The 576716-nt window shown below is 41.7% G+C and overlaps 18 protein-coding genes and 1 long non-coding RNA gene across 33 annotated transcripts; 8 read left to right on the top strand and 11 right to left on the bottom strand.

Annotated features, from left to right (window-relative positions):
• Nucleotides 1-35210: 35210 nt before the first annotated feature.
• On the bottom strand, nt 35211-38369 carry LOC113136317 (protein S100-Z-like). The gene is made up of 5 exons (XM_026317010.1): nt 38215-38369; nt 37639-37798; nt 36748-36883; nt 36448-36596; nt 35211-36214 (listed from the first exon to the last, which is right to left on the bottom strand). The coding sequence occupies exons 2-5, from the start codon at nt 37777-37779 to the stop codon at nt 36059-36061; spliced, it is 582 nt and encodes a 193-aa protein (XP_026172795.1). The 5' UTR covers nt 37780-37798; nt 38215-38369; the 3' UTR covers nt 35211-36058.
• Nucleotides 38370-46275: 7906 nt separating this feature from the next.
• Nucleotides 46276-50683, bottom strand: LOC113136316 (protein S100-Z-like). Its single transcript, XM_026317009.1, has 5 exons — nt 50555-50683; nt 49583-49718; nt 48554-48689; nt 47604-47758; nt 46276-46501 (listed from the first exon to the last, which is right to left on the bottom strand). Exons 1-5 carry the CDS (start codon nt 50557-50559, stop codon nt 46352-46354), a joined length of 582 nt encoding a protein of 193 aa, XP_026172794.1. The 5' UTR covers nt 50560-50683; the 3' UTR covers nt 46276-46351.
• A 6506-nt stretch (nt 50684-57189) lies between these two features.
• LOC113136314 (protein S100-A4-like) lies at nt 57190-59728 on the bottom strand. The gene is made up of 5 exons (XM_026317008.1): nt 59573-59728; nt 58705-58860; nt 58329-58476; nt 57943-58097; nt 57190-57514 (listed from the first exon to the last, which is right to left on the bottom strand). The coding sequence occupies exons 2-5, from the start codon at nt 58843-58845 to the stop codon at nt 57368-57370; spliced, it is 591 nt and encodes a 196-aa protein (XP_026172793.1). The 5' UTR covers nt 58846-58860; nt 59573-59728; the 3' UTR covers nt 57190-57367.
• Nucleotides 59729-62584: 2856 nt separating this feature from the next.
• tlr18 (toll-like receptor 18) lies at nt 62585-79031 on the bottom strand. Its single transcript, XM_033325585.1, has 6 exons — nt 78905-79031; nt 70991-71986; nt 69334-70516; nt 68632-69087; nt 63271-63468; nt 62585-62916 (listed from the first exon to the last, which is right to left on the bottom strand). Exons 2-6 carry the CDS (start codon nt 71974-71976, stop codon nt 62755-62757), a joined length of 2985 nt encoding a protein of 994 aa, XP_033181476.1. The 5' UTR covers nt 71977-71986; nt 78905-79031; the 3' UTR covers nt 62585-62754.
• A 2047-nt stretch (nt 79032-81078) lies between these two features.
• Nucleotides 81079-84478, top strand: LOC113136318 (uncharacterized). Of its 2 annotated transcripts, none has more exons than XR_003296249.1 (4): nt 81079-81189; nt 81317-81372; nt 82281-82434; nt 84341-84478. It is a non-coding gene; the product is annotated as an uncharacterized LOC113136318 (long non-coding RNA). The 2 variants fall into 2 exon arrangements; XR_003296248.1 differs by having other exon boundaries at nt 81082-81205.
• A 349-nt stretch (nt 84479-84827) lies between these two features.
• On the bottom strand, nt 84828-112728 carry LOC113136312 (semaphorin-7A). Of its 3 annotated transcripts, XM_026317003.2 has the most exons (14): nt 112478-112728; nt 106776-106915; nt 104811-104873; nt 102501-102596; nt 102045-102150; nt 99945-100052; nt 99451-99590; nt 98237-98415; nt 97606-97714; nt 97195-97402; nt 90033-90148; nt 89354-89526; nt 88835-88890; nt 84828-88131 (listed from the first exon to the last, which is right to left on the bottom strand). In XM_026317003.2, exons 1-14 carry the CDS (start codon nt 112554-112556, stop codon nt 87785-87787), a joined length of 1920 nt encoding a protein of 639 aa, XP_026172788.1. In that variant the 5' UTR covers nt 112557-112728; the 3' UTR covers nt 84828-87784. The 3 variants fall into 3 exon arrangements, with proteins under 3 accessions (XP_026172788.1, XP_026172789.1, XP_026172790.1); XM_026317004.2 differs by lacking the exon at nt 99945-100052; XM_026317005.2 differs by lacking the exon at nt 112478-112728 and having other exon boundaries at nt 104683-104873; nt 106776-106854.
• Nucleotides 112729-117758: 5030 nt separating this feature from the next.
• lingo4b (leucine rich repeat and Ig domain containing 4b) lies at nt 117759-131883 on the bottom strand. 2 transcript variants are annotated; one of them, XM_026317006.1, is made up of 3 exons: nt 131760-131883; nt 121019-121137; nt 117759-120919 (listed from the first exon to the last, which is right to left on the bottom strand). In XM_026317006.1, the coding sequence occupies exon 3, from the start codon at nt 120905-120907 to the stop codon at nt 119093-119095; it is 1815 nt and encodes a 604-aa protein (XP_026172791.1). In that variant the 5' UTR covers nt 120908-120919; nt 121019-121137; nt 131760-131883; the 3' UTR covers nt 117759-119092. The 2 variants fall into 2 exon arrangements, with proteins under 2 accessions (XP_026172791.1, XP_026172792.1); XM_026317007.1 differs by lacking the exon at nt 131760-131883 and adding an exon at nt 131145-131169.
• A 15013-nt stretch (nt 131884-146896) lies between these two features.
• On the top strand, nt 146897-158083 carry ctsk (cathepsin K). The gene is made up of 8 exons (XM_026317084.1): nt 146897-147030; nt 148256-148382; nt 151461-151583; nt 152605-152757; nt 155686-155904; nt 156936-157101; nt 157520-157628; nt 157831-158083. The coding sequence occupies exons 2-8, from the start codon at nt 148257-148259 to the stop codon at nt 157928-157930; spliced, it is 996 nt and encodes a 331-aa protein (XP_026172869.1). The 5' UTR covers nt 146897-147030; nt 148256; the 3' UTR covers nt 157931-158083.
• A 1151-nt stretch (nt 158084-159234) lies between these two features.
• On the top strand, nt 159235-166387 carry ctss2.1 (cathepsin S, ortholog2, tandem duplicate 1). The gene is made up of 8 exons (XM_026317113.1): nt 159235-159391; nt 160712-160839; nt 160973-161095; nt 161624-161776; nt 162825-163049; nt 164229-164394; nt 164892-164994; nt 166201-166387. The coding sequence occupies exons 2-8, from the start codon at nt 160714-160716 to the stop codon at nt 166298-166300; spliced, it is 996 nt and encodes a 331-aa protein (XP_026172898.1). The 5' UTR covers nt 159235-159391; nt 160712-160713; the 3' UTR covers nt 166301-166387.
• Nucleotides 166388-171625: 5238 nt separating this feature from the next.
• On the bottom strand, nt 171626-179956 carry onecutl (one cut domain, family member, like). The gene is made up of 2 exons (XM_026316842.2): nt 178912-179956; nt 171626-172416 (listed from the first exon to the last, which is right to left on the bottom strand). The coding sequence occupies exons 1-2, from the start codon at nt 179954-179956 to the stop codon at nt 172106-172108; spliced, it is 1356 nt and encodes a 451-aa protein (XP_026172627.1). The 3' UTR covers nt 171626-172105.
• A 24114-nt stretch (nt 179957-204070) lies between these two features.
• On the bottom strand, nt 204071-211589 carry hormad1 (HORMA domain containing 1). 2 transcript variants are annotated; one of them, XM_026316844.2, is made up of 16 exons: nt 211394-211589; nt 210783-210850; nt 209973-210117; nt 209787-209850; nt 209339-209375; nt 209132-209152; nt 208907-208933; nt 208726-208793; nt 208196-208344; nt 207420-207577; nt 207127-207195; nt 206373-206433; nt 205889-205941; nt 205353-205436; nt 204818-204871; nt 204071-204379 (listed from the first exon to the last, which is right to left on the bottom strand). In XM_026316844.2, the coding sequence occupies exons 1-16, from the start codon at nt 211464-211466 to the stop codon at nt 204284-204286; spliced, it is 1227 nt and encodes a 408-aa protein (XP_026172629.1). In that variant the 5' UTR covers nt 211467-211589; the 3' UTR covers nt 204071-204283. The 2 variants fall into 2 exon arrangements, with proteins under 2 accessions (XP_026172629.1, XP_026172630.1); XM_026316845.2 differs by lacking the exon at nt 204818-204871.
• Nucleotides 211590-211612: 23 nt separating this feature from the next.
• Nucleotides 211613-219759, top strand: ensab (endosulfine alpha b). The gene is made up of 3 exons (XM_026316846.2): nt 211613-211793; nt 214566-214688; nt 216247-219759. Exons 1-3 carry the CDS (start codon nt 211734-211736, stop codon nt 216415-216417), a joined length of 354 nt encoding a protein of 117 aa, XP_026172631.1. The 5' UTR covers nt 211613-211733; the 3' UTR covers nt 216418-219759.
• A 1098-nt stretch (nt 219760-220857) lies between these two features.
• mcl1b (MCL1 apoptosis regulator, BCL2 family member b) lies at nt 220858-264475 on the top strand. Of its 5 annotated transcripts, none has more exons than XM_026316579.2 (4): nt 220858-221475; nt 221748-221998; nt 222171-222283; nt 264365-264475. In XM_026316579.2, the coding sequence occupies exons 1-4, from the start codon at nt 221007-221009 to the stop codon at nt 264420-264422; spliced, it is 891 nt and encodes a 296-aa protein (XP_026172364.1). In that variant the 5' UTR covers nt 220858-221006; the 3' UTR covers nt 264423-264475. The 5 variants fall into 5 exon arrangements, with proteins under 5 accessions (XP_026172364.1, XP_026172365.1, XP_026172363.1 ...); XM_026316580.2 differs by having other exon boundaries at nt 264368-264468; XM_026316578.2 differs by lacking the exon at nt 264365-264475 and adding an exon at nt 250928-251015.
• On the top strand, nt 264417-276037 carry tmod4 (tropomodulin 4 (muscle)). 2 transcript variants are annotated; one of them, XM_026316576.1, is made up of 10 exons: nt 264417-264555; nt 269561-269739; nt 270535-270691; nt 271699-271818; nt 273870-273962; nt 274104-274234; nt 274447-274554; nt 275085-275228; nt 275475-275619; nt 275784-276037. In XM_026316576.1, the coding sequence occupies exons 2-10, from the start codon at nt 269638-269640 to the stop codon at nt 275804-275806; spliced, it is 1023 nt and encodes a 340-aa protein (XP_026172361.1). In that variant the 5' UTR covers nt 264417-264555; nt 269561-269637; the 3' UTR covers nt 275807-276037. The 2 variants fall into 2 exon arrangements, with proteins under 2 accessions (XP_026172361.1, XP_026172362.1); XM_026316577.2 differs by lacking the exon at nt 264417-264555 and adding an exon at nt 268040-268475.
• Nucleotides 276038-277801: 1764 nt separating this feature from the next.
• Nucleotides 277802-280525, bottom strand: scnm1 (sodium channel modifier 1). Its single transcript, XM_026316584.2, has 8 exons — nt 280376-280525; nt 280113-280183; nt 279895-279983; nt 279530-279624; nt 279020-279120; nt 278735-278883; nt 278516-278627; nt 277802-278384 (listed from the first exon to the last, which is right to left on the bottom strand). The coding sequence occupies exons 1-8, from the start codon at nt 280424-280426 to the stop codon at nt 278273-278275; spliced, it is 780 nt and encodes a 259-aa protein (XP_026172369.1). The 5' UTR covers nt 280427-280525; the 3' UTR covers nt 277802-278272.
• Nucleotides 280526-280532: 7 nt separating this feature from the next.
• lysmd1 (LysM, putative peptidoglycan-binding, domain containing 1) lies at nt 280533-283752 on the top strand. Its single transcript, XM_026316585.2, has 3 exons — nt 280533-281552; nt 281982-282301; nt 282950-283752. Exons 1-3 carry the CDS (start codon nt 281373-281375, stop codon nt 283128-283130), a joined length of 681 nt encoding a protein of 226 aa, XP_026172370.1. The 5' UTR covers nt 280533-281372; the 3' UTR covers nt 283131-283752.
• Nucleotides 283753-284157: 405 nt separating this feature from the next.
• On the bottom strand, nt 284158-290337 carry tnfaip8l2b (tumor necrosis factor, alpha-induced protein 8-like 2b). 2 transcript variants are annotated; one of them, XM_026316586.1, is made up of 3 exons: nt 290115-290337; nt 285676-285999; nt 284158-284982 (listed from the first exon to the last, which is right to left on the bottom strand). In XM_026316586.1, exons 2-3 carry the CDS (start codon nt 285991-285993, stop codon nt 284740-284742), a joined length of 561 nt encoding a protein of 186 aa, XP_026172371.1. In that variant the 5' UTR covers nt 285994-285999; nt 290115-290337; the 3' UTR covers nt 284158-284739. The 2 variants fall into 2 exon arrangements, with proteins under 2 accessions (XP_026172371.1, XP_026172372.1); XM_026316587.1 differs by having other exon boundaries at nt 285676-286002; nt 290128-290337.
• A 3532-nt stretch (nt 290338-293869) lies between these two features.
• Nucleotides 293870-434314, bottom strand: LOC113136769 (soluble guanylate cyclase 88E-like). Its single transcript, XM_026317803.1, has 18 exons — nt 434181-434314; nt 433964-434137; nt 306372-306560; nt 305967-306099; nt 305278-305452; nt 304180-304271; nt 303067-303324; nt 302801-302945; nt 301456-301581; nt 301198-301318; nt 300316-300445; nt 299771-299917; nt 299217-299363; nt 296564-296720; nt 295931-296040; nt 295410-295499; nt 294968-295086; nt 293870-294409 (listed from the first exon to the last, which is right to left on the bottom strand). The coding sequence occupies exons 1-18, from the start codon at nt 434312-434314 to the stop codon at nt 294040-294042; spliced, it is 2817 nt and encodes a 938-aa protein (XP_026173588.1). The 3' UTR covers nt 293870-294039.
• On the top strand, nt 434101-564394 carry sema6cb (semaphorin 6Cb). 4 transcript variants are annotated; one of them, XM_026317014.2, is made up of 21 exons: nt 434101-434256; nt 450249-450324; nt 486536-486720; nt 506741-506941; nt 510418-510532; nt 511884-511941; nt 515905-515961; nt 516393-516494; nt 521273-521363; nt 522554-522676; nt 523436-523524; nt 523751-523968; nt 524489-524620; nt 524860-525015; nt 529881-530057; nt 530476-530613; nt 536542-536619; nt 545093-545148; nt 545627-545677; nt 548867-548944; nt 560317-564394. In XM_026317014.2, exons 4-21 carry the CDS (start codon nt 506800-506802, stop codon nt 561639-561641), a joined length of 3186 nt encoding a protein of 1061 aa, XP_026172799.1. In that variant the 5' UTR covers nt 434101-434256; nt 450249-450324; nt 486536-486720; nt 506741-506799; the 3' UTR covers nt 561642-564394. The 4 variants fall into 4 exon arrangements, with proteins under 4 accessions (XP_026172799.1, XP_026172797.1, XP_026172798.1 ...); XM_026317012.2 differs by having other exon boundaries at nt 548867-549022; XM_026317013.2 differs by lacking the exon at nt 450249-450324 and having other exon boundaries at nt 548867-549022.
• The last annotated feature ends 12322 nt before the right edge of the window (nt 564395-576716 follow it).

Here is a 576716-nt window from a genome sequence, read left to right as displayed (position 1 = left end):
TATGTGGGTAGAATACAGAGCTGTGTGTTCACCACTTCAGTGTTAGTAGTGTGTGTGTGTGTGGTTTCCTGCACTTTACCGCTGCCTCCTCCACTCAGCCTCACCGCTCTTTGTGCGTCTAACATTGTTATAGCTCGTTGTAACATTTTGCACAATAGACCTTTATAGAGCTCAGTGAGGACATTTTGGAAAGTGGGGACATAGTGTGTAGTCCTTCTACTTCAAGTGTCTGTGTGGGGGTTAAAAGGCAACGCACACTATGACCCAGGAAGCATGACAACACACTCACTGCCACTGTGAACCTGGACACTGGCTACGTCTTGATATTCATGGATATGACTGCAGATGTGTGTGATCTCCATTAGGCACAAACATGGAAGAAATAACAACACAGAAAATCACCAGCAAATTCTCCTCTACAAACCAAACGTCTGTTGGTTGACATCTGTGGTAACGCTCAAAAATGCAAATACACCCAAACTCAGTCCAGAGACAAAAAATCTAAATCATTTTAGTTCAAAATGCAAAAACTACAGTAACAGTTAACATGCAAATTAAGAGAGTTTTATTACTTCAGTGTATAAAAAGCATCAGGCATACACCCAGTCAGAGGTAGTCACCTATTGAGTCATCTATGTGTAGACTGTGCCTTTTGTGTCTTTTCTGGGGATTAAAATTGCCTGAGCATTAAATGAACATGAGCCAAGTTTGTGGAAATGCTGAACAAAAGCAGACTTGTCTGGCAGCTGAGGGCATCGTGCCAGCACACATCACACAAGGTGAGCTGATATGTGTTTAGATGCATCAGTGATGGACAGCGCAAGCGAAGCTAAAGATAAATGGAGACGGAGAATAAAAATCTGATTCGAGTCCAAAAAGGTCTGACGATCGATCAGGGAGTTTCAAGGAAACCAAGGGAACTTTACAAATGAGTCATACAAGAGAAACACAGTGTAATGTAATTTTTTCATGCATTGATTTTGTTAGATTATTTCCAGATGGAAAAATCGACACCAACTAGAAAGAAATTCTATTTTTGGTCAATAGAAACAAGTCATGGAAAGCTCTCAACCTTCATCTCTATCTGTTTACACCTTCCTTTCCCAACTTTCGTCTCACTCTTCCCTGTCTGCCAGAAAAAGCAGAAATACATTTTGGGACGAAGGAGGAAGGAGTGAGGGGGGGAAGGGGGGAAGGGGAGAGGTGGAAAGTCCCTTTGTGGATCCAGGTCAGTTACTTCCACATGTCCATCTGTCTGCCTGTCTGACTCACACCGCTACTGTTTCGTACAGCCAAGACACAAATCAGGTGACACACACCACCAGCAAAATGTACGCAAGCAGACAAGAGACACGCCGTGAGAAACTTAAAATTAGTGGGACTGGTCAAACAGCAGCAGGAGACACCAGACTTTGAAGTTTAATTTTTCAACATGCACAGGGTTTATCTGGCTGTTAGTGAGCCTGCTGCAGCTATGCTGATGACACCCACCTATTCATGGCTTTCCTGCCACCTGGCACCTTTGGGGAGGCTGCATCACTGCATCTGTGGATGTGGAACAACAAGGTACCTGAAGCTTATTACACCGAGCTGGTGCAATGGATGCCCTCACTCAGACTGAGCAGTGTTGAACCTCAGTAACAAGCTGTCGTTTCAATCAGCTCATCAGCTGTAAAATATCAGGGTTTGGTCTTTCCTCACTAGAGAGCCGCCAGACCTCAGCAGCTGGTGCAACATGTTGCTGCCCATGTCAAAGTTTTCCTGCAGCGTTCACCTTCTTCATTCACCAAAGTGCACATGCACACATTTCGGTTTTAATGAAACACTTTAGCAACGTATTAAAAACCAGTTGAGCTATTTGAAAATCCTAAAGGTGTTTGAAACAAAATACGTGTTCAACATGATCCAAAGTGGTCATGCGGTTGTTTCCTCCATCAGGACGGTCAGACAGCCTTGAACTTTTCCACGTCTCTTTAGATTAATGCTCAACATATACGAGCACATGTTCCAGGTCAGAAAATATGACGTGTCCAGCTGAAAACATGTCGATAGAAGTGATCAACTGTGTGTTTGAATTGTTTACTCTTGTGGATTAGCTTTATTCTACGAGCTCCACCACACACACACACACACACACACACACACACACACACAATGTTGTCTGTTTCTATATGTATGCGAATGTGCACAAACTTGGGTTATGTGCATGTGAGCAGACTCGTTTTGTGTTCATAGATGTTTGTGTGAGTTGCTGTGTGTAGATCGGGTTATGGGTGTGTTCGTGTGTGTGTTTGTGTGTGTGTGCGTGTGTGTGTGCACAGACGTGTTTGTCTGTGGTTTTTCTCGCTGTGTGGGCTTCACTCTGCTGTAAGTGATTGTTGCACATGATCTATGACGGCCTCGCCTCGCTCCCTCTCTCGCTCTCTTTCTCTCTCATTAAGGGTGCGTTTGTTTCGAGTTGTCTTTAATTTTGGTTGTGCTTTTACTTACAAACTTAACAATTTGAAGAAGAGTTCAGTTCGATCTTCATCACACAGATGATAATAAATGCACAACATGCTTTGTATAACATAAGGAGTGTAGTTATTTATATGAATGTACTCCCTTTCATATAGATTTCATACAAAATTACACTTCCTCATTTGTTCCAGAAGGTGGGGAGCCAACATGACGGCAGAGGGTTCGGGGTGGTTTTCATGTGTTGCGTGCCACCACAGAGTGGGCCTACGCGAAGCTTGAAGCTCCTGTACTTTCTGCTGAAACTTTAGTTTTCCAAGTAGAGAGCCTTCATATATTAGAAGGATTTAAGCAAAATTCAGGCTTGGAAATGCAAAATCTTCTCCAGGTTTCTGCTGCAGGTTTCATGAAGAAATTTCAAACTCACTGTTGCCGAGATTTGAACTGTCCGCACCATGTCCTCATGGTGGACATACATAGGAACATAGGAAGATAACTTGGTTGAGGTCCCTGATTAGTCCTGGACTTACAATAGACGTTATGTTTTTTAGCAGATGGGGTGACTGGTTTGTAACAACCTGCTAATACATTGATCATTCACTGTTTGGATTTTTATGCATGAGCCCTGATTCCTAGAGAACTAATATCTGCTCAGTGTGTGGCATGTTTGTGTAAGTGTTCGTCAGCCTGTCTTTGCCTGTCTTTCAATCTGTCTGCGTCTGCTTTTCTTTCTTGTGTTTGTAATGGCAACGCACGCCTATCTGAAATCCCTCTTGCTTTCGATTGTGTCTGTCTGAGCGTGACTCATCATGCAGCTCTCAACCTAATCGCTGCAGCATTAACTACGATCAGTCCTCATTGTTGCTCAGTTGGGTAATAGGTGGTGGTTCTGATAGGGAAAGGAGAGGCAGCGAGCCAGACAGTCGCCTGAAGCTCTAAGGTCACAGAAAAATGTGATTTAAAAAAAACAAACTTCTGTCTGACTCGCATCATAATGTTTCTCAATAAGACTGAGATGATTCGCTTCATTACCAAAATGACACTCAGGTGATGGGTGTGATCACAGGAGCCACAGCAGGTGAAAACAGAAACTTAAAGAAGAAATTAATCAAACAGCTAAAGTTACTCTTGTTTCTGGGTCTCTTAGATATATCAGCCTTCCTGCTGGACAGGCTTTGATGGTACATTATACATTTCATCTCCAACACATCAGACCTGAGAAGCTTCACCCCAAAAATCAGAAGCATCATGTTATTTAGTGTCAGTCTGGGCTTCTTGCATCACCACATTGCACCAGATGACATGAAAACACTGTCAATGACGGTGTCGTGTTCCTTCATCACCATAATCACACACACTGCAGTTTTGGGCATGCGGTTCTTTGCCCCTGAGGGCTGACTACTCTATAGGGTTTGACTGACAATAAATTGTTCCTGGACCTTGACCTCATGATGATTTGTGATTCCCTCTGACAGCCACTTATCCACAGCAAACGCTGACAGGTAGTAAACTGGTGTACAGACCATCAGAGGAAGCGACAGAATCTGTCGAAGGTTTGAACAGCTCGGAACGCTTTCTGAATTTTATTTTGAAATTTCAAATATCCTTTTCTGAACCCAAGTTAAACCACATAACTGAGCTTCTAGAAGCAAGTCAGGTCTTTATGGTGAATTACTTAGGGGTGAAAAGACAGAAATGGGGGAATTTCCCCCCATTATTCTGATTTTTGTGAAAACTGAACTTTAGCTTGAGATGATGAACAGGATTTGGACTCCTGATCCTTCTGAGGAACTGACAGGATTACAGGCAGTGGGATAAAACTCTTGGATGAAGATGAGCAGTGATGCATAAGTTTCTTCAGGGTTTGTGTATATTCTCTCCGGTAGATGCTGTTTAGTGTCTCACAGAAACAACAGGGATTTATTTCACTGGGTGGACCCTGAAAACAACTTGAGCTGAACTTCTGAAGAAAAACCACAGTTTGAAGCACCAGAGCATTAATGCTATTTTCATGCATCAGTCAGCATGACAGGGGGTGTTTCTGTATCTCGTTCCATTCAAGTCTGTGTTTACGTTTGAACCTGTGTTTTACAGACTCTGCGGTAGCTTTTGAGAAAAACTTGCTGTAACACTTGTGACGTCAACAGTTAAAACGAAGCCCCATGTGAGAATTAAGGCGAATTAGGGATGTACAAACAGACAATTACTCGCAATCCCTGTTGCGTCAAAAAAACACTGCAGAGTTATGTAAAGTGGCAGGAAGGAAGAAACATATCAACACTAACTGACAAACAGTTCACTGGAAAAATTGTATTAAACAACAGGACTATGTCCCCAAACAAAGGCCAAACATTATGAGTTGATTGTGTATGTCATGTTTATACGTGGTTATTAGCTTGTTTTTTAGCTTGTGCCTCAATAATTTAGACTCAAACTTTACTCACAAGCTTTTAATGAGTTTGCATGAACAGATGCCACTTAGCATAAACATCTTTGGATGATCTATTTCAAAATGTACGGCACAAAACGTAATGGTGCAATTATAATAATAATGATGTTGTAATTTTACATATTAGTTAATGACGTGTAGACATTTTTCAAATCTAGTTAACATGTTAAACCATATGTCACTGCACTACCTCAACTACTTCTCTTCTTCTTCTATGTGACGCAAAGATTCTGCTTCTTCTTTGCTGTTTTTCCGATTCACAGATGTAAAGAATGATTCTCCAAACTAAGGATCCACGCAGGCCACAGACAGATCAGCTTTGTCCACAGACAGTTTTCTTATGTTTATGCTTTGTTTTTGGTTTTTCTTGCTCTTTTATTTGTGCTTCTTCATTTTTTCCATCCTTCGTCTCTTCACTTGTTTTCTTTTTTAATGCCCGACTTCCTTTTCTCTTTCCTTCCATTATGGCTTCATTCATTCCTGCCACCCACCTCTCCATCCACTTCCCTCTCTCCCTCTGTCTGTGTTGTGTCTTCCTCATTTGTCCTTTCATCTGTCCGAGAGACGAAGAGGAGGAAGAGGATGAAGGTCTGTTTGAAGTTGGCGTCTGTCCCAAAATCAGTGGGCACACCTGGAGTCCAAATTGGTGGTGTCGTCCTGCGGTGACACAAATGTACACAAACACACATACACACACATAGAAAGTATTCATTTTCTCACACACACTCTTGCTCACACACACACACACACATCAAAGTCGTCCTAGTAGAGGGCTCTGAAAGACTAAATACAGTTTACCTTCAACTCTAGTGACTGATCGGCTTCCTCTGCACTCACACCACACACATACACACAAACATGCACACGCACACGCACGCACACACACACACACACACACACACACACATGCCCACCAGACAATATGTTCTCCAAATGAACATGCCCCTGCAGAAAATAATGTATGTTCGTGTGTGTGTATCTGTGTGTGTGTGTGTGTGTGTTTACATGTGTCTCTGTGTCACCTCACACACACACACACACATTAATTTTCACAGAAAGGTCTCCAGTTCCTGGTCGGGGTCAGACGTGCCTGTGTAGGTGTCATGTACTCACAAGGCTTGACTTACCTGTGTTTACAATTTAAGTGCATGTTTGTGTGTGTATGCATGCCTGTATCTGTGTGTGTGTGTGTGTGTGTGTATGTGTGTGTGAGCCTCTATTCCACAAACAGTACAGGATTACGTTTCAAATGAGGGCATGTTTCAGACTGAAGAGCATTTCCATAACTTTTCATCTTCAATAACGTCATTAACTGTCGTCAGATTTACCTTCAGCACTGTGGTGAAATATGTTCTGTACACTCAATACAGACTTAATCCATGGTGGACGCCACAACAACGACTGTAATGATGATGTGAAACCCAAATAGTCAAAATTAAACGATACAGACACAGTGCTTCACAATTAAACATCACAAAGAGAAAAACAGCTACATGCAGTGAAGTGATGAGACGTGAGGCAGGTTTAGAAAGATAATAAATAACTAAACTGAAAAACTCAAATATGTCTCACCAAATTGAATGAATTTATTTTACTGCTTTGAAATAACTTTTCAAGCCAAAAAAATCAGTGTTTTTATTGTGATGCTGTGAATTTACAATATCTGAGCTGAATGTTTTCCTGACTGGCTGTTTGTTGGACTGGTTCAGTCTCTGTCCCTTCAAAAGCTTCGTCCTAGTGAAAAACATGGCTCCACCCCCAATGTTTTGATCATTTTTCATATATAACATACAGGTATATCAATATTATAAGATATCCTGTAGGTTTTTAAATGTACTGTGACACAATAGTGACACATGATGTGCTCCGATTTGACCACAGAGACAAAAGACAGCGTGAAGATGTAAAGTCCTGTCTGCTCCACTGTGGACCAGAGATTCTGCTACACTTCATTCATCCTGCATCTACGGTGTCACTTCTCTTTTGTGTCACAGTCCAGATGTGTGTCGTCCTATCGGCCAATCAGGTCACATCCACAGACCTAGTGAACATGCAGAAAGTGAGGGGGTGTTTGATTCAGGAATGATAAAAATAGGCTGTTACAGGGTGGTGCTTGGTGACGTATCCCAGTACAAGATGACATTATCCCAGTGAGGAAATGAACCAGTTTAGTTACTCAACTACACAACAGTCACCAGTGGGTCCTCACAGGGTTTTACCACAACATCACAAGTTCAAGTTCCTCTGTCACATGTCAATCCTCAATCTGTTTTATACAGTCCATATCTGTGTCTGCAATAAAGACATGTAGTACAGAAAATCTACTTGACACCATCTGCATCCAGCAACACTGATCATGCTAATAATAACGATCTTAACAGCTTGTGCAATATTCAGACACTGATAATAATGAATCAGTGACACTGATGCTGTCGAACCTGTTCTGAGCTGCCGCTCTGCTAAATGTGATGCAGTGTAAATTAAGCACAGCGATGCAGTAACATCAATTTTAGCCATTCGACGGCTTTGGAGAGTCACATCTACTCCAAATGATGCAGCAGGTCACATCTTACATATCCAGACCAAGACCAAGAAACTGATCATAAAAAGCTTTGGATGCAAATGCAGAGCCTGATTATTTTGTTCCTCGATGCTATTGACACAGTCACCAAGGCCACTTGGTATAAGCAGCTTTGTTTGGGCTTGTTTCCAACGTCTACTTGCTTGTCTTCGATCGCTCTTCACTAATAAAACAAAGCTGCCTGTTGCAGGATCCGTCGACACAATAGACGTTACATCGATGAAAACGTTCAGTGGGAGAGTGGATTAAAAGACTGGGTTCAGCCTCAGGTGGGGGAGAATTCAAAGGCCATGTGCAGAGTCTGTAAATGTGTAATATGTGCACATTAACATGCAGCTTGTTGCAGCTGGGTGACGTGTTCCTTCATTACTATGGACATTCCTGCTCATCACAGCAGTGGTTTTATGTGTGACGTACCCCCACAGGCCAAGGAGATGAGCTCATGTTCATTAACACAGTTAATTACACTATAAAGATGTGGTAACTTGTTAGGATTTGTCTCTGTTTTCCTGTTCTGGTGGTTGGGTCAGATGTGTGATGCACGTTTAAATCCCCTGTTTGTTTCTTTTAGCCATTTATTTTCACTTTTCTGCTTATTAACTAGTTTTCGTTCTCAATCTTATATATAATCTCATGTTCTCCTAATGTGTTCATTTTGTGATTTGTCACATAACATCACAGTTTTTCGTTTGCTATTTGGTTTGTTGTTGCAGATCAACTGGATATAACACACACGTCTCGTACCCTCGACCAGCTCTAGCTCTTATTGAATTGGTAGTTTTTTTTTCCATTTTGCAAAAGCAGCTGAGCTAATTCATTTCTCCGTGCACACCCTGACAACTGCAGATGTGCTCCCTGAAAAAAGCATGTGGTTTTGTTGTTGGGAATCACTCGCTGCTGAAAATAGACCCCCCCCACCCAAAAAAAAAAAATCCTCTGTGTACTCCTGCTACTGCGCTCAGGCTGTTTTAGTAAATGACTGAGCCTTTCTTTTAAAAACGAAACTAGAAAGTTGTGAGCTGATTTCTAAACCTGAGTGCCACCGACCGTGTGAGGAAGTCAGAAATCACCCTGGTATCCGGATGGTTCAGCACATGCCACATAACCACAAGATCCAGGCTTTGATTTCAGCTGGGAACCATTGTTGCATGTCGTATCTGTCCCCATGGTTCCTGTCTGCAGCTTTGCAATCTACTAAATAATTTAGAGATGGATTATTATTGTTATTGTTGGTTCGGGTCCAGGGGTCAGAAAGACCATTGAGGCTTATTTCCCCACATGCAATATTCCAACAAACTTATCGTTTAACCGATTCAGTAAAATTAGTAACAACTAGACGTGATGTAAACACAAACGTAACATGATGAAGCAGACAGAGAATTCGAACATGGCTGCCTGAAGGGACGTTACATCACATGAAAGACAACCGGCGAAGCTGTAAGTATATCCAACATTTAGGGAGTCACATTTTGAGGTTTTGGGTCAAATGTCAGAGTGTGAATTCCCAAAAGTGTCATGAGACAAATGTGCTCTGATATTACACGGGATGTTTGTGTCTGTCGGGTGTTTTCTCACACACACGCACACACACACACACGCACACACACACATATATATACAGAAATGCAGACTGAGAGCAGACAGTGCTGTAGGAAATGGCTGACTGCTTTTGTTTTTGTAAACATGATGCTTCACTGACCAATCAGAGTGCAGGTCTATCGTGTACAAGCTTTTGATCTAGACACATACATGCACACCTGCACACACACACACAGGTGCACAGTATCTATAGACACAAAAGGAGTGTACACACACACACAAATGCTGTCTTTGTCCCTCTCTCTCTCTCTCTCACACACACACACACACACACACACACACACACACACACACACACACACATCCCGTTATCCACCGGTTGTTTCCAGAAATCAAACCCATTCACACAGAGATGACAGCCCATTCCCTCGGGACACACAACATACTGTAAAACTGCACAACAGTCAAACTACAGGCTTTGGTGCTACAGTATAATTCACGTAAATGCATCTGCATTATACTTTGTCCTCTCATGACCTTCTCAAGCTGCTAATTATCACATTTAATTACCCTGTTTTCCCTTTTCCCGTTAAGCAGCACTGTATCTTTGTTTCAATTGAAACCATTTGGTTGAAAACTAAAATCCTAATTCATAAATGATTATTACGTCAGCTCCAGAGAATCATTCGTCACAAAAGAGACACAGCCATCAAAACAGCTGCACCCACACAAACATTCACGTCTCAGTCTTCACACTGAAACAACATCAGCCATATGGGAAAAAATATATACTATTATCCTACAAAATATACAAAAATATGTTGTAGTAATTAGTTTTACCTTGATGCAGCAGGAGGGCTGAAATGTGATATGTAACATTTGGGAGTACATGCCAAAATTAAACAATCAAGAAGAAGAAGTACTTTATTAATCCCCAAGGTTAAATTAAATAATAATAATATAATAATTATAATAATAATAATTAAATCAAATAGGAAATAATCAAATTCATGGAAATTATATTTTTTCAGAATCATTCACTTACTCTTGTAGGACAAAAACAAAACATGTTTGTGTTGCCAGGATAATACTGAAATATCACTGAGGCTTTTTATCACAAAAACATATGATAACATACAATAACATTTATAACATGTATAACATATAATTACACAGCAAATATATACACTTACATTAACTACTTTAAGTACATTTTGCTCAAAGTGTTTCAGTATTTGTACTTCATACTTTTACTTGTAATTAAGTAGTATTATACTCAAAGTTTACAGTGCTGAAGTAAAGATAATGTTTTTCTTCCACATGACAAAAAAAAAATGTAACAAAAAAATCAACATCAGCTTCACAGTTTGATTTTCTGATCTGGATCTATATAAAAATGTCCAATATATTAATATTAATATTATTACTATACTAATCTATATTAACTACATATTCACCACATTTCCAGTCAGTACATCTGTTTTAAGATACTACTTCTGTTTTCTAAACTTGAAGGTAAAAAGGTAAAAATAAACCTGTGTGTGTGTGTGTGTGTGCATGTGTGTGTGTGTGTGTGTGTGTGTTTCCACCACCTTTAAAAACAGTGAGCTTTGTCGTAACATCCTTGTGCCACGTTGTCTCATACACAGTAGTTTGTTATGTAAGTGGTTTCACCTTGTTGGCTCAGATCTTAGATCATCTTCTCTCCTCTGCTGTTTCTGCTCTGGTTCTTATTGAATCCTGGTTCTGGTTCTGTGGTTCTGGTCATTAAAGTGGTGTTTAATAAACGGTGCCACACATAGTATTTGTAATTTATTTCTTATTAAACCTGCAGTAACTGAGCATTTTTGCCACTTGTGTCAACTTTTTGTGAACACAACCACATGTCATTACCTTTAAAGCTAATATGGCAAAACTGTTATTGATCAGCTGCTCATTTACACTTCCAGCAAACACAAGTCAACAGCATCATTCATTTAGAGTCGAGCCTTCTGTCTACATGATTAGATTGTCAGTTAGTCTGATAGTCTGTTTCAGTGCCCACCCTCACCTGTAGAGGAGATACATTGATCACCAAGGCTGACGTGCCCTATTAGCCCAGCTTGTTTCCTGTAGTAATAATAATGAAGTGAGTCTGGGACAACAGTATATTTACTGGAACTCTTTTCCTTAATGAGTGAAGGAGACTCAGTGAATGTCAACTTGGTTGCATCATTCGACATTTTATTGCTGTTTTACTAGTTGGTCAAACTATTAACATCAACAACCAAATTAAAAATAATCTAATTGTCAAAACAAATGTACCTCTGAACATCACTACATGCAGTCTGCATCACGTCTTCCTGTGTATGTGCATTACCGAACTGTTCCTGCATGTGTGTGTGTGTGTGTTTGTCATTTTAAGGTGTGTCACAGCAGTGAGTTATGTGTTGTGTGTCAGTGTGTGTCCTTGGTGAGAGATGAGTTGTGTGAAAAGGGGGGATTTCAGTTCAATCCCGCTCATGACCGGCAAACCTTAAATCACTCAACACTTTTGGATCCGGGGTCATGGAAAAATCAGGACTCCGGATTAGATGAAGACTCACTCTGTCTATTTGTGTCTCTGTAACAGAGAGACGGGCAGAGGAGACGTGGTGAAAAATGGAATAAACAGGGAAAATACAGAGTGGAAGAAGTAAAAGCAATGAAAGGGAAGACAGAGCGATGGCAGTGGAGAAAGACTGTGATTAGAATTAAAGGAAAATTAGGAAAAATAAAAAGGAGAAGGTGGTGGTAAAGGATACATATTAATAAAAACAGAAACTATGACAGAAAGCTGAGGGAACAAGGAGAGAGAAAGGTGAGGTAGGAAGGGAAGAGGAAGTGCAGAGAAATGTTAGGGTTATGGTGTTGGCGGTATGGTTAGTATATAGGGTTAGAGTTAGTATATAGGGCTAGAGTTATGGTTAGTATTAGGGTTAGGTTAGTGTTAGTATTACAGTTAGGATTAGTGTCAGTATTAGGGTTAGTGTTAGTATGAGGGTCAAGGTTAGGATTAGGTTTAGGGTTAGTGTTAGGGTTAATATTAGGGTTTGGGTTCAGGGTACCCTGGTGGGCATCTTGAGCTCAGGCCTTTGGAGAGACACTGGATAAAAAACAGGTAAGTGAGGGTCTCCCCTGGGAGAGGCTGCCGATAAGGTTTTTGGTAATATAGGAGCTAAAAGGTAAGTAGCAGGGGCCCATGTTCACATATTACTGGTGGATTGGTTATAAAACCTTTGTTTAATAAAAACAAGAATAAAAATAATAATAAAGGTTGAGGTTAGGCATTCAAATCTAGTGTTTACGGTTAGTGACAAGTGTCAGATTGTCTTTAGTTGGTTTGAGACCAGAGACTGGTTGAGGGTAGGCACTGAGATTGAGCAGTTAGGGTTAGAGTTTGGATCGTGGCAGACGAATCATAAAAAGGTCACTAAAGATACATAAATTCACCCTTCACCCAAATGACTGGTCTATAACAAAGGAACTACTGAAAACTAACGTTAATAATCAGGAACCAGCATCTCAAACATTCATCTCTAGCAAAGGCTGAACCTACATGAGTGCTAGACCAGTTTTTATTGTATCAGTGAGTCCTGCGAGATTGTTTCAGAATAATCCCTGTGCATCTGCAGCGACACAGATACAAAGGGTCTTTTAGCTCATTGTTTTGGTTTTCTGGCACATGTAATGTGTGGTTTCATGTTGTCGCAGCTGTTTCCAGCTGTTTCCAGCTCTGGGAAACACACTGCACGGCTCTAAAAAGCACAGTGCCAGTGACAAGCTGGTGAACGTTCAGCACCTAAGTACCAGATATTTTTCTCAGGGTTGGATCTCAGGGTTTGGAGCGTTAAACAATAATAACCAATCCTTCGATTTCTCTTTCATCTAATCAACAGTGTGTGTTTTAACTTCCAGTCGACCTGCTGGTTCCGTGTTTACATCTTTGCTCTCTGTTTCCAGGTGTGGCTGTCAGGGAAAGCCCTGTTGATGCCAGGAGCCTGTGGCTCTAGATATCAGCTGTCAGACTGACTGACTCACTCAATGCATGTCTGACAAATACTGACTCACACACACACACACACACACACACACACACACACACAGGGATGTACAGTACACACATATCTACACCCACACATGGGGGTATTATTTGCTAATAGCTGTATGCTGCAGGACACGCAAACACAAATTGAGGGCATTCCCGTGTGTAGATGACTCAGTGTCTGAGACCGACAGACACAGACTGAGGAATGTAAACAGCAGCGGTTGCTGGTTCAAATCCCTGCAGAATGTGAAAGAACACAACACGGGGCTGTGGCTTTCTCCCTGTATCCACACGACAGACACCAGCTGCTGGTTAGTGTTTACGCTTGATTTGCCCGTGAAATCTTTTATGTGCTTTCCCGCACTTCAACACGTCTCTGCTGGTTTCTCTCTCAGCTACTGAAAGACTCCGAGACAATAAGCAAACCGTCAAACTTTGGGAGGGATGCACAGCATGTTAATGGGTCTCTGATTTATTGATTTCCACTTATATGTCTATTAAAACATTATCTTTTTTACCCCTGTACATTTACTTGACAAATTAGTATTTTAACTGCCTAAAAGTATGCAAAACTTTAACTTATGAGACTAATGTATTAACTGATTAGTTGATAGCACAATTATCAAAAAACTAAGCAGGAACTTTTGTTGACTATTTAAATATTTTAAGTCATTTTTATCTTGTGGATCCAAGTCATACATAATTTGCTGCTTTTCTTGGTCTTAATTACAGTTAATTAACTGTTGATTGGCCAAAACAAGACATACGTAAATGTCACTTATGGATAATTGCAATGATCATAATCTCATATTTACAAAAACATAATCAACTAGCTTTGCTTTAGCCAACCACAACAGTAAACTGCTTATTAACAGTAACACAAGTAATAATTTACCGTATATTCTGGTATATAGATCACATTTTTATACTCCTCTGGCTTGTCCTGTGACTTATATTGCGAAGCGACTTATATGTGTGTACTTACAATTGTTTTATGAAGTAGTCACTAGCGTTAGATGGTGTTTGTGATTCAGGTGAAGTTAATACTGTAGCACCGAAAAAGTAAAACGCTTATGTTCACCAGTGTTAATTTCGTTGACGAAGTATTTTCGTTATAATTTTCGTCAACGACAAGTTTTCACTGACGTTAACTAAATAAAAATTAAGTGATGACGACGAAAACTAAATAAAAATATATTGACATTTTCGTTGACTAATAAAAACGAGACGAAAATGTGAGTGAGGGACGTTTTTAGAAAAGATCCAGTCAGAATTAATCTTCTTAGACGCACATTTGAAAAGTAACTGATCCACCTAGTGACGACATCATCATCATCATCATCATCATCATCATCTTCATCATCATAGCCTACACTGGGTTTGTGTCTGACTTAAACTATAATGAAATGGAAACAGCTGGAGAAAACAAAGAGAAGATACATGGGTCAGTTTCACGTTTGATGCAATGTCATTACTGCTAAATACAGTTTTTCTCTTAAATATTTTGGAGTTGTCCTTTTGCTTTAAAGAATGAAGACTGTCATATGCAGGTTATAAACGATGCATATCTAATTTTTGGTCTTTTAAGGAAAGGCCATAATTCCTATATATTTAATGAAACTTGTTTTTCATTTAATTTTAATTTAGAATATTTTGTATATTACAATAGTTTTACTAAATTACACTTAAATTAAACCCAATAGATTTTAGTCGACTAAAACTAGACTAAAACTAAAACATGGCAGATGACTAAAATATGACTAAAACTAGAATTGTATTTTAGTCAAATGACTATGACTAAAACTAAATTAAAATCTGCTGTCAAAATTAACACTGATGTTCACTCTAAATTACAACTACAAATATAACAGAACTGAAAATGCCGCCCAAAACAAAGAGCTGTACTGCAGCTAATAAAGTCTGCAGCTGAAACACAGTTTGGAGTGAGTGTTGACATTCAGACAATCTGAGAGGACACGCTGCTTCACCTTCTCCCAGATGTTCATAATGCACCTCTGCTTGTTGTTGTGCCTAACCTAAGTTCTTCACAGGCTATTTTAGACTATTTTAGACTATATTTAGTCTAATTAGAAATGCAACTTATACACCAAAGTGACTTATATATGTTTTTTCTTCTGTTCAACTAAGCTGTTTTTGCTAAAAGCGACTTACACTCCAGTGCAACTTATAGTCTGGAAAATACAGTGATATTTAGAAACTAGTAATGTATATACACAACTGTCAGATATATTCACACAGACATTTTGTCTGCATGGAGAGCTTTTACTTTTAATACTAAAATAAATGTCAGTGTTAATATTTCATTACTTAACTAGTATTTGTGTGTCCCAAGCTCCAACGTTGTAAACAAATGTCACGTGTGAGATAACTGTTCTCTTATTGATCAGCAAACTTATTCAGACGGAGGAAGAGTTTACCTGGGAATCCATTCACCTTCTGAAATGGACCATATGTTGTTTGCCATCCGCCATGTAAATAATAAGAATAAGAAGTTGTTTACCTGGGAAATACAAACATGGAGCACCAGCAGTGTGTGTGGCTAGTTCAGCTGCTAAATGAACAAAAAAACAAAAACCAACAAACTGAACTTTGGGGTTAAACGCTCCCTGTTTTGGAACAACTGCTCAGGTTTGAATACACCCTTAAATGCAGATTTCTCCAGCTGAATTCAGACATTGTTTGGACAGTCCGCACTGTTGCACAACTACCCACCAATGTGTTGCACCTGTAGGTGTCTCTGCTTTCCCTCTTCACCTGGAGAGTCTTTAGACTGAGCTGCCGTTCCATCATTTGAAGCCGAGCGTCTTGTTCTTTTCCTCCACAGCCTCATTATCCCGACTCCCTTTGTTCATTGGCTTTTCCTCAGACCCAGTCCTGCTTCCTGCTGGGCTGGATGGTCCAAATAATGGACTCAGTCTTTTCCAACTCTGCCTCTACACACACACAGTTTGTTGGAAGGACTCAGCCAAAGCTGGGACACCTGGAGGAAACTGTTTGCATCCATTTTCCAGGCTTCATTTCCTTCTGCTGCTGCAGGAAAGATGGAAGGAAGCCACCACTGCATCTCTGACATTTCACTTCACTTTCTGCTTTTCCCTCTGACACTTGACCACTTTACTTTGGCCCAGTTCAGCTTTAGCCCTGGACTTGAGCTCTGCACACATCAGTGACAGCTGGAAACAGGGTGGTGATGGTTCTCATGCAGTGGAAAGTGTGACAGTCAGGTTGAATGCTGTTGCTGTGTGTGTTATTGAGTCCTGTATGGTCAAACACCTGTGTGTGTGTGTGTGTGTGTGTGTGTGTGTGTGTGTGTGTGTGTGTGTGTGTGTGTGTTCATTCCCACTTGCGCTGCTGCAGGTGCTTCATTCAGCTCAGGCCTTCATTCATAAAAACAGGCCGTGGTGGAAAAAACAACAGGAAGGATGTTGCACTTCAGCGGAGCAAAGAATGGACGTATTGTGTCGTCACTGCCACATCCAGCTCACATTTCTCACACTTTTCATTTTAAAGTGGACTTGAGGCTCAAGATCACAATGTTGGGAAACAATGGCTGAGTTCATTTCCACACTGGGCACTATTGGTGTTTTAAAAAGACACAAATCCTGAGCCACATGTTGTCACCAGTCAGCAGCTGGAAACATGTGGCACAGAGAGCTGAGAGTCTGCATGTTTTCACTTCACTGAGCAGTGAGTTGGTGCAGTACTGTTACTGTTACTGTTACTGTTTTTCATCTGGGGGTCCAGGAGGTTAAATTTGACCTTATGAGAATCAACACTGGTTTTATATTACACAGTAATTTGTCATGTATTTGATGTTTGAAGGTGAAAAATGTCTCGTAACATTAAGTAAAGTGGCTATAAGCATCATGCACGAACTCTTTTAATATACTTCACTTTTAGAGATTGTTTAATGATCTTCTTGGTGCCAAACAAATTTACAGCAGAATTTGCAAAATCTATCGATCTATCTATCTTAGTTTTAAGTTTATGTAAATAAGAGTAATTTATTCAAGAAACTGCAAGTTATTAGTCTGCTATTTGCTTTATGTAGATGAACCTGTATGAAATAACCCCAGGAAATCAAATGATGATGGTAATAGAGCTCAGAGACCAGTATGTATCAGGACAGCCAGTCAGTGCCGTGCTCATCCACACCCAAGTCCTGTTGAGAAAGATCCATCAGAAAGTCTGGCGGGCAAACATTAGCATGGATTAAAGTGCTGTAATATCTCAGTAATGACTTCACATTGAGCCACACAGAGCTGATGACTGACTCACAGACAAACACACTAACAGTTACCTAACATCACCTGCAAGTACATTTATTTTGCTCCTTCATTCTTCAGGTATGACTAATAGGTGTCCCAATCTGAGCTAAGGTGAGTCCAGCTAATCCCTCTGGTCTTCCTTTCTCCACACCCTGGGACACTCACGGCCGCACTGTCCACCCTTTTAACCCCAGCTTGAGTCACACTGACCACAGCTCCAGCCCCGGAGCTCAACAACCTGGACCCGCTTCATCCGCAGGACAGGCCACCTTAAGCTACGCTAAGGTAACAATAGTCTTGAGTATTACCCGGTGATGAAACTGTGGTTTGGAGAGGTATTAGAGAATTCCTGGGGTATTTATGCCCCTTTCTTTTTAATCCATGAGGATTGTTTTCGGATGGTTTCAACTTGCTGATGTGCAGGCTAAATTAGCTAACTGGGCTCTCTTGTTGCTTGATTCTTGTTGGTGATTTTACTTCAAATGACTGGTGAGCTGTCTCATATATAAATACACTCAGTGACTAACACTCACACACATGCACACACGAACGGAAAAGTAACTATTCATAGGGTATTTAAAGGGGGTACTTAAAGATATGAATGTTTTTGCACTTTTTACAGGAATATATTTTCAGTGAACATGTTGCTGTTGTTTCTTTAATATTCTTCTTCTCTTTTACAGGAAGACTGGTGTAATAATATACCTGTAATATACCTGGTATAATATAATATACCATATACATGATCATCATCATGATCATCATTTTATTTATTACCCAGCTAAGAAATGTATCTTGCATGCAGGAACACGCACAATATATAAAAAAAACAACACAGATCACAAAATACAAATAAGTCCTTGTACATGCAATAAAGAGAACAACAGAGGCTGGAAACAGTGTTTGAAAGTTATTACACAAGCTTTTCCTCCTGTTTCACTAAATCTCCACCCCGAGGGTCGAGTTTCACCATCGACCGGGCCTAACACACATGTTGTGCACATTTAATCCATCTGATTTAAAACAAAATAAATCAGACGATGCATGGAAGGATGGTGACACAGTAACAGCAGATCTGTGCTAATGATAGAGCAGTCAGTTGATCCACCGTGCTCCTTTATCCGGGCCTTTGACTCAGACCTGTGTGCGTGCGCTCTTGCATTGTCTGTGTGAGCACCAGTTAGAGAGTTAGATCTGTAGAGTGGGGATATTTTTAAAAAGTGAGGACATTTTGGCTGCTGGTCAGCTCTTCAAAGAGCTGTGTGAGGGTGAGGACTTGGTTACAGGGTTAAGGTTTAGGTTAAGGGCCAGGGATGAGTTATTTACCAGCGAGGATCACCACAACTCTGGACGTACAAATGTGTTTCCGTGTGTGTATAACAGGGTGACTGAATATTCCTTTCTGCTTTCTGCTTTGAAGTTTCAGCAAAATTATCCGACTTCTCTGATGCATCAACACACACAAATACAAACACACACAGATGTTGTGTACATACTTATTCATCAGGCTGATCAAAAGACATGCTCACACACACACACACACACACAGAAAAGTCATCCATCGTGCAGCAGAAGGTTTGCACGGCTACACAGCAGAACCTGTGTGTGTGTGTGTGTGTGTCAGTATCTAATAAACAGGTCTATAAATAGCATGAGAGGGGGAGACAGTGTTTCTGTTGTGGTTTGGTGTTTTGTCGCTGGAGGATCCTGCAGAAACACAAACATCCCGAGCAGTAATTACCAACTCCATGGACACTGATGACTGATGAGCCTCCTCTTGGTGAGGCCAAGGAGAGGATGGAAACTTCGAACTGGGAACTAAGAGTATAGAAATGATTGTCGTCATCATCGTTGCTCATGACAAATTGTCAATTTTAGTTTTACTGACTCAAAAACTCCCTCCATAAGGCACAGCTCTCCATTCGTTCCTACGGAGGATGTGGTTCACTGCAGTCGGCACCAGACCCCATCAAAACAACGCAACCCCATGCAGCAGTGGAAGCCAATCCATGTTTCTTAAGGACCACTGTCCTGCTGGTTTACCAACTGTCCCACAGCTGATCACCTGGATAAGGTGTGTTCAGTCCCCCTGCAGCCCCTCACTCTGGAGCCATAAAACACTACAGGGTTTCAATGTGAACACGCATCTTTTTACACACTCATCAGTGTGTCGGTCTTTATGAGCTATGAGTGAACTTAATGGAGGAGAGAGTGACATGGGTTTCAGGGAGGGGGAGTCCTTTGTTTATGAAGGTAAACAGGAAACACACACACACACACACAATGAGAAGAACTCATTCACTGAACATTAAAGCTGTGAGAAAACTGCCCCTCAAGCTTCACTGTGTATGTGTGTGTGTGTGTGTGTGTGTGTGTGTGTGTGTGATATCTTTTTCCAATGAAGCACCTGCAACCGTACTGACATAAACATGTGTCTGTCCACGTACACGTTTACCACACCACGTGTGTCCCGAGGGGCTGTACAGTGCATCTCTACTGTCCAGTCAATCCACAGGAAACTGGCTGCAGACTAACATGATGGATTGCAACCAGCATCTGTGCATTTCAACCTCAGCTGGAATTTCTACAGAAAGTTTTGTTTGTGTTTAATGCTGATTGTAATGGTCAGTGGTAAAATGATAAAAGAAAATTGGGAGAAAAGACATGAAAATAATACAATTGGAAAGACAGCTCTCTTGTACAATGGTAACATTAACATGCTATACAGACTGGATGCTACACAGACTGAATGTTACACAGACTGGATGCTACACAGACTGGATGTTACACAGACTGGATGCTACACAGACTGGATGTTACACAGACTGACTGACACAGACTGGATGTTACACAGACTGAATGTTACACAGACTGAATGCTACACAGACTGGATGTTACACAGACTGGATGCTACACAGACTGGATGCTACACAGACTGGATGTTACACAGACTGGATGCTACACAGACTGAATGTTACACAGACTGGATGTTACACAGACTGAATGCTACACAGACTGAATGCTAGACAGACTGGATGCTACACAGACTGAATGTTACACAGACTGGATGCTACACAGACTGGATGTTACACAGACTGACTGACACAGACTGGATGTTACACAGACTGAATGTTACACAGACTGAATGCTACACAGACTGGATGTTACACAGACTGGATGCTACACAGACTGGATGCTACACAGACTGGATGTTACACAGACTGGATGCTACACAGACTGAATGTTACACAGACTGGATGTTACACAGACTGAATGCTACACAGACTGGATGTTACACAGACTGGATGTTACACAGACTGGATGCTACACAGACTGAATGTTACACAGACTGGATGTTACACAGACTGAATGTTACACAGACTGGATGCTACACAGACTGAATGTTACACAGACTGGATGCTACACAGACTGGATGTTACACAGACTGGATGCTACACAGACTGAATGCTACACAGACTGGATGCTACACAGACTGGATGTTACACAGACTGAATGTTACACAGACTGGATGCTACACAGACTGGATGCTACACAGACTGAATGTTACACAGACTGGATGTTACACAGACTGACTGACACAGACTGGATGTTACACAGACTGAATGTTACACAGACTGGATGTTACACAGACTGAATGTTACACAGACTGGATGCTACACAGACTGGATGCTACACAGACTGGATGCTACACAGACTGAATGTTACACAGACTGGATGCTACACAGACTGGATGTTACACAGACTGACTGACACAGACTGGATGTTACACAGACTGAATGCTACACAGACTGAATGCTACACAGACTGGATGTTACACAGACTGGATGTTACACAGACTGGATGCTACACAGACTGAATGTTACACAGACTGGATGTTACACAGACTGGATGCTACACAGACTGACTGACACAGACTGGATGTTACACAGACTGAATGTTACACAGACTGAATGCTACACAGACTGAATGCTACACAGACTGGATGCTACACAGACTGAATGCTACACAGACTGGATGTTACACAGACTGGATGCTACACAGACTGGATGTTACACAGACTGGATGCTACACAGACTGGATGCTACACAGACTGAATGTTACACAGACTGGATGCTACACAGACTGGATGTTACACAGACTGACTGACACAGACTGGATGTTACACAGACTGAATGTTACACAGACTGAATGCTACACAGACTGGATGTTACACAGACTGGATGCTACACAGACTGGATGCTACACAGACTGGATGTTACACAGACTGGATGCTACACAGACTGAATGCTACACAGACTGAATGCTACACAGACTGGATGCTACACAGACTGAATGCTACACAGACTGGATGTTACACAGACTGGATGCTACACAGACTGGATTCTACACAGACTGACTGACACAGACTGGATGCTACACAGACTGGATGCTACACAGACTGAATGCTACACAGACTGGATGCTACACAGACTGGATGTTACACAGACTGAATGTTACACAGACTGGATGCTACACAGACTGGATGCTACACAGACTGGAGGTTACACAGACTGAATGTTACACAGACTGGATGCTACACAGACTGACTGACACAGACTGGATGTTACACAGACTGGATGCTACACAGACTGGATGCTACACAGACTGGATGTTACACAAACTGAATGCTACACAGACTGGATGCTACACAGAGCAACTCTGGTCTGCTAACAACAACACACCATCCAGCAGTTTCCAAACTGTTCCGGTCAAATTCAGATTTATAAGAAACATATGAAATATACCATTTCTTAGGCAATATATTATTTTCAGGCTGGTAAATGTACATTGATGTGAGGACATGTGAAACATACACAGACGTGTGTGTGTGTGTGTGTGCTCAGAATAGATCTGGACAGGAAGTCTAAATCCAGCATGGACCAGGAAGAAAAGTGTGTGAGGGGAACAAACAAATCAGAAAATACTACCCCCTGAACCTTCCCGAGACAGACAGACACACACACACCCACACACACACACACACACACACACACACACACACACACACACACACACACACGGACATAGGTGGCATCTCAGATGGAGTGAAGGATAAATCACTTTTACTGTCTTTTCCACCTGCTGACATTTGAACTGCATTAAATTTTAGATTCATAATTTATCTAGTTTATAATTTTCTACTGATGGAAACTGACCATGTGTTTTTACAGTATAGTCATGTATCACACACGGTGCTAACTGCTAGCCCACACCTGCTAACACACACACACACACACAGGAGGAAGAAAGATTTGAATTTTCCCTGAGGAAGTGTGTGTATGTATGTGTACGTGTGTGTGTGTAACAGGTTCTCAGGCCTGTTGGTACTTCCTCCTCCTCCTCCTCCTCCTCTTCTTCTTTTGTCGTTTGTTCCTCCTCCAGCTGGACTCCACACAGGAAACAGATGCTCTCTCCCACTCATTTCCCTCTTTCTCCCTTTTCTCTTCCTCCTCTACTTTTTCATCTCCCTCGCCCTACCTCCATTTCTGCTGTTAATTCTGTTTTTCTTTGTCTCTCTTCTCTTTCACTCGTCTTCACCTTTTCAGTCTTATCCTCATCCTCCCTCCCTCTTCTTCAGTCTCTTTCTTTTAGCATTGTCCCTTTAGTTTTATTCCTCCCTTTCTTCCTCTTCAGCCTGCTTTGCTCTTTCTTTACCTTCTGCATCTGCATTATTTAGTATGTTTTCTTCGTGCTTTACTTTCTTTTCTTCTCTTTGCTCTTAACCTGGTTTTTTCTTTTACATTCTTCAACTTGCACTTTTATTAAATAAACATCTTTTACAAGTTGGCCCGTGAAATGTAAGTTATAAAACAAGTTATAAAACAAGTTCTAAAACTCCTAAACAACAACAACAAATTCTGTATATATAATAAATACTTTTTAATTTGTTATTTCAAGTTCATTACTGTAAACTGGAGTAAAACGAATGAATGAACTATGTAACATACATGAAATAATAAACTTTGCACACAACAGAAATAAATGATAAATAAAATGAGCAGAACTAGAAAACATTACATTGAACTTTTATCGTGTGTAAGTTACTTAGATTATTGTTATTGTAATGTTTCAGCCATTAGGCTCAACACAAAGACATGAATCAACAAACTGTATCTCATGCAGACATTACTTCATTACTACAATAACAATAGTCATTATTAATTATTAGAGAATAAGAGATGAAAATTTAAAATAAGCATGTTTGCAGGAAAATGTAGCAGGAAAAAAGTCAATAACACACGATGACTAAGTGCAGTGAGAAACGTTATGGACAAAAGAAAAGCAGAAGACTCTAAAATAGTTGTGAAAGATGTTAAAGCTAAAAAACAGTCTGGGGTCAACAGTGGAAAATCTTCACTAACCTTTATATAGTGAAATGGTGCTTTCACAGTCTATTATGCAACAGCCTGTGACAATGTGGAGGATGGTGTTTAGTTTAAGTGCTGGTATGTTGTGTGTGTGTGTGTGTGTGTGTTTTTGGAAGTGTGGCACCACCTACTGTTCACACTCAGATTACTGACTGTTTTCTCTATCTGAACGTACTTTGTCACAGCAGGACCAGCACATGTGTAATAAAAGAATAACTAACAGGCCACTAAGCCACGTCGGGTCCTGGACACTGACATGTAAACGGGATCTTATTGTCATCAGTTCTAGGACTTACACCAAGAGAATCGTCAGATTTCGGTTGTGCTCTGGTTTGTTTAATTAACAATGTTCTCGTCTCACCAGTGTCACACATGTTGGTGTTTTCTGTCAGGCAACAATGAAATTTGTGTTTCATCGGTGTGCAGAGAAAATGTGATGTCTGCGCTCACAGTCGCAGGTTGTGTTGACCTTTCTTGTATTTGGTTTCTTCTTGTCGTGTCATGACTTTGCAACCTGCCCGAACACACAATGAGACTTCAGCGTGACACACCAGGCTAGCAGTGTGTGGGTGAACGAGAGAGAAACTGAAAGAACAAAGGGTTCTGGTTGTGTTACTGATTGATGACTGCACGCGTGCCCTGATTCTTCAGCCCGGTATGATGACCTGAATATGTTATCAGTGAACCAAAAGCTTATAGCCAAACCAAAAACAGGTTTATTCTCAGTTAGCTGAAACGGCGAATCTCTATCTATAATCTTTAAACACTGACTTATTAAAAACCTTTTTATCCTTATGATATTAACGTGGTGGTGAGTGAGATACCACAGTGTAATTATCACTATTTTTCAGCACCTAAAGTCACCGTCGACCTTCATGAACAGCTGGATTCTGTGGAGTGTTTCCACTTTGTGTCTGGTCTGAACTCAAAATGTGCTTTTCAGAGAACTTCCTTCAGATCCAAATCTGTAAAGACTGTAGCATCCTCGTCCGTCTCTCTGTCTCTAACAAGGTAAACTGAGGTCAGATAACCTCTGTTTGTTTACAGCAGTGCATTGCCTAAAGTAAACAGGGAACAGAGTTCAGTGCTGTGAGATGTGGGGGTGTTTTCTGGTTTTATGATGTCGTGTAATCCTTCCAGTAAAACCAGTTCACTGTAACTACTGCAGCTCAACTCAATCTGAATGAATCAGAGTTTCCAAGCATCCTGCTCAAATGACCCCCTCCTCTGCTGACACACGCCCCTGAAGCCACCACAGCAGTCAGAGGAAGCAGCCTGGGCTGCAGTGAATTATCATCCAGCGGTGGCTGCTCTCTGCTGGGATGCTCATGTTCTTCCTCTATAATTAATATTCCTCCTTTACCTCTCTCTTCTTTTTCTCCTCCTGTAATTCTACCTGTCTACATGTTTTTCATCTTGCTCTCTGCGGGCATCCTGCCAGCGTGAAACATGAGTGTACTGTAAATACAATACTCATAGTAATCACTTCTGTCTGGGAGTTCATTTCAACGATGGCTGGTTCACGAGGTCAGAAACTGTGCTGTTATTTTGGGCCTGAATTCTGATCCAGCACAGCAATAAACACGCACTCTGAGGAATATTTGAGAGTGCAGCTGGTTTTTCTAGTTAAAGACGAGAAGTTCCAGTCGTCATGTTCTCATGTCGTCCAATACAAGCTTTCTGTTGGGTTTCATTCTGTGAGGTTCAGGACTGCATGATAGCATGGGATTTAGTCAGTCCAGGTCCTGTCTGCACATCATCACACGGTTTCTAAGCAGTTGTTCTACAGTGTCTGTCTTTCTTGTACTTATCGTCCACTGAGAAATGAGTCCTGACTGGCTCTGAGAATATAAAGGGTTTGTTCTCTCTCCGCTGATGGCGGGGTTACCTGCTGGTCATCTCAGGGGCTGAGCACAGTGCTCATACATCATGTCTTTATTAGGAGGAAGTCATTAGGTTTCTGCACTGACCCAGCCTTGACCCTGCCCAAGCTGCATTAAAAACTCAGACCCAGGGGTCAGGACATGGGGGTGGGGTTTCAACTAAGTTTCCACCAATCACTTATGACCCGGGCACCCAGCCAACACCTTGGGACAAGTGTGTGTGTGTGTGTGTGATACTACAGCAGTTTTGCAGGTACAGGTGAGCTACACAAAGCTCTGCTGCCAAAAACTGCCCGTTACATCAGTGTGTCAGAGCATCCAAAACACAAAACACATTCATTCAGTGACAGGAAAGCTTCCCCAAGTAGTACTTAGTCCCTCACTTTCTCTGCCCACAGCTTGGCATTCACCACACAGTAAAAATTTGAAAGTGATCTGCATGCAGGGAGTTGAGGCAAGATCATAATTTTCCTTTCAGTAAAGAAATCTTCTGGGAACAGCAATTACAGCACAGTCTGCACCTACAAGGGCACACGAAACACACTGAATACACACTGAATACACACTGAATACACACTGTGTGATCCTCCGGGCCCAAACACGACGTCTTGAGCTGAACAGCACTGATATGAAATTAGCTGCAATTCTGATTCACACAGTGTGGGTCACATTGAAAACAAGCTAAAGTGTTTATCATGTTCAACATCCCATTTTAATCACATGCTGACAGTTTCTCACATCTTCTAACATTTGGTACTTGACACCAGAACTACAAATTCTCTTATATACTTCTAATTTGAAGTACTTTATGTACCGCCGGGTAGCTGACGTTAACTACCTTATATACTTCTAATTTGAAGTACTTTATGTACCGCTGGGTACTTTATGTACCGCCGGGTAGCTGACGTTAACTACTTTATATACTTCTAATTTGAAGTACTTTATATACCGCCGGGTAGCTGACGTTAACTACCTTATATACTTCTAATTTGAAGTACTTTATATACCGCCGGGTAGCTGACGTTAACTACCTTATATACTTCTAATTTGAAGTACTTTATATACCGCCGGGTAGGTGACGTTAACTACCTTATGTACTTCTAATTTGAAGTACTTTATATACCGCCGGGTAGGTGACGTTAACTACCTTATATACTTCTAATTTGAAGTACTTTATATACCGCCGGGTAGCTGACGTTAACTACCTTATATACTTCTAATTTGAAGTACTTTATATACTGCTGGGTAGCTGACGTTAACTACCTTATATACTTCTAATTTGAAGTACTTTATATACCGCCGGGTAGGTGACGTTAACTACCTTATATACTTCTAATTTGAAGTACTTTATATACTGCTGGGTAGCTGACGTTAACTACCTTATATACTTCTAATTTGAAGTACTTTATATACCGCCGGGTAGCTGACGTTAACTACCTTATATACTTCTAATTTGAAGTACTTTATATACCGCCGGGTAGCTGACGTTAACTACCTTATATACTTCTAATTTGAAGTACTTTATATACCGCTGGGTAGCTGACGTTAACTACCTTGTAGCTGACGTTAACTAACTAACTGACGTTCTTGTACAGTACATACCTGTTGTGAAGAGATTTACTGTAATCTACATTTTAAGCAACTCTGGCTGTTCTACAGTGTCTGGGCCCATGTTTCACCCATGGGTGGGGCACCTGTGGGTGTCTGTTTGAGTGACAGGAGGCATAATGTGGCGCCAGGCGCTGCCTTACCCTCCGTCCCCCCTCTTCACCTCTCCTCAACTTCCTCTGCCTGGATCCCCTTTCTGGGGGTCGAAGGTCGTTCATTAGGATGCCCCTCTGTTCTTGATGATACACACACACACACACACATTTACACAGAATGTGTGTTAGGGTTATAACCCACACAGAACTCTGCCAGGGTTGACAAGGTCCATCAGTCTTTAAGTGACCCCCCAACACCAGCTCTATCTCACACACGTCCCCCCCAGGGGTATTGGTGTCCTGACTTTGCCCTTAAAGAGAGTCGCACTGACGGTCACAGCGATGACAGAAAATGTGACGCTCCACTGGTTTGTTGCTGATCAGCTGTTTGTTAGTGGTGACACGTCAAAGCGACGCTCCAACTAAAAATCTGTGTTTTGCATATTAAAAAAGTTGTTTTGGAGTTTCAGTCCGTAGTGTTGGACCGACTGTGGTTGGAACAGCAGTCTGGTTTTTCTGGGCAGCTCCTTGCTGATCTTTACAGAAGGACACTGGATTTTTAATTTTTTTTTTTTTTTGCTCTTCAGTATGTTTGGGAATTTGTCATTTCACGGGTCACCTACTGAAGGCCCACTCGAAATACTGCTGATGATCTTTCATCAGAACTGAACATCTGCGCTTAAAACAGGAAGTTGAGGTTGACCTGGCCGAGAAAAGTGGTTAAATGATTTGTGTTAGTCAGCGTCCGCTAAGAGAAAGAAGATTAGGTCAACAAATTATTATTCATTTTATTGCGTTGTATTACTGGGCTGAAATATGACTGTAAATCTCTGTGGACTGTGGTCTGGCAGGGAATAAGGGAATGTTTCCAGGTAAGTCTGATGTATTGGCATCAGAAGTGGAGATGGAGTTAACGTAAGACGCAGATTCATTTGACTGTTGTCGCAGATTCAGAAGCTGGTGGTCATTGCATCAGCTTTGCCCAGAACAAACTGATCAGACATTCTGAAAAATGTAAGAGCAGCCACATTTTTCGAAATAATTTCTGTTGATCATAAACATATGGTCAGATCCACAGATCATTTCTGGGTAGGTGAGGGTTTCATTTCTTAGACCAAGGTGTTTGACAAACAGACTGATTAATGACCAGGACCTATTTGCCAGGATTGTTTCACTACATGAATTAAACAAGAAGCTGATTCCAGTTTATAAGCGTCTTAAGCTGCAAACGGCCCCAAGATGGATTTCTAATACTACAGTGTCTTACAAGTAGAAGTCCTGGTTTCAAAATGTTACTTAAGTAAAAGTACAAAAGTATTAGCAGTCAAATACAGCCTGCTTAAAGTACCAAAAATAAACATACTTAATGGCACATTTCATAGTAAAGTATATATTATTGGATTATAATTACTGATGAATTACTGCGTTCATCACTTTAATGTTGCAGGTGGTGAAGCTGGAGCTAATATAATTTAATATAAGTCCAGGTCTGAAATAGCACGAAGTAGAAATGGTGAAATAAAGTACAAGTACATGATGAAATGTATTTAGTTACTTTGCTGTACTGCTGTTCTTTAGAAATAAACACACAAATCGCTACCGGTCATGAGTCTCGCTGAGCAATGTTGAGTGACGTCCCACGTCCGACACTTTAAGTATAGCTTTTCTCTGGGTCCCTGTGTCTTCTTCTTCTTCTGTGGTTGCAAAGTGCTGCGTGCATTGTCTGCGCTCAGTGTGACACTTTGATGAGCCATTAGTCGACATAATTTATCTGTGTGTTTGCTCTGCCTGCAGACTCTCTGTCTGCAGTGGGTCGGCATGCCTTTGTCCTGACTGCTGCACGGGGCAGGGCCAGGGTTTGTCATGCACACACACACACACACACATACACACACACAAATGTTAATGTGTTTGGGAAAAATGAAATGGCATGCAGTTAGAAAGTATTAAAAGTTCAAAGATGATGTAAAGTCATTTTTAAGCCTGAAATAGACATGTGCAATCACTTTTGATGCATTTTTCCTTTTAAAGAATTGTGTGTTTTCTTTGAACTGTATGGTTTTTAAAATCCTATCTTTATTCCATCTGTTGGCTTTGTGTTAAGAAAACAACACTGCCTTTCCGTCCAGGAGAGACCATGTTGGTTAAATCAGTGTTGAATAAACAGAACAGAAAATAAATAACATGACAAGCACCGTAAATAAAAACTAACAAGCCAGTTTCGTTTGATTAATATCTGAATTGTGATGCAGACATTCTCACACCCAAAGTGTTGTCTATTCACACAGCCGTCACATACGGAGTATGTTCAGCGGGCTCATCCGGACTCTTGCTTCCCGACAGTGAGTTTTTAGCTCTGCTTTGATTTCCAGCGACTCCTGAGAAAACGCTCTGTTCCACAACATTTAAAAGCTTGTAATTAACTTTCTCTGCCTGTTGTTTGGGGCACGGTTGATTTATCAAAGCTTCTTCACTAAAAAGCAGCTGAAAACAGTGCTGATGAGAGTGCTGAGTGAATCAAAGCAGTAAAGTTGAAGGTCATAAAACCAAAACAAAGAGCTGAAAGACATGAACTGCAAAAGTGAAACTGGTTCTCGATGGATCATCTGTTTGAAATAGCAGACTTAAATCTTCATGCACTGTTTTCTCACAGTGGGCCAAACACACAAAGGTTAGGAAAGGAACTTATTTCCTCTCCATCAGAAAGAGAAACAGGGCGACAGATGGATAGTAGCAGCGGGGAAAGGGTGGGTGGATGTGTGGTCCAGTGACCTCAGACCTTAGGGGCGAGATCAGGCAGGGGTCATGGTGATGACAGAGCTTTACAGACTTGCTGAACTCTCTGCAGACACTGTTAAAAGTGTCCTAAACTAAACTCTGAACGAATTTCGAGATTCGGTGTGTGTAGTTTACCTGAGACCCAAGTTGTAATAAACCACAGTTTCACCTTTTGAAAACCTTATCTGAAACTATCTGCACTTCATGTCAGTATTCATGAAAAGAAATGCTGAACACTAGGCCATGAAATGCAAATGACGTACAATGGCGACAGTGTTTTAAGGTGGATTTCTCCTTCTGAACAACCACACCTGCAACAGGTGGTGCAGGACAAAGTGTGAACTCGGAGGTCAAAAAGAAAGATAAGAAGCATTTAGTCAGCCTTAGTTACATTTAGGATTAGGGTTAACCTCTGTGGAAAGGTTAATGGTCGTCAACATAATGCTCAATCTTTCAAGTTCATAATACACATTATTCCACAGGTAGTGCCCTTTAGACTGCTCCCCACCTGCTCTGGAGTCAAACAAGGTTTTGTGGTTTTTGCTCTCACTGTTCTCACTCTGTGGTTGTTGTAAAGTCTGTTGCTCAACAGCTGAAGAGAAGGGAGGAAACGCTGAGGGGAGAGGTGAGGGGCTTTCTGTCTGGGCGGAGGGCAAACTCCGCTCTCGATAAGAAAGGTGAGAGGTAAACATTGACTCGAGTCCTATCGCTGCTTGTCCAGGTCCATCTTTCACTGGAGAAACTGTGCAAACAGCAGGGATGCACCGATAACTCTCTTTCACTCCAAGCAGTAAACTTTAAGTATTGTCTGATAACGAGGACCCGATCCAGACGTCACAGTTTCTGCTTTCGTTTAAAGTTGCTGGGTCCATATAATCGATTTTTCTACTCTGTGAAAAGGTTCTGAATCATTTACCATCATTTTACCACGTGGTCTTTAGGCTCACTAGCAGAAAAAGTGCAGGTCAGGCGCTCGTTGACAGCCCAGCTGTGGCGTTTGTCTTTTTGTACCTTGGTGGTACTCTGAGATTTCATCTAGCACTTTCGTCAGGTTTTGTATTCTTCACAGATATATATCGATCATATCGATCATTTTAACAGTAATGACAAATGGCTCCAGCCTTTATAAGGACTCGTTGAATAGAAACAGACAAACTGGAAGTGGTCACAGAATTTTGCACCAGGTCCAAATTACATTCAGTGTAATAAGGACTGGTTGGGTCGTGTTCTGTTGTGGTCTCTGGCCTGTGGGTCAATATGTCTACACCCGATTGGACCAACTATCAGATGATTACATGGTGTCACATCCAGGAAGAATGACTGTCCTTGGGTGTAGCTGTTAAAGTCCAAGTGTTGGCAGTACTGGAGTTCTGTGGCCCCTTTCAGATTGAGTCTGCATGTCAAACTTGGATTTTTCTACTGGTTCAGTGAAAAACAAACAAGAACAGAGACTGATCTTTTGTGCTGATGGTTTCTCCTCGGTAAACAACAAACAGCTCCAGAGGACTGGGAGGGGCGATGGTGCAGGGAAGCGAAGAAGAGAGGCCGAAGCAGTTAAACCACAGAAGAAACTTTTACTTCAGTTCAAACAAAAGAAAGGCAGAAATACAAAACGACCTGATTTGTCTGTTAATGGCTAACAGGTTCAGTGCATGTGTAGACACAATCTGCCCAACCACATGAGCCTCAGGTGAACCTGTAAGCAAACATATGGATGTGCACATAAAAGCAAATGGTTCAGCAATACTTTACTTGGAGAGTGAAATGGCCACTTCACATTGTCGTCTTCTGATTAAGTCTGTTTAACAGCCCTTCACTCGTTATGATCACGTCAGGCTTCCCATGAGCTCTCCCACTGACCAGTCACAGCATTACAGAGGATCCATTTCTATTAAGAGATGTTTCTTTTCTAAAACCAGCAGACAACAGCTCTGTTTCATATTTTCTAGCTGGATTTGAGTCTTTGCACAAATAGCATCACCTGCACTGCAACGGATACAACGGGTGTTTACAACATCAGCACACGCCACATGGTTTGCTTCACATACACAGAGTGACTCTTTAAATATGTCCTCTCACACTGAGATGGTGCAGAACACTCATGCATGTGTCTGTAAACACTTTCCTACGACTGTGCTTCTACACATGAAGTCAGGAAATTGAATCTCTCTGCGACTCTGACTGTTAATAAGTCCCATACAGCACATTTCCTGCCCATCTCAGTCGTAAACACAGGGGCAGCCTGCGAACATGCACCACCGTCATGTTTGATTAGGACTGTATATGATGACAGCCATGGCCAAATTAATGACGCGTGAAACAAACAGGCAGGGGGGAGATGCCTTAAAACACATTTTGGCTGAAGACACAGAAACATATAGTTTGTAACTAAGATCTGCTGGAGGGCACACACGGACTAAAGCACAAGATGTGAGAACCTTTGTTTCATAGAAGAACAATTATTGAAAATGAGCTCAAAATGACAGGAGCCAGGACAAAACAACAGGGGGCTCAGCCAGCAGCCGGGCATCCCGAGGTCTGTGTCCCCTCCTGCTGGTGAGCTGCTGTACTGCATGCTGTGGCCAATTAAAGCCACAGTGTGATTGGTCAGCATGTTCCCCTGTGTCCTTATTATTCTATTTTCCTCCATCTGTTTTTTGACGTGCAACTAGTCCTACACGCTTACAGCCAGAAACATGCTTCCAACTCAAAAATGTTAGGCATCCTGAGGAGATGTGTGCTATTAGATGTGCTATGATGGATTTATTATAAATGTTTTGGATTTTTTTTAATGGGGGTCTATGGGAGTGTGGACGAAAATATAGTTTTTTCTAAAAACCTGTAAAAGCTGAAAGGTACTGAAAAATGAAATGACCTCTACAGCGCCACCATGTGACCAGTAATTACAGTATTTGCGTTTCATGTCATAACTTCTTAACCATAAGTGCTAAACAAAAACATTTTCTTTTTTGGATGTTTCTGAAACTTTTTATAATTGGGACCGCCCACTTCCGTCTGACTTCAGTTCCGCCATTTTAATTTTTTTGTGAAACACTTTGTCTTGTCCCTTTTCTGCATAGTTCTTAGTTCGTACTTGGTATATAGCCTATTTGGATAGACCTGAAAACAATGGTTCCACCCAGTCTCCAAAATTCCTTTTATTATTTTGTTATTTTAATATTGGACCTTTAATGTTATGTTCCTGAATGCATCTCAATCCTGGTAGGTAGCTGCAGGATACTGTTCTCAGCAATCCTGTAGACGTTCATCGAGGTTCGAGCAGGCGCTATGTTTTCACCTTTATATCTCAAAAACTATAATGGGCACAGATGTGAAATCTGGTACACAGCTAACTTGTGCTAACGTGCTAAACATACTAAAAAATTACAGCTGTGACACCCGCTTGTGGCTAATTATGTAAATACAACTGTTGAATCTCGAGCTAGGCTTACTGGTACAAGCAAGAATATTCAGTGTAAACATTGTTGCTACTGACACTGTGTGTAAACAACACTGAAACCTGATACTATAACGCCACCTGTTGGAGAGTTGAAAGAAATTATTTGGCGGACAGTGGTGATTTACTGAACGTAAAGACAATCTTGAACATGTTCCCACTTCTGAAGTGATCAATGTGTGAAATCTCCCAGCTGTAACAGCTTCCATTCTAGTTATTGTTTAACATTTTTTTAGAGTGAAAATAAACAAAACTCCTGTTGCAAACAGCGAGCCTTGGCTGAATGTCTGTATAGTACTACAAAACTACTACAACTACTCAACTCACACAGGTAACATAGTTGTAATACACACATTACAACATTAGTTTTCCAAAAACACCAGTCAGGACTGATCTTAACTGTATGTTATAGTACCTCTCTCAGTTTCAAGCACTGAACATCCACCCACTGATACACGTCACTGTAGGATATACACTTAAATTGATTTTCCGTTTGTGTAGTGGTCTGCATGAGCTGGGAGCAACACAAATAAGGCGGAAATAAGTGAATGTAAAACCAAAGCACTTCTATTATCATAAATATGACATTTGACTCATTACAACCTTTACCAATGGGGGAATTTTATGCAGTTTCAAATATCTGACTAATAACCTGCCTAACTAAACTTTTTGAAATGCCACTCAGGGAGTTTCTGGGAAAGAAGTTCAATGATTTTGAAATTAGCAGGCAGCTTTAAAAAACAAAACAGAAAATATTCGAGCTGCTGGTGGAAAATATTTTATTTGTTGACATTTGTTATTTTGGATGGAAGAGTTAGACTTTTGATCAGTAAATTGCACATCACACACTATTATTGTGAGTGTAGTCATCTGCCTGCAGGCTCCACTTGCAGACACCTGGTGGCGCTGTTGATGTGTAATTACTAAACTGCTGCTTGGTTGCTCTGACCCTCTGTGTGGTCTCGTTTCTCTCTCTGACTAACAAACCGTAATGTGTTTTGCATTTTATAGCCTCTGCACAGCAGCAGCAGCGTCATAACTCCAGTACGACTGTGTCTCAGGAGCTTCAGAGAAAAGAAAGAAATAAAACTGCTGTTACATAATTGAAGAAGCTTCAGGTCTTTGTAAAGGGCTCATATTGAATTTCTCCGCTGTGCATTGTGAGCGGTCCTCTTGAGGGCTGCTTCTAATCTTAAATGTTCCTCAGCCTCCCTGTGCTCATGAGGGTAATGGCGACGAGACCTCTTCTGCCTTTGCAACCATGTCACATGTCACTAACAAGCAAACTCTGTAGGAGAACATTACATTTTTCCAACTTTCTTCACACATCTGAGAGTGATGGAGAAACTCACATCTTAGTATCTTGTATTTAAGACTTTGTACTGAAAACTACATATAAGAATTTTCAACATGTCGCCTCTAACGATGTTGCCCACAGCATCGGCCTCTGCAAACAGCTCCTGGCCTCGACTTGAAGCTGGTGGCTTGAGGCTAAAGTAGCTGCTATTAGCACAACACAGTCAAATCTCTGACCCAGTTGGCAGTGGATTTGATTATATTTGGAGAGATTATATTTCCATGAAATTGTGCTGTGCTAATTTCTAACAAAAAACCATAGTTAATACTGCAGTACCAGTGGAATATGTGCAGCTAAATGTTTTTAAAAGGTCGGACTCATTAAGTAGCTGAAGTGCAGCCAAAGTTTGCTAGAATGTACTGTGTATTACTGTTATTCACTCTAGTTACTACAGTTGGATAAAGACAATGTTATCTTTTAATATTATGAGTTCATCAGATCTGTTCAGGCAAAGCACCTAATAATAGGAATAAGTGCAACACGGGTTCATGAGCCAAACACCACCCTCACCTGGAATGCAGAAGACAGCTCAAGAATTTTACAATTAAAACTATCTTTTGTTTTTCATTTAGTCTTTTGTTTGCATTTGAATGTTTTCTGCTGTCTTTTGTATTATGTAAAGCACTTTGAACTGCATTGTGTAAGGAAATGTGCTATACAAATACAACTGACTCGCCCTACTCACCACAAGAGACGTGTTGTAACAAAGCACACAATGACAGGACTGTAGGTGTGCATGACAACATTATGTTTAGCTATGGCTTTGTGCAGTTGTAGTAGTTGCAGGTTTGTTTCACAACAGTCAGAGACAGCAGGGAGTGCTGTGCAACAGACGACATACACTTATAGTCCAGCCTTTTAAAGAACGACCTGAGGTCAGATTTCTGTAATATGTGTCTGTAAAATGTGATATGATACTGTACCATTCTGTGAAGACCTTTGATGAGCAGAAAATCATTTATTGTTTGTGTTGCACATTTTCCAAGATTACATGGTGCCCGATTTAGTCTTTACATCCCAAACATGATCCTTAATAAGGTGGGTCAATGTATTTAATGTGCATCTACTGTGTTATTGATATTTCCGGGAGCATGCTGATGGTTTTTTATTCTTGGCGATAGTCAGGAGAGCAACAGTAATAACAAAGTCCTGGAAGTCCACATTATCGTCCTTGTTGTCGTTCAGGTCAGTCATGATCTCAGTGACCGCTGTGTCATTCTTGCAGTCCTAAAAGAGAAGCATTACAATGAAAATCAAACAAAGATGAATGTGTTTCACAAGATCAACCCTCATGGCTGCAGACACTCCCTGGATTAAGGCAGAGTGCCCAGTAATTACAGCCCTGATCAAAATGCTACTCTCATATCACACTAAACCTGCAGCTACATGCAGGACATGAGGATTCTTAGCATCAGTCTTTACTGTGTGTTTGCTTTGGAAAACAAGCAGCTGAACATTACCACTAGCAAATCATTGAGGTCTTTCTGTAACAGGGTTTTGAGCTCTCCTTTGCTCAGCTTGTCTTCTTTTCCACAGCTGGACTGGAAGACCTCAGTGAGGCTGATCATAGCCTTTGTTAGGCTGGAACGTTTTTTCCTCAGGTCCTCAGCTGGAAGGACAAATCAGGACTCAATCAAAAATATAAATCAGCCATCCTTTGCAACATTAGAAGGTGCTGTGATAAATGAATGATTGTTAGTATCAGGGTAATGATTTAATGTGTATTAATGTGTGTTTAATTCATGGATTCATCTTCTCACAGGCTTTAGAGTAGTCATTGCAGGCGGCAGTCAGTGCAGTGACTGTAATGACAAACTCCTCGAAGTCCACTTGACCATCCCTGTTCTGATCCAGATCAGCCATAATCTTGTCGACTCTTGAAGGGTCCTTAGGGTCCTAAAACAGAAGCAACATAATGAAACTCAGATAAGTTTGTTTCACAGGATCAAATCTCATGGCTGCAGGTAGTTCCTGGAAGTTAAAGTACAGCATCCGGTCATTACAGCCCTGCTCCAAAATACTGATGCACCTTGTTATTCTGGAACTAAGAAAGTGCTTTATGTAACATTCTTTTGAATACTTTAGTCTGGATAACCTGGAGCTTAACGTTTACTAAAATACAGATAAAATAGACATAAAGCTAAGTTAATATCCCCCTGACCACATGATCATGACCAAGACCCTAACTCTAACCCTTACCCAAAAACTAGAACAGAGTCTCTTGGAGGAGGATATCACTTGAAACGCTAACTCCAGTGTTGGAGTTGTCCTGACTGGTCATCAGCTGGCAGGAGGTGGTGTCCTGACACTTACTAACACTGAGGCCATGAAAGGATACCACCTGGACACTAACTGAGTAGTTTTGTGACAGATCATTTTCGAGATGCACCTGATCCATCAACAGGAAGACCCCACGTCTCCATACAAACCAAGTTCAATAAAACATTAAGGTTATTATTAACAGGGAGGGTGCAAAGGTGGTGAAGTATTGTAACTGACAATTTCAGCCAAACATTCACTTACGTATCTCTTATGGTCTTATGGAATATTAAGTATTGTAAAAACACATCAGGTTACATGTGGGATATAATTCTTGACGTCAATCTGTACAAACACTGCTTTGTATAGGAAAACAGTTGAAAGATACTTACTCCCAGCAAATCCCCAAGTTCTGCCTGTAACAGGTCCTTCAACTCAGCTTTATTTAGCTTGTATATGTCATCATCTTTTCCAGAATACTTGTAGAAAACATCGATGAGGCCCTTAACACCGTTCTGCAGCTTTGAACACATTTCTTTTTCACTTCTACACCTGGAAGGACAAATTAAGAGCTGCTATTTTAAATGCATTTTTTAATTCACTAGCTGGAGTCAGGAAAATGATATTTCAGATCACAGGAGACAGTTTAGATCAGAACAATGAGAGGCTGTTATTCAGGTCTGTATGTCGTGACCAGAAGATAGACAAGGAGTCAAGGATTGAACTTTTCTGCAGCATTGGAAAGTCATTTAGCAAGGTAAGATGTGAATTGCCTTATATTATGAAGACAGTTTATTGTATGTTGGAGAAAAACGTCAGCATAACTGGTTTTGTGAAACTTATGTTCTCAGGCTTAGATTAAAGCAGTGACAGTGTCACAGACTGATTTTTACATTTTTAAAATACCGTGTCAGATAAAAAAGATAATTTTAACGCGATAAAACCAAAAACAAAAAGCATGAACTCACCTCACTCTTGTCACACGTGCTGGAAATGTGAAGTTGCTTTAGTTATTTTGGCTCTTTCCTCCTGTAAAAGTGAGTCAAAGAAAATTCTCCTCACTGACAGGTGAAAAAAGAATGACTCCACAGCACAATGAACCAGTTCAAGCAAGTACAACAACAAGAATGCAGCTGTGCAAGATCAGCGAGAATAATACTGCATCTAGTTTTGCCTCTTTGCATTTGTGGTAGTTGCAGCTTTATTGCACAAATATTCATCATGAGGAGCAACTTCATTGTTTCCTGAAACAAAATTCTATTAAAAGTATATGTGATGACTGTGATGACTCTGTAGTTTTTCAAATACACAAAACCCTTGTTCTCTAGACACATGCACTAATTTTAATGCATATCATATTTCATGCATATTTTTTCTCCTGGTAATTGAAATAAATATTTTAGGAGGGCAGCAATAACAAATAGGTATACTATGTGAATAGACTTAAAGAAGCCCCCATAAACTCAACTATAAGCTTCTCAAAGAATGGGCAACTGGTTTGACTGTTGTCTTACTATGGAATACGCGTTATCAGCAAACATCAGTCCTATTTATATAGGTCAGTAGAGGCTACTCACCTAATGGAATCTACTAGAACCTACTGGTAGGTTCAGAAAATCTTCATTGTCATCATTACGTACATTACATATGTTATGTCCTTAAGTTTAAGCACAAATACTACTCAGTTATATTTAGGCACTAAAACGTTTTGGCTAGTGTTACAAAATAAAATGACTTGGTTAGGGTTAGGAAATAAAACCACTTGGTTAGGTTTACAAAATAAAATGACTTGGTTAGATTTATGCCAGGATCCGCATTTTTGTGTCTTCCTGTTTCTTTTATTTTGAAGGATCCTGACAGGAACTGGTTTTTGTTTTATTTTGTTCACTTTACGTTGACCTAATTAGTTATTGTTTTCACCTGTGTCTTGTTTTGTTCCTTGCCTTTATATACCCTTTGTTCATCCACGTTTTAGTTGCCAGGTTGTCTGTTAAGATATTGTACTGAGCCCTGTTAAAACTTCGTTTTGAGCCCCATTGATACCCTTGCGATCTTGTTTGGAATTTTGATCATGGACTACCTTTTGTTCTCCCAGGTTTGAGTTAAGTGTCTGCCACCTTTTGTATTTGCTTTCTGGTCTTTTTCCCATGCCTTGTCTTGTGTCACTGTGTTTTCTCCTCTGTGTTCACGTTCATTGTTCTTGTCTAGCTCCCTTTTGTTCATGCCTTGTTCCCCTCCCATGTTCATGTTTTCTTGTGGTCTGGTGCGTCTCCCCAGGTGTGTGTGACCCAGACCTTCATGCCCCGTTGTCCCTGTATCTCATGTTCATGTGTTTGTGTGGTCTGGTGCGTCTCCCCAAGTGTGTGTGACCCAGACCCTCATGCCTTGTTTCCTTGTGTCCATGTCTTTGTTCCATGTTCTTGTTTCATGCCCATGTGTTTCCATGCCTTTCTCTCTCTCTCTTTTTTATTTGTTCCTTTCATGAAGCAACAGAAAATACAAAGCCATATGCCATATACAACATATTTTTTACAACTTCATGACTGGAATGGAGCAGTTGGAAGAATAACATTCTTATTTTTATCTGCCCCTTTGCTTAATTGAGAAAAATATATATCTTAGCCACCATTAGCCATTCACTACCCACACAATCAGAAAATGAAAAATAAAACAACATACAACAACATAACATTAATTATAACATAACTCTCAAGTTTGATCTGTCGATACATTTTTTTTTTTTAACTGAAAAATATGTGTACATCTTTTCAAATCATTTTGTTGTAAATTCCAAAGCTTAACTTCAGTAAAAGAAAAACACATTTGTTTTAAATTGGTGCGAGCAACTGGATACTTAAAATTATATCTCCTTCTATGATTTAAATGTTCAGAACTAAAGACAAATAGCTTTTGTATACTTTCTGGCACCGCTCTATTTTTAATTTTAAACATGCTTAATAAGGTTTGTTGTTCTATCAAATCTTCAAGCTTCAGTAAGCCAGAGTTGATAAATAATGTATTTGTATTTTCACTATATCCAACTTTATGTATTATTCGAATGACTTGTGGTGGACAAAATAAACTCCGTATTGGACAATCCTGCCCACCCACTTCATGAAGAACTGTGGCGAATGGGAAGTTAATTCAGCCACAAACTAATTCCCCCTAAAGCCAAGACTGAAAGATTCAGGAAGTCTTTTGTGTCCACGGCCATAAGACTCTATAATTCCTCAATATAAACAATAACGCGCGCACACACACACACACACACACACACACCCTCACACACACACACACACACACACACACACACACACAAACCCCCCCAAATAAATAGTTTATTACTTTATTAATTACTTTATGAATTACTATTAATCATTATAATTTAAATAATCTCAAATTTAATAACTGCTGTAACAACTGAATTTCCCCTTGGGGATTAATAAAGTACTTCTTCTTCTTCTTCTTCTTCTGCAATAAACACAACGACATTATATTAGTTTTATATGTATTACCCCACACTTCCACACAGTATGTAAAATAAGGCAATATAATTGAACAATATAACATTCTCATTAGGTTACCAGATAAAAAATACTTAATATTATTCAAAACAAATATGCTTTTGGACACTTTACTTTTAACATATGCTATATGAGGTTTTCAAGCCAATTTTTCATCTAATATAACCCCAAGGAATCTAAACTCAGATACTTTTTCAATTTTTACACCATCAATAGACAGTTACATTCTCCTGTTTCTTCTTAGCGAAAACCATAAACTTGGTTCAATGAAAGCTTATTCATGTGAAACCAGTATTTAAGTTTAACCATTTCATTTTCAACATCTTCTGTTAAATGTGTTAAATTATTTCCGGAACAAAAAAAAGTCGTATCATCTGCAAATAACATAAGTTTCAATAGATTTGAAACTTCACAGATATCATTTATATATAAGATGAAAAGAATTGGACCCAAGATTGATCCTTGTGGGACTCCACATTCAATACCCATGCATTTTGAGGTATGGCCCGCAAACTGTACATATTGTTGTCTTTTATGTAAATAACTGGTCAACCAATTTAGGGCCACGCCTCTTACACCATATGAATATAACTTTGAAATTAAAATAGAATGATCCACGGTATCAAATGCCTTCTTTAAATCAATAAAGACTCCTATTGTATATTTCTTTTCATCAATCGCCGTTCTTCTATTATTTTCATTATTGCCAAGGCTGTAGATCGATTTGACCGAAAACCATATTGACTGTCATTTAATAATTTATTTTTTTCAACAATTAACAACAACAATTACATTTTTTAACAAACAGCTTTTCTAAGATTTTAGAGAACTGCGAAAGCAATGATACTGGCCTGTAGTTATTAAAACAATGTTTATCACCTGTTTTGAAAAATGGAATAACTTTAGCAGTTTTCATACCATCTGGGAAAGTACCTGTTTTAAATGAAAGATTGACAACATAACATAGGGGTCTAATTATACAATCTATAGTCATTTTTATAATTTTTATATCAATACCATCACTATCAGTTGTCTTGTTTTTTAATTTTTGCACCACAGACAGTATCTCTTTTTCATCCACCTCCGATAGAAACATTGATTGCATTACCTTATTCTCCCCTATCCAACCTTCATTCAAATATCCCTGTTTACTTGTAATTTTATTTGCTAAGTGAGGCCCTATATTTATAAAAAAATGAATTAAATTCATTAACCACTAAATCCAAATTTTTTATTACATTATTATCTGTTATAATAATTTGGTAGTTCTAGTGCTCCTGTCTTATTGCCCATTACCTTGTAAAGAATATTCCATGTGGTTTTAATATTATGTTTATTTTCAACTAAAATCCTATTATAATATTCCTTTTTTGCTTTTCTCAAAATGACAGTTAATTTGTTTTTGTACATCTTGTATCGTTTCTCAAAAGCCTCTGTTCTAAGAAATCCTTATAAAGTTTATTTTTCTTTTTGCAGGCATTATATAAACCCCTTGTTATCCAAGGTTTTTTATTAGTGCTGTGTTTATTTTTACATAAAACTTTTGGGCAATGCTTATTATAAATAGCTAAATAACAATTAAGGAGAGACCCATATGCAGAATTTACATCATCTGTGTACACTCCTTCCCACTGTTGTTTTAGCAGGTCATTTCTAAAGGCCTTTACTGCTCCATCAGTCCTGATCCTTATATATCTGTGGCAGTTAACAATTTTCCTTTTTGGCAATTGATAATTAAATGTTGCGAATACAGGTAGGTGGTCGCTTATATCATTTATTACTAAACCGCTAGTTATATTATTCTCCAAAATGTTTGTAAAAATATTGTCAATTAATGTTGCAGTAGTTGTAGTAATTCTACTTGGCTTTGTAATTGATGGGTACAACCCTCTACTGTACAATGCATCCAAAAAATCTGAAATTTGTTTGTCTTCATTTTTAGGAGATCTATATTAAAATCACCACAGATAATTAGTGTTTTATTTTCATTTAATCCATTCAAAAGATCTTCTAAGGTGTCTTTAAAAATTTCCACATTTGAACCTGGTTTCCTGTAAACACACATGACAATAATATTTCTACTTTTTTCTAATTCTATTTCTACCGCAACACTCTCCATTAAGTCATCAATTACAGAAGTCAAGCTTTCCACTAGTCTACATTTAAAGTAACTGTCCACATAAATGGCCACACCCCCTCCAATCCTATTCATTCTATTGCTAACATATAAATCATAACTATTAATATTCAAATCAACTACTTTCTCTTCATTAATCCATGTCTCGGATAAAGCAATTATCTTAAATTTACTTTGAAATGTATCCAAACAATCACTGAGTTTAGCGAAATTTTTAAATAAACTTTTTTGAAATGAAACAATGAAAATGTCTTATCTAGTACCATACTATCATTAATTTGTTCTATTTGTATAGTATCTGCAAGAATCAAAGACTTGGTTAGAGTTAGGAAATAAAACAACTTGGTTAGGTTTACAAAATAAAATGACTTGGTTAAGGTTGGGAAATAAAACGACTTGTTAGATTTAGGCAATAAAACGACTTGGTTAGGGTTAGGAGATAAAACGAACAAAAACACACAGCATTAGCATTAAAGGTAGTAGCTAATGCTAATGACTATTGACTCGCATTGTCTCCAGTAGGTGAGTAGGCTCCTACTGACCTATATAAATAGAACTAATGTATGCTGATAATGCCTATCAATAGTAAGACAACAGTCAAATCAGCTGGAATGGGGTTGTGGGGGCAGCTCTCTTTCCAGGGTTAGGGTTAGAGTTAGGAAATAAAACGACTTGGTTAGGTTTAGGAAGGTTAGGTTAGGAACTTACTGAAAAGAATGAAAGACACATTATTTAGCAAGGCAGAGAGAAGACAACTTGTATATAATAAGCATCTCAGTCTCACAAAGGAAATAGGTAAAACCTTTGTTCATTGTGGTCATCTTTCCAGTGAGCTGATTGGTCCATTTGGGTAAGGACTGTTCAGAGAATCAGACTGTTCCAGCTGATTCCTGGAACTCTTGGGCAGGTGTGGCGGTTTACATTTGTATTGGCCTGGGAAATGAAAATGAATGACTGCAGGCTGGGCACACCTGTTGGGTGTTGTCCCTGGTTTGCCTTTGTTTTGGTAACCAAGCCCTGTTTAGAGTATGTGATTGTTTGTTTTTCGATTTTCTACAGTTTGGTCATGGGTGTAAACAAACCAGGGTTAGGGTTAGGATCAGGGTGAGGATCCATCACTGGAACAGACATGCATTCAAGCTGAAAATAGCTGCTGGTGTCCAAGATAACTCTATTTTTTATTCACTTTCAATCCACCAGAAAAAATCTATAAACACTTTCTGATCTGCCCGTTAGCCTTCTACTCCCACAAACAAATACAAATAAAACCTTTGCATGGTAGGAAAATCTCATTTTCATTCAAATGTTACATATCAACACTGGTAAGTAACATGCAGGTACTCTGTGGAAATTACTAAGAGCTGACACTCAGCTGACGAGCCGCTTCAGGCCAGAGTCGGTTTGGTTTGATCAATTTGACTGGCCTAGTAACTTAAGCTGTCAACAACTAAAAAGTAAAACCGCATCTTTTCTTACAGCACCTCACCCACTTCGAACCTGTGACACCAGTTTAGTGAAAAACACAAGTGCAGTAAGGTTTCATGAAATAGTCAGAGCACTTATAACTTTAGTAGAGCAAATGTGGCTTGCATGGTCCCTAAAGAGTCAGGAATACGAAAATATCATGGTTATTAATGAACCTGCTCTGCTGGACACAGCCAGTACACAACCTGCAGTATTTGCATAGAAGGGTCTGCCCTGGATGATTCTACACTTCACAATCTACATCCAATGCCAGTGTAAAAGTGCATCAGGTGGGGGTGGCAGACACTGCGTCCTGGCCATTTGACTACCCATTCAAAGTCATGACAATTGTTAAGAGCTCTCACTCAACTTTATTAATGTTCTTTGTGTTTTCTGAATGGTAAGGACTAATGGCCCCATCACAGCACTGAAACTGCACTCATCAAAGTGACAAATGACACTCGTCTGAACACTGATGCTGGCAGGGTCTCTGTCTTAGTACTGCTGGATCTAAGTGCTACTTTTGACACAGTGGACCTGTGATCCTGTTAGAAAGGTTAGAGGACTGGATAGGCATCTCTGGTATTGACCTTATGGTTTTAAGTCCTATCTTGAAGACAGGAAGTATTTCATTGAAGTTGGTAACTATGTCTCAGACGAAATGGCGTTGACATGTGGGGTCCCCCAAGGGTCCATCTTGGGACCGCTTTTGTTCAATCTTTATATGTTTCCTTTAAGCCAGTTAATACAAAGCAATAATGTGTCCTACCATAGGGTTAGGGGTTAGGGTGTGCAGATGACACTCAGATTTACATTTCACTCACAGCTGGTGAATATGGACCAGTCGATTCACAGTGTCACTGCATTGAACAGATCACTGTGTGGATGCAAAACAACTCTCTCCAAATAAACAGTGATAAGACTGAAATAATCCTCTTTGGGCCTCAGAAACAAAGAGAAAGTGTCAGCAGTCACCTCGAGTCTCTTTCTGTAAAATTTAAAAATCAAGTTCGAAATCTAGGGGTAATCATGGACTCAGACATGAATTTTAACAGCCAGATTAAATCGATAACATCGTCAGCATTTTATCATCTCAAAAACATTGCCAGAATCAAAGGGATCATGTCTAAACCAGACTTGGAGAGACTCATCCATGCATTTATCTCTAGCAGGTTAGATTACTGTAACGGCCTGTTCACGGGGCTCTCAAAACGAGCTGTAAGGCAGCTGCAGTACATTCAAAACGCTGCTGCTCGGGTCCTAACTAGAACCAGGAAGTACAACCGCATTACTCCTGTTCTCAGATCTCTGCACTGTCTTCCTGTCTCTCAGAGAACAGACTTTAAAACAGCACTGCTTGTGAATAAGTCTCTTCATGGCTCAGCACCACATTACATCTCTGACATGTTGATGCCATATGAACCATCTCGAACTCTGAAAACATCAGGGACAGGCCTTCTGCTCGTGCCCAGAGTCAGGACTAAACAGGGAGAAGCAGCGTTTCAGTTCTATGCAGTTAAAACCTGGAATAGTCTTCCTGATGATGTTAGACAAGCCTCATCTCTGGCAATGTTTAAGTCCAAGCTAAAAACCTTTCTTTTTAGTGTGGCCTATAACATATAATAACAGACAGTGTTTTATCTAATGTGATCTATCTGCACTCGGTTTCCTCATTTTGATTCTTGCTTATGTATTTTTAACTTGTCTTTTATTTCTGTAAAGCACTTTGAATTACTCTGTGTATGAATTGTGCTATATAAATAAACTTGCCTTGCCTAATGCCACACTGCTGTCCAGAGTCTTTTCACTTTAAATTCTACAGAATGGACTGAGGAGACTAATTTGTGTAAAATGTCTGTGAGGTGTTTTGAGACCATTCAGTTTGCTTTCTAAAATTCCAGACGTGAAATCAGAAAACATCTTTATTGAAATGGGTTAATATAAATGGTGTGAATAAGCAGATATTCATATTCATTCATTTCAATTTTTGTCATATTCTTCAAAGAACTCATTGGAGATGACAGTCAGTGCACTGATCAGAGTGACAAACTCCTGGAAGTCTGCTTCACCATCCTGGTTCATGTCCAGGTCAGCCATAATCTTGTTGACTGCTGAAGGATCCTTAGGGTCCTAAAACAGAAACAACATGATAAAACTCAAATAAGTTTGTTTCACAGGATCAGATCTCATGGCTGCAGGCACTTCCTGGAAGTTAAAGAACAGTACCTACTGCATGTTCCAGTCAGACCAGTGTGAGCTGCTGCTAAGGGGGTTATACTGTATATATGCAGGGTGCCTCTGCCAGGGATTTTATTTTCATCACTTCTCAATGAAACCTATATCGATCTGTCTCGACGTTTTCAAATGATGACACTGCCACAATGTTGGAGAAGGTGTGTATTGGCTATACACCTTCTCCAAGTGTGTTTAAGCGTTTTGCAATGAGAGGGGATGAAACAGAATTTAGTTAACAAATGAATGTTTTGTGTATTATTTTGACTTTTAACAGCTTAGACACTGTAAAGAAAATGGTTGTTTTTACAGTATTATTACCTATTATTATAATACACTATTATTACTGTATTCTCAAAAGTTTTGTACTCTTTTATCTCTTTACAGTGTGTTACTGTAGTTTTCCAGTGCATTCTAGGAAAATTTTAGCATTACTGTAAATCTAAATACCGTAATACTAACTAAGCACAAAAATAACCCAAACTTCCATCTTGAAGTAAAAGAGCAGAGTTTTGTTTTATGGTAAGTTTTAACATTGTAATAAGATTTATCTAACAGACCATGGCAGGAATTAGCTTCAGGTTAAATCTGATGTTTAGCTGTTAATGTTAGCTAAGCTAGGTAACGTTAACGTAGCACATCTGTCCTGATAGCTTGTCAGGAAGTTAAGATAAAGGCTGATTAAATTAACTTTAATATCTTAAAAATACTTGCAAATTTGATTGTATAATGTTAGTAGGCTCAGGGCCAATGCTAACTAAACTTGTAATATTATTTAATGGACCTTTGAATGTGGCTTTGGATGTTTGCTTGTAACACTATGGTAGCATTCAGTCTGATGTCATTGTAACTAATTTGCTGGAGTTAATCTTTACCTGTTCATGAATTTTCTGCATATTTTTAAAATTGCACAATAAATTTGGTGCGTTTGCCCTTGTCGGCCACCGTATTTCCAGCGTCAATGTTTACTGCATGTTTGCTTTGGAAGAAAGACACTTACTTTGAGCATATCGCTGAGCTCTGTCTGTAACAGGGTCTTTAGCTCTCCTTTGTTCAGCTTGTCCTTGTCACCTTCTTTTCCAGAATACTTATGAAACACGTTGATGAGGCTCATCATCGACTTGTTCAGTTTGGAACTTTTTTTCAGTTCTTCGGCTGGAAGGAGAAACGCAGAGTTGTGGGGATTAGAAAATATTACGAAGCTCATTGCTATATGCTTAATTGCTATTATGTGCTTTTATTAGCCAATTGCTTATAAGCTGAGTTTAAGGACAACTAGTGAACAGTATACTGTGACTAAAAAAAAGGAAGCAACAGGGACTATGCCTAAAGTGCATGGGTGATTAGCATGTGAGGAAACAGACCAAGCTTACCCAGCAGCCGTTATTAGGGAAAGCAGAAGTGATTCCACTCAGATATAGCTGGTTGGAAAAACCAGTATGTAGTAATAGACCCCAGATAGAGGAATTAAGGAAGGTAAGCTGAGGGTGAGGCTAGTAGAATATTCTAGGTTTCATAATTGGGCGCTGTTTCTCCAGATTGGCTGAAGGAAGTGCCAAGAGGCTGGGACCAACCTGCACACCAACGATGAGAGGGCTAAGTCTAAACCACGGTTCCTCCCCAACAGTTTAGACCAATCAGATAGTTGCTCATTCTCATAATAAAACTTTGTGTAATGTTAAGGATAGTATCCATTCTCTTTGGGAAGCTGGGTGCAGCTAATGGTTTGCAGACTGTAATTTTCTGAACAAAGAGAATGGTCCATGCACATGGTAATGATTCTTCAATGCCCATAAATCTTTGAATTGAGTTCATAGTTCTAGTCCTCATTGCAGAAAACGAACGTGCTTACAGAGTCACTATATTAAAAAGCTACAGTGGTTATGAGAAAAGCATATTTTACAACATTGGTTATTGTAATGTGTTACTAATCAATGAGTTATTTCTCACGGCCTTTGGAGGATTTATTCCTAGCGATAGTCAGCATGGCAACCAGACTGACAAACTCCTCAAAGTCCACTTCATTATCCTTGTTCTGATCCAGATTTTTCAGTGTTTTGTCGACTTCTAAGGCGTCTTGGCAGTCCTAAAACAGAAGTGTCATGTAGGAAAGAGAAATGTGTTCCATGAAATCAAATCCAGTCATTACAGTCTTGCTTCAAAATACTACAGACCATAATAATGATGCATGTTGTTCATCTGAGTCAAACCAGGGGTTTGATGTAACACACTGATTTGACTTTGAAGAATCAAACTTAAACAGATAATTTTTTAAAAAATATGACAGCAGTATTTACCAGACACAAATATATAACATACATCATTACCACGGCCAAACTTGTTGCTTTATTAAAGCATGTTGGTCAGATTTTATGGATTATTTTTTAACTAAAACAAAGATTTTACATTAGATTTTAAATCCAGCTACTAGTGTTTTCATGCCAAAGAGATGGAGTTTTTCAGTACAAGCAGCATAATCAGAATCATCAATTAATATGAATTTCATAATATGAGAAGAAAGGGAAATGTCATTAAAGCAACAAAAGAGCCTGATCTTACCCCCAGTGTGTATAAATAACACAAACGCTAATTCACATGCACTGGATACACATTTTGATTTCTGACCCCAACCTTAACCATCATTGGAACGCATCAGGTATATATGTATTACACATTAAGTTGCTAGATATTAGCGCAGCGAGACTGGGTTTCTACAAAGATAAATATTTTTTATCAAGGTGAATATGATCACAGAATAGAATAGAACAGTCTGTGTGTAAGCCTGTCCAGGATATACCCATCTTGGATGAATGGTTTAAACTATCGCAAAGTTAAATAAGTTCATTCCATATAGAACTGAGGTACTTTACTGCTGTTTGATTAATGCTTCATTTAGTTGTGGGCATTGTATTTTAAATATGAAGTCACAGTAAACTGTAGGTAACATGTGGGACATAAACATCAAACATAAATACTCACTGCCTGGGAACCCAGGAGCTCAGTCTCTAACAGGGTCCTTAGCTCTGTTTTGCTCAGCTTGTACTTGTTTCCTTCTTTTCCAGAATATTTGTGGAACACCAAAATGAGCTCATCCATAACTCTTCCCAGATTGTAACTGGAAGGAGAGAGGAAGAGAGAGGCTATTAAAAACCCACAGTGTATTACTCATCATCATTTAGTTGAAGTCGAAGTGGCAAACAACTCTCTGTGTTTCACAGGCGAACAGGGGAGGAAATCATTCAAAAGAGAAAGGCTGACTCTGAAAAATAAAAGATTTTGGATTTGTCTGTAGAGAACCAACAAAATAAGCATCTCTAAGAGCTAGCTGACATGTGAAATGCACATGTTCAGGCAAAGTACATAAAGGGTGTGATACACCAATGAGAGAAAAAATACATTGTCCAATTTTGCTTCTTTAACTTTTCAAATATGGTAGTTTATTTATTGTACAAACATTAATCATGAACAGCAATTGCATTGTTTCCTGAAACATAAAAGTATCAAAAGTATATCTAATGGCTGTGTGATAGACAATTCCTGCCCCCAGGCCACAGTGTTTAATAAAAAACACCAAAGTCTCTCCAGCTGCTACATTTAAAGGGTCACATCATCTGAGAGTGGGATGTGGGGAGTAGTCTTCAGAAAGTGTTTGGAGCGGAAAAGAAGGAATGACAAGGAGGGCAGAAGTCTATGTAAGTACATAAGACGAGTTCTCAATTCCACATTCATGCAAAAACAAGACAAAAAATGACATTTGTTGGGAAATGGTTGCAGAAATGGTTTCTTATATGAGGAGAGAGCTGTGTAAGCTGGTTTTGTGTAACTTACTTTCGCAGGCTAAAACTAAAACAAACACAGTATTTTTTTAAATCTTAAAAGCAGTCTGTGGCAGCACCTTCATTACTGACCACGTAAAGGACGACACCAAAATCAAAGCAAACAAGAACTCACCTCATGGTTGTTGCTAAATGGTGCTGGAAAATGAAGCGTCTTCAGCTCTCGTCTCATCTAGACCCGTCTTGACTCATCTGTTCCATAGAGAGCCAGAATCAGATGGACCCCTCCCTCCTGAGGGATGAGTCATCTGTTATGTATGCCACAGACCGATTAGGGCGGTTCCACAACATAAGGCCTGTTCAGCCCAAGTACACAGTGAATGGAACTAAAGGGATGCAACACAGGCATGTAAGCCAGAAAGTTATACTGCACTTTGTTCTGCCTTTCACACTGCAGCTGTAGAAGACCCAGTTTTACTGTTGCCTTACTATTGAATTGGTGTTTTCAGCGTACATCTATCGTATTTATATAGGCCAGTAGGTCCCTACTCACCTACTGGAACTCAGTAGGTTGTTTTTATCCCATAGATCTTTGTTGTCATCACGTACATTAGGTCTTTAAGTTTAAGCACAACTACTCAGTTATATTTAGGAAATAAAACATCTTGGTTAGGTTTATGAAATAAAATGTTTTGGTTAGGCTGGGGCAATAAAACACCTTGGTTATGGTTAGGCAATAAAAAGATTAGTAAATAAAACAAACCAAAACGTACATATGCGAGTCCATTGCGATTACCATTACCATTAGCATTAGCATTAGCAACTGACATTGATAAGGTCCAGCGCATTGTTTCCAGAAGGTGAGTAGGCTCCTACTGACCTATATAAATAGAAATAATAATGCCTAAGACAACAGTCAAATCGGCTGTTTAGAATTTGCAGCCTTATTGCACAAATACTCTTAATGAATAACAACTTTATTGCATGCGCATTGGGTGCTACTTTTGGCCATTTCATATAATTCACTGAGACCTAGCAAGAGAATCCGGGTGCTGCTCTGCAATATTGGCACTGCCCATCAGGATGCCATCGTGAGAGTCCAAGACCCAATAAGACCTTCACCTGCTCATAAGGGAAGATAAATGAAGCTACCATCTCCATGCAAAGCTTTATGACTGATATCGGAATAATCAAGAGGGCAGGAGCAAATGCTGAGAGCCTACACATACTCCGCGAGAACATACAGTGGGTACGGAAAGTATTCAGACCCCTTTAAATTTTTCACTCCTTGTGTCATTGCAGCCATTTGCCAAAATCAAAAAAGTTCATTTTATTTCTCATTAATGTACACTCAGCACCCCATCTTGACAGAAAAAACCAGAAATGTAGAAATTTTTGCAAATTTATTAAAAACGAAAAACTGAAATATCACATGGTCATAAGTATTCAGACCCTGTGCTCAGTATTGAGTAGAAGCACCCTTTTGAGCTAGTACAGCCATGGGTCTTCTTGAGAATGATGCAACAAGTTTTTCACACCTGGATTTGGGGATCCTCTGCCATTCTTCCTTGCAGATCTTATCCAGTTCTGTCAGGTTGGATGGTGAACGTTGGTGGACAGCCATTTTCAGGTCTCTCCAGAGATGCTCAATTGGGTTTAGGTCAGGGCTCTGGCTGGGCCAGTCAAGAACGGTCACAGAGTTGGTCCGAAGCCACTCCTTTGTGAATTTAGCTGTGTGCTTAGGGTCATTGTCCTGTTGAAAGGTGAACCTTCGGCCCAGTCTGAGGTCCTGAGCACTCTGGAAGAGGTTTTCTTCTAGGATATCTCTGTACTTGGCTGCATTCATCTTTCCTTCAATTGCAACCAGTCGTCCTGTCCCTGCAGCTGAAAAACACCCCCACAACATGATGCTCCCACCACCATGTTTCACTGTAGGGATTGTATTGGGCAGGTGATGAGCAGTGCCTGGATTTCTCCACACATACCGCTTAGAATTAACGCCAAAAAGTTCAGTCTTGGTCTCATCAGACCAGAGAATCTTATTTCTCATGGTCTGGGAGTCCTTCATGTGTCTTTTGGCAAACTCTATGCAGGCTTTCATGTGTCTTGCACTGAGGAGAGGCTTCCGTCGGGCCACTCTGCCATAAAGCCCCGACTGGTGGAGGGCTGCAGTGATAGTTGACTTTGTGGAACTTTCTCCCATCTCCCTACTGCATCTCTGGAGCTCAGCCACAGTGATCTTTGGGTTCTTCTTTACCTCTCTCACCAAGGCTCTTCTCCCACGATTGCTCAGTTTGGCTGGACGGCCAGGTCTAGGAAGAGTTCTGGTCGTCCCAAACTTTTTCCATTTGAGGATTATGGAGGCCACTGTGCTCTTAGGAACCTTGAGTGCTGCAGAAATACTTCTATAACCTTGGCCAGATCTGTGCCTTGCCACAATTCTGTCTCTGAGCTCCTTGGGCAGTTCCTTCGACCTCATGATTCTCATTTGCTCTGACATGCACTGTGAGCTGTAAGGTCTTATATAGACAGGTGTGTGCCTTTCCTAATCAAGTCCAATCAGTTTAATTAAACACAGCTGGACTCCAATGAAGGAGCAGAACCATCTCAAGGAGGATCAGAAGAAATGGACAGCATGTGAGTTAAATATGAATGTCACTGCACAGGGTCTGAATACTTATGACCATGTGATATTTCAGTTTTTCGTTTTTAATAAATTTGCAAAAATTTCTACATTTCTGGTTTTTTCTGTCAAGATGGGGTGCTGAGTGTACATTAATGAGAAATAAAATGAACTTTTTTGATTTTGACAAATGGCTGCAATGACACAAAGAGTGAAAAATTCAAAGGGGTCTGAATACTTTCTGTACCCATTATAGTTCTCTCTCCCAGGGCTGCGATTCTTTTCTCGCAGCTTGTTCTGAACATATCATCTGGGCAGAACTTTTTTCTTGTGTGGTTTCCGACAACTATTGTCTGATTGGTCAGAAATTTAAAAGTGGGCGTGGTTAATGGGTAAAGTGAAAATGTCATTTCCGCTTTTTCTGCTGGAACAGCTGGCAAAGCCGGTGAGGAAGTATGAAAATCTTTATAACGCATCTTGTAAAGCATATAAAGACACACAAATGACTAATAATTCATAGAAAAAGGTAGCCCAAATGTTGTGCATGGAGAAGAGTGTCTCTCATAAAACATGGCAATATCCAATATCCAATCTGCTGTACTGTAGATTCTTGAGGAGTATGAAATGTCCTGCCAAGAACTAACATTGTTCTTGTTCTCACCACCTCGAGAAAACAAATTTCTCTGTTCTTGCGGAGTATCTATCAGGCTTGAAAGAGAGTCTTTCCAGCCATCATGAACATCACACTCTGGAGTGTCTGGACTGCTCATTTTGGGACTGATCACCTGCCCATGAGCATTAGCGACACACTGGCATGCTCAGAGGGTCTTGCTGTAGGAACAGTGAGTCTTGACGAACAGGCCTACCACTATCCACTACCTTTCAACATTAGCAACATTCTAATTGTTCAGAAGTGTCAAAATAGTTTGCAGCAGGAGTAGTGAACCCTATTAAAAGTCTAACCTGAACTTCAGGGAAAGTTATCTACAAGGCTGGTCAGCAGAAGAAGTCAGGGGAAATCAACTCCACCAGAGGTTAGACGGTGTATTCCACAGAATCGTTCTAGTGTTAGTTCAGTTCAGCTACAGGATTGGACAATGGCAGGTAAATCAAAAGACCCTTATAAAAGTTCAACAGACAACACAGTGAAAGTAATGACTGTTCTTACAGATTGAGCTGATGAGCTTCCTGTTTCTTCATATATCGAGTCTTGCCACATTCAGAAGTATTCTGAAGATACGGCTGTTGTGGCAGGTGTCTGCGATGGACGGGAGGGGGAGGACAGGGACCTAGTGGAGGCCTTCACTAACTGGAGCAAAAAGAACTATCTTCACCTGAACACCACCAAGACTAAGGAGCTGGTGGTGGATTTTAGGAGAACAAAAGCACCATGCCAGTCAGTCTGTATTGATGGACAGGAGATAGAGATTGTACAGACCTTCAAGTACCTGGGGGTGGTACTGGAGTGGTCTGCCAATGTGGATGCAGTGTACAGAAAAGGGCAGTGGTTCATACAGTGTCTGCACTGACACGCTATGCATGTTCTACCACACTGTCATGGCAAGTACACTGTTCTATGCTGCTGTTTGTTGGGGGAGTGTCATTATGAACAGAGACTGTAGGCACCTGGACAAACTGGTGAAAAAGGCCAGTACTGTGCTAGGCTGGGGGTTGTGGTGGAGCAGCAGATGTGGAGGAAGCTGCTCTCTATTTTGAACAATAATAAACACCCCCTTCATGATATACAGACTAAACAGAGTAGCAGCTGCAGTGGGAGGCTCATCTCACTGCGTTGCAGAACTGAGAGGTTGAGAAGATCCTTTATCCCCACAGCCATTAGACTGTTTAATAGTAATTGTTGAGTAATTGTTGATATGTTATTTATGCTATTTATGTTATATGTTATGACTGAGTGCCTTTATCCATTAATTATATTTCTTTTTTTAAAAATATATTTTATAGTGTAATCTCTGTTAAAGTTATTTTAAGAGCTACAGGACAATCTGAATTTTTCCCATGAGGGATGAATAAAGTATCTATCTATCTATCTATCTATCTATCTATATCCTTGTTGGTGCTAGTTAGCTGTGCGTTAGCATTTTTTCCCACTGTTTCAAGTCCATGGTAAAGTGGTATCATTCCCACAGTCTGTTCACTTCTAATTGGTGAATCTTGTTGCTAACCAGCTTCAGCTAATTCCATATACTAAAGATCAATATAGAGAGACGAGAAGAATAGGCCTTTGCTGTTTGTAGCCCAGACTTAAACAGTGCTTATAATAAAGGAGTAAAAGTGCTACACAATATGCCTATGGCTGCCTGTGTCAATTATAAAGATCCCAGTAATGTCCAAGTATCCAGTAGTTACTGTCTAACAGAAAAAAGCTGATTATTGCCAAAGAATACAGCACAGCAGAGAACAAGCAAAACAAGGTCTGCACTGTAAGAAACTGGAAGTAAAACAAACTTTGTTAGAGAAACTTTTATTTATTTACAGAAAAATGCTTTTGGCTTTTTGGCTCAGTGATGCATCTTTGCAACATTACATAGTGATTTAAATCTTTACACCCAGAAAACAACATTAATTAACATTCTTAGTATATATGCCATAAACTGGGTTATTGATTTAACCTGCTACGATCTGGTGTCCACATACATGAACATCATATTTCTGGTTGTCTGCGCCATAATACTTGATTCTGTGTAACTGAAACCTGTTGTACCCAAATGTGGATATGTCAACAGATAAAGATATATAGATAAGATAATATCTGGTTATTATATTTATTGGTTGGACCTAAATCCAAATAGGTAGAAGAAATCTAAAATACAAGCCAAACCAAAGCCGAAGTCCTAGGAGGTAAATCTGTTTTGTGTAGTTACTGAGATAACTCAGATAACTCAGATAAATTTGTTTGATCATGATCAAATCTCATGGCTGCAGACACTTCCTGGATGTTAAGATTCAATATCCAGCCATTATAGTCCTGCTCAAAGGTGCTACACATCATAATGATGCACCTTTTTTATCTGAACCAAACCATCACATTACCAAGTTCTGCCTGGAACAGGGTCTTTAGCTCTCCTTTGCTCAGCTTGTTCTTGTCACCTTCTTTTCCAGTCTCTAGTAAAATGATTTTTAGTACAAAAACAGAAAACAGTGGTTATGAGTGAAGCGTCTTTTGCTGCATTACAAGGTGCAGTGATTAATGAATGATTCAGACCTTTGCATCTTGACATTGTCTGAAGTGATGAACATTGTCAGTATATACACTGTGAGAAGGAGTTATTGGTTTATGTTTATTTACTATGTCGAGTTAGTTCATACATTTCTCTTCAGCGCCTGTGCAGCTACCAAAGCAGGCATTGCCTCAGCAGGGACAGCGACACCTTCAGGAAATAATGTTTAGATTTGTTTTCCACTCACACCTTGCAGATCTGACTGCTCTGATAGAGGTCCAGAACGCGACACGATACTCAAACAGCAGGAACTCACCTGAAGTTTTGATGCTAGAAGTTACTGGAAGACGACTTGGCTTCAGCTGTCGTCTCTTCAGTTATATAGACTCCTCTCTCTTACCAAATGAGTCAGAGACAGAAAGACACCTCCCTCCTTATGGGGGAGTCACTGGGCATGTAAAAACAACATCCACAAACAGATCCAGGCAAACAACAAACAGAATAGACCATTTTGGACTGTGGGAGAAAACCCATGCAAGCACAGAGAGAACATGCAAACTCCACACAGAAAGGCCCCTGATGGGTTGCGAACCCGGGACCTTCTTGGCGTGATGCTACAGTGCTAACCACTAAGCCGTCGTGCTGCCCCTTTATTATTTCCTGAAACATAAATTCTTCTCAAAATTGTATTTGTTGACTGATTGGTCGACAATGTGTGGGCCTGATCACAGAGTTTCACAGAGTTGAACTGTTTTTCCCTCCTGTACACCACAGTCTTTGCTCGTCAGAGAGATGTATACAGGCATGTTCTGATCTGGGGCCTATTTCAGAAAACGGGTTTAGTGAACAACCAGAGTTTGCTAACCCTGAGATGAGAGACACTGCACTGTAAGAAACCGGAAGTAAAACAAACTTTGTTAGAGAAACTTTTTTTATATTATTTTATTTATTTATTTTTTTACAGAAGAATGCTTTTGGCTTTCGTTTTTAAAAATAAGAGACATAAAATCAGATTAACATCTTTATTAGGATGAAAGACTTTTTTAGGACAAAACCAGTTTATTATCGTTGATGCATCTTTACAACGTTACATGGTGAATTAAAGCCTCACACCCAGAAAACAACTAAAATGGCAGATGCCATAAACTGGGTTATTGATTTAATCTGTTATTAGAAATGAGTTAGTTCATTTACCCTTGGTTTCGAAAAACTCATTGCAGGACATTGTCAGTGCAGCAAACAGAATGGAAAACTCCTCGAAGTCCACTTCACCATCCTTGTTTACATCCAGTTCTTTCATAAACTTGTCGACTGCTGCAGGATCCTTAGGGTCCTGAAACAGAAACAACATGATGAAACTCAGATAAATTTGTTTGATCATGATCAAATCTCATGGCTGCAGACACTTCCTGGATGTTAAGGTTCAATATCCAGCCATTATAGTCCTGCTCAAATCTGTTCCATTTCAGGTTTCTGCCTAAAATGCTTCTGATAAGACCTGGAGTCATGTTGACATCAACTACAAGTTCATAAGGTGGAGGCGGCTGCAGTTCTTCATACCAGGTGCTGCAGCTGCTTACAATCAACTGAGAAGCTGAATAAATTCATCCCAGATACAACAGCAGCACTTTAGGGGCAATTAGTATTGATGGTATTTTAAATATTATGAAATCACACCATCGATGTGACGTGTGGGACATGAGGATTGTTAGTATCAGTCGTTACTGTGTGTTTGCTTTGGAAAACAAGAACAGAACTTACGTTCAACATATCACCAAGTTCTGCCTTGAACAGGGCCTTCAGCTCTCCTTTGCTCAGCTTGTTCTTGTCACCTTCTTTTCCAGAATACTTGTGGAACACCTCAGTGAGGCTGACCATTGCATTTGTCAGTGTGGAGACTTTTTTCATTTTCTGACCTAGAAGGAAAAATCAAGAGTCTCTAGTAAAAAGATTTTTACTACAGAAACAGAAAACACTTTTGAATAATGAGTGAAGCGTCTTTGGCGGCATTACAAGGTGCAGTGATTAATGAATGATTCAGATCTTTGCATCTTGACCTTGTCTGAAGTGATGAACATTGTCAGTATATACACTGTGAGAAGGAGTTATTGGTTTATGTTTATTTAATATGTCAAGTTAGTTCATACATTTCTCTTCAGTGCCTGTGCAGCTACCAAAGCAGGCCATAGTCAGTCCAGTGGTTGTACATATGTACTCCTGAAAGTTCACCTGGCCGTCACCATCCATATCCAGGGCCTTCATAATTTCATCAATTGCTTTGGGGTCCTTAGCGTCCTAAAACAGTGAGAGATTATTTTTTCACAGGATCCAATCTAATGTCTACGGCACAGACCAACAGGCTAAACCAGGTTCTGCATTCACACACATAATGTAACAGCTAGTGGGGATTTTATTGAATGAACAAAAAGGTGACATGTATCTAATATAATCACATCATTAGAATCTATTAAAGAAATTATGATTATATGTAGGGAAGGAGTCTAGACTTTAGTTTGTACTCACACCCAGGAATCCTCCCAGTTCTGAATTTAACAGAGCCTTTAGCTCTGCTTTGCTCAGCTTGAACTTGTCTCCTTCTTGCCCAGAATATCTGTGGAACACCGCAATGAAGTTCACCATAGCCTTTCCCAGTTCAGAAGCCATTTTTCAGTCCTGTAACTGGAAGGACCAATCAAGAGAGAAAATATAACACACACACACACACACACACACACACACAATACATATATATTAGTTATTACTACATTGTAATGTGGATGAATCCATAAGAAAAATGGCAGTTGAGCGGTTTTGTGTGTTTCTACAAGGCAGGGACAAAACAGACGAGGAGATTATTCAAAAGACGTAGAACCAGGGAGACACCTCCCTGCTGACAGGTGTGTCACCTGGCATGTAAGTCAGTCACAGACAGATTAATGGAACTGCACAAACCAACATACCTGTTCACACAAAGTAAACAAAGGTGTGAAAACACACCAGTGAGCCAGTAGGTGCAGCTTTATTGCAGAAATATTAAAATAAGCTGAAAAGACTTTTGTTGTCACTGTTCTGTTGTGCAAAACATCAAGATTATGTCCTGCTACACAAAGTCCAACTTGCTGCTGTAAGTTTGTGGAATCAGCAGTCGGTTCACGTCAAACTGACATTGTTAATGCAACACGAAGCAGCTGAACAACAATAATTTAGCTGTTTCCTGAAATTCTACTCAAATGTTCAAAAGTATCTGTGACACCACTGTCCTTTCTGAACACCTTCAGGAAATAATGTTTAGGTTCTTTCATACTATTTGTTTTCCACTCACAACTTGCAGATCTGACTGCTCTGATAGAGGTCCAGAACGTGACACGATACTCAAACAGCAGGAACTCACCTGAAGTCTTGATGCTAGAAGTTACTGGAAGACGACGTGGCTTCAGCTTTCGTCTCTTCAGTTATATAGACTCCTCTCTCTTACCAAATGAGTCAGAGACAGAAAGACACCTCCCTCCTGATGGGGGAGTCACCGGGCATGTAAAAACAACATCCACAAACAGATAGAGGCAACCACCAAACAGAACAGACCTGTTCAAAGTAGATGATGATTGAAATAAAGACAGGAATGAGCCCGAGGACAAGACATTCTTCAGTTTTGCCTCTTGCTTTTTACTCTTCACTGTGCAAATTGTAATTATGAACAACCATTTCATTATTTCCTGAAACATGAATTCTTCTCAAAAGTGTATTTGTTGACTGATTGGTCGACAACATGTGGGCCTGATCACAGAGTTTTACAGGTGAACTGTTTTCCCTCCTATACACCACAGTCTTTGCTCGTCAGAGAGATGTATACAGGCATGTTCTGATCTGGTCCCCCCTTCTGCTGAACAGTACTGGTCTGCAGCAGCATTAAGTATCCACAGTTGGTGTTCAGAAATAAAGTTTATAAAGACTTTACCAGAGTTCAAGCACTGAGCTAATGTGTTTCATTGGGACATTGTTGGTGTGGTTTGATCAGTTTGACTGACTCCTCCCTCAGGGAGTCACCGGAAAAAAAAAGCCTCAGACAGATAAAGGCTACAAATAGATGACAGGAATAAGGACAAGAATGAAAATGAATTTTCTGAAACAAAAATTCTACTGAAAAGTGTATTTGTTGACTGAAGAGTGGCCCCAGATCACAGAGTTTCACAGAGATTAACTGTTTCCTCCTCAAATACACATGCACCAATTGTAAAACATAGCATAGCATCAAATGAATATATTTGGAAGCTCGCAACCTTTAGAATCATTAGGGGGGAAAAAAACACCACAGCATTTTCCAACCTATTTACAGTCAATTATTTTAACCCTGTACTGGTCTGTCAGGTTTAACAGGATGTAAAGGTCAGTTGACGACCACACCTTTTCTCACAGCAGCTCACGCACTATGCACCTATGCACCATCCATCCATCCATCCATCTTCTATACCCGCTTTTTCCTGGTTCAGGGTCACGGGGATCTGCTGGAGCCTATCCCAGCTCTCTCTCGGGTGGAAGGCAGGGGTACACCCTGGACAGGTCACCAGTCTGTCGCAGGGTGTACACATATAGACACACAAAGACAGACAACCTCACACACTCACACTCACTCCTACGGGCAATTTTAGAGTCACCAATCAACCTAACATGCATGTTTTTGGACTGTGGGAGGAAACCGGAGTACCCGGAGTAAACCCACGCAAGCACAGGGAGAACATGCAAACTCCACACAGAAAGGCCGGGATGCGAACCCACGACCTTCTTGCTGTGAGGCAACAGTGCTAACCACTCAGCCACCATGCTACCTATGCACCAGTTTAGAGAAAAACAAAAGATCTGCAGATTGCAGAAAATATTTCATGAAACAGTTTTAACATTGGTAAAAAGCTGTTTACAATATTATTCATACTAAAAATCTGGTTCATTTAAAAATAGTTTGCAAAGTTAGAGTACTTGATGAGTTAGGAATAAAATCTTTAAGATATGTGAGAAAATATAGTGGTCATGGTTGTCAGACCACAGATTTTTACATTTATGTGTCTAGAACTGGATTTTCATGAAACTGGACACTAGACGTGTATTAGTACTGGCTAAAGAAAAACATAAGGATGTAGCTGTTTTAAATGATTTAGGTTAGATTGTATAGATGACATTTTATTGTGTATTGTGTGACTGATTTGCATAATGTATATTATGTTATGTGTTTCTCCTTCATGTTGCAGGTCTCTCTTTCATAATAGATATTGCATCTGAATGGACATCCTGAGTAAATAAAGGTTAAATAAATAAAATGAAGGAATCATCTTTTCCTAAATGTCTTTTAGTTGCCTAACACTAAACATACTGTATCGACAGAAACACATCATAGCTGCAATGTGCAGATTTTACAGAAAGTGATCATTTTTAAAATGTTGCCCCTGAAGGTAAAGCAAAATGTGCAGCTTTGAGTTGTCTGCTGATGGGACCTGATATGTTAGGGTTAAGGGTTTAGGCATGTAGTGGTTAGGAGAGGGATAGTCATCCCCATGAGGAATGAAAACAAACTTGTGTTATAACTTGTGTGCCATGCACTCATGTACCATGTACACTCGTACCTGTATTTGCTGTCCAGAGAACAGAGAACAGCAAATACAGGTGTGTTTCTGAACTGAACTGAAATGCACATGAATAATGGAAAAAGTGTCAACAGTATATGTTGTTGCAACTTTTCAGTGTGAAACTGTTTTGCAGACAGTTGAAGTTACATAACACAACAAACCTGTTCAGACAAGGTACTAAAGGTGTGTGAGATAAGCTAGTCTCTATTTTGCCTCATTCACTTTGCAGTTGTAGCAGTGCAACTTTACTGCACAAAAATGAATTAGGAACCAAAACTTTTGTTTCCAGAAACATAAATTCTACTCTGGACACATTGTAATAACAGACAATTTGTGCTCAGGGTCACCAATCAATAGTTACAATGCAGGTAAAGATTAATGATCACATTATTCATATTAGGAATCTGGTTTAGGGAAAATCTGTTTTTTTAATGAATGAATGAATGTTCTCTCATTTTTTGGTATTATTCTCTAAATGAACCTGCTGTGCTGGAAACATCACAGCGAAGAGACCTCAGTAAAGTAAAGGCACACCCAGTATAAACATTTGCACAAACTGGTTTGCTTTGGGATTTCTTGATGTGGTGTAACGTGGAGGTCCGGGGCACAGGCAGCACATGAGCAGCACATTGTTGGAGGGAAGGACGACGCCAGGACCAGCAGCCTGATGTGAATTACCTTAACAACAGCCTGAGAGGACATGTCCCTGTAATGTGCCTGTAATGTGCATTTAGACATTAGACCATGCAGTCTGCTTCCTAAAGTAACACACAAAAAATCATCTTTCCTCAGATGGAAGACGTTTAATGGACAAGATGAAACATGTTATCAGTGAAGGCTCCTTTGCCCCATCAGAAGGTGCTGAGATGCACAAAACACTTCAATTTCTACATCCCTAACATCACTTACACTGTTAGTGTATAAATTATGTGAGGGAGGAGTGATTGATTTCATGTAATCAGTTTTTCTTGCAGCTCTTCTCACAATCTATGAAGAAATCATTGCAGGCAACAGTCAGCGCAGCAACCAGAACGACAAACTCCTGGAAGTCCACTTGACCGTCCTGGTTTTCATCCAGGTCTGTCATAATCTTGTCGACAACCGTGGGGTCGTTACTGGCCTGAAATGGAAACGTCATGATGACCATCGGACAAAGAGACATTTGTTTCACAAGATCAAATTTGGGAGGAAGCAAAAGGACGACTGTTTTCCTTAGAAAGCCAACACAGTGGTTTTATATAAACTTTATGAGCTCCTGCCTAACAGCGGTCATAATGTTATAGATTTAAACATTTATCAGCCCAGAGATGCTGAATACTTTCTGATACAACAGCAGCACTTCATTAATAACTAGCCTGTATTTGATTTACTCCTGTGCATTGGATTGGAAATGCTGTTAAATCACACTAGTCTTGTGGCTGCATGTGGGTCTGTACTGTGTGTTTGCTTTGGAAAACAGCCAGGAGTTACTCACTGCCATTAAATCGCCAAGTTCTCTCTGTAACAGGGTCTTGAGCTCTCCTTTGCTCAGCTTGTACTTGTCGCCTTCTTTCCCAGAGTAGGAGTGGAACACGTCGATGAGGCCCATCATGGCTTTTTTCAGGTTGGAACACATTTCTTCTGTCCTACAACTGGAAGAACAAATCAAGAGAGTGTTACTAACTAGCAGGAATCATAAGGGAAATGGCAGTTCAGCAGTTTTGTGTGTTTCCACTGTGCAGGGATAACACAGAGCGAGAGAGAGATCACTCGAGAGAGAAGCTGGATCAGAGGAGAGATTGAGATTCAGGTCTGTAGGCAGAGAAGCAGCAGCCTCTGGTGCACAGAAATGATTGGGTGCAGGAAGATAAAACTAATTTAAAATACAGCTGTCATCAGTTTGTTGAAGAAGTTTCTGTATAGAAGGGCAGAGGCTGACATGGCTCAGTGATAATGTAGATGCAAACAGATATTAGACAGGAAAACAAGAAGAAGATGGTCTGCACCGTCAAAAGGTCTCAGCTCTGATGCTTCATTACAGGCTGCACCAGAACTTTATCTGAGTAGTGTCCATCGTGGGACAGAGGGTAAGCAAAATACTTCAGGCTTGACTTATTCTGAAGAGTCCCAGGGTTTGTTTTTACCTTTTCATGAAAATGAAATCACAGTAAAGCCAAAATTAAAGTTGGATTATTTGATTTGTGAAGTTTTCTTAATGTCTTCCACACAACACACAGACGTTTTAATCTTTAGACGTACATGACAAGCTCAACACCAGGACACTCACATTGACTCATTTGTGAAACACGTTTGTTTAATGCATTTATTGCATTTCTTTTCTGTTTAACATCCTGTTTTGTCATGTGGCACAATATGAACTGTCAGTCTGATTGTGATGGGTAACTGCACACAAGACTGAACTGATTAAAATCCCCTCAGAGAACCAAGAAAATAACAAAGTCTTGATGTCTGTTTTTCTATCAAGGAAAATGAAAAATCCTAAACAAAAACTTGACAAGCTATTTATCAGACTCAGCTTGAAGCCAAATAAAATGCAGATGGAGGAAGTTGAGGAATGACAACTAGCAGCTTAAAACAGTTTAAATAGCTAATCAGACACCTGAGAAGCTGCAACACGGGGGCTGAGTCATTTCACCTTCTGCCTCCATGAACCAGGTGAGGACAAAGGACAGACCCCCTGCAAAGGCAGCTTGCCCATACAGTAGATTTAGACTGTGTCTTGCATTACGTTATAGAAACAGAACTAATGCCTTCATGCTGAGGTCTAACAGGTTCCTGTTTCATCGTTTAGACTGATGGTTCTTATGAAGAGTGGCTCATCAATAATTCAGACCAGCTCTATACCCTGTGTGTGAATGACTGAGTTTGAGAGCAAGATATGCTGCATCACTTCGCTAAATGATGCACTGCCACGTTTCCTTAATTAGGCTCAATGATTGCTGTTAATCATTTATTCCTGCTGAGATCATGGAGCTAATTAAAAACCTCTGAGTGTCGGTATATAGCTGGTGTTAATTAACTGAGGTAGAGACTCAAGCATGAGCAGTTCATGGATATGTTAAGAACATACTGGAGGCCAAAGGAAAAATTATTTTAAACCTGCATCAGTTTTTACATTTTCTGTCTACTGGGGGAATTTATTTTGGAGACTCAACACACAGCTCTAAACATCCTCTCTACTTCATGTTCCCTAAAGAAACAGCAAACAGACACAAAGAGCAGAAACTCACCTGAACAGTGATGCTAACAGGTGCTGGTGGAAGCGACTTCAGCTCTCATCTCCTCTGTTTTATGAGTCTCCTCAGCACTGTGCAAATAAATCAGAATCAGATAGGCACCTCCCTCCGGACAGCAGCGATATCGTCCATCGGCACATGCAAAGCGACCACAGGTGGTTTATGGCAGCGGCACAGCACAGTCAGCATTAATAATTTATCTTGTCCGGGTAGGAAAAGCACAACTGTAGCTAAATATGGTGATTATGACCTCTAACGCCTTATATGTGACTCTAACACAGGCCTGCATACATTGCAGCTATTTGGATATTGACTGTGCTTCTCAAAAGGGCTGTTGTCAAAGACTAATGAACAATTAGCCTAATTTGGCTCATATTTCAGGTAAACTTAAAGGGTAGTGCCTAAATTCTAAATTATCCCCCAGTCAACAAATATACAACATATAGAAGAGACTGTCAGACTACCATGTTATCAAACCCATCTGACTAACTGGATAATGTACAGAGTGGTGCAAAAGGTTTAGCTACTTAAGATGTTTAGATCCTGATCCTTCACACAATCCCAGCCGGGAGGGTCCCTAAATAACTCAGCATTGCATAGCAACCAGTCCAGACATACAACCTGAGTCATAAAGAACTATGTTCAGACACCAGAAACTCGTGGAGTCAACCTGGGAGTGTTAGGGTTAGGGATAGGGTTAGGGTTAGGGTTAGGGTTAGGGTTAGCTACATTTGCAGGAAGCTTCTCAAATGGCTAAATTCTGCTACTTCTGCTTTAGGAAATATGGACACACAGTTACTTTGTGATTTGTCCATTTTTGATCAAAATGTGATCATCAAAAAATGTGATTGTCAGCATTTCTGACTCCATGACATGCACAATAGGCTTAAACATAAAAAGGGATTCTGCCCTGAGCTCTGACCCTACTGTATCAGCCTATTCGACTGTTGTCTCACTATTGAATAGGCATTATCAGCGTACATCAGTCCTATTTATATAGGTCAGTAGGAGCCTACTCACCTACTGGAGACAATACGAGTCAATGCCGATTAGCATTAGCTGATTAGCAAAGGCATACAGCATTAGCATTAGCAACATTACTTGCTAATCTGTATGGTTTTGTTTAACCGAGTAGTGGTGCTTAAACTCAAGGACATAACTTACACAATGATGACAATGAAGACCTATGGGATAACAATGACTTACTGAACCTACCGGTAGGTTCAGTAGGTGAGTAGGGACCTACTGACCTATATAAACATGACAGGTGTAAGCGATAACGCCTATTCAATAGTAAGACAACAGTCAGGTTTTGTGTTCAGTTCTGCAAAATGATGAAAAGTGATAATTGGCTCTAATGTCTCTAGTGCTGTTAACTTTCCTGCCTTAGCTTTTCTCCATTTGTCCATGAGCATTTTATTAGACGTCAATTATGTTTATTAGGTCTGACTAATGCTTTCCTGCAGCATCATTTGCAATTAAGGAAATGATTATGCTTGAATGACACTACAGCTTTTGAGTAGCAATATAAATAAAATTCAGGCCAGTCAACTGAAAGCCTCTTTTCACTGAATGCAAACCACTGGGGCTGATTTACAGCAGCATTTGCAGCAGACCAATGTTAAGGTATTTGCATGTTTCTATTTAAAATTTGACTTGAGGTACAAGACCAAAGGGCAGTCTAAAATGCTGTAGAGCTGTAAAACGTTCATATGTGTTATTAGAGGATCTGTTGCTCTTCAGCTTTTCATTAGGGACACACAAGCAAATAATATATATATAATATGCATATAACAAATGTATAGTCTGTAATAATATATATACAGTGATGATTCTGATCAGTTTACTCTGTTTCTTTGTAGTAATGACAATGACCAGAACACCCAGAGTCCAAGGGTGTCATCTACTGGCCAACTGCAAACTCTGCAAATGCAGACAGAACTTTTTGCACATGCAAACAAAAGGTAAAAGGTTACACATTTTTGAATGTGATAGTAAACTGGAAAAATTTCATCTGGAAAAATAACAGTAGACAACCAGCAGTGTCTCCTTCAGATTTATTCAAATGGCTGCAAATTCACATTTCTGACATCTGGAAGTCAGTCCAGTGTCTGTTCCTCTTCACTGTTTTATGTCACTGACAATTCTGATTGCTGTTTATTCAGAATACGCTTATTATGCAATATTTAAGGCATTAAACATTGATGATGCACAATAAATGCATATATAGATTATGGGGTGAATTAAACAGTACTAAGCTTTTTGTCTACGGGTGATTGAGCACTGAGCTATCAAAGCAAATGTAGCTTTAATTCTTCCTCATCATCTGTTTGGTGGACAGTCTGAATACATGCCAAGCAAATGTCTTTGAAGCTGTTCTACTTAATTAGCTAATTAGCTACATTAATGAATATTTTTATATTAACAATGCAAAACTTTACAATGTGGAAGTGAAAGGAGTCACTTAGAGTAATAAAGCCAGTGAGAATTATAACCAACTCTTTCAATCCCTTTTAAAAAAAATAGTTTTGGTTTTATTGTGGTTAATCTAAAGAGCCATGTATTTTCTGAGCAGCTGGTGGAAACCAGGCCACGGCTACACTTCCATTCGTTGGGTTAATGCAAACACATTTCTAAAGATATTGTTTGTGAACATTTGTACAATAGCTTTCTTTTGTGATAACATGCCATGACTGTGTCTGTCAGCTTCTTTTTCTTTCTTTTGGTTTTGACTTCTTTTGCCTCCCAGTGGTCAAATACCTGTTAGTGCAAGTTTCAAGTAACATTTACAAGCTACACACGTGATGTCTGTTTATTTCTACATGTCATACGTTTTTTTATAAAAAGAATACTGAAATAACCTGTTATCCCAGTAAAAAGATATTTAACAGAACTAAAAATATGACACGATTAGTTTAGTTTACAGACATTTGGCTGCAGGGATGACCTGACCACACATGAACACTTTTTATACAGGAGCAGTCTTTGCTTGTAGCAGAATTGTCTGTACATAAGTGCCAGCTTGGACTGCTGAGTCCAATGATTTACCAAGATTCACTACAGATGTTGATGGTTAAGTTCCAAGGTATGTTAGGAATTGGGTCAGTCTCCCCCAAACATTATGTATTCTAGTGAAGTCTAGGTATTATAGTCTGCATGGCCTTTGACTTTGGGACCTCAGAGTTGAAACATTCATGATCCCATAGAACTAAGGGCTGAGAATGTAACAAAGCATGGTCTTTTCACAGTATCGCAGCTGTCATCACATTTCCCTGGCACCTCGCTTGTTATCCAGAGTGCGACATAGGAGATCTCATTTGAGCCACTGACTCTGTGGCCTTTCAGCACCTATCACTGGGGCACCAGGCCTGAGACGCTCACAGCGAAACTGCAGCAGGCGGCATCAGCTCAGGTCTTGGGGATAACATGACAGAATGCCATGGGCAGGGAGAGATCGTGTTATTGTCCGTCATCATAATGAGAAGTTAGCTTTGCTCCCAGCTTGGTATACTCCACATACAAAAGGTTACCTGAGTTCAGGCTTATCCTGAGAAAAGGAATATAAACTTCGTACCATCATTATTTTGACCTTTTGGTCAAAATGCCACCATAGGTATTTGTCTCTGATTCAACAGCTCGTCATTATTCCTTCTAATATTATCATGTTTGTGTTCTGCTTCTTCGTCCACATTAGGTGTTAGTACTTCTAGTATCTCATTCTCTTTGGGGGGACCAGTGACAGAAAGACCGCTCACAGATGAGGTTCTACTGTGCATCCTTTCCGCAGTGATTGTTGGCTTTCCCAGAACACTCTTCAGCTGAGCCCAGAAGAACGCTTGCTGGTTGACTTGCTGCGGCCACTCCAGGTATGTCTTAGTACTCAACATCTTCTTAAGCTTGCAGTACTTGCTGGGCAGGGACCTGGGATCAATGGGCTCCTTCACAACTAGGATAACATCACTGAAGGTCTTTCCCATTGCTCTTTGCTGAGCAAAGTACAGCTCATAGTTGCACCACTCGCTGTTAACAAATTGCCGGGAGAGGACAAATATAACCTGAGAATGGAGACAATAAAGAAAGGCAGTGAAAGCATGAATTATAATTGCATAGTAATATTTAAGTCTACACAGGGTATGATAAGATATGGGGTATGCTAGTTAGGGTGATAGTTTATGTAAACATTTGTTAATTGATGACATTGGCTCTGCTTATGTGTTATAGACCTTATTTTGAATAAGGGTTGTTACACCTGACTGTGCCTGGAATATAAAAGTCACCCATCACACAAGTATATCAGGTACCTTACGACTGCTTTCGATGTTCTCAATGATGTTGTCAATGATCCACCTTCCTGGCATAAAGTCCCTCTCGTGAATACACAGACGATAAGGATTCCTGTTGTTTTCCAAACAGGGCAAGAGCTGGTCCCTCACCCAGTCAGCATCAAAGTGGCTGTAGGATATGAATGCATGATAGGCAAACTCCTGTACTTCCCCTGCTGCTTTTTCCTTGTGAGCTCTGTATTTGGCCCTGATGATCTGGTATGTGGCTTTGGTGTACCATGGAAGGTCAAAAATATAGCAAATGAGCATTAATATCAAGATCACTGCTGCAGTGGTTGCAACAGAGATGACGATAACTAATCTGATATCACAGGCCACTTGACCTGGGAAGTACTTAGATATGACTGTGTTGAGAAATGCTTCTGGGTGGTAACATCTGTAGTCCGAAGGCCAGTCTGTGAGGTTCACCTTTCCTTTTGAAATCGTGTCTTGGATGAAAGCATGGAGCTCACAAGTGCAATGGTAAGGGTTGTTTCCTGCCCTCAGCTGAGAGAGCTGAGGCATGTCCTGAAAGGTTGCCATGCTAATGAGACCAAATGAATTCCCATCCAAAGCCAGTGACTGCAGTGATGGACTTCCCCACTTAGTTGGGATGAACTTGATTTTATTCCCACTCAGCAACAATTCTCTCAGGTTGGTGGCTTTTTTGAAATATGCCATGTCCAGCTGGTCCAGGTTGCAGTAAGACAGGTCCAAGTAGTGCACTGTGGTGGGCAGACAGTTGAGGGCTTCACTTTGGAACTGATTGTGGTGAGCAATAAGCCGAGTGATATTTTGCTGCCAAACACAGTCCTGACTGGTTTTAGCAGATCCCAGTTGGTTGGAGCTAAAATCCAAAACCTGCAGCTGCTGGAACTCTTTTGTTAACAATGATAAATCTTTTAAGCTGGTCAGGTCATTTGTGCTTATGTTGAAGGTATGAAGATTTGGAACAGAACCCTTATAATCACAGTGCTGGCTGAAGATGACCTCATTCTTTAATCGATTATTGGAGACATCCAGAAGCTCCACACCTTCCATCTCAACCCAAGCATCACAAGGCACAGAGTTGAAGTATACATACTGAATAGAGAGTTCCTTAATTTTATTGAACCAGGTGAAACGCCAGTCAAATCGCAGGATATCAGGATTGCTGATATACCTACAAGACAAAGAGATTTGAGGTGTTCTGTGTATGTAAATGAAAAACAAATCAGGACTTTACCTTTTTTGAGGTTACTACACAAATCACAGAGTTGTTTTGTGTCTTATCTTTAGCTTGTCTTAGCTTAGCTTAGTTTAGCTTAGCTTATCTTATCTTATTGTATCTCAGCTTATCAAATGTGCGATACCACAAATAAGATGACGGCCCTAAGATTTAAGTGGTTGGTTGCCTTGGCACAAGAGCTGGATGAGAAATTTCAAGGAAAAGTTCAGTAGTTTGTTTTTTATTGTGTGGCCTGATTTCCGTGTGATGGTTGCTATAAAAAGTGGTTAGAATTGGATTTTTAATTTCATTTTTAGTTTTTAATTTTAATTTTAATTCATTTGCATCAGTTCTGGTGAACCCAGGATGGTAAATTCCTGTAGGGTAGTTATATTTGTACATGGTGCCACAAAATGAGCAGATACTCACCAAAGGTCCAGCTTATCCAGTGCTAGATTCTTGATGCTGGACTCTGCTCCGTCATCAACAAATGTGGGGGAACGAGCAAAGTCAATGTACTGAAGTCTCAGACGATTGATTGGGGTGACCTGTAAGTTCATCAAAGCCATCCTCAGTAGATTCTCATTGAATTTGCCTCTGTGGAAGATTAGCTGAAAGACTGTGATGTCTTTTAAACCCTGGAAAATGTCCTCTGTTCCCATGTAGTACATGAACTCAAAGAGGTTGCGGAACTGGATGACGCTGAAGGTCTTGTTGGTGAGATCTCGTAGCATGTGATGGAGAGCATATGGCTGTTGATCTATGGCCATATCAAAGCCCAGGTTCCTCGTCTGAATGACTTCTAAGCTTCCAGGCTCATAATAACTGAGATTGGAGGAGCATTTAATAGCAAAACTTTGTAACTTGATGTTCCTCAGGGGTTCAAAATCACCTTTCTTTAGACCCATCACCAGAGGGCCTCCCATAGACAGAACCTGGAGTTTGACAAAGGTGGAAAAGCTATCAACCAAAGTAGCATGTTTATAAAGGTTATTGGACATGGAGAGCATTTTTAGATTCAAGAGTGGAGTCAGAGCTGCGGCAGGAATTTCCTGTAGAGAGTTATTAAAGATGTCAAGATGCTCAAGGCGGGTGTTGTTTTTAAAGGCATCATTGTCAATGTGTGAAATGTTATTGTACTGCAGCTGAAGGGTGCGAAGTTGAGGGAAGCGGGGGAAGTCATCAGCATGGACAGCTTGAATTTTATTATAGGAGAGATCTATATCTTCCAGTGTGGATGGAAAATGTCTCCATGGCACACTGCTGAGCTGCCTTCCCACACAGTCTGCAGACCGGCCAGAGTTGTAGATGCGACAGGGCCCTTCTTCTGTGTGAGTGGTCGGGGATGAAGATGGAGCTGGGGATGTGACCACTCCAAGAAGTAGAGCACTGAAATGAATCAGTTTCCAAATCATGGTGATAGATCTGTAAAGGAACAAGAACAAAGTTAAGCTTTTTATTTGTACCCAAAGGAAAAGTGGGAGAACATTGACCTAGATAGTTTTTTGCACAGGTGTTATTTATAACAGTATAATATCTAGCATGCAGCATGTTCTTCTATAGTTCTCATATTGCTATAATCATTTGACAAATATTCTGCAAATCATCACACACTATTAAGGCCACTTCCCATTCAACACAATAGCAGCACAATAGATGCATTTTATATGTACGTGCTAAGTCTGTGACACACCTCGCCGTCAGCCAGCATTGGCCTGTGGTTTCTCATCAAATGTGTGTTGCATCCTGTCAGTGATTGAGGTCACTGATTGGTTGCTGATCTTAGCCTGGAGAGTTATTTCCTCTCACACTAGCACAGAAGGGGCAGCACGGTGCATTTGCAACATCCCACACTACTTAAAAAAGCCTTTGAGTGTTGACCTCAGGTGCTGGACTAAGAGGTTAGGCATAGCACTGAGAGACGAAAGAGGAATTAGGATCTCAGAAGCCTGCTGTGACAGAGGAAGGCAACAAATCTTAATTTCAACCTCTACAAGAGCTTTAATCAATTTTCCATCATTACCCATTAAATCAAATATACCTCCAGAATACACTAACATTTAGTTGCTGCAGCAGAATAAGTGAATCTCTCAAGACGCACAACAACCAACCAGCTACATGCACAACATCACTCACCAATCATTATGTGCACTCAGGCGGCAAATCGGCTCTGAAAAAATACTTGGTACTCATCCATATTAAACAGGCATTTTCATTAGTCCCTGACTCTGTAACATGTACAGCATTACACACTGCACACTACACTACTAGTTTCCTGCTTCAGGCTGTGTAAAATCCCCCCTCCTCAACCTTTATTTATACTACTGGTCCGAGGATACACAGTGTTTTGGTGGCCTCACACAGAGGAGTGCCAAACCTTATAACCCCTGTTAAACCAACAGTGTTACAGCTTGAATAAACATTTATGTCAGCGTGGATGTGGCCAGTGTAGAAGTACATTGTTTCCCTGTTTGTTTTAGGTTGCTGTAATTCAGACGTTACTAAATTAGTATATGGTTTGTTAAGAAAGTGTGTCACACTGTGGAGCAACGATATGTTTAATATAATTTATGGTTAGAATACTTCCTGAGCAGTAAAGACTGAAGTGGATGAAATTACACATCTGCTCCTCTCCCAGCTCCCATTACTCCCAGGTCACCTCAATGACTCATTGTCAACGCATTCGTCTACGTTATTACAAGACAGCAACTGAGAGCCTGTATTCTTCCAGAGAATGTCACCCTGTGTCACTGTGAGGCCACCTGCCTCTTCCCCTGTGCTCCTGCTACATCGCGGAAACCAGAAATCCTCCTGGGCTATCTCACCTGGTCAACAGTGGACAGCTGTTCCCGGAGTGTGACTGGATCATATTATATTAGATGAACAACATCAATGTTGACTAAGTGAAAGTTCTCGCATGGGAGGAGCTGTTGTAAAATTATGTTATAATATCACCTGGCAATAACAAAGTCTGAAGTTCACAACAGCAAAGTCTGTCAGTTCTCTGAATGTTTTCCATCCTTAAAACATTTTACACAGTTTCTCAATGTTTTCCTTACAGCTGCTGTGTGCTAACAGAAATACACGTCTGTGAGTTTAACGCACCTGAACCATTCACTTAGTTTAGCTATAAGTCTTTCCCTAAAATCATTTAACCTGATCAAACCATCTGGGAACCTGTGTCAGAGGCATCATCAGATCTGCCTGTGAATATCTCACAAGGCTCCATACAACATTGACGACCTGTTTTGTTAATGGTTGTCAGCTTCTTCCAGGAACCGCCAAGAATCAGCCACACAATCAATACGGACTTTTAGTTAAGTCTCAGTTTCAGCTGTAAAAAAAATGTAAATGTCAAAGAAGGTGACGTGATGTAGTTCGTAAATATGTTTGTTGGTTTCTACAGCTGCAGTTAACTTACACGTTCTTCTACCAAACAGACACCAGCGTGTTCAGATGAACACCTTTGCAGCTGCGCTCATTTCCAACATTAGTGTTGGGAAATAAACTGTAAAACTGTGTGGACACAATATTTTGCAAACCTGACAGTAATTTGCAGCAGGTTTGGTAAATATCCTTCGGTGTGTCTTCATGATTTTCGTGTAGTTCTCACTGCAAAGACTTTATTTACGGGATATCCAAAGGGCATATTTAAATCTGAGTCGAGATCCACTCTCTGCAGCGCTGATTGATCAGCCAGCTCATCTGATTAATCTGGAGCAAACCTTCAACCACAAACGGGGTAAAAGCACAAAAACCATATCAAAACACACACACACACACACAAAAAGCCACTGTCTTAGCTGAATTCCTCATTTTCACAAGGCTTGTGAAGTCAAGACAACCTGTGTGCTTCTAACCTACACATGTCTCGTGTTGACCTCCATCTGGTTTGACATTAACCGGCCTGACGGGATTTTCTGTTACAGACAATGTAGTGGTTGAGTCATTTCTCTTCAGTCCACCCTTGCTGTTCCTCCCATGCAGCCTTTTCTGGATCAGGAATGTGCACAAACATGCTGGCTCAGTTTTATCCTATGACTATTATTTTCATCAGCTCCAGATATAAGGTGCTGCAATCACCTCAGTGTGAACACACACACAGGACAACAGTTTTTATACAATCTAAAGCAAACACTGTGCATAGATACAAGACAGAACCTTTTCCCCCAGTCAATAGTTTTCATGGGCAGGTTGGCCCATTTCCAGGTTCATAAAGTAGTACCTGGAACCAGGACTGGGAACTACTCCAGCTCCACGAGGAGAAAAATATTTGCTTAGATTTCACAAACCGTGCTCGGTTTAAAGCCTCTAGACTGATGCCGCCTGGTAACAAACTGATAATTAATCAGGTATGTGGAAACTGAGAAAAAATAACTGGAAATGTTTCGGTGATGCATCCTTTATGATTCATAATATATTTTTTTAAAGTGGCAGCAAAAAACCCCTGATGTCCTTCTGTTTACACACCACAGATAATCTGACTGACAGCAATATTTTATCCCTCAACCCAAATGTTTAGTAGGCCAGAACAGAAACATTTGGCCTAGTAACCATTTTGTGGGTCAGGGTTGGAGCAAATTTAATTCACCAGTGCTGTGAAGTGAATACTGTTACAAGTGGGACCGCTACCTTTTACGGTCTTAGGACATAAGAAAACTAAGCTGCAACAAGTGCTGACAAACCGAGACCATACGCTGAACAGCAAACGTGAGAATGAAGATCTTCCAGCAGGTAGAGTCGTGCTGGGATGCTGGTGCTGTGAGGTCGATAGAAACTCAACGAAGCATACATACCCGACGTTTTACGGTGTGAGGTGGTAGTCCTGCACTAAATTAGCAACCTGGCTATGACAGAACAAATAAATGTCTCTATCACTGATTAAACTGTGGTATCTCTCATATGCATTCATGGCATCATCCTCTAAGCTCAAAGCTTTATGACTGCACCTGCTATTTACCCGGCAGTCAATAGTTAGAAGCAAATAGCTCTTTCATTGACAATGTGTTGGCAGCATTGTTCCCACTGATCATATACAGTACATTAATCTGGCAGCAGACACGTCTCACTGATGAGCGCTCTTTACTCAGGTTTAATGATGCTCAGTGTTCATGTGCTGTGCACAAACACAGCTGCAACCGCTCTGCTCCCAGGTCACAGCATTCATCTTCCAAAGAGACAGACACTACACGTGTTTATGTGCTCGGGTTGTTCATGTCATGCATTAAGTGTTTTTTCTTTAGTCCTCCCTCTTCACACTACCAAAGCCTTATAGAGGCAAAGAGCACAGGTATAACATTAATTAAGTTAGCTGTTCAGCTAAATCATGCCCAGAACATTGGCCCACTTACCTCTGGAGGTATAAAACCCTGCAGCTACTTTTACTTATCCAAGTTTTGCTATAGCGGACTGAGATTGCTGCTGCTGCCCCCATAGAGGAAAGAATTTAATTTCTGCCACTCAGAGCATCAGTCTGTCTTAATTAAAACCAAATAAGCAGCAGCATTCTCTATCACAGACAGTGTCCCCGATTGCTCTGGATCAACTGCAGGACATGCTGTCAACACATATTAGAGGATTTATCAGAAAGCAGAAAACTGTTCAGAGTACGAACAGTAGGCAGATAAATCATGGAATAAATCCAAAACTGGCTGGATAATACTAGCAAAAAAAGCACAAAAGGTTTTTTTCTTCAGAACATTTTCGAGCCCACTGCCTCACAGGCATGACTTACCTGCTTTAATAAGTCATTAGACGATATGGACATTTCTCATTTCAGATATTTAGGATAAGTGTAACTAATAACATTGGACATATGAGAAGTCTTGTATTTTGTTTTCAGAAAAAAAGAGACGCTCTTGGTGTTCTGCATCATCGCAACAACATGTTGCTGTCATAAATAAATACTCTGGACAAAATAGTGCGTTGCATAGAACAATGAGTGTTATGTTAGCATGACTCCAACTATGTGACACATTGTCCTGTGCTTTGTGTTGCACAGTGTGACCTGGCCAATAAGTAAAAGTGAATAATCAATGAATGAGTAACACCAGGACAAGTTGAGCCAAGGTCCACAGTATTTCTGGGTAAATAGACTCTTGTGCTTGAACATATTATTATTATTACGTCACAGGAAAGAAGGTTGTTTTTCCATTTGGTTACATTTGATGACATGATACAGCTGCTTTCAAACTCAGCAAACATTTATGTGCATGAATATAAACGTACAGTAGTTGGCAGCTTAACATGTACAGCTGCCTCCAGCTAAGGTAGCACCTCTCTTTAAAAGGTTCATTGACATCGCAACTTAATCTTCATGATGGAAGAAGGTGTTGCAGGACTTTTCGTAGTGAACTGCATTAAGTCACACATGAACCAGCAAGTGAGAAATGTGGTTTGTGCTTAATATGTCAAGCTGGTGATGTGAGACTGAATGGCAGTACTAGAATCAACATGTAAAGTAGTCAGTCTGCAATAGATCAGCTTGGGAACTGAGCCCAAATGAATCTACAGGGGTGTGCACTGAAGGTGTGCTTGTATTAGAGGATACAAACAAACTTTATGTTGAAAATATAACTGTCACAGAAATGACAATCACTTAGCCTTATTCAGTAACAATTAACTAGACGTCCAGACTGGTAAAGACATGATCAGGTGGTGGGCGAGACTACTCTACCTCTGCTTGTGTCAGTGATAATGCAAAGACATAATACAAATCAATCCAATGGTTGTATATAATATGTTCACACTTCTCCAGGAACTGCACAATAAAAAGGGAAGGTTGAAAAGATGCTGTGCCTTTAGAAAGTTCGACACCGAGCTTTAAACTAAATGTAGTTGGGATATAAACAGAAACAGGTAAAGACTGAGGGGGATTCAGCTGGTAAACCTTCTTCAACAACTTTAACCTTTTGAAAACCGTGCAGAGTATCTGAGGGAGCAGACAGGATCAGCCAGGCAGCGCCTGGTGCCAAGACTGAAGCAGGCTGATCGCCTGAGGAGATGGCTCTCTTAAAGGATAAGCCTGTACTTTATCTTTTATATTGTTATCAACAAATCCCATTAAAAGACCAAACCCTACACACTGAACTGATCCCACCAACAACTGTTTTCTGTTTAGCAAAAGCCTTAAAGTGATTAGAAAGGAGCTTCATTCCTTCTCTGGTTTGCTGCTTGTTATTGACTTTGTTTTGTTCCCCCTGCTCGCTTTTATTTGCATTAAACATCTGAAACACTGAGGTTTTCTTTATAGAATTGCATTTGATTTCATTTGAATTTATTATGGATCATTTCTTTCCTTACATTGATCCTTTTCCTCTGGGTGTGTCATTAGCTTCAGTGGCATTTGGTTAAACATTAGAATGTTGGAATGAGAGATATTCTGACCAGACTAAGTCTGTCAAACACCGTTCTTTGTAACTCAGTCTGCAGAGGACATGAGCATGTGTCCCAAACTTCCTGGCATTTCAAATATTATTTAGCTATTAGATATTTTACACAAAGTGACCGGCCTGGAACAAAGCTTAGCTGAAAAGTGAAGTGAAAGAGGCACTAAGCTGCACCTGCAAAATAAGACCCTCAGAAACTGCTGCGTGGCCCACATAAAAGGCTGTGGCTGAACAGGGCCACTTCCAGGGATCACTAATCTGTGTAGAATAATAGAGTATTCAAGCCAAACCTAAAAACCGACCAATTGTTCTTTTCTTTCATCCTTAACTTCCATTTTCTCTACTTCCTTTTGGACAGGTGAACCGTTAAAGGTCGTAGGAAGCAATCACCTGGACTCAGGTTATCTTTAGCTGGATTCTTGTTTCATATATTATAAGCAGAGTCATCTGTACGTAAACAGAATTTGTGAAGATGATACACTGGATTAAGTTTGTCAGACACTTAGTCACTTACTTTATTTTTTGCCTCCACCCAGTAAATAAACCAGTGAAGAATTATCTTCCATTGGAGATTCTCTTCTCTTGAGAAATGTAAACATAAACCCCATCTCTGATCCTAAGTCACTGCTGCACGATAGCCTGGTGCTGCCACCATGTTGTCCCAGTGATAGAAAGATTGTTGAACAGCTGAGACTGAAACAGGACTGACAGCTACGGCAATGATGCATCACGTTTTAATCACGTCTGGTATCTGTTTATAAAGTGTTAGAGCATAGTCACATCCAACACTCTGATTACCTACCAGAGTTTAGTCCTGTCTTTGGAGACAAAAGTAAGATATCATCATAATATGCTTCTAAAAATTATGAATACAGCAACTAGACTAGGTTTACTGTACATGAAAAGAAAAACAAGTAGATAAAAAGATATGAGAGAATAAATTTTTGCAACAAACCTGGAGATGGGTGTTCAGACTCTGCTTCTGTTCCTCGGTTTAACAGTTCACGGCATATTTCACCCTGTGTTGTGTTGACGCTTGGTGAGAAGTGACTCAACTCTGGGTGAGTTTGCCTGTAGCAACCCTGTCAGTTTGGTTACTCTCTCTCTCTCAGTCCGCCTCTCTCCTGTGCGTGTGTGTGTGTGTGTGTGTGTGTGTGTGTGTGTGTGTGTGTGTGTGTCTGCATGTGCACGTGTGTGTGTTGCTCAGTAATGTGGAAAATGTTTGGGAACATTTTCTTCTCCCTCAGAAACTCCTTATTTTTTTAAAATCAGACTTTGTTGCTTTAGATGTAAGACTAGACAATATGTTCAGTAACGTCATGATAATAATATAATAATAGAAACTATGGACAATCAGCATGTCAAAAGACAGCAGGAACATGTCTGATGAGTCTGATGATGGGTGAAATAGATGGATGGATTGTGTCAAACAATTTGTGGGTGAAATTACACTCTGTTTTCCCCCCATCTGATCTTATTGCAGGAGTCTGGAAAAAACCAGGCACCAGTGCACAGGTGGTCTGGTATTTTGCAAGACATAAACAATTGGAGAAGGTATTCGTGTTGTAACAGGTGTGAATGAACTACACAGGAATTTGGAGGAGTCAGAGTGTGGATCAGTGTTAATACGTTGGTCTGAGCAGGCAGTGATAAGAGATAACCAACTGAAGAGAACCTGCACCCAGCATTTGTCTTTACAGCAGCCCAAAGCTGGAGCTACAGGTCAGGACATTGACCTTAAACTAATGGGTTTGGAGATGAGCACAGGAAGAAGCAGAGGAAATCAAACCCACAAGAGAACACCACATGCCTAAATTTGGACGGTCTAAATGTGAGAATCATTGCAAACGAAGCAGTAGTCTGAATAATCTGCAGATTTTGCAGTGACCATTTCATTGGTAGTTCAAATAAAAACTTGAGATAGATATCTCCAAACATGGGCAAGATGATGCCAAACTGTCTCTGTGGGTAGAGAACACACCTTTTAACACACCTTTTAACAGTGCAGGCAGTGTGTTTGTTTGTGTGTTTGTGTGTGTGTGTGTGTGTTACTGACAGCTGCAAAACAATTAATATGTCAAACTAATTGCTATGGATTTGTGCTGATGCCTAATTTCCACTGGAAATAAAAACAGAGTTGTGGGCAGAGAAGTGCTGGAAACCGAGAGCTTGCAGAGTCATACCCAGGGCCCTTGATAAAAGCACTTCTTTGTTTTAGTTCAGGAACTGACTGACTTTTTCTCTGAAGGAAGAAAATCAGACTGTTAGTAAGTGAGGAAGGTGAATCTCAGTTGTAACAGGGTTGGACGTGACAGGACGGCTACTAAACCAGGGTGGTACTGACACAGAAAGGGGGAGCGTGAATGTGCTGATTTAACTGTAATGTGGCTACATATTTCATGGTGGGACGTTTTGGCACAGGACACATTAGAATTCATCCTCTTCAAACCGTGAATATCCACAACCACAATGGACATCCAGCCCAGGAACATGTGAAGTGTGGTGCTACTTCCAGATGTTTGATTTATTATTATTTACGGTTCGGAGCAATCAAGGTGGAGATGCTGTCTGGTCTTTTTTCCTTGTTGTTTGTTTTGGTGCCGGTTTTGTTGAAGCTTCTAATAAAAGAAATAAATTGTACAAGCATCTTTCGCAGCAGAAGTCGCACGGCCAAAACTGGTCCCAATGTTTGGCCATTGATGAAGTCTGACTCATTCACTTCATTCATTGTCTGTTCCACTGTGACTCACAGCAAATGCTTTTTTCCTAAAATATGCTGCATTTGTTTTGAAATGACGTTGGTTTGGGGAGTTACCTCTGATTCAGTGCTGCTTTCACTGTACTGATGCCTCACACTCATGGAGCCTGTGTTTAGTCACAGGTTTCCCTCAGTGTTTTATTAGATTTTCAGGAAATCTGTTTTGCTGTCTGTTTAGAGCTGGGACAGGTTGTTCCTTCTAGAAAGCTTCTCTCCCCTGGCCAAAGTTTCCTTGTGCCAGATGGACTGAGCCTTGGGCTTTGGGAAGGGCTGCACTGACTCATTTCCAGAACTTTCTCTTCTCTCCTTCCTTGTCCTGGTATTTCCGGGCTTTGTAACAGAGGTTAGTGTTCCCGTTCCTGTTCTCTTAAATGACTACAGAGCTTCAGGGGACTTTGTTTTTAGCCTTTTCTCCCATGCAGTGTTCAGGACATTCGTTTACTCATCACAACACACAACACACACACACACACACATCACAGGTAATTCATCCCTCTGGTAAATAGTTGGATTTATTTAATAGCTTTATTTCAAATTAGACTTTTTCCTTCAGTGAATTTATTTGTATTTTGAAGTAATAGTTCAATAATTTGGGAAAAACTTTTTCAGCTTTCTGTCTGACATTAATGAGAAGATCAATCTCACGCCTCCATCTGATGTCGCAGGTAGGTTGAGCTAGAAAACAATTAGCCTAGCTTAGCAACAAATTGTTATTGTGGCATTTAAGTTTACATACAAATGGACAGTGAGCTTTAAAAGTGCTGCTATGCATATTTTTTTAACTTTGCAGGGGGGTAGTCTGTTTCCAGTCTTTATGGTAAACTAAGCTAATCCTCGTGTGGGTCATCATACCGTAGTTATCATCCAATACTTATTTTTTCATCTGACTCTCAGGAAGAAAGAGATTAAGCATATTTCCCAAGATGTTGTCAAACTAGTGCTTTGCAACGGAACCTGGAAGTATGAGGGCACTTTGGTGACTCGACTTTCATGTAAACGTAGCAGCAATATCTCAGATCATTACTTCTTAATTGGGTTAGAGTTGCTGAGAGCTGTGATTGCATTTGGCAGATTTGTCTGAATGGATTAGATAATTCACCTGATTTATCCACATTACTGTGTGTCACTGTGCCTCTACTGCATAAGGATCACTTTGCATACTTTCTTTTTTTTTGTTATATACTTTAGGAAATACCCAAACATAAGAAATTCATATTTGTGTAAAATCACCACACTTACAATATTTACAACCTTTAAAGCCAAATAGGTCCAGAGTTCCCCAACTGTTCTCGCCACAAAGCTCCACTTCTTTCACCAGGCAAACTTCACAGCTGTATTCAACGAATCACTAATGATGGAGCCAGAAGTGTTTTTCTTGATTTATATTATTTTGAAATGTTTTGACGCCAGCGTCGGTGAGAGATGGATCTTGTTGTGTAACAGATTTTTTTTTGTCGTGACTTTTGGCCAACAGTGTAAATTTTTGTGATAGTGATAGTGTTTTAATCGTATCCACCATGTTTGTTTTTTGTCACCTTTTGCAAACAACGTTGGGATATGTTGGGATGCGAAGGACACAACAGAGGAAGCCTTCGTTTCCCAGGGAAAGAAGCTGCATTTGAAGGAGCATTCGAAATGGGACAGCCCCCACTGTGACGCAATCGGCTTGAAATGCAGCCTTCGCAGGATGCAGCCCCTGAACTGGGACACAGCTACTGACACCTGTGGTATGTTAGAGCCGACTGCTGGAGTTATAATGCCATTGATTATTGAAGTTAAATTAGCATGCAGACTGAGTTATGGAATATAGACTGGGTTTATGACAGTGGATTTTAAAAGCTGAACAGAGTGGGTATCCTTTGCAATATTTTTGTCAGTACCTCAGAAATAGGCCAGCAGATGGTGATGAAACCTGTTTGCCTTAAGGTGCCATCAACCATTTTATGATCTGCAGTGTGTAGATTTCCACAATGTTATGATGACGTGAAAGTCCTTCCTGCCATTAAAAACAACTTTAATACTGCCCTGTTTTTCTCAGATGTTCTCTTTGATAATCACACGCCTGATTATTATTCTTCAACTCAAGAAAACACAAAGAACGTTACCTGCATTATGTTTGTGTTATCAACTTGGGGTATTTTTAAGGTTAGGATTTTAGGTTTCGGTTGCAGGAGGAACTAGATGATAAAAACAAGGATTGTAATAAATTATTGGTTTCATGGTTTCATCCATGAGTGTGGAAAAGAAGTGAAGAGACGTTTGCAACCAGGTTGGAACGGGTGGAGGAAAGTGTCAGGTGTGATGTGTGACAAAAGAGTGTCAGCAAGAATGAAAGGTGGACAAGACAGTGGTGAGACCAGCAATGTTGTCTGGTTTAGAGACAGTGGCACTGAGACAAAGACAGGAGGCAGAGCTGGAGGTAGCAGAGCTGAAGATGTTGAGGTTCTCTCTGGGAGTGATGATGATGGATAGGATCAGGAATGAGGACATCAGAGGGACAGCTCATGTTAGATGTTTTGGAGAAAAAGCCAGGGAAGCCAGATTGAGATGGTTTGGACATGTTCAGAGGAGGGACAGTGAATACATTGGTAAAAGGATGCTGAGGTTAGAGCTGCCAGGAAGGAGGCCTAGAGGAAGACCAAAGAGGAGGTTCTTGGATGTAGTGAAGGAGGACATGAGGATAGTTGGTGTGGGTGAGGAGGATACAGAGGATAGGGTTAAATGGAGGCAGATGATTGGCTGTGGAGACCCCTGAAGGGAGCAGCTGAAAGGAGAAGAAGAAGAAGAAAGCACAAATTAATGTATTGAAGTTGGTAAAATACAAATAAAAACAATTTAGGTTCCTTGTAAATCACTAAGGTATTTGCAAAGAATAATTTAGTGGATAGCTTTAATGGCTTACTGCCTTTTTAAAAATCCCTAATGTGTATTAAACACCCAACGAAAATATGTGAATTTTCTGCAATCCGTTATTTGAGACCTTAATTATCCACAGTAAAGGAATTCAGTATGATAGTGGTTTCAAATAAAGACAATAACCTCTTTCTTTATACCTATATTTTATTCATTTTCACCGCACATGTTCAGGGAAACACATGTCAATATGGATTTGTTACATGACTATCTATTGGACTATAGATATCTGTTATTTAAAAATACATGATATGAGATGGCGTTAGAATGGCATGGCACCGATATAAATCTCTTTTTTAATTACAGAGTTAAAATTAGATATATCCAGACACAGAACTGTGGGCACACATCATGTACAGTACTCGACACTTAGAACCCCAGAGCAAACAAAACAGCAACCCGCTTCACTCGACGTTAGCAGATAGTGTGATGTGGTTTCCTGAAGGCAAATCAAGAGCTTGCTTTGAAGGAGATCAGCCTTTTTCGGACTGGCTGACGATGACGAATGTAAGTCAGCGATAACTGAATCTTTATATGCCAGCCATGTGAATATCCATATCAAAGCAAGGACTTGAAAAGAGTGGAGATGCGGTTTGGAGACAGCACGTGTTGCTAAAAGGCTACACATCTTAATTCCACATTAGCCCGAAAAGTGTGGATATTAAAGCAAAGCTGTGTTGAGGATAATGAATGATGAAGGCCTTTTCCCATCTGCCCTAGGACCAGTCCTGCCCAGAAGAGCGGGAAAAACAGTCAGCTCTGCACAGCAACAAATCGCTGACCAGGTTTAATGCTCTGACAACATTATCATCTCCCCTGATGGCAAACCAAACCCAGCGTCACAAATCCAGTCTACATCCCACAGCTGCTCCGTCTCTTCATTTGTCAATGTATAATTAAAAAATGAAGGCATTGTGGATGGTGGTGAGATGGTGCCAGGAAGAACTGCAGGTAATAGAAAATATTTCTGTGGCACAGACTTCGTACATCACTTTACATTTCTACTCCAAATGTGATTTTAGCTGTTAGTTTGGCATTTATTTAATATTTGCTCAAATGCCCAGGCACTTTACTTTCTCAATTATTTTACTGCCACAAATGCTAGACTTATTCAGAGAGAAGTACTGCGAGCACAGTTAGTAACATAATGCAGAGCTGGACTGTAATTTCCTTCCTGGGTGCATTTAGATTGTTCTCTCCTGCACTAAAACAAGGATATTTGAGTAGTAGTTGTGTTAATGCAGTGTCCTCAATCATTTCTTCTAACCTGTTAACTCAGTTTGGAAAAAGAAATATATTTGCATGATATGAATTGACATAATGTCATTAAACTGTTGTAATTAATTGTAACTGTAATTAAACTGTGGTGCTAACTAAGCACACGTGGTATATGACCCATGCACTGAGCAGTACTGTTATTTTCCTGGGTCACAGTGAAGAAGCTTCTAATTCATGTTGAATTACCCATGAATAGCATTTAAACCTTTCTTAGTGGCCTGGACAGCAGCTTTCTGAGTCAAACCACATGCACACATATAATAGTTAGCAGTTAGCAGTTACAGTACGAAGGAGGTTATGCAGCAAAATGCCTCGGAGCCTGGGTATGTCACATTCGTTTCCTACCAAAAGCATCTGGCAGCTCATTATTTGCCTCTACTAAATTTTTCCCAGGACTTGGCTGGAGGCTGGTGCTAATTTCCCACCCTGGCGGTGACACAGACACAAAGATGATTAATATGCCTGTCAGACCTGCAGTACGTTTGTGTTGTTCAGTTTGCTTGTGGGAAAGACCAATGTTATACAGGCGCTCAGGGTTTGCCTGGCAGCAAGCAGTCATGTAAGGTAAGGAGTGAGGGATTTCGGAAATTAACATAAGAAGAAGTAAGAGGTGCCAGCGGATGAGGTGGCTCAACATAGCTTTGTTTTGTTTTGTTTTTTTGGCACAGTCAGTAGCCTGCGTCAGAGCAGATCCCCGAGCAGCAACGCACAACCAGGCTGAGAGAGAAACACAACACTGCCTCTAGGTTTTCACAGCTGAGAACGTGCTCGCTGCTCGTTTCCGTGACAGTGTTAAAGAAATTCTTTAACACCGTGCATGACTGGCCGGTCCTTTGTTTAATTAGCTATTAATGACATTTCTGCCACTGTGGAAGGCTCAGCACAGACAGAGTTATGTACCATTACTGAATGATAATTCTCAAAGCTCTGGAGAACAAGTCAATCTACTGCATAATTCATCATTGCTCAAGCGTAGTTCTTCAGTCAGCTGGTCTGCATAATTTCAGCATTTCCATGCTGCTGAACTGCACCCACATTCACAAGTCTTTCTTTGAACATTCAGCTGGAATCTATCCTAAATCTTGAACTGTTCTCTTATCGATTCCATCTGTATTTGTGTGATCGGAGGAGAGATTAAATGAAGATGCTGTAGTTGTGTTTGTGAAGCTAAAGCTACTGTTCCCACTGCTGGTTGTGGTTGCTGCTGTACATCAGTGAAGCATCTTGTTGGAATCTGTCAAGCCTTTTGTCTCATGAAGCATAAAGATGTGACAATTTGACCATTTTCTGGACAATTTGAGCTGATGTCCCTGGGGAAAGAGGCAAAGCAGTCAATGGTTACGTATCACACTCTAGTATCACAACAAATACATGTTCCAGTTCTGATCTCATGGCATAAAAATCCAAACCATCAAGACTAATTGTCACATATGTAGGCAGCAATGGTAGAAAACAGCATCTGCAGAGCAATAAAATACAGAACATACATCACAGGTTTAAGTACAAGCCTTATTTTTTTCTCCTGGCAAGCTACGAAATGCAAATCTACTATTTAGCTTCATCTGCCCTTATGATAATGTAAGTATGTGTTAATTAAATTTTCCGTAGACAACACCTTGTTCACATCTTTACGCATTATCAGTCTGACAAATATTGGATGTCATTTGCAGCAAATTGGTTCCTCTATGTCACCACTGCGTTTTCCCAAAAAACTGCTAACTGGGTAACACGTGGGATGTTTACACTAAGGACATGCCACCAAACATACCCAGAATCAGCAAAACGATCAGAGCTGTTTGAAACCAGTCCAGCGCAGCATTGACTTCCACTTAGAGGGATGGTGATGATTTTAATTATTTAATGCTTTTATGTTGAAAGAAAGACTCTGAGGGCGGTTTGCTCCTTACTGCTCACATTAAATAACTTTTTCTAAGGAGTTGTGGGCGATGTGTTTTTCACATCCCGTTAGAGTGAGTGTTTTTGCTGTGATGCTCTGGGGCGGAGGAAAGACGAAGGCATGTAAAAGAAAATAACGTAGAAAGCTGTGAACAAGGCGTAATAACGATGTCTGATACCATCTGATAAAAAACTGCCTCGTCTGAGGAGGAGGTGCTGAGACACAGTGATGTTCGAGAATGAGCTCTTGCCCATCCGCCTACTTCCTGTCAAAAAGCTGACACTTCCTCCCAGCGATGTTGTTAGACTCAGCTGCACTAATTATAGCGCCAAGTCCGGCCGAGTCTGCAGTATCCTGCCTCGACTCAAAATTGTGCTTAGGAGTTTATGTCCCAGAAGTGTTAAGGCTTTTTAAATCTCAATACCAGACATTTTCCAAGTACTAATGAGCTATACCAATAAAGTGTAAGAAGATGAATGATATGATGTACTGTAAGGGTTTACATATTCACAAATGAGCACTATCAATTCAATTTCAAAATAAGTAGAGAAATGTAAAAAGAATTGGCCTGGTATTGGTGTTATTTTTTGCCCAACTCATAGGATATGTTTATCTTTTTCAGTCACAGAGGTAAGGTTCGCAAAGCACTGAATTATGGTTGAATTAAATTTTGAGCTGCAAGATGTCAGAAGCTCCTAATCACTTTAGTTTGAATAAAACAATGAATGCATTTTCCAGTTCTGATCTCGCTTAAGACCACTGCAGCAGCAGATATGTTGCTGTACGCTAAAAATACTGAACTGAATCCGTCATCCACTGACATGTTCTGGACTCTCTAAAAATGGATGTGGAAAAAGGTTAATTGGCACTGTACCCTCCAACCACGTACTTCAGTGCTCTGCGAACATAACCTCCTAACAGCGGCTCCTTGTTTTTCCTGTCATTGGGAGCCAGTAAGGATGAAGGGTTAGCATTAGTGTTAGCTGCAGTTAATGAAGCCACAGGGTAGCCATGGCGAGCAGGAGCGATGTCCCCAGGGTGGAGGCCAGGGAGGCGGCCAGGAGCTTGCCGTCATTCACCAGCCTGAAGGAGACGACCTCCCACTTGAATCCGTCCTCGGTGGCAATGCAGCGGAAGACGCCTTCCTTCAGGGGCGTATCAACGACCGGCCCCAGGACACAGAAGTCCCTGGAGAAGAGACAGGGGTAGTTCTTATTGCAATTATCCTTCTCCCAGCGATAGGTGGCGTGGAAGGAGCGCACAGGGCAGGGGAGAAAGATGGAGGTGTTGGACTGCACCACCACTTCTCTGGGGGAAGTCTGGCGCTGCTTCAGAGCTGTAGAGACAAAGGAATAAAGAATGTCCTTTCAAACATGTGCTGACCAAATATTTGCTGGTTCCAGATTGTTTTTATGTTTTATTGTAATTGCTTCCTCACTTTGCTTTGTACAAGCCCAAACTTTACTCGTCCTATCTCTGTACACTGCACAGAGTTCGGGTGGAAAGCTTGGCAGGCGTACAGTAGCAGCAGTAACCAAGAGGGCAAGACTCAAAACTAAACATTCAGTGAGACTCAGTATGTACTGTTTTCATTTAAAACAGAGAGTAATGCAGAACAAAGATGAAAAAGCCAAATATGAGAGACTGCAGGGTTTTTGTGTAATTGCTGGACCAGTGTTTCTTTCCAGGATGTGTTATGTTCTAGAGAAAAAGACCAAAGCTTGTTACTGTATCCACAAGCAGAACATGCGGCTCCACTGACACAACTAGAAATAAATCCAATGTTAAAATCAGACCACTTAAGGAGATAGCCGTCCCTTCAGAGAGGAGTAATTGTCATGATTAGTCGAGGTTATAACTGTTTTTTGAGCTTTGAAACAGGGCAAGCCCAGATTTAAAAAAAGAAAGATTCTCTCCCTGCGGATTGTGAACGCTGCTCAATTATATGATAATAATCTTTTTACTCGAGCTGCACAGAAAGGTTCCTATTTTGGTTTAATTAAGATACAGAGAGTGGGAGAGAGCAGATAAGGGCTCACCAGCAGCTTCCCCACAAACCGAGGAGTTGGAATGGTCCAGATTCTGAATGAGTTCCCTGTTGGAAAATAACAAAGAGGACAAATTAGCAGCATTAAATAGTTTTACAAATGGCTTATGATCCTCTGCATCAACCGACTGTTAGTCTCAAATTAAAACATGCAGAGACAAAGCATTCAACATTGTCAGGCTGAGTCAGAGTCTTATTGCAGCACATGGCTGGTTTTCATATTCTTCCTTAAAACTGGAAAACGTACGAGAACCAGAGCAAGAGCAATTTACTAATGGAGCTGCAGTCAAAATACATCTGGGGTGACTTTGATGATTTTGATTTCTTCTTTTGCACTGAGGTTTCTTCATATTTAAAGGACGTTTCATCAGCTCAGAGCCAGTGATTGGCAGTGAGAACACAGGGCATTATTTCTTAAACAGCTTTAGATCTGATAAATCTTGCTATTGAGTGTGCCCTGCCCTTCTGACAGCCAGTAGCTCTGCACTGGAGACATCATGGGTAATCATACTTAGACGTGTCGTTGTATCCAGGCGGGATGGCGAGGCACTTCCTCCTGGTCTTGTCCCAGGCGCAATACGGGTCTCGGGAAAGAACGCACTCCCTGCATGTGTCCCCATAGCGACCGCAATCAGCCAGTGGCACTCTCTGGACCTCCATCACTGTACCCACATACAAGTGTCCCTGAAGAGGATCAGATGCAGTACAGTGGGCACCTTTGAACTGGTATTAATGGAATAAATCAGCCTGTTGTGTTCTATCACTATTAAAACTGAAGAGTCACTTTCTTCACAGATTTGTTTTCTTTCCAGGATCAGACCCTGAAACAGCTTTGAAACCAGCACTAAAAGCAGCAAGCAAAACCCCAAATGAAGAATTTCTGTAACATATAAAATGGTTGACATGATTGAAAGATATTTAAAATTTTGTAAAGGCATGTGTCAGTGGTCTCAGATGGAACATGAACAGGCTTCATCCACGCAGCACATTTATTCATTCAATTTGCAACATTAACCATTTATCCCCATGACCCTACATAGGAATAAGCGGGTATAGATAATGGATGGATGTTATTATTTACCCTGAATGAGAAGACTGCTGAAAACATTAAGTAACTTGATTGAGATTGTTGCTCAGGTCACATAACTATTACAACAGTATAATTAATCTTCATACACTATTCTTCCTACCTTTTGGGAGTCAATGGCCATGTTTAGGACAGGGCCCTCATTGTGAAACAGAGAGTACTGGGAGATGATGAAGACCTCCTTGTTGGTGTGAAGAACTTTGAGAACTTTGCCTTGTTCTGGAGAAATAAAGGAGAAGACACTGTAAATGGACTGATGAGATGGAAATGCACACACAACACACACACACACACACATCTTTGGGTGTCATATGTCAAAATTTGTGCATTTGTTTTTTGTTGTGTTGTTCAAAGCGTATGAATAAATGGATTAGACTTGAATGGCTTCCACTCATAAGGGAGGCTGGAGGGCCAAAGGCAAAATCACACAGTGGAGCTTTAGAGAGTTTTGAACAGGTATTTGTGGAGGCAGACCTACTCTGGAAGGTTTTAACGGCAGCGCATGGAGCCAAAAGCACAATAGTGGTTGCAATGATACAGATAAGGGCATCTGTTACTCAAGCTGCTGAAACATTTTCAGGAAGCTGCTAACAATTTCTCTGTTTTGTTTTGATTATCTCCATCCTAAGCCAATTTGCATATGTTTCCATTGGGACAGTTGACTGATAGTCCTCCATTATGCAGATGACATACAGATTTATCGGCCAAATCTGAACAATGATTAAAAAAACAAAACTTCTTCAGGCGGCACGAATGAACATAAGGCAGGATAAGGCAGCACCATATGGGACTGTTGTTCCTATGTTCTGGTCTGAATAATTCGTAATTCGGTCTACCTGTGTTTCGAACAAATGCTTTAGAGAGTCACAGCCTGCTGGAATTCAATAACACCTTCACCTCTGCACAGTCACTGCTGTCCTGTCTTGCATTCAGCATGATTTTGAAAATGGAGAGGTCAATATTGTATCTGCGAGCCAGCCCACTCTTTTGTGCAAAGGGCTATTATGCTGCCAGACAGCTAAGTGCAGCATTGCTGTCATAGATTGTTTGCAGTCTCCTGCTCTGTCCAATATTATTTTATTACCCAGTACCTTTTTGGTGCTGAGGGTTGAGCAATTTCATCAGACTGAAAGTCAATGAAAATGTCCTAGCCTCACTATTTGCATTCCCTAATTGTGTTCTGCTCCAGACGACTACCCTTCCAATTAATGACCTGACAGATTTAAAGTTCTAACTTGTTACGTATTTTGTCACATCTAAGATTATTTTAACTCCCTCACTGTGAAAATGTGATTACAGTGATAACGTTATGTCACATCTTCATTTCCTGAATGTTCCCTGCATGAGGCAGGGCTGTATCTGGGCTGGCAGGTTCTTGCTGTCACTCTGGCTTCTTTTGTCCTGAAACTGCCTCGTCTCTTTTTCATAAACTTCAAATATTTTTCTTTGTAGTCAAAGATAACACTCCCAATTTCAAACACTTTACCCATGAATCTTTAAACCTGTCTACAGCTATTTTCAGCTGTTTTATCCAACCTGTGTGTAAAAATAGCAGCAAGATATTTTGAGGGGAAAGAAGTGACAATGCATCATCTCCTGAGTGAACCTGTTTTTTCATTTTATTTGTCCAGAGTCTGTTTAGTGCACATATTCTTACAGCAAACACCTTCTTTTCCACCCTAACATCCATCTGTTTCACACACTTATTGTCTAAAATGTTTGACAGCTGGATTGCTAGTCTACAGATCAGAACTTCCCACTTTGTGCTAACCAGCTCCATTTCCCTTTTCTGTAAGGTACAACCTCCACACATTAACAGTGAATTACAGTCATTCGCTTCCCAATCTCATATTTTTCCCAGCTGGGCGCCACTTTGGTCTGCCCCTCTAACCTTTAAGCTACTACCGCCTCAAATGTCACACTGTGTGAAAAGAAAATAGCTTCTGATCCCAAACATAAAGTCAGCATGAAACAAGTGTATGCCTTTGACATATTTTCCATGCCTAAGGGAAGCTTTCTGCTTTATCACATCCATGACTGAAGTGGTCCAACTGGCTTTACTTCTGGTGGTCAATCTGTGAGACTGGAGGAAAAGTGAGCTGACTTTCATGGTCTTTTCTCAACCTCAGATTAACTGCTCCAGTTTCTGTTCTGCATCTCAAAAATCGACCACCTTTCTTATCTCCTTTGTTTCGGCTTTTACTAAGTGACACTTTAGGGCCTTGAAACAACATGGTCATAGTCAGACATCACAGTGGTCACATGTACATTTTACACTGTCTAGCACTGTGGTCCTAGTGCTAATGCAGGACTAATGGTTCACTTTAGTGAATCAGTAACTTCACCTATTGATATTTGTCCTGATTTTTTTTTTTTTTTTACCTTATCCTTGCACAAGCACAATACCAGAGGCTGAAACATCAGACAGAGAGGTCACTGGATTGGAATATATTGAATATAAGAATAACAGATCGTTGGCATCACAGTAAACCTGAAACTCAAACCTGCCGAGGTTAACGACATCTGGCTAATTCCAGCTGAGGTTGTCAGTCCTCCTATTGTCTGCAGCTGAGTTGTCTTGCACCACTTCACCACTCTGCCTCAATACATCCACACACAGGTTCTATGTCCACATGAATCTTGCTCAATAGACGCTAAAAATGCTATAAAAATCTTTGACAGGAAGAATTTCCTTATCTTCTTTACTGTGATTGTTTTGGCTCGCTCTGAACTGCCCGTTAGACACAGCTCTGTGAAAAAAGCCTTCCACTAGATAACTGATTTTTGCAACTGTGTACATTTTCTGCCAAGTTTCAAGATGACAGATATTGAATTTCATTGAATTATTATTGTTTTCTGGTGATTAAAAAAGATAAAGGAATTCACTTCCTGCAGTATCATGTCTTGGTGGATTTCCCACAGAGACTAGTTAGACCAATTTTAAAACCATATACGGTACGCTCTTGAGCTAATTAGGACTTGGTAAATTGCATGGCGCCACACTGTCAATTTGTTCTAGGTCAACATTTTAAAGTAAGTTCCTTTAGCCACTAAATGCTTTACTTTGCCACCCAACTGTGACTAGAATAAACAAGATGTATGCCTCTGTGAGTGGGGAAATTAGATGATAGGACATTAGATGAGTAATGTTCTCTACTTTTATAACAGCCACCATTAAGGTGTCCTTGAGCATGGCACCTACTGTCTAGTCACTCTGCTTGAGTGTGTAAGTGTTTTCTGGCCAGAGTGCATTTGCTTTCATCAGTTGAATATGGAGCACATACAGAGAAAAACATGCACTGAACACAGAACAAAGACATGATATGTCCCTATAACACTCCCTTTGTTAAAGGCAACACACGGCAGAGTGAACAAATGAATCATCCAAAGTGTGCATATGGGAACAAAGCCATTGGTGATGGTGGTAGATTAACGTTAATATGCAACTTTATTATAATAACTTTATTATCGTTCTATAGTCAAAATCAAAAACACACAAGGACAGTAATGCCTTGCTGGAGTTTTCCTTGTAGTATTTAAGTATTTTTATGTATTGAATTAAAGTTCCCCTTCCTTGCTCATAACACATTAACATGCCCACTGATCGATCATTTTGAAACATGCACTGTTTGCTAGTTTTTCCTGGTCTTTGTTCCATGTCGTGAAACAGTGTAAATCCATTATGTCACCCACATACTCGTGCATGTTCATGTTTGTCCTTGTGCACAAGGATACCTGCTCATAATTAAAGTGTTTTATAGCACTACACAGGTCATTTAATAAATGATTTTCAAAGGTACATATTGGACACACATTAGATTTTAACAAACTGCATACATTTCAAAAAGCTAAAATTAAAGAACATTGCTTCTCTTCCCTTTTTTCTCTGATTTTCTCTTCCTGTTTTGTGTGTAACTAAGGGATTAAAAGGATTTTATGTCTCAGAATTTGTTTACAAACAAATATTGAGGGAAAAACATAAATTATTTTAACAATTTGTTTGTGCGACATGGTGCAGAAACTTCTGGGTGTGAATGTGTGAAGTTTACATGGTCTCCTACACTGCAACCACAAAGAAGTTGTGTTGATTGGTGACTCTAATGGGGCTACTCGATTCAACTCGACGACTCGGTTTTTGGGGTTTTCCATTAAGGGATAGTACCTGGTAGCAAGTACCTTTCACTACTTCCTCAGCCGAGGTTCCAAGCGAGCTGAGCTGATACTATAATGTGATGTCAACAGACTGCGGGCTACCGATTGGACAGGAAGTGATGTCACTGAGCGACTGCATCCAACACAAGAATCAAACCCACCATTTTTAAAAATCGGCAACAGCAACCGTTTGTTTTCCATTTTTATAGTCTTTATCGATGCAAATGGCTACGAGAGATGTGTAGTGTTAAAACTGCGTAATGGAAAAGACGCATAAATTGTCCGAATCCTGAAACAACCCAGACGTCACTGTCCCCCATTCTAGAGATTGTCCCAAGGCTCTCATTCCTGCTTTGAGGAGCAAGGAGGATCATGCCTGGAGGAGCCATGAGTGAGGATACACAAGATCATCCTTCATATGAGTTTTTTATAGAGCGATAAACTCCAGTCAGAAATCAATTGGTGATGTGATGCTTCGACTCAAGGATCATGGGAATATGTCTTGTATGTTTCGTCTCTTTAAACGAGTATCTTAGATTCATCTTTTTTCCTCATCTATCTTTACTTGCAGGACTAAGTCGCAAGGTAAAGATCAATGTAAGTAAAATCGGGATGCAATTAAAGGAACTGGGATCTACCCTATGTTTTAGGCCTGGAACATCCTGTCTAAGGTCAGCTGGGATTGGCACCAGCCCCCCATGAGCCTTGATAGGATAGGTGGTCCAGATGATGGATGGAGAAATGTATAAAACCTCCCGAGGCTCCACAGGGTGCTGTGTGAAGACGTCCTCAAATGATGTCACAGAGTCCACATTTGTTGGGACTGAAGACAACTGGTTTGAGTCCAGGGGTTTCAGGTTTACCGCTCCTCACCTGTGCTTTAAGCTAAAGGTTTTGACCGGAAATAAGAATATATGGAATAACAAAGATGATATCTTTGTGCCCGGTGCAATGAGTTCTGACTGTTTTTTTTAACAGTATATGTTAATGAGTCCAATAATGTTATAAAATAGCAACTCTAATTCAGTGGACTCCTCCATCTCATCACTTGTTCCTCATAACATCTGTAGTCTTCAACCGAGGGAGCGATGGAGAGGGTTCGCTCATCTCCTTCATGGATATTTATTGTTTGGGTACTCAGAGACTCAGATTTAACTCTGCAGGGCTATGACACTAACGTCAGTCACTGCTTTTTCTCACACAAGATTAACAGCCATGGTTTGTGTCTCCAAGTTCATCTTTGTGAAGGATATTTTTCTAGGGAAGACTAATGTCTAGAAGGCATCTGCTTCGATTTTGCTGTCATTGGTCTTGAGGTGGACCTTGGCTCACAAATTTTACACTTTGGACCAACGTAAAGCAACTATTCATCACGATGAGCTGTCTGGCAGCTTTACTCAATAAAGATTGAAACTTCTAGAAGGAGGCTTCTCTCCATAATTTGTAAAGATATGATAACTAGTTTGAAATCAATTATGCAGATTGATGAGCTTGACTTGTTACAGGCCTATGAATATTTACAGCTCGTGCCCTGGAGTGAAGGTGATGCAATACTGAACACAGAAAAAAATGAATGCAATCAAACCAGAATTCAAAAAAGATCAGGGAAGTACAATCAGTGACAGGCACACTCATTTTCAGGAGTGGTGCCCACCACAGCTCTTTCACATCCTAATGCCTGCTCTTTAAATGGGAACAGACAAAAACAGGAAACAGCAGATCTATAGTACAACATGTTCCTTTGGCCTCAGTGTGACTCAAACTGCTCTAGTTTCTTTTTAGGCCGCCACAGAGACCTGTGGCTGCTCATAGCGCTCCATCTTGTCCCTCCTATCACTGAAGCCCACAGCGAGAGGCCACAATACTTCCTTTTAAACACCATTGTTTTTTTGTGCTAAAAATAAAACCAACCCAGAATCGCCCGATGAATGACAAATCACAAATCCGCCGCAGCAACGAGGAATTGCTCACCAAAAGATGACACACACTCATCTTTTGGTGAACTTCAGAGTGATGAGACACGTCATATGACTTGTGATGGTTGCCATAGCAATCTCCCTGAGGCACAAGGCAATATTTAGAGTAACTACCATTGGGCCACAGCAGCACCTCAGCATTGCTGCTTTCATCAAATCTGGAATCTGAATAGATTCTGGGCACAACAGATTCTGACCTTGTGTAAAGTCTTTCAGCTGAATGTTTTATTTTTTCTCTGTGTTAGAGCAGTAATTAAATGCCTCTGATGTTTAATTTTATCCTACTGAAAGAAACAGTTATATGGCTGCACAAATACAAGCCTGGGTTCTGTGACTCACTTGCCCTGACGTGTTGGTGCAAATAGATCAGAACAACTTCATCAGTTGCAGGAATATTATTTCCTCCCCTGTATTCATTCAGCTGCTCAGTGACATAAGCATAAGCTCAGTGACATAAGCAAGGTGATATATAGACATTTTTTAACCACCTTAATCGCATTTTTGCAGCTTTGGTCATGAGTTCTTTTAGCTGCTGCTATAACTTTTCACTCAACATAATTGCTGAGATCAAAGATAACGGTGATGTTGCTATAATGGAGTCTACTGGGACAAGTAACACAAGTACTACTAAGACCATCCGACAGGTCATAAACTAGTGCACTCAAGCTAAAATGTTTACATTAATGATCAGATTTGTTTAGCCAAAGCAGCTGCACATAGTGTGAATCATTACAGTTTCTGCAGCTCTACAGAAGTGGTTAGCCTCTCTTGAGCTCATCGTTCTGGTTTTACGTCACATTTATTATCCGTTTCGTTCTCAAAACTCTTGTCAACCGTATTTTCCAGCAGCAGCAGTTTTCAGCAGAAAAGCTGTGAAAGTTAGCTCTGGCTCAGTTATCTTTGTCATTTGCTGTAACACACATTTAGAAAACCTGTCTCCACCACAACCCTTGCTTTCTATCACAGTGAGTGACAGGAAATAAATGCGCCAACCTCACAGAACAGTTTCATACTCATTGATGAAACACGACGGCCGTGGCATGAAATAATTTCTCAATTAGGGGACGGAATCTGCTCAGTTGATTTATAAAACAGAAGAGACAGATGAAACCTTAAGACAAACACGCACACACACACCTGTTCCAAGGTACAGGACGCTGTAGTGCTCATCGTTCACCGCCCGGACAATGTCGGCCACCGTGTGTGTGATCTGGTCGTCTGTGGGCAGGTCAAGTGGAGCCACACCAACTGGCCGAATCACGTCCTCAATTTCTGGGTGGTATCTCATCACCCCCAGGTTTTTGACGTCGTTCTGACTTCCCACGGTCAAGTCTTTGCGGACACACTGAGGAGAGATGTGATATCACGGACTCAGTCAAGTCCAAAGTCCCGGGCTTTGGACGTGAATAAACAAAATGCCTTTGGACAAAGAGTTCAAAATTGCTTCTCCTTTATTAACTTCAAAAATAGCACTTCAATCTTTTCAGCTGTGAAAGAAAGGCTGACTCATGCAACTGCAAGAACAAAAATCATGCTGGGTTTTCTTACCATCCCAGGGCGGGGGCCAGTGAACGGACTGCTGTAGCCCTTCAGTTTAGACGTGCTGAAGGCACGGTTGATATCTTCAATGGAGTACGCACAGATCACAGTTCTGCCCCTGAACAAAAGCAGAGAGTAATAACACTGTTAATTACAGCAGGGCAGCTGATTATAAGGGACATGCATGGGCACAGCTAGAAATCAGGGAGGTAAAAATCTACTCTTCATTTTTTTGGTTTACTGTGACTTTTTAAAATATTACAGTCACATACAAAGCCAGTGGACACAATTACAAAGGAATTCACCCAGGACATGCTGTAATCAGTATTAGAAAAATGAAATCATTTTGGCAACGTCCTCCAGCAGGAAATTGCACCACGGTCTGTTGAGGAATGAATAACAGCTGATATCTCGCAAAGTTTGTGAAAAACTATTTGACAGATTCTTATTCCAACAGAAACTGCTGCTAAATTTCAATGAAATATAAATTAACACTGACAAGACACTTTAGTCTCATATGAGAAACCTGTGTGTGTTGGTGTGTGTCAGGAGGTGCAGTGCACCGCCGCGTGGGTGGATGTGTGTCAGTTACTCTTTTATTCTTCAGGTTTCGGTGAGGCAGACGGACACTCCAGCTCACCATGCGTTGGAAAACAGGCCGTACATGACCCCGGCCCTGTTGTCCTGCGCCGTCAGCACCACCGCCTGCTTCATGTTGTTGTACTGCTGCTGAGTGTTGCCTGCGCCACACATGACCCGCGCCTTCATGAAGGTGGTCCATGAGTCTGCCAGCAGCGTTTTAATGCCCCCCTCATCCACCTGGAAATAACATGCAAGAACTTTGACGTCAAAGTCATATCGCAGAGACAAGATGCTGATTTTGTGTCCCCTGAAAGGTTCGGACACCAACCCAAGATGTTTGCTTATTACACATCTTCTGTTGAGCAGGTTGACTTAGTTAGTTTAGCTTTTTCCAGTTAGCACAGACGTTAGTGTAGCTACTACAATCACGCAACCGGATGTATTTATGTCACTTTTTGACTTTCAGACTCACAGCTTCTGGACAAACATCCCCTGGACCTACTGTATATTTATCTGAAAGGAAATTTTGGATGATTTGTGTTGAGACTTAGATCAGTAGCACCTTCATGAGTTTTGTAAGTGTGAAAGCTGCTTAGCTAAAAGACTGGAAACAGGAGAAAAACATCAATTTTCAGGTGCAGAAAGCAAAGACAGAGAAACAGTATGTAACTATCACAGTAACTACAAAAGCAGATATTTCCTAACACATATATATTTCCACATTTCATGTGGGTGGCTTTAAGGTAATTTCCAGGTTAGTCAATAGTCGCACAGGGCAGTGGGTGTTTCATCCTGACAGCTGATTAGAAAATATCTGCTTCAGCATCACCGATGAAGAGTTTTAAGATTTGCACCATCCGCGAATGTTTCTACCCAGAGCAGAACAGCAGCTGTTGTGAATCCTACAGTTTTATGATCAGTGCGTTTTATTGCACAGTATATAAACCAGAAATCGTGTGGAAAATGTAAAGTAGACGTTATGTGTTATGTTGGTTTTTCAAACAGCACATTTGGGATTTGTTTAAAAAAATCTTGTGGTTCATTTCATTAGCAATTTATTTAAACTCTGTGGTTTTCATTTGAAGCATCACATTCACATAAAATCTCCAGGCCACTAAAAACTAATCATATGAAACAGTGAAAACACTCTTCAGCTGCACGCCCTGCGAGAGCAGGAAACCGTTGGGAGCCACCACTTTGTACCATAAGCAAACTGGAATTTACCCACATTTCCACACACATGAGCATATGAAATGGGATTTTTTTTTTTACCATGCATATTCGGCCTATCCGGGCCCTGTAAGGTTCCTCGTCCACTCTGGCTGTCTTGTTGATCTCGCTGAAGAAGAAGTAGATCTCCTCCTTAAACTTTTGTGAAGACGGTATTATGGCTGCACCAGCAAACTGTGGATCTAATAATGAGAATTAAACATGTCACTTTGTTTCCCGCCTACCTTTAAGATGTCCCTTGAGTTAAGAAATACCATCTTATGAAATACAGCTGTTATTAAATGGTACATAAAAAGGAATATCATGAGAATCAATAAGGACTAAATGGATGATCTCAGTGGGGACATTTCTGATCTGTATTTTACTGCTGTAAATAACATGACCCAAACTATAAAACAGTGACAATGAATACACCCACATGTTATTTTTCCCATAGGAGTGATAGTAGATGATTTATGGAGAGTACCACCCACCATCTCCACGTTCATTAGTCTAAACATTTACGGTTTCTGCATGACTCCTCTCCTTCTACTCACTCAGCAGCCAAATGTTCTCCGTCTTCAGGAGTTTCTGGGAGCCAAACGTACGACGAATTGAGCCAGCATGACCTTCCACTGATGACATAGCAGAATACAGACTCCCATCTGAGACAGCGAGGCAGGAAAGACAGCGAGGAGAGGGTAAAAAAAGAGAAGACAGATGGTGAGCGTGATGGATGGGTTTAGAGGCTGAAGGAAGGAAGACAAAGGAAGTCAACATTAAACACAGAGGGAGAGTGAAGACAGAAAAAAAAGGAGGCCCAGGAGGCCAAAGACGGAATAAGAGACGTGAGGAAACAAAGAGCGAAGAAGACAGCGAGGCAGTCCAGCTCGATGCATCAATGTTCTTATAACCTCACTTAGAGCTCTTTCCCCAACGCAAAGAGGAAGCACTAGAAATCGTGTCCGTAACATTTTAATCAAGACTGATCGTTATTAGAATGCTGCGCAATTAATGCAAAGGGTTGGCTTGTTGCCTCAACAATCGATCCTGATCTGAAAGCTCATCCTGCTGCCCAAACAGACCGCTCACTAATTTCTGAGTGTCTCCATAAACACTCCACCTTCATTAGATGGTCTAACAAGCACTTCATCCCATCACCATCAGCTGCTGTGACTACTGGAAGGCCGGTTTAATCAGAAACTTCTGTATTTTGTTAATGTGACCCTGCACTGGACTTATTAAATCGGGAGCAAGGCACTAAAGCTCTGTAAAACTGATAGATTATACCCCCGACACTCACCTTCTTCAGACCACTGGTGCTGGATTTGCAAAACAAGTCATTTTATGAGCAAAGCTTCATTTTGACATCTTGAAAAAGGAATTCCAGCACACAGTGTGATTCGAGTGGCACAGCAGACAGTCGGTGGATGCTGAAATGTGGCCAGATATTGACTTTCCTCAGATATATATGTGTGTAACTTGACATCGGAAGAGTAATGGAAGTAAACAGATCCTGCAGGGCATGTACATGCAGCAAATGCAAGATCCTATTTCAAAGAATTTGCCATCCTGATCAAAAGCTCTAGGATTTCAAATGATTATCTGACAGAAAAACATTTTTGTGAAGCAATTTGCCTCTTTCCATTGTACAGCTCTCCCATCCCTGCGTTTCTCTCTAGCTTTTTGCCTGCCTGTGCGGCGGGTTGTTCAACAGCTCCATTTTAACTCCATCTTCCATGTGAATGCATAGCGGCAGATGGCAGACTCTTGCGTGCTTGGCACTCGGGGTGGTGTGATCCCCTGGAGATGTTACAACATGTATGATCTGCTCAGGCATGGGAACAAAATCATCTTTTCAACTATCTGACCATCGCGTCACACCAGCCAAGTGTTGTTGCTCTTTCTGAAGTTTCTTCTTCTCAAGAAGTGTGTTATTTCTACATATGTCGGGTGTTGCACACTAAAGCGCCCAGTGAACTAGATTAGCCTCCACATAAATGAGGCTCCTGTAAACAAATTCAAACTCATGAAGATGATTTCTTCGTGACTCAGAAGTTACTTTCTAGATCTTAACACTGAAGAAACATCATGTGATGTACCAATTTAAAACACAGGAACACAAGAAAAGAAACATTTTCTGTCTGTCTTGTACATACGTTTGAGCCAAGTACTGCATGATTTGTTGAAATCTGCTAACACATCTCTCTTGCAGAGAACTGGCTCTTTAAAATACTGTCAGGTACTTTAGCATTGACTCATTTGCATGTTATTAATACAGTGATAATAAGAGAGAAGTTGCTGCTGGGAGCCTGGGAAATAGTTCTCTGCTGCTCTGCTGAGGTGGATTTCTTCTAAAAAAAGGGAATTTGATTAAGTGACACCTTTGAAACTCTTACAAAATAAGAAAATTTGTAAGACTTAAATCAGACAGTCTACTTCATTCCTGGTTACACAGCAGTTACATCATTTGTCTAATTGCTTCTGTTTGGACTTTACTTTGAACCTGGAGCTTTGTGACGTCTTCGGCTGCTGATCGTGGGATTAATTAGATTTACTGGAGACAGCAAAGGTCTTCGGCACAGACGTTTGTAACGGCATCTTCCTTTACCGATAGTAAATCATCATCTGTGTGATTTTCCTCATTTGTTAGTTACCTGCCAACAAGCTAATGGACTTCTGGGAAGGGTACGGTGGAGAGATGTCAGAGGCTGCTGCAATCTGCCCACTGCCCTGGACATCAGTCAGCACAGTCTCATTAACCTGCAGAGGGAGGGGTGAGACACTTGAGCCTGGAGGAAGTCCAGCATTTTAAATCCAGTTTATTATAAACCTTCACCTTCATGCTGGATATTCCTTACAGTTGTCAGTGTTACCTTCTTGTCACCCAACAGAGTTTAGAAAATGTTATTTATTTATTTATTACTGAGGGAAAACAGCCTCGATGGCAATAAATGACTTTGGGCTTTTGTCTGACATCGACACAGATAAGTGAACAAATACATTAATGGTAATTGCAATTGATTTTGAGATTGTTCACACTTAAGACGAAGCAGACACAACAGCTGGGACACTCGCTTATCGAAACAGAATTTGACTGAAGAAACTCTTACCAGCATCCAGCACCTGGGGCTCCCAGCATTTGTCCCACATACTATGAATGTGTCGTTTACTTTCTGAATGACTGTGATGAAATTATCACACTCCCGCTGTGAGAGAAAGAGAGCGTGAGTGAGGCAAAGCCATAAAATGAGGCACAGGCAAAAAACTACAGATGCAGAGAGAGAGAAAGGCAAACAAGGGAGAAACAGCTGAGGGTATGTAGAGAAAGAGGAAGAGGAAGCACAAAGGGAGAGAAAACAGAGAGAGAATAACCTTGGGATCGAGAAAAACAAACAGAAGAGAGGAAGGTGGAATAGAGGGATGGAGAAACAAAGCAAGAAAGGGTTAAACCCAAAGCAGATTATGAGAGACAAAGCAGATTGCTCAGAGAGAGAGAGAGAGAGAGAGAGAGATTTAAGAAAAACTGGAGACAATCCATGCTCCAAACATCTTTGGCAGACAGCACTCAGGAGGTTTAGCACTGCAGTACAACACTGCTACACACCATGTGGATCACGTGTTTATTACATGCAAAAAATGGAGTAGTATCACCAACACATTACTGGGTGGACGATGAACATGAATACTGAGTACAGTCATGTTGAGTTAAGCTTTAATAAAAACATGTTAAGTGCTTTTTAGTAAACAATCAAATCACAAACCCTGATCGACTCACACTACAACCAAAAAACCAGGTCCAGAGCTTATGTAAGTGTGAGTAGGTGATGGGTAGGCGGTGAGTAGGTGGGTGGGCGGCCTGTTCTTTTACTGTGGATATGTACATTTGTATAATCTTGCTTGGTATAGCAGTGTGGGAATGTACTGGGTCCCAATTTACCATTCAATTCACCCAAACATACACTGACCTTGACCATAACTCAGTTACCACACAAAGATTTTTTAAATGCTGGGATGGAAATAAAATACTCTGACCCTGGACATGAGCTGGAATTGAACAGAATCCTCTAGTATTAGTATCTAGTAAAATACAGAGGTCTGTTGTAAAAGCGGACTCATTTATTACAAGATTTGAATCACTTGTAAGAGACAGAAATGGTCAAAATGAAAGCAGAGTCTCCACCAGGTCCATGTAATGCATCCCCCAAGTCCCAACCAGGGTCAGTCAGGACACTTTCCCCAGACTTGACAAAGCTGCTCTGTCTCTCCAGAGGACAATACTTCTTGGTACTTCTTCAGACCAGTAAATTGTGGACTGGAGTGTCCTTTTTTCATTCAAAGCCTGTGTCAGCCGCACAATACCGTGGACTGAGGTGGGAAAGGTTTATCAGATCATGTGTGCTACCTACTCTTAACTTCCTCTCCCCATCTCCCCACTGACAGTGTTTTCCACAAACCCATGGAAAAGGATTTGGCCTCCTGTCCTTCAGGATCCTTCCAAACACCATCAGCTTTACTCCGGAAGATTTGCTGCATCACTTAGGACATTTTCATTTTCCACCACCTGCCACCACCAGACTGTCTAAAATCTTTGGCTCTGCTGTGCAGGAAAGACACTGGCCTCAATGTTTTTTTAACATAACTACATTAACAATTGATTTTTTTAAATATGTGGACACACCTGACGGGTTTTATCTCAGTGGTGATACTGAAATGGTAATATTATGAACCAATCAGCTGTGCAATAGTCTTTTTGGGCCATAGTAATATAAACAGAACAGATGCATGGATAGTGGACAGTGGTTTCTGTGGTCGGTAGGTGTTTAAGATGTGAACGTGCAACACACCTGTTCAGTCTAGCTGGTCACCATGAACCCTCATGCCTGAATATATGGAAAATCTTATTTTCAGTGACAGGCAGCCTGTTAATCAGCTCTGCGTCCTGCACTGTTAGAGACTATCCCTCCACCCATGAGCATTTAAACCCTCAGCTCAAGCACTCACACCTTCTTTCACTCATTTTAGGTTGAATGTCGCAGTAAAATCCTTCAAAGCCCTGTCTCCCTATGCATTTATTCACTGCGGTTAGCAACAGCTCGCTCGTCTGTGCAGTGTTTGCTTTGTTTATTTTGAGTTGGAGCTGTCTCCATTGTAATTTTACTTCATCTGCATAAATGAGCATTGTTATTCTTTATATTTTTATGGTGTGTGTTTTTATTTTTGATGCTTTGGTCTCCATGTAAAAATGAAACCACTCTAAGTCACTGACTGAAAACTGAACAATGCAGCATTAACCTGACAGTGTTGCAAACTGGAGACGACAATGATGAGAAACAGGATGATGCTGATGATGGTGCACACATGGAGGACAGGCATGGTTTACAGCTCTGACGGAGGTGCTGACAGTGACGATGTGTTTCTACCTCCAGTGGTGCAGCTTTTGCCTTGCAGGTATCGATCGCAGTCTGATCAGATGCAACTGGGATCTGTGGGAGGAAGGTTCAGTTTAGTTTGTGCCAAGTTCTCTCACACCGACCCTGCTGCAGCTGCTAAAACGCAGTTCTCACAGAAAACATCCGGCTTCCACGATGTTCACAGTATTGAAGGAGTAATTCTGTCATTAAATTAGCATTTTGTGTTCTCGCTGTACACTCTGCTTCCCACAGCCTGGCTTCACATCCCCCAGAATTACAACAGCAAAGAGCATTTCAGTGCATCAAGGATAGGAGAGCAAGAGAAAAACCGATGTGGAAGGGCAGATTAAATTTATTTAGATAAATTAGTTTACTGAGCCTTTAATAATAAAAACATCCTCTAAAACTGTACCTTAAAAACAGAAGCCCTCATTCTTTCAGTCTGTGGTTCAATGTTTCCTGTTGTTGAAATTGAAAAGTGATTTTTTTTTTGACTGTATTAGAAATAACTCACCCTGACAAAATGGAAAACACACCACCAAACATCAAAATACTCCATCAATGTCAAACACATCACCCAGAGCAATGTTTCCAAATCCAAAAGCAATTTGACAGCCATTCAGAATCTGGGTGAAAAACTGAGCGTGCACTGTAACCCGCATACTGTGTAAGCTTGAGCCTATGTTGACATTATAAGCTCAGGGAATTCTGTTTTCTCCCCTCACAGCGAGAGCGAGCGATAAGCGCTGCAGCAGTAATGTATGCATGACCCAACTTCCCCGGCTTTCACTGGATCTCGGCTGCTGAACTGGGTCAGCGGCAGGCCGGACGTCGCGTCTCTGCCCTCTCTGGTTCACAGCAGGAAAGCCAGATTTGTTTTCCTCCCTCAGCTTTAGTGAACAGCCAAGTTAGTGGAGGGACATTGATCTCTTTTAAAGTCATTTATGTGGTTTTGCTTTCTGCAACTAAATAAGTCCTGTGATTTAAGAAACTGTGCAGCTGCATCTTTCTACATATTGGCACCAAGTAATTAAAACCAAAAGGATAAGAATTTATATTTTTAACAAGCGTCATATTTTAGTGACAGTATAGGATCACTTACTAATCTGCCTCATTTCTGCATGTTGCGATGGTTAGCGTAACGTAGCATACAGACTAGGAGCACAGGGAGACAGGAAGCTTGGCTCAATTAAAGCTTCATGACATGTTGTCTGTAACAGAGAAAAACAATAAGCCGTGCTTTTAAGGGGAGTTAACTGTTTTTTGGCCGATGCAGTGACTGGTCCAGGCAACCAATGCACCACTCTGTGAATGTTGTCTGTTAAAACACTGTCAGCCATGCTAACTGTTTCCCACTGCTTCCAGTTTTCCAGCTGGGCTAATTGCCTACTGGTTCCAGCTTGATACTAACACAGAGACAAGATTAGTCTTGATCTTATGACTATGCAAGAAAACCAATAATCAATATTTCCCAAAATGTCAACCTACAGTTAGATGTCCACCTAGGCGTCTATACACTGTAGGTTTGCTGCTTTGGTCTCACATAGTTACACATTGGTCCAATATAGCCATCGCTAAAAGCAAGGCTCAGTGGTACTTCAGCAGAAACACTGAGGGGGTAAAGCAGAGGGATATGGTTTATTTACTTTCCCAACCAGCTCAGAGAATCGATCCAATATGTCCTGAAGCAGATATGCACCTTTGGACTTTATAAATAAAACGTGCTTGACTTAAAGGCCACATAAGTGAAATATTTGTAGGTGTATGTCAGGTTTGCAGGGTCTTAATTCCATTTACAGGCCTGCATCTTCCACCTGTAGGTCCCTGCTGCCCGTTTTGTCAAACAGTGGTTAATTGCCAACATGGCTTTTGAAGTGAACTGGATGTATTTAGCTGCTGGTTGGTAAGTAGCACTCTGGTGCTGAAACATTCAATTAGAAAGTCTTCATACAAGCAAAAACAGCTAAGAAATACCTGCACGTCGCGGACCCCTCTGTCAGTGAACGTCAACACGTAGACGATGGCCTGGCCGCCCACGTACAGTGTGTTGGTCCCTTCCTGATGGTACATGCTGATGTAGTTCTCAGGTGTGTTGAAGTGAAATCTGGAGTGCTCTGTGGAGTACATTAGAGGGATGAGCAGGCAGACGAGAGCTCCGCTGAAATGCACCGATGTTGTTTTTATTGGTGCAGCATGTTTTTGTACATTGTGTATTTTGTATTTGTGCAGTGAAAATAGGCCCTGTGGTAATTAATGTTTGATGTAACTGAACTACTACTATCTCATTTATTCTAAAAACAACCTTTTTAGAAAGAAATCAATCATACAATCATACAATCACAATAAGTTTGCAGCTACTAAGTATTGCTATCACTAAGTAATGAAGAATCACAGGCAAGATGGAATCAAAAGCAAAAGTTACTCTAATAAAAAAAGGTAAATCACAACTAAAAATCAGCACATGGAAAAAAAATCTGAGTTCCAGGAAGTGTTCAATAAAGGAGATCCAGGTTTAGCTGGTCTAAGCTCCTCAGGCAGGTTGAATCACTGTAGAAGACCTGATAGCACAGAGCTAAACCTTTTCTTAATCCGCTCACACTATAGGATCCAACTTGAACACTGCTGGTTTCATTTACCCAAACACTTGATCCAATATTAGTGCCCTTTGTGGTTTTAGATGGAAGTGGGAGCTATTAGAGAAACTTGGCTCCAGTGTTAGAGGAAAAGGGCATTTGGTAGGAGCATAAATATCACTGAAATAATCATGTGGGCAAATCCCCTCACAGAAGCTTGGCTGAATTACACTCCAGACACCTCCAGAAGGCTCAGAAGTACATCTCTGAATCACCCGTCCAATAAGACTCACACTTACCTACACTGCAACTGTGCCTGCGTTTAGAAATACATTAAATCACTGCCGCTATTTACAAGATCTGATTATATGCGGAAAACGTACTTAAGGTTCTTGAAAAGTTCAACAAAAATTGCCATGTCTAATGAAAGCGATGCAATTATATCAGTTTAAGCATTTAAATAGACCTTTCATTTAGACTCTGCTCCACAAGTGCCGTCTTTATTTATTCTCATTTCAGAAAATTCACAGTCAGTTTAAAAGCTTTGCACTTTATACTTTATAACAATTGACAATAGATTTACATAAAATAATAATACACTATAAAATCTGATGAGCAGACGATGTTACAAAAAGTAGAAATTGTGTGTTTTTGTTCAATTATCCCTTAAATTTTCAGAAAAGATAATTCAGAAAAAAAGTTTGTCTTGATGTTTCAAAATAAACAGACGCTAACAGGTATTATATGGATGTGACTGCAGTGACTTCTCCTCATCTGCGAAATAAAAAAGACACCCGGTATGACAGCAGAGGAAGGATGAAGTGATGCTGATCACTGAAGCAGGTTGCTAGCCAACCAACAAAGTTTCTATGGAAACAGGGTCCTCTCTCATTGGCGGGAACCTAATTGATGAAGTTGATGTTTCACAAGAAGCGGGGACGGTGGAGAGGGCCAGTGTAGCTGATGACATAGAAGTTAATTTCACTGTCTGGACGGAGGAACCTCCTGCAGCTGGAGAGAGTGCTCTAAATATTAGCTTCCCCAGTAAGACTGTGTTGATTCAGGCACCAGAGAAAATATTAATATTCCTTTAGACATGAGACATCAGGCTCAATGAAAGTCAGCGGCAGAATATGAATAGAAAATAGATGCTGGTGTTCACTCATATTCTGCTATAATTTATGCTAAAGATTCTTCTAAGATTCTAAGATTAAATTAAATTAAGAGATTTTTTTTTTTTTTTTGGATAACCATGTAACAAAACATGAGCTTTCTACCAACTGGTTCCAGTACAACCAGCAGAGAGACCTGGTGTTTGTGCCCTGTGGAGTTTTTCTTTGTTCATGGAGGTGAGAGAACACAGGATTAAGGTTAGGATTAGAATTACGGTTGGGATTAGGATTAGGTTAGGGTTGGGATTAAGATTAGGGTTGGGTTTAGGGTTACGTGAAGTAGGTCTATCTCGATGACTCTCCCTGCTCTGTATAGGTTTAGGGTGAGGATTAGGGTTGAGGGTAGGTTTAGGATTAGGGTTACGATTAAGATTAGGGTTTAGTCTTAGGTTTAGGGTTACGTGAAGTAGGTCTATCTCGACGACTCTGCCCGTTCTGTATTTTTCCGAGCAGTTTGGGACGGAGAGTCAAAGGCAATGAACAGATCAACACGTCATTAAGGTTCCCTGACATGTAGTGCCATTGTAAAACCAGGTAGTTGGGGGGTTCTGACTAGGGTACTGGTTTCAGAGTCAGAAATATTTTATTAATCCCTTGCGATAAATTGTTTATTGACGGTAACAGGGTGAACACGCATTGACACATGCCCTCAGGTCTCACTGGTCCAGGGTTAAATAACCTTTGTGTCCGATTAGAAACAGAGATGATTGGGTTTGATGTGGCATTTGGGGTTAGGCCATACAGGGTCAGAATGTAAAGTGCTCTTGTCTTAACACACTGTCAGGCACAAACAACTTAAATGTCACTTTTTTGGGTGTAATTTGAACTTCTCCTCATCTGGGCTCCCTATATGCTTCCTCTCCCCTTTTTCTTAGACATGTAGTCATTGCTGCTGCGTGAACGTCTTCAATTTTCAAAAGGTCAAGCTTTCAACAATGCAGAAAAACAGCCTTGTTTTCAGCTTGTTAAAAAAAAGGCTTCATTAAACTCAAGGTGTGGACTGTTCCTGACTCTCAGGGGAGCAGGTAATCCTTGAATTTTCAAATTAGCGACTCGCTCTCAAAGAAACTAATTCCTAATTGCACTAAGAGAAGTGCTAATTAAAGAAGAGTAAAGAACAGATGTTCTTTGTGAGAAATGTTTGCTCTTGTGCGGGAATAAAGTCTTCGGTGTACTGAAAACGACAACAGAGGTTTTTGAGGCTTTTCCGTTTGGCAACAGAAAATCATATGACAGCTGTTATTTTATTTACATAGAATCTTTCAGCTGCAAAGTTTTGTAGATGGACCTCAAAGTCCTGCATTGTGAACACAAAGATCAGACCCGTGGTCCAACAAGGTTTTTGTATTGATGTGTTCAGGCATCCAACGGAGAGGAAGGTCAACTCAAATGATGGCTGAACTTTGGCAAAATGCTCTGATATTCAGCGTGAAGCTGCCGATGTCAGTCCAGCTTTGACATGAGCTGCTGTCTCAGTCGTTCCCTCACTCTCTTTGTCTCATTCTTTGCATTTGTCTCCACGTCTCTCCTCTCTCTCTCTATGGTTCTGAGTCTGAGTCTCTCTGCCACAGCATTTTCCCTCTTTCTGACTTTTGATGTCCCTGGACTTTCATTTTCTATCTCTGAATTCACTCCAAAGTCACAGTCACAAAAAATCCCCACTCTGAACTATTTTTCTCCTATTTTCATTCACATCCTTCACACACAGAGCTGCAATGATCAATATTTGTATATAAAAATGATTATGTTCCCTTTCAGCCTCTACTCCCTTTTAGTGTCTTTCAGCCTGTTGTTTCAGTTTCATGGCCTGCAACCTTTTGGTTCCTTTGATCGCTCTGGTTTACCAACACTTTGCTTTCAGCAGCAGCAGCAGGCTGGTGTTTTCAGAGAGGCACCCCAGATAAACCCACTGTATGCTACCAAACTGCATACAGACCACAGTTAGGGACTAGCTAGAGCGTTTTAATTACACAAGAGTCACAAATACTTAAAACGAACTTTCTGGGGACCAAAGCAGAGTTCAAAAGAGAGTGAAAATTCATCATGTGAACCCAAAGACCTCTACAAATTCATGCTAAGGTTGTAAATAGCCAAGTGATAGTTCACATTATAACCATATGGGCCCCCCAAGCTGTTTCACAGAGCTGCTGATTCAATTTAGGCCCCAGCTGATTACGCTTTGGTAAGAACAAGGTGTACAGATATCACACTTTGAAAAAAGGATATGCCTTGTGTTAGTCTCTAATACCCCTGACCTGAGCCTTTACCATGACACAAAAAGTTCTGTGGGTGAACTGCACTGCAAAATGTTTAATGTTCATGGTGCACAGTATCTTCCAGGTGTCTTGGTGGGGAGGGATTTTGTTGAACTGTGGGAGGTGTAATATTTAGTCTAACCCATTTTTTAGCAATTAGCATAGACACAGTTCTGTTTTAACAAAACCTGAGTGTGAAACCTTCACGCAGTTAGAATTTATTATACTTGTTCCATGGGATGGATTGACTTGAAATGTGCGGTGACATGACTGAGGTTACCTGCATCTGTTGTAAAAGCCGCTGCCAAAGGGCCTGAATGAATGAATCAAGGTGGAAAACCAGGCGCTGTCAGTGGTGCTTAAACAGCTGTTGGCCCTGCACTTCAGGCTCAAACTGCGCCTTTGTGGATTTTACTCTGACTGTTTTCCACATGCACTATGTCTGTGCGTTTATAGCTAAGCCCGGAATTACATAATGGCACGTCCAGGCCGTCATTTTGTGCGTTTGTACTCTGCTCATCAGAGGGGAGGGGGAGGGATACCTTGACAAACAGCCCCCTTCTCTATTGATTGCTGAATACATTACAGATGTAAAACGGCGTGCGTGGAATAGATAACTAGGAGTGTGCTTGGAATTTTCCATGCCCTCCCCACCCCCTTTCTCTCTCTTTGTTTTCTTGTATATTAACACATAAATATGGGTTTTATGGCGGCTGCTACCCTGAAGCAACCCTCTGTGCTCCCGGACCTCCCGGACTCCTCTGCTGCAGTGTGAAGCAGCTGCCGTGTCCCGCATTGCAGCTCCGCAAGGACGCTGGAGCTACAGCGACTGTGTCAGCCTCCAAAGACTCATATTTCACAGTAATGATGCTTTTCAGAGGCTGCAGGCGGGTGTTTAAAGGGCACAGCCTCTGTGTGTGTTTGGGGCCAATAGGCGCCATGTTCCTCCAGAAGGCAGAGGCCAGGTTGTTTTTGAGCGCTTCTGGCTTTATGACGCTCAGTGCGCCTGGAGGTGACGATATGGAGGCACGGTCACCAATTACAGCCTGGGCGTCCTAATTGATAAACAGCCCGTGGTGTCGCGTTTAAAGACGAGCATGCCAGTGAACTTGTAGTGCACCGAGATAAAACCAACGCACAAAGACCGACAGTAAAGCCACAAGTTGCACAAAATCAGATCCGGATTTTTCAAATGCGCCTTGGTGCGAGTGTGCACGGACAATGTAGAAACCTGGATATCTGGTTGGAACAGATGAGGAAAGTCCCGTTGTGAGCAGGACTCCTCGTTAACACTGAGCTAATGCAGCAGAATTAGTGTCTGTCCAGATGTCCAGATCCTGTCAGAGCATAAACGTGCGCGGGGCCTGAATCGTGGAGAGCGTAATTTACTGCTCGGGCAGCGCAGGGAGGGCGGTGTTTCCAGAGATTCATCCACATATGACTTTATTGGTGCTGTTTGTGCAAAGGACAAAACAACATCGGTCATTAAGAAGAGCTGGAAAATAACTAACGACTAAAGTCACTGTTCATTCGTTCACTCATCCCTCCATCCATTCACCCACCCGTTCATTTATTGCCGAGCATACACAAAACACGGGCTGATAAAACCTTGAACAAATGGCCGAATGACCCGAGTTAAGAGCAGACAATGTTTAGAGAACACAGCAGCTTCCTACCGTGCACAACAAATTTCAGCCGAGGTGACTTTCCGCCCATAACCGTGACAAGAAGCGACAGCAGGACGAAATAATTCATCTTTCCTGATGCTCTGCGGTGCGTGGCCGCTTTGGGAAATTGTAAAAAAAATCAGGCGGACAAAGCGCTCCCCCAAACCCTTCTTCTGTCTTAGCTCCTCCCGAATCTGCTGCGTCCCAGGTCTGTGCCGCCAAATGCTGGTCCCGGTCCTCTCTTGACTGGGTCTCTTGTCCGTCTGCTTCGCCGGTAGTTCAATTTGGAGAACTCGGGCTCTCAGGCTCCACCTCGGAAAAGGCACAGGGGGAGTGAAGCCTTTCAGCGGGGGCGCAGGGCTGAGAAGTGGGATTGCGAAGACATCGCCTACAAACACATCACTTCTAACAATCACAGGCTTGTAGGGTCACGCGTCAAACCTGTTGCTGATCAATTTCAGATATTTTTGCATATGACTGCACCTTTAAAATCCAGATGCTCATCTCGTTTGCATCTTACTGTCAGACTGACACCGTTTTTAAATCATTAAATCGGTGCAAAATGTGGAATATTTGATACAACACCATGAGACACATTTCCTTCTGCACAGGCGAACTACATATAGTCGGAATATAGATACGAGCACAGAGTCCACTGTCAGTGCCATTTTATGTTTGCACACAAGCCCTCACACCAACATCCAATAATGATATTGCCTCAGCAGCCTCTTCTAATGTTTAATCAATATGTCGCTATAGCGCCTGAGTGCCTCAGTATGAACGAATCATCATTTTGGCTCTGCTGTGCTTGCATTTGTTGCAAGTTAATCGACTCAGATTCGTCAAATTGAGCCACTCTAAATGGCGAATGCCTGTAAGTAGAAGCAACCAAACAGATGCTTCCATTTTCGTGAAATTGCTCACAGTGTTAGACATCATTTAAAGTGGCATCTGGGTTTCTATGGGGCGTTTGAGATTAGTCAGCTCCTTGCAGGGGAAATCAGCATGAGACTGTGCTGGAAAAAGGGGAGATTTTTCCTATATTCTCTCTATTCATAAGACTCTATATTCCACAGCACAGGTGGGTCATTGTTGGGAACAAGCATGTAACAAGCCATCCACCAGGGGGGCAATTTCCATTTTTTAACATCTTTCAGATACTTTAATGGTGTCTCAGGGTTGCCAGTAATTTGAGTTCAGTCAGGGATGTCAGCCCTCACTATACAAGGATTCAGATTCTGTGGTTTTATTCATGAAACTTACTCATTCAACCACACACATTCAACTTCAATCATGTGGAGTATGAGTAAAAGCTTTATAGATGTCATTCTCTGTTAATTGGCTGAGCTTTATTAGATATCTAAGGCTTAATTTAACAGTTAGCAGCCTAATAAATGGTTAAACAAGCGCATTGAATGTGAAAGATCACAGCATTGATCTTATTGCCCCGATCATTGAGTTAACATCAGTTTGACAGTCGCTTGTATGACGGTGATGATGCTTCTTATCTGTGCAGTTTCAAGTCGTGCACACACACGATGACTTCACTCAGCAGTGATGTCATTGTGTGTGGCAAAGTGCAATGACTGGGTGTGAATATTTCAACCACTAGATGGCAGCAAAAGCAGGATTTTTAATCATCGTCCAAGTTATAAACTATTCCTCCTGAATCTTCACACCAGACAGTTCTGTCTCCTTCAGCAGCTCGGTGCACTGATTAGCTGCCTCTGGCAAGAAGCTTCATTAATCAGATCACCCCGTGTGGTTCTGCCCTTTAAGGATCCAAGTTCAGGAGAAAGAGAGAAAGACGCTTTAATTACATAGTTTGGATCCAATCCAGCAATAAATCATTAATCAATGATTTTTTAATTCTCATGTAGAGATGACAAGACTACAGGGACGACACATAACTATTCCAAACCCTGCTATCAGGGTGCCTGGAACAGGATAGACTTGCAGATCTTATTATTCTGATCAGTCCTAAAATATCAGAATCAATACTGAATGCAGAAAATGTACTGTCGTCATTATAATGAATTTCAGGTGTTTTTCTTTCATCCAGGCCCCATCAGACTAAAGGCATCACAAGATGATCATTACTGTGATGTTGTTACAAAACACTTGGAGATTAGTGATGCTAATTGGTATTTCCTTGTTAAATGCAATGAGTCCCTTTAATTTGTGGTTTTAGCACTGCTCACTGGTTAAATCAATGCAAAACAATCGACTGGAGAAAACACTGGGCCTGTTTGACACAGATACAGAATTATGAATACCCTATTACCTGAACTTGCTTTTTGTTTAGTTATCTCAATTTCACAGACGATGCAACGTGATAGAAAATTCAATACAACACAGACGCCATTTACTAACTGATGACTTCATTTAGCAAATGAGCCAGAAATCCTACAGGGATTTAAAAACATCATATATAGCAAGTAGTATAGTAAAGTCAGCCATTTCAGCATGCGGATCCTGAAAGTCACAGGCTGGATTGTTGTAAAATTTGGTCCAGACCTTGTTAACCTTTTTCCTAGTGGCAGTAAAAGATTGACATTTCCAATTGTGTTATGTCCATCGTGGGGGAAACCGTGACATGGCACAAAAAATATCTATGGTACAAACTCAGATGGCTCAGTTGACAAGCAGAGCCAGGTATAGTGGCTGAATAATTTCTTAGCCTGTATATAAATGAAAATACAGTTTAGTGTATTTTAGTGTGTGAACCTCAGTCTATACTGTGGTGTCAAATTCCTACAAATCGAACATGCAACCAAACCATTTTCCTACAATTTATAATTATAGCACTACATTCACTGCTGCCTCTGAACATTATCTACCCAGTGATTATGTTTGTCATTGGGAAAATTAATATGCATTGAGAAAAGTGATATGCAGACATTATTTCTCAACCACTCTCTCTTTGCTGATGATGCAACTGTATTAGTTGAAAGTGATGAGGATTTGAGACATTTGTTCACCAACATCAAAGGACATAGCTCGAAATAGTCCTGCATCTCAGCTCATTGAACACAAAGCTTTTCATGACTAGCTACTGAAAAAACTTCACAATACTCAGTGAATACTTGACGAAGACTAAGTCTGGGCAAAAGCACCACGAAGAGCCTCCTCATACGGATGCGAGTGTGTGTAGTGTAGTGTAGTGACAGTGTATGCCGCCAAGGACAAGTATCCTCAGAACAGCTGTGACTTTAAATCGATCCTATAGTATCTAACAGCAAAAACCAGCAGTACAGCTTCAAAGTCATTTTAATCTTTATCATCAATTAAAAAAAAATTTACCAACAAGAAATTTTCAAACAATTAATTCACTGCTGTATAGATGATCATTTAATACAACAAAATGTTCTGAAGGCCTTGTGACTGGAGAAAATCAGTGAAGGTGAAAAGTCCTACAACACCCAGGATGCATTGCGGCCAGTGCATCCCAGTGTCCAGTCCATTGTAGTTCGTTTGACGCCAACTTCCTCTTGACGGGAGACGAGCTGTAATTGGCATTGGATTTTCTTTTTTCTAGACGCTGCTGATCATTGAGGAAGGGTTTAGTCCTCATGGTGTCCAGCTTGGAGTTCCACTGGGATTTCTGCTTTTTCCATTGTTTTGGGGAAGAGTTTCCAAAGATCTTTATAGGTTATAGAGAGAAAGTTGACTGTTTGACTAGTTTGACTATTTACTGAGACAAACACCACACTGCTGACATCCAGGAGCTCGGTTAGAAACCAGATTAGTCTTTTTTGTCCCCCTAGGAGCCCTATTAGTTTTCTGAACATGAATCACCATCCAGAGTCATTCCTAATTTCAGCTCCTAAAGTATCGTCTCTTCACTCTGAATTGTTTCAAGTACCTCTCGTCACAGCTGATCTCTTCACTGAAGGGCTGTAGACCATCCTTATTCAGTCGAGGTCAATTCGTACTGAGTCAAAAATGTATTGAGAAAGTTCAGGCTGCAGTTTGAGTTAATATAACAATTTTAAAGAGCAAAACCTGTACTGTTCAAACTCCATGATAAATAATTATAAATGTCATGTTTAGAGATCTAGATTCAATATAGGCCTAAATAAATCTCCTAAACTCCGTGACAGTTTGCAGTGCTTAATTGCATTTCTTGATCTATTATAGTGTTTTAATTATCTCATTAGTCACCTTTTTACCTTTTACTGTATTACATTACAAGTACTTATAATAATCTGTGGCCAGAACACCTCCTATCTTTGCCACCTTTGCTGTTAGCTGCTTGTAGTTCAGGCTATCCTATTCCCCAGTCACTGCATGACAGCATCAGGCAAGTGACTACAGAGTAAATGTAAAATGTGCCTCATATTTTAAAGGAATGTTGCCTTTCTCAGAAGAGGAGCCTGAAACTAACCTGAGAGCAGATGCTGAGATCATTAATGTTCTCGGTAGTGTGTGGACACCGATCATGGTCTGGAGGAGTGGCACCACTTTAATCTGCTCTTTGGTTTTCTGTCCAATGGGAGCAAATAGTTGTATTAAAATAGATGATATGACAGGCCAAGCTGGGCTGGAGAATAGCACCCACCACACAGACCTATATAAGAGATTGAGACGTGCAGAGGTAATCCAAAAGGGTTTAAATCTCCGCTCATACACGTGATTATCTTTTTTTTTTTTCTGGGTTATTCCGGGCAGCTGCATGCGATGGACAAAATGATTTAGTGTCCAGTGAATCCATTCTAAGCACTGCAAGTGTCTAAACTGTACTAAGGTGAAGTGAGGTTAATTCATTGGTTAAGGTTTGGCTTATCACTCTCAAGAGTAACATTCTGTTTTTAATAATGGGGAGTCAGCAGTGGAGAATATGCAGCAGGGGACGGATGTAACACAACTAAATGTCCACAGAGATTTATGTGAATTTCAGCAGGAATTCACTTCATGCTCAGAGAAATCAGCCACAAAGGTATTCCTGTGCAAACATAATCTGTTGTCTTCTCTCAAGAAACAGGAGACCTTTGTACATTTGCGTGACTAGCTTGCTGCCAGCTGTAGTTTTGCTGTCTTGCAAAGGGACAATAGGGTTTTCCTTTATACCTCCATATGAAACACAAAGTCCTCACAATGGATTCACGACACAGAGATTAAGTGCTTTGGTTATGCAAGAAAATGTGTCCTTCTCTTGCCAATTTCCCAACAATCGTCATTTCAGATGAAAACCCACTGAGAGATTTGTAATTATTGGATTTGGCTTTTTCCCCCTCATTTGATAACACTCCAAAATATTTGAAATAATTCAAAGAAATGCACACACAAGGAAGATTTAAATATAGCCATTTAATAACACACAGTGATAAAAAATGAACCAACCTATCAGTGCAGTACGTGTGCATCATTTACATCATTTTTTTTTCCTGGTGTAATAAAGCTTTGTTTTGTGCATACTGCACATACAGAATGGACTATTTGAGTGACATTAATCCTCAGAACTGGACAACATGACAGCAAAAAACCCTACATACACAAACACCCTTGACCTAAATATTTACAAGATATTGGTGATAAGGTGAGCATTCTCCTTGTCGATGGTGAGAAGGTTACCGAGGCACATATTCTTCAGTGTTTTGAGTGGGTAAAAAAAACTAAAAATAAAAAATGGTTTCTTTAATATAAAAAAGGAGAAAACAGCATATTCTGATGGAACAAAGAGTTTTCTAATGTAATTACATGATAAAGTACAAAAGAAATACAATGATCCAATTTGGACCTGATACATTCCTATATACATTATGGTGTACTATCAGTCCCTTTACACTATTACAGTACATAATCATTTAAAGTATGCAATACCAAGAACAGAAAGCAAGACTCCCATGCAGCATACCTGAAGCATAATGCAAAACTACAAAATGTCAACAATTTCATTATAAAGTTGAGAATCTGAAATTATTTGGTTAGTCCATTCCATACGTTTATTGCAAGTATCAAAAGCTTTATAGTCACATATTCACATGTTAAAGTTTAAAACCAGTGCTGAATTGACAGACCTTGACATGATCCTCTGTAGGTAAGCAGAAATAGCAACCCTAGGGTCCAAAGGGCAGATGTTTACTTGGCTTGTGTTGGCAAGTGAAGACATAAAGCTGAGCACATTATAAATATGGACCATTAAACAAGCACCTGATAAAGCAGAAATCTTTGACATATGTGTTAAAACACAAACTGCCACAAAGTGTTAAATCCAAAAGCTGTGAAAACTGTTAAACTGTTTTACATTTAATTAAATGCAATTACACACTACAGCTAAAAAGAAGCCTGTGCTAGATACCTGGTAAGATTCTTATTCAGAGAAGAGGTTGTTGACAACAAATACACAACAGTCGCGAGAGCGCTCTCCCCCACAATCTGTTAACATCTTTCTATTCCAGGATCATGAGATATTCATTAGTTAGATAACACAGACAAGTGGGTACTGCAATGTAACTTTTGGCTCTAAAATTAGATGAGGACTAGCACGAGCACAACAAGCTGGCTGTGGTTTGGCTTCTAAAGGGGCCTCTGAACCAAAGTCTCTGTGTGTCGCAGTCGAAGGTCCACAGAGCAGAGTTATTCACACTTCAAATGAAGACACTTTTCACCTCTTCCTTGGTTTTAAATAAGTTTCATGGTGAACCTGCCACCATCACCCCCATCCCCTCCTCCTCCGCCCATGGAAGATCGTGGGACAAAGTCAATAGTTGCTGTGTGCTTGATCTGGCCTTTGCTCTGGCTCCAGAAGAACATGAAGACAAAACAGATGGCCACTGAGCTGAGGAAAGACAGGAAGCCCATGGTAGTGGCGATGATCAAGGTCTTTGCGTCAAACGGGTATGGCTTGGCCACTTGAGCTGAGGAATTGATGGCCTGGGTGTTTGATGGCTCTACCCAGCCTTCCTCTGAGAAGAAAGGGATGGTGCGGTTGCGAGGGAGCCCCTTCACGTACAGTCCGACCGTCAGACTGTCATTGCCAGCCGCATTGCCTGCCAGGCACTGATATGTTCCACTGTCCTGAACTTGGGCAAAACGCACTTCAAGAGTACCATTGGGCAAAACTCTGATACGCCCAGCTGGGGAAACCACATTCTTATGAGATGAGATCCAGGTGATAGATGGCAATGGGTCCCCATCAGCTTTACAAGAGAAGACGACTGTAGTGCCCTCCTCTACTCTTGCTTCCTGTGGCCTGCGGTCCATGATACGAGCAGGACGACAGGTAAATAACCTTGGGAGCTCCTTCTCAGAGAAGTCTCTGAATTCACGATGTCTCACTGCATCTGGAGACGAACATGTCGGTTGATGTCCATCAAAGTTTAAGCGCAATCTGCGACGGACCACCCAGAGAAGCCTGCAGTCACATGCTAGAGGATTCCCATCCAACCTCAACACCTGAAGGTTCCCCACAGAGTGGAAGACACTCTCCTCCAAAGTAGTGAGCTGATTGGATGTCACATTCAGCATGCGAAAGTAAGCCAGCCCCCTAAAGGCCCCTGGCTCTATTCGTAGCAGACTCCCCCCTGCTAAGTGTAACTCTTGGAGTCTCAGGAGGTCACCCAGCAGATTACCCTGGATAACAGTAATGGGGTTGTAGGACAGGTCCAGGAAACGCAGATAGACGAGGTGACGAAGTGCTGAGTAAGGAACTGTGCTTAAATTGCAGCTACTGATGACAAGCGAAGTCAAATTAAGCCCAATCAGGCTGTTGCTTGCCATAGAGTCCAGTGCTGGCCAGTTTGATATCAGGAGGCTACGCAGACGGTGGAGGCGGCGGAAAGCGTTGTTGGGCAGGGTAGTAATGGTGAGGCGTAGTATTCGAAGATGAGTCAGGCTCTGGAGTTGGGACAATGCCTCAGTGGGAATGGAGGTCAGGTTGCTGCGATCCAGGTTGAGCTCCTGCAGATTCTGCAGACCGAAGAAAGCCCGTTGGGAAATGAACACTAAGTCATTCTCTCCAGCCTCCAGTATTTGCAAGTTCACCATTTCTTTGAAGGTATAGTCCAGAAAGACCAGAATCTCATTCTGGCTCAAATCCAGAAAACGCAGATTGGACAGACCTGAAAACACGCCAACCGGGATGATCTTGAGACGGTTATTCTTAATCCGAAGAGTCCTGAGATTCTGTAGGCCCTGAAAAGCCTCCACCTCAATCATAGAGATTATATTATCACTTAGGTCCAACTCTTGAAGTAGCAGGAGGCCAGAGAACTGGCGACGCCCAACAGTCTTAATCTTATTGTGAGATAAATCCAAACGCCTAGCATCGCTAGAAAAGCCCTCTGGCACTGAGCTCAAATGTTTGCCAGAGCAGATCACTTCTTTAGCCTCGGGTCGACACGCACAGCGTGGAGGACAGCCTCCACCAAGTACACCCAGTCCAAACTGGAGCAGGATGCTCCATGCCCCCCATCGGACAACTGACTCGACGTACATCTTACCCTCTGCCTGAGGAGAGACACAAACATGAGGACGTGAAGCTTTTGACAATGCAAAAATCAGAATTGTTTTTTTCTTTAGTCAGCTTAAACTCCTATGAGGACGTACCGTTGTAGTCTCTGAGTGCAGATTTTCATAACCAGGGGCAGTCAAGTTGGAATCAGACTTGACTTCTTAAGTCCTCTGTGGAGATGTGGTTCTCTCAGCAACATGCTCTTCAGAGTGGCCTGGGCAGAACAGAGAGACAGAAAAACAGGTCTTAACCAGGTTTAATGTCCAAACACATGACAGGATCCAAGAACAGTTCTTGCAGAAGGCTCTGCTCCCATCCACTTTGCATTTACTCCGTCTACCACAGTGACTGAGTTCTTGCACCGTTAGTCAATGAAAGTTCAATAAAAGTTTCAGCTTTTTCTAAATTGAAACAGACACAAGAAAACTGCGAACCTTGTCCATTTAATCAGGTGTTCCTGTTAAATGTGAAACCAGGACAAACCTTGTCCAAATGAATAAAAAAAAAACAACAAAACAAAAACAAACAGCACAAATAGAACTTTCTGAACAGGCTGTTCTGACCCGTATTTGAAATGACTCACTCTGTAGTAGCTGTTTGAAATTTGTGTCTAATACTCAAAACAGTGACACTGTTTTTACACCTGACATGTCCCATATTCATTTCTGCTAATCCCTTTACATGTTTTCAGGTTTTTGAACTGAGGAGAAGGTAAAGTGCACATTTTGAGTAGCGTGTCCAGTGTGAAGCAGATGTTGCAACTGAAAACACTGGCCTCTGCACCACAGACAACAAAATCTCTACTTAACTGATTATCAGAGAAAACATCTCACTATCTGCTCAGGCCATTTCATCCTTTCAAAGACTGCAGCTGTCGGCTGCATAGCTGCAAAATGAAAGTACCATTAGCAGCACATAAAACCCCTGGAAGTGTCCACATATGATCTGTACGAAAAGAAAAAAATAAAGCATCATGGTCTGACAGTGCAGATGAGGTCTCAGGGGCATGGGAGCCGTCAGCATCTGGATTTAGACACAACAGCTGGAGACAGAGCTAGCAACAGGATAGATTATATAGACTTTCTGGATGAAATGGTGTTATATGCTAATTTATCATGAGGTAGAATATTTAACAAACAACAAACATCCCGTCAGTGGTTAACAAATCAAGGTAAAGTTGGTAGGTAACTGATTAAGGAATAAAGATAGGAAATCCCTTTATCTGCAGGGAGGACTGGCCTTCCACAATAGTAATTTTCCAGAAATAATACAATAATTCTGCATAATTAAGATTCAGAATTAAGATTTAAGAAATAGAAAACGCTCTAACATAAAAACAAGTCAATACAACACAGCTCAGAGAGAAAAATGCTCTGAAAACTCAAATCAGAAGATCAAAACAGGCATTACACAGCAATGTTACTGAAGTGGAACAGTATCCTATACAGGGCTGAGTTAAGGAGGCCAAAAAGAGGCGCACTGGGCTGAAACACTGCAAAGTGAAATATTACGTAATTACATTAAAATATCAAAATGTAAATTATGAATTTCTTCTCCAACAGCCTCCACTGAGATATAATACATGGTAACTAAACAAAAAAGAAAAAATTCACCAAACTCAAATCACCGTACGTCAAAATGTCCTTTCATAACAAGCAAATTTATTATATGTACTTCAAAAACACAGAAAAGACCATAAAAATACTTAGACTGAGTCTAACCTGCAGCAGCTGGTTCAGACTGTTTCCAGCGTGGACTCGGTCTCTCTGCAGCCTCGCCTCTGAGTGGCAGACTAGTCGACAGTCCCAGAGCTGCACAGTCTCATCCCTGCTCCACATGCAAAGTGCTCTTATACTGGCTGGCTGGCGCGCTGACTCACAACCCAACACTGTGATACTCCAGGACTCGTGTTAGCCCGATATATCACAGCAAAGACAGAGCAGACACGATGCTGGCCAGGTATTCAATGATTGGCTTCAGCCAGTTATAATGAACCTAATCCCGTTAATATGAACTTTTCCTTAGTTGTTTTTGTAAATTAATTCATACGAGAAGATGCCTGCGGAATAAAAACTATATACTGATGGTCTTACTGCTCTCTCAGACCCCTCTTCTCGACGGATGAAAGCGATCAGATTGACAAATTAACTGTATTAAGTATTGCTTTTGAAATTCAAGAGCCTGTATCAGTCTCCTAACTGTGTAACACATGAGGGAGACTCACAATTTAAACTTGTTGATCCACCCCCAGAGCCAACTTGTGAGAGACAGGAACTGGCAGGTGTGTGATATCGCAGGCGGGTGGACTGTCAGTTGCTGAGCACCTTCCAGCCAATCAAGGAGCAGGATCACTCCTCTTATAAAACTACAGCCCAGCCAAAGGTCACGACCCTGGAGTCACAGCCAGGACCGACCCTGTCCATCAAAATAGAAAGTTAGAGGGAAAATGTATTTAGTGATTTTGATGTTTATTTCTCCCCCTGTGTGGATCGTAGTCACTGGAGTGTTGTGTTACAGTGTTAATTACTGTTCTTATTATGCACAGACACTTGTTTCTATTAATGATGCCGTTTCAAACACTTAAAGAGACATTACTGCTGTGGTCTATGACTCTGACGCAGCACATGAGCAGTTTTCATCCATGTGTCATCAAATTACTCTCAAATCTCTGTAACATTTCAGCTTTTAGGAGCAATCAAATGCTACTTGCTGCTTTTTCTGCAAGATACAATCATTTGTGAAACGTCCACTGACCATGTGTTTACTTCACTTTAATAATAATGAGGTTTAGTCTCTGCATTTGGTTGTTCTTTGGATTTGTTGGTCGGCCACACACTGAACGAATCTGCCATTTCATGTTCCTGCAAAAACCTTTTTGCATAACTCAAAAACATCCACTCCCCTAAAGCCAAACAGGGGCCAGCTCTTATCTAATAAACCCTGACGATGCCAAAATGCTAACGATATCAAAACCAATCGGATGTAACCTCTCTTCAGACAATCCTTTGGCAGAGTTGAAGCAGCCTTTTGAGTGAACTCCCAGTGTTGCTTAATTCTTTGAAATAACCTTTGAAATGTCCCTGATTGTTCTCAGTTTTGCCCCCTCAGCTCTCTCATCAGACAAAACTCATCAAGTCTCTCAGCCCGGGCCTTTATCGCCTTACATCAATCTGTGGCCAGTTGCCACCCGTTTCAAAATTAGGACTTTCTTCTCTGAACACAGCGGCAGATGCAATCGTTACTTGGCTCTCCACAGTTGATTTACATTTGCCTGGTGGTTGTGATCATGAAAGGGTTGTGTTCACAAGTGAAAGTATAAAGCGATAACAAAGGATTTCAGTATGGAGCAGGTCACCAAAGTGTTTTTATCAACATGTCTCTTGCTTGTTTGCTGACTACCAAAAACCTTAATTCTGCAACTGCTAAAATATTTCTGGAGCGTTTCTGCTGAGGATCACTTTCAACAAAGTAATACAGCGAACAGCCATGATCATTATCCTGCTGTAACACAGCCAGAAGCAGAGCGGAGGCAAGAATTCCCAATTAACCTGAACTGCATCACAGCTTCATTAGCTGAGAGAGGGAACTCTGTCTAAGCTCCACTTCTACGTTTTACTCATCTGTCATTCCTCAGCGCTCAGTCGCTGCCTGTTACTTGGGGACCTCGTTTGAAATGTTGAGCACTGTGACATTTTGTAGTTACTGAGATGAAAACCTCCCTTGTAACATGCGCATTAAACAGGTACATGGGCTACGGGATGACAGTCTGTTTCCTTCTGAGCGTGGATGCCCTGAGTGTGCATCCTTGTGCCAAGCAGCCCATCCAGCAGAGAAAGCACAGTCTGAACACGGCTGGGTTTTCTGTCACTTGTCAAAGTGCTATTTTTAGCTTGTCACAGTGAGAAAGACAAGAGGCCGGCTCAAATCCCCAATTAAAGCGGCTGGAACAGAACAACAGTGCAGGGATCACAGAGCATGAGCTTGGGTCTTTACACTTTTGTGTGTGTTTTTCTGTCTCTGCTCTCAAATTGTTAAAAGTCAGTTGGAGTATGTGGGGGGGTGGTGGAGTTGGTGTGTGTCTATTTCTATTTTTTATGGGCTTCTGGCACCTGCTGCAGTGTGATGGCCCCTGAGACCTCCTGCATGCAAACAGCAAATATTAAAAGGTTTGCTGGCAGAACATCAGCTGTCGGCTGCATAGCTGCAAAATAAAAGGCTCCTGGACTTTCTTTTCTGAGCTTGTTGGGGAAAGGACTGTGGGGATCTGCATCAGTCTTAATTAAAGCAATGTTTGAAAAGCTGCTTGAAAGAGAAACGATATATGAAAAACTTCCTGTTGCAAAAAGAGTTTGTGACAAACAAAACAAAACAGTAAATAGTTCAACATCCGAACGAATGTTGAGCATCGACAACCCAGGCTCAAGTCCAAACCCATGACGACTCCACATCTGGACCCATCCGAGGCCAGTTAGCGTCGTAAACAACCTCCTTCCTATGATGCAGCAGACCTAATCTGCACCGGCAAATACATTCTGAAGGAAACCTAATTATGACTGAACTGCATTTGCTATTAATGTAATGAGGATATGAAGTTAATTTATGCAGTTTTCCAGTCAAACTGCAAATGTTGATTCTGCAAAATGTTCATTGGAAATTAATTTGTATATCTAAATATCAGATTTTGCCATAGAACCTCCAGGATTATTAAATGTTTTACTGGTTTTTCTAGTTTATTTAAGTAGAACAAAAACCACTATCTGTACCAAACCTTGATCCGGATGTGAACAGTGATTGTTTCCACCACAACATGACTGAGAAAACAGTTTAGTAGTATATGAATGTTAGTTGTAAGAGACGAGGTTTATGACTTTATTATTAGCTGAACTCAAAGACAATAAAAGACAAAGTGGTGAGCAGCCGTTGTTGCTTAATCCAGTTTATGGTGGAGCAACGTAATCTTCATTTGATTACTGTTTACATTGCATAATATTTGCCGTCATTGTCGAACATTTAACAGACGGTGTGGAGGTCAAGGAAGCCATTTCTAATTTGATTAATTTTGTAAAGGCTGTGAGGAAAATGTAGACCCGTGAATGTCACTGTGGAAGGGTGTGTTTGCCTGGGTGCATATTTTAATTTGGTAACTGTGAGGAGAGATAAAGAAAAGTGTGTGAGCGAGTTTCCTCCTGTGTCAAATGGGATTATATTAATTGTTTGTGTCTTTGTCTGCACACTGAGACAGATTTATTTCTTCTGTCTGTTATGGATTCTGCTCATCCTGCTCTACTCAGCCTGTTTTAAATTGGTTCACTTTTTACAAAATGTCTAATAAGATCTGTCACTTCAGTGTCACATTCAGAGCATTTCTGTTTTGCTTGCAGTTAGTTATAATGCATGTCTGTGTTTAAGGTTTGTGTATCAGGTTGTTCGAGTTTGGATGTTTCTTTTGTTCTGGTGCTGTTACCGATTGTGTTCTGCATCTTAATGTCACTCACATTGATTTCACATATAATTAAATGTGGTAGATAAGATTGTCCAGCTTGTTATTAACCAGTGTTTCTTTCCGTTTTCTTTAATTGTCTGCTCTTTGCTTTGTCATGCAAATTGGCAACCTAGAGATTTATGTGGCACGTCTACATGAAACTAAAAATCAAATTTAAAAAATAACTGCGTGTTAGTATGTGAAAAAATAAACCTGTTCGTAGGAGAAGCAGCGAGAGAAGGAGGGCCAGATGCATTAGGGATGGGTGTATTTGAGTATTTATACCAATGTAATATGTGGTGGAAGTGGGTCACAGTGACAGATCCACTCACGTCAGTCTTGTTCCAGACTGCGTGATGGGTAAAGCACTCTGCTGTAATTTCTCATTCTGACGAGGAGAGAGTTAAGACTCAAAGTGCACTGTCTGCAATATTAATAATAGCACAAATAAATGAGGGAAGGGAATTAGGCCCAGTGCAGCGCCTATGTGATGTGACAAATTAGGTCGTCTCAGCTAACAGAAATGATGCACTGGATCCATCAACGTACATCAGAAGGATTATGGGAGGTCACGCATCTAAGGCGAGCTGACTGATGGGAGACAGAGGCTTCTTAACCTGGAACAGGTCATGTGTCAAACACTGATCAAACTAATTCAGGGCGACATACATATCAACTGTAATCAGCTCCTTTAATGCAGGGTGGACACCGCACTCAGCTATGAACGACCGCAGGTGTTGATACAGCATGAACAGGAAGTACAGTCTAGTTTTACTTATGCACAAAACCAGAAAAAGTTCAACCTGACTTGAATTAAAACCACGATCCACAGGCAGGACCGTGGGCATGGTTGTATACCCACCATCAACCTCTACCACCCACTGGTGATGACTGTTATTCACTGAAAAAAGTTTCCTCTGAATGAAATTCAGCAGGTTATTATGTTCGCTGCAAAAACAGATTTGTCCTTGTTTACTGTACATCTAAAAGTAATTTCTAGGAGACAGGTTTGGAAGAAGGAAGGTAGAGTTAATTTTTCACATCACTGAAAGAAATGAAGAATGCAGTGAGGTGAAGAAGGGGGATAAAGAGAAAGTTGTAATGAGAAACAGCAATGTGAAGAAAAGGGTGAAGGTGAAAAAAGTCATGAAAAGAAAAAGCGAGAAATATATGGAGAAAAGGAGTAAAGGACTGAATAAATACTAGGAGAGGAGGAATGATCAGATTAAAATCAGATTAAAGAGGCAAAATAAAAAAGTAATGACAAAAGAAAAATGTAAAACTGGAAATATTGAAATAAATTTAACGTACTTTGTTAAAGCTCTTTTATATCAAAAACAAATTCTTTTAAACATTGCTGTCTCTACAAGTTTTCAAATCTACAGGTAAAAGGAGAAAACGTGGTAAACTGACCTCTTGAGTACAGAAAAGACCTTTGGCATTAAGTAAATATCGTCTACAAACATGTTGACTGTTGTTAGGAGACAGAAGACAAGTCTAATACTTTGAGAAAAAGTCTACCCATATATAGTCAGGTTTAGCCAAATTTCACAATTCCAATCTCTCCTTTAAAGGTGCAGTGTGTAAAATGTGAAAGATTTCATAGTATCTAGTGGTGACCACCCCTCATACCCCAGCCACCCTTTTCTAGTCACGAGTCAGCGTACAGGGGACGTATTTTAAAACAAAATGCCAATTCCCTGTCTAGGCCCATTGTTTGGTTTGTCTGTTCTGAGCTACTGTATAAACATGGCGGCCTTCACCACAAGAGACCCGCTCCCCATGTAGATTTAAAAGGCTCATTCTCAGATTAAGAAAACGCATGTCATTGTTAGTTGTGACAACAGTTGTGGAAATTTCATTGAAATAAACCACATGAGGAAAAGGACACACTTTTGTTTGGGGAAGTCACTTTAAGTTTTGTTGTAATAAGCTGCCTCTTGTTTGGTGGGTGCAATTAAGCCTTGTCCTGTCTCTACTGGTCAGCTACAGTGGCGGTTCTCGCCAACTATAGTTGCAGTGCATGTTTTATGCCACAGGGGACAGCAAGGTGCAGCCAGAATGGACAGAAAGGTGTTTAACCAGAAGATATGTTGCAAATATACCATAGAAAACACTTCATGTGTGAGCACTAGCACACATGCGCTCGCCTTATTAAGCACACAGCTGCTTCACTAAGCTTTTCCATGGGAAGCATCCAGTGGCCTCTGACACCTCTGCCCTAGACCCTGCATCTCTCCAGACCTTGTCAATCCCAAATTGATCCTGACAGTTTCCCATTTGCTGCCAGTCACCTACCAGTCATTCCTCCTTGCCACACCTGTCTCCTATTCCCTCACGTAGACCCAGCGTATATACATTTCCATTATGTGCCAGCTGCACTACGTTGCATTCTTGCAATAGCTTCCCAGTCGTGCCTGTCTGTCACCATTCTCTTCTGTAAACCTACCTCGTGACTGTTTTCTTTCTGCTGCCAGTATGTGTCCCTCCACCTGCCTCGGATTTATTGGACTGCCAAACTGTAATCCTGTTCGCTCACTTTTGATTCTGGTGAAGGTTTCCTTTGTTCTTATGTTGTTTTTCTCTTCTACTCATAAACTGTAGTTTATTAGAATCATAAATGCATAATTGAAGCTTCTCTTAAGAGACTGGTAATGCAGACAGTAAACTAGTATTACAGTGTCACGACTGTATGCCTCCGCTAACCAGGCAAAGTTACAGTTCACATGCATGTCTGTCCAGATACGTGTAATATTTGGGGTGAAGGCTTTGAAGGAGTTACAATAAAACAATTATAAGCATGAGTCTAATCAGATGTCTGTGCCATATTTGAGTAAATATCTTTAAGATGTTCCTGAGATGTGATGTTCACAATAAGACAGACATACAACATGAAAACATGACGCCTCCAGCCTTCATGGTACAGAAACATAAAAACGTAAAAGGAAAAAGGATGTTAGACCGGAAGTCCGCACAGTTAAAAGAGATTTATAAATATAATCAAAATGGAAAGGAGACATGCAGCAAGAAAGAAACCCTCTTATTTAAAGATGCTTTCGTTATGGCCAAACTACACAGGCCCCAGGCAGTGGCATTCAGCCCTTCATTCATGCTCTGACTACACTTTTCCAGTGAACATCTGATCTTTCTATTTATCTGCAGAGGGACTTCAAATTAATGTGTGGCTTAAGTAACGCTTGAGTGCACAGTGCATTCAAAAGTGCCATGCACCACAGATTCTGCCCTGGAAACATGTTTTCATGTTCAGTCCTTCCAACAGCAGGTCTGGTTGAGGCGCTGAGAAAAAGACAAACAGCTGAGTCCTCGTATGAAAACCCCGACATTTATCTTTTGATTAACTACCAGAGAAATACTGATCGTAGCTGTGGTGTTAATCTCAGGGCTCATCAGACCAAAAACGTGGTGGGTGGACGTGCAGGTGCATTGTTCCAGAATTTTCCCAGAATGCTCCAAACATCTTTGGCCAAGTCTGGAAGAAGCCGCAGTTGGCGAGAAATCAAAGCTGCAGTGGAAAACAACACTTTGTCACACAATCTCCTCAGTCCCACTGATGGGACAATGGATTTGGTATTTATTATTTCTTTTTGACATTCCTGAAACATCATTATCTAGAGGTAGGAAACCTATTGGAGCTTCTGGAAGTGAAGCCATGATAAAGTTTATTCCTGTTATAGGCCACATGACCTGACTGAACCCTCAACGTAACACTATACATCTTTTTACAGTTACTAAAAGCACCAAGTAATCCCTAAGTCTCTTTACTGTTCATATTTTAGACCGAGAGGTGAGGACATTTCCAAAATACTGTCTTTTTTTATATAATATCATACAAGTGACGACCAGACCAAGACGAATCACTACATTGGTCCAAGCCAAAAACACTTCACAGACACAAAGTCTTGCGGCGTACCCCAGCATTGAACATGCAAAGCAGGAGCAGCAAAGAAACCAGTTAAAGATTTGTCATTGAGGCTACTTCTCTGCCTGAGGCTGAAATCAGCTGAGCTGTGGAGCAGCTCCCCAATATAATAGTCCAGATAAATCATTCTCTAACAAGGAGGCTGACATACTTCTTGTGAATAAAATGCCCTCTGATTAAATTGCCCATTTGGCAGAATCCCAAGTGACAAAATCCTTGGTTTTCCCTTGATGGTGCTGTGCTCCTCCTGAGCTTAAGGACGTGTGTCCTCATTATGACACGACGAGAGGACGAAGAGTTTGCTGCTTGTCTGAGTGCACCTCTGCAGCCTCGCTGAAATGCTGATCCTGGCTTCTTTCAGGCTGCAGGTGATAATCAAATCTAATCTGAGGAGCCAAGTTTGGAAACGATAGAGCTTTTAGGTGACAAACAGAGGTTTGATCAGAGTTCGAGTCAGAGCGAAGCACAAGGATTTAAAACACAACCTCACACTGTCCCAGGGGGAAAATGAGGCTGCAGTTACTGCTGTCTGTAATCCTACTGAAACACAGTTAAAATACAGTCTGCTCTGCCCCTTTTTAGGTTTATGGAACAAACTATCCTGAGGATTACTGTTCACACAGACGGGCTGCAACTCCACAAACAACAACAAAAAGCCAGATTTACAAATGCGGCAGCAATACCAGGCTGAGTAGTGAAGTAGGTAATGACACATTTTTCTGCATTTCTAGAAAATCTGATTTCAAGAGACTTTATAAAAACACAAGACATAAAAGAATTCACATGTATTTAAACCTACCTCTGTACCAAAGGGTACTGGTCTTTTATCAAAGGATTTATCACTGCAGAGATTTACTTTGGACTTTGACGACGTCTGAAAAAAAAAAGGCTCAATACCTAAACCTCAAAAAAAGTCGTGACTCTTGTAGCCGAATGAACCACTACAACAATAAATACGGTAAAACCTGCCAACACCAAAGACACAGTGAAGCTTAAAACCAGACAAACCAGTAACACCAACAACTGCACAACTGTCATTATCACTCTGGTCCATGTAAACTCTGAGGGACTCTATCATCCATTTAGGATTGTATAAGTACTACTACTAACAGTAATACTACTACTACTAATAATAATTAATATTTTATAAATAATAAAAAAATAAAATAAAAGGAAAACCTGGCAAACAACCACAGGACGCACTGGCACAGTTACCCAGCACCGAAAGGAGAACATGAGTGTTATTGTAATGATTCTATAATAACAAAAGAGGTAGGAGGAATAGCGCAAAGTCACTTTGGAGTTGTGATGGCACACCACGAATCTGACACTTACAGAGAAACATCAGACTGAGACCGAAATCTAAGCTGTGAAAATAGCTAGATCCATTTTCGAGTGTCGAGATGAAACTCACCAGCTGAAGCTTTGTCAGACAGAAACACTGCACCGGAGCCTTTTGATTTCACTGTCATCGTCCGTCTCCAGCAGGAAAACGCGCTCGTCTGTGTTCAGGACACTTTGCCTCCTCCTCTTCTTCCTCTTCTTCCCCTGATGCCCAGAATCAACCAGACTTTTCCAACATCTGTCACACCAGAGTCGCGCAATTTACTTCGCCCTCCTTCTTTATTAATGTCCCTTTTTCCGACTGCCGAACACCTCTGGGACTTTGGGGATAATTGCGCTGCTAAAATAATTGGGTCGGCTGCGTCTGTGCGGGTCTTGCGATCTGCGGTGACGCTCTGACCGCGGTGCTGCTGATGCTGCGCCCTGCGCGTCTCCATCCCTCAGCTGGATCACAAGTCCCAGGGATTTAAGGCTGGATCCGCGCCATGTGTCAGGGCCTTAATGCCTTAAATCCGCATTTAACGAGTAGTGTAACGAAGAATGGGTCTGTTACATTTCTAATAAAACACACCAGAAGTCATAGTGCAGGTGTTTCCGAGTTTTACTCACATTTGTAACGGGGACAACTTTAAAGGGAATTACCTTTCAGATATTTCTGCCATTCTCATGACACCTGGTTAATCAAATTGAATGTTTTTCATACACTGGTTTTATTTTTTGTACTTTCGGCCACTGTCCCTACTGTATTAACATTATAGTCATCAGCTGATACCACATGAGAAACTCACAGTTGTTGTGGATGGCACAGTGTCACCATGACCACAGTTATGGAAATGAGATCCAGATTGTACTAAACCTGAATCCTCCTTTACCTGATCTCTTTACTTTGATAAACTTTACAAAAGGCCTGCTGTAATATGATGGAAAAGTAAAGCAGTAGTGCTTTGCTATGAACCCAAGTGTGATCCCAACAGGTTGATGCAACAGTAAAAACAGCTTTTTGTGAACAGAGTGTCTGTTATAACACATCCAGGGTGCTGGAGATGTGCAAATAATAATAATATGGGCGGCAAAATCCCCAAGCTGTCAGCTCTGAGGGGATTTGTGATTTTTTTTTTTTTTATCCACTACACTGAGTGATAGCTGGCGTTTTACCAGGGCAGTACATTACTATCACAGCTTGGAGGAGGAGATGAGCAGATCTGCATGGGTCAGCCAAATCACTGGATTGAACAACAGCTGGATATGATAAAGACGAGTAGGCTCCGATCCTGTCGGAGAGGCAAGGAAAACCCCTTCCCTCCCTCTCTCCTTCACACACACATAAATATCTATCTACAGAGATATTAACACTAACGTAGAAACGCCGTCATACGCAAACTGCCTGTTAATGAGGCTGCCGAGTGAAATCTGAATAAAAATATTCTTGGATTTAAATCACTAATGTCCATTCCTAGCTCAGATCGGTCGTCCGGTGAGGGAGTCGTCCTTTTAAACCAGGATCATCATGTTCACACAGATTTCGGATTGTACACAGCTGTTGTTTGTCACTGTAGCTGAGTCGGTGTCGTGCTTCCCATCACTGCCTTGTTTAGCTTCCCCCTGTGGGTTGACCTTTCCTCCCCACTCAGAACAACAGAAACGTTTCCTACTCCAGGCTGGAAACTCACCTGTTTAACATGGACGTGACCCTGCACTGGGTGCTCTCTAGTCAAGTCTAATCACAGACGTGTTTCCAGCTGTTCTGAATGGCCACAATGGACAGAGGAGGGTGAGTAACCACAAACTGTAGGTCTACAAATATATAGAACACAAGAAGCAGCAGAACAATTTGTGTGAATTATGACATGCAACACATACGTCTAACTTGTTCCACTTATGCCGCTAAGGAAGATGGTTATGATGAGGACAACGTGTTGGGGTGAGGTCACATTGTTTTTTAAGACATGACTGGTGTTAATCAAAAGTATTGGCCAATCACCTGCTCACATGTTATATGAGTTAACCAAGCCTCTCTGCACCAGGGCCAGTTATGTGCTGTTATTGTAGACCCCTCACCAATTCAGTCCCTGTGCTGAAGGTGATATTTGTTGATGAAAAACAAGAAAATTGAGTGAGAGGGCTACAGGAGCACACATACCCCCAAAGGCTGTTTCCAAAACATGCCAGGTTGTTCATGCATTAACTGGTGCAGAAACATTTTCACAGGGAATGCCTCCCGGCCTGAAGTGGAAAGTCAACAATGGACTTTTAGGACACTTTCACACCTTCGGTTCATTTGGTCTGGCCCAAACAAAGAGCTATGTCATTCTGGTCTTATTCACAGTGGCTTCAAACAAACAAGTCACTCATTCACTGAACAAGTGGCTACTGCATCATTGGTGCTACATGGACCCACATGGGAGGATCAGATTGTGTTGGCTGTCTGCAAATCATGCTGCAGTATTCATCAGGCTTGCAGCTGGACCTTGTATAAGTATCAGGCAGAAGTATTTTGTACTGTAATAGGAAGTGTGGATAGTTACTGCGGAGGTTGCTGTGTTTCATTAGCAGCAGAGAGATTTAAAAGTACAATTATAGCTTTTGAATTTGTTCCGTAGTCAGATATCATTATGATTCACAGTCATGAGGTTGAGCCTGTTGACAACAATATCAGCATTTGATGGACATTTCCCCTCAGTACATTTAGAAAGTGCATGCAATCAGGGATTTTCCTTGAAACACAACTTGGTTTCTCAGACCTTAAGCAGATTTCGAGGACGCACCAAACACCAAGTGCTGCGACTTGGCTCCCAGTAGGTGATGCTGGATTGGGGTGCAAGCTCACGTCCATTTTAATCAATCCTCATCCGCTTACCTGCGGTTCTCTGATTAAAGCCGTGGAAGCCTTGTGCTTCCTCTTCTACCTGAAGCATCTGCCAGGTCAGAGGCTGCTCCTGATGGGCTAGAGGAAGGAGTCCAGAGCTGGAAAGGTTTATTAAGCTCTAGGTTATAAACCATTGGTGGACAGTGATGTCAACAGTGCAGGCTGAAGGCAAACCGATAATCGACACATGAAGCTGCATGTATCAGTGTTTTGGGAGGAGGGTGTTTCTCTGTAAATTCCTGAGGGATTTAATTAGATTCCATCCCTTAGGAAGGGTCAGCACTTCCTGAATTAGGAGGATGGAGTCATTATGCGTGACCTGTGACCCCCAGAGAAAGCTTCTGTCAGAATCTTAAAACTAACAGCGGCACTAAGAGAGAGTCATGGTCAGTAGAAAGCTGCTTATATGCTCACTGCATTTGTGCAATTAGGAAAAACATATACATTTTAGCTGTCAAACTGTTATAATAGCTCAGTGACATTAAAATCTGCTTTTGAACCTAACTTCCTTCCACCCCCGATCCTTTGAATGAGTGTTATTCATGAAGCAGTTTCTGCATGATTAGGTAAAAACGCGACCGGATTCTCAACAGCATGTGCCCACTTTTCTAGACTAAAATAAACAGCTGACGTCCATCGTCTCCATGTGCATGTGAGGAGAATATTTTGCAGGGTCGGTTACCTTCAATCACCCTCTGCTGTTTTCCTGTTTGTAAGTTAGTGTGTGTTTGGAAAACGAAAAACCTTCAGTGTCATTTCTGCTTGATTGACACAGCAAACTAGCAATGACTGCAATTCATTTGGAAGAAGAGGTCCCAAAGGGGAACTGCATTCAAATTCCAATCACTGCAACATTATTTTCTAAATATATTCTATGTTGGATTCTGCAGACAGAAGTTTTTAGCACTAATCAACCTTTATCTTAAAAAAATAAAACAGACTATATATTTCAGACTATTCCCATGAATCATGTTTAATTTCCTGTTTACTACCTGCTCAGCACCAAACAGCAGACAGCCAAAGTTCTTGACTGGTCTAGGGTTAATGTTAGGGGTCAGGGTTTGGTTTAGGGTTAATGTTAGGGGTCAGGGTTTGGTTTAGGGTTAATGTTGGGGGTCAGGGTTTGGTTTAGGGTTAATGTTGGGGGTCAGGGTTTGGTTCAGGGTTAATGTTGGGGGTCAGGGTTTGGTTTAGGGTTAATGTTGGGGGTCAGGGTTTGGTTTAGGGTTAATGTTGGGGGTCAGGGTTTGGTTTAGGGTTAATGTTGGGGGTCAGGGTTTGGTTTAGGGTTAATGTTGGGGGTCAGGGTTTGGTTTAGGGTTAATGTTGGGGGTCAGGGTTTGGTTTAGGGTTAATGTTGGGGGTCAGGGTTTGGTTTAGGGTTAATGTTGGGGGTCATGGTTTGGTTTAGGGTTAATGTTGGGGGTCAGGGTTTGGTTTAGGGTTAATGTTGGGGGTCAGGGTTTGGTTTAGGGTTAATGTTAGGGGTCAGGGTTTGGTTTAGGGTTAATGTTGGGGGTCAGGGTTTGGTTTAGGGTTAATGTTAGGGGTCAGGGTTTGGTTTAGGGTTAATGTTGGGGGTCAGGTTTGGTTTAGGGTTAATGTTAGGGGTGGTTAGGGTTATGTGGGGTAGGGTTAACGTTGGGGGTCAGGGTTTGGTTTAGGGTTAACGTTGGGGGTCAGGGTTTGGTTTAGGGTTAACGTTAGGGGTCAGGGTTTGGTTTAGGGTTAACGTTGGGGGTCAGGGTTTGGTTTAGGGTTAATGTTGGGGGTCAGGGTTTGGTTTAGGGTTAGTTGTGTTGATGGACACCAAAGAGAGTGAATATTGCTCCTCAACTTCTGTGGTGAACAGGATCACAGTTCCAGATGAATGCTAATGTTGATCCATGTCTGCTGGAAGAGTAAATATTTCATAACTTACACTTTATAATAGATGATGTAATAATTAAATATGTCTGTTGTTTTCACTCACAGCTACTGAAGTTAAGGGCTTATGAAGTCATAATACTGTCAGGTTATAGTGTCTATGCTGTAGACCTGCATGAACATGACTGCATGTTTCAACCCACACAGCTTGTTGAAGAGCCAAAGCTCTTGGTAATCACCAAAAACAGCTGAACGTTACTGAGCCAGTTTTGATTTGCTCTGCCTGAACACTATGTTTATCTTGTGCTGTCCCCAGTGACCGTAAGTCTATTCATGTAGCTTTAGTATCTTTAAAAACATGTGCAGGAATGTTGTTGAGTGTGTAAAATCACTGCTCTACTCACATAAATGAAACAATGCAATCAATTTTAGAATAAGGCTCGGTCTCGTGGTGGAGGGATTTCTTTTTGAACGTGCATTTGAATTAAGATTGTGGCTTTCAACTGGATGATTATAAAGAAAACCATAATTACTATGAATATTCTTCTGAAAATTATTTTTCCAGGTTTTTAAAAAAAAAACCTACATCTAGAAGTTGAATTTGAACACTCAAACTCTTTCATTACCTCTGCTGCCTCTGCTACAATGACAAGGAAGAAAGGGGACTTCTGAAGTGCTCATCCTGTTTGTAATGGCTGCCAGTGACATCTGGTCATCCTGCTGCCATGTTCTTATAACCATGAATATCACATGGGGATTATTTCCTTACAGCAGATCCCACCCATCCTATAACATGTTTTGTAATGAGACGGAGAGAAAACAATCATCAGAAGAACCAAGAGACAGAAGAGGAAGAAATAATGAGAAAAATATGACATGAAAACATCACCTTATAATGTCACCTTATAATATTCTGCATTCAAGACTTGCAGCCCAAATTGTGAGAAGGAACACGCTGTTCTCGCAATGGTTCTGCTGTAAAGGTCAGGAATATATCTTTTAATCCTCTTTTTATTATTTTTCTATTAAACATTTTCCAACATGGCTCTTCTCTGATGCCTTGAAAGTTTGGACAGTTAAACCTCCATAAACCTGCTGATGTAAATCTCTGTCTTTATGAATGGAAGCGGCGATGGACGATGAACTGGTTTCAAAGGTCTCCCTAATGCTCTTCCCCAGACTACAGCATACAAACATACAAGCTTTTAAATCTACGGTGATGCCTCAGCTGTTGCCTCTTCTAATGAGAGTCTAGCTAATGCTGAGTGTCAAATGCTCTTTAACTTCCAAATATTGGCACTACTATAAAAAGACTGTCACAACACAAGCTCGGTTGATTTTTGCACGTCAGCAATTTCTGTGCGGTCCTCATCTAAAAATGAAAATTAAGGAACAGAAGCACCGCAGCACTTTAAATTTGCATGTCCACTGCTAATCCCTACAGAGTGAACTTGGAGATGGATCAGCACATGACAGATCAGCCAATGGAAAAATTATGAATGTGTGCTGACAGCTTGTGTTTGTGAAACAGGCTTTCATTGCAGCGTGCGTGATATGGGGGGGGGTTTCTCTCTCTGCCTAGAATAAATACTAATCCCTTAAACATCACAGCACATGTATACATCTGCGATAGGCGCAGACGTGCAGCAGCCAGGCTGCCAGAGGGGGATTAGATGCCAGGAATCATGAATGACTTTGTTTTGCTGCCAGTTTAGGGCAGGATTCGTTGATTTTTCTCCTTTGGCACGTGACAAAGACACAGAAAGCAAAGGTCCTGAACACACGCACGCACACACACACACACAAACACACACAAATAGTCCACAGATGTCAGTGCTCGAGTCAGTGCTTGCAGTCACGCTTCATGTCTGAGCACACATGATTATGTTTTGGTTGATTGTCAATGAATGAAACATATACAGTTATTGATCTGCAGGTTTCCACACAGGTGACAAAGCTCTTCACCACACACATAAAAATAAACACATTTATAGTGAAATCGTCAGTGAAAATGCTCCATCCTAATATAGAGACGTATCCACAATAGTCCAAACACTAAAGTATATTTCTGGAAACTTTTGAATTTGGGGGATTTCAAACACTAATCATGCACTTTTGGGGTCTGCTGCTATTGAGGGATTGATGGGATGTGAATTTATGCTTCATTACTGTGGAACAAAGAGGCATAAATTGCACAGTAGATATAAAACATTGGACACAGAAAAAACGTAGGCACGACCTACTTTATAAAAAGCTGTAAAAATATTTCTTTGAATTTAAATGATCTGAATTATAGCAGTTTGAAGCAAATATAAAGATGTACATTTCTTCTTTAGCTGCCTTTTTCTACTTTGAATATGATGGTTCATGTTATTTGTAGACTTATAACATGATGACAGAGTCAGAAACTGTTTAATCTAATTTCCCTTCAGACAACTTAAAGAAAAGTCTGCAGCAAGAAATTTATAAACTGGCATCAATTCAACTGAAACTTTGTGGAAAAAACCCAACAGTAAGATCTGTTTTAAACTGGATAGAGAGCAGTTAGCTATTAACTATTATTAGTGCGCTACCATAAGACTGAAATAGACCAAGAACATGACCCTTAGTTCAGCTAAAAAAAAAAACACCTACACTTGCTAAAGTCCAGAAGCAACACTCGAAGAAGAATTGGCGTCTTTTGGGCAAAGATCCACCAGCGCCGCCCCCTCAGACAGATTGGAGGTAAATGTTGTTCATAAGTCCAACACGAACAAAATAATTTCATCCATTTATCTACAAACTAAGTAAATGTCAATATTCTGTGTACATGAAAACACCACGCAGCACTAGCAACGCTCTGACTGAATCATTGCTGGTAAATATTTTTCGTTTTGCCTCTGAGGAAACTCAGACAGGAAAGAGACACTGATTAATAGTGTAGATCAAAGGAAGCATATTTGAAGTTTCAATTAGACGGATTCATTTGCATATAATTGAATATTCATGAACCTCGAAAACTCAGTAAACGGCGAAGACGAAACATGATTGATTTCTTTGTGGAAAAACTCAGTTAGAAAACATATTTTCATAGAAAAATATTTTTCTGTGCCTTACCACGTCTCTGGAGAGGAGCCTTACAGTTCTGACTGGATTTTTACAACCAGAAGTTAAGACAATGGTAATTTTTAGTAGGACAGATTATAGAATGGGCCTTATATAAAGTGGATAAATTTCACCCTCACTATTGGGAAACACAGATAAAATGATAGCATATAATCATAGTCCTGTAAAGGTCTTATAATGCTCTTATGGGTGTGGATTTCCTAGTTTAGATGCAACATTAACATTCATTCGAGTTCAATGTTCAGTTTTGTTTATATTCTGATTCGGTCTCCACAGACAATTATTAAAAATATTAGTTTTTTTAAAGAGAAAAGACAGCATGCTTTGGGAACACTGTGTGGTATCTACTCCAACCGCAGACTTCACGTGTGGTGCAGGACATACACCTGAGTTGTTCCTCTTATGATTAAGGTTAGGGATCCGAGTGTTAATTTGAAAAACATGTCCTAACTGTGAAGACTCTGTCTGAGAAAAAGCTGGTATGGAATCTCCAATTTATCCTTCAGGTTAAGTGAACTATGTAATTGGGGTGAGAGTCATTAGACCCACGTTCCGGAGTGGTTTCCCTTCACACCTGCCCTGAATTGGCTCGTTAGGTAAACAATAGACATGAGCTCAGGTGAGGGTCGTTGGGATCTAATGGTCGACTCATGTGACCCCTCTGGTTCACCAGCTGTGTCTATTTGGGCTAGGGGTGGAGTGAAACCAACCTGAAGGATAAATTTGAGGTTCCATACCAGCTTTCTCTTACACGGATGAAGCTACTCGGATGAGTAGTGAAACATTTTGACCTCAAAACTAGACGTCCAGTTGCCATGACCATAACCATACGGCCATAACCTCTAGATAGCACTAACCTTAATCCAAAAGATGGTCAAAACCCAAACCCAGAAGGACGCGTCTCTGATTCATCGTATGTGCTGTTTGCCTGCTGCATGGTCTGTCCTTGCTCTTGTGGTGATTTGTTCCACTTTTTGTTCCGCTATGACTGTGTGCCCCCTCCTGAATCTCTGCCGGGCGTCTAATTAACCCCCCAAACACAGTTCAACCTCATTAGCCTGTCTGATGTTCCCCTCAGCCTTCTAACCCCAACTACACAAATAAACATATTTCATTATAAACAATGGTGGGTTTTCATTTTCAGCGTTGATTTCCTGGCACCTTGACCTCAGTCTGTCTGATTATTATTACAGGGGTACAAAAAGCAGGTCACAGGTTTCCAAATATAGCGTTTTAGAAAAAAGTCTCTAAATGCATCGTATTCACAAACAACAAAGTACTGGAGTATTAAAAAAGTCACATGGTAAAAGATCTTTTCAGTGCACAGTCTGAGCTTGGAATAAAAAGGCCAAAACATGATCTAATCTGTTTGGATGAACACAAGAATATAAAAGGTTTCTTGTTGTCTGGTTTTTTCATATGTACTGGTCCGAGAACAGAACACACAGTTCTGTTCAGAAATAATCCGATTTATGCCTTGGAAACTGAAAATGGTCAGATACTGCTGTTGTGTGTGTCTGAGGTCAGTAAGATGCTCAAAGCAGAGTTACTGATGTTGCTGTTAAATCAGGCCCCTTCCTGAAGAGCAGCTGACTCTCCTGGCTGAGGGACCAGTCTTCATCCTCCATCTGCTCACAACCATTCATCAGTGCAGCGTCAGCATCAGCATCATCCCACCAAGTGCAGTGTTTCTCTGCCATGAGGCTCATTCTAAAAATGTATAAAAATGGTATTAAAGAGGTATGAAAAAATATGGTGCTTATACCATAATGAAACTAAAGGTCACAGTGAACAAAGACATTATATTAGACGTCACCAGTGTCATCACAGGCCGGTTCACTGCACCAAATCTGCTCCTGCTCCTTGTAAAATGAGTCTGACCATGTCTGCTTGATTTCATCCAGCCTTATATTGCAAGAATAGTAAATGTATATTGGGGACGGCACAGCAGGGCAGTGGGTGGCACTGTTGGCTCACACAAAGTAGGTTCGAGGTTTGAACCCCAGCTAAGCCAGAGCCTTTCTGTGTGTTCTTCAACCCTGTGGTAGCCTCTGGTTCCAAGTAGGAACCAAAACTGGACATTTCAAATCCATTCAGATTCTTTTTGCTCTGATGTTAGCACTGAGGGGTTCTTATTTTATTCAGGGATTCACAAGGACTGGTGACCTGTCCAGGGTGGACCCCTGCCTTCCACCCGAAACAGAGCTGGGATAGGCTCCAGCAGATCCCTGTGACCCTGGTTAGGAATAAGGGGGTCTAGATGATGGATGGATGGATTCGCAAAGTTGTACATTTTCACACAAAGGCACTGAAGCGTCTGTCCACTAACAACCACCAGGTGGCGTCTACTCTTACATGAATAAAATAGAAACAGCTGATGTCTCTATATGATGTGAAAAAAAATAGCAGATTGGATTGAGATTGTCATCATAATTTCATAATTCTCATCAGAGTAATAGTTAAAACCTGTCATGGTAAATCTCAGCCTCTTCCTTGCCCTCACTTCTCCCAACACAATCAAGAAATATTTTCTACTGTCCTGTTTTTGATGGTTGGAGACGACTTAACAATAAAAATAACAAATAAGATTCGATCAGGTTTATTTTTATGTAATTTTGCACACGGTGTCTTGGTGGTTAGCACTGTCGTCTCACAGCGAGAAGGTTCCTGGTTTGAAACCCAGCGGGGGCTGTGCTGTGTGGAGTTTGCATGTTCTTCCTCCCACAGTCCAAAAACATGTATGTCAGGTTGACTGGTGGCTCTAAATTGCCCACAGGAGTGATTTGCATCAATTGTGCAACAATTGTGCCAAACAAAACATGAGGCTCGATTGATCCACTGTGGCGACCCCTGATCAGGAGCAGCTGAAAAAAGTTGCATCTGATATTTTCACCGACTCTTCTATTGGTGAAACACGTGACAGCCCATAGTCAGTTAGCTTAGCTTAGCAGTGGGCAAACAGCTAGGAAAATAAATCTGCCTGTCATGACCTCTGTAGCTCATTGATTAACATTATTAAACGTGCTTTATTTCATCTGTACAAAATCCAACATCTAAATATGAAAAGCTGTGGTTTAACAGGAAGTTACTGTGCTCTCCTTCTTATCCAGGAGCCCTTTGTGGAGTCTCCTCATCTCACTGTTGACAAGAAGCCAAGTAAGTGTTTAAGTGTGACTTTATACTGCAGTCAATACATTTTATTACTTCACATTTCAGAATGAATCAGTACATTTCAAGTAGTTTACTTTTCTTTATTAGTAGAATATGTGCTAAGCAACACATGCAGCCCCAGGTTCACTGCCTCACAGGAACTTTTTCTGGCTTTTTTTAACCTAAAATATTTGCCTACATTTAGAAAGAGGGTTCATACAAAAACCAATTTAACCGCCATGAACTCACTTCCTATTTTTACCCTTGACAAACAATCTGAGAGTGAAAAAAAAAAGACAGCCCCGTCTAATCTGCTCGAAGCCTTTAAAACCTCTCTGGTGTCTGCAGCACTAATCTTTGAACTGGTCAGTGAAAAGTGCACACAGTTCACATCAAGATTTAAAGGCTTTCGAGCTTTTCCCTCAGCGCATTGGCAAAGGAGAAGAATCGAAATGAGGACTGATGTTTTCAGACGCTTAAGCACAGTGAGATTCTACAGGGAAGAGTGTTATGGTCACACACACTGTCCAGAGGGAGTCATGTCCACTGGGGGTGCATATAGAAATAAGATGTCAATTGCTTTTTTCTCAGAGCTGCACCACTGTGATGTAAGATTACTGAGTAAAAACATTTCTTCAATAGCAAGAAGCCAAGACCTTGTGACGTCTAAGTCATCGGGTTGGTCATATGACTGGAGCAGCTTCCAGTTTTGTGGTGCGTTGTGTTGAAATGGGAAACAGATGCAGCCTAATAGAGGGAAGAAGAGGGAAGAAAATAGGAATTCTCTGTGAAACCTAACCGTCAGATTTCTCTTAAGCTTGCACAAGAAAGAAAGTAGAACCAGAAAATCAATCACAGCAATAAGATAATATCTGCCAGTGCTCACATCACGGCGTTTGGATTATAGAAATGCATTCTCAATACCAGAATATATGGAGATACGAATAGATTTTCTAACAGGCCAGATAAAAATAAAGCCATCGACCTCTTTTTAACCACCTCAGTATGGAATATTGGATTATAAATCTATCACCGGCCCCAGTTCCCCTTCTCATCAAGTCCATTTACAAAGTGGTCATGACCTGCCGCCTGATGGTCTGTGCGTTGGTGCTGAGGGGGGGTGGGGGGGTAGTCGTGTGACGGCTGATAGATCAATTGAAATGCTGTCATCCATGAGTCTCATTATCTAAAGTGGCCATAGAAGAACCTGGAGAAAGAACCTTAAAAGAAGCTTAAGACGCACTTTGCTGCCTGCTTCAGGAAAAAGATCCACCATGTGATCAGAGCAATAGTCTGTCAGCTGTCAGTGTGGAGAGGCCATTGTGAACCTTGATGAAGCTGATAGCTTAACTTAGGAGCTCCATCACTACATTTCATTCATCACATCACATCTGGAACATTTCTAAGGGCCCTGAACATTGCTGTCGTCAAGCCTCTCCTGAAGTAGAGCAGTCTTGATGCCATGGTACTGAACAACTACCAGCCCATATCAAACCTGCCGTTTTTAGGTAAAATCCTTAGGCAAAAGTTGTTTACCAACAACTTACTGACTTTCTCATACTAAACAACTGCTTTGATGATTTTCAGTCAGGTTTTAGGCCCCATCACAGCACTGAAAGTGCACTCATCAAAGCGACAAATAACATTCGTCTGAACACCGATGCTGGCAGAGACTCTATCTTAGTACTGCTGGATCTAAGTGCTGCTTTTGACACAGTGGACCATGTGATCCTGTTACAAAGGTTAGAGGGCTGGATAGGCATCTCTGAGGTGGTTAAATGGTTTAAGTCCTATCTTGAAGACAGGAAGTATTTCATTGAAGTTGGTAACTGTCTCAGTCCAAATGGCGTTGACATGTGGGGTCCCCCAGGGGTCCATCTTGGGATCCCTTTTGTTCAATCTTTACATGTTTCCTTTAGGCCAGTTAATACGCAGCAATAATGTCCTACCATAACTATGCAGATGACACTTTTACATTTCACTCACAGCTGGTGAATATGGACCAGTCGAGGTTAAGTGAACTATAACGCTGATAACGCCTATTCAATAGTAAGACAACAGAGTCGCAGGTCACCACATACTATAAAACTATAAAAGAGAAAAAGTGTAAGAGCAGCACTAAAAAAAAAATCAATGAGCAACTTCTTAAATCACAAAGGTTTGGAGCATTAAAGCACAAAGAGCATTAAAATGGAGGTTTTCACCATAATTCATCCTCTGAGGATCATGAATATCCACATTAGTGAAATCTGGACTATAGCTCCAACTTTATGGTACTATTGCAGAAACTGATCTTTTGAAATGAGATCTTCAAGAAAATAAAACATTTTCATATGGGAACAAAAATGCCACCAAAATTGGAGTATGCACACAAGCACAGCAAAGATCACTGACATGTAATGTTCAGGAACAATGGTATTTACAAAATAAAGTTTATAAATGATGTTAATTTTTAAGTGTTAAAGTGCCTATTGAATGCAGTGGTAAAAGGTGGATTACTGTGTTTGGAACAGTGTTAAATTATCTGACTGTAGCTGGAAAAGCAGGATTCTCCATCCAAGCTGTGCCACAGCCATGTATCACTGGACATATGATGCTTTTATATTTAGATGGATGACTATATGTGTCCTGTAGGAGTCACACGGCATGTTCATATATACACACAGACCCGACACGTTACACTGTTGACTAACAGCATGAGGAAGTACGCGTACACCAAAACCCAGACGATAAGCCGCAGGTAATAAATCAGGATCAGGATCTCATCTGTCATTGAAGCTAAAATCTCTTCTTCTAGATCTGATAAATGTGCAGGTGTCAGCTGAGGTCTAAAGAAGGTCTGCCTGGGACTTTTTTATCGACTATGTCCATTATGGAAAGACACTGCTGTCCTCCTTTTCCCTATGAGCGTGTGGTGGAGACTCATATAAGTCACAAAACCTGCACTATCCTTTTCCCTGTACTATCCATTTTCCATATGTTGTCCCATGTGGTTTTACAGTTCAGAAAAAGGTCAGTGTTTCTGGAAAAACAACAAAACAAATATTCCCGTCAACATCTCATCCATGACCTCCGAAGGTGCACAGTGTGTTTGTGTGTTTGCTGTAGAAACCTCGTGTGACACTTATTTCCAGTTTAACCTGAAGCACAACATTACGAATACTCTGAAATGACATTATTGAAAACTTGTCATGCTGCTTCACACCTTTCAGGTGCGACAGTGAATCTGTGAGCCTGCATGTGCAAACACATCGAGCCTAAACCGAATGCAGTCATTAATGCTATATGTGAAAGGCCAAAATGTCTGCTCACTAATTTAGGTATACTCACAGCAGACCTGGTGCATGAGGACTGACATGCTCCAGGTGTCAAACACCCTGCTGGCATGTGCCCGTGTTGTTGATCTTCAGGTATTAGTTCTTACTGGGAACACCTGAGCCCAGTTTGAGTCATCGGTCCACCTTCAAACAGCATGGTCTGGCCTGCAAACACCCCAATGAAACTGACAGCTCCTTTAAACAGCTGAAGAAATTACAAATGACAAGTAGGCGTCAGCAGATTAATCCAATTCTTCTTCATTATTTTGGCTGAAATGGGCAATTACCCAAACTAATAAAAATCCTTTTCCTACCAAATAAAAACAATTTAACATTTGAATCCGCTGATGATCAGGGGGATGTTTTTTGTCACTGACACACTCCAGACAAAACAGATCAGTTGAGTCTTTAAAAATGTTATCTTTAGCTGTGAGTGTACTTATTTAGTCATAAATACATGATATAAAGAGGTACCAGATCTGAGGTTTTCAAGGGCTTTAACAATATACATGGCATCACATGAGCAATGATTTTACTCATAAAAGGAAAAATATATGCACTGCTCCATCAGCATGAGGGTTAAGTTTCAACATGTTGTTGGGGTTAAACAAACTGCAGAATATTTTAAGTTGGTTGCTTCTTCCAGCCAAGTGTGAAGTGTGTGCTCACGTTTTACACTGGTCTGATAAATAAAAGAAGCATTTTTTAAGGTTGAAAAAGGAATCAAGTCAAGTTTCAGGTCATTTTTTGCAAAAATCCAAGACTGACTGACACAGACTGCAGCAGAGCACAGTTTACTGTCAGCCTCTATGCAGTTTGCAGATGTGTAATCCAACACTTGACATCATCTGGTTTAGTCAAACCAGATGTAATTCCCCTGCTAAGAAAAAACACAAACTCCTCCCCAGACCTGGAGCTCCCATTGTACTTCCTCAAAAATCCAACCGATATAAACTCACACACTGACCTACTTAGGCAGCAGAGGAAGGAGGCCTCAGATCCAAAGGACACCAAACTCTCCGACTTTTGGACTTAAGGTAAAATTTACTGATTTCCTGGAGCACAGTTTTACTTTTCATTTAGTGCATTCCTACTCACAGAGATGATCAGTCTTAGACTTATGGGATTAGGAAGGACTGCTGCTAATGTTTTGCACTAAAGGTAAATGAACTCATGTGAAACTGGGCTGAACTCAAATGATACAAAACTCTCTTCAGTACTTACACTGATCCAGAGGACACCAAACTTAGTACTTGCATCCAGGCTCAGATTCATAGAGGTTTTTTTTCCCAGCTAATAAAGAAATGAGTCCTAATAGGATTAGGATTAATGACTGATCTTTGACCCAGTTGCACCTTAATAAAGGGTTTTTGCACTGAGGGTCTGGAGTCTGTTTGAGCTCTGCAGAGATGTGACATATACACTGGAATTTAGAAAAAGTCATATTAAAAATCTTTTATGTAAGATATTGTGTACTGGTTCAACAACCTGCAAACTCTGTAACTGTATATGGGTCCTGAGACTCTGCTGTTTAAATCACTTACAGGTGAAGCCAGGCTCAGTATAACCAGAGTAGGAAGTAGAACATGTAAAGCATGTTTTCTGCTTTTGTTTTGGTTAAACTTACCAGGTCAGTGGCTTTTACTGGAACCACTGAGCAATGATGCAGATTAAAAAGGCAGGATGTTAATGAATGACAGATGGCAGAGAGAAGCAGCGCTGGTGAAAAAGTTGTGCGTCTGAAACCCTCCTGAGAGAGCAAGCGAACGCACTTAATAAGAAGTTAACTTCTTTAGTTCAGTGGAGAGACTCTTCCTGTCGGGAGTCTTAGTCACACGTTTGGTATGAAGCTACAGACACGTGACATCCATTACTGTCAACTCTTCATAGTGAAAGAAAACAAAACATCCAGACAAATTCCATGAGCTCAGTATTGTCCTCAGACCTCAGCCTTTTATTGTGAGGTGCCATTGAGCCTTGGACTGCAGAGACCCCCCCTCCAGGATAGAAACTACAGTAACTACATTAACAAGCTTTTGGTCCTCAGTGACAAATAGTCATAATAAGGTTGTCAGGAGATGGAAGTGTTTATTACTGTAGTTATTGATAACAACAGCACAGTAAACACAGCAGCTTTAGTACAAAGTCTCTTTATAGGTGGAATTAAACTGAATAATAGCTTATATCTATAAAAATGTCCTTACAGCTGCTCACAGCTCAGCAGCTCAGGGACTGAACGTGAGATTGTCTTTGTTCTTTCAGGATGTTTTCAACTGTCGTCGTGATGCTGCTGCTGGCGTCCACCGCTGTGGGCAACCAGGATGAAGCGTCTCTGGACTCCCAGTGGGAGGAGTGGAAGCTCAAGTACAGGAAGGCGTACAACGGACTGGTCAGTGGCTGCTTGTCTGTACTGTGTGTTTTAAAACTCCTCAGCACAAAGTTAGAAAATAGTAAAGATTACAAAAAAAAACAACACAAAAATGCCATGAAAATATGCAGCAGTTTAAAATGGTCTTTGTAAAGTGTTCAGGTCTTTTTGCCCTGACCTGAGAATATTAATATCTGAATATCTGAAGTCGCAGCACTTTCAGTTCTCAGCTGACTTGCTCTGGATGTTTTCTTCAACTTGGGAAAACACAATTGCACAAGTGTAGAGACAAAACAACGCACTGATTTCTAAGCTGCATTTTTATGGTAAGACTACATGTTTTATGTTTAGATTATTATTAGATTAGATTATTAGTCGGACAGACCTGCTTTTTGTTTTGAAAGTGTGGAGAAGTTCATAAATTCTGCCTTCATATGCTTATTACTCCAAATGCAAAGTGGCAGATTTCCTGAGAATCGCACAACACTCCACTTTGTGACTAAGGTTTAACCAAGAGCCAGTTCAGAGAAAGGAGGTGCAGACAGATAGAAAGATCAGAGCGACGTTAATAGAAAGTCATGAGAAAGTTTCATTAAGGCTGGAGTCTCGTCTAAGTCAACACAAATATCACTTTAGCCCTTTATTTAGTTGTTTGCAGGTATGAATGTATAGAAATGCTCTGAGCGTTTACTTAGCTCTCTTTTCGTTTTTCTATCTTAAAGTTGTTTGTGTTTCCTCGTCTCTTTCTTCAGTGAGCTGCGTTGAGTGAGCTTGTGGATTTCTTTGGGTTTCAGTCACTGTCAACATCTGGCTCAGTTTAACAGCCAGTCAGTTCAGTGTTGGCCTCCTCTCTCTCTCTCTCTCTCAGCTGGCCTCTTTCTCCTGTCAGCAGTCTTGTGGTTATTTATTTATCCTACTCAGAAAGCATTAAACCAAGCAGATGTACCTCGTAGGAGTTTTAAGTAGCCTGCCGCCAGAATGAAATGTGTTGTGTGTGGACTCTTGTTCTGTCATTAAAATAGCTCATCTCCTTTGAGTTCAAACACGAAACACTTGTAAACAAGTAAAAAAGTAAACCTTAACAAGAAGTTCTTAGACAAACAAAATGAAGAATAAAATCAACACAATTAATTCTAATACATTTTAGATTTAAAGACAGACAGATCCCATGAATAATGATAGAATCAGATTGGAAAACAATGAGTTTATTGACTGTCTGCTACTTTTTATCCGTGATAATAACAGAGCAGTTTTCAATTAAAAAAACCAAACAAACCCTTTGTGGTGATGATGACTACACGTTTCTTTACTGGGAGGAAAGAAAAGATATTTCCAGCCTCAGCTCTAAGACAAACCTGACACATCCCTTATTGTTGACAGAACATGAGGAACACTGTCTCTGTAAAACGAGACTCAGTGCTGAAGTGACTCATTTGTCCACAACACACAAAACAAGTTAGTGTTATCTGATATCGATAGCTGTGAATCCTCAGCACATATGTTTCCTTCAAGCAGCCATGCAGTAAAGCTCTGGACTGTAAATGCTGAAGGGAAACAATGAGAAATGTGAGGCCAACGCTGACTGCTCCACTTCTGTGTTTTGGCCCCGAGTGGAAACAAGACAGATGGAGTTAAAGAACAGAAAAGCAAAAGTAAAGCAGGACAAGCACAATGAGAATTTACAGTGACTGGTTTGTCTCATTCATAGCCAGTAATCCAGACAAGTGCAGCTCCAAAAGGCTGCAGACTCATTTTTACCAGACTGACGTCACTTATTTGTTTGTCTTGGTTTGGAAGGTTCTGGTTTGACGGATCTACCTGACCAATATATAGTAGCTGTCCTCAGAAACCTTCTTATTGTTTATAGTATCAGTACAGCAGGTGTTACATATTTCCAACAGTGGAACTTTGTTTTATATTTAGTTTCACTTTATTTAGTCTCTAAAACTGCCAGTTTCTAGTTTCTGTCCGAGCACAGGGAAGGACATGTAGTTTAGTTGGTGTTAAATTTACTTCCTGAGCCCTTCTTGACCTTTGACTGCAGGTCTTCAGGGCTCCACAGCAGTGGAGTGTGTGTGTTTGTGTGCAGTTCATCGACAGTCCTGCATGTGCAGCGTGGGTTGTGTTGTCTTTACTTGTGTGTACATGCATGTGTGTGAGTTCATACGATCATTTTGTGGTGTGCATTAATTCTCCACACCTCTTTCTCTCTCTCTCTGCCCTCATCATGATATTAATCTGTGTTCCTCCTCACATCATTTGCATTTTCTACTTCGGGAAACACACAGAAAGAATGAACACACCTTGAGTTTGTATGTTCTGTAAATGAAAGTCAGCGTCTAAGACCAACATGTCTTAGCCCATAATAGACACACACACACAGTGGGGATGAGGTACCAATACCCTGAAAACAGAAATGATGATGGCACTGGGCAGTAATGATGCTGTAACTATAAAGCTGCATTAGAGTGTGAATATCGGAGTGTGAATGTGCACTGATTTAATTGGCCTAATTAATGAAATCAGGCTGTAACACAGACAAGCTTTTCTTTCTTTGCTAATTAAAATGTAAATTTGCCCTATTTGACCAGACTCTCTTCAGTCAGGTGTCAAGGAAAATGTGATATTGAAATATAGGAGCCAGAAGAACATTAATCCTGACCTCCTTATGAATCCCATCAGTGCCAGGTGAAATGAAGCAGCTTGTCAGTCTGTTAATGTGGCTGCAGATTTACATTTCTAGACCGAAAACACCAGAAAACCTTTTACAGCCTTTTCTAAGAGTTGACAAGAAATGAAGTGTGAATTTGGAGCACAGTGTGCACCGCTCGTTTCTTTGAAGGTGCCTTTGGTATAATCTTGTCAGCTTCTGTTGATAATTATTGTGGATGTCTCCATGTTTAAAAGCTCATAAATAACATGCATCAGCTCCACTGTCAGCAGCCTGAAACGAGCTTTTGCATCAAACCTGTTATTTTTCTGCATAATGAAACAACAACACTGAAAGGATCATTCATTTAAGAGCAGCTAAACAAATGTTTATTTCCTCTTCAAGGGTGATGCACATACACACCATTTATTTTCTTCTGTTTGTCACAGGCTGAGGAGGAGATCCGCAGAGCCATCTGGGAGAAGAACCTGCGCATGATTGAAGCCCACAACCAGGAAGCAGCTCTGGGCCTGCACTCCTTCTTAATGGGGATGAACCACATGGGAGACATGGTGAGCCTGAGGTGGTCCTGCATGCTCAGGGCCACATTTCTCCCCAGATCTCATCCTGTGTGATGCCAAAGGGTCTCGACCCAATACAACCTAGCAAATAAAATCTAGCAGACAGGCGAGAGTTTAGCATCTCATCGTCCAGGGTTCTTTATGAAGCCCGGACAGACATAACGTCTCTTTGCTTCGACATCATCACATATAGTGGTGGTACTAGAACCACCAAATCTGAAAAGTGACATATTCATTTATTGTTTCCATGTTGTGATTGGCTCAGTCCAGCTGCTGTTTCAGGTTAATGAAGTCTCAGGGTGTGATCCAGGATCTTGTTTTTTGCCTCTGCTGTAACACAACAGTTGTGTGTACAGCAAAATGCATGAAGGACATCATGTAAAATGTCATCTCATCTATCAGCGACAGGAACATGTGAAATCTAGAAAAAATGGTCAGTTTCATGTTATTGCAGGAACAGGTGGCACTTTGGTTTATGTTAAATGAAATGGAAGAAGTTAACAGGTTTGCCTGGGGAAATACATTTTTTAGATAACTGCTAAATGTCATATAACCAGCAGTTTCTTTGTGTCAGCCTGCAAACAGCACAGCAATCAGTCGCTGTAATCTCTCTTTTGCTCCTCACATCCCTCCAGCTCATCACTATTTTGTACATTTTGTAATTTTCTATGTGCTGGTGTATGTCTTTGCTTCAGTGCAGTGCAGAGACGTGACATTTCACTTTGAAGTTAAACCCATCTCTTCATGAAAACGTTTCATCCCTCAGTCACCCTGCTGAAGCAAATCCTCCCTCTCCCATCTCTTCTTAATCTAAAAATAAATCCTCTCACCCTCTATCTCTTGTTCTTGTTCCAAAACATTTTTTATCTCACATAATTATTCCAAGAACTAAGAAAAGTTTTGAACCATGAGAAGGGTGGCACCTACTCTGCACTCTGGGTTACTTATTTAGGATCTAGAAACTCCTGAACCATAAGAAAAGAAAATGTTAACATAAATGCTCTTTGTGCAGACTCTAGAAGAGGTGTCTCGGACCATGACCGGCCTGAGAGTCCCCATGGAGCATGAGCGCAGCTTCACCATGGCTCTGAGCGATAGGGTGTCCAAACTCCCCAAATCTGTCGACTACCGCAAGAAGGGCATGGTGTCTGCAGTGAAGAACCAGGTGAGAAAACACTCACCTTTATAGTGTAGAGTGTTTGGAGTCTTTTCCTGCTGTTTGCATCTGCTGCACATGAATTGATGTAATTTACATTTATCACCAAAAAGTTTCATGACAATGTGAAAACAACACGATGGGGTCAAAGGGGACACTAGGTCTGCAGTTTCTCTCAGGTTTATGCAGCCTTATAGGAACAACCAGCGCTGTTTATTTCCCAGACCACAACTTTTCCCTCCCACTGCTCTCACAGTGTTTTCAGGTGCAGCAGGACGCAGCTGTTTTCAGTGAAGGAGCTCTAAAAAGCCACTGTCCACAACCCGCTCAGCAGCAAACAGCAGACGGGCGCTAAGTTAGAGACCTGTTGGTGAACGTAGAGAAGCTGATATTTGCTGGTAGAGAACAAAAAGGAATTAAAATATTCATCATGTCACGTTAAAATGGAAATCACTTATCTGAAGTTCACGCCACAAACACGCCATGTCGGCTCACAGGGCTGCATATACACTTCCTCTACACACTGATCCATCTACGTTTCTTCGTACCACAGTCATCCTTTGCCCTTTTTCTATTTCTTCTCCTGTCTCTCTTATCTGTCTCTCCTACAGGGGGTCCGCCAGGTCCTCGGGCAGCAGGACCTGGCGGAAGCCTCTGAAGCCTTCCCCACAATGCAGATATTAAATAACCATCTTTCATCTATGAAACATCATTTAATCCCTTCTACTTCCTGTAGAATAAAACTGTCATTCTGTTTTCCGTGAAGGTGTAGTCCTTGCTCGTGAAAGGGGATGTCAGTGCTGTGTTTTAAATAGAGGTTTGAATGTACAAATAGCCGGTGCATGAGACAGAAGCACGTGTGTGAATAGTTCTGGTCTAATTACTCAGAAACTTTGGCAGAAAAAGCAGCAGGTTTGCTGTGATGGAAGCCAAGGTATTTTTTATTTCTGGGGAGTGGAAGAGCAGTTGAGAAATCACAGCATCAGTTCAGGGAAATGGCGACAAAAACAAAGCAGATGTGCTCAGCTGACCATGGCATCCTAACTCTTGAGACCACGTGATAAAATAATATTTATGCCAGGCAGGGCAAACTGCTATGACTCTGTAATACAGAGAGTAAAAACAGGAACAGCCATTGTCTCATGTTACAGGAAGTATTTTTGCAGCAGTCATATTCCTGTTAGTAGTTTTCTGGTTAGTTGACTTACAAAATAGTAGTTTACCGATAGAGGTTCCTGTTGGGGCTTTGCAGTAACACAGAAATTCATTGATTGGGAAATGTGGTTCTTGCAGGCAGAAGCAAAAAGGATGTCACCCCGCAAAGAAAAGCTTTGTATTCCCTGTGGAGTGGTGGCCTTTCCAGAGGGCAGCAGCACGTCACCTTAAAAAAGGCTGAATGGTGTTTGAGGATGTGCTGAATATTTTCTGTAGACAAACAAAAAGCATACCAGAAAACATCCTTCACATTTACCTGTTATAACCTTCCTTCTGCCAGCCAGAGAGCAATCACATAACTTGTAAAGAGTAAAGTAGAGTAAGCAGCCAGTTCTCACTGCTGATGCACTTTAATGTTTGAGGTGATATGATGTTTCTATAATTTTGGTTTAGTTTAGTTTCCTTATAGGTCTGAAAGGACACGAGCAGATTTATTTATTTCATAATTAGTCAGACTTTACCTTGTAATAACAATGATGTCTCCCTCTGGTGGATGAAAACCAAACTACAGGGTTTATTGACTTTCCCCTCGGCTTCCTGTTCTATATGAATAATTCAGCGTGCAGGCTGCACACTGCATGCTAACTACTCTGCTGCTCCCTCCACAGCTCTGTTATGAAATCTGTATTGTGTTTTGATGTTTTGTTTTTGAGAAAGATGGAGCATTAGACCACGTTCGGTAGGTCCCCCAGTGAACAGCTGTGATTACACATTTACAAAGCTTTTAATTGGAGCAGCCGAATGTGCGGAGGGTTTTTATTTTTTGTGGAGCAGCAGAGGTGTTTTAATGACTCTTATGGACTCTTATGGACTGAGAGAGCATGAACACAGCTTCTCTGTTCTTCAGGCCAGACATCTCATTCTTTAAAGAAACTTTATGAATAGTATAAATATGAAAGATAGCTGGACATCTCATTCCAAAGCTCTAGAGATTAATGTGCTGCTTTCAGAGACTCCATTCATCTGGAAACTGGCTCAGCATGAGGCTGGTATTAAGTCAAGTTTTTCCACAGCATCTTAAGTCGCTGGCTTTGTGCTTCTATCCAGTTCAACTAAAGATGTTTTCTTTTATCTTGATTAATGATAAATCTGAAGAGGTGGATAGATCTGTGTCCTGTTAACCAGCGTCCCATCCCTCTGCTCTATCTGGCTCACTTTGCTAGAAGCGATCCTTCAAATCATGAAAAACAAGACCTGAGCAAAACATCAGGAGTGTCCACACACTTCTGGCCACACACCACGTATTTATCGTGGAGCACCATCCAACAGGAAGCTGCTAAGACTGTGTTATGATTATTCTGGAGTTAGGTGGAGAACTGTGATGGACCACAATCCTTTAAAAGCTGCGTTTGCAGGTTCAGAACTTAACGTTCATCGTTAGTGATATTATTAAAAGTTATAAAACAACATGTCTCACACTGGACAGAAAGGCCTTTACATCTAAGGTTGTCAAACACTGACACCTAGTGGAGCAACAGAAGAACGCTCAACTTTTAGATTCCCTTGAGGCAGATTAGATATTTCCTTCTTTTTTTAAACTCACTGTCACTTAGGATCCGTATCCAATCGAGCTCTGTCCTTTGATTTTCTTTCTTATTTTCAATGTACAGGACTTCACTGGACTGGGATATACACATTCTACATATTTGTAACCGAACATGAAGTACTGTTGTGTCTGTCCTTTATCTCTCTAAATGAAACTCCTCATTTCACTCCTGACAGGGTTCCTGTGGGTCCTGTTGGGCCTTCAGCTCAGCTGGGGCCCTTGAGGGCCAGTTGGCCAAGAAGACGGGTAAGCTGGTGGACCTCAGTCCTCAGAACCTGGTGGACTGCGTCACAGAGAACGATGGCTGTGGAGGAGGATACATGACCAATGCTTTCAATTATGTGCAGCAAAACGGAGGCATCGACTCCGAGGTGGCCTACCCGTACGTCGGAGAGGTGAGAAAGCCTTAAGGTTGAATTCGTCTTAAAAGCCTGTTTCCTGTGACTGTGGTAAAAGCTTCGTAGAGGAACTAAGGTTCACCACATTAAAACGCTTTATTTTTTGTCATGTGTCAACACTTTTTCCCTTGTGTTGGTGTGACGTCCTGCTCTGTGGCTACAAACCACAACTGGCAGCAGTCAGTGCCCAGTTTGCCACCTGTGCCCTTACAGACTTGTAATAACATAGAGGGGGAAGAGACAAGTCGTCATTTTTAATGAGTGTGTTTTGTTTTCGAAGCAGTTTAAATGATAGTTTTTATGAGTCATTTGAATGTCACATTTAACGGGGCATCCTGGTGGTTTCATATTGTAAAGTTGTGTCTGTCCAAAGGAAGCAACAGCATACAAACCTCCAAACCTTAATGTCCGAGTGTAAGAAGGACAAACAGTTTTGTTACCTTTACACAGAGTCCTGCTCCCCGTCCCTCTTGTTCAAAGCGTTCATGTTAAGTGAAGTTACTGCTCATTGTGTCGTCACAGTGTTATCGATCTTCAGCAAAAAACCGAATGAGTGTGTTTCCCCAGAGGTTATGGAAAAATCCTTCGTCTTGGTCGAGAGACTGTGAGGACTTAACACTTAGTTAACCACAGTCTTGTTCACCACACGTGATGTACAGACAGAGTGAAACACAAGTGGTTGCAAGTTCCTCTCTCATCTTGCCTGTATGCTCAAAAAAAAAAAAGATGGTGAGTCACCAGAAATTACGAGGTAGAGACTCTCCCATGGTCTGAAAAGGAAGTAGAACTGCTTATTAATGATATGACAGTAAAATCACAAGGTTGGCCATAAGTTAGTCAGTTTCTTTAGTTTTACTTTTCAATGAGGGCAGCACAGTGGATTAGTGGTTAGTGGTGTTGCCTCACAGCAAGAAAGTTCCTGGTTTGAAACCCATCAGGGGTCTTTCTGTGTGGAGTTTGCGTGGGTTGGATGGATGGATATATGGATTTGGATGATGCATTGAACTTCCCATTGTCATCATTTGCAGGACCAGCCGTGCCACTACAACTCCTCAGGCATGGCTGCCCAGTGCAAAGGCTTCAAGGAGATCCCAGTGGGCGACGAGCACGCACTGGCTGTGGCGCTGTTTAAAGTGGGTCCAGTATCTGTTGGCATCGATGCCACGCTCAGCAGCTTCATGTTCTACCAGAAAGGTCAGCAAACTGCTCCGGCATCTGTCTTCTGTTGGCGCACACAGACTCACGGTGTGAAAGAAAAAGAAAATCTGTGTAGCACAACGAGATTCAAGGAGCGAATTTAAACACATTGTGAGGAAAAGAGTAATAGCATCAACGACTGGGTTTAACAAACATTAAATCTTATGGTTTGTAAGTTTTACTGTGGCTGGTTTTAGACCATTCAAGGTTTTTGAGGACAGATTTGAAACGGTGCTTTGAATAAGTAACTTGTCATAAACATACAAGAGAATTACTGTCACAGTGAAACGTCACATCATCTCAGTCAAAGTCCAGGTTAGATCAACCGGATCATTTTGAATTGTATGTTGCTACACTGGGACACTTCCCACGTCATCCTCCTCCTCCTCACTCTTCCTCTCTGTCACATGTCCAGGTATTTATGCCGACCCCGAATGTAACAAAGACGACATCAATCATGCTGTGCTGGCAGTGGGTTACGGAGTCAACAGCAAAGGGAAGAAGTTCTGGATTGTCAAGAACAGGTGGGGCATGTCACCGGTCTGAGCGGCACCAGGTGGCTCATAAAGCCGCCAAGATGAAAGGCTTGTTGTTGTTTGTTGTGGTACCAGTGGTTTGATGCCTTCCGCCGGCCGAGGTCATGACAAACTGATGACATGAAACGCCGTTTGACTCCCGGCGATGCTCTCATAGCTCTTTCCTCAGTCATTTCTCTTTTCCCGACAGCTGGGGCGAGGAGTGGGGCAACAAGGGCTACATCCTGATGGCACGCAACCGTGGCAACCTCTGCGGCATCGCCAGCCTGGCCAGCTACCCCATCATGTGAGGACACGAGGAAGACGAGGGACGACAAAGGGGCTCTACTCTGACTACTACACTCAGAAAAATCCACTCACGAATGTATGAAGAGTCCATCCCAAAGACAAAAAAAAAACTTGTTTATGCAGATTTTTCAAATTGAACATGTTGTTGTCAAATGTTGTAACGTTCTTAAACATGTCTGACGAGGACATTTGGTTATCTTGGCCTTGTTGAAGCACTTTGAAGCCCTGCAGTCTTTTTAGTTTCCTTTTCAAAGCAGCAGACGTCAGTAAAGAAACACTTACAGCTTTAATACCTCCAGGCCATGGTCTCAGGAAACCTGAGCCACAACACAGGGTTTGTACCAAAGTCTGACCTGCAGAACCTCCAGGCCTCAACATTTCCCAGTGTTCGGCCAGTAGTCTGTTATACTTCCCGTCTCTAGTTCTGTGTGAAGACTAATAAGTTTAGGTTCAGTGTGACAGGAAACATTGCTGGCCAATGGGAACTCCTCCTTCATTTTAACCAGTTTTCCTCTTGATTGTGTTGTAGTTGTTCTGATGATTCAACTGTAAATCGATGTTTTATATGAAATTGAATAAACATTTAATTTTGAAGCTGAATGGATCATTTTGAATCTTCAATGCAAAACCAAGAAAACTGAACTGAACTTAACCCGAAACTTTATACCTGAAGAATTTAAGTCCAGATGATTTGACAATGACAAACCAACATCTGGCATAAACATCACCTTTCATGCCTGACAGCTCAAATATTTTAAACTGATTCACACGTCTCGGGATTTCCAGGACATTTGCACTTCACATTTGTGTTTCCTGTACTCTGGTTTCCTCCCCCAGTCCAAAAACATGTATGTCAGGTTGATTGGTGACTCTAAATTGCCCATAGGAGTGAGTGTGAGTGTGTGAGGTTGTTTGTCTCTATGTGGCCCCGTGATGGACTGGGGACCTGTCCAGGGTGGACCCCTGCCTTTCACCCAGAGAGAGCTGGGATAGGCTCCAGCAGGTCCCTGGGACCCTGGTTAGGACTAAGGGGGTCTAGATGATGGATGGATGTAAGGGCTGTTAATCGATTAAAATATTTAATCGATGATTGTCATGAGTTAACTCGTGGTTACTATCTGTTCTAAACGGACCATAAATTAATACCTTTTCATATAGATACTTTATGCAAATGTTGGTTCATTATTAGTGAAACTGAGCCAGTGGCTCAAACAGACAAACCACCTTCATTCACATCGACAACAAATGAAATGGATGAAAACCAAATGAATAACTCGCCTATGGCGCAGTTCACGCAGCTGCTCCAGGTGCTCACCAAACCCACGAGCGGCTGCGTGTTTCTAAAGAGGAAGAACTGCGACCGATCATGTGACAGTTTCTTCATAAATATCAACCAGGAAAAAGGAGCCAGAGCAGATTGAAGCGAGAAAAGCGACGGACCGGACGCTCAACACAAGTCAAGGGTAAATTTTTACATTTCATCCGAATCTTCTGCCTTTTTCCGTGAGTACATCCATAAAAGCTCTAAAGATAAAATAAGCTCTGACGTGACTTCACTTTTACTTTCGTTTTTATGTCTGACAAAAAGTTTTTACCAAAGAAGCAGGAACTCATTGTACTGTAGTACTGTAGTACAAGTACTGTAATAACTTCTTCTCAGGTTTAGTGTGACCCCTGTATGACATGTTCATTAAGGCCATCAAGTCCAGCGTGACCTGGTTCTTACCTGTCGTTTAAAACGCTGGGATGTTTCTTTATTTACCTCAGTCTGAGCCTTTCACACAGAGATCTGTACCTGAGCAGGTGACATAGGCAGCACACAGCACCACTAGTCTGCTCTGGGTTAACAGATGAATTACTGCTTTATTTCCTGCTATTTGACTTGATTCGATTATACGGGTTGTTTATCTTCCTTTGACAGATCAGGTAAAACTGGAACATCTCAACAATGTGAATTGAGATTCCATGATCTGTTTTTTAGACTTCCTCAGTAAACGCTTCCCTAAAGCTGCTTTATATTTGATCAAACAATAACCGATGGCTGCTCACAGCCCTGGTGGCCAAACCTTTTGCTCTCTCATCAGTTTCAGTTCTTATTCTGTGACAGTGGACTCACTGGGGGAGTCGCAGTTTGTACAGTTCAGGAGCTTTACATTTGTAGAAGTGATACTTAAGGCTGCAGCTCGTCATCACACTGATGAACATGATGTTCCTCTTGTTAATGTGGATGGTCAGAAATAGCCTCGTAACGTGTCACTAACGCTAAGCACTTTTTTAGAGATATATATATTAGCAGGGACGACTTCAAGGATTCTAAACCAAAGCAGCGGTAAAAACAGCTTTAGCTTTTATATACTCAAGATAAAACGCAAAACCTACAATTACAAAATGATTTGTTGAACATTCCTGTAGTTAAAGGTGCCTAAGCTGCTCCTTTAAAATGTGATAGGTCATCAAACGATCTAATATGAACATCAAGTCCATTTGTTCTATAAAGTTCAGCTCAGTTTATCAAGGTAAGAGTTTAAGTTAGAACCTCAAGGAGAAATGTTCAGTTTACAAATCCAGAATTCAGGAATTCAGGAGGTAAATAGAGTTTACTTAATGTACTGTAATGGGCAGATTTGGTCGTGACTAGTCCTCCATCTGTGACATGCAAACTTTGTGTGTGTGGTTTTTATTTATGTGTTTTCTCTGCCAGGCGGATTGTTGTCTTGGGGTTTTAGCTCCATCTCATCAAAGGTCAGGTGACATCCTGTCTTTTCTCGTGTGTGTGTTTACAGTCATGATGTTGGTGAACCTGCTGTTCGTGTCCCACTTGTGTGTCGTGGCAGCAGCCATGTTTGAAAGCAGGCTGGACGCCCACTGGGAGCTGTGGAAGAAGACACATGGGAAGACGTACCAGAACGAGGTTTGTGAGAACCAGATTTTCTCTGTCCGTCTTTGAAAAATCAAAGTTTTCACAACATGATTTCCTCCAGTTGAAATAAGTGATGCAAAAACCACATCAGCTCCATGACCTCGTTTTTTTTCTTTGTGCTAAGGTGGAGAACATGCGCCGCAGGGAACTGTGGGAGAAGAACCTGATGTTCATCACCATGCACAACCTGGAGGCCTCGCTGGGGCTCCACACCTACGAACTGGGCATGAACCACATGGGAGACCTGGTGAGACAATCACTGTACTCGTTTTATTACCCCAAATAAAATGGTTTTTACTTCATGATTATCAGATGTAGGATGACTAGTCTGGACTTTGAAGCTGTTTTCATACAGGCTGAAATAATAATAATAATAAAAACTGGACTCGCCAAAGCTCAGTGTCAGTAAGTTTGCAGTCATTAATTCAGAGTTTGGGGATTTGACACAACAATACACAACGAGGTGTAATTCCCATAGTGGAGTGCCCCCTTCTTTTTCAAAGTCCTGTTTTTGTTTCAGCCTAATTTTTGTTGGCTTTTTAAAGCAGCAGCCTCAGTAGACATCCACTTATTTATTCAGGTACATGGAGATTTTAAAAAGCAGCGATCCATCCTGTTTGAGAAGCTGCCAACAAAAGAAGAGATGGGACTGTTTAGCAGACTTCTGTCCCAAACCAAATGTGTCTTTATTCAAGACTCTGACAAATGAATGTGGGTCACCGGGAACTAAACACAGTGCTGCTCATGTCAATATCAGTTGTCTGCTTCCTCCTAGACAGAAGAAGAGGTCTGGCAGTCGTTTGCTTCACTCACTCCCCCTACTGGCATCCAGAGGGCGCCATCTCCCTTTGCAGGAGCGTCGGGTGCTGCTGTACCCGACACCATGGACTGGAGAGACAAGGGCTGTGTCACCAGTGTCAAGATGCAGGTTAGAACCGACCTACGTGAGTTAGTTCCTGTCTCCTGCAGGGTCGGAGCTGAAAGCTGAATAACTGAAATAGACACAGTTGTTCTGTTCTCGTCGTATCGGTTGCTCTTCACATGGGAAGTCGTTACTGCAAACACCCAGTTTTGCAAGTTTTCGGTGGAGAAACATGAGAGCACTGCCTGCCATCCCTTAACACCAGAAAGACCCAGTTAAATAACTTCCAACATTACCTCATCACCTTTTCTTCACCTGAGTGTGTAGAAATGTTCCTGGATTTGTCTGTGTGTGTTTTCCTGACCTCTTGGATCTCAAATACCCACTGAGGTTTATTAGTGTTCAACTCTATAAACTGCACATTCACACAATATACTGGTTTTATTAGTACATGTACACTTTCCTCTATGTTGTTTTACTTTGCTTTTTACTGGGCAAGACGTGTGGTGTTCAGCTGAACTCTTCTGTTGATAAAAATATTTCAGGCTCCGCTATATAAGGACATAAAATTCTACTATGAAAAACTCATCAAACTGCTAAAATGAGTTTTGAGGAAAGAAAAAGATTTTTCGACCCAACTTATTACCAACTTGTGTTGTGCAGATGAGTATCATTCAACCCGAGACACACCAGTATTGATTTTGGCATTCCTTCTCTTCTGTGCAACATGTTAAAAATAATTGACAAATAAGTAAATTTCCCAAGGAGTCGGTGGAGTTCTTTAACCTCTGAAACTCTGCTGGACTCTCCACTGGCCCCGTCGGTACGAGCTTATGTTGTGCTGCCAAACGTGTAAATGCATAAACAGGAAGATACGCATGAGATATTCATCATATCTTCTTTTTGTGTAGTGCTGCAGCAGCAAGAACTTAGTGAAAAGAACTGAATATGTATTGTTATGTTATCATATGTTGTCTACCTGTGTAGAAAGGTGTTAATTCTAACTTTAAAGTCTTTAAGCTGCACACGTAGATGAACAGTGGGAGTTTGTTGCATCTTAGTTCTGTTGCGTTGTGTTCGTGGCATTATAGTCACACTGCTCGTTTAATTCCAGGGTGCTTGTGGCTCCTGCTGGGCCTTCAGTGCTGTAGGAGCCCTGGAGGGCCAGTTAGCCAAGAAGACACAGAAGCTGGTGAACCTCAGCCCCCAGAACCTGGTGGACTGTTCAACCAAGTATGGCAACATGGGCTGCAATGGAGGCTACATGCACAAAGCCTTCCAGTACGTCATTGACAACCACGGCATTGACTCTGATGTGGCTTACCCCTACACAGGACAGGTGAGTAACTGCTTCAATCCTGAGCTGATTGTTTTTGGAAAATCCATTCAGCGTGGACTCCAGGGAGCTTGGGAACCCCGGGAAACAAATGTGATCATTTAAATCCCATTGAAACTGGACAAAACTCGTACAATAGTATTTTCAAAACAGCAGGTTGGTCTTAATATGCATATTTTCTGCAGCTGTAGCCTGAGAATCTGTATTGTGATGCAATGCAAGATACTTCTGTGTTTCTAGAAGTTCTCAAATAACACGAAGAATCTAAGTAACGTGGCCTCAGTTTATCATTTTACTTTACTTTTATCTGTTTAATCTTGCAAACAGGTGTTGTCGCCAAGAGCAGGGCATGAATGTTAAATTACACCGTTTTCATACTAAACAAAAGTGGTGTGGAGTAGTCAGCGAATTAAAAACAGTGTTGTTTCTAAGTGCAAACAGAAATTCAGCACAAACCCAAGTTTACAGTGAACAAATTCCTGTATGAGACAACAATGTGGGTGTACAAGAAGTTAAGTCCGACCCTTCAGGCTGTAGACTGCAGCACTCTTCTCGCTTGTCTGTGGTCTGCTGTTATTGTCTCTTTGGAACAACAACAAATTAATCGGAGCGGACAACGTGTTTGTCCTCCAGGCTTCATCTGGTTCGCCGTTGTTCGTGTTTGTGTGGAGGAGGAGGGCATTTTCTGAGTGGTTCAGATTGTTCCAGCCTCGCGGAGGTGTCGTGGCTCTAATTCCACCAAAAAAATAAATAAAAAGTTGATCTGTGATGAGAAATATTCTTTTGATGAGCACAGTGACCATCTTCTGGGACTGAAATTCACTTTCTGGTACAGCTGCTGAGAGAGGGCACTCTGTTGTTCTTTTCAAAACATCTAGTACACACACTTGTGCACAGGCTCACAGATAAACGAGCATGGCAGGAGACATCTGCTGCTGTGTGCACAACTGCATTTTCTAACTAGATGGACAGCAAACTTCTTTTAGCAGAGCTGGTGGAGTTTCTGACCAAAAAACTTTGAATTATCACATAATTTTCAAGATAAGCAAAGAAAAGTTGATCAACCTGTGGGTCTCTGGCTCCAGAGGGGCCATTATTAGTTGCATAGTTAATGCCTCGTTAACAGACACTGTACAAATAAATAGCAGTATTCTTAATAAATATCCTGTGTGTCTAATTCAGGACCAGCAGTGTCACTACGACCCCTCGCACCGTGCCGCCAACTGCTCCAGCTACAGCTTTCTGCCCGAAGGGGATGAGGGGGCTTTGAAACAGGCGATCGCCACCATCGGACCCATTTCAGTAGGAATCGACGCCAGAAGACCGTCATTTGCTTTCTACAGGAGCGGTACGTAACTCATCAATAATAGTACGTAACTCATCAATAATAGTACGTAACTCATCAATAATAGTGTTCAGTAATAAAATAATAAGCAGAAATTTGTGAAATCTTTGAAAAACTAAACTAATTATTATAAAATGTTATTTCATTGTTTATTTCAGTGACTCTTATTTCCATTTATTTTTAAAATTTAATTATAGACTGATAATGTCAATAACACAATAACAATAGAGGTGACAGGTAATATGTCATTAGGAAAAATCCTCCTAAACAAAATGAACAAAAAGTGTTGAAAAACTATTAATCAAAAAATATATAAAGATAAAAGGATAAAATAAAAAGTTACGATTGTAATAACTTCGTAAACAATTTCACTACAGACTTTTATTTATGTATATTTCCACAAATATTCTGTGTTTATTGATTTATTGACTGTGTTTATTGATTTATTGTTACTAAGATGACAGTCTGTGTTTTAATCATTTGAATCCCTTTTATTCCAGGAGTGTACAATGACCCGACCTGCACCCAGAACGTGAACCACGCTGTGCTGGCTGTGGGCTACGGCACGCTGAACGGACAGGACTACTGGCTGGTGAAGAACAGGTGAGGAGTCTTTACTGGTCTGACTCTCTCTGTTCCACACATGCACTGCACAACATACTTATGTTTAGTTCCTTTATGTTTGTGCTGCAGCTGCTCCTCTGCTCTGCAGGAAGGTCCACAGTGGCAGCAACTTTCAGAACAGAAATAAATATTTTTCTCTAGTGGCATGGTGATATTATATATATCACTGTGTGAATGCAGGTATTTTCTGTTCTAATACAGTGACATCAGAAGGTATTCAGACATTTTTGTGTTGAAGACCTAATATATCTGAGATTTTTACCCATAAATCTGCACTGAGTAACTTATATCCAGTCAAAGTGAAGTTTCTCATTTACAAATAGCCAGAGCCTTTGTGCTCCAGAGTGTGGTCAGGTGTTTCCTGTTTGCTTTAATTATCTCTGAGCTGTGTCTAGAAGCTGAATGGAGTCCAGGTGTAAGAAGTTGATGTGATTGGACAGAGTTTAGAAAGGAAACCCTCAGTTCACGCTGCCTGTTGGGACAAACACCAAGACATGAAGTCTCTGCAGAAAACCTTTGCAGTGAGCCATAGATCAGGGCAGTTAACACATTTTTAAAGCTCAGGGTTCCCATGTTAATTGTGAAGAGAAAGTTTGGAACCACCAGAACAAACTGAGTAACCAAGTGTTAAACTGCTTTGTTTTAATTGTTCAAAAGTATTTGGACACTATCAGTTATGGGTCTGAAAACTTTTGTAAATGAGAGATTCAAGTTTTTGATCCTGAATCATTTTGAGAAAAAAACATTTTTTATCTTTGTGTGTTATTGAGTGTAGTTCAAGGAACAAATGAAACCAACACAACACAAAGTCAAAACATGGACATGTATTTCCTGAATCAACTGGTTATGTTTTAGGCACATGGAGCGTTTAGCTCTCAGCATGGCCCCAGTCCAGACTTTCACACTGATCTCAACAAATAATAGTTTGTCAGTAGGAGAGCAAGTGTCTGAAGGTCTTCAAATAAATATGAGCACAATCATGCCTTTATTGTGTGGTTTTAATGTTTGAACCAGCTTATTTGGCTACGTTTAGTTTCAGAACGTCAGAAAAACAACCACATATTCATCCACTGCACAGTGACTTTTACCTGCACTCAGGCTTCCACCCCCAGCACCTACATATAAAAACAGGGGAAGGTGGTCATTATTAAAACTGCACTGTGTCTTTTCCCACTCTTTGTCCAGCTGGGGAACTTCTTTTGGAGAAAGTGGCTACATCCGGATGGCGCGCAACAAGAATGACATGTGCGGCATCGCTCTGTTCGCCTGCTATCCCATCATGTAGCTGCAGAGAGAACTGAACTGCCTCTGTTGTAAAATGAATCTTTCTTTTTATGGCTTTTACCTTTTGGCTTTAAATGCTAAACTTTAACTCCAGAATTTTGTGGTGTTTTTGTAAAGATGTTTTTAGGAGGAATTAGGTTTTCTCTACACATGTAATCACTGGACTTCTTGGTTGTAAGAGTGTGTGTGCGTGTGTGTGTGTGAGGGTGTGTGTGTGTGTTTGAATCTGTAATAAAGAGACAGATGTACTCCTTGTTGAGGCTCAGTCCCTGTGATACACGGCAGGTTTCATCAATATATCTGTGTACTGATCAGTCCAGCCTTTCACTAAATATCAGGCCTGTGCTTTGTGCCTTAGATGTGATGGAGGTGAAGGTTTGATTTCACACCACAAGCTGCAGGTTTGTCCGTTAAAGCCGCCTGAAATGATCCCATTGAGTCGCTGGGAAATTGGTTTGTTGGTCAATTTAGCTTTTAGATGTTACAAAAAGAAAGAAGGCCAAAATCAATACCTGTGTCTCTGGTAAATATCTCCATCCTGTGTTGTGCACATGCTGATGCGATAGCACATAGTAGCTGCCTGTAGGCAGGTAGCATTATCTTGCATAAGAAGAAAAGCCAGTTGGTGTGTTTTTATTTTCTCCTGACCCTCTCATCGGACCCGGAGCTACTTTACCAAAAATCAATAGAGTCCCTTTAAAGGGATAGTTAAATATTTGGGGAAATATCTTGCTTGGTTATTTGTTTTGATTGAAAGATTCACTGTGTCATGGAAATTAGTGTGAAACGAGTAGAACAGGTTCATTCAAAACTTCACTGCAGTGGACGCCCGTAACCATCTAGATGTACAAATATATGAGGCTGGATTTGTTTAAAATGAAAAACAGGGTTTAAATATTTTCCTGTAGTGCCAGTGCAGATACAGAATATGTATATTCGTCATGCAAAAAGCCGTTAAAGCAAATATAAGGAAAGTATTTGATGAAAAACCTTCTTGTCAGCCCAGAGAGCTTCCCGCTAACTCCTCCACCAATAGAGTGAGCAAAGTACAGTGTTGGGTTACAAATGAGTCATTTTTATTTTTTTTAGTGCAACATCACAACAAACAATTTTCACATGAGGTATTCAAAGGGATTTTCTTTAGTTGTTGATACAAAATGTCCCACCATGATTGACGTTTAAAGTGTTGTGTATCTTTTTTTTAAAGCCTTTGGTTGGTTAGCCACATTCATTAGTAAGTCTAACACATGGACGAGGATGGCACGATAAAGCATGGTGGGTCGAGTCCAAGCTGAGGAAACTCAGACTCAAATATAATATTCCCCTCAGCTCTTCCCCGTTTAAAGCTTTTGTATGGATTTCAATAATTCCTACTTACAACAGTGGGATCAAACAGTATTTCAACTACACTAAACATTTTGGAAAAAATGGGTGGGAGGGGTGGCTTACAAATGTGGAAAAATAGCTTCTGCCTCCTCTGACCTTTTCTATTTTGGGATGAGCGCTTGATTCTTGGGCTTTTTCTGGTACAGCAAGTCACATGATTCTAGTTTTCGGAAAACAAGGAATAGGCAACGTTGATTACAGCAAGATCCTCCTTGCCTGGATTGTCACCTCCTTCTTTTTTTTGGTCTTGAGAATGATTTTATTTACATACAGAACATGGATCAATGGGACACTAGCATACTGGACTTAAGCTTTGGCTGGACGGGGGCCTCATTCGGCTCCTGTTACGGATTGATTCCAGCACGTTTGGTTTGGAGTAAAAGGCATGAAGTAGAGACGGATGGACAGACGAGATAGATAGACAGACACCCTGACAGAATGGATTCTTTGGTTAAGGAATATCTTTGCCACACAACATCTCACACAGTTGAGGTAGATGGGTAAAGTCTTCATGTACACACAGGGGAAAGGGCAGGGGCCAACGGGACATGGGATTTACATAGTCAAAAGACTTCCATCTGAAGACACTGCCTCATGTCAGTTTCTCAGTTCCAGCTCAACGTAATTCTGTTTTATGCAACATAAATAATCAGCACAGGGAACCCCACTGGTGCTTTTTTTGAATCCTCTGAGTGCTACGGTAGCTCTGACAGGGAACTGCTAAAACTACCCACGATACATAATGATTCAGCAGTTACCCATCAATCTTTGGTTGTTTTTTTTTTTTTTTTGGTTTAAACATTATCAAAAAAAAAAGTTTTTTTGTCTTTTTTCTTTTTTTCTGAAAGTATATATTAAGCTTTCAGTTCTGCTATTTCTTTATTTACTCTCCCCTCTGAATTGCTCTGCAACGGCCTCAGCTGCCAGCCTTGTTTCAAGGGTAAAGTTTCTACAAAAACCACTAGGGGGCACTGCAGGCTAAAATGACAATGCAGATCACCTGCAGCAGCCAACTGGATTCATGCCTCCCTCCCTCCTCTCTTCTGTACAGAAAGAGAAGAGCTTCCCTGCTTGACACGGAGCAGAAGGTGGCTCAGAGCCATTTTAGGCTCCCAGTCAGAAAGACAAAGAAAAACCTGAAAGGTGTCACCTCAGCTTTGATACGATGACAGCAGTAAGCAGGGGTCGGCAGAGGAGCCGGCAAGCTCTTTTATTTTTTATTTCCCCCCTGTACAGACTCACCCTCATGCCCCCCACCACTGCCCCCTTTCGCTCTCAGCATGCTTACAATTGTTGCTCATTAAAGTTTAATTCAGCTCTATGCCCCACTACTCCAACATCTCCTGTTCCTCAAACAACCCCCCACCCACCTCTCGTACACACACACCACCACCACCATCCTCATTCTGGATGATTCAGCCTCCTCTCTGATCTCACCCCGCCCCTTTTGAATGCCCCCTAAAGCCCACAGGTCTGGCCAACAGCAGACCCCAGACCAGATACCCAGAGAGGAGACAGGATGAAAAGGCCTCCCCTTTGAAGTCTGTGAAAAAGTCGATGGCCTCTTTCATGACCGCCCGTCTTTCAAGTGCATGTTGTGAAGGGGGCCCCGGCGATCCGCCCCTTACAACGTTAAAGACAGAGAAAGAGAGAAAAAGACGGACACTGATGGTGGAAAATGGCCAAGCTACTGTTGACTTTCTTTGACAGCCTTTACGCAGGGGTCAGAGAATCAGATGTTGAGTGATTTTCTCTTGATTTAAGGGTTCACCACACACTGTGCTGGAGAATTAAATTATCCCTGTGCAAATTGCAGGTGGAACCATGAGAACTTTAGAGGACCTGGAAAAACCTTCAAAAAGCCCAGGTGATCAGGACTAAACATGAAAGCTCTCAGAGAACCAGGGACAAACCAAACCCTACGAGCTCTAACACTCTTGTATTCCTACCTGATGACAGATAAGCTTAGAAGTCCAGGAACAAACCTTATAAATTTTAATCGAAATCAGAGATCCATAACTGATGAAGCATGATCCAGAAACTAGATAACCAGGAGGAAACCCAAAAAGGTCACGAACAATCCGTAAGGCCTTCAGAAGCTGAGGCACATAAACAAATTATCACCATTTAATTGAAGGAGCATACCTTAAGAACCCCCAAAGTCCAGAAACAAATCCTAAAACCTTAAGAACCCTATGAATAGGTGCACCCAAGAGCCCCTGAAGATGAGAACCCCAGCAGTCCAAAAATGAAAGAACAGGAACAAGAACCTCTACAAATCCAGGAGTAAACCCCAAGAACCCTGTTGGAACTGAGACAACTGGCAGAAAGGCTTGGCAGGTGAAGGACAGAGAGATCACACACTTAGTTGGACATAGACAGGAGCGTCTGCACTGGGGAGGGGGGCAGGTGAGGCAGAATAAGGGGAAAAAATGGGGCGGGGGGGTCACAACTATGCATTTCCCCAGGCAGACAAACAGTACGCATGTTTGCATGTGTCCCTGAAGGGCTCACACTCAGTGGCGCCTTCAGACAGCGCTATAAGTGGATCCCCAGACACTTGACACACTCCGCCAGATGGCATTGGTCTGAACACAACTTTACAAGCAACCTGTGAACCTATGGGATGCCACATTATCATTGTTGTTATTATTCATAGTATTATTAATTATAAACATTATCACAACATTCAAACAAGCTTTGGCCTTGGCATTAAGAGCTGACCGCAGAGACATTTGCAAGAGTAAAGAAATCCCCAATATTCTACAAAAAATTAGATAAACAAACAAAATGAAAGGCCAGGCCTTAAAGATAGAGAGAGATACGTAACATCACTGGGTGGGCTGGGCTGGATCGGGTTGGGATCGGGAACAGGGTTTAGGGATTCAGGCCGTACATTCAGGGAGGCAATGTTTATCTTTGGTATTACGATGGGAATCTACAGCTAAAAGTGCCCATCAGAAAAAGTCTTCAGTTTCACACAGACATACAGAGCATTGTTAAATAAATACTTACAGTATATAGATAGCATAAATAAATAACCAAATAAATAGAGAGGAAAGAAAAAGGGAAAACAATAAATACACAAATGCAGTAATAAATAGGTTGATCAGATCAGTATTTGCATTTGAAACGTTCTTGGTTTGATTTACCTATTGGCTATAAGGAGGCGTGTTAAAGCCTTTCCTTTGTGGACCAAAAAAATGACCTTGTACGTCAGCAGGACTGAAACAAACTGCCCCACACTTCCAACGTGTTTCTATAAATAGAGCGATGTGCTTGAAATCTGTACAAAAAGGGCTGAAAGAATCACATTCCTCCATTTTCTAGACATCTGTAAAAAAAGATTTTGTAATGGAGCAGAGGTGTGTACAGTTTGGTAATGAATGGAAAAAATACTACAAGGTCACTATACATTGTGTCAGGTGTACCTCTTCCCCATGGGACACTTGTGTTCAAAGGTTGTTTTTCTTATTTTCTTGTTTTGGTGGCTTGATTTTGAGTCAAAAAATGGCTGTGGAGCTCTTCATTTGGAAGCTCAGTGAAAGTCTTAAAGCTAGACATTTGCACCGACAAGTCTCTTTCTGTTTCCAACTTGTGTTTATTGATTCTGTCCTGGTGTATGGTAATATGCACCGCGGTTCCCCCTTGAAAACTCTGATTCACTCAAGGCAGGACGAACTTCACAAAATACAGGATGTTGATGGTAAAATGATTGAGAGCTGGGAGTCGTGGACGCTACAGAACCCTCCTGGTAATCCCAGACTCCAAACTTGGATCAATGTCATACAGCACAGGGAACCATCACCATGGAAACACATGCTAAGGAAGGGACATTTGGTTCTTGAAGAAAAAAAACGAGAAGTTTAAAAACGCCTTCTCTTCCTCCTTCACTTTGATTCTTGAGGAAAAAACGGGGCCGTAAGAACAATGGGGGAGGATTAACGTCTTTGGATGGTGGACACTTTTGATTTAGGAGTTAACACAATGGAGCTCTCTTGATGTGAGTAAATGGCACCTCTTGATTCTTGACTTTTGGAGAGAAGACTATAGATTTGAAGGTACACCAAAATATGCTTCCTCCTGATTTGTAATACCCTCATTATCTCTAATCTACATAATCAAAATAATGCAATGAGATGGCGTCTATGTAAGGGTGTGACTCTCCTTTGAGTCAAATCATCTTTGCACCCTCGACTATACAAGCAGGATCTCACATCCTGCCATCATATCACTCTGGGTATCGCCCCCTTCCATTCCAAGGGAGCGATCAACTTTGGTTTGGAAAAATGCTTCATTCTCATAAAATCATCTATAACAGCTGGCTCCATCACTTCTTCTGATAACGAGGAGGACATTAATTACGGCTGATCTCTGCCTAGACCAGTCTATGTGCCCCTTGCTCCTCGGCGGCCCGTCATCACGCTGTGCTGCAGGACACTGCGGAGGAGGAAATGCTGGAGCCTGAGGAGCCTGTGGAGGAGGGACGGCCCTCGTCTGCCCACTTGTTGAGGTTGCGACGGCGGGCGTTCATGAAGAAGTTGCTGACAGTAGAGAGCTCCAGGCCCAGCTGCTGGGAGATGGTGACCTGCAGCTCTTTGGTCGGGCGGTGGTTCTCCCTGAAGATGGCCATGAGCGTGCGCCGCTGCAGGTCCGTGAACACCAGCCTGGTGCGCTTTGGACCCTGGTTGCGCTCCAGCTTGTTCTGCTCCTGCTCCTTCCGTTTGCAGGCTGCAGGCAGATGGATAAACGACAAATTAAAAAAAGGAAAGGAGGAAAAGGTTAGCTAATAGACTGGCTGGCTAACTAGGACAAATGGATTAAGCTGAGGGAAAGTGGATTTGTTGAAAGAAAATAGATTAGCTGAGCAACTTGGATTAGTTAGAAGAGATGAATCAGCAACTTGTTTCATTGTGCTGTAAAGGAATCAAGATGTTCAGCCTATCACATCTTATTGCCAATGAGCTGTTGTAAGGCTGCTGGGACAAAACAAATAATTACATCTAGGCCAAAGTGCTCAAGTTTTCCGTCATGGTTTCCATTATGTGCTTCTTCCTCCTTTTGAAAAACAGTCTACATTTCCAGAGATCTGGCTCACAGACAAAATCTGCTGTCGTCATTCACTGGCAATGACTCCCAGAAAAACAATCACATTCAAACACATAAGTAGATGCAGAGTAAAGTTTTCATTTAGCAAACGGCTCAATGAACCAAACGGCTTCAACCAACATTCATTTTCATTTCATTCATTTAGGTGTAAATCAGGTGACTCATGTTATTTGATTGTATTACAGATGGAATTAAAATACTTATGGATACTGTTTGTTTTTTTGTGTATATATATATATATATATATATATATATATATATATATATGTTGTACACTTTAACCTGCAATAAATATATATTCAGGGACATAAATAAAAAAAATATGAATTCACTGACTAATCAATAAACACATGAACTGATCGAGAGCAGATATTTTTTTGTACTTAAAATCAACTGACAGCTACATTTGGTTTTAGTTCTTATTTAATGTAATTCTGTATGTAGTGTAATATTGTGATCCATAGGGGTAAGAACACCGTTACTTCCTGCCAAATGCACTCTGTCAGTTTTTTCCGCAGTGATGAGGCCATGAAGTCTGCTGGTAATTAGTTTTTTAATGTCAGTCTTGCTTACACGATGCACAAACGACAAACTCAGGGTCTGGGTTAAACAGCACTGTAGCACCGGCGGCCCATCCAATTATGTGATCAATATGTCCTCACAGAAGTCTGAATTAAAAAAAAAAATACTGCAATAAATAAATAGTTTTAAAGCCCATTTTTGCTCAGTGAGGAGGAAAAATAGCCTGGTGTGTGTGGGTTGAGCTCAGATCCATTTTGAGAATCAGACGAGCGTTTTTGAATTCACGCTGCGTGTTCCTCTGCATATCCATCACTGAACCTTTCACCTCTAACACGCTGTAATTTTGTATTTACAGGAAACACAACACCGACCTCTGCCTTTGTGTACCGAGCCAACTCCCCACCGCCCAACCACCTTCCACCCCTCTGTCCATCTCCTTCCACGTCTTCTCCTTCCTTTCCCTTAGTGGACACTTCGACATCATTAGTTTCTCATAAAAGTCATTTACATGTGGCGGCAGTGAGTGAGTAATAATCACTTCAGGAGGAACTAATTTATTTTCTATTAAAGGAGGTTTACGTCAGGGGTGAGTGAAACAAGCAGACTCGGCATTGCCCACAGTGTTTAGAAAGCCTTAAGTGGACTAAAACATATTTGGGGGAGTCCTGCAATTACCTAAATGCACACTTCTAAGAGGTTTCAATCAGCACTGGGCTGCTGAGCGACTGTTTTGCTGATGGTATCAAATGCGTTTCTAAGCGTAAGCACCGGTGTATGCACACACCACAACAACACAGTCATACCAACACACAAATAACACACTAGGCGAGGGCACAGCAGACTGGTGCTGAAGGTGGACACAGAGCTATTGTCATGTTAGAATTTAATTTAGAGTGTGTGGTATTTCTTGTAACATCCGTGGTGTTTAATATGCTATGTCAGGCACTCCTTCGCATTGAGAAGGATATAAATTTGGAGAAAAAACCAATTAGTGAACTCTCAGCATTATAAAAAGAGTCATGTTTAACTACAGTCAAGTCCTAAATCTTTTATTTTTTTTATTAAGGCAAGAATTCTTTCACAGCAGTGTGATTAATTCAACATGTATTTAATTCACACCTACTAATATTTTAACTCAAATTGTTTTGAAGAAAAAATAGTTTTTCTGAATTTTTTGTTAAATAAGCTGCTTTCTAGCGGAGCATGGTTGAAATAGTTTAGCTGCTGTGTCAGATCTCTTCACTTTTAAGAAAACAAGGTTTATTGAACTCTATTACTGACAAAAATGACTTGATTAGGTGGAGACATCAGCTGGCAATAACCTTGAAATCCTATATTTCAACCACTAACACACACACACACACACACACACACACACACACACACACACAGGCTACAAACATATATTATAAACCACAGGCGCTGGCTTTTGCTCTCAGAACAGCACTGGCACGTTCGGTTGATTGGCTTACATCGTCCCATTGAGAAGCATCTCACACAGCGAGGGCTGCTCTTGATGTTTACTGTATGATCGGATCTTCGCTCCTTAAACTCACAGCCGCAAATGTCTCTCATTAGCAGTGCACTTGAGAAATAAGTGTGACCTTACTTGCTGTCTTTTCCACACGAGTGCCATCACAACAGTGGGGCCCAGAGCTGTGTGGGTACGTGGCACCGCTGGGCTGTGACCGCTCCGACGTGCAGCTGAGGCTCTGAAACATTCAAGTCCTCGGATGGACGTGAACGAGTCCGCCTGTGAGTTCCCTGCATACGTTCTCCTCTAAAATAATTACATGAAGGAAATATTTTGACTTGGGGATGCACTCTTGTTAGCTTGAGATTACAGGGGCCTGTTAGCTTTTAGGCATCCAGAGCTTGTTTGCATTTCTGAGAGTTATTGAACCACGTCTCATTAAAATCTGAAGAGGCCGAGATGTCAGTGGCACGTCAATATTACAAGTGAAATTATTATTTTTCTCAAAATGCTAAATTTTTCACAGACATTACACCATCCCCACCATCAATATTTCTGGGGTGGGGGTTGGGTGGTGGGCTGCAGCTATAGAAGGTACATACAGTGGTGCCTTCTCAGCTCATGTAGTAATGAAAGGAATGACATGATAGTGCTGGATAGCGTGCTTGTAGTGTGGATTTATGGGTTGTTGGAGGAGTCGGGGTGTCCTGCCGCTCCTCCTCCTCGCCTCCATCCCATCCCCTGCTCTCTCCCTTACTGACAATCATAACGCCAACCATTAAGTAAATGCTTCCTTATGCTGTAATCATGTGTAAAAGGCTCACAATTACCATGCTATAAATCCCCGGTGCTGGGGCTACTCCTGGAGACATAAATATTCCCCTATAGGCTTCTTATGATCGTGGGAACAGCCCCTAATCATGATGTATGCCCCTGTCTCGTGTTGCTGAAACGTGATCGAAAGCCCTTACCCTACCCCCCGGCGTCTCAACCTACACCCCATCCCCTCCCAGCCACAACCCCCCCATGTCCTCCCCCCCTCCAGCGCCAGCCCACCCCCTGCTGATTTCTTGGGCCAGGGGCTGATAGAAATTATTGATTAAATCTGTGCAGCTCAGACTCCTCGACCCACAGAGGCTGGTTAACCCCTTCGGTGCCTGAGAGGGGGGGAGCTGCAAGAGCCAGATAATAATAATAATAAAAAAAAAACAACAAACAACAAAAACTACGAGCCTGTTTTGTCAGTGTTGGGCAGCTAAGGCTGAATCAGCCTGTTTGCAATTTCTGATATGCGAATGGTATCAGCTTTGACCTTTGAGCTTCGCCAAACGTGAACTGTACGCGGCGATGGGTGGACGAGGCTTTGTGGCTTTCATTACCATGGGGGTGGTGCAGCCACTGGAGCCAGCACGTAAACCGCACTGACCTTTCTTATTCATTTAGACCTTTAGTCAAGGGCTTCGGCCATCATCTTTAAAGTTATAGTCTGATCCCCCTCTCCTCGACTTTAAGTGTCAGGGCACGGCTGTGTGGTCTTTATCCCACCTTCTTCTCTGGCTAAATCCTGATTGCCTCCTCCACAGCCTGAGGTTTGGCTGGAGATGCATCTCATATACAGCGCAGTAATCCATAGAGCATACACACACACACACACACACACACAGACACGCAGATACACACACAAGATACTGCGGAAAAATCTGAGAAATAACCTCCATGTTTAAGAAACAGTTTCTGCAAAAATTATTTGAAAAGGCAAAAACTACATCCCATAATTATCGCAGAGAGTGCTGCAACCCTCCATATACAGAGGCAGTTATGGAAATAAAACAATATGCTGGCTGACACCGAAGGGCCTTCTATGTATTTAGGCAAGTGCTGCATTAAGGAGGATCATCTTAAAACTTGAGGCGTGAAGCAGAGAGCACTTGAGCTATCTTCAGACTGGGGAGCACAGGGCACCGCGCATTCTAATTCCAGTCTCGATTCGCCAATGCGGCCGAGGTGTGTGTGGGCAAGGCGCGCTGCTCTTTCCCATGGAAATCAATACGGTCTTGTAATTAAACAAAAGGGGGTTGGCCAGGGGGGGAAAAAAACAACAACCCCCTTCGGAAAGTAGGTTATGTAGAAAAGTGCCGAGCTGTCCAAATTGTGGCTTTGCCAAGAACTAAATATGCAATTTCAGAGTGTGTGGGAGCAGAGAGAGAGAGGAGCATTGTCAAACATTAGCACACTTCCCTGTGCAGGGACTTTAATTTTTTATGAGTCTGATTGATCGGCTGCTTGGACCTGGAGCACTGACTCGTTAAAATAATGTTTGTGTTTGTAAAGATGAAGGAACATGGATATGACAAATAAAGGAAGAGCCATTGGTGATTAGATCTGTTCACAGAAAAAGGGGCGTTTATCCTGAGCCAGATTAGGTTTTTTGCATACAAAGCATTCGCACGTCACAGGATTAGATTCATCACGTATTTCTGTCGAATCACACAACAAACCCGCAGATAACTCATCTTTAGATAAGAGGTCCGGGCGTGATTACTGTAACGTTTTGCTGAATGGAGGATGTACACATGTGCTCTCAAAGCCAAACAATCAAAGATCAATAATTGTGAAGGGATTGCAAGAGTGCACAATCATTACCTATGAACCCTATTGTGTTGTTGGGCTTAATCAGTCGAGCTGCTGACAGAGAGCGAGAAGCAGTGATGAGCCGGGCAGGATCGCACACACGTTCTGCTCACAGACCCCCACAGTTAGCAGACCACTCACACACACACAGACACACACACGCACACGCACGCACACACACACACACACACACACACGTCTATGCTCATCTCATATTACTGTGTTCACTTGGATATCTTTCTGTATCAGATGGGCCCTCTGTCCCTGTGGAGGGACAACACTGTAACACGGCACTGTACAGCGTGCTGTCGTGTCTTCAGTCCACATCCCCATAGAATATTAAATGTCCAGCAGCAGATGACGGTGTGCCTTTCAAATCTTTACCCTCTGAAGTCTGTGTGAACACATCCAGGCCTGCAGCTAAGCATGTTTTTGACTACCAGTAATTTATTTTTCATTATTTTGCCAAATAATCAAATGAGTAAAATACATCAAATGCCAGCAAATTGTAAAAAAAAAGAAAAACTTAGAAGTTCTCTGAGCCTGTATATGGGTTGTTTTATCCCAAACCCCAAATTCTATAAAACAGGGCAGAAAATGTTCACATTTGGAGAAGCTGGAACAAGTTAATGTTCATCATTTTGTTTTATTTTTATTAACTAATTATACAAAAATGAATTTTCAGGTGTTCTAATTGATTCAGCACTAATGACGACATTCACATTCGGTTCAGCAATAAGCAGTTTTCGTGCCCAGATCGGAGGACTCTCACACAGCTCCAAGGTGCTGCCTTTGAGCAGAACAACATGTGTATTTAGCCTCCCACTAACTGCCTCGGTGACGATGTTGATAAAAGATGTCTGGCAAAAGCTCAAGTCTAATTTGCATCAGCTACCTTGCCAGCTCAACTTCAGCCGCACGCTGGGCAAATATAAATCACTGCTCGGATTAATCAATCGCTCCAGAGTGGCATATCTGCGCACATTATTTTGTGGGCTCAAATGCGATTAAATTGCCAACCGCTGCTCACGCTGATCTTCATGGTTCATTTAAGAGGAGGGCAAATGTCTGTGGCTTTTTTATTGTAGCTACTGTACAAATCAATAGGAGCTGTTGGGGAGCAAAGTAAACAAAGGAACAGCACATATGGCCCTTTCTTGCACAAACTGTCCTCAACGTGCTGCTAAGTTCTCATCACCCGGGCTGAGACAATGGTACATTCACTGTGGTACATTCACTGTGGTGTGAAGAAGGAAAACATCAGTATGAGGCTTTGGCTTTTACTCATGTCTCAACCTGAGCTGCATACTGATCGCTGAGGAGAATTTTTTAGGAAGACACGGAGAAGGAGGGTGTTTGGGGAACACAAGGGGAGAGAGTGTGTCTGTTTGTTGTTGTAGTTTTTGTGTGTGTGTGTGTGTGTGTGTGTGTGTGTGTGTGTGTGTGTGTGTGTGTGTGTGTGAAGTAGAGAAAGCAAAGCCAGATCTTACCCTCCAGCCGCAGTGAAGCCATTCTTTGAAACTCGGGCTCCTGGAGCCAGCGGGACATTCTCTTGAAGGTCTCACGGCCGGACTTGAGCTTTCCCCAGGGCTTGGGGTTCCTGAGGAGGTCAGACAGCGTACCCTGTGACCTACACAGGACCCTCTCGGCAAAGATGGCCTGGGGGATGCTGTACCTCTTCAGTTCGGTGATGATCCTCTGGGCCACATCTCTGGTGTTGATCTCCTCCCCGGCGCTACTTCCATTGCCCTGTGAGCCCGGCAGCATCCCGTCACCTGGCGAGGACGAGGCGGACGACGACGAGTGCAGGTGCTCGCCCATCTTGGAGGCCTGCTGGCTGGGGTGATGGTGGGGCTGGTAGTGCTGGCTGTAGAGGTGAGGGTGGTGGCCCGGGGTGTGCTGGTGAGCCTCCATTTTATTCAGCTGATGCCCCACTGACACATCGCCTCCTCCAAGGCATGGTGGCGACATTTCACGGCCAAAATCCGACGTCCGGCAGAAGATGCTACCCCCATGGACGTCGTAGCCGCTGTGAAGCATCTGGCCACCATTGCCATTGGGGCTGTTACCCAGGCTGCCATAGCCGTGCATGGAGGAACCCAGACCTGAACCTGTGGAGGGGGGCGACAGGCCTTGGGACATGGCCAGGTCTTTGCTGTAGGGGTTGTAGAAGTTGGTGCTGAGGCCTCGGTCCTCGCGCATGAGGGTGAAGCTGCCGATGACATTGCTGACAGGCAGGCAGGGGTGATGGTGATGGTGGTGGTGGAACTTGTCATCAAAGGGCTGCAGGGGGGTCAGGGTGGTGTAGGTGCTGCCAGAGCTAGACGGGGAGTCGCCGCTGTAGCCCAGTGCTGACATGGAGTGGTCGAAACCCGGTGGACGGGGCTCGGGCTCCAAAGACACAGTGGGGCCCCCGAGGGAAGGCCTGGGGAAAGCAGCTGAAAGGTCCCGTGAGTGCAGCATGGCCCTGCCGTCCTGACTGTGGGCCAGATCAGCGTGGCTGTGGAGGGACATCTCCCCTAGACTCCCATCCATCTTCTATTTCAGCAAATACAATTGTATTTCTTGCCCCGTGTGTTGTTGCTCTTCTCTTGTTATTGTTGTTCAACAGTGGGGCTAACAGCCTGAAAGGGCTCTTGTTACACCAGACTATGGATTTATTGATTGGTGAATTAATTGATTTCCTGGCGTATGGGGTGTCTAATTAATTATCTGATAATGTTAAGTACTGTCTTCAAACTCCCAGAAAACGAGTTGGCAACAGCAGCAGGAGCTTTAACTGTGGCTTTATTCTCAGCTGTCTCCTCTTTGGTGCTCAGCTGTGCTCCTCGGCAGAAGCTTCGCTTTTGTGCCTGCGTGAGACAGAACAGACGCTGTTACTCCGCTGAATTTAAACTTTCAGCGTTTGCAGACAAGAAAAACAGCCGATTTACGTTTGTTTCCTCCGCCCTAAGCACCATTTCACACTCGTGGATCCAAAATAACAACAGTGATAGACGCATCTGTGTAATTTTGCCTCACACATCCCGAGCAAAAATGCGAGCAAGCGTCGGTAGTAATGTTTTAGCCACTTCAACCAGATCGAGTTTTGTAACAAAATGATTTTTTGTTCTTATGCAAAGTTAATTCAGCGGAGAAGTAGTGCGCATGAACATTACCGGCGCGTTTGCATGTTTTCATCACATGAATGTGAACGACGCGTTAACTATGAAACATGCAGGAGAGTCAGAGACAGAATCGGCCACATGTGCAGGTTTAGAAAGCTCCAAAATCCTCACCTTTATTATCCACTTCTCAGAGCGCGTCCGCGGCTGTTGTCCGTCCTGTGCATCTCTCCGATTGTGTCACCGAGCAGCCCTGCAGATTCACACAATTGGTCCACTGCGCCCCGGGGTGCTACATTCACCACAAGCAAGAGCGCAAAAACCATCTGCGGTTACAGACGATCCTCTCTCGCCCTCTTCGTTCCCCTTTTTCAGTCTTTGTTTTCCACTCCAAAAAATCTCCGGGTCGAGCCTCGTATTTCGCTCTACACTAGCAGCTCTCTCCTTCTTCTTTCATTATCTCGTGAGATTTTCCTCCTCCTCCTCCTCTTCCTTCTGCCTGCCACTTCATCGATCTCACCACCAACTCTTTCTCCTTCTCCTCCTCCTCCCCCCTGCTCACATTGACTCTGCGTTCAGTGCGTCACGGCCTTAAAAATCTGACAGATGTGCGATGAAATTCCTACTCCAATTAACCCTTTCTCTCCGGGGGGATGAGGGAGGGGTGACAGGGCGGGGGAGGTGTGGAGGTGGAGAAGCTCCCTTTCTCGTAAACGTGCAGGTTAAGGCTCCTTCTGCTGATTGCGTATGCACAACTTATGAATTATGTGCGCACATCCTGCTCGTTCTGCTGCGCTCTGGTGTTTATTGTAGGTGATCAATGGATGTTCACAGGCTGCAGCCAATGTCGTGTCGTTCTTTTATTATTTAACAAGAGGTGCGTTTACATATGAAGCACCCCCCCCCCCTTAGTTTTTATTTACTGTTATATTTTTAAATCATTTCAAAAATATCAACACTGGACTAGTTTCAGAGACCCTGAGATTATTTAAAAACTGAATTAAGGGCGAATAATGAACCATGTGACTCGCTTCACTAACTTATTGACGACAGAGGAAAAAAAAAAATCTTTCATTTTACACTTTGCTGTGCGCCATTTTCACACCAGGCCACTTCAGCCTTCTTGAATTTTTAGTGCCAGATTCTTTAGACTGTGTTTTGTTTTATTTTCCTGACCCCTCTTCTCCCCACTGGTTGGTTTAAGACAAATGTAAATCCCACCTTTCAGAATAAAAGCTGTCAAGTGACGCTCGTGTTTAGCTCAGCTCTTAATCAGCACTCAGCGCGCGGCACCATTCACTCGCGCCGCCAACACTTCAGTCTTAAAAGTCCCTGGCGACCCTTTTTCCAGAAGACCCTCGACCTGCAGCTGCAGCACGGAGCACACGCACTGCAGGCCCGGCCTGCTAATTCAGTGTAAACTAAGTGTGCAATATGGCTGGTGATGAGTGTGTGTGTTGATCATGTGATGTGCACGCAGGCCTGCGCTGGCGTGCACGCCTGCATGCTTGTATATGTGCGCGTTCACGTGGGAGTGTCGTGCATTTGTGTGTGCGTGCGTGTTCGCGCACGCTCACAGAGAAACTCGGAGACAGACAGAGGCACGGAGGCAGAGCGCATACTAATCATATCTGTCTGTCAGTTTAATTTTCAGAGATGAGCAGTTCTGGCGTTTGGAAACAGCGGAGCGCTGCGCGGTGTGGGACCGCCGGCTTCCCGCAGCAGATGCTGCCCTATCGATCCGCCCCGCGCGCAGCCTGCACGGATGCGTGTATGGATGGCGAGTAGCTGGAGGTAAAAATGGTCAACGGCTACAGAGCGAAAATAAAAGGTCCTTGTGGAGGTCGGGGTGAAAGTTCACCTTCTGTGGCTGGAAAACCCGAGAAGGCAGACTGACACCCGAGCTTCAGGGGCCCCCAACTTTTTACAGTGCATGTCTGGGGGGAAACTGAGGGCCTGAGTTTGTCAACACTGGGTTTTACATTCAGCCACATAGTCAAATGCTGGAATAACCTTCTATTTGGGGACTTATGATGAGAACTAGCCTGAACTGATGAATTCAAGCTTCAAATCTTAGCTCACCAGGCCATTTCCACCCTAAGCATTTCGCTGATGCTCTCATCCAGAGTCATTTTCCTCACAGCGAGAACAGCAGCAACAGGATCAGCAACATTACGGCCAAAGCGTTTCACTCATTTAGCTGATGCGCTCAATGGGTCCAAAGCATCCGCTGCCAAAACAGGCAATAAATAAAATGAAGAATAGTCGTCATACTTGTCATTTGGCCGCGGATCAAAGTGACTTTACATACGGTGTGTGTAGAATAAGCTTTTAATCTGAAGCCAATACCGAGCGTGTTTAGACTGTGGCCATTTAGCTGATGCTTTCATCCTGAGGGACATGTATGGCTGCACCAAATCCTTCATCACCAGTACAACAAGCCAATAGCAACGAGGTCAAGGGTCAGGGGACATTGTTGTGACCTTAAAATGACCACGCATGTGCTGGAAAATGAACAGAATCAGCCAAGAGAGAAGCAGAAACTGTCATTTTCTGGTGCAGTGGTAAAAAATGGAAGGAGGGAGAGGAATGGATTTCCATTCTGCAAAGGAAGAGCGACTTGTCAAGATTCATAAATTCATATTTTATTAGGAAAAGAAAAAATAAGCAGCAGCAGCGTGTTTTTTTCTATAGCCAGGGACGTGCAGTGCATGCTGGACCGAAGGCCTGCGAACAGCCGTCTGCTGCAGCTGCAACAGGATGGAAGAGAAAAATACAGTGCGACATTATTCATCCTGTATTTTACACTCGGCCCCCAAATCTGCTGTTTAATCACCGAGTAAACGTGATCACTTATTGGTAAAAGGATAATGGATGGGGCCCACGAGCGGGATTGCAGTTTTGAATGAGATATCGACTCCTTGTTTGCAGCAGGGAAAATGAAAAAAAAAATCTAAATGACGGTTTTAATGCACGGAAGAAGAAAATAATCTGAGAAATTAAAAAAAGCAAAAGCAGCTTGATTCTTTTCTGATGCAGTGACTGATGCGTTTTTGCTAAAACAAGGAAATTTAGCAGTTTCTGCATCAGTACATTCATTTTTTAATTTCAGAGACGTAAAATAATCGTCTCTAGATTTCAACCAGCTGCTGCTGCAGGATTTAGATTCTGACTGTAAATGGATCGTTTTGTTTTCATCTGATCTGAATAGACTTTGATAATCTCTCTCACACACACACACACACACACACACACACACACACTGTAGTGACTGCTAAACATGACATCAGCAGCTAAACATACTCACTTTTTGCCTTTTCTGTCTCTGTAGCATGTGTGTGTTGTGAACAGTACAGTGGTAACCCCACACACACACACACACACACACACACACACCGTACAGCATCCATACATACACACATACACAAATTCATTTTCTAATTTATTTATTGTGATATTTAATAATACAACGTTTTGACAGTCCGTATTTACAGCTCTTATTTTGAAAAGAAAACACAAGTTCATAAATATCATGACATTTCATTACAATAACACTTTAATTCACATAATTCAACTTAACACACACACACACACACATTTAAAGCCTCCGTCATGGCTCCAAGTCTGAGGTGAAAGTGCGTCAAACTCACCTGTGTGAATGTTTGTTTTATTTATTTACAACTTTAGTTGAGCAGCTTCTTCATGTTTCTCCTGTCACTCCCGGTACCTCGGACATTACCTGCTGTAGTTTGCAGCCTCTGAATGTACCAGATCTTCTGCATTTACTGATGTCATGTAATACGGATCAACTTCAGGCGAATGTCTGATGTTTGTGACGCAAAACAGGAACAGTCAGAGCTACAGTGGAGCACAACAGATTGTTTATATTACTGTATATTCATTTCCTTCATCCACTAACGTGCAAAACACACGCACATCTTCAGGTGCTGAGTCAAAAATGTGTAAGTTAAAACAAAAAAACTGTCAAAAGATTTTTATTGCAGACTCAACTTTTTTTTAACCGTGTAAAGCAAATAAATGAAATCTGTTCAGGAAAGTCGAAATGTGTTTTTAGAATAAAAATAATAAAATGAAAGATTGAAGATTTAAAGAAAAACTGAAGTTAAGCTCCACAAACATGAACAGAATATTTAAGAAATATAATCATTTTGCTTTAATAAATATCTGTTTATCAATATAAAGCAAAGATGTTTTTCTTTGCTTTGAACACAGTGAAAGTGGCTCAGCATTTAATTGATCTTTCATCGCTATAAAATAATAGATGCATTATTTACTTAGAAAAGCACTGTCAGTACCCAGCAGAGTGTCTGTTATTTCAAAAGTATTTTATAGTTTTTACTGCAGTAAAAACACTGCGATGGAAATGTTGAAAAAAAAGAAACATATAGGCTGTATTTCAATTTCTAAACATGAAGCAAAATTTAATGAATGTATGTTTTTTATTATGAAGTGAAAGCTGCACATTAATATTTAAAGCCTGCCCTAATTTGCAATGAAAGATTTAACAGAATGAAAAGAAGACGCTGTTCTGGTTCTCTCTTCCTTTTCTTGTCAACTGCCTTTTTATTTCTCTTCAATCCCTCACCAATCGATACAATCAATTCCTACCACGAGACCAGGCCTTACACAGATCACAGTGCGAATAATCAATAACTGAATTAATGTGATCAGATGAGATCTGAAGAAAAAAAAATAATGATGGTAGAAATCAGCACTGGTGTAAAACACAATAATGATTTGTAAACTTTTCAATAAGAGTCTCTGATTAACCTGCAGCTCTGAAACATAAATATTGATGATCATGAGGCTCCAAAGGGTCTTTTTCTCAGTCTGATCTGATTTGTTATGCAACATGAAAATTCTAACCACTAATATGATTCACACTGATCGCTGGTTGAACCCTGTTTATAAATGGCCTGATATGAACACACAGGACCTGCAGGCCTGTACGGTTCATCTGCATTAACAAGGTGTGGCCTGTTGCACAAACACACACATTTCCACCTGGATGTGATTTACAGCAACTGCATACACTCCATTTATACTTCACATGTTATATTAAAGTACAGCCAATTAAGATGAGCCTCGTTTCATATTATAAAATCTGAATAATTCCACAGATGGTTGGCAGTAAATTATTTAAGCGTTATATTAATACGTGGCACGTAACTACAATTAAAACAGGTGTTTTCTTGAATGATAAATAAATAACCTGATGAAATAAAATTACATACAGTGGAAATCTACCTCAGGAGAGAACCTCTGCCTCCATCAGGTCGAAAAATAATGTGAAACCTTGATAATCACATTATTCTGCTGGTTTATTTGCAGGTTTAGTTGTAGTAATGATCGTCGACACCCCGATGTGGATCCTGACTTCGCAGCGTGAATAATGTTATTATCGATCATATCTGGATTAATGCAAATTCACTCGTTTAATTCACTGGATTCGCCTCCTGTGCGGATGAGCCAATAATGCGCTCCAGCACCAAGTACTGGGGGGGGGGGAACTACAAAGACCTGGTTTCACCTGCAGAAATGAAACATTACATGAGGGGAAAGATTTAGTTTAAGACTTTTTTCTTTTATTAGTTTGCTTCGATAGTTTTCTTTGGAAGAAATTAAACCAAATATTTTGTTTTGTACATAAAAGCGTTTATTTGGTGAAGTTTTTCCTTTATAAACTAAAGGGATAATGTATGTGTGTGTGTGTGTGTGTGTGTGTGTGTGTGTGTGTAGGCGCGAGACCAACATGAACGCGCGCCAGTCAGTATCGATCCATGCATTTTAAGCAGCCTCCCATTTGCCCTGCAACTATATTTCATATAAAATGTAAATATCTCCCTGTGTAATTGACTCCACATTCCTTATGCTAATGAAATTATCTGGTGGCCTGAGCCGCGCGGGAAAATAGGAAAAGTGTTTAATTTATGCAAAGTGGAGCTCAAGGGGGGCAAAGGTCGATAAGTTACAACTTGTCTGAGTTGGTTTCTTTTCTCTTCCCTTCTTCTCAGTTTTTACGCTGGGACTCGGTGCTCATTTAAAGTTTTATGTAAGTTAAAGTTAAACAATCAGTGGCCTCCATCATTAGCTGCACTCACTGCTTTTGTTGCACTTCAATTAAACGGGCTTTAAATGTGAAAATCCAGCTGTCACTTCCTCAGTGCAGCATTTTCTCTAAGTGTAAAGTCTGTTGAGCCAAACGCTCCATATTTAGGCTGCTTTGTTTTTGTAAACACCAACATGGTTGATGCAACCCAGTGTTTGAAAGTGCAATGACCTATAATCATTAATCTCTTTTGTTTTACTGGGACATGGGTCTGAAGGTGAAGACCAACAAGCCAACAAGCCAGTTTGCTTCAGTATTTCTAAAATAGAAAATTAGCTTGGAAAGCCACTTCTCCAAATTATGCATTTGCAATAAAAAGTGTCAGTAACTAAGTAAGTAAGGAATTGAAAAAAAATAAAATAAAATGATCAATCAAATAAATAAAAAATCAATAAAATAAATAACTGAAAAGTGTTTGGGGGGTTTACTATTAAAATCACAGACGTTTTGTGTTGATTTCCTCTGGTTTTCTATTTAAATCTGTAAACCATGAGACATTTCTTTAGCCAGTTTCAAAGGAGTTCACATTAAAAACACAAAACAGACCTACAAGAAAAACGTGAACAGGTCGAGGCCTGTGCAAAGCGCGTCCAGGGGCCTGTGGTGTTATCACCGCAGGCTGCACGCGGCTTCACAACCACAGCAAAACCAGCAGAAGTTGGTGTAACTGCGACCAAATTACAGAAGCTCCCTGCTAGTGTTTTCTCTGATGAGGCACCGTGGATATGTGAGCCTCTGATCTAAATCTGCTGCCTGGTGAGAAACTCCAACACCCTCCTCCTCTTCCATGCAAACACCCTGACAAAACATGCAAGACACTCCCACTGAAACGCTTGATCACAAACAAATAAACAAGTCTGCATCCTCCGCTCCCCCTCCCTCCCTCCCTCCCTCCATCTTGCATCTTGCTCTCTGCACCTTCCGGTCCCTCTCAGCGTAAAAAAAGCCTTTCTCAGAAAACCTTGGCATGCACCTAAAGAGATCTCTCTGCACGCCGCTGAGCATGGTCACTATTTAGAAAGCATCTACATATTGATCGCAGTATCACAGACACATACATGCTGAGCTATTTTCTGCTGCGATAATGCATGCTTTTGCCTCGGCCTGTCAGCCTCACCGAGTGTGTGTTTAAGTGAGGGTGCAGGTGTGTGTGGGTGTAAATGTGTGTGTCTCACAGCCGAAGAGTGTGTGTCAGCCAGTCAGCCGGTGTAACTCGGTGAGGGATCAAAGGCAGCGGGGTCTTTTTCTTTTTCCTTCCTTGGTTTTCCAGTCATGCCCCCCCCCCCACCCCACCTCCACCCCCTTTCACCCCCCCTGCATCCACCCCCCCACCTCCTCATCCTCCTCATCTTCCTCCTCCTCCTCTTCTCTTGCATCCACTCCTCGCTTCCCTCTCTCCTCCTCTTCTCATTATTCCCTGATTTTCCTTCCCTGCTCGGCTGTTAAATCCACTCTGCATCCTTTCTTGTTCTCGGCCGCGGCTGCTGCTTCCTCTCCGTCTGTCCAAGGCGAGGTGAGAAGAGTGTGTGTGTGTGCAGCCTCATCCGCTTCCCTTTCACTCCCTCTCCCTCCCTCTCTCTCCCTTCTCTCTTTAATCAGCATGTTAATAAGAAAGGTAACTAATCAATACATTCAATGGCCTGGCTTGCCGATTGATACCATCTCTCGTCCACCTCCCCCTCGCTCTCCGCTGCTAAACACACACACACGGCGACACGCACTCGCATAGACGACTGCAGGAGTGTCTTGGGTGCAGGGGCCCTTAGCTGTAATTTAGTCAAATCATTTGTTTGTAGAAAGCACATTCAGAAACAGCAAGTGACAGGAGTGTGGCACTATGTTCAAGGCCAGGATGTAAGAAGATGTAAGAAGAAGCAGCACAGACACTGAGGCAGATCACAGGTCCAAGGAATAAAATGGCCTCTAAGGCAGGACTTTGGGGGGACTCCTAACCTTAAGACAGAGGCCTTTCTCCTGTCTATCTGCCACAGCAGCAAAAGCTTGATTCATATTTGTGTTTTCCTTTGCAGTGAGACTGTCCTTGACAGAAATCCAGCAGCAGCAGCAACTGTTTGTTCAAACACCTGGAAAGACCTCGTTAACCACACGTTGCGATCATGCTAATAACGGCTGTTGTCTCCAAGAAAAAATGTGGAAGTAATGTGATGTTCTTCTATTAGTTCTTCTAGGAATCTGAGGTAGCTGGATGAGCCAACACAGTGTGAGATATTGACACTGAAGACCAGTGTTCAGAAGCAATTTCTTACCAACAATCAATGCTGATTTCTTACAGGATGCCTCTTTCCCAAACCTTAACCAAATAGTTTTTTTGTGCCAGCAGATCAGGTCATTTAAATCACTTAGTTATTTGTCAGAATTTAGGAGACGGTGAGAAATAAGTTTGTCTCACTGGTATGTGGGACAACCTACTGATTTCGTCAAATGGTTCAAAGACTTGTTGCTTTCCTAGAATGTGGGAAAAGGCTATTTGGTCTCTTTACGTTGGCAACCAGCAGTGCCAATATTTAAGTAACTGCATAGACTACACAGATTAGGTGAAAAGACAAGTTTTAGGTGCTGAGTCTTGACAGACAAAGATCGCTTGTAGGTAGCTTCTCATTTCCCAGATGTTCAGGACATGATTCGGTTGAGACTTTTTCTCATTTCCCTTTCCATGTTTCTTCTCTTACACACCTTTTCCAACCATCCGGGCCCTAAATCCTCCCACTGGAAAATTTCAGTTGCCAGTTGCTGTTAAAGGTATGTGGATATTTGGCCAGGGAGGTCCATGCAGACCTTTAGGGCAAGAGATAGTTTGGAGTCACAAGGGAAGGGAATATTTAAGAGCTGAATACTCGCACAGCTTAGGGCTGCAAAAAGAGAAACATCTCGTCTTGTACCAAAGCAAACATCCACTTCTATCTCCCTGTCTCTCGCTCTTTCTCTCTCTCCCCCCAATATTATTAATAGATAGGAGGGAGGAAAATGCACAAGCACACACAGACACATAAGTCCTCTCTCCTCGGGATATGGAACTCCAACAGACATGAAAACGCTCAGGCTCCTTCTGAGGAGGACATGAGAGGCATGGCACAGGATGAAGGGAAATCCTTCATACAGGAAGAACACAGGCAACAACCAGAATGCAAGGTGGCCTTTCAGGGCCGACTAGATGGGTTTCTCCCCATGACCCTCAACCCATCACACACAAGCCTTTTTGCCTTCTGGTAAGTTCTCTCTCAGTGCAGAGCTTACAGTGTGATGTAGATCCTTTTACATTTGTCTCCCAGTTTATATCCACCCCCTCCCTTCTTCTTCTCTTCCTCCTCCTCCTCCTCCTCCCGCTTCTTCTTCTCTTTTGCCCTCCGTATCATTTTTCACTCGCACAGTGTAACAATCGATATGTAGAAAAGCGCTTCAGTATCATGTATCATTGTGGAATATGTGATATAGATTATGGCCAGTTCATGTTTACAGTATTTTTCTTTTGTACTGTTGGGATCATGAAAGGTTTATGAGACCGAACATTTATTCTGCTTTTAGATTGAATGGTTTCACTGGCTGATTATTTAAAACAGAACACTGTATAAATAAAATATATCTTTTTTATGAGGTGAGAGCTTGTCATGAGTCATACTTTAATGAAAAGCTGTAAAATGTTCTACTTACGTGCATATAAACAGTTTGTAGCCCATGGTTACAAAGGTCAGAAGGTATTCTCACACGCCACATTAAAAGAAATAAAGTACTTCATTTCGTACATTGCATTTAATGTTATAAGGTGAATGCATAAATTAACCATCTCACTCCCTGGGGTAAACCCTGAGAACTCAGTGCTGAATATTTATTTTGACATAACTATGACAATAAATTTCTTTACCGCTTCTGCGATTTAGTAAATTGCACATTTCAGTAAATTGCTTTGGTCGTGTAATGAGAACAGCGATGTGATTGTTAAAAGACAATATTCTTCATCTTCACTTTTAGGCAATATGTTCTGGACAATGACTATTTGAATAGCCCTTTGTTTGTCAAATCAATAGTTTCATATATGGTCAACGGCCCCTTTAAAATCACATGGGTGCCATAAATAATTTTCAGAGAATTAATTTTTTGCAGAAAAGTCTACAACGTGGAACTTCAAACCTCATATGATCTGCATAGAACTGATATAACAACTGCTTTGGTATTTTATTTTTCTGTAATGTAGGACATAAACATACATACAGCTACAGCACAACTGCAGTCACATTGATCACAGTCGGGTGGAACAAAGATGGTGGTGATATTGTCTTTCTATAATCTTGCTTTACCCGTCTCTCCCTGTGAACTGAGGTCCAGTTTCATTGCATTATCTGCATGTCCGGAGCGTCCCAGAGGGGCTGCAGAGTGACCAGTGGCCCCACTGACCCTCAGAGCTGCTGTCACCCTTCATCTCCCCGCTCTCCATCTTGGATGGTGTGGTCACCTAGCAACCAGGGCCAGGGTTCGCCGCTCATGGACCAGAGGCTATTGGGAAATCAATCGATACGCCTCGACCCAACCTAGAGAGCTGCCTGGCTGGCTGACTCCCCCCTCCCCTGCCCATCCCTCTTCTCCTTACACTCCTCCTCCCCCTCTCCCTTGTTATGGTTAAATGAAGACGATGCAGTTCTCACGTTTCCACACCTCGCTATATGTGGATATCCTGTTACAGGATAAGAAATGCCTCTGCTTGCCAGGGGCTTGCAGCTCTCGAGGCTGATGTATCTGTCCTGTCAACTGGCCTCCATTTCCACCAATGCTTGGATTGAGAGGTGGGGAGACAGCAATTAATCAAATTTCAGATGAGGATTTTTTTTCCTATCACAATACCTGCCATGAAGAAGTGCTGACCAAAGATTACACTGGTGCACAATCGCAGCTCACCCCACCCTTCCACCACATTTATGAATTTCTTTCAGCACACTGGATCACTCCGGTGATCTGAGAGCAATAACTCCACCACTCCAATCCTCCCTTGGCTTATCCTTTGGCTCATTTCCACATGGGTCTATGAGAATCTAATTAGAAACCTATCAGACATGAACGCAAAGATTACTTTCATTAGCAGAACAATGATAAATGTTAAGGGGATTACAGGATCCCAAAAAATAAAGATAGAGATTTTTTAAGCTCATAGAAACATCTAAAAGGTCATTTCTGTTTAGCAGAGCCTCTATTTATTATGGAAGTTCCCCTCCTCAACCTTTACAATCAGGCTGAGGTCAGCAACCTTTGATCTCCTCCGACCACACTGGGAGGATGGGCAAAATTCGATCACCTTAAACAGTTTAAGAGAGACGACTAGGGAAGGAGAGGATGATGATGAGATGCGGGAGCACCCAGGGGTGGGGGGGGGGGGAGGAAAGATGTGGAGAAGGAGAAGTGTGGTTAGCACTTACAACAAACCAGTGCTAATCTGTTCTCCAATCAGAGCTATCAAACTGAAGGCTCAGCTAAAAGAGAATCTAGTGGCCCATCTGGGCTTTTGAGCAACACCCCCCCCACCACCACCTTAGGGGAGAAATTCATTTTAAAATCACCTTTAACCCTTCAGGGATTCCACTTCAGTACAGTCCAGTACAGTCCAGTATACTTCCACTTCAGTACAGATATTTAAGCTATAGTCATCTTATTCAACAATTTTCATTGTATAGACCAATGGAGAGCAGCTTCTATGCAAAGTGCAGCAACTGGTCAAATTTGTGAGATTGACAGAAAACACTGAATTAGTCAAGTCAAGAAATAGCAAACTCATACTGAAAGTGAGGTTTTGTGTCTTTATTCTGTTGTAAATGTGTGTAATGGTTAATATTAAATTGATAATAGTTAAAAATATAATAAATATTGAATATCTTATTTTATATAATTGCATTCCCTCCAAGGCTGGTTGAATCTGAAATTAATCCAAAAGATCAGAGCACTGCATTGCATTAAACAGCAGATGCGCACCACACTTAATGCCAGTCAACAGGCGGCTGCAGTGCCCCCTCCCTGCTGTCTAGATTAGGCTGACAGATTTTCTGACTTTTGTTGTGGCCCATCCCTGCATCTAAGAAGATGATGGTACCTCTGTTGTGAGGTTTGCCAGATCCCCAGATGGTCACCCAGCACGTGGCCAGAGGTGGGCTGTGAAATGACCCCCCAGCTGGACACTGTGGCCAGGTCACTGATCTCTGAGCCTCCAATGACCCCCCTCCTCCTTCTCCTTTTCTAGAGCCAGCTGCCATCGCAGCAGTACTATCCTAATGGTGTTGGATCACGCCCCCCAACTCCTACGTCCCTCCACCCCCACATCAGCAGCCAGCCAGGCCATGGGGAGTGTCCAGCTGCCCCCTTCTCCTCTCCTGTCTGAATCCACTGGCCTTTCACTGGACACAGGAGACCCTGAGGGAGTGGGGGCAGAGTGTAAAAGGATTGGCTGCCCCCATCACACACACACACACCCTAGTAAAAGACAGGAAGAAGGGCAGATGAGAGCAATAGCCACAAGGATGAGCCATGGCCACAGAGGCATGACATTGACACGGGTGAAAGAAAAGAACCTTTTAACCATAAAAGTGGAATAGTCGCCTCTGGAAATCGGAGGCGACATGAAATGTGTCTGTGAGTGCCAGGGTGCCTCAGTCATTGTCCCCATTACATGTCCCATGTCCCATAGAATGCAGCAGAGAAAAGGGGGGACAAGCTGAAACTAGATGAGCAGAGGGAGGGGGTGATGCCTAAAAGCATTCTCGGTGACATATGCAGACAAGCATCCTCACAAAATACTGTTTGGTTGTGTGCAGCTAATGTGCTGCTGCTTGTAGAGAGCCCAGTACAGTTGGATGACTTGGCATGGGCCCACCCAGCGCAGGGGGAGGTATGCCTCTGTTGGGCTGGAGCCTGGCTGCCTACTGTGAGAGGGGGCTTCTGGGTTCGCTTGCCTGGAGTAATGTCGATAAATCAATAGGACACACGTCACTGCAGGCCCAGAGAAGCCACATGAAACTGCCATTGATCGGCATAGAGTGGAGTAGGTGTGGGGTGAGAGGGGGTGAGGGAAGTGGGCAGGGAGGTGGAGATGGAGGTGTTGGGGAGGGAGTGATGAGGCTGTGGGGGAGGGAGACTCCAAATGCACTGAGACCAAGGGTCATCTATCCACCCCTCCACCCCCTCTTCCTCACACTCTCCTTTTTTCCTCCTCCTCCCTTAACAATGAAGGCCAGTACATGGATGGGGTGTCAAAGGTCAGCTCAGTGGCCAGTGGCTCCTGAACAACACTGCAGAGCCACGTGTCCGTCAATAGCTCGTTGTCACAGTTCACAGAGCACAGAGCGCCTCTGGTGTTGGAGGACAACCGCTGTGTGGTCCACAATGGTGCAGCTCGCCACTCGCCAACATGCTGCGCTCATGCTCGAGTTTCACTCTGCTGTCATACGAGCAAATCCACTGTGGTTTGTAATTTGTCATTCATGACTGCTGCATCAATGAGAATACACCAAGACACAACACTACAGAGGGGGATCCCTTAAAGAAATGCAATTAAACTGGATGCATAGCACTTGTGGTGTACATCACCGTTAGAAACCACCATTTCCTCTTCTGCAGCAATGTCGGCAACCACAGCAGCCTGAAACGGCCACAACTGAGTGCTTTCCCTCTCACTCTGTCTTGCTCTCTCCTGCTCAATTCTGCGTTTTCAGCAGTAGTTTCGATTGGCGATCAATACGGCACATGATCAACACAGGCCCCAGATCATGATATCCATCCCTTTCACTTAGGGCTGACCGAGTTTAGCGCCATGGATCTGGAGCCAATGAGCCTCCAGTTCAAAGGAGGTTGGAAGTTCAATGCCCAGTGATCGTCTGGGTGTCAAGTTCTCCTGACAGTCTGTCTGGCTCAGCCTGCTCGGTCTGATCTGGACAACACTTCGGCTAACCTCGACCGAAAATGCTGCTCCCTCCTTCCTGCCTGCCTTCGTTCCTCACTCCTTTTCTGTATCTACCCTGCAATGTTTCTCTGCTATTGCAGCTACAGTGGCTTATTGTGAACTAAGGGCCAGCACACCGATCATGTTTACTTGACATCCAAATTGGGGTCAATCACAAAAAGCGGCCCCATCTCCAATGTCGGGAAACAACAGCTGATTTCAAACTGTCATCTGTGCATGTTTTTCTGAAAATAACCCAGAATGCAGGTCTCTGGATTTTCACCCAATTTGCTGCAACCTGGTTTGCCTCTGAGCGTCCTTCAACCCTTCAGGGAGTAGAGGAGGTCACTGAAATCCCCCCAGAAGTCTGCCCTTCGCTCCCATTTACTCAACTCTCTCTTCCTGCAAACTATTAACCTTTATGTAATTTCTTTAATTGTTGAAGTTGATGCTGGGCTGGAGCCCCACATCACCTATGCATTTGTTTCCCTGACAGTTTCATTATCACAATAGGTATATGAAATAGACAGGTGCAAAATGCATGGCAACCCTCTGTCCTTGCTCGGCCTGTTGCCATGGAAACGGCTGATAGAGTAGGTTATCGATCGGTGTGTCCAGTCCCCCTCTGCTCCCCCACCCCCTGAACCGACGTTTTTTCTGCAGTGATGGGCGTGGATCAATAGCCTGTATATTGTATGCTTTTCTCGCCATTCGTCCTCCATTACAGCAAAAGAGAGAGAGGGAGAAAAGAATTGTAAAAATGTAAGTGATAGTATTTCATGTGAAGGAAGGAGACTTGAATAAAATGAGATGATGAAATTAAAAGGAAAACGATGATATTTAAATACAGCAATGGTGTTTTTTGTATTTTGAATGCTGGGATTCCCTGTTATTTTGTCGCTAGGGATGGGACAAAAGGAAGAAGGAAGAAAAGGAAAAGGGTCTTGCAGGGTCCCTTAGCATTCCTTCTGGCTCTCTGTCACAGTCACTCTAATATCAGCCATGTTCTTCTCTCTGACACACTATTTGCACATACATGTCACGCATATTTACCCACATATGTAAGTATTTATGTCAATTTATCCAAATCATGCCTTTTCTTATTCAAATAAATATCACAATTAGCTATCAGAGAGGGGCAATTCATGTCTTTAAAAACGTGATGGTGAATAAAGGAGCTGCTGCAGACCTGGGGGAGCTCGTTTAAATCTCGCCTCAGGGATCCCTCCAGCAAGGGGTCATGGTTGAAATCATGGAGCAGCGGATTTAAAGGTGGGCGCTCCTCAAGGTGTCTCTGTCGCCCCGAGGCACGGTCATCACAATTCCAAGAAAGGTGGAAATAAAAGTACACTGAGGACACAAAGGCTTTTGGACACTTCTGGAGAAATTAGCCGGTCAGCTCACTGATGGTCAACAACCTTGGCTCACCTACAAACAGCCCCCACCTCTGTGGTCTGCCCCTCTAAACGACTTGATCTCATACATCACAATTCATCTCACCATTTCCCCGTACAGTATTGATATTACACTGACAAATGAACGTGAAACAGACAGTTTAGCTGTAATGATTCCAGGGGAGCTATCTGAAAAGCATGAGAACCAAAGAGAAAAGGATATTGCATATGTTTTTACTCCAACCTGCCACATTCTCCATACACGCATCACCTCAGTGCTCTGATTGTAAAGCCATATTTACAAAAAAAGGGAGACACAACACATGTAGGCTGGGGTTAAGTCTATATGGAGTGTCACATTGTCCATTTTTCTCCCTCAGCACCAGGCTGATATTATATACAGCCTCTCCCCCTACACACATATGTCAATATGTTTGGGCTTCACTGGGAGGAATGTGCCCTGAGGCTCCCATATAAAATTAGCAGACCATTCCCATGTTGGCTCCCTTTCATGCCCCCACTTGCAAAGCGGCCGACGCCACTGTATCAATAATTCAGCCACAATTTAGTTGTAGTTGGGTCGGGTCAGTTCTAACGGGTGCTGTTTCCACTGGATGCCTGATATGTCTGATAAGCTCGTTGGAGGTTTGTGGTAAAATGGCCTGACGTCTAGCTATTGTGGTTTCACTAATACAGTCCTACATCTACTCCCGATGACCTCTATGGTAGAGCACTTACTAATAATAATTATAATATATAATAATCAATAGATTTGGGTTATGGTCTAGATTTAGGAAAACAACTGAAAGAAAGGGGGCACTGGCATTTTCAAATGAAGCTTTGCAAGTTTTATTTTTAAGATATAACTTTCTAAGAAATGTTTGTGGTCACTGAGAAATTCTGTTTAGAAATTGCAGTATGTCTTTCTAGCTTCCAGTTAAAGGATGTTAAATGTCTACTGTTTCTGTTAAACCTGTTTACCTCATGTGTTGTGATTTATCCAATGAAACAGGAACTGGAAAGACATGTTGCTAATAAATTTTTAATTGTAATTTTTCAGTGCTTTGAGCAGCACATATCACATTAGGGTTGCCTCCACTGTGTCAGAGCAGAAATCTCAGAAATGGATATCTCTGATCCTGGGCGAATGCAGTCGAAACTACATCCCACTAAAGGCAGATCATGAAATCTTTTACAATTGTTTTTAAGCCGGTTTTGATTTCTGACGCAGATGAAGCAAAGTGTTCACTTTAGTTAAGGGGAAAGAAGCTGTCAGAATAGCCTCATTTCTTGAAAGCACAAAGAGAAGAAAAACCTTTATAGAAAGGTACTCTGTGTACAAGACGACGTTAAACTTAAATAACGCAACATCGAAGCAAAAGTCGCCCACATTTTAGTAAGATTTATAAACTAAAAACAAAAATTCAATGCTGTATTAGTTTAAAAAGCCGATGAATGACTTTCTCCAACATAAGTCTGTATGGAAACGTGTTTCTTTCCCATGCAGTGCAGGGCCTGCTGTATGTGAGGCCATCAAGTTGACAACAAATTGACACCTAACAACATAGCTCATCCTAAACAACCACATTTGTGTTGTGAGGATTCATCCATAGAATCCACAGTAGCCTCAAACAAGTCTTGGGGGATGTTCTCCCCCACATGCATCCCACCATCACTGCTAGATGTCTGCCCTCCTGTCTTAAGCCAGCCTTGGGGTGGTGGAGCTGCTAATCCAACACTATATCTGAAATGGAAATCCGCATGTGTATGTGCATGCTGTATGGGAGGAAGGGGCTGAGAGAGGAGAGAAGTGGCTGCCCTTGCACCTTCGCGAGATGAAAAGCCCACAAAGCCTGGAGAGGAGGAAAACACTGGCAGGGCAGAAGTCAAACTCCCAAGGCCATCAGAGAGAGAGGAAATCTACCAAACTTTTTCTTCTCCCCTCCGGCAAATTGTGTATGTGGTCAAACTGCAGACTTGGTGTGATAACTCCGAGTTACTGTATATGAAACATACATTCAGTGCTGCTGCAAACTTCAAGATAAGTTGTGAAAAGCTGCCAGACAGCAGCGAGTACTAATTCATTATATGTTCAATCTGACAGGAGCCCGTACGCTTTTATTTATTTTGAATATATTGCATCACCAAGCTGCTTATGTGTGTTCTGCTGGAGATGCACCTGCTAATTACATTATTTACAATATGACACTGTGACAGGATGCTGGTGATTCTGTGGTATGTAGTGTAGTAAATTAGAATGCATTAAATATTTGTGTAACAGTAGAGTACAAACACATAAATCTGCATATAGAAGTCAACTCTGACCAGAGAACTACAGAACACAGCACTAATAAAGTCGTTTTTTGAGTTTTATCAATTTATTTTTTAACTTCTTGCTTATTTTTATTAAAACTACATAGTTAACATTGCATAGAAGCACATAGAGTCACGGTTTTGGGTATTTTGTAAAGCAGAAAGGTTTGGGTTTGTTTTTTTGGAGTAAAGAAATGAGACACCTTGGGATGTCTAGGTACACTAATACCACAGTATCGATACCATATCACAGGAGAACACATCATGGCATATTGCTTTATTGATTTTTTTGTCACACCTCTTCAGTAATTAGGGTTAAGGACACTAAAGTGAAAACTGAGCAGTGCTCATTCATCCTCTGACATACTGTACAATTTTAATTCCTGCGAACTTATAGCTGAAAATTCAAGAATCAATATAAATGTGACTTACATTTTTTAGCAATGTAAAATACTTATGTCTAATTTGTCGCCCACCCCCTAAACTGCAACTCAGTCTGGTATCAGGCTAATATACCTAATCTGTATGACTCCTCAGATGCAGTGGAAATCCACTTATAAATGCACAAAGAGTGATTTATTCTGTGGGCTTAGTTCTAGCATCTTTAAAAAGGAAAAATAATAGGAAACTGATAACATTATTCTTACGAGTGTATCACAGTAAGGAGGAAGTGAAATGGTGTATTATAATGATTAACAAATTACTTCATAAACACTAATTATACAGTAGTGCCACTAATAACACTAGTCACTTGCTTTAATGTTAAAAACTTAAAACCTTAAAAAACTGTAGTAAATTCAACAATCAATACAGTCAGAAAAAAGCCACTGCAAATGCCTGAAAAACTGATGCTAGAGGTTAAGTGTTCCTGAGCCCATATAGAGGTATGTGAGCTAAAAACGAAGAAGAAGAGAAGCATAAAGCACAGAAATGATCTATGTCCTTAAGCACCTCAGTGTGCTTTGCTGGCACTCATGATGAGTTGTCGCGGTGATTGGGTGGAAAAACAAGTCTAAGTGATGTGGTCCTCCAGTCACCTGACCATCAGTATGGTGTGTCTGCCATCGTGGGCCCCTGGCTGCATGTCCCAAGTCTATATGGCACAGCGACGTATTGTGCAGGTATACGGCAGTCAGTAGTTATTCATCATCCATAATGTTAACGATTACAGCATGTCGATAACAAACCCAGGAGTTAAATGAGTTTGTGCACTCAGCTACGCCTGCGCCTCTGCGGTTCAAGGTCACTCCCTTCTGTCCATGACAGGAGGGATGATTCCCGGGCCAGGCTGCAAGCACACACATCTTGCCTCAAGGTCAAGTGTGCCACTATTTAGAACAAATAGATACATAAAACACTCAATCTTGTGGGTGGGTAAAGTATGGACCAGGACCTTGGGCTGGGATAAAGTTGGCCAGCAGCTCATATATTTTGTTCTGTACTTGTATTTCAGCTTGACACTTTGTCACCCCCACATCTCATCCCCATGTTCTCTCTCCCCCAACCTGCTTTAACATTTTGTGACTGAACGCGAAAAGTTCGCATTGATTTTTATCACGTGAGAGCTCATCAGAGTGCAACGTGGCCGGATCTCGGGCGTCTCAGGATGACAAACTGTGTTTATCGTTCAGCCCAGTGGCCAGCTGAACTTAGACTGCAGCCTCCTTTAAGCTGCTCTGTTAAACATACCATGACCAAAGCTCCTATTCAACCTATGGATGGTTGAAAAAATAAAAACACAGAAGGCCTTTGTGTTTGAGCAAGAGCAGGACAAGGCTAGGGCGCGTGGCGAGAGGATACACTTGATTTGGAGTCAGTTAGTAGCTCATGCCTATCATAATGGACAATGGGGCAAGGGCAAGTGGCTCCCTCCCCTTAGCTTTCCTCTCTCCCTCTCCTTCTCTCTTGGCGTGCTTCCCCCATGAGACACGAGCCAGGGGCTGGGCACTCTGATGGCCAAGCGTGACATTTAAACCCCTGCCCTCCGGTAGCTTTAGGAGGGCTTTGTGGAGGAGATGGGGGGCACAGAGAGATCTATCCAAGGAAAGAGAAAGAAAAAAGGGGGTACCGACAGAGGCTCACCCTATAAACCCCCTATCCGGCGATGCATGCACACCACCGCCCCCCTCTGCTTCTCCCTGCAGAAATCCTCAGTGTGTCAGTGCAGTGGGGGCCCCATTGTGCATGAGCCTCCTGCTGAAGAAAAGGGCCCTTTGGTGGTAAACAATTCAGCTGTCCACTCTGATCACAATGGGGGCACATCCCATTGCTCTGAGCATCTGTTTCGAGTAGGTATTGGTCCCCTCACTGCTCGGCAGCACTGACCATACATGCCCGATGAGCGACTAAATCCCTGAATCTGCTGGCCCACTACCACCTGCTCTCAGACTCCCCTCCTTTTATCATTCCTTATTCGGATCAATACTGTTGACTCCACTGCAGTGTCTCTCAAAAGACAAGTTGAATAGCCTCGTGTTGGCTGTTTAGTGGGATCGCATGCTTTTTAAATTGTGTACAGTCTGGGGAGGACAACTGTATGAGCTGATTAAGGCATGCATGAGAAAGAAGATGCTTTTCTTGTCATGACACAAGGCAGCAGTAGTTATCTATAGTGGCCTCATTCTTGCAGCTCATTCCATGGCTGCTTATCGCCCCCTTGTGGTTGTTTGTAATATTTCATTCATCCTCTTACAGTAAGGTTCTGACGCTGTATGTAAACAAAGAATGGTGGAAGTATAAGTGGCAATAATTCAAGTTAATTATATGTCCCTATGAACAAGGTCCTACATTCAAAACTTTTCTGATTACTTAAGTGTAATGAGGTCTGTTTCAATGCTCTGCAGATTTTATCAACGTTTAAAGCGATTCTTGTTGTCACTCTTATCAAAATTAAAACTGAAACTATTTTTATTTTCTCTTAATCTGCTTAGTTATATTTTTATTTTGCATCTTTTATTTTCTTTCTTTTTAACAATGTTTGTTTCTTTCTCATATTTTATTGCCTTTCTATGGTTATATGTATAGAATTTTTGAAATGGCTTGTTGTTGTAAAGTGATATACAAATAAACTTGCCTTGCATTATGAACAAAATGTTGTTTGGTATCAAAATTGGAAGCAGTCATTATTGCCCTAAAGATTATTTTAGGGCAATGATAATGTGTATTTGTGTAGCTTATATTAATAATAGCTTATATTATTAACTTATGGATTTCATCTTTAACTCTGAGAATGTCCATGTGTTGCTATTTGATGTAAGTTTGGACATTTGTTGAAATATTTTAATTCGCCTGCTTGTTTGAACAGAAATCCAGAAAATATCTGAATGACATATTTTCTGGATTTCTGTCCACTGGCTGATTCCAAGTGGATAGCAGTGAGCGTGGTATTTTTGCTGGGGAAGTGCTAATCAGCTCGGAAACATTTGCTTCCCTTCTGGCGAGGTCAAACGGGTCACGGTCCCTGGGCTGGATGTCCACTCCATCCCTCGCTCCTCCCCCTCATGCTGTAAAGCCCAGGCTCCCCCTTGGGGCCTATAGGCCCTGCAGGCACATCACTGCACAGCGACACTGGGCTCATAGAAGTTGGCTTTAATGTATATGGAGCCCAGGGTTGGAGTACGACTGTCTGTCCATCAGTGGGTCGGTGGGTTTTGCCCTGACCATACACAGCTGGCCCTGGACTCAGCTATTGACTCAGACAGGCTGAACCCAGATTCCTGATTGGTCTGCAGAGGCGGTCGACGGCTCCCTCCTGCTGTTTGACCAGCTGATTGATCTGCTAACACTGGCTGCTGGACGTGTGTCCCTGAATTTAATTTCAAAATTCATTTCTGGGATATGTGTGTGTACAGCAATGAAACAGAGTCCCAGGATATGAGTGAAGGATTGAGGGTTTTGGTGAAATAGAATTGCAGTTTAGATTCCTTTTCCCATGCTATTGTTAGATATTTCAAACCTGCTTGATGCTGGTCTACCCATGAAATATGTTCTTAGGTTGCTGTTTCATTTTCAACTCAGATGCTATTGAAAGTGGTCCATATTCAAGTCTTCGTGCCATCAAGTCTCTGATCTCTAAGGGTGCTAGAAGAGACAATCACCCAGTATGCGTATTCTCAGTGTGTTTCTTTTTATTTTCCATGCCACTGGATACATTTTGCCTTTTGGCCGCTATTTATCGCTTCATTTCTGTGATATATTTGTTGTAATGTCTATAGAAGTGATACTGGTTATCTACAATACATGACTAGACCTGCAACGGTGCCATTACTGTCATTGCATTTCATCACTTATCCATACCCAGAGAACCCCCTGCTGTCAGAATAATAAAAGATGTTGAAAAAATGCCACTGGAGTGGGGCTGTGAGGTTAGGTAACCCTGATTCATTTCACAGCTCATAAAGAGCGTCATTGTGCCACTGTGTGGGTACTGACCACCATGGAATTCCCAGTCTATTCTACTTTCTGCTTGTCGGTTATGAGAAATACCCATAAAAATCCTGAGACAATGAAATAAATGTGCTGGACAAGACAATGCCTGTGTTAGGAAGTGAGGGCTGATTTGATGGAGTCTCTTTCTCTCCCTCCTCTGGCTTGCTGCAGACACAGAGAAGGGGGGCTGCTTGGATATGCATCACAAAGGCTTCCTGCAGTATTGATCTGCAGTGGGTTAAGGCAGTCTATCAGCAAATGTCCCTCTCTCTGGGAAAAACAATAGGAGATTAAAAACACACAGCTTGCCGAGCGGGAGGCTGCCGATTGGCCCTTATCTGGGCTCAAAGGTCACTGTGTACAGATATAATCCACTTTCGTTTAACAGCTTCATTTAAGGCACCTCACATGCAAATGGACGGTTGTTTTTCAAGAGGCCAGCAAGGCTGAATTTTGTATCCCAGAGGACAAGCTGGAGGTTTTTACTGGCAGGAAGCTGAAGCTGTTAAATCTTTAAACTGCTGAAGACACCTGCACCTCTTTGTTTTCCAAGCCAAGAAACAAGCAAAGGTGTCTGAAGCAGCCACTCACCATCATAACTGTATGGCCTACAGAGCTGCGTCTCCGCATTTATCAGCTCATTCACTTTATTATTCTAGACCTGAGGACCATTAAGAAAAATCTATAAGCTCAAAAACTGAAACTACATAGATACTGTGCACAACACATGCAGATTTTTTTTCACATAGCTGTTGATATTAATTAGGAATTAGCCAAAACGTCATTTATAATGTTGTCTACCGACACAGTGCCTGCAGTATGTTACTTATACAAGGTTCCTTATCACAGTCAGCTTACAGCTAGTAAAAATATGACTCATAAAATGCTGGCACAGCACCAGAATCCTCCTGGGCAGTCTGTGGTCTCTGCACACTGCTTTTAACCGATGGCTACTTATGCACAGGAGCAAACAGCAAAAACAGATCAGAAAACATTTACATATGTTGTCCTGAGCACAATGTATTGAGGTCATAATTAATAATGACCAGGATATTTGACCCCACTAACTTATTTCCTGTATAAATTACTCATTTGTCTGTGATGAAATAAGGAAGCTTATTCTTTCTAACTAGATTACTGACATAAAACAGTCGAACTAATCATTTAACCTGCATGCCTTTGTTCCCTTTGTTGCTCCGTGATACTTTGATACACATTATAAAAATGAATAAAAAATAAAACTTAAATCATACACTGTGACACCTCACGCATGAGATTTTGATGCATTTTTCTGTAGTTTATTAAGTAGTCCCTCTTTGAACACAGGTAACTCAGAACAGTAAAACATAACAATTAAAAGGCAACATAAACTGATATTAAATGATATTAAACTGCAGCACAGCTCGTTCAAATAAACTATACAGTGAAAGCTACAGCAACCTCACAGTATTGTTAAAAAACATTTTCATAAATGAACTTAACTTTTTAGGTTTTTTCAAGTTTGAAAATTAAAACATCAACATAGATCATGACAGCATTACTGCTGTGCTAGCAGTGAGGTCAGTAGCGCTCTTTGGGTTCGCTGAATTTGCGTTTCTTCACAGGTGCGGAGGTGGATGGTGTTTCCTGGCTGTTGAGGATGTCATACGGAGATACCTGAAAACAGCAGAAGAAACACAGCTGATAAAAGTCACCCACAGTATTTGATGTGACTACTGAGAGACAACATCCCACTCTGTGAAACCAAAGCGAATAGCACTGACTCATCTCTGAAGCAAACAGGGTTCCCACGCAGTTTCCACTTTAAAATTCATCCTGAATCTAGACACAGCGTATGTAAAAGTACATCTGTTTTATCACCTTCAATCAAAGGCGGTGAAGTCTGTTTTCCAAACTGGGTCGTGTGGACAATTTCCACCCACACTGACTCTTTGAACAGTTTCACATCAGTTGGGACCTTAAACATTATTATTACATTTTCCACACGTAAATTCAAACACTGCGTACTGATGCACAGCTGAGTATTTGAATCTGTATATTCATATCATTTATATTAAATTGAGTTTATGAACAACATAAAAATAAGTTTCTCACCGTTTTTTCCTTCATAGTTGTCGGCTTGTTGTTGCTCAAAGTCAAGTTCGACTCCTGCCCACAGTCAAAAGACTCATCACATCACTCGCCCCAACAGTCAGTAAAGGGCTTTACTCTTTTAATTTTATATAATTTTCTAAATCAGTTTGTCAGAAACTTTTAAAATTATTTAATTCTTTAGATTTCAGTCATTTTCTACAACAAATGTGTAATTTAGTTAAAATGATCTCAGTAAACTTGCTTTCCCCATTAATAAAAAAAATACTGGCGAACAATAACAGCTAACTGTTCTTACTTGCACTGGAACACTTCACACTCAAAAGAGCATTATGGGTATTACTGGAGTACGACGGGAGACGTAGTAAAATAAAGATAAATGATGCTGATTGGTTAATTAACAAGGCAAATAGATCCAATCAAGAATAAAAGTTAACTGAAAAGCAGAAAGTGACTATTGCCTCGTGGCTTTTCTCATCTAGCTGCAACAGTGTTAGGAGAGAATTAGTGGCTATTAAGCTTTAAGTGGCTGACTGACCGTGGCAGACTTTATGATCCGTCCACTTCTGGTCCTCTTCAGGCCCACCTCCATGTCAGAGGTCCTCTTGACAAGCATGTCCATCTGAGAGGCACAGATGGTCCGTAGCGCCAATAGCCATAAGTGCACTTAAACTGGCCCTTTGCTCTCTGTTTACACAGAGCCTACTGTCATTCTGCATTTGCAGACTGCTCAGAGACCCGCAATATTTTTAATGTCTCAATTAAAGTGGTGCCGGTGCTGAGAGAAATCGGTCCATATTTTGATAGTTAGCTACCACAGTGAAAAAATATCAATGCAATCCATTGTATGCTAAACGTTTCTTAAAAATGTTTTCTGCTTTTGAAGAAATAGTTACATTTTTCCATGATTTGTTTGCTCGTTCTTGATTAGGAAACCATTTTCTTTTGTTTTTGTCAGGGAACAAACCTGAAGTAAGTCAATGGCATTCGTGTATTTTAAAGTGGCCTTGCCTTTGGCCTCTTGAAATTCTCTCCAACACAATATGTTGGAGGTGTAGATACTGTTACACCTACCTCTGTCACATTCTTGCTACCGTCAATCTTCTTGTGAGAGCTCATCTGGGTTTCTGTAAATAAATAAATAAATAAATAAATAAACAAACATATACAAACTCCATGATTTTCAAATAGTTTAAATTCTGGTTTGGTTGTTATGACATTGTTTATTAGATGTTTAAGTTAATAACAGTAATAAGAAAATCACAACTTAATGTGAAAGAATATAAACTTAACATAAAAAATGAGTTTGTTTTTAACAGTATTCAATTCCAAGTGTAGACGTAACAAGATATGATAATACCAGGTCTCAGATTATTGACTACAACCTAAGCTCTCAGTAAATCAAGCTTGGAATGAGGTTAAATGTGTTGAAAAATTAACAACATTAAATAATTTTAATCTCCAAAACACCTGCAGTGGTTTCCTACATTACAGACACGTTGCAATACACATATGAGGTCAAACTGAACAGATGAGGTGACTTGAGGGGAAGCTTTACCCGCATTATTGACGTCTTTGTTGTCACTGTCAGGCTTCTCCACGTCTTCAATCACATGGCTCTGAAGAGTGAAACATGGTATTTGAATGCCATGATCAGACACAACAAACATAACAGAACAGGCTGACTCACACATCTCGCCTCACTTGTGTTTGCAACATTTGAGCTTTTGACATAACTGTGCATTCACACTTGTCACACATCTGGTAATTTTGATGTGTCAAATGTGGTGTCTGAAAACAGGAGGTTAAAAAAACATGTAAAATGACATTTTGATTTAAAAATGTGACAAGCAGAAATGAACTGGTGTGAACACAGGACTGCTATGATTCCTCAGCACTTCTTGCTTCTCTGGTGTTGATAAATGGATTTGTTTCTTGCCATTTTCTGGCATTTTTCTCTCTGTTTATCCTGGTTTTGACATGTCTCTCCCTCTGTGCTCTAACCCTACTTTCCCTGCTTACAGTGCTGAATTGCCTGGTGTTTTGGACTGGTTTTCTGAACTTCTACTCAGTAACCTGTCAGTAGTTCTCCTTTCTGCCTTTTCGTAAGGACTCTAGATGACCCTGGTTTCGTTATTTGATGTTGTCCCTTTCTGTACTCTCCAGCTTTGAACTGTTATGTGTGATGTGTACTCTCACCTGTTACTCACCTGTATGTTTGCTTCTTGAACTTACCTTACCTTGCACCTTGTGCTACTTGGAAATCTGTTACATGTTAACAAGCTTTATGTTTCAGCTGTTTGTATTCTGACCTGTGACAAGCCACCATCCTCCTCCATCCTCAGGACCCACTTCTCAGTCACCTTAACACTCTCCTCCACCTGTAAACATTTAGCAATGTGCATAATTGTTGGTTACAAATCAGTTAATGCTGACTTTATTGATCCTTGTGTTCAGGAGACAAATATGAAAATGCTATTAATAGCAGTGAATACAATGAAAACACAGACAAATATGAAGAAATTAAAGAAGTTAAGAAACTTTAAAAAAGTCAGTAGACTACATGTAAAGGCTTTTAGTGTCTTTTTCTCTCCTTATGTTTTACCTGCTCCAGTCTTTGTCTCTCTGTGGTCATGTCCAGCTTCAGAGCGTGGAAGGGAGTGATCACCTCACCCATGGTCAGTTTGACTGGCTCCCTCTCAAACTCCATGCTGTCACCATCAGCCTCCTTGAAGCCTGGCGGCTGGTAGGCCTGAGGGGTGACTGGAAATCAAATAGACAAACCATGATTTTGCATTTTACCGAGAGTGTCAAGCAAATATCTCAGTTCCATGTTACAAACACATGATACATGCAGAATTACTTGTTCTTTCTGTGTAACATTGTAAACAGAAGCAGATTACTATGTAGCTGCTCAGAGATCAGTCTTATGAATCATATCCGTAGAACCATTTATGCATCTTTGTGATAATCAGGAAACGAAAGCAGTCTAAGCAAAGTAAAGTAAGGTCTAAAAATATTCTCACTAGGAAAATGTGCACCTGAATGCAGCACCACACTGATACAGAAAATCAAACTCAAATCAAATCTCTAAATCAAAAACTGTTCAGTTAGGGTTTAATCTAAAAATGTATCTTTTCTGGTTAGCTGTATCTTTTAATTTTTTATTTTTTTTACTGATTTCTCTGACAAATGGCTCCTAGTGCAAGACACTAGTAAATGGGACTCAAGCTTGTATCAATGAAGTTCAATGCAGTTCATGACAAACAAATATAGTCACTGTAATATGAAACGTTTAAAGGAATGGAATGGTTAATTTTATTCACACTAGATTTGTAGAATTGAAACTATGGTGGTCTTGTGCGTATTCGTGTTTGTTACCATCATCATAATAGGCCAGCTTCATGTTAAGGCACACATTGTCAGGCAGAGGACCCAGGTTCTGCATCAGGGTGTAGAGCTTCCTCACCAGCAGGATGCTGGCCTTCTTAGTGTTGCCACAAGACATTGTTGACACCTTGTTGTTGTTACTGGTACAGAAAGGAAGCAGGGTGAGAAATTAACACAAGCCCTGCACCCAGCACTGTGTAAATGTGCCTGCCTTTTCAGCTGCTTTGGGTTCCCAGTAAGTTCTGTAAAAAACATCTGCAGATGTTGGGTTAGAAAGTACGGTCACACTTCACAGTTAGCAGAAGCTTGTTTACAGAGTTTTAGCAGCTGCAACAAGAAGTCACTTAATAAAACCACTTACGTCTGCTCAGTCAAACATGTTTTCATGGTAAAATATAGATTACAACCATCTACCTTTAGTTTAAAATTTAATTAATTTATTGTATTTTAAACCCTTCTGTTCCCTGCATTGATATCAGGTTCATTAACTGTCTAATTACCTAAAGAATAAAAAATACCACCTTTCAAACTCCATCTGTCCTCCTTTTGCACTATACTGGATCCTGAACTGATAAAACTCAGTCACTTTCTGAAAGAGAAGATGACACAGGTTCTGCACATTAGATACACAAATAAATATCCACAGCTGGTTATCTGTACAATAGACACTGAACAATGGTAAGAATACAAACAGGATATTACTTGGGGTTTCTCTGGGTCAGTGTAGATCTGAAAAAAAAAAAAAAAACAGGTCCAAATGGACAAAACATCAGTACACTGGATATTTCTTCTAGGCCTCTAGGCACAGTTCTAAGTATTTGGTTACATATCTCTGTTACTTTGCCAAGCAGACTCATCACACTGATGTGTTTACCTCAGTTAAACATTGAAAAGGCCCAAGCATAAAAAGAACCGCATAATACTCACAGACATAATAACTGTCCGGAGCTGGCAGGGGAAAAAATGACAATAATGCTGAGCATGTTAATGTGAGACTCAAGAAAAAATATGAATCAAGACTTGGTTGGTTATGCTCATTTCTGATGGTTAACTTTGAATCCTTCAAACAGGTGTATATTGCAAAAGTACACGTGGTACTAAACACACTAATGGGAAAACCTGAATAGGACTTACATACTTGTTCTGGATGGCCTCAAAGCATCCCTGCATCCTGGAACATTTGAAAAACATACATTTAATTGACAGTGAACTTATCCTCCCACATTCTTTCATACATAAAAAAATGACTTTGGAAACTCTGAATCATACATATAAAGCCTAGCATTATGTGCATATGTGTGACATGAGACTGTAGACTGTCAGATAGTTGTTAATAATTATTAACTAAAAGTACCTATTTGTTTGACATGGCTTTTCATGTAATGTAATGTAATGTATGTAAACAAATTACAATTGAATAGACTATGTCATCATTAAGGTGTGTCATAAAACCACTGATATTTGATTTTACTCATCCCAAGGTAATGACTTTCCCTTTTAAACAAGAATCGTGTCCAAAAGAAGTTAGGCCACATTTGAATAGTTGTTTTGACCCAGCAATTGTCGACATGCTATTATATACCACTGAACAATCTGACTAGCACCGGGACAGCTGCGCTCCTCTCTAAGGATCATCACTTTTTGATCTGTGGGAAGAAAAAAGTGAGGTAGGGACAGGAATCATTTTAGATAAATATTTCCAAATGGTGTATGAAACTTCATAACCATTGTGACATGCAGGAAAATTAGTTTCCATGTGTAGTCTAACCTTCAACGTATTTGTTTCCATAAGCTTTCTCCGGGAAAAGACCCCGGAGATATGTGATGCCCGAAACCGCGATGGCCAGAAGCTTCTTCATAACAACCAAAGACTGCTGCTCTGAGAGGACCTGATTAGGCAACAGCTGAGTCTCCTGCATGAGTGAAACTAATTAATCACAGCCTAAGTGCTGCTTACTCATCACAATTAACACAAACACCAGAAATCTAAACAGCTGCCTTTGAAAGAGTGAGGCTAAAACACTGCTAAATTAATCATTGTGACAACTTGTGATGCACTATTGTGTTTTTAAGGACAAATAAGCATAATATTTGATAGGCAATCTTAAGAATTTCATTATGATGTCCCTCTAGTATTTATGTGGGAAATGTTTTAAAAGGTTCAATTTTCTTTTTAGAAGAAACTGAAAATGAACCACCTCAGTCCAGGTGTTCAGTACTTTATATTTTACAAGATAATCATATGTTTACTATCTAAAATCTGAATATGCAGTTATTAACTAATGTTAACTTAGTTAAAGCTCCCAAACAAATGTAGCTAGCTAATCAAGAAAGTGAGCTAGCTAGCTACATAAAATAAGAAATGACAGTTCTAAAGAAAACTAATAATTGTACTTAAAGTGCAGGAGTAAATATACATAAGCTAGTCTATAATTTACTTGTTAGCTCTTACAGAGAGGACAATGGACACAAAATAAACAGACTAAAACTGGAACATTTTCTGCCTGCCTTAGCTAACATTAAGCAGCTAACTGTATTCTGGTGCTAGTTTAAACAGTCTCATATTTTTTTTAAGTACCTGAGAAGTTCGAACTCGTTGAACACATGCCATAGCTTTGGTGAAACGTCCCAAAATAAAAAAAAAAACTACAAAAAAGAAAAGAGAAATTATATGAGAACCAGAGTCTTGCTCCAGAGTCCAGAGTCTCCTGGTGTTAGCCACATTAGCATTAGCATTTTACATGAACGTTACTGTAAACTACAACTACCGGCTACTTGTAGTTTACAGTAACGTTCATGTAAAATGCTAACCCGTTAGCTTCGGCTCCACAAAGCTCTTTTCTAACCTAACCTGTCGACAGCGAGCTTGTACTTACGTGGCAATAATAATAATAAAACGTACCAAAAAATAATAAAAATTCTGTATAGTCTGTTTTTTAAAAAAAAGATGAGTTAGCAAGGTGCAAACGTACCAGAGCGGTTCCCGCTCATTGATTGACTGACGGGCAGACAATCACCCGATAACCAATCATAAGGGAGTTTGATGGTCCTAAGCTCCACCCTAAGTCAACTGTAAATGACTTGAGGGTTTAATGTTGTTTCCATTAAATGACATAATGGATGGCGTATGGAACTTTATTAAACTAGTATGGTAAAATTATTATATCTACACATATATTGCGTTGTTACAGTGATATGTGTTGATGCACTGCTCCTCCGCATCGCCCCCAGGCTCCATATTGTCCAAAAACCATTGGCTCATCCGGTGTCAATCATAGAGAATGGCGGCATTAGTGATTTCCCATTGGCTTTAAGTGGACCACTGCTGCTCTTCTATTGGTTACTGTAAATGTCAATCACACGGAGGCCACCGCCCCCCAGAGGTGATGTCACATCTTGTTACGCCATTTTTGTTGGGGCGCAGTCGTGTTCAGAAAAGGAGGGTTAGGATCTGTACAAGTACATTGACCAGTATCTCGTATCTTTATCTCTTTGGGTTGTCTGACGCTTGCTCGCACTTTACACTCCCATGATGTCGTCAGAAAACCTGGAGTCGGACACTCAAATGGACTACGAGGACGAAAAACAGGTGGGCTTCTCGCAACTGTCTTAATGTTGTTGCCTAACCCCCGTAAATGCTAGCTAGAAGTGGCTAACAGCAGCTAGCACAAGTGGAGTGTTTGTATTAGGCTTAACGCCGCAGTGAGACAGGGACGACTCCTGCAAAATACCTAGAACCTTCATAAGCTGTTCAGTACGTTCAGAGGTGGTTTTTATCGAGACTCGTTGCCACCGTGTGTCCCTCAGTTTTGTCCCTTCCTTGTGTCATTGGCTGGGGAGTCCACAGCACCTCTGGCCTCATTGGCCTGTCCTAAGGGGGTCTCAAAACATACCTTAGAAGGCCAGCCGCCTCTAAATAAAGGCACACCTAGGTGATTTAATTTGGTGCACTTTGAAACAGCAAAAACCCCTGAGCTGAAAATAACAAACCGATCACCGTTTCCTTTCTAAATGTCACATGGTTTGCGATTCCAGATGGTGTTGCCCTTACTGTGACAACACTGCAGCACTGATGTGCACATACTTCAACAGCTGGATCAGTGCATCTCCAGACATCTGTTGACTTCAGTGTACATTAAATTGTGCATCCAGTATGATTTGTTTTTGTCTTCAGTTTGTTTATGCACTACCAGCAGTGTGGCCAGAGACGAGAGAAATTTAAGACAAAGCCCATTTGATGTTAATATAAAACACAGTATCTGTGACTTTTCTCCACAGTCATCGAACTGAAATGCACAGTTATTAAAATGCAAACTGGAGTCAGCTGGCAAGTATTTCAGAAAGAATTAGGCTGGAAACCTGGTTTAGTAGCTGCTCTAATAATTCACATATCTTAGCTGGTATTGTTTTAGGAAAAAATAAGAAAAATGACTCGATATGCATCTATTAGTATATATTGATGTATTGCAGATGCCTTGCAAGCACCTGTTTGGCTTTAAAGTAGGTTGTGAGTTCCAAATTCAGACCTCCCTTTAAACTGTTGGCATCCATGCATAATCTTGGATGTGTACACATACCCCGAGTCATAAATTTGCAGTGAATGGTAATTGTGTGAAGTGTTTTGACACACTGTATTTTATGACGGCTGATCAGAGTTACTGCCAAACTAAAATCACTCTACAAAAAAATTCTGTGAAATATGGGACAGATTGGTGTCACCTCTAATCCACTGTCTCCAAATCCTACTTAAACCCACATTTTATTTAAATTTTTCTTCAGTATTTCAACATTTGTAAAGATGCATAATGTATTAGGAAGATTTTTGTATGAAATGATATACATTTCATACATATATTTCAAAACATTATATATGTTTTTGAATTTTACAATTTCATTGAATACTCACTCCCACATTGCAAACATTACAGTTTCAAAGAGGCACTGGAACAAGTAGGCACCTACATCTGTGAGATGAAATAGTGGGGAGGAAATGTTAACTCAAACTTTGGAGCTACCTATGGGAATTTTTAAAATTCAACACATAACTCAGTTTAAGACTCTTCTCGAGGGTTCATCAAGAATGTTGTTGGATTCTGCAGTTTCCCTGAAATGGGGCCGAATATAGTAGCTCATAAATTTCTTTTCTTGGGCCCAAGTGAATCAGCACAGTTAGTCCCACACGTACCCCCTCCTCCTGAGGGAATTGGCTGTTCATCGGCTTCTGTGTCCTGAGTTACATTTTATCCCTGCCCCAGCAAGCTTTGCAGGCTGAATGCCTGTCTTGTCTGCATAGGTCGACTGTGAGCAGGGGAATACGTGCAGGGAGAACAGAGGTGGCCTGTGGACTATGTCTGCTGTAGTTTCTTGTGCACTTTCAATCTATTACTTTCTGAGCAGGTTTTAATTTGCAGTCAAAACACTAATACAGTGTACACAAAACAAGTTATGCCTTCGTGGCCCAAAGTACTGCCCTCATTAACTTCCTGACAGAGACTTGAACAGCTGGTATCTGACCAGTTTGGCTGGTGTTAGTTTATTGCCACATCAGACTTTTGAAACTCCCTCTTGGTGTCATAAGAACCTGAAAATATTGTCTTATTATTGTTTCTTGATCTCAGTTACCACAGAAAACACAGCTGCATATAACCAGTGAATTCACAAAAACAGCGAGATTTACTGTAAAAGTTATTTACAATGCTGGGGTCGACTCAGGAAGCAGAGAAACTCACAATAACAGCAGGTACAAACCTGTGATTTAGCATTTAACAACACTGATTGCTTGATGTGCCTAAAGGGCAGTTTATTGCTTTTTAAAAACTCAATGTAAGGAGATTTCTTGAAAAGGACTTAAAGAGGCTTGTGGTGAACAGTGACTAGTTTAGATACATACATGATGTTCCTGTGGACAAAATATTTTTAACCGTGATTCACATGGAGGGTTTTAGTTGTTAGTGATCCATGTAAGACTCTAAAGATCCTTTAGGCCTCAATTTTAGATTTCTGTACTATATTTCCTTCTTGGGTTATTTCCTCTCTAGCATGGTGGTTATGTGAGAGACTGTAATAGACATTCATGCTGTGACTCACACTGTCATGAAAAATCTTGAGTTCCCACTAGTCTTTGTCACAGTTTTTAACCCACAGTGGAGGCCTGTTGCTCCATAGTCGACTTCACTGGAGGAATTTTTGAGTCTTTGCAGAAGCAGTAGGATTTTTGCAATTGTAGAAAGATCATAAATGACACAGCCATCTGTTCGAGTTGTGCTTAAACTTTCTCAGAGATGTACCATCTGACACGTTGAAAGCTTTCTGTTTCCAGTGACGCTTTAGTGTTTATGTCTATGTGTTTTTGTCTCCACAGGATTCCCAGGAGAAGAATGCAAACCCAGTGAAGGCTGAGGAGGCCAAGCTGAAGGCCAAGTACCCCAGCTTAGGCCAGAAGCCCGGCGGCTCAGACTTCCTCATGAAGAGACTACAGAAAGGGGTAGGTGACCGTGATTTGTCAGTGATTTGGCTGAAGACATGAACAGAGGGGATGCAGGATAGTGCCTCTCAAGTTCACAACAGGCAGGTGTCTGTCAGCACTGTCCTGCTGTTGTACACAACAACATGTTACTACGGCCCATCTGATGTTTGTACACTTGAGCTCCAATGCATTACTGTCACTGAAAAATTCAATCTGAACACTTTGAGCAAGATCATACCTTTGTTTTATTATTTGAATTTTTTTCTTTTCCTGCAGATAAATAACCTCATGTAGACACTATATTGGCTTGTTTCAGGCTTGACTAGAATGGAGTCTTATTGTAGAAAATGTTTCGGTGCTCTAAAACCTAACTGATAAAGGTTTGGTGTCTCTCACAATAAAAGAGCTCTGACTTCTCTCGAGAGTTGCCGTTTTGTGGTACATTGAACACCTCTGTCGGCCAGAACACGGTCCAGCACATTTGTGGCATCAGAAATTACCTAACAGGTAATTTCTATTTATAATATGAACAGAGCCCAACATCTCTCTGTAAATACCGTGGCTCTCTCCACCTACACATACTGTACATGCTACAGAGAATGTTCACCTCTGCACATGGTTGAAAGTCATTCTGGGAAATCACTGATTTGGAGTAGGAGGAGACGAGGCAGCCTGAGAGGAAAGCCAAAAAGTAAATTGCAGAGCTTCATCATACAATAACTCCCAGAATGCACATCATCACAAACTGATGATATCAAGCACAGGTAGAGAATCTGAGAGCGGATGTTTCCTTCTTGGTTTTTTGGTGATTGATTGATGCAGCACAATGTAATACTCATCAACATGAACAGTCCATGAAATAGTTAGAAATAATTGAACTCTTTCATCTTTTGTTGTGAAAGGAGAGGTTTATATTTTATTAAGTCTTAATGTGTTTCCTCCTTGTGCCTATACTGTGTGAAAAAGTTCCTTCCTAATGTGAGTTCTGTGCAAAAATGCACTCCAGATAATTTCATACTATAAACAACTTTGATCGGTACAGACTTGATTTCACAGGCTTGTCCTTGTGGATGTGTGACACATTGTTTGCAACAGTTTTTTCAGGTATAGTTTTATTCTATTCTTATCTCTATTTAACTTTTACCTGAGCAAGTTGTCCACTTGTTCTATTTGAGGGTCCCTGCCATTGCTCGCTGGGTCAGAGCTGTCAGCAAATCAGCGTCAAGTGCGCAGCACAGCTACTGTAGAAGAAAAGAGTAGGAAAAATGACAGTAACTCTGAAGCATCACAATAGCTTTGGTTAGACTTCAAACATATTTTTGCACATTACGAGTACTGCGTATTTGGTTCTTCATCTCTTGCTATGGGATTTAATGGGAAAGGGTCATCTACATGACCAGTATAGGCAGGAGGATCAACTCTAGGGGCTGATATCTTCTTTAATGTACATGTACACATGTTATTATATCATATGTAAAGTCTTAGAGGAGAACCAAAGCTTGTTTTCTGTGCTTTACTGAAAGCAGTCAGCAGTGTGTCGCTAAAGCTGCGACCTTTTCTCTTTTTTCTCTTACAGCAAAAGTACTTTGATTCAGGCGACTACAACATGGCCAAGGCAAAGATGAAGAACAAGCAGCTTCCCGTGGCGGGGCCTGACAAGAACCTGGTGACCGGTGACCACATTCCCACGCCACAGGATTTGCCACAGAGGAAGTCCTCCTTGGTGACCAGCAAGCTAGCCGGCTAGCCTTCATCATCCCAAAAAAACCCTCTTCCCTCCTGGGGCTCCCTCAAACGTCCCTCCTCCTCCTCACCCATGTCCCTTAAATGTCCACCCCCTCCCCTCTCCTCTCTTCCCTTTTCATCCCCAGGCACCACTGGCTTTAACATATCGGGCAGAGTTGTATAAGTTTAACTCCATTTGCTTGTATGTGGGTGGGGCGGGGTGGGAGGACTGGAGGTACAGGCAGCCCATGAGGTCGCAGCCTTCTCTGCTTTCCCACCACGCACAGCTCTGCCCCCTCTGCGCACTCTGCTCTACCGCCTCCCTTATGTCTTGGTTTTCGGTGTTCCAAGAGGCATCACAGTAGGTGTGTGTCATTGGGCAGGGGTTGGATGGGTGAGTTAATGCACTTTGTATTCTGTATAGTATGTTTAGTTCTTTTTTTGCATCCTGAATGACACCAAAATAATGTGTGTAAGGAAGTTAGGAACCATGATCGCAGCGTGTTCTTTCATCTTTATGTTCTCCTCTATGCTGGTGGCTGGCTTTGACAGGAGGGTATGTATGTATGTGAATAGTTGCTTGCATACCAAATCAGTGAGGGGCAGAGTTCTTTAGCATTCACTGACATCCTAGCAGGAATTAGAGGAAATGAGTGAAGGCTTCCTTTCAGCTCATCCTTCGGTCACCTTTTGTCGAACAAAAACTGAGGTCATCTGCTGCATCGTCCAAACGGGGATTTAAAACACCACCCTTTTCTCTCTCTGCTCATGTTGCTTTGATTCTCGACTCCCTTTGGTCTTGTGCTCTTTAAATATGCTGCATGATTGTAACATGTAATGAAAAAGAAAATTAACATGTTTTTTAATGGGAATGGGTCATTGTATTAAGGTATTCGAACACAAGACCCTAAAATGTCCACAGTCACACATTACTTGCTTTCATTTTTGCTGTCCCGACAATCCATGCACACACGTTCCTGTTCGCAGCCCAGAGCAAGAAGCAGCTGGGTGTATTTGTTAATTATTTCTTAAGGCTGGATTCACCGTAAGTCCCGGAGTTCAGGCTTAGTTTGGCAGCAGTAGAGTTGCATTAGGATGTGTGTTTTCTATGAGCCTGAAGGATTTGTGGGGGGACCGAAGCACCCTACCTAGAATAAATGCTTCTGTAAATAATTCTCAAACAAGCATCAAGCATGTAGTTCATGATGAGCACTGCGCTTTAAGGGCCAGACGAGCTAGCTCCCAGTGTCTGATCACTTGTCTTTCTGAAGTGATTATCATCAGGCACACATTGTGATATGATGAGGCAGAACCGGCCCAAACTGGTCTTTCTCACGTGGTGTTCGGCTCTGATGGAGGTTTTGTTGAACAGTAACGTGAGCACCATCCAAACAACTTACCAGCTTGTTGAAACGTTGCTACACGTTTGAGTTTCAGTGCAAACACATAATTGACAGGGGACGGCGAAGTCTCATTAAACTGAAAAAGTGACCACAGTCATAGCCTTCACAGTTGTGGCCTGCAGTGGCACATGCAATAAAAATTGTCAGACATTTTTGGAAAAGAATTATTTATTCTAGCTGCTTGTAAAAGCTAAAACAATGCCAAGGAGTTCTCAGTTTTTTGGAGACTGTTTTAACACTTTTAGAATACAGTCAGATGTTGTGGTTTCCTTGGTATCTTGCCCTCTTTGGCAGTTTGCATTGTGAAACACTAACTTCAGTAAAGAATTACTATTGATTTTCTTCCCTAAAATCTTAGCTGGAGTGTGGATCTACTTCTACTGCTAAGCTAGCTGACACACTACACAGACTGATCTTTGATCTCAGGGGTGTTGGAGGCTAAACAGCAGGCAACCTGATAACAGGTGTCAGTCCAGCTCCCAAGATCATCATTACAGGCTTAAAGTAGGACACTGCCTGCCTGCAGGAAGCACTCGCTCTAACACTTGGCTAAGCAGAGAGAGAATTTATAACATGGTGAGGGGGCAAAGTCTGAATGTGTGTGCTCTGGGCGCAGGTCCCACCTGGTTCTGAGCTGAAACAGGTCACCAAATCTGCGAACGTGGAATGTGTGCCGTCCATACATTCAGAATCTGAACTGGATGCAGGCACTCACTGAGAATCAGCCTCCTTGTATAGTACTGCTTCAGGGAACTTTCGCAAACACACACTCTACCATGTAGGCTAGGATAGGGTGCATGCACCATCACATTCTTAACCTCACTTGTTTTTCTTTGAGACTTTAAAATGTGTCAAATTTGCAGTGGGTGAAAGAAAACCGACCTGTACATATGTGCTTGTTAAGGTGTTGTATGAATGCACTGCTTTTCTCTGTTCCGGCCGCTGTAAATAGATTTCAACAGGAAGGCATCTTTGTGTTTTTCCCACCTGCTTTTCACTCCTTCATAGCCTGAGCTGTTTCTGATTTAATGGTTCCTCTCTCTCCTTTCAGTTTAACACTACTTCTGCTCTATCTTATTGTATTGCAGAGGCCATGTGAATCTGTATCATATGAAAATATGTGTAAATGCTGCTGATTCAAAGACAAATCTAAGAGATGATACCCTGTAAAGAACACTTGTCCTCTTGATTTTACCAGTTTGACTCTTCTCCCAAAGTATCTCTGTGGCTCTTTGGCACAGTCCATGCAGTTTTGGACCGTGGTAAACTTCAGTGCAACTTCTAAACCACAATTTTAAAGGTGTATGGTTGAAATTGATCCAATTTTTGTTCTGACCACAGCTTAAAAAAGAAAAGTCTAGAATGCTTTGGTTGAAAAGAGCACACCACTTAGCGTCACGTTGTGTTTAAAAGCCTACAGTTTCCTCCTTTACAAAGTGAAATGGGAAAATAAGCTACAACATATTCTCTGAACAGTGGACAGGAGTTCTTGAGTGCTACTTGATGTTTGGCTTTGCACGGAGCATTTCGAGAGGAAATAACAGGGTATATTTCAAACCCAAAACACAGGGTGTCTCTCGTTCACGTGCCAGAATGTATAAAGAAATGACAGGCTGTGTGCTCTGAAATACATGTGTGCTGCTTTTACCTTTTACCTGTTTTCTTATCGTTTTGCAAGTAAATGTTCCTTTTAGTCTTTTTTTTTTCCTCTCTCTCGTGTGTTCTCTTTACCGCATAATTAGTATAGTCCATCCTGGCCCAAGATAACTGCAGGGAAATCAGAGGCACCCTTGCTTCCAAGAATAAAATAAGGGTTTACATGATAAAGAGAAAAAACTGGAGAACACAGGAATGATCTTATGACTTCAGAAAGTACAGGAGTACTCAGAATGTGTCAGTTGTATGGGAGTAGGTGAGATGATTTTTGTCAGTATTTGAAATAAACTTTTACATTAATAGGATCTCCTTGCCATCTTTGCATTGATGTCAGGTGTCTGTTCTTTTTCTTAAGTTGAGTACTACATGCTGAGAACCCACGTGCTCATGGATTCTGTTGGGAAAAGCCTCTTAAGTTGAAATGTAAAACACATAATGTCTGACAACACAACACAACCTCTCACTGACCACTAGAGGGAGGCAGAATCATTTCAGTCTAACGTGGCACTGAAACAAGAACATTCTCGGTTTTTCCTCTTGGCCAATAATTGTGGAAATTCTTTGTTGTGTAGTCAAGAACCTCGGGTTAAAATGTTTCACAGACTGGGATAACAAACTTCCTGTTTGAACTGGAGGAAATGTGTCAGTAGTCTCCAATGATAACAGAGGGTGTACAGCATGTTCTAAAAAGCATAGAGTGGGTTATCATCAGTGGTAATGACGTGTTCTGCAGTTCTCTAGAAAGAATCCTCATATTAAATATGCACCCAGCCCCCGGGATAAATTATCTTTATATTCAGATGTGTCTTTATAGTTTCCCCCATTTATAATAACTAACAACACTGAATTTAAGGCTATCCAGTGTAACGTTTAACTATGATATAACAAATAATTTTATTTAATTGTTTCACTAAAACTGAAACCTGAAGAGGAGTGTTATGGTAATTTATAAATTATAACTTATAAAAATTATACAATTTATAAGGCACAACTGCTCAGTTTAACGGGGTAAATTGTTTGATTTTAAAATGTATTAGTTAAAACTGAATTAACCCTGTGATAGATAGATAGATATATTCCTATTCAGATTGTCCAGCAGCTCTTATATTTGCTTTAAAATAGAGATTTTACTATAAAATATAAAATAGTGTAATTGTAATCATGATAAACTATTATTACTGTTTTCATTTTCGATAATATTCTTGTTCTAATTTTTTTTAAGTCATGGAAAAATACAGAAATGACCCTCATCAAATCGCCTCACAGCTTCAAACTGCCCTTCCTTAAAAAAACAAACAAACAAACAAAACAAACAAACAAACATAGATACAAATAATTTGAAAGTTGACGCAAGTTGACGCACGCAGTGACGTGACGTCGGGGGCGTATATAAGGATGGGGAGTACTTCACTTCCGCTCCACTCCATTGCGCCATGAGTGATCGTTAGGGCGAAGCGTCTCTTTAATCTCACTCAGGCTAGCAGCGACTTTTCACTGCGGCACCTTTTTCCGTCTCTAACGTGTAACCGAGCTTTTCGAAGAAACCAGTGAAATGAGCTTCATTCCGTCGACGAGACGAGCCGCCCTCATACCCGGAGTCATGATCGTCCTTCCCCAAGATGGAGTCCTGGAGGGACCCGTGCACTACGACTCCAGAGATCCCTCCACACAGTTTACCTTGGACTCTCGCAACGGGAACGGCGGGACGGCTAATCCGAAAAGACCCAAGAACCTGGAAGTCAGCTCCACAAACGGGTACGCGACAAAATCCATCGTGGCCGACACGGACGACATAGAGGACGGGTCGTTACCCTGCACCCCGGAGCTGCAGTCGGACAGCGAAGCCCCCAGCTGCCCGGCCGGGGACGAGGTCCTGGAGAACGACACCAGGCAGCTCATCTGTCAATACCTGAAAGACGTTTCTGGACTTTCTAAACCCCGGTGGCACGACTCCAAAGCACTGTCGACAATGAAACGAGTTGTGGAAGACCTTTTGGAAAAATACAGATACACATACAATGGTGGGTAACGTTAGCCCGCAGGGTGAGGGGGATTAGCTGCTTCAGGTTTTATTTAACCCTGTTAGTTCCTCAGGACAGGCTCCATGTTTGGACCTGCTGTTTTATTCTCTCAGGGAAACATTAAGCTAAGTTTAAGTCAGCACTCACCCACTTAGATCTCTGTTTTCAGAGGAAGTGAGTTGTAAAGTTGGTTCATACTCTCACAGAAATGGCTTTTTGAAATGTGGAAACAAAATGAGGTTTCTGACCCAGACCGTCATTTTGGTTTTTAGGTATGATCAACAAACTGTCCTTGGACGACAGAGGTGATGATGTGAGATTCGTCAGCACTGTAGCCAAGAGCCTGTTTGCTGATGGGACCACCAACTGGGGTCGGATCGCCAGCCTGGTGGCCTTCGGGGCCGTGGTGTGTCAGTACCTGAAGGAGAAAGGCAGGGGGGACTGTGTGGAGCTGGTGGGGCAGGAGATCTCCACCTACCTGCTGTCAGACCAGCGGGACTGGCTGGTCAAAAACAACTCCTGGGTGAGTTATGACTCACAGCTGAATGACAGGATATAGGAACAAACTGCTGGTTGCATAACAGCCCTCATTGTGCAGTGAAGTCTTCTGTGTCCAGTGGACATAACCCTTTGTCCCCTGTTCTCCTCTGTTCCCATATAACGTTTCTAATCCTTTTTCTTTTTTGGTTTTGCAGGATGGCTTTGTAGAGTTTTTTCGAGTAGCAGACCCAGAGTCCACGGTGAGGCACACACTGATGGCTGTTGCTGGTGTTGCTGGTCTTGGGGCAACTCTGGCCCTGTTGATCAGGTGAATTTGGACACTCAGAGACTTAGTTTTAAATGATGGGACAGTGACCACCTTTTTGTTTTTGACTGAAGAAGACAGAAATGAAAGTTTTATCAGTCATGCGCCCCTTTCTACACACACACATCATATCTAATTTACTCAATGGGATGGTTTATTATAATTCATTACCAACTAGATTGTATTTAATTTACAAAGAAATTTATTTTTTCTAACAAATGTAAAGTAACTTTCTATGCAAATTAAAATGGTTATGGTAAGTCAGTTGAACTGATTTTCTTGCTTGCTTTTCTTATGATTATGTTATGACTCTGTGGCAGTAATGATTTTTGCAAGCAAGCCATAGGCCAAAACAGGAAGGAAAAGCTTTTCCATGAAGCTCATTTTCATAGAGCCCATTCGTTGCCTGTGGATCGTATGTATGGACACCTCAACCATGTCAAGGAAGGAGGGGATGGATTTGCATCACTGCAGTGTGGCTTTTTTTTTTTTTTTTTTTTACATAAAATGTTGGATTTACACTGAGGAGCACCCACATGCAGGGCTTTTGTCTGTACAGCACCCTGGAAAGTTTGAATCTGAAATGGACATGGACTGAGTTGGGCTTTGTACCTGCTCCAAAACTGAAAGTAAACGGAGTGAAGGACACTGTTGCTCACAGAGATAAAGCAGACATTGATTAGCCTTACAGATCCCGCTGTAAGCTGACAGATCCTCATAGGTTAAAAAAATAAAATGAATAGAAATGTAATTCATGTGTTTTGACCTTTTGATGCCAATCTCTGTTAGGGGGCGTTTACAGAACACAGGTTCCACTCATTGGTTCTGTCACTGCAACCTAAACTAAGTTTAACTCCTATGCTCTTTGAGCTTTTGGTGGTTATTCACACCACAACCAAAGACGGAGCGAGAGCTTTTGTTTCCTAGAAATTTGATGGGGCTGTGGCAACACCTCCATCGCACTTAGCACTCAGCTTAGAGCCGCAGGTTTGCAAGTTGCAGTTTGTAGTGTGTTGATCTCTCGAAAAAGCTGGTGCACAACAGCCAAGTGTAACAGCTAGATTGTGAAACTGGGGTAAAAAGCAGTTCACAACATCCTCAAAGTTGCATAACAGTCTAGAACGTGTGTTGCAGAGGATTCATACTACGCAGAAACCAGTGACTTGATTAAATATTTGCATTTGATTGGACATTTAAATGTTTCTGTTTTGGTTTGTCAGCGCTCAGAGGTACAACCTCTTTCTCCAGACATTAACTACAGTGGCTGCTTTGCTCTGCTGTACTGTTGCCTGTTAAAAGTGATCTAAAACCTTCAGCTTTAGTGGGGACTGTGTCGAGCCTAAGGCAGGGGAATCCTTGGTGATGTGTGGCTGCACCCTTGTTTGTTTAGAGCCTCCTGTTGTCTCGGGTTACAGCACAAACACAGCCCACATCAGGTCTTAGGAGGAAATGGGAGATGAGCCTCTCCATGGTGATGTGCCACAGAAGACCTCACCTAGTCCTCTCCTGCAGCTAGTGATGTTAGCTACCACCCTGGTTACCCCTCTGCAGCACATTGTGAAGAACAGGCTCCTACACAATGGGGAATTTGAGGCTGAGGCAATTTCATCAAGCAGATTGCACCATACACAAGTGGACTGAGATGCAAAAAACAGCACCTGCAGTGTCTCGGGCCTGAATATCCAAAGTGCATCAGTCTTTGAACAACCTCGGTGTTGCTAACCAGCTTATCAGTGCAAAAACATCATTTAGGTGGCAAGGGAAATTCAAACCACTTGGTATGGTTTGAAATAAAGGAATTAATGCAGGTTAAAACTGAAAATGAAACATTGAGGTTGGGTATGTTGACACAGTTTCCTCCACGGTGATACCCATTGAGGCTGGATGCCAGGGTTTCTCACAAAAGAGGTCACCCTTTTTCTTTCAACATAATTGCACAGCCTATGAGAAACTCTACAGTTTTACCTAAAAGTGTAAGTCATTAGTTGTGGTTGAACAACTGTGCTAGTGCAGTCTCTGCAGAGCAGTGCAGCTGTAAGCCTGTTTCAGGTGAACACATTCTTCAGGTGGGATAGTTTCAGGAGTGGTTTGAGGTTGTTTTTTGGACACATGCCTAACATTGAGTATCATGTATACAAGGAACTACCCAACCCACTCATTGTCCAGGACTATACTTATGACAGGCTGTTTCTGTGAATTAAACACAGGTTTTGTTCTTAATAAGTGTAATTCTTTATGACTTTAAGGAAAAGAAGTGGTTCTCTGCAGGCATTTCAGTGTCTATTGCAGAAAAGAAACTTTAGGCAAAAACTTTCCAAAGCATTTTAAACTAGATAAACTACATATGATCATGTTTCATTGCTCAAAGTTTTCTTCCTACAGACATTCCCCACATAAACTGGCCGGCTGCAGTTTTATTTGCGCTGTGGTAACCTGAGCTTTGAGGAACAGTCTCAGCATTGGTTGTGAGCCTCTCCACTTCCCCATAGCAACGCCCCGCCCCGTCTATTTATAAAAAGCAACAGTTTCTGGGAAGTCAGCTGACGCAAAACTTATCTAAACAGAAATTCTCCACTGCAGTTCTAGTTAAAAGTTAAAATACTCAGAATTGTGACCCTGAGAGCCATAGATATGTTCGCATTTTGAAGGAGCAGTGTACAGTCTGTTTGTTCTTTCATGCCTTGGCAGAAAAAAAAAAGACAGACCGAGTACTTTAAATGTCACAGGACTTTCTAGAGCTGCTTCACCAGTAAAGAATTACAGAGTTGCAGCATGTCCTTTGAGCTTCAGAGAGTCTTTAATTAAATCTTAGCCTACAGTGTGTGGGTTCTCTTTGAGTCTACAGAACCTGTTTATAAAGACGTGTAGAGTTTCCTGAGGCTGTCTGCTCAGCTCTTCCTCTTTCAGCAGCATATTTGACCCCCTGTGTTTAGTGCTGCATTGTTCCCCTGCTGTACACTTTCCAGAAATCAATTATCTTTTTGTTTCTTCCCTTAATACCTATGCTTATGTTTGAGTGAGCTTTATTTTTATGCACTGCCATGATCTTCAGCATGCTATCGTCAAAGCCTCCATTCTTGTTGTACATTCAAATTCTAGATTGTGATATTTGAAATTCAAACCAACAGGTCTGTGCAGGAAGCATTTTTTCTCTGGAATCAGCCGGGAGATGCCAGGCGCTGTCCATAAAACTGCAAAATGCAAAAGTATGCATGCAGTGTGTCTGGTAAAAACCCTTCTGTTTTGAATTAAACACAATCCTTCCCCTCATTCCTGCAAGTACCTACAAGTGGATGTCAACACATTCTGCAGTTTAAGCTTCAGTTGCATTGTGTCATTGGTCCTGGTAATGCCCTTTACAGGTGCCAACGCACCTTTTGACTTGATAAGCTTAGTATGTGCTGAATGATAACAGCCCACTGACAGGTGGCACGTTGGGAAGTCAAATTAACATCCAGTGTGTACTGTCTGTTCACATTAAAACCTGTTTGCTTGCTCCGAAACCAAAGTCATGCGAGCTGTAAGCTGATGTTTACACATCTGTGATGGTTAGTATATGTTAGTGTGAGAGTCTTAAGGTTTCATGTTGAACTGGAACAGAGAGCTGTTCCAAAGAAAATGAATCCACACCAAGTTAGAAAATTAAAAAGTTACAGGAAATACCCCTTCACAGCTATCGCCACCATTGTTTATTATGCATTGTAGAACATGCTCATGAGCTGTTTGTTGTTGAATATGTGTATTGTTGTGAGAAAAGAGCTTTAAAGAGAAGTCAGATCACAGGGCTCCCATTCATCAGGGCCTTAATCTGGACTCTGAACATTAGGCTATTTGTGGTAAGTGGATACTTATCACAGATGGAGTTGAATGCACAGGGTGAGGTGTCATGTTCCTTTCTGAGTGGAGTCATCTTGCCCTTTGAAACTTTATTCTCTGACCGATGACCATATTGCAGTATTAATAGACAGCTTTACCGCGCTGGGACGGACCATCGTCATTTTTTTACTGCAGCAGCTGAAATCCCTTAAAACGGTCAGTTCAGTGTTTCACACAGTCGGAGAAATATTAACCAGAAACAAAATAAATACTGTACTTTGTTTTAGACGCCCTGTTTTTTGTTATATCCATTTACAGAACATTTCACTCATGCACTGGGTCGTCACAAGAGCTTCTCCAGAACCTTTACACCGTCTGTGACGGTATGAATGGATCAGCTGTATCATGGCCCAGTATCTGGAAAATATGCAAATTACATCAAATGGTGTGTTTGGTGCCAAAATTTCAGGAGTAGCTGTGCAGGTTCCCGGAGCTGTAGCCCCTTTATGCCCCATTACCAAACCATTTGATTCATGGGATAGTGGTCATGCCTTTATTACAGATCTCAGTTTGCCTAATTACAGCGTGTTAGCAAACACTTGAGCTTTCAGAACTTCATTCAAAACACCAAGGCCTGCAGATTTATTTTCTCACTTAATCCCAAAGTGACTTCAAATGATTAGTTTTCTGTCCCAATAGTCCTGAGCCCAAAGAGTTTACCCTCATATCAAACAGGAATGCAACAGATTCTTATAATGGAGGAGCTGGAACCAGAGTAAGGTTGGGGTTTGTTTGTGCTGTCTGTTATGTGAGTTTACACAATTTTAAAAGATGTTCTTCATATTTCCATTTAACCTGACCAGGTATAAATATGTGGATTTGTTTGGGGTTCCTCTGCTAATGCAATGTCAGTGTGTCATGACTAACCTGCAGTGTTGGTCTGACTGCGGTGTCATGGCGGCTACGTGTCGTTATTTTGCTTAGAGGTTGTTGTGTCCGACGGCACTTTCTCAGCACACAGTGTACTTTGAAGCAGGTCGTTGACCCCGTTCCTACGTGATTCCAGGTTTTTCCTGTTCTGGTTTATTACCAGGGAAAACAACAGCCTGCTAACAAGGCCAGGTTCTTGTCAGCAAAAAAGTGTGAGTGTGAAGACATTTGATCTGAGAATAAACAGCTGGCCCCAGCAGTGTAAGAATGCCATTACTAAAGTGTTCAGGTATCTGTCTGGTTGCAAAAAAGAAGAATGTTCCTCAGTTTACATTTAGATGGGACTGACCTAATTTAGGAATGTACCAGGAAGCTTCAGACTTCAGACTGAAGTATCTATGATAGTCACGTGTGTGTTCGTCTTGAATACAGTTAAGAGGAAAGTTTTAGGGTTTTTTCTGGGAAAATCTTTCTAGATGACAGTGAGTTGCCCTTGACTTCTCTAGAAAAACTACTCGGGTTTAGTAGAATCCCGTTTTCTTCAATGTATTGTAAACAGTTCAGGTAATATTGGTAAGTGACACTGCCAGAGTTACCTGGGAGGAGATGAACTGGGCAAAAATGTGTTCATGAGCATAATATAATGGTGCAAACACAATACAACATTTGCAAATAACCAAATCACCAATAGCGTCTGTCCTGCAGTGAATCTGGGGCTTTAGTGGCTTCGCAGTCCTTAAAGCTCCAGGGCTGATGGGAACCTGTTCAGTGCGTGAAAGAGAAGGATCAAGACAAAAATGTATAAGTTTCAAACCCTGGTTTAAAAATGTGGTTTAGGTAAAACCTGCTTCCTGGCCAGCTGTATGTAGTGGGTTTTATGGTATATAGTTCTTGCAGTGCCTGTAAATGTATTCTGATTTCCTGTGCTAAACCTGGTTTCTGTCATTAACCAGATTTCTTCTGTGCAAGTAAAACATGGGAGCCAACTACTTCAAGCTTCTGAAATCAGCAGATAATCAAAGGTGGGAGGCTAATTCCAACTTTTATAGCACATCGCTTTTTTTCGATGACACAATTGCTGGTGAAGTTTGAGAATAACGAAAGTGGGTGACATGCATATGGGAAGTAGGTCAACCATGTCCCTAATCTGTATGACATACAGCACACGTCTCTGCGTGTCGTGCTTTCAGAAGCATCTTGACTTACAAAGGGTCTCGTTCCCCTGGCTGCTGTTTTTGAACTGTGACAGTCCTGCGCTGGTTTTGACCAAGGTGTGATGCTGCTCTGTCTGGGTAAACCATCAAGTGGGCAGCTTGTCTGGTCACACGCTGTCCAGCTTCACCATTTCTTTGGAAACCACATGTTTGCCAAGCATCGATAATGGTTTGTTGACATCTGCAGACCCGTTCCATGCGGCAGTCTTTAGAGGTTTGTGGCTCAAAGGCCATTGAGTCCAGCTGGACTTTGGTGCTGACGGTCATCCGTTTATGTGGTCATCTGGAGAAGATCAGCATGTGGCTGTGCGTAATTCATATGACTGATTCATCTGACCACAGCAAACATGGAATCATGCATCTTAGGATCAGGTTTTTTGCCTCAGCATGTGCTAAATGGTTGATTGTGTTGAAACCTTTTTGAACTGGGAGATAGAGTTCAAGAGATTACCTCATCTCCAGCAGGATAATTATAGTCCTGTTCTTCTTCTTTCATCTGAAACTGCGATCAGCACTAAGTGAGTAAAACATGAACACAGACCCTTTGCGTATGAGTCATGAGCGTGCAAATCCCTGTTTGGACTCAGAAATGCAGGCAAAACCACAATTTTTTATGGGGTCGGGCAACTATCGGTGCTGTATGCTGCAAACATGATGACTCGTATCCTAATAATGTCTACGATTTGGACAATATGACAGGTCAGACTGAGCTGGAATCAGTCTGTTCTGTGTGGGAAGCTACTATTTAACGTTGGGAGATAAAAGTCACGTTCAGTCAGACTTTGCCCCCTCATGGATTTGAATGAGGCCACTCTGCTGGCACAGTGACACTGCCAATGCAAAGGACTCCAGAAAAAAAAACACTGGGTTGTCAGCAAAAAAAAAGTGTTGGACCTGGCTCAACTTCTGCTTCCCCCTATGATCATCCCTCCATGAAGTCATACCGACCCTTCCTCGTTTGCTTCATTCTGTCTTTTATTACCCTGCTCTCAGTCCCTTATTGCGACTGTGTCTGGCCTTCCTCTCCTCACTGTGAGGTTTTCTGAAATGTCACAGTGTCTGCTGATTGTGGATCATAGTTCATGAGTCTGTTGTGGCCGGTCATGGTGGTTAAAGCACAGTCTCCTGGAGGATTACTTTGTTATGTGAACACTGAATTTCTGTTGTTTGCTTGTGACAAAAGATAAAATAGTTACCTTTGTCCTACGCTGTTGTGAAGTCCTGTTGTTGATTATTAAATGGTGCTGTAGTGTTTGGTTGTGTGATAAGCCTTCACATTCAAGGATCTGTTACTAGACGTCATTGTCTCAGCTGTAACTGCTGCGACACGCCACCACTAACACACCCTGGGTTGTTTTAAGTCCTTTAGTCCTTTTCACTGTGGGAACTTTTCTTGTTGCTGTTTTTCTCAGGACTGGATTCTGTTTCTGGCCTAACTCCAGTCCTAGTCTCGGCCACAAAACCCTGGTTTTCTCAGGTTGTTAAACAGGAGGAAACAATCATCACTGAGATGTGAATGATGAATGCGAAGTCTGGATCCAGTTTAGTGTATTTGTTTCATATTCATGGTTCTTTAAACGTGGCAGAAACACAAGCAGGAATGTGCCTTTGGTTCCTTACTGTTTTTCCTTGTGCTACTTAGTTCCTGGAACTTTTTGGTTGAAAAAAAAGATGCTGCTGAGCCTGTGACAGCTATAGATCCTATGTCTCTCTCCTTCTAATTGAGTTTAAAATGAAATTAATTAAATGAAATGCATACAAACCAAAGTGATCTGTGTTGTGTGAGGGAAAGAGAATGTCCGACAAATATTTGGTGTGTTTTCTCCCATTTACCTGTTTCCCATTAACTGCAGCACAGATCAAGAACAGATCAACACGAACTGTTTGCCAGTTGTTTATTATTTGGTCGTCACACAGAAGAACTGTTGTGTCCAAAGGAATCTGGCACCATAGATAGAAAAACCAAAACAACCGAAAAAAAAGTCGTCATCCAGTTTTAAGTGACTTTAATAGGACAAAAATCAAATATTCATTTCAGTCATTTGAATTTATTATTAGTTTCAGAAAAAACATCATATCACCATCCTCATGCAAGGGAGTGCAGCTTATTTGCACATGCAACTTCAAGGTGAATATAACAATGTCTGATTAGATTAAAAAAAAAAAAGAGTCTGAAACATCAGTGCACAGTAGCAACATTTGTGCACTTTAACACAGAGGGAAAACCCAACAAATCTAAAAAACATACACCTCAGCTGCCTACACAGAGATTAGGAGCAGACTCGATCTTAGACCATAATACTTTTTTTATCTAACTCGAAAACATATTTTTGTGTCCTGGCTGATGTGCTGATGATTTAATTGGCTTCTTCTTTCATCACATTAAAGCAGAACAAACTGTGCTAAGAGATTCACTTGATCACGTCACAGTCAAATGCAGATGTTTAAAAGGATTCTCACTTTAAAATACAATGGTTTTTATCAATCAATCAGTCAGTCAGTCAACCAATCAGTCAGTCAGTCAGCCAATCAGTCAGCCAATCAGTCAAACCTTATAGCACATTTATGCAGTTGAAAGTGCTTTACAGACGATTAAGACAAGAAACAAAACAAAAACAGAACAGTGACACTAATGCACTTAGAAAAGAGACAAAGACTATGAGCAATAAGACACTTTGAAGAAGATGCATGAAAGTTGACGGGGACCAGCGTGGAGGCTTTAAAACAGACGTAATGTGTTTTCTCCCTCTGGTCCTGGTTGGCACTCAGACAGCAGAGTTATGCAATTTAGCAATATTTTTAAGAAGAGACACACCAGCTGGACTGTGACTGCTCCTCAGAAAAGATTTAAAAATAAGTTTGCACAGCTGTAATTCCAACAATGCAGCTGTCAACCCACATTAGAGACAGTGAACATGGAAAATTACATTCTGTGAACGTGTTGCGACGACACCTATCATTTGTTTTTATTTCATCTGAACCAGAGTTGAAAAATTGACGTTTCATTTATTTTTTCAATTTGTGTTTTTCACCTTCACACTTATTAACCACAAGAGCATAAACCTTTGCAAAACAAGAGGTTTGAAGGGTTTTTGCTGCTGTTTTTACTTGTGATCACTTTCATTAGATCGCTCAGCTGTGTACAGTTGAACAGAGCCTTTAAAAAGTGTCTTTCCATGCATCGTTTGTGTGTCCTCCCTCTCTTTACATGGTCTGTGGCTTTGAACCACATCAGTTTAATATTTAACTCTGAAAATTAGGGACAAACGGAAAAAAAGCCTGTTTTTCCTCAGACTTGCATTACAGCTTGACTGTGCGACGTTTATTAGCTCTTTAGCATATTAATTATGTCAAATTAAGTATCTAATGAGTAGAGTAGCATCCCTCTCTGCAGCTCTGACCATATTTGTTGTTTGCTGATGCTCCGTAACTCACAGACTCTACAGCTTCACATCTCAAAAACAAAACCCATTTGACAACAGTAACATGGGTGACAGTTTGGAGCTGGAAGGAGAAGCATCTCTAGGTGCAGACAGTGAGAGAAACATAATGTTAGACAACGGCATTAATTCATGAGAACCACAGGTGTGTCAGTCGGTGCTAGAGGAAGCGTTGAGGTCCTGTAATACAGGTATTTACAGTATATTTGCTACACCCTAGAACCTGTAAATGTACTGTGTACACATGGTGCAGGTTCCTTATAATGCAACTTCAAGACACAAGGGGACTGACTGAAGTTTCAGTGAAAGAACAAATGTAACTTAAGAAGCTTGTTCCTTGGTCTGAGGTGAACTTTCACACCCCCCTATGCTTTGGGACAAGAGTCGAACCAAGTCATTGCTCCAGATCCCTGCACATTTTAGTCCAGTATTCAGGACAGCATGTTCCAGCTGAGTAGGTGTAATTTGCAGGAAATGACCTGGGTCTTATGTGTTTTTACTGAGCAGATGAAATTACTGTTTTTAGTCTGTGGTTTCTCAGTTGTACACACCTACACAAATCTACACAAATGACAATTAGGGGCTTTTCTATGAGCTTTGCTATTGTTGTGTCTCTTAAGGTCTTTCTGTGGAATTGGGTCATGGGTGAAATATTTTGTCCTCCCCCAGCAAATGATGATATGAGGGATTACAGACAAAATAAGCCCTCAGCTCATAACCAGAGACACAAAGAGGCCTGCCAGCTCCAGCCTGACGCTATACAGTTCCAGAAAGAAACTGTTTGTTGGTCTTTCACAGAGACAAAGAAATGGCTGCTTTGTGTCTTACAGAAAAAACACAAATTGAAAAGATAATCTACTCAAATTCTGCCAGAAATGCTGCTCAGGTGGATTATATAGTTATAAATATTTGCAATATTTTTGTAGTGTTTGCCAGTGGCTTTAATCTAGTGTTTCAGTTTCTAAATGTCTCTGTACTGGAATTCAGTCAAACTTCCTTTAAAGCAGTAAAGAGGTTTAACAGTTTTAAGGGCTCATAAACAGCCAGCGTGTCCTGTTTGAAGGTCTGTTGAGCAACAACGTTAATGAGGATTGTGATATTTTTCTTCCTGTCAACAAATTCCTATGCAAAGAGAGAACCAGCAGTTAATTGACTGTAGTGTCACCTGTGCAGTCACAGCCTGACGTGTCAGAGCTCCAAAGACCTTAGAGCACCTCCACACACTGTAGTTTATTTTGACTCTGTGCCAATGCCAGAAATATTTACTAGACCACAAATGTGGAGTAATCCACAACTGAAAATAATCCCCAACAAAAGCACCATTTACTCTGGTTTTAGTAACATTTGCAAAAACTACAGCTGTTTTAGGAAATGACTGAGCACAGTTTAATAACAGAACCTTACACCTTCAGTAGGAGCCAGTTGGTTTGGGTGTGGGGAGACATAGACAGGGTGGGGAAGGCAGAAGGTCTAAACATGAAAACATTGTTGGGTTTGGTCTTTACGGGATTTGTTGACAGTGAAAATGTAGAAAAAGCCAACTGTGTTCTTCACAGGTTTGCTTATATCACATCAAAACAATAATATATAATGAATCATAGTGTAATGAGGGAGATATGGGAAGTTATCAGTTTAATTGATCAGGTGAACACATGGACTGTGCTTTTCTGACCGTTTTACAATACAAACATTAACAATGAATGTGTTAATGGTTAATTGAGATTTCACTAAAAAAACAGTTAATGATTGATAATGCAGTTTAGTTTCGTTTCCGTCTATGGGACTCAACCCAAAGTGCATTGTGTGGGGCGTTAATACAGAGTTAGAAGGATTTAATTTATTTATAATGATCGATCATTTATCCGCTGTGAACTGAATTAACTGTCGAAACACACAGATTGGCCTAAAGTCTGTTTACATTGGATTCATGACAAATTAGGTCCGCAATGACTGTTGCTCCCTGCCCTGAGGCAAACATGTTTTATTAACAGGAAATCATTGGCTTAACTTTGGCATGGTGGGAGTTTTTTTTTTTTTTTTTTTTTCTCAGCGAAGCAGAAGTTTATCAGGTTGTAAATTAGATCATAGGAAAGATAAAGTGAAGCACAAATTCTCTGGGAATTGATCCGTGGGTGGATTGTAATGTAGGCAGGTGGACTACAATGGACTGTTTTCAGTTAGGAAATTTGTTTATGATGGTGTTTTTTCTGCTGTGTAACCTCTCTGAGGAACATTAGCATGACGTCCTTCTGCACAGTTTAAGCAAAAAGAGTTTCTGCAGATTTTGCAGTGGATTTTGAGGCGACACAGACACAAAAAAACTGGCTGGCACAGTTTGCCTCTGTTGTTTTCACCTGAACAGGTCATTTGACTTGTGTACTTAATGAACAATATTGAAGTCTCTGAGAGCAACTAGCCAGGTGCTAGCTGGTTTACACTGGCATGAAATGTGCACACATGTATGCGGTTTCCACGGGCCATACAGTATGTCATCTGAGCTGAGTGTCTTTGTGCAGGGGCTGTTTGCATTTCTGTATTTGCTTCATGCATTTGCTTTATGAGCCAAGGTGAGTTTATACATATTTAGTCAGTCTGAACAAAAGAGAAACATTACAAATGTTCCTTAAGCTTCTGACTGGAGGAGTGTCACTTACTGGTTCAGTGATGAGTACATTCTGTTCCCTACACTGTTGATTCAGCATCATGTGCTTATTTAATGCTCCCATAATTCTCGTCACCTCGCCTGAGCCAGTAAAATTAGAGGAAACTAATTTATCGGGGGAGAGCTAGCTGGTTTTTTTGCAAACACATATATGGAAAATTCAGAATAAAAAGTGCTTTTAGCTGACACTGTTTGATGTTCACTCTCAGAATACACAATTACAGGTTTTTAAAGTTTGTTTAGCAGTTTAATTACTGTTTACTCACTAACAACCCAGTTTGTGTCTATAACGTCAAGACAATCACTGAAGTAAGTTCCCCCATAATAGCCTTGTCTCTGGTGCAGGAATAGTCTCTCCAATGTGCCATGAATTATCTTTACATCCCGGTTTAGGGATCACTATGAGATCGGCAGGCAACTAGTGGTCAACTAGCAACTAGTGGAGTTTTAGTGATACAATGCATTTGTGAGCTTTAAGGTCCTGGCACAGTAGGTGGATTTTGTCAACTCTGGACTGAGCCTGGATGACTCTTTCCCCTGTTTCTAGTTTCATGCTAAGCTAAGCTAAAAGTCTGTCTGCTCCACCTCCATGTTTACCATGCAGATATACCAGTGATTACATCAGAGCCACAAACTGGAGTTTTAGCTTCTCTGCCAACATATTGACCATCTCAGATGCGTCTTCAGAGGGGAGTGCAAATGCTACTTGCTGCTGTTGTTGTTCTCTTTATGTTTGATGACACAAACAAGCAGTGAAACACAAGCTGCTGTTGTCACCTCAGGGACTATAAAGTAAATTACTGTCATAACATTTATCAGCTTTTATTTTGAAATGCTGTTGGTGAATAGTTTTGAAAACCTGACAAATGGCTGGATGGTTTTTATTCCTGCATGACACAGACACAGGAAACGGTCTCACTATTTAGTGGTTAAGAACATGTCTATAAACAACGGCGTCTTGTGTGCATACCTGAGTAGAGTAAATAGTAACCACCCCCACCACACGCACCCACACACACCCACACACACCCACACGCCCACACACACACGTTGACATATACCTAAGTTCAAGGACACAGGAAGAGAAAATCACACTTCACTAAGGAGTGGTGTCATTTCTCCATACAGCTCGGCCATTTTCAAAGTTTATGGCGAGGGCCAAATGCTCTACCAGTGGAGCCCTGTAGCAACGTGGCACCCATCTGTGGTATAGGGAGAAATGATTTCAGAGCACACAAACCTTGTTCTGATTTGTTGATTTGACTCATTGTATGTCACTAAGCCTAATTAGAATAAGTCAGGAACATGTATATTTCATGCTGCAGTAATTCAGGCTGTAATGCAGTTTGTCTTTTGACCTTGGTCGCTGCTGATTTATCAGATTCCTCTGATAAATCAGTGATAGGTTAACTGACCTTCGTGAGAACTGCTGCTCTGGCTGCGTTTGATATTGAATGTGCTGTGTGTGACATTTTGTGCTAAGTCGCATGAGAACATCTGAAACAACCCCTGTCCTGTTTCTAATGAAGTGTCATACGTCTGTCATTTCTGGGGGTGATAACATCTTACTGACCAAAGAACTGCTACGTGTGATCGTTGCTAAGCTGTAGGCAGGGACATGCAGTTAGTCACTGTCTTTAGGTTGATTGTGCTGATAGACCAAAAAAAAACCAAACCCGTTTATTTGGCTGAACTGTGTGTTTGATTACTCAACATCTCCATGCCCGTGATGTGTTGTTCTTATTTCAACATTTATGGACACGTTTTTAACTCAACTCAACTGCAAACACTAGACCAGGACCAGGACCAAAGACCTGCATTAATCAATCATGTGCACAAAGTTGACCACAGACTCAGTGATCCTTTGAGGCTTTTCATCAAAGCATGTTTTGCCTCCTATTAAACATCCCAAAAATCCCCATATTTTCTGTCTCCCTCAACAAGTCCCCCGAGCCTCCGACCAAAACATCCAGTGTGAACAGCATGACTAGAGGAAAAATGTGTTGACTGAAACCGTATCAGCATGTGTTCCTGAAACGTGATAGGCGTGAGACCCATGGAAGAAGAAGTATTCCTGTGAGATTGGTCCCATGTGACGTGGTGAGATAGGAGCTGTTCTCAGGCCAATGACAGCACGTGACTAAAGATGCCCATTCATGGTCAAGGAAGCACATTCCTTGGTGTGGAAGGCCTCATGCCTCCAAACTTACTTCGCTCTACTTTTATACACACTGAAATACACTTACCACACCATTACCTGTTGCTGCTGCTACCTGCTGTTTCCTGTTTCATGCCCATGTGTTTACTGACTTCAGAGAGTGGAACTGTTTGTGTGGGCAGGAGTGTATTTGTAGACTGAGAGACTGCAGAGAGCCAATATTTTCTGCCTTACAGGGCTCTTGTTGAGATTTAGAAAATCATTTAAAGCCAGAGAGGTTGTTTTAATGGCAGGAGCACATTAAAGTGTAGACAAGGATCGTCAACTCAAGTGCAAACTGGTGCCTCCACTTACAGCATTTCTCTTTGTCCAACTTAGTTTATGGTTTGTGGTAACATAACTACATAAGTCAGATGTAGTTTAAACTTATTGTTTAGTCTAGTTAACGTAAAACATGCCACATATACTAGAACTGCATAATATCAGCTTTGTGTGACATTGTGAGCATGTTAGCAGTTTTCATGTTAGTGTCTACTGGGGACCTGTCCAGGGTGGACCCCTGCCTCCCACCCAGAGAGAGCTGGGATAGGCTCCAGCAGATCCCTGGGACCCTGGTTAAGGAATAAAGGGGTATAGATGATGGATATATCCCAAGTACATCTTCACAGAGCTGTTAGGGCTGTAGACTCCTATCTTGTTGTTTAATAATTTACTATTACTCACTCAACTGGATACATCTTCTGTTGATCTACTAACTGTTGTTGCTCCATCTGCTTTTTACCTTGACACTCCTTAAATTGAACTGATTCTATTGTAGCTGATGTAGAAATCGAAGCTTGTTGCAGTCCCTGCATAGATTTTCTTCCTCTGGTTAAGCCCTTAAATCTGATCCATATGTGCAACAGCCCTGCAGGACCCACCTCTGGTCTCTGTGCCCTGGACTACTTCACCTTGCATGCTAAGGTGGTCCAGCGAATGTGCACATGACCTGCATTGCATTAGCTCAGCGGTCTGAAGCGTCATGTGTCACTGACATCCAGCCATGGCCTCTTGAATCCAGAAAAAACAAGAGCTTAGCGCAAAGGAATGTGGAGAGCCCTTCACTGGCTCCTGAAGAGGCTCAGCAGTTTACACTGAGAGACCAGGGACCTTTGCATGTTTTTGTCGTTGTGCTGTCTATGCTCTCCTGCCCTGGTGTGTTTATGAGTTGGGATGTCTACAGCGGAAAGACAGGAAGAGAAAATCATTCTTGGAAGAAAATAAAAGGAAACCAATCAAACCTAGAAAACCATAAATATGTGACCTGAATCTGCCAAGATACCATGGTATCTCATACCAACATTATAGAAATGCAACACTCTTCTTGCACATGCCCCGGCATAGGAATCAGAATGAGTCTTTGTGTCTGGAAGAACATTTTGTCCCTCCGGGTGCCTGCTGTTTTTAACATGATCATTCTTGTGGCAATGTGGCTAACACCCATCAAATATCACAGGCCACATCCAAACCATATTTTTAGCATAAAATATGTGCCTCAGGCTGGTTACATGTAAATACAACCCAATTCAGATGATTTGTTTACCTGCCTGAATATATTTTGTCTCATGTTTTATTCAGGTTTCAGTCATTTCCTCATCGTGGCCTCAAGTCATATCCAGAAATGAATGTTTTTCTGACAGTGTTTCTTTAAGACTGCATGTTTTTAAACCCACACAGAAAAAATCCCTGCTTTACCTGCAGAAATGTTCACACCTCCAGTGGATTTTTTTTGTCTCCACTCACATTGTTTCTTAATTACCCTAAAGCCGAAGTTTGCATGGGGAAATGTGAGTCAGTGGCTGTCTCCCCCGCAGTTTTTCACTTCTCGTCCAGTCTTAAAGAAACAGTGCTCACGTTTTAAATGACACAAGTTTCACTCTTGCCTTTGCTTGTAAGAGCAGCACTGTTGTAGTCGTATTCCAGCCAAATTGAATCATTTTATTTAGACACACTCAGCCCATCCAGACTTGATAAATCCCTGTTAGAAGTTGAGTTTCTTCATGTAGAGCAGATGGTGTAATCAGCTCTCTTCCGTGTTCTGTGTCTCCGCCCATGTCTTTGTCCGACTTCCTGCTCTCATAGATGCTCAGTAATTACTCACCTGTTCTTCTGTGCAGTCATGCAGCTGAAAATCAGACACCAGTATTCAGATCTTGTCAGACCTACTGTTGTAGTCAAGAGATATTCATACTAGTAGTGTTTTTTTGTTCTTTCCTCATCATTCATGTTTCAGGATTTGTGCAATTTCTGTTTCTGGTTTTTTCATTTTTGTTGTTAATCATTCGTGTCCAATTAGTTACTGTCGACTCCTGCATTTGTGTTTAGCATTTAACTTAGGAGGCTTCATCAAACTGCATAACAGAAGATCTGAGGGATAACTCTGGTGAATGGACAGTTTAATGGATCTCCATCATGTACGCAAATATTCTGGTCTCTCTGGCTCAGCTTTGCGTCAGCCACACCTGTTTCTTCTACCCTGCTTGTGGACCTGAGCCGGCTCAAGTTCCTAAGTCTCAGCCAGCTTGGCAGTCCAGTCCAGCCCCAGCTCTTGAGGCACCTCCAGAGTTGCAGTTTGAACCTGAAGCCCTGGAGGAGATGTCACTACTGAGGAAAGCAATTTTCAGAGCCAGAGCCATGTGCTCTGCCTGAGCTGCACCCTTCTCCAGTGCCAGAACCTCCAAGGCTGCCCTAGTCTTAGTTCCTCAGTTCCCTGGGACCATTCCTTTGTGTGGTTCAGGTGTTCCTGCCAATATCCCTCTTCCTGTCCCAGTTCCATAGTATGTCACAGTCCAGTGGGGCACACCCACATCAATGCTTCCTGGGTTCCAGAGGTTTCCCCCCATGTTGCCACCATGCCTACCCAGGGTCTTTACTGTAGGTTGTCCCCGTTGCCTTAGTCCAAGTTCCTGTTCCTGAAGTGGGTCAATTGATACTGTCAATGCCTCAGTAGTCCCTGAGCCAGTCCTTGTTCCAGTCAGTTTCTGGGTCTGGTCGTACTGACCAGCCAGCTGCAAACTTCTGCTAAGCTTGTTCCAGAGCCAGCCTTACCAGTATTGGGTCAGTCCTGTATCAAACTTCAGTAGACCCGTGTATAAAAGCTGCTAGTTATTACCACCTGCTCCCATTTTTGCTCACTTCTCTCAAGGGTACGAGGTACAGTTAGTTCATTCATAAAACTGTAAATTTCACTACTTCCATCAATACAATAAAAAAACAATATCAAAAGTTAAACATTAAAATCTAGTGTGTGTCACGATCCATGTCTTGGCTTCCTTTTGGGGACTTTCACTTTTTGGTGATTTCCCGAGTCTGTGTTTTGGTCCCTGGTAGCTTTATGTTCTCTTTTATCTCATTACTCATTATCATTATCCTCCCCCTAGTATCTCTTTCAAAGTGTGTGTATGGCTTTTCCTGGGCAACAAGGTGATGAGCTGTTCCTGGATTTCCCTGTGTAAATACTTGGTTGAGTGTTTTTGTGGTGTTCAGTAAACTCTTGCTTGCGTCTAAGACAAATTATTATTCAAAGAACCATCCGGCCACCATGGACCCAGCAGACATTGATATTAGAACACTAGTCTATTCCAGAGCCTCGTGCGCTGACAGCTGGAACCTGGACTTCAGTGCACTGACAGCTGGAACCTGGACTTCAGTGCGCTGACGGCTGTGTCCCTGCTGAGGTTTCACCCTGCTTCCTGACCCTAAGTGTCCCGACGGCCACGTCCACCCTGAGGTTTCTCCTCTGAATTCTGAACCACAGTATGCCGATGGTTGCATACCTGCTGAGGGTCTTCCCCGGTTACCTGGACCTCAGTGTGCCCATGACAGCATCCTGCTGAGGTCCATACTCCTGTCCTGCTCATGGGTTCCGTCATAGTTCCTGGTCTCCATGGTGGGTCGAGGGTTGAAGACACCACTTCTGTTCCTGGCTTCCCCAGTTGAACTTTCGTGTGTGTGTACCACTGCTGATGCGACTGCATCTCCTGTTCCTGGTCCTTCCAGTGGTTCAGCCGGCAGTGCTGATGCCACCCCTGTTCGTCTGAGGGGCTGTCCTCCGGAACTGTCGTCTGGAACTGTCCCGGATTCCTGGTCGTTTGAAAGGCCACCATCCCAAACAGCCTTGGTTTCCTGCTCAACAGCGGGGCCATTGACAGCGTGATGAGGAGGGATGACCATAGACCCCACATGAACAGTGGCACCAAGATTGTCCTAAGACCTTCTTTTGCTGTTTTTCTTTGCTGCAACAAGCAGCCAATGGGTGAAGTGGAACAGTGTGATGAGTAAGAACATATCTTTAAAATTTCTTTGGACTTTTATTCCACTGAGAAAACTTCTGAAACAAATTGGAATCTGTTGTTAATTGCGATGAATTTCAATCTGACCACAGCCTCAAACAAGCCACAAACATTTTCCCCACGGTCTTTTAAGCCCATATTTTGGGTAAACTGTATAAATGTTGTCTCCCTGTGACCTGCGACCTACTGAAAGTAATTTAAATTTCTCCCTTGTGTCCTGTTGGCAAGTTATTCGGTTGGTTGATCTGAAACTGTGTCGTTGCACTTTGTCTCTCCTGCCCACTCACTGTTATGGTTCCAGCTGTGGAAAATTCAGCTAAATCATGCAGATGGAAATCACAAGAAACAGATGATCTCATGACTCATGATATTTTTTGTCATAATGCAAACTCTGCTTTAACCTTGTGGTCTCTTCAGTTTGTCTCAAAGAAACCCTAACCTGGCTAATCCTCACTCGTCTCACTGAGTTTCACTTCTCTGAGGTTCGTTTCTCTGCCGTTCACCCTGTGTCCTGAGGATTTGAGCCAAAAAAGAAAAACATGAATGACTTTTTAAGTTCCTATTATTTTTTCCTTTATCGTCAGCATTGTCACGATCATCACACAAAAAAACCTCTGCGACGACATTCTGCCTGTGTTTTTAACTATGACTTAATTTACAGTGTCAGGCTGTTGATTCTCCTGCTCTGCATGTTTTCCCAGCTCCCCTATCAGCTGACTGTGTTTGCTGTTCCTAAAGTAAATTTGCACTGGGCACCACTTTAAAGGAACATCACAGGAGCAGGCTTGTCTTTAGTAAAGTCATATACTTGTAAGCACGTCAAGCAGCTTTTCCTCTGTCATCTTTGCACTCAAAAAAAAAAAAAACACGGACATTGACTTTTTTCACTTCAATTTGACATTTTTTCTACAATTTTTCAGTAAAGAAGCTGCGAAACGTTGACACGTTGACAGGCAGGAATCAGTCCAGGGCGTGGGGCGGAAAGAAGTCCTGGGAACATTGAGTACTAATATAACTCGTATACATGAATAAGGGTGTGTACCTCTGCTCTTTTACATCAGCTGTGATTGATTACATCCTGTCAGCGCTGGCTTTTGTTCTCTGGTTTGAAAAGCAATGTAGACTTTGAAGCACCTCACTGAAAAGAAAACTGAAAGTTGGCAATGCACACACACATTACTGTCTGTCAGTCAGATCTGTTCCACTAATCAGAGTCACCTGGAATAAAGTTCCCTGGGACTGTTCCTGGTAGTGGGTCGGCCGTTCTCGATGATGCCACTCTTCCTTTTTTCTGGTTCTCCTTTTGTTTTTCAGTTGTGTGTGTGTGGGTGTGTGTAGTGTGAGGCTCCAGCCATTTTACTGCATCATTTTTCCATGGACTCTGTGTAAAATAAGCCTCCCTGGCGTTAACAGGAATATAAACATCAGCTGCCTGTGAAGGCAAAAAGCAGTTAAAGAGTAAGAGCAACATCCCATCAGCAGTTTAGGCAGGATCAGCTTCACCTTTAAACTTAGACTAAACACATTTCTAAATGCACTGATGCGGCAGTGGAAAACACCCATTACACATACTTCACCACAATTCAAAGAGAAATGCTGTGCTTTTCACTAACTTTTTTGAAAACTGCAGCTTTTTCTAATAAGCTTGAAATACACTGTGTGTAGTGTTTCGCTGGGCATTGTGTCTTTGAGCTGTTAAAACAAAGACCCATCACATGGTTTCACTGACTGAAACAGCTAAAACTACCACAATATTTCACAAACAACGAGAGAAAAATCCAGACATTTATTATGAAACTGTGTGGAAGAACTTTTCCCCCACCATAAATTATCCCACAGCCCCTCCAATTTCTCTTCTGGCCCTTGGGAGGGCCCTGACCCCGGGGTTAGATACACTAGACTAAAATACCAGACTGCACAGTAAATACAACAGTTCCAGCTCCACGTAGACCAGTAAAATGCTGCTTACACATTGGTGAGTCAGTACTATTACATTACCATCACATAGTATTAATAGTGTATATATATATATATATATATATATATATATATATATATATATATATATATATATATATATATATATATATATATATACATATATCTATATCAGTCAGGAGATATGTTATATTTTTCCTGCAGTATCAAAAGTATGGACCTATCTGGCTCTGGATTGCACTCACGCTGACGCAGGACTTTCACGTGTAATGAAATTTTTTGAAACTCTGGTATTGGCACTTTTCAAAGAAAATGATATCATTTTTTTCTACCTTCTACATATTTGTGTGCGGGAATTCACATGTGTTTTTGTGTGTGAGTGAACAGTGGGAACAATCCGGATATTTTACCGTCTGTAGCCATCTTATCTACTCACTTATGGTAAAGGAAGTAATGCATCTTTGAACAATGGTTCTCTGTTGAGCTGCTTTTCATTCAGCATCACAAAACAGCTGCTAGAGAAAATATTACTCATATGCTCATGACTCACGACCCCAAAGGAAATGTAATTCAAAAATTAGAAATAACATCCCTCTTGCTGTGAGGTGACAGTGTTAACCACCACACCCTGCTGCCTCCAAATACCAATATATTTTAATAAAAATCCCTTTTTAGATGCCTTCTTGTGATTTAACGTAGGAAATTCCTTTTAAATCTTAGTTTTACAGCCACTAAGACTTGGTAGTTCCCTAAAACATCAAATATTCTTGATTTTAATCAGCAACTGACACACTAGGGCAGCCTTTCACTTGGGGGAGCAGGTCCCCCACCACTTCACACTTGTTTTGCCAAACCTCCCCAATGCATGTAACAGAACTACATCATCAGCATATACAAGCGCAGGATTTCTGCATGGTCTAACTAATGAAAAAATGGCAGCAAAGAAACAACAAGGCCTCTAATTACATATTCCAAACATACATTTTTATCACTTTTGGTCAGTACTTCCCAGATGTAAACATCTGTTATTCCTAGTTATCTAGTTAATGAGTAAACATGTCCTAAACACATGGCAGTTATGGCTTAGTGACCAGGCTGAGCAACAAGTTAAAATGTTTTAAAAACCATGAAATTATAACTAAAAGATGTAAAGGTTTTTAAAATGTGGAAAATAAACATAAAACGTGAGTCTGTTACAGTGTTGGTCTGTCAAAGATGTGTCGAAGTTTGTGCTGCAGAGAGCACTGAGGTGGAGCGCCTGGCTGTTTACTGGCCCATATCAGCTGGTGTTTTTTCGGTGGAGAGGAAAGTACCTAAATGTTGCAGCTACCAAAACCTATGAACGCAAAACTGCAACCAAGACAAAACTGCTGTCCCGAGCTTGGTTTACTGACAAATTTGACTCAATAAAAGTGAGAAAGCTGCAGCTGTGGCCTGAAAACATAACTGTGTCAGGGTTTGTTATTATCAGAGGCGGTGTCTGTTCCTGTAAGTCAGTGCAAATTTAATAAAGAAGAAAATTATGACAGTTATATAAAGTACCTTTGTATTTGTTTCTGTCTTTGTTACTAAGTGATGATTGATGATGTAACGAGAGTGGATTTCCCAAAAGATCACCTGCCAGTCCAGCCAGTGTGTAACAGGGCATCCACTTCCTTAAATTAAACAACAGATATAATCTGGGTCTTTTAGCTGGAAAAATATTATATTTACCAAAACCTCCCTGTGCAGCAGATGATTTCCCATAATAAGAGCCTCTATTATCAGAAAGAACCACACACATACACAGTCAGCATCTGAATATAATTAGTAGACAATGAGTGTGGACACGTGTAATGCAAAGTATATTAGGAACAGTTTGTCTAAAAACAAAAAAACATTTGCACCAAAGGGAAGAAATGAAGTACCATGCATTTGACCTACAACATTCAGCTATAATGTAATAGTCATTCATATACAATATACAACAACTGAGCTTAAAGATGTCCTCCTTAAGGTTGTGGCTTTTTTTTTTCTAAGTAAAAATGTCATGAAGTTTAATATAATGATTCAGTGACCACTATGTTACAATGAATTTGAACAAATCTGAAAATGTGATATAATACCATGCTATCTATTTGAAGCTGCAGACACAAATAAGCATGATTTCACCACTTCTTACTCACTAATACGCAGGTTCAAAGGAAGCAGTTATTTTAAAGTGTGCTGTTGCGTCACAGCAGCTGTCCCACAGCTGAGAGAGGATCAAGGCTCTGAAAAGCAGGATGACAACATGGCCTCTAAATAAAAGGCTTGCATCATGAATAATTGGAAGTTAAAAACCCACTTGTGTGAATTATTGTTTACATTTCCAATCCCTTTAAGCTATATTTTGATGAAGAAGGGGGTTTGCTCGCTACGTCTGCGTATCTTTGTCTTTCACGTTTAGCCCACACAGCTGCTGCAGTCTGCTGCCCAGTGGAGCGAGGGGGCGGGGCTTCATGTGTGGCACCTCAGAGTCAAAGAGAATCTGATTTGTTTCCTCAAACTCCACTTTACTTTATTCTGAGAACTAGTTCTGAAATTCATGGGAAACCAACTGCGATGGTTGTTTTTTTTTTTTTTTGTTTTGTTTTTTATAGCAGGATCAGACTACATGGTGTTTTTATCTTCGTAGATGATTGATCTGTCAGATTAAGCAATCACAGAGTCATAACAGAGAAACGTTGGATGCTGACCAATCAAAGCTTGCCATAATTCATGATGTCAGAGATAGAGACTAAGCTCAGAGCAGGGGCATGATTTTATTAGGGCTGTGCTAAAAATGATATTCAGATATGTATCGATCATGTGATTTTGATTGAAGACTTTTTTGGGGATGTCATTAAGCATCTGAGATGTCTGCTGTGTAACATTGCTCCCTGTTATTAGGCTGATATAACTGTGGTCTACTCTGGGGATAAAAGCTAAAGGCTGACTCTCTTGTCCACACAATGGAGGTTGCCTTTGAGAAGCAAAGGTGCAAACAGCTGTTATCATGCTGCTGTGAAGCGTAGAGACACTAGAGACATTTGGTCAACTCAACATGTTGACAAGACATGTACCTAATTTTAACCCCATGCATTTTGTTTATGATCTCACCAACAGTGAGTTGACTGGCGTTAATTTTCCTCTGTACTATTTTGGCAGACCGTGTTGGCCGTGACAGGAGAAAGAAAGAGCAGAACTGACAGCAACCAGCAAACCTCTATGATTATGTAACTGTGGCTCACACACGGACCCAGTGCATGCTGCTGAGCCTCGTGCATTTGGTGGCCCCTTGTTGTTGCTGATTGAATGAATGCTCTTGACCCACAAACTCTTCATTTCCTGCCACAACATAACAGAGTATTTTTTAAAAAAATTAAATCAACATGAAAGTGAAAGTAGAAAACAACATACAGCCAGTGCAAAAGCTTTAACAACGAAATTAAAGGTTTTATTTAAATCACCATAATTATTTGGGCCTCAAAATGCAACACCTGCACCAAGATGCAGACTCACCTGTCTGAGGTTGTCAGCATCATCGATTGGTGTGACATCAGCTCTGTTTTATACTGTGTGAACTTTACTGTGTTTGCTTTCATGCTTAGAAAGGTCAACTCTGGGTGTTTTTTAGGAAATGGGCTTGTGTTTGTTTTGATTATAGCTCAGTTTTCCTAAGCATATTGTTAGGATCTCTTTTTTTTAAATTTCATACCAACCAGACAAAGCAAACACACACACCTTTCTGCACACACTCTTGACTACAGTTGGAATAACATTTCAACCCTAACCATGCCAAGTGCCTGTGGTACAGTCTGTCCAGTCAGAGCTGTAAAGAGAGTGAAGCTTGTGTTGATTTACAGTAATATGTGCAGCACGCCCATTCTGCTCACACAGGCTGATAAAAGTGAAGTTCATGTGTTAATGCTCAAGCTTAGTGCTTCAAACCCGGATGTTTACAGGCCTGATTGGCTTGATAACTGATTGGCAGCAAAGGGTGTGGGGTGTTTTGGCTGCACCAAACACATGCCACTAGTTTAAATGAAAACACATCCAACCTCTTATCAGATTCATTGCTGATGATTCAGTCTCTTTTTTTTTTGACTGTTTTAAAAACAAACTATATAAAGGCACAAGGCCTCACATACCATGAATCCATTATTTCATCTGTTAAGTCTGATTTCATGTTCTGTCTGCTGAAGAGGCTTTCTGGGTTTGCAGTAGGACCAATAACAACCTCTGCTTCCCCACTTTTGCAGTTACTGTGGTGTAATGTGAAGACCAGTGATCTACAAAGCTCACAACTGGAACAAAAATGCTCATCAGCCCAACAAATTCTGCAAATACACAAAGACTGCACCAGCCCTGTTTCACAGCACCATCGTTTGCTGCATCTTCAATCTCCATCTGACTGAACACACGGATTCTGTGGATGATCCATTAAACGTCTGACAGTTTCAAACCCTCAATCCCCTGCGGCCGAGATCCTGTGTGATGCTTTTCTAGGCTTTATGAGCAAACAGCTCTTTGTATATTATGTATTTATTTGGACTTTGCATCAATTCATTTACCTACTGCCTTAAAGTGCAGCTTTTATTTTTTGGTTCATCTTAGCACATAAAACAAAAACTCTAAGTACAAGAACTCTTTACAGGTGTTTCTATTATTTTGACCACCTTTTTTATATACCTGAAGATAAGCTAATGGTTTGTCTGACAATGTGAACCTCTGTGTTTTCGTCAGATAACAGAAAAAAAAAACACTTTAATATTATGTATATGTGACATATGTGATTATATTGTGTATGGAAACATGGAAACATGTTTTGCTGTTTGTACAATATAAAGTATGAAAGTTGAAAGATTTCATCCCAGATTGCTTTTTGTCACCCAAACACTTACCTGTTGTTCGCTGTTCAAAATTTACTTATATTTTTAATAAAAAACACTAAATTCTACTTTCAACCGTTTTGGTTTCATTTTTTTAATGCATTTTTGACTTGTTAATGTAAAAACATCTCTGTATTACAGCAAAACACAACAAAACATCCATCCATCCATCTTCTTCGGTTTATCCAGGACTGAGTCGTGGGAGCAGTGACTTCATTCTTCCTAGACACTTCCTCCAGCTCTTGCGGGGGGACACCGAGGCATTCTCAGTCCAGCTGAGAGACATAGTCTCTCCAGTGTGTTCTGGGTCTTCCCCAGAGCCTCCGCCCAGTCGGACATGCCCGGAACGGCGAGCCACCTCTGCTGGTTCATCTTGATATGGAGGAGCAGCGCCTCTGCTCTTAGCACCTCCCAGGTGACAGAGCTCCTCACCCTATGAGGAAACTCATTTCGGCCTCTTGTATCCAAGATCTTGTCCTTATGGTCATGACCCAAAGCTCATGATTGACCGGTAAATCAAGAGCTTCGTCTTTCAGCTCAGCTCCTTCTTCACCAGAACAAACCGATACATCAACCGCATTGTTTCTGCCACTGTACCAATCTATCTGTCAATCTCGGATTGGATTCCCTTCAGCACCTGGCTCCACCTGGAAATTCTGTCCATAAAATTAATGAACAGAACCAGTGACAAAGGGCAGCCCTGCCAGAGTCCAGCCAGACACTGGGAACAGACTTACTGCCGGCAATGCGAACCAAGCTCTTGCATCTGTCCTGTGTGTACAGAGACCAGATAGCCCTTAGCAGAGGGTCCTGGACCCCATACTCCTAGTGCACCTCCCACAGGATGCCAAGAGAGACGTGGTCAAATGCCTTCTCCAAGTCCACAAAGCACATGTAAACTGGTTGGACAAACTCCCATGAACCATCAAGCACCTTGAAGAGGTTATAGCGCTGGTCCAGTGTTCCACGACGGGACAAAAACCATTACTCCTCCTGGATCCAAGGTTCTACTATTGGCCGGATTCTCCTCTCCAGTACCCTGGCATAGATCTTCCCAGGGAGGCTGAATGATCCCCTGTAGGTGGAAAACCCTCCGGTTCCCCGTAGCCTAACAACATCCAGAGACTTTATGAACTCAGGGCGGATCTCATCCACCCCCGGTGCCTTGCCACCAAGGAGCTGCCGAACTACCTCAATGACTTCAGCCTGGGTGATGGAAGGATCAGCCTCCGACTCCTCAGCCTCTGCTTCCTCTATGGAAAACGCATCAGTGGGATTGAGGAGAACCTCAAAATATTACTTCCTTGTCCAACAATATCCCCAGTAGAGGTCAGCAGCTCCCCACCTGCACTGGAAACAATGTTGGCATAGCACTGCTTCTGAAGTGCCAAACGGTTTGCAAGAATTTCCTCAAGCCCAAACGATACTCCTCCTCCATGGACTCACTGAACTCTACCTCCACCGCCTTTCACCGCAGGAAACTCCAGAGTACAAGAGAGTCCAGCCCAGGTTGTGCGTGGAGGTGATCCCGACTATCTCTAGTCGGTACCGCTCAACCTACCGCACAGGCTCAGTCTTAGTCTGGCCTGTCAAAAGGACAAAAGTTATGAAAAGGTTTTAGCCATAAGGATGTGAGGTCAATTCTTTCAGCCACAAACTTTACTTTAGTCATTTATTTTTTTTTTTTTGCCTTTATATTAAAGTAGCTTTTTAGTTTGTGGGAGGCATTGCAGGTTACCATATGTTGGTTTTAACCTTTAGTTTGTGGATTGTACCTTTAGTTTCACATCTGTGTAGGTGGATGTTGGATTTTGGGATGAAGCTCTTCGGCTCTTTGTTCTCAGGGATGTACGTATACACATGCAAATAAGGTTTTAGACTGACTCAAAGACCATCCACTGTGTTTTTCACTTCTTACAGACGTTCACCTCTTTTCAATTTCTCTCCACATCCTTAAGCCACGATGAGCTATGATCACACATTTTGCTCAAAAGCTTTTTCTATTGCCTCAAATGCTTTAGGGAACCATAAGTCTGTGGGCGGGCATGTTGTTGTTTTTTTTTTTTTCTAGTTTCCTCGCTCCAGTTGTTGAATGTCTCTAGGGAGTCTGCAGGATTATGGGGGGGATTTCTGCTGGATTTCTTCTGGATTTCAGTAAAATAAAGACAGCTGTTTTTTCATCCAGCAAAGAGCTCTGCAGTTGCATCAACCAATCACAAAGCCTGCAGACCTGAGGTACCGCTAAGTGCTGTTTACATGCATGTTTAACAGTAGACTGTAGCCGTATATAGAAGACTATTGCATCATTTAAGTGGAATGCAAATGTTCTGGTAGGGTGTAAGCCTTTTAAAACAGCACTGACCTACTTTTTTATTTAACTGAACTGTATTACACAACCTGTGGCCTCTGTTGTCCAGGTTGAGGTGACCTATGAAGCAGACGATGCCACCAGTTCATGAAGCTATGACAGGAGATAAAGGGCACAGTGAAAGAATGACGTCTGATGAATCTGTGGCTCAAGAGTAAAGGCAGCAGAGAGAGAGAAGAAGGAACAAAAGGTCACAACACTATGGACTGTATTTTCTTGAAACAGGCCACAGTCCAATCACAAGTCTAAACCACCTGGGTAATGGTGTCATGAGCGTGTCCAATAGTCTTTCTGCAGTTTTCGTGACCTTGCTGTTGACGTTAACAGGGCTGAACCAGGTGCAAAGTGCAAGAGGTGGAATGCATCATCAGCAGCTGGAGTTTTGATGGGTTCAGTGATTGCAATCAGATCAGTTCCTTTGTTCTTATACATTTATATGTCTCCATTGAATCTCACTAACTTTGTGTCTTATCTCGTTCTTTAGTTTGTGACTCCCTGTCCTCTGTCCCGGTTCAGCTGGAGGTTTCTTCCTTTAAAGGGAGTTTTTTTCTCTCAACAGTCTGTTTAAAGTTCCTTGAGATGATTTTATTGTGATTTGGCACAATCCAAATCAACTGAATTGAAATGTTGGATGGAGCCCATGGCTGAGAAGACCAGAGGTGCTGTCTCTTTCATGCACAGTGGGAGGACTCGGGGTAAATATGTAAACAATAATGCTCAGAACAGATAAAACAATGCTTAGGACCAGTAGGATTAATGTTTGCCTGAATGATTTCTTCTTCTTTTTTTACCAAAACTAGTCTGTGCATAAACAAAGAACAGGAAAACCCTATTGAGGAACATTTTAAATAAGGAAAGCAACTGACCGCTGCTTGTTTTTTTCCACCATGTCCTTCAGTGTAAGTGCTGGGAGAAGACGTGCAGGACTGCAGGCTGTTTTCATTCTGCCTGACATTCCACAAACAACCTGAATTAGCTGCTGGGAACATGTTGTTCTGAATTGCAACAGGGAGGCAGATTTCTGCAACTGCTCTGAAAATACCAGTTAAGTTAGTGCATGTCTGGACTTGCTGAGCCTTACGTAAGTGACTGTATTCCCAACAGACGTGACTGGGCCTTTCAATAACATCACAGGCTGCTGATCTGTGAGGATGAGACGAGAGATCTGACTTGATTACAAATGCAACAGATCACACACCAGTTCAAGAACAGACGGGGTGATCTGAAAACGTGCTGCCGGGCATTACCCCATAAAAACCTGCTGCTTCAGCATCATTCCACCTATATGAGCTGTTCTTTCTGCTTTTAACATGTCTCAGCAGACCCATTTGCGCTGGGTGTGTTGCATTTAGTGTTTTTATTTAACCATAACCTGAGTTTACATGGGTCACTAATTATATAATGCAAATTCTCACAGGGTAGTGCCTTTATTTAACTCAGCTGCAGAGAGAACCAGATCCTTATTTTTGAATTTTCTGGTTTTCTAAGCACGCTCGATCTCATTTTAGATTTTTATTCTTCCAGCTTTCTGATCTGCCTGAACATTTTGAACGCAGGACTTTTACACTGTGGCATTTGTACTTTTACTGAAGTCAAATATCTAAGTACTTCTTCCACCGATGAACATACTGCCTGATCCTTTCACCATCAAAACCTGTTTCATTCTGCTTTGAAGAATTAAATGGGATAATAAATGTATACTTCTTCACACACAGATGTTTTCTTTGTTGACATTTTTGTTCAGGAATGCAATGAGCATCCACTTAACTGGGCGTGGGCGTTGTTTCAGTTTCATGAGCAGATCATGGGAACATGGTCTTAGACAGGATGATGAAGACAGCAGCCCTCAAGATATATTGGTTCTATTTCAGAAGAAAGACATCATACTTTTTATTTTTGTTATTCTGGTTGTTAGGCGTTGTTAGGCACAAGGCCTGCTCTGCCTTTAGTCATACCACAGACTGCACTGCATGTTTTGTTTTGCTGGTTGATCTCTTTCTTCATAACGTGATATCATTACGTCTCCACCCCTCAAGTTCTTTGGCGTAGGCTCAGAAAATTCTTTGATGTCTGTTTTGACTCTTTTGTGCCGTATCTGCATATTTGCTTCATCTTCATTTACTTCTTTGCTTATTCTAGAGAAAGTGATCGTGTGTGTTTGTACGCATAGCTCATAGCAATCACATTTCATACAGTAAAACATGTTTGCTTTGCTCCAGCCTGCAGGGATATCCTGAATGGGTCCTCAAATTTGAAAGATTTGAACTAGGATCAAAGAGCAGTATCCTGGCAAGTCTATTATGCCTCTGTTTGCCCAACAGTCTCCTCCTTTCGCCTTCACCCACACTTTCTGTTTCATTCTGACGCCCGACTCTATTTCATTTGGCATATTGCGGCTGTAAAACTCCCTGTTCCTTGATTGTTGCAGTGAGTCCTGTTTATTCAGAGGTGCCCACAGTTCTGGTAACAAACAAGCCCCATGTTCTCATCAAACGGCTGTTTTTTATAGAAGTTATTGCCCCATTTCATGAGTTTTGCCCCTGAACACTCGTGCACTGTACACACACCTCATCCTGGACTGCACATTTGCCTGTAGCAATAGATATACACTGGATATCAGTAAAAACTAAATGCAGCTGGTGCTACCCATTTACCGTAGCGTTTGACGGCCATAGAAGTCTGTTTGTTAATTTCAATCATCACACTTCAGCAGAAAGAAATGCTGCATTTTTGCATGATGCTGCCGAAAAAAGATAATAATATATCTGAAAACTGTTTTTAATGGTTTTTGAGCCTGCAGGTGTTTTAGCAATATAACTGCTAATAGTTGTAAATCTCACAAATGAACAAGCTGTATCTCCTATGAGATTGGTATCTATGATCTCAATTAAGCATAGACAAGACAGCAATTAAGTATATTTCACTAAATGTCAAACTATTCCTGTGTGTAATTCCTGAGTGGTTTCCTTTTAAAACTAAGAGTTTTTAACTTATTGATTCTCATTTGTTGTATATTTATTGATCTACAATGCCAGAGGGGCGGCCCGGTAAGGATGTGGTTAGCACCATCATCTCACAGGGTCTCAGTTTGAACCTCAGTGAAGTTTGCATGTTCTCTCCATGTTTTATCCATGTCTGCATGGGTTTTATCCTCTCACAGTCCAAACACATGCAGGTTGGGTTGGTTGGTGACTCTAAATTGCCTGTTGGTGTGAATATGTGTGTCAGCCTTATGATAGACAGCTGATCTGTCCGGGGGAGCCGGACCTCTCACCCACTGCATGCTGGGATTGGTTCCAGCTCCGTGGTACATGTGCATTATTATTTTTATAATTTAGTGGTAAAAACTTAACCATCTGTTCAAAAGTTTCAGCTACAATCTTGAATCTACATATATAACGTTTCATCCATGCAATGCATGATGGTCTATTCTGCCCATCTAGTGACCGTCACTGCTCACTATTTTTTACAGTGCATTGTGGGAAATTTTTGAGGGCACTACTTTTCAGTTACTAGCGATTTGGACACTGCTACAAAATGGCGCACTCACTAGATAGGGCCCTGTATAGGGACTAGGGGGGACATTTGGACACAGGTTGTGTCTGAGCCTTTTACCGGCTCCTGTTCTGTTAGATGTGATGCTTTTACAAAGGCTCCATGTCCAGACTCCTGTCTCCTGAGTTTATAAAGCCTCCTGCAAATTTCAGCCCTCCCCACCTCAAAAGAGAAACAAACAAGTACTGCTGTGTTATCGTAAACTACTTGCAGGTTTCCACTGCGTCCATTTCTCTTATTACTCTACTTGTTCCCTGCACTCTTCACGCTCCCAGCACTGTGCTCCATCTTAGGCTGTGTGAGTGAGTGTGTGTGTGTGTGTGTGTGGGTGTGTGTGTGTGGGGGGGGGGGGGGGGGGGCATGTGGTTTGGATTGCTGCCCAAGGTCTTGTCATTGCTAGAGAACAAGGCCCCCCAGTGTGCTTTGTTCTGCGCGTTCCTCGGCCCTGACATCAGCCCGGCTGCAGGAAGTTTGCTGCCTAAATAGTGAAAGAACTGTGTGTGCGGGAAGGGGCCACCCTGATCCCTGCAGTCTGCTGGGCAGACCTCAGCAGGGTGAGGGCCCCCGCCATCTCTGACAGCAGAAGCCTCCAAAACAATGCAATCAAAGGCATGCTTTACATACCACATGTTGTTTTGCTGTATAAATTAGATGGAGATGCCCAGTGACCGTTAAGATGGATTATCCCCCCATAGACAGGCCATATGGAAATTCAGGTCACATGCTGAATGTAAATGTTTTGCTTGTAAAACTGCAGCGCGAAGTCGACTACAGACTGACGGCTTGTTTAGACGTTTGGTTTCAACCATTATTTTAGACTTCATATGTCTATATATATCTTATCGTATTAATACAAGTGACACATTATTCTGGACACATGGGTGGGATCATTTCATCGTTACTGAGCTCAGTGTTTATATTTCCCAACTAACAGCAGTCTGGAAGTGGTTTATTAGTTGATTTGATTATAGTATATGGATCCAAGATACATGACACATAATGACAACTGTTCCACATCGAGCTCTACCCCAAAGGAAAACGAAAGGCGGTAAAAGGTTGAAAAATGAGGATGCCTATTGAATTTACTCAGGGTACTTTCCATGAACTCACACTAACGTTGCCCTGATGTTTTAATCATGCTGAGCGTGGACAGCGGTTATCTGAGAGCAGAGATATCAGGCAGCACCGGCTCTAATGAATGAAACGTCTTAGTTTGTGGAAAGTAACTTGTAAGCAGACACTTTCTATAAATATTGCAAACACATTACAGTCTAACATCACTGTTTCTTCTTCTATGCAGCATGATTCTGTGTTTTTATATTATATATATATCAGTTCTTCTTTTTTTCTGGCTTTGAACGTCTTTTCCCTTATAAGGTGATCTGTGTGCAAGCGTTCACACACTGAGAAGACGACCTTCAGTTCACGTTTGCCAAAACTGGAGAAACACTGGTTGGAATTTGAGATTGTTTATGATCAGTCCTCCTGAGAGGGAAATAGTAATATTGTTTTTACTTTCACACTTTTCAGCAGTTAATGTTCTGCATGAGTGAAACTTGCTGTTTTTGTGGACATAAGGCTAATGACTAATGTCTTCTTCCTTGGTTTGGGGCCTGAATTCTTTCCACATGCAGTCATTTGATGAGGTCCTCTGGCTCATGGCCATGCATTCACCTCCAACTGCAGCCTTGTGTCGGGTTTCCAGTAAGCAGAAGGCAAGACCGTGTGTGTGTGTGTGTGTGTGTGTGTGTGTGTGTGTGTGTGTGTGTGTGTGTGTGTGTGTGTGTGGTGAAGGGGGGATGGAGAATGAGGGCTGCAGAGAGAGAAGGCATCAAAGACGAGGGGAAATCGGATCCCCTTGTTCAGACAAAGCGCGTGGGGTTTGGAGACAAAGGGAACGCGATCTGCCATGTGACTGTGAACGTCACACACGCCACCCCTGTCTGGCCCCATTCAGCTTTTCACCCATTCAGCTTTATCAGTCCCCACTGCCATGAAATACACTTGGAACAAAGAGATTGGTGCTGTGGAGTATTTTGTGGCTCGTGTGCTGGTTTGAGAGCAATTTGTATGTTGTTTTCTGTTTTGTGGTTGTGCTTGTTGAGTTGTGTGGGTGTTTCTGTCCTTGATGTGTGTGTGTTGGGGTATTAATTGTTTTTATTGCTTGAACCAGACCTTGTTTTGTTTGCTTGCATGAAACCATCTTGGTTTCACCTCATCTGTCTTTTCTGACATCAGGTTTCTATAAATCACATTGCTGTGATTTCTTTCCAGTTGTTTTTTTCCTTTGGTTGGAGCATTCAGTCGTCTTTGGGAAGCTCAAATCACTTTCCATTTTTCTGACCCAGCACCAGAAATCTGTGTAGATGTGCTGTGCACAGAGCCCCGTATGCTAAAAGACCGTTTTTGCTTTTAGGTTCCACTCTGCTGGGTTCACCGCCACAATAGTAGTATTATAAATGTGACCTCTCCTATAGTTAGAATGTAATATTAAGGGTGTTAGTGTATCACACATAAGAGTAAGTTGTTAGTTGTTGATAGAGACGACATTGCAGTGGGTTGAGCAGTTCCCAGCAGACACCTCTGTTAGAGCTGAAATGACATTTACACTTTTGTTTGGTGTAAAGGTCAGCTGCGTAGGCAGACGTGGGTTGGTTGTCCATTAAAGCAACATTCACCTCATTTCTCAGTACTGGGTCCCTTAAATTTGAGATTTGAGAGACCAGCAAATGCTGGTGCAATTTTTTTGTCTCGCCCTGCCACTGCAATAAAGCTTGCACACACACTATGAGGGAACAAAGAGTGTGATATATTGTTGACAGTAAATAAGACTTAACACTTAATACTAATAATAAATAAATGAACAATCTATGCTAACTACCTGCTTATTGAGAAGACGTTATGTAAAAACACTGACAACAAAATGCCACCCCAGACAAAACACATTCCCATCCAGGAGTGGATGTAAACTACAGACGGGTGAATTTGATCTAATCAGTCCAGTAACATTTAGAGAAAGTCATTTTTTACCTATTGTAGCCTGAAATAGATCAATTCTTTGTTTTTTTTTTTTAATGCTGTACTGCAACTCATGTTGGCTCTCATTATGGTCTCTCAGAAGTTATGGAGGCTGTAAGTCCAGTGAACCATCTGATTACCTATACACACACTGGTATGTAGGTAACCAGTGTTGTCTCACCATGTGAATCATCGCAGAGACATCGTAGAGAACAGTCTTTGCCTCGACATGTCTGAGAGGACATCCATTCCTTCTCACCCACTGAAGATCAAAATGGCTGCAAGAGGTTTGAGCCTTATCTTGAATGCCTGTCATTCATTAGTATTATGTGTAATAAACCTTTCAGACCAGCTTGGCTGCATAGTTTGCATCAGTCACATCTATATGAAACCAGGGGTTTCATATAGATGTGACTGTGACTGTGTGACTGTGGGACAATATCTTTCGAACATACTGAGCATGTTTCAGTGCTCACATCTTTGGTTTTAAGTGACTGTGATAGTTGAAATGAAAACCTTCTAGCAATGAGCGAAACACGACTGAAAGTTCTCATCAGCCTCGAAACTCTCTAGTTGTGAATCATCTGTTGTGGCGTTCAGTCCCAGATCTCAACCCAAACACACCCCAGAGGGAGGAGCGTGGAGTTTCAGAGGGCACTTCCGACCACCGGCATCAAAGCACTGAAAACAGGGAAAAACTAGAAGAACTGGGTCGAGGTCCAGAGACTCTGCATGACTGCGGTGAGGCAGCATCTCACCAAGACACTAACTTGTCCCCTGTCTGGATTTTGTGGTTTAAAGGTTAATAAAGAAGCTTTGATTGCACAAGTCGACAGCTATTGGTCAGGACCCTCACACCTGAGAGAGACATCACTGGTATGCGTGGGAGGTGCCGCAGATCATATGTGGCTTTTTAGTGTTAGGGAAAAGCTTATTCACTTTAAACATGTGTTGTTCTATTTCTGGGTCCACTTCATTTCTGAAGTGTTACTAACAGCAAGACAATAACTCTGAATATTTGTGGTATGGCAGGAAACTAATTGTACTGAAATGAACTGGGAATTTCTATTTTGCACACCTTTACAGACACTTCTGGAAAAGTCCTGGCTCCAACCCCACTGAGAGGAACCTTAACCAAGTGGGTTGGCTCTCCCGTCATCAATAGAAGATCTTTGGCAAAATAATTAACGCAATTCTGGGCAGAAATAAATGTTGTAATGTTACGTAAGGTTATATAACATGGACCCTTTCAAAATAAAAGAAATGGTGATGAAATTAAAATATATCATGTTCAGCCCCTGAGAGGTAACAGTGTGGTCCCTTGATGTTCTTCCTGCAACTGTACCTTTATACCTCTCAACATAATTGATCTGCTCCCGGAGTCGACTTGTAATTTACCACTTTTACATTGTGGTGCTGCTCGTCCTAATTAAAGCTGCACAAATTGAGATCCTGGCCACTGGGGGGCAGTGCAATCTGCAGTCAATGCAAAGTCAATGTGGTGAATGACTTAGCAAACAGGATTATATTCCTATAGTGTTCCTTTGGAGATGTACCTGGGTGCACAGGATGAGTGTAAGTCAATTATTCCCCTTCCTTTTAACTGGGGGCAGCAGATACAGGCCATGAACACATCATTGGCATACCTGAAGGTAATGGTATGCCAATGATGTGTTCACTGATATGACAAACATGTTAGCAAACAGGTTTTTATGTCCACATCAAGCAGTTGTGGAGCAACTTTATCATTTATGTGCAGTCTGGAGTTTCTGGAGTCTCCTGTAGTTGTGTTTTTGGTCTTTGTCATCTCCTGAGGGAAACATCTGGACCTTTAGCTGCGAGCAGCTTTAGCAGCTAACGTTCCCATGCTAGCTGCTGATTTTGCCTGTCAGTTGTTTGGTGCCGAACAGGTAGTGCACAGTATTTAGAGCTTTTTGTTGAAAACAGCTGCTTCCTGCTGCTGCTGGAAATGATGAAAGACAAGAATGAACCAAAACACTAACAGCTAAAAAGGAACTGAGTTTAGTAAAACCAAGGAGGCCTCTTTCCCATTGTTACTCTAAAAAGACTGATTATACTTTTTAAGCTGTGGTTTGTTCTCCATCAACCCCTATAGAAGGAATATTTTGCCCATTTATCTCCCTGTGTGTTCAGCAGCTAGTTGCTAATCAGTCTGCAGGTTGTGGCATAACATTGGATTTTTTTGGAGATTTTGCTGATGAGAGCAGTGAGACTGAACCAAAACAATAACAATGTGTTTGTAATCTCTATAAGCTGAGAGGAGCTGCCAACTGAGTTTATCATTAGGAACAACTTGCTTCAGTTGTTTGATCCATGGTTAAATCCTTTATGAGCAGCTTTAATGCAAAGGCCTGTAAACACCTTTTATTGCTGCATCTAATCTCACTGTGAAGTACTGAGATCATTTAACTTAGTAAAACTACCACAGTGTAATTGTACTCTCTCTCAAGTAGAAGTGCAGTCAAAAATTAATTAATTATATACTTCAAATTAGAAGTACTTTCCATACTGCTGGGTAGCTGATGTTAACTACCTTATATACTTCAAATTAGAAGTACTTTCCATACTGCTGGGTAGCTGACGTTAACTACCTTATATACTTCTAATTTGAAGTACTTTCCATATTGCTGGGTATCTTGGGAATTTCCCACCAGGGATCAATGAAGTTTGATGATCAGACTGTATTTTGTCAGATTCACCTGATAAATCTAGCAGAGTAAAAGTACAACATTGATGAAGTAGTACAAAATGGAAATACTCAAGTAAAGTACAAATACCTGAGTACTGTATAGTACTTGAGTAAATGTACTTAGTTACGTTCCATCACTGCACTTTGACCTGTCCTGTGCTGTAGACTCACCTGGCCCTGTTCCCTTATCTGGCTGCTCCTTTGCCACGTTAGAGCCTCATTGAGTCATAACCTTATGCGTGTAGTTTGCCAAGCCGGTGCCACTCCTCAGTGTACTAATATAATGTACTATAGCTCCTATGTACATTTATCGTGGCATCACTGCAGCTGAGTAAGCAGAGCACCTACAGAGCAGAGTCATACGCTGATGCAGCCTGACTTCTGGTCTTTATCAGACAGACTAAACACCTTGTGAGACTCACCAAGGGGACGACACTATGAGGTCAGACAGGTTTGGGCGAGCTGTGGTTACATTAGTTGTAGTATGGTCATACTGTGGAATGTTTTTGATGTGGCTTGTTTGATATCTCTGTGTATTTGCTGGCTAAAAACATAGGGAACAAAAACGTGAAGGCAGTGCAGAACAGGGCCTATATTTTCTGTCAACACGGCCAGTGTCCTCTGATCACATTGTGCACGTAACGCACACGTACAAAGCAGAAGCAGGAGGAGGGGGCGGCAGTTTCAGACAAAAAGCCTTTGTGTTGAAAATACCAGCAGCTCTACTTCCCTCTAGTGGTGCAGGACAAACCAGCATAGATGATTTTATCTGCAGGCTGAGTCACGGCAACTGGACTTTTGAGTTTTTAGGTCAAAACATTTCAGCCTTAAAAGTCCAGACTCTAGGTAACTTCACCTGAACACCTGAGAGTGGAGAATGGATTTTACTTGAACTACCGCATTGTTTCCATTTCACAGAATGAGGAAGCAGCTATATCTGACATCTGGTTTCCAGTGTGGATGTGTATATATAAGAGGAAACAGTGCTGACGTGTGTCAAACACTGTGAATATTGGACTTCAGTTTTTACAAGACATAAAAAAAAAGAAAAAACAGTTTTAGTTGTTGATTTGGTTTTACCCATGGGACTAGTTTGAATATGAAGGGAGAGCCCCACAGACTTCCTGTGGATGGGGAGAGCCCCACTCTCTCTATCGCTCTCTCTCTCACTACGTCTCCAAAATTTACATTAAATTTGTTATTAGCTCAAGATTTGCAAAGCTGGTTAAACAGCTAGTAGAAAACTTTGGCTCCTTTCATTGTTTAGTTTTTAACAAATGTTGTATAAGAACAAATGAAATGTAATGAGAAAAAAAAAAAAAACTCCCAGCGACACCTCTTAATATCACTGACACTTTATAAACCACGCACTTATCACTTGACCTTAGGCACTAAAATGCAAACTTTTGTTTTAAACAAACAACGTGCACACGTTTGACATGAGAGAGGCATCAGTCTCAAAATCATGAAATAAATGGAATATATATGTAAAAATATATGTTTATCTTTAGTTGTTTGTTAGTTTAGTTGTGAAAAATAAAAGGTTGATAATGTACAAGCTGCAGCAGAGCAGGAAGTGTTGCTCTGGCTTTGCGTCTTGTTGTTGACAGACCTGGCAACACAAATGGTTTTATTTTGTTGCCATGTTTGTGTTGGTCAGTCATAAAGGCCAGATTGTGGTTTAGTCATGTGTTTATCAGTTTTTGGTTGGTCAGGTGCTTGATAATCAACTGAGAGGTTTTGTCAAAAAGCTGAAGTCTTTGTCTTCTTCTTTTCTTTTGAATGAAGTTGGTCTGAACTGGTTAAAGCCTCGGCCATGGACTCAGTGTCACTGCTTTTAAGCCAGCTCCTCCCCCTTCCCCTGGGTGTCTGAGTCATTAACTGGAAATATACACACACACACACACACACACACACACACACACACACGCACGCACGTAGAACACGTTCACACAAACTTATTTACACAAGCTTTTAGTTAGAAAAACTCCTTCTGGCCTAAGTTAGTGCTCTGGATATTCTGATCAGTTTCATTTGTTCTGAACCAAAAGCAGAGAAAAATATTTTTATTATTGTGTTTTGAGGCAAAGTGGAAATGAGAGCATGAGGAAGTTGGCCAATAAATTCATTTTGACTGGACTGTAACTATAAAACAATTAGGATGAACTGACTTTACTGATGGTCGAGCTCATTCCAGGTTTTATTGTCATCCAGGTTGTCAAACTGGCCCAGTCACTGGTGTTTCAGTGCATTTTTAGCAACTCATGTTAAATGACCGGGCATTTTTCAAACCTGTTTTAAATTAAAGTCTTCCAGCTTCGTGATACTGATTTACAGGTAAAGTATATGGAATAATGGAAAATGACACCACTGTAAAAAAAAAAAAAAAAAAAAAAAAAAAAACTGTCATTTTGGATTCAATCGTTTTGTTTATTGTAAAAATTTCGTTTTAGTCTGTTGCTGCGTTATGTTAAGTTTGGCGATGTCATCGAGCAGTTTCACAAAACCTCACAGCAAATTTATGAGGAAACTTACACAATTTTCCCTCTATGACCAGGTATCCAGAAGAGCAGATGGTTTAGTTTTATTTGTGATTTCAATGTGTCTAATCAAATAACTGAACTTACTTCTCAGCAGTTACCTGGAGCTTTGTGTGTGTGTGTGTGTGTGTGTGTGAACAGTTTTCATAGGGACTATTTCTTTGACAGAAAGTAGATTAATAAAAAAAAGAAAAGTTTCTCCACTAATTTCTAAGTTCCTTTACTGTTTGTTTAGAATGAACTCCATCATTCACATTCAGGACGGATGTAATTAAGACAAGGGCATAAAAAAAAAAAAAAAAAAAACCCTAGGTGGAGATGTGAAAGCGGGGGCGTGGGAGAAGGTGTGTGAACACAGGTGCTTTTCACATTACAAAGGGAAAGGAATGAATTAAAAACACTCCTTCGTTGTCATTGGCATCTCTGGTGCGCAGTAATGTACAGAATGTGGCCGGTTCGCATTTGTTCAGTGTCTCAGCTAAGACTCAAATAAAATTGTGTGTTTCATAATAATGTTTAGGGTTTGGTCAGGAAGGTCAAAACAGCGTCACCTCTAATCACCTTACCAATAGACACCTGTCATTATTTAGGTCAGTGTAGGCTGAAATTATGCTGCTGAACACAATCCAGAATCTTAGCAGTGAAGTTTTTAACAGAAGGACGGCTGTATTCCCTCTGAGCTCACTATTGCTCATTTCAAACCTCTTTTTACTCACGCAGCCCTCTGGCTCATTTATAGCTCCAGTGCCAAAACTAGAGGGCATTAACAGTCGGGTTGCCTGTTTGAAGGCAACAATTTCATAAGAATTTGCAGGATTTCATGGTTAATGTCGGTCTGCTGCCACCCAGTGGTGGGAGAGGAGCACTGCGTGTTGGTCTGCTACTAAGGGCTTTATGAAATACAGAAAAAACAGTCAAGGGTTTTTTTTTGGAAACCTAAAATGTGACGTACACTTTCCTGGAGATGTAAAGTCTTAATATCACAAAACTGTTTCTCTCTCTCTCTCTTTTATTCTGAATTCTTCTGTGCAAAACATGCAGGGGAAATACAGTGGAGTTTTGCTAAAGTGTCATAATCCATCACTTTCCCTCCCAGGGGATTTTATTAGCATGTGCTACATCTCAAATGACAGAACCAGGTTTTACTGTGAGCTGACGGCATTCCCTCTGTTTAATAATAAAACAAAATAAAACTGTGAAGAACTTGAGTTTATGCAAGAGGAAAGTGGGAAACTAGTAACTGTAAATGTATTTTTCTTTGTAAAGTGCCATATCACAGAAGGTAAACTCTGGAAACAAGGATGAGGAAAAGATATATGACAAAGACGCTGCCAAGGAAGAGGAAGTGGTGAAAGATCTAAGGAGAACAAAACTTAGAAAACACCAAAAACAGGATCAGAAAGTAGACCAAACACTGAATGAGGATCTTAGCCGTTTGAGATCTCAGACATCTGAGGAGGAAGGATGAGGTTAAATGAATATGACCAATAATGATTTACAAAATGGGGTTGCACCATTGCAGTGAGAAACAGCCGGTAAACATTGATGGTGACTTATTGCAGGTGATTCCCTACTTTGTTTATTGTAGATGGAAACAGATAACCAAGAAAATAAAGATTATCAGGCTGAATCTCCCTCATAGAGAAACTGAAACATGTTGACATGGAGTTTACAACCATTCTCTCCTTTTTATCTTGAGCACCTGTAACCACTGTTCACCAGGGGGCAGTAGAGCTCCACAAGCAGCTGATCAACCCACAGCAAATGGCTAACGTGTTAACAAACATTTTACAGTCCTGTTTTGTCCACCAGGCCAGTGTAAGTACAGCAGGTCCTCTGCTTTAGCTCTGCTTTGGTCTCCCCCAGGTAGAATCTGTCTCTCTGGCTTGCAGGTGGTCTGCTGTGTTTCCCAGGTAGCTTCTGACTTTGTTTGTTGTTTGCTGGACAGGGAGTATCGGAGTTGCCGGCTGCTGCTGGAAACAGGGTGGGACTGGAAAATGCAGTGATAGTAAAACCATGATAGTAAAGAGCCACAGAGCTTCTAATTAAATGAGTGGGTTTTGTAAAGCAAGCAGTAATGCAGGACTTCACTGCCACTTGTTTTTAATATCCAGTAAAACAGGTTCAGCACTTTATTATGTAGATGAAACACACAGTGGTTTTGTTTGATCCATTACTGGAAATGAAAACAACCTCATTATGTGTTAAAGTATAAGAATAGCACAGAGCTAATGCATCATGAGGTGCTTCACATTAAGGTAAATAATCAAGAGTCCAATCTGATGCCTTGAAATAAAAATGATAAGAATAAATGAGGTAAAATCCCTTTAAGATAAAAAAACACAGGTGCAGGGAGTTTGAGGTAGAACTGAGTCAGACCAGCAGGTGTCAGCACTTCTCTTTCGCTCACTCGTCACTTGATTTTAATTGAAGGACTGATGAGTTTGAGTTCATGCCCCAATGCTCCCTCTCCCTCTGCATGACTCGGTACCACCCCTCCCCTGTCCCACAGCAGAAATAATAAAATGCTGACTTCTCAAAGTGCCATCAGCGCGCCTGTCTCAGCATAGCAGCCCTGAAGCCTGACACGCCAGAGAGGAGGGAGAGAGAGGAGGGGGACAGAAAAAGCAGAAACAACTTTCTCTGGTTTCTAACCGCAGGCTCTGCCTTGCCGAGGGTCTTCAGCACTGCACTCCTGTGAAGGTAAGTGTGACACTGCTTCCTTCTCTCTCTCTCACTTGTTTAGAGGGATCAGTGAACATATTTTGGGGTCCCTTCCTTAAATCTTCCCCCTGGGGCTTGAACCGGAGGCTCCTGTGTGAGTCTGAGATTGTGGGGCTGTACGAGCTGAATGAATGGTGGACTAGGGCTGAGTTTAGTCTAAAAATCATGTGTTTCTGTTTGGTGCTCTGTAGAGGCATCAGCTAGTGAAGAAGTCAGTGTGGTATGTTTAGGGGTTAAGTCTTCCACTAGCTGTCCATTGCTGTGCTGTTAATTCATCACTGGGGATTTGGAGATGTATAATTTAGAATCTGGGAAGGAGGGCTGCACATCCCCGCCCGTTGTAGTCCATTAGTGTCTGTCATTTTTGTGTCTGTCACCGGATCAAATTATATTTTGAGTCTGCTCTTAATGTATATGTGACTTTGTTGCTGATTCGGCCACTTTAGCTCAGGCAGTATCAGGAAGCGTCGCTGAGATCTGTTCTACTTATTGCTTCTTAAACATCTGCATCAGTCCTCTGCAGCCATAGCACAGTGTTTAATGAGGGTTCTGTTTTGGAGCAGAATCTATGCGACAGGTCAGCAGCTGGGCCAGGACGGGGCCGTGACGGTGTCTCAAGGAGCAAGCGACACTGCTGCAAGTAGATGACTTGTGAAGCTAAAATTAAGCTGAGGGCTGATTTGGAATGTAACACTCGGGCAGTAAGTTGGGAGGAGATGACCTGCGGATGGTGACAGATCATCTGAGCGCTCTGTGGCACAACTTCTCCAAACTCTGCTACTGTTCCAGGAAAATTCAACCTGTACCTGAGGGAAAACACTGGAACCACAAGAAACGATTTGATTCCTTGCCCAGTCAAAACAACCCCCCCCCCCCGGCACAGAAGCAGAGTGTAAATCATTTTGGGGCATTTATGAGTGTCTAACCTCGTCGCTGTGAAATCTAGACCTCCTAGTGGTCTTTGACTTATAAAACACACTGTAACTCCTACTGCAATACATTAACTGGAGCTTCTTCCTGTTAAAGACAATGAGGAATTGTACCAGCGCTCATGCAGTGCATCGTGGATCTACAAACCAGCAGCCATCTCTGCTAAACAAGAGGTTACAGTCAGTTTGTTCTTCAAGCGACTCTGCGAACATTACGCCACAGGCTGTGGAGACTGCTGTGACTGAAATGTTCATGCTTGTAGAAACTGGTGATGGAAAGAAGGGTGCAGTAATCAGGGCAGCTGGAGCAGCTGCAGATCCATGACGTTAATTCACCTTTCTGATGATGGAGCCCAGTTACAGTGAATATTCTCAGCACCTTTACATGTAGGACGTGTGACCTTTGAGTCAGGTCCAGTGGAGTCTCAGGGCAGAGTTCACCATCGTTCAGCTCGGTGGGTCACTAGTGACAGGCTGCGTTTAGAAAATACGGTTCTATACTGAAATGAATCTGTGTTTAGAAACATCATCTGTCATCATGAAATAGTTTTAATTATAGTTTTAGTGCTAAAATCATTCAGTCAGTGCTGCAGTATGATGAGAAATTCTGACTTGCTATGTAAGAGTCACAACTTGTTCCAACTTTATGAGGGAATAATTACACATAGGACACTGTTTTCCAGTGTGATCATAGTCAGAGAAACAATATCATCAATTTCAATAACATGCAGACATGTCCTTATAACCAGGCTCAGCTCACAAAAACAGCAGCTGCATTGCACAGTTGATGATTGAGATTTAAAGTGGAAAAAGAAATTGGCAGTGGCAGATGACGGCCATTGTTCTGCTCCACTCCCAGTTTGTTTTGGTTCAGGCAGAAGCCCCACAGGGCCACACATTCACAAACATCCAGCCTGTTTCCAGTGTTGTCAGGGGCTTCCTGGATCGTGCAACGTGCCAAATGAAATGTCACAACAAAACGTTGTAGCTTGTTAGTTCGTTTGCTTATCACGGTCTCAGGGTTTATTTTTCTCATTTTGTGGCACCTCATTTAGCAACAGACCTGGATTTCCCCAGAGTTTCTGATGGTTGATCTGTTCTGGAGTTGTACTTGTCTGAAACCAAAGTCAGCATGATCTAAAACTGTAATTAAAAGTATTGTGTTTTATGTCAGTGGCTGCTGGTACGCAGTTGTCTGAGCCTTCGCTCTTGGCTCAAGCTACAGAAAACAGCCGCATATTTAACTGAACGATAATTGAGGCTCAGAGGCTTCACTGCAGGAAAATCACATGAGCGTCGATGGAAACGGAGCCGTAGGTCCCACGTCCTTCTTAAGTCAGACGCCTCTCTACATGAAATACAGCAGAGGACTTATGAAATGTAAACCAGTGGTTTTCTGACATTGCATTTGTTATCCCAGACTTACTATACTTACTATTTAGGAGAGACTTTTACCTTAACACCTTACAGACACCACAATGGCCTGTTTTTACTAAATATCAACATAATTTATTGATAGTGTTTCAAAAACAAGCAGGTCTTGGTAGATTCATCCTCCAGCTGGTCCTTTGAGCTGCAGCCTCCTTCACCCTCATCCTTTAAATCTCCTCCATATTCCTTGACACTCAGCTGTGTGAGCCGCTGCTTGTGTCATTGGCTTTACACATTAGAGCTACCCGGCATCAACAAGGGGAGGCCAGTGGAGCTCAGGCCCACGTGAACATGTTTTAACAGGTGGTTTTATAGTTTCATTATCCTAAGAAGAGCTTGTGAGTTCTTTTTATACCCCAGCATTTCTGTGGTCGGTCACTGGAGCAGATAAAGGCACTTGTGGTCTCACAGAAACACGATTTGGCTAACGTGACCAAAAATGTTATCTGTTGCTGAAAACTAAAATGTGACTGGGTCTTCTACTGGACTGGATTGTAAATGGTGATGTGAACAGTTTGTATATGTGTCCATGATGTGACTGAAACAGGACACAAGCGCATTTGTGTGTCTGCACAGCCCACAATAGAATTTATTAGGGGTCCAACTAATCCAGTTCAATTTCCCTGGTGACCTGAGCTTCTTGTACCAAAGCAAACCACATCATCAAGCTGTCAGGACTTTAAGCTCCACTGTAAAAGTCTGTGCACTCGATCCACTGACATCTCCAACACACACCTTCACAGAAACACTGTGTCTAGAGCACAAATGCTGAATTTGAATTAAATGTTTGTTTGCTGACTGTTTTGCTGCATATTTCCTGTTTCAGGTCGTTGCCTCCTGTTTGGTCATTAGTTACTCAGGATACTGTGGAAAATTCTTTGCAAATGGCCCAACAGATCATTTTACTATAAACCGTATTTGCAAGAAGCAGCAACTTTATCAACGTCGGGCTGTGAAACTACACAACAACTAGACAACAGCCTGAGACACCAACACACACTGTGCACACCACGTCAGAGCTGCAGCTCACTAGATGACATGGGCCCTTGCATGTTTGAATGAACTGTGGATTTATCGATCAGCGGCTCAGCTGTAGCTGTAGCACTAGAAATGTGCCAGTTCAGATGCTAAATGTTGTGGTTTGGTTCTTTAACATCAGTGCTAATAAAACACTGCACACTTTATTATTCTTTTACGATCTTACTGCTTTTAAGCTGCTGTTGGTCTTTGGGCTTGAGAGACTTTGATGGAGAAAACTTTGAATCCTTACTGGTAAAAGCACAAGTTAATAATGGCCTAAACTCCCTACTACATATCCCTTTAATTAATTCCTGAACATGACACTGATGCAGAAAGATGGCTGCTCTAAAATACTCTTGTTGCCATCACAGACCTCAGATGTTAATGCTTACTGATATACGAGCAGACTGGCTGAATGAAACCACATTCTCTGACCTGAACCCTGATGGCTCTTCTTCTCTGGCCAAGTTGGGGTGAAACCTGGACAGAAAATGAAAAACATTGGAGCTCACAAACCCGGTGAGTTTAGCTCATACATATCACGAGGCACAGGACACATGCAGCATGTTATCGTTGTGGTGTTTCCTAGTTTGAGGGCCGTGCTGTGTAGTTTGAACTCGTTGCACTTGGCTGTGTCAGAGACAGTTTTGTGATTGTCATCGAGTGTTTGTCCGCAGCTTTTCCTCTCTGGGTGCAGATATGTTTCGGGTGGGTCCACTACTGTATGAACGAGTGTCGGTCAATGATAAATAAAGGATTGCTTCCCACCCTCCTGCTCTCTCCGGTCTGCTATTCTTAGTTGCTGTGTAGTGAGCTAAGGGTTTAGAGTTACAAAGACATTGCTCTCTCTCTCTCTCTCTCTGTGTTTCGTTTTCGTCACTTCTCTGCCTCCCTGCCTTTCAGACTGCAGGGCATCAGTGGGTGGCTGTTCACCTCTCATGTTCTAAGCTGAAAATGAAGTTTATGTAAGTGTGTGACCTGGAGGCTGCTGCAGCACATTTAAACCAACTCTGTCCTCCCGGGTACTGCACATTTATTAGTGGAAACGCATCTATTATTATCATCACCGATGTATTGAAGCGCTCTGGGCTGGGCAGCCGATAAGCTCAATGAAGATCATGAAACCATTTGGCAAGGACAGCGGTTCACAAAATGCTATGCAGGGGACCCCCCAGGGCCTCCAAATACCCGCTGGTAGAGTAAAATAAGAACTGAGCCGTTTTGAATACTATTAAATAGTTTGAATAGTTTGGGTTGTGACGCTGACCTCTAACGTCCTTGGCTCAGACCTGACGGTGGACCTTTTCTCATTACTGTCAGCTGTCAAGTTAAAGAATATTCCCCATAACGACTGTGACAATAATCACGTCTAATAATCTGCATTGTTTTTTTTCCTCCTACAGTCTAAGCAGTCCAGTGACATCTAGAGAGAAGTGGTAGATAAGGGCTGAGTCAATGAACTATCTAATCAAATGTTTCACATGATCCATCTCCATCATAATCTCTGAACGGTTTTTTGACTGGACCCCACACCAAAACTGCAAAACACCAACAAAACCTCATTATTATTGTCTGTCCTGTCTCTCTCTTCTCTCCTCTCACAGTGCCCTCTCACCCAGGGGTGTGTAGTGGTGTGTATGAGTGTGTGTGTGTGTCTATGTGAGCCAGAGCCTTAGGAGCCATGTCGGATCCCAGGGACATCGACGAGGATGCCATCCTCAGGGGCCTCAGTGCGGAGGAGCTGGATCAGCTGGACTATGAGCTGCAGGAGATGGACCCCGAGGTACGGAGGAGTGCTTGAGTTCTCTTAACTGCCAAGGTGGTTGGTTTCTCATTATTTTACCCAGTGCAACACGGCCCGTTGTGATCAAATCTGGTTCTTCGGGCCCATATGTCTGCGTGGTTTTGGTCCTCCTGGTTGTTAGTCGGTGTGTTTTTATGTTACCCACAACAGGTGTAGCCTGTTAACTGTCAGAGGTTAAAAAAAAACAACCAAACCTGCAGGGTACGATGGAGCCAAGGCAAGAGGCGCGTTCACGTTTCTCTTTGTTGCAGTGAGCCCACCAGAGATGCATTTGTTAAATACAAGCAGTGAGCAGCAAGAGAACAAGGGCCAACGCTGAAATATGAAATTGTTCAGTCCTCTCATCCAATTACAGCAAGTGTTGTTGTAACAAACTTAATAGACACTTAAAGCAAAAGATCTATGTTAAAATTTCTCCTCAGTTTAGGTTTTAAACTGCACACATTTGGAGTCTGTAGGCTACCTACAGCTGGTAACAGATCATCATCATGCTGCTCTGAATTAATCATAAGAGCAGTTTTTTTGCTGAAAAGGAGAAAAATCATAAAAAAATCATAGAGATCAAGGGGGATGCAATACGCCCAGATTTAAGTATTTTGGACAATTGCACTGAGAGTGTGTAATCTCTTTATTTGTTGCTCCAAGGGAAGAATGTATAACCTGGCTGTAATTAGCAGATGACTGGTTATGTCTATTTTCAGTCCTAAATTTCATCTCCCCGTGTTCTCTAGTCCTAATGTCACATTAATAACATTTGGCTTCCTGTTCTCCCAGAATGCCCTGCTGCCAGCTGGCTTTAGGCAGCGTGACCAGACGAAGAAGAGCCCGACGGGTCCGTTTGACCGTGATGCCCTGATGCAGCACCTGGAGAAGCAGGCCCTGGAACACCAGGACAGGGAGGACCTGGTGCCCTTCACCGGGGAGAAGAAAGGTGGGCGAGCGAGCGTCCTGTTACTCTACCCACAGTCACTGGATGTGGAGCTGCAGGATCATTTCTACACTGTGACTAGTTTGAGTGACTTCAGGAATGTTCTCAAAGTTAAAAATAATGTCATGAATATACAGGTAGGTCAACTACCTACTTTGAAAGTTGAGTCTGCTGCTATCACATGATCCCACGAGGGGAAAACATCTTCCCATCAGTTTTTGTGCACAGACCACAACGTTCTGCACTGATGCATTTGCTTTTGCATTGCACCAGCAGAGGTATAGTAATGACAGGAATACCTTATATACCGTACTATATATATGTATATGGAAACAGTGCAGCGACTCATTACCCACAGTTTGTGCATATCTTGAGTTTGTACAGACTTTTTTTCCTTCTCCCTCACAGCTGTGTTGTACGCTGTGCTGCACCACTGCACAGCAGCTCAGGCTTTTACTTTCAGGTCTGTGTGGGATTTTTGCAGCTCACTGAGTTTCAGGGCCATTTTCAACTCAGTCCCACAGGCTGATAGGTCCAAACCCAGACCGGCTCACTTGGCTGGGAATATTTGTACTATGGTTCCTGTGCAACCCACCTATTAAATATAAATCAGAAATACAACAGCTGACATTGTGAAGATGAAAGAGAAAAGCACAAAGAAAAAGATGAAAATGTATGAAACTGTAAATCCGTGATAAGCTCCGGCTTACGTGTGTTTTAGGAAACATGATCTGAAAAGAGCCGAGACAGATTTATGGTTAGAGAGACATGTAGACTACAGAACCCCATTAAAATCTGAAACAACACTGGAAAATGTGGTTTACAGATTAATGAATGAATAGATATGAGAAGATAAAACTGGACCTCTTAGACTCATTTCTATCTTTCTATCCCTTCTCCTACCTGACTGTTGCATCATTGCCCTCTCCGGTTTCTCAGCTTTAATATTCCACCAGTTTTTTTCTCTGTTTTCATCTCTTGGCCCATCTATTCTTTCTGTCTGTCTCCAGGGAAGGCCTTTGTTCCCAAGAAAGCACCTGAGATCCCCTTGCACGAGCAGGTGATCTTGGAGCCAGAGCTGGAGGAAGCCCTGAAAAATGCCACCGACGCTGAGATGTGTGATATTGCAGGTTAGACAAACGCTGTTACGTCTGCAATGAAAAATATTTTCTTCCTCTGTTGGTCCTCGTGCTGCTTCCCAGCAGTAAGTGCTTATTAGCCCATTAGGACATGCACAGCATAGTGCGACCAGAGGGTTTTCATCACAGGAGCTCTGACCCACATAGTTCTGTTGTACAGACCTAATTGTCTCTCTCATATTGTTCCCCTGAACACGGAGCTGCTCAGTGGGTCCAGGCGAACGGACGTGGCCAGACATTTGATGGAGTCCAATTCCCCACGCTCAGCAACACAAAAATAAATAAGCCTGGCCCCAGGCCACCAAAGGAAGGGTGGAGTGGATGTGGGGATGGTGGAGGCAAAGCTACAGTATCTGATTAAAACAGACAAGTGGGAAGTCACTGCGCTCACAGATACACAACAGAGTTTTTCATGTTTCCTGAAGCTCCAAATTGTTTTACTGAAGCTTAGACTGTGTAGTGTGAGGTTTCTGTCAGCTGCTCTTTGTTTACAGTAATGTACAGTAGAACACAGTCATAGTAAGAGTAGTAGAGTAATACTCCTCATTCATCAACATCAGTTGCATCCAGCACTAGTCTACTCATGGTGGGAAAATGCAGTGCAGAGGTTTTAATTTGGAAAGTCTAAAGACGCCACCCTTCAATTATGTGTTTGTAATGTGTGAATCAAAGGCTTGTCAGACCCGTCTCACCTGCTTCTGCTTGCTAGTTAATGAGTGGACAGTCAGTAATTGGGGCAAATATTCAATTAATGTGCATTTTCCCTGAGAAGCAGAGGAAGAAATATAGAAGGAAACCGAGGTGTTAACACTTCGTCTATATGTTGTGCAGATTGTAACATTCTCAGTGAAGTCAGATTGAATCCTTAAACATGGTTGCTTCATTGAGCGTGATCCACAGTGAACATGTGACCTGACAGGCCAAACAGGCAGGCAGGCAGGCATCCAGAAAGGCAGAGCAGGGGCAGCCTGTTTGTCCAGCTCCATCAGCCTGTCAGAGGCAGAAACTGCCGTTTTAACCCTGGACAGGCTCCAGATGAGGATTAAACCTCAGTTAGCCTCTGTCAGTCTTTTGTTTGGGCTGTTTGGCAAACAGACTAAAATGGGATGAATAGTCTGGCCGAGCTGCTCCATGAGCTCAGAGAGAGAAGGGGCCAACAGGTCACCCTGGAGACTCAATTTCCATCTTTTATTTCACGTTATTAACACACTGCTGTATCGAGCTCTATAGTTTTCTTCTGTCTAGTTTGTGCTGTAAAGCTGCCATGGGTTATTGTCTGGACAGACCGGTTGACATGGTGGCGTTTACGGCTGGTTATGCTGCCCCTTCCCCCACACCGACGTGGCAGCTGTCTCCATGGCCTCCCTCTCCTCACAAGGCCCTTCCCATGGCTCCCCGTACTGGGTCAGGAGGCTGGGTGGTGGGCAGGTGGACTGGGGGGTTGCTATCACACAGTTGGTGTGTGGCACAGTTTGGTGCTGGCAGATTACAACAAAGAGTCTGCCCCCTCCTGGTCATAAACAGGAGAACAAAAAACCTGACACTATTGTCAGATCTTCTCTTTTTTTTACACAGTTGTAAATATAAAAACGTTATTATTCTGAAGAATTCTTTATTTCAAGAGTGTCACTTAATCTCCAAAGCAGTTGTTACGGTATGAGTTAGCGGTGGATAATTTGGCTGAAATGTAAAGTACCATAAGTTTGGAGCTAAGTATGATTTTTAACATTTTATAGTGAAATATTGCAGTTTTTACTTCACATTAGAGTATTTATCTGACAGCTACTATAATCTGATACAATGCTATGAAGAAAACTACCTGCGCAGAATAAAAAGTATGAAAAAGGTATCTCCAGTATAAAAAGTCTGAACTTCATCTAAATGGGAAACGTTTCCTAAACATGGTGTGATGCTCGGTGCTTGGACTCACCTTGGAGATATCAGCGCAGGGTAAAAACAAACATGACTCTGGACGTGTGATCTTGTTACAGATTTTTGCCTGCATTGTTTTGCTCATGGTGATTGTTTTCCTGCACTTGCAGCCATCCTTGGAATGTACACACTGATGAGCAACAAGCAGTACTACGATGCTCTGGGCACCACGGGACAGATCGCCAACACTGAGGGCATCAACAGTACGTGTGGCACCATCAGTGCCGTTCATGGGTTAAAAATCCGACTCATGGCCAGAATTGATCGGATATTTCAAATATATTGTGATTTATGAAATATACACTGCGACTGTGTGGCTGTAACACATTTTACTGTGCTGTCAGGTGTTGTGAAACCAGATCCATTCAAGATCTATCCCGATGAGCCGCCCAACCCCACCAATGTGGAGGAAACCCTGGAGAGAATCCACAACAACGACAGCAGCCTGACAGAAGTCAACCTCAACAATATCAAGGTCTGCACAGTGGGAGGCTACAGCACAGAGAAAAGACAACAAATGTGTATTAGCTTTGCATCAAAGTGAACCAGCTGAAGCAAATCTCTTTTTAAACCGACATATTTATACTTTGCCATTTAAATGCTTGGAGAGTGTGCCTGTACCACTGGGGGCAACGAGGCTGCACCGGGTCATTTTCTTTTAAAAAGCTAAAATCATCTTTCCTGCAGGACATTCCCATCCCAACACTGAAAGACATCTTTGAGGCAATGAAGGGAAACTCTCATGTGGAATCTCTGAGCATCGCAGCGACTCGTAGCAATGATCCCGTGGCCTTTGTGAGTACATTAGTTTATTACTTAATACTTTATTACAGCCAACAAATGCTACGTGTTGTTACTGCACAAAAAACTATTGCATGTTTCATCCCAAGCAGATTGTGCAGGTCTGTGATTTCTGTGTTTGCATTAACAACACAGTCGAGGCAGGAATACTGACACACAGTATTTGTTACTGAGACAACAATGCTGTATTAAAGGTGGATTCAAGTTTTCTTTGTACTCCTGTATGTTAAACTCTAGTACTCTAATTTAACAACCCGTGACTGATATTTCAAATAAATGCACTACTGCATCAGAATGAACCTTTAACCTACACTGAAGGGTTAGAGGTTTGTCTCAAGCTCTAGAAAATTCAGTTGTTTTTTTTTTTGTAGGAGGATGAAAAGAGAATATATTCCACAGATATAAAGTTTATATCTTTATATCCAGATTAATTTTAAATACATTTTAATATGTGATTAGGTTTAAATTTTAATATATATATATATATGTGTGTGTGTGTGTGTGTGTGTGTGTGTGTGTTTCAGGCATGTGCTGAGATGCTGAAGGAGAACACTAGTTTGCAGAGTCTTAATATTGAGTCCAACTTCATCACGTCAGACGGCATGATGGCAGTCATAAAAGCTATGGCCCACAATGCCACGCTGGTGGAGCTGAAGATCGACAACCAGGTCTGAGAAGTATAGATCGTGTCTCACAGCAGATAAACTGCACTTAGTGTGCAAAAAAAAAAGTCAGGACATATTTACAACAGCAGTATCAAAATGTAAAATATACATTAATTGTCTTTGTCGTCAGTTACGTGGTTTTCTTAGAGTATCTATCAGAACAGGTTTATCTGTTAAAATGTAAAAATCTCAAAACAGAACTTGGTGTTTGAGGAGGTGAATGATATTCCACTCTTCTCCCTGGTACAGAGGCAGAAGTTGGGCGACTCGGTTGAGATGGAGATCGCCTCCATGTTGGAGAACAACTCCAGCATCCTCAAGTTCAGTTACCACTTTACCCAGCAGGGTCCCCGTGCCAGAGCCGCCAGGGCCATCACAAGAAACAACGACATGAGTGAGAAATGCCCCGACTGCATGCTCAGACGCTCAGCTTAGATATGCACCGCGTGTAAATTAGGCAGAAATCAAAATGAGGGGAATAAGGCTCGGTTTGTAAATCTTGAGCATCTCATATTTTTTCATGTCTTTCATGTTTTTTCCCACTTTTTCTCTTTTCAGTTCGCCAACAGAGATTAAGATGAAGGCGACAAGGAGCAAATGAGGATCAACCAGCTCAGCCGTTCGGAGCCTGCAATGACTGCTTCATGTCAGCTTTTCCAGTGTGATGCACCAGAGCTGAATGAATCCTCCCAAACAAATCTGGGTCAGCACTAACTCACATCCATGTCCAACCATTTCATCTCACTTAACGCAGCCGGCTTTTTGTAGAGTGCTCAATTCATCATAAAGGCATGTATAGGTCACAAGCAAAATGTGAAGTGTCTTTTTTGTGCTTTTAGTTTGTGCATCACCAACATCATCCCAAACAAAAGATTAATCCCTTCATTCATTCATGAATATATTTTCAAATTGGTGCTATCTGTGGGAAAAAGAAACCAATGTGTAAATACTTTAAATAAAAATATATATTCAACTATTTTTTGGAAACATTTGACAAGTTGAATTTTGTCTCCACAACTTTAGACATTTTACATCAGGTATATGAATATTACTCTAAATAAACAAGATAATATCTAATGGTTCTGTCCCTGCAACACTATCATTCTGAATTACCTAGGGGTTAGCTGACATACAGGGTGTCCCTCAAAAGTGAAACGTTTTCCACTAATTCTGCAGCAGCTTCTTAAGACTCAACAGCTCCATCATGTACAACTCTAACATTATGAAAGCTGGATCCTCTACGTAGTGAATAAAGGACGTAAAGTGATAATATTCTCCCCAGTTTGACTTGTACTGCAGCACATGAAAGAATCGCAGCGGTTTAATCCCTCAAAGTCTCGCCTGATCCTCTGACTTCCCTCATGCACCTGCGTTATTTTTACCCCCCTTCCCCCAACCCTCAGCGGGAACGTAACCTAGTCCACCGGGCTTGAGTTACCTTGTTCCAAATATAAGAACCAACATTAAGGAGGTTGTGCCCACGTGCACCCGCAGAGATTTATGAACAGAAACAGCTGTTAACCTCTAAGGATTTTGACACCATTGCTTAGGTTGCTGCCTTCTCCAACTCATTTTCTTGAACCTACTTTTGCTCTATTGGGACAATTTCTCTTCCTTATGATGATTTATTCATCATGAAACAGCTCTATCATTGGGCTGTGACACTCAGTGCCAGGCTCTCTGTGACAGATGTATTCACCGGATTGTGTTCCTTTTTATTTCCTATTATTTTCTCCTGTCATATTTGCGTCAGAGGACTCTGTAGCTTGTCATCCCAAAAGGGCAGACATGATATGAAAGGTCATCAGAATTTAAACATCGATATATTTGTCTTCTAAACATTTAGCAGGTGTTTATATTTCACTGCCATGTCTCCATGACGAGTGAGAAAGATCTTCAACATATTAAGTGCTTCCCCATGTGGCAGTGACGCACTGAGCTCCAAAATAATGAAGTGTGTGTGCTATCGACACATATTAGCAGTGTCATCAGAAACTAACCCACGTTAAGTCCCTGCTCCCCCCTCCCACTGACCCTGACAGCATTAACCAATTTATATCAAGCATGCTCGGTGAAGAATGCTAACTGGTGGCTTCTCTGCCCAGATTAGCACCAGTACTGCCTATCTGCTCCCGATTTACAGTTTAGATCACTGGGATTAGTCCTACCTGATAGAGGTGACTGAACTCAGTTGAAAGAGGCGAAACAGACAACAAAGGGTGATGAAAATAGTATCACTCATTCTGCAGGCGTCAAGAGACATTGAGACTAAAAGTCATGTGTCCAGCTTTCAGTGTCATTCTTCTGATCCAGAAGAGGCCATGACTGAGCCATAAGGCTCATACTGGTGACACAGTTTAAAGTCACAGCCGAGCAGCAGTTCAAATGTTCCTATATGTTTTATCCTGACACAGTTTGTAGCTGTGACAGGTCCAGGTGGGAAGAGGACCAGCTCAGAAAAGGGGCCAGTATGTGAATAAACACAAATGTCATAATTGAAAATAAGTCAGATGAGGCAAGACGGACATGCAGTCACACAATCAGACAGTTTGGATGCAGACAAGGAAAGCAACAGGTTAAACTAGTGTGTGAAGAGTTTATTGTAAACCTCTATGCCACTTTACAGATCGAGCTCCTGATTTCACCTTGCCCCTCTGTAACTGTCGTAGTTGTGTGCAGACAGATTTGTAGAGAGCTGTCCTGTGCAACGAGGGATCGTCAGGTGTTCAGCTGTGGCTTATTGTCTGATCATCTGACTGCTCTTTGTCCTTCAGACTTCTTTGTGATGATGGCTCCGTATTCACAGATATCAACAGCTCCTTTGGTAAAAGCAGTCTGTCTTGTTATGACTGCTTGATGTTCCATGTGGTAACAAAAATTTTATACATTCAATAGAGGAGGATTTTCATATAAAAATACTAGGAGATTTTTTTTTTTATTTTTATGAGATTTATTATTAAATGTTGGTAAATGTCCTTGCACACGGAGCTGTGACTGTTTCAAACCACTGTGACAGAAGTTCATCTTTCTGACAGTTCTTAGTCCTCTTAGTGACTTGTAGGTAGAGGGGAAAGCGAGGGAGGCTCCTCCTCATCTGAATCAAACTCAACATTCTCGTCTTTAATCCACTGGCCACTCCGGTCTTGTAGCCATCCATCGCTAAAAGAAACAAGACATTAGCCTGTAGACTGTGGGGTTGGTATAGTAAAAGACCATGAATTTACATCTAAACGCGAAGAATGCACAACTTTAGCTGACAATGCTGAGCCTCAAATCTAACAGTTGTCTACCTTTTCAGTTTGAGGTAGTGCACCAGCTCTCGCCTCCTCTGGGCTGTTATGGGTTCTGCCTCCTGCGTCACTGCAGACTGAAATCCTGTAACATCTTTTGATAGATGTGGCTCTTTATTGGGTACAGGAGACAAAACAGGCTCACAGCTATGATCAGGCCTGGGGTTTCTCTAATTCTGAGTCACAAAAAAGTTACAGATTTCCTGTAAGAGACTTTACCTGCTGTGAAGACACCAGAACTGGTTGCAGGTACAATGTTTGATACTTCAGGTTTGTGACATATCTTTTCTGGCTCAGATGGAGTTTTGTTGCACGTATTTCCAGTGGGATCTGAGCCAATGGCTGCTGGTCCTTTCTCAGATTTTGTGCTTAAAAAAACAACAGGTTTAGGTTTAAAGCTCTGTCTTCCACTGCTTCTATTTTGGGACTGAAAAGATATGTATATGTAAACCCAACAAAGCTATGGGCCATGCATACTATATATTAAATATGCATTTCACTCACCTTGTTTTTCTGTGGCAACTGTTATACGGTACAGTCTTTAAAAGAGCATGGTGTGTTAGCTTCCGTGTTTGTGCCAGTAAAGGTGCTGAACCGGAGGATTCCTGAAATCACAGCGACATGCTTTATGTAGACATTTCTCAGATGAGACTGGAGCTCACTCCGTAGCCAGTTTCACCAAATAGTCTGTCAAATGTTGTTTACGTACGTTTTCCACAAAACACAAGAACTTTAAATAGGTTTGCAGGATGTAATTTATGACAGTCACAGGAACCCCACACAATGCCTTTGACAACAGACAACACTATGGATCCACAGTTTCAAGTGGTTTGTGGCCAAGTTTGTGCAGCTCCTGTTATTGTTATTCCCCAGTGATGATTCACATTAGTTGTGTCTGCTGAATGACCAGGCTGACTCATATGTGTTGTTGCCGGGCTCTTAAACTCTATATATATCAAGAGATTCTGAAAAGTCTACTTCACAAAAGTTCAACACAACTGAACAGTTACCAACCTGTCGACTGTCTTCAGCCTGGACAAGGTTTTCATGTTGCCTCTTTGTAATTTCATGCTTCAGTGCTGCTTTCTTGCCATAAAATGCTTTCAAGCCTGATGAAATACACCATTAAGACATCAAGATGTAAACAGATTATATCTGACAATATATGAGAAATGACACCAAGAGCAAAATCTGCAGAATCCTATTTTATACACTGACATGTCAAATAGAAAGGTTTAATTTCTACAGAAGTCATTTAACACAGACACACATTACACAACAGTTAACCAATAATACGAGACAAGCTGCTTATTATCACAGCTAGTGTTAAACTAAAGTAAACCTCATAAATAAAAGTGACTGTCTGCATTATATCTCACCTTCTAGATGCCTTTTGCCGTTTCTGTGGACTGTCAATATATCAACCGTATCAAATATAGGACGGGAGGGGCACACAAGGCAGGTGTATCTATAAGCCAAAGTGTGAACAGGGTGGATTTCAACGTTATCTCAAATGTTGGTATGTTTAAGAGCCTCGAGTTGTAAGATTCTGCTTCTCCACACACAAAATATTATCGCTTTTAAAATAAAAAATCACCTTCCATTTTTCATAAGAGCCGCTTCATCTTCTGGAATAAAATTAGACAGAAGATCTGCCACACGTCGTTTCTGTAATCCAAGACAACGTTAGCCAACAACACTAAGTTACTGTGGTTTATTTTTAATTTAATCCAAATTTAATTTTAATTTCAAACTAACGTTATATGTTTTGTTAGCTAACTTAGCAGGATGCTAACCATAACAAACACGTACAATCTCTGCTAAAGTGTCATACAAGCGATAAAATGAACAAACCACTACCTTCAGGATATTCAGCTGACTCTTGTCATCGCCTTCTCTTTTAAAAGACATAATACTGCTGATAATCTTCAAACAGAGGTCTGTAAACAGTAAACAGTTTTAGGGCTAACAAGCTACTTCACGACAGCATCGAGCGAATGCTTGATAGCAATGTTGTGTTCATAGTAGCTGGGAAATGTGAGTGTCATGTTTAAAATAGCATTCAGCGTTTGTTAGGTTTCTAATTAAGTTGTTTGACCACAAGGACTAGTCGTGCCAACTGATTTTTTATTGAATTTGTTAATGTGCAAACTCCACACAACCCCCAATCTCAGCCTCTTATTGAATTCTACATTTGCTTGATTTGAATATCTGGGATGCATCCTAAAACTTTAACTCCAATATATATTCCAAATACACTACATGTCTGTCAAGTGTGTTTATTAGTCAATGATCGTAATATAGCTTTATGCAGACGTCCTTAAAATACTATACGACAAAGCAAACTATTACTTTTGTTTCAACCCATAGACTATATAAGCCTTCCAATTGCGTCGGAATTCCAATCGTCGTGAACGCAGCGCCGCTGAGGGATCATGGGACTGAGCCCGGCAGCCATGGCAACATTAGGCACCGAACAGCTGACGCTGGGAGACGTAACAAAAAAAAAACAAACTGACGTTAATCGTCAACTTTTCAGAAAGCTCAGGTAGGTCACACTTATTGCCAAGTAAGTAATTATCTTCGCTGGTTGTCAAAGTCCCACAGTTACCAACAGAACACTAACACAGTCACAGTTTTACACTTCGAGGAAACAAGCGAGCGTAAGTCGTAAAGTCGTAATAGCTTAGTTAGCTAGCAGGCTAGCTAAGCTGGTAGTTTGTTGCTTCAACAAAAGTGAAATAATCAGTGTTTGTTTCATGGTGAGAATAAAATGAACATTTGCTGGTAACCGCACTTCACCACCGCTTGGTCGGTTACCGAACTTAACGCTGGCTAAGTGGATTTAATCACGATCATGTCCGGGGAGAGCTCACCTTTGCCACCCGGGAGGAACGGCCTGCTCCGCGGGAGCCGCACGAAATCTTACGGCAGTTTGGTCCGGTCTCCGCTGTCTCCGGTTCGCCAGAGACCCATTGAACATAAAATTGAGCCGGGAGACACACTACAGGGCCTGGCCTTGAAATACGGAGTGTCTGTAAGTATGAACCTCTTAGCTTTTAACAGTTAGCCCTGTGGCTATTGTTGTCATTTTAAACCAGTTAAGTGTGTAAGTGTTTCATATGTTTGATAACCTAAAAACTAAAACTAAACTAACTAGTGATAATCAACGGTTACCCTAATATTTAATTCTTTATTTTTAGTAACGTTTATCTTGTTGTCTTTGTCCTGTGTGCTGTTGGATGTTACATTAATACTGTTTTCATCTTGGTTATGACTCTTTAATCCAGTTCTTTAGTCCATTCTTACCTGTTTGCATGCTGAAGATGTCTAATCTAAACCTCAATGCATGAATAACTGACCTGGACTGCTATCCTCTGTGTGGTATTAGTCAAATACAGTAACAAGTTTCAACTGACCTCTTAGGTGTAAGTAAGAAAAGGCTGACAAGCTATTTCTCTTACAGATGGAGCAAATCAAAAGAGCAAACAGGCTGTACACCAACGATTCAATATTCCTAAAGAACTCCTTGTCAATCCCTGTGCTGTCAGACTTGGATGAGTGCAGTAACTGGGTAGATTTGGCTGAAGAGGACACTGACAAAGCCAATGCTGGCTGTGATCACGCTCAAAATGGGTGCACAGAGAGTTTCCCTGAGAAGAAACGAGACAATGGCAAGGAAAGATTGTCAGACCTTACCCCAGTGGACTTCTTGAAAAGGTTGGATGACTTAATAAGCCAGTCCAAGCAGGCTGCTTTCAGCGGATGCCAGGAAGCAGAGATGAGGTACGTCTGTAAGGCTGTCGCTGCTTATGTGTTTATACTAGTTGCTCAGTCGCAGTCTTTTTGTTTTTGTACAACAATTCTTGTCTTTATTTTAATGTCGGCCCCAAATACATGCTCGTGCTGCTTATCCTTTTTTTTGTTTTCTTTTCACCACACTGATCTGCTAAAGCCTTTCTAGACATCAGTCTGTAATTTCCACTAGAGAACAAACCCCCATAGCTTTTCTACTTTGTTTTGCTTATGTTTATATAGACAGTTTGTCTTACAGCGCTCATTAGATCATTAGACAGTGCCAATCCCTTGTACTGTACAACACTTTCTCTGAATTATTATTATTATTTTTTTTTTAGCAACTGGTCCTAGTTCTACAAATCAAACAATGTACCCATCATTCTCCCTGGTTGGCTGCTCTTGGCAACCACTTCCTGCTTTTCTTCTGAAAGTTGCCATTAGAACCTAATTTAATAGCAAATATTGTTTGTATGTAAATATGATTCTGCTTTGGTCTTTGAACAGAAGTCATGTGACAGAAGTTCATCACAGTGAGAAGTAGTCAGTCAAAGCTTCCGAAGATGAACACAGGCTGTTTGTGTGAATCATATCAGCAGTGAGACCTACTGTATCTTCTCATCTGTTTATTCTTCACAGGGTAGCCGCCCTAGAAGCAGCTTGCGGCAGCAGGATATCAGACTTGCAGCCTCTTACAAGGTCACAGAGTGTCATTTCATCTTCTAGCAGACAGCAGGCAGCACATGGGGCAGTACCCCTCACTATCACCAAACTCACCAAGAAACTGAGAGATAAGGAAGATGAGATCTTTGAACTGTGACAAATTTCTGCTCACTCTGGACATTAAAGACAGCCATGTTGCAGGGTTTGGCCTCACAGATAATAGAGCACTAGAGATAAAAGAGCAAAGCCTCTATGATCAGCCTGCAGTTGTATAGACTTGAAACTTAAATGTGTTTTCATAATGCCATTCATTATAGACCTTGTAATTGGGAAATTACAGTGTCTCTTAACAAGTCTGCTTAAGTGACCATTGCACTTTTGTAGTCTCCTTATTTATTTGTTGAGGCATACAGTGAATTATTCCAAGTTCTATATGGCCCATAGCATTGTTAGATGTGTTGTCACATGCAGGATAGTGACATTTAAAGAATTTACAGCCACTTGTTGATTTGGTCATATGACTTCTCATATAGCCATGTCAACACATGGTTTGTGTGTAATGCTACCTCACAGGCTGAAAATACAAAGTTGGCCAAGTTATAACTAAAACCTTTAGCCACGGTACATATAGTATCTAAACCAGTCTGTAACTGCTGAAGAATTTAAAGTCTAATGAAGATGAAGCTTTATTTCTTGACAGAAATATTTGTATTCTTTGTTACAGAATTATATTTGAGTTCACTGATGTTTTGTATTTTAAAATAAAGCCATTGATCCCATGTGATTTCAGGTCTAAATCTATGTCCACACTACTGTTTCAATGGGGTAACAAAGCTAACTTCACTGTCGTTAGCACTTGATCTTTAAAAACAGCTTTGTCATGAATATTCTCCACGTTGTTGCCTACACAAATCATTGTTTACACTCTCTAAATGGCAAATCTTTGACTATTGCATAAGTCGGAACAGCCAATCATGCTCGACTTCCCTTTGTTGATATTCAGCATGATAATGTAAAACCAACGAGTAACACCTGTCTAAATGTCAGCTTATGAATGTGATCCTTTCTCAGAAAAACACAAATTATGGGATTAACATTCAAGTTTCTGGAAACAACAGCGTTGGAGTCAGTGTTTTTGTTGATGTGTTTAAACCTGTTTTGAACCTGAAAAATCACGTCCACCATATAATATTTGCTTTTATTATTGGCTGCATTGTTTTCTGACCCGTTGGTAAATACCGTACATGAAGTCAATGCATCATTTTGACCACCAGATGGCAGTGATGTATTGCAGTTGCATTGTTCCCTGATTGTTCTCTTTATGCAATCTGTCCAGCCTTTCAACTCCTCCCCTCAAAAATCTATAATATCAGTAGTTCTGAATCAAACATTTCAAGGTCTCATATATTAAACACTGAATGACATTTTAAAATCTATTAAAATGGCAGATAGACTAGTATACACCAGTTAATATTCAAGTTTGGTTTCTGTGAATGTTGTCTGAATAGACAATAAGGCTATATAGTACAATTACACAGTATAGTTCACCTATAAACATAAAAAAAAAAAAGATGAATGACGTAATCAACTTTATTTTTATCCTATGTTCTTTGAGAACAATGGGATAGCAGTTTTGTTCTCAGATCACTTGTCCTCTGCTGCCTGTCCTCAGCAGCAGAAAAAACACTTTTTGTCCAACAGTTCAGTCTTAGGTGAGTCTGCTTGTAGATCTCCCAGTGTCTGCCTGACCTCTGTTGTCGTTTCTGTCATATTGTCCCATCCTCTAGCAGTTTGTTGAGTCCTTTGCAGATCTTGGTGAGGTTGGATCGGAATGGGCCACTGGGGTCGTACAGTTTGGTCAAGAGGTCTGGGTCAGAGTAATGGTTGAAGACATGATTGATGCGACCATGGGATTTAGGGGTGAGGTGGGCATTGACCAGTTTCAGCAGCAGATCCCTGCAGCTGGTGAGGATTTCTTCCATCACTGTCTTGTCAAAGGTAAAGTCCACCTGGATCAGTCAAGACATATTTACGTATAAACATTTGTTAGAAATCTGACCCAGGTGTGATATTTTACATCATTTGGGATTTATGACCGTGCAAAGCATAAGTAAATGTACGACATGGAGAAGGAAAGTCATGATTTATGGCCTGATTCAATATTATATCAGGATATCTGCAAGTCCTTTCAAATTAAACGAGTAAAACATGAAATAAATGCAGTTTTTCAATGTTTTCATGACGACAGCCTTTCTTGAAGTTGTAATTTTAACGTTAATATAAGATCAGAGTGTGAGACCAAGCTTTTTATTTTTGATGGCAGCGGGCAGTTACATAAAGCTTACTGAATGTGTAGTTGAATTAAATGAACCAATTAAACATTTTAATAGCTAGTGTCAGCTACATGCAGTACAAGTTGGTTCTTGAGCAGCATAGAGACACTAAATGCTCATGGTGTACTGATTTGTGTTGATAGCGTCTGTTTTAATGAAATAAAGTGGACATTTTGTCCCTGAACAGTTAGTTTGCTGCTTTACTTATTCCAGTGTGATTTATTTGTTTTGCTTTGTTAAATTGGAAAAAAGAAATCCTGACAGAAAATTACATTTATTTCACATCACTGGATGTTGTGAGGTTCTTAAACCTTGGGTTCTAAACCCAAAACATAGTGTGGACATGAAATCTATTATGTGGAAACATACCTCGTAGAAGCTGATAGCGGTCATGGCCCCCTGGTGCAGCTTCTTCTTAAATTCTTGCGCCACTGCCAGCTCTTCTGTGTTGAAACGGTTGTTTCTGAACAACACGCCGATCTTCACTGCTATCTTGATCAGGTCTTTTATGACTTTCTGAGCCTCGGATTTATTTCCGGAGTACTGTTTGGAGACACTGTACAGTTCATCGAGGATCTCACTAGTGGTGTCGTCGATGAACATTTGCACAGAGCTTTTGGTGGCCATGCTGCTGAGGATCTTCTTCTGTGCCTTCAAGGCCATGTCCTTTGCACTGAAGGCATCCATATTTGCCTGAATTTAGTGTAAAAAAGAAAAGTAGTTTGCATTTTATTGACAATAATGGAAGTAATATTTGGGCCATATGACCAAATAAACCTTTTTCTACTCAGCTTGAGAGTATTTAAATCATGACAGTTACCAGAAGTAAATGTGGCCAATTTGTGGTGGGAGTGAGAACATTTGGGCACACTGCCCCTAACTCATCCAACACAGCAACTGTGAATTCCACATAATAGTCACAAAGGCTTGAACTTTTATAAATAAGCTTTTCAACTCTACTGTGTTGACTGGTGACATGACAAAACTTTGTATTTTACACAGCTATGGAGGATCCCCTGTTACTGTCTATGCCTAACACAAGATCACAACTAATCAAAAGCTTCAGGAGCTGAAGAAAAACTAAGGTACATAGCTTCTACTTGATGTGAGGGAAAGTGCTAAGAGTGCTTGTAGATATTTGACAAACATGCTCACTCTTGGCAGCCGTTCTGCATAACTTCAGTGTTTTACTGCCAGACAATGAGCAGCTTCAGCGGACAGTCAGTGAAGCTTACATGCAACGTTCAAGGGCAAACCATTAGTTGTTATGGAGGTGTGGGATGACAACACATGCTCACCTTTCCTTTCCAAATTTCCCAGATCATCTGGGGGTTTGAACTGGCAACTCTTCAGTCATTACTGTGACTCTGTGACCTTCAAATTGTCATCTGTCCTGACAATTAACGTTTCAAGTCCATTTCAGTGTCACTATTATTAACAATTGTTTACATGTTTATGTAGAAAAATAAAACCAGATATCCCTATGATGCTAAATGAACAATCACTACGAATAGTGTTTCGTCTAATGAGAAACACTGCTTTTATATAGTGATAGTTGCAGTGTTTGTTTATCTCACACATACATTTGATGCCGAAAGGGACAAGTACCATGGAAGAGCCTCCACAGAGGCTTTTAATGTCTCTACTGAGGTTTTAACCACACCTAGTATCCATCACGTCCAACACCTCGGGGAGGTCATCAGCATGTGTACACCACACTATGAAGCAAATTTGTAGATCCAATGTTTGTCTTTGATTGTCAACACAGATAGAATTAATTTCCGTTTTAATTCCATTTATTTTGCCCTAATGTCTATCATGATGTTTTTTAGATTTTCAAGGTATAATTCATAAAAAAAAGCTACAGTTACATTTTATTTAGCTGATTTTATTACAAAGGGGAAGCAAACAAATTAACTAAATTTCCACATTATCGAAATAGCAAAAAGCTCAAAGGGGTCTGGGACAATACCCAGATATATCGCTAATCCCACAAACAAGTCTTTTTTTAAAATACTTAACTCCCACTTCACCTTAATTCAAAGTGTTAGCAACCAGTAAGACAGAACCACAAGATTCACACAGTCTCTTTAGCATGCATCAGTGCTGCTGAGACAGCTGTGTATCCTCTCCTACTTCCTGTGTCGCTCTGCCTCATATTTGCCTGGAGTGTGCAAACTGGCCTGAAATTGAACAGTTCCTGAAGATCAGTCGGTGGAACTCTGTGCACTCAATCCCACTGCTGGCTTGTGTGGACAGGTATTTGAAAGGAATAGCTAGGCTGCATAGCTGAGGCAGGCCCATGCCTGCTGTGTCTAGATTGCATCAGTGGTGGGGCCATTACTAGAGGTGAGCACCTGAACTCAGTGGCTACCTTAAACACTGATCCAGGGTCTGCCTTTGGTTGAAACAAGGGCCTCTCCACTCTTGAGACTGCCTGAGCATTAGCAGCAGCATACTGTCCATAAACAGCTAGTTTAATGACTGCCTGATGGTGGCTGTAATGTGTTTCTTTCATGCCTGCTTGTGCTTATTAGACTTCTTTCAGTGATGCACTGTCGGGATTATGAGCAAACCACTTAATATCTCTAATAAATGAAAAAGTGACCTAGCCACATTAGCAGTCATATGATGCTAATAAGCTTGCTGTGACTCCCACCATCCCCAGCGTTCACCCCAGTCCCAGCTGCAGCATCCATAACAAATAAACTTTTGTACGATAACTCACTAAATTCATTTTTACATGTGCAACTATTCATTTGGAACAAGTGTCACAATTATAATGGCTCACTTCGTTACAAAAGCTTCGGGTTCCCTATGGGGAATTTAAGAACATTCATTAGATTAATTTCCCTTAACGGTGATAATGGAAGTGGCGCAGTGTGATAGCTATTTCAGATCCATGCTTCAATCTCATTTATTTGCTAAAAAGACTACAGGGATTTGAGGGACATGCACAGTGTCTAGTCATCAGCCAGAATTCCACATAGTGAATTGTAACTCCTGCAGCTGGAGACCGTTCGTTGTTTGGCTTGTTGTGCATCTACCTTGTTTATTTTATGCTGATCTGTCAGGGTCTGAGGCTTTTTGGAGTGCACTGAAACATTTCTGTGTGTTACAGCAGCACATTGCCACAAAACCACTTCTCTGTAATATATGTAGTTCAATCAGTCACATCAAGGATGCTTTCAATGTTGAGCATTCCTGGGACAGATAGATTGAAGAGGGCCTTTAAGCCTCGGTTTGTTGTTGACATCCACCAGGGAGTGACTGCATTACATGTTCAAGTGTTTGTTTCCTTCCTGGATACCTACTGAAATTGCCAAGCACCTGTATTCTCTAAGAACTAGTACCGCTGGGAGAATAAAATGAAAACTAGCAGAGTGAGGCAGAGATATCAGAGTAGATTTTCATTTATTTTCAGTAGAATATATGTTACACTAAGAGCTGGGCAGTGAGGAATCTTTAAACATTAGGTTAATGGACAGTCACAGTGAGTGACAATGGGTGGAGCCATCCAGGCAGGCTGGAGAGGTAAATATTTAGCATTCCTCAGACGACTCCATCATTGAGCCTTGGTGTTTGTGTGCATGTATGAACATGTGCACATGTGGTTGGCTGTGCATTTTTGTGTAAATCTAGTTTCTGGTTGTTCTGGAATTTCCAATAATTCATTTTTGTGCTTTTCAGTGTTTTTGTGCATGGAGATAAATCCTCTCCCTGGACATAGAGATGGATTCATAAGGCCCGTTTTGTCTCAGCCAATGAAAATGTGCCCTGCAGTGTTATTAGAGAGCAGTAGCTGGTGAGACAGAGAGGAGAGGGTTAGGTCTCCTCTAGCTGCACTCTTCCTTTGATCAGATTGAACAACGAGAAAGCTCCAGAAAAAAAACACACACAAACAAAAGTGATACCAGTCAATCAAATGAAAACAAGGTCAGCGCACAGATATGAAGACGGTTGTATTATTTTTTCTTTGTGATAAACCACAGATAAGACAATAACTGCAGGATTTCTGTGTCCTTACAGAGCAGTGTTCTGTGCAAAATGAGTATTGTACCAGGATGAAATGTCATTTCCGTTGCGTGTGAGCAGTTTTAGCTGTAGGGTGAGATGTGTAGAGCTTGTTTGTCACTTTAACCTCTTGTGCAGTGTCTATTTGCGTTAATTCATTATATCCTTTACGCAGTGAAGTCAGTTTCCTATTTAGCTTTTCAGTGGCCTTCTTAATGCGACAAATCGGACAAAAAAACATTTTGAAATCCTCAAAACGCACATATTGCAGTTTTTTTTTCAACATTGCACAACTCTTCTGAATTGTCATTGCTCAAGCCTGCCACCCATCTGCGATGCCTCAAAAGGGAAGCGAAACACGCAGCAGTTGGCTAAACGGCAGGGTGTCATCATCTGTCAGTGGCCCACAGCTTGTATCTGTCCCCTTCGACTGCACCGCAGTCCGAGTGACATCGCAACCTTTCACAGTTAGTCAAAATAGGCCAGTGAAGAAGGGAAAGTCCACTGTCTCTAGGTCTGAGTTGAGCAACTCCGAGCCTGTGCAAACAAAACTGAGAGCTCTAGATCTGTGCATGTCACTGTACTTGTTCCAGCATGACTGCGAGTGTACATGCATATCTCCCTACTCGTGCTCTAGATGGGGAAGTGGAGAGTCACAGAGAATGTGTTCCAGTTAAACCTGCACTCAGCCTGCCTCTGCTGGGTGCTAACAATAAATACTCCTCATTCTCTAACATAAAGAAACATAACACTAACTTGGGCCCACAGGATTTTTACATGTAGAAGTATCTTACCTGTGTGTGTGTGTGTGTGCCGAGTCCCCCTCCCTCCTTGTCTCTGTCAGATATCTCTCTCACTCTGCTCTGAGTCTCAGGTTGATAGCACCGGCCGGTTGATTTACACAGTTCCCTTCATCTTCATCATCAGCAGAGCCAAAACTGAAAAAAAAAAAAAACAGCCCTCCTGCAGAGCTCCTGTCAGTGCTGGCCACCCTGTCTTAAGATAGTATGAGTTGTACTTCCTTGAGGAACTAAATTACTATGACACACCCCTCAGTCTCTCTCTCTCTCTCTCTCTCTCTCTCTCTCTCTCTCTCTCTCTCGCTCGCTCTCTAACCTATCTTGTGTTTCCCTCTGAAATTCAAATTCAAAACTTCAAAACACAGTTTTTCTCTTGCCCTCACTCATCACATTTTGGCCTCTCTGAATCCGTCTTCCTCCCCCTGCTCTTCTGTGTATTGCTGACATTGTGCCTCTGTTTGCTCTGACAAGTGAAAACCCCAGAAAGAATTTAGCAATAATCCAGTGATGCAGCCAGTTGAAAGGGGAGCAGCTTAACCCTTTTTTATATTCGCTGTTGCTGGAATGTGGCTCCTGTCGGTGCAGTTGAGCACCACGCACTTCCTCATGTACCTTTTAGTCAATGTGGAGTCACAATGGTGACTGGCCAGGAGTGTGTGCACACAGCCCCAGCTCACTACTTACATCTTCACCAACATTTTGGTGCTTCGTAATCTGGTCTGTGGATTTGTTGTGCTATGAGGATTCAGTCTCATCTGTGATTGTAAAGTTACAGTAGTGTCTTTGTGTTTTTACATTTTTATGACTGCTGTCAGCCTTTTTTTTGTTTTTTAATAATTACAGTGTCTTTTTTTTTTTTTTTTTTTAAGCCCAGTCCTAAAGAAATGATAATTAACTTATTTGTTGTTTGCAATGACAAACATAAGGAACTGGCAAAATATGGCACATTTCCATCATAACGGTGTAATTTACTGCACTTTGTCCCCTGATAAATAATGTATCATGGTAGAAAATACACTTCATAAAATAATTCCCCTTGGAGCGGCGAGTTTCATTGTAGTCACAGCACAGGCTAATAAAATCTGAAGGCCAATATCAATCTTGTGAATGAAGCTTTGTTTGAGCTGGTTGCCATAAAACTTGTCAACCTTTTAAAGTCTTATCTGAGTGAGTGAAATGTAAGCGTAGCTGGGGAGAGTATATGATACAACCCAATATGACCAATATATTGAGCCTGGCATTGCAGACCAATCAATCTTAGCAAGCACAGCAAACATGTCGGTCTGAAGTCACGAACTCAACGATTCATTGAGAATCAGGAAGTGTCCACTCATTCTAAGGCTCCGTGTTTATCTGTAAGTTTATCTGAATAGCAACCAGCTGTGCGGAAGGACTGCTGGCTGAGGCTCAGGCCGTTCAGAAAGACCCGTCCAATGAACACTTGCAAATGTTAATTGTTGTCAGATGTGGGGGGTTGAAGGTCAAGTTGAGACCCAGCTGGACTAGGGTGTGCCTGCGCAGGGAACCAGCCCACCAGAGTGCGGTGGAGAGTGAAGCACACCTGCTCCTTTGTTTAGCTTCCCACTCAGCCCTTCTGCAAGAAATTAACTCGAGTAAAAACATGGTAAACTTCAAAACTGCAGAATGAGGTCTGTCACCGTGGCAACAGACAGGAAGTAGTGCTTAAGCGGTTTCCTGATGGCTTCCTCTTTATCGTGTAATGACATCTCACAAGGAAACATCAGCAGGGAGCATTCAGCTGCATATCTATGTGAGAGCGTGCATGTTTCTATGTGTTTGTGCATATGAGAGGGCATTGTGTGTGTTTGTGTGTGTTTGTGTGCGTGTGTGTGTTTGTGTGTGAAGGAACTCACTCGCCTTGAAATGAGATCTTACCTGTATATATCCTACGCACTTACCTCTTTTGGTTATGAGATAATAAGAGGAACTTCAATTGTGCCACTTATCTTTCATTAAAGGCTCACACGGACCTTCCAGTCTCTAACCTTACACACTTTTACCGTCTGTCACATAATAGCAGTGTGTTATCACCAAATGACTAAGACAGGAATAACTGACCTCATAACCACCAAGGTCAGGGAGCTGCGCCTGAAGATTTGGAGCGTGAATTGGTTGGAGGATTTAGTCAGCTTAGGTGATTTCTGTGCTTTTGCTGTTTTTCCGCTCACATGGTTACAAGATAGATGGTGAACAGAGATTGAGGTGAACACATGCCGCTGTAGGCGAGTTCAGAGATTCAATTTCATCAGCCTGCAGTTAACAGGGGTTCACTTTCTCCATATGACATGATCATATATAAAACCCTTCAATCTCATTTGTTTTTAGTGATAAAGAACCATCCAGGGACCCAGAGACTAACTCTTCTAGCTGTTCTCAGTGTCTGATTTATTACACATTCATTTATACATTAACCTCATGCTAACCAGTGGTTGTTAAAAGGCATGACGGTGTCACAGATGACACTGACCCACATCATCTGCAGTTCTGTGGAATTGTGTGTGCTGCTGTAACTCACAGTGTGATGCTTTCCCTTCATTTATGTATTCAGATGTGGTGCTGCACTGTGGTCAGATAATTAGTCCATCACCAGAAAAATAATTTGGATTGATTTGAAATTCGAGCCTCTCAGGTGTGCTGCTTTTCTTTTTGTTCTCGTGATTGTATAGTAAACAGCTTGGGGTTTTGGATTGCTAATTGGACTAAACAAGACATACTCATCACACAGTCACATACTATAGGTTTGTCTGCCAACATTTTGAAACTTGAATTTAAATTTGAAGAAACAGCGTTGTTTGGCACGTATCTCTGGGGCACATAAACATGTTTTTTCTTTTACCTCAAAATAAGGTCACACCAGCTGCAAACCAAACACAGGTGAACATTCATTGCGGCTGGCAGGCCTATTTATCAGTGTGAAGATTTCCACGGAATAAAAACTTGAACATTTTAGTGACTGTACATACAGTTTTATATAAATAAATACCATAATACAGTGGAACCAATGGGGTCAGTTACATTGAGAGTATAACCTGACCTCTTTAAGACAGTCTTGTGCAGGCCTAGCCATATGCCTACTTTAAACAAATACAATCTGATGTACATCTTCTATTAAATGAAGCATCTGGAGAATTAGTTTTTTTTTCCCCTATGGTTAATTTAGTTCAAACTGTGTAAGCCCAGTCACAAAAAAAGTTTTCAAAACATCCGGTCATTTATCCTTCAGCCATTATAACGCCGATTTCATGAATGGCTGTCAAATAATACAGCAAATAGCATAAAGAAAATGCAAAGTAACTCATTGTCATGGCTGTCATTTCCTATAGTATATTTTTGAGTTCTGTTTCTCCATGTATCTGTTGTGTTTACAATGCCATTTTACTTATTTCCTTGTTTTTATTATTTCCCGAGCAGTCGACACAATGAATCCTGCTGTACAACCCGTATATTTTCAGTGTTCAATATGGCGATTTAAGAACTTTCCCACTTTTTATACGAGCTATGATGCATTAATTACATCGATCAAACAAAGGAACGGCAGGCAGGCATTTTCTTAAAAACGTAAACACATAGACTGAGTACAGCCATTGAGTGTTTATTAAGCAATAAGGACACCCAATTATCAAGCATTTGGAGCACAACCTTTGTGCAAGTAGACAATAGTAGGAATTGTTTACAAGTGTTGGTTTTCACTTCTTTGTTTTAACTCAAATTATCACAAAACCCTATATGTCTCCCTGGACAGGACATGGCATTCAAAATGAGTTAAAATGCAGCTCTTCAGTATGTATGTTGAAAACGAGATGCCTGCTTTGTCTTGCCCCTGGTGAAACTTAAATGATGTTTTCAGTATCGCACCGTTCACACGTTGGCGTTGTCTCCTCACCCTCCAACCTTCCTCTCACAGAATAGAGCAGGCGGCGCTGCGCATGGGCAGGTTGGTGGGCAGCTTGGCGTACTGCTGCCTGAAGCTGTTTCTTTTGTTGTTGAGTAAAGGACCCGGATTCTCCAGCCCATCACTTGGAGGCGAGGACTCTGGGAGTGCGTTTCCCTGGGGCACATCCAGTTTGGCCCCTTTGTTGTTCTTAGTCTTTTTGGCTTTCTCCTTCTCCTGAGGCTCAGTTGCAATAGTGGAGGGCTCGTTAGCGGCCTCTGGTGTGGGCAGAGTGTCCATGGGGAGGTCGCTGGGGCTTGGCTTCCCTTCTGCTTGTTCCTCACTGCTGGCGATGTGGAGGTTGGAGGCCATGTGCTTGGTGCTAGTGCTTGTGGAACTAGTGCAATTACACAAACAAGTTTTAAAGCTGCATATCTGTAATCATCCTCTCTGAAGATCATGCAGTTTTTTTATTTGGTCCCAGGGGGAATAACTGTAAAGATCTTAGTCTCTGGGAAATAAGCTGCCAATGAGCTTCTTTCTTTCTCCCAAACTTAATGTAAAAAGTCTAAAATGATCAGGAAACATGTGGCAATAAATCACCAAATAGTTATTAAATGTAATTCTCAAAGGCTTGATATCAGACTAAATGAATTGTTTGAAGGGAGGTTTTTCTCAGTGCTTTGTTTTCTCACCATATTTGGTGATGCTTCAAGGAAGACCTCCTCCTAGTGTTTATTATTATCATTATCATTATTATTATTATTATTATTATTATTCTGCAGTCAGCATTTCTCCTTCAAATGTGCAAAAATGCCTGCAACAGCTTTTCTGTTTGCCGTCTTATTGCTGCAGGATGCAATGAGCCCAGGTCTGACCAAGAATAAGGAGCATCCTGTGGTCACACCGTGTGCAGGAGAAATGTATGCAGACTTCTTTCCTTTTGTCTACTCACCCATTGGAACTCTTGTCCTCAGAGTCTTTCTGCTCACTGCTGTAGCGCAGCTCTGCTGGGGTCTTAAATGACAAATCTTTCTTCCCTTTCAGCCAGTAGGTCTTCATGTAGCCTTTACCCTGTGTGATGTTAGGAAGATAAAGTCTTTTCATGTACATAGTGTAAAGAACATTCTTCTAAAAACTCACCGGTTTAAACACACAAACTATCTCAGAATTGTCTGAAGATTGTACTTTCAATAGTCCTCAACAGATCTCTGAGCAGCAAATTCAACTGTAATTATACACCTCATCAGCAGTATTATGGCTTCTACACTGATGACAAGTATTAATCATTATTTCCATCATAATCAGTGGGCAGTCGATAAAGATGGAAGCCATCATTTGCAGAAAGAACAAGACTGGCAAAAGGTATGTGTGCATGGCTGGTATTAACCACTCACCTTTACAAAGATTTTGCCTCTCTCCTCAATAATGTAGGGCTCATGTTCCAGGTGGTCTTTGGTGGTCTGACTGATGTGTATCTGCATGCCCTGCTCAGACAGACGCACATATAGAAAACTGCTGCTAAAGCTGAGCATTGAAATACAAGCTGCCTCTGAAATATACTGAAATCTTTTTTTAAATTATCAAAAGGAGCTGGACTCTAAACAAGAGTTAGTCTTCTAACTTGAAGGGAATGCTTAGAAAGGAACTTGAGCTTTTTATTTTCTGTTCAACATAGAACGTATTTCCTGCATTTAATTTTATTACTGTAAGTAATGAAAAGCAAATTAGGTAATTAGATGTTGCATTAACTTAAAAGCAACATGCACAGACGCATCATTAAACAAAAAATGGTTTTCCATACTAATCTACATGAATTTGACAGAGGGAGATCGTTATTGCAGTTATTTATACTGTCGCCGTGGGTTTTCTAACATATTTGGCTGAGTGCTGGGTTGTTATTTGTTAGTGTAGTCACCACTCCATTGCTTTCCATCCTCGAGGCAGTGTTCACAGTGTCACCAAACAGGCAGTAGCGAGGCATCTTCAGGCCCACAACCCCAGCCACCACCATACCTGAGTGAATACCTGAGAGGAAAAACACGAGTGGATTTATTCATCAGCTGACAGAACCCACTCTTTCACTAACAGTTTAAAATCTAAATTTTCCATAATTATCAGCTGGTAGTGATAACTGTGAGAGTCATAATGCCAACCTACAGGAAATGAATGCCTTCAATTGATCGTGGGAAATGCGATTGCAGTAGTTTAGGTTCACTTCATATGTTCACGTGGGTTTGTTTATTGAAACTAGTGAGTCAGCAGCTGCAGAATAGCGACCCCTTGTGACAGCAGGGAGTCACTGTCGTGGTCTGTGTACTTTACCTGGGTCCACTGGTTGTACCTTGAAATATTTTTCAGTTTGTTTGGCTGAAAAGACCAACCTGGAAATCACTGAAGTGTTTCATTGATGACATAGTGATGGATGTCTGACCCTGAGCCGTACAGATATAGAATCTTTGTACGGACAGTCAAAGCTCCAAAGATCAAAATAATGTGAGTGTCCCATCTCTGCTGAGCCACTAAAGCACCAGACAGTCGTTCTGCTCACCGACTCTGATCTGGATGTTATCCCCGGTAGAGGGGTCTTTAAGGTGGTCGATGGAGCTCAGCATGTCCAGGGCCATGTCGCAGATGTGGTGCGCGTGGAAAGTGGTCTTGTTCGGCACACCGGCCACCACCATGTAGGCGTCGCGAATTGTCTCCACCTGGACACAACAGAGAGAGATGAAAAGCTTTTTGACTGGTTTTCATTAGTGTGAGTTTCACCTTTCAGTCAAATGTTTTAGATTAGATTAGATTAGATTAGATTAGATTCAACTTTATTGTCATTTAGCAGAGTACAGGTACAGAGCAAATGAAATGCAGTAGATATCCAACCAGAAGTGCAAAGAAGCATTAAGTACTAAGTGCAGGTAGAGTATGGTTGTGTAGACAGTAGAGATGAATAATGTACAGTGTATAGATAAATAAATACAGGTTTACCATATAACTAATATAACTAATATATATGTACAATATATTGCCCAGGTATATGGGCAGGCTATGGAATATTAAAAAAAAAAAAATATATATATATATATATATATATATATATATATAATGTATAGTATGGGGTGTTAGCAGTGCAAGTCCTGGGTGAAACAGTGTAGGAGTAATGTAAACTGATAAACAGTGCAATACAGTCAATGTAAACATGTAACAGTGCAAATAGTAAAATGTAAACAGGTTACTAGAAATAGCTTAAAGTGCAAATGCTAGACAGGAGGTGAAGTTTTGTTCAGCAGTGCTACAGCCTCTGGAAAGAAGCTGTACCTGAGCCTGCTGGTGCGGGAACGCAGGCTCCTGTATCGCCTGCCAGATGGGAGTAGGCTGAAAAGACCATGATTTGGGTGGGTGGCGTCCTTGACAATGGACTTGGCTTTGTTTGTACAGCGTTTATGATATGTGTCGTGGATGGAGGGGAGTTGGGAGCCAATAATCCTTTGAGCAGATTTCACTACTCTTTGCAGTGCCTTGCGATCAGCAGCGTTGCAGTTGCCGTGCCAAACAGAGATGCAGTTAGTGAGTATGCTCTCAGTGGTACAATGGTAGAAGTCTGTTAGAATCCTAGAGCATAGGTGAGCTTTCTTCAGGGTACGTAGGAAGTGAAGGCGCTGATGCGCCTTCTTCACCAGACTGAAGGAGTTGAGGGACCAGGAAAGATTTTCAGTGATGTGTACTCCAAGGAACTTAAAGCTAGACACACGTTCCACCTCAGCACCGCTGATGTGGAGGGGGATGTGTGCCCTGCTCTTGGCTCTCCTGAAATCCACAATGATCTCCTTGGTCTTCTGGATATTGAGTGCCAGGTTATTGTTTTTGCACCACAAAGCTAGTTGCTGAACCTCATCTCTATATGCTGTTTCATCCTCCTCTCTGATCAGGCCCACCACTGTGGTGTCATCTGCAAACTTGATTATAGCATTGGAGCCATAAACAGGGGCGCAGTCGTGGGTGAAGAGGGAGTAGAGCAGAGGGCTCAACACACAGCCCTGCGGCACGCCAGTGTTCAGGGTAATGGTGGAGGAGGAGAGGCATCCTATTTTAACAGTCTGGGGTCTGTTAGTGAGGAAGTCCATAATCCAGCTGCAAAGTGAGTTGCTGATGCCAAGCTGGCTGAGCTTGGAGATCAGCTTGGAGGGGATCACCGTGTTGAATGCTGAACTAAAGTCAATGAACAGCATTCTGACATATGTATTGGGACTGTCCAGGTGGGTGAGTGCCAGATGGAGCACTGTGGAGATGGCATCCTCTGTTGATCTGTTGCGTCGGTAGGCAAATTGATATGGGTCCAGTGTAGCAGGCAGACATGACTTCAGTTTGAAGAGGACCAGCCTCTCAAAACACTTTGCAATTATGGGTGTCAGTGCAACCGGGCGGAAGTCATTCAGTTCTTTGGCTGTAGACTTTTTAGGCACCGGAACAATAGTGGCAGATTTGAAACTGTGGGGGACTGTTAAATGTAACTTGCATGTAACTTAATTTCTCATTTAATTAATTTATTACTTAAACTTTACCCTGTTAACTAAATTTGATGTGTTACAGCTGCAAATACACTATATGGTCTTTAAACTAGCACTGAAGCTGACCACTATCTCAAATTATCTCTCTAAACAAATCCTTTTGTCTAGATTATCTCAGAAAGATGATTTTCCATAGCTCAGTGTTGTGTCTTCACACCTCAACACAGAGTTTACATTCATATATGACAAACAGAAGCCTCTAACCCTTCAATATAAGAAGCTGGCACTAGCAAATATTTGGTTACTAGACTCAAAAATACCAGAAATGATTATGCAGTTATCGTATGTATTTGTTTATCTTCAGGGCTCTGTCATGATGTGGATATGAGTTCCTTTATGGCCACAGAAACATAAATGTAATCTATAAAGCTGGTAGTGATGTTTTTTTATCCAGTTTGTTTTCCAGTTATATGTTAGTAAATTTTGGTTTTAAGGTTTGTTTAAAAATGTTATTACAGATGTTTTACATTAATACAAACAATCATGCAGATGCAGAAAAACTCATCCGTTATCATTTGTACATTTTAAAAAGAAACTTCTTTTCACTAAAAACTGATCATGAACAAAAAAATATACACCACAGCTGAAAGTAACTGAAACATGCACGGACAGATGCCTGTGTTGTTTTCTTGGTCTGACCTTGTAGACATTGTGCTTCTCGCTGAGTGTGTCGAACACGATGTAGATCTCATTGAGCATGTCCACCACCTGCATGGGTGTGATGTGGATACAGATCTCGTTGAACTTGACCACGTCGCTGAACAGGATGGTGACGTCGGGGAAGACCTGCGACAAAACATAACACACATAAAGTCATGATGGGCACACACAGAGCAAACACACGGTGTGCACCCTGTGGACTCTAGATGTTGATTGGATGAGAGCTTGCACATGCAGCCACTCACTGGTTCCTCGAGTTGTGACTTTGATGTTTGTTACTGTTGTGTTTTGGAGGTTACTGATGTAAATGTCTTAAGTGGATTTAGGTGTTCTCACTGCAGCATGTTGTCTTCATTTGAGGTGTTTCATAGATTCATAGATAAATCGATTCTCTTCTGGTGGTTGCAGAGTTTTGTTTTCGAGCAACAGGTGCTGAGTGAGTGAGTAAGACGCCCTGTTGACGGCATCATAGAGAACTGCTCTGTGCTTTTGGAGTACCACTATCCTTATTAACAGAAAGCACTGTCTTGCACCTGGCACGTCTCCAGTGCAGTGATTCCCTTCCTGAGGCGGTCAGCCACAGCTTTAGGGATCATGGCATACAGCAAAGAATCTCCTCTCTTCTTCTCTTCATCCAGCTTCTTGATGATTTCCTGCAGCTGAGCATATTTTTGCTGCTCCTAGAGGATCAGAAATGGGACACAAGAGTCTCCAGTTACAGTCTCACCTCTTTTAAAGCTTAAAAACCCCACTTTGCCTTGTCTAATCCTCTTAATCCACATCTCTCCTGCATGACTGGAGTGGATTTAATGGGTGAAATCAATAGGGGAACAGAGCTGTCACCTGGCCTCACCTGTTAAGGCTGATTCATGGAGAGAAATGGGGCTCTTACATTTTGTGCACTCAGCGTATCATATAATAAGACCTCTGCTTTCAGAAGTATTAAAACATGACGTTCTATGAGGCAATTCGAACCACTTCAAACTGCCTTCGTTCATGATTTCATACAACAGAGTTTCTTCTGTTGTTAGCATGATGCGCTCTATCTAGAGACCAAGGATTAAGGCTTTTTCTTCACCTGATCGAGGGCTAGCTGCAGCTCAGCCGACTGCTGTGTCCCGGCCAAAATCAGCTCCCTGCTGGAGTCGTGCAGGTTCAGATCATTCACATAAACGCCCATCTTTATCATGTCTTCCACCGTCTCTATACTGCAAAAATAAGGGGAAGAACAATGAAGATCTATAGCTGTACACAAAGAATCTTATTTCAGTAATTAAAAACACAAGATTTAGAGGTTGCCAAGGTAGAATATGTATGAATAAAGTAGATCTTATTCCTTGTTTTTACAGTAGATTATTAAATAAGGGCTAATAATTTAGGATGGCCCAGTCTCAAAATGCTGGGGGGGGGGGGCCTAAATGTAGGCAAAGCCCAAACTGAAAATTACCCGTACAGTAATTTGCTCAAACTAAATTCAGCATCATTAACCATGTTTTCCCTACAGCATTAATTTAATCAATTAATTAAAAAGCCTGAAAAAGTAGTAAAGGGTATTCAGTTCCTGATTACCAATAGACCAGAGAAACAGCAATGTACCACATAAGCAAATCAGAAAACAGGAAGGCTTCCTAACAAATCCATTTATAAAATGGAAATCACAAACATGCACTAGGCTTATCTCTACTGATAGGCTGTAGCAGATAAAGGTCTTGTGCCTGGTTATATTTTGACCATAACAGTCGCACTTACCATTGATTTCAGTGTTGTTTTTTTTTCTCCCTAGATTGGATTGTTGTTTGTGCAAATTCACATTTTAAAATTGGTCAAAAACATCTAGGCAGAATAAACATTATTTGGACCGGACCTCACTCAGGCACAGGTACAGCACTGGGTCTCAGTTACAAGGCACCTGAAGACTTTTAGCCTTAAAACATATTCAGACCGTTTGCCGTGGTCTTACATGGGTGTCCCCAGGAAGATGAGCGAGTCCCACTGGGGGACATACTTCATCTGGCCCTTCAGGTGTAGAGGCTTCTTTGGAGGCTCCCGCATGTCCTCGAAGATCGTCTCACTACACTTTCCTAAAAGAAGAACCACGAAGGGGAGGTTTTTGTGTTTGAGAGGCTGGTAGGGCTGAGGTTAAAGGGCACAGTAAAACACCAGGCATAGCCTACCCAAAACAAATAAAAAATGTAAGAAGGATTTAAAACACTCTGACCTGTGACGGTCTGGAAAGCCAACAGTTCAATGTCCTCCCCTCCAGAGTTGGCAGAGCTGTTGTACTGGGTGAGAGCACTGCTGTACTCTTGGTCCGTGCCCTTCATTTCCTCCACTGCCTTTGGCTCTGATGAAGGGAGAGCACCAGAGAGAGGACAGAAGTCTGAATCAGCCAGGATGAGGGTCAAACATAGGAGTTAACGAGAGCATAAATGTGTGAAGATGGCGCAGTGAATTTTAATCGCAGTTAAGCTACAGCAGAATATCAATTTTCAACAAGAGAAAATCTTTCAGATTCATCCTAATATCATCAAATCTGTGATGGTGTGTTCTAGTTTATCAAAACAGTAAAGCTCAAGTTGTGGGTTCAGATAACCAGTTCCATTTTGGACACGTGTTTTACTCCTCTTGCTTGTTCTGTGATTTTTTTATAGCGAAGCGACTTATGCAGGTGATAAATCCTGCAGCTGAAGCAAAAGTGTTGACATTGAGGTAACCTTAGAGACGAGGGGACACGCTGCTTCATCTCCCCCACCCCGATGTTGGCGCCGTTGTTTAACGTTACTTGACACAGATTGATGAACATCGTGATGCACTTCTGCTTGTTGTTACGCCGAGCCTACGCTCTTCACAGGCTAACCTAGGTTATAATTAGAAATGTGACTTATACACCGAAGCGATTTATATATGGTTTTTTTTTTTCCGTTCAACAAAGCTGTTTTTGCTAAAAGTCACTTATTTATCCGTGTCCGGAAAACACGTAAACCTTGTGGCATGTGTGATAGCTTGAGGCAACAGCTATTCAGCATACTGGTGCTGAGCCATATTCTGTGACCCCTTCAGAGTGTGACCTGTATGCACAACAACAAACTCGCCCTGAGGTAAACCGAGTGACCCTGTTAAATGCATTGAGCATGCAGAGCATCAGCCGTTTGTTTAGTTGACAGTCACTGAAATATAAAGTAGTGTAAATATTATTTTTTCTGGCTTGTTTACTTTTACTTTGGGTCAAGTACTAAGGATGTTTCCAGTTCATCTCCTTGTCTTATTGATTCTCATCTCCAGTTATTGTGGCAGCACATTTTTGAGGGATTCTGTCCTCCTTTGGTTTGCATCAGTTTCCTTGTTGCGTAACATAAAACATACGTCTCTTTCCTCTTCATGCACTTGAGATTCATTCCCACGTACAAATATTATAAATATTTTAGTTTGAACTGTCCAGATACAATAACTTACAGAAAGACTTGATGCCCATTTACACACTGTGTTCATTCTAAAGGAAACTTTTTAAAAATACATTACATCTGCATTTAAAATAAAAAATGCTGAAATGTAAAGCCTACTACCTCTTTCTTCTTCCCTCTTTGCTTTCTCACTTTCCTCCTTCTCCTCTGGCTCCTCCTTGCTCAGTTTGGGGATGTTGACCTTCTGCTTGCTCTCCACCACAGCTTTAGACAACAGCTCGAACACATTGTTCAGATGGGTGTAGATCTGCCCAGACCAAAGACAGTTTTCTGTGCATTAGGCTTTGACAACAAAACAAACACGAGTCAGTGAGCCAGGCAAAGATTTAATTCACATGAGCTGTTTAAAGCTTAAAGTCCTTCCTCACATTATCCCAGCTGAACTCCAGCATGGGCCTGACTAACGTGAACTCTTCGTTGACCTTCTTGCCCTGGAGGTCGGAGAACACTTCCTTGAGGCCGTCCCCGATGCGGTACATGGTCATGTCGCGGCGAAAGATGACGCTGAAGGGGAACATGTCGAAAAAGATCCCTCGCTTCATTGGTAGCTTCTCGTAGCTGGGTGCAGTCTTCTGCTGGGGCATGCGGTGCTTGAAGGCCGCATTGTCAAAGTTCATCTTATAAACCTGGACCAGCAGAGACGAGTTAAAGGAAGCCCTGGTGTGCCGTTAATTAGGGTTAATTGCTGTAAAGTTTCATAACTGAGCTAGTTAATGTATCACTTATTAATGCTTTACAGAAGAGAAACAAACAGGGACAGGTGTTGCTTTCTGATTTTCTGAATAAATCTTAAATCATTTCTTAAAGACACATTAGAAGTCTACCAGACTCAATTACCAGACTTAACACCCTGATTTACAGACATTTAGAGCTGCAGACCAAATGGCTGCAAAGTGAGAAAACTATGAACCTGTAATAATTTACTTCCATTGATCGCATTAAATGCAGATTCTGAATATAAATGTCAGTAAGTCAATCAAAGGTCATGGTTTTCCAGGCTGTAGTTCATCTGTCAATAAATCACTTATCTGGGCTGAAAAAGCTGCAGACAGAAACTGCTTATTAATTTATGTAGCATTAATACATGGCTAATTAGTAAAACCTTTAGTCACGTCATACAAGGTAGCACAACAAAGCCCAAGGATAAGAAAGAAACTGAGGTGAATCAAAAGTCTTTTTTTTTTTTTTTAGACCTTGAATATTGGTGCAACTTGGTTTGTCTCAGGAATAAAAATGGTGATTTATTTTCGGCTCCAGGGGCAAATTGTGAAACAACATGGATGAGCCCGATGTTAGCTGATGCTCGACAGTGTGACAACAGATTTGTTCTGCTGCACGTCCCCATCCCACTAAACACTTAACTCTGTCCAGTAACCACCTGGCATTCCATCGAAGGTAATGGGAGAACATACTGATAGAACTGACACAGGGTCGAGGTCAGACGCTCAGCAGCTCGTCAGATACTTGACCCGAGTACGTACCACATACGTCATTTTCTCAGTTTCCTCTTTGGACAGGATTTCCACTTCAATGTCAGTGTTGTAGAATTGCCGTCCCACTTGAGACAGCTGCCCTGTGGGAGTAAGACACACTGGTCATGGATGTGTAGAGGTCACGTGTTCCTATAAGACATTCTGTCAAAATTACAGTTTTATTTTACGTTGGTGACTTTGTGTGGTGGATTACTGACAACGACCTTATCCCCATGATCCAGGTCATTTGTTTTACACATATTGAACATAAGGCTCATGTCTTTGGCCTTTTCGCATTTTCTTGTGTTCTTTACGTTTTCTCTAAGAATGAAAGATGTGAAGAGGAAAACAGGCAAGAAACAATAATGAGTTATTGATCATTTATTAAACCTGATCAATCATTTGGAATTAGTTGGTCCATTTAACACAAATTAGATATAATTAACATTATTGCAAAATATTTTGTGAAGCGAACGATGTATTTTTCAGCCTTGCAGTTACCCGCTGGTCTCAGTTGATTTCACTACATTATGAAAACTAATTTGCAGAGTTGGTTTGTCCACCACAGTGACCATCATTTTTTACTTCTCTGTTTAAAAATGATTGTGTGAGAGTGTCCAATGAATTAAAATTCAACAGTAACAACATTTTGATTAAAAAAATAAGATGCATGCATCGTCTGTTTCCTACTCTCTGGAAATGTAGATTTTTATATTGTAGTGGACTGTAGCTGCCTGGAAGGTAAGACAAACATTTGTGTACTTTGGCAAGCGTTTTGTAATAATGTTAAGTATTTGTAATTTGTAATAAATGAGCTACACTAGCAAAAACACAGACCCAGGTCTTTTGTGTCCTGATCCACAAATCTTTTCCAGACTGGACTTGTTAAAAACAACGTTTTCCTTTTTCACTCTGATAGGCAGCTGCTCGAAGAAGCCAAAATATCAGAGTAATGCTTAATTATGTTCAGGTTCATGTGAGGCTACAGCCTTTCCCAGCATGCAACAGGCAGAACCCACTTGAACATACGGAAGACATAAATCTGGGAGCAAACTCAGTTTCCTGTTGCTGTGGTAAACTGTTTGACACCCAGTTTTTCTGTGTTACCTTTGACAAACTGGGTGAAGCCCTTGCGGGTGCTGCGGTAGTGCAGCGTGAGGCTCGTCTCGCACTCCTCCTCCACGCAGAAACTTGGTGGCTGCACTTTGGGGAAGGAAAAGCGAAAGTACTCGTGCAGGTTGTCCAGCTCATTGATGAAGTCGCGCACATTTCGGCCCAGCACCTGAAAAACAAGATGGGGACATTCTAACAAGAAGCGAGGTTTATATAATGTGCATAATATTTCATTCAGTGTTTTATATGTGGTCCTAAAGATGCCACTGTAGATAGGTATCAACATTTCATATACAGGGAGGTATTTCCCCTCGGATTTTCTGTTCATGTTTCATTTTGAGTGAATATATGAAACTTTTATTTCCCCTCAGGGAGTTTCATTGCACAAATATTTAGAAGGTGATGCTTTTTACTATTTCTTGTCAGCTATATTTAGCTAAAACCACTCATGCTAACAACACAGTCCTTATTCTATTTATCCAGAGATGAGAAACATGTTGCTTCATTGTGTGCCAGGGGGTGTTTTCCTGGGTAGACCCTGAAAAGCAGCTAAGATTATGCACTGAATCAAATATATAACCGGTCATATTAAAGCAGTCTAAGGGCAGTTCTTTTGTTGTTTTTTTTCGTCTTTTTCCGGCTGCTGTAAGCTAAAGACAATTAAAAGGAGGTCGCTGTATCACCTTCAGGATCCGCTCATATCCGTAGTTTCCAATCCTCTTCACCATATACACCCCAAAGGCATACATCAGCTCATCATGGGTCTTTCCTAGAACCTCGCCTGCTGCCTTTGCCAGTCGCAGGATCAGGTTGTCACTATTAAAAAAAAAAAAAAAAGTTAGTTCATGAAATTGGACTTTTCTTAGAATGAGTGTCTCTAAATAGTCAAAACAATAGTTGACCAGATACAAATGTTCCAAATGTTTGGCTCCAGGCTAAACAAACACTTGTTTAATCATGGCATTTTCTAAATGGCAGCAATATTTTCATCCGTCTTAATTTGTAAGTTAGATGCTATGACGGTTTTCCATATGCGTCATGCCCAAAAATACAATCTGTTGCTGTTCGTTGACAAAACAACCACCTACTTGTACATCTGATGTCTAACAAACTTGAGGTGGGGTATCTCCGCTCGGTTCTCGATCAGCCTCCAGACATCCTCCCCATATGACTCATTAATGTAATCGTTCACTGCTTCCAAATACAGGCCGTACATCTTCAGAGGGTTGGGAAACCTCCAGACTGCTGCCCAAGTTAACTGCTTAACTGAGGTGAGACTGCAGGAGAGTTACACATCTGAAGGTACAGGCTGAACTTATCTCTAATAGCGTCACTGATTTCACATTTCAAATGTAAAAACATGCTCTAGTGTCCACCTGCATGGATGCAATGAAAGAATATCCTGTTACCTGTGTCGCACACAACCTCATGAAACCTCAGGTAACCTCCTCAGACACCAACTACATCTGACAAGAGAGCAGAGACACATCACAGTGAACCCAAGCAGAGTATAAAATCCTCCCTTCAAATAAGTTAACTGCAGTAAAGCATATAAATAAAACCACATGCTAAGGTGTAAGCTACTAATGCAAAGGTGAAAAGAGAAGTTCCTTTACCTGCAGACCCTCAGTGCTGTGTTATCCTGGGCTCATCCAGGGCCACTGCATCGCTCCCTGCTGAGAGTTTCCACCTGCAGCTGACATGTGCACTCTACCCTGACACTCGTCTGTCAGGTCAACAGGCGACCTGGGTTAAAATAGCAGCAGTAAGGCATGTTTGTGGCAGGTAGCAAGAAAAGACTAAAGAGCATGTTTTTTTTTTAGCCTTTCAGCTGTGTGGATTGGCAGACGTGCTGAGCTAATTTGTAAGGTATTTGTATGGAGATGAAGTCTGTGGGTGGCTGTTACTGTATATGGGAATCCCTTAAAAAAGACATTTAGTTCCTGTGTTATGTAAAACAGAGCCCACAGTGTGAGGCTCATTATCCGAAATTAGCCTGCGCTCTTTTGCATCAACTCATTAGGGCTACCAGGTTTCTTAGCTAATTACTTCACATTTGCATAATTATGGTCAGGTGCACATTAAACTGATGGGCTTTGTGTTGAGATTGGCGTTTGAAAGGTTTGTATTGTTTGTTGTTTTGTGAAGTGAAGCTGAATAAACCCTTTCAAAACATTTCAGGGCTACTGTTCCATCTGACTTCTCTGCCACCAGTCAGTGAAGGTTGAAATGTGCCAGACCTTTTGTGTTTTGACTCGTACCATGGACTCCAACCTGCTCAGTTTTTGCTTTCGAAATTACTTTTCATTATTATTATTATTGTCAAACTAAACAGCATAATAGGTTTCATTACATAACCATTTAGTTTGTATAGCCCACATTCTTAAAATATTGGACACAGAACACCTACAAATTCACCATCACCTTTCTCATCATGGCCACTAGGGGGCACTGTTAAAGCATCTAGGATTTTATACTGGTTTATTCCATTCTTCCACTGGGAGACATGAGTAGGAAAATTAAAAGAAATGTGTGACTCTGGCCTTTTGGTGAGGCCAGACAGAGAAGATCAGGCTTTCTGTTATTTGATGACATTTGTGACCTTTTATTACAGTCCTGCTACAAAATATACAGAGCCGATTCAAAATACAGTTTCCTTTCATTAACACCACCAGCTCTGGTCTTCATCAGCAAGGCAAAATTATTCAGCTGTTTTCATATTTCAGTTCTGACCCAGAAGGTTAGGAAGCTCGCAGCTATCATGTAGAGGTCTAATTAAAAAAACACTTTCAGCCAGAATTACTTTATTCTGCCTGCACCTTCCTCCTAACACCTACCCGGCACCAGGGAACCAGAAGTATGTGGACAGGCACCTTCAAACACCGGCTCTGAGCGATAATGATCCGCTCTCTGTTCCATTTCTTCTATGCCTTTTTCCTTCTTTCCCCTCCATTTCCTCTGTCTCCCCAGTGCTGCCCTATTTGCCAGGTGCTGCTGTCTGTCTTTAATGGCCTCTAGTGTGGCTGTGCCACAAGGCGACACGGGAGGTCCACCACTGCCTCTTAGCCAGGGAACAGAGGGAGATAACAATGTGCTGATGGTGCTAACCACAGCTGCACACAGATACCGCGGGCGTTTCATTAAAGACAACATGACTCATCTTCCTTTTGCTGCACCAATATTATATTATTACCTTCCTTCCCACAAAGGGAGAGGCTCTGCTGTTTCAAAGGTGTCCGTTCATGTCATTTCGTAAATGCTAACAGTGACCCAAATAACACCTTCCTCCCATTGTTTGATGTGAACAACACAAACACTTACAGATGTAGGCGACACTTGCACAAATGAACACACAGCCACAGTTTTCCTCTGCCTCCACCACACATACAGGTGGTATCTTTTTCACTCTTACTCAAACATATATATATATATATATATATATATATATATATGTTCTTTCTGTCCCTGCTTGTTATCTATTATCAGGCTCAGCCAGCCTGTCAGAAGGATCATCCGATCTCAGGGGAATATCAGGGTCACTGGAGGGACCCATGCAGAGCTGAACCTATTCAGCTCCAGCAAAAAGTCCCAGTTGATATAATTTCTGTATTGTCAGAGCAGGTAAGGAAGTCACTATTCAAACATGGGACGTTTATTAATGAGTCAGCACAAGGAGCATTTCAACTGCGTCAAACTGTAAAATCGGTTGACAAAGTGACTCCATAAATTGCTTCTTATCGTTTACAACTTAGCAGCCCCTCAAGATAAAATTGTAAGTCGTAGCAGGGCTGTGACTGCGCGAAAGCTACAAGGATGAATCCTGGGATGTAGCAAAATGAAAATCTCTGCCTCTGTGGAGGAGCTGTAACTGCTGTGACCCCATGGTTGAATGCATAATGGGGGCCTATCTGTATCCGAGTCATTCTATCTCTCAATCCTCCCTCTCAGAGCCCAGCATCCCCACCTCTACCGCAAAAGAATATGCCATATTTCTGCAGCACGGTCCCACGATGCCTTCCTGTTATTGGTTTTACTGTAGACACAGCAGGAGCCGGGCTGTAACGCTATGCTAGCTGAATGCTAACGATGTGAGGGTGTCTTATGGTGGCGGTATACAGTAACTGAGGTCCTGTCTCTCACTGTATTCATAGCACCTTCAGAGTTCTTCCCTTTCCCCCCCTCCCTCCCTGCTTCCTGCCTCTATCTGCCTCTTTTCAGTTTCCCTTGTCAGCATCTCTATCTTCCTCCAAAGTCCTTTACTCCACCTGCTACTTTTCTCCTTTCATTTTCACTGCGCAGTAAAGCTGATTCTCTCCAGCTTTCAATCATTTTTAATGCAGCATTTTGACAATATCCCTTCAGATTATTGTTATGGTTTGCTGCATGCCTATACAAGTGTGGCCTCCTCCTCTGTCTTTCTCCCTCTCCCTCTCTGTATTAGTCCAATTGAATCTTTCACTGCTGTTTCAAAAAGTATGTGTTGGGGCGTCTGTTGTTGCTCCTTTTGCATTGATTTCTATGTGGCATAGTGCAGTGAAGCTAATAGCACCTGACCAGAAGCTGCTCACATTCACTCTCTCTCTCTGCAGGCCCTTTCAGCTGTAGCTGATGGAAATACAGTGCTCTTGGAGGTGTAAAAAAGTGTCAAATCCTAACAAAGGCAATTCTAGAACGAGAGATAGGAGGAAGGTAGAGGGGGGTTGCATGCTGTTCAGAAAAGAAAGGAAATTCTGGGTTCCACAGTCGGCATATAAATATTCCATTAACTTCAGCCGGCTCCATAACGGCGTGGTAGTACGGTTATGCATTCAGTGCCTGGAATTTGAAATGAAATTATTGTGGAGGTGGAGGTGGAGGTGGAGAGGGAGGTGGTGGTGGTGAAATAGCCGTTTCCTTTCTTCCAATTTTCTTGCCTTCCCTCTTTCACCCCTTTGCCTTATCACGGGTGACACTAATCCAATTTCGGCTCTGCTTGTGACAGCTCTAACGTGGTTTTGTGTACTGATTCCACCCCCCATGTGCTCCAACACACACAGCAGTGATGCATGCGCACTCCAAAAGGTCACACACAGTATCTAGACATACACACTGATTTACACACACTTTCAAAAATGCACCGTAAATGTGCAGCATATGCAAAAACTCCCCCACCTGTTTCAGGCTGCACGTCACAAACACTAATGACACACACTCTTCTTGGCTGTCGTTTCCAAACGCCACTTCACAAATAACACACCAGCTCTGTAGTCCACAATGTATCACCTGGAACCAGAGATTCAGGAGATTTGCTCAACATTTCAAACACGACGTAAAGGGTCAGCTCACCCAAATAAACAAGAAAAATAAAATTAAAATTAACCTTAACTGCAGATGTGTTTGTTTTCCTTGCTGGGTTATGAGCTCTCTGCCTCACACACTGCAGCCAATACAACTCCGGTGGCAATCAAGGCATAAAAAATGACATAATGAAATCTCTGCAGCTACATATCTTTTCAAAACCAGAGTGCACGGGCTTCATGCTGTTTATTAGAGCTAAAAATATGCAGATTCGAGACCTCAGTAAATAAAACTAACACCATCTGAGTGGCTACGCACTGACAGGGGTAATTGGGAGAATATGTATTTCTGTGTGTAATTTGGGTGAACTAATTGTTTAAATCTGATTATTGTACTGTTATAGCTCTATAATGAGAATTTTTATTCCAGTATATGTCAATCTGCTATTGTGTGGAAGAAAAAAAAAAACTAAAAACCAAACAGCCCGTTAGATGATTTCTATAATAAATCCATAATTCTTGCACGTAGTTGTGTTTCTGTTGTGGATGTGTGTGGTTATAAGACCATGTGTGAATCTTTCCTTCTATTCCCAAACATCACTGTAAGGCATCAGTCTCTTGGGGCTACTGCTGTTGGAGAAATTAGTCTGTGTGCACCTTCTGTGATGGATTTCTCCCTGTTTGATTATTGAATGTTGGTGCAGAATTGTGAGATTAGAAACAAGCCTCTGGTTCTTTCATTCTGAGTGAGAGACACTGAAGCCTGACGTTCGCCATTGTTGTTTCAGAAATTCCCTTCTAGCAGCTGGAAATGAGAAAACTACTTTTATGAGATAAAAAAACACACGTAAAACACTGGGTGGATGGGTTCCACGTTTTCTTAATTTATCTGACATTATTATTCTTACTTAACCCTAACCTTTTAGTTTTCCTGCCTCACCCTAATCCAAACTGAACGGCAGATCAGAAAATGCTCAGAATTGTCTGAAAAGATCGTATGTCCTGGTGAAATGGGAATCAGATGAGGAAATACTGATGTTTTGGAAGGTATTTGGTCACTTAGTTTTAATAGACAGCTTTTGCTCTTAATGGTTTTGAGTGGAATCATCCTTTAAATTGTCAGACGGTGTATTGATTTCTGCCTGACAAATGGAGGACAACCCAGGTGTTAGTTATGTTTATTACCAAAGTAACTTGAGGCTGCTAACCATGCTGCAGCTCGGTGTTGATTTCACACGTCACCTGTGTTATTAGCAGCCAGGAGACAGCGAGGGCATGAAGGGCGCTCATGGCCTGGATATATGAATAGAGACAACAGCTATGAGTGCTGTGTTCATTTGCTCCTTTTAGCAGTTTTCTGTCAGCATTTTTCAGCATTAACTGGCCTTTTATATGTAATCTGCTGAGCCCACCCTGGACTGAAACTAAATAGCAGAGAATTGTGCTCATTGTTAGTGAGCCTGACAGCAATTCTATTTTTGATTTTACTCTGAATTTCTGATGTGACATCAGTAAATAATAATCATTTGGCCTCTTAGAATTGAGATGATTCGGGAAATTAAATTTTCAACTTCGATTTCCATCTGGTAGACTCCAAAAGTGGATTTTTACAGTGTTCCTAGTTGTCGTCATAGGTATTTCTGTCTCAGGCGAAGAGTTAGAACGGTCTGTGAAGTGAAGCAAAGTTTTATATTTTATTTTAGTAACTCAAACAACTGAACTGCTGAAGGAAGCAGTTCATTAGTTTCTTCTCCCAACAGGTGACTTTAGTGTGACCGCACAACATAGGAAGCAGAAAACACAACAACAACAACAGAAAGATGTAAAACAGTCAGTGCTTACACCTCATCTCATGTTGTGTGTTGCTGATGCCACGCACGTGCACAGAGGCACACAAATCGTCTATGCGCTCAACCTACACAAACCTTTCAGCACATCACTGATCATCCCATTTCCCATTCTTATTCCCCAAGTTTCAGGCGGGAATAGTTTTTCACATGTGATTTTTTTTCTTCTTCTTCTTCTTCTTCCCCTCAGAGTAGTGACTTTAGTTTGTCTAAATGGGAAGCAAGGTCATGGAGTCTTTGTTAGGATGGTCCGGAGAGAACGCACAGCGAAAACAAATGGTAGCGAAACAAAAAGCCAACATCAACCTTCACAGCAAGGGAGGTAATTGCATCACAAAGTGGTAATTTAAAACAAGGTTGCAGCCAAGCTGTGGTAGGCCTCTGCCTGTGTGTGTGTGTGTGTGTGTGTGTGTGTGTGTGTGTGTGGCATATTGTTTCAAAAACACAAGCCTCCAGTGGTGAAGCAGTTCAGTCACCGTTGTGTGTCGTAAATCATTCACACAACAATGCAGCAGAGTCTTGGAGATCATGGCTGAAGTATTGTTTACACTGAAATAATGGATGAACTTCACTCTCAGTTTTAACCACATTTGTCACAAACTGCCATCTAGCACAGCCTGAAACCTAAGAATTCTTACTACCAGGTCGATGATGGTGGTGATGAAATGCTTTCTGGGTAATAATGGGCTCCACTCGGGCCTCAGCCGCTCTGGTATTATTTCAAAGATACCATCATCGAGGCATTAGAACAGCTGAATTTAGTGTATTTACGTATGTACTAGGGTGTTTCTGTAGTATAGTAGTACTCTTCACTGTTACCTGTCAATACATGTTATATTTAAACAGCTTCACCTCCTCATAGGTCTGAATTTCAAGTTTGTTAGTGTCTGTAGTGTTTGTTTGTTTTTTTTAAACCAAGCCTTCATGCCTCAGGACCTGTAAATAAAACACTCACATGATATCACATTAGATCTATTAGGAATCTGAAGTATTCTGTCTTTCTGGGCTGATGTTATTGTTTTGTGTATCAGAAAACCAGACTTGGATGATGTGATATCCAGGTATTTCATTTGCAGATACAGGAGAGTTTTGAGGGAGAATCTTACTTTTCCCTGGCAACATCTGCTCAAACTGCAGTTATCATTATGTTTTCCTCTACCCACTCAGTGAATCCAAAGAGGTCCAGGCATTATTTTCAGTGGAGAGTCACAAACAACTTTAGAAAAACAGTAAAAACGTTGAGTAGATGATGAGAGAAAAGTATATTACAGCACTTGATTACAGAACTACCAGACTGCACCCAACAACCACAGAGGCAAGAGCATCTGAAGTATAAATTGTCCTTTAATCCTGGCAGCCTGCAGGACAGGACAGGTCATCTGGCAGCAGATGAGTCCCAGTAGCACTCTTAAGTGTGATGAGCTGGTTAAACACCCCCTGCTGGATAAACCAGCACAGTGCTTCTGTCTGAAGGCTCTCGGTCTGAGTCTCCCTTCGCCCTCTGCAGACGCCCTGCCCAGCACAGGGACTGCTGGTGAAGTCTTGCAGCGAAAGTTGGGACAGGATCCATAATCCTCCGTCTCTCAAAAGGCTCTTCTGGAAAGCACACTGATACAAAAATGTGAACTTGACTCACATTGTCCCTCTGCAGTAGGAGTTCTTTTTATCATTCAGGACAGTGCGTATCAGCATCTGCTGGCAACTGAGAGTTGGCAACACATCTCTGCAGCAATGTCACTCTTACTTAAGACGTTCGATGTTTCAGGGCAAAGCGGCTAAAGAAAGAATGGGGAAGAGAAAGACAAGCACACACTTTGTTGTGTTCCCCACCATATCCTCCAGCCCAGTTTGTATGTGCATTGTGCATCTGTGTAGTATGATTGAAGTTTATTTTCATTTCCATATGGGCCATAAAGCAACGTACAGTATTTTGGGATTGATCTTAAAACCACATCCTTTAACCTGTTTCTGGGTTAAAAGCCAAGTTGAAGTATTGACACTGGATGTTTGTTGACCTTGATAGAGTCCATTGATACTCATTAATCCCTGAGACCTTTCAGTGCAGAGGCTCATTTTAATGCCATTTTAGAGATAATAAGAGTCAGAGCAGAGTAATATGGTGTAAAACTCGTCAGAGTCGTGTGATACACTGTTCACTATGAAACAAATATGTCAGCCAACATGTTTTGCCCTTGTAATGTGTGGATTTGCTTGCATGCCAGTGTAGATAAGGCACTGCTGTGTGTTTTGCCAGTGTGTTCTTTGTATCTCTGTGTGGCTGGTTTTGGATGCTGTGAAGCCAGGTCTCTGCCAAGTGATCAGTCTTAGCAGGAATCTCCACACAGGGGGTAAATGGAGACCAGATTGTTGGTCTCTTACGTTAAAGGCATTAATAAGAGGCCTGCCAAAACGCCAACACGCTCCTGTCTATGTGTAAAATCTGGTAAATATAATGAATACATGAAATTTACGGACAGTTATCCATTGATTTCTCATATTAAACCTGCTGCTCATCACAAGAGGATATAGTGTAGTACATGTAAAGTAAAGCCTCATCCTTGGTCTTATATGAAAACTAAAGCATCTCTCCATTTATTAGAGAAATACTGTAATTGGCCTACTCTGGCATGTAGCTACTACAGACTCAGAGACAAGAGCCAACAGTGCCAAAGGGTAGGAAAAAAAAGTTCCAGTGCACAGTGTCTTCTCAAACTACAACGTCCATTTTCCTCTTTTACACTTGTTAAATACACAAGGGTGCAGGACACTGTGTAATATGACAGCTCACCTTCTGACAGCTGGTCCAGCCCTTTGACCCTGCTTCTAGGATTTATGTAAAGCTGGGCTAAACACGTCACAGGGCTACCATAAACTGAGCTGCCACTAAGCCAGAGAACAAGTGGATTTACCATAATGCTGGAGTATTTCTGTAATAACATACTACTTTGCCCAGTTTGCAGGGATGAAATGTTAGGCTGGTACATATTTCCTTGCAGTGACCTTGCACCATAATAAGTTTTGTGGCAATGGAAAAAGAATGGAGCGGACGCCGAGGGATGAGAGCAGTGTTTTCTCTGTGTTTATGTGTGTAAAACACGAGCGCAGGTGTGACTCATGCTTCTGACCCGCTGCTTTATTGCATCTTCAGTTCAAGTACATGGCTTTAAGTGCTATTATAAATCTGTTTTCTTTATTTCTTTCCTCTAGTCCTGATTACGTGTCTCAGTCAGTTTGTTCCAGCAGTAAAAGCACAAACTGACAATGAAGAAAAATACATGATTGCGAGATTGTGAACTATGTTGTGAGGTTGACTTTGTGCTCATATTTCTGCCTTCTCTAGATGTATTATTTTTCACTCCACAGTGTCAGATTCAAGATGCTTTCTCACGTTGCTTTTCAGATAGTTTTGTGTCTTGATCATCCGTTTAGAAGAAGATGCTTGTAAACTGTAAATTGCTGCTGTACATTTTGTTCGGAACAGAAAATATCTGCTCAAATATTTAACTTTGTGTTTTCTTGGCTCAGTGTTGGAGAGCACAACAGTATATAACCTGGTCATGAGTTCTTTTATATAAACTCTTCTAAATCTGGCTCTACCTGTGCGGTGCGGTTTAATCAAGTAAACCCACTTTGACTCCTGCTCATATTGTCTCTGCCCTTATGGATCAGTCTCTTGTCGGGATCAATGTAGAACCATTTCAGAGATCCTGTGTTCAGAGCTTGTACAGAAGACAAAACCAGCTAATTTGCCTCCGTCTTCTGTGTTTTTGAGAACTGACAATAACAACATTACAGCCGCCTTTCGAAGGTCTACAATTGAGGCCCAGGAAAACAGTAATAACAGTCATCAGCACCCACAAGGCCTGCAAGACCAAGATGAGCCATAAAGTACCACAGGGGAGCTCAGCGTGCACAACTTCGTCAGTTCATTCAAGCCAGAGTTTTGTGCTGCAGGTTTCCATCACCTCAGCAGAACCTCTCATTGGTACTTCTCTCTACTGTGCTTCACGCGCCTGTGTCCTGCGCAGCACAGTCGGAAGAGACCGAGATTATCATAGACCTTGACCCATCCTCATTCACAGGCCTCTGCAGTGAGGGGACTCGCAGCACACTATTGTCTTCATGCATGCTGGGTGGTGAGATAAACGCCGTATATAGAGGGGTGGTGGGGTTGAGGCGTTGCGGGGAGGTAGATTTTTCTCTGCCACCGGTGCCAGATGCTTGTGGTTTGCCAAACGCAGCCACCCTCTCCTCCCCTCTGTCCTTTGCCAGCCTGACACTACCGTCTGCGTCTTCTCTTGGCAAACTCTCCCTCCAGTCAATTTACATTCTCGCACCATTTTCATTGCTTCCTGTTTGAGCCCTCAAGGGAACATGTCAAGGTGTCCAAGAATTCCCTTGAGGATGCCTGGAAATGAGCTCGGCCATTTGTAATCCGTAAACTCTTCACTGAACACCGTATCATATTAACATTTATTAAAGTGTATCAAAGGCCAGAGAGGAGGCGGTGGGGAAAGTGCTTTGTTGATGCCGTGCACCTGATACGACTCTGCCTGCTTTCATCCTGAGGTTGACATCACCTGCAGCCAAAGTTGGCCACTTGCTTTTCTACTTGGAGTGTGATTATGTTTTCTGTGAGGGCCACAGATAGACTCATTCCATTCTGGCTTCTGGCCTGAGAGAATGTATCTGTGTAAAAATAGGCCCTTTGTTCATTTCATTTTTTTCATCTGTGCAGAAATAGAGGTACGGTTAGACAGCCTTGCCTATATGAGAGTGAAGTGCAGCACAGAACAATTCAGTGAGAAAAACAACAGATGGCGTACAGGACAGGGAGGAAGATATGGCGTATTGTTTTTGTGTAAGACGAAATCACAGGTAATAAAGGAAATACAATGGAAACCAATCTGTGATCATGAGCTATCTCCTAACGTTCTCATTTTGTTTCCCTCCTGCCATGCCTCATTGTCTTTCTCATCCCAATTAGCACTGCTCAAATCGTTCAAGTGGTTTTTATTGCCGATCAGATAGCCACTGTGCCCCAAAGGTCTCTGTTTAATATTTTATCTGCAGCTGTGTGGATATTATCAGAAGAGATTCCCTGTTCCTTTCATTTCATTTTAAGCTTTCGGTTAAACCCCACCACTCAGAATACTGTAGAGATATCAGAACCTAAACCCTAAATAGCAGCGATGACATTTACATGACTAATTGATGCCACGGTGCCATCCCAGCTTGTTATTTTGAAAACACACACGTGATGGAGAAGACTAATCCAACGCTGGTGCAGGAGATCAGAATCAAATCCATTTACAATGGTGGTGTTAGTCAAGGAGGATATACAGTAACTAAAAATTCAGAGGGGATGTGTAGTCGGTTGTTTCAGGCAGATGTTAAATATGTGAGAGTGTACACGCTTCATCTTTCAGCTCAGTTTGATAGCCTAACATTTATTTTGGTCTGAAGTGCAAACACCTCTGCACTGAGTGTGGGACATGTTGGACTTGATTTATCCAAAAACAGGAAACTGAGTTTATTCTTTCTTTCTAGATGTGTTTTGGTCTTCATCACCTCCTGAGAAATGTTTTTGACTCTTCATCAGCTAGATGCCCCTGCACACTACTCGTAAACCGAAAGTTTGTCTCAGTTAATCTGACATTCAGTAGGTTAATCAGAACTTTTCTGCTGAAAACAGCTGCGTCTGCTCAGGTCTCGAACCCAGAAATGAGCTAAAAGAGGAGGAAAGAACACGTATGAAAGCTTAGGGGATCTGCAGAGTCGGATGATGAATCTCTGTGGGTGACTCCTTTAACATTACGCACAGGAAATTTTAAACCAGTGTTTATGTAAGAATCTTGATTTAATCACAACCACACACTGTTATTAGCCTAAGCTTTTCTAAACCACTGTAGGAAGATTCATAGAGGAGCTGACACCATGATGTTAAAAATGTTAGTGAGCAAACCTTGATTTTTTTTTCTTTTCTTCTACCAACCTGTTTCAGTGATTAGGTTTAAATGTGTGTTTCGTCCATACACAAATATTTCCCCCACAAAACAATTAAACGGAGAATATTCTGTGTGATCCCCTGGTGCGCTACCTCCAATGTGCAGTATCCGATTGGCTTCTCTCGCGACATATGACGGGGCTGCGGCGTCTGTTTAGAACGTGAGCGAAGGCCAGTTGGAGGCTGGAGGATTCATCACGTTTGTTAGGTCTTAATGAAACACAAAGTGAATTTTGATGAGAAAGGCTGAATGCAAACCAAACATGTTAATGAAAAGCCAACAGGGTACGTTCTAAGCAGGGCACAGCTCAGCTCCTCTGATGCAGCTGCTCATTGGCTACCAGCAGAGATGCCCCTGAGTATGAATAACAGAGTGAATATGAAACAGGCATGAAAAAGGCACGTGTGCTTCAGCAAAGCATTCACTTTTGTACCTGCAGAGGTTGTGGTTGATGTTTTTTCGGCAGATAATTTGAAATTTGTTTATAAAATGTATTAATGGCTTTTATTCAAATAAAACCTTACACAAGCATATATCTATATATCTATATATCACAACATCTTCATCTATCTGCATCTATTCCTGAGTATACAGTGAGCTATTCTAGCATGCATGTACATTCTGCCCTCTTCTCTCATGCTTCCTCCTCCTCCCCACTGTGCACTGGACCTCCTCACAATTTGAACTTGTACCATTATTGATTCTTGTGTAAACAGGATGTGGCCTCCATTTTCCCATGGAGCAGTTTCCTCTTTAATGCATACGTCAATACATCAATGCTCAGTGCTCTTCCCTGACCTCTCCACACACACACACACACACATTAATGTCCACGTGGACTAAAAGGATATCTAATCAAATAAATGCATACACATACACTCATGCACTCGTGCATCTACATGTGCACAAACTGGTCAATGCAGAGTTTCACTTCTCAGTTTTAGATTCATTTAGTTTCATTTTTGAAGCAGTGACAGCCACATGGTCAGTAAAGAGTTAGCTGTTGTGTTAGATAAAACACATAATTCATTTCATTAGTCAGTTAGTTATGTCTAAAGCAAAGCATAAGGCACATGTCCCATATCTGTATGTGTGCTCTCTCCTCTGGCCCCAGTTCTTTCCTAAATTCATTTGAATACATTTTTACTGGAGGGTTGACTGTAACGCAGCAGCTAGCTTAGCCCTGGTGCTCTTCATCTACAGACTCCATGTGTTCCTTTGGTCAACGTTTCACAGTCGAGAATACACAAAACTTCAACAACTTTGTAGTTGAAGTTGCATTTCTCCTTTTTTGTAAAGGTTATTGTCGAACCCGCTCCTCAACCTCAAATCCCAGCCCAGTCCATCTACTGATCATAGGGGGAGAGCTAGAGAGAGAGAGGTTAAACTTAAGAAACCAGTAACTGCAAAAGATGAGACTGCAGATGTGGACATTATTTAATTAGTGGCTTTGATGGAGCTCATAGCTACTTTTGCTGCCCAGTAATTCGAAATGTACTTAGGTTGCAGATCTTAATGTGTAATGTGTAATTTTCACAATGAGTACAGATGGAAATGTGTCTGCAACACGTTGACTTTTCCCCAGTGTTTCAGTAATAACTGCCTCTACCTCGTCATGTCTCCTTTGATGATGATGAAACCTCTCACTGTTCTTGCCTAGTGCAATGTGTTTTTGCATGTAAGACTTGCTGATTGCACAGAGTTTAACAGCACTGTGATGTTTTCCTATACGGCACTTGGACTGCACTTGTCCCACACAGAGTTTTGCCCTTTCAACTGTAAGTCATTCACTAATGTTGTTCAACTGCAGCCGAACAGTCCCATCTAAGTACTCAGGTACCACTCATGTGCTGCTGCTCTGCTGTGGTGGATTGCTCAGCCATTCTGATGCTCATCATCAGTTTTAGTTTGGAGCTTTTTAATGGCCCAGTCTCTCATGCTGAAAAGGTGGATTATATGCATTATTCAGATTCTAATATTGCAGTGTTATTACAAACCCTCCCTGCTCTACTCTATCCACACCACACACACACACATGCACGCAGGCACACATTCTCGCCTCGCGGTGAAGAAATATGCAAATACTGTTACAGGATCATAAACTGAGGATGCGGACTCAGACATAAAAGATTACATAAAGCAATTCCTTGTGGTTATTTTCTCGGTTCATTTTCTTCACATGGAAATGAACTGGAGAATCTCTCCTGTCTGAGTCTCTCACAGCCTCACACTGTGACTGCATGAACCGCCGACTCGCCTGCCGAGCTGCAGCAGAAAGCGTTACAAACAGCAAAGCAGAGTGAGGAGCCCTGGGCAGGGAAGCCGGTTTTTCCTTTCCATAGACCGTGTAAAGAAAAGTGGTGTGGGCTTGCAAGTAGAGGCCTTGGATGCTCCCCAAAGCAAGAGGAAGTCTTGACTAGCAGACCACAATCTATTATTAAGCACCAGATCAAAGCTGAGGAGGGAACCTGCAGGGCTGTTCATGTCGACAGGTTCATCTCAAGGGTTGGAGGTGCATAAAAGCATCTGCATGGAGGGATTTTATTCATTTTACCTTCTCATCAAATGTGATGTTGGGCTTTGTTCAGGAGGTGTGTGGTAGTCTGCAGAAAGAAAACAGCAACTTTTCAGTTTAAACTACTGTTTTAAAACCTTAAAACAGTAGTTCCACTGACTGAGAGCAAGTCGCCACCTTTGTATGTTTCTTTTCTTTGCACTTAAACCCCATTATGTCTGAAAACCAGTCCGTGTATGTAGGTGCATGTTTGCCCTGAGAAATAACTGAATTATAGCAGCAGGTTGCTGTTAAAAAAGAATTAATATTTGTAGAAGGTAGAAATATTTGGACTATTTTTTAGCAACTACCTTCAAATGAGAAAATGTCCTGGTGAAGTTCTGCCACTTCTACAATATTAAGATGTTTCAGAAATTCAATTACCAAACGAGATGCACAGCAGCTTCAAACGTGAGCATTGGCTGAGAGTGCAGCTAGAGAAATAAAGAAATAAAATTAAAAAGCAGAAGCCTCCAGCCTCCTCTGATCATCATGCCAGGTTTGTTTTGTGCTATCCACACTAGTTGCAAGAAACTATGTGACATCACTCCAAAATGAGATTTTTCCAGAGTAAAAAACAATGACCTCAGTGACAAAACATAAATAAAGAAAACACAGATTTCTCTGCATTAACCTCTGGCCAACACCTGTAACTGCCTCTCTGAGTCTCTTTTCTGCAATAATCCACAGAGAAAACTTTACAATAAGTCAAAGGAAAGAGGTAAACAGCAGTTTCTAACGGTATGTTGTGACTCACCAGGAGTAAGATGAATCCATATTCTGATCTTTTATTGCAGTGTTTACCATTCGTGCCCTCTGTGGAGTAAATCTTCTGAACGCGTCAGAGAAATAGTTTCATGGTTTCAGACTATTTGACCAGGAGTACTGCCAATATTTCATTATAAGAAGGACAACATAGGGCTTGTTTATGGGCATATTTTCCCTGTTAAATATTGGTTTTGGCTCGTTTTAGCACCACACATAATGTCTCCATACCAGCTGCATAGTTAATGAGGCAGGTCTGCACAGATCGAACACTCAGCTGTAACCTTTATGTCTCCCTTGTTGATGTAACTGTACGTATAAGCTAATAAAAAACTCTGAAAGTCCACCTACAATAATGTTTTCCTGCAGGAATATTCATGAAAGAGTCTTGAAAATGATGATTGCTAGCAGCAGATAGATCACCTGAAACCTCGGAAGATCATTTTTTTCCAGTGATGAAATCAGTCAATGTCAGAAATCAAACTACAGACCTAAACCCCTAATTTAGGTATTAACTCAAAAATAGCTGCATAATTTAGGAAGATTGTTGAATTTTAACCACCTTTGACCGGTGTCTTTTTTTAATGTATTTGTCGACTACCACAGCAAAGTGAGTTGAACTATATATATATATTTTTGGAGCGTGATAGGTTTTGTAATATTCAGTATTTAACATGGTTGTTTCTTTGAGTGGTGCCGTGTTACCAGTGCTCCCCAAAGTTTTCTTCTTTCATCCTCTTCACCAACAAAGCTCCCTGTGCTTTGCAGAGCTCCTGTTTGATTTCCCGAGAGACAGTCAGCACCTTACGACTGACGCCGACACAATTACTTCAAGATTAATGTCAAGAAAACAAAGCTGTGATCGCAACACTCGGCTGACATGTTACTACACTTACACCCGCCCTGAGGTTCCCATCCATTACAGTGACTGTGTACAGTTCTTCAGCGTGATGGAGGCGCAACATTTAACCACATGCAGCTTAATGTCAGCGAAGACGCCTTTAATTCAAAACTGCATCAGTCAGTATTTTCAGATTGAAAATGAACCTGGGAGAAGCTCGGTGTTGACACGTACTGAGCACCTTGGCTGTGGTTTCATTTCAGCTGCAGTTAAACTCCACGAGAAATCCTTAGAAAATGAAACAGAGAGCTCAGCACCTGTACAAACTTTTTATCACCACGATCGCCTGTTGATTCCTGCTGAAGTGTCCTTGTCAGACGTTTGGGACTGAGGTGGCACAGAAGGATCTTGAGTTTCTTTTCTGTTGATGAAGGAATTGATTATGTGTTTTGTTGTGAAGCAAGGCTGCCAAAGCTGCTCACAGCTGAGCTTACCAGTTCCTGTACCTGGAACAGCATGTGTTGTTAAAGTCATAGCACACACACACACTTAAAACACAAAGAACCACTAGGGATCTTTATGGCTCTATCATCAAAGGGGCCTAAAATGTACGATAATTTCACCAAACACAGAGACTGGATACATTTGCATGTCAATTATTCTTTTCAAAAGTAATAATATTCATCTATTTGCTTGAACCCTAAGAATGTTCTTGTATTATTATTATTATAATATGTTGTTGTAGTACTTTTCATTTACATAGCCTGAATAGATAATTGCCTCATTCTTACATTCAGAGTTTAGGACACCTCAGGTAGCTCAGCTGTGTTCTGGCTGAATGATCAGAGTTGGTCCTCTTATCTGGCTTTCTTCATTCTTTAAACGAGGGTGTTTTCTATATTATGTACTCACCATAACAACAAAAACATGTTTCCTTCCCTGGGGTTATCGTAGCTGTCTGGACTTGCTGCAGTGATTGTAATGACTTGATTCAGGTCCTGCTGATGTGCTGCTCCTACACACTTGCTGTAGAATAACACTTGGCCAAAATTAACAGCCTAGTGTTTTCTGCCAGTATGTTTGCAACTTTGACGTAAATCAAATCACCGGTATGAACTCCTTTCACCAGACCCACAGATTGAGCTTGTCTTCTTGTGGCTGTTTCATATACCTTTGCAATTGTTTTGGGCGTGTTTTTAGCCTTTTTTATAGTTATTTGTCGCCTGTTTCTGATGTTTTGCATCTATTTTTTGTTTTTCTTTGTGGTCTTTTGTGGTGGTCTTCTGTTTGTTTTGTGTGTATTTGATTCACTTTCCAACACAAACGTTAATTCTTCAGTGACAGTTCTCTGGTCTCAGGACCCCTTGACCCTCCGGGCCTGTGCCCAGTATGTCCATTCAGTATTTCTTCCATGCATAAACTGCGCTCCAAAATCTATCACGAATAAAAGATCTCGTCTTCTCGTGCCTACTCGACTTTAATGTCAGCGAGCTGTCGACCATATAAATGACAGGATTACAGTCTCAGACAGTAGACGCACTGCTTGTTAGCCTGTTAGCTTGTTAGCCTGTAGCTAGTATTATACTAGTATAGTTTGGTGAAGTCACACAACGTTTAGTGCCTGTTAGTGTTAATAATTACATTTCTGTTAAATACTTTCATTGTCTCCTGGTTAGTTTTTCTGTCTGCTGCTGTCACATCATATTTACTGGTTGGTAGACCTTTGTTGACTTACTGTAAGTATTATACCATCAAATCAACATTAATTTTCACAGTAAATGAAGTACGAACACTTGCTTTTGTAAGTTATCAGCTTCTTGTAGCCAACAGATTCATGTTTTCGTGAGGATACTGATGTATAATATTTATTTTCCACTCAGTATCAGTATGTTCGAGTGCACTGCACTATAAGATGCACAGTGACTAATCTTCAAAACGTGAAAAACCTCAGATTGTTATATAGTGAGAATACATCTTCCTGGCACAAAATAATTACTGATATTATGATATGGTCACTGAAGCTTGATTAGCTCGAGGAACGTGGGCAGGGAGCTAACTGGCCAAAAGCGACTGAGAGGGATCTTAACTAAGGAAGTGGCCGAGTAGATGGAAATGAAATTCCCAGTGGAAGAAGAAGTTTTATTTTATCGTCTTTATTTAGCTTAACAGCAGGTCTTGAGCTGAAAGCAGAAGGAAGACAGTGCTTTCAACAACAACACAAATCATCTAACTTAAGATTACAAATTACCACTTCATGATTTAAAGGACTAATGAATGTAAATGATCAAAATACCTGCAGAGATCAAACAGCTATTACACAGACGCTCGTCTTTACCTGCAGCCGCCGTGAGCACCTGCACTACCTTTTATTAAAAAAAGACGTGAATTTAAAGTAAAACTGAGTCGGACGTTATTTTAACATGGCAGAAGTCCATACTTGTGATTTATGGAAGAATTCAGTCGGTGATAAAGACTGTGCTTCAGTTTCATATCCAACATTTTAATCACATTTCAGTCTGTATCTGAAAACAGATTCTGTTCTGTTTTTATGTCAGGTGTTACCTCGTTTTGAACTTTTGAAACTGTCTCCCAAAAAGAATATCCGTCTTCCTAAACAGGTCAATGGATGTACACTGTGTAAGAGTCCGAAGACGAATGGGCATAAAATAGCTGCAGGAGCTGCTGGATAATGATTTTATTTCATTCTCGGTTCAGTGTCCTGCAATACTCTGGCAGATTGTTCGGGGAGCAGATGTGTTTGTGCCATTGATCTTGGCCATCTGATAAGGAAGCCCAGCGACAGGCTGTTAACCTCAAACGGTGGGAGCATTAATCCATTTCAAAACATCCCGCTGCTTTTCGCTTTGCTCGGCTCGATTTCTCCTGGGCAGGCACACAGAGGTAAGACTGTACTGAACTACTTCTGTCTGCCTCGCCTTCTTTTCACTTTTCCTCTAATGCAACATAAAAATGAAATCAAATCCCCCGAGGAACTTTGAAATGTGCATTGTTGTCAGTCAAGAGAAAAGGAATTGGACTCTGCCTACAATCCAGAAAATGACATTTGTTAGAGGCTGCAAAAGTTTCATCTGACTGTGGCTTTATACTGGGAGCAGATTTAACAGAGAGAAATATTTAGCCCTACAGCAGTTTACGGGCTTTTTGAGTTAATAGGTCATCCTGTTTCAAATGTTTACTACTGTAATGAGAAACACTGGCCCTGTAAACTGTTTAGTTTGGGGTGTAGCTGAAGAAATACCCTGGATTGGGCACTAATAGATTGGTTATGGGAAGTTGCTTTAAGGGAGTTTTATCAGTAATAGGTGTGTTTTAAAAAGAGCTGAAGGTTAATGGAAAGTGCCTGAAGGCATAACACCGGATCGCTTAACACCGAGGGATGCTTACTAATGAATTCTGTGACTGATAGCTGCTTTGAGATTGTATGTCATTATAGGCGTCTACCACGATCTGAATACACAGAATCTGATGTAACTATGTCTAATTAAAAAAAGTCAGTGGAAAGTCAACAAACCCATTACATTTTATTGGCAACACTCCTGGCATGTCTGTAAGAAAGGTGCTGCTGCTCGGTCACTTCACTGCTTTTGTCCACTTCTGTCCAACTATTGGATTGATTGACCTGGGTTTTTGTTCAAGTCAATCAAATCTCCAGACATTTAATCCTTCTGACTGTTGGAGGGCCCCGTACTTTTCCTCTGAACCTACCATGAGGTTGACATTTTCAGCCTCAGAGTGAAACGTCTCTGAACCTATTGGATGGATGGCCAGGACATTTGATACAGATGTTTCCCTCAGGACTGACTGTAATAACTTCTCATCCAGCACCATCACCAGGTCAACGCTTCGGTTTATGACTAGATAACAGTCCCACCAGCTCTACTTTATATTTACTAATAAGTACAAATATTAACATGCCAAAATAAGACAGTGGGCACAGAAATCATGCCCTGCTTAACTTCAGCATATTGATATTGTTATAAATATATGAATGTGCTGACATTACCATTAAAGCACTGCCAAGTGCAGCCTCACAGGGCTGAATATATTTCACTTCATACAGGCTGTATTAGAAAACTATGCATCATACAGGTAGATTCTCCATCTACAGTCTCTGCCTCCATTGCTAAACTGATCATAACAAAATCCATATGTGCGTACTTCCCCGACATGCACACAAACATTTACACACAAACCTGTGTGAATGTATGTATGCACACATGCAAGAACATTAATTTACACATGTAAATATCTGCACATGTTTTATAATGTCAGCATAAACACCAGAAAGCTAGAAAATAAACCTAAACTCTAAGTGGAGTTTATAAGGCACAGAAAGTCGCGAAGAAGAAAAAGTCATTCACGAGGTCAGTCCACGTCGTTGTTTTCAAATATATTATTTTGTGTGTGAGTTTCTTGGTGTCGTCCTTTTGTCTGTTTAAACAAAGTAACACCAGAGACTGTAGGAATCAGTGCAGCATAGAAATCCTTTTGAAAGCAGCGTCTGTCGTATAAAAGCTGCTTGTGAATTATTTTCTTTGTTGTTTGCTTGTTGCAGCTCGATGCAGCAATTATCTTACACTCCATGTGTGCACCCTACCTTACACTGTCGCTTCAGCCGGCCTCCTTAGGTTTCTGAGAGCCAGCGTAGGCAAACAGGTTTACCTGCAAACATTTGGACACTCAAAACATCTCAAGTCTTTCTTTCTTTAGGGCTTGGACATCAGACCAGACTCTAAGACTGCTTTGCACTTGACGCCGGACATTTAACCTGTCGTCTGAATAAATAAAGCTTACTGTATGCTTCTTCAGCCTGGAAACCTTCCTGAAATCCTCTGCGTGGTTGAGTGAAGTCTTGTTTACCACCCACTGACATGTATTTTCTGAGTGCTCTGAACAATCCAGTCTGTTTGGCCATAACGATCATGGTGTCGGAGCATAATGCAGTTTGACCCGTTGCTAATGATGTCCTGACGCTTGCTTAGTGGACCTCTACGTTCAGATAGCTGGCGTCTAATTGGAAGTGACAGGACGCCACCTGTAGCCCACTGGGTGCAGTATTTCCTGTCTTACTGTGTTGGAAAATATTTGGGGTGACTGTGAGGGGAAGGGGACTGAAATGATCTGTTGGGGATTTTAGTTTCGCATCAGTAGTAATTCTTTTACTTCTGCACACACACACACACACACACACACACACACACACACTGTTAAATCCAGTCATTCACACTGGAGAGCTACCTGGCACAGCCATCACTGTTCACCGCGATGCAGCTCGAGTGTAACAATATGTTAATATTTGTGTGCCGTGTTATTCAGTAGTCATCAGATACTGTGAGTACAGCTCCTGCAAAGAACAGGACAAGTCAGCAGCAAATGGAAATATGCTAATCCTAGTTTATGGAGCCCTGGAAGTGCGAAGGTGTGATAGTGGCTCATGGCCATCACCTAATTTTGGATCAGTTCAGCTTTCTCTTTTATTTAAAACGATTCTAATTTTGATGATTTAGAGCAGGCCAGCTACAGAAAACAAGGAGAGCTGAAACTCAAATCAGTGAGGAAATAAATGAAGCAAGAAGTTCCTCAGTAAAATTAGATGGACAGTTTCTTCCTTGATTTATAACAGCAGAGAAGGCTTGAAGGCTGTTCTGTTACATTTGTCCATCAGTGCACGCAGCACCTTTCAAACTTTTCTATTTCTGGAAGCATCCATCTCTGCTGCAGCCAGATCCCTGAAATGAACTTTTTCCCCTTGCTGTCTTTATCACCCCTGCCCAGGCATCTCAAGGAGTTAAGAAGGGAAAGAAAAGACTCCATATTTTTTCTTATCCTCATTAGGCGCCAGCAAAGAACACTTTTATTCTTGTGGCCATCCCGCCTGCCTTTGTCTCTTAAATCTGTCTCTGGGCCAGGCAGCGGGAGTCGTGATGGAGCTGGTGCCATACACGATGTGATCTTCTCCGGTGATACTGATGCTCTGAAAAAGGTACTTCAGCAAGAGGACGGGAAACAAATGTGCTTTTTGAGCTCACATGTCCTGCGGCTCGGTATTCGCGGTCACAGCCAACTTAATTTCAGTAGGAATGGCTACTAATCAAGTAGTGAAGGCTTCATTTTACATTTTAAAGCTCATTTCAGAGCCTAACATGCCCATAAATTCTGCAGGGGTAGTTACAACCCTTTTCTCATTTCAGAACGTCAGTATTTGTCTCAGCTATTGAGTAGTCGCATCTGTCTGGATGCAGAAGAGTCTGGCAGCAGAGCAGATGTGAAAAATGAAGGTGTTTATCATGTTTAAGCTGCATTAGGTAACATTTTAGAATAGAATTGATTTTATACTACCCACTCAGGTTAATAACTTTGAGGTGCAGCGGATTTTCTCCACTCCAACACATTTTACTTTCTCTTCCCTTATCTTAATCAGAGAGCTATAACAGTTAGTTGTTGCTGTGCAGCCTTTACATGCAAAGCTTGTAAATTCTGCAAAATGAGACCTGTAGTTTGAACTAGACAGCGGTATATGAAATAGTTTGAGCAGCGACAAAGTAAAACTGCCCTTCGCAGACCTGGACACACAATAGACATTTTTGCTCCTTAAATAGAAACAGCAGGTGTGAGAAAGTCAAGAGTTTAAATTTAAAGAGCAAGCAGAGCTCTGAAATGTACTTTGCAATAAAACCGGACTTTAACTGTGAAAAGAACAGTAAGTTCATATTAACTTTCATAGTCACATTTCCTGCAGGTTCTTACACTATTGCAGCACCAATAATGGAATAGCATTGCCCTCCACTTAAACCTGCATTAATTTAAGCAATATCCTCCATCACATGACTGTCGGAGAGCTTGTTTCGCTCAAATCCTGCAGAATAATTACACAACTTTGAACCGAACACGTTTTGATAAACCCGACTGTCCCTGACCAGCAGCACATAGGCAGAACGGGCAGCTCACTGAAGACAGTCGAACGTCTAGCGGGGAGATAGTTTTCTATCTGTGAATTTGCATTAATGAGATGGACAGAGACACAAATACAAATCTAATGTGCTACTGTCAGCTGGCTGTGTCAATAGTTTAATAATTTACTCCCTTTAGACTCTTTATCTTCTTGTCTTATAAGCACTTTTGTCATTTGTTCACTGCATCTTTAAACACGTGCTGATGTTATTTAACCCCTTTAAGTAAACACAGGATTTAAGTAGTTTCTCAGCTTTCTGTCATCATTACCCTCGACTATCAATAACAGTCACTTTTTCTACCACTTAAAGAGGAAATTAGTGCCTTGAAATGCCTTACAGTTCAACCTAAAACATGAAATTATTGTGTTAATATTTTATCACTTTTATATTTAAAAAGGTTCATTCATTTTTCAGATTACTTTCAAATGGAAACTGTGAAAACCTGATGATTATAGCTCTTGCCAGCCCTGTTTATACAGCTTCACCGCTCACATTTACAGTGACACTGATATGACACACACACTACATATAAAATGTGAAAGGTGTCACTGTCATTGAGTGGCAACACATTAGACCCAACTGGATTTTCTTTTATCAGCGTATGCTGTGGTTTTATGTGGCCATCGGTCTTATGAAATAAATCTTTCGGACACTCTGTTGATTGATTGCAATTCAGCCGGTTGAGTTGCTGTTAAGTGTGTGCAGCACATCTGATCCAGGCCGTTTACCCACAGAGTCCTCATGTTATGTTGAGTGTTGTCGTCAGTGCTGTAGATTAATGCACAGAGATAACTGGTGTGTGACTCTGTGTCGGAGCGTTGTGTTTGTGTGACTCGTTTCTATCACAGCCTATGGTCTGGATGGTTCCCATCCATCAGTTCAAAGAGCAGAATAACCAAGAGTGACATTCAATTACGCTATGCTAATTTGTGTTCTTTATTTATTTATTTGGGCTTCACCATTCATTTACTTAATTAACAATTTTGGACGTGAGCTATCATGAGCAGATTGCAATATTCTTTCCAATAACAGGCCATAATGAAATATATTATTAGCAATAAAGTTAATGGAACAAGTGAAGTGAGACCCTCATCACTGCTGGATGGATGGAAAATTAAGGCTAATAAAAGGAACGAGCAAACAAAGAACACAGACTCGGAGAAATAGCTCCTGTAAAAAGTATTGTTTAAAATTTCTGCTCTGTGATCTGTACGTGTATTGTTTCATTCTGATGCATAATGGCATTTACATTGTCCACCTGTCATTGAAAGACCCAAGGAGAACCTTTTTCCCCTTTGTTGTCTTCGCAAATTGGGCCTTGTTCTCAATTAAAATGTAATTAGGAGGCTAAAAACAGAGAGCTGGATGTTTTGACAGGCCCAACTGAATGCAAAGTGCCTGAAGGTAATCAAATATATTTAGCTGGACCGTACAGCATCTGGCAGTCAGTTGGAAACTCTCATTTGTGGCTTGATTGTTTTTGTGATTTGGTCCTTTTACAGTGGTTTAGCTAATCACTCAGTCTGCCAGAAGAAACTTTTTCTGAATCCATTTGAAACTTCAACCAACATTTGAAAGATGGCACAGTTTAAGCAGGTGGTCAGAATATTCAAAAATTACAATTACATTGAACTAATCAATCAATCGACTACTCAATCAAACCTTATTTATATATCAGCTTTGGTAAAGAGTCACGGACAGTGCAGGTGATTAATAGGCAGGTAATAAAACAGAACGACTGTGAGCAGCAGAAATATTTTGAAAACAATTTGAGACTAATGCACATAAAAAATAATAAAGAAATATAAAACAAAAAACACAGATTAAAATAAAATGTATTCACTGTGTCACACAATTAAAAAACATATTAGATAAAATAAAAGATTTAGCTTGGAATATCTGATCAAAAGCAGGTTAAAGAAGAAGGCTTTAACATTCAATTTACCATCAACACATTGAGCTGTTCTCAGTTCCTCAGGCAGAACCATAACACCGTTCAAATGGTTGAAAATGATAGTGATTATACATAGAAGGCAGGCGAAACACACGGGTTTGTTCTCAGAGTGCGATGGCTTTGGAGCAGCTGAAAGAGAAGCAGCAGAGGATCTGAGCATTTTTGATGCGTAGCCTGCTGATAGGTAGCCCAGGTGGTGCCTCATAAACTAATAAAAGAATCCGAACATCCATCATCTAAAGTGTACTGGCCATTCCCAATAAATGGCTCACTTCATATTTACTACATTTCTCACCTCCTGAAATGGCCTGAGAAGGATTAGACTATATTTTTCTCTTTGGCTCAAAGTTCATGCTGTGCCTCACTAATTGGATGGGAAGAATCAGCAGTGGATCTTCTGACCTCTGAGACTAAGTTGGACATAAGGAACCGTCTTTGATGTTAAGATGCGAACATCTGAAACGGACTTCAGTCAAAGCCTTGGGGCGAGTATCTTTTTAACAGTCTTGGTATGTACTCGAGGCAGAGACACTGAGTATATAAAAGAATAATAAGAGCAGATTGGGTCAAAGCAACACGGCACTGAAATCCACATCTCAAGACAAATACAAGGGACAAGAAATAAAACAGTGTTCACTGCTATTATGGGATGTGTGCTACACAAGGTGCAGAGGTTTACACGCATGCAGGCCTGTCTGTGTAGAATCTGCATTAATCTGCCTGGATCAGATGTGTTTTATGGTCAGGTGCATTACTTTGCCGCTTATTTGACTTGAATATATTCTATTTTTATTACATGAGCTGCAGGTCTAAGATGTTTGTTACCCACAGCACTGATTTGTTGATTTGCAGGTCAGAACACGTCAAACTGAGCAGATTAAAGCCTGATTGAATGTTGTAATGGCGTTCAAATGACATATTTCAATGCAAATCAGGTCCTTACTACACATATAAACATAATGAATTGATTTATCTCAGCTTTGGCCTGGATGTCTTTATCCTCTGAGCTGCAATCACCAAATTGATGCTTCCTGAAATCCTACTATGGTGTGAAGGAGCGGCAAACGTGTTTTATAATGTTTGCCGAGGTGTTTATCAAAGCAATAACGAGGCATGACATAAGGGCATTTAAAACAAAATCTACAGCACAAAAAAGTGAAAAGATCTAATTTTTTTCATTCAGAAGTTATTGTGTGTCCTTGTAACATAAAATGTTACTAATGACACAAATTTATGTCCTGAAATGGAGGCGACGCCGACCACATACACCACAGATTTGTTTTATGAAGCGGCTGCGACAAACCAACTGGCCTCATTAATTTAGCCTTCTATATAAATATTTGGACTGACAAAAACTATTTATATATATATATATATTTCGTTCTCATTGCCTTTCCGGCCCCGCCACCTTGTCCTGGAGCCGTACAGTATGAATAATGAAAGCACTGATCTCCAAGTCTTCCTGGCTGTCCAGCAGCAATGAGGAGTGGCTCCATTAAAGAATGAAAAGGTCTGGTCTCTTTTGTTGCTCCCAGATCTCCCCATTATTACAGAATCCCATTAAACGACAGAAGAAGGTGACTTTTCCTTTCAGCGTGATGACACATGGAGAGAGGCCCCGTCAGGTCAGAGATGGGGCCGGTGAATGGGGTGTCTGGCTGAGAGGGAAGGAGTTATTGATTGACTGCGTCGCTTGCTCTCCGTCAATCACCTGCAGACCCTTCCCTTTGTAGTTCTGTTCTCTTCTGACCACTAGTGATCAGCCATTTCCATGAATGCTGTCTACTGTGCATGTGTCCTCATTCAACTTCATTACTGCAGGGCTGACAGCCCAGCAACAGGGGGAACAAGCAGCATCCTTCAACCCTGCACTGTCGCCTTCTCCTGGAGATTCCTTTCTTGCTGCCATCCATCCTCAGCCCATCTCCCATTCTCTCTTCTTTCTTCTTCTCTGTGGTTATTTTATCACTGTCTCAGCCTTCCACCACACCCTCTCTGTCTCGCCCACAGATGCAGCTCAGCAGCACTGATAACCATCTGACAGACCACAGTGGAAGGCTGGCGTCAGCCCCTCGCCCCCGTCCCTTCTCTCTCTAACTCAACGCCTTCAGCTTTTCGTCAAGGTCACCCTGCAGCCTGTTGCTGAGAGAGGAAGGATGTCAGGCTGTGAACTGGAGGCTTTCACCTGTCACCGCTTGTTTTACCTAGCGAGACGATGGCCGCGCTTTGGTTTAGCATTGCGTGGCTGGGCCATCAGCAGAAAAAACAGCTGACGAACGTGTGATGCCACAAAAATGCAAGACAGTGTTTGAGTAATGGATTTTTAATGTTCTGTCATCGGTTTTAATAACCAGTTAAGCATTTTAATACCAAAAACCACAGCAAATGATTCACCTCCTTCTCTGCAGCTCTCATCTCAAGCAGCATATTCAAAGTGTCATAACACACAAAATCTCTGCCTGTGCATCTTTACTGGACACTTTGTTGTTCCTGGTAGCCAGTTTGAGGCCTTTGGGTGCATTTGTTGAGCTGTTCTAGGCAGCCGTGTGTTTGTTGGTGCCGTGTGTTAATGTCATTCAAGAGTATTGTCTAGATGATGTAAAGGTAATCACTCATGTTAGTGATTGGTGCTCACCGTGGCTGCACCTGTTTTTCTTTCTTACTTATTTTCGACATGTTTTATTGGAAATGACTTTATCATTAAATATGTCTTTTTAATAATAAAGTCATTTCCACCACACTGCACACTGTGATTGTCATTTTCTATCAAATAGAATTAAAGAATGAAAACGTGATTAGCTCTATTCAGCACCTCGGTGTTAAAGAACCGCGCTGCCACAGCCTGTTATTTTTCACAGAACGTCTCCGCGGTGTCCTCTGGCTCACAGCAGCTCTCCTGTGCAATATGAACAAAGCAGGCCATTATGTTTCGTATCGGTTTACAGAAATGATTCAGTCAGAGGAGTCTTAAAGTTAGTCCAAGTTCATTCATTCACTGATCTTTGATTGATTGACTGACTCACTGATCAAGTCATTTATATTTCCTCACATTTAGACGTCTTCAGTTCAGTTCAATTCATCCTTGAAGTTCTGGAAGCATCTTTGCAAAGATACTTTTGGAAAGAACATTTTCCTTTGCACTGTCCTTCCCTCAGATGTGTAATGCATCATAACAGCCCACCATCAGATCTAGATTTAGCTGCACTTCATGCAAATCATTGCATTGCTTTTTTTTTTTTTAACCTGCACACACAGCAGATTTCGTCTTTATCTTTGCCACGTTTGCAGCTGGTTTTTGTAATCTGTATTTGGTTTTTAATAAGATTTTCTATTATCATTCCCTTTCTTCATGTATGTTGTGATAACTGCCCTCAGGACTTAGGTTCCTCGAGCTGCTGTAACCCAGCCCTGACCTTGAATTAGGATGTGCAGCAGGATGAGGGGAAGTGAATTGTGTTACTTTGTGTAGAAGCTGTAGATTCTTTGCTCCCTCTGGAGTTTCTGCTGTGCTATCATATATTTAGCACCTGACTTCAAAACAAAGTGTCTTGCACCTTCAGTTGTAACCGGCAAAGGGAAAGTAACACTTGAGGCACTGTGAAAATTCTGTCTTTCTCATATACCGTATGCATGGAAGTACACAGTGTACTTTAGTGTGACTCGGTGATGGTGAATCACAACATACACAGTAAACCTGTACACACACACACGCACACACACACACACAGAGAAGAGCTGTGTTTAAAGACTTATTTCAGAGTGCTATATATCCTTTGGGAAAACAAATGCAACCTACTGGATCTATGAGTGCCTGTTTTGTGCTTGTTGCCTGTTTGGTTGGTATTTTTTTTAACTTATAATAATGAAACACATTCAGATATAAATACTTTTATTGGTCAGTTATCATATGCTGTTATCATATGCAACTGGAGCTGTTGTATATGAGCAATGTGGATTCATGTGTTTGAAAGAAAAGCTTTTGTATTTCTAGTGTATTATACTGAAATGTCTATTTCAGGGTATGTTAAAAATATAAATAGTGAGGTGGTGTAAAATATAATTACTGGTTTGGACCAATTTCAAATACATTATTTTATGACAGTAGAAATTAATGATTTAATCTTGGCCTTTGCTGATCTCTTTTACACTGAATTTTCAAAAGGCCGATCATGGATTCTAAATATACTTGGTTCCTAAACATTACCAAATATAATACTGTATATACTGTATATATTCATGTGACTATATGCAAAACAGACAGACTTTACTAATGAATTTTTCGATGCTGACTGTGCACTTCATGCACTGTTTTCTGTTTCTGTCTTAGCTTCCTCCACTTCTACTAAAGTTCCCATCATATGCCTCTAATTTAAGAAAGCCCAAAATAAGTCGGTGATCAGAAAGTGATCATTTTGCCTGGAGACACTGTGAAATTGGCAGAGACTGCTGAAGAGAGAAAGTGCCTTCCTATTGAAGCATGAAACTACTAGATATACACTTCACATATTTACATGTAAATGTCTTTCTCCTCGTCATTTTCTCCGGCTAATGAAGTGATTCAGCCGTTATTGTCGCGTCTAGTTTGCCCACAGTGCTGCTTGACTTCAGCTTGATACTGCACGAAAATATCTGGAGAGAAAACATGCAAGGAGTCTGCACACTGATTAAGACTTAAAGGAGCGAGTGAAAAACATTTATTTTATCATTGTAGAGTAATTTTGACTTGAAGTGCTAAGATCAAACACCGTTTGCATGTTACTCTGAGCCGCCTGTAAAATATCTTTTTGGCATTTTCTCTTCTTTCTCTGAAATCCATGCAGTCTTTGCATGCTCTGAACCTGCACACAGTAATTAGAATCTCCTCACCTCCTGATAATCACACTAATGACCGGGGACTCAAAACTTCCCTGAGCTCTTCTGAATGCACACTGCCAGTAACCGCTGATGCCGAAGTAGGTAATCGTAATAATGGTGACTTGGCAGTGGGTAAAGTTGATATAGGACTTTTGCTTCTGTTACTGCCACAATATGCAGTTTATTAGGGTGAGTTACAGGTGTGTTGTTACATAATCACCTTTGTGATAAAAAACATCCTGTTTTTATCAAAACATTTTGCAGCTACAGTTTGGTGCAGCTCAAGCCAGTCTCAAAGATCGTTTTACTGTCGCTTCAATAAGTGACAACAAAGTTTCCTTCTTACCAGAGTGTTGGTTTCACATGACTAGTGTTGTTTACCTTGTTAGCAGACCTCACATGGTTCATCACGTCTTTCACCCAGGAGTGACTCAGTCGTATCTGATTCATATGTTAATCTGTTCCAGAGACGACCCCCCGCGGCTGACAGAGACAGCTCAAGATTTTCCTCCTCGCTCTGCTCTGTGTTTGCCTCCTTTCAGAGAAGCCCAGCTCACCATGAAAACTCTGCTTTATCACTCCTCCCACCCACTGCATTGTGTTGACCTATGTTGTTTTGAAAAAGGCATTTCTGGGACATAAACAATCCACTGAAATGTCACCAGATTCCATGGAGTCCCTGGGCGCTGCGTCCCAAAGCCAGAGGGACAGGCGTGTTGACATTAGCCGTTAAGCAGCCTCCCATATCATATCATGGCATGTCTGCAGCATCGAGCGACGTTCAGAAATGCCATGAAGCATATCATACTGATATAACACACAAGATCACAGGCTGACTCCATCAGGAGCTGCAGGGAACCACAGCATTGTGTTATGCTGCCTCATGTCAGCTGCAGAACTTTGAATCAGCAACTTGACAGAATGTGCCGCTGATTTAAAATGAAGCCTCTGCTGATAAATTCACTTACAAATTTAAAGAGACCTTGACAAAAGTGGTGAGAAATCCGACTTTTCTTCTCTTTTATATTCTGTTGAGTGTTTCCTCGGCCAGTATGCAGGATAGTCTAAGATCAGATAGCCTGTAAAAGTGCTGCACTATAAACATGCTGTCTGAAAGTCCACATTTTAGTTCCAGCAGGTTATATACGACCAGTGATGCACATACGTGACCTGCAGTAACTGTACCAATGAAAAAGTACGACATGAGCAAAGGAGGAAATTAGGTGCCATAGTAAATATGGAGTTCACAGATGGATGGGTGGAGACCTGTGTGTGATTCCTGTGTGTGATGTTGTGTTTCTTGACTGTTCCATCAACGTAACTGTGTGCTGATTATTGTAACCATGACAAACTGCAGATTTATGTGTGCTGTAATACCTCAGTTCACATTTTCATCCTTTGAAAGATTTTATATTTAAGCTTTTGTTTTGCAAAATCTTTCTGGAGCTGTCAGTATCTGCAGGTTATTTTTGCAGTCAGCACCGTAGCAGCTTCCTCTGTGGGACAATAGTGTTTATGAAGTGCACAGTCGAAAATGTGTTTTTTAAAACGGCACACTGACCTTTTTAAGTGAATGCTTTACTGCAATTTGCCATCTTTCCAACACGCACGCACACACACACACACACACGCACACACACACACACACACCCGCACACACACCCGCACACTCCGGTCTCAAACACCTGCCTACAATTAGTATGTAGTATGGAACTGAGACCCAGCCAAAAACTAATGGTGCATTCAGATGTGCAATGTTCAGCCATAAAGTCAGTTTCCAAGTTTATCACCAGGAAATTACCATCAAATAGCCGAAAGAATCTAAATGTTAGTGTCAGTAGGAAAATGCACTGTAGCCATTTTGTCTTGTCAGTGAAAACACAGTCAAGATCTATTGGGAAAGGTGTTATGTGTTATGTTTTGCTGCGTGGGACAGTTCATGACTGGGTTTATAGGAGAAGTCTCGAGGCTTAAGTGCAACAAGTAATGGACGGGGCGAACAGTGACAGTCTACAGAACTTAATGAGGCTGTTTCATTGGTCCAGTTTGAATACCAATAGACCTGTGTGGGAGTATTTCCAGTTTATGAGCATTACCTAAGTGCTTCAACTGTGTTAAACAACCGACAGGTCTGTTGTTCAAGCACAAACTACACCTGTTTGGCTGTAGACTCTTTGTCATCTGGCGTTTAAGGAGCATCTGTAATGGGACATGTCCTGACCCTCCATTAGGGGTGGGCTTTCAGAATAGGGACACAGCTATTATCACTTAGCCTAAGTAGGAAGAAAAGGATTAGCAGCTGTTTACAGCCACTTTAAGTATTAAGGTTTTATCAGCCTGAATCTGATTTTAATACCTTTACCTTTCAAAGGTCCAGTCCTGCACACTTACTTACATCAGGATAATCATTTCTGTCCTATGTATAATGTGGAGCCTAATGCTCAGTCCAGCAGGCAGGGGGTAGCTGGTCAGTGTGTCTGTTTCCTGCTGGTTTTACTGGCAGACTCCTCTACCTGTGGATAGGAAACCACTACACAGGGATTTTTTTGTCATCTCCTGTACTCATGGCAACGGAGACAGTAAATCTCATGGTGTGAAAGGCTCATAAAACACCTTCATCAAAGAAAGACCATAAATGGAGCACTGCAAATTACCTCTGGGCATGTAACCGCTGAACTATCTCCCTCTCCCTTTTTGACCAGCTGGCAAAGCTCACGATGCTGTTTCTTGCACAGAGTAATGTAGTTATTGGAAAGAAAGCTGAACATCACTGACATAATTCAATGCATTGATGTGTATAGCTCGGCAGCGAAAGTGAGCATCCACTGAAACAAATGGTGTTTGTTCCGGCAGTGTAACAACCAGAACTCGGCACAGTGGGACTGTTGAGCTTGAACATGTAACCGCGCATCGACAAAACGAGTCCAGCTCACTAGCTTACTATCCGCTAGTAACCAAACATTACCTCCATGACCAAGCCCCACATCCTTAAACCTGCATTACAGATTAGGTTTTGAAAAAGACCCATTTACATTCACAGACTCCTGTTCACCTGCACTTACAGCTGCTCCCGATGCGATCAGAGTTTACAGGGCAAGTTTAGAATTCAGGATAGTTCATTTATGCTCAGTCCTGAGACGGTGTTACGTCTGCCAAACACTCCAAAAACATCCCAAAAGCATTTTCTCTTGTGACATTAACATATTGTTGACTTATATGAACAAACCTATCAGTCTGTATGCGATGCTTTTTAATCTTAAATGTGTCCATACGGTATTTACAATACTTGGACAAAGCAGGGTCACACTGCCACAGTGCTGCTGGTCTGATGCTGACTCACATTGTCTTTTACATGGGCATCGGCACCTGGAGATGAAGAGAACTTTTTCTTGGAACATGTAGTTTGAAAAGCAATATTGTGTATATTGAAGATTCATTTTTCAGGGTTGCTATTGTAACTGAAATACTAAAAAAGTATATCAAAGGCGGCGTTTTCAACCAGGTCACTAACCAGAATAATGATAAAATCAGCATGTTTTGGTTGTGATGTGAACAGTGCTGCTTTGTGTGCTATGTGAGAACGTACCTCAGAAGAGATGGACTTAGCAAGCAGACAGTCTAGAACACAACAGCCTCCCCAGGTGTCCTCACAGAGCATGAGACTTCTGTAGGTGCAGCCAGCTGGCTGCACGTACAACTGCATCTATTAGAGTTAATTAGTGCTTTGTGGAGTAGGCAGACAATTACATTATGCAGTCGAGTCATAACTAACCTGCCTCTCCTGCAGAGGGTAGATCTATTTTAGCATTGCACTGTTTAATGTCACGTAGTTCTCCTAATAATGTTATATTCTAAACTGCTCAAGAGGGATTTGACTTAACCCCATGAAAGTCGTTCTTCTATTTGAAAGTGTTTCTTTGGAATAAATGTCAATATGAGAGTTTTTATGAGTGAACTTGTTCTCGTCACCACCACCTCTTTCAACTTGTTCTATTCCAGAAATATTTCAGCGTTAATGAGAAATATCTAACAGAGCGGTCGGCCTCCCTGCATGCAGCCTAACTCCTGTAGCGCTTCCTCTGACTTTCCTGCACTTTGTCCATATTGTCCTTGAAGTTACTTGCTCTTCCCTTCCTACCATCGCTGCCTCGCTGCAGCTTCATTGCCCTGAGCGAGTCTAAGTGGTTGGGGGTTGAGCTTGTTTTATCTGAGGTCTCCTCCCCCTGTTCCAGGCTTCTGTTCCTCAGAGAAAGTGTTGGACCCTGCTAAGAACTGCCCCGTGGTTTTGATTAGTGCTGGCTCTGCCTCGACAGTGTCTGCTGGAGGGGAGCGGACAAACCGTCAAAATAAAAGCACCATCTCCAACGCTGGCAATAATTAATAACATCAAAGAAACTTGGACAGAGTCAGAAAGTGAAAAAAGTAATAATTGCTTTTTTTTTTTACTATAACCCTGAAGCAGTGACCTTTGATCAAAACACTGACCTTAATGCACTGACACTTTATAATAGTGAGATATCCGGTGGGCAAATTTTAAGCTGCAGAACTCTTTCTAAATGCCACACTACCGCCAGTCATACTTAGACTCTTGAAAGTCAGCTGAGTCTATGTGAGCTATTTGTAGAGCATAATAAACTGTCATCAGCTGCTGTTTTTGGGTTTTCCAGATCAGGAAGCTCAGAACAAATACAATCAGTAATTCAATGTAAAACCTTCTGTTCTACAGGCTTCACAGTATTTAAGTCTGCTGGGAACAGACCCAGCATTAATACAGACACCCAGGCCTATGTGGGTCTGTATATGTAAAGTCCCTACACTGCTGGAACAATTTCCATTATGTTTTTAGATTTTTCCTTTTTAATTAAAACTCTTGTGAAATTTTTATCTCAACCTTTTAATGTTTTGTTTTTTTGCCCTTTTTTAATCAGGCTCATCCTGTTAAATCTTTTTATTTTTACCACTAGTACTGGTCATGGTAGCGTTGTTATTAGTGACAGTATTATTATCTTCAGTGTGCTTACAAATAACAAAGGAAAACAAATTTGACCTGACCATTAAATGTCAGCATCCATCTGACTCTCTTCTGACTCATGACGTCTGCTGTAGATCAATGACTCCGTGTCCCTTGAAATCACAAAAATACAAATAGCTGTAGAGAAAAGCAGCCGTTTCCATTCCTCTAGGTATTACAGGTCTGTGCCACGCTGCGCTCTGCCTCTGTAGCTTATCTATTAAGTAAATTAAATGCCAATGGTAAATAGTTCTAGTTTACAAATGACAAATGACCACAGTGTGCGGCTCCTTTACAAAGCCACTACGCTGGCTAACACAAGATGATAAAGGAAGCTGTTCTTGAATGGAACCCAGCTTCTAAATGGCCAGCCCGGTCGAGTGCATCATGCCCATGTCACGGAACAAACAAATAAGATGAAGTGCTCTCTCAAAGTCAGTGGAGAGGACAACCGCACTGGCTCCCAACAAACAATGATAGATGAGCAATACATGATGGTGTGGGCAGAGAACGGGGGGAGCGTTCAATTAGTACAAGGAGAAATGGCAGTTTAAGGGTACGGCAAAAGAAGCTGGCAGGCATTAAGAAATGCCAAATTGAAAACGCATACATCTCAGATAGCTGACAGCCTCATTCCCTTTTCCAAATTGGTCACAAATTTATGATTTTCCATAATTGTTCATGTTTTGACACCTCATATTTCAATCCTGAAAATGAAGGAGAGAGAAGTATGCTTGGGGGAGTTTTTAAAAGAAGAGTTTAGGGTGCTCCCATGTGAAAAACTTACTCTAAATGCTAAAAGGGTGAATTCAGCTGCACACTCGTCCCCCTCACCTCTCAACTTTGCCACTTGGCTGCAGAATTTGTGGCACACTGGCGGCTCTGCGCCAAGCTATTGTGAAGAGTTACACCTTCAAAAGTACTCAGAGCAGAGCTCATGAATATTTATACACTGATTAGGTGCCTGATTTATCAGGCTGCGACAGAAAGGAATGATGGGTCTTAAGGAACTGAGGCACACGCAGAGACAGAGGTATGGCTCTGTTAATGCAGATCCTACACTTCACATAATGGGCTGTCCATTAGAGAAATTGTTGGCTGTGTAGAAAATCTCAAACTTCACTTACGGGGTGTTTAGGTCCACTGGCTCCATGATAACATATAAGACCTGTGTCATCATAACCACTGAAGGGAAACATAATGTGGTTACTGGGCTTTTAACTTAGCTTACATTATTTGTGTTTTAAGCCGCTTTGCGACACGTTCTCATGGCCTGAAATGGAAAAGGTGCTGTTCTTGTATTGTTTTCCCCGTTTGTATAGTCTGCAGCCTTCATGCTCCGGCTTGGTCTCGTTTTCAGCAGAACCTCAGTGGGACCTAAAGGTGCATTAACTCAGATTTTGCACTTGGTCTGATAAATGGAGTTAAAATGGGACGTGGTGTTTCCCAGCTATCCTACACCCCTGCCTGACACTCTGCTACCTACAGCCCTTCTGTTGTTGTTCCAGCTTCTCTACCCTGTGCCAAGTTTTTTTCCTACTGCGAATAGTCATTTTGAACAGCCAGCCGTGGAAAAGCTCTCTGCAGCTAGAAGTGTGAAACAGTGGCTGCCTGTGGCTTTTCTAAGCAGCCGTTCAAACCACAAACAGCCCTGCATCAAATCAGTGCAAGGGACTGTGTTGGTGGGGGTGTGTTGCTTCACTTGAGGTGTGACATTTTAATAATCCATGTAGTCCATGCTGAGCACCAGATCCATCAGTCTAAAGGCTTATCAGATGCCAAAAAAACTGCACATTGGTGTGTAATACTCTGAATACCTGAATTTCCCCTCAGGGATTAATAAAGTTTATCTTATCTTTTGTAATACCCTGAAACAGGAAGCCACAGCCCTGGACCATTATCAGGGTGGCAGTTACTTTATCTTCAGTTCTGCCAATCTCCAGTTTAAGGGTAAAAATACAGCACTCATGTTACAAGCTAATCTGGAAATGGCTGCTCGCATGTTTTTGGTTGTTCACCAAAGCACCTTGTCAGACGATGAGCCGCTGGGCTGGACAGGCCTGATTCTGATTGGTGGGCTGTGTTTTTGTTTTGGTAGGTGTTGGTCTCAACACGGCCTAAAGATCCACGTGATCACGGCTTAAATGACAGTAACTGATGGCATGATGACAACATTAGCATCCGAGGAACAGGCTGCTCAGGTGACGCGGATCTTCCAGTTTCATTTTGGCACTAGATTTCAAATCAAACATTATACTTAACTTTGAAAAATGCAGCAATTATAGAGCAGTCTAAGAGTGAGAAGGCTTCTTTTTTCTCGTTTGCAACGATCGTCTTTTCTGTTGTGAGGTGATCTGTGATAAAGACAAGATGGCAGCCACTTCAGGGAGCAGGAACAAATGGAAGTGGGACAAGTTGGCAGAGTGTATTGATATTGAAATAGTTGCCATTAGGATGCAGATTCATTGGCTTTTTCATGGTGATTATACCATAACTCAAGGTAATCTTCCATAAGAGCAACTTCAATACTTTCGCTTGAATGGTTTTCAAGACAGCTATTGTCTCTTTGTCTTGAATGATATTTAAATCAAGTAGTGGTTTTTCTTTATACTAATGGTGCTCTCTCCATCCTTGAATCTTTTTTAATGAGAGGGTGCAGAAATACATATTTTACAAATGAAAATATGTTACATTCTGCTTTAAACACGCTGCCAGTTCGTACCACCCGTTGTCTGCTGGTTTATTTATAACAGAGCTACTTTTCTAAGGCTCACACAGTCACTGGATTTTCTGGTGAAATATTTGCCTTTGGAAAAGCTCTGGCTGCTTTGAAATACTGGGTGTGTTGTTTTAAGCACTGAATCTTAAAACTTACTTTTTTGTTAAGTGCCTAAATCAGAGATTATTGACGATATTTCCTGATCTACTGATAATAATAAAGAGGGCAAATTCCCCACACTGGTCAGGAGGGAGGGTTTGACGGCTCACCTTTAAAACAAAACGTGTCGTTTATTTAAGCTAATAGTTTTACTGTTGTTTTGCTGTGCCTGCAATACAATCTGAGGCACACAGTCCAAACATGTTTGTGTTTTGTCTTTTGTACAACAGGAAGTGATGGACGATGACAGAGCTCCTGGCACCACATAATTCAAGCAGCACTCCCTAAAAAGGATAATGGATCTACGGCATACGTCCACCAAGAAAACTAATCAAAGCCCTCCGACTAACCTCGACGTGCTGCTATCCCTCACCTGCCGTTTTGTTCTTCGTTCCTGTCGGCCCTCCTTCCCAGCCGCCTGAGTGACAGGTGAGATTAAGCACCCTTTGAACTCTATCTAGTTATTGGAGGAGCAGTCGAAATTGAAGTAGTGTTATTTCATGCCACCTTGCTGAGTCAGTGGGAAAGTGGGAGCAGGGGGTGGCACTTCTCTGAATAAATAAAGAGCTTTTCAGAGGGAAAAGGTGTAGAGCCAGATCTCTAATGCATTATACAACAATAATGAGAATTGCAAAGGGACGATGAAAAAAATTAGATTAAAATGTTTTGAACAGCAGCTTTGCTTTCGTTTTATCTCTTGGTTGAAAAAAAAAAAAGTGACCCGGAATTTTTTTTTCTTCCAGGGGGATTTGCAGGGAAAACAGACAAACATGGCTGAAATGCTTTTCTCCGTCCGCACTTAAACTAAATAAAACCCTAAAGAATGGATGGTTGTTTTAGAAAGAAAAGCGAGCAGATAAAACCTATTAATTGTTAATCTGAGTGAGCCATAAAACAGCTCATACTGACGTTAATGTTCAGTGACCTAGAGTGACCTTTAATTAACACAGTGGTCTGTAACTTCCATATTAAATACTATAATTTAAAATGAATGAGTCGGTACAATAGGTGGATATTCTAGTTGAAATTCAGTCGTGATAATAAATTCTACTGACAGGACTTAGCCAGTGTTTTCTCGGACTGTTTTATCTCTGTGAATACAGATGCAGCTGTCATATAAATCATGTCAAGCATTTTGGTTGAGATTATTTCCTTTCTGTAATTAAAAAGAGGTAGAGTAGACTCCGGTTTATTAAATATTCAGTGGAAATAAGAAAACACGAGCAGAGATTTTGGATTTCAGTCAGTTTAGTTTTGTAAACCCTAATTTGTTGTGATCGTCTTAGTGGTCTGAGTGCTAGAAAATGAATTCAGGAATCAAATATCTCGGGTCAGTTCTAAAATTGATTATTGCAAATTCAAAGTGACTGCATTCCAGATGTTTTCAGGTAGTGGGTGGGATTTCTGCCTTTACGGTTCCTAATCAATGATCATGTTTTACTGCTGTTAAATCTCATTGTGGATATGTTGAAAATCACAGCACACGTTCTCTGGATTTGATATCATGAAAAGCACAATTTAAACACCAAATGACTCTAGAAGAATAAAAGACATAGAGGGTGTTATTGTTCTTTAGGAGGACTGAGGTAGATTAGCTCCTGGATGACAGCTTGCATCACATGCTGTCTGCTCATTAACAAACCTGATTAGACAGGGCTAACATTGTAACATCTGTATTAGTTTGTTCATTTAGATATCTGCAGTTGTGTGTCAGGATAAATTATAATAATTGTATGAAGCCTTCAGTGCTTCTGCTCACACAGCACAACGAATTAGCCCAGTGTTTGTTTAATGAAGATGAAATTAACCCTAAATGTTTTCAAACTAAGGTAAAAGTGTTTGCTGGTGTGGTGAATAAAAACCCGTGAAGCCAATTCACGGTTTCCAATTCATGTCTGTGCACTTCCCAGCATTAGTGATGCGTTTGTTTTCTACGCTGTAAAAGTAAACTTGTCACTCTTTTCTTTCACTCTATGCACATACACCAAGCTGCACCCTCGCTGCTTTTTGAAGTTGTCACATTCCTCTTGCTGTCAGCAGCATGTTTACCAGTGCGCTTGAGTGAAACACGTATGAGGACACGCATCCTCGATTGTAGAACACATAGTTATCCACAGCTACTCGGGATATTTATGGTGTAGCACTTGGCTGTACCTGTGGAAAATGCCGTGTGAAGAATCAGCCATTTTAGAGAGAAGTCCTGAGTCTTGCTGCAGTTCTTTCCCACCTCCACACACCTGGCCAGTTGCCAGGTAAAGTGGGCGTGCTGATTGGACTGTCTGTTTCAGGAAGTTGCAAAAATAGTTCAATGCAGCTCCACAGATTCTGACATGTGTAGGGGAGGGGGATGTTGTAAGTCATTAGACAAACACTTTAAACTGAGCCTCTACTCAAACCCACCCGTGAATGGATCTTGACTTGTCAACAACCAGCTCCGACTAAAACCAAGCATCAGCCTCTTAGCTCATCGCCTTCCAGCTTCAGTGGGTCTTAACCTCTTGAACAACATCTGATCTTTATTATCCATTAACTCCTTTATCAGCAGGCAAGGTGAGGAGCATGTAGGGTATTATGAAGCATACGTAGTCTAACCTTAGCCCAAACGCCAGCACAATTTAAAATGCAAGTCAAAATGAAGAATTAATACCTTCTGTCCTCAGATGATAGGAAAGTCCACAGAACGTGTAAACAGCTGTTTGTCCCCACAACACGATTAATGTAAAGAAATAAAAAACACACTGCCGTTATAGATTAACACCTGGGATTTGCCTGCAGCAAACTCAGTATTCAGCTGCAGCTGCTGAATAATCCCACTGGACAGAACTGGGCCTCGCGTGTGTCGTTCAAAGACAAAGAGTGAGTCTGATACCTCTTCCAACCACATTCCCATTGATCATTCACACCCAGTGTATGCTCATTCTCTGTCTGACCCTCACAGCAGACACACTTCGATCTCGGTGCTTCTCCTCACTTCCCCTCTGCTGCTTTTCAAATGTCACTTCCTGCCACAGCAGACCCAATTCAGCCATGTGCCAAAACAAATACCACCTTAAATCCCCAATCATTGTAAGCTACATGGAAATTAAATTTGGCTTCCTAATATAATGCTTTAATATGAAAAAAGAAATGTCAAGTCTGCAGCTTCCTGACCAGTGCAGACAATCCTGTCGGTTGTAACTTATTCATGAATGAATTTTCTTTGTTTCCATTCTGTTTAGTGGGACAAATAATGTATAAATATAGAACATGGGGGTCTATAGTCATGTTAATGAGGCTGTCGTCATTTATAGTGTTGACACATCTTAGTTTATGGTGTTAGCATGGTGCTAATTGACAATTAACACAAATGACATCTTACAGGTTATAGCTTTGCATGTAGGGTGATTGTAAACCAACATATAAACTATGATGTTGACCTGATAATGGCAGTAGATGAAAAGTCAGAGCAGCACCAAAGTGACTACAAATATCTGCACCAAATTTCATCACAGTCCATATAGTTGTCATTGGCTTTGCACACAAACAGACATACCAGACCAAACCATGAATGTCTCTAGAAACCTCTATGAGACGTTATTGGGTATTTAAGTAAAAACCACAAGTATCCAAAGGATTAGCAGCATTGGAGGAGAAGTCAGGGATCACTAGAGTCGGTCAGAGGCATCTTCTTGGTCCAGGATAGTTTGTACATATAGAACTTCCTGTAGTGGTTGAGATATATTGGTAAACTGGTTTAAAATGAAGCTGCATTGCAGTCTCGTCCACACTGTAAACTACAGTCTGGTTTGAGTCTGGAAGGGGTTTTTTGCTTTTGCATGTTTTCTGTCTGGTGACAGTACCACCAATTAAAGACAATAATGTCCTAAACAATTTATTTGGACTTTGCAGAATGCTTGAAATGTTTTAATCTGATGATAATTAAATATAACTGAGCCATATCCCATGGCTGTCATCTTCCACCAGATACGTCTGGCCCACTTTGCCCACTATGTCCCACCACAGTGATTTGGAGGGTCCCATTTTGAAAGGGTGACACTAGTGTTTTATTTAATATTCATCACCACAGAATCCCATTTAGTGAATTCTGACATTTTGCACATATTGTTTGGATATAAAATATAAAGGTGTTTCTGGTCTTAAACCCTCTGCCAGTAATAAGGAGTGAGCTGTTGTTTTGCATGAGCTCATGTTTTGCATGAGAGCAGCGGGCGGATCTGAATGTTTGAGCAAGAACCTGTGAAACAAAGCTTCCCTTTTCATCGCTACAGTAGAGTTTAGTGTGGAGAGCTGGAGTCATGCAGGCACAACGGAGACATATGTTTCTGTCAGACAGTGTTAGGTTGGATTCTCATGGAACACAGATGCCATTAGAAATAGATGTCACAACATTCCTGGGTGGATCGGCTGAGGCTGCAACAATCTGCTGACTTCCATCCATCACTGGCCTGTGGAAACGAGGAGCACAGACACACTGTATGCCTCGGTTCATCTCTCCTGGAGTTCAGTTGAGTGTCTTGATCTGAACTTTTCTGTTCTGGCATTGCATGCTCGACTCGTGCCTTTTATTGCTGCTCTTAAGTCATACCTGCCTTTTATAAGCCATCATTTATCTGTCTGTCGTTTACGAGTGCGGGATGAGAAGCCGTAAGGGTTCGTTCAAGTTACATCTGAACAGAGAGTGCCGCTCTGTGTGGGACAAGCTGGCAGGACTGCTGTCGCTAAAGGATAGCCTACTTCTGACGAGCCTAGTTTCTTAGTATAGGTAACAAGATTTGCAATGCATCCAATTACATTTCCGGCAGTTACTTGGCACTTGGCGCCAAAACTCATGCTGTGCATCCAAACCCTGGTCACACCATGGACTTTTATGTAGATCCAAAATTTCCAAAGACAGATCCAAATTAGTTGTTCAGCTGAGCTGACAGGAAAATACAAGGCACCATCAGACAATAATTAAGACAAAATTAAACCCACTTAGGGAAATAAAAAGGAAAATGAAATACAGTGAGTACAATGGGTGTGAAGAGGTTGATTCAGCTTGTTTGGCAGCGTAAGCATGACACCATTCAAGCACCAAAATAAGAGCAAAGAGTTCAAAATGCCACATAGCTGTCAAAATAATAGCCTGTTGGTTATAAAGCCTCTGCCAATTGTTGCCAGCTGTTCATGTGTGAAAAAATGAGCACACTAGACAGATGCTTCCACTTTATTTATTTCTTTATGTAAATTTGCAACTAGTACAGTCACAAGGACTGAAACTGGGTTTTCTAACGTAAAAAGATGATGCATGAGGGGTGAGACATAAGTTATATCCCAAAAACATGGCTGTGTTTGACTCTGGGATGTGTGCAGTCTCTAGGGGGCACTTGGACTCGCAGCATGTATTTAAAAAAAAAAAAAAAAAAAGAAATCATGCTGTCATGAGTTAACGGTGATACGGCACAGATTTGCCACAACACCATCTGCTTGCTTTAATTAGAAACCTCAGTCTTTCTCATGGAAAGTATGTGTGTCCCACTAAGAAACAACAGGAAACCTGAGACAGATGTTTTTATTTGTGACAATCTCAGTTGAAACCCATCCAGTTGCTCCTCGTGGACCACAATGCATTGCAGAGCAGACATTAAAGACTAATGCACGACTATACAGAAGTGCAGAAACTTGTAGACTAAAACTATAAAACTGCAAAGTAGTTAGCAGTTATTGGTATGATCAATTATAAAAAGTTATAACAGACACTGACACCATATGTTTACTTTTTTCTTGCACTGAGAATTTAAAGGCTCACATTCCTTCCAGCCTATACCAAATGGCCTGGCCACATTAGCAGTCAATAAATACCAACATTATAACCAGTAATAAAACCTATTTCGCAAGTGCTGAGTTGAATACATCACTGTCAGATGCAATGGGGGTGTAACTTCTGGGTGATGCTACAGGGGAAACGGCACCACGGCAGGATAATACACTAAGTAATTAGCACTGCCAATAAATAAAACTCGCCTCACGTTACTAACAAGACGACGCTGTAAATTTGTGACTAATTTGAAAGTAGACAGAATACAAAATTGGAGGAGGAAGAGATTAATGATGGAGTGGGGAGTATCAGTAGTTTGCAGTTTGTATGGTTGGTAGCTTGTAGTGGGAGCGGATGTTTTGGAACAAGGAGAGCATTCAGCAGTTGTCATGACTGCTGTTTGGTGCTAATAAAGTGAACTGTTTTCACAGTTTTAACTGTGGACCAATTTGACCACTAGTACTTAAGATGTTTTAGCCTGCAACAAAGAGGTAGACAGGTCAACACTGCCGTCCACTGAAGAGGTTAAACTTGCTGCCTTAAGATAAAGTTTGCATGAGTTAACCAGATTTTTCTGCAAAATATTCTCCCGAGCACTTTTTTGTAAAGTCATCAGTGAGTTTTCCAACCTAGTTTCCACTGAAACATACACATTGGAGGAAACTGCAGATGAAGATTTATGTGCGGACGTTCAGTGGCAATAAGTCTTTTCAGGTGGGGGGATTAGGATTTCTAACATTCATGCACAAAAGAATTAATATCCCCTCTCAGTGCGCCAGTTTTCTTAACCTGAACCATACTGGCCATTTGCAGGTAGTTAATCGAAAACATTCCAGTGTTATTTTTGCAGAGCTGCCAACGTCCTGTTTTAATATCTTTGATGATGCTTTTTTTTAAAAAAATGAAAACACATAATGTTTTCTTATAGCTGTAGCTGTGACAGTGCTTCCTGGCAGCTCATTGTCCTGCTCTGAAAAGGGGTCACTAATGAGAAACTACATTTAATGTCATGTTCTAGTCGGAACATTCAGAGGTCAAGAAGATTTTGAAATTCAATGAATGCGCCACTTTTTCTGTCAAAATTGAATCAGTGCTCCAGCTGCTTACTTTTACCTTAATTTGATGCTGAGTAGAGTGCACAGACAGCTACTTCAACCTCCAACAAATCATCAGGAAAAGAAAGCTGAGTGCACTCCCCTGATTGTATCTGAAACCGTGTGGGTCGGCAGCCTCTTCGTGATCCACAGACGAAGCCGCTTGAAAGGAAGCATCAGAGAAATTACAGGCATAACTGGAGTATCCACACCAGTGGAACCTTTTAATGTGGAAGTGCAAAGATGTTTTTGTAGGTCACTGTCAGATAAATTACCACATCACTTCTATCCTGCAGCAGAAATTGTGTGTTCACATCAAACAACAGTAAAGAAGGAAAACTTCAGTTTACAGTAGAAGTGGTTGTAGGATGGAGCTGAATGATTTCTGTTCATTCAAGCACATTAAAGAACAATGACTTAATGAAAATCTATTCTTAAGACATGACAGTGTTCTTCTTAGATCAGACGGCTTTTTCCGAGAGAACTACTATCACTGGTTTCCCCTTGGGAAGATGTCTGACCTTGAGAGGAAGCAATCTGTGAGAGATGCAAATTAGAAAAGCTTCTTTTTGTGACACAAACATCCTGTCAGGGTTGTATACACTCGTCATCGTGGACTTTGTGGAGGCGTAATGCCTCAGGTGTTTGTTGTCCTCTTTAAGGATTACAGTGGAGAGTTTGCTTAGGTGCATAATCCTTTCAAGTTACCTCAGACAATCGGCAAAAAGCAACGCTGTGTCTCCAGTCCCTGATCCTGACCACTATAACAAATTCCAGCTTGTCTCTGTCCAAACTACTGATTCCAGATCGTGACATTCTTCCCCTCCTTCCTTTTTTCCCTTTTGTGTCCACAGTCGCTCTCGTAATAAGCAGGAAGGCTGCTGGTGGTGTGCCATCTTGACACACAACCCTTGTGAGGGTGTCGAGATCGAGTTCTTTGCTTATTCATCTCCTCTGAAGCAGCACGGCTCGGCTCACATGTAGTAGAGGACAGAGCGAAGACTCCAGGGAATGTGCCTGGGTATTACGTCTGTGTTCGGCTGCTCTGAGGTCAGCGAGTGCCACTCGGCAGCAGGTGGACAAACTCTGGCTATTTTTTGTTTGTCTTTAATAAAATTCTGATTGGGTTTTTATTTATTCTCCCGCTGAATGCATCATATAATACTGCAGTAAGAGGGCACCGGGGTCAGGTTAGGCTCATGAAATATTGATGTTCAGTGCCACCAGTGGTGAAGTATCCAGATCCTTCATCTTAGTCAAAGCAACTAAAAGCTGCTGAAAGTTTCTGATAATATTCTTGAGGCACATTATCAGAAAAGTGCATGTTGTATTACAAACAAAGGGGCGAAATAATGTGACAAACCCACAGTGACTTATATTCTGACTCTGCAGTTCCCCCTCAGCCAAGTTGAGTCTCACTGTTTTGGTTGTGTGGTCCATAACTGGCTCATGATGCATTGGTTCAGTCTCACCAGTCTCATGTAGCAGCTAAGAGCAGATATTTCCGTCAGGAGTTGGTGGACAGCATCACAGGGCCAACAATACTGTAACAGCTTCATTCCAAATGCATGTGTGTTGTTGTTACTGAGGAATTCTGCCTCCAAAATAAACCAGTTACTACAACTTCAGTGTCAACAGCTAACTCTATAGGTGTGTTAAGCAATCAGATTTAAATATGATCCTTCTTGGCAGATTTGGGCTTTTTGGATCATCTTATCCATCTTATCACCTATGGTCATGAGCTCTGGGTCATGACCGAAAGAACCAGATCGCGGATACAAGCGGCTGAAATGAGCTTCCTTCGCAGGGTGGCCGGGCGCTCCCTTAGAGATAGGGTGAGGGGCTCGGTCACCCGGGAGGAGCTCGGAGTAGAGCCGCTGCTCCCCCACATCGAGAGGAGTCAGTTGAGGTGGCTCGGGCATCTGTTTCGGATGCCTCCTGGGCGCCTTCCTGGGGAGCTGTTCCGGGCATGTCCCACCGGGAGGAGGCCCCGGGGAAGACCCAGGACACGCTGGAGGGACAATGTCTCCCGGCTGGCCTGGGAACGCCTCGGTGTGACCCCAGAAGAGCTGGAGGAAGTGTCCAGGGAGAAGGAAGTCTGGGTATCCCTGATTCGGCTACTGCCCCCGCGAACCGGCCCCGGGTAAGTGGTAGAAGATGGATGGATGGATGGATGGATGGATCATCTTATCTGTCCAAGACACATCAAATTGATAAGAGTAGCCGACAGCTGGTTTGGTGTCATGGGATGTCATGTGATTGCAGGTCAGGTAGAATTACAACCTCTTAGTGATTATTTATAAACTGTTGTAAATATGTATAAGTTTCTATTTGCAAAAATAAACATATCCATTATACCCAATAATATATATATCTTTCTATACCCAATAGAATATTATATTGAAACAAAAAGTAAAGCAAATAATATCACGTTGGGTGTCCTGAGACTAGAAAGTCTTGTAGTGAAGCTGCCGTGGAGGTTTCAGGGCTGCAGGAGTATTTAGAAAGTAATCAGAAAACTTTGGATTTAACTGAATAATTGTTCAGTGAAAATGTAAAACATGTATTTTTCCCAGTTTTCCCATTAAGGAGATAATGAGGGTTCAGGAGGGTTTCAGTAGAATACTGGCAACCTGGCACTAATGTTTATATAGATATGGGTATTTGTGTGTGTGTGTGTGTAAGGAATGAGAGAAACGCCATGTTGGCACAGCACAAACATCACCTGTAGGGACATCTGCTAATTTATGATAATTGTGGACGACAATTTTAATCCTGTCTGAATCTGTAAAAAATCCACAGAAAATGATCTGCCATCTTTTAGTGAGTGCAGACCTCCCCTGACAATACTAATCCTGTGCAAATCAAATAATTTCAACTACTTATTTTCCATGGACAATTTCTCTTCCTTGTTCCCCTGAAAATACATCGTCCGTATTATTTCTCTGGTATTATTTCTCCGAATGAATATCGGCATTTGGGCATTTTGAGCTTTTCCAAACCATGAAATGACAATATGTAAAATGTTAAAGGGTGCTGGTGATTGCAGAAACATTAACTGCCTGGTGTTAATGCATTTGTGAAAATGCAGAGGTTGAGGGTCATTGATGAATTACACAGACTCCATAATGTTGACAGCTCACCTCTAATGCAAACGAGGATAAAGACCATGTAAATGCATGTGTCAGTGTGTTTAACAAATATCATTATGCAGCGTCCTGTCCCAGAGCAGCAGGATGACGCAGTCAAAACCTTCTATCGTCTGTCCGTGTCACTTCTACTTCCCAAATTCTCATCCCCTGCTTCATTCTGGTCTTCTAAATGGGTCACATTTCACATTTCAGCCCAGCAGCCCTGGCAATCATCACTTAATTGTGCCATCCGTGCAAGGCAGGGGACACTCGCACAGCTGTGACAGCCACATCCTCCAATTAATCCCTCACCAGCAAATTATTAATTAAACTCAATTCTTCACATTGCTGTGAAAGCAAATAAATGGCAAATCATTATGATGATAATTGCATGTTGCAGTAATGGTGAAACTGGTCATTAGCACTCATATTTTATGTATGCATGAAACTCTGTTCCCGAAACCTTGACGCAGTGTTAACTACAGCGAGAACCAGACTGTGATCTGGTCTCAGCCTCTGGCAGTTTGTGCTGGTTTCTGCACAGTAACCAGTTCACTGTGCGGGTGTGATTTTAGACCTGACTGTGAACGTGTTTACGTGCACATACTACACAGGTGCAGGTATATTAGAGCTGGTTCTAAAAGCACTTTCTATTAAACAGAGCACAATATTTATCCTCCTCCTTATTCTTTTGGTGAACATGTTCTGAAAGGATCAAATACAAGATGCCAGTGATGGTTTTGTTCATGTTTACATATACAAAAGTACAGTCTGTTTCCATTATAACGCTGCAGGACAAACACCAGGAAAAGGAAATCTTCTAAACTTAGGGTTAAACTAATCGTTTTGCATTTTAGGAAATAGGCTTATTTGCCATTTTGTTGAGAGGTAGATCAATACCACTCTGGTGTGTGGATTAACTATGGATCTTCAGCTGCGAGGCAATTAACTTAGCTTAGTTTTTTAGCCACACATAATTTTAGTGGTGGAACTATTGGTCTGTCTGTCGGTTGGTCCACCACTTTGAAGTTTCTCAACAACTTGCCATAAAATTATATTCCGGCATTCATGGTCCTCACAGGATGCACCATGCTGACTTTGGTCATCCTTGATCTTCTTTCCGTTTTACACCACCAGCTGCTCAAAAGCTTTACATATCCAGGGAAATATTTCAGGATCTCCTCAATCTTTTAGCACGACTGTGGTCTTGTCCTAAAAACATTCAGAATCGTCACTGGTCGGCTGGAACTGAGGTACACTGAAGGCCTAAAAATCATTCTTTTCAAAGATGAGGAAAAAGACGGTGTGAGGTTTTATCCCAGCAGCTCATCTCCGTTAAGTGAGACTGGTTGAACTGTGGTTTTTCAGTTCAAAACCACCCCGATTAGAAGCACTTTGGAAATTGAAGGCAGCCAATCAAGACCAAGTCCAGCTCTGATTTTGTTTCCTGGAGTTACACTAAAGCTGCCTGGACAAAAAAGAGGATACTTGAAAGAGGAATGACTTCAAATTGAAGCTCTTGAACAAAACCATACCCTCATAACTGATGGTTAATGTATGTAAATGGTGGAACTAATAAATTCTCCTTATGGAGCCTTTTTCCAAACTCAGATGCAAAGTAAATGTCTCATTAAGAAGAAAGAAGAAAATCGTTGCCCATCACAATCTGGCCTTTAATTGGCACAATGTGCTGACAGGCATATGTTCTGGTCACTTTATGCTGGAACCTCTGTCAGATGATCCATCTGTGTGTGTGTGTGTTTGTGTGTGTGTTGTAGCCATCAATGTTGGCATGCTGTTCACCATATGTGTACGCTCCATCTATGTGTTTGACAAGTGCTCCAAGGCCAATGTTGACGCTTGGATTAGAGACACGGCAGAGGGAGGGAAGGGAGAGGGTTTGGGTGTGAAGACTCTGTGACCTTCCAAGGACACAAGTGGAAATGAACGATAAGGTGGAGGGAGGGGATGGGGATGGTGATGGTGTGCAGCCGCCGGCTGGCGTCGGTCTGCTCTGCATGGCCAAGGATTTGAAGCCTAAGGAGGGCGTAAGAAGACGATGAGGAGAATCAGGCCCCGAGGTGCCCGGCCTGTATCTACTTTGTTTTTGTCTATTTTTAGTAGAGTCCTGCATGAATCTCGTTTCCCTCATGAGAGACCCCAGCGTTTTCTATTGATTTTTTTTCTCCATATTCTTTACTTTTCCATCAGTGGCACAACCTGGGAAAATTTAAAGCATACTTTGTCCTGATGTACACAGATGTGACCATGTTACAAATATCAGATGTTAATATCACAGATGAATTTCTCAGAGGAGCCTCTAAATCAGATTTGTCTTTGTTGTTCACCTCTGCTCGCTTGCTTTCGCGTACTCGCTGCCCTCAGAGCGAACAGGATACAAAAGCCCTGAGTAATCCTCCAAATAACCATTCATTTCCTGCTGACAGATGACACAGAGTGATACAGAGCCTGTAGCTCTGCTTGATTTATCCAAAATAGAGCACAACAGATGCCAAAAGAAGACAAGGAAAGGGCCATTTGAAATCTGCTGAATGGGGTGTTTTTCAGTGTGATTTGCATAAATGGCTGTTTGCATCAAAATGATGAATAAACCAAAATATACGCATGAAATATAATGAAGTTTAAAAGCAAAGCATTGTCCACTGCCAACCGAGCATCCAGCATAATGCCCCTGCTTCCCTGCTAATGAAATTGAGATTGCACTGTGTCAGTTTGAAGCATGACCCAAATGACAGGGAAAAAAACCAAATGTTATTTGGCGCCAACCAAGGAAATGCGATAAATACAATTAAAAAAAGATGAATCCACGTGTTGCAATAAGGATAACCTCCACTGTAAACAAATCCTTGCAAAAACGATTATCGATCAAAACTGAATAATACATAAAGTTAATCAACGCTTTTGCTTTTTAATAGTATAAACCTCAGGAAGTGCTGACAACATTCAATTCAGCGTTTTCTCTACACAGTTTGTCATCTCGCTGCCCCATTAGCTCTGTTTATTTGACACTGGCTCATCCATTCAGGTAAAACATGGAGATGTGTGAGACATTTTCATGTTTCTCATTTTGTGAAGATACCAGTCATTTCTGCTTTATTTGTATGACAGGTTGGACACTAAGGAGGGAGAGGTGGATTTGTACAGGTTGGCGAGGCAAAGAGACGATGGGAAGGATGTGCAGCAGGTTAGGGTGATCAAGGACAGGGATGGAAATGTGTTGACAGGTGCCACAAGTGTGATGGAAAGATGGAGGGAATATTTTGAAGAGCTGATGAATGAGGAAAATGTCAGAGAGCACAGAGTAGAAGAGGTGACTGTTGTGGAGCAGGAAGTAGCAAAGGTCAGTAAGGATGAAGTGAGGAAGGCGCTGAAGAGGATGAAGAGTGGAAAGGCAGTTGGTCCGGATGACATACCTGTGGAGGTATGGAAGTGTTTAGGAGAGGTGGCAGTAGAGTTTTTGACTGGGCTACTTAACAAGATCTTGGAGAGTGAGAGGATGCCTGAGGAATGGAGGAGAAGTGTACTGGTGCCCATCTTTAAGAACAAGGCAGACGTACAGAGTTGTGGAAACTACAGAGGAATAAAGCTGATGAGTCACACAATGAAGTTATGGGAAAGAGTAGTGGAGGCTAGGCTGAGGTCTGAAGTGAGCATTTATGAGCAGCAGTATGGTTTCATGTCAAGAAAGAGAACCACAGATACAATATTTGCTTTGAGAATGCTGATGGAGAAGTACAGAGAAGGTCAGAAAGAGCTGCATTGTGTCTTTGTAGATTTGGAAAAAGCGTATGACAGGGTGCCAAGAGAGGAGCTGTGGTTTTGTATGAGCAAGACTGGAGTGACAGAGAAGTATGTTTGAGTGGTGCAGGACATGTATGAGAGCTGTAAGACAGTGGTGAGGTGTGCTGTAGGGGTGACAGAGGAGTTCAAGGTGGAGGTGGGACCGCACCAAGGATCGGCTTTGAGCCCCTTCTTGTTTGCTGTGGTGATGGACAGGCTGACAGATGAGGTTAGACAGGAATCTCCGTGGACCTTGATGTTTGCAGATGATACTGTCATCTGTAGTGAGAGCAGGGAGCAGGTGGAGGAAAATCTAGAGAGGTGGAGGTTTGCTCTGGAAAGGAGAGGAATGAAGGTTAGCCGCAGTAAACCAGAGTACATGTGTGTAAATGAGAGGGACTCAAGTAGAACGGTGAGGTTACAGGGAGTAGTGGTGAAGAAGGTGGAGGATTTTAAGGACCTAGGGTCAACAGTCCAGAGCAACGGAGAGTGTGGAAAAGAAGTGAAGAGACGTGTGCAAACAGGTTGGAACGGGTGGAGGAAAGTGTCAGGTGTGATGTGTGATAAAAGAGTGTCAGCAAGAATGAAAGGAAAGGTGGACAAGACAGTGGTGAGACCAGCAATGTTGTCTGGTTTAGAGACAGTGGCACTGAGACAAAGACAGGAGGCAGAGCTGGAGGTATCAGAGCTGAAGATGTTGAGGTTCTCTCTGGGAGTGACGAGGATGGATAGGATCAGGAATGAGGACATCAGAGGGACAGCTCATGTTAGATGTTTTGGAGAAAAAGCCAGGGAAGCCAGATTGAGATGGTTTGGACATGTTCAGAGGAGGGACAGTGAATACATTGGTAAAAGGATGCTGAGGTTAGAGCTGCCAGGAAGGAGGCCTAGAGGAAGACCAAAGAGGAGGTTCTTGGATGTAGTGAAGGAGCACATGAGGATAGTTGGTGTGGGTGAGGAGGATACAGAGGATAGGGTTAGCCTACTCACAGTGTGGCCACATAGAGTGTTCAGCAGAATAGTTCTTCCATTTACTGTTTAACATTTTGGACTATAAAATTACAGGCCAGCGTTCTTTGTTTTTCTTCAGTGGCAGCAGGCAGTCTAAACCTTCTTTTACCCAATCACTTGTTATAATCAACTGGAGTGTGACTGGTCCAATCAGAATCATCAGCAGGATTGATTTTACCACTGGACTCCAGGATAATTAGCCAATTGCAACAAGAAACTGAATTAGGTTATTGATTAGTTCAGTATGGCCTTGACCAAACTCTGGCTTCAAGCATCACCACTTGACTTTGCATGAAGAAAAGAAGGTGAAATTTGAAAATGCTCACTCTTGTTTTAGTTTCACGGTTTCTGTGCTGATTTTTAGAGCACAGAGAAAAACTCATCTCAGGAGATGGCGATGCAGAAATAGAAATCTCAACTTGTGAGAAAAACTGTTGGGATTTGTCTGTGAACAATAGGTCCATCAGATAGAGAATCAAACCTCTCCTTTTCACCAATTTCCTACAATACACAAGAAGTACCATGACAAAGAATAATCATCCACAGATGTTAGAGGGCAGAGGTGCAGACATCCATCAAGCTCATTGTCAGAAAGCTTCCCATCCCTCCAAAGGAACAAAACACCCTCGAAACCAAATCAACAATAGTTCTGGTTTTTCAAGGTCTCACTCTGGCCTGGCCATGGCTGAGTTTCCCATCCTTTAACATCAACACAAAGTCTCCTTGTCCCCCGGTGTGTGTTGATTGACACATCCAGCCTGGCCTCTTCCATCGCTCTCTGGTCTCTCGCCCACATGTGCTTTGTCTCGTCTGCCCTGCCTCATTGGAGCAGTCAGCTCCATTCAGGCAGGTTCACGGGGGGGCATTTAGTCATGCACTGTCAGCTCTGCTGTAGTCCGCCCCTCCCTGTGAGGTGTGTCAGGGGAATGACACACACACACACACACACACACACACACACACACACACACTTAGACACAGTCTACCAAAAGCGATCCAGCCCTGACATGCATGAAAAACACACACCCATAAAATCACATGTGAGGCAGACCACCGAAGAGGCACGTCAAAAAGAGCGATGCAGGCGGGTCAGCTTGACATGATTGGACTGTTTCTGAGAGCTGAACAGGACTGAGGGAGAGAAGTGAGCAATGAGATGGAAGGAAGAGTGAAAGAAATACCAGGCAGCTTGTGACTGTGTGTGTGAGCAGAGCTGGGAAGTAACTAAAAACAAGTAATGTACCTGTTTATAGTAGTACTACATCCTGGAGTACTTTTCTTTTAAAAAGCCTTGTACTAAGGCATCTGCTGCAGGTTTGAAGTAACCACGGCCGCTTTTATAATACTTGTTTTTATTTATTTTATTTCATTCAGGGAAACTATTGGACTTGTTGCTCCAGTTCTATGTTAGACATATGTTACATAAAATGAGATAATACGAGCTGATGTTTTTATACAGTAGCAGTGCAGCTAGTAGACGTTTCGGTCCCACTGCTAAAACAATACTTGTTATTTAAAGAAATATGAACAAAGTTTCCTACAAAGCCTCTTTTTTGTTTCATTCACAGTTTACGCCTGATGTTGGTCTAGTATTAAATAATGTTTTCAATGCCAGACAGTTTGTATTTCCTGCTGTGATGTTGATACATCAGTAACGGAGCTGAATGCGTCTTCATGAACGTGTAGTAACTACATTAAGACATTTAACTTGAAAACCTACAAGACCAGAGGTGTTGGGTGAAAACTGTGTGAATCCAAAAGTGTCGGCGTGTGAAAAATGATGTTTGGTGCGACGAACATGCACTTTGGATGTTATCTAAGGAGTTTTGGAAAGGAGAGGATGGAGAATTTCTTACCCTGTTTCCATGCACAATAAATCCCACAGCTGAACCAAGAGAAGGAAAACCCCCATCATCTCAGTTTTTTGCATATGGTCATAAGTTAATTGCTGCTTATATGAGTACTTGTGTACTTTTACTTAGAATGACTAAAGTATAGTCAATACTTTGATATCAACAGTGGTTCAGATGCTAATGTCTAAAGAGGAAAAGGGTCACTTGTAGCAGACAAACCCACGGGGAATTCTGCGTTAGGCTGCAGCTACACTCAGCTTTACACAGCTTTGTAATGCATCGGTTCACCTTCACTGCTCTCAAGTGAATATTGGATACATGTATTCAACACAACTCCAAATTAATGCTAATGACACTAATGGTACATTGTGTTAGATGGATGAGTAATCAAGCGACTGTTAAGTTGGACAAATCAACTCAAATGTGTTTATTGTTCCCGACCGTCCTAAAGGTCAAAATATCAGTTATTGCAGGTTTGCGGATTTAAATACATAGAGTGTGTTTTTCTGTGGTGTGTGTGTGTGTGTGTGTTTTATCTCAATGAAAGGTTTTAAGTAATTCCTCCAGCTCATTGCTCATAACACACATGTGCACATGTGTAAGGAGGGACACAGTGTCTTACTGCTCATTGTCTATTCACACAGCATACTGTATCTGCATATGAAATGTAATCACAGGCTTGAAGTTTTATTAAAGTAAGTGATGTAGAGGATGACTAAGACAGTAATCCCCTCTCAGCTCTGCTCACCCTGTCTCATAATGATAATGGTGAGAAGAATTAGTTTCAGCCTGCGATTCACACACACACACACACACACACACACACACACGCACACACACACACCATCTCTTGCCAAATGAAAACTGTAACTAAAATTAAAGACAAAATTTGTGCATACATTCTCACAGTGGAAGCAAATGCAGCACATTTGGGCGCACTAGCACACACACACACATATACTTGCATATGTAGGCATAAGCACACACATACACATACACTAATTTTTACAGAGTGAACGAGTGTGTGACCGAGTCCTGGTGAGAAGCAATTTCCCCTCCTTGTCATTATTAGATTAGTGCTTGTATTATTTGGAAGAATAAATTGGCTGCGATTGAAATGAATGCCATCAGCCAGGCTCTAATGCATATCTCCTCTGTCTCCTCAACGTGTTCGCTCCTGATTAGGAAATACAGAGGGAGCACGCCACCAGACGGGACGGGACGCTCGCTTTGCTCCCATGTTTTGCCTGTAGCTGAGCTGGGTCGATCAATGCCGGGAGATTTTAGAGGGACTTCTACAACATGACAGAAGATGATGACTAAATCTTAAATGGTAAGTAGCTGAACTCACTAGAGATGATCTAAGTGTCAGGAATTACCTACTCCGACCACAGACTGACCCAACTTTCTGTTTGCTTTGCTGGAAATAAGACCGTTTATTGACTCTGGACTTAGCAATCCTGTTTTTTCCTTAACACCAAATTGTCTAATTTGAGAGAAAGCAGCACAATCGAAAGTAGAGAGCCACCCTGAAATCACCTGTATCCATCATTTCAGGACTACAAGGTCACATGGGACTCACCACTATATGCTGTACCATTAGCAGGTTATACAGCTTTGTGGGATGTGTGCACCTTGTTCCTTCATTTTGCCTCTTTGATTCTTCAGCTGCTGATATAAACCCAGCCTGCACCACCTGATGACTTTGGTTGGGAAGGGTAATTGATTGGTGGGATTATCCCTCTCCAAGTCACCTCCTGATGGAGCAGGGAACGACAGAGGTGAAGCAATCTGCAGCCAGAGTGTTTACTTCTCCTTCAGTGCTGCGCCGATCGTCCCTTGTGACGGTCCCAGTTTCTGAATATAAAATATTAAAAATACATATTTTTCTTCTTTAAATTGACTCCTAATGATAGTTGACATCCTTTTAAAATATTACTGAAGCGACTCAAGACTTTACAAGAAATTAAAGGCAAAATAATTGTGAAATAAAGCCCACTCTACACACTCTACATTGCCAAGTGATATAAGTAATTCAGCCTGTACCCACCTCTCTCTTCTGTACCAGAAAACACATGGTAATACGTGACAATCCTTATTTATCTGACGTGATCGAATTATCTACTGGAGTAGTTAGCGTGAGCACCATGGACGGCTGATAATGGGCCCCTGGAGACAAAGGCCTTCACTTTCCTTCATAGCAACAAGACAGTCAGACTGAAGAGGACACACATTGCCTTTATCATTATTTTGCATTTAAGGATGTTTTTCATCTCTTCACTGTGTCTTTCTAATCATTTGGCTTTTTCTTGTGGTTGTTTAATGTCTCTTTATAGATGTTTTGTGTCAATTTCATTTCACATCTATTTTCTAGAGTTTCTACTTCCCTTTGTGTTTTGTGTCTCATTTTGGTCATTTGGTGTCACTTTCTGGGATTTTTTTGCAGGTGAACTCTAGGGGCCCCTCACGCTGATGGAAGCCTCACAACACCAATTTGAACTTCATGTCATCAAGAGAAAATCCACGAGAAAGTAAGTGCTCTTCCATCCACATTCAGTTTGTGTTAAACATCGATAAATACAAAATAGCTTTTCCCCTGGTTATTTCTAATACCTGAAAACAAGCTGTAGTTGTTATGACACAGCCTGAGCTTCCTCTTTTGGAAAACCGGTGTGTGTGTGTGTGTGTGTGTGTGTGTGTGTGTGTGTGTGTGTGTGCGTGCGTGCGTGTGTGCGTGCGTGCGCGTGTGCGCGCGTGCGTGTGTGTGTGTAATGGTTGGAGCCTGGAAACACAGGAAAATAAACTAGACTTCAGGTGCTAACTCAGATCAGACAGTGCAGTAAGACTAGAGTAGACAGTCGTGATGGTTGATATTGAAGCATATCTGAATCTCAAACAGCTTCTGTGTCGACAGGAGCGTCGACACTGTGTCAGCAGTCAGAAAGGACAGGCGCTGACTCCTGTATTGCAAACGACCCACGTGGCACAAAGCGAGAATATAATGATAAAATGGCACAACCCATCCGGCACTGACTTAGTGGTTCCCAGCTGAAATGACGTATAGTAACTGGTTTTAGACTGGGCCTGTTTCACTTAATGCTGCTGAAACTGCAATTACAAAAGTATGAGAGACAGATCTGTTTGTGTCACAGCTCTGACCCGGAGGCTGTTTGACTCCAGTTGTGTTGTTATTATTCCTGCCCACCAAAGGCTTTAATGGTACAAATCATTCCTGGTTTATGAGGCTGATCACATCCCAGAGGGAGGCATAGTTTCATTTGTTCATTTTAAACATACTTGTGCAGAAAGGTTTTATTGCTTCCTATGGTCATTGCTTGTTGCTGTATGTTTTTAGCATAAGCATGTGTTATACTGAGCTTTCTTTTCAAAGCAAATTTCTAGCAACTGCACTGAAATATTAAATTGTGACTAACATTCACCCAAAGCTCCAGTAGTCAGTCTATCACTGGCATCACAGGCCCACTCACATTGTTTGACTGTTTGCTGATTTCTGGAAATAGCAGTGTTGAACTCCAAAAGACTTTGCTGCTTGGAGACAGAATAACTGCAGAATCAAAGTACAATTGCTTCTTAAATGTCAAATTTACAAATCAGAAGCAAATAGATTTAGCTGGCCTCACCTGTCACCCAAGCAAACAGAAAGAACGTTGCCCAATAGATTAATGGACGATTGCAAAGCTGAAGTTTAAGGTCAGTGTATCCTTCCTTTCCAGAGACTTTGCATGCTCTCTGTCTGTCCATCGGCCTGCCAGGCAACATAATTAGTGAGCTTACAACACCAGTATCCGCCCGACGGGATTCTGCACACATGAATGCTTACTCTACTGCCATTACACAGCCAAGATACTGCACCAATTCATTCTGTTCATCACTTCAGCTGCGGTGAAGTTCCCCCTCGGTGTCTTCTCTATGTGAAGGAGCATTTCTTCTCCCTCTCGCTCTGCAGAGGCCTGAGGGAAGCAGCTGGACTCTGCGGGCTGCCGCTGTGCCGAGGCGGTGAAAAAATAGACAAATCAAAAAGGCCTAATTGTTTTTTAATGCGCTCGACTGCAGGGTGGGAGAGGCTGCTTGAGGTATTGTGAGCATTTGTTTGTTTTTGTGGTTTCCTCACTGTCTGAGGTTGTGTGAGATTTGTGTCCTTGTGTGCAGGCGTGCTCGTAATTGTGTACACACTATGTGTTGTGTGTCGTGTTAGTGGAGAAAAAGCATTTATAATTTTGATTTCATAAAACATCACCCCACACTCCGTTTAGAGCAGAGCACAATTATTGGATAATTATCATCATTTCCTCATCTACAAAGATGAATGAAGGTCAGACAGACATGTTGTCACCCATGGCTCTGTGGCGTTCACTTTTTGACTGTATTTGACAGTTTAGTCTGCATTTGACAGTACTGGCAAACACAAAAACATTCTTGGAATATTCAGTCCTTCTATATGAGCTTCTGATTGGCTGAACACACCTGGTCCAGGTAAAAAGCAGTGAGTAGGGCAGGGAGAGCTGGGAAAAAAAAAGAGGGCAGTGGCCACCCATGTTCTGTATGAATACGGTTTGACCCTTGGTACTATTCACATTTGTCCCCTTGTATGATGCACTGTGGCTTATTCAGCTGTCACTTCAGATGTTTAGAGATGATACTCCTTGTTTGGAAGCATTTTCCCCAATGGCCTCTTTGAAAACCCATTGGTGCTTATGTCACACATGTTGCAGAGGCAGGAGAGACAAATGGCACTGACTGTGTTGTGAAAGGCCAAAAGTGTATCTGAAGCGGTCAAGGCTGAAACTCCAAACTCATGGCTGACTGAGTTTGGAAACTTTAGGCAATAGGTTCAGAGTTTAGATTCAGCAGCAGCTGGTTGTGTCCCCCAGTCTCAGTTATCAGATCAAATCAGGTATAAGGTATAAGAGTATAAGGTATAAGAGCTGCTCTGTGGGCTCAACTTGTCACTTGCCTAAAGTTATTGTTATGTTTGTCATGGTCCATGTAATGCTGCTTTCTGTAAACCTTTCTATATGAATATGTTTGATTTTAACACAGCAAACTATTTTCCTGTTCAGTAGAAAAAGAGTAACCTCTGCATTGGTCCTCATGCCTTTCACATCCCAGAGTTCTCTGCCCCACTGGGAAGCAGCCCCTGTGTTTGCACAGGTCTTCGACCTGGCCTGATCTTTCTCTTCACTGTTTATTCCTTTGACTTTGGCAGTGGCTTCTGGCCGAGCCGTGATGATGTGAATTTTTGAACTCCAGCTTACCTTGCTGCACTCTGCACGATCAGGAGCGCTTCTTGTGCCCACTGGCTGACATTAGCTGACCCGACTCCGGCTCTTTCCTTGTTTATTGTAGAGCGAGGACTGAACACAAACACCTGGGGTCTTGGAGTGCACAAACTGGAAGGCCAGGAGGAGGAGTGTGAGGAAAGTTTGGCTGAATATGACAAAACGTGTATAAAGATAAAGAATTGTTGACTATTCCTTTAAAGTGTTGCCTACTTGTTTTTCTAAATTGCGGCTTTTTGACTGTATCTGGCATTTCATTCACCGCACTGCATCAAAATAAGCCTCTGAAAACAGTACGGCACACTTCAAAGCTCTCGTACAACAGCACTGGGTTCTGGTCCAGCCTTGACTTGTTCATAATGGCAGAGCCACTTTTAGCAAGACGTCTGTCATGTTTGAAGACATTAGGCAAACTGCCAAATGTTGTAATTTCTGCAGAGCTCCTTTAAAGGCACCATTTGAAGCTTTGAAAAGCCAGATGAAATTACATAAAACATCTATTGAACAGATGAAAAGCCTGCATTGATGTGTGAATTATTACTGATTTATTCACGTTAGCAGAGACAATTAAATATCTTGGCATTTCAGTGACATTTATTTTTGTCATCATTAAACATGTTGATTGATCACAGGATGGTTTGTTTTGCCTTCTAGATCTTAATGTCACAACTGGTGCCATTTATTAATTAACACTGAGTAAAGTCACCATCCATTACAATCTAAGTCATTATATTAAATAATCCATAATGTAAACGGAAAGCTCAATGCACAGTTATATATGGATTTAAAGCTGCTGCCTACGTCGTCTGCTCTCACTATTTTCGTTGGTGCACAGCTACAACAACTGCAAGTGAAGCAGCTGAATAAGCTTTTGAATGATAGATATTTGGGGCACCCTGTGGTGGACTGGTGACCTGTCCAGGGTGTACCCCTGCCTGGGATAGAGCTGGGATAGGCTCCAGCAGATCCCCGTGACCCTGGTTAGGACTAAGGGGGTATAGATGATGGATGGATGTATGTTATGGGCTTCGGAGGAAAGTACTTTACTGATCGGGAGCTACGATTTGTGACTCCACAGACGCTGCAGGTCACTGAGTGTGACGATAATGAACTCATGCATCTTTTATTGTATTGTTTAGCTTTTATTTGTGGACAAAAATGTAGAGTGTCATACTTTTTTATTTAGTTGTAAAGCAAGTGTAGGAACAAAGAGGAATGTAATGCAGTGTGTGTGTGTCCCAGAGTTTGTGGAACTTTGTTAGCAGTAAAATGTGGTCGGCACAATAAGATCTGACATATTCAGCTGTGTCTGAGCAGCGGATCTGTTTTTAATGTTGCAGGGAGGAACGGCACAGAAAGAAAGAGCAACACTTAGCTGTTAGTTGAAGAGCTGCAGGCGACAGGCTCTTATTACTCCAGTTTGTGAGAACCAGCACACGTCCAACTCATCATCGGGGTAAACAAAGCCTTTCCCCTCACCCTGCTGTCCTGTGAAAAAACACATGAAAGGTCACAGTTCCTCACTGCTCAGTTTGGTACGATCAACCCCCCCCCCCCCCCCCCCCCCCCCCAAAAAAACATAGCACAATAATGAGAAGAATCCTTAAACCTTCTCCTTCCTATTTCACAGCACTCCAAACAATTAAATGCATGAAATAACAAAATGAACAGAGTCATTTTTCCATAGAATGAGGTCTGTTAATTATTCTGAACACTTAAAGGTTATCCTTGACAGGCCTTACAAGCACTTTTTTTGTGAAACACATTTTGTTTAAAATTCTTATTTTTTAAGCTTTTATTTCTGTTCTCATTGATCTCCTTTAAGGGACAATGTGTGGCACATATTTATATTTTATTTGGAAAGCTGGAAGATAGAAACACATTTAAAAAAATTCTACCTGACACCAAGAATTTAGGAGTAATTCACTTTAAAGCCTTTCAGATTGACTCATCATCATATAATGAGTAGTATTACCATTACAAATACATTTTTGAAGATGTTTTTCCTTATTTCTACATTATTCCATCTTCCAGCTTTAGAATCCATTAGTTTCCCCTCACTGTTTGTATTAGATTGATTTTTCCATCTGTGCAAGTGACACCAGTGACGACCACACAATAAACAGCACAAACACCTATTGAGTAGCTAAGTAAATATCATAAAACAGAGGGACGTGATGCAATATTCCACTAATTCTGATCCACTGTCAGGAAGGATTGGTCTCATACATGTTTTTCTGCTCTGTTGTGGGGCAGCTGTGGATCAGGAGGTAGAGTCAGATACTGAACCCCAAGTTGCTCACGGTGGCTGTTTCATTGTGTGAGAATGATTGTGTGTGTGAATGGGCCATTGGTGTAAAGCACTGAGTGCACCTGAATGTGAAAGTTGCTGTAAAGGCAATTTGTATTTGATTTATTCTTTATTTGGATCCTTACTGGCTTCCAAAGGTTGTTGTTAGTTATCCTGGAATCGATTTTTGTTTTGAAGTTACAAATATCATCATTACACAACCTGACTGGACCATACACACGAAACAAAAAAACCTATCTGTTCCTTTACTAAATTCTACTTGTGTACCAATAACAAAAGCAGAAAAAAATGCTATTTAAAAGATACATAGGCTCATTTAGGACTCGTTTAGTTATTTGTTTATTTATTTGCTAAATAGGACAGAAGAGCTCCACAACAAGCTGAGAAACCCACAGCCTTTTTGTTCTAATTGTCATGGCTGACAGCACCTGGGAGTCATTGTTTGTAGTCACGTTCACAGTCCACATGCACGTGTGCTGTACAAAGAAACTACAAAATAAAATGCTGGCAACACAGAGCGAGTTGGAGCAAAACCCGAATTAGTTAGAAACCCAAACTTAAGATGAAAAACACTGCACAGTCTTAAAACAGAGCTCTTATATAAACAGAGATGTGTGCGATATAAAAAAAGCATAAAACCGTGATGTAGCAGCTCTTTATTTCACACTGAGTAGTCCGTCATACTCATTCCACTGATCTCCAGAAGATCCTGGTGGCATCACATGGGTTTCGCTGCATGGAAAGTGCTATTTGTCACAGCTGAAGTCACACCAGATGACAAATGCACTGGAACATCTGGGCAGAGAGGCTGCTGCTTCTGCATCTAGCTCTCTTCTCTGAGATGCACGAAAAGAAAGCAACAAGGACTATTTTACTGCCTATAATTCAGAATGTCCTGTTGGCCTGTGCCCACTTCCACAACGGTAAACTCCTTACTCATAGTCATTGTAGAAAGAAATCAGCCATCAGCAGAGAAACAGGAGAGAGAAATGGATTTTCTCCACTGATGCTGTTTGTGTAGCAGCATATGTAACGGTTTGTCTGAAGTCAGAGCTATAGTATTATTATTAAGTCAGATTAAGCTGTGTCCTGCATGCTGGAGCTGAGTGCTTGACCCTTTGTTGCCAGCGGGGGCCATGTCATTGTGTTGCATTAGGAGGCCCATCGATCCTGTCTGCAGTTTAAATAAGCCCATCTCTGCACTAATGCAGCTCCACCATTGACCATACAGATTTGGGGCTTTTTTTCTCACCGCAGGGATCACTCAGCCTGCGTCCCTCATTAATACTCCTACAACACCGAGCAGCTTGTTGTTCCCACAGTGACATCGTCTAAAGTTTTTGTCCCCCAGCCTGTCTCCTTAGCACGCTGGGTGTAGTGCCTCTTGCTCTTTGGTCATTATTTTTGTCTTCTGTCCCCTTATCTCCCCACAGTTCGCCCATTGCTGTTTTCGTCTGCCAAACTCTCCCTAATCCTCCATTCTTTATTTTTATCTGTCTTGGACTTAGTGAGGAAGGTTGAGGAAGAGACTGAAAGGGAATTGCAGTCCTCTGTGTCATTGAAGCCACTGTGACTGACAGTGAAAAGCCAGTAATGAGCCCTCCATCCTGATTTTCTTTCTGCTTTCAGTCCTGAGGGTCTGTTCTCTTGTGTTTCAAAGTTCAGTCGTCGTGGTAGCGTAGAGACTTTCAACACATATCACCACGCCACCCACCTATTATTTGAGTTAAATCAATCTAATTAGGTAAACATGTTGGGTGATAGATTTTAGGGCTGTGTTCTAGTGGGAGTTGCTGCGTTTCAGGAGCCTTGATTTATTTTTTTAAAGCAGAAAGATACAGTAGATTGTGTTAAACCTTGCCAGGAGTTTGAAATATACTGTACATCCTCTGTAAATTATTGTCAGGTACACTGAAACTCATTAAGCAAATTCACTCTCTCTACACACCCACTGTTCGTGGTGTTTAACACATCAGCATCTTCTATCAAGTGTCATTTCGACAACAATATATTTGTCAGCCTGTTCGGTTTATACCGTTCACTGTCAGCTGATAATGCTGCGTTAGGGAAGAAACTGGATTGGTCATGCTGCAGGATTTATAAAATCAATAGCATTATTATGACTCAGACATAAGAGCATAAATGTGTGGCAGGAAAGGCAACACAGAGCGGTGTTAGCAGCAGCAGCACTACAGAAGATGAAAGCATAATGACTTAAGCTGGTATTTAGGGTTATCTCATTAAATCTGCAAAGCATTAGCAACAAGCTGACGGGATATAATTCTCTCCCAAACCTTTTGTTCTTATTTCACTGGTTCCTTTCTCTAACAACATCCCCTTTTGAATAAGTTAGTCAGAGGGTTGTCAAACATGGGCAGATTACTGCAGGCTGTAATAAACCTTATCTGCTAGGTGCAAACTGCTAACATGCTAACATTGTGCAAATTGTTGCAACCTGATTGAATAGCATGTTGCTCGAGGAGGCGCTTCCGGACTCAAAGCAGATGGTGATAGCAAAGAGGTGGAAGTAATTAAAATGGCTAATCATCAGTGAGATGATGTATTGACTCCTGTGCTGAGCCCTGATTACAGCAAAGCTCCAACAACAGCCCAGGCAGGAGCAAAAGGAAGACTCAGCTTGTGCACAATGTGTGCGTTAGATAAATTCTTCCAATTTTTTCATGTTCATATTTGCCATTTTAGTCTTGGCACAGTGACAAAGCCTGAGGGCACAATTGTCAGACATACTGTGGTTATGATTTTGGACCCAGATTTGGCTGCAGTCAGGATGGTTTCCATGGTGAGACTAGTTTATTAGTCTGGTGGGTCTGGTAGGTGCCCTGCATGCACTCAGTGTGTGCTAAATCTGCCCAAAGCTCAATACAGTGTATTGTTTAGGGGTCAATTCGTCTAAAAGTCTGAACTCAATTACATTTTTCCCTTTGGAAACTTGTGGGATGTTCATGTTTTGTGATAGATTATGTTTTTGTTCATTGCCCCCAGCTGCTCCTTTTTTTATTCACCAAAGCATTGTTTTCCACTGGCCCCATTATTTAGTGTATTCAGCCACATTCCTTCTTTCTGGTTTGCACAAATTACCTTTGGGTAAGGAGGCAGACCCTACACCTGCCTTCACCCTTTTCACCAGAAACCTGTAAGTAAAGATGTGTCATTTAAAAGGTGGATATAAGACGTCACATGCTCTTTGCTGTGCAACAGGCAACATGTTGACACACCTGTGTGGTCACTCGACTTCCTGCAACAAATGTTGGCAGTAGGTGGACTTTAAAAATGTTGTCAGCAGTAATGTCTCGACTGAGTAACTATTTATATTCACATCGTGCGACCTTCAGGAAAATGTGACTCGGGCTGGCCGTTGGGAGCTTAGTGGTGTGTGTGATAGAACGCTGAGGTCCATTAAACTAACAACGAGGTACATGAAGCGTTGTCATAAATGAGAACTAACCTCTAAAGTGCGACTTTAGTGAGTCTCAAAGCCGTAACCGTAATAATTGCAGCCATGGTTGGAGGGGTGCCATGTTTTCAGGTCCAGAGCTGTCCCAAGTCTTTGAGTGCTTTTGCACTGAGCAGGAGTTTTACTAAAAATGATGGACTTATTTTGACCTCTGCAGTAAAATCACACCCATGAAGGGACACCTGCATCTTAGCCTTTAGGCCCCAAGGTAAATATTTCAGCATTAAGCACAGTAGGGACGCTTTTATCTCGAGTTAAAGCAAATCCCTATTTTATTCAACACCGACCAACGTCTTCAATAAAAACACGCTGCAGTTAGCTCGACAGCTAATTTGTTGTTTAGCTCCAGTGTTGATGAAACAGCCAAATGGGTTGTGATCTAAAAGAAAATGGTCTAAACTACTACTGAACTGTTCAGGTAACAATCTGTGCAGTAGATATATGTTTATATATGCAATTCATTTGATAAGTGTGCATATCAACATGAGTGTAATTAGCCGACAGTAATGTAAAACTTACTGTAAGAGTGAAGGTTAGAGCAGCAGAGTATTTATGATTGTCTGCAGACATTAAAACATCTGCTGTTGTGTCAGAGTTTACTTTCACTAGCTGCATGAGGGACAAAGTTACAACCACGTCTTACACCCATAATGCACTTGGGCTCAGCATGACTCTTGGCTCGGTTCAATAGCAAATTATTGTGCATGCACACACACATACGGAGGGAAAAAATAGAGGAAAGACACTCGTCTTCTAACTTTATTAGTTTTAATCCCGGAGTTTGGCCAAACATGTTTAAATCCTGCTCCTTTTAATGATGTGTAGGCTTATTCTTTATGTGGTGGACGTGGAGTCAGGATGCAAGACACATCTTCTTTGCTCTGCACATTTTTAAACCACAGCTAACTTTGAAGTCCTCTCTTTAATTCCAAAACACTTAATCTTAAAGAGGATGAAAACATAGAGGAACTAAAGAAAAATCCTTTTCAATGACCAGTGTAAGTTTTATTCCCATTTATCCTGATTTATTTGATTTTTTTTTTTCTCCACTTCACTGAAGTTTTTGTTTAGTTGGCAGAACAGAGTCACCTTAATGTCTGCGCAGGTCGGAGGTCAGAGTGGATGGCTGGCTTAGTTTTTGTGAGCAAACTTAACCAAATTGTTACTGTTACATTGCATCCTGAGCATTTATCATTGTGATCATGGTGATGAAGGTCCGGTCCACCTGGCACCATCAGGGCTCTGTTTTAGAAGAGGCTCCACATCCACATCCCAAGTTCACTTTGGTTTCTGTTCAGATAAATGAGGATATAAGATATTAATTATTGATCAGGTTTTTTTTTCACCATTAGACTCAGACTAGCAGTTTTCTCCTGTTTCCGGTCTTTATGCTGAGCGAAGCTGATCAGCTGCCGGCTGCAGTTTTATATTGAGCACACAGATATGAGTGGTATCAACACTGATCCAACTCTTGGCAAGAAAGTGAAAGAGTAGATTTTTTAAAAATGTTGAACTATTGTTTTAAGTAAATGATTAATTAAAAACAAACATTATTTGCTTCCAGATTTTTAAAATGTGATTTTCTTTTATATTATTATAAACTACATGATCTTAAGCTAAAAACTAAACAGAAAAATAAATAATGGATCCATTAATCAATCATGAAAAGTTATATTTTAATATACTAGGGATTATAAGGTGCATCAAATGCACCATGATGAAAGCCCGTGTGTAAACAGCACTGACCTTCACTGTGACTGTGGATGTTGACACTGTTCTTTAATGTATTAGCGCTTTTCATCCTTGCTGTCATTTTTAATTTAACATGGCTGTCAGCTTTACCGTGATAGGTACAAAAACATACTGAGGGTTACTGAGCCTCCAAAAACCAAAATGAAATCAGGGGTCAGTACTTAGTCTGGAACACTGACACCATAATCACAGCTTCATGGACATGTAATGTGAGTCGTGCTAAAACACAGAGTGGTCCACACAGAGTGGGCTCATGTCTGTGGCCGTTCCAGGAGCTCCAGGCTGTTTGTGGCCTTGCTATCAGCCCTGGTTGTGTGTTGCTTTATAATCATCAGAGCTGAAAAATGTCTTTTTTTAAGGCAGACGGAGAAAGTGAAGTGTCAAGCTGAGGAAACATGACATATTGCTGCTCTTTTTGGCCGCTATGGTTCGTTTGTTGAAAGCATTTTGTGCTGTTGCCAGTGTTGGCTTCCCGTTCTGTGCTTTAGTGTGCTGGGTCGACAGCGTTTTAGGCTGAGCTGAATTATCCTTGGGCCTATTTTAGGACCAGGTCTGACTGTCCTCTGGCCTTTCTTGGATTGGGTTTACTTTCTTTGAAGATGAGCGTTTGCACGTCAGGTAAACACAGGTCTGTTTTGGACTGGCTCCAGAATATTTGACACTACCTCTGATGCTAACACCTCGATCCTTGTGTAATGGAGCAGGTTTCCATTAAAAAGAAACAACTGGCAATCTGTGTGGTGCATTTTAAACACCTGAATTTACATAGACTGGCGAAGAAAGGTAGGATTAATTATGGGGTGTTCTTTTGAATTAGATTACATTGTGCAGGTGGCTCTGTCAGTGTTTGCTAATCATGCAATGCTAACAGCCCAATTCCACATCATCAGCACTCAGTCTGGCTCCGGTTTTAAACAGTTCAATAAGACTGTGGACTGTGAATGTATCTTAAATCTGAGACCATCTCTTTTCAACCTTACATTTGAATTTTCATGTGTGTCTTTAAGCAGAAGGGGACTTTCTGAGCCAGTGACTGCATTCATCAAGTCCTTCATATTGACTGCAGCACTATAATGTATTTTTAGGAGTAAAAAATGTTGTGCTGTGTAATGCACCCATGGCTGCATTGAAAACCTATTATTCAGTGACAGCTTGACATCAACAGTTCTAAGCCATTTTTCCACCTGCTTAATAGTTATAAATGATCTTATATATGATATGTATGATCAGAGGGAAAAGGCTTGATTCTGGTTTGTCTGCTTGGTACAGATGGTTAGTACCAACCTCTCATTATCTATTCTGGTGAGAGAAAGACACCCAAAGAAAGGTAACACAATTACGTAGAAGGCAATTAGTGCCACACTCTCAGTGTTGTAGAACTGAGGGGTGTAATTACGCAGATGAAGTTTGCGATGGCTGCGAACGTCTATGAGATGATGCCATTACCCATCCTTGTTTTTAAGCAGTGCTTCGCTCACTTTTGCTGCGACATTATGGGTAATGTTGCAGGGAGGAGAGCAGGCTGAAGACAGGTTTCATAACAGAGCTGTTCCAATGCCAGTGCAGCAGGAAACAGCAAACGGTTGTATCTGATTAAAGGAATAGGTTAATGCACAGATCGAACGCTGGTGCTGTGAAAACACTTCTCAGCTGAGTGTCGTTTTTTGGTGGACTTATTTTTGTGTATCCATGATAAACTGCTCCAACATCTCCAGCAGCAGTTCTTCATGTTTAACACACCTGTACTCACCTGCAGATGTTCAGATCTAGCTGTAAATGATTTACTGTTGGCTCATGTTTTAAGTTTGCTACTAACAGTTTTTTATTCGGCATAAATTATCAATAAAACGTCCTTTTTATCTGTGGTTCTGTGGAGGGCTGTGTCAGCTGGTTCAGGGTCTCATTCTACTTGTGAGCATTAGCAGTGTGAAAGATCTAATATTGAATATGCTAATAAAACAACAGACCATACTGCATGATATCATCTTCTTTGTGGATCTGCCCCCTCTCATGACTCGGTTTGCCGCCCCCTCTGACACTGAGAGTTCAGTCCACAGATCTGAGAGCCAGGGGTCCCAGGCTTTTGCAGAGAAAAGCTCGTGGCAGCTCCCATCTGTCGTCAGCTCAGCGCCAAATGAGCCTGTTCTTTATTGGGAGCCAACATGATGGAATGAGCCACTTCATCACGGCTGTATAGGGGCACAGTGGAGGTGCTGCACTGCATGGCTTTTTGACAGACAGCCCTTCCCCACTGTGCCTCCCTACAGTTACCATCAGTGCAATGTAGAGTACAGCTAACTCGTTAGCAGCACTGCCACTGTGGCTGCATATTTAATTCACTGAATAATTATTCACACCCCTGAACATAAAAGAAATGTGTGATCTTCACGTCGGTTTATGCTCTTAAGATTTGTTTTGTTACGAGAGACTGTACAGTCGGTTTGTAGTTTGCTTATTTTCCTGGACCTGCTTGGCTGTTTCAGTCCCAGGCTTCCTACGAGCTGCAGGACTTCAGATACCTGCACAGAAGATGTGTCAGCATGTCATCAATAGCTTGTATCAGGGAACGAAACTTCAGCGCAGACAGCTTAACATTTCAGGCACTGCTAGCGTCCAATGCCAGTTCACTGCTGAGGCGAGCAGCCGTGTGTTGTTTATGTAACGAGGCAGAAAGAAAAAGATGTGGATGTCAGTTAACACCTTCCTTTCTGTCACAGCACAGGGTGGTAGGTGACATAGTCTTGACTTTGCCATGAAAAAAACTGGCGTATAATTGTAATACGGGGTTTGGCAGAATAATCTAATCGTTCTCTGGCAATGCAGTCGGTGACATACCTTCACCCATTATCATCCTTTTTAGAGAGAGCAGTGGAGCTCTACCAAATTTCGAAGACACAAATACTCCAGGATGGACTGGTGCACTGCCTCTGAACAGCTTTTAGCGGGGGAATAAACCAGGTGGTGGACCTTTTTAAGGGTCATGACTATCAGTATTAAATTTGTGTGTTTTCATTACACCTGTATGTGCACAAGCAATTATGAGAGTGTTTCACTCATTGAGGTAGTTAAAGTTATCCCACCTACCTGCACTGAACACAGCAGGTGGAAGTGTTTTTTTTATAGCAACAGCTATTAGACGAGTCTCTTATAGCTCTGGATAAATTCATTTTTATGGGCTATTATGAAATAATTCATAATTCAACATCACGTACCAAATTTACTCTGCACAGTGTAAAAGCCCTTAGTTTTGACTTTGGCATTGGTCCTGATTTAGACACTTGATGAGCCTCTAACTCTCTTACTGTAGTTTCACTGCTTTGCCAAGTGGCCTGCACTCCAGGGCTCTGTTCTATCTTTACTGAGCCTCCAGACCAGCTGGAAGTCAAGTCCAGTTCTCAGTACCAATGTTGGCAACCACGACTGGGCCTCAGACATGAAGGTGTCACCGTGACCTGATGTCTTTTTTTTTAAATACTCGCCATCATCTTGGCTTCATTGCTGGCCCGTGCTGCATCGGTCTGAAGCACAGCGCCTGTTTATGTTAATGGTGTTTTTTAATGGGAATTGTGGTTGCAGCTGAAATGACTTGCAGATATAGCACGCTAGCTGTTCTGTTAGCTGGTGATGATTTTTCCAGCTCTCGTCACATAAAATTACCTAGAATTTCCCTCAGCCGCCAAAGTTTAAAGCTGAAAGAAACAAATATCCTGCACCTCTTCATGACGGCGATATTTCTAATAAGTAACTGCTGATGACAGAATTTTAGGGAGAACGATTTGCCAAGACACACATTCAAACAGCAGAGGAAATTACATTTTCCACATATTCTGTCAAAGCACTGCAGATCCACATGATTATACTATGGACATAACTAAAAAAAAAACATGTTTCCCCATCTCTCCTCTTTTCACCCTGAATTAGGGTTCAGAGTCGGGCATCAGAAAATGGCTCCTTTTGTTGTGGGGTTCTCTGTTCGCTGCCCAAACACTCGACTACTGTCCTCAGGTGCTCTGTAATTGTTTGGCTTTATACTCTTATCTATGGTTCCGTCTGCTTCACTGTGTGAAGCAACTAATGAAGAAAAAATGGGAAGTTGAAAGAAAATTCACAGGAACATCAGTACTGAAGAAATGCCCTGAAGGCTGTTGCTTGTTGCAACTAATGAGCAACTTATTGAGTCTTTAAAACTCATGTTGTCTTATGGTTTCACTTCACCATGGCTGTGAAAAACTTTAGCTAAACGAGGTGCTGTGGATTCACCCTGTTTGCTTCAATTAAATATGCTACCGTCTGGCGAGAACACTTAAAATAACAATAAAACCGATAATCACAATATCCCACACACTCTCATGCAAACATCCAGAAGTAGCTGGATAAAAACAAAAGTATTGTTCGGTGGTTAAGAGACTTTAACACTTTCCAAATTCAGAAAAACAAGAAAAAAAAACCCGAGTGAAGAAGAAAACATGGTGCATATCAGAAACAAACAGAATCAATAGGGGACTAGAAGAACTGATGGTAGTTTGTCATCACTCAGGTAAGTTTTCATTTGTGCTGCACCACATTACTGGACACTATACCAATGAAAACGCATTTCCACAGTGTCTTAATAGCTTATAGACAGACGTTATCCCTGTTTACAAAGAAGGCAGGAGCTAAATGTGTGTGCAGCATCTACCCATATCTGCTGTAACACTGTCACATGTCCTGTGTCTGTGCACGGAGCTCCTTTGTGTTGTCAAATTAGTGTATGTGTTATTTAATTTGCAGTGATTGTCTTTGAAGATGTGACGTGCTCTCATGAGCTTATGGTTCCAGCTAACAATTATTTATTTACACATTTAATTCTTTGACTGTTTTTTTTTTTATTTTTGGTTCATTCATTAATGTTTTGCAGCACATGGTACCTGTAAGCTGTACATTTTGAATGCTTTAGCTTTGGGTTTCAATAGGATGTTTACATTGGTTGTTTGTATTAATATAACCCCTCAGCGTCTTGTCCTGTTATTCCAGGTGAACAGACGTGATACTTTATCATATCTTAGTAACTGACAGGCCAAAAATCAAACTGTCCTTTAGACAAACCTGTCAAAGATATTAACTTCCTCACTAAAATGTTCTCTGAGTTCCTGTGACCTTCAGACTGTCACTCATTCTTATTGTTTCCTTGTGACTGTTTGTTCAAAAAAATGCTCCTCAGCGTTGTGCCTTGATTTTCCACATCTAATCCACAGAAATATATCAGACACCACCTCCCAAGTGTGCAGAAATCAGGGATTATGTTCGATAAGCAACCACTAAGTCACACATAAGGGATTTGGTCAACAGCCTAAAAAAGACAGCATATCCTGTGTATGATTGCCTGGATCCTCTTATCTCAGGCACAATCTCATTCTACAGCTTTGATAAGCTTTCCTGATGAATGAGAAGGTTTCAAGGGGTTTTTTTTTTTTTTTTTTTTTTGCATCGCTTCATCTGACTCGTGCAGGGAGGCAGGCGAAAAGGAAATGATTTACCTAAAAATAATCATTGTCTTCAAAAAATTAATCCTCAGTTCTGCATTCTAGAGAAAGCTCTGCCATTTCAAACTGACACACTGCACTGCTTCAACAGTTTTAAATTATCATACAGATAATGCGAGTCTGCGTGACAGTCTGTTGGTTTATTTCACCTTAATAGAATGATATTAAAGTGCTTTTACAGTCAAGTGAAGAGTGAATGCAAAGAAAGGAGGCGTACAGTGTCATCCTATAACATGCACTGCCATGAGTCAGAGGCAGTTTGATCAATACATCACATGCACCTCACACTGGACCCTTGTCTCCCCAAAATGCAAATCCAATTTTCAAGGCAGGGGCAGAGAGGGAACACGTACGGCGACCTTTGCAAGACACAGCACTGTGTGTCTGCGCCGGCTAATCGATCGGTATTGTGTGACAGAGTCAACAGCTGCTCAGACGTCGAGGCCCAGTGACCAGGGAGACACGCGCCGCTATCTGTTGTTCAGACTTGATCTACCGATTCAGCTTGGAAATTAATGAGCATCCCCTTCCCGTCTGTCTCAGTCAGACTCAGTCCTGAAACTTCACCTTAACTTTGGCTTTTAATTGAGCCCAGACCTCAACCTCTCGTAGATTCTGTCATTATTCACCACCCGATTTCAGCCTTTAGCATCGTGATCATTGTCAGGGAGGATCTGTATCCACACACATCAAGCCATGAACTTTCCATTGCTGAGGTTACATCATTAGGGCAGACAGTATCATTTTATAGTGGCCAACGATGAGATGTGGACCAGTAGGTCTCTGCCAGAGGTACGGTTACCTCAATTCTAACTTTTCTACAATGTAAATCTAACAAACTATCTTATTTTGGTAGGGAATCTCACCTTTTCTCATGATAACTGGATCATTTAACCTGAGAATGATGAGAGAATAATTTTATCTCAAAAGAACAGCATTAAAAAAATACTTTCAAGCATGGACGTCCTCAGCTTCCGCACACTCAGAAACCTTTCAAAGACAAAATAACTTTAACTGAAGTGACGGAGCAGCAGCTGCAGGAATTATGACTTTTATTGTTCTCTCTCTTGTACCACAAACTAATCAGTGTTGGTTTCTTCTCACCATAACTCCAGTCACTTCCTGTCCTCAAGCACACTGAAAACAAGGATCCCTTAATAACATCTTCATTTCATCAAGAGGTTTCCCTAAACTTAGCCAGGCACTTTATATATCTGTGTATTTATATGTGTGGTTGTTTAACACGAAGCACCATGAGTCTGGTGGTGTAGAAACACTGAGAGGTTGGTTCCTCTGCACTGACTGGGGCATCTTTCACAATCTGGAGCTTGATGAAGCCACAGACTATATGAAAAACATAGTAGGTAAACAAGACATTTGCCAATAAGCCATGTATTCCTGAGAACGTCAAAGTGCATCAGTAAAGAGAAACAGGCTTTAAAGAGTAAAGGCTGGGCTGGTTTAGGTATAGCACAAAAAACTGTAACCAGATCCTGAGGGAGGGAAGAGAGGAAAACCAATGTGTCATTGAACAAAGTTTTAGCTCAATGAATTGCATGACGACAGAACAGACTTGAATTCTAGTAGAAAGACTTTATTCTGAGATTTGAAACTCTGGACTTTTTTCGGGGAGCGATGAGGTTTCAACCCTATCATCTCCACGAATGCACCATATGAACTGGCGGTTGAACCACAGCAGCTTCAGACCATTTTCAACAAAGTGTGTAACAAGAAATCAACTGGGCCGGGTGGCTCACAGGCCTTCCTAATAAAAATTGCTCATCTGAACTGTCTGCTGCACAATACCCCATCTTTCAGAAGTCCTTGAAATGCCACATTGTCCCAGCTGTCTGGAAAAAGCCTATAGTCATACCTGTGCCTGAAATATCTCCCCCTTCTGCTAACAATGACTTTAGACCAGATTCCATTGTAATGAAGGGTTTCAAGAGTTGTTCATATTTTCAAGTGGTGTCTGTTGTCGGTGTCGCACACTTATATCTGCAACATCTGCAAGACCCTGAGGCACCTGTGCCTGATCTTACATCTGCGACATCACCTACCTGTTCAGAAGTTAAAAGATAGGCCTGGTAATCCTTTTATCATCCAATACTTTTACTTTTTGAACTAGTGGCGCATGGCGCACCATAGACCTGAGTCAATTAACAACATGTCCTCACCACATTAATAGAAAGTGCAATCCAATAGCAACTATGTTTCTCTACAAACATACAGTATTTTCCATTGCAAATGAACTGTACAAAGTTTCTTTCTGGGACTGCCTCCTGTGACATATGAGATGCTTAGTAATGAATCGAATGGTAAATGTTACCCAGACGTACTTGCTAGCACAGAGGCTGGGGGTGATCTGCAGGGACTTTTAGCTTCAGCGCCTTTGATACTTGTAGATATCATCGTTTCCCATCACGACTGTATACACCCCTTTATATAAGCAATGCAACGTGATTCGTTTTGGAGGCTCTTTGTCTCAGAAATATAGACTTTCTTAGACAAAGAGCCTGCTCCATCTTGTTGCTTTGTGTGGCCAGACTGCTATAGACCAGAGCAACCTGGACCTCTGTGATAAAAGTAGGCAGGAAACAGAAGGGGTGTGTGCTTATTTAAACAGGCCTGTGCAAACGTGAACTCAAAGAATGCTTGGAGACGAACCAGCTGATAGGCAGTGTGGAAATTCACACTCATTTGCTTTTGGGAGTGAGTGATGCTCGTTGCATATCCTCCCATCTGCACGGCTGATAGTTGAGACATAATGAGAAGAGTAGAGACAAAGTGTTGCGAGGCTTTGCATGGCTGTATCATCACTCCAACTTTGAAGGGTATTCCTCCCGTTCTGTCCCTCCAGCTGGCGCCTCCCTCCCTCTGGCTCTGCCTCGGCTGCTGGTGGTGGTCTGAAGCTCGGGGTCATGGCCCCTGTCATTGGCATCACACGCGGGCAGCAGAAGAGTCATGTGCATGCAAGGAAACACACTCATATAAACACAACACCAGACACGGCGTGCACGAACACATCCAAATACACAGCATATGGCTCCCTTTTCATTTTTGAAACATGTCTAATCGATGGAGAACCCTGGGGATGTTTCAGTGCGAATGTTTTTGTGTGTATGTACTTGATGAAACGTGTCCATGGAAAGAAAGGAAAACTCCTCTAGATTAAGGTTAGAATTTATGTTTAGGTGATAATGTGCAGTTATTTCACAGTAGGATGAGAAGCCTGACCCTGCTGTCAGTGCTCTTATCATTAGGAGGCTTGACTACTGTAAAGCCCTGGATGTTGGGATAAACCAGTGTTGGTTAGCTACGTTCTTTTTAGCTAATGTTGTTTACTGTCAAATCCTTAAATGGTCTGGCTCCTATTTATTTATCCCAGCTGGAATCTATAATAACAACTAACCCACATCTCAGGTCTTTACACAACCATGTTTGGTAGTTCCAGTGACACGCTCACATGTCAGGGAGGATCATGCCTTTGCTGTGGCGGCTAAAGGCTTATCTTTTCTCCTTATTGGTTGATTGATTGATTGATTGATTGATTGATTGGAAACAGAGGGCAACAGCAGAGATGTAGACATGTTTATTTTGGAGAGCTGGAGCTTGGAGCTTCTTCTCCTGTTTAATAAACCTTTATTGAGTGAAATTACATGCAATCCTGCAAATATGAAATGGCTGAAGGCAAGAAAGACCACACTGCAGAGAAAACAGATGCTCCGTGTGTTAGCAGTCAGCTCACTGGTAACGTCATCAACTACACTCAAAGTAGTTTTCACTTCACCAAGCCTCACTGCCTCTTTTACAGAGTGGATGCTTAAATGTATTTTTCCATTAGAAACCTATATAGTGCATGCCAAGTCAAGTCAATTGAATATTTATAGGGCCAAACAAAGGGCTTTAAAATTTGTACAGCTTATGACGTCCTCTCTACGTAGACTGCCAGTTTGGATAAGGAAAACCCTCCCAGTTACAGCTTTTTAACGGGGAAAAAGGAAGAAACACCAGAAGAGGGATCCCTCGTCCAGCCCAGACAGACACTATATACAGAAAGGTTCAGTAGGTCGTTGTTCCATCTGTTCCTCAGCTTTCAAGACTCGTGTCAGGATTTAGTGGTTAAGGAACAGATGTAAATTCAGCACAGGTTTGGAGATACGAAGTGTGTGTACGGATGCAAAGTCATGCTTGGTGATGCAGAGATGATGAGGCCGAACAGTCAGACATTGATTGAAGGAGTGCAAGCAGGGCCGACTGATCAGTGCGTCAAATCACATCTCTCACTATGTCAGCTCCTTTACGCCTTTGCTTAGTGTTATCTGGAGAAATTGGCCACTAGTGTTTTACTAAAAAATAATAGAGCATGTTTGGTTTTTTTTATTATTTGCACAGAAAGTTTTAATCCCTCCTAGACCGGCTCTAACTCAGGGGAGCGTAAATGGAGGATGTTTAAAAAGCTCAGTCCTTTTTCCTGATGTTCTGCAGTTCAGTTTGTGTCAAAGTGGCATCTCTCTCAATGAAACGGTCACAGCACAGTTCAGCTCCAACATTTGCTCGAATAGAACAATTACAGTGCCCTAATCTACATTCGTAATTATAGTTTTGTGGAAAGCGCGGACATTTGCCCGACAGTGGAAGGAGCTTTACGACTTGATGTGATGTACTTTTAAACACCGAGTCACACATTTGGATGAGTCACCAACAGCGTGATGTCACTTTATGTTATACTCTTTCCAGCTGTTGCATGGTAGTTGTGTAAATGAGCCCTGCAAAGTGCTGACTGGGAATGTGTACTGTCAGATCTTTGTTGAAAGTTGTTAAGGACTAATCGATTTTGTGGCGAGAAAGAGGAGAGAGGCTGTCACAGAAAGAGAGAGAGAGAGAGAGAGAGAGAGAGAGAGAGAGAGAGAGAGAGAGAGAGAGAGAGAGAGCGTGAGCGCCACATGCACTGATTCACCTTGTCTTTTCTTTTCCAGTCTTTTCTGAAGTCTGATCTTTTTCAATACCAAGCTCCTCTGAAGGGCATCTTCATGCTTTTATTCACCGACTCTGAGCTAATGAACAGATGCAGAAGCTTCTCTCCATAAAAGCCCGAAGCCCCCAGAATTGTTCTTCGCTGGTTCTTCTTCTAAAATTACTTTAATTTAAGATCTCTTTACCCTCTGGTCACATGAAGGTGCACCAGCTGCATTATGTAATGTCCAAGTCTTTGTATGTGTCGTTCCTGTGAGAACATTCACGGTGAGAATAAACGATCCGTGTGTTTGAACAGCATCATAATTATGTTATATCTTAACAGAAGCCTTTCGGGTTATGTAATGCAGTTTCAACAACAGTAGCAGAGATGGCAGACGGCAGACTTTGTTGCTGTATTTACAACTTTGCTTTGCATTTCGTACGTTTGTGTGTCTGTTTTGGACCTGACACAAACCTTCATGTTGGTCTTCCAGTCGATCTTTAGGCCACTGTTTACTTTCTGTTTAACATGAACATGCCTAAGGTCAAATGTTCATTGTAAACATTATTAACTTCAATAAGAAATATGGTATTGAAGCAAAAGCTGAAACAAAGCAGCCTGCAGCTACGGACTGTGATCTGTGCTTTGACTTGTGGTTTTCTTAAGCCATATTTCGTAGTTTTGTACTGGTTTTCATTTCCTGGTGTTGTAGGAAATAAAAAGAAAGACCACTGTAGTTCCACTCTCCACAAAAGGTATTTTCATTATGTGATTTAGTTTGGTCCAGTTAGATCATTTTAGAGAGAAAGTGTGTTTCTCCAGCTTCATATAGTGCAGAGAGGGAAGAAGAGGGCGAGCACTGCTGGATAAATATTACATTTGCTGCAGCTAAGAAAAGTACATCCTGTGCTTGTTTCCTATGGGGCCCTGACAAAAATGTAGATTAGATGCATAAAAGTAAAAGCAGAATGAAGAGCAAAAAACTATCATGGCCTAACCTCCTAAAAATATTTTCTGTATCACCAAAAGCATCAGGCTTCAGACAAAGTCCATGTCCTAGGAAATGGTCGTAACTTGTTACGTTCGCTGTCCCGTGAATTTTCTACCAATAGTACATTAAATACATTTAAAGCTCTATCACAGTGTTTAATATTGCTAATTACATAGAGAGAATCTAAATGAAATTCACAAAAACATCACAAAACCTCTGTTTCTGTATGGTTGGACAGTGCCACTGGAGTCGCCTGTTAATTTCAGCCACTTTGCTCTTGTGCGCTCATGTGAGCCGGTGTCCTAGTTTTTAAAATAAATTCCTCAACATAAGCTAGATTATTGTAGGCAAAGCAAAATTCTGATGCCTCAGCAGCTGAGCCACTTCCTCCGGCTCATTGCTGAGCTCCCTGCTCAGGATTAAGTCTGAGGTAGTTTAATATCATATTGATAGACAATTTTCCTCCACTATTTAAAATTATAAACACTAAGATATAACATAAGGAAGCGTTAGCAGAACAGCAGCAGCACCTCCAGGTCTCTGTCCCTGTTTACAGAGGTTCTAACACCAATACTGAGCTGTAGCTCACCTGTGCTGCAGGTACGCAGGTAAAACAGGGAAGTAAATCACATAAACATTAGGCTGCTGGCAGCTGGACTGATTAAAATACCTGGTGATGTGAGATGGATGGATGAAAAACGCAGCTATCTTACTTTCTGTAAGATTTCTGTTGTATCACAGCTCACAGCTTTTGGTGCTACTGTATTTAACGTCTGCATGTTTCAGCATCAGCTATTCAGAATTCATATGTTCTCTAATTGTCTCTCTGTGTGCCAGGATCATCGTCTAAAGTGAGTCCACTTCACCCACGTGCATTCAAATCACACACGGCTTTGCTTTTAATAAAAACGTCCTGACTAATTTGGCTAAGTGGACATCTTGCATTACCGTTAAACTTTAAATTCATCACACTCCTGTGCCATCCATATGTATGATTACACACAGCCCACTCTCACGGAGATAACAAGCGCTCTGCAGGTTTTAACGCAAATGCAATTTCATGACAGAATGAGGAGCAAAATTGCACTAGGCCACATAATCAGCATAAAGAGTTCAAGCCACACCTCTCCTCCAACACTGGTACAGACGGTCGACTGGTTGGTTGGTACTTGGAAAATACCAAACAAGCACAGACCTGCCTGAGAAAACCAACATACAAACTGCATTTACCCTTATACACCTTTAATATTTTATTATTCTTTCTCAAACTGTAATAATAATCATTTTTAATAATGAAATGATAGTATGATGATGATGATGATGATGATGATGATGATATGCTAAATGCTCCAGCTATTCTTGTTCTGCTGCAGTTCACCCAACTAGTGTCTGTATGCTGCCCCCAGTGGTCAATACCTGTAATTGATGGTATCATTAATCAAAAGGTATCATTACCAGCAGTAGCCACAGGAGTCAGAAACTAAAATTTAAGATTTATTTAAAATCTTCTTATTGAATTGTTGCTGTATTCTGTAACAAACGTCCAGCTTAACAAAACTGAAAATTGCAATCAAAGATCGTCAGGGTTTTTTTTAACTAGGATGTAAATATTTGTCATAAGTCTGCAAATTACTTGCAAATGAAGTGTTACCTGATGCCATGGCGAGGCAGCTGCTGTAAAGGGACCATCCCTCCCGCTCAGTTAGAAAAATCATTAGTGCGATGTTTACAGTGTAAATGTATGGCATCTGAAGGCTGTACAGATTACTGATTAGCTCCTCATTCACTGCACCGCGTGACACTTTGGAGTTATTTCACACGGCCGGGGTTCAAACTGACTAGCACAACAACACAGAGCGACAAAAGTTATGTTCCCTATCATATTTTTCCAAGTGCAGGTCAAGCCGCACTTAATCAGGAGATTAAATGAGCACCAAAGTTGGGAGCCTGTAGTGCAGGTTCCCATTAGTTAGACTGACAGCAGTGGGAAATCTGCTGCAATAACGGCAGCCTCCCCTGTTCTCTGCAGATGTACAGTAATTAGCCCATCCGCTTATAATAGCTTAACGATTACTGGCATGTCGCCATTTGTTATTCGAGAGATTTGCTTTGTTGACTCATTTGGGAGGAAACTGATATGAGTTTTTGATGCAATTACTCATCATTAAGGATTTGGTTGTTGCTGTGGTTGATTCTTATGAAGGCCTACCCAGGAGGAAGATCAGGGCGGAAATTGTTTTTGTTTTGTTTTTTTTTTAACAGGAAAGGCAGGGCGGGGGTGTTCTGTTCTTGTATTCTGCACGGCTGCTGACACCGTGTTCTTAATATTATTATTATTTTTATTTTTTATTAAGCAAAAATGATTAAATCCCACCCAGAATATATTAATGCATAGAATAATTTTCAATATGGTTATTAAAAAGATTGATGCACAATTAATGCTAAGAGTCAGAACAAATACTCTCAGAACTTACGTTTCCTGCTCCTCCAGACTATACTTTAACATTCTCATCCTTTCTGTTGTGTTTTCTGGTTGTATTTGTTAACCACTGTCTCTGAGGTAACACGTAGGGACGTCCTGCAGAGTCCACTGAAAACAAAAGGCATGAAGTCATCATTTACATGTTCGGGCCAAATGACTTCATGCTTTTAACTGGGAATATGCTGTTGTCCAGCTGATCACTTACTAAAGACACATCTGGGCAGGCTCAAAGCATAAAATACAGACAAGACAGCACAGTTCACAACACAGGGGCCAACACAGAGAGTTGAATATCCAAAGAGGCATGTACTGTATAAAAAACAACAAAGGTTTAATTTCTGCTAAACATCAGCTGAACAGTGAATGTTAGTTTGCACAATGTTGTGTCAACAGTATTTCTAAGACTATATTTCAGTTTGGAGCAGGTTCTAAGTGCACCCTGTAATACAGCCTAGTCATTGCAGTGCTGTTGAAATGTGGATTATGGCTTGGCAAAGTTTTTTTTTTTTTTTTTTTAACCACATTTAAAAGTTTTCTTTAAACTCTCATCCAGTTTTCAGCACTGAGCACAGATCAACATGGAGTACTGTGGGTAGTTTTATAATAGTACTGACTTTCAGGATCCCTTGACTTCTCATCTAATGCGACCATCTGGTCTGATCATTTCAGTTTCACTTTGGCTTCCAGCCAAAACACCTGCACAACAGCTTCACATTCCCATCAGCCCCGGCTGTACTCTGTGCTTGCTGCTAATTAGCAAATGCTAGCTGCTAACATGCTAACTAAGGTGTTTCTAAGGAAAAGGACCTTTATGTTGGAGTGTGTTTTGTGTGTGTGTGTGTGTGTGTGTACATTCAAAGTGTAGGTCTGCATCATTCACACTATATATATATAATTAGTACCTTAGTCACACACTAAAGCCTTTGAGATTCAGTAATTGGAAATGGATAATTTTGAATTGCACACAGAAAGCTGCAGTATGTAAAGGTTTATGAACTAATTATTTTGCCTTGTTTGCCTATAGAGAAGTACACTGGAAGGAAATTGTGGCAGGGAACAAACTTAAATGACTTTCCCCCAGGGCAGTATTTCAACAATCCTCACTCATACTTTTCCTCCCTGTTCATCTGCGTTCGCTGCATTTGCCAAATGAAGTCTGACTTTATTCCTCTCTCTGCCTCTCAGATGGCTGTGTGAGTAGCAGACTGTGGCCTTGGCTGTGACAGAGCGTGCACGCTGCCACCAGAATGTTAATACAGCTCCACATTACTGTTGAATAATGTCATAAAATCATTACTCATATTTTTATAACCACATTTGACAATTGCTGCAGATATTAAGAAGTCAGCCTCGAGGCAGACATATTTCCTGAGTTACAGAGGAAGAGGAGGGGGGGGGGTGATTCCTAATACAAACTCACTCTGCCAATGTCACCTGCTGTTTGGACAAATAATCATTTCCCTGGCGGATGTGTCCCTGGTGGGATCATCTCTGACGGCTTGAGTTGTTGACAGAAGTTGTAGAAGAAAGTGCCATGCATAACAAATATCGATCCATCAGACATGCGATCAATAAGCCATGATTAAGGCAGGGGAAGTAAAAAAGAAGGTTTGTCCACTCAGTCAACAGGATCTGGCCTCTGTGCACAACGCTGAGACACACAGGCACCGGCAGAGCACGTGCACAGCTACAAATAATCATCAATTAAACACATCATTTAACACACACAACACAGTCGGATACATGCACGAGATGAAGATCAGCGCACAAACATGGGAGCAGCCTCGGCAGGTCCGCTCCCTCCATCCTTCACACTGGCACAGTGACCTTTTGGAGACATTCCACACAGACAGAAATAGAAGTAAATGACCAGTGGCTGCATGTGATGAAGAAGGATTAGGCACTCAGTGCTGCTAATCAAATGAAAGAGTAGAAAAATTGCATTAGGTGAGACAAATAATCGAGTTAGAGCGATTGAAGGACACTAGAGGCTTCGGCTGTTCACGCTCAGAGCAGATTACAGCATCACACAAGCATCTCATGCTTTGCTCCCTCACACAAACAGCTCGTACTCTTCTCACTTGTAGATTCATAAAGCAACAAAGCAATAATCCTTTGCTTTGTTGTTTTCACGCTGTTGGTACCAAATGAAGAGTTTGACACTTTCGGAAAAAAAAGCAGCTTTTTGTTTCATCTAGTGTTACAACAGGTGGCTTAGCTTAAATCCTACAACCTCTGGATCTCACTAATTTCCAAATCAGTTGCATTTGTATTTTAAAAATAGCTCCTACATTATCAAAGTGTATCAGTGCAAAATGTCATGCTTTAGGGTTTCTGCAGCAACTCATGGTGACAGAATCACAGAATTTTCAAAATGTAAAACTATCGCCTACATGTCAAATAATGGTTTTCCTAAGTTAACTGAACAGCTGTGAAAACTCTGATATGTATAATACATAAAATATATTGTCTAGCTGAGGCATGAATAAAGTATAAGCCTAAAAATAAAGTAAAAGACAACATTTCGCAAACAATCCCATCAGTCACATGAAACCCGTATCTCACCTGTCGCTCAATTGTCTATTTGAAGCTGAAGGATTGTTTACCAGCAGCAAACATCATCACATTGTCAACACTGACACTTACTGAAACGTCTGATTCAGCACCAGATACTTTTTATTAATACTTACTGTTATTGGCCCCGGCCACTGAAAACTGAGCCGAACAAACAGCACAGTGTGAATGTTAATGTTTACATTGTTAGCATTAGTAGTCTTTGTTAGCAGTGAGCTAACTGCACTACAGCTGTAAACAGTATCAGTCTGGTGCTGTTAGTGCACAGCAACGTCCCTCACAACCTGACAGACATAACCAAAACTCAGACATGTATGAATTCCTGAGGTGTTTATATTCGCAGCCTTTTGTTCTCTGTCATCAGTTTATCACCCTTGCCCTCCTCCCACCCTCCTTTCTCCTCCTGTCAGCTCCCGTTCCTGCTTGTGCTCCTCTTCTCTCCCTGTCTGCTTCACTTTCCTGTCCCCTTAATCTCTTCCTCAGCCTCTCTCCCATCTCCACGTCGCCCTCACCGGGTCTGTAATGGCTTCTGTCATCCAGGACGATGTGATGTGGGACAGGGGCAGAGAGGCAATGTTCCATGAACAGTCCACCAGCGTCACCTTTTTTCCAGCACCAGGCAGGTTGTGCTGTTTTGTTTTGTTTTGTTTTTACATTCGGCAGTGGAGTTCAGGAATTTGACGAGCCACAGCGTCACTGTCTAAAAAATAAAATATGTGTAAATTACTCAAATGAATTTAAGCTTAAAAACCAAAAATAAAATAAAAAAAACGTAAATGAGGCTGCTAGAAGACGTGTTGTGTAGAAAAATATCAGCGAAACACACACAACCAACTTGTGTGTATATACGTCTGACGTTTACTCTCGCTGATATGCAGAGGCAGAATTGTGGAACACACCCATGGACGTACGTGGGATCATTTCTATTGTTCCTCAGGCCTGGAAATGAGATTCGACCTGTGCTTCTTTCCAACAAAAGGACAACACACCGTTTAAGGTGCTGTTCAGACATAAAAACTACTTAATTAAGTTTAGGCAAACATAATTAAAATTAGACTAATTACCACTTTAATAACCACAGTCCAGGGACAAATGGCATTTAATCACTGTTATTATTAAAACCAACCAACAGTGACTCTATTGTCAGTGCCAGTGACAGCATTAAATACATCTTCACCTTCCTGCAGAGTAATGAGAGAAAAGGAGGCATAAACAACCATCTAATGTGTGCTGGGCCCTTCAGCTTCAGTAGAAACCAAAATTGAGCTGTTTTTCCTCTCCACGCTCTTACGCTCAGGTTGGTCTGACTAGTCTGGCTGTTTTGTCACTGAAGTTTTGCCCTCGGGAAGAAGGCGCTCTTAAAGTTTATTGTGGAGATCAAGTTTCTGTCCGTCCTCCCTCTCCACAAAAAAAAGTTTTTTCTTTTCTTTTATTTCAAATGTCTGAACCAGCAAATGTCCAAATATCTCTGTGCTGAACAAAAAACAGGCACAACATCTCAAATGTTCACATCACAGGCGTAAAGTACGAGAATAATAGCACTAAATGGGAAACATTAAAGCGAACAAAAAGCTCCCACAGGCTCTTTTCTTGTTGCCACTTTAAGGTTTGATGTGAGGAGCTTGAATTCATGTATGAGACAAGACGGGGATAGTTCACAAACTGTGATTACTCTCGAACTTCTTTCCTTCCCTGTTTGAGTCACATTGTTTGGGGCAAAGAGATGATCTTAACATTATGAGGCTGTCACTGCCATCAGCCACTGCTGTTTTCACTGTAATCAGAGGGTCTTAGAAACGTCTCTTTCTTGGCACGACACAATCAAAGGTCCTTCCCTGCTTAAGAGAACAGTCTTTGATTGCCAGAGTTGAGAACCCTTATTTTGGTGACGTTTCTCACGGACAGAGAGAAGACGTTTAATCTTATGTCTCACAAAACCCTAATTTATAAAAGGCATCATATAGATTTTGCGTGTATTCAATAGCTCTCTGCACTTTGAGACTTTAAAAAGCGTTGTTGGTTTCAGGACATGAGCAGTGGCTCCCTAAGAGCTTCGTGAAGGCAGTGGTCACGTTAATGACAATTGTAAAACTGAGCAACATGCAGATTATTAAGGGGCAGGGGCTTTGCATTTCATACATAAATGGAAATGATAAAATGAAAGTGTCAGTGATGTAAAAAAAAAAAAAAGACTTTGCAAACAATATTTTGTCAGACTGCCGTCTTCCAGATTTACATTTTCAGGCGTTTAATTGACAAGACTGAAAAGCAACAAAAACATTTTCTGAACCAAATTCTTTCATTACGTTTTGAAGGAAACCTAATTTCTGTTCAGATGAAGCTAAATTTATACTTGAGGAAAGGAGATGAACAGCTGCTCAGGCTCCGGCTCAGTTCCAGCAGGTTTTGATGTAGCTCAACGTGAGATTTCAATCATGAATATCATCACTGCGGCGTTAGATGGATGTATTTTTCATGGTCAGACTGGAGCCGAGCAGCAGCGATAAGGTTCACCTTGCCTGCTCGCTGAAAGAGGAGCTACTGCTCTGCAGGAGCTGTGTTTGCATCCTTTCGTACACAGAGCGACAGTCGCAGTGAAAGGAGAGTTTGCATTGAATTGATACCGTTACAGTAGATGTGTGTTATTGATAAAGAGCAGATAGCTGAGCCTTTCCTCCACCTGTTTCAGGTTTCCTTCACCATCACAGTTCCCTGGCACTGGCAGGCTGTAGCCGAAGCCAGTTGCACGTCTGTAGCCCTGACGTGTGTTTACATTTTTTGAGGGGGCACACGTCAGGTCCAGCAGCTCTGTGTTTGAGACAGCTGCACACACACACACACACACACACACACACACACACACACACAGGCGTGCACCGATAACAATGTGGGTGCATCTGTTGCCAGCTAGCTTGCAGCTAACCTCTGCACAGCTGGTGCACTGGCTGAATGGTCCTGTGGTCGAATGTGTACAGATGTGTCAAAGCAAAGATTCACTTTGCTTTCTGGTCTGTACAGTCCTTAGGGAAGGAGGTCAGGCTGGGAGGGTTGACAAAGCCCATAACTTTCTCTTATTGTAGACCTTTGTTTGCATCCTGAACATCCTCATTAGTGTTTTCAGTTTTTCAGCAACACCAGCATGTTTCCCTACCGGTGTTTGACTCCAGGAGCACATGCTGTAACAGAAACAAAGAAACTACGTTGACAGTAAAGATTTCGATGATGAAGATGTTTAGTGGGGACATTTCTCGTTGGGAAGAGAGAGTGCAGATTTCTTCAGGATAAATGTTTCCCTAGTGTGTAGATGAAAAATACTTTCCAGATGTCCGCATGTTTCATTCAGAGTGCATCTTCCTCCAATAATTATCTGTAATTTGGCATCATTTTTGGGAACTTGTGTAGTTTTCAAGATCAGTTCTGATGCTGTCAGTCTGGGTCAGGTTTGGTTCTTCAGTCCAGTGGGGGGGGGGCTGATACTGCAAACTCCCCTCACATGTTAAACCTAAACAATAACTGTACTTATAGTGTATGTAACAACTAATCCTGCTAATGTACCAAGCAGCTATGTGGCATGTGGGGACTGAGCCTCACCACTTTGGTTTAAGGTGGATCAGAGTCTGAATTTCTCACCTTCACTCAGGCTTAAGGACAATTTTTATACTTTGGGAAAACTCCAGGAACAAACAAGTGTAGAAAAATCTGCAAGTTCTAAGCTGAACTCTTACTCTCTACAAATTGAGTTTACAGCTCCTCATCCACTTTTCCTGATTCATAAGAACTTGTCATGATTTTCCATTACAGTCCTGTCATTTCTTCCAGTCAGTTTTTATTTACTCTCTGCAACACAAAGCTCTTCAGTGTCTGTGCTGTCAGGCTCCTCGACAAACTCTGTTCACTGCTCAGATTCTGTATCAGCGTGGCATTAATCTTCTTTTGTTCCGTTATTGTGCAGTACACACCTACAGCTTACACGCACAGACACTCACGGACAAAACGAAGCTGGATTAGTCCTCGTCTTCACCGTCTGTCTCCAGTCAAACCAAAGCTTGTAAAGTCTGACTATACCTCTGAGAGAAAATGGAAATTTCTATACGTAGCAGTGCGGCTTGCTCCTGTAATGGAGGCGTATTGTACACGTACAGAGGAGTGTTGGTGTCGTGTTGGGTTAGATTGTGGTGCCGCTGTGGTGCATTGATTTATTTCATACAATTTCAGAGCAGGTGTCAGAGCAGAGGTTTGTGCTGCCGCTCCGTATCGTTTGGCATCCTGCTGCTTTTATAATTTTAGCCATTTAATCCATGAACAGATTACACTTGGGGTGCCAGGTGAATGCAATTAAAGAGCAGCTAACTACCGGATGTAGAACTAAGGCACCGGAGGATATCGCAGCGATGCCTGAGAAATATCTTACATCTGCATGTGTAAACTTTAAAAAGCCATAATTTGTAAAGGCAGTTTTGAGATTTGAATTTATGTATCTGCAGAAAAATCACTTCTCTCCCACTGAGCACCACAGTCTCACTGAGCGCCGGGGGAAGGCTATCAAACCCACCTTACAAACCTCTTAAGCATAAGTGTATCCAAAAAGCATCGTAATTTAGGACACTCTTGGAAAAAAAAAAACAGAAATAACAAGTGTGAAAGTGTTTAATGAGTGTGATATATTGGTTAGCACAGTGGATCTGCCAGTTTCTGCTGTAACATCCCTCCTCTTTCTCCCTAATATACAGAATGAATGTCTGCGGGCTGAAATCTCACTTTTCAGATGTTTTGTTTTCCAGCTCTGTCTTATCTTTTCCTTTATCACTGGTGCACATGATGACGATGATGATGATGAGCAAATAGAGGACATGTATAAGAAGCAATAAAGGAACAAAGAGGCAGAGACAACACTGCTGGTCTCAGGTTAACACTGAGAGTAACTAAAGCACCGACTAGTTATTTAGTCACTGGCAGCTTTAACCTCCTGCAGATGAAGGATTTCAGCTCATTCCTGTTCTTGATATTAGCCCCTCGTCTGTATACCGGCTAGTTCTGAGTCTGCCGACAGCCCTGGTTTGTAGGTTTTACTCCACAAATTTGATTATCCAAGCTGCGAGGTCAGGTGACAGGTCAGGTGACAGGTCAGGGCCCATATCACACGAACACCCATGTCTGCGCACACGCAAACAAACAGCAAAGGCACACATACACAGCGACCTTTCATTTTTCATATCCCGCAGCCTTTGATTCATTCTATCTTCTACTCCCATGTGTGAACGTTCCTCCCCAGATGCTTTAGAGGAAAAAAAGAACAACTCCTCTTTATCACTGACGCTTGCACAAAACTGGCTTATCGTGTATGCATTAGAAAAAGCCTTAGGTGTGATAGGGGCAATGAAAGGGCCACAGTGAAAGACTAGAGGTCTACGGGGAGTTTTATTAAGTTGTCAGAAAAAGAAAAGACAAGCCTGTGCACTCCCATTGACCTTGGTCTGACAGCACGGAGCGATAATACCTGAAAGAGATTTTTTTAAAATTTGTTCTGCATTATACAGCACATTCTTGAAGGGAGTGATAGTGTGAGCAGTGTGAGCTGCAGTGTGTAGGACTTGCAAGAAACATTTTTATTGAACCTGTATAGATGGAAATCACAACAGCAAGAAACCAAACTGAGGAACCAGGCTGAGGTGGAGTGGAGGAGGCGACACATCCACGTTATAGCATTAAATTTCATTAGAGTCCTGGTTTAAACAAGTTTTACTTATTTCACTTATTTCATCTTGACGCACGTTATGGAAAACTATAGCTGCACAGTTTCTGAATTATAAGAAAATGTTTAAAACATATTTGTCTTATTTAGTTTGAACAAAAAACTATTTTTATATCAAACTGACATCCAATTAAAATGCCATCCCTGCTAATGTTCAGGGCGCAGGAAAAAGAAAGTACCTGGGTTTATTTTCAAGATTGATCATATGAAAATCTCACCTGAGCCAGCAGCTCATTGTGGCAAAATAACATGTATATGATTCATTTAGTATCTTTTAGTTTCATACAGTATGTTGTACTGCTAAATACATTATATTATATTTATTTATAGTGTAAATAAACCAAACTAAAACCATCACACTCATTTGTTTAATATTAAAATAATATTTAGGGAAATAATAGTAACGGTGGATAGTAAACAAATGATCACATGACCGACATGCACACAGGATATTCAGGAAACAGAGTTTTTACTGCAGTGTGAGTGACTTTAATGTGACTGGTGTCACATCCCAGGAGTATAATTAAAATGCTCTTTATGCTGATTTACATTCCCCCGTCATGTTGTCCCTGAGTGCAGAGCTGAATTCCCGCCCACATCTGTGCGACAGTTACATGTAATATCTGGCAACGCGTTTGGTTTTTTTGGTTGTTTGAGCTGCAGTTTGTTTGTTCGCCATCAGCGCCTGATGAATGCACAGCTCTGTTTTCTCGTCTCTCTTTGATGAAGGATTGCGTGAGAAATCATGATGACGAAGGCTATGGCATTGTGGTATGTTAATTGTTCCAAGACCCTGACTTTCCTTTAGCATAGTTTCAGGTATAGAGTCCAGTCTGCACAATAAGAGTCAGACAGACTATTTACTTCCATCTTATCTCTAACCTTTAGAGTTTAGGATAGTTAAAAGGCCCCATTCATCTGGCAGCCTGGTTTCTGACCTCTATGGCTGTCCATACCTCTGATTGGTTCAGCAATTCACATGCGCATTGTTCCCGCTGATGGTGGTTTTTTTCTCTCATTAAAAGAAATAAATGACTTAACCAGAGTTTACAAGTAGAATTAAAAGTCTGAATCACTTCTTTCCACACAGCTACATCCACATCCATTAAAGATGGCATCAGAATAATGGTGAGAAGGAGGGATGAGACACGGTTGCACAAACTGTTGTCAGTCCAGTTACAAAAATAACAACCAAAAATATCAACTTACTTCTCTGATCACTGATCAAAACAGCCTCCACGTCAACTGCAAATGACTGGCCAAATGTATCGCTCACTGATTAGTAAGAACAAACAGACACTAAAAGTTCATATCAGCACAATGTCAGGCTGAGGGCTTGAGATGTTGGTCTCAGAAATCTTTGCAGACCTTATCTAAGAGCTTCATCTGAGTCCCTCTGCATGGCTGGAACCCACTAGAGCCAAGTGGTAAAATATGTACAGTAACTTTCTGTGAACATACCCATAATTATACTTTTTAATTTATTCCTGCATGATAATGATGTTATATAACAGATTTCACCGACAGGCTCGACAAACATGTTTCAGACTTCAGCATAAAAGGGAACGTTCAACTGCAGGATGGACTCAGTAGGTTTGATTACAGCCAAGCTTTACAGTCTTATTCTACTATCAGATTGTGGTTATTTCTCAAAGTCATGTGGGTTATAGCTGTGGATGACTAAGAACTTGTCGGTGCTGCAATGCACAGGATTTCTCCACTGGTTCAGGCCCAACATCCATCTCATGCCAAAATGATGCCTGGGAGGACTCACGCTTCTTTTTCCAATTAAGAGCGGGGCCATTATTTTGAACAGGAGGCTAATTTAAGTTCCCTCTCAGTGTGTCAGCACATAAGAGGCCATCTTGTGTCAGGGAAAACTTCTCACCGGTTTCACTCCCACGCTGCTCGCTGTATTTAAACATTCATCCCCGCGGGGGCTCTGGCTCCCCCAAATACTCCCAGATTTTCTCTAGATCAAGTTAGCTTCACTCTCTCTCTCACTCACACACACACACACACACACACACACACACACACACACACGCACATGTATGGGCACACACACACTTTACCACATGTTCCTCATTAGAGCAAGCCGCTCGTTGGTGAGCCTGGGATTGTTCACTTACCTCCCGCTCCCCCCTCTTTCTTAATGGGACTGTGGGAGAACGTGTCCCTATGGGGCTGGGATGAGGTTGGGGGGAGTAGCGTTTGGGATGGAGAGATTACCTTGTACTGGTGGGGGGGGGTTGGTTGCCTACTGAGGATGTGCAGCCTGTAACATAAAAATAAAAAAAGGGAGAGAGGCACCAAGAAGGAGTCGGTTTGTGTGTGTGTGTGTGTTAAACGCTCTTGTGAGGAATAATGTTATTTTTCTCACCTTGAGCTTAAGAATAAAATGTTGATGTTTAGTTCTGGTTCTTTTTTGTTGTGTTGTATTATGTTGTGTTGTTCTGGGAGGTAGAGCAGGTCATTCATGAACAGAAGGGTTGTGGTCTGTTGGATCCTTTATTTCATATGTTCATCTGTCATTTGTGCCACCAAGTTAATTTTATATCAGGCTTGTAATCAAACCCCATGTTAACCAAACCTGTTTGAACAGTTCAACCAGCAGAAAGAGCGAACATTAGTTTTGATCTGGAGTTGTGTTTTTGTCCTCATGGTGATGGAAATCCAATGTTCACGCTCAGTTTTGTTCTCCACCATCTCCTGGAGGAAATATCTCTCCAGCAGCCACATGTTCACCAGTCAGCAGTGAGACTCAGACAGAAAACTGATGAGCTAGAAGACATGGTAGAACTGAAGTGATAATTTTACATGCGGCTGTTTTCACGTTACCTGTAGACACTGTCCATAAAACATCCACCACAGTAACACACCAGCTTTCTGCTCCCACTCCGACTGGTCTGCATTAACCTAACAGCAGGTGTGTGTACACAGTTTTTCTTTCTGATAGATTATTCCTGATATTTCAGGTGAAACTACCTTCATTTCTACCTGCAGATGACAAAATATAATGATCTGCAGTGTCAGGTTGTTTACAACATGTCTCATCATCTGACTGACTGACTTTGTGTCAGTGTTTTGTGTGTTTTGTTTTGAGATTTAACTCTGTGGATACAGAGTTAGTATAACTATATAACTATAACTATAAGCCAGATAATAAATATGTTCATATGTTAAATATGTTGACATAAAAGCACAAGAATAGACATGAGTACTGTGTGTGTGTTTCATGTGAAAGTGTTTCTGAGATTGTCAGTCACTGTGTGTAAAAAGTGTCAGGTATAGTGTTTCAGGGCTCTGACTGTGTATTTTACAGCCTGGTGGCAGGAGGTGCCCATTTTTATTTATTTACTTTAGCGAGTCTACTTTTTTTTTTTTAACAGGGGGGTCTCCGCTGGGATTCGTAGGCTGTTACTTCCAGTCGGCAGGCGGGCGAGAGGTCAAACTAAAGTGTTTTTACTTTGTCAGCTTTTACTTTAATTACTGCTCTGCTTTACCCAAAAGCCCCAGAAGTTTTCACCCTGGCTCAGACTCTTGATTAAAGGCATCCCATCTCCAGTGTGCTGCCTCCCATTGATAACAATCATCATCAGAATTACAGCTGCAAGACAAGTGATGGGATTAGTATTAATTATGTGAGTCTACTTTGTTCTGATCATATGTTTCAGATCCTGTGGGCGATCAAGATAAGGATAACATTTTACTACACTAACATGGCGTGCTTGAACCAGCCCTAACCTCAGCTCAATGACTTTCTATTACAGAGAAATGGGGAACCATTTTCTTACAGCAGGAACTCTCAAGAAAATGAAATGAAATGTTTCAGTTCATTTTCCAGGTACTCTGGTTTCCTCCCACAGTCCAAAAACATGTATGTCAGGTTGATTGGTGACTCTAAATTGCCCATAGGAGTGAGTGTGAGTGTGTGAGGTTGTTTGTCTCTATGTGGCCCTGTGATGGACTGGGGACCTGTCCAGGGTGGACCCCTGCCTTTCACCCAGAGACAGCTGGGATAGGCTCCAGCAGGTCCCTGGGACCCTGGTCAGGACTAAGGGGGTCCAGATGATGGATGGATGTTTCATTTCAAAATGAATGCACTGAGGTGGGAAGGCTCAGTGATGATTATTAATCAGTACTCCACAGTCTGATGGTTGGTGTTCTTCAAAAATGTGCTGTCTTATATAAGTGGCAGAGCGTTTTAATGGTATAAAAAGAGAAATAGCTGCTGTAAATTCTTCAATAAAACAGTTTAACTTAGAGCAGCCCAGTGTTATCCTTCAACATTTCACTAACAGGGTTTAAAAAATAGAGAATGCAGAGACTATCAAACCAGCAATAGCTAACAGGTTTTGCTTCTTTCTTTGTGGACTGCTTGGATGACTTTGCTTCAGGCGCATGTCATTTCAAGTTGCCTGAGAAATAGATAATAGACGGTTTTCCTCTGAACACACCTCTGTCTCTGCTGCTGAGAGTCTCCATCCAAGATAAAGACATGTTTTAAGAGGGTTATTTACCAATCGAACAAACTCCAAGCTCAAAGTAAGGAAATGCAAGACAACAGTGGAACTGAAGCAGCAAAGTTCACTGGAGATGGAATTTATATCTACAATAATCAGACAGTTTGATTAACTGATGAGTTAATATAGAGAATATATAAAACACACGTAGGTTACTGCTTAAGTTTTACTGCACTGGGATTGTTATTGTACTTTTTATACTTAAATAATTCATTGATAAAACAAATAGCAACATATTAAATAGCATATATTACAGTACGTGCACTTTTCTGTACAGTTTGCTTGTGATAACCAGTATTTTGTACTTTGACCCACCCTGACATTATCTTTAATTCATTTTTCTACTTTCTTTGTATTTAGTTTTTACAGTAGATTTAAATTATATTGTCACATTACTCTGTAAACCTGAAAAATTAATTCATCATAAAATTCGGCGTTACTTCAAGGCACAGTCTTTAACAGAAAGCTTTGGTATCACCAATAAAATCAATTTGCTGCAGATAAATAGTTTTTATCTTTCGGTCTCTCTGCTCACTGCGACGACCCAGTTTTTGATACCGTAACTTTTAAAGTTTCATCTAATCTGACAGTGTTTTCTAGCTACTATTGTACATTCATGAATTCACACCAACAGTCCCAGCGCCAGCTCCCCCCGGCTCTCTGTCAGACTGGGTGGTTCAGTCCTGTCTTGTAACGCAGCATTTTGAGGAATCTTAATTCACACCATAGTCCCTCTCAGTGACACGGGATGGCACCACGAACAACAGAGGGAGGCCTGAGGCGGTGATGTGTGGCTTAAAGTAGCTGTCACGCTGATTTGCTTGGTCGGGAATCAGGGCGGTGTGCTGCGTCACCGCTGCTGTTATTAGAGAGCGGATTCTGTGGCTGCCTCCCAGCAGGGGAATAAGCTTCTTGAGACCAATGAGCCACAGAAAGTTTTAGCCACAGTGATCAGTCTGACTGTACCACCACACAGAGCCAAAGGGCAGAAACTGTGTCAAAGTACTGAAAGAGAGAAAATAACTTCACAGTTCACAGTTAACTTCAATTATTTACTGGGCAATCCTTTTGTCCAGTCCTCACTTATGACCTTTTCACACCATAAGAAGCTGTTTTTGCTACCTTTGTCTTCAAATGACTGTGTGGAACAGTTTATTAAGCCATCTCTTATCTGTCAAGCCCTCAGCCTTTCATAACCAGCTTCTTGCCACATCTTTCTCAGTGTCGTTGATAATCCTGACAAGGTTGCAGGTCAGTTGGTGAGGTCTATAAATTAAAGTTATGATGAGTTAGACTTCCATGCTTGGTTTAATCCCTGCTTTAAAAATCACACGGGTCCATCTCAGAGTTTCAGCTCCGTCTATTCTGAACACACAGTGTACATGAGATGTTTTTAGATTAGTAGAGAGATACCTCACAGTTCCCTTAACTGCATTTCCTCCTTGCATGTTTTCTTTGCATCTTAGTCCTGCCCACTGAAGGTGCACGAAAAAGAGGACAGAGGAATCAATGAGACACACTTTCAGAGAAACCAGTCATTCTTTCCTGAGATGTTTTATCCATAAAAGGTGGTGAAAAAAAATGACTCCAGGGTCAAAAAAGGATTGAGGACCGATTAGTTAAGGGAACTGGGATGTACCCAGGGACACTGTGGTTCAACAATAAACAGCTTTTTCCACTTTATGTTGTGATACATGAGACCAATGCAACGTATCCATGGTAACAATAACTTGTAGGCTCGAAATGCTTAGATATAAAAATGTCTTCAGTTTGTCTTCAGGTGCCAGAAATGAGCAGTAAAGCCCGTGGATGAAAACTAATTTCTATTGGGCTGCAGTTCAACTCACATGTAGTTTATTTCCTTTAGTCTCTGTCTGTAAAACTGACCTGCAGCTTGGAAAAAAAATAATGTTTCAAGTCAGTTTCTGACTTTGTGGAAACTAAGCAGTGTAATTTAACTAATAGCAGCACTCAGTACTAACTGCGACTCATATAAATGTATCATTAGCTGCAGTGAAAATCAGATCACTGACACAGTCCCAGCTATTAAAGAATAATTACAGCCGAGGTCCCTCAGCGGGGCCACCACAGGACGTGCATCACCAGCCCCAACAGGAATCACTTTAGATGCTAAACCTGGCATTTTTCATGTCATTCTCCAACACCGACCTTTATAGGCTTTAATTCATAATCAGTGGCTGTTGAGACGTCGGCCAGGGGGAGTGTGGCAGGTGAAATGAGGCCGGCTGATGGTCAAGATGTGCTGAATGGCTGCTGCTTTAACAGTTCGTGCACTTCTTGAGTTTGTTGCATGACATGGAAGTGTCCAAAGCTAAAATCCAGAGCTACAGAATGCATGTTAAAAGTTTCTAAGAATTCATGCAGTTTCTGGCTGAGATAGATTTTGTTCCACTTGAATTTCAGTAAAGAAAGAGACAAGGCTAAAGTTTCAGGGACTTATACAAAACCTTTCATCATATACACCCAGATTATCCACATTTACATAAATAACTTTACTTTCTTTCCTTTCCAGGACAAAGCTTGTCCTGATAATATGTACTGCACCTTTGCTGGATCTCATTTTTATCTAGTGTTTCTGAATAAGAGAAGGTTAGTCAGCTCACACCGACTGTACACAAACGTTACTTTACTCTTCTGCAACTCAACCTTCCAAAACCAGCTGCATAATATTTGTGGTAATACTGGAAGGGGCTTTGTCAAGTCAGAAAAATAACCTGATGATCTGGATATTATTAGCTGTGTTAGGAAATGTGGCATTCTGTGTTTAAAAGCTGGAGCCACACTCACTTAGAACATGAGGAACATGGAAAAGCCACAGGGCAACACTGGAGAACCCCGTTCAGATAAATAAGCTCCAAATCCAAACCTAATGTTTGTGTATTGCTCGTCGGTGTCGTGCAGCACATCCAGACAGCTGCTTTCAAGTTTCATCTTCACTCTTCACCTGTCACCTCGTATCACAGGCAGATATAATAACGTACGGGCAGTGAGGGCTGACTCACGCCACAGTTTGTTTCTGTGCATGACAACAAACTTTAACACTGACTTCACTCCAGTCCACCTGTTACCACCCAAAGGGCACAAGGTTGAGTCTCATGAGGCTGTCACGAAGCACAGGATGACGTGTGAAGCTGCACAATGTTCACCAGCCGTCAACTAGGAAGGAAATGAAATCATAATTTACCAAATGTGGTCATATAAGCCCTGTAACATACAGAGGCTGTTAAAGTGTTGTTTCATTTGCTATAGTAGCTGTAGTGGTAACTTTATCAACTAGCTGTTCAAGCAGCAGCTGAGCTGAGAGGAGTCTGAGTAACTGCACTGATGGATTCTTCCTAAATGCCTCACAGTCCTGCAATTTTCGAAAGGAGGTCCCTCAGAGGGGCCGCTCTAACTGACTCTGGTAGAGTTTAACAAACTACTGAACAATCAGAGCTTCCTCTGAATGTTTCAGGAGAGAAAATGCTTCACAAGCAAAAAAGTTCGATCACTTTTCTGAGTCTATGACAAACATTTGCTGCAGTCAGCTTCTCAGTCCATCACAAACTTAAAACGTGATCACAACGGAGTCAGAGAGAAACTTCACTCCAGTATTGATATTGAACCAACAATAGCATTATGTTTAGACATGTGGCATCGACTGCTGCTGGCTGTCAGGTTGAATTAACAGCAACAAACTAGAGAAAGAGGCTTTAAATCGGTTTGTGTTTCAATATTCCTTTTGTGGGTTCATTTAGCTAGAACTGCGAACGAAGCCCAAAAAAAAACAAATAAGGAGTAAAAGTCTGGAAAACAAAGCCACAGTCACACACGTATTCTTTATTTACATGTCTCAAATTAAAATTAAAGGTTTTTATAGATATCAAATTAAATTTATTTATTATTATTCATTGACAGGTTAGAATAATTTACCTGGAAACTCTGTGTTTCCCCAACTTGTAGTACATCTGTGTGTGGAGTATCTAATCTGTATCTGATCAATCAAGAAGCCCCTATTTAAAATTCCTGCCTGTGGTGCATACAGCACCAAACTGCTCGGAGGTTCCAGGGGAGGCCGGTCGGTGTTTTAGTGCAGCGGCAGGTATGACTTTTAACTACAGACTATGGGAACGTCTCACCAGCACTTCTCCACCCCTGCTGTGTCTTCCATACATAAAGATGTGTTCATAATGACTGACTAGTATTTTTAGACTTTCCAGAAGAGCAGCACACTCTGTGCAGCGATAGACTGTCAAACAAAAAGACAGCAGGGGAAAATAAAACCTGTGCAGTGGTGAGGCAGCCTCATCAGTGAGCTATCTTTAGTTTAATAACTCTATCTCCGTTGTATTGCTTTGACTTTGTACCTGTACCCATACTTATGATGGATCAGAATCAAAGTTTGTTTTGTGAATCAAATCAACATGTACTTCCTCCGTACAGCAGCGGATGCTTTTGTTTATCTCTCCATATATTTTGCATCATGTTCAAATCAACATATCGTGGTGCAGGAGGTGTTTGGCTGTGTCCAAACACAAACTACTTATCTGCAAGTGCATGAACAGTGGGCACTGGGCAGTAATCTGTACTGAACCGCTACGTGAATTAAAGAGAAAATATTAGAGAGGGGGGGGGGGTGTAAACCTTTAATAATCTGATCAATCGGAAAATATTGGCCATGGAAACACTTGATCCCATCATTTGTCTCTTGTTGGAATAAATAGATTCTTTCTGCTCATGTCTGACCCATGTGGGGGGAACATTAGGTGACGGGACGAGTTTCCAGGGGGGACAGAAACATGGAGGCACCAAAACCAAACTGGTCTGTGGCTGATACGATGTTTTTGTTGGAGCCTTTCACAGATTTAAGGATCGTTGAAGGTCTTGATGGTCTCAAGGCTCCAAACAACCAGCTGTTCACACCAGAGTTTGAAAAGATAAAACTGGAATCCACTGAACCATCGACCCAATCAGTCAAACTTCTTCTTCTTTGGTTCTATTTCCTGCTGATTGTCAGAAACGTGTATTCAGAAGCAGTAAACTTATTGAATCAGTGATGATTTCTCTGCTATGACCTTAAATTAACATTATTTGACACGTTAATGTTAGAACCCACTCACACGTTGACAGGTGGACACATTTCTCTTGTCTCAGGACCTGTAAAGAACATGGGCAAGTACATAACAACATTAAAGCCACTTGTCTACATAAACACACTGCAGAGAGTAAATAAACCATGAGCCTTAAATAAAAATGACCACAGACTGATCTTCACCACTGAACCTCTCAGGTCATTTCCTGTTCACAAGAAAAAGACTAGAATGAAGAAACGTCTAGAAAATGAAGATTAATTCTGTGAGTGTTTTTCATTCTTCCCTCTTTGATTAATTATCTTGTTCCCCTGTGAAGGGTCTCGACCTCCACTTTAGGAATCACTCGATTGAGTTTATGATATATATACAGAAGAACCTGTTGATGGTCTTCTCTTTAAATGAATATGTTGCAGTCATGTTTAGGGGAGTCATTTATGTTCCAAGGGTTTGTTTTGGCTTCTCCTCTTATTTGAGTTTTCATGTTTAAGCTGCAGCTCAGCTTCTGGGCTTCTATCATGTGTAAATTGCCAACCATTAATAAGCCCATCTTAAGTGCTGTTTATTGAACTATACAGAGAATAAAGGCTATTTTCTGCCTGTGCTGCTGTGTGCTAATTGTCCTCATGTGTTTGACACCGGATCAGACTGGCTTAGTTCAGGGTCGTGGTTTGAGAGAATTACACCTCTACTAAAGTAATCTCTAGCTTTAAGCCCAGAAGATTTATTTAAATATTCCAGTGAATATAACTATTTTGCATTATAGCTGGAGATATGTGTGGAAATGTCAAAATATTCTGCTCTGGCCTTTGGCTTTGTTCTTTTCCCAGAGTCTCTCGGTTCGTTTAAATCATTGTAAAAACCTTAGGCTACCTCTGCACACCGGCCTTGGATCCACATGTTGCTGTGCATTTTCCCTCCCACCTTACTGATGCCTGGCATTTACTTCTGTACTGCTATGGTGCTGCTGCTTGTTTGCCTTCTGGTGTGTTAGTCTCTTTTGTTTTTCTTATGTAAATTAGCAGTTAGCATGCCCTCTACTTCCTCCACCATGATCATATATCTGCACCTGCTTGATGAGTTTTTGGTTCATTCCAGTGTCCCAGTATCACTGGGACAAGCTGCTGAGAAACAAAGAGTCCCATCAGTTACCAGTGGCAGAAGATGAAAGATTTTATATCTGAGTCTGAGTCGTGTTTTCCAACTAGGACAAAAAGTGCATAGCAGCAATGCTGCAGGAAGAAGCGGTGCAGTCGAGATGGGAGAGCACAGTGCTGCCAGTGTTGATCATTTCCTTCATGCAGCAGCTTGAGATGCTGTTAGAGGCTGAACAGCAGGCTCTCTGCTGCAGTCTCTGAACAGAGAAAAACACATGTTCGTGTTGAGTTGCTTTTAAGTTCACACGTGGTCAGAATTTGATTTTCAGGCTCATGGCTTTATTTAACCTTTAGCTTTACAATGACAGGATGTGCTCCAAATCCATAACACATGATGAAGGGGAGTGTATGCACACAGTAAGATGATGGTGTATCTAGCGTTCGCCACACACATTTGTGTGTTATCAGTTAGTTATCAGGAGAGAGTCCGCGTGGTGGCAGTGAGGACCGGTCTGAAATTTTAAATTCATAACTTCCTGTTCCACGTTTTATTTGTCAGGACAGGCCGAGGGACATTATTCATCCATTGAAACGTTTCTGATAACAGGTTGGTAGTTAATTAGATGCAGTTTGTAAGACTACCGGAACTAGATAAGCAGGGATGGCAGCTGGATTACTGAGCAGGCTTTTAGATTAAACTGCATACTAAGTCACTGGGGCAGGCCAATGTAGATTAGCCTAAGCTAATACAATGTAAAGGTTGATTAAGTATCGCACTATGTACATTTTGCTTCGGTGAGGCTTAGAGTTAGAGAATAATGTTACCTGTAAGAGGAACCACTGGACTTATCAGGACCAAAACATCAGTTCATGCTCAACCACCTTGGTACATGTCACCATGAGTATCACTAGACTCTGGCTTGTACGTGTAGCATACAAATCCATGACACACCTTAGAATACATTTGTAAAATCTGTATTTACCTTGACTTATGATCTACTATTATCTCTTTAGAGCACATTACTACCAACAACGATCGATGTGTTTTACCAAAGTACATGTGGCAGAAGTGTGTACGCTGTGCCCGCGATGTGCACGTGTGCTGGCAGACAATGAGAAGCCAACAAGGGAAAAATAAAAAGGTGCAATCTTCAAAAGTAATTTAGAAAATAGAAATATGAAATTGAGCCCAGAAGCTTAAATCTTAATCACACAGAGAGTGAGAATGAGTGAGAGCCCTCCCAGGACTTCTTAAAGCCCATATCCTAACATTGATTAACAAACAATCAGAGCTATCGCAAGCATAAAGTAAAGGCTTTTAAGGCAGTCTCTTTTTCATTTTGTAAAGTAATGCCTACTGTTCTTAAAAGAGCTTGTGGCCATAAAAAAAAAAAAGAAATGAGAAATGGTCCCAAAACAGGAAATAAACACTAATAATAAGACTTTTTTTTTTTTTTTTCCTTTTGGGCTCAGCTGAAGTTCAGACTCCTGAAAGGTTCATCTCTTCAGGTTACCCGCCCCAGACTCACTCATCAGTCTGTATTCTCCCTCCTTTCTTTATCTGTCACACACACTCGCCCTGCCTGTATCATCACCATCAGTGTCATATGATCATAAAAGGCTGGACGCTCTAAAAAAAGGAACTACTATTTGTTTTCCTCCCCATAAGAGGGATGCTCCAGCCTGGCGGGAGCAGCAGCATAAACATCAGAGCAGAGAGATCATGCAGTCTGTGTGTGGGTGGGAAAGGTTACCACATCCATATAGCATAAACACACAAGACCTTTAATGTGTTTCATTATTTCAGGGCTCCGGTAAATCAGCGATGATTCTCTCCAAATGGATGTTTTTCTGTGGTGGAGACAATGAAATTTATACAGTGATGTCAAACCACCAAAGTATTCATTACAAAACGGGTCTAAGTCTGACCTTGAGTTGTAGCAGTTAATGTGTTTTGTTACCATAACTCAGAATCATGACAAATAAAGCATTTTATTCTTATTTCAGAGGTCCATTTGCAAAAGTGAGCAATAGCAGAGATCCGAGATTTTTCCCTGCAGATGTATAATGCAAACATGTGAAAGATCGACCTCATACTGAAGTAAAGCTTCTCTCCAGCTGCAGATCCACCACATCTCTGAAGTACATTCAGGCTGAAACGTTCAGATTTACATTTCATGCTGGGACATTAGTTAAAACAACAACCTCCATTCAGGAGTTACCTACACGCTAAACATGGAGACACATTTAGATTTTTTCATTCTCAACAACCAGACACGTTGTTTTCCTTTATTTTCCTGCCTATCTGATTTTTACCTTAGTGCATATTCGCCTGTGATTGGCCCACGAGTCCATTGTTCAACAGTCTCTGAAACGTCAACATCAGCGTCACAACCTTCACTTCTGAGTAGTCAACAAAACTATAATCGACTAATATTAAATATTTGGCAAGTACCAATGGTGGACGATCCGCTCTGAGACATGCAGGAGTTTGACACTGGAGCAGCCGCTCAGTAAAGTCGTCTTGTGCAGCTTTTCATAGCTTTCACAGCTCGACTTACTGCAGGTACAACGTGGCTCAGAAGTTAATTACAGCTTCACATTTCAACTCCTCAGCTGCAGGAGCAGACGTCTCAAACGGCCTGATAATATTAGAGACTGGCGTTTATTACCACTGAGAAAACTCAATCAGTGTTTGTTTGCTATGCATTAAGATCTGAAAGTGACTCTTGATTCCTATTAAGTTACATGTTCTGCAGATCAGGACGGATGATAAAGATTCATGAGCTTCAGCCACTTCCAAATCTAACCTGCTGTTTTGTGCTTCCCCCGTTGCTGTTCCCAGATTCTGTTCTTTTATGTTTATTTGAAGTATTTCATTTCATTTTTTATTTTGTCATAATTACTTTTATTTTAATGTTTAATGCTTCCTGTTTTTAACATAATCCTTTTCTTCTGCCTCGGTGCCTGTGCAGTTCCTAAAACAATAATGCACAAAGTTTGATGTGGCTGATATTCTTGAGGATTTAGTTTGCAGATTATCTCACGTTACATATCACGACCTTTCTGTGTGGAGAACAGTGACAGACCAAACCCAGAGCAGCCAAGGGCAACAGCACTAAACTCACTGAGGCTTTTCATGTATAAGAGAAAAGCTACTGTCGGTGTCAAAACTGCAAAGGATCACTTCAGATAGAGTTTGTCACGCAGGACACAGTTGGCGATGACGGATCACAGTGTAAACACCAGGACGCATTAAACCAGATTACCCTCCATCAATAGTGGCCCAGAGTAATGCAGTGATCTGAAACTTATATGTAAGGTGGGTTCCAGCATCTGTGGTGATTTGATATTTTCTCCTTGGCTTTTTGATCCTTATGAATTTTTCAAAAGCTGTTGTGATATTGAAAAAGGGGAAAAAAAACATGGATGAAAATGACAAACAGCCTTGTGAGAATTTGGCTGTTTTTCCTCCAGTGAAATTTACATGACTTACCCTTTCAAAGGTAAGATATGCAATGATTTGCAGTAGACTCTCTGAAGAGCAGCTGCAGAGTTAGTTTGAGATGATGTGGAGCCATAAAATCCTCTTGTTTAACACAAAAACAAAGATGAAACTCTTGTTAAGCATGCACCCGTGGGTGAGTTTCTGCACTGCTGAATTAAATATGAGTCCGTTTTCTCTCCTGGAGGAGCCACGGTCTCGCCTCTTCCGCTCACAAGCTCTTTGAAGCCAGTAATGTCGGAGGAGGGCTAGTTGGGGCGCAAGGGTTTGTGTAGAAGTTTCTCTTGATCATTTCCACATCTGGGAACTGAAACTTGTCACTTTCTGACAGGAGGTTAAACTCGGAGCACTTCTCGGTGAGATATCGCCGACGGCCAGCACAGCTCCATTTGCCGGCGGAAGTTGATGTTGATCAACTGTTTTATGACTGTTCAGCAAAAGTAACACTAACAGTTTTCAGCAGTTAATGTCGGAAATTAATCAAATAAGCTGAGTCATAAGAAAGAGGGATGTTTTTCCCTGTAGTGGTTATTTTCACGTTCTCTCTCTCTCAGCAGTCTCTTCGTTTATTGTGATACTTATTAGAGCCTTATCACAGAGGAGTTTAACTCAGGGCTGTTGGGCTTATTAGGTTCAGGGCAGTAAAAATGGATCTGAGCTGCAACTTTCTTAATCTGAGGATGGTGGGATTCAGATACCTGCAGTCTAGAGAGTGCATGACAGGATAACCTGAGGCCACTGTGCTGTGCTTGACCCATTTCAGGGAAGAGTCGACATTCAGAGCATGGGACCTTAAAAATAGTCTTATATATTAAATGCTGAAGTACTTCCTGTGGTGAAAGAAGGAAGACTCATCAGATCAGATGATTTCATTTAAACCAAAGGGGGAAATATGCTTTTATTACTGTTTTTTTTTATGTTTGACGACTCTTTATGACCGAAGCAAGAGGAGCAACCATGAAATCCAGTGTCTCAACAAATAATTCATTCATTGTTTATTCAGTTTTACCTGCTATTTAACAAGAAAATACAACGGCTACCATTTCATCCTGCATAATTATATTGACTGAGTTCAATGGGAAGACCACTTGTTGTTTGATCCATGTCAGAGTACTGAACGAAGTCATAAGATATTAATTACCTTGGAAACGATCAGTGGGGAGAAATTATATCTGGGTGAGGCACCTTTAGGTGAAATTGTGTTTGTCCAACGTTGACTCGAGCCTGGATCCTTCTTTGCACAGACCTTCTACTTCACTGTGATTTGATTGCATGTATTTGGCAGCTATAGTTGCTCTTTACATTGCAGATGCAGTGTAGTAATAATGAAGTTCACTGTTTTAGCAAACATTACTCAAAATCAAATAGAATTTGTTGGGAACTATTTTCTGTAGTCGATTAATACACATTTGGTGCTTTAGTGGGTATTTGCAGTAGAAGAACAGTGACTGAGTGACTGAGTCAAAATAATCTAAAGTACTATATGTGTGTTAATGGTAATAATGGTGCAGTCAGATATATCAAGCTTTGGGTACATAGATAACACTGGTTTCAGTCCATTGTTGCTTTTGGTCTTTTCATGTGATTTGCTGACAAGTGGAAGTATATTTTTAATTAAATCAACTGATCCGATCACTGGGAGTGATGTCACCTGCTGTACAAACAGGAGAATGAGGCATAATAACATTACTGACAAAGGTCATCATGGGACATTATGTGGCCCATTAAACACAATGTGATTTTTTTACGACCTCCATTACAGTATTATTCAAATCAGCGTGCTGTAAGAGAAGAATGAGGGAGACGTGTGCTGTTAGTGTGGATGTCAGAAGAGTCACCTGACTTCACCACCAGTACGTCTTAATTAAGTGATATATATATTGTGTCGTATCGTTACTGGAGAACATGTCAGAGACGACATTGTTAGATTTCTAAAAGGAAATACTGAGTCTCAGTAAAAAGGTGCTGCCACCATCTTCTTAGCAGAGACTACACTGGTTTATGATAATAATGTGTTAAGACTATTGTGGGTTAGATTTTATTAAAATGTTAGCCTGGACTCACAATAAGTAATTGGGTTTTTGCTTTCACACTGTAAACAATCCATGAACTATTTTGTGAAAATCCCCTTCTAATAAATTCACCAAAATTACTTTATGAATACATTTAAGGAAGAAAATAAGACAGAAATTACTAGAACTGTTTTTCATGTTATTCACCAGTTCGAAACTGCTTCTAAACAGGGAATCCTTGAATTTTCGGGTTGAAATTGACTTCAAGATATTTGGTTTCTCTGTATTGGACCCAAAGAGAGCTGGGATAGGCTCCAGCAGATCCGCATGACCCTGGTTAGGACTAAGGGGGTCTAGATGATGGATGGATGGATGTTTGGTTTCTCTAATTCCCTTCCCTGATAATGGGAGACAGTTTTCTCCTTTACCTGGCGATCAGCTGACTATAAGCTGCTCACGTAAGTGTAAATAAACATGGAGTCTTGAGTTTGAGGTGCTCGCAGTGTATTTTATTGCACAATTGCATGTTTTTAAGACTGCAAATTCTCGTATAGATTTTAGGCAGTGTTGACATTCTCTCAGTGGGGAAAGTTATTTGGAAAAATAGTTTTTGACATTCATATCAGTTTTTTCTGAATTTTGTTCAATTTAAATGTAAATTTCAGCCAGTCGTATCAATACGGCCAAACTGCTGACTGTGTCAGTATTTGTAAGAATGATGCTGATGTTTCACACCGACAGAAATAAATCATATAAGACTCACAAAGACCAACTGCTACGCCTGCAGGAGCCTCAATAAAGCAGACTGTGGTGCAGCTGCATGACATGAAGTGTTCGCAGTAACATCTGTCAGTCTCAGTTTTTCTCTACAGAATGAGCTGTCACTCCATTATTACCATCACTCTGTTGTCTGCCGCTTCTCTATTCATAAAGACGAATGCAACACGGTCACGTTTGTTCTCCCGGGTTGTTGCACATCATTCTGGGAAATGAAAATCATAAGTTGAAGGAAAGTATGTACAACAACAAGACAATGACAACACTTGGCATCACAGACAATTGTGACTCCTGGACTGAAGCCTTTCGACGTGAGCGCCGAGACGAGGCGTCCTGCTCTCTGCGGGGCACGGCAGAGCTGCTTAAACGCCAAATCTCTCTACATCTGTGAGCTTCTCCACAATAAATGCTGATCAGTGGTGAACAGGTGGCTGACGTGCCCGACTTTATGAATATGGATATGAGTTATGTGTTGAACGCTGGCAGTCTGGTTACATTTGCACGCTCCACAGAAGAGGAAAAAAGGTGCCCCAGAGTCAGATAGGGAGACAGCAGGAGACAGACTCTCATTTCTCTACACAGAAGCGGTAAAGGTCAGTCACTAGCCCATAATCGAATGCACTGTGTACTACTTCCTTGTTCACATACCGTACGTGACTGGAAAACTGATTTGGAGCCCCGTGTTTGGGCCACGTTAAGCTGGTCATCATTATGCCTGTTTTGTTTGAAGATAAGCTTTGTTTTCAACATTTTACTGCTTCACATGACATCCTGCTCCATCTCTGAATTATAGAGAAATCAATTTTAGGCACCTCACCAGGTAAAGTGGGCACTTTACCAGCTCTGTTCGGCAGGGTGTGATTCTCCACCCACACCCCTCTTTATCTGGTCACCACACAAAGATTTCTTGTGTGCACCATCACTGGAATAATGATGACTCCCTGCAAACCAACTCCAACTTTAAGGTGTCAGTTTGTTCATATTGCAAAACATAAAAAGAAAAGCATTAAAAAAAATCTCACTTCTCCTGAGTGGTGTCTGACCATGCAGAAAGGTTTGGTTTTATGTGCTGAGGCTTTGTGATTCTGCCTCCTGCTGCCCCACCCCAGCGCGGTGGAGGTGACTGGAATTTTGTGCTGCTCAAAGCACTGAAAAGATAATCCACAGACCTCACCGTCAACAGTTTTCACAGGAACTATTTCTGTGGAAGGAAATCTGTGGAAAAAGTAAAAGAAATTTGATAGTCTCAGTTCTAAAACCTCGAAAACATATTGAAATTTGTGTACACTGACCCTTTAACCTGAAACTTACTTTAAAGTGCATGGCTGTATTTTTACTCCTATTTAAGTGCACACATTTTAAGGCTGGAATTTATGTGCTATATATACAATATGTCTCAGAATTCGCCCAGAAAAGAGTAGTGTCCATGCACTACAGTGGCAGAAGTCTAAAGTGTCTTGTCTGTGATGGCAGTAAATGATGATGATGATGTTGATTGATTGAAGTATCTAAAATTTCAATTTGCTGCATGCTATAAAGCATTCAGGGTTTATTATGTTGGTAATAATGAATGATCGAGCTAGGGGAGGATTTTGGACACAGGATGAGGCTCATGATATACTGTGCTAGCTTTTATTGTGTTGACAAGCAGCTGCAGCATGAATGGGACTGCTCACAAACTAACCTGTGTGAGCTTGTGTATCTGGAGAATTAAAGCTCATCCAAAGCCGGCACTGGAACGTCTTCTTTAGCACTTCTCATTTACAAAATAAAACAAAAAATTGAGGTCATGGAAGAAAAACCAGCAGCAGGTGCATCATAAATTTGTTTCCCATTAAAACTTTCTGCCTGTCTGTCTTTTGCTGACCTTTCTTTACTCACCTTACTGTTAACATTCATTCTCCTAATTGCATCTTCTAGACACGTAATATTAAATCACACATAAGTAATGCTCTAAGGGGACACAGGATATGCAGGGCAGGAATCATGCACATGTGGACACATAACTAAAACTAAGTATATCAGAGGCTTAAATCTCCGGTTTTGTTGTTGTTGTTACTGTTATTACAGCAACATCCAGTAATTTCCTGCGTTAGATATTCTCACACCGTGTCTGTTGATTTGGGCATTTGTGGCCTGTTACTGTTGCTCTTTAGTCAAACCATAGTTATACTTTAACCGTCTAACAGTCTTTTGAAGCAAGGCCTTGGCTAAATGTTCACAGGTCTTAAAAACACTGGACAGATAGAAGACACAGCTTGTAACTATTCTTCCTGGTTCACCACATTATAAACCTGCTGTCATCCCCTTCCAGTACCTGTTTACCACCTCCATAAACCCCCTGCTGTGCACACGAAACAACGGCTCACTGGTGGACCCGGGCCTGGTCCCTGCCCTGCTGTGAGTTTCTGCACAGCTCAGGTTAAAAGGCTTGAGGTGTCTTCAGTGTGGGGGGGGTGAGATGCCAAGACTGACCCAGATCTTAATTCTCTGTAACTGGAGAGTTGAAAGTTCAACTTACTGTAAAGGCTGGCGAGTCTCCAGCAACTGTTGGCTTTCTGGCTAAAATCGACAGAGAATCAGCTTAATACCTTTGAAGAAAATGCGAAACTGACTTCTGATGGTTGAATTATCTTCTGCCTAGAGCGAAAGCTCAGAGTGGAGACATTTTGACATCAGAGGCCTTCTTGCTTTTTTTCCACTGCAGCAGGGAAGATCCACATTTCAAATGCCAGCAGGCACAAAGAAGTCGAGGGGGGGGGGGAGTTGGCAGAGAGGGGATATTGCGGGAGGGCTGATTTGATCAAGCGTCAGGCGGCTGCAGTTCACCCCCCTCACGCCTCGCCGCCACATCTCTCTCCCACACAGAGAAGGAATAAAAGTGACAGAGTGCAATCACTGTGTCTTATCTGCCAATGAGGAGAATGGGTAGGGATGAGATTGAGTGACCGGGCGGCTGTAGCGTGTCTGCCGTGTCAGCCTTATTGAATTATGACTCGGCAGGAAGTGGCATGTTATGAGCCGCACGGGGCCATGTCGAGATATCGCAGGTGTGGATTCAGTGTGAGGCGACGGGGCGGAAAAGCAACCGAAATGAAACCTGTCTGTATGTAAAGTTTATGATGTCTTTTATGTGGTAATGGGATTTGAAAAGATATTGGATTGGCTGTGATGAAAAGATGAGCGAAAGCAGGTTTCAGGTAATGTAATACATCTTGCAGCAGCTACAATATGAGGAGTAATACCTGTGAAAAGCTAATCATCTTTAATGCCCCAAGACTTTGGCTTTATACACTAACAAAACGTTGAACAAATCACAGTTGCTGTCGATGTTTTGTTGCTGTTTGTTGTTTTTGCACAGCCATGTTCAGGCGTTAAGATAAACTGTTCTACACTGGGCTACACGCTGCTCACTTTTTGTCTTATGCAGTAAAATAACGATGAGAGTCAGGAAAGAGTCCAAACGACACAGAACCTTAATATACCATTAGCTGCTAACTAAGCTTTTAGTAAACAGCTGCCAACATGGAAATGCACAAATCAGCTCATGTTTGATTCATGTTTACTTCTTTTAGCTCTGGTTTGGTCTCCACCAGCTCCTGTGAGAAAACCATCTGGGTCCTAGGCTGCCACATGTTGGGCTCTCTGCTCTCTTTTAGCGTCTTTCAGTTCGTGATTGCAGATGCAGCTGTTTTCTGAAAGGAAAGCTCACTAGACCCTGCCAGCCCAAGCAGCAGGCAGACAAAGGCAGAGAGTAGCTGCTGGACACAGTGGAGCATTTAGCAGCTAAAGATATTTACAGATATTTCCCCCAGGAGCTGATGGAGGCCAAAACCAAAATTAAAAGGAGAGTGAATATTGAATCTATTTACTCCGAGCCCGATAGATGTATAAATACTGTATAAAACTATTCTTTCACTCCATCAATTTTACAGCTTGTTCCATTCCACTAAAGTAGCTAAATTATAATTATTGCTTCTTTAATTTTCCATTTCTGTATCTGGCTGGAATTCAGGTCTTATGTCTATGGCTCTAAAACTGATGCATTCAAGCCCGGGGGTCATCGTTGAAAAATAAAAGAGCACCAGTTTGTTTTTGCCTGGTTTAACATTTTAACAAATTGCGTCAGACATGTGACTTTGCTGAAAATAGCAAATTTAGGCAACAGTGCACATCGGTTTTTCTAGTACGGTGCGTGGCCACTCAGAAATAATGTGTCAGTAAGTCATGAGACGTTTTCCAGTTTTTCTCATTTGCCCAAAATGACATGAATACATGATGAACGTGTGTGAGCTGAAGGCTGCACATTTTAGCCAGTCTATTTTCCTATTGCTGTCCATAAGTCTATGCTAGTTTCTGTTTTATATATATGAAAGTATTTATTATTGGTTATATAACCAACAGACTCTGCTGCAGACTGTGCTGAGATATTTGTGCTGTAACTTTCTTTCTCTCCTTTTAAATTTTTTCTTTTCTTTCTTTCACGTTATATTTCCAACATCCCTACAGACATTTTTTTTATTGTTCATTTCACGCTCCCACTATCTTCTCCATCTTGGCAACTTAACATGTGTGACTGACCCGCATTTAAGCAAGGTAACGTGCAAGGACGGCAATTATCGAAGGTACATTGAAGCCCACTGTGCAGCTCAGGCCTGGGATTTGTGGAAAATTACACAGCAATAAAACAGTCACTGTATTTTTATGCAGATATATACGGTACACAGGGCAAGGGATGTATTACGGCTGTTGAGGTATTATACGAGAGAGTAGGTACAACAGGGTCTGTGGCTCCGTGCGCTGCCTTGAAATGAGCTCTGAGCTGAGGAGTCACAGCAGAGGGCAACAGTCAAGATACGCTGAAAAAAGGAGTCGATGAGAGAGGCATTTTCTGTCTGCTGGCCATTTGTGTGCTGTGTGAAATCACAGATAACTGCTGTCTGGTCTAATAAACACTCATCCAAAAACATCTCGAGCAGCTGAGAGGGAGCTGCTGTCACCGCCGGCATCCAGGCGTCAGTCCCCCAACTCACAAAACTGAGCAGCAACATGAATAATTTCATCCACAGACGACTAGGATCCTTTCTACCTCGGCATTAATCACGTCTTTTTAAATCTGTCACGGTTTCAAATGACATTTCTTTTTTTTTCTTTTATTTTTTCCAGACTTAGTTACTCAATAAAACTTCTAATAAAAGGAAACAGCACAGCCAAAAATAATAAGCCGTTACACGTTTTTAAATGCCAAATGCAGCTGTGGTGACAGCAGCACTGCACTTTATCAAAACATGAAGAGTACTTTGATTGTTATTATTTGGATATCACTAAAAGGCACCCTCTCAGAGAAAAGCTGATATTTCCTATCTATTCCCAGGCTGAGCTCGTCTTTATGTTTGAAGCAGTCGCTCTTAAATGTCTGTACAGGACAAAAGCGAAGATAAAGAAGTCTAATTTTCCTTCTTGTCTTATGTCAGAAGTTTTTAGACAAGTAGGTTTTCATCGTTCACAAAGCAAAGTCATGCAGTTGTGCAAGAAGGTCAGACTCCAGTGATTACTGGTGTATTTTACTACTGACAGTCACTTCGCTGTAATTTATGATTATCAGATATCGGTGATATTCATCACAGATGTGTGGATGCAGTGATGCAGACAAATGCCTGAGCAGCCAGGGGCAAACTGCTGTAGTTTTGCTAATTTTCCATTGCATAATATTCAACTTAAAATATGTTGTACTTTCATTTTAAAGTCCAGTAACAGTACAGTAAATCAATTTTACCTTCATGCAATAATAAAACCCTCATTATCATTAATGCTAATCAGCCCTACAACTGACTTTCCCATCAAAAGATATTCTTCTTTCTCTAAAACATGTTCATCAGTTTCATCATTTGCACATCCCTGTTTTTCCCACACAATTTCCTGTTTAAATAGGAGACTTATATTTTAAATACTATAAATATACAGTATATAATATATATAAAAATATCAGGATTTTCTAAAATGTCATCAAGCCAAAGTAATAACCCTTAACATTTTCATGAATCCCAATGAAAATGAATGAATAATTTGTATTTTACTTATTTACCTACTTTGTTTTTTACTTTAGTTTGACTTTTTTACTTTTATCACGTCTGTTGAGAACTTTGGGCTGTACGTCACTAAATAATCCTGAGGATTTTATGTCGTACTTCCTAAAGCCTTAGCAGTGCTGGACTACTCAAACACAACATGTGACTGTTCTAGTCATATTAAAAGGATACTCAGGATAAATCACGGGAAATGTTTTGTATTTGTCATCGTCATTTCTTTCTTCCTTCTTTCTGAACTGCTCCTTTAGAGCAGTGATTGTGTTCAGTCATGTGTGGTTTCATTTGCTTTAAACCATCACACACTGCAGCCAAATTAGGTCTCTAAGCAGCTGATTTTAGGGCAGAAGTCGTCTGTGGCTACCACATATTATTAAAATACATGACATGCTTTGAAATGAGACCCTGTATATGCACAATAAGTAAAATAAATATGCATATTTCCAAAGCCATTGAACAGATGTGCTGAAAATGACTGCCGTCCTCTAAGAGGACCTGGCTCCATACCTAAAAGCATGTCATTAGTGCTGGGTTCAGCGAACCTTATAGTGACTCACTGTCTGTGCTGTTTTATGGGTCTTTCCATGAGCCAAGATCTGCTTCTGCAAAATCCCATTGTAGAGGGTGGTATCATCCTGTGTGTTAGGCTTTATAAGAGCCCATGCTTTACTTAGCCAAGATCTGACCACTGACCCTGATGGGTTAATGTTATAGCTGATAGTCTGCCTGTCAAAGAGCCATATGTTGGTGTTGATTTGATGTGGGATTTGTATACGCTTGAGTGAAAACACTGTATGTTTTTTGGTTGTAAATTTGTCAGTGCTGAGACAGGACACCGCTGTAGGGAGAGTTATTGGTTCTCATTCAAAGAAAGGTCAGACGCGGTTGTTTCACTGGCAGGAAGGCACGAAGAAATAAAAATCAGCTAATTAAACAAGGTGACAAAATGTATAGGGTTTATCTCTCTTGTCTCTGCTGGTGTTAACAAGCCTTTGAAACTGTTGCTCCATGGCTCTATATAAACTGCTATGTTCAGGGGTAGATTCATGCAGTATACACACAATTTATTGCCTTTTAGTTTAAAGGGAGGGCTCCAGATATAGGATGGTAATGTTTCTCTGAAACGTTTGCATGTTTTGCATGTAAAGAGCAGCTGGTTGGCCGAGACAAACAACCGCAACAACCGTTATCGCTTTGCAGTGGTTGTGTGGCTCTTTGCATTGATTTTGCATGTCTGTCTGACAGTTTTGTACCTTTTTTTTTCATTTTGTACCTCTTTGTAGTTATTTCCAAAATGAATTAACTTTCAAAAATGAAAGGAGGGCTGAAGATGTAGGATGGAAAGTTTGCATGTTTCTTTGTGTCCTCCTTCCAGCTGCATGCTTACCAAACCTTTGTCATCATGACAATCATGAACTAGCTGGTCAGGTGTCGGAGAAGCTTGTGGTTTGGGTTAAAATACTTTCATCATCATGGTTTCAATAATAAAGACATGATAGAAAACACATTATAAAAACCTATGAATGAATTGAACACCGGTTTTATAACCTGCTGGCACAAATAACATATGGACTAATTTATACAGGAGGACAAGTTCTTCTTTTCCTGTAGTTAGTTACAGTCTAAAGGTAGAGACTGTAAATCCTGAGATTTAGGGAAAATGGGGACAATAGGGACAATGGGCCTCTCGGCACAGATGTGTCAAAGCCCCTTTAGCCCCCAGATATAACAGTAAAGCCCACAAATCAAAACAGGCTCTTTGCAATTGTTGAATCTCTCTGTATGGTCATTTTTTCCTCATATTTACTTGTTTTGTCTCTGTGGTCATTTTACATGTGTTTGTAGTCATTTTCTGTCTGGTCACACTCATTTCTGGTCTCCATGTGATAGTTTTGTGTCTCTTTATGTCTCTGCACCAGAGATACAGTAGCTGAGGCCAGAGGCATTATGTTTTCTGGTCGTGTATGCATCCATCCCATTCATGTGAAGATCTCAGGTGTGCCTGAAGAGCTTTCCTTCAAATTTGGAGGTCTCATAGTCGGTGCTGTTGTTCAGTCTAACATGCACTTAACAAAGAGTAAGTGGTTGGCGGAGACATACAGCCGCAGTAGTTGTTCTGGTAATGTATCGCTTTGCATGTCTGTGTGACAGTTTTGTTATTTAACTAACTTTCCTACAATAAATATTAACAATCACATCATAGCCTCAGGTCCAGGGCCTCCTTGAATGAAGCCTTGGCCCTCTAATGCATCCATTTATATTGCACATTTTGTTAGCAGCTAATACAGCGCTGTGACATGAATCTGAATTAATCCACTTCCCTAATGTCTGTATCCAGGAATGAAGCTTTGTGCTTTATCTTGTTTGCCATAACCAGAAGAAGTGAGCAGTGATAGACTCAGTGTTTGAACAGATGAGAAGAAAAGCACCACCTGGAGAATCACAAACCTCATTGACAGAAAATCAAAGGAGAAAACAGCCACACACTACCCACACAGTTTGACTGACAAGTGATCTCTGGGAAAAATCCAGTGCAAAACAGTGCAGCAGTGAGCGCTTAGCTGAGCACAAATGGAAAAAGCTGGGAAAAGGGAAATAAAACAGGATGTCACGGATTACCTCTTCATAAAGGATTCTCATTGCCAAAGCATCCAGTCTCATCAGTGTGAGGGCTGCTGATCTCACTGTGTCAAAGCCTGCCTGCACAAATAACAGTAAAAAAAAAACAAAACAAAAAAACACGTAGACAAGGACACGCAATATGTTACACCCATATCATCATATGGCTGCCACTTCTCTTCCTGTGGTGTGTTTTTATCTAGTTTGTTTGTTTGTTGATTTATTTTTTGTCTTCACAACAGCCTGAAGAAAAAACAGGGCCACTGTGATGTGTCACCTCAAGGGGGGGGGGGGCAGTCGCAGTGACATGCAATACTGAATTAATTGGTGTCACTTCCCCCCCCCCCCCAACCCCACCCCCCCGGGCTAATTAGCCTTTCTGAGCTGCAAACATGCCTCAGTGTGTTCGAGCATGTATATGTGTGTGTGAAGGGGCGGAGACTGGGGCGGGAAAAAAAAATGCCCTTAAAAGTTATGGGTCATCAACACCTTCTCTACTGCTAATCAGCACCATGTACACCCCCCCCCCCCCCCCCCCCCCCCACACACACACACACATACACACACACACACACACACACACACATACACACACACACACACACACAGCCAACCCCGTGCTCCACCGCCATGGTGCCTCTGCAGGCGGCTGGATCCTCCCTGTGAGACAGCACCGCTCTCAGTTTCAGAGAGTAAACCACAGATCAGCCATAATTCAGAACCTCATAACTCTGACTGACAGATTACAGGTTCACACACTGGTGATTTATCAGTTCTGCTGTTGCAAATATGTCTGTGGTGTAATTGTTCAGTGTTTTGTTTTGTTTTTTTGTTATCTGCAAACATCTCTTTGCTTCTGGAAAGACTTAATGTCCTAACAGGACTCACTCCGGCTTCATCTGATTAATATAATCAATAAAATTAATAAATTGATAAATAGGATAATAAGGATAATAAAGCCTTTAAACAAAACTCATTCATTCAGGGAGAATAATTCAAAATGCCGACCATTCATGTTTTATTGACTCTGATATTTTCTTGACATTATTATCTTGACATTATATTGACAAACTACAACTACTATGTTCTGCTTATCTGCATCGCTCCCTATTGACATGTAGACGCTCCTGGCTAACCTTTTTGTGGGAAAACTGATAGTGAGAGCTGGGAAGATTAGGCTTCTAATAACAAGGCCAATATCTGAGTCCAGACTCTGCAGTGCAAATTAAAAAAAAAAAAAAAAAAAAAATCAATATAGCTAGTTATTAAACAAATGGTGAAAAAAAAAAAAAAAAAAAAAGCTCTCGGACCAGTTCCCACTCCAGAGGCATGGCAGACGGATGCAGTAAAACATTTAATCACTGCTCTTTAAAAGCTCAGAGATTTATTCACCCTGCACTGTAGAAGGCTGCAAATGGTGCGATCTGATCTGTTTAAAATACCACCCTTGATCCGCCCAGGGCAAGAGGGCTTTTCTGGCTCGTTTTGTAACGTGACTCGCTGTTTAACTGCCCGGCAGTGATGGAGAGAGGGGCAGTTAGGGAGCCAGCAGGCAGTGGAAGGTCAGCCCAATGTGAGCTGCTGAGCCTGGCTGGTAAACATCCCCGGGGAGAAGAGTAAGAAGCCACTTACCCAGACTCGACCCACAGCCCACCAGGCTCACCAGATGAGGCTGGGGCAGTGGAGTGAATCTCCCACCAACCCACTCACTCCCACTAAAAAATCATTCTCATTTGTTATTCACATGCCCTAAAGCTCCCAGTGCCTGCCTGTCGACATCTGTGCCAGCGTCTCTGTGTCTGCAACACCTATCTGACTGTGGAGCTGGTGGGTGGGTGGATGAGCATGAGTTAAGGCCTGTCTTATAGGGACCTCACTTCACCTTTGATCATAAATTTCTGAACTTTTTACACCGGGATGCAAGTGCTCCCAGAATCAAAGAAATGCTTTGTTTCCTGTGTGACACGGTGAGATAAGATGCTTTGTGTGTCGCTGTGATGAATCTCAGAGAGGCCCACAGCTGTCTCACCATGTGCTGCTTCTGCAATTGTTTACTTGGGTTTGATGGATATGACGCCATAATCCTTGTGACAAACCGACTGCTGCAACAAGCCCCGGGCGGCTCCTCTTGCCACCGGCTCGTTTGCCAGTGTTGTAAGCAATTAAGACAAAACCCTGATGATGAACACATGACCGTGTTGCTGAAAACAACATCTAGACATGCGTCTTAACAGACAGGCAAACTGAATAAGGAGCGTTGTTCAGATGCATGAGAGAAGCCATTTTGTCCTATAAGAAATAAAGACTCTATGGTGGTTATGATGAAGGAAGAGGAAACAAACACAGAGCTAAAAACATAACGTCCTGGGCTGGAGGTCATCAGGGTGTGTGCGTGTGCGTGCGTGTGCGTGTGTGTGCATGTGTGTGTGCGTGTGCGTGTGTGTGCATGTGTGTGCGTGTGTGCGTGTGTGTGTGCGTGTGTGTGTGTGCGTGCGTGCGTGCGTGTGTGTGTGTGCACCCCAACATCTAATACTTTCTTCCATGTGTCCCTGCACACTCATTTTCTTTCAGATGGGTTACGATGCTATTTGGAGGGCAGTCTCGATAACACTGCTAAGATAATCGGGCGCTGTAATCCTCTCTTCTGTAAATTGGCCCCTTCGACTGCCAAGATGATGGGACTCTGAAGTGTTTTTGAGAAACACTCTCCCACAGATTACCCCACTCCTTTCCCATCTCATCCCCCATTTCAGCCACTTTCATGTTGTCATTTTTCTGTTTTGTGTGTTGCTTTTATTAAAGAAAAGATAGTGATCATCTTAAAGACACAGTAGTCTTTTTTTTAATGAAATCCTGTTTTCCCTTCGTCGTCTCATGAAACGGCAACTTTTCCAAGACTTGTCACCAAAGTTCAGGACACTGCAGGGGACGGTTGTTTGAAGGATTGCGATTGCTAATAATCATCAGTGTGCATCAGGGCGAAACTGTCTGTTGATGCATCAGAGGGGAGAGAGAGGCAAGGAAGACATTTGGAAAGAGGCTGTATGTTGTCGCTTGAGATGATTACGATGCGATTGAACTAAATGGAGGCCACAGCACAGCCTGCCCTTTCTTCCTATGGGTTCTTGTGCCGTAGGATCGTCTTATAGAACTCTAAGTGAAATAAATATTCTAGAGAGAAGCTGACATTAAAGAAAGGAAGGCAAAGTTGTGCACTCATAACTCTGAGGAAAACTTTATTTTAAATTCCATCCAGCGATATGTCTTCATCCAGAGGAAAGTAGAGAGGGCCAGGATGTGCCAAAAACTGATCTATAGATGAGTTAAAATAATAAAACTGCATCTCAGCTGTGAATGTGCAGCTTTTCCCTCCTCCCATTGTATTAAAATGTGCTAATATCCTAACTTGGTTTTAAAGGTCTGAGGGCTTGTTTGTTTTATTATTTGTCTTGCAGTTCAATGTTTTTTCCAGTAGTTTTATTTATTCTGACATAAAATGTCAACCATATTCATGGTTTGGTACCGACAGATAAAATATAGCAGTAAATACGAACCTCAGGCTTCATGTTCAGTATCTATGTGGACATTCAGTAGGTTTGGCCACCGGTTCAGTCCTCAGCCCCCTGTTCCAGAAAAGACATTGTACTAAACAAGTCTCCCTGATCAATTGAAGCTTTCTGAGTAACTAGAGCTCAACTTTTCATCTGTGCCACACAAAGTGCACAAGAATCTAAAGTGACTGCGAGGGTTTGACACAGATTTTGGACAGAGCTTTGGCAGTGCACCAGGGTTCGGTAGTTGTTTAGTTATTGATATGTCTCCATCACTTCTGTTCAGTCTGTCCACACAAATGATTCAGTAAAGGGTGTAAATTATTCATTTATGGGCCCACATTAAAAACACTTACTCCAGTGGCCAGTTAAACTGCTCCATGCTGTTCATGCTGCCTCTTACTTGGCTCCTCTTTGTTCTGTCAGCTTTTTGTTTTTTAAACAAACTCTGACTGTGTTGGCCGCTTTAAGATGTATGTTCTGTTGTCAGCGTTAGTGACAAGTAATTAATGTCACTGTGTTGTGCTGTATGCATGTATGGTAGCCTACTGTCAGCTTTTAATTGCTGTGTGTTTTCCTTTTATTTTATTCTATTGACTGCTGTCTGCAAGCCAAATTGCCCATTTGGGGACAGCTTTACTCTACTCTACTCCTCTTTCCTGCACCTGCCTGGTCATCGATCCACCCAAGGTTGTCTCCCTAATAGTGGAATGACTTTCCTATTTATAATAAAGGACACACTCTCTCCGTGCTTTCTTTGTAAACTGAAAACACACTCTCCAAGCAGCACCTCACATCTCCCCTCCTCCACTCAGTCATGTCCCTTCTCCACATCTTCTTTCTCTGCTGGCTCTGATATGTTCTGATCACAAGCCTCCCATCTTCTCTGCTCTTCTTCCACTCTCTCGCCTCAACTTTTCTAAATTCCTCAGCAGACGCTGTGGTTCTACTCCTTGACCTTCTGCGTGTTGATTTCTCGTAATGATGATGATCTATTGTAGGAAGGGAAGTTCGTTCTGCTGTGAGTCCAACTGAAATTCGTCAGCTAAAGGCCTATACGCTGTAAATGAAAATGGATGATTGGAAAAAGCCTCAGGGGGAAGTGTACCATATAGTATTTTATTAGCTGGAGCCTTACAGAACAGTAACTGTGTTAAGTAGCAGCACTTTAAAATGAAGGATGTGCAGTGTAGACTTTATTCCTTTTAATGGAATTAAGAAATGCTAATTGAATAAAGTATATATGTCACTCCGGTGTGCCCCTGCTTTTTGCATCAAATTAAAACTTATTGTCATTGTTTCGTGCAGCACTAGATGTGGGGATGGTTAAGCTTTCAGAAACAAAGAAGTGTTTCTAAAAAGGCTGATGCAATTCTCCTCATGCAAACCTCTGTCACCAAGCGACTGTCCTTGCTGTTTTATTGTTAAGCCTCCTTTTACTTTGGAGCATGCAACTTTAAATCATGCCCGGATTACTAATCTCCCCTCCCGACCATCAGGGACGGGTTTTGCAGAGTGGCTAAATATTTCTCATGTGTTTGTAATGTGAGCTCATGCAGGTAAAATCAATTAAAATGAGACCAACCAGTATTGGAGAAACAGGAAACAAGGATCTCAGTTAAGAAATTATACAAGATTTTTGCAACCAAATGTAATTGGACTCACTGTGTCCCACTGCTTCCCCCGTCTCTGTTCAAGACCTGTGTCTTTTCATGTCTCTGTGGCTTTGATGCAACAGATTGTCGACCCTATCTTTGAAAAATTAACACGTTTTAACTTTCTTTTTTTTCATGAATCAAACTGCGTGTCTATTAACAGCAGCAGATTCAGAAGGATGTGGTTGGGGTGGATGGCAAACATACAAAGCTCATGACTGTCACACCACATCAGGCCTCGCATCCTGATCCTCCTCTGCAATTACTTTCAGCTTAAAGCCCTTTGGTTAAGAGTGAGTTGTGATGGTTTTGGTTAAATGTGAGTGTGTGTGTGTGTGTGTGTGTGTGTGTGTGTGTGTGTGTGTTTGTGTATGGAGGAATTACCAACTTCTTCTGTGTTAAACCAGACTTGATCTTTCCCTAACCTTAACCAAGTTCTGTCGGTGAGTCCCTGAACACAACCATAAAATAGGTTTAATAAGGTTGTGGTCACTTTAAGTGTGTGGTTAAATCTGGCTGAACTACAAGATGAGACATACTGGCAGAAGTCAAACAGTCTGTGTGGAGTCTCTACTGATATCTTCAGTATCAACATATTCATATTCATAAAATAACAGCATATCCTTGTTACATTAATAGATAATGTGTTTCCTACAAATATTGCTCTTTAGTTCGTCTGTGTATAAACATATTTTCTATAGGAGACAGGGTGAAGTTGTACAAATGGAGAAAACTGTGCACATTTTTGAAAAGTCTCTCCTCAAAGGAATTCATGTCACTCAACACTTGCATCAAAATGGACAAGAGTAGTTGTGCGAATATTGAAGATCACCTTTTATGGTTGTATTGTCTGTTTGGGGATTTTAAGGACACCTTCAGATAGAACAATATTTGAGACAGTCTAGGAGAATGCATACTCTAAAGTCTTTCCTGGGCTCTCTTTACCTTAAAGCTGCAACGCACAGACCTTTAACTATGTTTTAGGCTTTTTTCAGATGTAGACACTGATTTGTTGACCACAGCTGAGCTACTGTTAGCTGTGAATGTTTGAAGGCTAGCAGCTAGCACAATAGAAGCCACAGAAAAACGGCAGCAGAAAGGAGTTTTGTGGAGATTAAAGTGCTGCCAATATTATCACTTCACTGTCTGTTTCATGTTGTTAAATGTACAGATTCCAGTGGCCTCAGGCTCAGAGCAGAGGTTGGGGCAGGCAGGAACACGACCGACATTAGGAAAAGAGGATTAGGACAACTTCTTTCTTGCCACAGGCTGAAATTTGAGGATGTGTATAGCTCAGGAGCAGTGAAACCCATTCACCCAGGTAATGTTAACGCTGGTGTTGTGATGGTCAGCAGCAGAGGCCCCGCAAGCTAGTGTCACAACCTCCCCCAATTAAACTCTTATATTGCCTGTGTTTTATTGGATGCTTGTGGGCAAACCATGACTGTTTCTGTTCTGGATTGATCTATTAATATTCAGAGTTTCCACCAAAACCTCCATACTGGCACCAGTGGTGCACAGCAGTGGGCAATTATGTACCTTATCATTCTGTGGTTAGTGCACTGAATCATCCAGAAGCTTTTCTCCAAACCTGAAACAGCAGGAAGCACCAGTGTTTGCCAGCTACTGTATAACAAAAGGATTTAAGGGAATCAGATGTTTTGTTTTTGTTTGTTTGTTTGTTTGTTTGTTTGTTGTTTTTATCCAGAAACAAATAATAAACAGCAAGTTAGCACGTACAGTTTCAGTTTTGAGGACTTCTCTCTATGGGACCTATAAAATCATCATGTGTTTTAGACCCAGACTGGGACTTTCAGGAAGCGTCTCTCAGACCAGAGGACCAGAGCTGAGACTGCAATGTTTATATTGAGCTGCAAAATTTGATGTTACTTTCACAGACACGTATCATGTGATAACCATGTAAAACGGTTATTACTCTTGTTGGACCCGTTTCTCATGAATTTACAACATAATTATCTTATTGTGAAAGTTTCCATGTGACCACAGCTTAATCTAAACTTCTCAGTGTTAAAAGAACAGCAGTAATTAAAGTGGTGCTTCTCAAAAAGTAATATATTTAGCAAACAACCTACAAACAGAGCACTGACATATGATCGCCTGATATAACAGTTGTCTACTCGCAGATACCGAGCAACATTAATATTCCTTTAGAGTTGTATTTCTGGACGCCTGACCAATCAAATCTACTTTTTACTCTTATTTGATGTGTTTTTGCCTCCACCAGCTGGTTCTTTGCTCCGCTATGATCACCAGTTAGTCATGAACCAAGCCTCCTGCTCGTTGCCGAGCAGATAGCATCAGGTTGGTTTAATGGATCTTTTTACTGAAAACAGCTGCCTGCTGCTGCTTGAAATGAAGCTGCTGAGAGTGAACCAGTGAATCAACCCAGTGAACGTGTGGGTCATAAAACCAAAACAATGACCTGAAGGACATTAAAAAGCTGCAGAGTCAAGTGTTAAATCTCTGTGGATTTGTCATTATGACTGCACCTTTAATATGATGAGCTTTGTTGCCTATATAAGCATATTGATTAGTGCTGCTTTAAAAAAATAAGTGTACTTATTTTTTCCTCGTTATATATAAGGATTTAATTATCCTGAGGTATCACATAACCATACTGTGACGACAGCTTAATTACCTCTTTACCTATAGATAAGCAGAGGTGGTCAAAACAGTATATGCCGACTTCTGACGTTCTCATTTGTCACTTCTGAGCCGTTCTCTTCTGGGATGTCTTTCTCTCTCGGGACTGGGAGAAAAGACTTGGACAAATAATGAATTAGGACTTAAAGCCTGTTATCCTTCAGCAATGATACATTTTAACTTTACAAGAAAACCATCTTTGACGTGATGGAATATCATCCTGATTAAATGATTGTCTTGAGATTCGGGACTTAAGAAAATAAACAATATCATAATAACAATAAAGACGCCATTTGTAATCTGGAGATAAGAGAGTAATAATGGGTTAGCTTGATGTCTCGAGATAGAAAGCATGATAACCACCAGATAAATGAAAACATTATTAGAATTAGCAATCACAGAAGCTCACTCAGACTAAGATTATCATATTATTACTGGCTGTAGCAGTGATAGTGCTGTTGAAACAGAAGGCGCTTAACAGCCATCTCTTCCCACCATATGCTGCTGTTTGATGGATTAAAACAAGATCATTGGTATGAAACAGTGAATACATCCACTGGAAGGCTACCATGTGCATGTCTTACATCTGTGGGTGAAGTGCATGTAGTGAACATTTTGTGACAGCAGCAGATTTCTGTGTGATACTCAGTGTTTTGGACGTGGAGAGAGTGAGTGAGAGAATTAGAGTCCTGTTTGCTCGGCTTCCATTTGTCCTGAAGATGACCTCTGACATTTATTCCAGTGATAAACAACCAGCAACCAAATCTCTCTTAATCTTTGTTGAGTTGGAAAAACCTGCTGGAGATTATGGATCCCAGTACTGGATTAAGATCACACAGACACCAGATACACATGGCGTATCACTAATACAGCCAAATGAAAGATTTCCAGTCTCTCCTTATGGCAGCTCGTGTTATGGAGTCATCACTGTGCATTCAGCAGCCAGTGATAAATACACTCAAAAGGACATTCAGGTGCATTAATAAGCCATAGCTGTGTTTTACTTTCGCTCTATGTGGAAATGCCACCTTGTCCTTACTGCTGCCTAATCTCTACTGGATGTGATCTGTATGCAGGGCACGCTGTGATGAAATGTTTCAGGTGTTTTGGCTCTGAACCACAATACTTCTAATTTGATCTGAAATGGAATAATAACTATAAGGGTTAAGTGACTTTTCAAAAAATCATTGAACATGAGCTGCTTGACTGTCGCTGGCAGAAGGAGCAGCAGACTGTGAGGGCAAGCATCACCCGGAAGGTTGCCAAGTGTCTGCTGACATCTGTAAGTCATAGTTTTTAGCTACTGACTGCAAAGAATTTACAACCAATTAATAAATATGCTGATTTTATAGGTCCCATAGAAAGAAGTCCTCAAAACAAGTGACTATGTAGAATATATAAAGGCCTTTAATTGTTGTACAATTCAACTGATGTGGATGGGAACGCTCCCAAAATAAATAACAAGTTTATACATGGTATATTTTTAAATTGCTTTACATAAAAATTCAAAACTACACTGTGCCGTGAAAGAAGAACAATGTCATTCTATTCAGGTCAAGTTAAACAGATTCACAAAGACAAACAATAGACATTAGCAGACAATATCCACACCCTTTGCTCACTCACAACATCTATATTTCCACATCATCAGTCCAACCCTCCTCATGTCGTATCCCCCAGTGGAATAGCACCAATACATTTACATATATTAATGACAATTAAAAGGCAGGTTTATGCTGAGCTTCCTAGTAAATGCAGGTAGATGTTCTCTCTGGTTTTCAGTCTTTGCAGTCCTGAGAGAAGACGACACATTAAAGCCTTGAGGAACACTGCCATCATTATGATGTATTCATAGTTTACACCTTTTCTTCAGCTTTCAGTGCTTTTGCTTCCTCAAAAAGACCTACGGGACCCAACATGAAACATACAGCTTGTGTGTGTTTCTCATAATTGGCTCTAGGGTGACGTGAGCTGCTCCAGCGGGCTCCAGAACAGGCTGTTTTTTCTCTTCGGCTATTGTGACGCAAGCTTTTCTTTCCACACAGGCAGTGCTTGATGTAGCGCAGCATGACTGCCAACCCTGACGCAACATATAGGTTGCGGGACCAGTTTGAGAGAAGCCTCTCATGGTCATTGCTAACATGTTTGGTATTTGGGTTACAGACAACCCCTGACCCCCCCCCACCCCCCAAGTGGGTAAATTAAGATGAAGCATGATGTGTTTCTTCTACAGTGTTCATCTACATTGCCAGAAGAGCGTTCAATTCACCAGAGAGCTTCTTGAATATCCTTCAGTTATAGCTTGTGCCTTGGCAAAAGTTTTGGAGGATTACTGCTGCAACTTCTTCCTATGCAAACAAGTGAGTGCCAGTTTGAATGATGATGACAGCCCACAGCATTGCTGCCCTTTTCGAACCAATTATTGTGTTCAAATTTCTTAACACCTCTGTTGTTTTTGCTGGAAGTATGGTTTTGTGAGATAAGAAGGCGAGAGGCAAGAGGTTCACTCCCTTTTGTATGCAGAAAGTCACAAAATGAAGTTGATGAGGCAGGTTGAGGGAGTAAATTACAAAATGCCATCACAATAAAACTCCTGGATTCACACACTGAGAGATCACAGATCAAACATTTGTTACATGCTTTGAAAACAGTTGCTCTTATCAGAAATGGTTTTTTTATTAAACAAATAATAAACAATTTGGGAAAAAAAAAACCTCTTATTTTTAACACATTGAGGTGTGAAGATCCTGGTAGGTATATTTTGTTAACTTTGGACACAGTCAGGCTGAGGATAGTTTCCCCTGGTTTTCAGTCTATATGTGAGGCTAAAATAACCTAATCTGGGCTTCAGATTTAAAACAATAAGTACATTTTCCAAAATGTCAAACTACGTCTTTAATAATACCAATAACCATCAACCCAGCGATCATTTTGTCAGAGTAGCTTTGTTTGTACTCTGCACATGCGGCCTGAGGCTCTAAGGATGTTTACTTTCAGAAAGCTCCGGTGTGCTGAAATCACCCAAATTCAGACGAACAGTTTGTCAATATATCAGGATAATAATCAGCTCATGTCTTTTCCCTCATCTAAGAACGAGCTCCACCACAACAGGCGGCACTGCCAAAAGAAATGACAGGAGTAAATCTGTTAGTGTTGAACTAACCAAAAACACAAAACCATTTTTCTGTGGTTTCATACCAAAGAGGAATGCAATAAACAAACATCAGCTGGAATAGTCTTATTTAACTCACTGCCATGGTGGCTGAGAGTGGATCACAGCCACTGGAGATAGTGGCTGCAGCATCCACTTGAACTGTTGTCCTTTTTGTAGCATTTTGACAAGAAAGACTGACTGAAATGGAAATGCAGTAGATGAAGGCTAAAGATGAATGAGTCAGTGAGTTCATGGCCACGTATTGGATTATCATCAAACACTGATGTCAGACCAAAATGCTTCAGTGCTGCATCATTGCACGAGATTTATTAGTGTTCCTGGGACTATGCTACACGTCGTTAACGCCATCTGATTAAGCAAAGTTTGTACACTTTGTCGCTGCATTTCAAATTATAGTCAGACTTTCACCCTACACACACTTTGATTTTTCACTATCGCAATTGATTTGAAAGGTAATGATTCATATACAGTGTGTACAATAATATATATAGTCACAGCAGTAAAGTATAGTATAGTTAGACTTAATGCTGCAATAAAATCAATGTAGATTATTTATCAAGGTAAAATACCATCATTGCTCTTCAAATTTTTAGATATTCTTGTGTTGTTGTAAATATGTTTTGATTTTGGATTTTTTTAGACAAAATAATCAGAACATTAAACAGGCATTTCTCACTGCAGTGTATAGACTAAGCAATTAAACTGATACAGTCAGTCACTGGACACTTTTGTACAATTCAGTATATTAATGATGTACAAACACTCATTTGCTCCACATAGTGTGATACGGTGTAAATTATACGCAGGAAACAGTAATAAAAGCTGGACCCATAAATTACAATTGTCATGACCCTGCACTCACTGGCTCATTATTATTTTCTTATCATTCTTTGAAACTCAGTGAATAAAGTGGCTGATCTGAAATACTATTTTTTTACATTTGTTCCCACTTTATGTTTGTTTTTAAACCTACACACTCCTGGTTTATTATATTTGTTGTGTCGGTTTTCGGGCATTTCCTAATAAAGTCAAAGCCTTAAAGTCAAAGTGCGTTTAAATCCCCTGTCCTGCGCTCTGATTGGCTGGCTGATGTTCAGGCATTCAACATCTGGGAGAAAAGTGAGCAGCGCCGGGGCGGGGCCTAACACAAAGCACCCCAACAGACGACCAATCGGGGACGCCACGATCCTAACGTGATTGGATACGGCGCCCGTCACTCTGCGCCGCGGGGGCGTGGCCCGAGCGGCTGGAAGCTGGAAGTGTCGCGGGTTCAGGCTGGGCTCAGTCTTGTCACAGCAGTGCAGGGCGTCTTTTCGCTGCTTCGCTGCTCTGGGAATACAAACCAAAACCAGCTTCAGCCACAAACTTTTACCTGCTCCGTCTTCTTCTGCAGCGCCTCGGCTCAAAGTCCACGACGGGTGTTTTGTCAGCGCGGAGGAAACAGGCAGGTAAGAAGTGGTTCGCCTGCGGGTTGAGGACTTTATCGATGCTGCTGCAGCTGCGCATAACGTGACTTCGCTCATTAGGAGTTTTGGCGTCGCGTAGAGATAATTTCATGATGTAAAGGACGCGCAAACCTCTACGTCCGTTTCCGTCACGCAAACATAATGTGTTAAAAGCAGAAACTGTCCCTTCCCTGGTCTCAAGTTGAATTTGGGCTGCGGAGAAGCCGCCTGGCGTCCCTGTCCTGGACTCTTTGTCATGTTTGCACTCGGACAGGAAAGAAGCTTCTATCAGCTGCCGTGCACGCGAATTTTGCAAAAGCGGTGAAACGTTTTAAATGTCTTTTTATCGGTCCAGTGCGCGGCCCCGAGGCAGATACGCGCACAGATTTGCGTCGCTATTTCAAACTATTCGCCCGATTAAACCAAACGCTGCAAGACTCCTCAGCAACTTAACGCTTCTCCTTAAGTGGCGTCTGGCCCACGACACCAGCTGAACTGGGTTTGTGTCTCAGCTGAAACAGGCTGAACTTGTTTATACGGGACCAAAACAACAAGACGCTGTTACAGCAGACAGCATTAACAAAGCCCCCCCCCCTCACTTTGCACACATCCTGCTGCCTGTTCTATCAGGATTCCTTCATCTGCAGCTCTGTCTTAATGCCAGACACCATGAGCTCACTGCTGTAACAGGTTAGTGCTTCTACACGCAGAGCTCACTGTCACAAAGAGAAGAGAGACCTGTGCTCGGCTCTGACAATTATTCCGGGGCCGCTGCTGCTTGTTTATGTTGAATAGATGCTCAGAGCCTTTCTCTGCAGAAGTGATTGGTCTCAGCCTGTTGTACATTAGCCCTCTCATCTCCCTCAGTGGGTGTTCTGTTTCAGATGAGGCTAGGAACATTTCAACAATAAATAAATCTCCTATGCAGGAGCAGAGGCTACACTTCTTCCATCTAGCCTGTTGAAAGATAATGTGAGCGTTCTTGCCAAAGGCAGACAAAGGCAGTCTGGGTTTTTTGTTTTTGCTGATCTGGCCTTGCAAAAGTTTTTTTTTTTTTTTTAAATGTGTGTTTAGCTCCAGGTTTGATTGAGCAGCAGGGCTAAGGTCTGCTTATTTACATGGTGTCTGTTGCTCTGGCTGTGTGTTGACAAACATCATGCTCTCTGGTCCCGTCAGTCAGATGTTCAAGTGGAAACTGTGTGGTCAGACCTTGTGATTTCTCTGCTTTTGATTTGTCCCTGCTCCTCTCAGCTGCTGCGGTGATATCATAGGATAGGAGAGCTACTATGAGGGCTTGTGGTTTCCTCCCGCAGTCATACAGTGACTTAGCACTCCGTGCTGCTCCGAGGGCACTGCGCTGTGGTTTCAGGTTCTTTTATTTGACATGCTACCGGTCCGCTGACGAGGAGAGGTGCTGCTGTCCTGTCGGAGAAGTAGGAAGCTCCTGTGAAGCCCGAGTCTGATAGTTATCAGCGGCTCTGTCTGTTCTCACACTTACACTATAAATATAGTGCATACAAATCTATATTCAAGCCTTGTTTGTGGCAGTCTCCCACGCTCAGAAGCAATCAGCTCTTTTCTGTTTTTTCTTTTCTTTTTTTCCTACACAGCGCCATTAGGAAAGTCACATTCTGCTGACGGGTGAGTTACAGTTGTAATTGTGAGAGAGAGCAAAGTACCAGCAGTGCATTCATTTTTTTTTTCGTCAGCGCTGAAAATTGCTTGCTCCTCGTCCAGCTCTCATTTTCAGGCCCTGATAGGTCCAACGCTCAGTTAGCATGGTTAATGGTGCATTTAGCCCAGTGTGTAATTTTATTTCCGATTTCCATTTCGGCACTTGCTTTTAGTTTAAAATGACAAGAGGCCCCAAGGGAGGGGCCCCGTATGTGCAGATGGCGTCTTCTTAATGGTCCTCAGGGTAATGATGTTTGAAATAGGCTCCTAACCAGGGGCTGAGGACTGTGGCCCTTGGGCGACATTCAGCAGGCCTATTTCCATTTTCATCATTGAGATAAAGTGCTCAATATCTGTACATAACTGCATAGAGCAGTCACACACATGCAGTTAGTGTGCAGTCTGGATTGGTCAGTGGGAGGAAGCGAATCCCAGCGGGGCACATGAAGACACGTTACATTAAGTCCACAAGTGAACTTGAAGTCGCTGAGTACATGAGCACTGATGTACTCGCGCTCATTTTGCAGCCATTTCAAGCTCCGTAGAATTTGGATGGTATGTTATTGGCTATTGTTGTGGCACCCCAGCAGCAGCGGTTTGTCTCAAGTGTCTCAGACCCTCCGGCACATGGTGGCATTGTGCAGCTGCCGATGTTCGAAGAATGGGCCGGTGCGGTGCCATGCCTCAGGAAGCAACAGTTAATCTCTGCTCCTCATCCGCGACATATGGGACTTTGTTTGGCCCTGCACCTGAGAGAGGCACCAGGCTGTGTTACCTCATATTTCATTTTGATAATGGCTGGTTACCCATGGTAACTGGGCAGCCAATGAGAGCCCTGCTTCTTGATGGGGCTGTTGAATAAAAGAAAGGAGGGTGGGCTGTGAGGATATGAGCTCCAAGGTTGTGTTCCTCCATCCGCCCCCACTCTTTCCTGGCTGGTTGTGTTGTGCCTAGTGAAGGGTGTGAGACCCCTGGGGAATGAATTATTACCTGTCACCCTGCAGACTCCCCATCATCCATAATCCAAGGCTGACGCAGCATAGGCCGGTTCAGGCTACCTGTTGAGATTACCGCCCCTTGGCCTCCAGGTCTGACCCTGTTTGGCCACAGCTGGTAAGAAATGACTTTAAACGTTGCGTGACGCTTTTACAGATGTTCAGGTTAAGAATAGCAAGAATACCTGTCTCTCTCCTTCTGCAGCGTGGCCAAAGTGGGTCCTCAGTCACTGTCCTGTGTGGTTCTGGCTTTTTTTTTTTTTTTGGTCTAAGCAGCTTCCAGTTTCAAACAACTTCTTCTGATTCAGGTTTGTGCTGCATCTTCCAGGATTGTTGGCCTGCATGATTTGTGAAGTTTGTTTACAGATTGCCTGTGGCACAGACATAATGTGTACTGTCCATTTAAGCACATCTGTTTCCGTGTTAATGTTGCAGTCTTCTGGGAGTAAAGGTGGATGCAGTGGATGTTTTCTGTGCTGACAACCTCTTCTCCCACAAGTCCAATCATCAGCTATTAGATTTGAAACCTTGGCAGGCTTGTAATTACTTTTGATTCCAAAAACAGGCGTGCAGTGGCTTCCCTCCTGTGGTCCTGGTGTGGTTAGTGCAGGACTGGAAATTATAGCCAAGCTGATGAGTGTGTAAATTTTGGGAGGAAAAAGCTTTGAGTTCAGTGAAAGGCTAGAGGGAACGAGAGGGAGAAGAAGAAAAAGGAGGCAGGAGGCGGCAAACCACAAACTGGACAAGTGACAGGCCTCAGTCCATCCATCCAGACTGGCTGTCTTCCTGTGGTTTCGTTGAGCTGTTCTTTAGAAACGTTAACCCCTTGTCAAACATCGACTTGGGCTCCACTTGCCAACCCGCCATGGCCACAAGCAGCGCGGCAGAAACACTGGAGGACCGTCTGGTTACGCTTCACGAAGCACACTGGAAGGGGTCCAGTAAGGCGGGGAAATCTAACCTGTAGCTTGCAGTGTTAGCAAGTAGCCTCACATTTATGTTTTAGGCCAGAGATGGTCTTGTATCCCATGAAAGGATCTTTGTGAAGGATTAAAACATCAGTCCTCCATGTTTGAAAGCTGTTTTTTTTTTTTTTTTTTTTCCTCCTTTGTTTCGTTTGTGTGTTAAGTCATGCTCTGAGGTTTCTGTGTTTTGTTTGTGGTTGTGTTTTTGAGAAAGGCTGCAGTCAGAGTCATAATACTTGTGGATTCATGCTTTTTGTCTCCCTCACTCTTGTATCAGTTGCCCTTTAGATGAGGGAGAGAGTGCTTATTCACAACATCGTATCAGAGACACAAGCTGCCTTTGGTGTGTGTAATAAGGAGCCTGTACGTGCTACCCACAGGGCAGCTTAGAAGCATGCACAACAAAACAGATCCCTCTTGAAAGGAAAGAAACTGAATCCTTGTCATTTTTCATGCATATTTCATGTGAAGAACTGGCTAATGCGGCTTCATGTGTGCATGGATTTTCATCGTTTTAAAGGATTATTAGCCAATGACTAGACGCAAAGATCTTCCAAAACTCCAATTCAGCATCACCCACAAGCCTCACAATCCTGTTTTTTAACCATAATGCTCAGTAGCAAATTAGTAACTCCCAAAAGATTAAAATAATATAGACATCTCAACACAATCCCTCCCCACCAGAGACTACAAACACATAACCTGCCTCTAAATCAGGTGTAGCCAACCCTGCTCTTCAAGGGCTACTGCCCTCTACCCACTGCAGATTACCTGGATCAGGTGTGTTCAGTCAATCATAAGGTGCAAGGGCACGGATAGTTGGAAAACAAGCAAGCCAGTGGCTCTTGAGGACCAGGGCTGCTCCAAATCCACTTCGATTCTTCTCACTTCTGTGTTTAATGGAAGGAAGCGATTGAAATAAGGAAACAAGTGTCTGTAAATAGCCTTAGGCCCTATGTACCAGCTATTGATTGTTGAACTCTTAGTTGGGTGGTGGTGACGGCAGAAGTGCACTGGTTTGTTGCTCCAAATGATCTTTTAATCACTTCATAATGAAGACGGACCTCCTGCACCATTGATTAACCAGCCAGGCTGAAGGTGGAGCAAATCACCTCCCTGACTTCCAGTGTCCTGTCCAGTTGGCTGGTCCTGGAGAAGTTTGAAGGTTTGTGAAAGTTTTACCTTTTCAACACTCGAGTAAATTTCTAAGACAATGTACACTGATGCAATAGAGATGCTTGTACTGTGGGTGCTATTTGGATATCTGGAAGGGCTCTGCAGTCTGCAGTGATCCAAAACATGGATCCAACCCTTCAGTGGCCTAACGTCATCACAGACCAGTGCCTACCTCTTACATGCAACACATACAATACAAACAACCATCTGCTGCCAGTCAGCATGTTTGCATCTTTTGTGAGGTGCAGCACAGAAGATGGCTCACATGTTGGAAAAACTGCAGCTGGAAGTAACTTGGTACAGAAAAGAAGATGCCATTTTAGTCATGTGGAGACGCACTGGCCTCAGCAAACATGATACCAAGCAGCACAAAGCTAAATGTCTGAAAGTGCTAACTTGCTAAGATGAGAGAAAGCATGAAAAATGTCTTTACTGAAAACTATGTCATTGGGCAGAACTGGAGGTGTGTGTGGCCAAGAACATAATCTGCACATCTAGGACACATTTCAGATACAGTGGTCTCAGACAGATTGACATAATGAGCAATACATGTATTAAATCCTGTCATGGTTTTGTTAACTGCAAGACAAAGAGTCTGTTTTTATTTTGATTTTGATTTTCTACAAATGTGCAGTGTTTTTTGTTTTTCCATAGGTCATAGCACCCTAGAGCTAGTACGATATGTTCTAGGTGTTTGCTTTGTTAGGATTCTTTCATGCTAGTTCTGTTTTAATTTGTAAGACGTGACCAGTATCAGCACGTCAAGCTCCAACAGTTGAAGGTATGAGACCGACCTGCACCAGCCTGGGTCTGTGTTTTTTTTGTTTTGTTGTTGTTTGTTTGTTTTGTGTTCTTGCTGAGGACTTCTCAGCAGGATATGATTCACTTGTGAAGTTGTTTGAGTTTTGATTATGACGAGCACTAGAGGTTGCATTACTCTTGTCTGTGGGCAGTGTTGCAAATCTGCAATCTGTGTATTTGAATGTCTCCATTTTCTTTGGCAGTTTTTTATCCATCTGGCTCTTTTTTATCTATGAACAGTTTGAGTTGTACCTCCATAAAATACACAGGCTAAGTACAAAGTGCTATATCACACTTGTATATTGGTAGTGTAGGTAACTCGTCTGCATATTGCTCACCTCTGCAGCACCATCATGCTTTTTTTTTTTTCTCCTCCTCATCTCTGTCTTCATTGCTGGGAGTTTGTTGCTGTGGGTTTTTTGCGCTTCGTTTCCCAGAGATTGGCTCTCAGTCAGGCAGTGTAGGTGGCACCGTAACGTCCTCTTCCTTGGATTTTCAATTTGTGAAGTTTTTGTTTCTGTCAGAGGAGTTATTTTCTGCGCCTCTACCGTGGTGGCTATCACATCTTGTACTAACAGCCCAGTTACTCTCCTATTTCCTCTAAACAAACGACTGTTGTTTCTGCAGGAAATGTAACCATCCATCTTTGTGCCAGAGGTTATTTTCCTGGAAAGACATACCAGACACCCAGGTCCTCTCACCACCTCTTTCTGATTTGGCGTACACTCTTAAAAAGAATTTTTGGCACAGCAGAGATTTGTCTTGTTTTCTCCACACAAAGTTGCTCCTGACACATGTCGCCTTGATGTCTGTTGAAAATATCCTGTTTTTTTTAAATGGGATACTTCATCCTGACATGACTTGTTTGGCTGCACATCATTAGTAAAACAACACATCCAGCCTTTGGTGACACAGATTGAAATCTCACAAAAGGCAGAATGATAAAACTGAAAGAAAACAAGGCTGTAGCAGACATGATGGGGGGGGGTGGGGGAAACAGGTTGGCTTCATTTAAGTTGGCTGATGATGCCTGAGAATCTGCTGTCGGCCATGTCTATTTTGGCACAATTCTGTTTTTAGACTGTTCGTTAGGCTGTTGTTTAAACTCAGGCAAGTTGGACAAACTTCCCTGCCAGACTGTTAAATTTAGGATTTATTTAGGAGTCAGCTGCGCGCCTAAGCCCCTGCTTTGTGCAATTTTAAGATAAGAAAACTTTTATGTAGTTTTAATGCAGGTAATCTTATGAAGGCTGTCAGCAAAGAGTAAGTCTTGAGTATGAATGAACAGCAGTCAGGTTGTGACACTGAAAGACCTGCCACCCATGTCCAGTGGTATCGCACCATTCAGTGGCTGTTATCAGTTGTTACTGGGACCATGGATGTTGTTAGTGGGGCCTGTCTCCTGTTTGACTCCTGCTTCCTGTCAGGACTCTGAACGTTTGAGTTACTGCTAATTTTAGTTAAGCTGCAAAAAACTGATTATGTTCAGCATTAACTGGCATGTTAGTCACTTCTTGGTTCCCCGGTGACACATTTATTGATTTAACTAATTAGTGGATGCACAGCAAATGAATTAGCAGCTATTGTTATAGTTACTATATTTTTAAAGCACAATACAAATAAGCACCTCATTCCTGATTTGTCTTCTCTAATAGTAAGTAACAGCCAGTTTGAAGATGTAACGTTCGGCTGTCAAAATCATTTACGTCTCTAGTTTGACCAGCACCATGTACAGTTCACAGAAAAAATATAACAGCAAAGGTTTGGCACTGAACTTAAATCACCATTTGAACACGTTTGAAGATCTTTAGTAAAAAATAAATGACCTTCTGATTGACAGAGTGTAATCTGGCAGAAAACATGCAGTAAACTTGTAAAGAAAATTGTGCAAAGTGTTGCTGTTGGAAATATCTTCATTCTGGAGGCTGCAGATCTACAGAGCAGAACAGTGGGTGATGCAAAGCAATGTGGGTCAAGAGGTTTTGGCACAGAGAGGGAAGGATTGAATATCTGAGATTGTTTTTTACCTTTCTCTTGGTAATCTGTTGCACAGCAATTGTCTGGCTTGTCACATCTGCAATTAGACTGACTGCATGGCATTGGGGGGGTCTGCAGCGTGGTTACTATAGAAGTAATTCTGAGTTATGATCATGTCTCATTGTTGCTTATTGCAGTTTTTTGAAATGAGAATTTTTATGGTGCTGAAATGTGAAATGAAGCAGGAAATTAAAAAACCTAAGATAAGCCCTTTTTTTCTGTCTTTTCATCCAAAACTGCTGCCTTCACATGGTAATGCCCCATCATATCCCGTTCCTGCTCTGCATGCATGCAGACGGTGACAGGTATTGACATATTTAATTTATTTAAGTGTTTAGAAAAAATGTACAGAGTTATCAGGTGTCTTGGAAAACGAAATGGGCTCTGGTCTCAGCACTGTAATGTGACATGTCCCTTCGCCGACGGTCCGAACTGCATCCGATTTCCAAACTTTCCAGAAATAGCAGAACCATTTGACCTTGTTCCTTGAAATGTTGGCCAGGTCCCGCTGCACCTCCTGCAATGTACTCACTTTGAATGGACAGCATGAAGTTAAACTCCGCAAGTCCTAATTTTAGGTGAAAGGTTTATTGATGGTTTCTGAAACTCAGTTTGGATTCCCAGCTGAGCATCTACCGCTAGCTCTATATCCGGTTTCTTCTGCATGCACGCTGTGCTCTGCAGATAGGAGTCATGGCTGAAACACAACAACACAGGCGCTCATGCTTAAATCTGGAATGTGTTAAGTAGAATATGGTGTGTGTGCGTGCGTGCGCGTGTGTTACCTGTGTGCAAGCATAAGAAGGTGGAACTTTTGCGCTCATGCTATTATTTGTGTATATTTTAGTGGCGACCATATGTGCAGCGAATATTTGGCTTGGATGTGGTGTAAGATAAGTCTGCACGCCTACACTTAGCTTGGTCATTTTCCTCCGTTTCTCAGAATTCTGGGCTTGTTTCCATCGAACTCAGACTATTTTTAAACTGGTCTTTGGGGGGAGAGCGCAGGGTTTATCGAAGGGGGGGGTTCAGTTAGTGTCATATAAATCCAAACCAGGCAGCGGTCCAGGGTGAGCAACACGTCCCCCTCCCCTCCAGTGCCCTGAACTCTTCCCATTCCGTGTGTGTGTGTGTGTGTGTGTGTGTGTGTGTGTGTGTGTGTGTGTGTGTGTGTGTGTGTGTGTGTGTGTGTGTGTGTGTGTGTGTGTGTGTGTGTGTGTGTGATTTTCATTAACCATGTGTTGACTCACCACTGCAGCTGTGTGTGTGTGTGTGTGTGGGAGAGGGGTCCTGCTTACTGTCAGAAAGGAAAAAATGCATTCTTCATAGATGCATCATGAATCACTTGAATGTTTCATCTTTGATAGTCTTTTTTTAAATTGTGCTTTGTGGAATAAAACTTTTTAAAATTGAAATATATGCACAATACAAACAAAAAGCCGCCACTAACATCTATGTTTTATTGATTAAGCTGCGGTTTCCTGCAGACCAAAGAAGGTAATTGTTTTGTCTGTAAAATGTAAAACTATATAATGATGTAAATGCTCAGCACTAGAGTCCAAATTTCTAGTGTTTTTCTGGGTCTGTGGTTGAATCTGTTCATTACCTGTGAATAAGTTGAATATCGATAATTATGAGAAGGTAGATCGATGAGTCTCCTCAGTAAGAAGGTAGATGCAAATCAAACAACTGCAGCACCCTGGGCGTGCACGAGTGTGTGGGTCTGTCTCTGAGTTGTCATATATTTCTGTATGTTATTAAATATGTGTATTTCTGTACATGATTATTGGCAGTTCTGACACATGATTATACTGTATGTCTAGGATCTGCTGCAGAGGGATAGGGTCAAGTTGTTTATCAGGAGATCATAGTCATAACCGGCTGTTTGGAAAACACATTTATTAGTTTACTCTGAGGCTGCAAACTTATTTCCGGCAAGAACACGCAAACACAACAAAACACCTCCCACTCAGTCACTTCCCTGGTCCAGCCAATGTATCCTCGTCGGCCGTTTGATCTCTCTTCATTGCTTTCTTGGGTGTCCTCCCTGCATCCGCCGTCTCTCCCAGATGGAGTTTTTCTGCTTATTAATGGTGCGAAAACCAACTCGGGATAAACACAGCACCAACCACAGAAACTATTGCTTTAATGTCCCAACTCCATAACAGGCAGCGTAGTTAAAGGAATGAGGGGACGGCACGCTCACTCTCGTAGTCTAAGGCCATATCTGAGGATGATGGTAGGCAAAAACAAAGACAGGCTGCACTGGTGTTGGCCTGTTGCTGCAAGTACAAAGAGGATGAAATGTCAGAAAGCCCAGGATTTCAAACGCAGAGAGACTGCACAGCTGCTGGTACTCGTTTAAGGCGAGATGTTGCAACCTGCCAATATTTTTCTCTTGCATCTTGATGTTTGCAAGTGAGACATAAATAGGAACAATGCTACCTACTGTAAAGTAATCACCCAGAAAGGACCTAACTTTAAGAATCTACTGCACGTCCGCTAATGTAACTAATGCCATGAAATTTTAAAATAATTCTTTACCACTTTCCAACTCCATATATAATCTGTTTGCGTAAAAGAAGTAGTTCTTGCAGTAACATTGCAGCCTGGTTATATATGGATCAATCCTCTCACAGAAAGAAAGATGCCCTACTCGTACTAGTCAGTGGTGTGTGTAGATATTAAAAAGTTAATTATCCATAGTGGGAGGAATCTCTGTTCAGGTGGGAGTCCATGATTGATGTTCTGTTTTATATGTATTTAGTCATGGGCCTGATTATTTTTATCATGGTGCAAATTTAATATCTGACTTGTCAGGAGATCAGCTAAGCCTGACTGGCACACATAAACCTTAAGACAAAATTAAAGCTGTCAAACTGATGCAGTGTTTGCTGGATGATGTTGCTCTGTGCTGCTGAAAACATTTTGCCAACACCGAGTTTTTGCTGGATCACAGAGCTTCCTGCACAAATCCAGTGTGGTTCAATGTTGCTCTGCACGTTGGATGTAGTATTGGATGTAGTATTGGATGTAGTACTAAATCCAAACTCTGTCATCAAAAAGTCCATTAACTGCATTTTTATTGAAAAAAGGAGTTAGGAGCACATGTAAATTTGAGGATGTGTCAGTATGATCAAATGTCAACGTAATATTAAAAAATGCCAATGCCAGGTTTTTAAATCGGACTTTTAAATGTCTTCAGTAAACAGTTTGATTTTCAAAAGATGGTGCAGAAATGCTCAGTAGCCTTGGAGCCCATTGTTACAGGCTTCTTGTTTTTGAAAGCATTTTAGGAAAAAGTATAATTTAGTCACCGAGTTATCTTCAAATGTCTGTTTGACAGACTGTTACAAACATGGTTTCTAACATGCCCAGACTGACATTCCTGTAAGTGACTTTTAATAACCTATCTATCATCACAGCAAGGTCCATGTATGTCCAGGTTTATGTTATGGACAACCTGTACCTTTAAATGTCTTAATTTACAGTCGATCAAGTAGGATATGTAACAATTCCCCAAACCAGACAAAAGAGTCAGAAGAAACATCAGGAAGAACAATAGATGCAGATGCAGTAAATTTGTGTGTACAGAACAGACCAACATGGTAAAATTACAGCACAGACAATCAGCTTGACTGAATTATAGAAATCCTGACCATATTTGGTCAAATTCTCAAACTGTGCTTTCGAAATAATTGGATGCAAAGACATGGATGAGAAAAGTTTTGTGCCGAAGCTGTGGAATTACATTTAATAAGATCTCTAGCACAAATTTCATTGACTAGCTAATAGAAATCATGAGTCAATTAACAAGCACCGGCGCCCCCCACCACGATCTGGCACACTTCCTGCAGACTGCTCCACTTCCGTGTTCGTCTCTCGCCGTGATGTGAGAATGAAATGTATAATAAGAGAAAGAGGCCGACTGCTCTGGGCCCAACATGTGCGGGAGACACAGGTCAGTTACTGTGTCGAGGAAGTCCATTCAGTAGGAAGATCTTTTTAATTAGGCTATGTTCTTTTAATTAACCAGCCAGTATAATGTCTGTGTCCATTTGTCACCCCTGCTTTGCTCCGGCTGAGCTCGGTGAAAATACCCTCTTTTGTCTCCTTGTGGTTGCAGAGGTCCCTGCTTGCTATTATGTGTCCTCATTCACTGAAATGCTGTTTTTTGTCTTCCCTTTTAGATTAGCATGAAAATACCCCATGGAGGGGAGGGAAAGCGCTGAAGAGCGTTGCGGGCTGCTCATCAGATTCACGATGTGCAAGACCGTGGTTATTATCATACTGAATGCACCATCAGTTAAACTAACAGCCTGAATTCCGACATTTATCTCCAGTATCATAGACTGACTGTCAATTGCATAGGGAGCATAATGACAAATTATGGGTTATGTCTTGCTCCTTGGAGTCGGGATCTTTCCCTGGTGTAATTATGGTATGCTAATTCTGCCCCCCCTCCCGCATGCACGTCCCATGACAGAAACGAGCCCCCCCCAGCTGTTCGGGTGTCACAGAGTTGAGTGAAGTGAAATGTGAGTGAATAAGTTGGTTTGCATGCCAACACATCCTTTGTCTCTCCCTTCAGCTCTGGGGCAGGGGCCTTAGCTGGAACTCAGTTGTTTCCAGAGGCTGGGTCGGATTCAGGTCAGGCCACCTTGAACCCCTCAGCTGGAATTATTGTGTCGAAGGAAGTGGACAAGGTCAGGACCTGCTCCTCCCCTCAACACGTGGAATTGGTTAAGGTTGGACACAGAGCAGACACTGGCGGCACAGACAAATCCCTGTCACGCTCCCTGAGGCGAACCCTGCAGGGTCAGAGGTCAGGTGTTGAGGGGGCATCCCTGTGTACGACCCGAAAACATGATTGATTTTGTTGAGTGGGCGTCAAGGGAGTGCAGGGGGCCTCTGCACGGTGGCGGCAGGGAGGGGTCAAGCCACTTACTCCTACCCCATGTGGCGAAGTGGAAGGGCGGGAATGTAGTACAAAGGGATAGGAAAGCCACTGAGTCACAACATGCTCGACTGCTCTGCTCCCCTGTGTACCTCAGCGGGTGTGTGTTTTCACTTTCCCTGAAACAAGACACTGGACCACATGTTTTCCTTTTAATAGACAGCTGAGTGGAAAAAGGGCAGAAGTGTGTTCTGTTTGCCAGATGATCTCTGGGTTGTTGGCATTTGCAGGAAGACAGAAGAGGCCACAGTCCCCGGTTCTTTTCCTAGATTTTAGTTGTTCAAAAATTCACAGCCATGGTGGCCATTTACAGATCAATCATCCAATTAGGGCTCTACCAAGTGCCTTACAGGTGACTCGCACATTAAAAGGAATTTCCATGCAAGGTCTTATTTTCAAATAAGACCCTAGTTCATAATAATTGTTCCAGAAAGTCCAATTTTAACAGTTGATGGCAACATTACTAAGACGTGCAGTGGCATTGTAAAAGTTTTTAAACAAACCAGCTTCATAACCAACAGTTAAATTATTGTTCCAACTCTGTTTTTGTTTTTAATGCCGACCTGTGCAATTAGAGAATATTTCAGGTGTGCAGACCTTTGGTTTTACTCCCAAACTAAACCTGATTCTGTTGCACAACATCTCAGCAGCTGGTGAGTGTTCAGTGACCATCACCATCAGAAATAATGGAATAATATGATAAACTAAAAACTATCATCATGACGATACTATACAAGTAAATGGTTAACATGAAAAAGGAAAAAAGTAAATGTAGGAATACAGAATTAGATTTCCATTAAAAATGTTTGAATAATGAAATAAACTATAAGCAGTAAGTTGCAGTTTTCAGCCTTTGAATTGATGATATTTATTTCTCTGCTACTTTGAGCAGTGCATAATAGTTAATGGTTTCACATTCAGTCAGAAAGCTCCAAATGATGAAAGATGGCATTTTACTGACAGTGCTCGGAGGTTTGACTTTTCAGAAACTGCTGATCTGATATTTGAGCGGCGGCGTGGGCCGAGAACGAGTCTAATTTGGATGCGTTTCCAGAGGACAACTGCAAGAATAAGGAGCTCCCTTAGCGGGAGCTGCAGTGATGTCATGCCATCTAAATGTCTCCCATCTCCCCCAGTGCAACAAAGAACATCACCACCCTCAAACTTGAGTTTTCCCTATCAGGGGGGCTGTGATATTTGCAGCCAAGTTGTTTTTGCTTCAGAAAGCATCAGACTTTACAGATGCCACTGCGTCCTTTGGCTGAACCCTAGAATAAAGATCATACAGAACCCTCTGCAGTATTGTGTTATAGTAATTCCAGTCTGCCTACTCTGTGCTCAGCTGATTAATCAAACTGGGGTAAGATTTTTATTTGGGATATTTCACCATGTTGAAGTGAAGTGCTGTTAGCAAGTCCCTGAACATGCTGTTTTCATGTTGTTAATGGGACCAGGAAGAGCCAGAGAGGTTGAGGTATCATCTCCTGTCCCACTGCCCTTTTATTTACTGAATCAATAGAAGCCATACCACAAGTGTGAGGTTTGAGGAGTCGGAGCAGCTATAACTGCGTTTGCAGATTATGCAGCAAAGAGCTTGTGCACAGAAAAGAAGGGAAGCAAACAGGCAGTGCAACAGTCCAAGCACTAATTAGATTATTCCTTTAGTTGCTCCAAGCTGTGGTTTTGAAGTTGTGCACATTGAAGGGGTGGTGTTTATGTGTTGTCTCAGGAGTCGATTGTGAGCCCAGGAAAGCTTTGGTCAGGGAGTCGTTTCTCCTCGGCCGTTCTCTTCGGCTGGCTGGGACCCGTTACGCCAGCAGTCCTCCCTCGGTAATCATCTTGTTTGTCAGGACTTGGTTTTTAGCCTTTTGTGCATCAGAATGTTTTGATTTTATGTGTCAGCAGCAGTCGCCACACCATGGAATTGAACTGTGAGACTTGTAAAACCTGCCAGTTTAACCATGCCTGTTATGGCCTCTAAATTGCACAAATCAAAAATGATGGAAGACATGCTGGCGCGACTCTAGCAGATGGTCAGCTGATCTGCGTCACTGAAGCCCTCATTGCTTCCTCTATAAAACACACATGCTGTACCGAATGAATCTAGACGCATTTAGGGGAAATTTGTAGTCTGGGAACTTTAAGTGCCTTATCGCTTAAAAGCCAAATCTGGCTTTTTGAAGTTTTGTGTTTTTTCCCATGCAGTGCTGTAAGATCAGAGCCGATGTGTTTAGAGTTCCTTAAATGGGAAACACAACCCCTTGTCTAATAACGTTTCACCGTGTACCACTACAACAATGAAATAACAACCACTCGTGTCCAGTGAAATCACAGTACCTGGGACAGACTGTTACCTATAAACAGCGGTTGTACTTTCCATCTGTGGTCTTTCTGTCCAAACAAAGACTTTAAGAACCTGGAGGAGAAAAATCAGCTGGTGAGCTGCCTTTGCCATAACCTTAACTGAACCTTCGTCAGCATGTGGCTGTCGGCTGGTGTGCAGTCTAATCCAAAGGATGCTGCCTCTGCAAGTCCTCCTGGCCCCGTTACTTAAAATGTGCTGGGCTTGAGGTCGTCATCGCCATTTGTCCAAATTAGTATTTGTGCAGGTCAGGATCCAAACAGGTCATCACTTTTCTCAGCGTCTCCATGATTAGATGATTATGGACAACTATACTGAGGTGAACTTCTAGAAGTACAAATGCTTATTCAGATTTATTCCAACATTTAAATCTGACACAAACTCTTCTGAGATTATGCTTAAAGCTCCGACAGCTTTTTTTTCAATGCTCACTGTTAACTTGAAAATTGATCAGCAGCAGGAAATGAAATCCACTGTACGTTCAGGGTTCAACTTCTTCGAGAGCAGTAAAAGTCGCTCATCGGCCACAGTGAGCTTGCCACTTTTTTTCATATCAGCTTGCAGATGACATGTTTTCTTTTGAAGGATCATTTGAAGGTCTGCTTAGACGTGCGCACTGGCAAGGTGAAAATGTTTTCCTGGCAGCAGATTGTCAGAGCAGATTGTGTGCAAAGATGCCATCATTGGATTTGGCTAGTTTGAGCTCTGTATGACAACAGGTTGCTTTTGCAATAACTAAACAAAATCTTTTGACAAATCCCCAATATCACCAGCCGTGTCTCTTCCCCAGAGTTCTAAACAACTCATTTCACATTTCCGTGTTACATTTTGGAGTTTTCCTGAGACTTTATCCAGCATTGATAGCCTGTCATGTATATTCACAGTTTGGACTTTTTGAGTTCTTTGAGGGGAAATATAACGTGATTGCTCCGACTGCTCACAGGGGCTTAGGTTGCATCACTGTAAGCTGTCCTGCATTATGTCTCAGAGACACAGATGTAAGAGTCGTTTCCTATTTTCCCTCACAGATACGCTGACAGCTGCTCTCTGAAGCTCGCACCAGCCTTCCTCTGGGTGGCTCGCTGCAGTCGGACCGTCTGAAAGGTATGGAATGCCGTTTCCTTTCAAAGTGGATCCTGTGTAATTAGAAGTTGAAGAATAATTTGATTTGGGGAGGATTGGAGTCTCTGCTCACTGATCTTTCACATGCAGTATTTAGATAGAATTGTCTGCTTTCAGTAGACGTCTGTAGAGACCACTTAATTAATGGATGCTTTGTGAAAATACTGCTACTGAAGCAGCTTTTTAAATGAGATATTGTCTTCTCAATTACTTATCTGCTTATTTTAATCAAATGTCAGGAATTAGGTTTTAAATATTTGGCACACTTTCATGTCTTGAGTTTTTCTCAGGCCAAGGACAAACTGGTCAGCTGATACAATGGGAGTGAAAGGGCATTGCAGTAAACTGGCTGTAGCCGTACAGAGGCTGAGAGCTCAGTGCACTGGAAAACATGCAAAAGACAAAACAGGACAATTATGAACATATCATCAATCCAACACATGCACAGTAATTACAACAATGCAGTAAGTGAAATACAGGAAACAGGGCTATACTGTGATGTGTGTCTCAGCTCTATCACTTCAGTGTCCCCTGAAAACATTTCAGTTGTTTTCTGTGCTACTTGCAGCATTTATCTATTTGGCTGTGATTCGCCACTTTTTTTGTTTTTCTAAATACTGTGCATGTGTTGGAGATGCTTTTGTTATTATGCTTGTGATTTGTCTATTTGCATGTGCTTTAAGCTGCAGCTCTCAGTGTTGTATCCAAAAACATGTTTTCTCAGTTAGGTCTCTCACAGCACAGTATTTTCAGCCAGGGTTGGAACAATGTCATTTTATTTTATGTGGTTCCATGGGAGAGATGTCTCCAGTCTTTGTCTGTGTCGCTGGTTTAAAGCTGCTGGGGCCTGAGTTTAAAGGTGATGACATGCACTGATGCACAGGGGAAAGTTTTCTTGAGCTCTATAGGAAAAAAAAAGTCTAAAATGAAGTGTAAAGATTTTAAATATGAAATCATTTAATTTCTATACAAATGTGTAAGATCGGAAACCACATTTTTCAGCGACTATCGCTTTAACTTACGTCAGTAATTAGGTTTTTTTATGAGCCAGCATTGGGAGGACAACTGTTATTTGTGCAGTGCAAGGAAAGTTAGCTGAAGACTTTGGTGGTACGTTATAAATCTGCATGTGTCAAATTATAATTGTTATTCTGGTTCTAGTAGTTTGTGGCTTTGCTGTTGTGTAATTCATAGCTGTGTACATTGTTTGTTTCTGTCCATTGTCATTCTGCTGCTGCTACACCTGTCTGCTCCCTACATGCTATCTGTTGAATGGGTGTGAGTGCTGGAAGAGCGGTCATCTGTTGCTTGGTCTCTTTCTTCCAGATCTGGAAGTCTTTTTGTTTTTCCTTATCTTACCCATTCCAGGCTACATATATAAACTTGCCTACTTACTCTATCGGCTGATTGGTGTGTACGCATCATACTAATGAAGCCTGCACCACCTGGTTGAGGTTTTTCTGGCGAGCTGAGCTCTGTGGTGCGGTTGTCATGTAGCTGAAGGGGAAGCAACTCCAGAAATGCACCATGAATCTGTAGAATTACTGAGGAGCTATTGTCTGGCTGGGCTTTTCCCCAGTGAGTTAGAATGTGGACAGCAGAGGACAGCGGCGATGACAGGACACCTCATGGGATGGCTGGAAACAGATGGCTGGCCAGATGTAGGCCTGCTGTGACCTTGAACGCATCTGAAGGTAAAACCAGCAAAATCGTCTCGAACAAGTGACGAGTGGCACTTTGGTTCGTGACGTGCTTCTTTTGAGCTGTTTTGGTGTCAGACACATATGTGACTGATTCTTTGGTGTGTACCTCTGCAGAGAGAGGTTGACCTTTTTTGGCTCAGCCTGATTTGGATTATACTTGGTTCACACTGTTTGCTTGCAAGTGAACCGTGGCTTGTAAACAATAAATTAAATCTGTTTTTTTTTTTTTAGTTTAGCCTTTCTGGTATTTATAGCAGGTAAAAGCACACGATGAAACTAGAGCTGGATAAAAGCACCAGTTGAGAACATGCATCATCTGTTTTATTGTGTTATGTCTGGTTGTCCAGGCGTGAAGAACCGGTAACTATCAGATGTCAGCATCCTCCTCCTTCTAACCATTAAACCCAGTGTGCCCTGCAGTTGCTGTGTCCTTTTCTTAAGACACTGACATTGTGTGAGCATCTCAGTGAGGGTTTACTTTGATTGACATTGTTCCCAGTAGAACTTTCAATTAACATTATCTTCATTAGGATATCGATTCATCATTTTCTGTGCTAATTGGTCAGGTTATTAGTTGCTATAGAATAGAAAAAAATTATCATCATGATTTACAAAAGCACAAATTAACATATGCAAATTACCTTCTTTGTCTGGCCACCAGCTGAAATACTAAACTCTTCATCTCACTGTCATAGAAGTCTCAAGAAAAACCTCAAATATTCATATTTGCAAAATTGAAGCCAGCGAATGTTTGTTCTATTTAAAATGACATTTACCAGAATTGTTAAGTTGCCAGATCTGATCGTGAGATAATTTCAAAGTGTTCCTGAGAATGTGTGCAGCATGCCTCCACAGGTTGTGTGTGTGTGTGTGTGTGTGTGTGTGTGTGTGTGTGTGTGTGTGTGTGTGTGTGTGTGTGTGTGTGTGTGTGTGTGTGTGTGTGTGTGTGTGTGTGTGTGTGTGTGTGTGTGTGTGTGTGTGTGTGTGTGTGTGTGTGTGTGTGTGTGTGTGTGTGTGTGTGTGTGTGTGTGTGTGTGTGTGTGTGTGTGTGTGTGTGCGTGCGTATTGGATTAAATGACTTTGGCAGGTCACGTTAATGCATAGATGTAAACTCCAACATTAATAACCTAATTAAAGGTTTCATAATGAAGTGTTAATGAAATTACTTGGCGTGACTGGTCTCTCTGGTGAATTGTTGAAAGAAATGGGATTTAAAAAAAAAAAAAAAAAAACATTTAAGATTGCAGTGGCTGAGCAGTCGTGATCTTTTGTCAGCACCAGAAGAGAAACATTCGTGATGCAATTCAGGCGGCAGACCTTAAAGCGAACGCCACTAGCAGCCTGATATTGTGCAGGCCTCAGGGGCTTTGAGTACAGCAGAGGGAGAGCGATGATCAGAGCTGGGAACTGGATGCTGAGGTGGGGGTGGGCTGGGTAGAGGTGTCAGGCATATAATTGGGGTGAGCAGATCTCTGGGGTGGATAGAGGGAAGCTTTATTAAGACCGCTCAAGTCTGATGTGCTTGCACGGCTGCCTAGCTCTTCCTCGCACACCCACGCCTTTGGGCCAATCTTCAATTTCCACAAGAGACTCTATAACAACACAGGGATGAAGGGCAAAGTCCTCAAGCTTCTCTCAGTCACAGATAAGGCAAAAGACCCCAGTACTGGAAAAAGCACTGAGGCTGTGTATGGATTGGCCTTTATTTAAAATCAAGCTCTGTTGTTCCTGCATCGTCACTGTTAAGCTTGTTGCTATCGGCTATTGATGCTGCTGCTGCTGCTGTATCCTGAGATGCTGTAGGTTTTGTAGCTCGGTTGCACTTTAGTGCGACATGGCAGCGATTTGTTCGGTCGTTCACAGTAACTGATGACTCCTGAGTTCAATGAAACGGGTTTTTGCATTAGCCACCTCAGTGACAGATCTTCACAGCGTACGCTCATTACATACATTTCCTTCTTTTGAGATTCCAGCCAGTGAATACACATCTTGAAAATGTAATGAGTGCATTTATGAAAGATTTAAAACTCAAGGCAAACAGTGGTTCTCAGAATGGATAAAAGAGAATAATCTCTGTCGTTTTGGCTCACAAGGGAAACCGAACCTTCCAGGGTGACTTCCCACGTGACCGATTCTATCAAGTCTGATGCTGAGATAAGGAGCTTAACTGCTTATTTTCACTGCTCTGTGAACATCGAAATGTTACTTTTGAGTCAGTGAAGTGCCCATATCAGTAAATGAAACCTTTGCAGATGCGTACTCCCTGGACTTGGTCATCCTGAAAGCATTTTCTGTCTGACCAAAGCTGATATTGTGAGTAACACAATGAAGATTTTGAGTTGAAGCAAGTGACAGTTATGGGGAGAATTAGTGGCCACCCTCAGTTCTTGGCTGTAAATTGGTTTCTGTGGAAGTCATGAAAAAGGGGCTGGAGGTCTGTTCCCTGCTTCCTTAGTAGCTTGTTAATCCCCCAGAGCTCCAGCCGGAGGCAGAGCTGCTTGCACATACATGGCCCTTGTGGAAAATGACGCTACTCCTCCAGCTCTCTTCTGTCCTCTTTCCACTCCGTCCTGCAGGGCTTGGCTAATCCCCTGCCTGGTCATGGTGGGGAGATTGCAGGATTTTTCAAAGCCCTTTGCTGGCTGGACTTCAAAGTTACAGGGATACAGGGACTTGAGAAGGGGGGAGAAAATGAGGTCCACTGCAGGCAAAGACCGAGGGGTTCACCTCAGCTTTTTTGTGCCATTCCTGTGGTGACACCAAGAAATATGTGGTCTCACAGGAGAGGCTTTGTTGAATGGTCTGTGAAGATCAGTTACTTTGCCTGGCTGGGAATTTGCTTTTGTTAAAGATTATTTATGCATAACATACTACTGAATATAGATAAAAATGAAGCATGAGCAGCAGAAGCATAACTCGGGATAAAACCATTAAAAGCTGATGTGTTTTTTCGTTTTACTCTGTTAAAACAGTCTGGCAGCCATGCTTGTTTTTTTTTTTTTTTTTTTTTTTTTTTTGCAAATATTTTTGCCAAAATCCACAGTGCAAAGAGGTTGAATGCTCCAAATAAGTTTAAGCATATCTCAAAAAGTTTATTTACTTTGCCGGAGTTGGGCTCCATTTTTGGCAGCACTGATCTTTCTGTCCAGAGGTTTTGATTTCCCTTTTACTTGCCACACATTTCTCCAATGTGATGAAGATGTTTTTGGAGGGTAATCCCTTCCTAAATTCTCAGGTGACACTGAAAAAGATCAGAACGAGTGCATGCCAAATGAAGATTGTGTGATATGAAAATGTTGTGTGCACAACAGTGGTGTGTAGTTGGGTGTTTGCTTTGTTCTGTGTGTGTGTGTGTGTGTGTGTGTGTGTGTGTGTGTGTGTGTGTGTGTGTGTGTGTGTGTGTGTGTGTGTGTGTGTGTGTGCTCTAACTCAGGAAAGGACCATGGGAAATTAATTTTTTAATTAATTTTAAGTTTTTTTAATTTGATTTCAAATCTTTAGTAACCAACTGCATCAAGAATCACACTCTTCTTTCTTGGATCACAGCTCAGACAAATCGGAACACGCAGGCATGACATTGCACTTATTGTTTTAGATACTCCATAGCATCACACACAGGACGAGTATGGTCGTTTCCCAGATAAGAGTAAGTTACGATTCATAGAAATAGCTGAGACAAAATCTGGGAAATGAAATTGGTCTACACGTTTAGATTAAGTGGTTTTGTCCATATGATTATTTCATTAAGAGACAGCTGAGCCCCTTTGCCCAGTGTGTTTCTCTTGTCATATTTTGTCATTTAAATACAGCTAATCAAGTGTCGTCTTAATTGTGTGATCAAAAGGTCCACTCATTCAAGGCCTTAATTACCGTAATTGCTCATTTATGCAAGTTCAGGACAGATACTGTATGTGCAACTATATCTGCATGTGCAACATGATAATTACTTGAAGTGGTCTCCTTGGGTTTGCGATTACGTATTATTCTCCATACTGATGTTCAGATACACCGACTTGGTTAGATATTAATGGACACACGTACGCGTTCTGCCAGGCGAGTATGAAATGTCAGTGGGCCAATAAAGGATCCACCCTGGGGTGACCATTTGTAAAGATGAGTTAGCTTTACAAGGAGGATTGTTTGGTTAACTTCCTCAGTGGAAACAGGGATGGAGTTTTATCTTATTACATTTAACTTGTATCCTTAGTACCGTTTGATTTTTTAAGTCAGGCCTGCAGTTTGTTCACTTTGTTCTGATGAGTTTTAGAAAAGTTTACCAAGCAAAGGCAACATCACAAACTTGTTATTTGGAGTTTGCTTTATAGGCTACCATAAAACTGTGAAAGCCCTGTTATAGTTTCCCAGAGTTCCTGGTTACACCTTGAAACTGCTTGTTTGTCTGACGAACAGTGCAAAGGCTTTAAAACTACAGGAACAGAAAATGTAAAGCCATAAACCCTCACTCTGGTAAATGATTTAATAATCAGATCATTTATGTTGCAGTGGACTGGAGCTGAAACACTGAATTGATTAATCACTAGATTTATATCTAGGTCATTTTTATATGACGTAACTCTTGTTGGTAACTTTTCAACCAAATATTTGCCATTTTGAAAATAATCCACAAATGTAGGAATGATGAGAGTCTTTGTTGGTTGCTGATCTATGTTAGATCAGTGTCTGCCCAGGCTTTCAATCCACTTGACTCTACCCCCACAATGTTGAAGGGTGACACTATTGACTATGAAAGCCTGTGGTTTATGGTTGCCGTTGCTGCAGTGTGTGAGTATTGACCTGAAGCTGCTGGAATAATGTGGATTGACCAGTCTGATTAGTCTTATTGACAGAGCAGTGATGCTCTGTTGTTTCCTTTACATTTTAAAGACAGGTTTCCCCTCGTACGTCCGTCACAAGGAGCCTGACGTCACCGTGAAGACCTTTTCACACCAGCACAGTTCCTCTCATGCTGAACATGATTTGGTGGAGGTGGTTGACATAGAGATGTAACATTATCTTCCAGAGAGCCATCTTTATTTTTTAGTGCTGGTATCATGCTGCGACTGCTTCAGAGCGTGAGGCTTTTTAATGGAGAGGATCTCTTATTTCTTCTAATTGATGTTTACAAATTCCCTAGGTGGTGCATTAAAGAAGATTGCTGTATTAATTGCCAATGTATCCCATCTACACGGGTAATTGCAAGCTGTTTGGTGGAATGTAAATGTGCTCAGCTTGGGTTTAATAGAGTTTGTTTATTGAAGTGTTAGCTGCTGACAAATTGACATGTGATAATTGATTCTTTCTGCTTTATAGGTGTCAATGTGTCTTTGTCTGATTGTTGCAGGGATTCATCTGACCATTCAGAGTTTCAAAGACATGTCAGCAGATTAGCTACAGCTACGAGGCCAAATGGCACAGAATGAGATCTTATGTTCTTTAAAGAAAGAAATGATGGATGTTTAGAATTCTCTGTGATCTGCAACATTAATATTAATTATAGATTCATCTGTTTATTATTATTATTTTGTATATAGTACTGAACACTTCCCATCCCAAGCACCAAGAACACAAGGTGAGATCTTCAAATCACGTTTGTTTGTCTGCTCAACAGTCCAACTGAAATAGTACTCGTCAAAAGCACAAACAGAAGGAGCAGATGAATCAGTGTTTGAGCTTTTCTGTCCTGTCTGTGCTGAAATGGAGTTAACGTTGAAGCAGCTTGTGCTGACAGACTAGAGCTGTATGGGCTAACTTGTATATGCATAACAATGAAACATCACAGGTGGCTCAGGCTGAAGAAAAAAGAAAAAAAAAATCTATATATGAATGCTGGCTAATGCAGTGTTGTATCACTGTGTGTCTCTGTTTACACATAAAGCCCTTTATATCAATTGATTTTCCCATACGGAAGAGTTCAGCAGTACGATAGTAAAAGATGCAGTTGGCATGATGTGCATGTACAGAAATGCATTTTGAGCCTTGTGCAGCTTTTCCCCAATAAATAAATAAAATAAACTCAACCTATAAATAAACACACAGTTTTTATTTCTGCTCTTGCAGTGAATGCAATTGACACTTATTTCTCTGGAGCAGTCTCAGTTAAATTAAGAGGCCCTTAATCAGGACCACCTTCAGCACCTTGACTGACCCTTGATAAATGACTTCTTTATGGTACCTGACACGAGTAGACATGTTCACTAAATCTCACTCGGTCTCTGCTGCCATCCACCGACCCAGGCTCCCACCATTTTCAATATATTGGCCATCTCATACCTGTACGTATGTGTGGGTGAAATTAGTTGATCTTCTTTCATTCCCCATCAACTCGCTATATAATTTCTGTCCAGTTGTGAGATGAAGAAGGAAGGACTGTCTCCATGGTTGCTCTTCCTACCCTGCTGCAGCACACACCTTGGGGCGGACCTGATCCATGGACAGGGGCGTTGAGTGACTTCCTCATATCCACCTGTGTCTCTCAGAAACTGGGGGGTTGAGAGTGGGAGCAGAACAAGAGGCGCGAATAAAGTAGCTGAGCGGATGAGGGCCAGGTTCAGGGAAAGTGGCCCATGGAAGTGAGATGGTAGAGTTCTTATTTTCTTTGTGGCAGAGCACATCCTTTTCAGACAAACACATGTACTTATCAGTTCTGTCTTACTGCATGCGGTTATTTTCAATCACTCCTTCTGCCTCTTGGAGCCCATCGTCCTACTCCATTATTTGTTCTGTCCTCTCTCTTGTATTCCTTCTCACCTGTCTTATCACTTCACTCTCCCCCTTCTTCAACAGAGCTGTGATTGGAGAACACTGAGCAGCAATGATCCAATCTCATCCCTATTCACAGACTTCAGAGCACTTTCCTCATCTTCCCCTCCCCCTGTCCGGCCACCACATCACTGCCTCTGCTTTTTAGCTCTTTGTTTCGCACATTTGTTTAGCTTTTAAGTCCCTTTTTTTTTTTTAAACTCATCCGACTGACTCACGTACCGTAAAAAAGTGGACACGGCATCACAAGTGAAAGCCTTGGTAAGCTTTTTAGAGCCAGTCATGGTGCACCATTCCCCCATTGTAATTACTGCTGAAACAAGCAGCTCTGGGAAGTTTCAGTGCTGGTCGGGCCCGTCATTACTGACAATCTCCCAGCCTTTATCTGCCACAGCTGAGATATTCTGGTAACGCAGGGCTGCGATTGCTTTAGTGAGCTAGAAATGAAGGAGGAAAAAGGAGGATGATCAGAGATGAGAAACAGCGTGCACATGGAGGTTTTCATAAGCTTGAGAGAGGTAGCTATGTTGCTGAAGCCTTCAATCTGAAAATATTTCCCAAACCAATAGCTGCTAAGACCTGCCAAATAGCCATCTTGGTTTCCATGGTGATTGGACACTCTCCAGCTCCAAGTGGAGAACTTCAAATCTATTACACTCACGCTGCCCTGTCAAGCATGCTTTTGCTGAGGAGGTGTTCGGTCCTTGGCTCCCAGCCTGCTGTCAACAAAGAGGGCTAAGGAACACCAGATTATTCATACCCATTGGATCAAGTCGTCAACACTCAGGCCTTTTCACCTCAGGCGGTGCTACGAGTCATTTACTTTCTTTGAGGAGCCGCTGGCACATTTTTCATGCTAAAACATGTCATTTTCTGCCACACCTGTGGGTCTAAAGTCACAAACCAGTTCTTTGCACTCTTTGACACCTTTGGTTTAGGAGAACTGAAAATAAGACCCAGATTTCATTCCTCCTTCTTTCCTCGTCAGTACTTGCCCTAGATGTTTGATCTTCGATGTGCAGTATAATTACTGCTCATAGTTTGACACCTGTGCTCACCTTTAAGTTTAAGATGTGTGCACACACAAGCTGGATTATGAGGTCACAACCGGCTTCCAAACTAGTTTAAACAATGAACTGTCGACTCCCAGTATAAACGTCAGCACACATAAGATGAAAATGGAGTTTCCAGTTGACACATAAGGCGATTAGGATGTTTAGTAAAGTAATTTACTTTATTTTTTCAAATCATGTCAGGCACGTTAATATTTAAGTCGGTGTTTGTGTGTAAACATGTAGGAGTCTTGAAGACGTCCTATTGTACCTAGTTCTGTACGGTTAATAATGAAGGATGACTCATCTTGCTTTAGACAGCTGCTAAGTCTGATAGCAGTAATCTGGAGTCAAAATGCTTTTTTCTTATTTTGAGGAAAGTTTTAGGTTTTTTTTTTTTTTCTGGCATTGAAATGAATCGCTGGATGTTAGCGTTGTGTTTATCAGCTCGTAGTAGCAACCCACAGGCTGGGGAAACCTTCTCTGCTGACCATCCAACCACTGCCAGCTATTCTGCAGCGTATACTTCACTTTCTGTGCACAGTACTTGTGCTTCACTGTTCCATGAAATAGCCTGACTAAATTTGCAGGCTTGTGTGACTTTGTGTGTGTGGCTTCAACCGTTTCCAAACGGGTGTGGCACTGGGCACAAAGCAACTTCAACCCAGCGAGTGGAAACAGGTGTCATTACGTACCTGCCTGGCTGCAAGCACCTGCCCCAAGGTGGAAGCAAACTGGTTCTTGAGAAAAACACAGACGCAGCAAAACAGGGGAGTGCACCATTTTATTTTTCCATTCCTTCAGCTTGGAGAGGTATCTTTGCTTCTCAAAGTCACAGTCGAGGCTTTTTACCTTTTGTAAAACATACTGAAATATATTTGGAACAGCTGAACCTCAATTCAGTCTAAGTTTTAGCACAATGATCACAAATGGTGGACCCTGCATCAGCCAAACAGGAGTGTCCTGTTTACAGACAGGGATAAACCACATTGCTGTGTGTACTGTCCTCTATGTCCTCCACCCACCTCTACTTCAGCTAAACCTGTTGAAAATTACCGTCTGCTCCGACAAATGGTCCGTCATTATAATCTTTGTTCTTAGCGCCGTATTTACCGACGCTAATGATGTCAATAAGGACAGCTCTAGCAGTGTTTTTGAATACGCTGTTTAACTTCTCTGTGGCCTAAAAAGTTTCTGATCATTGTTCTAAAGAGTTTTTCTAGAAATGCGATGTGGTTCAAAAGTGCAACTGTGGATGTGAACACCCTCACACTTCACCGGCCATTTCAAGTCCATTTTTTGTTTTACAGTGGAACAATGGAAAAAATAAAACTAAAGCAAGAAGTGCTAATGGCCTAACAGCAGTATGTTCCTGACTCACAATGAGACAGCAGTCGAGATAACTGTAGAGCATAAGTAGTGACAAAACTATGCAATTACATTAGAGCATCAGATTTTAGGGGATGGAAACACAGTAAAACTAATTTGAAAACTAATAGTCAAAGTATAAAGTCCAACACAACAAAAAAAGGTCTTAATAATTTCTGTGTATAATACTAATACTTTATGACTGCAATGTAGTTTTAGCAACCCTAGAACTCTGCTACCTCATAATCTCATAAATTAGTTATCACTTCATCTCTGCCCCAAAGGTCACATGCATAATGCAGAGAATCCAACACAACAGCACTAAAGTAACATTTTAAAATCCCAACTTTATTGGTGTTTTGTTCAATTACTGCAGCGCTGTTCTTTTGAGCTCGATGCAATGTGAAGATTACATTTTCCCAAGGTTGTTACTGTCTTTTCTCGATACCCAAACACAAGTCCTGGATATACTCTCCAACTCAGACGAGGCCCATGTTGTCTCAAGGGCAGAATCTGAATAGCTCTAGTGCCGTTTTGACGAATGAAACTCATCCGTGCTCCAAGTTCAAGAAGTTAGCTGCTCTTCCCTTGCTGCGCTCCCCTTCAGCCTTTCTTTCTGCACATAGGCCTAACTCCCCCCTGCTACTACACTCATCTCCTCCCTTTTCAAATGGTAATGGCACTGAACCATGCTGGAGTGCTTCAGCTAGAAGTGAACTCTCTCTTCCCCGGAGAGAATTTATGGATGGTCATGCAGAGTTTTTAAGGTTTGGCCCAGCAGGCACAGAGAATTTTTCCTTGTGGCCGAATCGTTTTGGCTAGAGCCTCAGCAGCTTACCGCAACACACCACGGGTCTCTGGCTATTGTTATTATGCAGAATGGAACAAAATCCAGTTTCAGTGCCCTCTCTGTAAACCCACCCCCCATTTTTTTTTTTTTTTTTTTTTTTTTTTTTTTTGTTCTTCACAAAAGCCAATGATATGTGGGATTCTTGCCTGGCTTCTGTGTGCGGTTGACTGTCCAGACTGTTTCAGAGCAAACAGTTGAAATGTGCCTCTTGAGCAACATGAACAAGTTGCATCCTCAGTTGTTCCCCCACCTCTCGCATCTCAGCTCGCTATGCCAAAAAAAAAAAAAAAATAAAGCAGATAGTGATGATCAAAAGCTCCAGCAAGTCTGGTCTGTTCACTTATTTGGCTTATGTGAAACATTATCGCAGATAAACTGCACAGTCATACTTTTGCATGCAACTGTGTTGTTTCATAGTTCATCACTTATTTATACACAACAGCACTGGTTTCAAATTAGCAGTGATCTGTCCACAATACATGCATCAGATTATTGATAGCATTTATTTTGATTGTTTTTGTTGCAGCTTTTCTTTGCTAACTCCCACTTCAGGAGATGGGAGTGACATTTGACTGAAGGATATTTGGTCTTTCATTGTCGGACTGTTGGACAAAATGTTTAAACAACTCGGACCTTTTCCACGCCAGTTAAAACTGCACAGCGAGTGTGTAAAGCATTACTATACCCCTATTTCTAAGCACACTTAGTAGCTTTGTGAAGAAATCTTCTCTTAATTCCTAAATCATCTGACTCATCCATATCATGGTTTTAAGTGTTTGTGTGTACTCGGTGCTTGAGATTTCAAATTACTTCCAGGTGCTTGAAGATTTTCAATGAGGCAGCAACATTTTTGGCTTCTATCTGTTGCATTAAGCTCTTGCCATATAGGGAAGCTGCCTGAGATGCATTTAGCAGACGCTACATGCCTGTTTTGTATTAAAGCTTTAAATAGCAAAGAAGAGCAATAAGCAAAACCATGCAGCACTGGTCAGCAGGAGAAGGGTAATATGTCTCATTATGCAGGCGACTGTTTTTTTTAAAAACGGCCAGACCAGTTTATGAAGGCGTGGATCTGCTTTATTAAACATTAAAACACAAAGCTTGTACTAAGTTGTTGTCAGGCATAAATAACAAGTTGAGGCTTGTGTTGAGAGCCAGCAGTTAGAGCAGTTTTTGGCCGATGACCAAACTTATTCTAACATCCAGTATCTGATTGTGACGGATAGTCAGTTGATTAGTTCATCACCACTAAAGCCATTTCTGTTAAACTTCACTTACAGGGGTCAATATTTTGTAACAAGAACTTATTTATTTACTCATACTCAGGTTGTGAGAGATGCCAAAGCAGCCCAGATCTCCCAGAGAGGAAATGCAAAGTACAACAACATAGCACTTAATCCTGGAAATAACGCTGAACAAATTGGGTACAGAGACAGAGACTGTTGAAAGCCAGACTACATGACCATCTGGCCCTCACAGTGTCAGTGACCCCTAATGATACACTGTTGAGTTTTTCCTTTAAATAACTCCAGTCTTTAGTGCCAGCCCCATTTTCAGAGCCTCAGATCTTGGAAGGAAAATGCTGTGTTGTAAACCCTGGGTTGTGTGCTTGATTACAGTTGCATACTTGTGTGTGTGTGTGTGTGTGTGCGCGGAGTTCGTTCCTGTTCACTGTGTGCACAAGTTGATTGGTGCTGATTTGTGTGAATTAGTGAGGGCAGGGAGAGAGCGACGCAGCAAATTGAGGCGGCAGATTGTTGACTGCCAAGTTGTAGAGTAACACTGTGTTTAAAGACTGGACTGAAGCTTTCAGTGTTACTCATCTTTTATTCCAGCTGTTCGTGAGTCAAAAACAGGAATAGACAGACGAGCACCAACACGGATCCTCTCAGCACAGATCTACCCGTTTGGCGCTGCTTTAAAATGATTCCCTCTCGCTTCAAACCTCTTCATTACTCTCTAACAAGCCACTTAAGTTGAGTGTTGTGCGTTCTGGCAATTTCTAGCATTTCTCAATAAGCACAGGGCAAAGCAGCACTATCTTGCCTTTTAGCAATTACATTTTTCATGATAGGGGAGCCCACTGAGACCATGGATTGGCTTTGTATCAGGGTATGGCACTGGTGTGTTCAGCGTCAGCCTCATCTTTCAGAGTGTCACCGCTGCTGCATTTCAACACAGCAAAAGACGCCTGCTCCTGCAGGCTCCAGGCGGGTGATCAGGACCTGGCAGCTGTGTGCTGCACCTTGCCTCAATGATTCCTTTTTTTTTTTTTTTTTTAACCACTGCTTCCCCCTGCTCTAAAAAAAAAACTATAATGCAACATCAATCAGATGAGTGTTGACCAGGAGGCAGGTTCTAGGACTTTACACTGGAGACATTTAAATAAGAGCCACCCTTAGCTTTGTCTTTTAAAGTTTTTGTCAGAAAAGTTTCCCACTCGTTCTCCCAGTAGATTCGACTGTTAATTGAACGCTGCCTTTAAGCAAATTCCTCATAATTCATGAGCGCAAGGTGACGGAGGGGGAAGAAATCCTGTTTCTACAGCACGTCTGTCTGTGAAATGCTCTATTCATCTAAATATTGTCTTCTGCACCCGCCCCAACCCAACTGTGTTTGTTGACAGCTGCTTTCTCTCAGTTTGCCTTTTTCCTCTGTTTTGTATACCTCATTTTCCCTTTTATTCTCTGCTCCCCCTGTCAGAACCTTGGCAAAAGCCGTTAACAGCCCCTGAAATATTTAATTGACTTTTCATCGACGCCAGCTGTAATTGACTTTTAATCACAGTTTTACATCATGTTTTGATATTCAAATCAGCGGTGTCAGCTCAGAGAAAAGGGGCCTCTTCAGTGCCTCGCTGTCATTCACTGCGGCTGATGCTACAAGAGGAGTGTCTCAATATTGACGCCATGTTTAACATCTTGCCTTTGCTCAGTGACTGAAGGGAAACTCAACAAGCTGTGTTCGTGCAAAAGGCCACCTCTGGAAGCACGAACTCAGACTGATTGACACGCAAGAGAAACATCTGGGCTTTGTGCAGCTTATGAGTCGCTGACGGTGTAGGCACAAGGTAAACTAAGCTGAATCAAATCAGCATTGATACAACCTGTGTTTGACTGTTAGACATATTTGACGCCCATTTAAACATCTCAAGTCTGAGTGTAATAAAACAGGCAAACGGGAACAAGTTTTTCAGTCAATTGAAGGTAAATGTTCATTAATACATCTTAAAAAACGTGCTTGGAATCATTTTAGATCTTGCTTCATAACACACATTTTTATCAGTATATAATTAGATCAGTTTTCACTTCATAAACTGTTGTAGTCACGTTTTCCATGTTGTTTCAGTCCTTCATCACCTCCATTGTTTTCTCAAATATCAAAACTAATCCAGTTGATTGTGGCCTGTGGTTTCATGGCTTTGCCTGGTACACATTCATCAAAATAAACAAAAACAGTCGCACAAAGTAACAGTCCAGGGTGGTCAGCCACTGCCTCAGTTGTAAATGTACCACTAGCCTACCAAGCAGCGGTAGCAGAAGAAGATTACCATATTAAGATGTGTTGGCTTTGCATTGTTGCAACACATTTCTTTATTCTTACAGTTTGAGAATTGGATGGCGTCAATATGTATATAGGTTTCCTGTATTCAGTAGGTTTTGGGTTGAAGCAGGCCGTGTGTTTGGCAAGAGTGAAGGCTTGTGTTGTGAGTCAGGGTCAGTCTTCCACCTCCGCTCAGCTTTCTGAAAGCAGTTCCCACGCTCTTTGGTGCTGGTGGAGGAATGATGAGAGCAAAAGTGTATCTGGCATCGGTTTGACAGAAACTCTTTTTTCTTCTTCTTCTTTGTTCCAACTATGAACATGGCAGCAAAACAGGCAGCTGCTGTAAGATGTCCATAACCTGGTTGTCTTCAGGATGGCCTCTTGTTGTTTGTGCTTTGCTCGGGTAGCAAACGTGTCCAATCCCTTGACAGTTTCAGGCTCTACAGCTCAGTAGCCTTTCTCCACATTAGACGGAGCACCCAGGGAGACGAGGATTAGCATGCATGAGTATTTTTTGACCTTCTGTCCTGTTTTCTACTTTTTACTCTGTTCCTGTTTTTGGTTGTTATTCCCCATCAGCTCTCTCCTATTTGTCCCTTTCTGTCAGTGTCTTTTTATTGCTTCCTTTCATTTTGTCCTTTTCTACCATCCTTTCTCTCCTCTGTTTACTCTCTCCCCTCTCCCTGGTGGCTGAATGATTGTGAGTGATGTTCAGCAACTCTTCAGCCGCCAAGGAGGCTTTGGGGGAGACCTGCTCTTTTTAGAGCATACATGATGTTCCCCAACAAATTGTGACACTAAGACGAAACGTAAGCTGGCAGCCAGTGTGTAAACTGCCCAAACCCGCGACAGGTTGTTTTTTATTATTATTTTTTTTTCACTGCTTCATAAGACTCATTCTCCTCTGCCTGCACTCTCCCCTGGCATCTAGCTGCAAAATGTAAAATAATTCCTCTTTTGGAAGTGGGAGGAGAGGAAACCTGACTATAGCAAAATAACAAAACACACACCACCTTCCTCCAATACCTTTTCCTTCATTTTAGTAAGTCATCCAATTAATGACTTGCACATAAGCCCCCCCCCCCACCTCCATAGATTATAAAAACTTTCCTTATTTAGATTTCATATTAACTGTCTGGACCAAAACAGCATCCCCACCTCTTTGCACCTTTACAGGAGGGATTCATTTTCCAATTCACTTGCCCTGTGTGATTAATGTTGATTGAATTGTGAGGGAGGCAGTTATTTCAAGTAGTTCTGGCTATTGCTTAATATTCAGTGGTAACCCCAGGCTGTTCTTTAGACACTATATTAACTCTGAATCATGAAAAATAGCACTGCTGTAACAAGCATAGCCAGAAACCTGATTAAGAAAAGTATTGCTCACAGTGGATCTCCTTGTGATTCATGTCAGTGGTGAAACCATACACACTGTGTACAGTTTCTGCTTTACATTAACTCATTGGTTGAGTAACCTTTCATTTTAAGCTGCAGCAGGTCTCCTGTCCAATCCTTCATTACTGATGCCCCATTATCTGAATCTCTGTCCCCTCTGAGGCTATGAAACCAGGCTGATAACGAGGCCTGCCATTTAAAAGGCCACAGTATTCACACTGTGTCATGTCGTATTATAAACCGCTGCACAAATTGTTTACACTTCTCTCCTGGCCTCTTATCACGACCTGTTTTTACAAGAGCCACAGCAAACTCGATAGCCTTCATCAAAGAAGCGGCTCTGAAAATTTCGAGATTACATTACATACATTAGAGAGAAGTACAGTCGCATCCTATATCTTCATTCCTCTGCTGTCCCCTCCCCGATGTTTTTTTTAGTGAGATCCATCCTGTTTCTGCACAACTGCACAGTTTGTAATCTATTCCAGCTACAAGGAACAAAATCTCAACTTGAAATGGAGCCATTCATCACAGAGCAAACAGCAGAAGGACCGAGAGGAGGAGCCGGAGAATGTAAAGAGAACAGAAAAGAAATTGTGAATGGACAAGCAAACAAACGACAGCAGCTTTTGCCTCACAGAGGTCTACAAAACCAGTCACCGGTCCCCACTCTTCTCCCAAGGATGTGACATTTAACAGGAAGGTGTCTTGTCTTTGCAGGACTAATTACCATTCTGCGATAGGCCAGGACACCCTGCCAGCGCTGTACTACTTCTCAGGCGTGTTTGTCCATGGCGTTCTTTGCTTCTTCTGAATGTACCTGGCTTTCAGTGACAGTTCCCTGATGCCCCGAGGTCTTTATTGTGTGTCAATGCACACAGGCTTTGCTGGTGTTGTCTCAAATGTTCCACTGTGGTCAGTCTATTTGCCTTTGCCAGAGGTGTCAGGCAGCGGTAACCATGGTGACAGTGTTAGACCTGAATTGTTGGAGGTGCTGGATCCCCCTGGGGCACCACAGATCCAACTACATGCACCTTCTTTGCCAGGTTGGTTCCAGTCCTTTGACAGATGTCAAAGAAATGTGTTACAGGCAGTAGAGCAAGAGCTGAATATAATTTTCCATTTACCCAGAGAAGTGAAAAGTTTTCTGTCATAAACCTGCTGACATCTTCTTTCTTAGTTTCTTCTGGGATAATTATCATTGCTGCTCGTGCTAACTATTTCTTTGAAGCTCCAAACAAGTGTACCTGAAGATTCCTCTCAGAAATGCCTCTATAGATGATGTTCAAAAATGCAAATACAAAAGCTTCTACAAAGAAGCAACAGGTTGGTTCGTTATTAAACGGGAATCTGCCGTTTAATTAATAACGTCCTCTGTTTTGCTATGACCTAAACAGCAATCACCACCAGAAAACTAATTTTAGAGAAGAGACACATTTGAAAGTTGAAAGTTTCCTCTTAAAAATGTTAAACGTCTAATAAAAAGTCATCGGTCCTTTGTGTTTTCATTTGGGGCATGTTTGATTTCCGGTATATTTGTATTATAAATCTAAGCAATGATTTAAAAAAAAAATCAGTCTTCATTCAGTGCTCTCCACAAGGAGCTGATCATTTCAGTGTCTGAGCACAGAGAACAGAAATAAAACGTGGCAGAAAATAACAGGCAGCAAAGTGAAGATGAATGGTGAAGAATTGCAATGAAGGCTGCAGAGTTCCTGGCCCTGTTTACAGCACAGGGGGAGGGTCCACTTTCCCTGCTGTTAATCTTTTCCGCAAACAATCTGCAATGGAGTTGCTTTGTGTTTATATTATCTCAAATCTGCTCATTGTAGACCAACAATTTGCTATAGACAGATGCGAAAATTACTCTTTGAAATGTGATTGATACGAATAAGCCTGTCATTCTTTTCATTTCACGAGCCTGTAACAGTTTGCTTTGTTCAGTGCCTTTCTACGTGGACAGGCGTGATCCACATTATTGTTAATGCCTGCAGTGATCTTTGAACCTCAACAAAATGATACAGGATGAAGCTGTACACCACATTTTATTCAGAATTATCTCAAATAACCAAAAATAAGTAGGCCTCCTCCTGCTGACAGTAAGTGTATCTGCTGTATTGTGATTTATTCATCACCTCAGTGTTTGGCTGCTTATCAGCGGCACAGGCAAGTATTGAGCTTGTGGAGATGACAGAATTGCAGGGCTTGCTGTGCCGGGCTGAATTTCTGAGCCTGGAACAATAGATGATGAAAATGAGAGTGGCAGCGCGGGGTTGGGGGCGTTGTCACTCGTGTGAAAGATAGATGCCACACAGAGCCAGGGCTGAAAGTGGGACAGCTCTCAGAAGCACATCATAGAGACAAGGGGCCAAAATACCAAATAGTTCCCGTTTGGAGATTTCTGTCTCTTCACGATCAGTGGGCTGGGCAGATCGTTCGAGAACTCGTTCGGCAGACCTCTTGGTGACATTTTTTTAAGACACATCAGTCTGATAAATGATAGGCACGAGTGGTTTTCCCTCTTTTTTTGGACCCCCCTCTCTTGCTGTCAGTTTAAATGAAACTCCAGATCAGATTGTGTGCCTCTAACTTTAGGCGGAGATTTCTCCCACAGCTAGTAAATTCCAGTGACACCTCATTGTCTTTGATATCGTTGATTGTGTACTCCACCTCTACTAAAGCACAGCATCCAAGTGTGTGCAGGTCTCTGTGGATTGTCTCCACTGATCAATTCCTCAGCCCATCTGTCTGCCAGGCTTATTCAGAGTGCTGCCCAGTAGGTGAGGTGAACCTTCGCGGCAGGAGTCTTCATTAAACCAATCCTCCCTTTCCCAGCTTTCCCCAGGCCTGGGCAAAGTTAATGAGAAGATTCGATCAACTCGCACCCCCTCCTTCCTCAGCTCCATCCCCTTATCCCGGCCATTGTCTTCCTCCCACGTCAGCTTTGACTCATTCGCACAGTTGAACAGTGGCTAGTCAATCCCGACTCCCACTGCAAACCCCAGCTGTCTTTAATACTTTAAAACTTCTCCATTTGTCAGGGCTGATTTTGATCTAAGCCACCACTGGTACCATGGAAGACTCAACATAAACACAGCAACCTTTATTAAGTTGTTATATTCATGCCAACAATTTTTGGCATGAAACTGGTCACACTGAAAGAGCCTGAGCATTTGCCTAGTGTATGGGTGACTTCAGCCCAGTAATCTGCATCTGTGTTAAAAGCCTGTATCAGCAGACAAGACTATTTTGAATCTCTATCTGCTGTCATGCTGTTCTGTGACTGGGGGGGTGACAGTGGGGCTCAGTTGATCTGCCAGAGAAATTGATTTGTAGTGATGGATGTCGTCAGTGGCACTGTACAGGTCTCAGCCTGTTGCTGAATCACAGCTTTAAACTAATTTTGCGGGGCACAGCAGAGCCGTTGTGCTTTCTGCCAGAGCTCGGGAACTGGCTCGTCTAACTGCCCTGCCAACGCTTGCATGCCAATTACCCCCCACACCTTCTTGCCAAGAAGAGCAAAGAAAGCAAAAAATAAAGAAGCATTTGCCTACTTGCTGAGGCAAACACTTGTTTTAGTGGCCTCTTAATTCAGTGCTGCAGGTAGCAGGAATGGGTTCTCCCGTGTAGCATCCTATGGACATCACCTGAGTTAATTTGATACTTGTCACGGCCATTTTCTTTTCTTAAACAGATCAGCATAAGTGGGCTTGATTCACCACACGTTAAACATCTAGACGTTCTCGTGCTTTAGATGTGTCTTTAAACTACTGAGCTGAGGAAAATCAATATGTTGGTTCTGTTAGGTACTGATGGGTTAGTTCACGTCGCACACTGTTTACCCTTATGTGCTTAGTCGGGTGATGGGCGAAACTAAAACTATGTCAGAAAGTTTGTATAGTTTTAGGCTGTAGCATTGTGGTAATGTCTTGAATTCATATTTGCTATTGCTCCACAGAAAAATACCTTCTTTAAATTCAACCCATGATATTGTGATTCTTTAGCCTCGTCTTGCACTTTGACTTATTATTCTACACTTATCTGCTTCCACTGTGTTGCTGTAGACTTTGAACCCTTTTCCTCCGTCATTTAAACTTCCTCATGACAGACTTTCATACAGTATTTGAAGCTAAGAAGAAAAAAAAAATCATACAGTTTCCCCTGGTTAGCAGTCTATAATAGAGTAAGCATATATCAAAGGAAATTCTCAGTCCTCTCAAATCCTCATGCATCATCGCTTTGTGGTGTTCAGCGCCTCAGTTTGTTTTATGTAGACTGGTAATTTACTCCTTTGGTGCAACAACAGGAGAGAGGGAGCATAAACTGATTTCAATCAAGGTGCTTTCAGTCATGATGAGTAAATATACACAGCTTAAAGGCCTGTTTGCTACGGTGTGAACTATATATAATCTTTGTAGTGCACCTGACTCGAGTTTCCTTCTGCTTGCTTGGCGTTATTGTGTATTTTAATTACTATATGAGAACTTTGACTCAAGGCCCTGTTTCAATGGTGTGTTGTGTGGTCTGGTCTGCTGGAGATATGGCGTCTGATGCTTAAGGGATATTTAGATTACACCTGTGTCCAAAGCTCTAAAATCTCTGGATCCTACATTTCCCATTGTGCAACCAGAGCATCTCTTCATTAGACACACCCTGCCATTAAACATCTTTCTGTTAACAACGTGCAGCCCTTGAGCACAACATAATCCTGACGACATTAGCATGACATCATCAGGGTTATCATCAGCCTTGGCTAAGCTCCTCCACTCGCAGACTTCATACTCTAATGCTCCCCATGACTGGTAACTGGCAATGAGTAAAATCAGTGGAATTCCATCTTATAACAAACCAGACACAGGAATGCAGAGTGATGGTGACGGTAGCTATTTGTCATAGTGTGTTTAAGGTGGATTTATCCTTTCACATTGGTAAAGCTTTCCATTCTCTTAGGGACAGGCTGCTTTAATGGCCTACCCTGGTACAGGCAGTGTTAGTAGGTGATACAAACATTAAACCGACACTGTTGTCCTGCTCATATCTCTCTGCGCCCCCCAGTAAATACCCAGCGATCTTATCTCTCCTCCCCTGTTAGAATCCGAGGGATTCATGGCAGCGGTGTGTGACCTCAGACCTGTTTGGGTCTGTCATGCATTAAGATGAATGCAGCTGTGCCACTGTCAGATGATAAATTGCAGGCTGCAGGGGAGGCTCTCCACTATGTAAAAGAGGTGTTTGCACACATGGCACTTTCATCAATCAGAAGGGGGACTGCTGTAATGTTGTTATGCTGCAGAAAGAAGAGCCTCTGTTTATGTGCTGCAAACAGACCTGGAGTCAGACCTGCTGCTCTGTTTTGATTGTGCTTTTTTCTTGTGTCTTCTAAGAAACATCACGTGGGGTTTTGCCTTAATGAAACAGTTTGGTGGATATTTTTGGGATTCATTAAGAGTTACCCCACTGTGCAGTCAGATGTCCTCACACAAGTATAAGTTTCACTAGTTTCACTTGGATAGCAATATCAAGGTCTCAATTAAAGTGCCAGCTCATAGCTCACATTCACGCTTCTTCAAAGAAAGCTCAGCAAAGCTCCCTGACACAGACTCTGGAGATGCTTAGTCAGTTTTCAGCAGCCCTGGAGATGATTGCTGGGCAGGGTGCAGTGCTCCTGGTGGTTTGGTGTTTCTTGTAGCAGGTTAGAGCAGCAGAGGATCTGATGTGATTTTTATGTGAGAAATCAGTGACATGAAAAGTGAAGACAAGGTTTGTTGTCTGTTTCCTTCTTTGCGTTTGGTTTTCTTTCAGTTTTTCCTCTCACTTTGGGGCTAACCTCCCTCAATCAAGGTCTGTGCGTTAAATATCGTCAATAATATCGTAAGAACCAGGCTCATCAGGGATTTGAAAATCTAACACATTTAGTCATCTTCTTCAGTCTTGCTTGACCTGACATTTACTGACCAGAATCGGGGAATATTGAACATGCTTTAAACCATGTTTAAACATTTTGTTAAATAAAAGACAGAACAAATGTAGAAAATATGTGAATTATCTTGTTTGAGTGTAAAATAGTACAGAAACTGAATGTTATGTTGGAACCAGTAATAAAAATAATACCCAGCTTTAATCTTCATAAATATGATTATGGATCCATAAAATTACACACTGTCATTGAACATTTTGTTCATGTGGCTGACCCCTAACTTACGACTTCAAACACGTCCAGTGCTCTATCGCACATTATCTGCCCTCGGCCTATGTTCCTTTGCTTTCTTTACAGACAGAACCTTACAGTCTCCTGCTTTTGTCTGTGCTGCTGGTCTCCGCCCAGAATCTCTCTACCTCTGTTCTCCCACCTCTCTCGTCCTGTTGCTACCCTCTTATTCTCTCTGCTTGTGGTCGTTGGATCATGGCAGTTCTTGCGGCCCGGAGGTGTGGTGTGACCCTGGCTGTTTTGGCAGATAAGCTTCGATCTGCCCACCTGCTTCCTGCACCTCCTTAGCCAAACAGGACTCACGGCGTCGCAGGCGTTCGCTCAGAAGCAGAAAGTTGTTGCTTTGACAGATCCACCACGACTGCCCTCACCGCCTCTAATTTTCATTCCTGAGAAGGATGCAGAGCATCCAAATCTGCTTGAAACAAACAGCAGACGTGTCTAAAGAATTAAACCGGTCGGTGGTAGAATTGCTCCTTGTGTCAATCTGTGGGAAAGGGTGAAATTTCTCATTTATTTCCACTTAACCTTGATTTAACAAAGAATGTCTCTTAAGATCAGGTCGAAGAGAGACCTGGCCAAAGTGGGACTGTTTTTTTGATCAGGTGATCAACAACATTTCTGGTGATCATTAGTCTGTTTGTGTCATTCTGCCATTTAAAGATTTCAGTTTCGTGTTGGGATGATAAACAGAAGCTTTCTTTCCACTTGGCATCAAACCAGTCGTCTCGTGAATAAAATATAGAAGGGACCGGTGATGGAGGGAGGGGTTAGGCACTTTGACCTGCTTCACTCATTTGCTTAAATTTACATGGCCCTCACTTAAGAGCAGTACCGGTATCTTTAATTCAGAGAATTGAAAGCCGGCATGTTCTTGGCTGTCAAATTGGACAGCAGCAGCCGGTTTACAGCCCGAACAAGACTGTGACCATCAAATGTTACGTTGTGAATACAGACTGTGTAGGCAAACGCCTCTCAGGGACTCGTGTGTACACAGGCCTTTAGTGCCGTGATTCTCTTTAATTTATTTGTTACTGCTCTAATGACACTTCTAACATCAAGTTGTCTTCTGTGATGATCCAATCATTGTAGCTGTCAGCTCCCCCAGGCGTTTAGCACACGTCCCCATGTGGACCCTCAGCTGTGAATGTAGGAACGTCAGCTGCATGAAGGTGGATTTACAGCACTGAGCCAAGTAGTCAGAGCTATATTTCTGTGCCTCCAGCCAAAAAAGTGATTGCCTGGTAAAAAGCACCATGGTAAAGGTCAATAAACAGTGGCTCGGTTATTGTGTGGCAGATTGAAAAGGAAATTATTTTGTGGTGGATGCAGGCTTGTGTATGATATGTGTGTGTGTGTGTGTGTGTGTGTATGTGTACTGCCTTGTGTTAATGTGTGTGTGTGTGTGTGTGTGTGTGTGTGTGTGTGTGTGTGTGTGTGTGTGTGTGTGTGTGTGTGTGTGTGTGTGTGTGTGTGTGTGTGTGTGTGTGTGTGTGTGTGTGTGTGTGTGTGTGTGTGTGTGTGTGTGTGTGTGTGTGTGCTGAGGCGCAGTCTTGTGCCCTGTTCTTTCCGTTGAGGGTCTCTCTTGGCAGAGAGTCTTCCAGCTGACCTGTCAGTGTTAGTCAGCCTACAGGGCTGTGAAATGACCACCATGAGGCTCACCTGGGGCCCCACAACCTCTCTACACAATGTTGCTCTGTTTTATACTTTTTTTTTTTTTTATTCCATTTTGTTTGCTTCTTTATATTCGCTCAACAACCCTTGGTTACTTCTTCTTGTTCCTCTGCCATGAATGCAGAGTATCTTACCTCGTCTCTCTTTTTGAGAGAGTTAATGTTTTCAGTTTGTGTACTGTTTGCAAGTCTTCAGGAACAATCGTTAAATGTAGTGAGAGAGGAGAGGCCAGGTCCCTGGTTTTTCACAGGCCAGTGCAAACCTTTCAGGAACAGCCGGTCTTTGCTCTCTCTGGTTTTTGGTTCTGTCTTGTGATTTTCTAAAATTTTACCTTTTTATTTATTTATTTTTTTCTGTGCAGTAAAATGTACTCCTTTATCCTGACAATACTCAGTACTTCTGGTCTACCTGCAAGTTTGAAGATGAAGTTTTTTTTTTTTTCGTTTCGGGTGTTTGGTTATGGGAGCAGCTTCATGCCGCTCTGGCCCAACATGCTTGAGCTCTGTGCTTTTCTTTGCCTGATGGTGAGGAGATGGATGATGGAAAGAGATTGATCCTCATGGCACATTCATCAGTCAAGTGGATAAATGGCAGCCCCGAGCTTGGAAAGCCATTAGCAGACCAAAGCAGGAGTGAAGCCAGCAGCCAGCAGCGGGCGGCGGGTGTTAGCACCACCTCATGTCCCTCCTGGTCTTCACCGCTTGCAGCCAGCATACTGACATGGGGTTGAGCCCCAGTCATTAATGAACAAACCCTCCAAAGAGATGAAAAGGGGCCAGGGTGTCTATTTGTTTAACTGTCGTGACTCATGCGATTGGCAAATGATGTGTATGAGTAAAATAAGTGGCGTTATGGATTTTTGTTTTTACCGCCCAGTGCCATGCTGGAATTTGCACAAAGTAAAGCAGAGTTCTTGGAATAAGGCTCCGACGCACACGTGTGCCAAATTAAAGTGATCGTGAAGCCAAAGTTGATGCAGCCTGACATTGAGCATTTTCTCCTTTTATAGCTTCATGCTCCCCTTTTTAAACAGCTAACGCTTTCCTGACAAGTGCAGGTTTGGAATCATTTTGATTTTGAATCTGATTTTCACTGCATACACTATGCAAAGCAGTTATTTTTTAAGCTTCTCTTTCAAAACAAGGTGAGAGGTTAGCCTGTCTACTTTTCACTGAGCTCCACATGCGGAGAAGAGAGATTGTTTTACAGACATCAAGTTCAGTGTTATTCTTTGTCTCTTTGCTTTAGTGGCTGCTTTTGCAAAGGAAATATATTCATATTATATTAATATTATATATTTATATATTTTTTTGTTTAAACAGAAATAAAGAGACAGTGGCAAGGACGGAGGGGAGGCTTAGCTTGTCTAAGTGCTGAGTCAGTTCTGAATATATGTTTGCAGGGATGTCTTGGAAATCCTGTCTGATTTTGCAGCTTGTCTGAAAAACTGTAAGTGAAGTAATCTGAGTATTGATGCTGTGTGAGAAAACCTGACTGTTGAAGTGAGATGTTATTAACAAAGCAGTAGGTTAGAATTACGCAGGTGATGGATGCGGTGTTTGTTGATGGTGAAAGTTTCTGCTACAGAGAGGAAATTGGCATCATTTCAGAGCGTGATTATAATGAGCTGGTAAACAAAACAGACACCGAAGCGTCTGATGTTTGAGTCAAAACTAGTGGCCTCATCGTGGCAGATGGCGTGAGAGTGTGTGCTTTGTTGTGACACACAGATGGGGGAGAAAATGCCCCCCTACGAGAAATGTGGTGATGCACGTGTAGATATAACACGAGGAATGTGGTCGGACTCTTCCTCAGACCAGTCGCATCGATGAGTGACTGGGCTGAAACGGGCTGAAAACTAAAACTGGTCTTTCAGTTTAAAAACAAAACAAACTGACACTGAGAATACATTTACAATAAAAACAGATCAATAAATACATAATGTACAAATCAGCAAACAAGTGCACGCTGGTAAATATTTAGAAGTTCCTTAATTGTCAATTTTTAATTAAATAATAAAAGTAGATTACAGAAATATATATTTTTTTTTTTGTGTGTCATAAAAGAAACAGGACAATTCATATATGACATGCACAGCCTTCAGAATTAACTCGTTTCTTATAGGCAAGTTATAACTACCACGCCTGAATATAGACAGATAAAGCTTTCACAGCACTGATGTCTACAGATGTGTGGGGCTGCTGGTTTGGGTGATTTTATTACTTGTTTATTTATTTTTGCATGTCATCCAGCATGGTCTTTTGAGATGAAGGTCTTCCCTCCGTTCAGAGTCCTGGCGTACGTAGCGTAAACCTGTATTTTGTTTTGTCACCTTGTAATCTGTGTGGGGAGTAGGTGCTGCTATGGAGTAGGCTAATAGGAATCTTCACAAACAGAAAACCTTCACAAATGAAGAGAGAACAAATGTGAGAAACGGGAAAAGAGAGGAAAATAATTGAACCGCTTATCATAGAGGAGAGGAGAGAAAATCATGGAGGAAATTTAAAACATATTAAACCCATTCCACTCAATGTTTCTGTCTTTAAAATGTCTGTGGCCTTATTTTTTAGGCCATTTAACTTGATGAGTGTGTGTTATTTCCGAGCAGATGGAGCTTCCCTCCTGAGTTTGAGTTTGAGAATAAGCACTTAAAATTGAAAATATTCTTTTAGGGTGAAATATGCCTTTATCTGAGCTTAAAGTAGCTTCAATGATTCACTTAGGCCAATTGGACGAGAGGTGCCCCTGTCTGGTGCTTCAGACACAAAGGACTTTATCTGTCACTGCACATATTACTGGTCTATGTGAACTTTAACCTGCACCTTCTTTACCTTTAAAATATGTTTTTACTTTCTTCCTGTAAAATTTAGTCTTTGTCATAGCTGTTAAATCACCTACAGGAAATGGATTGTCCACGTGTAGTTGCCTGTTGTGGAGATTTTCAGACAATGTGAAATTCCATCTATCATCTAGATGTTTACTGAGCAGCTCTGCACACCGGGAAATGGGAGTTTCAGAGTGTGGCTGTTGGAAAAAGGGAAAGCGTTGACAAGGCAACGGGAGCTCATTATCTCGTCGTCTATGCTGGTCCACGGCGCGCCATTGATGGGTGCCAGAGGAGAGTTTGGAGCAGACAGATGGGGTTGCACCCTACATTTCACACAAAAGACGAGTGAGCAGGAATAACACATCCACGGAAATGACATGGCAGCACTGTAATCCTGGATTACCTGTCTGCCTCGGTCGCCTTTGCCGTGCATCTGAGTGCTGCACGTTCCACATCAGACAAGATAACAAACAGCGGCTCTGCTTCAACTGCTGTGAGACTGTGTTTGATCTGTCTTGTCAAGATACAGAAAGTGTGCAGCAGGAGCCCAACTCTGTCTGCCTCCCTCACTCGTCCTTGCTGGACAGTTTTTATCAGGAGGGCACTGCTGGGACAGGTGGGTCTGAGGCAGTGAAGGTGGAACTGAAGGCTGTGCTGCTCTAGACCCTAGGATCAGCGTTGCGACCCACACTGTACGTACAGTTTGTGACTTTGTTTGGGGGCGTGATTATATCTGCAGCCGTGATGCTCGAGTGATGTAAAGAATGCACGTATAAGCAGAGGCACGAAAACAAAAATGCCACGCCTGTTTAGCACATTTCAGTATCGGCCTGCAACATGTATGTGAAGTTGCACACGAGTGCACATGTATAGGAACGAATACACGTGTGAGAACTACAAGCTGTTATGAAACAGTGTTGTTACTGTTTAATCAGGTCAAATCTCTGTCACCAAAGAGAAACGTTTAAAGTCAACAATATAAAACCACAGTCACTGGCCAAGAAACCACAAGCCCCCAGTTCCTACTTGCTCACAATGGCCATTTTTTGTGTTTTTATTTATCAGTGTGTTTTATTTATTTACTTCATAATAAATATCAGGTAAGGTGTGTAGGATTTGGACACTGTTCAGGCACAGTGTCACATGACCAGAGACCGCCACGGGTCTGTGGGTGAGGACGATCCTTAGAGATTTGGGATTTGGAGTCTAGAGAGTAAAAACCTCCAACTAATGGCCCTGACATGCACCTTTAATTCTCCTCGTCAAAATTTTATTTCTGGCGTGTAACGACGTCTATTCTGAGAGTGCGAGCTGTTTACGTTTCTGTCTCTCAGCACTGAGGCTTTCTTTACTGAATATGTTCTGCTGCCAGTGTTTACCGAGGGGTATGTCTTATGTTTGCAAGAACTGAGTGGGAGAAGGGGATTTAGTGTTTTTCCTGTTCATGATTTGCATGATTTTGGTTAGAAGCACTGTGGCAGACTGCAGGATTTTTTGTTGTTTAGTTGACACAAATAGTCCTATAGCTCTGACTGCAAGCAGAGATTTGACATCATGGGTTCCTTCAAGGAGGCTTGTTCCTCACTTGTGTTCATCATATGCAAATGTCAAAGCTTTTGTCCAAGGGCACAAAAAAACCTTTGCAGATATTGATGAGCAGCATTTTGTGGCTGAGGTGAGGAAGGGTACACTGACAGTAACACAGATGACAAGAAGCATCGTAAGCATCTTAGTTTATCCTGCAAACTACATTTGGAGTAAAGCAACAGTCAGAGCCACAGCCTGGTAGCATCACGCACAGCGCTGCTCTACAATATATTTAGCCTTTTAAAGTTTTGCTTTTTCCAAATATTATCAGAAATTTTCAGACTGTTGCTCCTCTGAGGTCACCTGGTTAAACCTACGGACTCTTACTGAGGGCTTTCACCTGTGTTGTTGATTCACTGGATTAAATTCAATAAGCGTGATTCTTCGTAGGTCACGAAAGTTGAAAAGGTTTTCACTTCACAGGTTGTTGATTAGAGCAGGCGTCTTCAGGAGCACCTTAATGTACAGACTGAGCACTAATTCTGATTTAAATGGACTGAAGTGCTGAATGTCTCTTGTCAACATAGCGAGTCTATACTGACTCACTTCACTGCTGTTTGTCAGCTCAGGATGTTTACTTTTGACATTTTCCAATTTGGCTGTCAAAGTTACTGGAAGGACAAAGAAAATACAACATATCAACAAAGCCTAACACACACACACACACACACACACACACACAAACATCACACTGTTGTGTACACAATTTGGCCAGTAACAGATTAAAAAAAGAGATAAAAGATTCACTATCAGATATGAATAGACATTCGTATGTCCACGTTGATGCGTCACTCAGTGGGAGGGAGACAATTGCTGTAATTGTGAGGAAGGAAAGTGACAGAATGTAAAAACAATGTCAGTGTCTATCTATGCCTCATGCACACACACACACACACACACAGATTTTGTATATAAAAGCTCAGAGAGATGTAATTTGGCCTGCAGAGGATGGAATTTGTATCTCGATGTTTGCATAAATATGAGGTGAGATTTTTATAGCAGAGGGAAAAAAAGCACCTTTCAGTATAATGTGCTCTTTAATAAAGACACAGGTTGGCAGATTGGGAGTGTCAGTGCATGTGGCATACAGCCTCTTCAGGTGATTTATGAGCTTGCTGCTCTGCTATTACATTATGGGCCCCAGTCCCGTTCACTGAGGGTGATAAGAGCAGCCCACCTCTATTGAAACACTGCAGGTACACACATTTTGTTTTAGTGGAATATTGCTGCTCTTTGATAAAGGAATTAAGTATGAGGAGAATCTAATCATGTTGTCTGTGCTGCAGCTGTAGCTCATCTATTAGGTTAGCGTTTGTGCTTTTGTCCTTCAGAGTTTGCAGAGCATGTTTTGACGGGACGTGGGTTTGGGATTGTTTGCATCATCATTGAATTTCAGTGATGATGTTGGATCTCTGTTGTATACCTCTGTTATGTAAACAATGTTATGCATCGGTAATACTTGCATAAAGCTTCAGAAGAAGTTTTTTTAAGCTCTTGAGGAGTCCTTCCTTACAGTCTGAAAGAATTCTTACCGGAACCTTTTCTGTTGCACTGTGGAGCCACGCTGCAGGAGGAAAAAGGTGCAAGTCTGCAATTTCTTCCGACTCTGTGGCTTTGGGCCTGATCTTGTGTTTACAGAGGAAGAGAGGCGAGAGGCCGACACGGCGAGGCCAGAGTTCACACCGCAGAGTGCCGCAGCCGAAAGGCCAGTTGTCAACCTCCGACAGAGGGGAAAACAACGGGGCATCAGCCAGAGTGGTTTGGAAAAGGACGAGTCAGGGTCGCTTTCAATTAGCACAGCATGTCGTCACTGCAGCGAGCCACAGGGGCAGAGGGGAGGAGGGGGGAGACCGCCTTGGGCTTAGGGAAGGAAGAAGAAAGAGCAGGTACATGTACAGCCCAAAACAGATACAACTGAATGTGGAAGAAAAGCTCAAGTTGCACGTTTTACATCATGATCACAGTATAGAACAGATGAGTATGATCCTGCATCCTCATGACTGTTTTTATCAGAATTAGTTGTAGCTCGATGCCATTTTGTTTAAGGTTGTTACTTGGCTCTAACCCACTTGTAAGATGTCTTGGTGCATTCACAGTACTGTTGAAGTTCATGCTTTACAGCTGGCCACCTCTTACAGTATCAGCCACAGTCGAAAACCTCAGCAGGTGACCCCGTCACAAAGTGCATATGTGAACCTTTTTGTGTTTCTGGTCGGGCCCAAAGACGTTTAAAGGTCACTGACGTTACTTGACGGTGTTCTGGATCAACCTTTGGGTATCGCGTCCCGGCAGACTCCAGTGATGACAACAAAGCTCCATCTTTAGACATTTGCTGCTAAAGCAGTGGAGTTGAACAGAGATGAACTTTGTCAGATATGAGGAGTGACTTAGAGCTGCCTCCCAGCAGAATGGAAGAGCAGAATAATTAATAGATCTAATATTCCACTCCATCTTGACAGCCCCTCAAGAACTCATTTGTGACAAGAAAGCATAAAGATCCATCTCACTGTTAAAAATACTAATAGAGACCAGTCTACTTATGATTCATGACATGACATAAGAGGACCTAAAAAGCAGGCACTATGTTGGCAAACTGCATGATTGGAGATCCATCTCCCATTACTGATGAGATCACCATGTCAGAGCTGTGAGGTGAATGTGGATTAGTGGCTGTGTCGCAGCATAAAAGGTCCTCCTCGAAATTTTGCAACTCGGCCAGTGGCGTGTCTTGTACAGGTTTCTGGGAAATAAATAATTTGTTTCCAGACGTTGAAAACAGCACAATTATTGTGCTACAACATACCAGTGCATGCTGGGACTGTTCTCCCTCAAGGTTGGCGAGAGCCAGCAAAGCAGGATACGACTCGCCATGGTCTGCTGGTGTAGAGGCAGGCTGAAACAAATAATACAGCTCCCTGTTTGGAAGGCATTATCCCGTCAGAAGTGTGAGGCTATTTATGTTGAGTGTGGGCGTGTAATGAGTGTGGCCGTACCAATGTGCCAATTAGTCTCGTACTCAGAAACTCATACAGCGCCTGCCTGCCTTGCCACTTGTTGGGAATGAAGTTGCGTTGTGGCCGGAGATAATTGCAGCAGTCGTAATGATACTGGGCTTGAATGATTTGGCTTTTTAGGCAGAATGCCAGTTTTCTTAAAGTATTCAGTGTTTTTATAAAAAAAAAAAAAAATAATGATATCAAGATGGAAATGCTCCAGAAAGTTTTTGACCATGAGACTCTCACTGTGCGTTGCTAATTGAAACCATAATTAAAGTTCAAGTCTAGCACCGTCCCAGTGCCTGCCAGTTTAGTACTGATCAATTCTACAATAAATACTGTCCTCAAACAAAATGCAGCATATTCATCATGATAGAGGCTGTACAATGACGCTAAGTGGCCAGTAATTGATTTTTAATCAGATGCAAGTATCGGTCTGAAATATGGGCAGAGCAGTTTCATCCCAACGTGAGTTAGACCAACAGTTGCTATAACAATGTTTTAAATAACGCTGAAAGTTTAACATCAGCCTAAACCTTGTGCGGGAGCAAAGACAAATTGATGAATATATTTGCAGATTCAATTAGCAGCTTTACCTTAGAAGTTCATTTAATCCCCTCACACTCAGATGTGTATGCCACAGCTTTGATGTGTGTTTTATTAGTTTTATCTCCAAAGGACAGCGGGGAGATTAAGTGGAATTCAATCTCCACACACCTCTGCACCCTTTGGCAAATGGCTGTGTTCAGCAACACTATGATTACACATATTACATGAAAACTGGAGAGTAGTGGACCTTATCATGTCATGTTTTCCAGATAGTGATAGCTAACAAGACACAAATGTGGGAATGGGGGGGGGGGGGGGGGAGATTGCCTCCAATGAAAACAGCAAATAACACCAGAGTCATCTTCAGTTAGTGATGTGGTCAGTGCAGCTGAGTTGTTTGCCTTTGCCAGGAGCAGGTGCACTGTGGACAGAGGCCTGCAGAGAACCGAGCGATTTTTAGATATTTTTAAATAAGTAAGTAGTTGCTTAGACTTTAAGTGGATTCACACCTAGTCTGAAAGGTTCTCCATTTAAATAGGGAATCAGCAGGTATTTTTCAGATGGTTCCTCCACCCTCACACTTGTCAGGCTTTCAGTCTATTAGATTCTCCTCCTTTTCTAAAAGATGGCAATTAATCTAATTAGTAATCAATCATCCACTGGGCCTCCTGCCTCTTCTGTGCTAATGGAGGATATGACAGGCCTGGACCTTGCATTATTAATAGCTTCATTCCTGGAGCCCAGGGCCCCCCTGATGCAGCAGCTAGGGGCCATTGATCACTACCACAACCCAGTGAGCACTGCAAGGCCTACAGGGAAATATCTCATGTAGTGGGAGTGGAAATGGAAATGTGGTCTGTCAATCTGTGTGGGACGAATCTGTTTGCAGGGCTTTAGGATAATTTTGGTAAGGGAATGATTTTGCCAACTTCGCTCGGGGGAGTTTGAATAGATGAACCAATCCTAAAAGTGAGCTGCTGGCTTGGTGATGCATGGGGTCAGCAGGGAAGCTCATGGTGTGTGTTTGAGGAGATGAGGAATTGTATGAGTGGTGTTAATGGGAATGTTGTACTCTAAAAAGCTCATTTGCTTAATGGGGCTCACCTCAAAACTATTATGGCAGGATAAGGGGGCCTCTCTGTGGGACTATTTCTAGAAAATGAGATTAGAAATTATAGGACGCCACTAACACTGGGGCACAATGATTGCAGTGTGGCAATGAAACAATCACTGCAACATTATCCTTCATCTTTCATGCATTATATGAGCACCCAGTCTAATAGCCCAGCAGCTGAAGTTACAGGGCCCGATAACAATCCCACCAGCTGATCTCATTCTCTGAAATCAATATTGGAAGCTACTCTGTTCAGGCTGGAGAAAAAGAAAACAGCTCAACAGAACAACAAAACCCTTTTGCTCGTGGGCAGCTATTACCTTCCACATCCAACACGGGGACGTCAGGTCATCCCATGTCCTCTTTAAGCAAATCTGCTGATCCTAATTTATTTAACCTCTGAGCCAGTGGCTGTTAATCATCTAGGTTATACAGTCTGCATATTGCTTTTGAGGATACGTTATCAACCTTGTGTTGGTTAGGACTGGACAGTCATCTAATTTCTATATGTTCATATATGTGCAGGATTTTGTCAGACCTTTGGGTTTTACTGGTGACCTGTCCAGGGCGTACCCCTGCCCTTCAGCCAAAGAGAGCTGGGATAGGCTCCAGCAGATCCCCGTGACCCTGGTTAGGAATAAGGTGGTATAGATGATGGTTGGATGGATGGACTTTGGGTTTTAAGTAAATGCTGTGCACTGAAGCTTTGGACATTTGGTTGATCAAAAGAAGCAGTTTGTTTAGTTTCTAGTCCAAATAGATGGTGGTTTAATTAAAATGATAATACAGCAGATGCACTGATTATAAAAATAGTTGTAGGTCTTCAGGTTCAAAATAAAATTGTACTTTGAGTTCATCAAGTCGTTTTTAGATACGTTTCTGCTAACAGGTGTTAAAGCTGTTGAGGAGGCTCAGCACCTTGCTAAACAGTTTATGTGCGCCACCTTTAAAATGTTACACATCTGTGTGTTTGTTTTGGGGAAAACATTTTTGTGATGCCGTTACAACCTTATCTCTCAGTCCCATTGGTGTCGAAGACTGTAAACACCTGCGTCTGCCCACGCTGCGACGAATGTGAGAAGGTGGAACTAAGTGGTCAGAGGTTGTGGGTAATGGAGCTTAGTCATATTTAACTACATTTCTGGAGGTCCATCACTCTCGTTACTTACCCACAATATGACTAAGACCTGGTGTCGTTTGGCACGGTGGCCGCAGCCTTTCCACTAACCAGCTATGTGTTCTGCTTTTAGCACTTCCCCTGTCTTTATACCAGTCAGTTAAGTCGGCCAAAGCCACCATGCCAAAGCTCTCACACTACTCTGCTTAATTTTCTGAAGGCTGGGGCTGTTAAGTATTTACAGGCCTCCGTGGCTTTATGCAGCCACGATGGGAGTTGGCGGTGGTGTTGAGCCCGCAGCAGCTGCAGTCAGCTGCCTCATTCAGGAGGGATTAGCAAAGCAATGCAGCTCATCTGCTGTGGGACTGAGTCAGTGCGCTGGACATGCTTTATCCATGGCTAAGGATGTGAGCAATCACTCTGCGGCTGCAACCTCTGTCCCCCTTCTTCATTAAAGCTCCATGTGGGCGTAGATGCATGTGTAGGTTAAAAAGCGTGCCTGTTAAATAGGAGGTAAGCTTAGTTACAGGAAATCCATGGAGCAGTGACCATTAGTCTCCACTGTTCATTAGAGATGACCTGCGTGTCTGTGGAGTTACAGGGAGTTCATCTGTCATGAGGAGTCTTCAGTGTGATGGTGGTGGTATTTCCCTGTGGGTAGGCTGGGTAAAGGATGACAGTGCAGGTAGTGAGAGGAGCTAATGTCAAAGCCTGGTTCAGACCCCTGCTGTGCCACATGGAAGAGTCTCTGACAGCAGACACGCTTTGGGCGAATCCAGAAAGTTTCTGCTGTTCAGAAATGAAATGACAGGTCAATAGATTCACCTGTTCACCATTAATCCACAGTGTTTGTATTTTTTTTTATGTTGTGTATTGTTTTGCTTTGCAGACTTCCTGAGGTACATCGGGCCTGCTACACTCTGCACAATATTCTCCTCCATATTGTAATATTGCTGTGAAAACAAGTTTTCGATGCCCACGCAGTTTACCATCAGCGTAGGCATGTTAAACCACATGGTGCATTTGTCTATTGTAAGATAGCTCACACTTGGTATATGGAGGCTTCTGTGTGTTTGTTGTCAATGTACATACTTTGGTATGGTGTTGTGATACGGAGGAAAAAACATAGGAAATGGGACTTTCTTGTGTCTCCCAGGACCATAAAGCCCCTAAGGCGTTTTTTCTTCATCGCCATATTGTGCCTATGACCCAGCACATCTGGCTCTATTTATGGCCTCTCTGCTTGTGTTAGCTGTGATGTTATGACAGCAGAGTGACTGAGGAGATTACACTAAGAGGACATGGAGCCCATCTCCATGGGGGCTCTGTGGGTCAGTGGCCCCGTTTAAGCGAAACAGACAAACCCCTGAGGTTTTTCAGCAGTGTGTTTGCGGTACAGCTGTTCCTTGTGTTGTTGTCCATTCTGATATTTTTTCTGTTTTCTTTCACAGAAAGTTTATGGAAGACTGAACGTTCTGAGAGGGAGGACCTCAAAGGGGCCTTCAACCCTTGACGCCCCACTAACACCCCATCTTCAAGTCCCCGCCTCCTACACCCCCCTGCTGAGGTCAGTTCCTGGACTGCAGAGGAGTTAAAGATCAGTGGACTGGATCTCTGGACGTGACTAAACCTGTCTGTAAGTTCAGTCATGATCCCTGTTGCCCACATTTCATTTTTTATTGATGCCAACCTGCCTGCACTCAACAACTGCAAACTGCACAAATTTAATCTCCTTTCATTTTTTTGTTTCCTGTTGCTATGCATAAATTATTATGTCACGTTGTGCAGTTTTAGTGGATCAGTAATTTGAATGTCTTCACCTGTATGGTGTGAGGTTTGACCATTTGTCCTAATGTTGTAGTGTTTTGTACACATTGCACACACTACTGTGGGTTGTTAAGGTGAATGTAAGAAATAATGATATGTTTGTGTGCTGTAATTTCAAGTACACACCCTGTGCGGCTCAGACTGGGCACAGTAATGGAGAGAAAACTGTCTGCCAGTTAATGGCCTTCCCCTGTCACTCCCATACCTGATTGTATTAGCCAGTGCAGGTTGTGATTTTGAAGTGTTTTTCCAAAATGGCAAAAAGACTCTTGAGAGCTTTCAATCAGAGCTCTGCCTCACATGCCCTGGTGGACAAATAAACAAGTAGAAATGCTTTATATACCACTGGCACATTGTTTTTTCGGGGCTAGCAGGGGCTTTGTTCCCATGAGCTTTTATTTGCAGCTGTATGACAGTATGAACGCTCACGTTGGATTATCTTTTCATCCGTGCCCATATCAAAGAACCACTATTGTGCTGTGATCGCTCTTTTGTCTGGCCGTGCGTTTGTGCAACACGGGGTCTTTCTGGAGTATCATTCGTCATTCAGAGCGAATAGAAGACCACCAGGTTTGCATCGCTCTGTGCCGACAGCAGGGAAACACGTGATGGTTTGGTAAGAAGTTTGAAAATACAGGAACAAGGTGTTGAACTGGATCACTGGACTTGTGATGGCATGAGAGCCCTGATGTGAAGCACCATTTTCTGCCCATCATTACCGATGACACAAAGACGTATCGAAAGGGGTGAAATGGGACAGAACAGCAGTCAGTGGCTGCACAGGCGTGAAACATGATCAGACCACTGAGTTGAATGGAGGTATTATCGTGCCAAGAATGAGAGGGACGGAGGCAGAAAGAGCCTGAGTGGCATTGCTTTCATATCTTGTCACCCACTCACTTGACAATGTAAGCACTGTGTCCTTCCCACTTTAAGTAAAACATAGCTTGATGCATAGTTTGGATGTATGAGCACTTGTTCATGGCCCACATGCTTTACCGTGATAAACAAGAATGATCTTTGTATAGCAGACTAAAAGCTCAGAAAACTCTTGGCTAATCTGTCTGTTTGCACAATTTTACAAGCAATTCTCAAAGCTATCATATGTAGCATGTGTTTATAACCACGTACAACTTTATTTGTTTTTTTATTTTTTTTTAAATACCACATTAACAGTGTCCCACACCCCCACCACCTCCCAGCAGGAACAGAGTTTTAGCACCTGTCTTGTCAGCAGCTAAATAAGGAGACATTCCTCCAAACCAGTGCCACACTGAGAATCCAGCTGCCTGCTTCCTTTTCCTCATTTTTTTTTTTTTTTTTTTTTTTGCATTCAATTAATATTTTTTTCTTTTTTTCTACCATTGCTTAAAGACGGGAGATTGGTAGAGAAAGGAGACATGTGACAAAGGTCATGGTCCAGATTTGAATCCAGGTTGTTGCAGTTATTGGTTTGTACCTGAGCCAGCTGAGTCACTGGGATGTCTCCTGTGTATATTTCTCATCTTTGCCCTCCTGATAAACTCCGGCTGACCTCTCTCACTGCTAACCCTTGGGGCTGCACTCTTTGTCGCTGCCCTTATTTCCTCATTCTTCTCTTTTCTTCCTGCTGTCCTTCCCCGAGCCGTGCTCTTGCTCGGTGCTAAATGAGGGCATTGCCACACTTGGATGTACTGTGACAAATTGGCACAGAGGAGGCAGATGGTGACGGGGAGGAGACTGGTTGTCATGCCATTTGCTGCAGCGACATGAATTGATCTCTGTGCCACCGAGCAACCACACATGCACCCATTTGTTTAATCTTGACTTTGGTTACCCCCACACACCCCAGCGAACTCCTGACACACATGCCACCCTCCACCAGCCTTCCCTCCCCATTAGTATCAATGATGTGTGCAGCAGAGGCGCTCGCTAACTGTCAGCGGCTCTCTGCCTGGCTCCACTCGGAGAGGCGAAGAGATGCTGAGGGATTTTGACAGAGAGACACGGCTCTGAATAATGGTAGGTTGGTTGGGACTCTGGGAGCCGTAACGCGCAGCCCACTGTACAGACACGTACAATCAGTGCACGTCAGCAGGCTGCTCTATTTACAGAAACGCTGTCTTTATGTTTACCAACGAAGCTTTGGTGCAGCTTCACTAAAATCCCCAAGGGTGCATTCTGTTGTAACATGACTTCTGGTAAGATCATAGTCTGTGTGAAAGGACTGGCACTGCTCATTAGTCTGTTTAGCAGTGGGCAAGGATTTTAGAAATTCCCCCATCTTAGCTTTAGTGGAAGCTGCGTCTCAGCTCACAGGAGGAGAAAAATTAAAAAATGAAGTGAATTTCACTTGCTAATGGTTAATCTCTTCACCCTTTGGCAGGAACACAAAACAGTTCCCTGGATTACAGCAGCTCCTGGGCAGCACCAGGCTTTACTGGATGTTGTAGAGATTCACATTCATGGTTTGTTCTGAAACAGCCGTGGTGAAAAATTGTCCAATGCCACTTTAAACGAAAAGACCATATTGAACCGCATTACACTGAATTGTTTACTTCTCATATTAGCAAATCATCGGCCCAGCGGCTGAATTTAAAGCAGTTATGAACTCTAAAATTAAGATCTAATTTAAATGATAAAAAATAATCTGTATTGAATAATAGTTTGTTTCCTCAACGTTTTCTCTGGAGTAGTAAAAGTCGCTGAGCAAATGGAAAGATTTATGGATATGGCTTGTGCTAATAGCTAGCACTAATAAAATTTGGAGTTTCCTAATGTTTCATACTGAGATGTAAATATGAAGCAGCTTAAAGTGGAAGAATATCTGTCGGGTTGTTCACCGGTCACGCAAATTTTTCATGCTATTACATCAGTCTTGTGTGATTGGTGTGTTTTTGAATACTGAGCTGCAAACTAACAAGTAACACTCATAAGTGAACAGCGGTGGCTCTCTTATAGAGCAAATACGGTGAGAACCAACCTGCTCGTCACGTTATGGCTCTAACCTGATTTGGCCATTAAAAAATGCAGGTTTTGAAATGAGGGGGTTTGTTAATGGATCAGATTTTCCTTTCATTAAAAACCTGCAATTGGTCTGTAGGTGGGAGGATGGGATAATTGCTGGCTTTAGATCTCCTCACCTGGAACATGACAGGATAACTTTCCCACGGTTGCTTAATATTCTGGGAACCTGTGAGCCCTAAGCAGGGCACATCGATCAGCAGATGTTATGTATTCCCTGCCTTCCTAACAGGCGTCTGCGGAGTCATCTGAGTGGGAGTTGTGCTGATCCCTCAGCACTTCAGGCCACCTGAGAAAACATAAAAGACGCACGAAGAAAACTGGGAAAACTCAGGATTTTCCTCTCAAGAAACAAGAAGAATGATTTTTGTTATTGATCATGATTTGAGCTGGTATGCAGCAGTGATCTGATGAGCTTTATAACTACAGAGAGAACCGTATCGACTTTTCTGTGAAACGTGCCTCTTAGGCCAGTGTTTTGACTTCAAAAAAACTTTTTGCTGACTTTCCTGTTTATCGTTGGCTAATCATCTTCACATGGGAAAATTGAATTGACGCAACTATTTTGGGCCAAGTTAAACTCGCCGTCTTAGCAAAAAACAAAAAGTACAAATCTCACACAGCAGTGCAGTGTTTTATAAGATGTCCACTTATTATTATATTATTAGACAGGCAGAGATGCTGAGCAGGAACAAGTTCGTTACAGAAACCACATAAGTGTGATCATGTGTCCACGCTCGCGCTCAGACGGCAAGCTGCGAGGAGGAAAACGGCCCTCCGTCATGACAAAGCTCTTTCACTGTGAACACAAACAGTCTGCAGACCTTACCTCCCAAAGCCAGGGCTGCGTTCACACTTGCTATATTCATAGAGGAACGGAAAACTCCCAGACCATGGAGTGCGAAAACAAATCTGCAGCTGAGTGAAAATAAATCACCTCCTGGTAATGGGGAGAGAAATCCCACTTAAAGAGCATAACTGCTTTTACGGCGTCAGCAAACATGGCTGCGGCGCTAATGCACAGCACTCAGCCTAAACATCCGTGTCAGGAACAGGATTCAGGAGCTGTGGGTGCATGCCTTACTTTAACCTTAATCCTGCCATTCTTAAACAGTTTCATCCCTGAGCTAAGGTTTGAAACATGTAGTCAATTTGGATAATGAGGATGGGATCACTTAAAGTTGAGGTGAAAGTCAGTAAGTCCTCCAAAGCTTGACTCGAGGCTGTTTGTAATTAAAATTCAAATGACCAAAGGGTCAACAATTTAATATATTTTTGTCTTAAACAAGCTGTAAAGGTTACAAAATAGTGCGTCTTATTTTAGAGTTAGTTTAATTTATGCTAATGCTGGATGCTATTGAATAATGTTTACTTTGAGGGCAAAACCCAAATTAATTCAATTATAATAAAGTTCATATATTTGCCTATTAAAGTTATGGCAGTTCACCCTTCAGATAACGCCCATGCACATTAAAAGTGATCTATTTGGACACTTGGCTGGGGCCCAGAGAAGCTGCTTGAGATGGAATATGATCTCGTTTTTTCAGCTTTTGGCTTTTAGCACTTGTCAGCTGGATGTTGCCTTTGTGCATCTTTGCCAAATCGTAATACTGATATATTTCTTTTGCCCTTTTCTTTTTTGTGCCAAAACACGTCAACTTGGATGATTTTTGTGTTACCAGTTTAATATACTATACTATATACTATACTATAATACTATAATATAATGTAAAAGTAGTGGTTATGGCTCGTTTGTAACGTCAGACTAACCCTGTGTCCACAGTAGTCTGAGCCAGATGCCTGAGCAGGTCTGCAGGTTCAGTTTGTTCTCCTGCAGCAGGATTTGTCCAGATCTGTTTGAGCACAACAGAAGGGGACAATCTTGCTGAATGATAGACTGTAGGGTTTGAGTTGTAAAAATGCTCTCCTTATCCAAACTGAGAGTGGAAACTGTGTTGTGGACAGTAGCAGGAACCATCCAGCTCAAATTGATCACAAAGCTCCAGTTTTATGAACCGAGATTTTTTTTTTTTTTTTTTTTTATTGCAAGACACTCTCAGGTGCAGCCAAAAGACTCGAACAAGCATCAGAGCTTTGTGATTTTACACCCAGATTGTGTTTCATTGAGAAGACTGATTAAAAACTCTTTGTCCACGGTCTGAGTGGCAGTAGCATATGGCCAGAGGGCTTAAGCACAGAGAGGAAGACATTTGCAACACAAATTCACTGGGACAGAAACAAGGAAACGCAATCACAGAGATTGAAATGAATCTGCCTCATTCCTCTTCAAGGGAAAAGGCTCATTTGTGATTACCACGCATTTGAGTTTCTTAATTGTCAGACAGTGTAACTCAGTTGTTAAAGCTACACGACAGTTTACTTTAGCTGGGTTTTTTTTTTTTTTTTTTTCAAATTGAGGGATTTAGCAATTTTTCGGGGATACGCTTTAATCTGATCCTGCAGTGAGATTCAGAGTGTACTTCATTAAAACAATTTACACCATAACAAATTGGAGAGGGAGCAGCAGATCTCTGTTATATCAGACACAAAGCCTCTCTAAAACAGATCCTAAGTTCCATTTGTTTCTGGTAATCACAGATATGAATCTGTTCCTTGAAAAACTAATTTGTTTTGATTTTAGATTGTAATCAGGTTCCGGGCCTCAGTTTGAGAACTCGGGGTACCAAAGTTACCACACAGTAATACTGTGTACCTTGAAGAAAGTAAGTCTTTATGGGTGTTGAGTGTGTACTCTGATCCTTTTGTCAATGACTTGCATAAGCAAACATTAAATAGACAAATTACAGTCATTTTCCTCATGCTCTGCTCAGACTGCAGAGTATTTGGCATGAAACTTTCCACTGTCGAAGTTATTTTAGAAGAGTCCTACAGAAAATATACTGTAGTTTATTTTGGTTTTGCGTATAGTGCTGAGTTTTGTCCTTATATAACATATGGCAATCTTTCACATATATATATTTCATATAGAGTCAAAGCAGTCATGCAAGTTTCCCCCACAACTCCAAACTGTCTGGCTCTCTGTCTTTGGTTTTACCTTTTCATTTATTATTCTGACTCCAGTCTATGTGGGCTTCACTATTGCTCTTGAGTTTTCGTGTGCTTTCATCTTGCTGGATTTTATTGCTTTCTGGACAGTGTCGTCACTTTTATTTTTTGAGGCAAATGATGGAGTCAATTATGGAAAAGCTGATATTTTTTTTTATAGTTCTCATACAGGTTCATCAGTACCCAGCACACAGTGCAGCACCTACTCCTCAGAGGCTTGTACATAATGAAAAATATGCAGTGATTGAGCATCAAGGTCATTGTGACAGAGGATTTCTCAAGAGAGCTGAAAAGTCGTCTGCAGAGTGAGCAAATAAGGCCAGGTGGCTGAACTACAGGAATAGTTTGACAAACTCTATCACCAGTGACAAATTAAAGTGTCAGCAGCCGCCCTACGTGGCATCACATTTCCTGTGTTGTTCTGTGATAAGCTCTGCCACAGATATGAGCCACAGTTGTCTGTAGACCAGTCCGGGGAGGCCTTGAGGACAGAGCTACAGTAGCAGCAGACCCGGGCAGATGCTTGTCTGAGTATTGATTGGGGCAGACGACTGTTACATCCACTGACGCACGCAGGCAGCCTGGGCTGGCGGCCGCCTCTTCCTTCGTCCCCTGCGAGGCTGAAAAGGAATCGTTTTGAACATTTGACATGACACACTGTCACATAGCAGCCGCGGATAAAGAAATATGTTTCCTGGGTACATACATCCTTTTGCCATCTCACATTTTAGGATACCATGGTCCAGCGTGTCAGTGAGAGACACCGGCGGCTTACAGTGCATTTTCACAGTGCTTGTGTTGCACAGCATGTGTCCCTGTTTCTTCCCTCTAGTGGCTTTATGTCACAAACCTCTTGGCAGACAGCCTCAGTTCACTGGGGAACTGTACATAAATAATGGCCAACTACATAAGAACTTGGCAGAGAGGCTGAAAGGATTGTTGTTGTATGGGTGTCAGCGCCATTAAGGCTAGAAAGTGAGGCGGTAGGACTTGTGATAACTGTGACACAGGAAACGGTTTGACTTTGGCTGTAGGCTTAACGCACAGAGTTTAACGAACATTGAGTCATTTAGTGAAGTAAATAATTTAACAATGCAGGTAGAGAGGCATCAGGAGAGCTCCCCCCTGTTTATGCTCATACAGGTCCACTCTGTGAAAACACAGAATTCAATGATGGGGTTTTCAATATAGCAAAAAACAGCTAGTAAATAGCGGTACAGTGAAATAATATCACTGCACAAATATAATTTCATGCATAGTTGCTTGTCTATCATGACTAAGCATTTGAGAATGTACAATAGGAATATGAATATTTTGATTTTCTCTCGTGTCATATTGCACCAGAAACTGGTAAAGGCAACAAGACAAACTGTAAAAACAGTGAATGAATAAAATCAGAGAAACACAAGAAATTGAATTGAATTGATATGTGCCAGCTGTGAAACAGTCTTCTCCGAGTTAGAAACACCATATAATGTATGAACCATGACTGCTGCTGTTGAGACTGCCTAGTCAGGTGATCAGTACATCCAAGTGTTGGACGGGAACTAGAGACGTTTGATTACGACCGCAGTACGGCCTGATGAGTCCTGTGTGTGTACAGGCGCTGGATTAGACTTTCTCTCATGCTCATATGCAGAAAGATTCAGCCTATTGTCAAGGCAGCCACAAGAGTAATGGCCCCAGGTCTCCTCCTGAACACAGACTAATGAGAATCTCAAATCCAACAAGCAGAGTGCATTTATCATGCACTCACACTTAATGACACCATCACCCAGGCTCAACAGCACACTCACACCAGTATCTGTGCCATTATAGATGGCCTCGTTTGTCCCGCTCACATTATTTTACTTACTTGGTCAAAACCTCATGGAAAGATGGAGAGAGAGAGAGAGAGAGAGACAGGAGGGGTGGAAGCACAGTCGGTGGTATTTCTGCCAGAGTAAAGACCCTTTGTTTTTCTTCCGTCTAATGTCGTCCTGTCCGTCTTTTCCCCTCAGCGGTCCTACTGTGAATTCAGCTATTCTCAAATTCTTTTATTCTCTTTGTGCCTGCTTCACTTGTGCCTCTAAAAAACCAGAAATGTAAATGACTGGAACACTTCAGCTCAGGAAGGATGAGAGAGTCAACAGATGAATACTACATGCACTGCTCTCTTCTACCAGTGTGAAGTGCTATATGTGGGATGACATGGAGCTTTGCACAAGGACTCAGACTTTGAGAAACTTAGAAAAGTGTTTGCCAGAATAGCGTAGCATTCAGTAACTGCCCATTTTAGGAAATGTATTTACTCACGTCAAGGAAGAAGTTATGATAGCCTAATTACAATGTTGGTCTAATCCTCAGGGTTCATTGCAGTGATCTTTATGTTGGGGAGAGAGAAGGATTATTTGAGCCCTAATTAGATGGGCTAAGCAGGGCCCACAGCCTCTAATGACTGCTGGGGCTTTAGACAGAGATAAGAGCTTATCTTCCTTAAGTGCTCGAAAGGGTACATTATCTAAACTGAGATCCGGGCTGAGCCGTAACACACAACTCAGCCGCCTTAGACACATGCAGGAGCAGCCAACACTGATTTAGAAACACTTTAGTGCTGCTGAGACAGTAAAGGCGCCAAGTTGTCAGAAGAACAATGGATAGTATTGACTGATGCCTGTGATGCCACCTCAGAGAATGAATGGGATTAGATCTGTTAGACTGACGACCGGGTCTTATGAGCGGTCACCAGGTCTGTTTCAAAAGGTCCATCTACTGTAACAATCATTTACTGTGTGTGAGGAGATCGGATGCTTTGTCTGACTCTGACTCCAGCAGCCTCATGGTGCTGGGAGGCGGGAGGCGAGTTCAAATGACACATTAATGTTTTATATAGAAATGCAGCGGCTGCTCGACCATCTCCGACCTACAGCGCGTATATTTGCATATGTGCAGTGACGCAGAAGTACAAATGTGTCCTCATGCAACAGATACGTGCCTTAAATGTCTGTGAGGAAGGTGCTGGAAGTAGGAATGTACTAATTCAGGTTTAATCATATGAAAAGCATCATTTGATGTGGACGAGAAGTTGTGAAATGTGGAGTTCAGGCAGTGTTTGCCTAACGTTGAAGCAAACACTCAGAGGAAACAGTTTTACATATTTTCTGAAATGAATGTTTGCCACATTAACCACTGCCTACCTCTTGTAGCTTATTTGTCTGGGCAGAAACATTAATCTGATGGAAAGAGATTCGTCAGCTGCTCTCCACTGCTTCTCTCTTGCCAAAGAAATTAGAAAGCAACACACGAAGACTTTCTTAGTCATGAATTATACTTTTTGGTTTACTCATGTAAGTCTACCTAAGCTGCAAAGGGACATTAGAGGGATGTTATCTTAATACTGTGGTGGCTTTAAAAAGTGTTAGACAAACATTACTTGGATTTATTACTTAGATGGACCTCAGTATTACATATGGTTTTTAACTCGGAGCAGGGGAGACTGACTGTTTTTATAATCCTCTGTCTCTACTAAAGGTGAAAATTTGCAATAAATGACTTTGCATTTATGGTTTATTTTGAAGTTGCCTTTTAATCTAAAACAAAAAAAAAATAAAAAAACCTGCTTCATGCTTTCCTTTGGCAAGCAGACGCAAATATCCACTGCAGATGAGCGTTATATGCAACGGACACTGGTGTTTGTTGTCAGTAGAGTCGTCTACAGCAGCAAAATCTAAGAAAGATGAAATAATTAATCCCACTGGAAAATTGCAGACCGGCACACAACAGGTTAGGAATGGTCAGTTTCATAGTGCTGCAGTGTAGAGATTGTCATGTGTTTGTTGTATCTGACGACTGTGACTAATCATTAAAGTATTTCAGTACTGGCTGAGGTGCTCAGTGCCGCTGAGGCAGGGTCTGAAACTGACTGGCGGAATTGATTGTCTGGCTGATTCCAGACCAGTGAGCTGTGAGACACTGTCATTCCCTTCCTCCCCCTCTTCTTCCTCGTTTAGATTTACTGTCTTTCCCACTGTCACTGCTCGTGTCCCATTCCTTTGTTTCATAGCCCGGCTCCTACTCGTCCTTTGATGAGGTGAAAGGAGCCACGCTGCTCTTTGGCGTCTGATTGCCCGTGGCCACTGACTTCTCTTCGGGGAGAGAGAGTCGTCAGGGCCATAAAACGAGATAAACTGAGCTTGAAAGCTTCTCGGTCTTTCAGTATGTGTTTAGATGATATCATCAGTGTGAGACGGCAGTAATAAAAGTGAGGTCAGCTGCCACCATGGGCTACTGCCCTAAAAAGGTAGCACTGGCCTGATAAGACTGGAGTCTCTTTTCATTTCTCTTCTTAAGGCTTCTGCTGTGTGATGAAGCCGACACATGGATGTTGCGTTTGAGCAGAAAAGGCATCTAATAATTGGATGCATGCTCTACGTACTGAAACTGTTTGTTCCAAAGACAATGATAAAGTGTTTAATCTTCCCAGGAACAGCGAACCACACAGGCATGATGATGCCATTATCTCTGTGAGGCACTCTCGCCAAGAAGCCTCACTCTTACCCTTGATTTATATTTCCCTTCATCAGCATCGACCACTCAGATCGCAAAAATCATTCATTTATAAAAGCAGGGCTCACAGCTTTTGTTCTTGTCTGAGTGAAATTCACCAAACATACTTTTTGTCCCACGTTGCCTTGGTGGCCCCCCTCTTTCCCTTTATAATGTGGTTGGGGTAATGTGACAGGGATGGATCTTGTGGGTGACGGCTGTGTGATTGCCTCTGCTAACAAGGGATAAAGGCAGTGGAAGAATCTTCACAGCTATTTATCTTCCTTTGATCAATTCTACTACTACTCTGCCTTCCCGTGTTTCATCTTTTGAGTAGAAAACGGTTTTGGCACACTTGAAACTGCGACCTCTTCTTTTGTCAGTAGTAGCAGATATAAGCAGGAGGCCACCTCTCTGCATCGTCTCTCTGCATCACAGTCGAATCAAAGATTGTCAGACTGAGGAGCCAGCAGTGTTGAGAGGTTAGGTAACGTATTTCTTCAGCACTCACAGATTCTCTCATTTGGATGTGTCGACTTTAGAGATATGGCACTCATTCGCGTTTCGTTGGTAGGGACTAAAAGTTCTGCTAGATAGATAATTCATGCAGGATGTCTTTCAAAATAGGAAGCACAAAAAGTTTAAAATGCAAACGGTGCAGCAAACTAATTGGTACCACAGGGGAGACAGTGATCAAAGAAGCTCTGTGTTAATAGTAAAATCTCACTCTCTTTTTGTCTGCCACTGAGGTAACAGACACGAAGCCAGCGTGAAGCCACCGAGTGGTGGTCCACGGCTGAGGCATCGTCGCCACCGGTGAAAGTTTTATGCTTCCATTTCATTTATTACTAATGTGGGCTGTTCATGTAGGGACACCCACTTTTTATCGGCTCATGCAAATGTAATGAAAGTGTTACATTTGACAGATTTCCCCCAAGTCCTTGATGTAATTTACAGATCAGGGCAAGAAGACGGTATCCTCCTACACTTAAAACTGTATCAGAAGCATGCTAATCTTCTAACTCACCCTTCAAGGTTAGTTATAAGCTCCGTATTCTTTGCATGGACAACTCTACATCACGTATGATTATTGCTGTTTGTCCAGCCTGGTACAGCTCTGCTGACGTGTGAGGTTTTCTCTTTGTTTCCCAGGATTCATTTTGAGTCCAGGGCTTGCCAAGCATCCAGAAAACCCTTTACCGAGTATGAGCCTGATTAAGGTGTTACATTTGTAAGTATACATGTTTACAGACACGTCTGAAATGATCAGAGAACTGCTGACAAACCACCTGGCTGTTTGTTTCTGCACCTGAGGGACTGCACGGAGACCAACAAATATCTCTGCATCCTTTAAGCACCAGCTTTACTTTGACTTTGAGCCCAAACTGAGAGTGGTCTCTTGGCTTTAGCTTTGAAAGCCCATCTCCTGGCAACAAGGAAGATTCACAGTTTCTCCCTGCTATCTTCCTCCCCTCCAGATATTCCAGTGTTTTATTAGCATATTTTCATCCTGCCTGTGTTGAAAATCTGCCACAGCTGACTAGCTTGGCCCTGTCTTCATGCACTAGTAGAGGGTCAGCAGCTATGTGTGAATGACTTGGGCTGCACAGAAGTGTAAAAAAGTGATTTGATACAGAAGTTTTTCCTCTTTTATACCAGCCCTCTCCCCGTTGTTTTGCTTCAGAGCAGATGACAGTGTACAGCTTTAGAACAGGGGCATTTTATTTTTATAATGTGCACACAGATAAATCAGTTTACAGGAGAGAACATGAATTTCACGACCAGAACTGTGTCAGGGAAATTCCTTTTCACGGCATCTTATTTATGGCGTTGTAAATATCCCTGCTGATGTTTTTAATTCTACAGAATGTTTGGCTGCTGTCTTTTATTTTTCATGGGGCTCAGTGCTGCATGAAATGAGATCATGCAATTGTTGATTTTAATTTTAAAACACAGTTGAAGCATGTAAATCTTCAGTGATTCCTTTTGCAGCTATATTCTGTGAAGCTGGGATACGAAGACACTTTCTCAGCCAGCTCGAAACATTCCCCAGGAGTTGTCCACAAGTTAGTAAATTGGGTTACTTCAGGTCTTGGGTCAGATTGGAGTCTCTGAAATAGAAAGGTAAAATACAGAAAACAACAACTCTCAGTCTGCCTTCCCCTCTTGCTCTGCATTTCGCATCAGTAGCCTCGGGGGGTATCCAATTATGACGCCCTTGAGGGAATGACGGTGCTTGGATTTCTGTCAATACAGGGTTCAGGTAGTGTTTCTCAATAACATTCTGAATTATTGATGAGAAAGAGATTGAGAGAAGGGGGTAGTTAACATTCACTTTTATGTATGAAGAGAAGGAAGAGAGATGAGGAGATGGGCTAGCACAAATGTTGCCCAGCGTATTTAAGACTGATGTGTTTGATTAGGTGACCCCAAGGAAGAACTAAGCAAATGCCATACGGGCCAGAGAAGATTAAAGGTGGATCCTGACTGACCACGTAATGGTTGGGGGAGTCATACTCCTCTATGGAGATGAATCTAAATAATTAACAGTAGGCAGAAAAATGAAGAGGACTGCTCTGGTGCAAGCCTGGTCTGTCTTCAGCTGATAGGCCTCTGGGCCTTTCTTATTTTGCCCATTGCAAATGGACATGAAGACGATGGATGATGCCTGCAGCGGTTTTGCAGATCGATCAGAGAATCGTCTCACTGTCTGAGTCCTGCATAGATCCCTCCATGTGAAATCTGGCAATTCATTGTCTGTAGAAAGAATTCCTTAGAGTACGCCTGACTGGAGGCAGCAGTACTTCTCACTGATACAAGATACAAGTGCAAAAAGCATTTGGCCCAAAGTTTCCATTCTTATTCAACACTTGATGTTAAGTGAGACACCAATATTTGCATCATCGCCCCCACAACAGATAGTGTATGTCACAACAGTGCAGTGCTGGAACAGTTCCCAAAACTTTTGTTGGCTCTTACTGTCAACTTGATTTTACATTGACATCAATCCTCTAAAGATCTGCCATGGAAGCTCAAGTATAAACCAGGCTCTAATCTGTGGGGATCCTTCGATGAGGACAGAGTAGAGAAGTCTGACACGGGGTGACAATCAATGGCCGCTGCAACAGCACAACCCGTCACTTGTCTGAACTCTGTGGATGCTGAGGTTAAAGTAGCATTCCTCTGGGAACAGCCTGAGTGGCATTGATGGCAAGGATGGTCCCAGCCTCCCCTGACAGACACATCTCATCCTGGATACCATCTTGGCCTCCATGGCACAATGCAGACACTCCGAGGACGAGACTACATTATATTGACACTAGGCAGTTGACATACTAATCCAAGAAGGAAGGACTACGGGGACCATCGGTTTTCTATTTTTAGTAAAAGGAAAGAAGCCAGCCATCACTCCTCTTTGACTAGGGATACTAATGGACTTTTTAAAATGTTGGCACAAAGGTCCCCTGGAGCTGTTCTGTTTCTGCACTGCAGGGCCTTTTGAAATGCACAGAAATCCCCAGCTCCTTTATCTGACATGTTTGTGTTCAACAGCTGAGCTTAGAAGTCTCCGCTGTGTCAAGCATTTACACACAGGATCTACCTACTGGTCAGCAAAGCTAACACAGAACGACTAAAACGTGGCATCAGATTTAAGAAAGAAAATACCGTGACAAATATAAAGCCGTTCGCTTTTGTTTGTGCTTGTGGCCATAATGACTAAATAAAGTTCTCGAACCCTTTTAGTTCCATCGTGCTCTACAGTGAAGAAACCCAATTACCACAGGCAGCTTTAAATTCTACTGTGCAGATCTTGCTAAACTGAGGGGATCGTGTAAGGGTGTTTGAAAAGGCATTTTTAATTGGAGTTAGTGTGTAACTACACTAGAATGAATTTGTGCCACATGTAACCTCCATCTAAAAACGAGTCCATAGAATCCGTCTCTGTGTCCTGTGGGGGTTGTTCTCTGTTATTGCCAAATACTCTTTAATCCCAATTCCAATTTGCTGCGACGATGTCTGCGTGGTTAGCCATTGGAAATCTAATTAGCAAAGTGTCTCCATCTAAGAGGGTTAAGTGCAGAGTTGAAACAACTGGCAGGTAAAGGAAAGAACTGCTTAAAACAGACCAGCGTCTTCAGCTGGTGTTTTGTGTCAGAAGAATATTCATGGTCGGTATTCTCAGGAAATTTTCTTTTTCAACTCACTGTTGTGTTTGAATATCAGCCTCGACTGTTTGTGAGGAGTGAAGTCCAGGAAGGATGTAAACACAAGAGAAAAACAGCTGTGTGCAGATGGTGATGAGCTGTGTGATTCGTGTCATGGGACTGCAGTGAGATTGGTGGTCTGATGAACCTTCCAAAGGGGGTTTGGGAGGGACAATATGGCTCAAGCCTCAACAATGAAATGTTTGTCTCACCACGCAACATTCATATCATGTGCTGTTTTTCCTCCTGTCACATTAAAATTCCCGTGTGCTTGTTTTGACAACAACAAATGATTAGGCAAGTTTTTTTTTTTTTTTTTTTTTTTTTTTTTGTAATGGTCTGGCAAAGCAAGAAAAGCGAGACAATATGACACCCTGTGATTATTTCCTAATACTGATTTAGTTATCCAAAGCCTTACAGTACTTCATTTTTAAATATGTGGTTTCTTTACAGGTATGTGCTTCTGTAACGATGTTTGAAGTCCAGTCCAACTTGGTTTATGTAGCCCAGTATTACAAATCACAATCCTACCTCGGGGGGGGGGGGCTTGTTTATACAATATGTCAGAGTATTTGTTCTTAGAGCATGTTCTGTATCTATAGGATCCACAAGCAACACCACAATGCTCCTGTTGTGTTCTTCACCCAGGATCTATCACGTCATATCGGCTGTTGCCCATAGACGTTTATTGGTGAATAGTATCTGTGTTTTTAATCGTTTTAAAAACATAAATATTGCTTTCTCAACTATACTTATCTTGTCACTGTCATCCTGGTGCTATGAGAGAGAGCCCATCATAAGAGGCTTATTGGCAATGGCCTGCTGAGAGGCTAATGTGGCTAATTGTCTGAAATGATTGAAGAGACCAGGGATGTGCTCACACACAAATGTTTCGGAGTGGAAGATAGTGGGGCTTAGAAACGTCTATAGCTCAGGGGCTCCGAGATTTCCAGGTGCACTGAGGTGTGAGGTGACAGCTATACTGTATTCTGTGGATATCCAAAGCCAGTGGATTAGCCACATTGCCACCAAAGCACCAGTGAGGTCAGAGAATATTAGAGGTTGACTCTGCATCAGGATTATGCTCCACCGTTTAGTTTTGTGCAGCAGGTGTTAGCAGAAAATAGACGTCCCAAGAGCCGACAGGTGCAAAGCAGCTGATTGAGGATAAAATTGGAATTTAGATATAAAGTGTGACTTTTTATAGTCCTCTTATCTCCAGCCAAATGGGGGGACTGCGTGATTTAAAAATTCACTTGCAAGACTTTATGTATGGACTCTAAAATTGCCCGTAGGAGTGAGTGTGAGTGTGTGAGGTTGTTTGTCTTTGTGTGTCTCTATGTGGCCCTGTGATGGACTGGTGACCTGTCCAGGGTGTACCCCTGCCTTCCACCCGAGAGAGAGCTGGGATAGGCTCCAGCAGATCCCCGTGACCCTGAGCCAGGAAAAGCGGGTATGGAAGATGGATGGATGGATGGGACTTTATGTATGACTTTAAATGGCTCCATGCTGTTATCCACCCCAAAAAATAAATACCAGGATTTTCTTATTTTTTTAAGGCTCATTACTGTGTAAACTAAGTAAAAGGTCTTGAGAGTCCTGAATCTACGTGGATATATTTTATCAGTCATCAGATGCAGCACTGTTGGTTAATCCAAATAAAGAGTACTTTAGTACTCCATGGTGTGTCCAAGCCTCCTAGAAACCCCTGTCCTCCAAAGAGACCCAACTGCCAATGTCTCCCAGATGGCTTAACAAGTCCAGTTCATTAAAAACAAAATGATCCAAGCCCTCCCGTCCAAGCCCTGGAACACAGAGGGCAAACATGCGATTGGATAAGTGGTGGCTTATTTCCCTTCGGCAGCTGTCAGCTCATCAGCCATCCACTCCTCCTTGTACTGCACACAGTCATTAACTGGTTGGGCTTTGTGTTTGGTTAAATTAAGAAAGTTCAGAAATCCAGATGGGGGGTTGAATTGTTGGCACATTTACATGGGAGGTAAACATGGGAGCTTAGCAACAGCAGATGTGTTTGTTGTGTTATTTACCCCTCTGTACTCCTCAAACAAAGTAAAGGAACTTCATAAATCTGTGTCTGTAAAGTTGAGTGCTTTAGTGTGACTTGACCGTGTCAATATTTGGGGTAATAATTCCCAAAAGCCAGTCTGGAATCTAAAGGTGAACGATCACTTCCCTGCATTTGGCTAATGGCTCGTGATTTGATTTTATGTCAGACCTGTATCCTCACACAGCAAAGTCCTATTTGACTAGTTTTCCACTGGAAAATGGCTAAAGGCCATGACAGTTTAGAGTAATAAGTTCAGGGGAATCTGGCAACCAAAGAAGGTTTGCTTATTGTCAGTAATGGTGTGTCACTCTGTCTGTCTGTGCTGCTTACTGACACACTTGGCAGTCAGGTTTTTAATCCAGAGTTTTATGCGGTCTACAGGCAAACCCTCCTGTCTCGACTTACCATCGTGCACTTCCTTGTAGCTCGAGTAAACTCTGTTACTTTAATGCAGTAAATCTTGCAAAGTGTGTCCAGCAGCAGCTCAGGATAATGATAATGAAGAGTCGATAGTGTGTGTGTGTGTGTGTGTGTGTGTGTGTGTGTGTGTGTGTGTGTGTGTGTGTGTGTGTGTGTGTGTGTGTGTGTGTGTGTGTCTGTGTGTGTGTGTGTGTGTGTGTGTCTGTGTGTGTGTGTGTGTGTGTGTCTGTCTGTGTGTGTGTGTGTGTGTCTGTGTGTGTGTCTGTCTGTCTGTGTGTGTGTGTGTGTGTGTGTCTGTCTGTCTGTCTGTGTGTGTGTGTGTGTGTGTGTGTGTGTGTGTGTGTGTGTGTGTGTGTGTGTGTCTGTCTGCGTGTGAGTGTGTGTGTGTGAGAGTGTGTGTCTGTGTGTGTGTGTGTGTGTGTGTGTGTGTGTGTTTTGGCTTGTAGTAGAGGTCTTAGCTTAAGTTTCAGTCTATATGACTGGTCTTGCATGATCTCTTGTTACTCACTGTGGTTGTCTTGTTTTGCATGCGTCACCGTCACACACTGCTGGCTGCGTTCTTTAAGCTACGTGCCTCGTAACTTGTCAGTAAACCATCTCTGCTCTCTCCGTCCTCTCGAGGAGCTAATGATCTAATTCTGCTCGTGTTTTTTTGGGTGTCTGTCTGTGTGTGTTCACAGCAGAAGGGAAGTGTTTACATAGATGTTTTGGTGTTCGGGACTCTTTGAATGATGATCTAAATTCAATATTTACATTTACCAACGTCCTTTTGTCTTGTCTGGATGTTTTTGACATTTTAAAGGATTTTCCACATGGATTTGTTTTTTTGGAGTAATACCTCTACAACATAATCTGTTCAAATATCTGTCGTCCTTGGCAGATGAAGATCGTGGCATATGAGGCTGATCCATCGGGTATGTTGTCTTTGTATCTGGCCTAAACCAGACCACGCAAGCAGCAATTCCCAGAGTAAACACAAGCAGACGCCCACTCCCCTCAGTTTATTGCATTGTGATCATCGCTTGACCTCATTGCTAAATGCAGCTTTCTCCTCTGCATTTAAATGAAGCAGACTGTTATCAATATTGATGACAGATCATGTCTCTGTTGACTTAATTTTCTGCTCCCACTTAAAACCATGTGGCCCAAGTCTCATTGCCAAGTGACACAGCACATAAACTTGGGAAGGCTTGTAAGAAACCCATAGAGGGCACATTGCCCTTAATAAGTTGGCAGTGAGCACAGGTCATCAAAGTTTGAAGTCTGTTTCAACAAATCCCTTTGCCATCCATCTGTCACTGTCTGTCCCCTCAGATACCAAACACATGTGGAAATTAACATTTGTATGCAGTTGTTGCACAGACAGCCAACGAAACCTGTACATAAACCATTTTCTATCAGCATTTCCAGGACGTTCTTGTCAATCTAGTGAAAATATTTATCTGTGACTTTAAATACACAGTATGGAGGTGGATGAGATTGCACCATCTTTGCATGCTGAGCTGTCGCAGCAGTCCTTTGTTTTTATTCTGAAATTGTGTGAGATCACTTGTCGGACTCTTTCTGTGGTCTTGTAACATCTTTAACTTTTCTGTAGACAATTTCTTTTTTTTATCTGTAGTGCCCTTTGTATTTGTTCACCTACTGAGATGTTCAAGTACTGTAATTATGCAAATCCAATTAGTCTTCCTACATCTAGACATACAGAATGAATAATTCACTACTTGTTTACCAGCCAACCTTTTTCTGAAGAAATGTACTGGTTGTATGTCTGTATTCGGGACCAGTCGCCTGGAACAACAAGTGCAACAAACATAATGGCAATGATAACGTGCAATTATGTTCGTGTTTTACTTCATGCTTAACATCACTTAAAGCTTTCTGTCCTGTATGTTAATTAGTTATTTTTCTGTTAGTAAGATACTGATGACATTTGGTGGGAAGTCTGCCAAAATGTGATTTGATCTTGATTTTTGATCGAGGCCCAGGAATTTTTTAAAGGTTTTCTTAGCTGATCGTGACGTGGAGTACCCCAGGGACAGGACCCTGTTGTGTCATACATGCTAGTTGATCCTCCTCGGTGTGGGTGAAGGTTTAATCATGCTAACTCACCTGTGACAGACATTGGTTAGTGATAAATGAGGTGGGTGTCCCGGTGGTCAGGGCACTTCCTGTGCTAGTTGCTTCTCTTCCCTCTGTCTGCTTCTTCTTCTCATTCTATCTACCTCTTCTTTATGTGCATCTCTGCACTTTTGCCATCTCAGCGGTTCAGCGGACACTCAATCACATCTCCGCACTGACATAAGGCATTGCATGCTAATAAGAACGTAGCCCCCAGCCTTTAAACACTGCTGCTGTAATTGTTATGTAATTGTTGCAGCATTCGTGAATAAAGGCGTCTTGTGAAGGACAAACACAATTTACAGTTTGTAGCACTAGTTATAGCAGTATGCATTTGCTGTTTGCTTTTTTACAACAATGCCTCAGATGTGGCTCAGATGTGCTAACCACTCAAACCCACATAATCATAAATCTCATTTCAGGTGGGAGGCAAATCTGCTGTGGGCCATGTGCTTCTAGTGAGGTCTTATCTTCTGCCAAAATGAGGCTGATGGCCGGCTCGCCTCGGCCCGTCCTGCCAGCCATCCTGGCTCTCACCGTAGCCGCCTTCTTACCTCAGCTGTCCTCAGGAGCCACGCCGTTCCCCCAAGACCTGGAACCAATCAGCATCGTGGGCAGAGAGTGTGAGTTTAAAATCTGTTGTGTTGCCATGGTGATCCCTGTTGCAGGAGTAGATGTAAAAGTAAAGCGAGGGTCACTAAGGTATTATATCCCACCACTGGGGAACAGGGCTTAGTGAGGTGGATGTGTTTAAGGTCATGTTTGCACCAAGTAAATTTGCAGAGGTTTATTCAGCTGCTGGGAAATTTTTCCTTTAGTTTTGTTGACTTGGTATGAAAAGTGTCATTTCGGCACAGGAAACAATTGCAGCAAACACAAGTCAGAGCTGAGATGTCGTTGTAAGAAATGAAAGTCTGTTTCAAAGGTGAACTGAACCTTATTTTCAAGTTTTTATTATACAAGTAGAAAGATTTTGACATATATATGTTGTAACTTTTTCAACAGATAAACCTTGGACTTGAAGTACATACAGCAAAACCTTTTCACATGAGCTGGAGCCTGATTTATAAAATACTAATATTTCTTTCATTTTATTTTGTTATTTTGCAAAAATGATTTTTTTAAAACTGTAATAAAATTGACACTCCATAAAGTTAAGGTAGGTTTATTTGCATAACCCATTTTCATCCTCAGATTTAAAGTGTTTTACTTAATGCAAAAAAAGAAACCCTCATAAAAATGAGAAACATTAAAATGCAAATGAAAAAGAAATGAAAGGACGATAAAGATATGAGATAAACACAAGCACAGAAAAGTTGGAGAAAGTTACAATTTTGAATAAAAAATGTATCGATTTAAATAAAATGAAAAATCAGGGTTATTTTTATTGTGGAAATATCATGTGACTCTGCATTAACAGAGTTCAGCAGCATCTGGAAAGATAAGATTTTTACTAAAGAGGATCATTGATATCTTTGACACTTGGAGACACTGCTTCATCAGACCACCCTTGGGACCCATCAGTGCCACCCTGTCACCAGGGGGCAATAGAAAAGGCCCTGGAAGCTAAATGTAATGGTCCATAATTGATTTAAGAGGTGTCTGAGACTATGGCCCACACACTGTAATTGATCTATCTGGAAGAGAGTAGCGCGACCATTAGCAGAAATAGCTGTGCTAATAGTGCTATATGTGGGGCTCCATCCCAGGTGTAATGAGAGCAATTTGTCACCTCTGGTTCCAGCAGGTGACAGCAGTGGCACAAGGTCCCTCACAACTCTGGGAGACGTCCATTATGAATCGTTGTACTTCATCAGGCTGAAGTCTATGAAATCATACCCAACTCGTTACTCCTTTTGGGAAGTGAGCGGACAAGTCACCTCAGTATTTTCTGCTTTTTGGTGACAGACTGAATGCTACGCTAGATTGATTTAGGAGTCCAGCAGTGCCACATGGAGTTATACATGTTTTTGTCAAAACCCAGGACAGAAAAAAATAACAGCAAGATCCAGCTCATGTGGTATTTGAAAATAACTAAGTGCAGTTTTTGAAGCCATTTTCTAATAAAGTCTATTCTCAGAGACTATTTATTTGTTAATGTTTAATGTATGTTCCTTCAATTCAGAATATGCTTTTGTGCATATTGACAAATTGGTCCCTCTCAGGATTGCAATTGGATTGCAGGATGTTTTTTTTGTTGTGTGTGTTTTGTTATTGATTAATGTGCAAATAATTTTCTTAATTAAACATTAGAGCCCAGGTAAACATGAGCTGTGTACTTTTCCTGGAGCTCTAAAATTTGCAGTGATCTGACCAAGCAATCTGAAAGCAAATGATTTTCTGTTCACTATAATGTAAGACAAGGGGAGGCAGCACATCTTCATAATTAATCACCAAATATTTTGGTATCTGTGCTTGAAAGAGGACTTCCTGTTGATGACTATAATAGAATTAATTAACTACAGGATTAATTAGCTGCAATTGCAGTGTGTTGCTGTACTGGTTTTAGTTTTACTGGGACATTCATGTAGGATGGACATTGAAATGAAAGAAGAGGTTCATTTTTTACTCTTGACACTGAGCCAGTGTTGCACTGAATGCAGCCTAATGATGAAGAGTTCTGGTTTTTACTTGGTCCCTGGCCAGCAGAGCTGCCTGTGTTTCCAGATGCAGAATGCTTAAATAACTCTCTGCACAGTCACCTCCTCCTGGAGTTTGCCCTGAGCAGTGCCCCACCTGCCCCCTAAACTTCAGAGGATGTGAAAGTGCTGAAGAGTAATTAGAAATCCTTATTCGCCAGGGGGAGGATAGTGGGGAGGGCGGCTGAGCCACTGGGAGTCTCTTCACCAGACAGTACAGCAAGGTCCAGCTCTCAGCCACACATTGGACGCTTAAATCTTTAAACAGTCGATTCAAGATGAGCGTTTAGGGGAAAGTACGGCTCCCTGTAGGGAGACTAATTTCAGATTGTGGTGTGTCTCTAGCGGGGATTGCTAATTCAGCAGCAACCCAGGTCGGATGAGAGGCGGGAGGGCACTCAATACTGTACTTTACCGATCCAGAGTGTCCTGGCCTTGAGCTGATTCTTTGCCTGGTCAAAAAAAGGAAACAGCAGGGGGACGTCTGATGTGGAAGACGACCTGGTGTCGGTATAGAGCAGCTAATTTTATTTCTGCTCAAAGCTTTTATTTATTTATTTATTTATTTAGGTATTTTTTTATTGAGTGGTTCCAAAACATGGTTTGCATCCACTGACTGGTTCTCTCTCTAGTGAGTTAGTCTGCTGTGATGGAAACAAAACGCAGAAGAGGAAAAGGAAAAATGAAAATCAGCAGTAATGCAACATAGAGAAATATCGTTCTCTCTCTTTACACCAACTCTCTCATCTCACACTCCCTGTGCTGCTGCACACACATCTTTTTTTCATGCATGACCACACCTGATTTCCATTGAACTGTATATTAAATCTGCCTTTGGTTGCAGAAAGCCTTATGTCTTTGTCTTTTTTAACAATTTGATAGAAATTTTAATTGAGATTTTTTTTCACCATGTGAAATCATTCAGTGCAGATTGAACTCTTGTGACCTCTGAGGCAGACGTGTTCTATCTTTAGATTTGTTTCCCCGTTTCCACTTGGCACAGTCTGCAGACATGCCCGTTAAGAAATGTTTAGCAGGATCCTTTTATTCAAATCAGACTGACTTCAGTGACATGAGTCCCCTAATTTGGATGATGTCTTACCCGTTCACGTCCACCTCCACGAGTGCACATTAACATGCAGCTTATGCTCTTGGTTTTCAGGACAATAGGCCAAATTGTAAACTTCACTTATTTGTTGTGCATACTACCCACTGTTGTTCTATGCATGTGAAACTGTCAAACAGCTGTTGGCAGAATCAGGGATATATGACAGCAAGAATGAATGACATGTTTTGGAAAGCTCACCTGCATTCATATCATTCTTTACTTTCTTTTTGTCAGTTTGAGCTGACTTTCTTTTACTGCTTTCTTAGTCTAGTCTTGGAGTCTTTGCTGAGAAACCATCGACAGTTAATATTATAAATGATTTTCTTTTCCTTCATCTCCTTCACCCTCGTAGCCTCCTACCTCTACCCCAGCTTCCAGGGACTCCTGTCAGACAATGACACCATGCGCCTGGGCCTGGACTTCCAGAGGATGCTGAGGATCAACCACATGCTCTACGTTGCTGCCCGGTCAGTCATCACCACTCACCTGCTGTTTTCACGTTACACAGGATCTGCTGTTATAACTAAAATTATTAATTATAAGACATTAGATAAGCAGGCAGTTGCTTCATGTGTCGTCACAACACTCATTATCTGTCACTATCTGAAACATTTGCATATTTCTTCCTCCCTCACCTGCATGTGTAAATTTCACAAAGCTAATAACGGTAAATGCAGTTTTAGACATTGTCTTGCACAGTTTGTCAACCTCTGCAAATCTGATGCATGGTTCAAACTCCAATCACAAAGTCTTTCATGACTGATTAAATCCCCAATTATTGTTTTTAGTTGTTTAGTTCATTAATGTGAAAAATTTATAATCACAAGTTACCAGAGCCCAAACCTTTATCTTATGAGTTCTTACATAATGTTTAACTTTCATTTAAACAGTAAACTCATTTAAGCATAAAGTCAATTCAGGTCTTATTTAAAATGATATCTGGGCGAGAGGCGAATGGGCCCCTGAGAGGGACCAAAGGGAGAGAAATGGACAAAATGTACAGGCTAATAAACAGAGAAGCAAAATTAAAAAGCAAACAGAAAACATAATGTCAACAGTAAAGATAATAAAAGGCAAACACCATTAGCAGAATGAAGAAAAAGAACAATGGCCCTGTGGCAGCATGAATAGAGACATGATTGGTTATTTATCAGCAAAATATTTGGATGAGTTTCAGAGTGATTTATAAATCTAAGACTTCCAGAGCGACCCACAGTAAAATGTTTGGGGTTTAGTCACTGCTCATACCTGAATCTACAGAAGCTTTTTATTATTATTCTGTGAGATTTTTCAGGTACTTTTTTTTCAAACTGCTTTCATGTTCACTGTTTAAGCTTCTTCTTTGCAGTTTCTCCTCAACCTAATTACATGTTGTGCCCCTTTTGATCAAGATGTCATAGGTTAGTTATCTAAAAAAGTATGAGGTTGCACCTCCTCTTCCTATTTTCATTGGTGAAAAATAAATCCTGCTATAGCTTTTGGCTCGGTCTCAGCGTGCAGAGCTCTCAGTACCTAGATGAACTTGATCTTTCCCTCAGCTTCGTACAGCAAAGTGCATGCCTCACTTCATAAAATGATTTATATGGCTTTTGTTGACTGTTGGAAAACCTGTGGTGTTGAAGTTGAAGAGCCAACAAACTGCCTCTTAATCCAGTTTCCAGCTTCAATCAACTCACACACACAATTCACTGCGAAATACAGTCGAAGCATTTTCGAATCGGAGGCTTAATGTGCTTTGCATTCAAAAAGTGTCAGTGCTGGCGGAAAGCATGTGGAAATGGACCGACTAATGGTGTCTCGCTACTCTGTCTCTTGCAGGGACCATGTGTTTGCCATCAATCTTGCCACTTCATCTGAGCAGATAATCCCACAGCAGGTAGGAAAGTCCGTCTATGCCCGTGTCTGAAAATCTACCTGCGTTCACTGTGTTGCCATTAAAAGTCACCTGTCAAACTTAAGTGCCCAGGTACAACATAAATTATAACCTTTGACTGGATATCTATTTATACAGAACATCAGTGAAGCTGAAATGTGGTCGCTTGATTTCCTCAAACTCAAATCTTTTTCTAAGAGTCTGACATTGTAGGCAGTGTGTGATCACTCTGAGCCGTCAGAATCAATGCCAATAACCTGAGAGCCTGATTTAACTTTATTCAACGTAAGGAACCACGTTAATAAATTCAATAGTCATTAAATGTGCAATATGAGAAAACAATAAAATCATTTAAGGCTTTTCTTGTCAATGCTGATATTCTAGTAAATCACAAATATCCAAATAGACCTGTATGTGTTTTGAAGTAGGGCTTTAATGAAAGGCAGTGCTGTTCAGACTTGAGAATGCAATTCTGTCCTTGTTTTTCTGGACGACACTGTGTATTTTTGCAGGAAAAAAAAAAAAATCTCTTGTAATGTTTCTTTCTCATTATTTTCCTTTCTGCCCTGTGCCTGTCTTCTCATTCAAGTATTAAGCAATCGCTCTTCAGACATATATCCAATACAAGTGGAGCGGTACTCTTGGCTTTTGAAGTGCTATGCTCCCTCCTATCTGAATCTCATTTGTCAAACATGATTGTACTTAAATAAAAAGTCCTCCAAGGCCTGGACTTTTGTTTGCTCGTATTTAGATTAGCAACAAACACAATATTCAGTCTGATAAGGCCACGACTCCATGTCAAGGAGATCTGGGCTATTGATTTGGGTGGAGACTCTGGCACAAAGAAATGAGAACTGGAGTGTTAGTCCATTTTCTTTCTATTATGTGAGGAGTTAGATATTGAATATTTGTATATGATGCATTTCTTTAGCTAGTCACCAGCGTGACGTCAGGACTGAGTGAACAATTATTAAGACTGTACCCACATTCTGCCGTCACAGTCTCACTTTCCTATTAAACACCTGAGCTTCATCATTAGTGTGAGACTGACTCAGACCACCGGAAAATGGTGCATCCTCTTCATCACGGACCAGTTCCTGCTGGGTGCTCATTCACATTCTCCCCTTCACTGATCTCCCTGGGCCCTGAGTGGCCATAAGTAATTATTAGTAAACCAAATCGAGCGTGGACAAGGCAGGACCTATTACCATAATGCTGACTCCTGCTGAATCGAGTCAGATCTTCACAAAGTCATACAGGAGGTGTTGTATGTAGGGACCTGGGCAGAGTGCTGACTTCAAAATCTCCAGGATCCTGTTTGCTGCTCAGAAAAAAACCCTGAAATGTTAGGGTTTGTCATTCTGACTGAGTTTAGTATTTTGTGATCCCCCTCTGTTTTAGAACGATCCCCCTCTGTTTTAGAATGATCCGCCTCCTTTTTAGAACGATCCGCCTCTTTTTTAGAACGATCCGCCTCCTTTTTAGAACGATCCGCCTCCTTTTTAGAACGATCCGCCTCCTTTTTAGAACGATCCGCCTCCGTTTTAGAACGATCCCCCTCCGTTTTAGAACGATCCGCCTCCGTTTTAGAACGATCCCCCTCCGTTTTAGAACGATCCCCCTCCGTTTTAGAACGATCCCCCTCCGTTTTAGAACGATCCGCCTCCGTTTTAGAACGATCCGCCTCCTTTTTAGAACGATCCGCCTCCGTTTTAGAACGAAAAATGTTCTTGCACCCTGTAGTGCAAGTGTAGTAGACATATATGTGCACTTTTACTTTGCACAGGTCCCATGAAAAGACACAAAAAAAGACAAATTGATTATAATGACAAGTGTTGTCACTGCTGCAAAGGATGATTATTATCTCTCCTTATTATCATGATCACAGCCACTGTGGTTTGTTTCTGCTAATTCCATATAACAAAAACAGCTTGTTGATGTAAAATCTTATTCATGCAAAGGATACGCCATAAAAAGTCCCCAAGCAAAGCATTTCCTCCTCTTTCAGTAACATTTGATTGTGGTGTTCTTTTAGGGAAAGTCTTTATTTAATCTATTTTATTTATTTAAAAATGAAGCCATAGATTTAAGACCTATTTCCAAAGACATCTTTCTGCTGAAGGAACTAATGGGCTTGGTGCTAAGTACTACAGAAACAATAAGATACTGAGAGACTGACTCGTGCATTGTTGGTTTTGGTCCTTTTAAGACATTTGTTGACCTTAAGCAAAATAGAAAAATACCAGCCTCATTATTAAATGTGTTTTAATAAAACAGCACTGCCTTAGTGTGGTCCTCAAATAAAATAGGAGTCTCCTCTGTATCAAGGACACTGAGGTTTTTTTTTTTCCTGTCTGCACCAGTCAGGCTGATTTCACAAGTTCTAAGTAGTTTCTGGTTTGGCTGCTGGGCTGAAATGTAAAATCAGCTCTAAGAAGAAAAGAACCTATAGGATTAATTGTGTTATGTTTCAGGGACTTCTGGTCCAAGAGAAGTGAATCTCCGGCTACGATATGACATCAAAATGAGTGTGCAGAATGATAATCAGGGGCCTGGCTGTGCTGTGGATGGTGCTGCAGAAATTAAATGATTCTTTAGCATTTTCTGTGACATCATGCAGCAAAAATAAAGAAATGCAATCAAAACATATTTAACACATTGGGAAAACATTTGCTATCTTCTGTCCAGACCAGTGTATTATTTTATTTGTGCAAACCCACCGGACCACTGCACATACATATTAATTGCAGAGTTTGTGCAATTATAAGTGGTACTGCTATCTACGCAGGCAGCAACAATTTACACCAGTCACATGTCTGTGTTGCCCATCACCTTTCAAGAACTAAACCTGAATAAATAATGAACTTAAAATTAAATAAAACCAAAATGTCTTGACGTCTTCAGGGCATCCCTGACCCTCCACGTTTTCTACATGTCTTTAAGAATCTGAATTGCAAGAATTACAAATTCCTCTTCTAGCAGGGATTCAGGGACAAACAATAAACTTAAGATTTAAAGGCACAATGTATAATTAAATACCACATGTATTCAGGTACATCTGGTAGTCAACACAGACTGTGTGTGTGACGATGGTCAGTAAAATGTGGATGAAGAGAGTGAACAGGTTCATTAGAAGTGTTTTAGTCGTACAGCAGAAAGCTGAGTCAGCAGTCAAACCAAAACCTGGCATTAAAAACACATCAGAAACATCAGAGGAGTGGCCTCCAGCTCGGACTGCAGGCTAAATGTCCAACACTCCACAGCACTTCTTGTGCTTGTAAAGGCTGTTCCCTGTTGTCATGTCACTGAATGACATCAAGCCCCTGTCTGCTCACCTGCAGGGAGAGGCTGCTAACAAAAAGGATCCTCTGAGTGACTTTGAGCAGAAAGTGGAGTGTGATTTATATTACTGTGAGCGTCCTCGACGCTATCGATGAGCTCTGGGAAATTTTGGGTCAGTAAATAATCCATGTGGGTATTAAATATTCAGCTGGCGAGTTGACAGAACTTCTATAACAATTCACTTGACTATTCCTGATACAGGGAGTGTGTATATGCAGGATGGGGGGAGGGCTTTTGACCGGCAGGTTAATCAGGGCTAACTGACTGCTCCTCATATAGACAAGACACTGATGCAAACATCAGCTGCAGCCCTTTGATTCCCCTGTGTGTGCGTGTGTGCGTGCGTGCGTGCGTGCACCCTCCCAGCTCCAGACGTATTTTGCAGAGTGATTTTTACCACTGAGGAACCACAATGCTTAGCGGCCCACTGATGAGCTGTGCAGGCCGTCACAGGCGTCCTTGATTTTTCTGTTTGTTTTTCTCCCCGACAGTTTGTTGAAGTTAATGAGATTTTCATCACAGCTGTCTCGTAATAGCACTTGAACGATTGGGAGCAACAAAAGCTGGGATAGTGAGAAACAGCTTGTCTTTGAGCTGACAGTTGGCTGTCTGTTCATTTTTCAGAAACTGACTTGGAAGACCAAGGATGTAGAGAAGTGTACCGTGAGAGGGAAAAACAGCGTGAGTATTATCTTCTGGACACATGCACATCTTCCCCTCTCCCTCTGTTTTTGCTGTTGGTTTCATTTCTCACCTCTTTCACTCTCTTCCTTCACCTCTGCTTTCCTTTCCTGCACAGTGCAGATTTTGTAATAAGCAAAAATGTGCAGGGTAGCTTATCAGAATCGGTGGGACAGCCATCAGGAGACAGCAGACTGTGGCTTTTGGCATCACATTTTCCTCCCCAGAGCTATAGTGAAACCACAAGAATCAGCCTGGGGATTACGATAATGAATGTAAAACAGAAGGAAGGTTGTGTCTGTGTGGCAGTCAATGAAACGTACCGTCTACCTGCTGCAAGTCTGCCTTTAATTCTGTCGCCGGCCTGCCTGGAACCAGGTGGACCAGCTCACTGATGTACAATAACATCAAAATATCTCCCTACTTTCCAGGATGAATGTTACAACTACATCAAAGTGCTGGTGCCACGTAATGATGAGACGCTTTTTGCCTGTGGCACCAACGCCTTCAACCCCACCTGCCGTAACTATAAGGTGAGACATTATTCTGCTGTGAGCAGCCTCCTGGCCTCAATTACAGATAAGAGATCGTATGACAACTGTCGTGAGATATGTTTGTCCTTGTCCTGTTTCAGGTGAGATCTGGTTATTCTAGATATACTGCAGCCTAAACTCATCATGGTTCATACTTGCTTCATGTCAGGGATGTTATGTCACACACACACAGACGTAAAGAGGGGTCTGTATCGTTACTTGAGATATTCACATATTACAATTAATTTCTTTGAAATACCTAAACATCACACACACACACATACTTTTTTGGTGAGGCTAAAGTTGGTTACATAAGAATAAGACTTAAGACCGGATACTTTATATTTGGTAAATGCACTATGCCAAAGACGATGATAATGGTAGGAAATGTGCACTTCACTGTAGTAAGTTATTAGTAGTAATTCTGAATAAAAATCAAGTAAAATAGGATTAAGACAAGTTAAAGTCAGGCATCAAACAGCATGTAAAATACTTATCACCTATCTGCTCTACTAGAGCCCATACAATGGATAAAATAATGACATCTTTCAAATAACACCCACAAACACAGCTACAGAGATGGGTCATACTAGGTCGAACGCAGCATTTGTCAGCCGAGGCCTGGCAGCCAGCACTTCACTTTGTGTTTTCAGTGATGAGACAACAAACAGCTGCAAGCTCAAACTGCAGGCACACATGTGAAAATAACTAGAAAATGATTTACTACATAAAAAGGGATGGGCTGTACATGACACATATGCCAAATGCAGAGAAATGTGGTTATGTAGAGTTTTCCCAAGTTAAAGTAACCAACAGCCCGACTGTACATATGCAGCACTTCTCTGGTCTAACCGTGGCGTCAGATGTACTCGAGGTTATCTCTCGAAAGAGACGTGGAACATCTGTCCAAACAGCCGTGTAACAGCAGCAGAGCTGTACTGGGGACGTACTGTTCACTCTGAATGCTGCCACGTTTGTGTTTTACATGGACAGGTGACTTCAAACACTTTAATGCCGACAAAACAAAGCGTTGACTCAACAAGATGCAGAGATAGAAAACAGATGACGGTCGGCCAGATATGCTGACGGTGGCGATAATCCAACGGCTTCTTTGGCATCTCAGAAACAACAAAGCTGAGGGAGGAGGTGGAACGAGAGGAAGAGAGTGAGGAGTGGGAATATGAGTGAGATGAAGTCATGTAAGATGAGGCCTTCAGCTGTACCTCATCTCCATATCCCCCACTGTAGTAACAGCCCTGAGAGGCAAAACATCATACAAACAGTTGACTAAAAGACCACATGCATAACTCAAGACTTACTTCACAAAAAGAAATCAGTAAAAAACATCATGTGGCCACTGCCATCAATTTGCAAGACGACTTGCACACTCCTGTCCCAACTAACGGAGACTTCAGTGTAAAATCACTGCTAACGGCGAATGGCATGTTTTGTACGAATGGTACAAAAAAATGTACAAAAAATAACAGAAAAGAAATCAACACAATAGTTGGAATATTTGGAGTTGTACGTTTTATTTCCATAATGTGAAGTAGCCGTTGCTGTATTTTCAGGTATGGATGCAAAACTAATAATTAAATGCAGAACAGAGCCATCAGCATTACACTGAGTTACAGAAGCTTTTTCTAGCTTAATACAATAATGTAGTTAGCTAATGATGCTAACTCTATGATGCTAACAGGCTAGTTTGTGTGCTAATGCTAATGCTTTACGTCCGAGCAGACGATCACCCTCCTTAAAACATTGCTTGGTCCTGCAAAGGCAACGAGAGCAGAGCAGTGGTCTTAATAAAACCCTGTCAACCAAACCGAAAGTCAATAGTTAATAGTTCTGAATTATTGGCAAGTCAACATATGTTGCTTCACTCAGTTAGTTTCCAACTGCTTTGCAGGATCCAATCATGTCTCAGGACCTGCACAGTGTCATTGCTCAGTCTGTCCGAAGGTTAATACAAAAGAAGAAGATTGATTTAAAATGTTTAAAGAACTGCAAACCAGCCTACGTCCAGACGTCTCCCTGCCCCAGACTGATTTACAGTTTAACCAAAACACATCCACACATTCTCCTTCACTGCAACCCCCAGCTGTTCCTCCCTCCCCTCGTCTTTTTCCCTAGCCTGGAAAAAAAAATACAAGAGATGACTATCCAGGCAGCTGGGGAGAGAGGGAGGAAGTGTAAATCATATCAAGGAATCTGTCTCTGGGACTCCCTGAAAAACCTGTGGAGGACAACAGAGGATTGTATCAGAGGCGTCTGTGTGTTGGTCAAAGACATGAATGGATGCCCAGCTATGAACATGAAGCTCGACTGTCCAGACTGCTGAGACAGCTGCTCTGTAGACAACAGAGAGTCTGTCTTCACCGTGCGTTTGAGATGAAACCAAAACCTTGAAGCGTCAAATCCATCTGTCTTCATGTAGCCACCAGGGTAACGATCCTGCAGCCTCCACAGCTCTGCTAAATCCTCACTTCTCTCTTCTGAGGTCTGTTTTGTTTTGTGATCTAATTTCAAATCACTCTACAAGTGACAAGTCTGGTCAATATTTTCCGATCGATTTCAAACCGAATTCAACTTCACTTGAAGAGCACAAGTCTTCTGTTTTCTAATTACTAATTAGAAAGTGAATGCTACGCTGAGCACCTTTATTTATTTCTTTGTTGGTCACAGTCCTCCTGATTGTTTGACTCTCTTCCTACTTAAATCAGCGTTCCATTACATCAACATGTCCTTTTTTAAATATGTAAGATCACTGACCCTTGTGAATCTGGTAACTATGAAACATAAACAGGTTCTTGCACTATTGGAAGAAAACATCCCACTGATTTAGGTCAGAAATTTGTGAGTGACCTTGTTTGGGGTCATTTTTCTGTGTTGCTTCCTTTGGTAAAAGCCAAACTAGTAGAAAGCTAAACTAAAAGAACTTAGTCCTCACAACTTTCTGAACTTCACTTGTGTGATTTTATTCATGTTTTTGTGAAAAGCACTTTTCACTGCATCTACTCAAAAGCTCTCATTTGATGGTGCGCAAGTGGTGGGTACAATAAAAGTGGCACTTGTGCCATGTAAAGCAATTCATTACAGCGACAACACAAACTAGAGTCTACCTCCGAACAATAACTGAACACTTCACAGAAGTGACATTTAGGGCAGAGTTGTTGTGTTGGATTGCATCAGGTTCAGTGGTGTAAACACATATCTCTTGCAGAGTCTGAAGTGCTTTTTGCACAGATCCCTTGGGTGTTTATGCAGAGTTTAGGTGGTGAAGCTCCATTGTAAGGTTTGCGATCGCATATTGTTTCTTGTGGAGTGATCGTATTTGCACATGTACTCGGAGCAGCCCTCAACCCACCACCCAGTCGTCTGAGGTGGAAATAAAAACAAATGTTCCCTACAAATCATCTGCGCTGACAGACTGCTGTGACTAACAGAGGTGGTTAGAAAGAATATCTGACAGTATTTCAAACATAATGCATCAATTAATAATCTGCTGATTAAAATACCATGAATAACAAGCTATCAGCACGTGTACAACTAAGGTTTCCCAGATTTTAGATATCTTAGCTTCTTCATAGTTTAACCAAGTCACAAAGCAAACAAACAATTAGGAAACTGTCCAGTTAGAGAAGGTTTAAACCCATAATAACCCAGTTTTTACACAGAAACTGGTGTAAACCCATGAGTTCCACAACCATTTGAATAGTCTTGTTGTACTAAAGTTGATTTCAGGCTTAACCACATCTGAAGTCTTTTGACAAGTCATAATAAAAACATGAGAAAAGACATATGACATTAAAGAAACAGGACAGGTGATGCAGGAGTATGTTACACACTAAAGTACCAAACAAGAACAGAAATATTTACTAAACTTGTTTGGTAAAATTACTTTTATGATTGTTTTATTACAAGTCATTCCCCATATTGATGAGCTTATGTTTCCAATGCTGTTAATTTCCTGCAGTCGCCCTGGTTCAGCTGTGTAAGTTACCGTATGTCCTCCACATGTAAAGTGGCTTTGCAGTGCAGATACAGTTCAGTCTGACAGACAAAAAAAACAACAGGGCTGTGGTGTTTGTCATATGAGCGTCATGATGCACTGTTAGCGTGTGGTCTGAGTAACTCATGCCATGGAGACATAAATGTGTTTACACAGTCACACTGTGGGGAGTCGACTCCTTTTTGGGGACAAAGAGCAAATCCCTGTGATGTATATCATGGGCCTTTTGAGTGAAGACCTGGTGTAAGGTCAGGCTGAGGCCCGTAGATGTTAGTGATGTAATGTGCTCTGAAATAATAGAAACATGACTCTGTGTGTGTGTGTGTGTGTGTGTGTGTGTGTGTGTGTGTGTGCTTGTTAGCAGCAGGTCAGAAACTAGCAGCTAAATAATGTGGCTGAGAGATTAACTGCCTCTCTGCTTCTGACAGCAGGATTTCAGACTTCACACACATCCATGACAGATCAAATAAACCCAGTCTTTACGGTGCATGTGTTGCTTTTCATTATCACAGATCGATTTGTTCATATCTTTTGCACGCAGTCACAGTTCTCACCACATTAAAGACTTTTCAGTGTTTGAAGCTGATTAATTTTGCAGTTGGTGCAGCAGCGACCTCACAGGTTTACAAGAGTAAACAGTAACATTGTTTGTTTTTTTTTTATGTTTGCAATTTCACTCTGTCCCATTTTTCTATCAGGCTAGCATTACTGCTCTGTGTATAGTCTTATAAAGTTCTCCTTTGCTGCTGTGTTCTCTCTGAACCAGATGTCAACACTGGAGCAAGAAGGAGAGGAGGTGGTGGGACAGGCTCGATGTCCCTTTGAGTCCCGCCAGTCCAACGTCGGCCTTTTTGCAGGTGAGTGACCCACTGGCCGTAGAGACGGGCACAGCTGCTGAGCTCTTTCTTTAGGTTTCCCTGAAGTTCTGTTTCGTTTTCATGGACTTTGTTTAATAATCTGTAGAAATTACTATTATGATGTACCAGACTTTGATTACATACGCTGCTGTCGTTCAAATAAATTGCTAATCTGCCTTTAGGGGGCTCTTGAGGTGAAGCATCAGTTCAAAAGCTGCAGTCTCAAAGTGCTGAAGTGCAGTTTTAATTGTCCGTCCCAGAGTTTTTTGTAAGATTTATCCATTTAAAAAATATATGCATGCACCCACTATTTGCCAAATTGTTTTAAATTGTGCTGAACAAGTTTTGTCAGTTCTTAGATTTTTGGCTCTTAAAACATCCGCATCAATTCTGTATCAGCTTTATGCAATTTATGCATTTTTCTGAAGATTAAGTGCAAATGGATTTGGACGGAATGATGTAATGCAGCTCTTGACAGGAAGACTTGATGTTATACAACTCCAGCATTTTTCCAGCGTCTGTTTATTTATTTTCTGCTGCAGATGATTGAATGGAAACCAGTGGATACGCGGAGTGGTGGAAAAATCATGTAACTTTGTAAAACACAGCAGCATATTTTTCAAAATACACAACTTTGTACTGACTTAAAGATGTAAATGGGTTGTTTCATCTGTGACATCTGGTCAAAGAATACAAAGATGCACAATAAAAGAAGAAAATGGTCAGAGAATATGAAACAACCACCGCACCGTTGTAAATCTGTCTGAGGGAGAGTATGACCGGAAATCCTGTAACATAAACACAGCACAGTTTCCAGGCTTAAAGCTGCTGTATGAAAGGGTCCTGGTGAATTCACACTGTGGTGGATTCTGACTGTGTGCTCAGATTTTGTCCCTCATCATTGCGATGAAACCATCTGACACTTTGCGAACACGGCGGTCTGAAGTTTAGTGAAGAGTGAGGAGAGAGACAGCGCTGCACTCAGTGCTTCCAGGTTTCCACTGACATTTATGCAAAGTTCACACAGGGTGTTATTAAAAGTGACTGCTTCTCCTACATCTGCTCTCCTCTGCTCCTTTTTTTTAAAGGCCAATAAAAGTCACCTGTGACTAAAATACGCACTTAAGCAAAGTGGGTTATTCTTGGGAGTTGTGATCCCTGACAGTATGTCTCTCACTGTTTTCTCTCAGGTGGTGATTTCTACTCGGCCACCATGACTGACTTCTTGGCAAGCGACGCAGTCATTTACAGAAGTCTGGGAGAAAGTAGTCCCGTCCTGCGAACAGTCAAGTACGACTCCAAATGGCTGCGAGGTGAGAAGCAGCTTCTTCACATCATTATAGTTACATGTAGCTGCAGTATAGTGAGGTGGTTGGCTAGCTGAAGTGAACGTGGATGATATAGCAAATGATTTCAAGTCACTCGTCTTCCAGGTCATTATTTTTTTGCATGTGAAGAAACACGTGGTGGTTTAAAACCCGGAGTCTGGATCAAGAAATAAAGATAAATTAAAAAAAAAAAAAAAAGATTTAGAATTAAAAAGTGTTTAGACGCAAATCAGCAAGTTTGAGTTTCCTGTACTTTAAAGTCTAAGATGGGACTTGGCTGATGTGACTAGTGACTACTCCATAGTTGTCTTCACAGGCCAATTGTTTGTGGGCTAAGTCTTTTCTTTCTCATGATTGTTTAAGGTTTTCAACTTAGAGACATTAGAATCTAAACCCGAATACTTCCCATAAGGGTTTTGCAAGGATTCTGATTCAAAAAGTGGACTTGTTGTATACAGGTTCAAAGTCCAGACTACATTCATCAGCACTGATCCAGAACCAGCTCTGTATTTTCAGTCACAATGACTATAATCTGTGATTGTTTCTTCTTATTTTTCCACCCTAATATTCCGATTTGGCATTTTGGAACACAATCCCTGCTTTTCTCCTGGACCTGCTTTCCCAAATTGAGCATCTGTGTTTAGCAGCTCCACTCCCAGTCTGCTCACAATGCACTGTCATGCTGGAAATAAGGCATCACTGCCAGCATGTTTGTCACACATCTTTTCTTCTTGTCTCCCACAGAGCCCCATTTCCTCCACGCTATCGAGTATGGGAACTACGTGTACTTCTTCTTCAGCGAGATCGCAGTGGAGTACACCACTCTTGGCAAGGTGAGAGACTGGTTTCAGACCAGACACTTGCCAGACTCGTGGTTTGTTTTGTTTCTGAGCTGAATGAAATCAAACATCATCACTTGCCATGCAAACAAAATTCCTACAAGATTTTACTGTTGTTCAGTTTTCCGTGTTGGCTCTGCCTGAGCGGGTTCTGGTCAACAACATGATTTATACATTAGATCTGCCCCCTCTAAGGGATTCTCCCCGTCTGTCTCCTCAGGTGGTTTTCTCCAGAGTGGCACGTGTTTGTAAAAACGACAACGGCGGTTCCCCGAGGGTGCTGGAACGTTACTGGACGTCGTTTCTCAAAGCTCGACTGAACTGTTCCGTTCCAGGCGACTCCTTCTTCTACTTTGACGTTCTGCAGTCACTGACCAACGTGCTGCAGATCAACCACCGCCCGGCCGTGCTCGGCGTCTTCACCACACAGGCGAACAGGTCAGTGTTGGCTCCGGATCACCGTTAGTCTCCTCTCAACAACGTGATCTGTTTGTTTTGTGTTTCCGAGGTAAGGTGACGAATTTCTATAAATACTCTGTTTTATCTGATCCCGGGAGAATCCTGCCTCTAAATTTCACATCAAACCATGTGAGAGACAAATGTTACCTTCATGTTTTCTGATTTGCATTTTCTTGTTTTTGTCATGAATGTGAAATTCCCTAGAAAGCAAATAATAATCAAATCACTTTGTCATATCACGTATATATATATATATATATAAACACAGTTTGTTAAACTTGATATTCCAGTCATTGTGTTCCTGTAGAAACATAGAGCAGACATGATCTGTCTGCAGCAAGCTGAGGCCAACAAATAAAAGACCACAGATAAATAATGTCAGAGTTTCGTCTACATACGGCTGCATCCCGAGTTCTCCTCAATAAAAACACCCAGGTTGGGCCACGTTCGGACAAGGTGTTGAATTCTGACTTTTGTTTCTTCGTTTGTGGCCCACTAGCATCACCGGCTCTGCAGTCTGTGCATTCTTCATGGATGACATCGAGAAGGCCTTCAGTGGCAAATTCAAAGAGCAGAAGAACAGCGAATCAGCATGGACGCCTGTTCCAGAGGAGCAAGTCCCAAAACCCAGGTAAGAGACACAACTTTAAATAGCAAACTGTCACTTTCCAAGAACATGACTTTCTGCCTCTGACAGTGGAGTTATTGCAGCTGCTGCGGTTGTTTTCTGAACAAACAAACAGCCGCACCAGGCACCTGTTTTTCCCTCCTGCTCGTCCCCAAAAACAAACAGCTGCCAGAGCATTCACATCTGTGCCCATGTGACTGAATTCAGTCCTGATGTTTTTTTCTGTCTGTGCTGCTACGCAGGCCGGGATGCTGCGCCGGAGAGGGCTCAGCGGCCGCCTACAAATCATCCACCACCTTCCCTGACGAGACCCTGACGTTCATCAAGTCGTACCCCCTCATGGACGAGTCCGTCCCCTCGGTCTACGACAGGCCCTTCTTCACCCGCACCACCAGCAGGTACAGTGCATGTTTTAATAAAAGGGCAGATGAAGAAATGACTGGATACATTTTGTTCTTTTGTTAATGTTTCAGTGGAGGATCATTAACACAGAAAGAAGGACCCAAAGAACCCAGCACACTGTATTTCACTTACTCTCTTATGACCAGTTTAGTGCAGCACTCAGACCATTGTCCACTAAATTTCTTCTAGTCAAACATTAAGTGAATAGTCCACCAAGACGATGCCAGAGGCATCAACCGGCATCCATACAAATTACAGTCTGTGAGCCGAGAGTATCTCACATATGCCATTACGCACTTATTGGTTGGTGCTGAAGCAACTGACAGAATATCAATCAACACATTCAATCAATGGATAAAGTTCATCAAGCAAAAATACGAACAGAACATTCACTGTGAACTGGATTAAAGTGAAGCTGTGACATTCAACATGTGATGGAGATTTTTCAGTCTGTGGTGTGGACTCCTTACGGACCGTAGACCGATTAATCACAGGATAATTACAGATTAACGTATATATGTCAATCAGTTTTTCAGTAATTTTTTAATATGCAGGGCTCCAAATAACCACTGATTATTATTATTGATGTTCTTGAATAATCACATAGTCATTTGATCTGGAGAAAACAGTGGAAAAGCCCAAGGGGAGGTTTTGATTGTTTTGTCAGATATTCAGTTTACAGCGACAGTCAAAAGGAGCAAATTCTCACTTTGGGAGAAGCTCGACGCAGAGGATGTTTGATTCAAATTGATTCCCAAAATCATTTTAGATTCATTTCACAGAATATCTGCTGATTGACAAACAATTGCTCCAGCTCCGAAAGTATATTTCCATCTATTTTGAGTTTAAAAACTGCAATATTTTTGCATCTTCAGACAATTTGTCATACCTGATGATCTGTTCAGCTCCAGTTTTGCCTGTGTTGTTACTGCTGTACCACCTTGCACATCATAAATGAATATATGCAGAGCAGTATCATCTGAGTAAACATTTTTCTCGACTCAAATTAAAAACATGATCATTAGTTGGATGATCAGCATGGCTGCAGTTATAAAACAAGCCTTTAGGAGAAAATACCAGGGTCTTTCCTTTCAGTGGTTGGAATGTAGGTAATATTTTCTGTTTTTTATAGCAGCATTATGTACCCACCGTGTTTCAGCTCTCAGGGTAGTGATTGGTATCGATGGGTGAGCTCAGGTGGAACACACAACCATGTCCCTCATTAAAACCAAACGGTCGATCGCAGCACACATAAAAGACGAGTCTCGCAGGCAGGGGTCTTCCTGGAGCGATGACCCAACCTGCAGTTTGCATTGAAGTGACTGAGTCTGTGTGTGTGTGTGTTTTTAGTGGAGGTGAAATGCTTTATGCAGACCTTTCAGTACTGTGGGACTCACATCCACTAAAACACCTTCCACCCACTGCTCTGTGTCCTGTTCCCCGTGGGACCACCTTCCAGTATTTCTTCGCGGGGGGACTTAGCTCGTGCTGCTTCTACTGTCTCATTCATCTGTCAGGGTCCCAGTTCCACGGTTTCTTCAGTACGGCATTTTTCAATGTTTTCAACGAGCCTATGTGTCCATCTTCCTTTATTCGACTCATTCCACCGAGTCTGCCAGATAGCTATGGTTTCTGCCCATATAGTCTCATGGTGATCTTGTCGCTTGCATCCCGTTATGTCCCTTCCCAGACCGTAGCTGTAGATGTTCCTTAAAGGACATCCTAGCATCCAGCAATAAGTGTCTTATTGTTGGCCGTGATGTTACGGCAATATACTGGTGTCGGCTATTATTGGCCGATCTTCTAGGCATCGATGCATCACATGCCCTTGTTACACTCAACACAAGGTGAGATACCTTTTCGTTAGCTGTTCCATTAAGCTCAGTTTCCTCCTGAAACAAAGAGAAAATTGATGGGTCAAATACTTTGGACTTCCATCCGACAGCTTTGGATGTTGAATTCCAGTTTGTTCGTTTTGGTTGGTACGTTTCAATCAGGATTGCCTGGTGGTCGCTGTGTGTATATACATCTCTGACTTCCCATTTCACTCCGGCTCACCACAAGCCTCCGCTAACAAAGCTTAAATCAATTATCGATTATTGTATTACCCCTGCTGAATGTATCAGTGTTCCCAGGATTGCATAGAGTGAGGTCCATTGTTGAGATGCTTCCAAGAGCACGCTGCCTGGTATAGTCGTTTGTGTGCTTCCCCATTCAGTGGCCCACGCGTTGAAATCTCCGGCTATAATTAAGGGATAGCGTCCTCGTGCATCATTAGTCGAGCGGTCCAGGAAGTTCTCGTATTCCTCTAAGGTGGTGTGTGGAGGAGCATAGCAGTTATAGATGTGTATTCCATTCACTTTTGCCCTGACGAATGCAACTTCAGAAACCACTGATTTGTCTTGAAGACAGCTTCTATTGCAGGCCCAAATGGTGCTGCTTCACAATGGTTTAGGTTTAGCTGTATGATCTTCATCTCCGTGCACTTTGTAGTGCCCTCTGGAATGCCGAGCAGTTTCTGCTCCCTGCTGCCTGGCTTTTATTACTTATTGTCAGGGCAAATAATGCATTTTGGACTGTTTTTACAGTCTTTTACAAAATGGCCATTCTCACCACATCTTAAGCAAAGTTTGGACCGATCCACCATACTCTTGCATGAGGTGGATCTATGCCCAAAGTCCAAGCGCTTAAAGCATCTTAATGGCATAATCTTCTCTCATTCGGCAAACGACCCATCCGATTCTGACCCATCCTGATGCCTGCTTTCAGCGGTTCTTCCTCTATAACGCTTGGGAGTCCAACCACTGCAGTCTGAGTTCCTCTGTAGGCTTTCCTCATGGATTTCACAGCGTTGTCTGCAAGTTCCCTCGTCTTACCAAAGCTACCTTGAATAGCCGCATACACTTCCTCTTTCGTTTTGCTAGTCATGACTGCAGCAATAACGTATTTGCGCCCCCAGCGTCCGTCAGCTGTAATAATAGTTTCCTTTCATTGTTTGGCAAATGTGCGCAACACTGTTTCCGAAGTCCTTAAGGTCCGGATTTCCGCGTAAGTGGCTTCGCCTTTCTTTTCAATGATTACGGCATCAGGACGTGGTGGTTTCCCATGCCTCCTCCATCTTTTTGTTCTCCCTGTCTGCCAGTCTGATTCAATTCCACTTTCAGCCTGCATCTCTGCGTTTGACACTTCGGGCAGGTGGAAATGCCTCTCCGCTCCCCCAGTTTCTCCACTTCCTGACATATTCTCATGGATTGGCGCAGATCTCTCACGATTCTTTCCCTTTGCCGATGTTGATCGGTAAATCACTGATGTTGTTTCTGCTTGTTCCACATTACGTTATTTTGCCGTTCATCGCTTGCGGCGATGTTTGTGTCAGTTTATCACATAACTTAACCTTATTTTCTTGGATGGCGTCATAAGAAGTTTGGATGGCTATAACCATTTTTCAGATCCAGTAATGGACGTTGTTTCTGCCTTTGATAAACTCTGCAAGTTCTGTTATTTTCTCTCCTAAAATGGTCATAGGTAGGCACTGGTTCTCCGTCACTTTGGTTATCCACCATATTGAGCTCCTTGTGTGTGTGTGTGTGTGTGTGTGTGTGTGTGTGTGTGTGTGTGTGTGTGTGTGTGAGACATTTGAGAATGCAGATGATCATGGTGAGTGTTGAATCAGTGATAAGTGTCACAAGTGTGTCAGGCAGCACCACACAAACCTCAGACATGGTTGTGCACCCTGCAGATGCACAGCACACGTTCAGGCTTTACACACACACACACACACACACACACACACACACACACACACACACACGCACACACGCAATACACAGTAGCCTCCCCATGGCTCCTGAAGCATAGCCAGGCTGACAGCCAGCCAGACACTGCAGCGGCTCCACACTGGGGAAACACGCGCCGCTTCACATCTGGCGCCAAAAACATCACATCTGCCTCACCTCTCCTCAGGGAGAGGCTAAATAAATGAAACCTAACCAGAAGCGAATCACGTAATACCGCCGCGTCACTGAGAGGACATGCCAGTCAAGTCCTTGTGGGTAAACACCCCGGTCTCTGTGGGACAATCTGGGAGGGATGGAAGAGGAAATGAGGGTACTGGAGCCTCCACAGGTGTCCTTCAAAGAAAAATGTAGAAAGGATGTGATGTGGAAAAAAAAAAAAAAGAATTGTGTTTATTACAGGACGCTGGTTTGTTCAGTGAGTGAGTAAAGCTTATCCCTCTGTCAACAACCGCTGGACTCAAGGTGCCCTTCAGCATGACTCTGCAGCAGTAGAAGGCTGCGGTGATACTGGGCAGCTCCCAGGTGGGACTGTATGGAGCAGGATGAATGTGAAGCAGCAGTAAATACAAAACACAAAATGGAAAAGTGAGGCTCGAGCAGGGACTGCAGTGTGTTGAGGAAAGTGGCTATAAAAACAGGGAGGATGGATCGATTGAATGGCTGTGGGTGGATGATAGATGAATTAATAGGATGAAGGGATTAAAGGATGTAGGCGATGGTGGACGGGAATGGTGGGTTGGTAGATGAAGTGATTGATTGCACACTGATGCTTTATACAATGAGCTCAATGCTCGCCCACTCTTTGTTTTGTTTATTATAGGAAATTGACTTTGACAAAGCAAAACAACGTGAAGATACTAACTGGAATCTAAAGCATTGTTAGCTCCCTCTCATTTACATCAGTTTGAACAGACATGTCAGCTTGCATTTTGAAGTTCCTCACCAGAGACGGGTTCCTTTATGTCACCGTTCCTTCTGGTGGTGCATCTGTTCGATAAATATCTGAAAGATTTTGATAGAGGTGTATTTCTAATAGTCATTGTTTTCTTGTTTTTTTTGTCCAGGTTTAAGTTGACCCAGATAGCAGTGGATACGTCGGCAGGGCCGTATAAGAACTACACGGTGGTTTTTCTGGGCTCAGAAAATGGCCATGTGCTGAAGATCCTCGCCAGCACAGAGGGACCCAACGCCTCCTTCAGCACCCAACTCCTGGAGGACATTGATGTCTACAACACGAACAAGTCAGACACTCATTTTGCTTTAAGCTCTTCATCTTTCTCCTTAATTGTCTGTCCTTTTTACTCTTTTGTGATTTCACTCATAATTTTTTTTGTCCTGTACTCTGTATTTTTCTTTTACCTCTTCTGATCTTTTCTTTTTCTTCTCCTCTGTGAGTTCTGCCTTGATCTGTCCTGCCCACCCACTCTTTGGTCTATTGTACCACTTTGCATCACCCTGTGCAGCTAGAGGGGATGCTTTTCTTCTGTGTCATCTTTTGTTTTCTGACTGCACAGCTTGAAAAGTCTATCTGCATGGAGTTAGAATCAGAGCCGGCTTTCTGTATAATTTTCAGACTGTGTCAGCTGTCTGCAGCACTGATTTATCAAACAAAATGGAAAATGTGTGATCGTGACAGTTGGTGTTTTCCTGTGTTCCTAGATGCAACGTACGGGGGGAGGACAGGAGGGTGCTGGGTCTGGAGTTGGATCGGGACCACCACGCATTGTTTGTGGCCTTCTCCAGCTGCGTGATCCGTGTGCCGCTCAGCCGCTGCTCCGACTTCAGCACCTGCAAGAAGTGAGTCCCACATTTCTGCCACAGTGAGAGGCTGCATTACTGTCTGGCTTCTAGTTTTACTCTCTGTGGCTGCTCACATACTGTAAAATGTCCAGTCCTAAAACTATATCTCTGAAACTTTATCTATGAAAATATGAACCGATGATTGTTATTCATCAGACGTTCACATATAATAATATATGTTTCCAGTGATGGTAAATAATCTGATCTGCTGTTTAGACACAAGAAGAAATCTGGAGAGTTCAGGCAGGGGTTTCTTTGTGTTATCCAATAATTTAATTTAATAGCTCATAGCTTAGAAGTTGCCGCCCTGCAAGGGTCGTCATCAGATTATCTTAGTTTCATTCCAGTTGAGTCTCAGTGAAATCAAAACCTGGGAGACTTGAGCAAATTACTAATTTCTAGTGTCACAACTGAAACCGATCTTGACTCAATGTAAATTCACCTGTTGGAGACCTAAGGACCAAACATGCAAAGCCCCAGATAAAAAAACATCAGAAATTGTTTGAGTCAGCAGGAAAATGGCCAAAAATCACAGAAAAAAAAAAAAACCAAATCTCAAAAACCAGTCTGAAGACTGAGACCACACTCTCTGCAGCCCATGAATGCAGGATTTAATTTAGGGTTTCCTCCCTGACCGATGGGAAGAAAGTGGCACTAACACATTTGAAGGCAGAAAGGATCCATTTCCTCTAGAGCTACCAATTTAAGAAATGCGTCCACTCGTTGTGCTCTTAGAGGCTTTTGGGTAAAGGGCGGCATCAAATAGCAGACGTTATGCTGTTATCTGCCTGGTTCATCGAGCTGCTTGGACCCACACTGTTAGTGTGTTATTTGTGTTGTTGGCAGGTAAGATGAAGCAGCACAGTGAAGTACGCTGCACAAGAAAATTTGTGGTTAGAGGCAAGATTGAATATTTTTCTAAACCATTTCTGATCCAATTTCTGCCTGAATTTCATGCTCCAGAGTATGTGAGCACATATTCAGCTGAAAATAAGCAATTTAGAAAATAATAGTGATGCATGCTAACTGGGTTTAACACTGGTGCAGAGCAGTGGGTTCTGTCTGCATTTTGTAAAGGTTCAGGGATGGAAAGTGACTTAGGTAGGTTTTAAAGGTGTTCGTTTCACCTTTAGTGCGTGTGGTTAAGAGCCCAGAGCTCTAGCCCAGTTACTTCATGTAAATACACTAATGTAAACACTTCAGTGCTTTAGGGTTGTGGACTGGTGGTCACTTCAGGACCTCACTGTGGAAACTATGATGAGCACGTTTCATCAAAAATGAACATAGTTGTCATTAGCAGTGATGAAACGGTTATAATAAGTATAAACATCAGCTTATCCCTGCACAAACACAGTTGGCATAGATCGCTGTCTGAACAATGCCATAAACTGAACAAAACCAGACGTGAAAGTGCTGCTGTCAGGAGTCTGACATTGTTTTTAGAACAGGTTTATAAGCCTTCTACAGCAGAGCCTTCAAGCGTCTCTCTTTGTCTGCAGCCTTTTGTTTTGTCAGGCGATGTTTTAGCCTCAGCTAATGTACTTGCTCCCCGGCTTCAGATTCTATTTTTGGGACTGTGAGGAATGTTGGCCCCATACATCTCCCACCCCGTTTCCTCAGACCCTTTAACCCAGAGAAAGGATTTCTCCTCAGTTTCACCAGGGAATACATATACCCCCTTTGCATGCTAAGCCCTCATTGCAAAGGTCTGGAGAAGCTCTCAACATTGTTTAGTCATAAATTGGATCCAGCTGATTGGCCAGGAGCCAGTGATGGTGCTGCCATGTGTGTTTTTTTGTTTTTTTTTAAGCCCGAGGAGAGAGGGGAGAAAAAGAAGGAACGAGGATAAAATGGGTAGGGCCAGTCTTAGACTTGCAGACCAGCTACATCCCCAGATCCTTTTTAAGACTAGAGCTACAGCACACCTCATCCTGGGATTAGGGGCCCGGTAAGCCTCATCAGTTTTGGCCAGGAGGTCAGGTTTCTGCCACCATATCCGCCTTTACCATACCAAGGAATCTGTCTCCCTCCAGATGACATTTACTCCATCTCCCAGTTTTCTGCCTCCATTTTCTCTCTGTCTGCATTTTTCTCACTCCTGGCTCGTTTCTCTCTCGCTCCCTCACTGAAACCCCCATCATAAGGCTTCTTTTTTCACCCGAGGGCCTGCTGCCAATATTAAGTTTCAGAAAATGCTCTGTTTTGAACTGTGGCTAGGAACTGTGTGAAATGGGAGTTTTAATAAAAAGTACAATAAAAGGGCAGAAGAGGCCCCAAACCCTGAAAATCTGTGGATCTGGGGATTTTCAGCGCCACTGGATATTTCTCTTTTCTTTGTTTTTTTTTTTTTAATGAACTGTTTCAGCTTCTAGAAATATATCTAAAAGTTATTATCTGTACAGCTCAACAAGTCCTTGGGCACAAAATGACATGGTAACATTTAGAGGGGCATGGTGATGATTAAAGGAAGCCACCAATGACTGATGGCAGGCACGGGGAAGTGATGAGCAGCCTCCCCTCGCAGGCCGATGCTTTGTTGTTTTTTTGTTTGTGTCTCTTTCCTCATTTGCACCTGAGGAAATAACAAACACGCTGCGATTCATGTTTACAATCGACAGCTTGGGTCATAATTGAACTATTCGTCTGTATCATCTCCTCCAAATAACTAAAGATCGTCTCTCTGAGCATCTGAATGCTCATGCTTCCCTCCACTTTGTAGAGATTTTAGTTATTGCAGTGCTGCTGCTATTATTATCGCAGCTATAACAATAAGAGCCTAATCAACCTGGAATTGTCCTCCAGAGTTTGTGTCCTCAGTCTCGTCTTCTTTGGGTTTATTCTTTTCATTTTCTAGCAAACGTTAATAAATAAACCCAGCATTACAGCAACATTAGGTCACCTGCCTGCTACGAGGACACGTATTAGACGCTCTCCTCCTTCAATGGCGTCTTCGCGTTTAGATATTCAAAGCAGTGTCACATTAGCTGAAAGTCAGTATTGTGTTGTTCCCAGGGCGTTGGCTAAATGACAGCTGAAGTTATGAGTCCCAGCCTCAGAATCTGGATAAATCCCTTCTCGCCTCAGCGGCTAATGGATGTTCCTTTCACAGTGTAGCTGCAGGCGAACAAACACACCTGTGTGGTCGTCATAGCATGACGGAATATGAGCAAGAAGGCGTAAGAGGTCTCAGGGTAACGGGGGACGCACAAACTGCACGGATGTAGAACGAAGTCACGTGAAGACCATGTAACAGCTGAGGCGTCTCTTATCGTAACCACAGCCCCTTTTCCCAGAGTGCTTCAGTGCTGAGGCTCATTCCTGTCATGGAACTGAAGAAATACAGTGAGGAGAAGGGTAGCAGCATGTGGAGAGGCATATATATACCTTATGGCTAGTGTGTGAATAATTAATTGAAGCTGCTTGGTGCTGTGTTATATATTGGCAGCTCCACACGGGCGAGAGTCAGTTTAGGACCATAACACCCAAAGGTCCTCACTCTGAGGCGCTTTGCAAAAACAGACTCAGCTTTTGACTCTTGGAGGCTTTGATTCAAACCGTTGGGCCTTTGACAGTCTTAGTTTGCTTTGCTTTATATTTGTGTGTGTTGTTTTTCTTTCCCCTGTGCCCTCACTGCAGATCAGTTATTCTTACGATTTGATTTGAGATTTATGGGGAAAAAAAGTTTATGAGGATGAAGAGAAGCGTCACTAAGACCAGGCCTGAAACACCTAACAGGATATTTAATATAACACAAAGCTAGAATTTAAATGAATAAACACCACTTGGCAGCCTCGACGAAAAACAAACTTTATGAGCCTCATTATATCTGTATTACCTGCAGGGTGTTTTATTATTATACTGTTCTCCTGAGAAAAAACAGCATTAGTTGTGTGTAAAAATGCCTGAAGCGACCTGTGTACGTTTCTATTTATCGGACAGGGCATGCGGAGTGTGACTGTGGTCTGCTGAATTGTTGTAGCACTTCAGACTTCAGCGTTTTGGTTTATATGTGCTGTTTTTGAGGGCACTAAGTCTGTTTTTAGAGGACTTGTTATTCTAAGCTCCAAGTTACTTAGAGGTTGTGATGTATTTCTCTGGCACCCCCAGGTGGTGGTGAATGTTCTTCTTATTATTTTCTTTTGTTGTTTTGTTTGGTTGTTCTTTGTGTACATACAGTGCGTGCAAGAGTCTGACACGTAGATCCAGTGACACTCAGGTCCCAGCTGCAGCCGTATAGGACTGTAAATAGCGTCTATGTTGATTTCCCTGTGTTCTGTGAGAGTAAACACGCTGATGTGCTCTCGGTGGGATTTCTGCAAAGTGTTTTTAGACTGAGAGTGAAGGCAGGGTAACACCTGCCCCTCACTTCAGATAGTCATAAATAATTTTTGATATTTAAAGCAGGTCACAGGCGTTCTCATTAAAACTCATTCAGACGTGTTCCTTGACTGACTTTAAAGATTTTCTTTGGCACAATCATCGCCCAGCACCACTATCAGCAATCTGCTGACATTTTGTGTTTGTTTGCTCTTACCTCTGATGCTGTTATTCAGGTTAAAACTGCTTTAAAGTGGCTGAGGAGAGGCACAGGTAAACATTTTCACTGCGTACTTCACGCTCATTATGTTGCTGCTGCTGAAAATGGGGATACAGCAGACTGGCAAAATTCAGCAGAACAGAAAAATGTTTTTAATTCTCTGATGGACTCAAATGGATCCTGCAAACCTACAGCAGACATGAGCTCAAATGCAGAAGAAAAGTAGGGAATGTCAGGATTCTGCTGGGAATTGATTCTCTAGGGGACGTAGCTAATGGCAATCGATGGTGGTTAATGCTGACTGCCTTAAAGAGGGGAAGTAAACATCCAGTATGTTATTCACTAAAGCAGCAGATTGAGTGGACTGCTAATATGAGACTGTTGTTGCCAAACCTTTGATTGAAAGTTAATGTACACATTAAAATTAATTTAAAATGAAAAACGTATTACATTCCTGCCCTTTTGATATTTTCAATGAATGCACTTTAAATCCAGAGCCCATTTTTTTATGTTGCTCAGATTGTATTCAATGTGACATTGCCTTGTACTTCTCCATTTATTTGTTTTATAGAGAATCAGTCAGTTTTCTCTGCATCGTGATGTTACAAACCAGACCAGTTACTTTGGATATTATACCGTGAAGTGTTTTGACATTTTGCAGGTGATTTATTTAGTTTTCAGTTGCTCTTTTTCCTGTTGCTGTTGCAGGTTTGTTTACATCACTCAGGGTTTGCTAAACACAAAGAGAAACACGCTAATATTTTTCAGATAATGAATCTACAGCGTTGCATGCTTCCATTTCATGTGTAAACACTGTACCTGTGTTCAGTACATGGTCGAAGCTAATTGTGGATTGGGACTTTGAAGCCTGTAAGAAACACAGAAAGAACAAAAAGGTTTTTAATCCCTTCAGTTCTGTAAGGAAACAGGTCTGCAGGCCTAATTCTAATCACAGTCTAATCTGATTGTAGTTGTTCCTTTTTTGTGTAATCCCTTCTTCTTCTTCTGTTATTGGGATTGGAGTAATATCTGGATGTATGTTCAGTGTCAGTGTTTGTGGCTGGAAATTAGAAAACAAAGCTAATTACATATTTTATTCATACAAAGAAGCAATGCGGAAACAATGATGTGCATATTATAAAATGTGTTAGCACTCAGTTATGAAAAGAATTAGTTACAGCAACACATTTCTGTCAGAGGCACTTTAACAGAACACTGGGTCATTTGCATGAGAACAAGATTATTGCAGTTGCAGCAAAAACTTGAAGATGTGAAGGTTTCACAGTCATACTGTGTTTTTGGGTCCTTCAGCGACCTTGTCATACCCACCGCTCTCTGTCGGTCCTTCCATCACTGACCATCTGTCTTTCTGTCCGGCTCTTGTGCAGAAGCTGTGTGTCTTCACGGGACCCTTATTGTATTTGGCTGAAGTCAGGCAGCTGTGCCACAGTGTCACCTGGTTTGAAGTAAGTCACACACACGTCACCACAGAGACACCCATCCACGATGACTGACCAGCAGTCATTTATGTTAATACTGGACACAGACGTTTTTAAATGTTAGAAGAAACTGTTATGATTCCAGCATTTGGTCTCATGGGAAACATTGTAAAATGACTTTCAGTTCATATTGAATATAATTTCAGTGTGTTTGGTTTCAGCACAGTTACGGTTTGCACTGGAGTGTATGTCGGGGACAGTAACTGTTTTACAGCCACTGTTTCTCCTACTTGTCTTTCAAAATAAAAGTGCTCTATGGAGCAACAGGAAGGACACGTTGACAGCAGCGCAGCACATTCTGTGGATTTTAGGGCTCAGTGAAAGGTAGAAAACACATGTCAAATCCGAAATGGTATCTGACAGCTGAGTTTTAGAATTCCCACTGCTTCAGTAAGCTTTTTGCAACACACAAGGTCACTGCTGTGTCTCCAGTGATGGGAATGTTTATGTGAAGGCGTAAAATACAGACAAACCTGAAGTGTGGAGTTGTAGTTATGAACCAAGACTTTTAAACAGGGAAAAATGAAAATGCTGGTGGGGAGCTCCTGTCATTACAAACATTGTTCAACCCACCAGAACTTTTACATTGTAGTGTCCAAACATAACAGTCAGTGGAATATTTGCTTTGTCTTTTTCACTCAGTTTTAACATCCTTGAGTTGATTTAATGGCGAGTTGGATAGAAGCTGACTGAAAACACATGTGACAGACAGACAAAGCTGAGTTTTCTCATTTTAAAGCTGCTTGATCTAAAATAAATGGGTAAACTGTGTGGTGAGTCTGTGGTGAGGATTTGGTCTTAATGAAATTTAGTCAATTACACTTTTTTTGATGATGTTTTCTTTTACAAATTGTTTAAAAAAACACCAGAATTAAAATCGCTGTTTTGGGCTGTGGTCAGAAGTAAAACATAATTTATACCATTAAAGATGCAGCATCAGTTTCTTTCCTGATGTGATTGTTGCTTTTCTCTTTACTTAGGATGTACCACTCATCATGCTTTATAAAAACATTATTAGTTCTACAGCTCACAGTCACGTGTGTGTAGTCAAGCAGGAGCAGAAGCAATAAGTTTCATATCTCCTCTTTCTCAGTGAGTCAGTTGTTCAGTGCTGTGCAGATCAACGCCTGCATGAGCAGATGTGGCAGCGCACACTCTCCAATCAATAGCTAATATGCAGTTAGACAAGAGGGCAACATAAACATGATGAATATGTGACCAGCGATTTTCACTGATCCCTTTTGAGATTCACAACATGCACCCATCGTCTTTTTTTTCTTGAGTCTCGAATTAAAATGAAACCCTTCATGTTGCGGGTGCTGTGAGTGCGGGTGCAGTCCAGGATGTGCAGCTGTGTGCAGCTGTGCAAATGTGGGGGAAGATAAGACGCTCCTGTGAATTAGAAAGGAGCACTGCCACGTATTGGCCTGCACCCTGTGGTAACTATACAGGGTTTAGGTGCAGGTGTTATGGTTTTTACCTTACCTGCTTGATTTCAGACCTTGTAGGTGAGAACCTCTTGGCCATTGCTCTTTTTTTTTTTTTTTTTTTTTTTTTTTTGTCAATAACATTAAAAACTCAGTGTCCTAAGTGACAAGTCGTCACATTTACATGCAGGTTTTATGCTGTTTAATATGCTGAAGCTGAGCAGCTCCTTAGATTCTGTATTGAGCTGTAAATGTTCATCAGTGCACTTTTCTCTGTCACATGTTTGGTCCCTCAGCCAAGGTGCAGGGAAAGACATGTGCACCTAAGAAAACATTATCTAAAAATATAATGTGGGTGACAGTTCATACTGAGGTTCTTTTTGTTTGACATCTTACACTACCAGTCAAAGGTTTGGACACTTTCCCATTGAATTCAATGGGAAAGTGTCCAAACCTTTGACTGGTAGTGTAGCTTTTTGTGTCACTGGCAGTGAAAAGCAAAACATTAATCTTGTTTTGTTTTGTTTATTAACAACCAAAATCATGAAACCAAAAATTAGAATTAAAAAAATGTTTTTGTTTTTTTTTTATTGCAGTATAATTTTCATATCCCACTTTGTCTGCATTTTCTTTTCTCTCTCCTTCACTCATGGCCAGATGTGGTGTTGATCTGCATGTGTTTGAATCGCTGCAACGTCTGGCAAAATGGGGAAGCAAGATGGATGGGTGGTTGGATGGACAGATGGATGGATGAATAAGAATAGGTGAATAGGTAGACAGATAGATGGATGCAGTAAAGGGTATTGGAGGAGGCGTTGAGGCAGTTACTATTTTCTCCTTCCCTGTGCCTGTTGACAGTGAAGGACTTTGCATGTCCCTATGTGGTTGATGTACAACCTGCTGCTAAATCACCACACCAGGTGTTTTTCTCCCTCTTACCTTTATGTACATTGGTTGTAAAGTGTGTGTGTGTGTGTGTGCGTGCGTGTGTGTGTGCGTGTGTGTGTGTGCGCACTTGCCCCTCACATCTCTCACACACACACACACACATATAGCACCACTTCCACTGTCGACTGACTTCCCATAGATTATTTTGACGGTTGAAAGTGTGCAGACCTGGAATCATTGCATATCCTCTGCTTGGCCACCCAGACATATTACTTTCCCTGCCCTCACAGGGACAGAGGCTAATGGGTTTTGTTTTCTTCTGGGTGCATGTTTCTATGTGCCCTCTTATATTTGTGTTTTTGACAGTATAATATTTGGGTTCTTCTACTTAAATCATTCTATCTTTTCAGCCATTACACAGCGAGGACATTTTTATGGTGTTTGTTGAGTTTCGACTTTAAAGAAATAGTTGGAAAGATGGTTTCTTGCCAATTTCTTGGTCGGGCACTGCTCTCTCGCCAGAAAAACAGCTGTTTCCAGCAGCTGGTTAACTTATCTTAGTATAGTTCTCTTTTGATGATAAGATTCCATGAAGTCGCTGTTCCTGGCTTAGAAATAATCCCGCACATAATAGCTCATTTAAACAAAAATATAACTTTAAGTTATATTAAGATTTTGCAGCTGCAGCTCAGTGAAGACACAGATGTGGTTTATTTAGTCTGATTTACAGTGTTTAGAACAAACTGAAGATGGATTAACAGACACAGAAGTGCATCATGATAAAAAGTTGTCTGTAAAGTTTTTATAGACAGTTTGATGTGTTTTCATCCCATTTCTTTGCACAGGACTGAGACTTTCTACAAAAAAATCTAAATTTTCAGAGGCAATTTTTACAATTTTGCCTAAAGCGCCAAGAGTTTAATAGAAATATTCATCTAACCTCTAGTGAACCTGAGAATTAAGTCTCTCCCTCAAAGAAATCGATTTAACATACTGTAAGATCACGAGGACGTTAGCTTAGCTTAGGGGAAACACAGCTCTGGCCACCAGAAACACAGAACAATATGCTGTTTGTTGTGTGGTGTTTGTGAAGTTTATATGTGCTGGCAGGCAAATTTTTTTTTGTTCCATTTGCCCAGAACCAGACTTATGGGTTGGGATGCTGTTAAACAGATGTTCTATTTACTTTGAGAAGGAAGTTTCTGAAGAGAGGAGTCATGTAAATAGACGCACTACTTCCAAGGAAGTGAAATAAATAATGAGATTTTGATTTAGCATGAACGTTGGCAGCGGGTTTGTTTTTAGCTGCAGTATGTGGGTTGAGGGTGGGAGTTAGTAGCCGTAGCTCACAGCACATCTTTCTGTGCTTGCGGTGGAGAAAGGGGAGGTGCCAATATGGCTTCACGCTGGCGACATGCACCAAGTTTGATTTATGAGTTGATGCTTAACGTGCAGGACGAGGCTACGCTGGAAACCAATGGACCAGAACCTGAATATCCTGTCCAGACTCAGCGATCAGCCCCCAGCCAGAGAGAGAGAGAGTGAGCAGTATGGACATGACAGAAGAATAAAGGAAACAAGAGGAAAGGAAGAAAGTTGGAGGAGGAGAAAGAATAAAAAATAAGATGGAAACTAGGGGAGAGCAGCGAGAAATAAGTGTAAATGAGGTGGAATATAGGAGGGAAAGTGAAGCAAAACCAAAAGGAATAAGAGAAAAATAGAAAGTGGGAGAAAGGGGAGAGTGAATGTTGTCTCTGATTTCAAAGTGCAGAACATCTGTTTTTCATTTCGTTTTATTTTCCAGACCTCAGACGTTCTGCTCAGGTTGTCTGTGTAGCTGCAAAGTAACATCAGACTTTAAACCTGCATGAAGTGAAATATTTTATATATGTATGTACCACTGAAAGGAGGTGAGGAAGAGCTGGTGAAGGAGTTAAAAGGGAAGGGGGATGATAAAGGGCTGGTGGTCGAACGAGAGGAGGGTGAACCGATGTGATTCAGGCAGCACAGAAAGAGCCTGACCAGAGTTTGAGATGAAGCAGCTCAAAAGTCATCCACCTCCTGGGACCTCCTCTGCTCTCCATCTGTCTCTTTCTTCTCCCTCACATCATTCATCATTCGACTATCAGTCTCCTTTTTTGCTCCTGTCCTTTCTCATCCAGAGGTGGCATAAATTTTAATGACTGATTTGTGGCTGATCCTGAGAATAGGAGAGGACCCGAAGATTCACACTCCTCTTTCTTTCTCTTCGCCTGTGACCGTTTGTGGGAGTTTTTAAACCTGTGTGCCATCCATAATGCATTTGACATAATCACTGTCTCCAAAGCACATTGCCAAAACAAAAGGCAGCCAAGGACAGAAGATGGATAAAGATACTGGAAGGAAAAGGCAGGCCATCTGTGTAGTGCAGGTTGAAACACCTTTAAGGATTCGGCTTTGGAGATATATCTATATATATGATACACATTTGGTGCTGTAGTGAGGAGGTACTGCTGCAGGATGGTGTGGGATTGACTCAATAAGAAAATATTACCAGATTTAAAGTGCAACAGTCCTGTCAAGCTGTATTAGCTGGGATGTGTCGATCTGTGGGGGGGGAGGAAATGAAGTAAACGTGCTGCATTGTGAGGCAGTGCAGAGGAAAGAAGACTGATGTGTTAATAATGTTTAATAATCAGATGGCAGCATTACAGCATTTCAGAATTCAAATCCCAAATCATCTAATGATGTTGAAGAGTGTAACTGAGCCAGTGAAGGATTTATGTCTTTAGGGATGAAAGCAGGCAGGTGTTGATATCCAATAGCCAGTGGTGGTGGTTGTGTGTGTTTGGAAGAGCAGAACAAAATGAATTCCTGCCTGATGGTTGCGTTCAGCTGTTTATTCATGTGCATGAACACCAGGAAAGGTCAATTACTGTGAAGAGTGCCTACCAGTCTGCCATGTTTTCTCAGACATAAAGGTGACATCCCGTCATCCTACTAGTTACCTGAACTCTCTTTACAAGCTGTGTCAGGTCAATACACAGTGTGAAGCCACTGTCCACTCAAAAATGGCTTCCGCTTATTGTTAGTTCACGTTTGACCTTCACTGTGCAGAATCTGACAGTAGAAGGCGAATTTCATGTTCGTCCAGCAAATATGGAAAGTTTCTCTGCTTAAATCTGAAGTGTGTGTGTGTGTGTGTGTGTGTGTGTGTGTGTGTGTGTGTGTGTGTGTGTGTGTGTGTGTGTGTGTGTGTGTGTGTGTGTGTGTGTGTGTGTGTGTGTGGGGGTGGGGGTGGGGGTGTGGGTGTGGGTGAGGGTGGGTGGGTGTGTGTGTGTGAGAAACTATTCACACAGACTCAGATACACACACAGAGTTTGAAGGGCTGATGTCATTTTAATATTTTTTTTTTGTGTGTGTTGAAAAAACATTTTAGACACAAAAGAGTTTTGTTGCCATAAAACACGTCTGGAGGAGCTGGTGTTACTTTATCTTTCTATTATCAACAAGAAATTCTCCTGAAGGCTCCAGAACCAGCAGTGAGGCATGATGGGATTTTATTGCTGCTTTTAAAAACTCGGATGGAATTTGTGAATTTTTATTGGTGAATGAGTTTGTCTCCTCTGATCCACATGACTGGTCTTTGACAGCTGTTGTGGTGATGTAGAGGAACGACATGTACGGTGACAATCGGTTTCCATCAGCTTTTACCCGCTCCCTGTTTTTACAGTACATTCATTTTCATTTCTTTTATTTCGGCCTTTTTTATTTCTGTCTTTCCACTTAGTGTTTTTAATCTCCTGAAACTGTAGACGGCCCAATACAGGTGGATGGAAACATAAACGTATGATGACTTTTTATGTATTTAATAGAACGTACAGATTCCCATAGCACTGGAGTTTGATCACCATCAGACTTTAGCTACACTGCTGCTGCTTCAGCTTCTTCAGGAAAATTGTTGATAATAAATAAATAGTAAAAATAGTAAAATATCACCAACCAGCAGCTCCCTACCTGTCACTGTGGTCATTAGATTTTCTTTCTGAATTACTGGATAATTTTACGTCTTGAGGCTTCAGAGAGGGAAGAACCTTCACCTGCAGCTTAGAAGATGGATCATAATTAGACCTAACGATGAACTTTTCTTTTTAGTGATTCAGACCACAGACAACAAGCTGTAGATGTGATCAGAGCATTTGTGGTTGTTTTTTTTTTTTTTTTTTTTTTTTTTTTTTTGCAGAATATCAAACCTACCCGGTGCTCTCGAAATGGAAAAAGACATTGTCTAACGATATATTTTCTCATTTTTAGAAAGTTTCTTTAAGACACTTTCATTCTCCACATGAAACACTGAACATTAATCTGACTCTCTTTGATTTGGCCTCCTCCTGCCTCTGGAAACGTAAAGGAACGTACTGTAAGTGAACTGGGTGGGTTTTAGTGAGTAACACAGGGTGTAATTTAGTCCTCCAGGTGTGTCTCTGCGCACTAAGCAGCCTCATCACATCCCCAGAACTGACAGTTGACTGCAGAGTTGCTGCTTTTAACACATACTGAAGAAATTGAGGTGATTAGATGTTTGAACTGACTTTTTTTTCCTCCCGGCTGAGTTCAGTCATATTTCTGTGCCTCCAATTTAGACTTCTGTTATTTTTCCAAAGTCTGCTTTGTGTTGAGGATTGTGAGCCTCTAGAAAGAAGTCTAAAAATGTATGTGTGTCTGTGTAGGACGAGCGTGTGAGAAATTTACTTGATTATAATAGATGAATGCTGGAAGTCTGTGTTTGCACATAATCTGTGTGAAATGTAGGTTTGTGTTTAGGTTATGTAAGGAACTAATTGGTTTGTTATAGAGTAGGCGTGCATGCATGCCTGTACAAAGTGTTTCTGCATGGATACCGGATCATTACACTTCTGCTTGTGCAGTATATGAGCCCCTGTCTATTTTAGTGAGTTCATTACAATGTGTGGGAGGATTGTTGGCGTTAATGCAAAGCTTCACTTGGCTCGAAGGGCTTCCGCTCCATCGTGAGTCGGCTTGGATGAGCCTTAGATTGCCTCGAAGGTGAAAGATGGTGCGTCTCTTGGAGAACAGTGTGTCAATCGTAGGCGCGTTTTCATCAGAGCAGCAGAAAATCGATAATTGTCAGATTGGATTTCTTGTCATTTTGGAGAAATGGTCCAGAATGCGAATTAACAGGATTTGGATTGAACAGCAACAAGTCCTGAATAGCAGAAGTTCCAAAGTAAGGAGGGTTTATTTTTGCATTATTGAACTTTTTGTGCCTCAGTTTTGAAGTTAATTTAATTAGCTTCAGTCACAGGGACAACAAAAACTAACCCCCGTACAAATAGTAATTCATCATTTATTCACTGTGTTCATGCATGTCAGTAAGAACATGTGGGGCTCATTGTGGGGCACATGTTTTATTTTTATTTAATCATTTATTTTCTTCCTGTTGAAAACTGCAGGAATGTTTCCATGAAGTAAATAACAGCCACTTTGGCTTTAGTCACTCTGAATCAACACACTTTCATCTGGACTATTTTTACTGGCGTCCAACAATCATACAGTCAGACCTTTCGCTGTCGAGCAGGCAATTGTAGGTACCAATTTCACCAGCAGTAGCTCAGAGCACTAAAATACAGTGCAGGCACAGAGAGTGCTATGTCTAAAGAGAGGCGCCCGGATCGAGAACATGCAGCCAGTGACTAAGTGAATTGTGAGGAGGGGAAGTAGGCTGAGGGAAAGTGAGGACACACAAAAGTAAATTTTGTGTTTTCATCACAAACTTACTCCTGGAATTTGTTAAACAGTAAAACATTTATGATGTACAAGCCTGTAAAAAGATCCCTCGGTGGAGGTTTTCTCCTCAGGTCCAGCCACCACCGTGTCCCAGCAGCTAATAGGAGACAGACTCTCTGACCTCGACCAGACACAAAACAAATTAAATTTTGTTACGGCGCACTTACGTCCTTGTCTCCGAGCAGTCCTCATCAACAAAAGCAATTTTGTTAAGACTCAATGGGGTGCTTTGTTAGAAATGGACAGTCGCTGGAATGGGCCGATGCAGATTTACTAATGTGTCTGTCTGTCTGTCTGTCTTTGTTACTGTGTGTGTGTCTTTGTTCCTCTCTCTTCAGAGGAGGGTTTGAACAGGATGTGATCAACGGCCATCAGCACCCTGATACCTGCCACGGTGAGCTGGAAACATTTATTTTTTCCTCAGTCATTTACATAAACAACAAAGAATAGAGAGAAAAAAAAAAAAAATCTATCGCCTGTTATCAGATCGTGATGGCAGAGCGACAGCAGGCGCAGGTGATTGCTGGGCTAACAAATTATAATGGAGCATTACGATGTATTTATTTCAGCGAGGGCAGCGATTCAGTTCATGCTGAAGGAGCTTGAAGAGTAGTTCTCCCGCCCCCGTTCACAATCCCTGCTGGAATACTGTTCTCAATCTTTCCATGTTAATTAAGCATTTGCTCATAGAAGTGTTTTATGTAAGACAAAGTCTGTTGTTTATGACTCTTTTGTATGTGTCTGGGATGTGACGAGAAGCACAAACAGGACAGAGTCAACAATACACGTCTCCCATTGCAAATGAATGAATGAATTAGAGGAAGCTTAACGAATAACAAGCACGCGTTCTGCCGCCGTTTCCTCTTTTCCAGATGTCCTGGCGACGACTCGCAGGCAAAACACAGCACTTGACTCGGCTTACGGTCAGTGGACATGTCTTTATCTTTTCACCTAATTGGGTCAATTAAGCAGTGACAAGTGAGAGGCTAAAAACTGAGCAGAGGAGGTTTTAAACCTAAGTCGATTCTGGGGAAACTAGTATTTATAGAGGCTCTTACACCCAAAGAGTTTGAGTCTGGGAAAGGTTGTTTGTTCCAGGATTCACAATTAAAGGTGAACTAGTTTTTTTTTTTTTTGTTGTTGTTTTTTTTTTCTTTTGCCATGCAGGCTTTGTTAGACCGATTCTGTTAAAAATTACAGCCACAGAGATTTGTCTCTACTGTGTCATTAACTACAAATTACACAAGCAGCCAGACCTCAAACAAACTCAAAGTTCATCTAAACCTTGTGTTTGATGCTGAAACTGAATGTGTTCTTTGTTGTGTAGATAAATTGATTATGCAGCGACAGCAAGAACAAAATTGAATGAGGAAATTGAAGCACAATAAATCACACAAAATAGGTATTTACTACAGACGAATTATGATTTTATCATTTGCATGTTTTTCTCCAAATAAAACTGGAGGCTGTTTACGACCTGAGGGAGAAAGTGAGTAAACTGTAAACTTATAGGTTTATGGTCAAAACAGCATAAATAAAAGCCATAACATTATTTGGTTTAATTGAAAAGCCCTTAAATGTCTCTGTTACACATCAACCCCCTCACTCTCTGTCATTTTAAATGGAGGAGAGGATCTGATTTCTTCAGTTATATTCATGCAACATAAATGTTTCTACACTTTACACTTGGGAGGTTAGAGAATCTTTTATTGAAGCAGCTGAATAGTCGGTGACACCTCTCCCTCTCAGCCAGTCTGACAGCTTAAACATTGAAGCCCTTGTCTGAAGCATCACTCCTTTGATGGACCAGGAGCTACGCTGGCCAGGCTGCCTAATGCTCTGTATCAAGAAGGATCATCATCCCTGTCACGTCCCATTACTCCCCCGCTGGCCACACCGCACAGCCCCTGACATGGCCGGAATAGAAATAGAAATGCCGCCAAGCTGGCTAGTTCTCTGATAAGATTGAGGAGATGGTGTTGGGACAATTATCTAACACTGCAACATTCAAAACGATTCATTTTCCATCAGACAGGCTTTGGCTAGCCTCATTCACTTTTATCTACACCACTGAAGTATCCGCGTGAACTTTTTGAGGAGTTTTTGAGACTTGCACAAAGTCCGATCTTTTTGTCACTGAACAAATTGGGACACAGGGGAGCCACAGGCAGTGGTTGGTCCAACACAGTGATTAGTATCAGCGCTGAGCCCATCATGCTGGAAGATGTCGGCCATTACAGCTCAGCAGAGCCATCCATCCTGCATCTCTGTCTCTTTTGCAGAACAGAGGCCACTTTGTCTGCCAGAGGCTTCAGTCTGGACCTCCACAGTCCCACAGTGCCTCAGTAGTTTGCAAAGCCTCCCTGCTGGAGGAATTACACTCGGTTGGTAGCTTGATGAGCAACCTCACTGTTTAATCCTTCGGGGGTCTCTCGCCACCCCAGTGCTTCACTGCGCTGTTTGAAGATCTCGGCACACAGCGAGATGTGTCTGTTGTTTTTTTTGGGGGGGTTTTTTTTCCATTCTAGATAATTTACACAAACAACTTTCAAGTTTCTCCACTGAAGATCAATTATCATTTTTCCTACACAATAAAACAGCCCATATGCCAGACAAAGCTCTTGTCAAACGAGGGCTCCATCCCCTGCTTGGAAGTGCAGCAAAGGCAGGAACGTTTTCTTTCTTCCACTTCCCTGTCACCCAAACAATCGCAGCCAGTGGGGGAAAGGCATGAGACAGACGCCTGCCTGTGTCGGTAATCAAATGCTCTCATCAGTAAAAAGGACAAAGAATGTGAGCCTATGTGCACTTTCAAAATAAAACAATTGTGATAAATTGAAGTAATGATGAAATCCTGGAGCTTTTGTCCAAGTTGCCAGGACCAATCACCCCCTGGTGTACAGTTTTAATTTACCCAGCGCAGATGGTGAACTGGCGGGGCACCTCATTCAGAGTGAACGCTGTCAACTGGCTCACAGTGAGGGAGAGAACAAACCCTTTTCCTTCAGTCTGCGTCTGAGCTCTGCACAATGTTAACGTTACGGCTGGAGCCCAGGCCAGTAGCGGCAGCATGCTGCTCACCGGACCTCAAGGACAACAGAGAGCTGATAATGCAATCAAGATGTGGAGTGTGTCATCAGGACAAATATGTTTGATAACACGAGGCCTGTGGCAGCTAATGCCCAGCGTGTTTATTGGCATATGTTTGAAAGGACTCCAGATTTATGCATCATGTTTGCTGCCTCAAGGTGACGGAGTTTCCTGTGGAACAGCTCAGCTCCGATGAGGTAGTGGAAAAGAGCTGTGGTGAAATAAAACATTACATACCCAGCCAGTGGTATCTATTTCCACTTATCTGTGAAAACACTTAGAGCAGGCACAGAGGAGTTTCAATAGTGGTCAGAGTTCAGTGCTGTATGAAAAAAAAAAAAAAGCGTAAAATAAGCTGACCAATATGAACAGGATTAAATGATTCCTGAGTGCGACAGTAACACAACTGATTTCTCACTAAAAGCCAGTGAATAATTCAAATATATGTACCCAGGAGTTTAATACTGTTAATGGGTCCAAAATCTGTTTTGCAAATGCCATTCAAGTTTACACTTTTCTAATAGTTCAGTGTCAACATTTGCAAAGTAGAGTTTCTTCTGACAAAGTGCCAGAGAGCTGTGGTGTGACATTTAAAGTGTCACTAAATGTGCTATGATATCATTTTGAAAGTAAATTGGTTATTTTTGAGTGTGATAATAGCAGCACAGCAAGATATATTCAAGGAATCGCGGATATGTCATCGCAAATGTTGGGATGACAAGGCCACAATTTCCTGGAGACTGAATGTGAGCATTAAGCAGCTGGTAAAGTGCGTTGCGGCGCTTTAAATCATGGTGTATCTGTGGAGAAGTGGAGTGATGGATGACTTAACTTCTGCTCAGTGTGCTCATCATGTTGCTCACTATCATCACGGGTGCTAACGGGTGACAGTTTTCTTTCCACTCAGGACTCACCCTCATGAAGTTGATTGTCTGGGCTGATTCACATTTCACTAATCCCTCACTCTGTTGCCCCTCCTCCTCCTGCTCCTCCTCTTCCTCCCCCCTTTGCTACAACCACAGGGAAGACCACACCCACAAGCGCCAGCACAACCTATCATGGGGCGGCATTCCCAAAGGAGGCAGGTGACCCTGAAAGAGGTACAGGTCCTGATGGCCCTCCCCCAGTGGGGGAACAAGGGTCACCTGACTCGGAGCCAATCAGTGTGGAGATGGAGGGTAAGGGGGAAGGATGTGTGTCCTCAGTAAACTCTGACCTGCGGTGGTTTGCGCTGCTGGGCCCCGAACTCCTCACCATACACTTCTAACCAGACTGACCACTAACAGAATGTTTCACTCTGGTTTAACAGTTTTCAGCATGCATACCTGCAGCGCATCGGTTCAGTCATCCAGCCTGTGGTTCTGTAGCAGCGGCTCTGTTTCAAACAGCTGACGTAAAAATGGCAGCACCCTCTATTCTTGCTTGCAGCTTTCAAAAAGCTAAAATTCCCTTTATAGTCAGTGATGAATCAGGTCCTGACTAGTACAAGCTGAAGCAGCTCCTGTTGGAGGCTGACCATTGGAGAACTCCTGTGTTGGTATGCATGCTAATGCGTCTAAATGTTCTTCCAGGGTGAAATATCACTTCAATTCGTTCACTAACACTTAACTCTCTAGTTGAAACAATCTCTTACTGAAAGACTGCAAGCATTGGTAACTGATCCCTGCACTTCATCATTCTCAGTGCTGCATAACGTGATGCATAATTTCCTGGGCAGTGTCACTTTATGGTTAAGCCATCGATGGTTACATGGGAAAAGTTTTCAATATAACTGAAAACTTGCAGCGTCTGTATTAATTAAACAGAGATAAACACGGTTCATGTAGGATATTAGAGCAGGTCGATGTCCTGTTCAGTCGTACAGTACATCTCAATTTGCTCTACACAACAGAAATGAATGCGATACTGATACGGCACCAGCTCTAATTAACTCCTCAAATCAAGTAGAGCCCGAGTCTAAACAACCCTGCTCCCACATGCCCTTTCCTCATCTTTTATTTAGCTCGTCGGCACACACAAATATTCCCTCACTGTTTTCAACACACTCAAAACATTCACAGCACAAGGCAGGTCTCTCTCTCTCTCTCTCTCTCTCTCTCTCTCTCTCTCTCTCTCTCTCTCTCTCTCTCTCTCTCTCTCTCTCTCTCTCATATTTACATTTCAAATTTCCGTTCCCATTTTGGAGAACATCACAAAAAGTCATTTCCCTGTGCAGCTAACATGGACTGAAAGTACAAACAACCGAAATCCCGATGTGAACTTCCAGGCTGGGTGCTAGTCCTCTAGCTTCTCCAATGTCACCAGCCTGTCTGGAAAGATGTAGATTGTTCCTTCGATCTAAGATTAATCACTAAATCATTCGCCATTTAAAAAATTAAAACCTTTTTGAGTTAAACAATTATCCAAAAAAGCAATTTTATTTACCCACCAAAATCCAGGCACAAAGATAAAGATCCATTAAAGTACAAAAAAAAACATTTATTATGATAATTTTGGCCACATAAATGAAAACAAGACCAGAGTGTATTTTCACTGGGGTCAGGAAGCAGCACACACAGACAAATGGATACTATTAATCACAGACATGAGAGCTTGTGCCCTGACATTTGGCTCCCTCATTACACCAGTAATTGCTCATTGAAAAAGCACTGTTTCAGAGGAAAATAAATATACAAGTCATTAACGTCACTGAAGCAGTTGGCCTCTTCCTTATCAGGGATGTCCACCCACACTCCCTTCACTCTGTGTCATCCTAACAACTACTAGCTGCAACCTCTGCTGTTTAAAAGAAAACGTATCCCTTAATCTAAGACAGAACCGGTGTTCAACTCCAGTAATAAGACAAATATCACTGAATGAACAATATTAGTTATAATTTTTTACACCTGCACCGGCATGTAGACTGTACTGTGCCACTTATTGCTTAGTAATTATTAGTAATTATTTGTGAAAGTCCGATGTTACCCAGAGAGGCAGGCGGATCCTCATGGTTCGGGAACATGGAATCAACAAATTGTTGAACAAATTTAGCTTTAAAAAATATTGACTGATCATTTCAGTTTCAAATGTTGTTTCGAGTAAAGCTTCCTTATTTCTGGAATTTAAAATGCTCTGATTTCGCTTCGCTTAAAAGAATCAAACTTGTAGTTTTGCAGTGACAGCGCACGTTTTTATCAATCAGTCCACACCATCCAGCTGCCCCAGTAAATGACGTGACCTATAAAACTCCAACCAGTTTGTGAATATTTCATTACATCTTGATCTTTACAGGCTCGAGCCTCCGTCTTTCTTACATTTTTAATTTGACAGTTCCACACTCATAATGATTAACATTACAAGTGACCACGGGTAGAAAAGGCAAGTCAAAGATCTACATTGAAATTATTGGAAGGCCAATCTAATGCATGTCAACCTCAAACCATCATAAAAGAAATGAAAAGAAATAAAAAAGATAGTTTCAGGTCCCTCTCCTACGGACTAGAGCATATTCCTGCAGCTGTAGGTAGAAGATACGGTTCTTCTGGGCATGATTCAGGGAGGCAGCATCAAGCAGTTTTTGTCCTGTCCTTGCTGCTTGCTTGCACAGGCCCATGTTCATAAATCCTCAGCAAGGCAAAGAGGCTTCCACTCGCACAGACAGACTCACGGTGCAATGATGAGCTACTCAGGCTCAAATGAGAAAAGCCTATAACAAATAAAAAACCAGCAGGGGCCTGAACCAGAGTCGGACAGAGGGGGAGGGGAGCTGGTGTAAGGATGTAATAGAAACACCAGCGCAATCTATTTCAACCAGAGACTGTGACACTGCTAGTTCAATCAGAAGAGCTGGGCGGGCAGCTTGATAAGGCAGGATAGGCACTAGTGTGGAAGTAACAGCATCACAGGGCCTCCCATCTCTCCCACTGCCTGTCCATTTCTCAGCAGATATCTGCTTTTCTGTCACTACCTGGTGCAGAGGCTCTGCAGCTGAATCACAAAGCTGCCAGCAGCCACAAGCTGGAACAATAGACAACAGGCCCACAGATAGTGGACACAAACAGAACACCCACTCAAGATAGACAAGAAAAGTTGCATAGCACTCCAAATAAATGGTGACATGAATATCCAGTCTGGTCACCGCAAAGAAAATCGTGTCGTCGTTTCTCCAAAACCTTGAAAGTTGCTCCTACAAAGACTTAGGTCACCAACAAGACATCAGGCCAAATCAATGTAAACATCCACCAGACCTCTTGATTTGAGACTTGCATGAGTCAGGTTTATGTCAAAATAATCCCATCTTGAGACTGGAAAGGCACTAAGGTGCTGCACTGGAAGTTTTACCAGGCATATAAATGTGGAATAATACACAGGACAGTGGCAGGAAGGCCCCATATGCGTTCAGATGGTCCCATTGGCTTATTAGCCCGGTACTTAACACCAGGCTCACCATAAATTACCTGACACTCACACTCATTCACACATGCATTATAGCCATGTTTTTCAGTCATCCATATTTTGTCTCTCCGAGCATTTTAATCTACGCAGCTGTCTGCAGTTGCCATGAAGTGTCTCCGTAGGCGTCAAGTGCACTTTCTTCCCGAGTGTCTAACTGCTCTTTATTAATTACAGTACGTATTCGACCATGGGCATCATGAGTGACTGTAACTGTGGCTGAGAGCATTAAGTTTAGACCCTAACAGGAGACGTGAGACGCTGCTGACGCACTGTGTTCACCACTAACCCAGTGTAGAGACTCTAAAAGACCTGAGACTTCACCTGGACCTGAATCAAAGGCTTGGATCAGTTTTGCTAGTTGGATTTTACCAACAATCAGTTCATCAATTAGCCACAATCAACCTTTAATATAAGTATTAACCACCGGGCATGAAGGCCTTTTTAAATATCAATATCAAAAGACAATACTTTGCCTTTTCATAGTAGGAAAGCAAAGTGTCATTATTTGGAAGATGCACAGGTGTAGACGTTTGCTTCTACTTCCCAAAATGTCTCTTTCAGCAAACCTCCATCTTAAACTCAGTAAGCTGCAAGTAAAACGTACAAAGGCAGTCACTCACTTAACACGTAGGCCTGATGATCCTGAAACACTTTGGTTTTTATGTTTTATGTGGATCAGTTACAAACTGATTCAAAGGTGTGAGGTGAAATATTCGCTCGGATGTAGGTAGCTCTATTACATTATATAAACACCAAAGAAGACTAAAATGCATGGCAGGAACCTGTTGACCTGCTGCTATTTAGAAAAATGCCAACAGTCCAGTTGCAGTAGAGCTGCTCCTGGCCAGGGAATACACCCACCTCTCTGTTCTTTGTGAACACATAGAAATCTGTGTGGTACCAAAACACTGCTCTGCACACGACTCTCAGTTCTGGGCCTCTCCGGTCTGTTTTCTGCTCCTCTCTCTCTCTCTCTCTCGCCCTCGATTGTGATTTGACCTTTCCCTTGACTCTTCTGCACGTTTAGATGAACCAGCGTGGGTTGGACTAAAAAGCCAGGCTAGCAGCTAATTTAGCTGACATGCACAGGGAGATGAGAGAATAATAATAGATAATAGAATCAAGTAGAGCGGGTGTTTTTAAACTCATTAAAACACTACAGGAGAGTGAACTCAGGCTGAACCTTTGCATGAAGACAGGCTGACATCCTGGGGGGGGACGTTGAGGCCGGCTTGTTTTCTAGAGTTATTTATACTTCAGAAATCCATGGCAACAGACACCGCCTGTATCATCCAGTCACTGATAGAGCTCTGACTGTGTCCCCTCTAACCACCAGCACAATATCTGCTCCTCAGAGGTGCTGCTTTCCACACCGCTATCGCTGTTTTCAGGACCAGTATTTGAATCTTTTTTTAATCTTTCATGTGACGAGAACAAGCGACATCTTCCTCAGCTTTCTTTTTACAAGTAATCCATCTACACTGTCCAGTCGGCACCAGTGTCAATTAAAAACCACAGTTTTCCATATGTATTTCAGCAGTCATTTTAAAAGCAGGTGTCACCCTTTAAAGTGTCAACACTGTGTGAAGCTGAACATTAAAATATTTATTACCTTTTTAGATCTGCAGCAGTCAGATTGAGGCTGCATATCCAGAGCATGTTCATTATTATTAAATAGTGACTTCTGTGTTGAACCCACCGACTTCTTTTGCATGATTTATGGCAGGTTAGGTCACGATATGCACACACACTTTTACTTCAGTTTAGCAACATTACTGCCAGTCTGGACTCCGTCATGGTGTAATGGCACTCATTAAAGGGCACGCACAACTAGGCCATTTTCCCTCCGCTCAGCTCGCATGCACTTAACAGCAATTGTGACATCATGTTTTACAGCAAAAACACACAATGCAATGCAGTGTAAAAATCATCCTTTACAGCATTAAACGTACCAAATACCTAATACCGCCATAACTAGCAATTTTGAGGGCGTTTTATTCTGTGTTGGCTGTTAAAGCTCAGCTCAGAGTCATAATGTAGAGCTGTCAGTTCTGAGCATCACAGCGATCCACGGGGCCCACAGTGACCAAACCCTCCCATGCAGTCGTTCCAGCTTTCAGCCCTAACCCCTTACCCTTTAATCTGTCTCATTGACCTCTGGGGAGTATTTCTCCAATTTTCCTGCTTGTTTTTTTTCTTTTTCTTTTTCTTTTGTTCTTTTTAGTTGGACTAACCCTTTAGCTCTACCTGCCTCCTTTGTTGAATTCTCTCTCACTGACTCACTTTTCACCCTCTTTGTCTTGGTCTGCCTTTCCGGATTTCCAGTCGATGGCTAAACCTGTGCACAGGTGTTTGAGTGGCCTGTGAGCAGTTTCTCCATCACTTAAAGCAGCAGTTCACTCCAAAGAAAGCAGCAGGTGACACGGTGATAGATGTGAAACATCTCTAACTTTTTTTTTTTTTTGGAAAATAAATTTCATACTTCTCAACAATGAGGTTCTAAAATAAGTGATTTTGTTGTTAAGGGTCAGAGTTACTTCACCTTTTGGTTTGCTGCATGTTTCTGAGTCAGTATATTTTCAGTCGTTAAGTTCGTTCAGCACCAGAACGATTTTTCCAAAAATTTCATCATGTACGTAAGAAAACCGACTTTGGTGTGGACTGTCTCTTTAAGTTGGTTGGTAAAGTCAAGATTCTTCCATTGCCTCCCTACATTCTCATGCACAAAATGATCAGCTGGAAGTTTGCGTTGAACATTTTGCTTTACCAGCCACTGAATGGCAAAAAAAAAACAAAAAAAACTCACTCCTGTCTTTCGTTTCTTACGCACCTGCATGTGAGAAAGTCGCATCACTCAGTGCATGTCCTCTGCCTGGTTTAACAGCTTCTGACAAGGTAATCATAAGGGCTGTTTCACCCAACTGACATACTGTAGTAACATTTTCCTAGTTGATCCTCGTGGTACCTAATCACAGAGTAAGTTTCCAGTGTTTTTGAATTCATGATATTTGACATGTCTGCCTTAAGAAAACTTTGCTGCCATCCCAGTGCAACAGAAATTACTTAAAGTTCAGCTGCAGTGTTTTCTTTCCAAAAACTTTTTTGTTATTGGCTTTTTCTATGATGGAAAATAGTTCCAATGAGAAATATTTATAGTGGGATCTGTGGGTTGTTTCTGGAAAGACACACTGCTTTAAAGTTGTTCAGTTGTAGCTCTTTATGTTTTAATCAGCGCAAAAAAACTCTTTCACCTCCATATGTCCTGGAGTGGCAGCATGGAGATGCAGATATTTCAAAAACCTGGACAAATAATAAGCTATGTGCATGAGAAATGAGACAATATTTTGTGTGGGAAACAAGATGTGTTCTGCTTCTTGAAAACTTGACTTTCCAGTCAAAGCACAGGTGTAAATATTGAAGAACGAAATACACAGTGTAGTTTTGATTGCCAGATGTCAGAGCACACTTAATTTACCAGTATTCGATCAAAACTGTAATGAAATCTATGCTCTTTATGCATCAGCACACCTGGAATCAAAAGCAGTGCTCATTACCACTGCTTTTCAATTGGAATGGATCTGTTACATTACACCGCATCACCTTAGCTCATGTGCATATATTAAACCGCATCCAATTGGCTGAGCACTGAGGTGGAACATTATGCAAATTCCTAATAACAAGTGTACATGATTGAATTCACTCAGTCAACAACCAGAACCGTGCACACATACAGTACATACACCAAGTGTACTCGTGTGTGTGTACGTACGTCTGTGTGCACACACGTGTGTTCACATGTGACTCACATGGTCATGGTCTGTTTGTTATTCATGTCTATCAGTGCTCAGATATCAGGTATTAGAACTGTCAAATTACTGCAGCTCACAGAAATGGAGCAGAGCTGCTCTGCTTTTCAGCCAGATTTAAAACAGAAACAAATTCATTTGTTCCAATCTGCAACCTCAGGGTACCTTCAGGAGTTAAATTGTTATTTTTCATGTGGAAGAAATAAATTTGCAGCATTAGCAAAGGGGTGGAGGAGCATAATGCTTGGCTCTGAAGCCTGGGGCCATTTTGTCTCGTTGGCTTCTCATTGGGTTAGAGTAGCCATTAAGGGAACAATTACATGCACTTGTAAGCTTACAGAAGCAGAAACTAATTAGGGCTGTTTTGAAATGTCTTACCTTGATGCACACAAAAAAAAAAATAAAGAGAAAAAAGCAGAAGTCGTTCTTTAGGTTGCAAAGTATTTAAACAGACCATTGAGAAAAACCTCCAACTTGTTCTGATCTTTAAATGTCATGTGAGAGAAATGCTGAGGAAATGATTTCACAATTGTGCAGATATGAAACTTCATAGTGTTTTAAAATTTCCACTAACTGGTCTCATGGAAAAGCTCTGGGCTGATGTATTGATAATCAAGTCATTGTAACATTAGACATTTGCCTCATCACCTCTAGAAATACTCAGATTTCTCTATTGCTAATTTGTGTAAAGCCCAATGCCAAAGACACGGCACAGGGAACGCTGTGTAAACCTGCCTGTTTACATAACCTATCTATTTTTAACAATATGGATGCAGTCACAGTGCTTCTTGTCCTATGGCGCTGTGGAGGAGCACAAGGGTTGTTCTCCAGCTATATCACAGCTGCGACCGAGCACCAGACTTCAAAACCCAGCAGAGTGATGGTCTGTCACTCGCCCATCATATCTGTCTCTCACTCTGCTGCTCTGCCCATCCTCCTCCTTCAAATCTGTTCTCTGCACATACATTCACTCATTCTCCCCGTCTAGTTGTTTTATCTCTTTGATTTCACCCGTATTATTTTCTTTCTCTCCCCTGTCTCTTGGATCTTTGAGTCCTCTCACATTTCCCCCCGTGTCACCACTTTAGCACCAAATTTGAATTTCACCCCTTTATCTTCCTCATCGGTTTTTTCCCCTGGTTGTCACCATCCCTCTCTGCCCTTCCCTCTCCTGCCTCCACTCACGCAGCCCATCTGTCTTTTACCTTTTGGCAGACTTGAGGATCTCTATATTAAGCCTTTGCTGAGCTGAGACCATGTTGAGACTTGAGTTGACACAGAAACATAATGTGACGATGTTAGAGGACTACGTAAACACTGGAGAAACCGTTAATTATCACCTCTACTCAAGGCAACAATTTCCCCCACTGTTTTTTATTAAAAAAGATGATGTGTATAGCTTCAAACTCCAGTCTGTAGTGTTCAGACACTCGTGAAACTGTGTTAAGAAAGCCAAGTCATTGCGTACAGTTGGCCAGCACCTCCTGTGTGCCACCTAGCTGTTTGCCAGGCTAGCTATATGATTCACAGGGTATTAATTTCACTGTGACTGGAGGCACCATATGTCCTGCAAACCCAGTGATTGAGTCATCCACTCAGCACATGAAACACGTTGCGACAGGTCATTCATGGGCTCTGGATTTGTTTATCTCAGCTGCGTGTTTCGCCCCCTGTCGTGGTACTTGACTCATACCCCTAAACCAGGAAGGGGGGTGTCACGGTCCAGAGGGAGCAAATGACACTCAGGTACCAGGAAGCCACAGGGATGACAGGAGAGAAAGTACAGTGAGATGAGAGCAGCCTTTCACCGATCGTTACAAGAGCTGCTCGCCACCAGCACCGCCGCAACACCGTTAGAATCGAAAACTTGGAACTGCAACAACACTCCAGAGCAGATTGGTGGACTGTGTAATGAGGAAAAAACTGTCCTAGATTAAAAGAAGAGGTATTAAAAGGCTCACTGCAGCCTCACTTTTGATCGCCTCTCCCACTGGGATTGCAATTATGATTTATTACTTTTTAATGTGGTCATAAATCGAGGCAATCATAAGAATAAATGGCTAAAAATTTAGGATTTTTAATTGGAAGCTCTACTGAAAGTGGTGTTTCCAGAAATATTGCAGCGTATCACAGTAGCTCTCTCTCTCTCTGTAGGGAGAATGCAGCAAAGCAGACCTCGAAAATGAATATAGTGAAACATGACAATGAGATAATAAGCCTCTACAAGCACACCTGCACTTAGTCTACTTCCACATAATGAAGAGCAAGAACTGAAAAAGTTTCACAGCAACATGACCCAAATAATAAACTCTCTTTAAAAACCGTTGGCCAGGCAGTGTGTACCCACACATCAGTCATGCTCAGAGATAAGCTTTGTTTGATTCTAATTTCGCCTACCCCATCTGTAATGAGATTCTGTCGAATTAAAGCTGCGGTGATGACAGGAGGCAAATGACTTATCCGTATCATATGATGTGTAGTTACCATGGTGTCAGGTGCCTATTTGGCCTAAGGAAATCAGTTTAGATTTCACTCATTTGTGTGTTTGTCTCTTGTGGATTCGTGATGTGATTTGACTGAAATCTCACAAATCTCTGACCAGGTTTTCCACCTCTGTAAAACCCCCCTAATATCTACCTCTAATCACATAAGATGCAGAGAGGAAGGCCCTTTTTAGCCTTTTTAACACACACATTGCTTTTTTAATAACTTTCACACTTGCCTCACTGTCTCAGGAGGTCATGTAGGTGCTTTTATTCTCACCTTCTATTCCACTAGAATAAAGTCCATCCGAGATGTTTTGTCTCAAAGGGACTGATAAATTTCATTACAACCTGAAAAAGCACGAGGCACCTGGCAGGATTAGGTGACTGCACATGTCTTGAGACCGCAGTAGATGTTTGCAGGAGACTGGCCAAGCCCAAAGCTCACGCTCTCATCTGGTTGCTTTATTTATAACCAATATCCAGGAAAATGTATTCCATAAAAATGACCAGATCAGGATATAGAGAATATTGCTGCTGCAGCATAAAGTTGCACACACTATATCCTGAGATTTTCTCCATTATCATTCACTTCAGGGCTTATTGAGAGTCACTTTCTCATTCTGAATGCTCCTGTAGAGTATCTCTGTATAGGACCTCTGTGGAGGAATGAGCCTTCACTGAGCCTCCATGTCAAGTCCAGGTCTTTTGAGTCAGACAGCAGGATGAAATTTGCTCCAGTGCAGACCTTATTATTGAGCTGATCGTCACTGGTCAACAATCATCAGCTTCATCATCATCATCATCATCATCATTCTCAGTGTTTCATAAACTATCATCAAGCCTGATTTAGACATCAATTTCCATTTGCATTTCTCAACAAAGCTTTCATTAGCTGTTCCATTGAGCTTGTTTGGAACACCTGCATTTCTCCCCTCCTTGGTGCAGCTCATCCGTCCCCCTCCGCAGACTAATCAGTTTCACAGAAACTGTCATTAAGGGCAGAGCAAAGGGTCTGACAGCACAGATGGCAAAAGCCTCTTGCAAATGAGCTCTGATTACGAGAGGTGGCAGGTTTCACTGCTCTTATCATTGCTGCCTTTCACGCCATTAGGCAACCACAGTGCTAGGTCACAACACCCAAGGACATTTACATGGTAGATTTACCTCAGCTAAGTAACCTTGTGTTTTTGGTGCACTGTTGCACAGACTCTCCTCTCAGCTTCTTTTTGAAAGAATTTGACAACCTCATTTGAGTCTGTGTTGGCAAAGGCGCCACACTCAGTGAGCTATTGGATAGACCTGTTATTTTTGGCTCGTTCATCATACCAGGTGCTCTCGCCCCTGATCCTCACATTGGAAAGCAAAGTCTGTGAAAATGACATCAGGTTCCTGCTGCTGTGCTCCCATCAATATTTAAAGCTCTTACTCATTTCAGACTTGATTTCTCACTGGCTGGGGAACTTGTGTCCTCTGCCAGTCTGAAGGAAGGCACAGGTCCTAGAAAGAAAGGTTGTATTGATCTGTTAACAGTGGAAGGAAAGGAAGCCAAGAGCTTAGTTCAAACACCTCTCCCATGCTGTTTCCCACATAGTGAAGCCCCTGTAAACAAAACCTGTCTGTCCCAGCTGCTACTTGACCTATATTAGCTCTTGGAAATGTGTGTGTGTGTGTTTTTTTTTTTCCTTCTGTCTCAGTAAGAAAAGCTCTAATTTAAGTACCTTTTTCCCATCTTTTTCTGTTTTGAAGGTGTAAGGCGACCACCAGAGCTGGATAAGACTAATCACAGTGTCCATTACACTCTACTGATTGCTTGCGTTTTGGTGGCCTTCGTCCTTGGCGCCTTTCTCTCTGGTTTCCTGGTCTCCTGCTATTGTAACCACGCAGGCCACAAGACTAAGAAATTATCTAAAGATCCTGAGGCCACAATTCCTCACGCCCTGTCCCTCCGCAGTCTGGCCAAGCTCAATGGGCTCCTGGACAGTCAAAGTAAGGATGACAAGCTCGAGGTGTCATCTCCAAAGATCTACAACTCATTCTTTGCCAACAGCAAAGAGCATCACCCACCAAGGAGAAACGGCCATCATGGAATGACAATGGGAGACCTGGTTCACCCCCACCATCACCATCTCCACCATTCCTCAGAGCTCTCTGGTCTACCTACACCGGACTCTACCCCAGAACTGCCCATCAAGAGCATGAAAGCTTTCAAGAACCAGTGGGAGAAGAACCAGAATTGCAACAATGCGAAGGAACCAAAGTCCCACAATATCGGCTCCAGGCCCAGCTCAGCCCTGCTTCACCAGCAGGTTTTCCCCTACTCCCATGGCCTTGCCAATGGGCAGCCAGTAGCCGGAGGTCACCTCCATTCAGAGGAGCGCAAAATCCACAATGTTGAACGTGTGCTATCTCAGCAGCCTTATGCCGGTTACTCTCAGAAGGTAATGGAGGTAACCTCATTGGATGAGCTCCTTAAGCACATACATGAGGCAAGCAGCAGCAAAAACTCCCAGTTAATGAGCCCATCAGGTCTGATGGCCAGTGGTGGTGGAGGCCAGCTAAACTTTACCAACCGCATTCAACCTCAGATCCCTGAAACAGAGTCAGCTCCCTACTACAGTTCGTCGACTTTACCCCGAGACAGCCTCACCCGACGAATGGATGTTCCTCCAGATATCCCCCCACACCACCAGTCTACCCTGGAGAGGAGGCAGTCCTCCCAGAGGCACTCGCTAATTGCTGCAGCCACCAAGATGCCGAGTGGAGGAGGAGGAGGAGGAGGCGGAGGAATGGTCCCTCGCCAGCACAGCTTCAGCCAACGCAACGGTGGGCCCCACCAGCCCCCTCCTCTCCTGGCACGAATGAACTCAACGGGTAGCGCCTGCGAGGTGCACTACCCCCTGATCCCCAATGGGTACCTGGCACGCCAGCACAGCTACAACGGAGAGCAGGAGATCCCACACAGGGGCGCCATCGTCCGCCGGGCCTCCTCTCTCAAACCTGACGTCCCTCCCAAGCCCCTGTTCATACCTGCCACATCCCCGGTCAACCAACAGGGGAAGTTCAACTACTGAGGAGGTCCGGTCCTGGACTAGAGAGGCAAGTCTCCCTTATTGCATCTTCTCAAAGGAACTTTCCTTTAAAGAAATGCAGTGGGTTCAAGGTTGCAGACCTTCACGATAATTCACAGCCAATTATGTGACAGCCAGTGTCACTGTGGACGAAAGCCTCAACCTAACTTGTTTTTTCCCCTTCTTTTTGTCGAACGAATATCTTTGTACCATATTGGTATTGCTCAGCTACTTGCTTATTATAGAACCGCTGACTTGGGTGAGGTGACGTCACCTCTTATATTAGGCTGCCAGTGTCCTCAGTGTGGATTTACAATGCAACGTAGTTTCTGGACACGCTGATGTTGGAAAAACTACACATCACTCATCTTAAAGACTTAAAAGCTGGAGGCTCTGCAATGCTTAGATTTATGCTTTTGCTTAACCTTTTTTGATGTAGTGTTGGTAACCAATACCCACCCACCCCACCCTCGAATGTGTTTATATTATGCATGTGTGTGTATATATATGTGTGTTTATATCCGCACCGTATATGTATACATATACATATGCAGTATATGTAACCTGTGGTGAAAAGTCAGCAAATTCCCCTGGAAGTAGTTATGTCTTTGCCTTACTATACTCTTTCATCTTTGGGCATATCAAATGATCCCCCCCCAAACCCCCACCCCTTAAGAACTATCTTAGGGACACCAAACCGTGCACTTCATCAACACAACCTATGGTCAGGTGGCTAAAAACAGTGAACCAAGTGTGATCCGATTGACACGAGAAAGGTAATACTTCAACAAAGCAGCTATAATTGTCTTTTCTCTCTTTTCTTTTCCATCCCAGCAGATGTCGGGTCAGAAATGACAAAATTGGGTCCATTTAAATTCCTGGAAGAATGTATCTATGTGATTGGTGCTCCACACATCTAGTGGGTCTAACATCCTCTGAAATGGAAATAACTAATACTGTAGGAGGACGAGACAAGCACGCCATCTGGCACTATGAGAATGAACATGAAACATACAACAGACTGCAGTTATTATAATTATTAACTTTGTGGCTCTTGGTTGTAAATAAAGGAATAATTACTAGCCAAATTTTAACTGTATGTGTAAATGTGTGCCTTATTTAATAATAGTGTGTGACATAGGGGTAGGGGTTAATGCAAGGGGCTCCGATGGCTACTATGCTACAGTATATTGTAGGTATCTCATTTTCTATGGTTGTCAGTACAGTATCTATTGTATATTTGAAGAGTTTCATTCCAGAATAAGATATTTATCATTTAAAAATGTGGCATCTCTTCTGGTAAACAACTGAGAGTGTGACTGCAGCTCTCATTAATGAATTATGTGTTATCTTGACCCTTTGCTTAGTAATATTTTACAAATCTCTCTGTTAGAATTAAACACCATGTATATTTTTGGACATGGGTGCCATGTTTTGGAATGAAACCCTTCATTTTGTATTTTTTTTTTTTTCTCTCTCTCTTCTCATCCCAAAAGTGTGAGCCTGCAGTTTTCTTTTTAGGAGCATTGAGCAAAGAAAGTACAAACAGTACAGCCGGAGACTGGAGACATTCAGGTTAGACTGTAACTTTCCACCGGGTGTCACTTTCTCTAGAGGTGCCATTGATAACTTTGTTATTTTAGCATTAGCATCTGTTTGGGCTTTCACAGGAGCAGTTCACAGTTCCTCTTTAGTTAGAACCTACAGACCTGTAGTCATTGTAGAAGTCAGTTCCATAAAGCCAATATGTGGCAATATTTTTTGGTTTTATTCGGAGGAAAGTGTTAAGTTGTTTTGGTCTGGTGCAAAAAGTGGAGAACAGATGAAGCTGGACTTCTACAATGGTTACTGCTGTACGGTTTTCACACACTTGTGCCACCACAAGTCTATTTCAGCAGCATGAGAAGCAAATAAATAGGAGCAGAGATAAAGTTTCTGTTTAGGAAATTTGATGAAACACGGAGAAGTGCAATGAACTAATTTGACCAGCTGAGCTTGTCTCTTAGATCGATACCGTGAAAGTGGAGCAGGTTCCCAGGTGACCATGTACTGAGGTTTTCTTCAGAAATGGTGATGGCAGTCGGCTCTGCCTCAAAATGATCACCCTTCTAAGACTCTTGGTGGTTGCACTTTTCAGCAGTCACTTTGGCCACAGTTGACTAGAACTGTAATCAATTCTGTGAAAACACTACGATATTTACTTTCTGAAAGTGGTGTTTATTGATTGAAATTTCCCAGAGCTGATGTGACTCAATGAAAAGTTTATCATTCATACTCCAACTCCAGTAAAAGAAGGAAAATAAAGCCAACCCCAGCGTTTGTTGGGAGGGGAAAAAAAACGATCAGTTTGATATTAACAGGCAGCAGAGCATTAAATAGCCTTTCAAACAACAAATTCAAAACATCCAACTTGATTTAAGGTCTTTGTCGTAATGTTTCATAAGAGGAATTGTGGCAGCTACAGTGTTTGATGAGTTTGTGGTGTTTTTAATTAGATTTTTTTTTTAAATAAGCCGGTGACAGGATTGTATACGAGAGGGAGCGGTCTCGCATCTAAAAAGCTCTATCAGTATTTGATTTAGTGTAAATACATTCTATCTGGGCAGGGTCTCATTGATTCAGATTCAGTGTTATGTTTTTATTTTTTTTTTTTTCCTGTTTGATTTCCAGGCTATGCCACTTGAATTAATATGAACCTGGTCTCACAGAATACCATTGTATGTCTCTTATATTAGGAATAAAATGAAAATATGATGCAAATGTCTCACTGGTGAATGTGTCAAAGTAATCCATGTGAACTCACTGGGTGATGCACGAGGGCTGGCCACAAACAGCTGAATCATTAGACACTTGATGTCAGATGTTGATGCATCAATTATGAGGGTGTAGCTAGTTGTGGTGTTATTCTGGATCACAGACTTCTCTTCAGTCCTAATGTTTGTGTCTCGTGTCGTCTCAAGAACAAATAGATCAGAGAAAAATAAATGAGGTTTTTTTTTTCCAGGATTTAAAAAAAAAAAAAATCTTTCAACATTTTGGGAAATCACTTTGCTGTTTCATTACATTAGAAAAACCAGCATCAATCAAATCACAGCAGCATGACCCAAGGAAAACAGCGTTCTCCAAACAGACTTGGATGATCCACTAAACTAGATCGGGCTGACATGCTGAAGATTGAGGTACTTCCAAAACATTTTCAGATTGAGATCGTCATAAAACGTTATTTTACGTTTCTGTAAGTTTCCTGTTAATTTGGTAACAAACAGGGACAGGCCTGTTCAAGGCCCAGCAGCTCAGCTCAACATGCCAACATGTCAAAGTTGGCCTTTTAAATAAAAAGGGTTTTTTTAATTTGTCTGTTTTTCAGTGGGAGGGACACGTCACGCAGACAAAACACCGTACTCATTTGTGAATTGAAAACTGCTTCTTCCTTCACATGTTCCCTCTTCAGATCAGGTGGTCCTGGCTGTGTAACAACTTCATGTTGAATTTCCTCAAACTACTGTTGATTCTTTAAGGTTCTGATAATCTGTTGTTGATTACACCATAAATCTGAAGGTAAGTAAGTTTCTGATATTTTGTGTGGACGGTTGTGTAGTTTACAACTTTAATGGAGACTGTCATGATTATTACAGGAACATGTCACACACACAGTATGGTGGTGCAGTGTTTGGTGGTACTTCTGAGAGTTCTGTTCTGCACGTGGCTGCACCAGTTTCCAAAAACATGCAGGGGACAGCAGGTTAATTGGTGACTGAGTCTTTACTGTACATGATCATGAAACCATACATGTTGTTAGTGGTGAGGCATCAGATTTCTGCAAAGTCAGATAGCTTTTAGTAGTTCGGTCGTTTGACACAGTTTGGTTTTAACTGAAAAATCCATGTTTCCAATCTGAACTGAACTGTTTTGCACTGACTAATAGACTCCCTGCAGAGTGTTACATAAGAGATAATAAACAGTGGCAGTGTGAACGCACCCCTGCAGCGACTAAACAACCAGGAGGTTTGGGATCCTGTTGAGAGACATTTCTGCGGAGTTTACATCTGCTGATGGATGCTGTGTATCCGAGACCATTTGGTTCAGAAGACTTAACAGGGTCAGTGCACTCAAATTACACAAGTGAGGCATGAAACATGTTCTTTGCATTATCCAGAGAGACTGTTGGATGGACAATTTCCTTTAATCACACAGAAATCACACGTACAGATATTCTGAAAAGCACAATAAAAAGTCATTTGTCATTATAGGTTATAATGTGTACTATGGGAGTTTCAGCCATTAGATCTTAAATGTACAACACAAAGTGAAGAGGTCCCTGTAGTTGAGAAAATATGTTGTTGCACCGACTCTTAACCTTAGGAAACTCGTTTAAAGCAAATAAACCAGTGGTGCTTTGCATTGAAACACTGCCAGAAAAACAGACATTTTCAATCAACCTCTTATTGTTTCCAGCTGGACTTCCCTCCAGTGTAAATGCAGGGTTTGTGCAGGTTGATTGCAAATGTAAAGACCTTCCAGCAGTTACACAGCAGATCTGTCAGAGCAGCTTTCTGCCACTTCAAGGAAGTTTATGAGTCAGACTTTTCTGTAATGTCCCTCGGTTCGATGTGGTGTCCTGCTGTAAAAGCATTACTGCTGTGCTGCTCTTGGATAATCCTATTGTGTCACTGAAGTGAAATGATGTTTTCCTCTTAATATATACAGGGAAGGGAATGTGATGGGGGGTTGAGATTGACCTTTTAGCTAAAACAGTTCTCCTAATGAGGTGGTATCGATTAGTTTATGCAATTATCCTCCCTGCAGTCTATTAGATAATCATGTCTGTGTTTGTGTGTGTTCTCTGGCTGTGTATCGAGGTGACTGAGTGATGGAGGTGTTTGTAGCAGTTAGAGATTGAACCGAGGTTGGATAATGGACAGCGATTAGCTGCAGCATAATTATTGGATTCCAACAAAACACCAGTCGATGGCCTACAGTCCCAGAGAGGTCGTGCTTTTCTCAAGCCTGTTTGCACATTTTCAGTCACATGGCTGCTGGTGATGAATGAGTCCTGATGGAAATAAGCTTCCATTGCAGTCATTATTTGATTTTTGTCAATAAGCCTAATTACTGCATAAAGAAATGCAATTTCACCGGTGAGCTGCCGCTATAATTTGGACTGCTCTTATTTGGAAATGTGTGTTCAGGTGGGACATGACCAAACAAATGGTCAAATACTGTTTATTATTGTACATTGTTTTCATTTAGAAACAAATTTCACGTGTATTAATTATAGACACTGTTTCTTGAGTTACTCCATGTTGACAGAAGACAGGGTAATTAAAATAAATGACTAAAACCCATGTGAGCACCATGTGTGTGACATGGCAAGCAATTACTAGTTTAGGGTTCAACATGGACAGCACGGTGGATGAGTGGTTAGCACTGTGGCCTCACAGCAAGAAGGTTCCTGGTTGCCTTTCACCCAAAGAGAGCTGGGATAGGCTCTTCGTAATAATAATAAATCTGAAATAATGGATAAGATAATGGAATAAGATAATGGCTATGAAGAGGTAAAAAAAAAAAAAAAAAGAATAGATATTGGATGGATGGATGTTTCAATAGTGTAATGAAGAGTCACAGCTGAATCAGCTGCTGATTGTACAATAATAAGCTGGAGCTTTGGACATTCTATCAAATATTAAGTGCAGTTTTAAATATACTCAACTGACTGTAGGTTTTATGAGCATCTGCACATTATGAATCACTGAACAGACACATTTTCCCAGTAAACTGATCAATGGACATGATGCAAATATATGAAAACAAAGTGGGAAATTCAATATTTGGGATTTATCATTGAATGGGTGAAGGTTTATTCACCAAGAAGAAAAGTTTTACTTATTTTATTGTGATTTTTCTCTTTCCAGGAGCTTCCTGCATCATCAGCTGAATCCTGAGGATGTTAAATCTTTGTCTAATCTGGATTTTTGTTAATCTCTGATTCAGGTTTGTGCAACTTTCAGATAAGGTCTGACATTTGTTCTGTACCTCCCTGCTTTTATATTTAGTTTTATGTAGTGGAAAGTGAATGTGGTCAAATGTCCCCAAAAACATCCTCCTGCAAAATATTTTGATCTCTAATCTTATTATTGGCTTTGATCTGTTCTGCAGTTTATGTCCAAGAGGAAAATGGTTTAAGATTTAAACACTAAGATTTGATTAAGAGAGAAAAAACATTTTCCAGTAACAGTACAAAGTCCTGTGCTGTGCTCCCCACATGTGCAGCCTAGCAGCAGCACGCTGACAGCTGGCATCACAATTCATTATGTCTGTCAGAAAGGGCTGCAAAGAACCAGGGAGAAGCTCTCAGCATATTTCACTCTCGAGACCTGTCAGTGGAATAATCACCTGCGCTGACAAGTTCCCAGTGAGTTATTATTATTTTTTTATATTCTACACTCTAAAACAGGCAGGTGTTTGGAAAACACTGATCCTGGTTTCAGGACACATGTACTGCTCCTTGTCCCTTGAATTCGTGCTGCTTTCCTCCATCAGCATTTTGTGGGTTTTTCCAAGGCCCCTCTTTTTTATTCTGTCATTCATCACTGTCACCAGCTCCAGAGTAAAAATCCTGCAGCCCCTTGTGCCATCCAGCACAATGTGGAAGTTGTCCTGATATCAGGAGAAGTTTCAAAGTTCCTTAAAATAGTTTTTATTTTCCTAACTATTAGTTTTAATGTTGGTGGGACAGTTGATTACTGTGTTTTAAAACTAATTTTGGATGAAAATGAACAACTTTGCTTTGAAAAATGTCAAATTTGGTTTAATTACCAGTTTAAAGGGGTTAACGTCCAGGAAACTGTTGGATGTTTACTTGACAATATTATTTTTTACTTGACATGTCAGATGCTGGTTTGAAGTGTTACTAACAAAACAGGAGGAGAGACACAGTGTTGGGTAAGAGTTATATTCCAGAGGGTCGATATAACGCACAATATAAACAATAGATAAATATTGGTTCAGTGTAATTAGCCTGATTGACCTGATATGACCATGTTTGTTTGCATTTTCACGTAAACATTAGTTAGCATGATGATGAGTCTGGCAGTCAGAGCCCAGGCAGATCTAAGGTTGATGTAAGTGCTGTCTGCACAGTAAGTTTCAGGAGGCAGGACGGTGCAGAATCACTCAGGGTCAGCTGGTCTTGTCAGCTCAGGGCTGGTTTGGTAAATTTGGGCTGGAATCTGAAATTACACCTGACACATGGGAATCTGGTGATTAGTTTCAGGGGTGAACTATCACCCCATGAATCTTTGTTCTTCCTCTGGCGACCATGAATGTCAGTCACTGCGATCTTTGGTGGACGACCTCAGTGCTCTGTCTCTCCTCAGGGTCACATGCAAAGCCTGCATTTCTGCTCGCCCTCAAAACTTGAAGAAGTGAAAGGATCTGAGAAAGCTCCTCGTTAAAGCCGGCATTAATCTGAGCTTGTGAAACACCCCAGCACGACTTTCATCTCGTTTTGTGACAGAAACATCTTGCTGCAGTTGACAGTAAAGGAAGTTTTCAGTTAAAAGTGGGCAGCTGGATCTTTCTCTGTCGGGATGGATTGTGAAAGGGGGGGTGAAGGAGCCAGGCAGAAGTTTTCTGAAGTCCCTTTGCTGATTAACTTTTTAAAGCTTTGAAGTGTGTGAAGTGCATGTCCATGCCTGAGAAGAGGACGGGTATTAAAACATCTGCAGATGCTCAGAGGGATAAATGTCATCATGAGGTCTTTTTCCAAGATTAGCTGTTCTCAGCTCATTACTGTTATTATCAGCCTAACAACGTGTGTTTACTCGAGTAGTAAATAGGAATTTGAGGTACTTGTTTCAGTATTTCCACTTCATACCACCTGTACTTCATTTGTACAATCCAAAGAGAATCCCGTCTGCCAACTATAGCTACTGGTTAGTTTACGAACTAAGATTTGACATATCTTCACCTTGTGGCGTTGACCTGGCAAACAGCTAATTTATGCACAGAGCAGGCAGTAACACGAGGAACGTTCACTGATAATCAGGAAGAAGCGACATTTTGTTTGACTTCATTCATTCAGCCTGACGCTATGATCATGTTAGTTGACTTTCTTCGTTGGGAGGGTGGTAATTTATCTATTCAATAACAAGTGACAGATCCATCCCCACAGTGTTATGTTCAGATGACAACCTGCCATCACACACGTCAGGATCAATTAAATTAACATTTTTCACATTGATCAAAGAATCTGTGTGTAATAGGAGTCACTGTATTTCTAAAGGTTGACCTGCAGCAGTTTGCACACTTGTCAGTCTCATCCCTGCTTGTTGGTCAGTTTCTCCTACAGCTGGTCTGATGCGGCTCAGCTGGGATATGAGCAGAGATTCAGACTTTGGATCAGGCTACAAAACAGCTCCGATATTCGCTGTCCACCATCTCCTCCGTATGTGGCTCTTCAGCTGCTGGATGCTCCACTATGTTCCCCAGCTTGTATCTGACTTCGTCTGCCCACCTTTGGAAAATGGACTAGATTTATATAATACTTTTATTTAAAGCACTTTAAAACGTTGGCTGTTATTCAACCATTCACACACAGATGTCAGCGCTGTTATTGCAGTGTCAGCATCAGTGTCCTGGTTCCTCTTCTAATTTTCTAATAATACATACTTTTACTTCAGTAACATTTTCAAGGCAAGATCCTTAACTGAAGTAAAAGTAGAAGTATTTGAGCCCTGCACTGCCCTGTAACTCTGCCCACATCCCAAACCTCAGGTCTTGTATGAGAACAAGATTCAGGCAAAGGCAGATGGTTCTTGACTGGAGAGTACAGGTCATAAAAACCGTCCTCAAAAGTACATCCGTCATAGTTTTTGTACAACGATGGTGCCACATGGCACAGAGGGATAGCAACACTTGTTAGCTGGATCAATTGGTGCTTGGTGCCAATGTTTTAAATGCAGTCACTTTTTTACTGCACCCTGTCCAGTGTTTGCATCATAACTTGGTGCTGGTGTTACTGAAATCTGTCCAATCAGGCCCGTTTCCAGTGTCTGAACTGAAAAGCCTCCATTCACCAGGTTTATGTCTTTCAATTACAGAAGCTGCTGCTGTCAGACATTAGCCCAGAGGAGTGCAGAACGCTCCTTTGCACACAACTGTAAACATGGCACAGTAAAAGAGGAATTATCTTTAATTGCTTTCAGTGAAACCATCTGACTCTCGCCCTCAGGTCAGGACCTTCATGCCAAATGAGTCACACCTGTGGGTGCAACATTACCCTCTTTATATAAACTGTTAAAAAATGACGGAGCCTTCCTTTACACTGAACAGTCACTGAGGTTCACTGACACTTATAAAACATACAGTATGTATGCAGCCTTTCTGTGCTGCTGCAGCTTCCTGGTCATGTCACTGAAGTCATGAAATACAAAAAGCTAGTCTGCCATATCTCCCGTCAAAGTCACAACAAGAATTTCTGACTCGACTGTTAAACCAGCTCAGTCTTCTCTTCTCGTCTTTCATGAACTTCATGACACGCAACCGTGATCAAGCAGGGGAGGGCTTGGAGCACAGGCATCCATCCGGGATCAGGACTGTCAAAATCTGAAGTGTCATGGAGCACCATAAAAACAGTGTCAACAAAAACAAAAACACCCTCCTCCCACTGTGACACGCTGCCTGGTAATGTCTCTTAGCTATTATTGGGCTGATATCTGATCCCAGCTTTATTCTCGCATCTGTATTGTTGCTACGTGCAAATGGACTAAATCAAGTTAAGGATGAGGGATATGAAAAAGCACTAATTTGCTTTCCATAATCGGATAATTTAATATGGCTCATTAAATCTCGTATAAACACAGAAACAGTAAACTGAAGGACTAAGTGCCACTGATAAACAGATCCCTTTTCATTTTCCCTGTTCCAAGCAGAGACTTACTTAGGAGCTTGTCCTAGTATTTACATGGAAATAGAACCGACCCAACCTGGTTCGAGCGTCCACAGTCTCATGAAGTAGTAGTAGTAGTAGTAGTAGTAGTAGTAGTAGTAAATGAAGTAGTAGAAGAAGTAAAGTTATTTTACAAGCCAGGAGAGTCAGCAACTCGTGTACAAAAACCCTCATAACTCTCACTCCACTGTCTGTGCTGTTTATTTTAACTGTAGGCCTGTGTTGGCAGCTCGCCTGGGGGGGGGCGGGGAGGACTTGGGGAGGACTTGTAGGCCACAAACCACAGCACATTTGGAGGCCTTTAAATGCCCTATAAACACTGGCGGAGAAACACACACAGAGCGACAAGATGTCCGTCCACTGACGCCCCTCATCCCCAGCCCCCCACTCAGCCAAATACTGACTCCTTTTTCCCGAAAATGGCTTCAGTGAAAACTATTACATTTCTCCATCTGATACGCCTTTGCTGCCTTTTCATAAGCATTTCCATGAAAGAGCCTTTTATACTGAGCCGAATGAGAGGAGAAATTATAGTTGTTGTACGATGTCGGGGCTGCCAGGAACATCACAGGGCTCACTCCTCCTTATGAAATCCTTCCTAACTGCTCGAACGGAGGAGACTGAGCCAGAGTGGATAAACAGTAAAACTTCTGGCTACTGTGGGGTTAGGGTTTCAGAGGGAGACGACTAAACTAGTCTGCTTGTTAGTTTTCATCAGTGTTTGCTGATCGTGGTTCTGACCTGACCTACATCTCTGTGCACCAGGTCCTGTCCTCTGTCTCACCTTAGTCCATCAGGCAGTGATGGACATTTCACAATAATTCACTTTAACAGTAGGTTTTCATTCCATCTCAACAACTATCGGATGTTTTGTCATAATATTTTGTGCGGACGATGAATAGATTGATGAATCGGTCGTCCCCTGACTTCTCTTCACGGCCGTTGTCAGAGTAAAATATTCATTTGTCCAGCGCTTTGGTTTATGACCTGTGTGTAAGTGCGCCCTCACTATAGACTGTTGTTAAAACTGAACACAAGGACACAGGATTTGAAAATTAAAAAATGGATTTAAATTAGTGGTAAAGGCCTTAAAACAAACATGAACTGAACCTGAACTGTCCTGATGAAGCAGCGTAGCTGGACCTTTGATTCTTAAAATCCTTTTTTATTAACTTTAACTTCAGTTGTTGCACGTTTCATAATGAATGTTACAAACCAATTAGGATTTGAAGAGTTTAGGTTTGATAAACAACCACATGTTATTTTTAAACCTCTGTAATGACATTTCATTTCCATAAATTGGATTTTTCCCAAGGATGTTTTGTGATTTTGTTTGAGTGTCGTCCAACCTGTTGATGTCGTTGCTCAGAAGAGGAGAGGTCAGAGGAAAAATCTGCCAAAGCTTCACCGTGTAACATTTGCTACCTTGCAGCTGTTTAACTGGTGAGATATTTGGCTTTAGTCTCACATAATAAACAAGGTTTAATCTGTAAGTTACAAACTGGTTAGATTTGGTGGTTAAATCCACCTCAGGCTGCTTTCACTTCCTGATGTTTCTTATGTCTTCATCTCTTTTTTTAAGGTTTTACCCCTGAGGGTTCTTCCAGCAGGTAAGGAGAGTGACATGTAACTGTATGATAAACTGTCAAGAGATTAGAAGATTAAGATCTATGATAACAACACAGCCTGATCTCAGAGCACACGTTGAAGAAAGAGAATGCAAATGTGAGACTTGCATTGGATTTGCCTCATGTTAGTGAGTGTAAGGTGGAACAGTTGGTGTATGAACCTCATGCAAAGGCAGAGTTTAGTACACTTTGCTCAGTATTTTCAAAAACTGTTATTTACATGTTGGAGTGAGGTTCAATAACGGCTGATCGTTTACACCTGGTGGTAAATGAAAATGTGCAATACTTATTGTTTGGTGTAATGTTTGCATTGTAATTCCCAGTAAGATGTGCAAAGACAGAGTCCAGTGCAGAGTGTAAATGAGATGGTTTCTAAAAACAAGTAAAAAACCTGCAAACTGGATGAAATTAGCTCATTTTCCAGCTTCACCTTCCACAGTTTTCTCTCCTCAAATCACAGTCTTGTTTGAAGATGTTATCAAAATGAAACACTTTTCCAAATCAGCCTGACAAATGGATTTATCTTACTCCTTTTCACTTGTTGATATGAAAATATACCTTATCATCTTACAACAGAGAAATCTCCCACACACGGAGCTAAGTGGAATTTTGAAAAATTGAACAGCAACATCTGTTTCCAGAAACAGTGTTCCCGTTATTCTGGATAAGCATCAGTTTCCATTGGAACTGCTTTCTACTACCCAGAAATCATGTCATGTGATGTCACAGGGCCACTGACACCAAGTCTGAACCAGCTTCCTACTTACAACACTTCAGCCTGTTTGTTTTAGTTTTTATTTTCAGAGCCACAGAAAACATTTTTTCCCATAAGTGACCAGAATTTTCATTTGGGTAACAATAAAGCAACATAAGTCAGAAGTCACACTTCATCTTCTATATAAAACAAAAACAAACACTACTAAATGTGTTGTATTTTCAATTAAATTCAGTTTCAAGGCTTTTAAGAAATTAACCAGTGAGACATGTTTTCAACATTTTCACAAACTTCCTGAATAGTCCAGCAGCACTTACCTGGACGTCTTCTCCATGTAATGTTCAAGTATCAGTGACAAGGAAACAAATTCTCTCATATATTAAAATGTTATACAGAGGTCGGATGGACCAGGCCAGGCCAGGCCAGGCCAGGCCAGGCCTGGCCTGTAAGTCAGAACAAACCTGCCTGACAATTCAGGCTCTAAAGCACATTTGTGTGTTTCTGCGTGTGATTTGGGTGAACTGACCCTTATAAACATTTAAAACTTCGGAGTAAAACACAGTGTTTCTCACAGCAAACAGTGTGTTGGTTTACTCTAACAGCTGAAGATACATCGTGCATGTTTGTATTTTGTCTTTGCTGCGTGGCGTCCTGGATGTGGTGGCGTTGCCCTTCACCACAATAAATGCCGAGGTCAGTGGGCAGTTATGTGATATGGTTGGCATGTGTGGCGCTCCTGGCACGCCTGGCACTCATGGCCCGATGCCTGACACACCCCCAGAGCTACAGTAGCGTGTCTGTGTGTGTTGCTGGTTCAATCCAGGGCGGTCAGGCAAGGCAGAGGTCTCGACTCAGCAGTTTCAGACACTTTCACCCGGAGACAAGGACCCACCTGTGCTTGTCAGTTTCATAAAGACTCTGGTTTCACACACAGGCTCGTCTGTGCTCACGCTCTCCTAGCCTGCTGTAACCTGCTCACCCTGCACCTGTCCACAGCAGGACATCTCACCCCAGTTCCCCCTGTCCCCCACGTCACCTCATCTCACCTCACCCCCGCCTCCCGTCCGCAGGCCTGGACTTTGTCTCTGTCCTGCTGGAGCCAGCTGGAAATCCCCCAGAACAACCGGTTCCGGGCACTTCCTCACAGTCCACAGTGATAAGGATCATCCAACAGCTCAGTCTGCACAAATCTGTCCTGCTAGACCAACTGTGTCTGCATTAACACGGAAAAACAGGACTGTCTGAGTTTAAAGGTGTTCAGAAGTGCAGCTGATACATGAGTGAATATTGGGGTTATAGTGCTGAAACTAGACCCAACCTCTGATTACAGACCAGGACAGCCCTGTAAGTTGTATTTTTACAATCAGCAGATATTGATGCTGCTGGATCAACTTTTCACAAACTGTCTCATTGTCTAAACCGTTTCCACTTGTTAGAGCCGCAGTCTGATGGTAGTTGGCCATTCAGGAGTCATTGTCTGGACAATAAGAGAAAGAATTCACCCCTGGTCAAACATTTGTTCTAAAAATGTCAACTGTGATGGTTCAGAGTCTCTGAAATTAAAGTATGAAATAAACAGAACCATGGGATTTTTTTTTTTTAAAACTAAATCTAATGCAATCGTTGGCCTCACCCAGCAGCCTAACACACTGTGGCTGTGTTGCACCTGTAGGTGTCTCTGCTTTCCCTCTTCACCTGGAGAGTCTTTAGACTGAGCTGCCGTTCCATCATTTGAAGCCGAGCGTCTTGTTCTTTTCCTCCACAGCCTCATTATCCTGACTCCCTTTGTTCATTGGCTTTTCCTCAGACCCAGTCCTGCTTCCTGCTGGGCTGGATGGTCCAAATAATGGACTCAGTCTTTTCCAACTCTGCCTCTACACACACACAGTTTGTTGGAAGGACTCAGCCAAAGCTGGGACACCTGGAGGAAACTGTTTGCATCCATTTTCCAGGCTTCATTTCCTTCTGCTGCTGCAGGAAAGATGGAAGGAAGCCACCACTGCATCTCTGACATTTCACTTCACTTCACATGTCGATAATAACTGAAAAGAATTAGGTGACCCCAACATTTTGACCTGAAGGTGCAGCTTCTCTCAGCATTACAGAGCTTTGCATTGAGTTGCAGCTCATTATTGAGTTGTCCAGCTCACCTCTAGCTCACCTCTAACATTTAACTGACCATTAATGTAAAGGTTTTGATCAGTTGGATGTTAAACATGACTCTTTGCTATTGTTTCAACTGTTGAGCAGACAGGCCAGGCAAACATTTGATGTTTTTTGGGGGAGGGCTCCTTATTTACTGTATATTATTTTGATTGCATATTCCCACTAATATCCTGGTACATTAGTTGAACGTCACCCAGTTAACACCAAAGGCCCAGACGAGGAAAGTCAGACTGTGACGGGCTAAAAGATGACTCTAGTGTGGCTTATTGAAACAGACGAGGACTGAGAATGATCTTGGACAAGTACGGAAAATGACCCAAAACTCAAATGGTTGTAAGTATAAGGAGGCAGGTGCTGGCTGCTCATTCGTCCAGTTTGGAAAGCTAAGCAGAAAGAACTGAAGGGAGAAGTGGAGCCTTGATGAGGTGAAATTCTTCTGTTAGAGCCGAGGAGAACATTTCTCACAGAGGGACCGTAAGAGCCAATGAGTGCAGATCAGCTCGTCGCTCCTAACTAAAACGTCCAGCAGTTCGACTGCACACATGGCCAAGTGAACGTTACACATCGCGCTCTTTTCAGCCAGTACAGAAACATATAAAGTGATAAAGTTTGATTTTGTG

This window comes from Mastacembelus armatus, chromosome 16 (genome assembly GCF_900324485.2).
Source record: "Mastacembelus armatus chromosome 16, fMasArm1.2, whole genome shotgun sequence".
Lineage (NCBI taxonomy): Eukaryota > Metazoa > Chordata > Actinopteri > Synbranchiformes > Mastacembelidae > Mastacembelus > Mastacembelus armatus.
Note: the sequence above shows the minus strand (reverse complement) of the source record. Positions and strands in the feature narration are given on the sequence as shown.

Bases quoted from the DNA above. Each gene is read 5' to 3' on its own strand.
- LOC113136317 (XM_026317010.1), bottom strand. From the start codon at position 37,779: ATGTGTTCAAAGCTGCAGAACGGTGTTAAGGGCCTCATCGATGTTTTC. The intron at 36,884-37,638 runs GTAAGTATCTTT...CTTCTGTTTTAG, and splicing joins AACTTGGGGATTTGCTGGGA to GACCCTAAGGACCCTTCAAG. The intron at 36,597-36,747 runs GTGAGAAGATGA...TTGTCCTTCCAG, and splicing joins CAATGACTACTCTAAAGCCT to CTGAGGACCTGAGGAAAAAA.
- LOC113136316 (XM_026317009.1), bottom strand. The intron at 48,690-49,582 runs GTGAGTATTTAT...CTTCTGTTTTAG, and splicing joins AGCTCCTGGGTTCCCAGGCA to GACTGCCAAGACGCCTTAGA. The intron at 47,759-48,553 runs GTGAGAAATAAC...TTCTCCTTCCAG, and splicing joins GAATAAATCCTCCAAAGGCC to CCGAAGAACTGAAAAAAAGT.
- LOC113136314 (XM_026317008.1), bottom strand. From the start codon at position 58,845: ATGGCTTCTGAACTGGGAAAGGCTATGGTGAACTTCATTGCGGTGTTC. The intron at 58,098-58,328 runs GTATGAACTAAC...TTTTCCTTCTAG, and splicing joins CACAGGCACTGAAGAGAAAT to GTCAGAAAATGAAAAAAGTC. The intron at 57,515-57,942 runs GTAAGTTCTGTT...TTTCTGTTTCAG, and splicing joins AACTTGGTGATATGTTGAAC to GACCCTAAGGATCCTGCAGC.
- tlr18 (XM_033325585.1), bottom strand. From the start codon at position 71,976: ATGATTTGGAAACTGATTCATTTCAGTGCTCTACTTCTTGGAGTGGTC. The intron at 69,088-69,333 runs GTACCTGATATA...CTCCATTCTCAG, and splicing joins ACATCGAAAGCAGTCGTAAG to GTTATATTTGTCCTCTCCCG. The intron at 62,917-63,270 runs GTGAGTAACTCC...TTTCCATTTCAG, and splicing joins AACTTGGCGATTTAATGGCA to GCCAGTAACGACCCCACGGT.
- LOC113136312 (XM_026317003.2), bottom strand. From the start codon at position 112,556: ATGAATTATTTCGTCCTGCTGTCGCTTCTTGTCACGGTTATGGGCGGA. The intron at 102,151-102,500 runs GTAAGAGTTTCT...CTCCCTCTGCAG, and splicing joins GCCCCAGGTGCTGGATGCTG to GTTAATGAGACTGTGCTGAC. The intron at 88,132-88,834 runs GTGAGCCCTTAT...TTGTCTCTACAG, and splicing joins GGTTTGTGGGGAAGCTGCTG to CTCTGAAGCAGCGCCAGACT.
- lingo4b (XM_026317006.1), bottom strand. From the start codon at position 120,907: ATGTACGTCGAGTCAGTTGTCCGATGGGGGGCATGGAGCATCCTGCTC.
- ctsk (XM_026317084.1), top strand. From the start codon at position 148,257: ATGTTTTCAACTGTCGTCGTGATGCTGCTGCTGGCGTCCACCGCTGTG. The intron at 157,102-157,519 runs GTCAGCAAACTG...TCACATGTCCAG, and splicing joins CTTCATGTTCTACCAGAAAG to GTATTTATGCCGACCCCGAA. The intron at 157,629-157,830 runs GTGGGGCATGTC...TTTTCCCGACAG, and splicing joins TTCTGGATTGTCAAGAACAG to CTGGGGCGAGGAGTGGGGCA.
- ctss2.1 (XM_026317113.1), top strand. From the start codon at position 160,714: ATGATGTTGGTGAACCTGCTGTTCGTGTCCCACTTGTGTGTCGTGGCA. The intron at 161,096-161,623 runs GTGAGACAATCA...GCTTCCTCCTAG, and splicing joins TGAACCACATGGGAGACCTG to ACAGAAGAAGAGGTCTGGCA. The intron at 164,395-164,891 runs GTACGTAACTCA...CTTTTATTCCAG, and splicing joins ATTTGCTTTCTACAGGAGCG to GAGTGTACAATGACCCGACC.
- onecutl (XM_026316842.2), bottom strand. From the start codon at position 179,956: ATGGATGGGAGTCTAGGGGAGATGTCCCTCCACAGCCACGCTGATCTG. The intron at 172,417-178,911 runs GTAAGATCTGGC...ATCTGCCTGCAG, and splicing joins GGCTTCACTGCGGCTGGAGG to CCTGCAAACGGAAGGAGCAG.
- hormad1 (XM_026316844.2), bottom strand. From the start codon at position 211,466: ATGAGCCAATGGTTTTTGGACAATATGGAGCCTGGGGGCGATGCGGAG. The intron at 208,345-208,725 runs GTGGTATTTTTT...TTTCTGTACCAG, and splicing joins GGACAGATGGAGTTTGAAAG to TAACAACAACAAGGTGTCAA. The intron at 207,578-208,195 runs GTAACAAACACG...TTTGATTTCCAG, and splicing joins GCTGGCCTATTATGATGATG to TCACCCCTCAGGCCTACCAG.
- ensab (XM_026316846.2), top strand. From the start codon at position 211,734: ATGATGTCGTCAGAAAACCTGGAGTCGGACACTCAAATGGACTACGAG. The intron at 211,794-214,565 runs GTGGGCTTCTCG...TTGTCTCCACAG, and splicing joins ACTACGAGGACGAAAAACAG to GATTCCCAGGAGAAGAATGC. The intron at 214,689-216,246 runs GTAGGTGACCGT...TTTCTCTTACAG, and splicing joins TGAAGAGACTACAGAAAGGG to CAAAAGTACTTTGATTCAGG.
- mcl1b (XM_026316578.2), top strand. From the start codon at position 221,007: ATGAGCTTCATTCCGTCGACGAGACGAGCCGCCCTCATACCCGGAGTC. The intron at 221,476-221,747 runs GTGGGTAACGTT...TTTGGTTTTTAG, and splicing joins ATACAGATACACATACAATG to GTATGATCAACAAACTGTCC. The intron at 221,999-222,170 runs GTGAGTTATGAC...TTGGTTTTGCAG, and splicing joins TGGTCAAAAACAACTCCTGG to GATGGCTTTGTAGAGTTTTT.
- tmod4 (XM_026316576.1), top strand. From the start codon at position 269,638: ATGTCGGATCCCAGGGACATCGACGAGGATGCCATCCTCAGGGGCCTC. The intron at 269,740-270,534 runs GTACGGAGGAGT...CTGTTCTCCCAG, and splicing joins TGCAGGAGATGGACCCCGAG to AATGCCCTGCTGCCAGCTGG. The intron at 271,819-273,869 runs GTTAGACAAACG...CTGCACTTGCAG, and splicing joins TGAGATGTGTGATATTGCAG to CCATCCTTGGAATGTACACA.
- scnm1 (XM_026316584.2), bottom strand. From the start codon at position 280,426: ATGTCTTTTAAAAGAGAAGGCGATGACAAGAGTCAGCTGAATATCCTG. The intron at 278,628-278,734 runs GTAAAGTCTCTT...TACCCAATAAAG, and splicing joins TTCTGGTGTCTTCACAGCAG to AGCCACATCTATCAAAAGAT. The intron at 278,385-278,515 runs GTAGACAACTGT...TGTTTCTTTTAG, and splicing joins CACTACCTCAAACTGAAAAG to CGATGGATGGCTACAAGACC.
- lysmd1 (XM_026316585.2), top strand. From the start codon at position 281,373: ATGTCCGGGGAGAGCTCACCTTTGCCACCCGGGAGGAACGGCCTGCTC. The intron at 281,553-281,981 runs GTAAGTATGAAC...TTTCTCTTACAG, and splicing joins CCTTGAAATACGGAGTGTCT to ATGGAGCAAATCAAAAGAGC. The intron at 282,302-282,949 runs GTACGTCTGTAA...TATTCTTCACAG, and splicing joins TGCCAGGAAGCAGAGATGAG to GGTAGCCGCCCTAGAAGCAG.
- tnfaip8l2b (XM_026316586.1), bottom strand. From the start codon at position 285,993: ATGGATGCCTTCAGTGCAAAGGACATGGCCTTGAAGGCACAGAAGAAG. The intron at 284,983-285,675 runs GTATGTTTCCAC...TGACTGATCCAG, and splicing joins CCGCTATCAGCTTCTACGAG to GTGGACTTTACCTTTGACAA.
- LOC113136769 (XM_026317803.1), bottom strand. From the start codon at position 434,314: ATGCGCAGCTGCAGCAGCATCGATAAAGTCCTCAACCCGCAGGCGAAC. The intron at 299,918-300,315 runs GTGAAGAAAAAG...CTGATCCTCTAG, and splicing joins TGCAGCTAGCCCTCGATCAG to GAGCAGCAAAAATATGCTCA. The intron at 299,364-299,770 runs GTGCAAGACAGT...GTTTTGTCGCAG, and splicing joins CTGCACTGGAGACGTGCCAG to GTCTTCCCCGACGTCACCAT.
- sema6cb (XM_026317013.2), top strand. From the start codon at position 506,800: ATGAGGCTGATGGCCGGCTCGCCTCGGCCCGTCCTGCCAGCCATCCTG. The intron at 521,364-522,553 runs GTGAGTGACCCA...GTTTTCTCTCAG, and splicing joins CAACGTCGGCCTTTTTGCAG to GTGGTGATTTCTACTCGGCC. The intron at 530,614-536,541 runs GTGAGTCCCACA...GCTCTTGTGCAG, and splicing joins GACTTCAGCACCTGCAAGAA to AAGCTGTGTGTCTTCACGGG.